The sequence below is a fragment of the Capra hircus genome, chromosome 1 (genome assembly GCF_001704415.2).
Source record: "Capra hircus breed San Clemente chromosome 1, ASM170441v1, whole genome shotgun sequence".
NCBI lineage: Eukaryota > Metazoa > Chordata > Mammalia > Artiodactyla > Bovidae > Capra > Capra hircus.
Window position 1 is genome coordinate 71,789,622 of NC_030808.1, and position 576,716 is coordinate 72,366,337.

The 576,716-nt window shown below is 43.4% G+C and overlaps 4 protein-coding genes, 2 long non-coding RNA genes and 1 other non-coding gene across 13 annotated transcripts; 5 read left to right on the forward strand and 2 right to left on the reverse strand.

The window, feature by feature from the left end:
- On the reverse strand, window positions 7,089–11,627 carry LOC106502078. The gene is made up of 3 exons (XR_001295648.2): window positions 11,490–11,627; window positions 8,013–8,091; window positions 7,089–7,826 (listed from the first exon to the last, which is right to left on the reverse strand). It is a non-coding gene; the product is annotated as an uncharacterized LOC106502078 (long non-coding RNA).
- APOD (apolipoprotein D) lies at window positions 11,973–25,593 on the forward strand. The gene is made up of 5 exons (XM_005675093.3): window positions 11,973–12,250; window positions 15,623–15,775; window positions 20,110–20,231; window positions 22,174–22,262; window positions 24,265–25,593. Exons 1-5 carry the CDS (start codon window positions 12,209–12,211, stop codon window positions 24,498–24,500), a joined length of 642 nt encoding a protein of 213 aa, XP_005675150.1. The 5' UTR covers window positions 11,973–12,208; the 3' UTR covers window positions 24,501–25,593.
- On the forward strand, window positions 50,291–71,418 carry PPP1R2 (protein phosphatase 1 regulatory inhibitor subunit 2). 2 transcript variants are annotated; one of them, XM_018046472.1, is made up of 6 exons: window positions 50,291–50,739; window positions 59,694–59,801; window positions 61,802–61,879; window positions 63,293–63,396; window positions 67,223–67,390; window positions 68,983–71,418. In XM_018046472.1, the coding sequence occupies exons 1-6, from the start codon at window positions 50,618–50,620 to the stop codon at window positions 69,027–69,029; spliced, it is 627 nt and encodes a 208-aa protein (XP_017901961.1). In that variant the 5' UTR covers window positions 50,291–50,617; the 3' UTR covers window positions 69,030–71,418. The 2 variants fall into 2 exon arrangements, with proteins under 2 accessions (XP_017901961.1, XP_005675151.1); XM_005675094.3 differs by having other exon boundaries at window positions 63,293–63,393.
- Window positions 88,526–88,597, forward strand: TRNAC-ACA. The gene has a single exon. It is a non-coding gene; the product is annotated as a tRNA-Cys (tRNA).
- Window positions 100,033–261,902, forward strand: ACAP2 (ArfGAP with coiled-coil, ankyrin repeat and PH domains 2). 6 transcript variants are annotated; one of them, XR_001917891.1, is made up of 25 exons: window positions 100,033–100,368; window positions 163,216–163,273; window positions 172,669–172,788; window positions 173,558–173,611; window positions 199,415–199,473; window positions 202,827–203,010; window positions 206,693–206,737; window positions 211,522–211,617; window positions 218,482–218,556; window positions 220,665–220,676; window positions 224,109–224,221; window positions 228,247–228,267; window positions 231,565–231,616; window positions 232,890–232,990; window positions 233,585–233,690; window positions 243,353–243,561; window positions 244,175–244,244; window positions 246,376–246,467; window positions 247,839–248,023; window positions 249,165–249,257; window positions 250,645–250,832; window positions 251,233–251,342; window positions 252,637–252,747; window positions 254,909–260,705; window positions 260,903–260,992. XR_001917891.1 is itself a non-coding variant. In XM_018046482.1 (25 exons), exons 1-25 carry the CDS (start codon window positions 100,316–100,318, stop codon window positions 261,001–261,003), a joined length of 2,370 nt encoding a protein of 789 aa, XP_017901971.1. In that variant the 5' UTR covers window positions 100,033–100,315; the 3' UTR covers window positions 261,004–261,902. The 6 variants fall into 6 exon arrangements, 4 of the variants coding, with proteins under 4 accessions (XP_017901971.1, XP_017901981.1, XP_017901975.1 ...); XM_018046482.1 differs by having other exon boundaries at window positions 254,909–254,970; window positions 260,903–261,902; XR_001917892.1 differs by lacking the exon at window positions 228,247–228,267.
- XXYLT1 (xyloside xylosyltransferase 1) lies at window positions 269,073–449,467 on the forward strand. Its single transcript, XM_005675095.3, has 4 exons — window positions 269,073–269,675; window positions 297,698–297,845; window positions 370,307–370,439; window positions 446,258–449,467. The coding sequence occupies exons 1-4, from the start codon at window positions 269,172–269,174 to the stop codon at window positions 446,652–446,654; spliced, it is 1,182 nt and encodes a 393-aa protein (XP_005675152.2). The 5' UTR covers window positions 269,073–269,171; the 3' UTR covers window positions 446,655–449,467.
- LOC108636842 lies at window positions 486,886–489,433 on the reverse strand. The gene is made up of 3 exons (XR_001918604.1): window positions 489,270–489,433; window positions 487,916–487,952; window positions 486,886–487,471 (listed from the first exon to the last, which is right to left on the reverse strand). It is a non-coding gene; the product is annotated as an uncharacterized LOC108636842 (long non-coding RNA).

Genomic DNA, 576,716 nt, shown 5'->3' on the forward strand with positions numbered 1-576,716 from the left:
CAGTGTTCTTGCCTGGAGAATCCCAGGGACAGGGGAGCCTGGTGGGCTGCCATCTATGGGGTCGCACAGAGTCGGACACAACTGAGGTGACTTAGCAGCAGCAGCGGCAGCAGAATGAATCTCAAGGAAGTGAATTTCTCAAGTTGGGATAGTTATTATGATAACAAGAAGGTCGCATCAGGCCAAACTATAGAGAAAAAAGGCAGTGTGTGTGTGTGCCTCCCTTAGGCTTGTGAGGTCAGACCCTCCTTCAGGCCCAGCAGATTTTCTTCAGGGGAGCCCCTCTTTGGCCCTTTTAAGAAAATCACTGGCCTTCTGGTCATGATCGAAACCTCCCTATTTGGAGCAGATTCGATAAGTCAGCTCTTTTGTTTACATATTTTTCTTTTAAAAGTTGAGTTTGTTCTCCTAAATTTTTGTTGATCTAACTATATCAAAGCAGACCAGTCCAAAGACACAGAAGTCATCAGGAAAGCAGACATTGGATCATTAAAGGCAAAATGTATTTAAGGCATGTTTACTTGAGAGTTCATGACACCAAAGATAAGAGGATTTCGGCCGACAGGTCAGCAGGCTTTTTCCCTAAAGACTAGGGCCCCCAGTAGTCCCAAGTACCCAGAGTGGTTCCTGCAAGGCTGAGCTAGGCACCCGAGATGCTAAGGGTCCCAGCTTTGTCCTTCTCTTGGGTGGAGGTGGCTGGGGGAAGGGGAAGGTATGAGACCATGTGCACCCCCCAGATGGGCAGAACAGAGTTGTCCCAGGCCTTTCACAGCAGGATGCAGAGTTCCTGAGTCTTTAGGAGTTTGTGTCATTAATGGCCATGTTCAGCTTCTTCTACAGGGGCAACTGATTCAGGTGAGAGAGGCTGAGAAACAAGTGGCCAGAGCAACTACTCAGAGGGGAAAGGAGCCAGAACAGTGAAGTCCCCAGTGACAGGGATGTGACCTTCTTCATCTTGTCTTCCTGCTGCCTAGCAAAATGAGTAGTCTTTATGAAGTGCTCAGTAAGCATTTTTTAAAGTAATAAATGATTGACTTATGAGAACAGATCAATAGGCCTGGGGTTGGGAAGACAGAAGGAAGTCAGTCTGAGGGGATTAGTCAGAAACCTCAAGGGAATCTTGGTGAGTCTCAGAATCTTTGACTCAATAGAGAAGGTCCCTTTAATACAAGACCCACATCCAAATGCAGCTCCCACTAAGGCTGTGATGTATGTTATGAGCTTGATGACATGTGAACCTTCTCAGGGCAAATCAGACGGTGGCCTGAGGTAAGGCGTTGCCTCTGGGGAAGGAGAGAAAAGATGAAATAGAAATTTAGGAGGCTGGATAGAGGGAATTTGGAGACAAAGAATGTAGGGGTTGAATAAAAGTGACTCAAAGGTAAAAATAATATAGAGGTAATACCTACATCACAGGGTTGCTGTTTGCAGTGGTGCGTATTATTTGAGTGCCATTAGTTAGGGCTTCCCAGGTGGAGCTAGTGGTAAAGACTTTCCTGCCAACGGAGGAAATGTAAGAGATGTGAGTTCAATTCCTGGGTCAGGAAGATCCCCTGGAGGAGGGCATGGCAACCTACTCGAGTATTCTTGCCTGGACAATGCCATGGACAGAGGGGCCCCGCGGGCTACAGTCCATGGGGTCAGACAGAGTCGGAAATGATTGAAGTGACTTAGCACAGACGCGTGCACGCCCTTAGGTTCTTAATAAAAACAGCTTTCCTCCTCCTTCTCCACCTCCTCCTCCTCCTCCTTATCCCTCTCCATAGAGGTAAGACTATCCCACCTGGAAACCTCAAGATGCCCACCCCACGGAGGCCCTACCAATGGTCTGGATCTCATGACTGAAGACACCCTTGCCTCTACTGGTCCCCACTGAACAGATAGAAATAAAAGTGTCTTCTCTCCAGGGCTGCGCCAGAAAACCCTGAAAGCCATTCTCTCACAGTCAGAATGTCTTCTTTGTTCTTCTGAGACAGAACCAACATCTCTGTAAGGCACAAAGAGGGAGCTTGACTCATAAGCCGAGCAGACGCTGTGGGCTGAGAGATGGCTGGCCAGGGGCAGCTGGGGCAGAGCCCCCGATATTTCAGTCCTTGTCATTGGGCAAACTACGACAACGTATGAGAGACATTTCTAAAACCCGAACATGTGTATTTCCAAATGTCAGGTCCACATTCAGCCTCAGACCTCTCCAAACATACTCATCCTAAAGCTCTCCCAAAGTGTCTACAAGGCCCCTCAGGGAACTGAGAAGGACTGGACATGTAGTGGCCACATTTCTGGTTCTTTCCTCCCAAACATTTTCATGTCATCATTTACTCAACAAACATTTACCATGCTCCTGCTTTGCGCCAGGCACCATTCTGGAAGCTGGAGCTTCAGAGAAATGAAGCCACATCCCTTCTCACATACAGCCTTGTAGGGAAGACAGGCAAACCACAGACCAGAATGCTGGGGGGTATGTTAGAGAGGTGTTTTTAAAGCAGCTCTGGGGGCACAGAGAAGGCCACAGAGCAGAACCAGACTTTCAGATAAGACCTTCTGGAGGACCAGCAAGAGGTAACCAGGTGAAGAGGACAGGGAGGGCTTCCAGGTAAGGGAGAAGCAAGCAGGATAGTCAAAGGCAAGGAAGAACATGACTCAGTGGTTCTTACCTCCCTGCACATTGAAATCATCAGCAGAGGGTTGTTGTTTTTTTTTTAAGTATAATTGATTTACAATGTTGTGTTAGTTTCTGGTGTATAGCAAGGTGATTCAGTTACATTCTTTTTCATATTCTTTCCCATATGGTATATTAGAGGATATTGAATATAGTTCTCTGTGCTATATAGTAGGACCTTGTTGCTTGTCTATTTTATATGCAGTAGTACATATCTGTTAATTCCAGATGGTTCAGCCCCTCTTCTTGATGAAGATAGCATGTGAGAGCCTGGAGTGGGGCTCTCTCCCTCTGCCACCTGGCTCCAGCCCATGTGTGATGCTCCATCACCTCCTGTTCATTGACCTCTTTCACCTGCATTGGGGAATTGCCCTTCACTCCTCCAAACTCAGTTGGACTTTGTTAAAAGAAATAATTCTCTCCCAGAAGGCTTCCCTGGTGGCTCAGATGGTAAACAATCTGCCTGCAATGTTGGAGACCCAAGTTGAATCCCTGGGTCAGGAAGATCCCATAGAGTAGGAAATGGCAATTCTCTCCAGTATTCTTGCCTGGAGAATCCCATGGACAGAGGAGCTATGGGCTATAGTCCTTGGGGTCACAAAGAGTCAGACACAACTGAGCAACTAACACTTTCACTTTTAGAAGGCATGTTAGTGGATACTCTGTCGAATCAAACAGGGATCCCAGAGATCCTCTGGCAGGTTCCTATCTGCTTTGTGCCATGGTCCCACTGACAGTTTGGCAAAAATGCCCATAAATGCATAAAACAAAACAGGATCACAAAATAATTCAGTATTATTGAAATAGGATTCTGTCAACCTCCCATGGAGATCCTTGGATTCCATGTTATAAGCACCTGATAGTCAAACCGTGGACTGAAAATTTGGTAGACTCTCCAAAGTCACCCAGCTAAGAAATAAGAGAGCCAAGGCAAGAACCCTGTTTTTCTATTCCTGAACCCGTGCTCTGCTCATTAATCTATTTATTATCTTAGAAAATTAAAAAATCAAAACAGAACTCTTACTGTTTCTGCATTTAAAAACTGCTGAATTTTAGTCCCACTGAAAGGCGTGGAGGTAGCCCCGCTCGGCCTGTGTATATTCTTAAGAACTGGCCTCACTTTGTATTGGATTATAAAACTGTACAAAGATTGTTTCCCAGGAAACATCTGGAAAACCTTAAAGCCACAATAACTTGACTGAGGATTCATCTAGTACACTGGTAACTGGTAGCATATGTCCCAGCTCCTGGAATTTGTTGGCTGACTGTGTTGAGGGATGGACTAGATGGATGGGTTCAATTCTTCTGCTTTCAGGGGGCCTTTATCAAGGAGCCCAGAATACTAATTACTGAGCCTGGTGCAGAAAACTCAGCCTCCTGCTTGCCTCAACATGTCTCAGGAATTAGTAAGCAGTTGGTATCCTCCTTCTCTGCTGAGAATGTTGGAAGGTATTAACCACTCCACCCCCCCGACCAATCTCCCAGTGAAATTTTCACCCCTTTCTTTTCTGGGGCAATAAAATATAATGGGTAAAAGTATAGATTTGGAGTCCCACATTAGGTTTAAATTCTCACTTCATCTCTTTATATTTTTTTTTGAAACTTTTTTTTGTTTGTTTTGGAGTATAGCCAACTAACAATGTTGTGATGATTTCAGGTAAACAACCTAGGGACTCAGCCATGTATATATGTACATCACTTCATCACTTTAGAAAAGTTACATGACCACCTTTTCCCACCTCAGTGTCTTCATCTCTCTAATGGGACTAATTCTGCCTTGCGGAGTATGGAGTGATTAGAGCTAATATAAGGACAGCACCGTATAAGACCTGGTATTGCAGTGTTCAATTGTCAGGAGCTATAATTACAATTAGTTCTAGGTTGAACCCTGCACCTTCCCCATTCTGTCCCTTAATGAATGAAACAGGTATTAAGGCACGTGTCATTAGCAGAATGGGCTCAAACAAGCCCATTTACCATGATCAGAGCAGACCTATTTAGTTTCTCCAACAGATCTCAGCAAGATAAGTGAGTTGATCACAGTCACATGGAGAGAAAGCCCCACATCCTTTTTTCCACCAGATCCAAACACCTCCCTACACCTGGTTGCCTCCCCTCTACCTCTGCTTCTGTTTCTATGAACCCAGATCCCTTGTTCCTCTCAAAAGTCAGCTTCTTTACTGTCTCTGGATCCCACACCCACTTTGCTGCTCAGGATTACTCTTGCAGTCTCCCCTTCTCTTGCATAATCAATATTCCTCTTCTGTGGAAGCATCCTCATGGGCATGCTCTGAGCACCTCCTTCAAACTCCATGTCTCCCTTCAGCTAACTCATTTCTCTACTTTCCTTCAACTTCAAAAATGAGTTGCAATGTCCATGTCCCTTCCTTAACACACTCAAAGCGGGTTTCTGTTCCCATTATCCAGAGACTGCTGTTGTCAAGGTCATCAGTGAACTCTATCTGATAAATCCAGGGGCCACTTCTTCATTCTTATCTCTTTGGAACTCTCAGCACAGTTGATTATTTTTTCCTTGAAACATTCTGTTCTTTCCTTGGCTCAGGACAGGATAGCCCACTGTCTTCTTTTCCTTCTGTCTCCTTCATTAGCTCCTTCTCTACTCAGTCTCTCTAGGTTAGAGTGTAGCAGGGATCTGTCCTGAGCATCCTTTACTCCCATTTCTGTGTGCTCTCCCTTCATAACCCCATCAAGTCCCATGACTCTGAAGACCATATATATGCTTATGATTCCAAAATTTCTGCCTCCAGCCATGCCTTTTCCCTAAACATGACTTGAATGTTCAACTGCCTGCTTCACATTCCCATATGGATATATAACCAGCAACTGAGATATAATTCACCCATGAAGAACTCGTGTATTCTTCCCAAACTTGCTCCTTCCTCAGTTCCTAGTTTTAGTCAGTAGCATGAGTGTTCACCCAGTTGTTCAACCTGTAAATCTAGGAGTCAGCCTTGATTCCTTTCTTTCTTCATAATCTTCATTCAGTGGATTGGCAAGTCTTGTCCATTTTATGTCCAAAACATATTCCAAATTCATCCGCTTCTCTCCGTTTTCATTAAAGTCACTGAGGTCCAAGCCACCATTACCTCAATGGCCACACTAGCTTCCCAGCTGATCCACCTGGAACCACTCTACAATCCTTTCTTGACAAGGTCACCTTCCTACAGAAAACCTTCCCATGGTGCTGGGGTCCAGCCCCAGTGGATCCAGGGTAATTCGAAGGGGAGACGGAATCGGCGTCCTAGGAAAAAGCTATTTAATTAGAAGTATAAAGACAGAGATTAGAAAGGAATAGTGTAGTAGGAAAATTAGTGGAGAAAAAGAGGCTGAATAACTTGGTTTACATGGAATACCAATAAAACTCCAAGACAAGCAATTTGCACCATCTACGTTGGGCCACCTGCGCCCATTTGAATATCAGAGGGTGCCCCGCCTTGGGCTCCCTCTCCCACGGATCTTAGAAGCCAGGGCAAGTAAGTAGACATGGTGAGTACCCATGCTCCAGATGGGAATTCAGACAGAAGGGGAAAGAAAGAGCGACGGGGGGAATCAGTCTTTCCAGAAACTGATTCCATTCCTTTATTTTTTAGGTTTGCTTATATACCTTTTTGTTACGCATAGAGACAAATGGAAATTTTAAAGTCACGTGGGGGTCAGCAGTCCTGACCTTTATCAAAATCAGGTGCTTCACATAAATGTATAAAAAAAGGTCTTAGGGGTTTTACATCATCTTCTGGCCATGAAGCCTGCTGACATTTTATGATCCTTTCTTTCTGATAACCAAAAAACTTATTTTTTCCAAGGGTGTTTTTTCTTAAACCAGGCACCACCCTCTGAAGGTACCAGATAAAGTTGCATTCCTATAGGGTGAAGATGTAGTGGGTTACAACTAAGAAAGGAATTTATTTACCTAAGGTTAAAGTGATTAATCTTAAAGGTTAATACATATTTTTCCTACATGCTAGTTATATTCATTATAAGGGCAGGGAATATGGAGATTTAGCAGCAAATATTGGCTCAACAAATGAAAAACCCTTCACCAGTATAATTTCTAATCAACCCACTATACTCTACTAATAATTTTCTAACTTCTCAAAAGAGTCTGTATTTAGAAAGTTTTAAAGCATCTCCTGCCTCTCACGGTTGGGAGGCTGTAAACAATCACATGTGGCCGGACGAACCCGCTCAGGCAGGCTAGAGACGCTTTAGAGGAGTTTGTAAGTTGAAACACTCTTGTCACGCCCAGGAATTTTTATTAACTGGAGCTGCAAGTTAACTCCTTCTCCGAGAGAGGTGGTGGGGGAACAGCCCCCCGTAAAGTCAGAGGTATACGTGAGAGCATAAAACAGACTCTGGTTTTGGGGGTAGATGCTCGGGAACAGGGGGTTTCCTGAGGCTCGATCCCGCCTTTGCATATGCCGAAGCCTCCTTCCTCATGACCTTGGCCATGGGTGGAGTTCCTCACGCTGGCCCCCGGCACCATGCTTTCCCATTGTACTCGAAATAAAGTCCAAATTCCTTAAAGCAAGAGGTTACATGGCTTCTGCCTACCTCTTCAAAGTCATTTCAAATCACTTACCACTCATCTCTCCACTCAAGCAATACTAGTCTTTTTGTCCCGTGAAAACCTGCTATCTATTTCCACCTTAGGACTTTTTCACCAGCTGTTCATCCTGGAATGCCCTTCCTCAGGATCCTTGAATGACTGTTTCCTTTTTAGATTAGTAACTCACACTTCAGCTGAAATGTCAGTACTCAGAGAGGCCCTTCCTGACCTCAAAACTGAGGTAGCCCATCCAGTCATTCCCTATGACATCAACCTATTCTCTCATATGTATTTTCCTCTCTGTGTGTCTGACTCTTTTCCGGATGGTAAGTCCCAGAAGAGCTAGGGTCTTGTCACCAATACATCTGCAGGACTTAGACCAGTGCCTGAACACAGAAGTGCTTGATACATGTTGTTGAAAGTGTGAGTGAGTGGATAACTGAGTCAGTAACAGAGTGAAAGCCGGCACCAGGCCTCCTGCCTTCCGATTCTGGGGTCCTCCCCCCGTGCCATGTCGAGCTGCAGTTTTCACCAGTTTGACTGTTTTCTTGCTGTTCAGCAGATGCTTGGCATCCTTCAGTTCACAACTGGTTCCAGCTCCTAGTGATAAAGGAAATAGCCACAAAGGAACAGGAAGGAAAGAGGGCATCTGGATAAATCAGGAGACATGTGGTCATCCCCCACAAATAATGAGAATTAAACATTCAGTCATCCAATAACGTTTAGTAAGCACTTATTATGTGCCAGGCATTATGCAATTTACCAGGGACAAAAAGACAAACCTACCCTGAAGGATGTGCTAGTCTCCAGAAGGAGAAGGTGATGTCTGCATGGTGTGATGGGCTTGAGAACAAAGTAACACCTGCTGTGGAAACACAAAGCAGAGAATTAGGACCATAACACTGAGTGGGCAAGAATTCAGCAGCACAACCAGAGAGTGGAATTTTTGAACTGTTTTAAGGAGTGAATTCAGAAAACGAAGATCATGGCATCTAGTCCCATCACTTCATGGGAAATAGATGGGGAAACAGTGTCAGACTTTATTTTTGGGGGCTCCAAAATCACTGCAGGTGGTGACTGCAGCCATGAAATTAAAAGACGCTTACTCCTTGGAAGGAAAGTTATGACCAACCTAGATAGCATATTCAAAAACAGAGACATTACTTTGCCAACAAAGGTCTGTCTAGTCAAGGCTATGGTTTTTCCAGCGGTCATGTATGGATGTGAAAGTTGGACTGTGAAGAAAGCTGAGCACCAAAGAATTGATGCTTTTGAACTGTGGTATTGGAGAAGACTCTTGAGAGTCCTTTGGGCTGCAAGGAGTTCCAACCAGTCCATTCTAAAGGAGATCAGCCCTGGGTGTTCTTTGGAAGGAATGAAGCTAAAGCTGAAACTCTAGTACTTTGGCCACATCATGAGAAGAGTTGACTCATTGGAAAAGACCCTGATGCTGGGAGGGATTGGGGACAGGAGGAAAAGGGGACAATAGAGGATGAGATGGCTGGATGGCATCACCAACTCAATGGACGTGAGTGTGAGTGAATTCTGGGAGTTGGTGATGGACAGGGAGGTCTGGCGTGCTACGATTCATGGGGTCTCAAAGAGTCGGACATGACTGAGCAACTGAACTGAACTGAAGGAGTGAATACCTGTAATTGACAACTCATAGTTTATGCTTTCACATGAAAAGAACAGTTGTTATTTACCTTTATTTTAACTGACAAAAGAAAAATCACATTAGGAAAACATACAGGATGACTCTGGCAGTTGAAATAACCATTTATTAATAAAGAAATTTCCATCAGGGAAATTTTTTTTTAAAAGATGGGATAGTTCTCTGTCTCTTGCTATGAAAAGTCCACCATAACAATTTCATCTTCCTTGAGGGTCTTATGGTGAAAACACTGAAGCAATTACCTATATGATGGTAATTATATAGGTTATATAGGTTATAATTATATAGATTACCCAACTGAAGACCTACTTCCCTATTAAACCACAGGCCATCTCCTTGCAAAAACAAATGTACCGTCGGGTAAAAACAAGGTTTTATAGCAAGTGAGAGAATGAAGTAGATCTACGTGAATTGGGATATCAAGAGACATTATTCCATGAAAATAAGGAAGTTTCGGAACACTGGGTATTCTTGATATTATTGTTATTATGTTGGGATTTGCCTATGACTTCCTAGAAGAATAAATGCAAATGTAACAATCTCTGAGGTGTGGGATTATAAGACACTTTAACTATCTGAGGCCTGCATTTTGGTACTATTTTAATTGTTTACAACAATGTGTGCTATTTTGGGAAAAGTAAAGATCTTTTAGAACACCAGTCTGATTGATTTTATGATGCTTAAGAACTTGTGCTTGGCTCTGTGTTCCAGAAACATAAAAAGAGGATTTCCCTAAATTATATCACTTGCCAACATTTACAGAAGAAAATAAACTGAGACCCAGAAAGATGATGTGATTTTTCTCATACTGCTACTCCTAGTACCTTTCTCCACAGTTCTTGATTTCGTGCTGAGCATTAAAATACGTATCAATCTTAACTTACGTATTTGGAGCTTTAGCAACATTGCTTTGTGGAAAACTGCAATTATTTAGTATAATAGTTACAGGCCGGTAGTACTTTGCCCAGAAAACAATTCAACTAGAAGTCTCTTGAATATTACTTCTAGTTTCTTCTGCATATCTTAGAATACTCAGTAAGTTTTTTGAATAGATAGGCCGCTTCCATTCAGTTCTTAAGTAGTTATTGAGCACTTAAGATATCTGTGCTGTCCTGTGCTTAGTTGCCCAATTCTTCATGATTCCCTGGACTATAGCCTGTCTGGCTCCTCTATCCATGGGATTTCTCTGGCAAGAATACTGGAGTGGGTTGCCATGCCCTCCTCTAGGGGATCTTCCCAACCCAGGAATCGAACCGAGGTCTCCCACATTGCAGGCAGATTCTTCACCATCTGAGTTACCAGGGAAGCCCAAAAATACTGGAGTGAGTAGTTTATCCCTTCTCCAAGAGATTTTCCCAAACCAGGAATCGAACTGGGGTCTCCTGCATTGCAGGCAGATTCTTTACCAGCTGAGCTACTGGGAAGCCCATAAGATACCTAGCCACTAGCAATGAGACAAATTCTCTGCACTCGTGGAGCTTAGCTCCCACTGAGAAAAACACAAGAAGCAGAAGAAAACAAAAATAAAGGATATAATTTCAGGTAAAAATATAGTAAGGGTGTGATGAACCAAGTAAAATGATAGTGACAAGAGTGCTATTTTTGAAAGGTCAGGAAGGCCTTTAAAGGAAGTGACATTAGGTCAGAGATCTGGAGGGAGGGAGGCGGCCACTCAGAGTTCTGAGTGGAAAGCATTAAGGAGTACAGTCAGTCACTGCCCTGAACAGAAAGAATTCCTTCTTTTCCTTAAAAAGTGAATATCTTAAAGAAAGAGCCTTTAAAGTTTGGTATGTTATGGTTTCACTCTTGTGATATGGTGATAATGTTTATAAGGTCTAGTGCTGTAAATTTCCCTCTATTGCTTACAAATTTGAGAATGAATTTTGTTTAGGAATGTAAGTCTGTTATAAAAGTACTGTCTTATCTAAATGCCACCTTCTGCAAATGTGATATATAGACAGACAGATGCAATGGAATATTACTCAGCCATAAAAACGAATGAAATAACGCCGTTTGTAGCAACATGGATGGACCTAGAGATTATCATAGTAAGAAAGTCAGAAAGAGAATCAAATACCGTATGATATCACTTATACGTGGAATCTAAAGCACAACACCAATGAATTTATCTATGAAACAGAAATGGATTCACAGACATGGAGAACAGACTTGTGTTTGCCAAGGAGGAGGAAAGGTGGAAGCAGAGAAGGATTGGGAGTTTGGGATTAGCAGATGCAAACTATTACATATAGGATGAATAAGCAACAAGGTCCTACTGTACAGCGTGGGAAACTATATTCAACATCCTGTAATAAGCCATAATGGAAAAGAACATGAAAAAGAATATATATGTGTAACTGAGCCCTCTTTCTGTACAGCAGAAATTAATACAACATTGCAAATCAACTATACTTCAATTAAACAATAAAAGAAAACCCTCTGCATATTCACAAAGGCACAGAATCCAGTTCCTAAGAAAGAATCATTCCAAAGCTGATCATTCCACAGAGAGAGAAGCAGCCCAACCAAAAGTGCCCCTGGGCTTAAAACTGCATTTTCCCCCTCCTCTGCCCCCATTCCCCTCTCACCCCAAGCAGAACAGACTGCCTAGAATTTGTAGCTGGGAGGGTCATCCAAGGCACAGAGAGAGGAGCTGCAGAAGATGTCTTGGCGTTCTCAGCTTTTAGCCCTACATGCCTAGCTCTGGTGGAGATAGAAATGACAGTCTGTCCTTCACAGTGGGGAGACTGAAGCTCTGAGATGTGGGTGGCTTGCCCAGGATCACATAGAAAGTCAGCTCTCATTCCTAACCTTCACTCCGTGGCTGTGTCACATTCTAGGCCAAGGACCACATGGGTGGAATTCAGGCTCCATTTTCGGGAAACGGGGTTTGTTGCTTTTTCATTTACCCAAAAAATGAAAAATAAATAACAGATGTTTGAACACATGTTGCAACTCTCCTTACTGGAACTTAAAGTGCATTCTGACTGAGAAAATTAAATTAGAAAATCCACACAGCAAAAAAAGATGTTTTGAATGAAATACACTTTGTCTTTCCCTCTCTCTCACACACACACGAACAATATCTCCTTGTTTCTTCTTCAGAGAGCAGCTGTGAAAGAAATTGGGGGAGGGAGATGAACATAACATCCCATCTTTGTGTTTCATACAGAGCAAAGCTTTTAGACCAGCCTTCCTGAACTGTAGGGGGCGGGGCATGCCTTAAAATTAAACATCAGTGACCTGAGCAGGCTTATAAAATAAGCTTGGGAGAAGTCAGTCACCAAGACAGGGCATCTCAGAGTGGATGATTTTGCGTGTGGAAACTGCTTTCACCTCGATAAAAAAGGTATGTACTGTGGTTTTAATTCTCATTTCAGCTAAAAATAATAACTAAGATGATTGAGGGCCTTTGGCCAGTTGCTTTGCAGACTTGGTTTCATTTTTCCATAAACGACCTTACAAGGGGGATATTTTTAGTGCCGTTTTTCAAATGAGGAAACTGAAGTTCAGATATCCTAAGCAACAGGCCTGAAGTAAGACCACCAACACATGCCAGAGCTGAGGTGTCACCCTGAAAAGACTCACCTCAAAGTCCTCTGCCTGCATCAGGCAACCCCCTTGACACTATTATTAGACAATGCGGAATTATTCCTATACTAATACTGTACTAGATGTATTCTCAGGGGGTTATCCAGTGTGCATTGCAGCAAAACTGACCAAAAAGTGAGTTGGAATGTGCTGTGTGAATTGAAAATTAATTTAGTATTAATAGAATTAATTATTAAGATAATTAAATTAAATAGTATTAATATTAACAGAAAATGCAAAGCTTTTATCTCCTGAAAAATTTTCTTCAGGCGATATGATTTCTTATTATATTCAATAGCAAAATGGTTTTTAAGACCCATATACTTGTGGAAGTGTATTTTATCTTGTCATGTGAAATCTAAAAGTCTCATCCCTAATATTCTGAAGCTCCTTGGGACCAGATACCAGGTCCACACTATCATGCGGGTGTGTAGACTCTTAGGAAACCTGGTCCAAGTTCTGGCTTCACAGCTTATCAGGAAGTAACCTCACTGAGCACATGGAGAATGTTAGTGCAGGACTCTTCCAGACTGGGTGTAGTTAAGACTCAGGTCCATGTAAAATACTGAAACCAGGGCTTCTCCCTGGAGAAGCTCAAGGAGTGTAAGTAGTAATACACAGAGTCAATTCTGGCCCAGGGTGGATGCACCATAATCTTAGCAGAATTCTTTTCTAATTATTTAATATTCAGTTAAGATAATATTTAAATTATATCTATTTTTTAAAGTATTCGAACTCTCTTCGTTAGGACCATCTTCCCATTAGTGTTAGAAGAAGATGCAAAAGTAAGTCATACATATCCAAGTTCATAGATACAGGTTAATAATGTGATATACCCTCAGACGTTGCTCAATAAGCATTGCATGAATTAGAATGCAAGTGGCACTGGGTAAAATTGATGGATATTATCAACTCTTTCTCTCACAAGAAGTTTAATCATAGGACTAAAACTACTGTAATAAAGAGGCATCTTTGGAAGAGATGCAGGCGGGATAATTAGCTATGCTCTGAAATCCTGCAGAGCTAAAGCACACATTTCAGCTCACTACGGAACATTTTGTAAAAAGATGTTTGTCAGGAGCTGACTTTGGGTCGAACTGTCACGTGGTGAAATGAGATTCATCAGGTATTATAGGTAGGTGTTTACTGAAGCCACTGAATGTGGTCACAGAAGGCAGCAAAGTTCAGGGCTGCGGCAGGATGGAGAGCTGGAGATGGGGCCTGAGCCCCGGCCTTCTGCCCCCTGGGCCTTAGCTTCCCCATCGGTACACCTGAGGGGAGGGGTTGGATAAATGACCTCTAAGTTTCTGCCCAGTTTTGGGGCCGTGGAGAATGTGCATAAAGTGTGGCCATCCTTGAGCTTAGAACCCCTGGGCAGGACACTGAGCCTGGAGCCGACTAGGGGCCAAGAGTAGAACTTCAGTGGTTCTAAGAACGGCTTGGAAAGGAATGCAAATTTTTGTGGGTTTAGGCTGGATTTTGGCAAATCCATCATCCCCTAAAAGGTTAAAAGAGATGTTGTTTACCTAGTGGCAGGGGCTGATGGGAAACGGAGCCTAGGAGACTAAGGAAAGTAGCCCCCCTCCCGCCCCACCCCCCTCACCGCAGACGTGCTCAAGGCAGGGACTCGGGACCGTCCCTCCTCCCCTCAACCTCACACCAACTTTTACTCGTTATGTAACTGTTCTTTTGAAAAACACGCAACAAAACCTCCAGAAGAAGAGCTATTGATTATTAAAGGTTATTTGGAGATTTAGAGATTCTTAAGAAAGTGGTTATAATTATCCCAGTTATGACACATTCTTTTAAAAACTCAAATCTGAGAACATCTTGCTTGCCTCAATTCAGGCCTCTTCATCACAGGGAGAAAGGCAAAGAGCTGGAAATAGCTCTCGTGCAGCTCCAGGCGAGGACTCACAAGGAAGAGAACAGACTGAGAGCAAGTCAGTGAAAAAAGCTGGGAGCAACCCAGGCTTCGACCCTTCCAGCAGCGCTGCAGCCCCCACCCCTGCCCACTGTGCACCCCCTCAACAGCAGCTTGCGCACCCAAGGGCTCTGGGCTCACATCAGCTACTGGCCCCTCTCTGCTTCAATGTATAGCATGTATGAAAAGTAGCCTCAACAGAATATTAAGGAAGAAAGGAAGGGAAGGAGGAAGGAAAGAAGGAAGGAAGAGAAATTCAAGAAATACAATAATTTGCTTCTGCATTTCATAATAGCATTTATTGAGCATTTGTGTCAGATACCGTTCTAAATGCTGTCTATATTTTCTCATTTAATCCCCTTGGAAGTTCACAAGGTTGGTATGATTATTATTCCCACTTAATGCCAAGGAAATTAAAGCATCCATTGGACACAGTTGTACTTAGTGTGTGAAAGAGCCAGAATTCAAACGCAGTCAAGGTGATCCTGGAGTCCCCAAGGTTCCCAGGCCTACTCCTGGACTGATAAACAGCCAGCAAGTGGAGGGTAGCGTGGGGAGGTGGAGTCAGGGGAGGCATTTCTTTGATGAACCTCATAGGGCACTAAATGCAGGTTTTGTTTTCGATTAGTTTTTTTCTCTCATGGTTCACTTGAGGGCTTCACTCTCTCCCAATCCCCGCCACCTGCCCCCTCCAACCCACACACACATTGCTTCTGTTCATTCAACAAGTGCACACACACACATACACACATACACACATTGCTCTGTTCATTCAACAAGTGCACACACACACATACACACACACACATTGCTTCTGTTCATTCAACAAGCATCTACTGTGCCTGGCACTGGGAAGTTCTGTGGGAGAGTCCAGGGAAAATTAAACATGATGCCCATCCTTGAAAAATATGTAATTAGCTGTGTGGGGTCAGTGGGGAAGCTGGCCAAATAAGTCCAGCAAACTGTAATGCCAGGCAGATTGTGCTCTAATGGGGGCACAGAAGGTTCTATCTAGTGAGGCTTACAGAGGAGGAAGACCTCACAGCCACACCGATGACCGAGGTGGCCCTGGAAGATGAGGGGCTCAGAGGGGCTGAGTAGGAGGCTGCCCACACACAGACCGACGAGCCCAGACATGTTCCTCCAAGGACTCCGTGCCCTCAGAGGCTCCGAACGCCTTCAGCTGCTTTGTTCTCCCCACTCCAGGTCCGTCTCCAGCCTCCCAGCCCAAAGATGGTGCCAGCGCTGCTGCTGCTGCTCCCTGCCCTGGCTGGCCTCTTCGGAGCAGCTGAGGGACAAGCTTTCCATCTCGGGAAATGCCCCAATCCTCCGGTGCAGGAGAATTTTGACGTGAATAAGGTGCAGTAAAAGGATAAATCCCTGCTTGTTTTGCTGTCTCCTGTTTGAATAAGCATCCTACCAGGTTTGGTTTTATTTTCCTGCTCTAATGACCACAGCAAGCCTTGGGGTAGGTACTTATCCTCCAAAGAGTTCCCAAAAGCAGACTTTAAGACAAGAACTGGGGAGCAGAGAGGTTCTGGGAGATGATCCCAAGAAGCCTGAGTGGGGTGGTGTGGAAACAGAGAAGGCAGGCAAGCAGTAAGGGGTGAGCTCATGAGCAGGTTACTCTGTGAACAGGCTTCCCTTCTGCTGGGGGTCCTCTGAGGAAATGCACACTATGTGCCTCAGATTGTCCCGTGGATAGATGCAAGCAGGCAGTGGGAGCTCCTGTGACACTGGACAAGCCTCTCGCAGGGAAGGAGAGCCAGGGGCTTGAGGCGGAAGCTGGCGGTGTGTGTGGGAACCGCTTGCCATGATGGAGGTGAGCCCAGAGGTGGGCTGAGAGGACGACGGGACACGGCATCAGCAGCAGGTGTTGCAGAGCTGTTACCCTCACTCTAGAGATAGAGGCTGAGCGTCAGGGGGCTTGCCACCCGCTCAGGTCACACAGCCAGTAATTGCAAAGTAGGATTCAAAACCAGCCTTTCCAGGAGGGCAGGATCCCATGGGTGCCTCAAATAGGGCCCAGGATAGGATAGCACTTCCCCCAGGGGCCTTCTTGTCACCTGTGCTAAAAAGATATCAATAAAATCAACTCCCCCATATATGGTAAGGATTGTCTCATCATCTTATTCATGTCTTTTGAACACAAAACTTTTCAATATTAATGAAGCCCAAACTATCTTTTCATTTTTTGCTGTGCTTCTGGTGGCATATCTTAAAAAAAAAAAAAAGTTGCCTAGCCTATGTTTATAAAGGTTTACTCCTATATTTTCTTCCAAGGGATTTATAGTTGTAGTTCTTACATGTAAGTCTTTGATTCATTTTAAGTTACATTTTGTACATCGGTGATATAGAAAGGAAACTTCTTTCTTTGGCATGAGGATATACAGCCGTTCCAGACTGTTCGTTCAGAAGACTACTCTTTTCCCACTGAATAGTCTTGATACAATTGTTGAGAATCAATTGACCATATGTGTAAGAATTTATTTTTGAACTCACAATTCTATTCTATTGGTTTATGTCTGTCCTTATTCTAGCGCTATATAGTCTTGATTACTATAGCTTTGTAGTAAGTTTTGAAGTCAGAACATATAAGTCCTTCAACTTTGTTCTTGTGGCTATTCTGAGTCCTTTGTATTTCAACATAAATGTTAGATCAGTTTGTCAATTTCTGCAAAGAAGCTAGTTGGAATTTTGATAGAGACTGTATTATTAAATCTATGGTCAGTTTGAAGAGTATTGCCATCTTAACAAGTTTAAGTCTTCCTATCCATGAACATAGGATGTCTTTCCATTTATTTAGGTCTTCTTTATTTCTGCAGTCTTTTGTAGTTTTCAGAGTGTATTTTATGCTGCTTTGGTTAAATTCTTTTCATAAGAATTTTATTTTTTTGATGCTATTATAATTGGAAATTTTCTAAATTATTTTGCAGATTTGTCATTGTAAGTATAGGAATACTTTTTATTTCTAGATATTAATTACTTTATCCTTTAACCTTGCTGAGTCCATTTGTTAGTTCTAATAGTTGTCTGTGTGTGTGTGTGTGTGTGTGTGTGTGTGTGTGTTCCTTAGAATCTTCTATATACAAAACCCTGTCATCTGAAAATGGAGATAGGTTTACTTCTTCCTTTTCATAATTATTTCTAAACATTGCATTCTCCTTATATAGATAGAGAAATGAAGACCCTTAACAAAAATAATATGTGATCATGAGGGAACATGACATGAAGAGCAATCTTCCACCTCTGAGTTTCTTCCTTTCTGGAAAATTAAGCTTCCTTGTTTTAAATTGTTGATCATTAAAGTCAGCTTAACAGTAATGGAACTATTTTAAATGCACTGTATTAAATGGAGAATTTTTTGGAGGATGCCTATGAAACCAATTGACCTTTAGCTTATTTCTTTGATGCTTTAAATGCATGTTAAGTTCAGTGATTTTAATTGAAAGATGCCTTTTAACAAATGAGAGGAAAATTTCTGTCATAAATGTGGACATATATTTTAACAAAGAGCCAGATGACCGAAGCAATACTGCCACCTATTTGCAGTATGCTCTCATTTCAAATTCTGATTGCAACTCTTTAATTTTGCTTTGTTTTGCTGAGTAATACATTTTTAAATTTCTAAAATAATTTCAATTAATATTTTGACTAGGTAAATATATTCACCGGGTTCAAAATTCTAAAGGTGCAAAAGAAGATACATTGAAAACTTTCGCTTCCACCCCTGTAACCTAGACTCATTTCTCCCCAGTGACAACCAGTAAAAACAGCTTATGGTGCATCTTTTGAGAGATAATGTGTATCTATATTAAAAAGCACATATATAATTGCAGTAGGAAGAATGTTGTCCATGTCCTATTCCCCAGAATCTGCAAATAATGTTTCTCCATATAGAAAAACCCACTCCAGTACTCTTGCCTGGAAAACCCCATGGACGGAGGAGCCTGGTGGGCTGCAGTCCATGGGGTCGCGAAGAGTCAGACACGACTGAGCGACTTCACTTTCAGTTTTCACTTTCATGTATTGGAGAAGGAAATGGCAACCCACTCCAGTGTTCTTACCTGGAGAATCCCAGGGACAGCGGAGCCTGGTGGGCTGCCGTCTGTGGGGTCGCACAGAGTCAGACACGACTGAAGCGACTTAGCAGCAGCAGCAACAGCAGCATATAGAAAAGGGGATTTTGAAGTTGTGATTAAAGTTATGAAGCTTGAGATGGTAAGAATATCCTAGATTATCAGGTGGGTCTAATCTAATCATTACAAGCAGAGAACATTTCCCAGCTGTGATCAGGGAGGTGTGATGGTGGAAGAAGACTCAGAATATGCAGTGTGAGAAGGAGTTGACCTGTTTTTGCTGGCTCTAAGGATGGAGGAAGGGATTCACAAATCAAGAAAGGCAAATGGCATCTCGGACTTGAAAAGCCTAAGAAGACGGATTCTCCTCTAGAGCCTCTGGAAAGGAATGTAGCCTTGTCAGCACTTTGATTTTAACCCAGGGAGATTCTTGTCAGACTTCAGATGTACAAAACTATGAGACCATAAATTTATGACGTTTTAAGCTTGTGGTAATTTGTTACATTAGTAATAGAAAAACCATATAACCTTTTCTCCCAGTTTTACATAAAAGGTAGCTTAATATATATACACTATTTTGCACCTGGCTCTTTTTCCATTAAGTGTACCTTGGAGATAATTGCCTGTTGTGTTTTAAAAGAGGGTGTATAGCATTCCATTATATGGATGTGTCATCATTTAGTTAACCCTACTAACGCTCACTTAAGCCACTTCCTGTCTCTTAATATTACAAAGAGAACTGCAATGAATGTATTTCCCTTTGAGAAGGGAAGTTGCATCCAAGCCAACTACTCACTAAAGGAAAATGGAAACGTCAAAGTGATAAACAAGGAGCTGAGGTGAGTGGTTGTGGTTAGGCATACATCATTTCTCATTTTCAGGAGGATACCTTTCCAGAAGTGAAATTGCTGGGCCAGAGTAAATGCAGCTTTAGTTTTGCTTGACGTTACCAAGTTGCCCTCACGAAGGCTGTAGACTGAAGCAGTTTCTATGCTGGGGAATGCGTGGAAGCAGGGTGTGCCTGTTTCCCTTTACCCTCACCCACACGGTTGCTCATTTCCTTTAAAGCTGATTCTGCACTGAAGTTAGGGTCTGAGAGCAAGCCCCCAGGGGAAGAATGATATAGGTTTTCTAAATCCTAATCTCATGCCAAAAGCCTCTGTGACCAACTCCTCGTGTGGGGTCTTATGGGGAGAAGTCAATCAATTCTGGAGTCCCAGCTCCCCACAGTAAACATATCCCACTTTGCTCACAATTCAAAGATGCCTTGCAAAATCATAAAATATTTGAGATGACATCTTACATCATCTAAACCAATCCCTTCCTTTTATAGAGTTTAGAGTTTCACATAGGTTTTGACTGAAGAGAACACCAAAAGCATAGCTAAATAAGAGCACTTTAGGAATGGACGGTGGCATTCAACCAATGCCTACACATCCGATTCACTTATTCCCATTGGAATCAATATCTTGCTCAGTGGCTTCTGGGAACAATGCAGCCCATTTTGCCTGGCTTCCCCAAGAAAGGGCTCTGTTCTGAAAGACAACAATGGGGAAGAGTTTTCAGGTCCCCAGAGAGCCACAGGGTTTTCTCTGCCTGTTGTTGTCTCTGCAGTATCTTGGAAGATGGTATGAAATTGAGAAGATCCCAGTGAGCTTTGAGAAGGGAAGTTGCATCCAAGCCAACTACTCATTAAAGGAAAATGGAAATGTCAAAGTCATAAACAAGGAACTGAGGTGAGTGGTTGTGGTTTCAAAAGCATTGTACGTCCGGGAGGCAGCCCTGCAGACTTGTCCTGGGATGACTGGTGCCCTTGCCTTCTAGTGTGAGAGGATGGAGACATTGCTGGGTCTTGGTTGCCTGCTCACAACAGGTCCTGAAAGGACAGCTTTTGGCAGGCAGGGTGGTAGGGACTACAAGTCACTCATTCATTTCCATGGTCACTTGCTGAGCATCTTATTGTGTCCCAGACCCTGTGAGAGACCCTGGGGACTTAATGGTAATACAAACTGCAAGATTTCCTGCTCTCACTCCAAAATAGACCTTCTGGAAGCAAAAGATAGCAGAGACTCTCTTGTCTGATCTCCAGTACCAAAAGAGAAGCCCTTTCTATATCATCTGCTGATTGACAGCATCTAGCTTAGTTTGAATCCTTCCAGAAACTGGGAGCTCGTCAATGTCCATGACAGTTTATTCCATCTTCAGACAGTTTTAACTGTTAGAAAACTCCTTTTCTTGTTAAGCAAGAATGAAATGCATACATAGTCACATTCTAGGTTTTGTGGACAGGAGAGCCTACAGAGATATACTTTTCTATCACTGAGGGCTTCTTCACTGATCCCCAAATTCATAGTTTAAAAGCAATATAAACTTATAAACAAACCCAGTAAGAACTGCTACTTACCCACCATCAACAAACATGAAAGTAACAATAAACAATGGTAACTAATATTAATTAAGCATTTTTATGTGCAAGGCATGGTTCTGTATGCATATATATGTGTGTGTACAAGTGCATGTATTTATGTATATGTAAATGAACATAGCTATTCATTTAATCCCCATAGCAACCTGAGGTAGGTACTATTATTAAATCCATTCTTATGGATGAGGAAACAGAGATACAGAGATGTAAAGTAATTTGCCCAAGAGTCACACAGCTTGTAAGTGACAAAGCTGAGATTCAAGAGATTCAAAACCCAGGAGAAAGGACTACCCTGGTGGCCCAGTGGTTAAGACTCTATACTTCCAATGCAGGGGGTGAGGGTTTGAACCCTGGTCAGGGAACTAAGATTCCACATGGAGTGGCCAAAAAATAAAAATTAAAAAATAAATTAAAAAGTTTTAAAGTAAAGTGAAACCAGGGAGAAGTGAAATGGAGAATAAACCAGGAGACAATAAAAGAAGCTGGACATGAAGGGTTGCCATTCCTGTTTCCTAAGTTGTCTAATAACTGTGTTCAACTCCAAGAAAACAAGTACCAGTCAGACTGGAAGTCACACAGGCTCAGAAAGGCTTCCTGTGGCCATCCTATTACCCATTAAGCTTCCTGTGAGCCGCAACACAGTGGCTGATTCTCTGACCCCACATAAACCAAAACAATACTGGAAGAGTCTTGAATAAAGAAAAATCAGACTTGTTTCAGAGCTCCTGATATCACTGAGGCCCAAAGAGGGGGAAAACTTTGCAGATCTTCAGACTTCATGTTTTGCATGATTTTTAGTAATCTAGTCAGTTTTTATGTTTTCCTTTGGACCCTTGTCATTTTTAAGAAAGTGAATATTCTTTTTGTGTCAGGTTGATTCATTTGCTTGTAAAATTTCCCTTTTTCCTCCGTCATGCTTTGGAGTCCAGGAGCAATAAACAGCCTTGCAGGCCACTACATATACTCTGAAAAACAGGGTTGAAGTGCCAGGGTCTCACATATCATCCAGTCCTTGGCCATTGCAATTATTGATCCTTATTACCCCAAAACTGTCTTCCTCTGCTCAGTACAGAGACAGTAATAAAGCAAAGGGGAGGGAATGGACCCAGGACCCAGCCTACCTTTAAGAATCTCCTACCCAGAAATCGCACTGCTGGCCACCATGATTGTTGGTGTCACAAATCTTACCTTTCATTGATTTTTGGCTTTTAACGAGTTCAGATTCTTTTGTTTCTATTTTTTACTCATTGCAGAGCTGATGGAACTGTGAATCAAATTGAAGGTGAAGCCACCCAGGAGAACATCACAGAGCCTGCCAAGTTGGGAGTTAAGTTTTTCTGGTGTAAGTATACACTTCTCTCAGGAGGCGTCAGGGACAGGAGCTCGACAAACTGAAGGCTAGAGCCCTGGGTCGGAGCAGTCCTGTCACTTCTGAGTGTCACCTATACTGATTCAACGCATAATTACCTGTGGACCACCTCCTACCTGCCATTTGCCGGGCTAGGCCCTGGAGATGCAAAGATGAGCAGGACAGAGCTGGCCAATGTCCCTGGGATGCTTACATGTCAGTGTGGATACTGACAAGCACCCAGGTGATTTATTATAAAACCACAGGAAGTATGTCAATGGAGGAAGCACAGATTGAAGCCCATTGGGCATGAGCATTGGGAGGCTCAAGCCAGTCTTCTTTCCCAGAGGGAACTAATAACTGAAAAATTAGTAGTTATTAGAAAAACGGCTAACATGTGAGAAAGTTTAAAAGCAAGAGCTGGTAAGAGTGAAGATAAGTTGGAGTCCTGGCTCTGTTTGCCACTTTCTAGACAAATTTTTGGGGTTTCATTTGGTTCCCCTTTCAGTTGGACAATGGGTTTTCCTTGGTGTTGGGAGGTGGAGTTATTGAATAATATCCTCTGAACTTAAAAGGAACTTTGAGACTGGAAAAGAAAGCAGCCAACTCCATAAAGAACGATTATGTTTATTATGGGTAACTTACATCCAGGCAGAATCATGTAGACGACCATCAGAGGCATTCCGAGCAGCACTGCGTTCTGCCAAAAGGGGGACAGGGACACTTAATGGGGCTGCAGCTAAAAATAGAATCTGACTACAAAAGGAAGCATGTCCACACTGACAGAAACTGAGGGATTTGCCTCCCCCTACCCTCACCCCAGGGGTCTCATGACCGTTAACCACCTGTGTCAGCAAAAAACATTCTTCCAGTTTTCATATCAGATAAAGACTGTAAGGAACTTATTTGGCTTGGGTGCTTTCCTTGTGAGTAAGCTAAAGCTCAGTAGGGCAAAAAAGGGGAGGGCTAGGACTGCAGGCCTAAGATGGAGCTGACAAAACGGAGCCAGTGCCATTGAGCCACACACTTGGCTTGGCTGTGGAGGTCAAGTTCACAAAGGAAATTTCTGGATTCAAATGGAGAAAGTAAACCTCCATCTCTCTTCTTAAAGACCCTTTTAATACTGAACTTTCAGCACTACTCAGATGCCAATCAGTGCATCTCTATGGGCCCTTTGTGAGGAAGAACTTGTTACCCGTTACCACCTTATTTGGGCTTTCCCCAGTGGCTCGGTGGTGAAAAACTCGCCTGCTAATGCAGGTGAAGGAGATGTGGGTTCGACCCTTGGCTTTGGAAGATCCTCTGGAGCAGGAAATGGCAATTCACTCCGGTATTCTTGCCTGGGAAATCACATGGAGAGAGGAGCCTGGCGGGCTACAGTCCACAGGGTCACAAAGAGTCAGGCATGACTGAGTGACTAAACAACAGCCATCACCTGATTTACCATATTCTTAAGAATAGTGGGGTTTTCAAAGTTCACACAAGAAGGAAAACAAGCAAACCAACATTAGCCCCTGCCTCCTCCTGTAGGTGGATTATAGAGGAAGCTGGATGGTACAAACCTGGAAAGCCTGGGGCCCCTGGCCTTACATTCTTAATTCCACTTACTGAGTAATGGCTCCATAGGCACTTGTGCCCAGGGCACCTGTCAGTCCAGGGGATCCAGCCAAACCTCCAGATATTACAGGCTTCCAGGTACCACCCAGCAGTCAGGGAATGGGGGTCCAGAGTGATGGCTCTGAACTCCGGCTGCACATTGCAATTACTGGGAAGCTTTCAAAAGTACCAACAAGCTCCAGTTCAGCCTTTGGGAGTTGGCGTGGGGAGAGATGGGCCTAGTGTTTTTCAGAGGTCCCATATGATTCCCACATGAAGCCAGAATTAAGACCCACTGATGTAGAAGAACTAGAATCCCAGAGCCTGGCTTCCAGGACCCTGGAGATGAAGGTTTCTCTTGCCCTGGTCCCTCCTAATACTGCCTTCCTCTGGTTCTCAGTCATGCCGTCAGCTCCATACTGGGTCCTGGCCACCGACTATGAAAACTACGCCCTCGTGTACTCCTGTACCACAATCATCTGGCTTTTTCACATGGATCATGTTTGGATCTTGGGAAGAAACCCTTATCTCCCTCCAGAAACAGTGACCTATCTCAAAGATATCCTGACCTCTAATAACATTGAAGTTGAGAAAATGACGATCACAGATCAGGTGAACTGTCCCGAGTCCATGTAACCAGGCTCTAAAGGGAGCTGCATTCACTCCATGTTCCTTCTCTTGCTTTGCTTTCCCCTATACCAACCCTCATAAAGACAAACCAAACCACCAGAGCAAACTATTACACCTACCAGAAGGGAAATGTGGCAGCAGAAGCTAATGGAGAAGAACCCAAGGCAACTTGGCCCAAACATTTAGCCATGCACCATTCTGTTACCTTGCGTGTCTGATAATAAACTTGCTGCTGACCTGCTGTGCTCACAGTAGATTCTAAACTGGACTAATTATTGTGGGGTTTTAATTAGAAGCTTAAGTTTGGAAATCCTTAAGCAGTGATGTTGAAAAAAAAAATGAAGCCCTGAACAGTTTAAAGGTAACAATCCTGTTTCTAGAAAGAGAAAGCTGATGGCAAAGTGACCTGAATCCAGGTGCCCCCATCCTGCAATAGGCAGTCCTTAGCGGGGGGAATCCTATGGAATTTTTGAGTCTCTGACAGGCAGTTTCCTGGAAACATTTGCTCTCAGGAGGTCTTCAGAACCACGTGAAGAATGGGACCATCTTGAGTCTGTGCAATGAAGAGAGTCTGTGAGGGAGAAGCCATGGGAATTTTTTAAGAAAATAATTTTTTTGTCTTTTATTCAACTGATACTTACTGGGACTCAAGAGCATTCCAGGCATTGAGAAATAGAATCCATTTCCTCCCACAGAAGCTCACAGACTAGCGAGGGAGACTGACAAGTAGAGATATGGATTTTAATCCAAGCTGAGGGGTGCAAAGGCAGAGGCGTATGGAGGGAGCCGGGGAAGCTCTGAGAAGATCTCAACCCCTGCCAGACACAGGCACTTACGAGGTGGTACAGTCACACATTGGGGCATTCCAGCTTCAAGGAGTCAGGAAGCACCTGGAGTTTGCTGCTGATTCTTTCTTTCTTTTTTTTTTTTCACATTTTAACTCTTAAAATCAAAATAGCCTCAAAATGATCACCCTGCGATTATTCTTATCTCGCACAAAATTTGTAATCCATTAATGTTTGGGAAATGAATAGAAAATGAAGACATTTGATTAGATTTTTGCATTTTCAGCACAAATATAAAATATTCATTTCCTGGAGCGTTTGAGACTCTTCACTGCTTTATATTAAAAGTTATAAAAATTCCAAGGAACTTAATATGTATCATTTTCATTTCACTAAATAAATATGACCTCAAAACGTAGCTTGCAATTCAAAATTCCTAAAGGCTGAAACTCACTAGATAAAGAGATGGGAAGGAAGCTGTAGGTATTAAAGAAGAGCCTCTTCCCACATCTCAGCCTTCTGCTGCTTCCTGTGCCTTATGTCACTGCCCACCCCAGTGGAGGGCGCCTGGCTTGTCTTTTATAGTTCTTCCCAGAGTGTTGAGCTGGTTGTCTAGCTCTTACCTCATAGTACAAGATAAGTTATGATTGTGTTAATAGCTCTTGCTGCTGCTACTGCTGCTGCTAAGTCGCTTCAGTCGAGTCCGACTCTGTGCGATCCCATAGACGGCAGCCCACCAGGCTCCCCCATCCCTGGGATTCTCCAGGCAAGAACACTGGAGTGGGTTGCCATTTCCTTCTCCAACGCTTAAAAGTGAAAAGTGAAAGTGAAGCTGCTCTTGACAGCTGTCTAATAGCATCTAAAACAACAAACGTGACTACATTTTGCTTCTTTTACAGTGTCTTGCCCAAACATAGGCTCACAATTCTTGTGTGAATCAATTACTGAGTAAGTCAATAGATGGGTGGACTTGAGGTGTTTGGGAAAGAATAAGGAAACTAAGAAGCAAGTATCAGGGGTCATTGAATCTGAGAAAATGGGAGGAATTCAGAGGGTAGCATGGGGGCAGCATGGGGTAAAACAACAAAAATTTCAGAAGAGAAGGCAAGAGCAGTGGGAATTAAACAGCAAAATGGAAATAGTAGCAAAACCCCGCGTGCCCATAAATAAATGACCCCCATGATGCTAAAGCTGAAACTCCAGTACTTTGGCCACTTCATGCAAAGTGTTGACTCATTGGAAAAGGCTCTGATGCTGGGAGGGGTTGGGGGCAGGAGGAGAAGGGGACAACAGAGGATGAGATGGCTGGATGGCATCACTGACTTGATGGACGTGAGTCTGAGTGAACTCTGGGAGTTAGTGATGGACAGGGAGGCCTGGCATGCTGCGATTCATGGGGTCGAAAAGAGTTGGACACGACTGAGTGACTTGAATGAAATGATGTACCCATCATCAGTGCCAATATTTCACCAATCTTGCTTCAGCTATCTTCATCAACATTTCACCAATCTTGCTTCAGCTATTACCCAGCCACCCCTGGTGTTTTTTCAAATAGTGTTTTGAAGCAAATACTAAATAGCACACCCTATTATTTTTCCTGTTAACAACTTAAGTATAAATCTCTAGCAAGTACAGGCACTTTTTAAACCAAAACAAAGAAAAGAAAAGCAAGGTTATATCTTACATCCTGAAAGTACTCAGAGAATGTAATTTAATTTATGTAATATAAATAATGTAATTTATGTAATATAAATATATTATTTTATATTTTCCATATGAAAGGAGAGATATATGTATAGAGGTGTTCATCATACTTTTACTCGTACCAGCCCCCAAACTAAAAGGAGCTAAAGTAAAATGAAAACTAACAGCAGAGGAATGAAGGGAAGATCCCCTGGAGGAGGGCGAGGCAACCCACTCCAGTATTCTTGCCTGGAGAATCCCATAGACAGAGAAGCCTGGATGGCTCAGTCCATAGGGTCGCAAAGAGTCAGACACGACTGAAGCGACTTAGCATGCATGCAGAGGAATGAGATAATAAATTATGGAACAACCACTTGAAGTAATGTGGTATACTCCGTAAATTTGTAGTTATGAAGACAAAAGTCACATGAGAGCTGGTGCCTCCCTGCCACACTCACTACTGATGGGGGTAGGGAGGATGAAGAGGGGGTGGGGAGGAAGATTAGGGGTCCCTGCATGTGGCCTTGCTGCCTGCAGAGAGAGAGTCTGGAACATGTGCTGTGCTGACCCAGCCACATTCAATAGGACTAAGGTGTGTCTACCTGAGCTAATGACTGCCAATCCACAAGCTAAACAGAAACTTCTGATGGCCTACCTGGATGGAAAAGATAAATTAGGCCAATCTAATCAGAATTTGACTTTAAGAGATCTAGAGAAAGGATAATTGAAAACTCTGTAAGTAATAACTGTAAGGTCGTGTAGTTTGGGGTGGCCATTTTTGTCGATCCACAACTGAAGTTATGAGAGTGCAGAGGAGAAATGCAAAGATAAGCTCATACCCCACCTAAGGCCTCTGACAGCAGCTTCAGTAGCTGATGGCTGTGTCCCAGCTCTAATTCCTGTGGGGCTTAGCTGTCTTAGGTTCCTGTCCTTGGATTTCTTTAAGATTAGGCTCAGACATACACCTACCTACACACACACACACAACTTTTTTTTTCTTTTGAGCTAATTTAACTTTACTGAGTAAAGTTCTTTGCAACCTAAAATAGCCCTAAGACAAAAGTGTTCACTTTTTGAGTGAAAAAAGGCAGCAGTATTGTACTTGAGTTGTACTTGTAGTTACATAAAATGATGGCATGCAATCAAAGACTGAAGGTGAACAAAGAAATGAAGGCAATTAATGTCTTAGAATAGTGTAATTACAGAGTGATTTGCTTTCCTTTTTTATTTTTGCTGCTGGTATTTGTCGTGTAGGCCTTAAAACTTTAGACCCCAAAACTTTCGTCTAGTTCAGCCAGACCCTCTGACAAGTTGAGTTCCAAATGTCAAAGAAATAGAAATTTAGAAAATGTTTGTTTTCACAGTTGTCTAATTGTTGTATTATTTTATTGAAAAGTTCCCCCCAACACAATCACTTCCATATTAATAATTATGAGAAACTATTAACATTTTGAATATTTGTTAAATATGGTTAATTTTTATGCTAAAATCAAATATAAGATGAAAATAGGTTCATCAAATGTAGGTTTTCCAGCAGAATAAGACAATCTGAACTACGTTGTTGGGAGAGCTGAAAGGCAGTGTAATGGAAAGCATATTGGGACCTCAGATGAGATCCAGGGCTCTAGTCCTGGCTTCAGACGACTTAGCCAGCATCCCTCTCCCCTCCAGGCCTGTCTCTTCACCTACATGTCATTATAAGAACTGAACTACAAGATGCACCTCTAAGGACTCTTCTAGGTCAAACATTTATAGTTCTGTACATTATAGTTTTGTTCAGTTCAGTTCAGTTCAGTCGCTCAGTCGTGTTGGAGTGTTTGCAACCCCATGAACTGCAGCACGCCAGCCTCCCTGTCCATCACCAACTCCCGGAGTTCACCCAAACTCATGTGCGTCGAGTCGGTGGTGCCATCCAGCCATCTCATCCTCTGTCATCCCCTTCTCCTCCTGCCCCCAATCCCTCCCAGCATCAGGGTCTTTTCCAATGAGTCAGCTCTTCGCATCAGGTGGCCAAAGTACTGGAGTTTCAGCTTCAGCATCAGTCCTTCCAATGAACACCCAGGACTGATCTCCTTTAGGATGGACTGGTTGGATCTCCTTGCAGTCCAAGGGACTCTCAAGAGTCTTCTCCAACACCACAGTTCAAAAGCATCAATTCTTCAATGCTCAGCTTTCTTTATAGTCCAACTCTCACATCCATACATGACCACTGGAAAAACCATAGCCTTGACTAGATGGACCTTTGTTGACAAAGTAATGTCTCTGCTTTTTAATCTGCTGTCTAGGTTGGTCATAACTTTCCTTCCAAGGAGTAAGCGTCTTTTAATTTCATGGCTGCAGTCACCATCTGCAGTGATTTTGGAGCTCCAAAAAATAAAGTCAGCCACTGTTTTCAACTGTTTCCCTGTCTATTTGCCATGAATTGATGGGACCAGATGCCATGATCTTTCTTAGTTTTCTGAATGTTGAGCTTTAAGCCAACTTTTTCATTCTCCACTTTCACTTTCATCAAGAGGCTCTGTAGTTCCGCTTTACTTTTTGCCATAAGGGTGGTGTCATCTGCATATCTGAGGTTATTGATATTTCTCCCGGCAATCTTGATTCCAGCTTGTGCTTCCTCCAGCCCAGGGTTTCTCATTATGTACTCTGCATAGAAGTTAAATAAGCAGGGTGACAATATACAGCCTTGACGTACTCTTTTCCTATTTGGAACCAGTCTGTTGTTTCATGTCCAGCTCTAACTGTTAATAAAGTAAATTTTTCTAAGAAGGGAGGAATACCTGTAGCTTTATAGAGAAAAGACATCATAAATTTAAAAGACCAATTCTTTGAATTGTTTTGTCTCCTCACCCTTATCAATGTACACACACACATACAAACGCACACTTTGATTTTCAATCAGTACATGTATCTTTTTTCCTACTCTACAATATTTGGATGAATATTTTACTTCCATAACATGTTACTTTCTGTAAATGCATTGGGAGTATTATATTTAATTCTCCTGAGTTTTCCTAGGCTGCTAATTCCAATGTAAAAATACCAACCTTAACTCTTCAGCCTCTTCAGAGACCCAGGGGAGCAATAGTTTATTGAATTATAAAGTGACTCTTCCATAACAAAATTTCAAAGAGGGCTTGGGACAAGCACTGTCAGGAGCTGAAGTTGGATAAGCACAGTCAAGTATTCAGACCTTTATCCCAGTCCATTCACTCAAGCGTGCTGAAGCCCTAATGATGCCTCTGGACGCTGCAGAGGGGTAGGTACTCACTTCTGTTTATTTCAGTGCCCCTTTGATTTTTTTTTTCCAGAGGGAGGGTATTGTTGCTTTACAATGTTGTGTTAGTTTCTGCTGTACAGCAAAGTGAATCATCTATTTGTATACATATATCCTCTCCCTCTTGGTCTTCCCACGCCCCATCCCACCCATTTAGTCATCACAGAGCATGAACCTGAGCTCCCTGCACTATATAACAGGTTCCTTGATTAACACACCCTCCTGGCCTAGCTCCGTCCCCCTGGTGGTCCCTCAATTCAAGCTTTCCTGTCTCTCCTCCCTTTGTTACTTCTCAGGCACCCAGTCTACTGGCTCTCAACTAATGCAGGCCAGTTTCCTGAGAGAATACATGCTTTCCTTAGGAAGACATCCCAGAATGGGGAGAGTGTGGGCTAAAGAGGGAAAATTTTACAAAAAGTTTCCCCAAGCAAATCAAAATTGCTTCATGCCTCAGTAGAGAACTCTTTCTTTGTTAGAACTATTTGCCTCTCACTTGTCTCCCATCCCAATCCTTTTCATGCATATCCTTTCCCTTACTAAAATCTGCTGCTGTCAAAATTCTTATTTAACCACCAGGTGTACATCAGTACTTTTGCAGAGCAGTTTGACAATATCTAGCAAACTTGAGAATGACACAAACTTCGACCTAGTGATTCTATTCTCTGGTAAATATCCTAGAAATATTCCTGTATATGAGCGCAAACGTTCATTGTGTCACTGCCTGAGGGACTGAGAAACCAGGCACAACCTAAATGTCCATCAGCAGAATTGATCTTAAAATTGTGATACACACACACACATGCACACATAAAAGGAATACTATGTAACAGTTAAAGTGAACTATAGCTACATGTGTCAACATACATAATTTGTAAAATATGTGTTTGCATATATTTATAATTTAAAAGATGCAGAGAGAGGCAGAGGATAAAAGCAAATGGCAATAAGCAGAAGGATATGGTATGATACTGCATATAAAGCGGCTTATTATTTCAGATTACAAACATATGCAATAAAAGCATAAGGAAATTCAGAGAGTATTAAACACCAAATTCAAGGTTACTTCCAGAGGGTAGAGAGAGGAGGGTTGCAATTGGATTGCAACACAGGCAGCTACCATTGCCTTGGAACTGTATTATTTCCCTGTTGCTGCTGTAACAAATTACTGCAAACCTGATGGTTGAAAACAACAGAACTTTATTCTCTCCCAGTTCTGAAAGCCAGAAGTTCAAGATGTGAAGGTGTGGGCAGTGCCATGCTCCCTTTGCAGGCTCTAGAGGCAAATCTGTTCCTCACCTCTTCCCTCATCTGGTGGCTGCCAGCATTTCCGTGGTTTGTGGCCACATCACTCCAATTTTCAGATCTCTTTCTGATGCATCTTCACAAGACCTCCTTGTGCAGACAAGTGTGTGTATGTGAACATCCCTGTGTCTCCCTCTTATAAGACTCTTGTCGTGACATTTATGGCCCATCTGGATAATCCATGATAATCCCCCTGCAATCTCAAGACCCTTAACTTGAGCACACATGCAAAGATCCATTTTTCCAAATTTAACATTTACAAGTTTCAGGGGTTAGGACCTGGTATCTTTGGGAGGGGTACATTTTCAGCTACCACATAATGTTTTATTTCCTGAGCTGAATGGGGGGGAGATAGCACATATAGGCCCATGGCTGTCTCCCATGTGATACTGTTATCTGTGCATGTGGCTTACATCAGACACTGACTGTGACCGTGAACCTCTCGAGGAAGGAGAGGTCTCCAGGAGACTGAAGAGCAGTTGCAGTGGGAATAACTCAGTGGGAAGCTTAGGAAACCAGGAGTTGTGTTCTAAGAGCAGGGGGTATGCACTTGTCATTTCGCAGGTCAGTTCTGGCTCAGGTAAGACTCAGGGCATGACACCCATAAACTGACTCCTCTTGTTTTTAGAATTTTTGTGAGTCTCTTTTAAGGTGTCCAATTAAAATGTTTAGAGAGTGAAACATTTTACTTCTCCAAAAGACTTTCAAGTCTTCCCCTGAAGAAGACTTTCAAGTCTTCCCTGAAGAAAATTTAGTCTTAAAGGACTTGAAGAATAAAAAATAAACAAATATCCCTCCAAAAACCCTTTCAAAAACTGAGTGGATTGGATGCTAACTTCTAGCAGTAGACTTTCAGGCACTGAGGACAGGTCAGGGGAGAAAAATTCCAGTCATAATACATAGGCAGTCACCAGCCGTACCTACCTTTAATCCATGACTTCTGTCTCCAGCCCTTCCCAGGTCAAAAGAGTTACCAGTGCTCTGTGAGTCTGCTCTGCCCCCAGGAGGTGACAAATGGGCTCAGAACCTCCCCGACCAGAATGGGCAGTACATGGGAAAGCAAGTGGTCACTCCTTTGTCAGCACAGTTTGGCTGTGACTAAGCACATGTTCATTCTTTGTCTGCAGCCTGGGTAGAGCAGGACTGGTGAGGTCAGGGCCTGCACAGAGTCAGAGGACTGCCTGCGTCCACCCTCCCCAAATGAGGGATTGGTTGGTGATGATCAAGACTAACCCTACTGGGGGATGCTATGGAAATCTGACATCTCTGCATTCTGCCTAAAGGCACTGTGTCAACAAAATGTTCTGTGCATGGGGAACAGACTACATGGGTCATTTTTGCACCTATGAGTTATTAATGTGAATAACCTCTCTCTACTTTGCCAGCCATAGAAGCTGAGATTGTTGGCATGTCTTTTGACGTTCATTTCTCAGCTCAGATGGCATCACAACAGCCATATACCTAAAGGTGATTGCCTCGGTTACCATCCCTCCCATACGTTTTAAAAAATTTCTTTCTTACCGCTTTTCACAATCTGCAATTATCTTGTTTACTTATTTGCTTAAGTATTTATTATCTATTTGTCCCACTAAAAAGTGCTTTTTCTGGACTTCCCTGGAAATCCAGAGATTAAGACTCCACACTTCCAATAGAGGCGGTGTGGGTTCAATCCCTGGCTAGGGATATGTGGTCTCACATGCAGCCTGGTTCAGTCCCTGGATCAGGAAGATCCCCTGCAGGAAGGCATAGCAACCCACTCCAGTATTCTTACCTGCAGAATCCCATGGACAGAGGAGCCTGGCGGGCTGTTACAGTCCATAGGGTCACAAAGAGACATGACTGGAGTGACTTGGCATACACACACACACGGTGCAGCCAAAGAAAAAGAATGTAGGCTTTCTGAAGACAGGAACCTTGCTTTTTGGTATGTTCTTGTATCTTCAGAATTTAGGATAATACCTGACACAGAATAGACATTCAAAGTAAATTTTTATTGAATGAATGAGGGAATGAGCAAATGAATAAATGCCCTAGGGCCCAAAAAGAATTAGTCATGGAAAATGAAAGTAGAATCCAAATAAATATAAATATCCTATATTCATGTGCTTTGACATATTCAGCTAAGATTGCCTCCGATTTGCTGTTTCTGCCACATTTCTACAATTTACCACTGGAATATCATCCCCCTCATACGCATATTCATTCTCCAGGTAGAGAAACTGATGCCCAGCAAAGTGAAAGGGCTTGAACAAAACTACGTGGCTAGTTACAGTGATGACTTGAATTTGAGCACTCATTTCTACCACAGGAGAAAGTTACAGGATAATTTTTTTTAACTTTTTCTGTTCCTTTTGCCACAAACAACAACAAAACACCTGCTGTGAGAAAAATCTTTGGGACAAAGTCAGTGTTACAATTTGAGAAGACAATAACTTCTCCATATGGGGCTGTAGTCAAGGAATAACTACTATGGCGGGACTTTTGGCTAAGATTGGTGATCCTCTATGTTATTAGAGACGAGAGTAGGATGTCCTGCTTCCCAGGGCTACCAGACACATGAGATGTCAACAACAAGGAAGTTTTGGACTCAGACTCTGGTTATTTTTAGCATTAGGAATATGGTTTCATATGGCCAAGGGGCAACTCTACCAGGAAGCAAGGAACCTACTGACTTCATGAGGCCTTCCCAGCATCTAGAGCCATCTGGACAAAGACAGGGCAGGAAGCATGAAGAACAGAAGCTTTTAACACCCCCTCTTCCCATGAGCATCTGAGGCCTCCTCCTGCTTTGAGGGACAAATGCTGATTTCATGTGCTTAATGCGTTGATTGGGAAACCATAATTTCTTACTAAATGTGAGTACTTTCTCTGTGTTCGGTTCTCCCTTTGCGCATTATAGAAGGGTTTCCCTGATGGCTCAACAGTAAAGAATCCGCCTGCAATGCAGGAAACGTGGGTTTGATCCCTGGGTCAGGAAGAGCCCATAGAGAAGGAAGTAGCAGTGTTTCCACTCCAGTGTTCTTGCGTGGTAAATCCCACAGACAAAGGAGCTTGGCAGGCTACCTGGGGTCGCCAGAGTCTGACAGGATTTAGTGAGTAAACAACTGCAACAACATTATAGAAAGTATGCCTTGCTCATTCATTCGCTCCTTCTTACTATTTACTCTGAAAATGTCATTCCTTCGGAAACTTGTTTTGAATTACAATAGGAAAGTATGACTGCCACTGAAAGGAGAAGGAATTTTTTCCTTTCAAACAAATAAAAGCCCTGAGGTACCATATCTCATAAGTAAGTTTACTGCCAACCTACAGCAAAAGAGTCACCCACAGTAAAGGGACACTTTGAACACTAGTGTTTTACAGAAGAATAGCCTAACTTAGAGAATCTTTCTTAGCTCTCTAACAAACCTTACTATTTATTGATATTGTTTATTAATAATGTCTAGTATTGTACCAACCGCTTACACCACTGTCTTAAAAAAGACAACGCCCTTTAAAGTCACCAAGAACAGCCAGCAGGTGGCTACCTGAGAGAAAATGTTCAATACAGAATGATGGTACCCTAAATGTTAAACACAAACTGAAAAAAAAATTACTAAGCAATTTAAAATTAAGAAAAATTGTTATTTCAGCATAATAAAAGTTAACTATTCAGGGAGTAAAGAAACCTTGCGAAAACAGAATCCAAATAACATTCCAGAAAACATGATTTTAGGCCACCAAATTCAATATGGTAAAGAAACAATGTGATCGTTTTCAGCCCGAAAAGACTGGTAACTCCTGCAATGTGTTCAGTTCTCTGCTCAGGGGACTGGTTTGACTCATTATTAAAATTATGCCTAAGAACGCCAACAGCTCACATATTAGCTTTGACAGGAAGGCAGCTTTTCTTGTTCTTAGAATTACTGACTCCAAAGACAAATCCGATGTGTCAACGCTAAATAATCTCCTCCACCCCCAGTCATTGGTTGGCCTTTCCCACTAGACGATGAGGGCCTTAATGCAGGGATGCAGTCGTTCAGTTTTGTTTCCCTCACTTCTAGTAGAGAGGAGTGGAGTTAACACATGGACAGGTGTGAAGCTTGCCTCAAAAGTCAAATTCCCTTAAATGATACAAGTGAACTTACAAAAGAGAAAGAGACTCAGACTTATGGTTGCTTCGAGGAAGGGAGAGTTAGGGAGTTTGGGGCCATCATGCATGCACTGCTATATTTTAAATGGATGACCAACAAGGACCTACTGTATAGCACATAGAGCTCTGCTCAGTGTTATCTGGCAGCCTGGATAGGAGGGGGATTTGCGGGAGAATGCATACATGTGCATGTATGGCTGAGTCCCTTCACTGTTCTCCTGAAAGTATCATAACATTGTTCATCAGCTATACCCCAATACAAAATAGAAGTTCAAAGTGTGGGGAAAAAAATCAATTCCCTTTATTTTTAAATTTTATTTGTTCTATTCTTTATATCTATCTTTTTGGCATTTGAAGGACTTTTTAAACTATTTTGACCAAAAGCACCTCAGACTTTAGCTTATAGTAGATTTGCAGCATTTATGAAGGATGATATTGTTAGTTCCCTTGGGGCTGTTATTTTTCTTTTATTTACAATGAGTCAAGATCTTCAAATTGCTAAATAATATTCTGGATTCTGAAATGCTAATTGCAAGTACTACAAATTATAAAAACTAACTTGTACCAAGTATTATGGATGACTGAGACCAAGTTATTTCAAGTATTTACAATTAGAATCCACCCGCAGACAATGGTTTTCAGAGAGTCCATATAATCTCCACATCTCATCTGCAGCTATGTGTCCAGCTGCCTGCAAGGGCTCCATCCCCACCTCACTGGGGCTTTGCTGCTCAGGCTCCATCAAGGGAAACTGCCAACATTACCTATTTGAAGCGGATTGTCTTAGAGTACACCTCTAATGTCTGCGGGAAGCCAGCAATTACATCAAGAAAAAGCAAAACAAAAATGTCAAACATTAGGCTGAAAAAGCAAAGGATACCTCCACAGGTGCCAAGAGGGCAGTACTTTGGGTACCCTGCTTTTAGGCGAATTGACGTGGAGCCTGATTAAGCTGCTCACAGTCTAGATAGGAAGATAAACAAGAAAATCAACCATTACAATGTAGGATTAAGAAGCTTCATAGGATTAGGAGCTGTAATCGAGGTGAGAATTGGACACTAGGGAGCACCAAGCAGGGGCACCCAACCCCAGGCTGAGGGGTCGGGGGGGGGTTTCCCCCAGGAGTGGACCCCGATGCGCCTTTGGAAACACCAGCTGAAGGCAGCCAGAAATAGAAGGATGAAGAGGCGGCATCCCAGGCAGAAGAAAGACTGTCACTCGAGAGAACTCAAAGAACTCAGTAGCATCTGGGGCCCAGGGTCTACGGAGGAGCAGTGGAATATGAAGTCAGGTGAGTGACCAAGGTCAGATCACCCACAGCCTTGTAAACCATGACAGGGAGTTCTGATGTCAGTTTGAAGGTGAAGGGGAATGACTGAAGGATTCAAATCTGGAAGTAATAGAACTTGCATTAGAAAAGTAAAACCAGAATACCAACTTACTAAGCCACAGTGAAAACAGTCCCTGAAGAGTAGATCAGAAGCTGGAGTCCTCTGGGAAGCTAGTGCTCTGCCTTCAGTTGGCTGCAGGGGATGCCAGGGTGTGATGAAGAAGCTGGTGAAATTCAGACAGCAGGCTAAGGCCACTCCACTCATGGAGTGGTCATATTGGATTAGGGTCCACCTTCACACATCTACCTACCACCTCCCAGACGTATTCCTCCTGGGAAGGACACTGTTCTGAGCTGAGTGATGGCCCTGGCAGCAAAGGAAGATGGAGAGGGACAGGTGAGCATAAAAGTGGGAGCTTCTGTGGGGCGGCTGTTGCACTGATGTGTGTGATGTTGAGGGTCTGAACTAAGGCAGTGGGTATGAAAAGGACAAGGCAGACTTAGGAGATTCTTAGCAGGCGGAATCAGATGGACTTAGGGACCAACTGGATGTGGGAAGTGATGGGGAGGTAGGTGTTTAAGACAAATGACTAACAGGAGGTGCAGAGTCAGAGTCTAGGTGTGAAGGCATGTTTGTATGGGAAGATAACTAGACTCATGACCTGCTTCCTGCTGCCTTTTCGGATTACCTCTTGCCACTGCTGAGTATAGATCCTTTTCACCTGCTTGATTGAATCACTTGCAGTTTCCCAAAGGTGCCTACCCTTCAGATCTTAGTCCCTTTGTACACATAGCTCCAGATGACACGATACGCTCCCCTTCTCCTGCTCTTCCTGGATGACTGCAACTTACCAGCTCACCAGTTCTGTCCAGCCAGCCTTCTCCGGCTCTTCCCTTGCTTTCTTTCCTACCCAACTGTTATGAGTTGAATTGTGTTCCCCCAGAAGATACACTGACAATTGTAACCCTCAGGACCTGAGCATGTGACTTTATTTGAAAACAGGGTCTTTGCCTATTTAATCAAATTAAGATGAGGTTATTAGGGTATACCCTAATCCAGTATAACTGCTGTCCTTATAAGAAGAAGAAAATGCCACATGAAGACAGAAATACATGGGGAGAACGCCATGTGACAAATGGAGGCAGAGATTAGAATGATGAAGTGGCCTAAGGAAAGCTAGGCTTGTCGGCCACCAACAGAAACTAGGAAGAGCCAAGGATGGATTCTCCCAGAGTCTCAGAGGGCGCACAGCCCTGCTGACACCTTGCCTTCAGACCTCTAGCCTCTAGGACTGTGAAGAATAAAGTTTTGCTGTTTTAAGCTGATTGGTGGTACTTTGTTACAGCAGCTACAGAAAACTAATAGACCAACTATTACTTTGTGCTCATATTTTCATATTTGTAAATGCTATATGTCTGTGTAAGAATTTAGTATCTAGTCTGGTTCTTTAAACTACGAGCTTGTCTTTAAAGACAAGAATTCATACACATCTTCATACATACTGCACACAGGAACAAGGAAGGCTTAATAATGAATATTTCTTTCTTTTCATTTATTTATTTTTGGCCATGACATGTGGACTGTAGGATCCTAGTTCCCCAGCTGGAGATAGAACCTGGGCCCCTGCAGTGAAAGCATTAAATCCCAACCACTGGACCACCAGGAAATTCTCAAACATTTCTTATATGAGAAAAAAAAAAAAAGAGTCAAAGTTCTGGATGCAGTGTAGAGACTGGCAGGAGCTTAGGAGATGGCTGCAATTGAAAGGGGCAGACAGAGTATTTATCTGATATTTTAGCTGCTATGAGCCTGAAGGAGTTTTTACCTTGGGGTATGGGTCAGGGTAGTGGGAGTGATGATAAAGGAAGCAGCCTTGAGAATCAAGGAGAAAGGCCCACCCCTCCTTCCAATTCTAGGGTTCCAGGACACATGGCTGAACTGCCAGCCATGACTTATAAGAGGTGTGTGGGAGAGAAAAACCAGGATTCTGCTAAGGTGATGAATGCAGGTGATATTCTGGTAAAGTCATTTGGAGTCTCAGGCCAACACTCAGTGTGTGTGCCATCACAACAGACCTACTTGGTATACCGCCACTCTTCTGAGTCTCCAGACTGTTCCCCATCACTTGGCCATCCTTAGGTCCCCCAGTGAGCCCAGAAACTAAAGGAGGAACACTTGCCTACCTGTATGATGGTCATTTTTCTTTCTGCCTGTTTGGAGCTAGCCCGCACTGTTTTGGTTATCAAATATTCTGAGCAGTTTGTTTGTGAGGCATGGAAGCTGGAGTGCCAGCAGCAAAGGCAATGGAGGAGAATGAGCACTGGGATGCCTGAAGGTGACAGTGGGGAACGAGGGCTCATGTCCAGGGAGGCTGGGGGTAACGGGGTTGCAGCCTAGTGAGTGGAACTGGCCTTGGGTGTCCAAGAGCTGGTCCAGGGTGCCGTGTGAACTCTCTAAAAGCTGCCTGAGCTAGGAGAGAAGCATGCTAGCCTACTTGGCTCCTGGAAGCAGCTGGCTCAGAAAGAAAGGGTTTGGCCAGGTCCCAGAGCCTGGGAAGATTGGAAAATGGAGTTTGATGCCTGTGTGGGGGAGGTGGGAGCAAAAGACATTTATGCTAAATTCCACTGAGAGTTATTTTAGTACTGATTTTATTGCATTCTAATTCTTCAAGAAATATAATCTCATATTTAATAAGTGTACTAACTTGATTAACCAGAAGACTTTATTCCTGCCCACTCTGTATAAATTTTCTTTATTTCTATGTTCTGCTATGGAAGGAGAAGAAACATGAAACAAAAGCAGTTAATGTGTTTATGTGTTCTCTTTGACCCTGAAAGAGTTGGAAGGAATTTATCCTGCAGGCTTAATTCATTGTTTCCTATTTAGAGGGATTTAGCAAGATCAAAGTGAGTTTCAACTATAGTCACCCATGAGGTCTACAATCCTGCTCTGTAGCCATTTTAGCACAGAATCAAATATGCTTCTGACTTTCCTCTGAGATGTGGCAAATATAATTCATTGCCTTTGATAAGCTCAGCTGAGCATTGTAATTAGGAATGTTACAGTGTTAGGGGTACAGTGGATCTTCTTAAAATTAAGATAAAGTTAATGTTTAGTATGGGTCTATCTTGGGCTTCCCAGGTGGCGCTAGTGGTAAAGAACACACCTGCCAATGCAGGAGACTTAAAAGATGCTGGTTCGATCCCTGGGTTGGGAAGATCCCCTGGAGGAGGACACAGCAACAAACTCGAGTATTCTTGCCTGGAGGATCCCATGGACAAAGGAGCCTAGCAGGCTACAATCCATGGGGTTGCAAAGAGTCAGACACAACTGAAGCAATTTGGCATGCACACAAGGGTCTATCTTGGACACAGTTGGGTTTACAAGTAGGTCAAACATTAATGACAAGCAAGTAAAAAGAACATTTTAGTTAGTTACCTACAATACAACAGTATAGGTGCCACAGTTTAAAAACAAAATTCTAGGGACAAAGCTAGTATTCACTTTGGCTTCATTTTTAGTTCAGTTCAGTTCATGACGCTGGCTAGAAAACCCCACATATGAGAAAATGTGAAAAGAAAATTCCTTTGTGTCCTAGAATGTTCTTGGTAGGAAATATTATTTTTAAAGAAGATTACTGGCGATCCTGTGTTTCCTGCTTTATGTTTCACAGATGAGGACGTTTGCACTGAAACCACCCACCAATAGAGCCCCACTGCTGCTTTCCCAAGTGTGAGCTTTTCTTGCAGTCTCCCCATCCAGCTTTCCTGACTGCCAGTCCAGCCGGAGGAAACAGCTAGACACCAGTCGCTCTTGTGAGGGCTTTGTGGTTCCTGGTGAGGGTCCCCTCTCCACCTGCTTTAGCCGCAGGAGAATGAAGAGGGTCTGGAATCCCATCCAGAGCACAGGCCCACTTCATAGGAACACCTGATGATGCAGGGGGAGCTCCTTTACCAACACAGCAATACTGCTCTCAAAGGGCACGATCAAATTAAAACTGAATGCATGTATGTGAGAACAAAGAATTTTTTTAGAAAGGGTTCTGAACCTGAATTAAAGAATACCTGCTGTCATTCAGTGTATGAAACCAAGCCATTGGTGGCACCTAGAAAAGGGCCTGGCACATAACAAGCCCTCGATAAAGATTTTTGACAGACTGTTGTTGACAGACAACCCCTCCACACACTTTAACGCCTTCTCTGCTTTATTCAGCAGACTCGCTTATCTCAACTGTTTCTAGCATTATAGCTGGTTAATAACTCACTCTGCCATGTGGAGCAAGATATATAATCAGATAGAGTTCCAAGAAACTGATATTTTTAAGGGAACCATTGATTGAAGAAGAATTTCAGAAGCATTTATTCTATTTATTCACAGGTTTGACCAACACTCATAGGGTGCTGCTCATGGGCAGACACGGCATCCGTTACGTGATACTGTTGTGGAGCTGAGAGAAGAAATGCTCCTGAAGAGGCCACTGTGGGAGAGACAGACACACTAGGAGAATTACGACACCACAAGACAGAGGCAGGCAAATAGGTCCTCAGGATCCAGGTGGAGGCAAAGGCTAATTGCCTGAGTGGAGTGGGAAGGAGGTGACCCTTGAACTGGGGTAATTCCAGGGCAAGAATGGGGGACGGCATTTCACACAGACTAGTAGAGCGTGACAAAGTGAAGGAACATGGGGTGCTTTCGTTACTGAGCCACATTTGTTCTGCCAGTCCTGCAGCAAGCCAGACCACTAAGACGATGAGGTCTGTAGCAGCGAGGATTGATTTGTAAGGCAGCCAGGAGAGAAGCCAAATCTCAGATATGCCTACCAAATGCCTGGGGCTCCGGACGTTTATGGAATAAAACTGCATGATGTCTTGAGGTGTGGAAAGTATGGGAAAAGGTGATTGGAAAGGGATGGTAACTGTCTTTCTGTACAGGTGTAAATAAGCTATGGGCCTCTGCACATTTAAAGATGAGGGCATTGAGCACCATTTGAAGGTAGAGTGTTTGACCCTGTGATGTCAGAAGGTCACTGAATGGACACTCACTTATGTCCAGCTCAGCTTGGACTAGATATAGCTGACTTCAAGTTTCTAGAAAACAACTCTAGCAAACACCTTATTGCTTAGGCTACGTGCTGCATGGAGGACACACGAGTCTTAAAATGACCTTGAATTAGTGAAGGTAGGTGAGATAGATTTGACTCACGGCCACAGTTTCTTTCTAGCACCTTGAGAATGGTAGTGAGACTGAAGAACAGAGAACTTTATGTCTGAAGAACATAAAGACAAAGAAAGCAGATGTGAAAAGACAGGGAGCTTAGGAAAACAGATAGGGCCAGATTGTGAAGGCCCAAGGAGTTTGGACTTTATCCTAGGTAATAAGCAGTCACTGAAGACAGCTCTTTGAGTAAAAGACAAAAGGGGGGAAGGGCCTAATTGCTCTATTTCTAACACTGCATCTGCCAAAGCAGAGTTGATTTTATACATTATATTTCATTACATAACATGATTAATTTTTATTAGCATGAGAGCAGTATTAAGATGAATGGACAGCAAGGAAAAATGGAGATCAGGCCCGAGACCAGTCTAGAACTGTTAACAACAGTCAAATAAAAATAATTAAGATTATGGGGTGGGACGGGGAGGGAGGTTCCAAAGGGAGGAATATATTTATACTTATGGCTGATTTATGTTGGCTTTTGTCAGAAAACAAGAAAATTCTGTAAAGCAATTATCCTTCAATTAAAAAATAGATTAATTAAAAAAATAAGATTATATAGTTGAGAAATTTCAAAGTGGAACAGATGCAAGTGAGCATAAATACAGTTTTTAAAATGAGAAGTCTTCCCACTGTAAACAAAGACTATAGGCTTCAAAATATATTTAGGGTTTTCCATGAAGTATTTATACCAACATCACATGTATTCTGAATCAAAGTCTATACTCTTTATTCCATTATGAGTTCACAGAATAATAAAATGCAATAGAATCTGGCAGTATTAGCACAACAAAATTATAATATATGTCATTGCTTTCTTACTATGCACAGTAATTTACAAACCAGACCCATTGACACTTACGGAAAATTTACAATCACAAAAAAGCTGAAAGATTTCTGGCAGGCACAAGAGACATCTGTAGCTTAGCCAAGAAAATAACTCACATTTCCTGCTTACAGTTTCAGGGTTCTTCATACTACTTATCCTGCCTTCTTTTTTCTTTCTACTCTTTTGTCTGATAGGTTTTGAAAAAACAAGCACTTTTCTCAGTTCAGTTCAGTCACTCAGTTGTGTCTGACTCTTTGCGACCCGATGAATTGCAGCACACCAGGCCTCCCTGTCCATCACCAACTCCCGGAGTTCACTCAGACTCACGTCCATCGAGTCAGTGATGCCATCCAGCCATCTCATCCTCGGTCGTCCCCTTCTCCTCCTGCCCCCAATCCCTCCCAGCATCAGAGTCTTTTCCAATGAGTCAACTCTTCACATGAGGTGGCCAAAGTACTGGAGTTTCAGCTTTAGCATCATTCCTTCCAAAGAAATCCCAGGGCTGATCTCCTTCAGAATGGACTGGTTGGATCTCCTCGCAGCGCAAGGGACTCTCAAGAGTCTTCTCCAACACCACAATTCAAAAGCATCAATTCTTCGGTGCTCAGCTTTCTTCACATCCAACTCTCACATCCATACATGACCACTGGAAAAACCATAGCCTTGACTAGACGGACCTTAGTCGGCAAAGTAATGTCTCTGCTTTTGAATATGCTATCTAGGTTGGTCATAGCTTTCCTTCCAAGGAGTAAGGATCTTTTAATTTCATGGCTGCAGTCACCATCTGCAGTGATTTTGGAGCCCCCCAAAATAAAGTCTGACACTGTTTCCACTGTTTCCACATCTATTTCCCACAAAGTGATGGGACCAGATGCCATGATCTTCGTTTTCTGAATGTTGAGCTTTAGGCCAACTTTTTCACTCTCCTCTTTCACTTTCATCAAGAGGCTTTTTAGTTCCTCTTCACTTTCTGCCATAAGGGTGGTGTCATCTGCATATCTGAGGTGATTGATATTTCTCCTGGCAATCTTGATTCCAGCTTGTGCTTCTTCCAGCCCAGTGTTTCTCATGATGTACTCTGCATAGAAGTTAAGTAAGCAGGGTGACAATATACAGCCTTGACGTACTCCTTTTCCTATTTGGAACCAGTCTCTTGTTCCATGTCCAGTTCTAACTGTTGCTTCCTGACCTGCATATAGGTTTCTCAAGAGGCAGGTCAGGTGGTCTGGAATTCCCATCTCTTTCAGAATTTTCCACAGTTTATTGTGATCGTCACAGTCAAAGGCTTTGGCATAGTCAATAAAGGAGAAATAGATGTTTTTCTGGAACTCTCTTGCTTTTTTGATGATCCAGCGGATGTTGGCAATTTGATCTCTGGTTCCTCTGCCTTTTCTAAAAATCTGGAAGTTCACAGTTCACATACTGCTGAAGCCTGGCTTGGAGAATTTTGAGCATTACTTTACTAGCTTGTGAGTACTTTTCTAGACTTCCTCAATTTAACTAGTTTTTAAAGCGTCAGGAAAACATCTAGGAACTAATGTAACCTAGTGAAATGTAACTAATGTAACTAATGAAACCGTGTATAGTTGACATTGACAGGTCTACTATGCTATGTGGATCTTCTCAGAAAAGTACCTTGGCAGTGTTTCGTGGTGGAGAAGGAAATGGCAACCCACTCCAGTGTTCTTGCCTGGAGAATCCCAGGGATGGAGGAGCCTGGTGGGCTGCTGTCTATGGGGTCGCACAGCGTCGGACACGACTGAAGCGACTTAGCAGCAGTAGCAGCAGCAGTGTTTCGTGGTGTGTGAAAGAAATCCTTTTCATAGGCATCTTTGAAGAGATGACAGACAGTGGAGAGTTGTAACTCAAAGCCATTTTTAAAGTAAAAAGATGACTAATGTCTGTCCTTGGCTTTCTTTCTCTCTCTAGAATACTGTGGTATTTTTGTTTAAATAATCTTGCACCTGCTATCCCAAATTTCTACCAGGTACTATAAAATCTGTGATTGCAGATAGTAAAGAATCTGCCTGTAATGCAAGTGACTGGGGTTCAATCCCTGGGTTGACAAGATCCCCTGGAGAAGGAAATGGCAACCCACTCCAATACTCTTGCCCAGAAAATCCTCTGGACAGAGGAGCCTGGCAGATTACAGTCCATGGGTTGCAAAGCATCGGACATGACCAAACAACTGATACTTTCGCTTTCACTATAAAATCTGTGATTTTTCTTGTCCCATGGAGGGATTACAGGAAATGAAAAAAAGTGCTATTCTTGACAAGCAAAGAGCTGCCGCTGACTCAGTGGTCATTAAGTCCCAGCCGTTGGGTATTTTTCCAGAGGTTAGGGGCAGGCACTAGTGCTCTTCTGCTTAATGAGCCCTGGTGATGACTCAGGCAGACTGATCACAGAAGCCACTTTAGCTTGGAATACTGTTCCTGGTGGGAAACCAGGTGGTGTTGGCCTCAGTGGCTACTCCAGTGAGAAGAGAGCCAGCTGGCTCAGCTACGCAAGGAGGTGCATTCAACATGGTTCCTCTGCTCCTCTTTATGTGTAGCACTGAATCAGCAACCACGATGAGGTCTTCAAAAGAAGAGCAGAAGTAATCGACAGGTAATTCTTAAACATGTAGATATTGTTAAATATGTATTTCGCTTCAATAGCTATCTCTAGAAACTGAAACCGGAATAGGAGATTCCATCCACAATCCATCTCTTGGCAGCCAAACCCACACAAGAAATTTAACACAAATACAGCCAAATTCAGTGCTTGGGCTGTCATTTGGAAACCTTCTTTGGGCCACACTAAAGAGTGTTGTTGTTGTTGTTCAGATAAGTCACGTCCAACTCTTTGTGACCCCATGGACTGCAGCACACCAGGCTTCCCTATCTTTCACTATCTCCCGAAGTTTGCCAGATTTATGTCCATTGAGTCAGGGATGCTATCTAACCATCTTATCTTCTGCTGCCCTCTTCTCCTTTTGCCTTCGATCCTTCCCAGCATCAGAGTCTTTTCCAATGAGTAGGCTCTTTGCATCAGGTAGCCAAAATATTGGAGCTTCAGCTTTAGCATCAGTCCTTCCAATGAATCTTCAAAGTTTGTTTCCTTTAGGATTGACTGGTTTTATCTCCTTGCAGTCTGAGGGACTCTCAAGAGTCTTCTCCAGCACCACAATTTGAAGGCATCAGCTTTGGTGCTCAGCTTTCTTTACGGAAGAATCTGCCTGCAATGCGGGAGACCTGGGTTTGATCCCTGGAAGAAAGAAATGATTACCCATTCCAATATTCTTACCTGGAGAATTCCATGGACAATGAGCCTGGCAGGCTACAGTTCATGGGGTTGAAAAGAGTCAAACATGACTGAACAAGTAACACTATACTAAGGACAATATAGTAAGGAGTAAAGTGGTTCAATTATTCTAAAATATAAAGAAAAACTGTACTGGCATTCATCATCTTGCAGTCAAGCTAATATTTCATTAATGTTTTTACACAAGAAAGTCATCTTCATCTACATTCACTTTTAGTGGGGTTGGGAGTAGAAGAAATAATACAAGAGGCAACAGTTTGACTTTTGATGATGGAAATATTTTTTTCAAGATTCTTCAGAGAACTCTATATCATTCCTTGTTCCAGTGTTTTTTATTAACTATAATAAAACACATTAGGTCACACTGTGCTAGCGCTTTTCATGAGTGTCTCAAAGTAAGGCAGTGCTTAATTTAAAGCCCAGTCATGTTAGGTCCAGGGAGGTGACTGCTGGGTCCAAGCAGGAACCAAGCAATCTGCCCAACAATTTACAACATGAAGAGAAGTTTTGTGTATTCCTTTGAAAACAGGATTACCACCGCGGAGCCGGACTCCTGCTGACAGAGGAGAGGCAATGAAGGTGTTGGAAACTTGGATGGAAAGGACTCAGGAAGGGAGGTGACCATCCAGCTTCCCCCTGGATGAGAAGCCTCTCTCTGCCCCAGGGGCTGGGCAGGGCCATCAGGGTGTAAAGAGCACAAATCCACTGGGCAGTGGAAGACCTGTGCCTAGGAACAGAGATGGCGCCAGGAGTGGAGGTGCCAAAGGGGGCTGTGGAGGCCTCTGCCTGGGGTGATCCCTGGGGAACACAGACAGCTCTGACTAGCAAACTTGTTGCCCTCCTGCCCTTCCTACTCGCTCTCCTCTCCACTGTCTCCATGTAGTAATTATTCCTTTACTGAGGCCCTGCTCCAGGCCAGAAACACAGCTACAGGCTGGGGCTGAGGCAATAAAAACAGAGTAGCTTCCTGGTGGCTCAGTGGTAAAGAATTCGCCCACCGATGCAGGAGATGCAGGTCTGATCCCTGGGTTGGAAGATCCCCTGGAGAAGAAAATGGGAGCATTCTTGCCTGGGAAATTCCATGGACAGAGGAGCCTGGTGGGGTACAGTCCACTGGGTTGCAAAAGAGTTGGACACGACTTAGCAACTAAATAGCAGGTTTTCAGGAATCCTGCAGTTGTTTCTGAGGAGCTGAGTTCCAAAGCAATGAACTGAGTGTTGCTCTTCAGGGCACAGAGCCTGTGTTAAGGGAGACTAGGTTTGGGGCCCAGGAATAGGGGACCTGAGTGAGACCATTGCCATCGGGGTATGATAAAGTATCTTCACCTTCTCTCATCCTCTATGCCAGTGGCCAGATGTTGCTGGGAACCAGGGTGTCAGATCAATCTAAGGAAGAACTTTCTGACTCGGAGCTGTCCAAAGATAAAATGAACTGTGTTGAGGGGTGGAGAGCTTCCAGCCACTGTTGAACAGTCGGGAGAGCTAACTGGTGGATTGACAAGGTCCCTTCTAGACCCAGTAGTCTGTGAATCCACAGGGGGCTGGTCCACTGGAGGAGGTGGCAACGCTAGATGAACTACTCTGCTGCTCTGACCTGTCATGAGGATAATGAGACGGCCTGATCAAGGAAAGGGTGATAGGCTGCTATATTTAAGACGGATAACCAACAAGACCTACTGTATAGCACACGAAACTGTGCTTAGCGTTATGTGCCAGCCTGGATGGGAGAGGTTTTGGGGGAGAACGGATACATGTAAATGTATGGTTGAGTCCCCTCGCTGTTCACCTGGAACTACCACAATATTGTTAATTGACTATATCCCAATACAAAATAAAAGTTAAAAATTTTTTTTTTTAAAGGCAAAGGGTGATGGGAAAAAGCCTGGTGATGAGGGGGCTGGGGATGAAATATAGGAGCAGAAGGGGAGGAGTATATACAGCTGCCATAACAAAGTACCACATACTGGGTTGGTTTTAAACAACAGAAATTTAATATATCACAATCTGGAATCAAGGTGTCAGCAGGGCTGGCTCTTTCTGTGAGCTCTAAAGGAGAATTTTCTCCATGCTTCTGCCAGCTTCGGGAACCCCCAGGTGGCCCTAGGCTTACAGATGGATCACTCCAGCCCCCTGTCTTCACATGGCTTTCTGCCTATAAGGATACTGGATTAGGGGCCCACCCTACTTCAGTACAACCTCATATTAACTAGTTACATCTGCAGTGACTGTATTTCCAAATACGTTTAGATTCTGAAGTACTGGAGGTTAGGACTTCAGTATAACTTATTTTAGAAGTGAAGTGTTAGTCGTTCAGTCGTGTCCAACTCTTTATGATCCCATGGACTGGTGGTGGTTTAGTCGCTAAGTCATGTCCGACTCTTGCAATCCCGTGGACTGTAGCCTGTCAGGCTCCTCTGTCCATTGGATTCTTCAGGCAAGAATACTGGAGTGGGTTGCCATTTCCTTCTGCAGGGGATTTTCCTGATCCAGGAATCAAACCCGGGTCTCCTGCATTGCAGGCAGATAATTTACCAACTGAGCTATGAGGGAAGCCCATGGACTAGAGCCTGGCAGACGTCTTTGTCCATGGAATTCTCAGGCAAGAATACTGGAGTGGATAGCCTTTCCCTTCTCCAGGGAATCGTCCTGACCCTGGGATCAAACCTAGGTCTCCCGCATTGCAGGCAGATTCTTTACTGTCTGAGCCACCAGGGAAGCCCTAACATTTTTAGGGTGACATAACTTAACCCATAACAGGAGGCAACCTGCTTAGTCTGAGCCCTCTGCCTTTCCCACCTGTACAACTCTAGTGCTGGTGCTACATGGAGAGAGCCTGTGTAGCTGGAGTGGATACCACTCCCTCCACTGGCCTGAGCTTGACTTTAGGTACACCCGAGTCCTAAGAGCGCCCCCAGGGCTTTAAACTCCTGCCTTTCCCTAGAACCCACTTCTCACAGCAGCCACAGCACCCACAACCAGGATATACACATATCCTGGCCCATTAGAGCGTTAAGTTCTCTTTTCCTCTCTCATCCAAGTCATCCCTGGTATCTTTCACTCACACCCAGGCAGAGATAAGGTGAGGAGACTGTGGGTGGGAGGGTTTTGTATGTGTTTTTAAAATTTTTATTTCTCTTTTGAGACTCATCTTACAAAGACCTAGACAGTCTCAGAATATTTTGGCCTATTTCACCCAGTGTTGAATGGCTCCTTACACTGAGTTCCCAAGATTTGAGGGGGAGACAGATTCTAAACCACCATTCAAGGAACTTCTGCCAGCGATCCCTTCTATGGGATTATCAACACAGAGGCAGAATGTGGTAAAATGGAGACATATCAGACCAGAAGCATAAGTCTGAATGAAGTTCTATGACCACACACTACAGATGGGTCTTGTGATAGTGGTGGTTAGGTCATTTCTCCTCTCTAGCCTTCAGCTTTTCCAATGGCAAAAAATGTTAAAGACTATTTCAACGTTGATGTTCTATGATTTCATAAAAGTCAATATTCTATGATCCCACAATAGGTCTCTAAGGACCGTTCCAAAGCTGACATTTCATGACTTTATAATGGAGAGTTAAGCTTTTTATGGTTGTTAAATGGAAGGAAAGAAGAGACACACTGCATTTCTCTGAAAGTCAGTTAAAGTCTTTGGGGAATGATGTCACCTTTGAGCCTCAATTTTCAGATCTATAAAATACAGAACTAACAATAAGAACCTCATGAAGTGGTGGGAGCAACGGTGCTTGGAGAGATTTACCATTCGGTACGGAGTCAAACTGGAAACCTCTCCTAAGTTTCTATCAAATAGCTCTCAGAGTCCCAGCCGCGGTTGGCGCTAACTCACTGAGAGGGCTCGGGAGGGGGGCGGGGCGAGGAGGTTGGCATTGTTCTTGCCCCGCCCCCGCCCCCGCCCCGCCCCCGCCCCGCCCTAGATATCGCGAGAGGGAGGGCCCGCTTGGCATTAGCGGCGGCGTCGTTCCGGCGCTAGGCCGGCTTCTCTCCGCGGGCCACAGTTAGGGTGCCGGTGGCCAAGGGCTCGCGGAGGGCTGCCAGCCACGCGGCGTCGGCTAGACGCCAAAGCGTCCGAGTCGTTGTGTCGTGACAACAACTCTGGTGGCTGTCTCCGCGACAGCAGGTGCGGCCGCTTCAGCCCCAGGCGGGCTCGGCGGCTGCCTGGCGAGTTTCTGCTCGCGCCCAGCCCTTTCCTTCCTGAACTCGGCGCCAAGCAGCGACGCTGAGCCGACCGCCGGAGCAGCAGGCAATGGCGGCCTCGACGGCCTCGCACCGGCCCATCAAGGGGATCCTGAAGAACAAGAGCTCTACGACTTCCTCTGTGGTGTCCTCGGCCGAACAGCCCGGCAAGAGTGTCGACGAAGAGCTGAGGTGAGAGCCGAGAGGGGCAGCCGCTCGTCCACCGGGTCAGCTTGGGAAGCCCCACCTTTCCCCCGGTGCCGTTGCAGACCCCAGCCGGACCAACCCCAGATCCCGAGCCCGAGCGCGGCCGGCGGGCGGGGCGGTTGCGTAGTTGCGGCCCCTGCGCGGCTCAGGTCTCCCTCCGCCGGCCAGGCTTAGGGGTGGAGTGATTATAAAGAAGGCAGGAGCTATGACGTTTATTGTGTGCTTCTGTGTGTGTGTTTAACATATACACATATATAATAATTTTAAAACATACCATCAGGATCTTTAAGCTTTTGGAGATTGGGAATATTAAAGAATCAAATTGAAGTTGTAACGCTTCACCTGTTAAGCAGTTATTACTTCACTTCGTATACGAGTGTCTAAAATTCAGTAATTAAAGTGTATTTTCCTGGATTGGAAATCCTTTAAGATGCAGTCGTAGACTAATAAGAGACTCCTCCGAAAAAGAGATTTATCCATTTTTCTAATTGCCCTTCTTCCACGGTCATTCCTTTTTAGGTGAACATTATCGAAAGAAAAGCATCGTGCCACATTCACTCCCTTGGGTCCTGGTTTGTCATTATCTCTGCCTTAAAAGAAACAGACATTTCCCCAGATCTGTGTTTAATGGAAAGCTACTTATTGCTAATTAGTTTTGAATCTGCAACAAGAATTTGAGTGCTTTCTAGTCTTTGTTCCTTTGAAAGACATATTTAAGCTCAGAACAGTTCAGAAAGTACCAAGTTAAAATGATGCCATGATAATTTAGTTGCTTTTGCATACTCGCAAATACTTATGTGAAAAGATGTTGACCTATAGTATTGTATGTGATAGTAAATAATTGGTAACAACCCAAGGTCCATTAAGAAGGACTAGTGAAATATTAATTATAGTACATTAGTATAATGGGAAAATAGACCAGCCTTTTAAAAGAATGAAATAGATGTTAATGGCTCAGAGAAAGATACCCAAGGTGCAGTTCTTAGTAGGAAGAAAAAAAGATGGAAAACTGATAATATATAGTGTAAAATAAAACACTAGGTTAGAAGTCATAGAGGGGCTAGCATACAAGGACTCTTACATACTGGAAATAAGGCTTAAGAAAAGTAGTTGAAATCTGTGAAGTCATAAAGCTAAAATTAGGATGTTCCCAAAAACTTTGACTATTGGAACTAGGGCACACCTGTTTAAAAAGATCATTTTAGAGCTATAAAAGGAACTACAGTTTGGTGATGGTGAATTTATGAGGATTTGTGTTGTCTTGAGGAAAACATGAAGTAAGATCATAGTTTAGAGTCGTGGCCTTTGGGGGTTGGAAAGGGCCTTCATTTGTCTAGCAACTCTCCTACTCCTGGGCGTTTGACTCTCATATTCTCTGACATGAAATTTTCCAACCTCTATTTGGGGTAAGCTGTTTCAGGTTGGGGGTTGTAATGGGACTGAAAAAACAGAATCTTACCAGACATGGCTGTAACAGGAAGACTAAGATAGTCTAGAAACCAAACTATGGAAGGCTCTTACATGACTTCAGGGTATTCGGCAGCAGCACTGTGGTTCTCAGTGGCATTTAAATTATTTAGTTATTCTCCAGCGTGAGCTTCTTTCTGTTTGGCTACCAAGTAGCTGCTTAGATTTGCTTCTGTCTTTCCCTACTTCTGTTTATTCTTAACCTTAGTCTGCTGTAATTTCTAATGGCCCCACTCTGTGTATTGGCATCTTTATATAATTGATGAGGATTTACCTTCCAAGTCCTGCCTGGAAAGCCACTTTACTAGACTGATTTACTTACACAGGGCTACTCCTTCTCTAGGAGCTACTAACAGGGCAGATTCATTTAAGAGTGGCCTTTTTCAGGGCGGTTGGCTTTGACTTGTCTAAATTAGAAGGTTATAGTCCTATCTTCAAAGGGAGCTGCCAAGCCCTAATTGATTGAGGTTTATGATGTTTGGTTCTAAGTAGTAAAAGGGATGGGTTTTCTCATGGTAAGTGTTGTATGACTATAAAAGAAATAAAGTAATTATTTTGGTAATACAGTGTACATTGTTATTTATGTCACAGTTCATACAACCAATATTAGTGACTTTATGAGAGCCTCTTTGAATGCAAACAATGAAAGTATAGTTGAACATATTTGAAACAAAGTTTTTGTAATGTTTAACTTTAATGACACCCAGTATTTTTCCTTTTGTGTATAAAGGACTGAAATAAATAGCTCTTTCAATTACAATGCACTTAAACTTCAGAAACTAAAAAAATATAGTGTAATGGTCTAGCTTTAAATGTTGGAACCAGAGTTTAAGGCAAAATAATCTCATATTAATTAATAAAAATGACCAGGAATTTAAGTCAATTCTCAGTGTTCTGAGTAGTTATGTTCTGTAAGGTCACCACAAACGCTGGATTAGTTCATGATGAACTGTTACTCCTAGAAGAAATATAAAAATAGGTTATGTAAGCTGGTTGTCATAGCATTTTCATCACCTTTTAAAAATTTGTTTGTTTAAAGACACCTAATTTAATATATATTGATTCATTAACATTGGACACATGGCCAACAGCACTATAACTCATACCTGAATGAAGAAGTTTATCTAACACATATTTTCTCCATAAAGCGCTTAACAGCTTTCATGGGCTTAGGAGCACTGCATAGCAGTTAAGCACTATCATTGGGAGCCATTTCGAATAGGGAGTTCACCAAAAAAGCAAAAAACATGGCACTAAATAGGACTGTAAAAAGGACACATTTACAGTAAGAGAGCTGAAACAAGGTTTAATCTCAGCTAGGAACATGTGCATGTTCAGACTACTCAGATTTTTCCCACTCTATGCATGTGTGAAAGAGAGAAAGCTCCTCCAGTATTGATTTTGAAGTTACAGGTAAATTTTAGCGAGTAGGCAAATTTCCAAATACAGAATCCATGAATAACCATACCTTTTATTGGTGCCTTTATCATGTGAAATACAATGGTGGGTTCCCTTTTCTGCGCAAACCACTCCCCCACCCCATCAATTGTAAGAGGGTATAACTTAACGTTTATGTAACACAAAGAGATGGTACTAAGGGGTTTTTAAGTCATAATTGAGATGTGCAATTTCATCGGTCTCTAAACTTTTTGATTGTGCATCATTTATTAGGAAAAAATAAAATGTTTCAAATATGTTTGTTTACAATTAGATAATATCTCAAGGTTCAAAGTATACTTAAAGTGAGGTTTATATACTGCCATATTTTGCATAGTCTTCAGGACTCTCTTAATACAGTCCTTGTCAAACCATCTTTTTTTAATATCACAGTGCTGTTATTTTCTTATTCTTTATACTTTGCATTGGTACTATTATCTTCAACGAGTAGTTATTTCAGGTACCCCTTTCTGAGGGTTAGTTTAATTAAAACTGGATAGAATCTGTAAATCCACATAAAATTAGGCATAGATAATCTCAGTACACTGTAGCACACATCTAGTGTTAAAATACCACTAGTTACACCACTGTCATCCCCATTATTGTGGAATTCCCATTCTTTCTGAATACCTTGAATATTGTAAACAACCTGTGAATGTCAGACATAACAGTTACAGTGAATAAGTACATGTACTTCATCAAAACAAGACATCATTGATTTTAAGATGTACCGTGATTTTATGTCACAGCAAGAAAAAAAAAATGCTGCCAATTATAAGATGTCATCCATTTTAAGATACGTTTTGTTTTCAGAAATATTAAAGTGAGAAAAACATGCATTTGGGATTGTTGAAAATATAATGTTAAGTGTTACTAAATTTTGTCTTGTTAGAAGTGTTTAAGGTTACTGATTAGTAATGGGGCCAGATTGCCTCGGTTCAGATCCTATTTACTACTTACTAGGTCTGTGACTTAAACAGTGAGTTATTCATTATAGTCCTGCCTAGTTTAATTATTAAATGAGTTACTAAATGTAAAATGTTTAACACAGTACTTCAAATGTTAGTCTTATTCTATTAAAAGTATAGAAACCTAATTTTCCATACTTACAGGATTGTGTACATAGCATGCTTTGGATTCACCGTGTTCAATTCAGATTCTGTAGTAGTCTTAGGTAATGTGGCAAATTCTGCTTGGAAAGAGTGTGCTTAATTTCCTTTAACATAACTTTATGTAATCATACTTCAACTTTCTCATTTTCAACCTATAAAGGGATATTGAATATGGTCAATGGCTCACTGACTAAAGTTTTCCAAAAGTGACCTTACATTTACTAATTGCTTTTATAATTAAGTCTTTAATTGCTCAACCCTAAAGTATTGTACTTTGTCAACCTACAGAAGTTGAATCTTCATTTAAGAAAGAATCATTTTTTGAAATGTGGGCTTAAAGTTTAACACATTGAAGCAAAATCCTGCTTCCAAACTCGGATAAAAATTAGAAAGTCACAAGCAACAAGAAGTATGTAGGTCTTTGTAACTGTAAGTGTTAGTCGCTCAGTCGTGCCCGAGTCTTTGAGACCCCATGGACCACAGCCCACCAGGCTCCTCTGTCCATGAGATTTTCCAGGCAAGGATACTGGAGTGGGTTGCCATTTCCTTCTCCAGGGGATCTTCCCAAGCCAGGGATTGAACCGTGGTCTCCTGCATTGCAGGCAGATACTTTACCCACTGAGCTACAAGGGAAGATCTGTAGGTCTTTGAGATGGCATCATATGAGTTATCAAAGTGAAAGTGAGAAGTGGTGACTTTTTCTGGTGCAGACTTAGGCTGCAGGGAAACCAGTCACCCAAGAGGGAGCAACTGAAACCAGCAGTGCTTTCACCCTTACAGCTGGTTTTCAGTGTGAGTGATTGTGTCCTTATTTTTTCTAAGTGGCCTTAATGGCCCAGTGAAGGTCATAGGAATGGTTGTGGTAGTATTGGGAGTAAACTCAAATTTACTCCTTGGATTTTGTTGCTCAACTGATGTTAATTCTACCAAAACCTAAGAGGAGCTAATTCCGATATTTGTCCTCTTCGCAGTTTCTCCGACTTCATTACCTTCCTCCTAAGAATTTCTAACGTTCTTTGGAGCCTGTTGTTTTATGCCTTTATTTAAATTCATGGTTTTGCAAGATATTATTTCTCTGGATCTTGACAGTGTAAGGATTTCTTTTTCTCTTAGTATTGTGTTGAACAAGTAGACTGAAGCTTTGGATATATAAAACTTTAATTCTGTTTATAGTAGAAAGTAAATGAAAAAAAAAAAAGAAAGTAAATGGCAAGCAAAGTACAAAAAATTTGGGTTATATAACCCAACAAGGTAGGGTTTAAACCTTCTCATAAATTTGAGTGTGTTCTTTACATTTATATAGCTATAAATAAATTAATGAGACTGTTTCCAGCAAATAGGCAAAGGATGCAAACAGTTCATACAAGGAAAGTAAAATAAGCATTTTTTTCAGTATTTATTAGGTAATAAGCAGAGAAACCAGACATAAAGCAGTGTTTAAATATCAATTTATACCTGCTCAGGTGGGCAAAATACCCAGATACCCTGTCCTGGCAAAGTTTTAGTAATTATTTGGGGACATTACAAACAGTGCTCTCTTGAAAAAAAGGCTATGTGGCAACAGAGTGATCTACAGAGCTCTGCAGTTTAACCTAAATATGCTTCTCCCTAGTGAAGTGAAGGTGAAGTCGCTCAGTGGTGTCCAGCTCTTTGCTACCCTGTGGACTGTAGCCCACCAGGCTCTTCCGTCCATGGGATTCTCCAGGCAAGAATACTGGAGTGGGTTGCCATTTCATTACCCTAAAAATATCGCTGAATAGAATATGCACAAACATTTCTGCTTTAAGTAGAAAGACATTGGATTCAATCTAAACATTTAACATTAGGAGAATAGTTTATTATTGAATATTAGGCATGTAATACTAAAAAGGTAAAGACTAGAAAATACAAGCAGCTTATTGTGATAAAGTACATATACTGATGGAGGAGCTATTTTTATGTATACTATATGTACTGTTCTGTCTGTATATTTTTATATACTGTGATAGCTTGGGTATTTTTTCTTATGTTAATATGGAGTGGAAAGAAAATACAGAAATCAAAACTGTTAGTGGGTTAAGGTGCTAAGGTTGTGCTTATTAAATTTCATCCTTAATTTTAGGAAAATATTTCTTACATCCTACAGTTCTTTTCTTTAATCATTTATCTTACAGAACAGATTTACAGCATTTGAGGGGTACCTTTTCAACTGCAAGGGCCATATTCATTCTTCTAATGATGATAAAATTATTGTTTTTAATTAAATATTGCTAGCATTATTTCGGAGAAGGCAATGGCACCCCACTCCAGTACTCTTGCCTGGAAAATCCCATGGATGGAGGAGCCTGGAAGGCTACAGTCCATGGGGTCGCTGAGGGTCGGACATGACTGAGCAACTTCACTTTCACTTTTCATGTTCATGCATTGGAGAAGGAAATGGCAACCCACTCCAGTGTTCTTGCCTGGAGAATCTCAGGGACGGAAGAGTCTGGTGGGCTGCCGTCTGTGGGGTTGCAAAGAGTCAGACATGACTGAAGCAACTTAGCAGCTGCATTATTTATTTTTACTTTGAGATTAGGACACACTTAACAAAGTCATTTTGTGTATGTTTATTTTTAAAATATTTTATTGTAATGTAGATACATCTGTCTCTGTTTCATCAACTACGCTAAAGCCTTTGACTGTGTGGATCATGACAAACTGGAAAACTCTTAGAGAGATGGGAATACCAGACCATATCACCTGTCTCCTGAGAAACCTGTATGCAGGTCAAGAAGCAACAGTTAGAACCCTGTATGGAACAACTGATCGTTCAAGATCAAGAAAGGAGTACAACAGGGCTGTCTGCTGTCACACTATTTAACCTATACGCTGAGCACATGATGAGAAATGCTGGGGTGGATGAGTTACAAGGTGGAATCAAGATAGGTGAGAGACATATCAACAAACTCAGATACATGGATAGTACCACACTAATGGCAGAAAGCGAAGAGGAGCTAAGGAGCCTCTTGATGAGGGTGAAGGAGGAGAGTGAAAGAGCCAGCTTAAGACTAAATATTAAAAAAACTAAGATCACGGCACCCAGCCCCATTACTGCATGGCAAATAGAAGGGGAAAAGGTGGAAGTAGTGACAGATTTCCTCTTCTTGGGCTCCAAAATCACTGCGGCTGGTGACTGCAGCCATGGAATTAGACGATTGCTTCCTGGCAGGAAAGTGATGACCAACCTAGACAGTGTTGAAAAGCAGATGGTTGTACAATAATATGAATGTACGTAATGCCACAGAACTGTACACTGAAAAATGGTTAAAATGGTGAATTTTGTAATATGTATATTTTACCACAATAAAAATAAGAAGGAAAAAAGTGCTTAGTCTTAAATGGGGACACTGTGGGCATTTTAGTGTAGAAAGCAAAAGAACGTAAAGTCAGGCTCACTTGCCATGAGAGGCCCATGTAATTTTTAAGGTGACTTAGAATATGAAGAAAATAATATGATACTAAAATTTTAAGTGTGTCATACTTCAAGAGCATTTCAAGATCAGGTATTGGAAGATTTAGGAAAATTGAAAATATCTGCAGTAAAACGTCACCAATGTGGAACAAATATGGAAAGGATGATTTGAATCTGTGTAAAATCCACATTGTTTTTAAAGTAGTTTTAGTTTCAAGTATATAATCAAGTCATAAATTGTATATGTAACAATTTTGTTGACTTGCAGAGAGGTTGTTTTTGTCTTTTTTAATGAATAGATAAGGATTTGTAATTAAGGCATCATTGATCACCTTAGTAATTGTGCAAGTATTTTGTTGGATGGATACTAATGAATATTCATAAAATACTTAGAAAGCATTTCTAGTTTTCATAAGTAGATTTATCTCAGGTGATCTGAATATACCATTTCTTAGCAAATTAAAAGAAAATAAGATAAAATCTTAGAAAACTGAACTATAAGTTTATGTACAATCTAAATCTTCATTAATAGTATCTGAATTTAGTGAGATTTTCTCTGTAGTTTTATGTTCTGATTCTTTTGATTGTTATGGTGTTGGTAGTGGTTTAATTGCTAAGTCGTATGTGACTCTTGCAACCCCACGGACTGTAGCCTGCTAGGTTCTTCTGTCCATGGGATTCTCCAGGCAAGAATGTTGGAGTGGGTTGCCGTTTCCTTCTCCATTGATTGTTATAGATACTGCTAAAAATAATTAGGCCGAGGAAAATAATTCCTGTTCTGTTTTTTTTCATCAAACTGTTAAAAATATATGATGGATCCAAAATCCTTAACTGTTGAGATCAAGCAGTGTATAAATTCCAGTTTTTGCTGTTGTTCTATAGGCTAGATGAAGATGAAACATGTCATAATAGTTTTTATAAATGCCCAGTGAAGAACCTGAGTGAGTATTCCTGTGTATCCACAGTTTCTGCATCCTGAGATTCAACCAACCATGGATCAAAAATATTCTAGAAAAAAAATTTCCAGAAAATTGAAAAAACCAAAACTTGAATATACCGTGTGCCAGCAGCTAGCTATTTATTTGCATAGTTTTTATATTGTATTTATGACTATTTATATTTATTAGGTATTATAAGTAATCTAGTAATGATATAATGTATATGGGAGGGTGTACGAGATTATCTGCAGATACTCTACCATGTTATAGAGGAGATTTGAGCATCCTTGGATTTTGGTATCCATGTGCGTCCTGGAACCAATACCCCAAGGAACAACTGTGATGTGTTTTTAATATGTGGACAGTACGTATTATATAAAATATTTACTTACATTTTATTATAGTTACTTACAGCTTTTACCCAAGTTAGCTTCTATTCCAAGAAAGATGTGAAAATAGAAGTTAACAGTCAAATAGAAATTGAAATGTGAGATTTGAGTGTTTTTTTGTCTTTTACTACATTAAGGAAAATTAAAAAATTTTTTATTTTAGTAAAAAGTCCCAGAAGTGGGATGAAATGAACATCCTGGCCACCTATCATCCAGCAGACAAAGACTACGGTTTAATGAAGATAGACGAGCCTAGCACTCCTTACCACAGGTAGTGTTTGTGCACAGCATTCCTTTTCTCAGTTTCTTTTTTTTTTTTTTTTTGTTACTGGAGCACTAATTAATAACCCACCTGCGTATTTTTGTGTAATAATATAAATAACATGGAACTTTATGAAATCCATTTTTTATGTTACAGTTGTAGTATTAGATGTATATTTATTGCGCCTCAGTCATCCCTAGCTGCTAATGATATGCTAAGATTAGTGACGTCTGCCTTCCTTCAAGTAATCTATTTGTAAAAAGGAAGATGAGAGTTGGGCTTGTTTGCTTCTTAAGTAGATAGCAGGGCCTTATTCATTCTCTTTGCAGAAAAAGGATAATTTCACAGATGGTTAACTCTTTTTTAACCCATGCAAAAAAAAAGTGGACATTATTGCTATCTCATGTCCTTATTTTTTAACTTAAACGATATTGTAGTTCATATAATTGCATTGGACTTGTTAGTTTTGAGTCTTCCGGAATTTTTTTTAATGAATATTAAAATGAAAGTGTGTGGCTGTAGTAAGTATGAAGACTAATGCACCAGTAAACGTAATGGGTTTCTAAATAAGTTAGAAATACCTAATTCAGATCATGCCTAGATTGTATAGAAAAAAGATTTTCAGGACTGAAATATTTATGTTTGTCACTGAAGTAAGATGACAGAAATCCAGAAGTCGCTATTAAAACAGAGTTAGAGGGACTTCCCTGGTGGTCCAGTGGCTAAGACTTTGCGCTCCTAACGCAGGGGGCCCAGGTTTGATCCCCAGATAGGGAACTAGATCTCACATGCTACAACTAAGACCTGGCGCAGCCAAATAAATAGATAAATTTAAAAAAAAATAGAGTTAAATTCTGTTTTAAATCAGTGGATGAAACTTTGGAAGATAAAATGAAATAATAAATTGATGATAGCAAAAACAGTAAAGATGAATAAACATGAAGATTGTGATGAAGGGAGGACATAATAAAATAGGAGTACAGATTCTGAAACAATAAATCTTAAAGGAAGAAACAGACATATCATTTATGAAAGTGAGCCTCCTAATTTGCTCCTAATTACAGATGTATACTTTAAAACATATCTTGAGTTTCATTGTACCAGAATCCAAAGTCAATGCTTTCTTCCTTTTCAGTAAAGGTAGTAGACATCCCTTATCTGTGTTGCTTGGAGCTACATATCCTAAAAAAATTAAGATCGAACATGATTTAAAAAAAAAAAACAGCTTGTAGCCATTATTTTAAAACTGTTTCTATTTATTTAAATAATAAAGATAACCATTTTTTTTGCCATTAAGTGGAGAGCAGATTTTTCATTAGAAAGTAGATTGGGAAAGCTAAATAACTTTTAAACTTCCTAGGTCTTAGGGTCTAATTTTGTTATTTTACTTAACCTGTATCTGTGTAGATCATTTGTGTCTTATCTTCAGTGAAAAGAAAAGTGTTAATTGCTCGGTCATGTCCAACTCTTTACGACATGTGGATGACAGGTGGACTGTAGCCCACCAGGCTCCTTTGTCCATGAAATTCTCCAGGCAAGAATACTGAAGTGGGTAGCCATTTCTCCAGGGGATATTTCTGATCCAGGGATCGAACTCGGTCTCCTTCATTGCACGCAGATTCTTTACTGTCTGAGCCACCAGGGAAGTCAGGTTAATGTATAAATACATATTCTAAAACCACATGGGATTTCTTTTGCATTAATTGTTCCCTCCTACTGTATAGAATAATTGAAATGTTGATTTCTTTTTTTCCCAAATGATTTGTTTTAAATATTTATTTTCATGATTGTAGTAGTTTGTTTTTTAAATTATTTGAAGGCTTTTCTTGATTGGTGCTATACTTTTAAGTATTTGCATTGAATAGAAACAATTTAAAATTAAACTTCAAAGACGACAACAGAGCCATAAATATATTGATACTCTGGTCAGTAGAATTATGTTCTCTACCTTGTTTTCCTGCTTAAAAAATTATAGTTCAAGTATTAATTTATAATGTTTGTCATCTTAGTATGGTAGCTGATGATGAAGATGCATTGAGTGATTCAGAAACCACTGAAGCCCTGACCCCAGATATCTTAGCTCGGAAGTAAGTATTGATAACTATAAAGCATTTTGCACAACTGTAAAGCTGTGTTTAATTTTGCAGAGTTAAAAGACATTTTACTTTTACAAGTGTAAATTAAAAGCATATGCTAAATGAATTAAGTTTTATCTGGATTTTTCATAGCAACCTATATAGTCTTATTTCTAGGTTAAAATCAAAGTATGTAGATGAGTACCAGAAGCTGTACACAGATTCCCTATGTTGATTTCCTGCATAGAGGTTTTTTGTTTTTTTAATATCCTGCCACCTGGGTATTGATACCAGTGAGATAGGTAAAAATAAGTTGAATTCCTAAAAATGTTCTATTCCTTCGCTGTTCATAGACTTCTCTCCACTTTTCTTGTTGTTTATTGTTTTCTATACCTATTACCATTCTCTGGCTTTTTTCCCCCCTCATCAGGTTATGGCTAGCATACTAATGTTCTTTAGGTGCTTTTATGAGACTCAAAAGTTGACTAAGACACTCAACTAATACCAGTTCAGTTCAGTTCAGTCGCTTAGTCGTGTCCAACTCTTTGCGACCCCATGAATTGCAGCATGCCAGGCCTCCCTGTCCATCACCATCTCCCGGAGTTCACTCAGACTCACATCCATCCAGTCGGTGATGCCATCCAGCCATCTCATCCTCAGTTGTCCCCTTCTCCTCCTGCCCCCAATCCCTCCCAGCATCAGAGTCTTTTCCAATGAGTCAACTCTTTGCATGAGGTGGCCAAAGTACTGGAGTTTCAGCTTTAGCATCATCCCTTCCAAAGAAATCCCAGGGTTGATCTCCTTCAAAATGGACTGGTTGGCTCTCCTTGCAGTCCAAGGGACTCTCAAGAGTCTTCTCCAACACCACAGTTCAAAAGCATCAATTCTTCGGCGCTCAGCCTTCTTCACAGTCCAACTCTCACACCCATACACGACCACAGGAAAAACCATAGCCTTGACTAGATGGACCTTAGTCGGCAAAGTAATGTCTCTGCTTTTGAATATGCTATCTAGGTTGGTCATAACTTTCCTTCCAAGGAGTAAGTGTCTTTTAATTTCATGGCTGCAGTCACCATCTGCAGTGATTTTGGAGCCCAAAAGATAAAAGTCTGCCACTGTTTCCACTGTTTCCCCATCTATTTCTCATGAAGTGATGGGACCGGATACCATGATCTTCGTTTTCTGAATGTTGAGCTTTAAGCCAACTCTTTCACTCTCCACTTTCACTTTCATCAAGAGGCGTTTTAGTTCCTCTTCACTTTCTGCCATAAGGGTGGTGTCATCTGCATATCTGAGGTTATTGATATTTCTCCCGGCAATCTTGATTCCAGCTTGTGTTTCTTCCAGTCCAGCGTTTCTCATGATGTACTCAACTAATATAAGACAGTCATAATGTTGATTTCTTTGTAAATTATTATTATATAGATTAACTGCTGCTGCTGCTGAAAGCTTGGAACCAAAGTATCGAGTTCGTGAACAAGAAAGCAGTGGAGATGAGGATAGTGACCTCTCACCTGAAGAGCGAGGTAGTTTATTTCTTTAACTCAGATTCTACTCTTGTGGGTTTAATTGTATATCAGCTTTGTCCCCCCTCATTTCGAGAAAATATTGCCATCTTTGAAGTGACTACTAGTGTTCCTTTCTTTGTACTAAGCATCTATACTAGGTAGATGCTCAGTAAATGTTTATTAAGTTAATGCATTTAGAGTCATTGAGTATTTGGATAATCTTAAACTGGATCACAGTAAGAGCTAATTGCTTGTAGTTTTTTCTGTATTAAGACAGTGGTGAAGTTTACCAGATGAATCAGAGTTTTTAAATTAGGTCCCATTGAACAAAAAGAACAGTAGTGTCATAGGAAAGGAGATAAAAATAGTCCTGTCAACACTGATGAAAAAGGCTCTTTTAGTCCATATGGTGCATACACAGGTAAGCATTGCTACCTATTCATGTTCCCTGTTTTTAGAAGTATTAGTGCTTATCTGTGGAGGTAAGGAACGAAGCAAGATGTTTCACTTTGTTGCTTTTTGTAATTTTGAAGCATGTGAACGTATGACCTCAAGAATTGCATATATAATTTGTTTTCAATTATTCTTAAAAGGAAAACGAAGCCTATCTATAGGGTGAAAGATGCATGAAAAAAAGAAAAAAACCCTTAAAAAAAAGAAAGATTATTACTTGAAGCCTTGAAATGTGGAAACTATCTGTACTGTAAAGAAGTTTAGAAACTCTAGAATTAAGATTGCAAATATTTGCTAGTTAACTGTCAGGATTTTTGTCATGCAGCTATAAAGGTAAAATTGGATATTGCATTCTGTCATATTTAGAATGTAGTTTATTGAACTAAACGATCTGAGCCAAAAAAATAAAAACCAGCAGCAACAGTCTGAGCCTAATTGCTATACAAGAGAAAAAATTATATTGATGATACTATCTATCTTCTGCCCTTGGTGACTTCCTATTTTCTGAAAGTATACCCCATGAGGCCCTTGAAAAGAGTTTTCAGATAGAAATTGTTCCTTGAGCTTGTTAATTCCTTATTCTCTGAAAACATGATGTATTGAGAACCAAATTTTTTTATTCCATCACCAGTTTTCATTAAGGAATTTTCCCCTCAAATTGTAGTTCCATGAGTTAACCAGCAGGGGGACCATTTTACTAGTTAAAGTTTGCACAAGTTTTTCAAGTTCCCAGTAGCAGAATTACTGATACAGGTGTGTTTTTTTTTTGTTACAGGTGTTTTTAATGCTTTTAAACAAGTGATGTGTCTGAACATCCTTGTTTATGTAAAACGTTCTCAGAAGATTTTATCTTGTAACTAGTTGCATAACAATTAAAATATTGGCTATGGAATCAGATAAATCAAAGTTTATACTCCAAGTATGTCACTTATCTCATTTGCTTTATTTCTCTGACCCTCAGAAATGATCCTCATTTCTAAATTGGAGGCTTTAAAATATTTCGATTCATTAAATGAAATAAAGAATTTAAAGCACTTAGCACTGGTTCTGACATATTGTTAGTACACAGGAAATACTAATTTTTAATAAAATAATTGGTATATTCTGCATTATATTTTGGAAAACAATAAAGGAAAATATTAAAAGGATAATTTACTTGTCAGGTTTAGTGGATAGTTGATTATCATTATAGCCGGGCCTGAAACCTTAAAATTTTTGTTTTGTACTCTTGTATTATGTTGCTCTGCCATACAAAGATATTCAAAGAAGGTTGAGACCACTTGTGTTAGCAGCTTTCTATAGAATGAATACATAAATCATGTAATAAATTTTGAGTATTCCAAAATGAAAAATATCTCTAACAAGCAAAACCCAAGTTTAACATCTCTTAGAATTATGCATAGTTGACCCTTGAACAACATGGGTTTGTTCTGTGCAGGTCCAGTTACACTAAGTACCTAATACAGCGCTAGACAATCTGGTTGAATGCACAGATGCAAAGCTGCAAACATGAAGGGACCAGCTGTAAGGTTAAGTGTGGATTTCAACTGTGAGGAGAGTAGGTGCTCCTAACCCCCACATTTTTCAAGGGTTGCCTGTATATTACATCATAAAAAACAGTGAAAATACAAAGGGGGAAATCAGAAACCTTTGACCAAGCTAGGGGATTAAGTTATAACTCATTACTTAATAACCTTTTAAAATTATGTAGTAAATCTGCTGTGTATGTGGCAGAATTTTACTGTATCTTCGTATAGTTTATTGTCTAAACTCTAGATCATTTTAAGAGTGAAAGGGTCACTGTTCTAGTTCCACTAGACAATAGGCATAAACTGAGCTTCCTGGGATATGGCCATTCTAACTATATAGTGAGAAAACAACATATGCAACCAAATATGATTCATCTTTATAAAATATACATTTTTAGAAAATCAAATGATAAAATGTTAGTGATTATTTAAGGAAGTGGATGTGTTTTAAGATTGTACCATTAAAAAAAAATTTTTGTTTTCCGAGTTACATTAAAGAGAACGTGTTACTTTGTACTGAGAAAAAGTCTTACCTTTTTAGTGAATATATCTGGTAATGGAGGCATTTAGAACCAATTTTTGTTGTTTTTTAGTATTGGCTTTTACATTGTCTAAAAGTCATCATAAAAATTCAGTCATAAGAATTTGGTCTTTTATTGATTTTTTTTTTTAAATTTTACTTTCTTCTAAAATATGATACTCTCAGAGAGTAAAATCAGAAAAGTAACTTAGAAAAGAAGAAAGATGCCTGGCAAGATCTTGGTAATTTGAAACAAATGTTTATGGGATAATGATAAGACGGATATTGATTTGAGAACTTTCCTCTCCCAACCCAAATAGAGGCTGAAAAGTATTTGATCAGTAGTGACATGAACTGTAAATACCTGTTTTTAAGACATAAATAAGTGTAGGTGATAAACACTTGGAGTGACTTGCCTGATGGTCCAGTGGTTAAGACTCCATACTTCCACTGTAGGAGTTGAAGATTTGAGAGAGGGAATTAGAGGACATTTAGAAAGTACTTTGAATAGCCTTATTTTAAGGGATTTCTCTTATGCTTTTTTGGCATTAAAATATATTTATGAATATGCTAATAAACCTATGGTGAGTGAATTTTAATGCTCTTTACAAAATGAACAGTGGCAATTTTATGTCAATCCCTTCTTTGTTTTTTAATTTACAGGTCTAAGAAATTCTAAAATATTTCTTGATAAACAATAGATCTTTAAAGTGCTATTGATAAAATATGGTTGGTTGTGTTGATTTACAGCTATTTTTATGCTTCTGTAATGACTTCATGGGCAATAAACATTTTTAAAGGAGATTTTTTTTAATTGTAAAAATAGAAAGTTTGAGAATACTAAAATCACCCCATAATTCCTTGATCCAGAATTAATGACTGTTAATTGCCGAGTCTTATTTTGTATGTGTATAGGCGCATGTGCATGCATGCAGGCTTTGTACATAGTATACGTATATGGTATTATAGTTTTCCTTTATCCCATTCAACTCTGTCTGGAGAATTTTCCTGTATCTTTAAGTTTCCTTCACAAATATAACTACTGATACCTCTTAGTCTCCCATTAAGATGGACATATGAACCATCTAAGGCAAAGGTTGGTAAACTTTTTCTGTAGAGAGCCAGACAGTAAATATTTTAGATTTTGAGGGCCATATGGTCTCTAGTGCAGCTACTCAACTCTGCTACTAAATACAAAAGTATATTTAAGCATTACAAAAACAAATGAGTGTGACTATGTTCCAATAATATCAATACTTTACTTACCAGATAGACACAGGCTGTAGTTTGCCAGTGTTTGAGCTAAAGACTTCCTATGCCTACTTTTTTTTTTTTAATCTTGTAGAAAAAAAGCGACAGTTTGAAATGAAAAGGAAGCTTCACTACAATGAAGGACTGAATATCAAGTTAGCTAGACAGTTAATCTCAAAAGACCTAAATGATGAGGAGGAGGATGAAGAAATGTCAGAGACTGCAGCTGGAGAAAGCATGAATATGGAAGAATCAAGTCAAGGTTAGATGTTTTGAAAGTATCACTGAGACACTTGTGATCCTTTGTGCCTAAGTAATATATTTTATTTTGCTTGAAACTTCGAAGAACCTCAGAAAATTTTGCTATAATTTACTTTTTATGCCAAAAGCTTAGAAAACTTCAACCCCTATGGGCCAGTTTGAAAATAATGTTTTTATGCTCAAGTTGTCTTAAGTACATAGGTTGTGCTGTATGTCTATGTTGTTCGGTCTGCTGGCTTCAAGCGGTGATGTCTATCTTCTTATTAAGATATACTTTATTTTTAATGTTTTAGATCATATTTTATTTGTTGTAACAATGTCAGTTAAAGTTAAAACTTTTAAAAGAAACAGGTTTTTAACATGGAAGATCTGTTTTGACATCCCTTCAGGTATAAAGTATGTCATATCCTTCCAGTGTTGACTCTTGACTGTTGGGTTGACAAGTTATTAGCCAGTTTTTGTTTGTTTTGTTTTTAAGTCTCAAACAACCTGCCTCTGCAGCCTACCAACTCTTGATCAATCATAGGAAATCTGTTTTTATTTATTTTTAATAAACTTATTCTGGCATTCAACAAAGGTGAATCTTCTATACCATTAATGCAGATTTTATGCCCATCTGCCTAGTCTGTACTGCAGACTGGTACTTTTGAGTGAAGATGTAACTTACTTTTATGTGTTGTGCCTTAGGTGGTTAAATCTTAAGAAAATAAATAGTTATTATAGTGTTGGTGAGCATATGAAATGTAAGTGATTTTTATGGAAGAACCTGAAGACTGTGTCTCATTATAACATCAAGATTACAGTATTTTTTTGTTACTCCATGTTATGCTTTTGCTTTTGTTTGTTTCCTTTCGATTAGCACTTCCTTTTGATTTTATTCACCATATTCTGTTCAGCTTGTATTTAATGTGAACAAACTCTATCTTAAGTGATTATTGCTATATATCTCTCTTTACTCTCTTTTTAAATTTATTATCTATTTTTAGGTGACCTATTTTTGTATCTTGGTGATTTCTTTTGTTGTATTCAGTATAAACATTCCTTTGGTTATAACTTTTCATCAGTTTCTACTCCGACTTTCAATATCCATTTGTAGCAGCTCTAACAGAGCACTGGGAATACCCCTCATTTGCTATTGGAAATTTGTGCTGGCACTGCTGTGCCAACGGTTAAAGGGATTTCTTTTTTAAGCCACAGCTTTTGAAAAATAACTTTGGCCTTTGTCTGTGGTATATTTAAGGAAATACTTTGCCATTTTTGTATTGTAAATGCAAATCTTTTGTAACTTTGAATAATTGAGTTGTCATAAACTCTTAGCTTTCCATTTGTGACATACACAGAAGTGTTCAGTGTGAAACCTGTTTGTCCTACCACTAAGCAGATACACCTATTCTGCTCTTTAGACTAGTACAGGGTATGCAGATTCTTTGATATTGTTCAGTCTGCATGAACTATGTCTTACTTGTTTTTTAGATTTTTTTTCCATTCATTTATCATCTGTAGCAGTGGAAGGGAACTTTAGCTCAGGTGGTTCCAAGTTTGGCAATACTCAACAAACAAATGATGTTGCTATTTTTTCTTATATCATTGCAGGATCTGCTACAAGTGACCAACTGCAAAACAAATCACAGAGTTCATAGAAGAGATTTTTTTCAACACAGTAATTGTCAAATACAAACTCTGTTACTATAAAATACTGCTTCTTGTTCTCTACAATTCATGACTTAAGTACCAAAATACATACCAGTCATTATATATTGCCAAGAATTAAATAACTTTAGACTAATTAGACTGAAAATGCCTAATTGATACATATATTCTTGTGCCTAGTACTTCACCACAAATACAACATAATGTCATCCAAAACTACGTTACTTTTGTAAGAACACTGGTTAATTTGTATAAGATATATAGCTTTTTATGCTTTAGAAATTAATATCTTTTGGGGAGGGAGAGGGGATCTAATTTATTTTCTTCACTTCTAGATGTGATAGCTCTTATAAAAGGTTGGGTTTTTAAAAAATCAAAATCCAGTTAGAACAGCAGATCATATAGGCTGATAAATATATTCAGTCTGAAAAGTATTTTAACATGTGTCTTCAACTTGTGTGTTTAATTGAAAAGGAGTACGTTATGAGTTACTGTTGCATTTTCTGGCATACTACCTTTAAAATTCCTGTTGAGTTTCTTTTATGTTTACAAGGAAAGGATTAAACTTTTTCTCATCAAAACTAGTTTTTTTCCATAAATAAATTGTCAGGTTAAATTTGCACTAATGTCTGCCCTGACTTTTTTGTACACTCCATGGGCAGACTTCAGATCAGTCTCTGAATAAATATAATTCTAATACAGTTTCAGCATTCCCTTTATATACCTGTGTAAAACTCCTGCCTTTGTCTCTTACTCCTTTCCACACATACGCACAGAATTCTTTACCTTTATAAAGGATCGTAAAGATTGTCATGACATTGGAAACTTTTCCTTTTCTCACGTACTCTGTCATTTGCTGCAACAATGAAAATCTTACTTTGACTATTAATGCCTATTCATTCTTCTAATACATGGAGAAAATGAATAGCATCGGTACTTAACAGGAAATACAATTCAGCTGCAGAATTTTCTACATGTCTCTGACTTACAGCTTGCTAATTAAAGTGCTATTATTAGTTTATTGTTTGACTTAATTAGACCTTAGAAAACAACTGAGGTTTTTTTGCATGATGAGAGAATTGTGTGTAACCAGTGATATGATAGTTCCTGAATGTATAAACAGAATTCTGAACACTTTTTAATTTAAATGCTCAAAAATAGTTCCTGCTTTAAGGGAATATGATAATGTATACTATGACAAATGTTCTTTATTCTTCTAACACAGTAAGATTTGGACTTTTTCCCCCTAAAATGAAGTACAGTTCCTGTGTATCTTAGCTTACATTTCTAGTCAATTATTTGTATTTTAATTTTTTGTTAGTACCAAAAGAATCCATTATATGAGCAGACTTTTTAAGTAATTTCTGTATATTGTATATTTGAATTGGCTTTTATTGAGCAGCTTATCTCCCACTTACAAGCTTATGGAAATATCAAAAGTCAAAATAAGTAAAAAGTGGGAGATTTACTGTTAGAAGAATGTTTTTGTTAGTTTGGATGTCTTCTTTTTTAATGGAATCTAATCAGTACTTCTGAACTGCAGGTATAGTGTTCTAACTAAAACATATAAGCTAGTAGTACCACTGATTTATAAACTAAACAGTGTTTATCCCTACTTTCTGAATTTAGAATATTGAGGTATTCTTCTCTGTTTAAACTTGTCTGGGGGTATTTAAACATATACATATATGTGTACATATGTTCATACACACAGATCTCTGTTTTTGGTTTTCTCATTTCAAGTTCTTAGGAAGTATTCATGTGCTCTGTATTTGTAGAAATAGCTGCTATACAGTGAAGAACAGGTAGGAACTTTAACAACTGATCCTTTTGGTGTTTTCTACAAATTATTTGTTGAAACTTCAATCACAGGCAAACTTGCATTTCTGGTTTCCGGAAATAGATAGTTATCTCAGAGGAATAAGACATGGCAAATAGCATGCTCAGTAGAATTTTAGGTAATCGAATGTGACTGAGTAAAATTGTTATCATTGTCATGAGTTTCTAATTGATGTGGTATTGAATTATACAAAACATGAACCTTTATGACTCAAGTTATATTTTCCTTTGGAGAAAGTTATCTGTCAGTGTTCAGTTCTAGCCAAAGTAGATTTTACTTTCAGTTTTTTAATCATTATCTCTTCTCTGCTTAACCCTTGATGTCATCTTTTCTGTGTATTCATTTTTCAGTCTGAAATTCAGCAGTGATGCTCTTTAAAAACTGAGACATAAAATGGTATAAATGGATTATTAAAAATAACTTCAAATTCAAGATTAAAGCAAAGTGCCATTTTCCCCTAGACTTTGATTTTGTTTACATTTTTTCCTCTTAACATTAGTACACTGAACATATTGTAATAAAATACAGTCATATGACAATTGCTTGTGTGTGGATTTTATTTTCTTGCTACCCAGGTCTTGTGTTCTATTACTAAGTGTTCTGGATACCAAAAGAGGGCCTTGGGCTACACTGTGGTAGAGTGATTTGTTTAGTTGCCCAGCATTGTGCTTGGTGTCTTAAGATATAATCCTCAAAACAACCATGCAGAACAGATATCTTACTAAGTGAGGAAAATATTCTCTGCCAGATTCTTTGGTTTCAGTGTTTCATACATGCCAAATGACAGGGTATAACTAAATTTCATACTCTCTATTCATGCCTTTTTAGGTGTAGAAATTCCCTCATTTTTGAAGTTGTACCTTATGAGTAAACTTCATTTGGATCATTGATACACATCGTGTGCTTTAGGAGTAACATTTTTCAAGTGTTTAGTTTGAGTTTTTATATTACTTTAATCTGAAGAAATTTGGAAATTTTATTTGAGGTTTACATACCATTTAGGAAAAATCTTAAAAGCACAATTATACAGTGGTGGGAGATGTGCAAATGCATGTGATTAGGTTGTATTCCACAAGTTTGTTTCTAAACAGGATGTTTCAAACACAAAGCACCAAGACTTTTTTCCTAGGCTCTGTGTTACAAAGTAAGTACCAAGCTAGCCTGTATAAACATATGCCTAAACCAGCATTTTTCAGTGTGTTCCGTGAAAAGGATTCTGTGAGCAAGTATGCTTTGCACTTGCTGTAGGCTTTATTCCCCTACCCCCCAGATTTATAATAATGCACATCATCATATTGAAAGAGTCTGAGACATCCTGCTCAAGGATTCTGTTTAAAATTTGATTTAACTTAGTGTTTTTCAAAAACACTTCACAACCACCCCAAATTCCTTTTTCCCTCAAGTGGCATCCCAGATAGGAGTAAAGAAATCAGCTAGGGCCTCTAATACATGAAAATTGAACTTATTCCTAAAAGAAGAGACCAGTGAGTGTATCATTGATAGAGGGAAGACCTGGTAGCAATAACTGCATATTACGATTGTATGTAATTTGCCAGGCATGAGACTTAATTTTTAGTAACTTATGCAAGAAACTATAAAATATATGTCCAGGACAGATGAGGGTGGGGTTGATGTGGTTGGTTATAAGCTGTTGTGGTTTAGTATTGATATGACCTGCTGAAAGACTTGCTGCTTTAAGCAAATTTCCTGAATGCCTTGTCCTCCCCATCAGCTCACAACTGGTTGACAGGAGCACATCTGCTACTCACTGGGAAAATAAAAGAGCAAATAGCAAGTGTGTCTGGTCTGTGGCTCACACCCCTAAGCGTTGGTTAGCTTCCCTAGTGTTTAGGGGGAGAGGTGTTAGGGGTTTTTGGCTCCTACACTTCAAATTTGGGGTTGACTCATCTAGTTTTTTATTTGAGGAATTATTTGGGGGAGGTAATGCTGAGAAAGGAGGTAAGTGAGGGTGGATTTGGCAAGTGTTTAGTCATGATTTTATCTCGACTGCCCAACCTGAAATTTTTAGTAAGCTTGCCAAGTGAGTTTTGCATTTCAGTTCTATTACCAATGGAAATTATTGGAATTGGAAGAAAACTATATATTTTTTGTTCTTTGTTTGATTCCTTTGGATTGATGACTATTGACTAGAAATAGAAGAGGATTGTACAGGTTGATCTTTGGCATCTTAACATCATTTGACCTCACTTTTTAGGCAAGGGACTATAAGCAACTTTGCAGTATGCCTTGATCTAATAAATGATTCAACCTGAAAAAGTATTAACCGGTAATAGATCCTACCACCATAGGAATGAGAAAGTTTAGTTATATACTTGTTCAGTTACACACCCTGGTATTGGCAGTATCTTACATAAGTTAAAAGATATTTTCATCTTCCTTTGTAAAAGAGATACCCATGTGAAAAATACTCAAGCGCTTTATTGTAGGGCATCATGCCAAGCTAACTGGGAAGTATGGACATAAGATTTGCCCAGCCTTTAAATATATTGAACGTTACACGTATTTACGGAGCAGAGGGCACACTTTGGGGGAACAAGGAAAGAATAAGCTATACACCTAATTCTGAGGAAGCCTTTCTTGTGGAGTAGCTTGCTACTGCTGCTAAGTTGCTTCAGTCATGTCCGACTCTGTGCGACCTCATAGACGGCAGCCCATTAGGCTCCCTCGTACCTGGGATTCTCCAGGCAAGAACACTGGAGTGGATTGCCATTTCCTTCTCCAATGCATGAAAGTGAAAAGTGAAAGTGAAGTCGCTCAGTCGTGTCCAACTCTGTGCGACCCCATGGACTGCAGCCTACCAGGCTCCTCCGCCCATGGGATTTTCCAGGCAAGAGTACTGGAGTGGGGTGCCATCGCCTTTTCTGGCTAATTATAATTAGCACTACCTTGTTAAATGGCAGATTCTTATGCAACTTTCTTAAAAGTAAAATTTCTTTAGTGACCTATAACAAAATTGTTACTAAGCAAGATAGACACCACAGAAATCAACAATGTTAAATAATTTTTTTTTTAGCAGAACTCAATCCAAAATGTTGAAATGCAGAAATTGAAGCAGAGTTATGGATTGTTGCAAATTAAGCTTCTGCTGCCATTGTATTTTTTCCTAAGTCTAGTTGTTGGAAAGGAGGTGGGTTGGAAGGGTCTGGGTCAAGACCACAATTAACAGGAGCCCCACTGTAGTTTGAAACTATCAGGAAATGTGCTCTGGTCCAGTGCTGACTTTGAAAAGCAGTCCATCCTTCCTCAAGTGGGAGTGTCTTGAGTTGGTGTTTTTTGTTGTTGTTGTTGTTTTTTGATAAATCACAATTTAAATTTAAAAACCAGCCATGGGAGTGGTGGGGTAGTGGGAGGCTGGCCAGACTGCAAAATGAATTGGACCCAGATTAGTATTCTTTAAGTTTCAAACACTGTTCTGAAGACCTAGACTAGAGACATCTGAAGTTTTACAGTCTGAATGAGGACATACTAATAAATGTAGGGTTAAGGGGAAAGCTTTATTTTTGAGAAGATTATTAAATATGTATGAAGCACAAACCGTCCAGCCCAGGCACTTGCTGGGTAATGTACATAAAAAGGTAAATAGAAGATGGTTCTTAGAAAAAAAGGTATGCAATTACTGTGGCCAAGATCAAAGGATAACAACAGAGGGTTCAGATGTCTATTGCTTGCGAATGATGTCTCGCATATATCAAATACACATCTAAAATTGAGCTCTTTAGCTTTCCTCTATTAATTTCTCTGTCCCGTGCACATTCTCCCCCAAATAACTTAGCACCAGATTATTTCTCAACTTTGATTCCTTTCATTCTCTTAAATAGGTGAAATCATCCATTCGTACACCCTTTTGACTCTACCTCCATTATATATAGACTTCCCTGGTGGTACTAGTGGTAAAGAACCCTCTTGCCAATGCAGGAACCTTAAGAGACTCGCGTTCGATCCCTGAGTGGGGAAGATACCTTGGAGAAGGGCATGGCAACCCACTCCAGTATTCTTGCTGAGAGAATCCCAAGAACAGAGGAGCCTAGCAGGCTATAGTCCATAGGGTTGCCAAGAGTCAGATATGACTGAAGCGACCTAGCATGCACATACTCATGGTAGATCCATAGCATCCTTTATTCAGGGACTTATTGACTCCATTCAGTTCAGTTCAGTTGCTCAGTCATGTCCGACTCTTTGTGACCCCATGAATCACAGCATGCCAGGCCTCCCTGTCCATCACCAACTCCCGGAGTTCACTCAGATTCATGCCCATTGAGTCAGTGATGCCATCCAGCCATCTCATCCTCTGTCGTCCCCTTCTCCTGCCCCCAATCCCTCCCAGCATCAGAGTCTTTTCCAATGAGTCCACTCTTCACATGAGGTGGCCAAAATACTGGAGTTTCAGCTTTAGCATCATCCCTTCCAAAGAAATCCCAGGGTCGATCTCCTTCAGAATGGACTGGTTGGATCTCCTTGCAGTCCAGGGGACTCTCAAGAGTCTTCTCCAACACCACTGTTCAAAAGCATTAATTCTTCGGCGCTCAGCCTTGTTCACAGTCCAACTCTCACATCCGTACATGACTACTGGAAAAACCATAGTGTTGACTAGACGGACCTTAGTCGGCAAAGTAATGTCTCTGCTTTTGAATATACTATCTAGATTGGTCATAACTTTTCTTCCAAGGAGTAAGCATCTTTTAATTTCATGGCTGCAATCACCATCTGCAGTGATTTTGGAGCCCCAAAAAATAAAGTCTGACACTGTTTCCACTGTTTCCCCATCTATTTCCCATGAAGTAATGGGACCAGATGCCATGATCTTCATTTTCTGAATGTTGAGCTTAAAGCCAACTTTTTCGCTCTCTTTCACTTTCATCAAGAGGCTTTTTAGTTCCTCTTCACTTTCTGCCATAAGGGTGGTGTCATCTGCATATCTGAGGTTATTGATGTTTCTCCCGGCAATCTTGATTCCAGCTTCCATTATTAAAACATTATTACTCTTTGCTTCCCTGGTGGCTCAGTTGGTACAGAATCAGACTGCAAAGAAGGAGACCCAGGTTCGATCCCTGGGTTTGGAAGATCTGGAGGAGGAAATGGCAACCCATGCCAGTGTCTTGCCTAGGATGATCCCATGGACAGGGGACCATGGTGGGCTATAGTCCATGAGGTCGCAACAATAGGACATGACTTAACGACTGACCACTACCACTATTCAGTTCAGTTCAGTTGCTCAGTCGTATTCAATTCTTTCCAACCCCATGGACTGCAGCATGCCAGGCCTCCCTGTCCATCACGTACTCCAGGATCATGTCCTGGAGTCATGTCCATACTCAAACTCATGTCCATTGAGTTGATGCCATGCAACCATCTCATCCTCTGTTGTCCACTTCTCCTTCTGCCTTCAATCTTTCCCAGCATCAGGGTCTTTTCAAATGAGTCAGTTCTTCACATCAGGTGGCCAAAGTATTGGTTTCAACTTCAACATCAGTGCTTCCAATGAATATTTAGGGTTGATTTCCTTCAGGATGGACTGGTTAGATCTCCTTGCTGTCCAAGGGACTCTCAAGAGTCTTCTCTAACACCACAGTTCAAAAGCATCTGTTCTTCGACGCTCAGCTTTCTTTATAGTCCAACTCTCACATCCATATATGACCACTAGAAAAACCATAGCTTTGACTAGGCAGACCTTTGTTGGCAAAGTAATGTCTCTTCTTTTTAATATGCTGTCTAGGTTGGTCATAACTTTCCTTCCAAGGAGCAAGCATCTTTTAATTTCATGGCTGCAGTCACCATCTGCAATGATTTTGGAGCCCAAAAACATAACGTCTGTCACTGTTTCCACTGTTTCCCCATCTATTTCCCATGAAGTGATGGGACCAGATGCCATGATCTTAGTTTTCTGAATGTTGTTTTATGCCAACTTTTTCACTCTCCTCTTACTTTCATCAAGAGGCTCTTTAGTTCCTCTTCACTTTCTGCCATAAGGGTGGTGTCATCTGCATATCTGAGGTTATTGATATTTCTCTTGACAATCTTGATTCCAGCTTGTGCTTCATCCAGCTCAGCGTTTCTCATGATGTACCCTCATATAAGTTAAATAAGCAGGGTGACAATATACAGCCTTGACATACTCCTTTCCATAGTTGGAAGCAGTCTGTTCTATGTCCAGTTCGAACTGTTGCTTCCTGACCTGCATACAGATTTCTCGAGAGGCAGGTCAGGTGGTCTGGTATTCCCATCTCTTTAAGAATTTTCCACAGTTTGTTGTGATCCACACAGTCAAAGGCTTTGGCATAGTCAATAAAGCAGAAGTAGGTGTTTTTCTGGAACTCTTGCTTTTTTGACCGCCACTATTATGTATCTTAAATCTCTCCCCTTCTCCAATCCCTACTGCAGTATCATGGTCAAACCACCATCAGACTTTGCCTGTACTTCTACCACAGCCTCCTAAGTAACTGATTTTCCACTTCCATTGTGTCCCTTTCAATCCATCTTCTATAACAGCAAGTGTTGCTGCATTACTTAAAACCCTTCAGTGATTCCACTGCCATCCTTAAGAATGAGTCCATGTTTCTTAGAATGGGTTAACAAGACTGCATGGAAAGACCCCCAAATACCTCTTCAAATCTTTTTGTTTCACTCTCCTACTTTATTATAGTCGTACTTTTTTTTTTCCCAGTTCCTCCAGGTCACTAAGTTTTCCCCCTTTTCTAGTGCTTAAGCACTAGAAGATTTCTCTGCCTGAAATGCTCTTCAATAATTATCCTTATGGCTTTTCTTCTCATTATTTAGGTTCAGACATAACCTATCCAGAGGTGCCATTCCCTGACCATCTTATTAAAAAAGATGTCTTTCCTATTGTTTTCAGACTCTTGCTTTCTTATCTGGTTGGTCTGCTTTGTTGTTGCCTGACTCCCTTACTAAACAGAAAGCTCTAGGCAGGATCTCTTTTATGCTTACTACACAGTATTCACAGAGATTGGTATAGGTCATCTCTATAGAAGCCTCAATGAATGCTGAATGAATAAAAGGAAGATAGTTGTTTATAATGTGATTTAACTTTTCCTTCCCGTTACTCTTTAGCATCTTCATATACTTAATGTTTGAATATTAGAACTGGAAAAAAATTTTAGAAATCAACTAGCCTAATGTCCTTGTTTTTTCAGAGAAGTCAACCAAAGCAAAGAGAAGGCAGGATTACCCAGCTGGTTTTTGGCAGTTCAGAGTCTAGAATCTAGTTTCTCTGACTATATTTTCACAAGAAATCTCTCCTTGGATTGAACAACTGTGGCCCTGTCTCACCTTGGTGGTTGTATTTTCTTCACAGCGGAGGTAGTTAAGAATTAACTCATTATTCAGGATTATCTGAAAATGGATTTATCCACCCAAGTAAAATTTCTCACAATTGAGTTACCCAAACTCTGACTTTTTGTTGTTATAATTAACATACAATATTGTATTAGTTTCAGGTGTACAGCATCGTGATTCTATATTTTTATACATTATGATCACTACAATAAGGCCAGTTACCATCCACCACCATACAAAGTTGTAATATTATCGACTCTCTGCCCTATATATACATTACATCACTGTGACTCATTTATTTTATGGCTGGAGCTTTGTACCTATAAGCATGTTGAAGTAAATCTTGCTGAAGAATGATGGATTTTCCAACATTCACATACCAAGGACCCCAGACATAATCTTTACTCACTGACTCTGGTTTGTTCATATCAACATTGATTATTGTACTGTCTGAAATAGAGCCTTGCCCTCAAGAGCACGTTGAATGGATTTTTCCCAAGCCTTAACATGCTGTTCTTTTTCAGAAGTAAGGCATCAGAGGGTAGTAACCAGCTTCTTTCTGGATGTGGCCTTTGTGTCCGTTTTCTTTGATGCCCAGAGGCTTATTTCATTTCCAGCTTCCTGTCTTTTTGTTTCTGGCTGTAATTGCCAAAAAGCTCACACCACAGTAAATGGGTTATTACTGTAATGTAATACTCCTTGAACTGCCAGCTCTACCTGTCTTAGGAAAGTCTTTAACACTTTTAAAAAGATAGCAATTGTTGCGTTCTGTGGTCCAACCAGAACGTGAATTTAAGAAGTTATAAATTGAGAACCAGGCTGAATACTTAGTTTTCTTTTCTGCACACATTCCAGAAAATTATATATGCTGATGAGATTTTCCTTAAGAATTAAAATGGAAGAGCAAACTCTACCTTATTCTTTTACCCGTTTTTCTCAATTAGTTATATAAATACAAGTAAAAATGTGATGACTTCTCAATTATGTTGAATGATGGAAAGATCACGTGCTGGATTTACACATAGAGAAGGAAATGTCAGCCCACTCTAGTACTCTTGGCCTGGAGAATCCCATGGATGCAGGAGCCTGGTAGGCTGCAGTCCATGGGGTCGCTAAGGGTCAGACACGACTGAAGCAACTTCACTTTCACTTTTCACTTTCATGCATTGGAGAAGGAAATGGCAGCCCACTCCAGTGTTCTTGCCTGGAGAATCCCAGGGACAGGGGAGCCTGGTGGGCTGCTGTCTATGGGGTCGCACAGAGTCAGACACGAATGAAGCAACTTAGCAGCAGCAGAAGAAGATATCAAGAAAAGATAAAAGTTTGGAACATGTTGAATATTTCAGATATTTGAATATTTAATTGCAATTGAATATTTGAATATCTTGACTATTTCAGATACTAAATATATTAGATGAATTAACACATTTAATCCCCAAAACAAGAGGACTAACAGTGCAAAGTCTTCATTCGATTTAGGGTAACCTAGATCATGGTGATCTTCATGAGAACTGACTTCATTGCCCTTGTGACGGTGGAAGCCACAATGCAGGGGGCTGAGGAATGTGTATATAAGGTATAGAAATGAATATTGCATGTGTAGGCAGCTTGTTTAAGAACTTTAATTGTGAAAGACAATAGATGTGGAGCAAAGATTTGAATGTTTATAGCTGTATTTAGAAAATGAATAGTATAGACTTAGAAAATAAGGAGAGAAGGTTCATCTTTGTTTATAGATAAATGCACAGGACTAGATAAAGTTTAAAAATTAATCACTAGCAATAACTTTTGAAAAGAGACCTATGAAAGTATCTAATAAATAACCATGCCTTACTGTTCTTGAAATAACTACCTCCCTATCTGTACACATTATAATGTACACATAATGTTCATTCAGCATCTCATTACGGCATCATCTCAGGCTGTTCTTTTAATGTAATGCCTAAAGAGTGTAGGTTTATGAGATCTATATTAGTATTTTCCACTATTTTCATGTCATTTGCCTTCAAAAGATCATCTATTTTTAAGCCATTAATTAGTATATAAACAGGTGGCACAACAACTAAGAGATCTTTTTTAGAGTCAGAGGTTTTGGTGTATATTAAATTAGAACCCCAAACGGTATGCTTCTTTGTTCATACATTAACAAAAGTTATTGCATCCAAATTTAGTTACAATAATTAAAATATCTACTGACAGCACGGGAAAAAAGGCTACTGAGAAAAACATTTAAAATTATCATTGCCTATCCTATTAAATGAAATTTTGGAGAGTAAATGTGGCAGGTCTTAAAGAGGATATTCCAACACCCCAAGACAAAATACTTGAGCACAGAGCTAGACAGCTCAGGGCTAATTTTGGAACTCAGCAGTCAAAGCAAATTTTTTCTAAAGGCTATCTGAGAAAAAGCAGATTTTAAGTTTACATTCTTTTGTTTAAACTCAATATGTACAAAATAAGCTCATAAAATTTCCCTATCAAACAATGCCATAATTATGGAGCAATGTCTGCCTATCACCCATACTATGCAAAGTCATCTTGCATGCCCTTCCTGCCCTAACCTTTGCATCTTATGAAGCTCTGTTAATTACCTTCAAAATACCACTTGAATCAGTCCTTTTCTAACTTCGGTGTAAGTAACTCTTCTCACTCTTATTCTTTATTACCCACCCTCCAACTAGTCTCGTTCCTTCAGTTTTTTCTCTGTCATCCTTGCTAATCTATATCTATCCTGTTCCTGAATGTTAATTTCCTTTTAAGACCAATGTAATCATGCATTAAAATGTTCCTGATTCCGAGGGCCCTTGGTCCCTACAGCCTACCAGATAAAATCAGTTCACCCTTAGGTCCTTTCTTCCTACCCTCTATATATTCCCCGGGTTTGTGTGAAGCGGGACTGCTCTTTTTTCACTAACATTCTTTTTCTTTTTTCTATCAACCTCTGTCATTCTGTTCTTTTCTGTCTTTTAGGTCAAGATTCACTTTTTAAATTAAGCTTTTTCATGTGTTTTTTTTTTTTCCTTTGAATTCCTGTAATGTTATTTCTCCCTTACCACATTTTGTGTTATAATTGTGTATGTATCTGTCTTCTAGTCCCTTGGACTAAATACGTCTTTCTTGTATTTTCTAACATATAGGAAGGTGCATGACAGATGTTTAATTATTCTTGAACTTTGAAGTATATTGACTAATGAAACATTGGATTGTGATTCCAATATGTAATGATGGTATCCTGGGGTCAGTGTAAAAGGAGATGTGAGTAGAGGGACCAAGTGGAAAATTTGCATAGGTTCCAGTGCTTTGGACCTGTTTCTCTGTTGGATGTAAGAAAACATTACAGCTGTACTGCTGTTCCTTCATCTCTTGATCTGGGCACCAAGCAAACTTGCTGGATTGCTAATTTATTTACATATGCAGATCCCAACAGATGGGACTTGGGCTACCACAGACCCACCTATTCATATTTGGTTTACTTTGAGCTGAGTTTATTCACCCCGTATGAGGCCTTACAATATTCAAAAGATATATGGGTTAGTGATAACAAGGTCCTTCTCTCAGAAGACTGGAGTAGATTTGGCTTGAACAGCTAGCTGTCTGTGTCCAAATACTGGTTAGCAGAAAAACACAATGATATTTTATATTTCTCAGGGACATGTGGGTCCGTGGAGACAAAAATGTTAATTTCAGCAGATGTGTTGATTTTACTCAGGGAGAAGGTGTCAGAACTCTGTACCAGCACCAAAAATAGCTTCTTGAATGCCTGAATTTAGAAAGATTAAAAATAAAAACATTTTAACATATTTTTCAAATGGTGGTAAAATATGCTATGCTTTACACGAGGACTTTTTCAGTGTGCTTGTTTATTATTAGGATAGTTTCTTGCGTAATCTAATTAATAAACATTTCTGCCAAGTTTTCATAAATTCCCAGGGATTTTTCATCTGCCTCTTTCTTCTCAAATTATTTACTGATATGGAAAGGTTTGTTTAACAGCATTTTGTTATCCACATGCATCTTAATCCATTTTTGAAAAGAATTTGGTTTTGGCTGCTATTCAGTTTCAGGAGATAAATTAAGCAAGGTGGGTGACTGAGTAGCTAGTTGGCAGCTGGGTTTTAGAGTAGCTTTGTCCTTAATCCAGTTTGCTTCAACTGCATATTACTCTAATTTCATTCTTACGTTAAAACAACAAAAATAAGGTTTTGCTAAACACTGTGAAATTAAGGGTGATGTTAGTAAAATATGAAATAATGTGACTTCTGGATATGGAATCTCATTAGACTGTTGAAAACATATGATACCTTTTTATTATTACACAAAGATGAAAGAAATATACATTGTAATACCACATATGTTAGGTTTTACTGAGACTGAAGTCAAGTGACAAGTAGAATGAAACCATAATATAACATAGGTCATTCCTAAGGTGCCTCTAATAATTAGCATGAGGTCCATTATAGAACTGAAAATACGGGTTACCAAAAATATTGACAAACTCTGTCCCTTGGGTTATTAGCTAACCTGACAACTGATTTCTACCTTTCATCCTTATATATTGTATAACATCTGTATTGATTTTTTTTGATCAGGTTCTTGAAGCATCTTATAAAGAATGTTATATACATACAGACTATTACAGATACCTTAGAAAATCAGAGAGCATCTTTCATAGAAGGTATGTATATCAAGTCATTTGGTGCAAAGAAACCAAGTCCTCAAGCAAAATGGGAATTTATGGCTCACAGAACTATAAAGTGCAGAGGTAGATAGGTCTGACTTTAGTTGTGCCTGAATTCTTGGCAGGGCTGTCTCCACCTTTTGACTCTGCTTCTCTCTGTGCTGGCTTCATTCTCTCCACCTGATGGTAGAGTTGGCTGCTGCTTCCTGATCTACATCATCCTTAGAGGCTTGAGATGCTAGAGAGAGAACACCCTCTGCAAAAATTCCAAGGAGGATTCTGACTTGGCCCAGTCTGGATCTTGTGCTTCTCCTTCTTAGAACAGTCACTATATATATTGGAGAGAGGGGGCAAGAATGGAGCTGGTCGACTGCAGATGTAGAACTCCGGGCAAACCTGGCTCTCATCTTAACTCCTCATCAGGGCTACATGGACCAAGAAGAGTCACTGGGGAAGAGGGAGGGCTGGTCCCCCAGAGGAAGGAACCATAGGCAGATAAAAATCTTCAGTGCACTTATTCAAACCTAAGCATATTCAGAACATTGGAGGAGGCTAATTTCATTTATTGTTTGAATTCTTTATTTTTTAAGAATTGCATATTTATTTTTTTGCCGTGCTGGGTCTTCATTGCTATGCACTGGTTTTCTCTCGTTGCTACAAGCAGGGTCACTCTTTGTTGCATTGTGCAGCCTTCTTCTTGCAGTGGCTTCTCTTACTGTGGAGCACAGTCTCTAGGTTCTCGGACTTTGGTAGTTGCAGTGCATAGGCTCAGTAGTTTCAGTTCAGGGGCTCTAGAGCACAGGGCTCAGTAGTTGTGGTGCTCGGGCTAAGTTGTTCCGGGGCATGTGGAATTTTCCTGAACCAGAGATCAAACCTGTGTCCCCTGCTTTGACAGGCGCATTTTAACCACTGGACCACCAGGAAAGCCCTGAATTCTTTATATAGAAGAAATATAGATTTAGTTTTTCTGTTTAAAAATATTTTTCATTTAAATGTGAATTTTTCTGTTTTAAAAAAACTTGCAGATTCTGAGTTAGTGAAGTCTACCTTAATGAGCTCAATTGGTTGTATAACGGTTCAGTTCAGTTCAGTTGCTCAGTCATGTCTGACTCTTTGTGACCCCATGGACTACAGGCTTCCCTGTCCATCATCAGTTCCCAGAGATTGCTGAAACTCATGTCCATCGAGTCAGTGATGCCATTCAACCATCTCATCCTCTGTTGTCCCCTTCTTCTCCTGCCTTCAATCTTTCCCAGCATCAGGATCTTTTCCATTGTGTCAGTTCTTCACATCAGTATTAGAGTTTCAGCTTCAGCATCAGTCCTTCCAATGAATATTCAGGGTTGATTTCCTTTAGGATGGACTGATTGGATCTCCTGCAGTCCAAGGATTCTCAAGAGTCTTCTCCCAATACCACAGTTCAAAAGCATCAGTTCTTTGGCGCTCAGCTTCCTTTATAGTCCAACTCTCACATCCATACATGACTACTCGAAAAACCATAGCTTTGACTAGATGGACCTTTGTCGTCTCTGCTTTTTAATATGCTGTCTAGGTTGGTCATAGCTTTTCTTCCAAGGAGCAAGTGTCTTAATTTCATGGCTGCGATCACCATCTGCAGTGATTTTGGAGTCCAAAAAAAATAGTCTCTCACTGTTTCCATTGTTTCCCCATCTATTTGCTGTGAAGTGATGGGACCAGATGCTGTGATCTTAGTTTTTTAAATGTTGAGTACAATTTGGTAACTGAGGGTAATAATTGTTAACATTTATTGAGCACTTTAGTTCTAGAAATTATTCTGAAGGTTATCTATGTAATATCTCACTTAATCTTTAAAACAATCCTAACGTGGTAACTACTGAACCTGATGCTCCAATTCTTTGGCCATGTGATGCAAAGAGCCAGCTCATTGGAAAAGACCCTGATTCTGGAAAAGATTGAAGGCAAAAGGAGAGGACAGCAGAGGATGAGATAGTTAGATAGCATCACTGATTCAATGGACATGAATTTGAGCAAACTCTGGAAGACAGTGGAGGACAGAGGAGCCTTGAAGGCTAAAGTCCATGGGGGTCACAAAGAGTCAGGCACAATCTAGCAACTGAACAACAGAAACAACTATTATGACTACTATTTTACAAGTGAAGAAATTGAGGCACTGAGAAATGAAGTAACCTGTCCCAGGCTACACATAGTAAGCTGTGCATCCAAGATTCCGACCCAGGCAGCCTCTAGAGCCCACGTTGTTCTTAACAGACGTGCCATATTGCTGCCCAAGTTCCTGTTACACCTCCATTATCTACTGTTTGTGTTGCTGTTTGCAGAGCTTTGCTTTCATTATCTTACCACATGAATAATAAAATCCCAGCTCTCTGCCATGTCCTGCAGAGCTATGCATGACCTGGCCCTTGCCTACCTCTCTAGTATCATCTATTACTATTCTACTTTGCTCACGTCTGGCTATTCCTCAGATATGAATCCCAAATTCATTCTAACCTCAGGAACTGAACAAATTCTGTTCCCTGCGGCTGGACTGCCCTTCCCGCAGCTCACTGTCTAGTTTTCTGGCCTTCCCTGTTGGTCCAGTGGTTAAGACTCTGCACTTTCACTACAGGGGGCTTGGGTTCACACTCCGTGATTAGGGAAGTGCCACATGCCTTGTGGTGCAGCCAGAAAGAGAAAAAGCTGCATAGTACAGGATTCAATCTATGGTACTGTGGAAAAGGTAGAATTGTAGTTATAGAAAACAAACTGTCTAGCTTTCTCTTTCTTCAAGTCTCTGTCTGATGTTACCTCCTCCCCAATCATTCTATAACCCCTGTCCTAGTTTATTTTTCTTCATGGCACTTATCACTGTTGAAATTATCTACTTATTTGTTCTTATTTTTCTCAGTCCTCATTTCCACTACAATGCAAACCCCATGCGGGAAAGGATTTTGTCTCTTTTTTTCATGACACATTGCTGGGATCTAGAGCAATGCCAGACACACAGTAGATGCTTTGTAGTTACTGAATGAATAAATTTAGTTTGTCCCAAGAATCTATGGGGTAGTAAGGCAGAAAATATTATATCCTTTTTATAGTTGAGATGGTCTCAGAAAGATGAAATAAATACCTTAAGTGCATTGGCTAATGAGTGGATGGGACTAAGGCAAGACTGAAATCCCTCCCTCTTCACTCTCAGGTCTGGACATTTTTCACTGTGCCCCCATGGTCTGCCTGATGTCATCTGTTTTTCTCTTCTCTGCCTCTAGATTGGTTATAAAACATTTCTGAAATTACTGGCTATGTAGGTCATCACAATAACCAAACCACAGCTAAGATGGATTATAGTTTGAGAATTCTTTAATTATTGACACTAACACTTGTTTCTTGACATGATTTTTCTTCAGCTAGAACTTTGAAATATTTGTAAATCTGTGTCCTTTTCTCTCCTCCCACTCCATATGTGGTTAGAATATTTAGCTAAACCCAAAAGTTTGCTTAACTTGAAAGAACTATTTCATTTATTCAATATGGATTTGAGGTCCACACAGGTATTTACAAGCTCAGGCCTAGTGGCTGAGATGGTAAAGAATCTTCCTGCAATGCAGGAGATGCAGGTTCAATCCCTGGGTCACGAAGGTCCCCTGGAGAAGGAAATGTCTACCCACTCCAGTATTCTTGCCTGGAAATCCCATGGATAGAGGAACCTGGCAAGCTACAGTCCACGGGGTAGCAAAGAGCCCAACAGGGCTGAAGTGACTTAGTATGCAAACTTGTATTTACTGGTAGAAGTCATTTCATCTCTCTGGGCCTCAGTTTCCTCATTGAGTAAATGAGGATAATAATAGTACCTACCTCATAATGCTGTTCTGGTGATGAAATGAGATTATGTTAAGTGCCTGACACATAACAATGGCTCAATAAATAGCAGTTGTGAGCTGTATCACTATGTTCTATGCATTCCTTTATGTGAGAGTATATTATCGAACAAGCGAGATTTGAGCCCTTCTCCCTTAGAACTTTCAGTCTTACAGGGAAGATAGTTAAACAAATAAACACAACATATGTCAAGTACTCTAAGAGGGTGGGGGGAGAGTGTCATCCTTGGAGTTATCCTTGATACCCTCCTCTCATACCCCACATCTAATTCGTCAGCAAATCACGGCACCTCTACCTGAACAAAACATCCAGAATTAGACCACATCTCATCACTCTACTGCTGACACCTAGTCCTTGATCTCCTCTCACCTGGGTTACTCTATTAGCCTCCTACTTGGTCTCCCTGCCTCCATCCTTGTCTCCTACAGTTTATTCCCTACAGGGCACCCAGGGTAATTCTGGTAAAACCTAAATCAGATCATGTCATTTGTTGTAGGGAGAATGATACCCACCCCCCTCAAAGATGTCCATGTTCTAATCCCTGAAACCTATGAATATGCTACCTCATATCACCAAGGGACTTTGCAGATATGATGAAGGACGTTGAAATGCAGAGATTATTCTAGATCATTCAAGTGGTCCAAAACTAATCACATGACTGCTTAAAAGTGGATAACCTTTCCTGGCTGTGGTCAGGGAGACAAGCTTACAGAAGAATAGTCACAGAACTGTACATTACTGGCTTTAAAAATAGAGGAAGAGGAATGATATGGAGGTTGACTATACTCTTATTTTCAGAAATGTTTTCTATGTGTTGTGTTAGTCATTCAGTCGCGTCTGACTCTTTGAGACCCTGTGGACTGTAGCCTGTCAGGCTTCTCTGTCCACGGGATTCTCCAAGCAAGAATACTGGAGTAGGTTGCCATTCCCTTCTCCAGCGGATCTTCCTGACCCAGGAATCAAATCCAGGCCTCCTTCATCATAGGCATATTCTTTACATCTGAGGCCCTAGGGAAGCCCATGTTTACTATGTGCACAATTAAAAATGAGCTAGATGGTTCTAAATGAAATAGAACATGGAGTTTTTTTGCCTCTTCAAGGAGCTTCCCTGGTAGCTCAACAGTAAAGAATCTGCCTGCAGTGCAGAAGACTTGGGTTTGATCCCTGAGTTGGAAAGATCCCCTGGAGGAGTGTATGGCAACCCACTTCAGTATTCTTGCCTGGAGAATCCAATGAACAGAGAAGTCTGGTGGGCTGCAGTTCATAGGGTCACAGAGTTGGATAGACTGAAGCGACTTAGCCTGCATGCATGCATCGGCTTCATCAAACTCCAGGTTGTGACTCATTAGTGGGTCATAAGCCAATATAGTGGGTCAGAAAAGCTTTTTAAGGACTCCCTGGTGGTCCAGGGATTAGGATTCTGCATTCTTAGTGCCAAGAACCTGCATTCAGTCCCTGGTTGGGAAACTAAGATCTTGAAAGTCAAATGGCAGAGCCAAAAATAAATATATAAATAAAATAACAACAACAACAACAATAAAAAACCCAGAGAATTGGATTTGGAAAGGGTAATACTGTGTCATGCCATGTCTATTTCAATCACATATATATATATCTATATTTCATTCACACTCATTGATCATGAGGTTAAATGGATTTCTGACCATGGATCCTGGTTTCATGAGTTTGAGAAACACTGTTTCAGAGGTCTTGTTCAAATTCTTGTTCTGCAAGCTGACTGTGTCACCCTGGGTGTGTCCATTATTGGATCCTGAAGGTTCTTATGGCTCTTCAGGACTTCCCTGGTGGCTCAGATGGTAAAGTGCCTGCCTACAACGCGGGAGACCCAGGTTCAATCCCTGGGTTGGGAAGATCTCCTGGAGAAGAAAATGGCAACCCACTGCAGTATTCTTGCCTGGAAAATCCCATGGACAGAGGAACCTGGTAGGACACGCAAAGAGTCGGACACGACTGAGCAGCTTCACTTTCACTTTCATGGCTCTTTAAGATCGTGACTCCTGATATAGGAGGTCCTCCCTGTTTGGTTATGTGGCCAAATGTCTTGGTGTGACCTCTAGTGAGTCAAAAGGGACGGCCCAAGGAAGCAGTTGGCAAAGCATAAGCCAGAGCAGAGCAGCTGCGGGAGGCTGATTTCAGATCCTAAAGTACCTTGTGTTTCCAAGTTCGGGAGTGGGAGGAAGGACGGGGAAGTGTGAATTGCTTATCTCCATAGCGCCACCCACCTCTGCTGCCGTCAAGAGTCAGTCGACAAGCTGCCGACGACTCTGTGGCAGTGCCCTTGCCCACCTGGGCCCCTTTCAGCTGCTAATTATGGAATCAGCTGAGGAGAACAGTGAGGGCTGGTATGTCCATCAGAAGACTGTGGGGTCTCTGCACGCCTGATGATCATCTCTGTGGAACTTGTTTGCCAGAAGTTGCCTGGCAGGTCAGCTGTTTCAAGGGTGGAAGGGAGGGCTGACTCTGGCTAATTATACGTATGTAGCAACCATGTCAGTGGTGATACACACCCCTTTGGTCAGGGGCAGCGTGCCACTGGTGCTAGCCCACCCATTAGTTTTGCTCTAACACGTCTTCTAATTCTCTGAGAGAGGTTAAGAAAGCTGGAGTCAGAACTGCAAGGAACAGGAGCCGTGGTGGCTGGGACAAGAGGTGTTAGACAATTTCTGTTCTTTGAGTATAGCTATGTTGTGACCAATCCTATAGAAACCACAGTTCATTGAAGAGCTTTACAGGAGGCTCTGAGGCCCCAGGTGAGGATAGGGTGGTTAACTCCTGTACTCCTGGGTGCTGTTACTTCTCTAACAGTTTGTTCCTTATTCTTGATATTTTAGGCTTCCCTTGTGGCTCAGCTGGTAAAGAATCTGCCTGCAGTGTGGGAGACCTGGTTTTGATCCCTGGGTTGGGAAGATCCACTGGAGAAGGGAAAGGCTGTGCACTCCAGTATTCTGGCCTGGAGAATTCCATGGACTGTATAGCCTGTGGGGTTGCAAAGAGTCGGACATGACCAAGCGACTTTCACTTTCTCTTGGTATTTTGCTAACTTGAAGCATCTTTTTTAATTAATTAATTTAAATTAAAAAAATTTTTCTTTGGCTGTGTGGTGAGGCGTGTTGGGTTTTAGTTCCCCAACCAGAGCTCAAATCCATGCCTCCTACACTGGGAGTTCGGAGTCTTAACCACTGGACTGCCGTGGAAGTCCCACATCATCCTTCCCAGAGCACACATATCTGGTGTTTTTTGAATGTGTAGTTTCAGATTTACAGCATTTGAGTAAGCATTTGTTTTGGTGCAAAGGCTGTTAGTAATGTTAACATTACCTTTTAAACAAGAATACTTCATTTGTAATTAGATCTGTACCTTCATATATGACAGTGTCTTCAAAGGAACTGATAAATATATAAAATTCATCAGCTCTTCCCTTCTCTTTTACTTTTTTTAAGCAACATCAACAGCAACAAGCCTCCTTGTCCTTAGGAGAGATTAAGAAATGAGATATGTAGCTTCTTATCTTTTCTAGGAAGGGACATATTTGGCTCTATTTCTATCATTGATAAAAGCTAAAAAAATATTTTTAATTTCAGTCATGGAAATAGCTTGGTTTTACCTATCAATATAACTTTAGCACATGAAGGAAGAAGATAAATTTACTTGGTTGCTTTCTACTTCCTTAGAACTTCTGCCAAGAGGCAGTTAAAGGCAAAAGACAGACATTCAGATGAAAAGTTGTAAGTGTTCTTCTGAAGGTCCTGGGTGGCCCTTGGTAGGTACAGAAAGAATCAGTGAAGCCCAAGATGTGAGTGCCCCTCGCATCAATGGCAGCAGGAAGGAGACCTGCTTTTCACTGCCATACCCCTTTGCACATATGCAAATGTTCAAAGTATTTAAATCATAAATAATAGTAACAAAACCAAAGTCCTCTAGTATTTGTATTAAAGCTTTATTTTCCTATTTGGAGGTACTAAACTTTCTTTAAAATAACAAAAGTAAAGAAAAGAGGGTAGGTATTTTGAGGCCATTAAAAGGAAGTACCAAAATGTCCTTGTTATAATACCACATCCTCATGTGTAAGCACTTGTAAAGCCATGGTTTCAGCACTAAAGAGAGGGCTCAGGGTTACATATTACTTGGCTAACAGGTAATAGGAACAGAAATTAAGCTTAAATTTCTCTCGGAACTCAGGGAAATGTTTATCTTTCCTGAGTTACTGGTATGAGTTCTTTGGTCTGTTAATTGGAACAACATAACAGTGTGTTTTATTTTTAACCTTGTCAAAAAAAGAAAAGGAGCCTACGTTCTTAGTACAACTTTTTATTCTCTTCCCCATAGTTTTCATTTAAAAAAAAATCCTCATTTTAAATCTTATTATTTTCTTAATTTAAGAGACATGCAGGATATAAATGATTAAAATAGAGCAAATAGGTAAAATTTAAAACCCTTTAGGATTCACTTTTCTTGGAATAATAAATCTGAACACTTTTTTCCAATTATGAAAGTAATATATATATTTACAAAGAAAAGTGATAAAACATAAAGGAATAAACCAAAACAAATAATCATTGCTAATATTGGGTTTATTTCCTTCTCTGATTTTTCCCAAGAATGACTTAAAATTTTGAAGTATTCTACTGTATGGATATATTATAATTTATTTAACCTAACTATTAGTAAAAATTTAGGACGTTTCTTTTTTTTTCTCCAGAAATAACATTTCAACAAACATGCATATGAACCTATCTCCTATCCTTTTCTTAAGATAAATTCAAAAGATAAACATATTTAGTACTGTGATTATTGTTCAGTTGCTCAGTCTTGTCCAATTCTTTGCAACCCCACGGACTGCAGCACACCAGGCTTCCCTGTCCATCACCAACTCCCAGAGCTTGCCCAAACTCATGTCCATTGAGTCAGTGATGCCATCCAACCATCTCATCCTCTGTCATCCCCTTCTCCTCCTGCCTTCAGTATTTCCCAGCATCAGGGTCTTTCACAATGAGTCAGCTCTTCACATCAGGTAGCCAAAATATTGGAGCTTCAGCATCAGTCCTTACAATGGATTATTCAGGGATGATTTCCTTTAGGGTTGACTAGTTTATCTCCTTGCAGTCCAAGGGACTCTCAAGAGTCTTCTCCAACACCACAGTCCAAAAGCCTCAATTCTTCGGTGTTCAACCTTCTTTATGGTCCAACTTTCATGGCCATACATGATTACTGGAAAAACCATAGCTTTAACTATATGAACCCTTGTTGGCAAAGTAATGTCTCTGCTTTTAAATACACTGTCTAGGTTTGTGAAAGCTTTTCTTCTAAGGAGCAACCATCTCTTAATTTCACAGCAAGCACTGTGATAACTTGTGAAATGATCCTTCAGATATGTTCTGTGCTTCTACAGTGTAGGAGAACCTCTATACACACAGTCTCACCAATGTTTACTTAATTTTTTCCTCCTTATATGTGTTTCCTGTTTCCTTTTTGAAGGTATCTTTCCATGAACCAGAGCTGTGTGGCATAGCCAGTTATACTTCTTTAAAGAACACATATTTTCTTATGTGTTGTGTGCAGCAGAGGGAAGCCTGCAGGGCTTGGATTTTCCCACCTCCCTGTGCAATAAGGAAAGCCCATCTCTCACAGGTGTGCTGGTCACTTACTGAATATTAAATATTGAATGGCCCTGACTATCTGCCAGGCTCTGTGCCACACAATAGGGATACAATGGCGAGCAAAACAGAAGTCTTTGCTCTTGGGAGGTTTTTACTTTAATGGGTTGTTTTCTAAAACAGTCTTTTCTATCTTTACCATCTGAAAGGGAAGGAAAAGGTATATCTTTCTAATTTGCGTGCATTTGATTTCTAAATTCAGTAATTTTTTTTGTCCATTTGTATTACTTCCATTCTTAAAAATACGACCACTCTTGGTCTTTTCCTTCTTTTTCTTTTTGATTTGTCAGAGTTAGTCACATTGATCCTTTGACTCAGTGGTAGGCATCAGTGCCCTCTTTCCTCCTTGCTGACTGGGCCCTGACTGTGTTCAGGGGCTGGGGACCAATACCAGTGGAGCTGGACTTGGTGCCCAGGGCTTTTAGGAGGAACAGGAAGCAGTGTGCTGAGCCTGGGCTCTGGCATGGAATCCCCATGAGGTCTGATGAGTACACAGATTACTCTTGCTGTGCCTCCATTTCTTCACCTATAAAGGGAAGGAGCTGGGCAGGACAATATTTTCTGGTCTATGTCTATGACTTGAGGCCAAGTCTGGGGTGGATGTTTCTCACTGGCCGAGCCTAGGTCACAATCCCTCCTCTTCTGTGTGAGGAGGGCTGAGAAAGAGAATGGCAGCCATCTTCTGGCTTTGATGGTGGCAGGTTGGCTTTGCTAAGTGGAGGAGTCTCCAGATACCCAGAGCCATTCAAAGACAGAGTGACTCTATTAGTTTGCTAGGGCTGCCATAACAAAATGCCACAGGCTAGGTGGCCGAAACCACAGAAGTTGTTTTCTCACCGTTCTGGAGGCTGGAAGTCCAAAATCAAGGCGTTGGCAGCTGTGTCCTGAGGCCTCTCTCTTTGTCTTGCCCACAGGTGTCTTCTCCTTGTGTCCTTGCTTGATCTTTTCTCTGTGTGTCTACATCCCTGGTACCTCTTCCTCCTCTTGTAAGGACATCAGTCACACTAAGTGAGGGCCCCACCCTTATGAGTGCATGTGCGTTTAACTCCCTAAACACCCTATCTCCAATTCAGTCACATTCTGAGGTACTGGAGACAGAGCTTCAACATACAAACTTCACGGGAACACAATTCAGCCTACAATGAGCAAGGAGCCCAGTTACCTTATTTAGAGTAATTCTGGGAAGGGATATTGAAGGCCTGAACCAAGGTTGTAGCGTTGAGGATTGGAAAGTGGGCAGAGATTCAAGAGCAAGAAAAAGTTAACAGGATCTGAGGCTCAGTTAAATGTGGTGGTTATGAAATAGGCCATAGTCAAATCAAGAAGTTAGGAAGCAAATGCTTAGAATCTTTGGTGTTTTGGATCTCTAGGGCTCATAGCTGGGCAGAGAGTAAGTCTTCTTACTATGTAATAAAGGTGGGAAGATGGGAAGAGGGTGGAAGGAAGAAGAGCAGCAGAGAGTGCAGATTGTACTGAAGTACAAACCCAACAGGGACTGTGGTAGGTCCTGTGGTTACAAAATGGAGCAATAGGTAACATTTATTGAGTTTCAATTATGAAGGTTGTGCATCAGAATCATCTGGGGGACTTAAGCCCCAGCTCACCTCTGGAAAATCTGATTTAGTAAATAGGGCCCACATGTCTGCATTAAACAAACAGAACAGGTCTAAAGGGAATTCTGTTATACAGCCTGGATGAATCAGACAGTGCTGGGCACTGCTATGTGTATCTTATTTAGGGAGGGGGCATCCAGGCTTTACAGGGCCTGATTGCAATGACTTCCCAAGATCCATGGAAAGCCTGCCATCCCCATTCCAGGTGAAATCATCCCATTTTATCATGAGCTCTTTATTTTTGCCTTACTCAAATAGTTTCTCCTACAAGAAAACTGATCTTTTTGGATGCAGAGGATATATGCTTCTATTTCTTTCTCTTTTCTTCAAAGAAAAAAGAAAGGTCAGTGGAGAGAAAGGGTGAGGATACAGAGAAAGCTTTCTCAGAGGAGACTGGGAAGGGTGAGGAGGTTCAGAGCACAAAGAAGAGATACACTTTCCTCTGAGACAGGTGGGGGTAAGAAGTAAGCAAGATGGGAATGCAGATGAGTATGTGGGGCAGTGTTGGAAGGGGTAATCCTACATAATGATTCCTGTTTAACTTGAAGGCAAAATTATCTACAGATCATAGAGGGGTGGGCCACAGCTTGAGTGGCAAAGTTTGGGAAGAGTCATTGCATCAGTGTGCCAGAGATATGGCAGCAGATAAATGGTACAAAGACAGATGAAACTCTTTAGAACGTAGTTTTCAAGTCTTGAACTACTGAATACAGTGAAACAATCTCAGACCTACTGATAAGGTATGAGAAACCTTATTTTCTTCCCCAGGAGAAATGACCATCAGAGTTGAGTAACCCCTTGTGCATGCTCCTGGCCTACAACTTATCACATGTTCCCCACTCTGGTCTGACAGCTCTAGACAGGAGACACTTGTTTATTTCACCTGTAAACCTCAGTGCCTACCACAGGGTTTGGCCAGAGTACACTCAATGGATATTATTGAATGAAGAAGGAATGAGCGAATGTTGAAATCACCTTAGCTGAGGGCAGGAGGTGGGGTGGAAGACTGTGAGTCAGAGGCCAAAGTCGTAGATGAGTGTTTATTAGCTGTATTTTATGACACCCAGCCATCGACACATTCTTTTAGGGAAACTGCCTTGTCTAGTAGTCAGCTCTACCACATCCCCCATCGTGACCCCATTCCTGTACAAGTGATTAAGTTGAGTTATCCTGCCTTTCTATCAGCTTGCTAGGGACCTGTGTGACCTGTCATGAAAAGATGAACTGGGTTAATCGGATTTTCTCCTGGGATCTGGGAATTGGAAAACAGATTAAAATGATAAGCTCCAGGAGCATAGGTTGAAAGGATACATCAAGAATTGTCAAGAAATATTTAGCAGATGTTGTACAGTGATCCTGAAACATTTTTAGGACTTGTGAAATGTTTTCTAATATTTTGAACTGTAGCCTGTGTTTGAGGATTGGAATGTTTTACATTGAAATCTGACTCTCTGGTTTCTCTTGTAAAATGTAAAAATCTGAAAATGGCAAAAACTGACTGAAGCTACATAGAACACAGGGCACATGCTTTCCCCTTCACCGTGGCCTCCCCCACTCCGTATGCTTACACCTGGTCAGCTTCATTCATTTACATTATCCGTTGGCCCCTATAGCCATCTGACAGCCAACCTGTTGAAGGAACAAGTAGCAATAAGGGCTTATATGAAAGCCAGGTTCATAGGCGAACAGAATCTCTAAGAGAACAAAGAGGAAACTGGTGGGCGTTGGGGAGTAGGCGAGAAAGAGAGAGGATACAGCTGCTAAGGAGAGGGGAACCAGTGCTCAGAGATGCCTGGGTTTCTGGGCTTCCCAGTTTCAATAGCTGCTCATGGTTACCTTCATCATAACTCTGGTTTCTTGAAATAATTTGCAATGCAATTAGCCAGGCTAATGGAGGGAGTTACTAGGAAATTGGTGGGCAACAGCAATGAAGAAAGTAAGAGTGGTTTAGTTAGATGATATTAGCCTTAAAGGAGAAGAAATTCGTACGTGAAGGTGGAATATAAATTATTATAAGTTCCTGTCAAGAGTTAGACTCTTGGTGATTATGTATTCTGGTCCAGAAGGATCAGAGAAGGAGGACTGAACAATATCTGCTTGAGTCAAAAGTATTCTCAGACGAAATCAGAAGCATTCTGGGAAGGGCTACGGGTATTCAGGATTCCAGGGGGTTTGGAGGAGGGAACTGGGAAGGCCACGGAGAAGAAAATTGAAAGAAATTTAAGTTTTGATCGTTTATATCCTCTAACTGGGCCTGGAAACTGACTTTCACTGTGTGTTAAAAAGAGTGGTCTATATTTTGGCAAACAGAGAAGGCTTCCTGAAAGAGGTGCCATATGAGCTGCACTTTAAAGAGGAGATGAAAAGGAAGGTCTTCACAGGCAGACAGAGCCACAGCTGCAAAGGCTGGGTTCTAAAGGGAGAGTGGGCAGTTTGCAGTTGCTGGGCATCATGGGGCCTGAGTCAACTGGCAAGTTATTTTTATATCTTGGGGCCTTGGTTTCCATTATAAGAGAAATAATACTGTATTTCTTCTGTTCTAGGATTCAGTGTTTATACCCTATCTCACTTTTAATATTTCTTGATTTAAGACATATCTTACAATTGACACCCCAAAATGCTTGCTTTATAGGGCAAAGAAGAATTGTGACAGTGTCATCACTAACTCAGTTCAGTTCAGTCACTTGGTCATGTCTGACTCTTTGTGACCCCATGGACTGTAGCACACCAGGCTTCCCTGTCCATCACCAACTCCTGGAGCTTCCTCAAACTCATGTCCATTGAGTGAGTGATGCCATCCAACCATCTCATCCTCTGTTGTCCCCTTCTCCTCCTGCCTTCAATCTTTCCCAGCATCAGTGTCTTTTCCAGTGAGTCAATTCTTCCCATCAGGTGCCAAAGTATTGGAGTTTCAGCTTCAGCATCAGTCCTTCCAATGAATATTCAGGACTGATTTCCATTAGAATAGACTGGTTTGATCTCCTTGCAGTCCAAGGGACTCTCAAGAGTCTTCTCCAACACCACAGTTCAAAAGCCTCAATTCTTTGGCACTCAGCCTTCTTTACAGTCCAACTCTCACATCCATACACGACTACTGGAAAAACCATAACTTTGACTAGATGGACTTTTGTTGGCAAAGTAATGTCTTTGCTTTTTAATATGCTGTCTAGGTTGGTCATAACTTTTCTTCCAAGGAGCAAGCATCTTTTAGTTTCATGGCTGCAGTCACCATCTGCAGTGATTTTGGAGCCAAAAAAAAAAAAAAAAGTCTCTCACTGTTTCCATTGTTTTCCCATCTATTTGCCACGAAGTTATGGGACTGGACCAGAAGCCATAATCTCAGTTTTCTGAATGTTGAGTTTTAAGCCAACTTTTTCACTCTCCTCTTTCATTTTCATCAAGAGGCTCTTTAGTTCTTCTTTGCTTTCGGCCATAAGGGTGGTGTCAGTTGCATATTGGAGGTTATTGATATTTCTCCCAGTGATCTTGATTCCAGCTTGTACATTTCGCATGATGTACTCTGCATCTAAGTTAAATAAGCAGGGTGACAATATGCAGCCTTGATGTACTCCTTTCCCAATTTGGAACCATCACTAACTGGGTATATGCAAATTTAGCTATCCACAGAAAGATGTTCATTTAATAATAAGCTTAGTTGAGTTATTTGCATTGATTGTGCCATGCAGTTTAATTTGAATCTCAAAGTGTCACGTTAGGTGTCTTCCAAAAGGTTACATTGGTGCTGAAGCATTGACATTATACATACAGATGAGTTGTCATGCATCACGAATACAATTGTAGAAATGGCCAACTCTCTAAATTTGACATAATGGTTACAAATCTAGAAGAGATTGTCTTGACTAACTGAAGTGCCTGAGGACACCAAACATTTAACTGTCAATAGTTTCTGGTTATTAGGAGAAGCTGTGTAGATTCTAGGTATGTGCAATGTAATTAAAAAAAGAAACCAAGCTTATAAACAAATAAACATATATAACACTGATATATTCTTTAAAACATCTCAAAAGTATGCTGTTAATTTTTAAAAGTGATAAAGAGATCAAGATATAACTAAGTTATGAAAACCAGAATGCCATCATGCTATACTTAAATACATGGTCAAAGGGTTATATAAGACTTTAGGCAGTGGAAGTGAGAAGTAAACAACCTCTGATTACGGTACTGAAGATGAAAGTGGTATAATTATGATAATAGCCAACATTTACTGAATGATTACAATGTGGCACTGTGTTAAATGCCTTTGGACAGCCTCAAGACACCTCTATCAGATCAGTGGTGTTATCTTCATTTTGCAGTGAGAAAGGTGTCTTCCAAAAGGTTACACTGGTGTTGAAGTATTGACGTGTTGTACAAACAGATGAGTTGCCATGCATCGGGAATACAATTGTTATAGAAATGGCCAACTCTCTAAATTAGACATAATGGTTACAAATCTAGAAGAGATTGTCTTGACTAACTGAAGTGCCTGAGGACACCAAACATTTATCGAGGCAAATCCAGCTTGCCTCCAGAACCACCATGCTGTTCTAAACACCTTCCCTGTGCATTTTCACAGATAGGATTTTTAGGTTGGGTTTAAAAGTATATACTTAAATACAGTGTAGCCATGGTACTTTTTACTTACATGCCATGAATCCATGGCACATTACTTTGCTGCCAAAGTTCCGTCTAGTCAAATTTATGGTTTTTCCAGTAGTCATGTATGGATGTGAGAGTTGGACCATAAAGAAAGCTGAACGAGGAAGAACTGATGCTTTTGGACTGTGGTGTTGGAGAAGACTCTTGAGAGTCCCTTGGACTGCAAGGACATCAAACTAGTCAATCCTAAAGGAAATCAGTCCTGAATATTCTTTGGAAGGACAGAAGCTGAAGTTTCAATATTTTGGCCACCTGATGCAAAGAACTGACTCATTGGAAAAGATCCTGATACTGAGCAAGATTGAAGGCAGGAGGAGAAGGGGACGACGGAGGATGAGATGGTTGGATAGCATCACTGAGTGGATGGACATGAGTTTGAACAAGCTTCCAGAGTTCGTGATGGGCAGGAAGGCCTGGCGTGCTACGGTCCATGGTATGGCAAAGAGTTGGAGACAACTGAGCGACTGAACTGAACTGATGAATCCATGGAATCTAAGAATCAGAAGTATGGGACTGGGGGTTATTTTAAGGATCAGATGATGAATATCTTACAGCGGCTCCTAGAAAAGTCGTGTATCAGGGGGTAGGTGTTGCAAGTTGGAGTAAACGAGCCTGTATTCTCAAAACTCTCTCATCTTAAAACTGGCAAAGGCTACTGAGAGAAAGGCGTCAGTAAGGAGGAATGTGTTCTGTGGTTTTCAAAGTGGTTCCTCTACACAGAAGGCCCTTCCTTACATGCCTGTCTAAATCCTTCTGATCTTTCCATGCCCACCCCGAATGCCAGCTCCTTCAGAAAGCAGTCTCTGGTTATATGAAAATATAAACATGGCAGATACTTTCAAATCGTTAAGTGATGAAGCCAGTAAGTGAAAGATGGACTTTATCATTAAAGTTATCCGCGCTCCTTTCCTGGCCTCAGTTTCTGTAAATTGAAAGGAAGAGGTGGCTAAGCCTATCTCTTCCTTTTATAATCTCGACTCTTTTAACCTTTTCAGATTTCTGCCAGAACTGCCGTGAAAAGCAACTCTTCTTCCTTAGACCTGCAGGCGGCGGCTCCTCCGCGTTGGCAGCTCAACAGGGCGGGGCTGGAGAAGCAGGAGAGGAGGAGGGGGGGGCTCTAGGGGAAGCGCGGCGCGCAGCCACGTGACTTCCTTCCCAAGGAGCCTCAGCTGCAGGCCTCCCAGCAACCAATGCGTCCCGCCTAACGACGCTCGTGCATCCTGGTTGGCCTTCGGGAATGCTTGTGGCAAGGCGGCTCCCACGGTCGCGCTGCTTATTGGCTCGCTCTGCCGTCGCTCAAGCGCGTTGCCCGAGCGCCCGCAGGCGGTGCGGTCGAAAGCCCCTCCCATTGGCCGCTGGGTTTGTGGCTGGCTGGCTGAGGCTGTCAGTCCTGGGCCGTTTCCCCGAGGCAGGCGCTCTGCTGGGGGCGGGAGGAAGAGGGGCCGGACTGGGGCCTGACTAGCAGTCGCTGCCGCCACGGTCTTCGGGGCTGCTATGACCAGTGGACGACGCGCCCTCCGCAGCTCCGCGCAGCGCTAGTCGCGGCCGTGCGCCCGCCGTAGCCGTCTGCGTCCCCAGCTCAGCCGCTCCCGCGGCTCCCTCGGCTCTTCCAGTGCCCCCTGCGAGGCGAGGCAGAGGCAGGATGAAGATGACGGTGGATTTCGAGGAGTGTCTGAAAGACTCGCCCCGTTTCAGGTAACTGGCGCAGCCGCCCGGCTCTGGGCCGGCGTCACCCGGAGCTAGCTCCTCCGGCGGTGGGGGCGTGAAAGCCGGCGGTAGAACGCGCGGGGGGCCCCGCAGTCCGCGCCCTCCGACGGGGCGTGCGGCCGTTGCTGTGGCTCCCGACCCGGAGAGGGCTCGACAGCCCCAACTAGCCCTTCGTGAGGGGCGAGGCTGGGCCAGGAGGGGGACGTTGCTTCCTTTTGCCCCTTCCTTGGCCTCTGCCCAGGGCGGAGCGCCCAAGAGGCTGGGCGCACCCGTTTCGAGGAACTGGGGTGCAGCCGCGTCCCCGAAGACTCGTGCCCTTTGCGGGCGCGCGCTCTCCCCTTCCTCTGGCCGCTCGTCCTTTCCCCTCCCTTCCGCTCCTTCTTCGTTTCCACCCCCACACCAGCCCCTCTTTGAGGGCGCTTGCAGGGCACCCTCCTGCAGTTCACTTAGTTCCTCTTCGCGCTTTTCCGCTCCCCCCTACCCGTAGGAAGAAGGACTGGGGGCCGAACTGGGACATCGATTTCTGATGCTGGCTTGTTCCCGGCCAGGGGTGCTTCTAGCGCTGGCGGTTGATTTGTACGGGAGTCGGGGGTGGGAGTGTTTGACCAGCCTTATTCTATCCACTGTGGTCCTAGACTCTTAGGCTTTTCTTTCCACCTAAGCTCTTTGAAGGGGGCACCGCTGTCGAGAGTACCAGGCTGAGGGGTGAGGAGTAGAGAAACAGTGCATTTCTGTTTTGAGAACGGAAGTAGGAGGGCCCTGAAGATTGCATTTCTGTTCCTCTTCCAGCAGCGTCGGCCCGGGAGGGCCCCGTTCACCGTCGGATGCTCCCAGTGGATCTGTCACATAAACTGACTTGGTGGCACTCCGCTGCACATGGGCTGGCCTTCCTCCCTGGAGAGCCGGCAACCCTGAGGGTGTCCAGAGCTCGGGCTCTTTCGGTTAGGAGCATCTTAGAAAACTCTTGAATTGTTTTGAAGAATGAGGTTTTGCTAGGTTGTGTTTTACACTGCATTTATAGGGCTGTCCTTAGGCCTTAAAAATAAGGCCTTCAAAGCTTCCGTTAGAACAGTGACATGTCTTGAAAGCGTCTCCTGAGCATTGATGCCCGCTGATCTTTAGGGCAAGCCTGGGTTGTAAATTCCTGCATCCTCTCCCTTGGAACGAACTGTTCTCATCTTTATCACTGTTAATTTGATTTGCCCCCGCCCCCCCACACTTTTTTTTTTTTTAACCCCTGTGAAAAGCAAAGTATTGTAAAACTTAATGAACTCCTACTTCTAAGACAATGTCCTTTGGTTTTTGTTAATTTTTTGGTGTTAATTTTATTTGGATCTTAGGGCTATTGCTTGTAAAAAGGTACACATGGTGGGGTTGAGAGAAGGATGTTGTTGGTATTAGTTTTTAAAACTTTTATGTTTTGCGTGATTTGACAGACTCAGGAGGTACAAATGGATAGTTTACGACAGCTTTGCAAGTTAGATTTCAGGACTGTGTGGCAAAGGAAGTAATTTTTAAAGTGTACCTTAAAAAGTTCTATTTTTTGGTGAAATTTTTAATAATGTGACCCAGCTATTACTGAGTAATGATGTAGTCACAGCATTTTTTTTTTTTTTTTTTGTCTAGGGAATTTGACTTTGTGCTCAGTTTGTTTTGCATTTTAAGCTTCATTAAAAAAAAAGTTGAGAAAAGTTATTTGGGAATGCTTCTAGGTACTGCTTTTGGTCGTAAACCATGCTCTGTCTTTGTTTTTGAAATAAAAGAGTAATTTAATGTAAAGTAAGAGGAAAAGATACTGATTAAGTTGTATGGAGTATTGTAGTAAGCGTTTGTTAACCTTTAGTATAATATCTATTCTATATTAATTAAGACATTAGGGATTTTCAAGAGTTGTTTCCAGTATTCCATTTACCCTTGGCTGCAAATTGGGAAGAGAAACCAAGATTCACAGAAGTCTAATATATTGTATACGTTTGTGAGACGAGATCAGATTTGCCAGGAAATAAAATCTCATCATATATATTCCTAATTATAACTCCATTACTGTGTAGGTTTCTATAGCATTTGAAAATAATGTTTCAGAGGTCTTCATTCGCATGCTTATGTATAAGAGAAACTTTCAAGAGCATTGCGTACTTCGAGTGATATTTTGAAGTATTTGTATCAGAAAATTTGTGATGGCTGGGCTTTTTTTGACAGCAAGGCAGCTGTACTATTTATTCCTCGTAGTGTCCTGATCTGTTATGCTGTTTTAAAACTAATTCCTATTTTTATTATCCTTCACAAATGAATTTGTGGCATTTAAGTCTGGCATGTGGACATAACTGTCTTGAATGTTGTAGAATCAATGTAAATGGCAGCTCATGCTGAAGAAAATTTTCACGAGTGGTCAAGCTTTAAACATTAATTTTCCTGTTAAATTGGTAAGTTAAACAGGAGGAAAGCTGGTTGAAATAGGGAGAGAAGGATCTTGCAGTTGCAACATTGTTTTTAGTAATTTGGATAAAGTCTGTGGTTACATTTTACATTCCTGTGAGCGTTTTGTTTTGTGTTTAGATTGGAAGGCACATTTCTTTGCGTAATGTTGGGTTCTCTTAGTTTTTTAAAAGCCACTCTAAAGGTCAGAATCTTGTTCATTTAAATTCTACAGGAAAGGGGATGCATCTAAGTATACTTTTTAAAAGTATGTCAAAAAAATAAAGTGGAAATTAACCATTTTGACTGTCGAAGAACTTTGAACTTGTTTGGGCCTGCCCTAAATTGTATGTGTAAGTGTGCTTTAAAATTTTATAAAAATTTTATAAGAATTGTGCTTTTTCTTTATATAAACATATGGTTCACTCAGGAAGTGAATATTTTGTTTGAAATAAAGAGTCAAATTAATTAGTGGTTTTTGAATTGTGGAAAGAAAACAAAGAAAGACAGCACTAAGTCGTGTCTGACTCTTGCGATCCAGTGAGCTGTGGCCTGCCAGGTTCCTATGTCCATGGGATTCTCTGGGCAGTCCGCTGGAGTGGATCACCATTTCCTTCTCCAGGGGAACTTCCTGACCCAGGAATTGAACCCAGGTCTCCTGCATTGCAGGCAGTTGCTACTGACTGAGCTACATGGGAAGCTTTGAATTGTGGAAGATTTGCTCCAATTTATTGCCCAAATATAAAAATATTACATCTTTATACGGAACATTTATTGTTTATCCTTAACAGTATTTATTTTGCACCATTCTGAGGATTTTTTGTTTGATTCTGTTTCAGATATATCCTTGTTCAGTAACTTAGGATAAAAATCTTAAAAAGGTGTTTTAGGGTGAAAGATTTTAATGGCTGAAAGACATCACACATATATGTATGCATGTGCATATTCTATTTTGCTATTAAGCAAGTGCCAGTCTTGACTGATATGCTACTTATCCTTCCATATTTAGAACAAATAGACTCTTAATAATTGGTAATTTACACATGGAAAATATAGTGGGCAAGAGATGAAGCAAAATGTGTTCTTATTTCAGAAATGGAAGAATGGCATTATAAAGTAGTTTTATTGTGAACCAAAATATAGGAATCCAGCTATTCCTCATTGCAGCTTCTAATTCTTCATTTAATGTAGTATCCGCTTCAGTTGAAATAAGGGAGAACAAGCTCTTACAACATGGCCAGATCTCATACTTTAGTATGCTTTTATAACTACCATCTCATTTAATGTTAAAATGTTAATATTATGGTGGGGAATTATAATTTTTGTTTTTAAAGTGTTTAAAAAGATGCCAAACTGGATATTTTGAGAAGTTACATTGGCTTTCTTAATGGTGGACTTTCAAGTGGTGGACTTGGAAGTGAATTCACTCTTTTACTCTGTCTTTCAAGCTACAGGCTCTGTTACATTAATTAAATTTGTGTCAATTGTGTGTATGATGTCTTTTATTATACAGATATTTAAAAACTGGCTTTCATGTATTGCCTAGAAAAGTGTTCCCATTCCCTTATAGGATATGTTCCATTTATAGCAATTTTTAGTTTCATATAATGCAGCTAGATTTAGTTCTGAGTGTGAGGGATAATCCTGTTTTATTTTCATCCTAATGGAGGCCCTTGTCCAGATACCTTTTACTGAATAATCCATCTTTAACCATTGCTTTAAAATTATACACATATGTGCATATACATACATGTATATGAACATGGGTCTTTTTCTGGATTCTACTCTTTTCTACCAAAGTAATTGTCTGTTCTTCTGCAAATACTGTTAATATATTAGCTGTAACATTTTATAGTTTGTTATGATATCTGGTGGGTCAACTTTTCCTTTATTACTGTTTTTTCAAAAAATATAATGGCTATTCTTGAATATTTTGTCTTTATAATATTATAGCTGCCTTAATATCAGAATATGGTATGTCTTTCTATGTATTTTGGCCTTATATATTTAAAACTTTATATTATATAAAATTTCAATAGTGATCCAGCTACATGCTGTTTATTAGAGAATTACCTTAGATTGAAGGATACAAATATTAATAGGTTGAAAGTGAAAGGATAGAAAAAGATAAATGATGCAAGCAATACCCACAAGAGAGCCGGAGTGGCTATATATAAGTAGACTTTATGATAAAAATTACTAAAGATAAAGGATATTTTATAATGATAAAAGGGTCAATCCATCAGGAAGACATATACTTATAAACATATACACTTAGCAGAGCCTCAAAATACAGGACAGAGAAGGAAACGGCGACTCATGCCGGTACTCTTGCCTGGAAAATCCCGTGGATGGAGGAGCCTGGTGGGCTGCAGTCCATGGGGTTGCTAAGGGTTGGACACAACTGAGCGACTTCACTTTCACTTTTCACTTTCATGCATTGGAGAAGGAAATGGCAACCCACTCCAGTGTTCTTGCCTGGAGAATCCCAGGGACGGGGGAGCCTGGTGGGCTGCTGTCTATGGGGTCGCACAGAGTCGGACACGACTGAAGTGGCTTAAAGCAGCGGCAGCAGCAGCAAAATACAGGAAGCAAAAAATGATGGAAGTTAAGGGAGAAATAGAAAATCCAATGATAATAGGGACATAATGCTTTCAATAATGGGTAGAACAGCTAGGCAAATGGTCAACAGGCAGATATGAGATGTGAACAATACTATATATCAAAAAAAGATTTAATAGATATCTATAGAATACTTCAGACTTCATATTCTTCTCCAGTACACATGAAAACATTTTGAAGCCACTAAACAGGCTTCAACAAATTTAAAAGGTTTGAAATCATGCAAAATAAATTCTTTGGCCACAATGGAATGAAATTAGAAGTAAGTAAAAGAAGGAAATCTGAAAAATTCAAAATTTGAAAAAACCGAGTAACACGCTCTTAAATAACTGGTGGATCAAAGAAGAAATCACAAGGAAATAAAGTATTTTCAGACAAATGAAAACAGAAACACAACATACCAAACTCAGGGGTGCAGCTAAAGCAGTCCTGACAAACACCTATATTAAAAAGAAGAAAGATCTCAAATCAGTGATCTAACCTTTCATCTTAAGAAACTAGAGCAAACTAATCAGAGAGCAGGGAGAGGGAGGAAGTAAAGAAGACTAGAGCAGAAATAAATGAAAATTGAGACTAAAACAACCATAGAGGAAATCAATGAAATCAGAAGTTGGTTATTAGTAAGGATCAACAAAGCTGACAAGCCTGTAGCTAGACCAAGATACTGAGAGTGAAAGTCATTCAGTCGTGTCCGACTCTTTGCGACCCCTTGGACGATACAGTCCATGGAATTCTCCAGGCCAGAATACTAGAAGCCTTTCCCTTCTCCAGGGGATTTTCCCAACTCAGGGATCGAACCCAGATCTCTGGCATTGCAGGTGGATTCTTTACCAGCTGAGCCACAAAGGAAGTCTGTTATTCAGATAATAAATTACTTAAAGTAGATGAAATGGGTGTATATATGTTCCTCAGTTTAGTCACTCAGTCGTGTCCGACTCTTTGTGACTCCATGGACTGCAGCACGCTAGGCCTCCCTGCCCATCATCAACCCCTGGAGTTTACTCAGACTCATGTCCATTGAGTTGGTGATGCCATCCAACTGTCTCATCCTCTGTCATCCCCTTCTCCTCCCGCCTTCAGTCTTGCCCCCAGCATCAGGGTCTTTTCCAATGAGTCAGCTCTTTGCATCAGGGGGCCAAAGTATTGGCGTTTCAGCTTCAAGCATCAGTCCTTCCAAATCATTCAGGACTGATTTCCTTTAAGATGAACTGGTTAGATCTCCTTACAGTCCAAGCGACTCTCTCAAGAGTCTTCTCTAACATCACAGTTCAAAAGCATCAATTCTTCAGTGCTCAGCTTTCTTTATAGTCCAACTCTCACATCCATACATGACTACTGGAAAAACCATAGCTTTGACTAGACGGACCTTTGTTGGCAAAGTAATGTCTCTGCTTTTTAATAAGCTGTATAGGTTGGTTATAACTTTTCTTCCAAGGAGCAAGTGTCTTTTAATTTCATGGCTGCAATCACCATCTGCAGTGATTTTGGAGCCCCAAAAAGTAAAGTCTGTCACTGTTTCCATTGTTTTCCCCATCTATTTGCCATGAAGTGATGGGACCAGATGCCATGATCTTAGTTTTCTGAATGTTGAGTTTCAAAGCCAGCTTTTTCACTCTCCTCTTTCACTTTCATCAAGAGGCTCTTTACTTCTTCTTTGCTTTCTGCCATAAAGGTGGTGTCATCTGTAGTCTAAGGTTATTGATATTTCTCCCTGCAATCTTGCTTCCAGCTTGTGCCTCATCCAGCCCAGTGATTTTCATGATGTATTCTGCATATAAATTAAATAAGCAGGGTGACAATATACTGCCTTGATGTACTCCTTCCTCAATTTGGAAACAGTCTGTTGTTCCATGTCCAGTTCTAACTGACCTACATACAGATTTCTCAGGAGGTGGGTCAGGTGGTCTGGTATTCCCATCTCTTGAAGAATTTTCCACAGTTTGTGGTGATCCACACAGTCTAAAGCTTTGGCATAGTCAATAAAGCAGAAATAGATATTTTTGTTGGAACTCTCTTGCTTTTTCAATGATCCGGTGGATGTTGGCAGCTTGACCTCTAGTTCCTCTACCTTTTCTAAAACTAGCTTGAACATCTGGAAGTTCACAGTTCACATGTTGTTGAAGCCTGGCTTGGAAAATTTTGAGCATTACTTTGCTAGCATGTGAGATGAGTGCAATTGTGAGGTATTTTGAGCATTTTTTGGCATTGCCTTTCTTTGGGATTGGGATGAAAACTGACCTTTTCCAGTCCTGTGGCTACTGCTGAGTTTTCCCATTTTGCTGGCAATTAAGTGCAGCACTTTCACAGCATCATCTTTTAGGATTTGAAATAGCTCAGTTGGTGTTCCATCACCTCCACTAGCTTTGTTCTTAGTGATGCTTCTTCCTAAGGCCCACTTGACTTCGTATTCCAGGATGTCTGGCTCTAGGTGAGTGATCACACCTTCGTGATTGTCTGTGTTGTAGAACGACACAAACTACTGAAATGACTCAAGAAGAAATTGAAAATCTAAGTGGGCATAAGAGATTGAATTAGTAGTTAAAAAACTTCCTCAAAAGGAAAACCCAGACCAAGATGGCTTCACTGATGAATTCTGTCAAATATTTAAAGATGAATTAGCAACAATGCTTCATAAACTCTTCCAAGAAGTAGAAGAGGAAGTGTTGCTTCCCAGCTGATTCTCTGAGTCCAGTATTACGCTGCTACCAGAGCTAAAGATATGTTAAGAAAACAAAGATATAAGAAAACTACAGACCAATATCTGTTATGAATACAGGTACAAAAATCATCAGTAAAATATTAGCAAACCAAATATAACAATATATAGAAAGGATTTTATACCGTGACCAAGTGGGACTTATCGCAGGAGTGCAAAAATCAATGTAATAAACAATAGAACAAAGGATAAATACCATGTAATCATCTTAATAGATGCAGGGAAAGTATTTGACTAAATAAAACCCATTTTTATGGTGAAAATACTCAATAAATTAGGAATAGAAAGCTTCCTCAGCCTGGTAAAGGACAGCTCTAAAACACTGTGAACTAACATCTTATTTAATGGTGAAAAAGTTTTTCTCTAAGGTCAAGAAAAAGGTTCTTCTTCATACTTCTGTTCAGCAGTGTAGTGGAGCATGTAGCCAGAGCAGCTAGGCAAGAAAGAATAATACAGGAAAAAATATAAGGAAAAAAGAAGTAAATTCATCTCTACTGAAAAGGAGATTAGAGTATATACACTTGTGTCATGATATCCATGGGAATTGGTTCCAGGACCCCTGCAGATACAAAAATCTGTAGATGTTTAAGATCCTTGCAGAAAATGGTGTAGTGTAGTCAGCCGTCTGTATCTGTGGGTTCTGCATCCAAGAATATGGAGGGCTGACTGTATCTTGTATGTAGAAAATCTTAAGGAATGCACACAAATCAAATAGAACTATTAAGTTCGCAAGGCCACGGAATACTAGACCAGTGTCAGGATTATTCCACAGCTTATGTATTCTCCTGTCAGAGGACGTCTTGGTTGCTTTCATGTTTTGGCAGTTATGAATAAAGCTGATATTATATTTATATAAAGGTTTTTGTGTGGACATAAATTTTCCTCTCGTTTGGATAAGTACCGAAGAGACAATTGCTGGACTGTATGAAAAGTGTTGTAAGAATATGTTTAGTATTTCAAGAAACTTCCAAACTGCCTTTCAGAGTGGCTGTGCCGGATACTTTATCAAGAACAGTGATTGAGAGTTCTTGTTTCTCTACCTTCTCACCAGCATTTGGTGATGTTGTATTCTGAAGTTTGGGTATTCTAATAGGTATATAGTAGTATCTCATTTTAATTTGCATTTCTCAGATTGTGTATGATGTATAGCTTCTTTTCATATGCTTATATGCCATCTGTGTTTCTTCTTTGTCAAGATGTCTTTTAAGTTCTTTGAACCATTTTTTAATTGAATTGTTTGTTTTCTTTTTTCTTCTTTTGGCTGCTTGTGGGATCTTAGTACCCCAGTGAGGGAACCAACTCACATCCCCTGGACTGCCAGGAAAGTCCTGATGTGTTAGTTTTCTTACTGGGTTTTAAGAGTCCTTCACATGTTTTGAATAACAGTCCGTTATTAGATACGTAGTTTGGAAATTTTTCCCCAGCCTGCAGCTTGTCTTCGTTTCCTCGATCACCTTAATTTTTGATGTGGAAATTCCCTCCGCCATTCCTGTATTGGGTTTGCTTTGCTTGATTTTCATGTTGTTGTCTTTCCTATTTGCTTATTTTGGCAGAGTGCCATTTCTACTACCCTCCCTCAGAAAGGTGCATTTTTGTTTGTTTGTTTTAGACTTTACCTGTCTGAAAATGTATGTAGGATTGTAGACTGAAACCATTTTCTCTCAGAATTTGAAGGCATTGCACCACTGTCTTCTGGTTTTCAGTGTTGCTGTGGACAAGTGGTACTGTTTTATTTTCTGATTTTTTTTTTGTTGTTGTTTCTGAAGTTTTTTCAGATTTTTTTCTTTACTCCTGATATTCTGAAATTTCGTAATGATATGCCTTTAGGTGGGTATTTTTTATTTATTGTCTTGGATACTTCCTCTCAATCTGAAAACTCATGTGTTTTAGTTCTGAGGAATCATGTTATTTCTTTGATAATTCCTTTTCCTCTTTTTTTATCTTTTATTCTTGTATTCATATTTTGAATGAATTCTTTTTCTCCCATTTCCTATTTATCTTTTTGTTCTGGATGATGTATCCAAAGTATTTCCTAATCTTAGTTTTCAAAAATTCTTTGTTGTTCTGAATATATTTATGTGTGTGTGTGTGTGTGTGTGTGTGTATGTATGTGTGTGTGTATATATATATATATATGAAAGTGAAAGTGAAGTTGCTCAGTTGTGTCTGACTCTTCACAACCCCATGGACTGTAGCCCACCAGGCTCCTCTAGCCATGGAATTTTCTAGGCAAGAGTACTCGAGTGGATTGCCCTTTCCTTCTCCTATATATATATGTATGTATATGTTTTCACATCAACGTGTTCTTCAAGGGGCTTTCCAGGTGGCCCAGTGGTAAAGAATCCTGTTGCCAAATCAGGAGACGTGGGTTTGATCCCTGGGTCAGGAAGATCCCTGGAGAAGGAAATGGCCACCTACTCGAGCATTCTTGCCTAGGAAAGCCCATGGACACAGGACCCTGGTGGGCTACAGTTCATGGGTCACAAAGAGTTGGACAAACTTAGCTACTAAACAGCAACACATTTTTCAAGAGCTTTCCTTATACATCTGAATAAATTAGTCATAGTGAACAGATTTTTCTTTCTCTGAATTATCTTCCTCTAAAGTTTTCATTTGTTGTTGTTTGTTTGTTTTGATCTTCTTTTAGAAACTTTCTGTTGATCTTTGGCTCTCTGTTCACATCAAAGAGACACTTAAACAGTTACTGGAAGAATGCTGTATTTTGTTATGGGTTGTCTAGTGAGTTTTACTACAGGGTAGTATTTTCATTGGGACCACTTCAAATGTCAGTATTTTTAGGACTTTTCTTATTTATCTTAAAGAGCCATCTTCTGCCTGGTAGATAGAATGTAAGAGCTGAATTTCAGGAAACTAGCTAGGAATATTCTTAATGAGATGGGAATACTAGACCACATTACCTGCCTCCTGAGAAACCTGTGTGAAGGTCAGGAGCAACAGTTAGAATTGAATATGGAACAACGGACTGGTTCAAAATTGGGAAAGGAGTACGTCAAGGCTGTGTATTGTCACCCTGATTATTTAACTTATATGCAGAGTAGATAGTGGTAGTGATAGTGAAGTCGCTCAGTCGTGTTCGACTCTTTGCGACCCCATGGACTGTAGCCTACCAGACTCTTCCTTCCATGGAATTTTCCAGGCAAGAGTACTGGAGTGGGTTGCCATTTCCTTCTCCAGGAGATCTTCCCGACCCAGGGATTAAACCCAGGTCTCCCACATTGTAGGCAGACGCTTTACCATCTGAGCCACCAGGGAATATATCATGTGAAATGCTGGGCTGGATGAATCACAAGCTGGAATCAAGATTGCCCGGAGAAATATCAACAGCCTTAGATAAGCAGATTATACCATTTTAGTGGCAGAAAGTGAAGAGGAACTAGAGTCTCTTGATGAAGCTGAAAGAGGAGAGTGAAAAAGGTGGCTTAAAACACAGCATTCAAAAAATGAAGATTGTGGCATTTGGTCCTGTTGCTTTATGGCAAATAGATAGGGAAAATATGGAAACAGTGTCAGATTTCATTTTCTTGGCATCTGAAATCAATGTGGATGGTGACTGCAGCCGTGAAATTAAGACGCTTGCTCCTTGGAAGAGTAGCTATGACAAACTTAGCATATAAAAAGCAGAGATATCACTTTACTGACAAAGGTCCATATAGTCAAAGGTATGTTTTATCCAGTAGTCATGTATGGATGTGAGAGTTGGACCGTAAAGAAAGCTGAATGTCGAAGAATTGATGCTTTTGAATGGTGGTGCTGGCGAAGACTCTTGAGAGTCCCTTGGATAGCAGGGAGATCAAATCAGTCCGTCCTAAAGGAAAGCAACCTTGAATATTCGTTTGATGGGCTGATGCTGAAGCTCCAATACTTGGGCCACCTGATGCAAGAGTTGGCTCACTGGAAAAGACCCTGATGCTGGAAAAGATTTGAGGGCAAGAGGAGAAGGGGGTGACAGAAGATGAGATGGTTGGATGGCATCACTGACTCAGTGGACATGAGTTTAAGCATACTCTGGGAGATAGTAAAGGACAGGGAAACCTGGTGTGCTGCAGTTCATGGGGTTGCAAAACACTGGACTTGCCTTAGTGACTGAACAACAGTAACACCAAGCTACAGAAGGGGCTGGAGAAGGCTTGTGGGGTAGGGACTTCTCACTGGAGTTTCTCTCTCATAGGGAATTTTTAACTTAGTTTTAATTAATACTTTAGATTTTAGTATATAAACCTTTACAGAAAACACAACTCCCATTTTTTGTCAGGATGGGAGAGAGGTAGTCATATCAAGTTGGAGGAGTAGAGTGGGGATCTGAAGAGTCTGGTTGCTCCTTATGAATATAAGATTTCAACTGATTCTGTTTTCACCCTCCCTCCTCCTCCCAACTCCATCCCTGTATTTTGAGACATATGACATTTTCATGCCTCTAACCATTTGGGGCTTCTGTGTGGTGAATCTTCTTTCTTGAAAATTGGCTTCACCAGTGTACTTTGATGTCTTAGGGTTTGGCTTTTTCTGGTCTGAGTTACTGTTCTTTTATTTGCCTTTCAGGTTCTAGAATTGTGCTGCTAACCGTTACTGTTGCTATTTTTTTGTCCTGTGTATTAACTTCCCACCTTCTGTCATTTTAATTAGATTTTTTTGAGAAGATGGAGATAAATGGGTGTATTTTATCTGTGATGTTTAACTGGAGGTTGACTCATTGGAAAAGACTCTGATGCTGGGAGGGATTGGGGGCAGGAGGAGAAGGGGACGACAGAGGATGAGATGGCTGGATGGCATCACTGACTTCGATGGACGTGAGTCTGAGTGAACTCCAGGAGTTGATGATGGACAGGGAGGCCTGGCGTGCTGTGATTCATGGGGTTGCAAAGAGTTGGACACGACTGAGCAACTGAACTGAACTGTGTGCTGTTGGTATGCAAAGCACAGCTTCTACTAGAGAATACTCTTTTATGGTAGTGAATGTGGACCCAAGTAGGTGGATTCTGGAGGCTGATTACCTGTTTCACTTCTTTTTCACTTCCTGATGTTGAGACCTTGGGTAGGTTTCTCACTTCTACCTAGGCTCAGTGAGAACAGCAATGCATTACTGCAAATTCAAAATGCCTTTCACGGAAGTAGCTGAAGAGTACACAATTAATAATGCTAAGTCCCCTTCCTCTTTCTCTTGTTTTCTTGAAGAGAAGCTTGGATGGTTTACTTAAGGTTGCTGGCATGCTCATGTGGTAATAATAAATGGTTGGAAGAATCTAGTATGTATGAAGGATTAGGTATGTTACTTGGAAACATGAAAATCATCTGTGCTGTGGATGATGAAACAATGAAAGTAGATGGATAAACTTCACTTTGCAGAAGGAGAGCAGTAAAGGTCCTTAAAAAGCACCAGAGGTAGATTTTATGTGCATTTAAGAAGGAAGGTTGGACAAAAGAATAATAGGAGGAGAAAAAAAACAACTGAGGACACAGTGCCTTAAGGATTTAAATCCTGAATGATGAGCAGGCAAAGGAAACGCAAAGTGATAGGTGGTAGAAGAAAACTGCTGTGAGGAAGCGCGTGTGTCCACTTGGGAGCACATGACGCCTTCTCCATTGAATTATAGCTGGGATTTGGAGGCTAGACAGGCGAGATGACGCAAGGTAAACATCTGTGAAGACTTGGGGTAAGTGAACACATGAAGAAATTCTTATAGAAAGGATTGACTTGATTATACTTCTGTAGTAATTTGTACTTGAAATACAGCAGGATTCCTTGTTGAAATATAGTCAGTTTTTCTGTTTGAAGTTTTTATATTTTCTGTGATGCCACAGACATACTCAAATTTAAATATAAATTCTTTTCCCCTGCCTAAAAAGTTACTCTTCAATGTTGAAGTGTAAAAAAATGGTAAAATAGTTCAGCCTAAAGCGGGCAATGGAGAATGGGCGCCAGGACACTAAACTTCATGGGATTTAATTTGTACGTATTTTAGCATCACTTTTAGATGAGATGTGAGCAGGGTGTGCATACTTTTTAAGTTGACTCATGTAAAATTAAAGTTGCTGGAACTACTAATTTTGGTATTTTATTTCTAGTCAGAAATGCGTTCTGTTTTTGGCTGCACCTTGCTTCTTGTGGGCTTCTGTGGTGTCTCAGATGCTAAAGAATTGGCCTGCAGTACAGGAGACCTGGCTCCAGTCCCTGGATTGGGAAGATCCTCTGGAGAAAGGAATGGCTCCCCACTGCAGTATTCTTGCCTGGAGAATCCTGTGGGCCCAGGAGCCTAATCAGGTTCCAGTTCATGGGGTTGCAAAGAGTCGGACACAACCGAGCCACTAATACTTACTTACTTGGGTCTTGTGAAATCTTAGTTCCTTGACCAGGGTTTGAACCTCTGCCCTTGGCAGTGAAATTGTGGACCATCAGGGAATTCCCTGGAGAAGGCAATGGCACCCCACTCCAATACTCTTGCCTTGAAAATCCCATGAGCGGAGCAGCCTGGTGGGCTGCTGTCTGTGGGGTCGCACAGAGTCGGACACGACTAAAGTGACTTAGCAGCAGCAGGGAATTCCCCAAGTTCACTTTTAAATAAACAAAACTTTCCTTGTTTATTTTATTTTATTTTATTTTTATAAAACTTTCCTTGTTTTAAAAAATAGTTTTTAACTTGGTGATATATCGTTTTACTCTGATTTTCAGTTTTATGTTCAAAGGGAAGCTTTATAGTAAGTTAAAAATCCATTTTATGAATTTTTGAATTAAAGTATTTAATTACAAGGAGACTAGATGTTATTGGTTATGGTCAGATAATAGTTTTATATGAATGAAATGAATTAAGATACTTCCTAGCACGTTTATCATTTACTGTGAGAACCTCCTATGGCATTTATCTGCTGGGCTAAGAGCCATCTGTTTGTCTGAAAAAGCCTTTGTTTTTCTTTCATGTTTGAAGGCTATTTTCCCAAAGCATAGAATAATAGATTGGCTTTTTTTTTTTAAAGCACAATGTCATTTCATTGTCTTTTGTTTACATTTTTATCATTTATGTTGCAAGTTTGTCTTATTATTGCTCTTTGGAGCATAATGTATCTGTTTTTCTCTGACTGCTCTTAAGCCTTTTTTCTTTGACTGATTTTCAGTTTTAGCTTGATATATGTAGATGTGGTTTCTGTTGTCATCCTGCTTGGGGCTTGTAGGGTTTCTTCAATATATGGGGTTTGTGGAGTATCTTTCATCCATTTGTAAAATTCCTAGTATCTCTCTAAATGTTGCCTACTGCTACACTTTTCTTCTTCTGGGACTCAGCTCCACATATGTTAAATTTTTTTTGCTGTGTCTTACATGTCTTCTGCTCTTTTTTGAAATATTACTCTTAATGGAGAAATAGGATATTTTAATTGACTTGTATTCCCTCATTTTCTGCTATTTATAAACTGCTGTTAAACCTATCTGGAGTTTTTAATTCATCTTTTTACTTTTGGACATTTCATTTGATTTTCTTCTGTATAGAGTCTTATTCTTTGGTGAAAATTGCTAGCTTTTCATGTATTTCTTGCTAGTTTTTCTCTCATTTCGTGACTGTATTAATTATTGCCACTTTTAAGTCCCTATCTAATAAAACCAGTATCTGGCTCATCAGTGATTCTGTTTCTATTTGTTTTGTATTTTCTTCTGGTTGTTATTTAGTTCTTTCTTTTGGTGGGCTCAGTTTTTAATTTAATGCTGTATACTGTGAAAAACTGTAGATGCTTCGGATGATATCTTTCTCCAGAGAGGGTTAATTCTTTCCTTTGTTAGGTAGACAGAGTGGTAGATGATCATCCTAGTCCAGTCACTAAGTAAACTTTGTTAGCTTCCTATTGCTGCTACAACAGATTATCCCAAATGCAGTGGCTTAGAACAACACAAATTTATTATCTTACAGATCTGGGGGTCAGAGTTTCAGTACAGGTCTTACTTAGTTAAAATCAAGGTGTTGGCAGGACTGTGTTTGTTTCTAGAAGATACAGGGAAGATCATTGCTTTTACTTTTCCAGTCTCAAGAGTCTGCTCATATTTGACAGTTCATGGCCCTCTTCTGTCTTCAAAGCCAGCAATGACTCTGACAATCTGTCTTACTCTTTCACTTATAAGGACTCTGGTAACATTGGACTTACCCAGATAACCCCAGGATAATTTTCTCATCTCAAGGTCCCATGATTATTAATTAACCTTAATTCTGTTTGCTGCTTTAGTTCACCTGTACAGCATAACCTTACATTTTCATAGGTTCTGGGGACTAGGATGTTGACCTGTTAGGGAGGCCATTATTCTGTCTACCACATTCTACCCTCTGGCTCCTAAAGTCTCACCTCTTGTCTCACATGGAAAATTTATTCACGTCATTGCAACTTCCCCCAAAGTCTCCTCTCAGTTGGATTGCGATTTTGCCAAAAGTCTCATCTGTGTTCATTAGTTTACTTATTACTGTTGTAAAATGCTAGTGCAAACTTTTGGTAGCTGTGCTATATTTTTATTTAGTAGTATGTATATATTTTCAGTATTACTAGGAAGGTTTTACGATTGAAGGAAAATGGTTGTATTACATGCTTTATCAAGATGTTATGGCATAACACTTATTGCTTATTCCTGTGTTCTCTGTGATGATCGCCCACTTTTCTAGATCATGGATAATATGATAACAATGTCTTGTTACTCTTTTGAAAAAAGTAGACAAATTATCTTGTACAGTTTTCCACTTTCTGAAATCATCTGGTTGTTTTTTCTGGATCAATTCAGTTTAACATTTTTGGCAAGAATACTTTTAAGTGGTGGTATGTCATTTTCACCGGGAAACCCATGATATTTGGTTGTCTTTTGGTTGATAATACAGAGTTTGATCTCTGGCACCTTGAATTGGGAACTAGGGGGAGGAGAGGCTTGTAAATCAAAAGCCTTGAAATGGGAAGGTGCATGATCTTCACAGAACTAAAAGAGGCCAGTGTGGGCTGGAGCAAAGTGAGCAGGAGGAACAGTGGTAGGAGATAAGAGAGATAAATAGGGATCCGATCATGTTAGGCCTAAGAAGTCATCCGTAGTATGAAGTTTGGATTTTATGATTAGTGCAATGGGAAGCCATTAGAAATTAGTAGTGAGAGATGATAAGACTTATATTTAAAAAATACTTTGACTACTGTTTGGAAAATGGGCTGTAGAGGGGTGAGGGTGAATCTAGAGAGACCAGTTAGAGGAAGCCATTGGAAGTAATTAGTTACTAGGTTAGACCAGGCAAGAGAAGACTTGGGGAGCTAGTGGAGGTAATTTCTGCGGTAGAATCAAAAAGAATTGCTGTTGAATTGCTTGTTAGGAAAGAGAATAAAAATAGCATTTTTACCTTTAGCAACTAGAAGGATAGACATATTGTTTGCTGATGGGGGAAAGCAAAGGAAGAACAGGTTTTGGTAAGAAACTCAAGAGTTCCATTTTTGTACTTGTTAAGTTTGAGATAACTAGTAGATACCAGGTGGAGCTGTTAAGTAGAATCGGCACAGAAGTGTAGCCTTTTGTAATTTTATTTTGCAAACTGATTAAGATCTCATCCCGTACTCCATTTTAGATTATAAACTCTTTGGTAGGAGACCTCCAATGTCTGTTTCCTTTTATTCTCAGCATAATTCTTTTGCACACAATAGTTAAGCTACAGACTTTTATTGCCTCAAATTTCATTCATTAAAATAGTTATACATTCTCCATTTTTACATAAAATACTGTGTTTATTTTAGAAATCTTTCTCTTGTTGTACTGTTGATGGATTTCCAAAACTATAAGTAATACATGCTAGAGCTTGTTCAACTTTTCTTTGACAACATAGTAATTAAATCAAACCGAAATCTTTAGATCCTCTTCAGTTCAGTTCAGTTCAGTTCAGTTCAGTTGCTCAGTCTTGTCCGACTCTTTGTGATGCCATGAATCACAGCATGCCAGGACTCTCTGTTCATCACCAACTCCCAGAGTTTACTCAAACTCATGTCCATCGAGTCAGTGATGCCATCCAGCCATTTCATCCTCTGTCTTCCCCTTTTCCTCCTGCCTCCAATCCCTCCCAGCATCAGGATCTTTTCCAATGAATCAACTCTTCACATGAGGTGGCCAAAGTATTGGAGTTTCAGCTTTAGCATCAGTCCTTCCAATGAACACCCAGGACCGACCTCCTTTAGAATGGACTGGTTGGATCTCCTTAGAGTCCAAGGGACTCTCAAGAGTCTTCTCCAACACCACAGTTCAAAAGCATCAATTCTTCGGTGCTCAGCTTTCTTCACAGTCCAACTCTCACATCCATATGTGACCATTGGAAAAACCATAGCCTTGACTAGACGGACCTTTGTTGGCAAATAATATGCTATCTAGGTTGGTTGCTCCTCTTAGGTAGTTATAATTCTTGAGAGCCTAATCTGTTTGTAGGCCGTCAAATATGTATATGTGGGGTTTATAATAAAATAGTTAATTTCACAAACAAAACTATTCAGAAAATTAATGCTTATTGTGGTTGTATAGAAAAAATTTTAAATATCATGTTCTTTTTTTTTTTTTTTTTTTTAATTAAAAGAAATTTGCCCCTTCTAGCTTAAGAGACTTTGGGCTCTTGCTAGTGAAAGTGTGGAGTCCTAACCACTGGACCATCAGGGAATCCCTGAAATATTCTGTGTGTCATCTTGATAAAACCGTTGATTTTTCAGTTGACCATCTACTTAGAATATCTTATCAGTCTTTTGGAAACTTGTTCCTGGAAAACCTGATTCAGAATGAGATATTTGAAAGAAATAAACCTAAAATTTAGTGACTTAAAAAGACTGTTTTATTTTGCTCATGATTTGTGGGTCAGGAGTTTGAAAAGATCTTGGCTGGAAGGTCATCTCTGATCCGTGGTGTGACAACTGGGTGGCTGAGGCTGGACCATCCACTTCCAGTGTGGCTTCTTCAGTCACATGTCTGATGCCCTTTTGTTCTGTGGTCCTTTTGTCTTCTGTTCACATGTCATCTCATCCTTGAGGCTGCTTAAGCTACCGGGCCAATTAAGGGTCAAGCCTGGAACAAGTTGAGCATCATTTCATTTCCCCTATATTCTGTTAGGGCAGTCACAGAGGTTACCTGAATTCAAGGGAGTGGAGAAATAGATGCTGCATCTTGGTGGGGAAAAGGCCAGGTCATATAAATAATCTGCCGTACATTATGTCTTAAAGCGCCCTTGGCAGTGACGATGAGGACAGTTATAAAGATGCAGTAAGACTGCATTGTTGTTGTTTAGTCACTAAGTCGAGTCCAGCTCTTTTGTGACCCCATGGACTGTAGCCGACCAGGCTCTTCTGTCCATGGGATTTCCCAGGCGAGAATACTGGAGTGGGTTGCCATTTCCTCCTCCAGAATATCGTCCCAACTCAGGGATCTAACCCCCATCTCCTGGTTGGTAGGCAGATTCTTTACCACTGAGCCACCAGGGAAACCGATAAGATGGCAGGTTTAAAGCTAAAGTGAGCTATTTTTGTCTGACAGATTGACAGTGTTGAGAGTTCCCCTTGCTAGGAAATGTATAGGAAAACAGTCCTCACAGTGTTGGAAAGGGTATGGTTTGGTAGAGCTTTTGTGAAGGACAAAGTAGTAAAATATCTCAGAATTAAAAAATATATATGCTTTTACTTAGCATTTTTTACATCTACGAAGTTCTCTAAGGGATGATAGGAAAAATTGGCAAACTTTTATGAACAAGGATGTCTTTTCAGATAGATTTATCACATCGTTTATTTATAAGAGGAATTGTGCAAGCAGAATATTGGTTAGGTAGAATTTTTGTTGTTTTGTTGCTCACCCATGTCTGAATCTTTGCGGCCCAATGGGTTGTAGTTCTCCAGGCTTCCTTGTCCTTCACCATCTCTCAGAGCTTGCTCAAACTCATCCAGCCATCTTGGCCTCTGTCATCCCCGTCTCCTCCTGCCTTTAATCTTTCCCAGCATCCGGGTCTTTTCCAGTGAGTCAGTTCTTTGCCTCAGGTGGCCAGAGTATTGGAACTTTACCCTCAGCATCAGTCCCTCCAGTGAATATTCAGGATTGAATATTCCTAAATATTCCTTTAGGATTGACTGGGTGGATCTCCTTCCAGTCCAGGGGACTCTCAAGTTTTTAAAATATAGTGATAGCTAACAATTAAAATTCTTAAAGAGGTGGGAATACTAGACCACATTACCTGCTGAGAAACCTGTATGCAGGTCAAGAAGTAACAGTTGGAACCGGACATGGAACAACAGACTGGTTCCAAATTGGAGAAGGAGTACATCAAGGCTGTGTATCAGGGCTTCAGAGTACATCATGAGAAATGCCGGGCTGGGTGAAGCTCAAGCTGGAATCAAGATTGCCAGGAGAAATATCAATAACCTCAGATATGCAGATGATACCACCCTTATGGCAGAAAGTGAAGAGAAACCAAAGGGCCTCTTGATGAAAATGAAAGAGGAGAGTGAAAAAGTTGGCTTAAAACTCAACATTCAAGAAATGTTGGCAATAGATGGGGAAACAATGGAAATAGTGACAGAATTTTATTATCTTGGGCTCCAAAATCACTGCAGATGGTGACTGCAGCCATGAAATTAAAAGACGCTTGCTCCTTGGAAGGAAAGCTATGACAGACCTAGACAGTGTAGAGATGTCACTTTGTTGACAAAGGTCTTTATAGTTAAAGCCATGGTTTTTCCAGCAGTCATGTATGGATGTGAGAGTTGGACTATAAAGAAGGCTGAACGCCAAAGAATTGATGCTTTCTAATTGTGCTGTTGGAGAAGACTCTTGAGAGTCCCTTGGACAGCAAGGTGATCAAACCAATCAGTCATAAAGGAAAGTAACCCTGAATTTTCATTGGAAGGACTGATGCTGAAGCTCCAATGCTTTGGCCACCTGATGCAAAGACCCGACTCTCTGGAATAGACCCTGATGCTGGGCAAGATTGAAGGCAGGAGGAGAAGAGGGCAACAGAGGATGACATGGTTGGATAGCATCACTGACTGACTGGACATGAGTTTGAGCAAACTCTGGGAGATTGTGACAGATGGGGAAGCCTGGCATGTTGCAGTCCATAGGGTCGCAAAGATTTGGACACGACCGAGCAACTGAACATAAAAAATCATAAGAACACTGAAAAAGTGCTGTATATTTATTAGGACCATTCTGTGTACTTCATGTTACCTGTGCAGTCACGGAGGGCCTGGCTCTTAGAAGGGCCCTGTGCTTGATTAAATGCTGTGCTGTCACTGCTTTGAAGCTCTTAATTTTTTAACAAGAGGCCTTGTTTATTTTTTTGATTGGTCCCTGCTAATTGTGTTGTCATTTCTACTTGTAAAATAGGTTTTTATATCTTTAAATGTTAAAAAAACCCCAAAAGGTAATTTTATGACATAATGAACAGTATATAAGATTTAAATTTTAGTGTTCATAAGTAAAGTTTTATTGGAACACAATCATATTTATTTGTTTACATATTATCAATGACTTTTTAGCTACAACAGCAGAATCGAGGAGTTGGAACAGGGACTGTATGTCTGGCTCTGTGTGGAAAATTTGCCAGTGCTTGCTCTGTCTAAGCTACTATTCTATTTGCCTTTTATAAAATAATGAGAAAAAAATAGATTTCAATTTATGGAGATAATGTCCATGATATATTATATGAAAAGATAGGATACATAACATAATTTGAATGTATAACATGACACTATGATATCAAAGGGGCTATATATGAAATGTTTGGAAAACTATTAACCTGTTTTATCTTTGGGAGTATGCTTTCTTGCCATTATTTTTTAAGTTTTGTTTACAAAAATAAATGCTATTACTAAGAAAAAAAAATATTACAGGGAAAAGGAGGCAATACATTCTTTCCCTTTCCCCTCTGCCCACCACAAATTATTTTAAAAATGGTCAAACTTAGTGAACTGTTGAAAGAATGTACAATGAATACCTACCTAACCTTCATCCAGGTTCTCCAGTTGTTAATATTTTGGCACGTTTGCTCCCTCTGCCTGTGTTATACACACACACACACACACACACACACGTACATACATATTGCACATACATTTTTTAAAATTTTATTCATTTGTTTTAAAATTTTCCTGGCCATGCTGTATGGCTCATGGGATCTTAGTTCCCTGATGAGGAATCGAACCTGGGTCCTTGCAGTGAAAATCCTAACCACTGGACCGCCAGGGATTCCTCAGCATGTACATTAAAAAAAAATCATTTGAAAGTTCGGCATGGATCTTCTAAAAACAAGGACATTCTCCATTATAACCACATTTATAACACTAAAAGTAATTATATGTTCAAATTTTCCCAATTGTTCCAGTAAGGTCTTTTATAAATTTTTCTTTTTCTCCCTTTGATTCGGCACTCAGTTAATATTCATGCAGTGGATTGCTTTTTCATTACCTTTATCTGAGTATATATTCTTGACTCTCTTAAGTTCATTATCTCTCACTGGGGTGACTTACCACTTGGAAAATATTAGTTTATTATGGAGTTAGGAGAGGTCTGAGTCATATGTCTCAGGGGTATAGAAAGTCAAAACATGCAAGATTTTGTATACCACATTAAGGATTTTGGTGGATTGTTCTGGAAACATAGTGGGAAGCTCTTAATAGAGATGTGACATGTTCAAATTTGGATAGTGCATAAAACGTTAACTTGTGAGGCAAAATATTAGTATCATATTTGGTACAAAATGATAGAGCTTTGAACAAAACTATAAAAAATACATTTTTGAGACAATCTGGGAAAGTCAAACATGAAATGCTTATTAGATATTATTAAGGAATTACTGTTATTATGTGTAATAATGATAGAGGTTTTATTTAAAACTTTTTATCTAGTAAAAGTCTATTAAAAATATAACAGCTGGTATTTAAAGTATATCAGCAGAAAAGTAGGATAGGATTACATGAAACAGGAATGGCAAAGTTTTGGTAATTGTGATGGTGTGTGGGAGTGCATCATATACTTCTCACTATTTTTATGTGTGTTTGATTAATTTCATAAGAGGTTAAAGAGACACAACCACCGACGCCTCATTTTTGACTTGAAAGATGAACTAGAAGGGTAAGTTGTATGTGAAAGTTGTATGGTATCTAAAACTTCTGTTGCTTTCTATAGGAGTTCTTTATATAAAGTATGAAATACATGAAAGAAACATTTTTAAACATTTCATTAGAAAAATAATTCCTTCCTTGTCTGGTGCCTGAGAATGATTTGAGATCTGAAGGGAAAACAAACCACACATACTGGAATCCAGTGTGGAAGATATCAAAACTGAAAGGTCGTTGTGCAGATTGCCTGTTCAAGTAGGCATACAGCCACCTCAGCCTTCCTAAATAAAAGTTTTTTTAAACCTTCAAAAAAAAAAAAAAAACAAAAAAGAAAAATAATTCTTAGCAAAAATAATTATATGTTTCTGAATCTCTTTTGAGAAAACAGTCGAGCATTTTAAGGTCTTAAGAAATAGTCTCGCTCTTACAGTATCTGTTTAAAAACCGTGATCTTTTTAAGTATGATGGAAAGCTAGCTATGAAGATAGAAAAAGTCTGTACAAATTACAAAACTGTTTAATTCAAACTACCACTCACAATTATAGAACACTATTGTGGAGATTTCTTGCTTATCAATCAGCTATTGTGTAAATTGTGTGTAATCTTTCCTATAATTACAGCACTAAGGCATTACTAGTACTGCTTTACTATGATTCCAAGAGATGTAAACAATGGCATCTCTTTTGATTTGAATCCAGCCAGCTGTATTCCGTCCACAGGTGCTGGTTGCAGTCACTGAAGTAAAAATATGACAATGTTTTGAAGGTAGATTCTGAGAAAGTTAACAGATGACTTAATGTCAAAGCCTTTGTCCTCTATATTGGCAATATGTTAGTTTTCTTTTTATTTTAATGTTTGATTATTTGAGAAGCCACCCATGTAGGCAAATAAGTAATTTAAACCAGAGGACCAAGGGGCACAGCAAAATCACCTGGGAAGCTTTATCCAAACCACCTTTGTTTGGATTCTCCTGCAGGTCAATTGAATAAGAACTTTGGGGGAGAATAGGACCCAGGCAGCAGTCTTTGAGGTGATTCTGATGTGAACCTTTATTCAAGGCCTGTTCAAGGACTATTGTTCTAAGAATGTCAGATTTCTTCTTTAATATATGTAAATAGATAATAAAGCACAGGGATTTTTAATCTTCTTGTTTCTTAACCTAATGGTTCCAGGCAAGGTATAGTTTCCCACTGGTTGTCTGTTACTCCATTCCTTATTCTAAGAGTTTACTTGTTTAGAACAAGTAAAGCATTCAGGATTGCAGTGGATAGCCATTTAAGTATCTTTTAAGAGGCAAGTGATTTGGTAACATTTGTATGCCATTTATTGTTGTTGTTCACTCGCTAAGCTGTGTCCAACTCTTCGCAACCCCATGAACTACAGCACGCCAGGCTTCCCTGTTCTTGACTATTTCCTGGCGTTTGCCCAGATTTGCGGCCATTGAGTCAGTGATGCCATCCAACCACCTCATCTGTTGCCCTCTTCTCCTGCCTGCGGTCTTTCCCAGCATCAGGATTTTTTCCAGTGAGTTGGCTGTTCGCTTCAGGTGACCAAAGTATTGGAGCTTTAGCTTCAGCATCAGTCCTTCCAATGAATATTCACGGTTGATTTCATTTAGGATTGACTGGTTTGATCTCCTTGCTGTGCAAGGGACTCTCAAGAGTCTTCTCCAACACCACAGTTCGAAAGCATTGATTGTTCGGCGCTCAACCTTCTTTATGGTCCAACTCTTAACACCCATACATGACTACTGGAAAAACTATTGCTTTGACTATAGGGACCCTTGTCGGCCAAGTGGTGTCTCTGCTTTTTAATATGCTGTCTAGGTTGGTCATAACTTTTCTTTCAAGGAGCAAGCGTCTTTAATTTTGTGGCTGCAATTATTTTGTCACATCTCAGGCTGATTTTTGCTACTCCCAGTGTAGACAGCCTCATTATAGTTCTTCCCTAGATATCCTGTTCCCTGCCCAACCCGGCATTACCTATTATTATTGTATTAACAGTAGTCCTCCTGAGATACTTATTTCATTGTTTTTACTTTAATACACAAAAATGCTTAGTGTCTGTACACTGCCTTTGAGGTGAACTTTGCTAAGGCCTTCTAATTTACACCCTCTTGTGTCTTCTACTCTAATTTTTTCTTTCATTGCGGCCTAAATATTGCTTTAGTGAGCCCTTCAGATTTTTATATAGTGCCCTTTTCTTTATATTCTGTCTTTAAAAAGAAACTTTGTTTTTTTCTTCTGCAGGTTTAAAAAATAATTTATACAGATTAGACAAATAATACATTTTAATTCTAAGTGCTAACAACTTAGTGTATATGCTTTCAGATGTTTTGCTGTATTTATGCTAAACACTTATTTTTTTCTCTCATGAATGAGATCAGATCATCTTCTATCTGCCTCACTTAGCTTTTTTTCACTTAATGTAATGTTCATATTTCTTTGTCAGTACATAAAGATCTGCCTTACTCTCTTAAGTGGCTGCACACTCTTAAGTGGCTGTGAACTAATTATTGACTGGTAATTTGAATAACCAGTCTCCTGATGAGCTTTTTATTTTTAGTTTGTTTATTTTTCCTGTGAACTTCTTTCTCTACTGCTGGTGTATTTGCCTTACTGTATCTGTAGCATAAATACTTTAAAGGAACATATAATTTGGGTAAAAAGGATATATGCTTAAAATTTTAGAAGCTATTGCTAAATTTTGCTCCAATAAACGAAGAAGAATGAGGGAGGAGTAGTCCAGGCAAATGTTGGTGCTTTCTTCTCCCTCCCTCCCTGTTCTCCCCACTTCCACCCCCTCCTCTGCTCTCTGTGTGTGTGTGTGTGTGTGTGTGTGTGTGTGTGTGTATGTGTGTGTGTATGGTCTTAAAGATGTAACTTTTTTTTTTTGGCTATGCCAGTGTCTTGTGGGATCTTAATTCCCTGACCAGGGATTGAATCTGGGCCCTTGGGAGTGAATGTGTGGGGTCTTGACCACTGGACCACCAGGGAATTCCCAAGATGTAATTGTTTTTTAAGTAAATAGGTATATAAATCAGGAATGGATGTTTAATTTTGTCCAATACCTTTTTGTCATCTGAGACTGTTTTAGTCATCTTGGACTGCCATGTGAGATTATACCATGGATTGAGTGGCTTAGATACCAAACATTTCTCACAGTTCTAGAAGTTAGAAGTCCAAGATCAGAGTGTTAGCATTGCTGAGTTCTTGATGAGGACCTTCTTTCTGGTGTATAGAGAGAACTTTGGTCTCTTCATCTCCTTAAGGACACTAATCTCATTATCACAATTGTGACCTAATCTAATCTTTCTTTCTTCCCTAAGACCCTACCTCCAAATACCAGCAGGTTAGAGGTTAAGATTTCAACATGTGAATTTTGGAGGGATATTAACAGTCAGTCTTTAACAGAGATAATCATGTTACTTTTCTTCTTTGATTTAGTAACATAGTAAATTAAATTAATGGATTTAAAGTATCATTACAGTCCTGTAAACTTCATTTAGTCATAATTTTAAAAAACACAACTAGGATATCATTACATTTTATTTATGAATTTGTATTAATATTTAGAAGTTATAATGAGTTATTGTTCTGTTTTAGGTTTTGGTAATACAGTAGTTCCTGCCCTTATCAGCAGGAAATACATTCCAAGAACCCCAGTGGATACCTGAAACCATCAGTAGCACTGATGTATATATACCATTTTTCCCTATCCATACATATCTGTGATAAACTTGACTTATAAATTAGGCACAGTAAGTAACTAACAATAGTTGATAACAAAGTATAATAAAAATTATGTGGATGTGGTCTCAAATTATCTTACCATAATATATTCACCTTTCTTGTGGTGATGGGAGATGATACAAATGAATTTGGCATTGTGATGAAGTGTTAGGGTGCTGTTTTCTGTTTTTTTTTTTTTTTTTACAGTGTCACATGGCTTGCGGAATCTTAGTTTCCCAACCAGGGATTGAACGCAGGCCCTGGCAGCGAAGGCATCAAGTTCTAACTACTGGGCTGCCAGGGAATTGCTGAGGTTTTTTTTTTTTTTAATTAATGTCTACCTTAGATTTCATAATTCTGTTTTCTGCTTTTTTTTAGAAAGAATAAAGTAAATATGGTATTTTGAGTTCATTTACAGCCTTTTGTCTAATATTCAGTATAAAGTCCTCAAGAGTATAAGTTTTTCTTTGAGCTTTTCTTGGATTTTGCTGTGAAGTGTTTTTATGATTATTTATCATATATTGTTAATGTGTAGTTTTGATTTTATTTTTAACTTAACACTGTTTAGGAGAAAAATTTAAAGTTACTAGGATTGGAATTTTTTTGTTTCCTTCCTATTTCAGTTTTCATTACATAGTGGTTAATGAGTGTGATTAGTTATATTTCTACTCTATGAAACTTGTGAAGTTTCTTTGTGGCTTAATCAATTTCTTAAAATGGTCCATGAATGTTTAAATAGAAGGTGTATACTCTGCAGAGTGTGAATCTTGGTTGATAGTTACATGTCTTTTAGATCAATCATATTAATAACCTTACTTAATTCTTCTGTATCGGAGATTACAGACTGGCTGATAACATGCTCCTATATTGCCCATAGATACATATTTTGCTTGTCTTGCATTTTGTTGGACTGCATTATGTTAAAAATTGACATTGTTTAAGAGTGCGAATGTTAAAAAATTTGGGCCTTAACCTGTACATATGTGGATTTCCAGTTTGCTAGGAAGGTCTTATTTCTGCTCCTTAAGCAGACCGGAGGAGGAAACTCCGTACTGTTCCTGCCTCCTCCAGGTTTTGAGCAGGCTGTTTGTTCTCTTTGCCTGGAAAGCTTTTTCCACTCCCTTTCACTAGTTTCCTCCTATTCATCCTTTCTTAGTGTCTATATTACTGCCTGCCAGAAGCCTTTCTTTCACCTCTCAGGAATAGTGAAAGAAGATGTGGGTAGCAAATAAGCTTATGAAAAGATGTTCAACTTCTTTTATTATAGGGAAGTGTAAATTATTAATATCCTACTCAGTATATCACTGCATACCTAGTATACTGGCTAAAATGAAACAGATGGATCATACCAAGTATTGGTAGGTATGTGGAGCAACTAGAATTATTATACACAGTAGTAGATATGTAAAATGGCAAAACTACTTTGAAAACCAGAATGACAGTTTCTTGAAAATTTAGCCTGTGCTTATCATATGATGCACACATTCCACTCTTAGGTATTTATCCACGAGAAAAGAAAGCATATGGCCGTGAAAAGATTTGTACCTGAATGTTTATAGCAGCTTTATTTGTGATAGTTGAAAACTGAAAACAACTCAAATGTCCATCACAGTGAGTGGATAAACAGGTATATGCTTAAAACAGAATACTGCTCAATAACAAAAAGGAATAAGCTGTTGATACAGCATGGATGAATCTCAGAAAATGCATGCTGAGTCAGAGAACCCAGATCAAGGAGTTATATTAACACATTTATATAAAATTCTTGAAAATTTAATCTATAGCAACAGGAAGCACCTGAGGAGGGAGAGGAGGGGCAGGAGACAGAAATTACAGAGGGGCATGAGGAAATTTTGGGGGTGATAGATATGTTTATTATCTTGAGTGTGGTGATAGCTTTATGAATATGTGTGTGTGTGTATCAAATTGTACACTTCAAATATATGTGCACTCAGTTATACCTCTATAATTGTGTTAAAAAAAAGCTCAGTCTAGAGAATGCTGTTACTATTACTCCCTAATCCGTCAATGAAAAGCTCAACATTCAGAAAACTAAGATCATGGCATCTGGTCCCATCACTTCATGGGAATAGATGGGGAAACAGTGGAAACAGTGGCAGACTATTTTTCTGGGCTCCAAAATCACTGCAGATGTTGATTGGAGCCATGAAATTAAAAGACGCTTACTTCTTGGAAGGAAAGTTATGACCAACCTAGATAGCATATTGAAAAGCAGAGATAGTACTTTGCCAACTAAGGTCCATCTAGTCAAAGCTCTGGTTTTTCCAGTGGTCATGTATGGATGGGAGCATTGGACTGTGAAGAAAGCTGAGTGCCAAAGAATTGATGCGTTTGAACTGTGGTGTTGGAGAAGACTCTTGAGAGTCCCTTGGACTGCAAGGAGATCCAACCAGTCCATCCTAAAAGAGATCAGTCCTGGGTGTTCATTGGAAGGACTGATGCTGAGGCTGAAACTCCAGTACTTTGGCCACCTCATATGAAGAGTTGACTGATTGGAAAAGACCCCGATGCTGGGAGGGATTGGGGGCAGGAGGAGAAGGGGACGACAGAGGATGAGATGGCTGGATAGCATCACCGACTCGATGGACCTGAGTTTAAGTGAGCTCCGGGAGTTGGTGATGGACTAGGAAGCCTGGCGTGCTGTGGTTCATGGGGTTGCAAATAGTCGGACACGACTGAGCAACTGAACTGAACTGAACTGAAGCACTTTCTCTTGTCTTAGGCCAGTGTTTCTTGTTAGGCTGGTTGTTTATAGTATTTCTGTCCATTGGCATCTGGTGGTACAGTTCAGCCTCTGCAGAAGTTTTCTCATTCCAGGATATAAAACAAACCCAAGACAGCTCCCAAGTAGTTCATATTTTTTACATGGGAAACATTCTCCTTGGCTTGCTATTGGTGACAGCAGCTACTTCGTAATTGTAGCTGCTGTTGCCGTGAGTTACTCCAATCAAATGCTTGCCTTCAGATTTCTCAGGTCAAAATCAGATGAAACCGGTCCAGAGTCCCTAAGCTGAGCCAGAAGTGTTTTTGGTATCTTGTTACTATATGCTATTAATAAGACTTTTCAGAACTCTGTTAATGTAAAGATCTATACTTTGCTTTCAGTTCAGTTCAGTTCAGTTCAGTAGCTCATTCGTGTCCGACTCTTTGCGACCCCATGAATCGCAGCATGCCAGGCCACCCTGTTCATCACCATCTCCTGGAGTTCACTCAGGCTCACATCCATCGAGTCGGTGATGCCATCCAGCCATCTCATCCTCTGTCATCCCCTTCTCCTCCTGCCCCCAATCCCTCCCAGCATCAGAGTCTTTTCCAATGAGTCAGCTCTTCGCATGAGGTGACCAAAGTACTGGAGCTTCAGCTTTAGCATCATTCCTTCCAAAGAAATCCCAGGGTTGATCTCCTTCAGAATGGACTGGTTGGATCTCCTTGCAGTCCAAGGGACTCTCAAGAGTCCTCTCCAACACCACAGTTCAAAACCATCAATTCTTCGGCGCTTGGCCTTCTTCACAGTCCAACGCTCATGTCCATACATGACCGCAGGAAAAACTATAGCCTTGACTAGACGGACCTTAGTCGACAAAGTAATGTCTCTGCTTTTGAATATGCTATCTAGGTTGGTCATAACTTTTCTTCCAAGGAGTAAGCGTCTTTTAATTTCATGGCTGCAATCACCATCTGCAGTGATTTTGGAGCCCAAAAAATTAAAGTCTGACACTGTTTCTACTGTTTCCCCATCTATTTCCCATGAAGTGATGGGACCAGATGCCGTGATCTTCGTTTTCTGAATGTTGAGCTTTAAGCCAACTTTTTCGCTCTCCTCTTTCACTTTTATCAAGAGGCTTTTTAGTTCCTCTTCACTTTCTGCCATAAGGGTGGTGTCATCTGCATATCTGAGGTTATTGATATTTCTCCCGGCAGTCTTGATTCCAGCTTGTGTTTCTTCCAGCCCAGCATTTCTCATGATGTACTCTGCATATAAGTTAAATAAACAGGGTGACAATGTACAGCCTTGACGTACTCCTTTTCCTATTTGGAACCAGTCTGTTGTTCCATGTCCAGTTCTAACTGTTGCCTCTCAAGAGGCAGGTTAGGTTGTCTGGTATTCCCATCTCTTTCAGGATTTTCCACAGTTTATTGTGATCCACACAGTCAAAGGCTTTGGCATAGTTAATAAAGCAGAAATAGATGTTTTTCTGGAACTCTCTTGCTTTTTCGATGATCCAGCGGATGTTGGCAATTTGATCTCTGGTTCCTTTGACTTTTCTAAAACCAGCTTGAACATCAGGGAGTTCACGGTTCACGTAGATTAGTGAAATTGTGGGGACTCTGCTTTTCATTTTGTCCTTATTGCACGGTGCTGTGCTGTGCTCAGTCGCTTCATTTGTGTCCAACTCTTTGCAACCTCATGGGCCGAGGCCGGCCCCGCTCCTCTGTCCATGGGATTCTCCAGGCAAGAATGCTGAAGTGGGTTGCCATGCCCTCCTCTAGGGTATGTATTCTTGACCCAGGGATCAAACCTGATCTCCTGTACTGGAGTGGGTATCCATTCCCTTCTTCAAAGGATCTTCCCAACCCAGGGATCGAACCCAGGTCTCCCGCATGGCAGGTGGATTCTTTACCATCTGAGTCACCAGGAAAGCAATATAGGTATTGGACCTATGTTCTTATCTGTGGCATGGAATTGTAGCCAGTCCCTGGATTCACAGTAGGTGGAGTTTCCTATAATAATAATTATTTAAAATGATGTTTATAAACTTTGGAGAGGAAAAGGCAATGGCAGCCCACTCCAGTGTTCTTGCCTGGAGAATCCCAGGGACGGGGGAGCCTTGTGGGCTGCCGTCTCTGGGGTCGCACAGAGTCGCACACGACTGAAGCGACTTAGCAGCAGCAGCAAATTTGGAGAAGGAAAGAAAACATATTTTTATCACTTTTCATTTAAAAAAAAAATCTCCTTGTTTAAAGTAGTCATCTAGTCATTCTTCCACTGATTTCCATCTTCTCTAAATTTCTGTAGAATTTATTTCTTTGTAATGCTTAGTCTTTTTATTTATTTAGTGTTTTGTTCTTTGTATTTGTTTTCTTTTTTTAGTAGAATTGATTTGGTTTCTGTATTTTTGAATTGGAACATTTAAAATGGGTTATCTTTGATACTGCCTGACTCAGATTTTAGGATTCTCACAGCTCCTTTGGGAAAAGTAGGATAAGTGATATTTGTAGTTTCATAGATAACGAATAAGTCAGATTTGAGGTGATTGGCCAATCTGATGTAGCAAATTAATGACAGTAAGGACTAGAACACAGTTTATACCAACTCTGTTCTGTTGTCTGGGTACTAGAAGTTTTAAGATTTTTATACTGAGGAATATGTTCCCCCACCCCTGCCTCCCATAATTGGTTTATATTTTGAGCTCAGAACTGACAGATGGAATAATTACTCCTGAAGTAGTAGGTAATGTGGGAATGGGGATTACACTTATTAAAAGTCTCATTTATTAGATGTTTTATTCTCTACTATGTCATGCAGTGGGGTTATCAAAGTAATAGATTGATCAGTAATGACTGTAGTACCAATAAATTTACTCAAACCCCAGGCTAACTGCTTAATTGTGTGTATGTTTTTTCCTTCTCTTTATTTTTTGTTTTGACTGTATGGGCTTCAGAGTCTATTTTGAATGGTGAAAAAAGGAATCTTTTGATAAACTGTGTTAAGAGTAGTCTGCCCTCATGAAAATACCCATGACATAGACTTGACTCTGAGAATTAAGTGAAACATTTAAGACATACAAGAACGTTGTCAGAGTAAACAGGAGAAAAAGCAACAGGAGGAGATGCTGTCTTTTTGCCCTGTCTGCCTAAGTTAGCCTTTATGTCTTAATCACAGGGAAGCCATTAGTGTATGAAGATTTCCTGTGATCAGCATAATTAAGGCGTCATTTATTTTGATCTTGAGTCTCTGGTAGAATGATCAAATGAGTAAGAGAGGGTAAAGCAACAGGGTCAGCCTCTTCCTCCCAGATTAAGTCTAATACACAAATCATTTCAGATGGTTCACCACTAAAAAGATTTTCATGATTTTTCTGTCATCATTTATTCGAGACTAAGGACGTGTTTCTGTGGCAGGATGACAAGTTTCTTTTCTTTTCTTTTTTCCCCTGGGGAAACAAATATATGTTAGTTTGTGAGACACATTTAGTATTTCAAAGTTAAGTAGTAAGTCACATTTTAGACGGAGAGCTATGTCAGATGGATTCTGAGAACAGGGTTCTTTTCCCTTTGCTTCCATCCATGGTCCTCTTCTCCCAAGTGCATGGCTGTGTAATTCTTTCTGCTGTTTGTTTGGAAATGTCTCTGGTCTTTCTTTTTTTTTAATTGATTGGTTAATTTATTTTAATTGGAGGCTAATTACTTTACAGTATTGTAGTGGTTTTTGCCGTACATTGACATGAATCTGCCATGGTTGTACAAGTGTCCCCAATCCTGAACTCTCCTCCCACCTCCCTCCCCGTTCCATCCCTCAGGGTTGTCCCAGTGCGCCGGCTTTGAGTGCCCTGTTTCACCTGGGCTCGTGGTCTATTTCACATATGGTGATATACATGCTTCAATGCTATTTTCTCAAATCATCTGACCCTCGCCTTCTCCCACAGAGTCCAAAAGTCTGTTCTTTACATCTGTGTCTCTTTTGCTGTCTCGCATATAGGGTCATTGTTACCATCTTTCTAAATTCCATATATGTGCATTAATACACTGTATTGGTGTTTTTCTTTCTGGCTTACTTCACTCTGTATAATAGGCTCCAGTTTCATCCACCTCATTAGAACTGATTCAAATGCATTCTTTTTAATAGCTGAGTAATATTTCATTATGTATATGTACCACAGCTTTCCTATCCATTCGTCTGCTGATGGACATCTAGGTTGCTTCCACGTCCTGGCTATTGTAAACAGTCCTGTGATGAACATTGGGGTACACGTGTCTCTTTCAGTTCTGGTTTCCTTGGTGTGCATGCCTAGCAGTGGGATTGCTGGGTCGTATGGCAGTTCTGTTTCCAGTTTTTTAAGGTCTGATCTTTCTTGAGAAATTTAGCTTGTTCTTTCTTTTTTCTTTTTGAATTCAAGATAAATTCATTCTGTTTTTAACACCCTCAGAATTCCCCCATGAAAAGAAAGTGACGTGCAAAACAGTGCACACTGCTCTCCTTTAAAGGAATGGATAGGTAATATCCTGTATAAAACAGTCTCTGGAATTATGTGTAAATGTTATCTCTGAATCTCTTCTGTTTTCTGACCGTATTCTTATAGTCCTTTTTCAGCTTGTAATGTTTAGGTCTGATAAAGTGTAAGGCAGATATACTGAAAATGAATAAAACAATTCAAAAAGGACCATAAACATGGTTGTACATTAAAGTTAGTAACTTTTCTGTATACCAGTTAAGTGGATAGAAATAAAGACAAGTTCAGGGAAATTAAGTTAGTGAAAAAATATATAAAATGAATAGAAATGAAATAAAACCTATGTGGGGGTTTGTAATTATACAGCAGCTAAAAACTTGATGACAGAAAGGGAAAATATAACTAAGGAATCATGTCTGTTGCTTGAAAACGCAACATTGTAAAAGTGTGCATTTTTCCTAAATTAATCTATAAATTTAAATCTCTAAATGCAAGAGCAAATGTGTGAGACTCGCCAAGAAAACTTTGGAAAATAAGAGCAATGATGTCCTACATCAGATTTTAAAATGTATTATTGGAATACCAAGATTAAAATAGTGTTGTACTGAGCTCAGGTTTGACAGATGAACAGAATTTTAAAACATTCTGAGACAGACTCGAATGTATATGGGAGTTTAGAGTTTGATTAAGGTGGTATTTCAGATCAGTGGAAAATAGTTACCTGAGAAATAGAGGGAAAACTGGCTCACTGCTTGGCGGAAAACAAGCTAGACTAGATGCATTTACTTCTACAGAATAAATTTTAGGTGGAATGTTGATTTGGATGTTAGAATTGAAGCTATGAATGTAATAATGTAAAGTATAGCCGAGATTATATATTAACTTGTACTGCATTTTGGTCTCTTGTTTACTATGAGGGCCACTCCATTTCTTCTAAGGGATTCTTGCCCATAGTAGTAGATATAATGGTCATCTGAGTTAACTTCACCCATTCCAGTCCATTTTAGTTTGCTGATTCCTAAAATGTTGACGTTCACTCTTGCCATCTCCTGTTTGACCACTTCCAATTTGCGTTGATTCATGGACCTAACATTCCAGGTTCCTATGCAATATTGCTCTTTACAACATCGGACCTTGCTTCCATCACCAGTCACACCCACAACTGGGTGTTGTTTTTGCTTTGGCTCCATCTCTTCCTTCTGGAGTTATTTCTCCACTGATCTCCAGTAGCCTGTTGGGCACCTACCAATCTGGGGAGTTCCTCTTTCAGTATCCTATCTTTTTGCCTTTTCATACTGTTCATGGGGTTCTCAAGGCAAGAATACTGAAATGGTTTGCCATTCCCTTCTCCAGTGGACCACATTTTGTCATTATATTATGAGAAGAATATATATTATTATATTATGAGAAGAATATAAAATAGTAAGATGAAAGAATAGACAGAAAAAATATTAAGAGGAAAATGAGCAACAATCCCAGAATCACAGAATCAGATGGGAAGAAATCTTAGGAAGTTGCTGAATGTCCGAACTGTTTAATGAAAGTAGAGCAGCTGTGTTTAGAAAAGCACTTTACATAGTATTTTATCTGCAGTAAAACATTGCAGCTTTCCAAGATTTGTAAACAGGATGCAGAAGAATACAAATTTAAGAGCATAATTAAAAGGTTCAGGGTTTTAAAGACAGTGTTCACACCATAAATCATTCTGGATAGTAAACTTGTGACACTGAAGCCCCTTCTACTCCTCAGTGGAATGAGCACCTCTCAAAATGATAATTCAGCTATTGGTCTAGAAGCCAAAACTGAGAGGCCTTGAGCAGAGACTACAGTTCCTTTAGCTAATTTGGTTAGTTAACAAGTAAAACCCATGTTTACTGGATAGATGGAAAGATGCAGCATTTAAAACAATTTATATAATCTGGGGTCCAGGACCATCTATGATTATTATACCTGTATCTCACTGAGCATGTATGTATATGTTAACTTTCCAATTCCCCTTCCAATTACAATTCCTTCTAATTATGCTTTAATTATTCCAATTTACCATAACCTCTCCAGCCTCACAGAGGTGTTATTTTAAAAGTCTTTAGAGAAAATGAAATAAAGAACACACAATTCCATACACCTCAAACCCAATTTTTCAATGAGACAATGATAAAGTTCTTTCCACATACAAGGAAGAGTCTATACACCTTTAATGAATGATTACAGTACCTATAATTTCTTTTAAAGTTGAGAAAATAGGAATTTGTGCAATAATAGAGGATTTGGAAAGTGGCTTAAACTAAAGAGGATTTCCTCACAGACCACATATGGAGTGTGAGCATATGCATGCACGGATATGTCGGTAAGTGGACAGATGTGTAATTAAAGATTGATTAAAAGTTTTTGGCTGGAGCAACCAAAACGATACTGTTGCAACCAACTGAAATGGAGAAGACTATGGGCAGAACAGGTCTGGTAGAAAATATCTGGAGTTCAGTTTGGGATTTGACTCTGAAATATTTATTAGATACATATAAGTGGTGGCATCAGACAGGTGGATAAATGTAAAAGTCTGGATTTCAGAAGTCTGAACTAGGGGAACAAGTTTAGAAACCATAAGCATGTCGATAGCATTTACAGCCAGGCACTGGACATTATCCAAAAAAAAGTGGAGACAGAAAAGAGAATTAAGGACTGAGGTCTGGGACACTCTGATACATAAAGTCAGGAAGAACAGGGGAACTAGAAAAAGAAACTGAGAAGAAGCAGCTAATGAGATAAGAGGAAAACGGAGACAGTGTGGTGTAGAAGTTAAAAAAAAAAGCTTATCAAAAAGGAAGGAGTGATCAAGCATGTCAAAAGCTACTACAGATCAAATAAGATAAGAGATAAGTCAAAGTGGCTGGAAAACAATTTTTTTTTAATGTTGAAAAATACCTCTAGCCTGGTATTTTGATGACCTAAGAGTATATGACTATGTAAGGGATTAATCTATTATTTTAATATAGAAGTTTGGAAAATCTTCTAAGAAAATAAAGCACCTGAAACTAAAATGAGAAAAAAAATTTCACAACTGAAATTTGGGATATTAAAAATAAACAAGTATCTAGTTTCCTTCTAGTCTTCTCCATTCTCAGTCCCTTCCTCTAAGCTAAAGCTAGTTATTACATGAGAAAGAAACTTCTATTCTTTCTCAGAAGTCCAAAGAAAAGTTCTATTGCCACTCATAACATTAAACACAGTCTAACACCTACAAATACAAGGACTGCTAACCTAGCTCTCTAACTTTCCATGAGACAAGTTACAGATCAAGATCTGTATTTTCTTATCTTTCTATAAAGTTGGGATATCTTGCATTCCAACTCTATGGTTCTTTTTGTATAGCTACAGTTACTGTTACTCTTTGCTAATAAATTCTTCAAAATTAAAAGCAACACATATACACAAGATAAACTAATTTCATTAACTGCTTAGGGATGGGTTATAATTCTGTCCCACAAATTTGCTAATCATGTCTTTCAGCACTAAACAAAACTCTGAAGTCTGGGTTATCTTTGTTTAAACAATCTAGCAGTAGTTTTAAGTGCAATCATATTAACTATATTGCTAAAGAGCCAAGAGTCTTTATATTTCAAGTTTTATTTTCTATCAGCAAGATCTCATCCTCCTGTTTAAAAATCCTTATACTAAAAAGGAGATAATGCAACTGACTATACAGTTGTGGTAATATATGCATTTAAGCTGAACTCTAGGCTTCCACGACGGCCTTCAGCGGCAAAGAATCCACCTGCCAGTGCAGGAGATGTGAGTTCAATCCCTGGTTTGGGAAGATTGCCTAGAGAAGGAAATGGCAGCCCACTCCAGTACTCTTGCCCGAAGAATCCCTTGGACAGGGGAGCCTGACGGGCTACAGTCCATGGAGCTGCAAAGAGTCAGACATGTTTAGCGACTAAACAACAACAACAAGCTGAGCATTTATTCATATTCTCTAGTTCATCACTAGTTCTAATCCACTCATTTATAATAGCTACAGATTCAGTGGATGTTCATTAAACACTAAGTTGATCTGTTACTTCTCAGTTGCACTTTCCTGGTGATACCTAATATTACCAACAGGAAACTAGTCATTCTAAGGGCTTTTCCAGGTGGCGCTAGAGGTGAAAAACCTGCCTGCCAATGCAGGAGACGCAAGAGATGTGAGTTCAGTTCCTGAGTTGGGAAGATCCCTCGGAGAAGGGCATGGCAACCCACCCCAGTATTCTTGCCTGGAAAATGCCATGGACAGAGGAGCCTGGTGGGCTGCATACAGGTCCATGGAGTCATAAAAAGTCAGCACAACTGAAGCAACTTAACATGCATACAACTCGTTGCTCAGAATATGAAATATGAAATTTTGAGTAATAGTACTGAAAAGAGATTTTAGCCCTTTTGATCTGCAAGAAGTCTTTGTAAAATCAATTTCGGGTATAATAACAATTGAAATTATAACAACTGCCTTTGAAATTAGCACTGATTTTTTTTTAAGCTTTGCACATTAAAATATAAGTAAGATTTTTTTATTCATTCAACAAATATTTCTATAGCACTTACTGGATGCCAGACCCTATACAGGGGACTTAGAATACAGTAATAAAATAAATCTCTGTTCTCATAGAATCTAAGTGGGGTTACAACAAATAATAAAGTCTAAGTAGAACTGACTGTAAACAAATATGTACACATACTATATCTGGTAGTATAAGCACTTTTTTAAAAAGCAGGATAAGAGGATACAGAGTAATGGAAGGAGATTCAATTTTAAATATATAAGAAAAATATTCATGGCTGAAATATACCAAGGAATGGAAAGAAATTGCTTCAACAATATAGTGAAGAAAATAGTTGAATAAATGTAAGTTTTATTATATTGCATAGAGGGGAGTTCTGCATAAATTTGGATCTTAAAGCATTCAAGTTTTATTCTTCTTGTAACTAGTTTTAGTTGAAAGTATATACTGATTTAAAATTGTATTGATTCTGCCTTATTTTATTTGGTGTGCTACATCACAACCAAGATTTCTTATCTTAGGACACTAATCAATTAATCAGAAAATTATAGTCCACAAACAAAAATGCCTGATGTTTATTTAAATATAAATGTTGCTTAAGAGAATAAAAAGACAAACCAGAGTCTAGGAGAAAATATTTTCAAAATATATATCTGATAAAACGACTGCTATTCAAAATATACAAAGAACTCTTAAAACTCAATAATGATCAAACAAACAACCCAACTGAAAAATAGGCCTGAGTCCCTTTGCTGTCCACCTGAAACTGTCACAACACTGTTATTAGCTATACTCCTATATAAAATAAAAAGTTAAAAAAAACAGGCCTAAGATCTGGTGAAAGTGTTAGTCGCTCAGTCATGTCCAACTCTTTGTGACCCTACGAACTGTAGCTCGCTAGGCTCCTCTGTCCATGGAATTCTCCAGGAAAGAACACTCCAGTGGGTTGCCGTTCCCTTCTCCAGGGAATTTTTCTGATCCAGGGATGGAACCTGTGTCTCTTATGTCTCCTGCATTGGCAGCCAGGTTCTTTACCACCAGTGCCACCTGAGAAGCCCCAGGTGATCTGGACACCTCACTGAGTAAGATACACAGGTGGCATATAAACATATGAAAAGATGCTCCAGGATGCTCCACATCGTATGCAAAGAAGAAATACAAATTAAAGAAAACAATGAGGGGGCAAGGGATTAAGAGATGTGAACTACTATGTATACCATAAATAAGCTACAAGAATATACTGCACAACACAGCGAGGATAGCCAGTGTTTTATAACGACTTTAAATAGAGTATAACCTTCAAAAATCATGAATCATTATGCTGTACACTTGAAACAAAAAAGATCTTCACGACCCAGATAATCATGATGTGATCACTAATCTAGAGCCAGACATCTTGGAAAGTGAAGTCAAGCGGGCCTTAGAAAGCATCACTACGAACAAAGCTAGTGGAGGTGATGTCAGTTGAGCTGTTTCAAATCCTGAAAGATGATGCTGTGAAAGTGCTGCACTCAATATGCCAGCCAATTTGGAAAACTCAGCAGTGGCCACAGGACTGGAAAAGGTCAGTTTTCATTCCAATTCCAAAGAATGCTGAAACTACCGCACAATTGCACTCATCTCACATGCTAGTAAAGTAATGCTCAAAATTCTCCAAGCCAGGCTTCAGCAGTATGTGAACTGTGAACTCCCTGATGTTCAAGCTGGTTTTAGAAAAGGCAGAGGAACCAGAGATCAAATTGCCAACATCTGCAATCATGGAAAAAGCAAGAGAGTTCCAGAAAAACATCTATTTCTGCTTTATTAACTATGCCAAAGCCTTTGACTGTGTGGATCACAATAAACTGGAAAATTCTGAAAGAGATGGGAATACCAGACCACCTGACCTGCCTCTTGAGAAATCTGTATGCAGGTCAGGAAGCAACAGTTCGAACTGGACATGGAACAACAGACTGGTTCCAAATAGGAAAAGGAGTATGTCAAGTATGTCAAGTATTGTCACCCTGCTTATTTAACTTGTATGCAGAGTACATCATGAGAAACGCTGGGCTGGAAGAAGCACAAGCTGGAATCAAGATTGCCGGGAGAAATAATAACCTCAGATATGCAGATGACACCACCCTTATGGCAGAAAGTGAAGAGGAGCTAAAAAGCCTCTTGATGAAAATGAAAGAGGAGAGCGAAAAAGTTGGCTTAAAACTCAACATTCAGAAAACGAAGATCATGGCATCCGGTCCCATCACTTCATGGGAAATAGATGGGGAAACAGTAGAAACAGTGTCAGACTTAATTTTTTTGGGCTCCAAAATCACTGCAGATGGTGACTGCAGCCATGAAATCAGAAGACGCTTACTCCTTGGAAGAAAAGTTATGACCAACCTAGACAGCAGATTAAAAAGCAGAGACATTAGTTTGCCGACTAAGGTCCGTCTTGTCAAGGCTATAGTTTTTCCTGTGGTCATGTATGGATGTGAGAGTTGGACTGTGAAGAAGACTGAGCGCCGAAGAATTGATGGTTTTGAACTGTGGTGTTGGAGAGGACTCTTGAGAGTCCCTCGGACTGCAAGGAGATCCAGCCAGTCCATCCTAAAGGAGACCAGTCCTGTGTGTTCATTGGAAGGACTGATGCTGATGCTGAAACTCCAGTACTTTGGTCACCTCATGCGAAGAGTTGACTCATTGGAAAAGACTCTGATGCTGGGAGGGATTGGGGGCAGGAGGAGAAGGGGACGACAGAGGATAAGATGGCTGGATGGCATCACCGACTCGATGGATGTGAGTCTGAGTGAACTCCGGGAGATGGTGATGAACAGGGAGGCCTGGCGTGCTGCGATTCATGGGGTCGCAAAGAGTCGGACACGACTGAGCGACTGAACTGAACTGAACTGAACTGAAACATATATCATAAACCATTATGATATGATATGATTAACTAATTTAAAAAAATGGTATATCACTACACACCTATTAGAATGGCCAAACTGCAGAGAACACCGAATGCTGATGAACAGGTAGAGCAACAGGAGCTCTCATTCATTGCTTTTGAGAGTACAAATGGCAGAGTCACTTTGGAAGACAGTTTGGAGGTTTCTTATAAAACTAAACATACTCTTAAAATACATACTGTACAATCCAGGAATCGTGGTCTTTAGTAATTATCCAAATGAGTGGAAAGTTTATGCCCACACAAAAACCTGCACACAGATGTAGATAGCAGCTTTATTCACAATTGCCAAAAAACTTGGAAGCAACTGAGATGTCCTTCAGTAGGTTAATTGATAAATTGTAGTACATATACACAGTGGAATATTATCCAGTGCTTAAAAAACAGAATGAGCTATAAAGCCATGAAAAGACATGGAAGAAACTTAAATGGATATTACTAAGTCAAAGAAGCCAAATCTGAAAAGTCTATAGACTGTATGATTTCAACTACATGACATTCTGGTAAAGGCAAAACTATGAAGACATTAAAAAGATCTGTGGTTGACAGGGGTCAAGATGAAGAGAGAGATGAATCAGCAGAGCACAGAGGCTACTTAGGGCAGTAAAACTATGTCACCTCAGCAGTAAGTGCAAGTCATTATTCACTTGTCAAAACCCCAAAGATGTACAACACTGAGAGCAAACCCTAGTAGAAACTACAGGGTTTGTGTGATAATGATGTGTCAATGTAGGTTTCTCAACTGTGACAAAGGTACCATGGTACCTGATGCAGATATTGGGAGTGCTTAGTTCCTCATTCGTATTTGACTTTGTTGTAGCGCCCCCAGGCTCCTCTGTCCATGGGATTCTTCAGGCAAGAATACCGTAATGAGTTGCCATTTCCTCCTCTAGGGGAGGTTCCCGACCCAGGGATTGAACCCACATCTCCTGTGTCTCCTGCTCTGCAAGCAGATTCTTTACCCACTGAGCCATCTGGGAAGTAGGGCGAAAGTATATGGGGACAGAGGGATGTGGGAATTCTCTACCTTTTGTTCAAGTTTGCTGTAAACCTAAAACTGCTCTAAAAAATAAAGCTTATTAAAAAAAATTTGCTGATAGCTGTTCATCTTTTATAACTTTAAAATATTTTAAAATATATCACGATTCATACAACAGATTTGATAAATTTTCTATGTATAAAAGATAAAAATAACTTTCTTTTAAAAACTAAGATATGCATATATCCAAAATAACCAGCAAGTGAAGCAGTAAATCTTAAAACTCCCAAGTCACAGAAAGTGAAGTTTTCGAGTGAAAAAAAAAAAAATTAAGAAGTGAAGAGAAACTACAGATTGGGAGGAGAGATTTTCACTGACAATAGTTTAGTACATCTGTTCAAAAATTCCACAAATCAGAAAGAAAAGGACAAATTAACAGAGAACAGGGGGTAAATATAAATAGATCACTTGTAGAAGAGAAATCATGAGTGGATAGTTAACATGAAAAGATGCTCAACTTCACAGGCAATTAAGAAACAAATTTAAAGTCACAAGAAGCCATTTCACACTCATCAGAATGACAAAGATTTTAAAGTTTGATAATACCTACCACAGGAGAGAAAACATACAGTCTCATACATAGCTAGTGGGAGTGTACACAGATACAACCCCTTCATAGAGCAATCTGTCAACATCTGGTGAAATTAAAGATGCTTGGCCCTTCTGTCTGATAGTTCTACTCCCTGGCTCTCACATATGTGCAGACGCGAGCACACAAGCTTCACGGTAACGCTGACTATGATGACAGCGGCACTGCGAAGAACAAAAACCAGATGTCTATCCACAGAAGGAGACGCAAATACAGTAAAGTACTTCCTTATGGAGGATTTTAAGACACCATGAAAACTGTAAAAATGAATAAAATAAAAGGACCAATTAGGTTGAATCTCACCAATTATAACAGAGGAAATAAATACATGACCAGCAAAACACTTTCAGACAGCCTGTTATTTGGCAAGCGGCTCTCTGAGCATAAACATAGGTATAAAATACAAAAGAAGATTACCCCAACTTATAAAGCCAGTTTACTCTCAAGGAAATAAATATCAAAATCGCAAATATTTATCTCTAGCTTGTTACCTGTCTCAGAGCTTTAGACTGCCTATTGAACATCTATGTCTGAATGAACTATGAAAGGGAAAGTGTTAGTCGCTCAGTCGTGTGAGACTCTTTGCAACCCCCTGCCAGGCTCCTTTGTCTGTGGAATTCTCCAGGCAAGAATACTGGAGTGGGTAGCCATTCCCTTCTTCTTGGGATCTTTCAGACCCAGGGATCAAACCTGGGTCTCCTGATTGCAGGGAGATTCTTTATCATCTGAGCCACGAAGGAAGCCCTGGTAAACCATTGCTGTGCTGTGCTCAGTCGTCTCCAACTCTCTGCAGCCCCACGGATTCTAGCTCACCAAGCTCCTCTGTCTGTGGGATTTCCCAGGCAAGAATAGTGGAGTGGGTTGTGATTTTCTTCTGCAGGGGATCTTCCCAGCTCAAGGATTAAACCCATGTCTTCTGTGTCTCCTGCATCGCAGGAGGATTCTTTACCACCAAGCCACCGGGGCAGCCCGCCCTGCTTAACTAAAAAACTGGGCATTTATCTCCCCCACCAAATCTTCTGGTCTCTATCTCAGTGATTTGTAACAAACAGTATTTGCACAGTTGATCAAGACATAGCTCTGGATGTCACCTTGGCCTCCCTCTCCCCTCCTTCACGTGCAAGCAAGCATGGTCTATCACTCTGCCTCCAAAGCACTGTGATGCTGTCTGTTTCCATCTCTACTAACTACGCAGAGCAGACTATCATTTCCTCTTACCTGAACTGCAGCAACCTTCTACAGGACTCTCCTGCTCCAGTGCAGTCAGTCATATCAACACACTGCAATCAAAATGTTCTGTAACAAGCAAAAACATGATCAACCTCCTACTTAACATTGGCTCTCTCCAATCCTCAGGTTAAAATCCTTACTATGACTCTAAAGGCCCAGAATCTGGCCCTTATTTATGCTTCCATCCTCACCATTCTACTCTCTCACTTACTTTTGAGTCAGTCCACATACTCTGGCTCTCTGCAAGAAGCCCTTTTCAAATTCCTCTTCATCTTGGTAATTCCTAATTTGTCCTTCGGCTGTCAGCTTAAACATTCCCTATTTTAGGAAGCCGTACTTGCCCATGCAAGACAGAGATCTTTCTAATCTGTCCCCAGGATTTAATTCTGTTGTCTCACTTAACACACTGTAATTTAAGTGTCCATTTGCTGTGTAAGGCAGAGACTGAGTTTTTTACCACCAAAGCTCCAAAGCCTGGTTTAAAGGATTAATAGTTGGAACTTTCTTTAAAAAGCAAGAAACTGCAAATTCTTGCCATTTCCGATTAACTTACTCTTGCGTGGTTGCTCAGTGATCCTGAAACCCACCTTGAAGATTATTGTTTTTAATAACTTATCAACAATCAAAGAAATAAACAGGATGTCCAGATAAGAACATTCGTTCTATAAAAGTGTTTTGCAGGGAATATTCCCAAATAAATAACTAAATAAACAAATACACATGGCTATTCAAAATACTGAGATGTTATATAACATGGAGATACTTTGAATAGGCTATTAAGTGAAAAAAGCGAAGTTAATTTCTAAAAGTGGAATGCTGAAACAAATATTTTGAGTAAAAATATTTTAAATGCTTTTTTTTCTTACACAGTGATACACAGCCTCCTACAAAGCCTGATGAATTTACACTTCCACCAACTGTGTATGAGTATACCGAAATCTTTGTCAATTGAAATATCTTAAATATTGGCATCTTAATGTGGATTTATTCCCATTCATTAGCCATCTGCATTCTCTTTTTTAAAAAAATTACTTATATATGATATTAGCCTATTTTCCCTTTTCAATCATTTTTAATTGAAGTATAGTTAATTTACAATGTTGTATTTGTTTCAAATGTACAGTAAAATGATTCCAATATACATACATACATATATATATATATTCTTTTTCAGATTCTTTCATTACAAGACATTGAATATAGTTCCCTGTGCTATACAGCAGGTCCTTGTTGTTTATCTATTTTATACATAGTAGTGTATATATGTTAATCCCAAACTCCTAATTTAAATCCCTCTCCCACTACTATCCCCTTTGGTAACCATAAGTCTGTTTTCTGTATTTGTGAGTCTGTATCTGTTTTGTAAGTCAGTCCGTTTGTTTCAAATTTTTAGATTCCACATGTAAGTGATATCATATGGTATTCATCTTTGTCTGACTTACTTCACTTAATATGATAATCTTTAGGTCCATCCATGTTGCTGCAAAGGCATTATTTCATCCGTTTTTATGGCTGAGTAGGTATTAGCCTATTTTATACTGAGTCAGGCTTGCAATTTAAAAAAAGGTAACAGCTTTATTCAGAGAAGTCAATGGCAACCCACTCTAGTACTCTTGCCTGGCAAATCCCATGGACGGAGGAGCCTGGTAGGCTGTAGTCCATGGGGTCGCAAAGAGTCGGACACAACTGAGCGACTTCACTTTCAATTTTCACTTTCATGCATGGAGAAGGAAATGGCAACCCACTTCAGTGTTCTTGCCTGGAGAATCCCAGGAATGGAGGAGCCTGGTGGGCTGCCATCTATGGGGTCGCACAGAGTCGGATATGACTGAAGTGACTTAGCAGCAGCAGCAGCAGCACATGCTAGCAAAGTAATGCTCAAAATTTTCCAAGCCAGGCTTCAACAACATGTGAACCATGAACTTCCAGTTGTTCAAGCTGGTTTTAGAAAAGGTAGAGGAACCAGAGATCAAATTGCCAACATCCGTTGGATCATCGAAAAAGCAAGAGAGGAACATCTATTTCTGCTTTATTGACTATGCCAAAGCCTTAGACTGGGTGGATCACCACAAACTTTGGAAAATTCTTCAAGAGATGGGAATACCAGACCACCTGACCTGCCTCCTGAGAAATCTGTATGCAGGTCAAGAAGCGACAGTTAGAACTGGACATGGAACAATAGACTGGTTCTAAATCAGGAAAGGAGTACGTGAAAACTGTATATTGTCACCCTGCTTATTTAACTTCTATGCAGAGTACATCATGAGAAATGCCAGTCTGGAGGAAGCACAAGCTGGAATCAAGATTGCCAGTAGAAATATCAATAACCTCAGATATGCAGATGACACCACCCTTATGGCAGAAAGTGAAGAGGAATTAAAGAGCCTCTTGATGAAAGTGAAAGTGGAGAGTGAAAAAGTTGGCTTAAAGCTCAACATTAAGAAAACTAAGATCATGACATCCGATCCCATCACTTCATGGTAGAGAGATGGGGAAACAGTGGAAACTGTCAGACTTTATTTTTTTGGGGCTTGAAAATCGCTGCAGGTGGTGACTGCAGCCATGAAATTAAAAGATGCTTACTTACTCCTTGGAAGGAAAGTTATGACCAACATATTAAAAAGACAGCATATTAAAAAGCAGAGACATCACTTTGCCAACAAAGGTCCGTCTAGTCAAGGCTATGGTTTTTCCAGTAGTTGTGTATGGATGTGAGAGTTGGACTAAAAAGAAAGCTGAGTGTGGAAGAATTGATGCTTTTGAACTGTGATACTGGAGAAGACTCTTGAGAGTCCCTTGGACTGCAAGGAGATCCAACCAGTCCATCCTACAGGAGACCAGTCCTGTGTGTTCATTGGAAGGACTGATGCTGAAGCTGAAACTCCAGTACTTTGGCCACCTCATGAGAAGAGTTGACTCATTGAAAAAAACCCTGATGCTGGGAGGGATTGGGGGCAGGAGGAGAAGGGGATGACAGAGGATGGGATGGATGGATGGCATCACCGACTCAATGGACATGAGTTTGAGTAAACTCTAGGAGTTGGTGATGGACAGGGAGGCCTGGCATGCTGCGATTCATGGGGTCTCAAAGAGTGGGACACGACTGAGCAACTGAACTGAACTGAGACAGCATATTAAAAAGCAGAGATATTACTTTGCTAACAAAGGTCCGTCTAGTCAAGGCTGTGGTTTTTCCAGTAGTCATGTATGGATGTGAGAGTTGGACTCTAAAGAAAGCTGAGTGCTGAAGAATTGATGTCTTTGAACTGTGATGTTGGAGAAGACTCTTGAGAGTCCCTTGGACTGCAAGGAGATCCCACTAGTCCATCCTAAAGGAAATCAGTCCTGAATATTCATTGGAAGGACTGATGCTGAAGCTGAAACTCCAATACTTTGCTCGCTTGATTTGAAGAACTGACTCATTGGAAAAGACTGATGCTGGGAAGGATTGAAGGCGGGAGGAGAAGGGGATGACAGAGGATGAGATGATTGGATGGCATTACCAACTCAATGGACATGAGTTTGAGTAAACTGCAGGAATTGGTGATGGACAGGGAGGCCTGGCATGTTGCAGTCCATGGGGTTGCAAAGAGTCTGACACGACTGATCGACTAACTGAACATAATATATTCCATATCGTGCATAAAGGTGCCATGCAAATTGTAGAACACAGAGAAAATGTCATACAAAGTTATTTTAATTATGTGTTAAAGTGAATTTATTTTTGGTTAATGGAAGAGTCTGCTGCTGCTGCTGCTAAGTTGGTTCAGTTGTGTGTGACTTTGTGCGGCCTCCCACCAGGCTCCCCCGTCCCTGATATTCTCTAGGCAAACACTGGAGTGGGTTGCCTTTTCCTTCTCCAGTGCATGAAAGTGAAAAGTGAAAGTGAAGTCGCTCAGTCATGTCCGACTCTTCGCGACTCCATGGACTGCAGCCCACCAGGCTCCTCCGTCCATGGGATTTTCCAGGCAAGAGTACTGGAGTGGGTTGCCATTGCCTTCTCTGGAGTTCGCTATAATAGTCCCATCTTATTTGAACTCCTTGTTCATGCTGCCAGTAATAACGGTCTCAGTGTTCTTTTCTCATAGGAAGCTCTTCTCTCTCTACTATGAACCATGAAGTTTACAGAGCTGCTTCTCCCTAAAGAATTGCCTGTGACACTCTACTAATATAATAGGCATTGTGGTTTCACTGCTTTGGTTGAACATTTGATTTTAATCCTGTAAACGTGATAGTAGCTACTTTATTGCCATATTATGACAACACCTGCTACAGTGATAAGAATTCTTCGGACTGGACTGCCTTTGTAGAGAGCCAACTTAAAAAAAACTTTTTTCTTGTTGACCTCAGACCTGCCTGAGTTAGTTGTGAAATCAAGATAGAAATACTTTTTTCTGTATCTTTTATTTTTGGGGGCCCACCTGAGGGCAATATTACATAGTCTGTAGTTTTTTCGTTAATCGTCTTTTTTTCCCCTTATGAAAGTGACCTTATCTTTCTTTAGATGACTAGTGCTTTCACTCCAGCTTTACATCTTCTGTGAAAACTGGAAGTGACTGTTATCTAGTCCTGTACCACTTTTTGATCCCTGCATAATAGATGGGCCATCCCTTCTTCCACACTCCCTTTTTTATGACACAGTATGGACGGAGGAGCCTGGTGGGCTGCAGTCCATGGCGTCGCTAAGAGTTGGATGCGACTGAGCAACTTCACTTTCAGTTTTCACTTTCAAGCATTGGAGAAGGAAATGGCAACCCACTCCAGTATTCTTGCCTGAAGAATCCCAGGGACGGGGGAGCCTGGTGGGCTGCTGTCTATGGGGTCGCACAGAGTCAGACACGACTGAAGCAACTTGGCAGCAGCGGCAGCAGCAGAATGAAGTTAACTCTTACTGTAGTTAGGAGTAGGATGTGCACCTGCTTGGATATTGCTAACTCCCTGGACAAGAAATTGGGGGGTGAAATGGAAATGTGGCTGTCCGTTTATTTATTTATTTTTAATGTGTGTGAGGAAAAAATAATTTCCAGATAAAACATTACTAGTATTTCCTTTGACAAATTTCCTGTAATAGTGAATATTTGCCACTGCATGATACAAATATAACTTTGTGTATGGTTCCTATCTGCTATGCAGAGCAGATTCTGGAAGTGATTATTGAAGTTGTACCCCTGTTAAGGAGAGAATCTGGAATCCTTGGGACAGAAGATCCTGTACTTCTTATTCTTTGTATAGGTTGATCTGGATAATATTTTAAGAGTGTCATCCATGCCCCCACGCCCGCACCCCCGCTCTGTTTTTTTAATAATGAGCTTTGCCTGATAGGGTTACTGAAACCTGAGTAGTGACTTGAGACTGTAGTGTTCATTCACTTGGACCTAGTGCTTACATCTGGATCTGGATCTTGGCTGTAACCTTTTCAATTACATTCTTCTTTGGGCTCAATGATTTTACTTTGGATACTGTGTATTAACTAGGAAGAACCTGAGAGGAGGTATATGTTCTTTTAACTATCTTTTAAAAAAGCTTTCTTTTTTTTTCCCCTCTAAGAAATGGCAGAATAGTGTCTCAGTCTTTAAAAATGAAATATAATGGAGCTCACTTAGAAAGATACATGTGTGAACAGAAGATACAATTTTTTCCCCTGAGATGTGGAGCTGAATAAAACCCTTAAAAAAAAACCAACAAACCATTGTTTTCATCTGTATTCATTGTGTTTTTAAGTAGTATAGAGAGGAGGTGTTTGAAAGGAATGAATGAATTCTGGAGGGTTTTCATGGCTTGCATGTTTTTTTCTTCGGTTGTGTAACTCCATTGAAAGTGCTAGTGAGGGTCTGGAGGAAATCCTGCTTGGAAGAAGATAATCAAATCCAGATTCTGGCTTTCTTTTGAAAGCTTATTCCAGAATAAAAAAATGTTAAAATATAGAAGTGTTATTAAAGGTGATTCAGTCCTTTCTTCACTTTTAGTGCATGAGAGAGTTGAGGCCTGGAGAGAATCAGTGTCTTTCTAGAGACTCATGTTAGTTGGTGGAAAGACTAAAATTGTGGTTTCCATTTCTAGTTTGTTTCTCCATGATTCTTTTTTCCATTACAGGACTGGCTTTCTCAGGAAACTTGCCAGGTTTGCTTAGTTGACCACTCTGAGCAGATAGGAGCAGTTAACATTTCTAGTATAACAAAATTTGGAGAATGTCCTTTTAATTTCATTGAGACTTTGTAAAAAATACAGACAGAGACTTTTCTTTAAAAGGTGGCTTATTATTTAATTTTATTGAAGTATAGTTAATTTAAAATGTTGTGTTTAATTTCTACTATACAACAGAATGACTCAGTTATGTTTGTTCTTTTTCCTGTTCTTTTCCTTTATGGTTTATCACATACTATTATGTGATAGTGGCTTATAATTACTGTGTAATAAATATACATTCAGGGCTTTATTATTATTATGTAATATATATAATATATATAGTGTAATATATATTCAGTCCCCCTGATACTGATTGCAGTTCTTGGTTCTCCCCTCTTTGTAGGCTAGCAGGGAAAACCACAAGGCCATTCAGGTATAACCTAAATCAAATCCCTTATGATTATACAGAGGAAGTGACAAATAGATTCAAGGGATTAGATTTGATACAGTGCCTGAAGAACTGTGGATGGAAGTTCATAACATTGTACAGGAAGCAGGGATCAAAACCATCCCAAAGAAAAAGAAATGCAAGAAGGCAAAATGGTTGTCTGAGGAGGCCTTACAAATAGCTGAGAAAATAAGAGATGTGAAAGGCAAAGGAGACAGGGCATTATATCCCCAACTGTATGCAGTGTTCCGAAGAATAGCAAGGAGAGATAAGAAAGTCTTCTTAAGTGAACAGTACAAAGAAATAGAGGAAAATAATAGAATGAGAAAGACTATAGATCTCTTCAAGAAAAAATACCAAGGGAACATTTCACGCGAAGATGGAAACAGTGAAAGGGACAGAACTTGCAATGGCCTGAGAGAAGCAGGAGAGATTGAGAAGACGCGTCAAGAACACACAGAGCCATTCAAAACAGATGGTAATGACTCGGATAACAGAACGATGTAGCCAGTCACTCACCTAGAAGGGTGAAGACAGGCATTTTGGAGTATGAAGTCAGGTGGGCCTTAGGAAGCATTACTATGAACACAGCTAGTGGAGGTGATGGAATTCCAGCTGAACTACTCCAGATCCTGAAAGATGATGCTGTGAAAGTGCTGCACTCAATATGCCAGCAAATTTGGAAAACTCAGCAGTGGCCACAGGACTGGAAAAGGTCAGTTTTCATTCCAGTCCCAAAGAAGGACGATGCCAAAGGATGGTTCAAACTTCTGTACAGTTGTGCTCATTTCACATGCTAGCAAGGTAATGCTCGAAATCCTTTGAGCTAGGTTTCAACGGTATGTGAACTGAGAACTTTGAGATGTACAATCTGAATTTAGAAAAGGCAGAGGAGCCAGAGATCAAATTGCCAACATCCATTGAATCATAGAAAGAACAAGAGAATTTGAGAAAAATATCTACTTCTGCTTCATCGACTATGCTGAAGCCTTTGACTGTGTGGATCATAGCAAACTGTGGAAAATCCTTCAAGAGATTGAACTACCACGCCACCTTACCTGTCTCCTGATAATCCTGTATGCAAGTCAAGAAGAAACAGTTAGAACTGGATATGGAACAATGGACTGGTTCAAAATTGGGAAAGGTGTACATCAAGGCTGAATATTGTCACCTTGCTTATTTAACATATGCAGAGTACATCATGCGAAGTGCCGGGCTGGATGAAGCACAGGCTGGAATCAGGATTGTCAGGAGAAATATTAATAACCTCAGATATGTAGATGACACCACCTGTATGGCAGAAAATGAAGAGCAATTAAAGAGCTTCTTGATGGAAGTGAAAGAGGAGAGTGAAAATGCTGGCTTAAAAGCCAACATTCAAAAAGCTAAGATCATGGCATCCGGTCCCATCACTTGATGGCAATTAGATGGGGAAACAGTGGAAACAGTGACAGATTTTATTTTTTCGGGCTTCAGAATCACTGTGAACAGTGACTGCAGCCATGAACTTAGAAGATGCTTGCTCCTTGGGTTGAAAGTTATGACAGGCTCAGACAGTGTATTAAAAGGCGAAGACATCACTTCACCAAAATCCATATAGTCAAATCTGTGATTTTTTCCAGTGATCATGTATGGATGTGATAGTTGGACTATAAAGAAGAAGACTGAGAGCTGAAGAACTGATGCTTTCAAATTGTGGTGCTGGAGAAAACTCTTGAGAGTCCCTTGGATGGCAAGGAGATCAAATGGATCAATCCTAAAGGAAGTCAACCGTTGATATTCAGGAAGGACCGATGCTGAAGGTGAAGCTCAAATACTTTGGCCACCTAATGTGAAAAGCTGACTCATTGGGAAGGACCCTGATGCTGGGAAAGACTGAGCAGGAGGAGAAGGGGGTGATAGAGGATGAGATGATTGGATGGTGTCATCAACTCAGTGGACATGAATTTCAGCAAACTCTGGTAGATAGTGAAGGACAGAGAAGCCTGGTGGGCTCCAGAACATGGGGTCTCAGAGAGTCGGACAAAACTTAGCAACTGAACAACGAAAACAATAAGAGTCAGATTGAACCGATGTTAATAACCTTGGAAAACCTAGTGGATTTTCAAGTAAATTTTATTATATAGTCATGCGGCCTAGATTGAAGTTATGAAGAAGTTAGGAGAAGACTCCAGTGTTTATTTGCTATGTAATTTTTGTAAGAAGTAAAAAGTATTAAAGTGTCTTCTCTTAAAGCAGTTTGGACTTGCTGTTTTACCTGCTAATCATAGGTCTGTTGTAACTTTTTTTTGGCTCCTTTTCATTTTTTAAATTATTGTTTTTTTTTAAAGTTTTTGGTTTCGTTGGATCTTCGTTGCTGCGTGTAGGCTTTCTCTTGCGGTGGAGGTGGGGCTGATCTTGGCTGTGATGCACCGGCTTCTCATTGCGGTGATGTCCCTTGTTGCAGAGCACAGGCTAGAGGCTCGCAGGCTCAGTAGCTACAGTGTGCAGGTTCAAGGGCTTGCAGACGCCAGTCTTTGTGGCCCGCGGGCTTTAGTTGCTCTGAGGCATGTGGAATCTTCCCAGACCAGGGATTGAACTCATGTTGCCTACTTGGCAGGCAGATTCTTACCCGCTATACCATGAGGGAAATACTTGTACTCATTTTTGAACCACTTCAAATTCTTGTTGGGTATATGTAATAGCTTAATCTTATTACTACTTTCTTCCCTTTTGGCCCCATAAAATGCAAATGAAAAGAGACTGTGTATTTTCTTTAATGGAGTAGATAATTATAGCTAACATTTGTGCTAAGGTTTTTTTTTTTCTGTACTAAGGTTTTTATTTGTATTTTAAAATTTATTCTCATACATCTCTATGGAATATAATTGCTATTATCTGTGTTTTATAGATGAAATTTGTACACAGAGATCTTACTCAGTGTCATGTAGGTAGTAAGAAGTAAAATATGGATTCAAACCCAGACAGTTTTTAAAACTCCATTCCAGTTCCTCTTAACAAAAAAAGATATTACAGAGATTCAATTGTAAAGGACTCAACTTATTGAACAAAACAATTCACATTACAAAAGAATCTAATGAAGGATTTCTTTTAAAAAGTGTTCTCTGGTCAGAAACCCAGAGGGAGCCATCTCATTATGTGGATAGTTTGGTAATCTAGTTTTAATCTGTTGAGCTATAGGGCTATTCTAGGGCCAGTGAGCTATCCCCTCATCCTGCTGTTGTCCTGTCTTTGCAAAGAATAGCCCAGTACTGCCCACGGTGAGCAAAGCTGTTGAGCTGAGAAGAATTGATTGGGAATGGTAGGTCATGCTAGGCATATAGGCAACTCCTCTGAGTAAATGGTTATTCAATTTATACGCAGCTTTTAAGGCATATATATATATTATATAAAACAAGGGACATAGATGTTTCAAATTCTATACATTACAATTTTTTATTTGATCTCTTTCATAATTCTTTAGGAGGTAGTTATGACAGAGCCTCAAATCCATGTTTAATGCTTTGAGGATATTTATGTGCTTAACAAGTGATCTTGAACACTCCATAGTTGCATTTTAGGTTGCATCATCATGTGACCTAATCTTAGATTATAAATTCCCTATTAAGCATATTGCCAAAGCTGAAGTGAATGTGTTTTTTTTTTTTTTTTAAAGGATCTCAAATGGATGGGTAATTTTTTTTATTACTCTTCCTGTTTCTTTCAAACAATTTTCTATGCAATACTCATGTCACACATACTATTTAGTTATTTTTATGGATAAACTCATAAAAACAGTGGTTTAAAAAATTTATTGTAAATCAACTGTACTTCAATAAAAAACAAACAAAAACAAAAAAAGGTTATTTCTGCATCAGAGATATGCAATTATCTGGGTGGGAGAGTTCTATTTTTGTGCTTTTCATAGAGCTTTATTTAATTCACAGCCCAAAGTGATCACCATGTGACTAGAAATGTCTCAGCGTTAATACTTGCTGCTGTATTTTTTCCCATTCTAGTTTTATGTTTTTATTTTTAGTTAACTCTTTTGTGAGTTGATCATAAAAAACTGTGACACATGAATAGATAAAAGAATGACATTATTAAAAATAAAGTGATTCAAACAGCAACATCCTACTGTATAGCATATGTATGTATGTTAATTGCTCAATCGTGTTTGACTCTGCAACCCTATGGACTGTAGCCTGCCAGCCTCCTTTTCTCCATGTAATTCTTCAGGCTGAAATACTGGAGTGGGTAGCCATTCCATTCTCCAAGGGGTCTTCCCGAGCAGGGACTGACCCTGGGTCTCCTTCATTGCAGGCAGATTCTTTACTGTCTGAGCCACCAGGGAAGCCTATAACCTGTTAAAACCATAATGGGAAAAGAACAGAATATATATAACTGAATTACTTTGCTGTACAGAGCAATTCAGAACCCTAAAGGATGATGACACCAAAGTGTTGCATTCAGTATGTCAGCAAATCCAGAAGACCCAGCAGTGGCCACAGGACTGGAAAAGGTCAGTCCTCATTCCAGTTCCCAGGAAGGGTAGTACTAAAGAATGTTCGAACCATCAGATAATTGCACTCATCTCCCAAGCTAGTAAGGTCATTTAAAATCTTGCATGCTGGGCTTCAGCATTATGTGAACTGAGAACTTCCAGATGTTGTTGGGTTTAGAAAAGGCAGAGGAACCAGAGATCAAATTGCTAACGTTCGCTGGATCATAGAGAAGGCAGGGGAAGTCCAGAAAAACATCTACCTCTGTTTCATTGACTATGCTAAAGCCTTTGACTATGTGGATCATTATTAAACTGTGGAAAGCTCTCAAGAGATGGAAATACCGTATCATCTTATCTGTCTCCTGAGAAACCTGTATGTGGGTCAAGAAGCAAAAAAGGAGTACGACAGGGCTGTCTGCTGTCACCTTGTTTGCTTAATCTATACACTGAGCACAAAATGAGAAATGCTGGGCTGGATGAGTTACAAGCTGGAATCAAGATGGGTGGAAGAAACATCAATAACCACAGATATGTGGATAGCACCACTCCAATGGCAGAAAGCAAAGAGGAACTAAAGAGCCTCTTGATGAGGGTAAAGGAGGAGAGTGAAAGAGCCAGCTTAAAACTAAGTATTAAAAAAACTAAGATCATGGCATCCTACCACATTACTTCATGGCAAATAGAAGGGGTAAATGTGGAAGCAGTGACAGATTTCCTCTTCTTGAGCTTTAAAATAACTGTGGATGGTGACTGCAGCCATGAAATCAGAAGACGATTGCTTCTTGTCAGGAGAGCTATGACAAACCTGGACAGTTTGTTGAAAAGCAGAGACATTACTCTGCCAATGAAGGTCTGTATAGTCAAGGGTGTGGTCTTCCCAGTGGTCATGTATGGTTGTGAGAGCTGGACTATAAAAAAGGCAGAGTGTCAAATAATCGACGCCTTTGAACTGTGGTTCTGGAGAAGACTCCTGAAAGTCCCTTGGACAGCAAGGAGTTCAAACCTTGCTTGACAAGGTTGATAAGATTGATAAGGAGATCAAAGATCAAACCTTGCTTCGTAAGCTTGTCAAGGAGATCAAAGATCAAACCTTGCTTGATAAGATTGACAAGGAGACCAAAGTCAATCTTAAGAGATATCAACCCTGAATACTTGTTGAAAGAGCTGAAGGTGAAGCTCCAGTATTTTAGTCATCTGATGGGAACATTGGAAAGAAAGTTCCTGATGCTGGGAAAGGTTGAAGGCAGGAGGAGAAGGGGACGACAGAGGAAGAGATGGCTAGATGGCATCACCGATGTGATGGACGTGAGTTTGAGCAAGCTCCGGGAGTTGGTGATGGACAGGGAAGCCTGGTGTGCTGTAGTCCATGGGGTCACAAAGAGTGGGACACAACTGAGCAACTGAATTGAACTGATGTCATTCATATATTAAAAAGCATTTTTATCCATGTTCTTGCATTTGATATTTATAGTGAGGAGTCAGTAAACTTTCCATAAAGGGTCAGGTAGTAATAAATATTTTAAGCTTTTTAGACCATATGTTCTCTCTCCTACTATTCAACTCTGCCAGTAGGATGTGAAAGCTTACATAGGCAATATGTCAGTGGATGAGCTTGACTGTGTTTGCATAAAACTTTTATTTATGGACACTGGAATATGATTTTCATAAGTCATTAATATTATTTTTCTTTTGTCTTTTTCAACCATTAAAAAAGCAAAAATTTTTAGCTTACTGTTTGTGTGACGTTAGGTTAAGGGCCACATTGTCTGATAGGCTGTCATTTGCTGACTGCCTGCGTCTGGCTCCAATGTTCGATTCCTGGGTCGGGAAGATCCCCTGGAGAAGGAAATGGCAACCCACTCCAGTATTCTTGCCTGGAGAATCCCATGGACAGAGGATCCTGGTGGGCTGCAGTCCACGGGATCACAAAGAGTCGGACACGACTGAGAGACCTGGGTTCCATCCCTGGGTTGGGAAGATCCCCTGGAGAAGGAAATGGCAACCCACTCCAGTATTCTTGCCTGGAGAATTCCAAGGACTGTATATATAGTCCATGGGGTCCCAAAGAGTTGGACATGACTGAGCGGCTTTCGCTTTCACTTTCATATGCTCAATAAGTATTTGAGAGAGTTGAGAAGGAATAATGTCTGTCTTTCACTATTTGAAGGATTGTTGTGTAGATTGTTTTGCTTATTCATTTGTATAGTAAAGATGTGTTCCAGAATGATTCACTTGCATTATGCGTAGAAGTAATAAGAAGGTAAAATTCACCTCAGAATTCAGGGAAGGGAAGGCAGAAAAGGAAGTTGTTATGGATAGAGTTTTTTTGTGATGACATATGTACTGTGGCTGGTGATATGGACAGTCCCTCCTTTAACCTTTACTTAACCTTTATTTTAAACAGGTATTTCTTTCCTCAGTTTACAGATGAAAAAAACAGATAAAATACCTTAGCCTTAAATATGAGTGGTAGGACAGAATTTGAACCCAGATCATGTTCTTTCCATATATTTTGCTTTTTTATAGTAAGGATATATAGCAACTTATCAGGCTGCCTTAGATACTGACTATTTACTTATTGCTACAAGTTTTCACAAACACATCTTAGATAACCAAGGACAGAGATTTTTTTTCTTAGAGAAGGTGAAATGTTGAAGAAACCTTCATGATAACCTTTTATTCTTTGAATATGTGATTGCAAAGGGCTTTATTCTGAAATGATCGGCAAAACACATTTTCTCTCTTACTTTTGTACATAACTTTTACCTCTTTAAAGAAGGGTGTTTAAAAGTGTTTCACAAGTAAATTCATAGAATTCTACAATGAAATAAAATTGAGGAATGTACATGAAGTTTCTGTCAAACTGTATGTTGAGTAGAAACCAATGATAAAATCAGATCTAAAGCTGATTATTTTAGGTAATTTTCTTAAAGTTGAAGATTGAATCAAGCTAAAATAAATGAAGGTTAAAAGTATAAACGGAGAGAGAATACCCTGGTGGTCCAGTGGTTAGGCCCTCATGCTTCCACTGCTGGGGGCCTGGGTTCATACCTTGGTTAGGGAACTAAAGATCCTGCAAGCCATATGGTGAGGCCAAAAAAAAAGTGTAAATGAAGAAAGGTTCTGACAGTAATTAATTGTGGAGTTTCTTTTTTGATTCAGCAGACATTTCGAATGTCTGTACCGCTTCCGGGAGCTTAGACTAGTGAGAGAAGTAGACGGAGGCACCAAGAGGACACATCTCCTGGGAAGGGGATGTCGGAACTTCCCCCCTTTATCAACTTTAAAATGCTATTTAAAATCATTGAAAATGCTAAGACAGTCTGGAGGTGTAAGCATAAAGAGTGTAAATCCCTTTTTTCATTTTCTGCTCTTCGATCCCCATTCTTCAGAGTTATAGTTAGCAGACTGGTAAATATGCTTCCAGATTTTTTTCTTATCATATACCAGTAGGCCTCCCCGCAAAGAAATTGAACTCACACTATATATAATTTTGTAAATTGCTTTTCCTCTCTTGTGATACTCTGTAATGTACATGTTTCCATGTCAGTAGATACAGAGCAATCTCATTTAAAAACCTTCTACCTTGGTGATGGGATGGGATCCCACCATTTATTTACATTATTTCTTATTGCTGGGCATGTAGGTTTTCAACCTGTTTACAAAAAATAGATATCCTTGAACTAATATGCTTTTTTTTCTGAATTGTTTAAATGATGCGTAACATAGAGGCGGGTGAGGAGATGAATCAGGGCAAAGGCTAGTAGAGTTTTGCCAAGAGAATGCAGTGGTCATAGTAAACACCTCTTCCAGCAACACAAGAGAAGACTCTACACATGGACATCACCAGATGGTCAACACCAACGTCAGATTGACTATATTCTTTGCAGCCAAAGATGGAGAAGCTCTATACAGTCAGCAAAAACAAGACTGGGAGCTGACTGTGGCTCAGATCATGAACTCCTTATTGCCAAATTCAGACTTAAATTGAAGAAAGTAGGGAAAACCACTAGACAATTCAGGTATGACCTAAATCAAATCCTTTATGATTATACAGTGGAAGTGAGAAATAGATTTAAGGGCCTAGATCTGATAGATAGAGTGCCTGATGAACTATGGATGGAGGTTTGTGACATTGTATAAGAGACAGGGATCAAGACCATCCCCATGGGAAAAAAAAGCAAAAAAGCAAAATGGCTGTCTATGGAGGCCTTACAAATAGCTGTGAAAAGAAGAGAGGCGAAAAGCAAAGGAGAAAAGGAAAGATATAAGCATCTGAATGCGGAGTTTCAAAGAATAGCAAGGAGAGATAAGAAAGCCTTCCTCAGCGATCAATGCGAAGAAATAGAAGAAAACAATAGAATGGGAAAGACTAGAAATCTCTTCAAGAAAATTAGAGATACCGAGGGAACATTTCATGCAACGATGGGCTCGATAAAGGACAGAAATGGTACGGACCTAAAAAAGCAGAAGGTATTAAGAAGAGGTGGCAAGAATACACAGAAGAACTGTACAAAAAAGGTCTTCACGACCAGGATAATCATGATGGTGTGATCACTCACCTAGATGTGAAGTCAAGTGGGCCTTAAAAGCATCACTACGAACAAAGCTAGTGGAGGTGATGGAATTCCAGTTGAGCTATTTCAAATCTTAAAAGATGATGCTGTGAAAATGCTGCATTCAGTATGCCAGCAAATGTGGAAAACTCAGCAGTGGCCACAGAACTGGAAAAGGTCAGTTTTCATTCCAATCCCAAAGAAAGGCAATGCCAAAGAATGCTCAAACTACCACACAATTGCACTCATCTCACACACTAGTAAAGTAATGCTCAAAATCCTCCAAGCCAGTCTTCAGCAATACGTGAACCGTGAACTTCCAGATGTTCACGCTGGTTTTAGAAAAGGCAGAGGAACCAGAGATCAAATTGCCAACATCTGCTGGATATGGGAAAAGCAAGAGAGTTCCAGAAAAACATCTATTTCTGCTTTATTGACTATGCCAAAGCCTTTGACTGTGTGGATCACAATCAACTGTGGAAAATCCTGAAAGAGATGGGAAGACCAGACCACCTGACCTGCCTCTTGAGAAACTTGTATGCAGGTCAGGAAGCAACAGTTAGAACTGGATATGGAATAACAGACTGGTTCCAAATAGGAAAAGGAGTACATCAAGGCTGTATATTGTCACCCTGCTTATTTAACTTCTATGCAGAATACAGCATGAGAAACGCTGGGCTGGAAGAAGCACAAGCTGGAATCAAGATTGCTGGGAGAAATACCAGTAACCTCAGATATGCAGATGACACCACCCTTATGGCAGAACGTGAAGAAGAACTAAAAAGCCTCTTGATGAAAGAAAAGAGTGAAAAAGTTGGCTTAAAGCTCAACATTCAGAACACTAAGATCATGGCATCTGGTCCCATCACTTCATGGGAAATAGATGGGGAAACAGTGCAAACAGTGACAGACTTTATTTTTTTGGGCTCCAAGATCACTGCAGATGGTGATTGCAGTCATGAAATTAAAAGACACTTACTCCTTGGAAGGAAAATTATGACCAACCTAGACAGCATGTTGAAAGGAAGAGACATTACTTTGCCAACAAAGGTCTGTCTAGTCAAGGCTATGGTTTTTCCAGTGGTCATGTATGGATGTGAGAGTTGGACTATGGAGAAAGCTGAGCACTGAAGAATTGATGCTTTTGAACTGTGGTGTTGGAGAAAACTCTTGTGAGTCCCTTGGACTGCAAGGAGATCCAACCAGTCCATTCTGAAGGAGATCAGCCCTGGGATTTCTTTGGAAGGAATGATGCTAAAGCTGAAATTCCAGTACTTTGGCCACCTCATGCGAAGTGTCGACTCATTGGAAAAGACTCTGATGCTGGGAGGGATTGGGGGCAGGAGGAGAAGGGGACGACAGAGGATGAGATGGCTGGATGGCATCACGGACTTGATGGACGTAAGTGAGTGAACTCCAGGAGTTGGTGATGGACAGGGAGGCCCGGTGTGCTGTAGTTCATGGGGTTGCAAAGAGTCGGATACGACTGAGCGACTGAACTGAACAGAAGAGATGATGGTTAATGTGAAGGGGAAATGTTATCTAGGCTAAGGGAACAATGTGTCATTTGAAAAACTGCTGCAGAAAGTGATGAACTTTTTAGTTTGAGAGAAGCATTTGTCTTTCTGTGCTGTGTAAGTATAGCACCTTTTGTTTTCTGGAACTGTATGCTAGGATATTTCATTTTATAAAATTGGCGTTTCTTTCCTGAGTAATTTATAGTTACATAATTTTCTTATTTTGGCAATTAAATCTTTTTTCAGTAAATGCTGCCAGATAGAGAATTAGAAGGACTTCGCGGGTGGCTCAGCGGTGAAGAATTTGCCTGCCAGTGCAGGAGACGTTAGGAGACGTGGGTCCCATCCCTGGGTCAGGAATGTTCCCTGGAGAGGGGAGTGGCAACTCACTCCAGTATTCTTGCTGGGGGAATCCTTTGGACAGAGGGGCCTGGTGGGCTACAGTCCACGGGATTGCAAAGAGTTGGCGATCACTAGCAACTGAGCATGTGTGCAGAAAAGTAGAACCACAATCTGATGATAATGGTCATTCAAGAGGCCACACAGAGGTTAAGTGGGTACTTTTAGAAGTAGAGCTTATATCTTAGCTATTTTTCTCTTCTTAACACTGAGAATTGTTGCCCAGAGTTCAAAATGGGGTTTTGGGTCACTATTCCCCCACTGTTACCCATTTGAAACAAATTTTGGTAAATGAAAAAACAGATATTGTGAAGTTGCTAGTTAATCGAGTAGTTGTCTGAAAATTAAACTGATAGCTTAAAGTAGCTGAATAGCACTTTTTAATTTGAATAACAGTTTTTTACTCTTCAGTATTGTTGTTGTTGTTCAGTCACTCATTTGTGTCTGACTCTGCGATCCCATGGACTGCAGCACGCCAGGCATCCCCGTCCTTCCCGATCTCCCAGAGCTTGCTCAGACTTAGGTCCAGTTGAGTTGATGATGCCGTCCAACCATCTCATCCTGTGTCACCTTCTTAAGTATACAGAATCTTAAGTATAAAATCTTGCTATCGTTAAAAAGTTTTAGTTGCTGCTTTTCTTCATCCCTTAATTTCCAATTTTGGAAATGTTGCCCTACAGCGTGTATCAAGTACTACGTTAGTGTTAGAATTTTGTCATTCTTAGGGGAAAAGAATCTGCTGATTTCTTTAAAAATACATTGGAAACAAAATGGTGTATTAAATAAGGGTAATAAATATCTTTCTGGACTATTTCTAAAAGTAAAAGCCTTTATTTTTGTTGCCAACAATGCTTTGCTGTTTGATTATATGAAATAGAAATACGAGTTTTGTTAGGCTCAACTTTTAAAATTTCTTGCTTGTTTTAAAAAACCTAATGCTGAATAGTTCTACCTAGTGTTATTAATTTGAAGAGTATGAATACTTTGAGTAAATTAGCTTGCGTTCTCTCATTACCTTAAACAATAATTTATCATCTGTTGAAACCCATGATTATGAAATATTCATACTTTGTTCTAAGGGAATTAATACTTTACATGAAGTGTAGTGTTTAAGCATTCATACCTATTTTTTCACTTGGAGTTACTTTTCAAGAGTAAAGTGTACATTTAAACAAAAATAACTTACTTTTGTTTAATTTTTCTAGAGCTGCTTTGGAAGAAGTGGAAGGAGATGTGGCAGAATTGGAACTGAAACTTGATAAGGTAAATTTTACTTCAACTTTTTAAAACAGTAATTCCTGTTTTGCATACTGATTTGTGCCTACAGTGCCAGATGGATTATGTGATTTCTTTTATATCCATGAAGGTAAATGCTAATATTTTCCCGATTTTATACATACAGAAGTTGAGGCTAGAGATGTTAAGTAGTTGGTTGAAAATTTAATCTAAATGCCAGAGCAAGAATTTGAACCCTGTCTGACTAGACATCTTTCATACTGTTGGAAGTTTGTTTCCTTCTCCATCAAAAAGATGGCAGTGTAACTTTTTGTTGCTTAATGGATAGCATACATAACCTAACCATTCTTGGTTGTATATTTGGGTTTGGCTATGTTCAAATATAAAAATTTTAATACTCATTCCATTTTTAAAGCTAATACCAGAAATACTAAATATGTATTGATTTAATAGTTAATATTAAATTGTCATACTCTATGCAAGGGTAAATATACATTGATTCCTATCTTCTGTGTTAATTATTGATAATCTTTTTTTTTACCTCTATCTCAGAAATGTTACCTGTTGTATAACAGAAATATAAGAATGAATAAGACATGGCTTCTGATTTTAAGTAACCATTGTTGATTGTTAAAATTTCTGTAGACTAAATGTGTTTATTTGAAATATCTTTTCTGAAGATAATTTTCTGTTTATTTACTTATTATTGTAAATGGAATTGTTTTGGAAAGCAGTGCTTATCAAATGTTACTGTGCATAGGAATATGTGGGGTTCTTGTGAAAATACAGATCCGGATTCAGTAAGTCTTGGTATCTGAGATTCTGTTTGTCTAGCCAGATTTTAGGTGACACCAATGCTGTTGAATAGACTGCACTCTGAATATCAGTGATGTAAGATATATTAATTAGACTGAAGATTTTCAAATGTTTTGAAATCATGCAATATGTATATATAATGTAAATAGTATAGAAAATATATAAAGCAGTAGCTATTAGTTACATATGTAAGACAAAATAATTTCAGAAAATGTTTAGTAGTAAGTTATTTTTGTGCAGTACTCTGTAATTTTCAAAGTACTTTGATACATAGTGTATTTGGGATTTTTATAATAGTCCTGTGAGGTAGGTGGGGCAAGTGGATTATTTCCATTTTCTAGATGACAGTAGCAAAGCCCGGAAAGTAAAGAGGAGTTGGTTCAAATCACAGAGCTAGAAAAGGCAGAGCCAGGGTTATATTCCATCTGTTTTATTTTTAGTTCAGTGCTCTTCTTGGGCACCGCTGTACTCCTGGGTCTATGTTGAGGGGCACATGCTACCTGAAAGTTTTCTGAGGAACCCTAGCAAACTTCAGGCAAGTGTTTTTAAAAACAAATGTTAGAATTTTTGGTAAAGATATTATTTTCAGAAATGTTATTTTCTATTTAAAATTATGTATATGGGATCATTGTTACTGTTGTCATCATTATTATTATTTTACCCTGATGTATTACATTTATTTTTGAGGACTCTATGAAACAAAGTTTTTAAACTCTTAAGGTAGATAGCAGAAGATGTAGCTTTGATTTTCTGGTAGATGTATGAAAGAATATATAGAAGGATAAAGTTTCTTTCTTTCTTTCTTTTTTTAAAAAAGAATCACAGAGTAGTACAATAAGGGTATCCATTTTCTCTGGGTAGATTTGCATCTAAATCAAGCAAAACACTGTGTGTCAGGGGGGACCTCAGAATTTAAAGTATCTAAACAGACTCCTCTTACAGTATTTTTGTTAATGATTTTGCTTTTATGAGCAGCTGTCTTTTGTTTTCACCCCTTTATATCATTTGGTTGGGGTTGAGAGACTGGTAGAATCTTAAACGAAAAAACCCAAATCTAAAGCAAGTTGTCAAAGGATTGCTATTCAGTACTAAGAGCTCCAAACCCTTTCTGGAGTTTGTATTAGGGCTTTCCAGGTGGCTCAGTGGTAAAGAATCTTCCTGCCAAGCAGGAGATGCCGGTTCAACCCCTGGGTTGGGAAGATCCCCTGGAGAAGGAAATGGCAACCTACTCCAGTATTTGCCTGGGAAATCCCATGGACAGAGGAGCCTGGTGGGTTATAGTTCGTGGAGTTGCAAAAGAATCAGACACAACTGAACAACTAAACAACATCAACAGAGTTGGGCCAGTAAGGACATCATGAAAACTTTGACACTTTTTAAAATATATTTCTCTACTTTAAGACCTTGATCCCTTATATAATGTCCCTTACCCAAATTCTTAAGCTATCATTGATCATTTTTACTCTAGAATTATGAGGAAGTACAGTTAGAGAGGAGAAGGCAATGGCACCCCACTCCAGTACTCTTGCCTAGAGAATCCCATGGATGGAGGAGCCTGGTGGGCTGCAGTCCATGGGGTCGCTAAGAGTCGGACACGACTGAGCGACTTCACTTTCACTTTTCACTTTCATGCATTGGAGAAGGAAATGGCAACCCAGTCCAGTGTTCTTGCTTGGAGAATCCCAGGGATGGGGGAGCCTGGTAGGACACAGAGTCGGACACGACTGAAGCGACTTAGCAGCAGCAGGAGCAACAATTAGAGAAGAGGCCTGTGAGGAGCAAGAACTGGTTGTTATTGAAGGTGGTGGCATTAGTGGAGGGGAAGGATTATCTAAGGCTAGTTTAGTGATTTCATAACTTTGTGCAGGGCAAGTTGTACCTGTAATATCATTGCAAATCATGGCAGCGACAGGTTTAACTAGTTTGCTGACTTAGCTTATATTTGTTTTGCTTGTAAATATATGCCATTGGTAGTTATACTCTTTCTAATGAGTAATGCTCCATGAATGAATGGCATTATTTCACTAGGTCCAATTATTTATCCATTCTGCCTGGTATTCTGGCATTGGCAACATCACGGAGCATCATAGTTGCCATCTAGGTATAATTTCCACATCTGTTTAATCTTCTCATTGAAATGGCTTGCTCTTTTTTAAGTAGATACCCTTTAAATTACAGCTCAGGTACTATCAAACTTAGGTTTTTTTCCCCCAGATATTACATTATTTCTTGCATTTTTACATTTCTTACATTTTAAAATTATACTTCCATTGAAATTATTATAATATTATGGTAATATTTGGTTTATAACGTAGTCTAATAGGAAAGAACACAAAGCCTGGAACAACGCTGCCCATATACGAGTCAGGCTCTACCACTCACTAAGCCATATGGGCCTTGGGCAAGTTCCTAAACCTTCCTATGTCTGAGTTTCTTCGTCTCCAAAATGGGGAAGATAAGAGTATCTATCTCATAGGGTTATTATGTGAATAAGATGTGTTAATACATGTTAAGTGCTTTGGCACATGGTAAGTTCTAAATGAACGTTAATGTTGGTGATGTCTCTTCAACAGATTTCAGTCTGTCTTGAAGACAGATTGTCTTTAACAGGAAAAATCCCCTCATTTTACTGTTAGGTAAAAATCTTCTCTCTTTGTAGATTATGTTATGTGATTTAGTTACAGCTATCTTCACTGTCATCTAGTAAGGACTTTTGACAGCTGACAAAGTATTTATCTATCTCCAAGTCAGTCCTTCTCCCAAATAACTGCAGTATGTATTTGATTCAGCTATATGACATTCATTTTCTCTCAACCTCCTGTGATAGTGACCTTATTTTAATTCTGGTACCTGTTTCACTGGCCAGATGCTATGCCTTGTTGCTCAAAGTTGTAATCTCTGAAACTGGAATAATCTTTGATACCTTACTTTCTGATGGGAGTCTCTGGTCTTTGCAGTTCTCATCTTGGACTCCTCCTGCTTCTGTTTTTCAGGTTTATCTAGATCTCTAATCTTTTAAGTCTGTCCACTTCTAGAGCTCTTTTTTATTCAGGGTACTTTTTTAAAAATAAATTTTAAATCAAGATTAAATTCACCTAATATAAAATCTACCATTTTAAAGTTTGCAACTCAGTGGTTTTTAGTACATTCACAGTGTGTACAACTGTTGCCACTACTTAATTTTAGAACATTTCTCTTACCCTAATAATAAACTCTATACACATTAGCAGTCATTTCCGATTTCCCTCTCCCTGTATACTCTGGCAACCATTAATTAACATTCTGTCTCTATGGATTTGCCTATTCTTATACATTTCATATAAATGGAATCATACAATATTTGACCTTTTGTGGCTGACTCTTTTCACTTAACATAATGTTTTAAAAATTCATCTATGTTGTAACATCTTTAGTATTTCCTTTTTAATGGCTGAATAATATGCTGTTGTATGGATGTACCATATTTGTCTTTTCATCCACTGATTGACATTCGGGTTGTTTCCACTTCTTGGCTATCATGTGTAATGTCTGCTTCTAATTTTACATCATCATTTCTCTTCTGAAGACCTCCATTTTCCTTCCACAGCACCTGTTCTGCAGAATCTTGACTGTATTTGTCTAGTCTTCTATATTTTCTGTCTCTTATCTGGGCTACAGAGCCCTTCAGGAGAAGTTACACACTTGTTTGGTGAAATGAATTGGTGGGATTCTTGATGCAAAGCAGTTTTTTCAAGACTCAGTCAGGTTATCTTACTATCTTTCAGTTCAGTTCAGTCACTCAGTCATGTCCGACTCTTTGTGACCCCATGGACTGCAGCACGCCAGGCCTCCCCATCCATCACCAACTCCCGGAGTTTACCCAAACTCATGTCCATTGAGTCGGTGATGCCATCCAGCCATCTCATCCTTTGTCATCCCCTTCTTCTCCTACCCTCAGTCTTTCCCAATATCAAGGTCTTTTCAAATGAGTCAGCTCTTCGCATCAGGTGGCCAAAGTGTTGGGAGTTTCAGCTTCAACATCAGTCCTTCCAATGAATATTCAGGACTGATTTCCTTTAGGATGGACTGGTTGGATCTCCTTGCAGTCTAAGGGACTCTCAAAAGTCTTCTCCAACACCACAGTTCAAAAGCATCAATTCAGCGCTCAGCTTTCTTCACAGTCCAACTCTCACATCCATAAAAGACTACTGGAAAAACCATAGCCTTGACTAGATGGACCTCTGTTGACAAAGTAATGTCTCTGCTTTTTAATATGCTATCTAGGTTGGTCATAATTTTCCTTCCAAGGAGTAAGCATCTTTTAATTTCATGGCAATCACCATCTGCAGTGATTTTGGAGCCCCAAAAATAAAGTCTGACACTGTTTCCACTGTTTCCCCATCTGTTTGCCATGAAGTGATGGGACTGGATGCCATGATGTTAGTTTTCTGATTGTTGAGCTTTAAGCCAACTTTTTCACTCTCCTTTTTCACTTTCATCAAGAGGCTCTTTAGTTCCTTTTTACTTTCTGCCATAAGGGTGGTGTCATCTGCATATCTGAGGTAATTGATGTTTCTCCCGGCAATCTTGATTCCAGCTTGTGCTTTATCCAGCCCAGCGTTTTTCATGATGTATTCTGCACAGAAGTTAAATAAGCAGGGTGACAATATACAGCCTTGACGTACTCCTTTTCCTATTTGGAACCAGTCTGTTGTTCCATGTCCAGTTCTAACTGTTGCTTGCTGACCTGCGTGCTAGTTTCTCAAGAGGCAGGTCAGGTGGTCTGGTATTCCTATCTCTTTCAGAATTTTCCACAGTTTGTGGTGATCGACACAGTCAAAAGTTTGGCATAGTCAGTAAAGCAGAAATAGATGTTTTTCTGGAACTCTTTTGCTTTTTCCATGATCCAGTGGATGTTGGCAATTTGATCTCTGGCTCCTCTGCCTTTTCTAAAACCAGCGTGAACATCTGGAAGTTCATGATTCACGTGTTATTGAAGTCTGGCTTGGAGAACTTTGAGCATTACTTTGCTAGCGTGTGAGATGAGTGCAATTGTGCGGTGGTTTGAGCATTCATCTTTAGCAGCTCTTAACGTTCACTGTTCTCTCAAGATTTACCAGCTTATTGTTCATTCTTAGTAGAGGAACTTGTGTCTTCCTTTTGATGGGAACACTTTTATTTCTTGCTTTTAATCTAGAAACTTAACAGAGTCTGTCCTTAATCCATTCCACACACACACACATTTGAGTGATAAAAGCACCCCTTTTCCTTTGCACTTCCAGACTGAACTTCTTTGAGAAAGACTTTGCTTTAGCCACCTCTGTCTTTTCCCTCTCTACATCTTTAAATTGTCTTCTTTTCTAATATGAAGCCATCATCCTCTGTTTGCCAGAGAGATGCCCTAAGCCATGCTCTAAGATGTAGGATGTCTTTATTGTTTGCCATTTCCTTTCGTATAATATGTGAACACTTTTGCTGTGCCCACAATGTTTTTCCTGATCTGGCCCTTGTATACATTTTTGCACTGAACTAAGCTCCTTAGTGCCTCTGGTTTACCCTGCCTTGTAAGCTTCAGGGTTAGTTTATGCTTTTCCTAAAATAGTGTCTTATTACCCTTATCTGATTGACTAATTCCTGTTGGTCTTCAGGGCTTTTCTCAAGTGTTTCCTTTTGTAGGAATCCTTCTTTGAACCCCATGGTCCTGATGTTCTTCCTTTATTCTCTCTTGCATAGTTTTGATGAGCATAGCAGTTGTGTTTGTGCTAAATAGAATTTACCTGCTTTTCTAATGGTTAGGATCTTGTTGTTCAGTCGCTCAGTCGTGTCCGACTCTGTGACCCTATGGACTGCAGCACACCAGGCTTCGCTGTCCTTCACTGTCACCCACAGCTCGCTCAGACTCATGTTCATTGAGTCGGTGATGCCATCCAACCATCTCATCCTCTGTCGTCCCCTTCTCCTCCTGCCTTCAGTCTTTCTCAGCATCAGGGTCTTTTCCAATGAGTCAACTCTTCACATCAGGTGGCCAAAATATTGAAGTTTCAGCTTCAGCATGAGTCCTTCCAGTGAATATTCAGGGTTGGTTTCCTTTAGGATTGACTGGTTTGATCTCCTTGCAGTCCAAGGGACTTCAAGTCTTCTCCAACACCACAATTGAAAACCGTCAGCTCTTTGTCACTAAGCCTTCTTTATGGTCCAACTCTTGCATCCATACATGACTACTGGAAAAGCCATAGCTTAAGGGCTTCCCTGGTGGCTCAGAGGGTAAAGCGTCTGCCTCAAATGCGGGAGACCCGGGTTCGATCCCTGGGTCGTGAAGATCCCCTGGAGAAGGAAATGGTAACCCAATCCAGTATTCTTGCCTGGAGAATCCCATGGACGGAGAAGCCTGGTAGGCTACAGTCCACGGGGTCGCAAAAGTCGGACACGACTGAGCCACTACACCTTCTACACCTTGGACTCTATGGACCTTTGTCAGCAAAGTAATGTTTCTGCTTTTTAATATGCTCTCTAGGTTTTTCATAGCTTTTCTTTCAAGGAGCTTTTAATTTCATGACTGCAGTCACCATCTGCAGTGATTTTGGAGCCCAAGAAAATAAAGTCTGTCATTGTTTCCATTGTTTCCCCATCTGTTTGCCATGAAGTGATGGGACCGAATGCCATGATCTTAGCGTTTTGAATGCTGAGTTTTAAGCCAGCCTTTTTACTCTCCTCTTTCAGTTTCATCAGGAGGCTCTTTTAATTCCTCTTTGCTTTCTGCCATAATGGTGGTGTTATCTGCATATCTGAGGCTGTTGATATTTCTCCTGGCAATCTTGATTCCAGCTTGTGCTTCATCCAGACTGGCATTTCCCATGGTGTACTCTACATATAAGTTAAATAAGCAGGGTGACAATATTACAGCCTTGATGTACTCCTTTCCCAATTTGGAACCAGTCCGTTTTTCCATGTCCAGTTCTCACTGTTGCTTCTTGACCTGCATACAGGTTTCTTACAAGGCAGATAAGGTGGTCTGGTATTCCTGTCTGTTGAAGGATTTTCCAGTTTGTTGTGATCCATACAGTCAAAGGCCTTAGCATGTTCAATAAAACAGAAGCAGATTTTTTTCTGGAATTCTCTTGCTTTTTTGATGATCCAACAGATGTTGGCAATTTGATCTCTGGTTCCTCTGCCTTTTCTAAGTCCAACTTGAACATTCTGGAAGTTCTTGATTCACATACTGTTGGAGCCTAGTTTGGAGAATTACAACAGAGACTTAGAACAGAATTAGTAGAACAGATTAGAACAGAGATTTTTTTCACTTAACGTTGATCCAGATTCCAGGGTAACAGTTTTAAATTATACTCCTGAGATCCTTGTGTTGTCTTCTAAAGTTTTCCTAAGCTGTTTATCCTCTTCTCGGTGACCCTACTTCCCATTTTGTCATTACCCTTCCTTCTTCTAGATCAGCTCCACTTTTATCTTTATTATGTTTAACTTTCACCCAAGATATTGTTTGCTTAAAGAAAATGTTTTGTGTGAAATAAAGAAAAAAGAAGGACTAGAAAAAGAAAAGGAATGGAAAGGAAAAAAGAGAAAGATTAAAAAGTGAAAGAGAAAAAGAGGGAATGGGGAAAGAGAGAGAGAAGCTCAGTTCTAAGATTTAGTATAGTGCCTAGAATGGTAGGCATTGGAGAAATGTGGTTGATTAATCAATTCTGCTTTGATGCTGATGCTGCTAAGTTGCTTCAGTCGTGTCTGACTCTGTGTGACCCTATAGACGGCAGCCCACCAGGCTCCCCCATCCCTGGGATTCTCCAGGCAAGTATACTGGAGTGGGTTGCCATTTCCTTCTGTAATGCGTGAAAGTGAAAAGTGAAAGTGAAGTCGCTCAGTTGTGTGCGATTCCTTACGACCCCATAGACTGTAGCCTACTAGGCTCCTCCGTCCATGGGATTTTCTAGGCAAGAGTATTGGAGTGGCTTGCCGTTGCCTTCTCTGTCTGCTTTGATAGTCTGATACTAAAATGACCAACATGACTCACCCACCATACCAGTTTACTTCCCTTTCCTCCACCATACCACAGTTGTGTTTTTAAAAAACTTTTGTCAAACTGCTTGCTCTGCCGAAAGTGGAAGTGAAGTTGCTCAGTCGTGTCCAACTCTTTGCGACCCCATGGACTACAGCCTACCAGGCTTCTCCGTCCATGGGATTTTCCAGGCAAGAGTGCTGGAGTGGATTGCCATTTCCTTCTCCAGGGGATCTTCCCGACCCAGGAATCGAACCCTGGTCTCCAGCATTCCAGGCAGACGCTTTACCATCTTCCAAGAGATGCTTAATACATTTTTGTGGAGTTAAGCTACAGGGTTGAATTTAACTTGATAAAATTAAAAATTAACTTGATGGGTGGTTGGTGTTATAAGACACCCTCCACATCTTGAAAGGTCATCTTTTTTTTTTTTTGATATGATTTACTCTTCTTATGATTTACTTTATAAGCCAAAGGGAAAAAAAAAGAACACTTTTCGTTTACTTTCGATTTATTGATGAACTGTAATCTTAACTCGGCAAACTCATGTGGTTATTGATAATACTTGTTCAATTAATTAAAAAAATATTTTCAATTATATAATGTGTTTCTTTTTCAGCTTGTGAAACTGTGTATTGCAATGATTGATACTGGAAAAGCCTTTTGTGTTGCAAATAAACAGTTCATGAATGGGATTCGAGACCTGGCACAGTATTCTAGCAATGATGCTGTAGTTGAGGTTAGTATTATTAAACTTAGTTAAAATGATCCATGCAACATGTTATTAAATAACTGTATCTATTTACCTTATTAATAATGGTGGTCCTTAAAATCAGAAGTGGAAAAGCTATCACCTATTGGTGCTATCTTATATAATTCTGTGTTCTAGGACAGTTAGAAGGTGATGGTTGATCTGTGGTGTAAATATCTCTTTACTACACTTGCTGCTAGGTGAGCTGAAGCATCTAGAGGGGCACCTGAGCAGGTAGGGTAGGATCATGTTTATTAGTGCAAGCAGAGAACATTAACTTAAGACTAGTATCTAACTGTACATTTGGGGGGCTGCATAGGAAAGTTCTGGTGGACTAGCTATGTTAGCTTAGACTCCCTGCTCTATTATGTGGTATTATAATGTTTCTTTTAAGAGGAATAATAGCTAGTGAAAAAAATGGTATAATTTGGTAATTATGTGATCTATAGATACCTAAATGCACACAGTCTTGATACACTTACTTTTAACCTTTGCCATTTCAATTAGTTAGTATAATAGTATTGATAGGCAGTTTAATTCTTTGACTGTTCTTGAGTTTTATTCAAGGTAGTTTTACTACCTGTAGACTTCTATGCAGACCGTGTCTGAGAAGTAGTGAGATTGTCCTAGTGAGAAATAAATGTTACTGTTTACACTGTAACTAGATCTTTCTGTCACAAATGCTGAAAATACGTTTTTCTACCATATATTAAAGTAGCTCTTAAATAACTTGGTTTTCTTTTGATTTCTTTCCCAGACAAGTTTGACCAAATTTTCTGACAGTCTTCAAGAAATGATAAACTTTCACACAGTAAGTGTTAGTAAGTAGGGGTTATTGTGGCCGTGGTAATGCTTTATTACTTTTCTTTGGCGGCAATATTTTATAGAATTACTTAAGTTGGAATTCACAGACTTTGATTTATTAACAACTTTTTAGTTGGGTGGGTCTAAAATTCGTGTGTGTGTGAGAGAGAAAAGATGGAATATACATGTGTATTATTTCCTATCCTGTAATAGTGAACTTTAATTTCAATGAAGTGCATACTCATAAAAGTTAATTTTTTCTCTTTAAGTTGTCCCTTTGTAAATTTTTAAGCAGTTATTTCAAGAAGAAAGACAGATGTACAAGTCATCATTGTAAATTTGGCTATTTCTTTTAATTACAAATATATCCCCTTTGTCTAATAAGTTGCTGATATGAAAGACTGTTGTATTGTTTGAGCTATTTATGTGTGTGTTTAAGATATGAGGACAGATCTTTAAGAATGAGGGATATATGTTACTTTTGGAATGTGATGAAATGCCTTTATACAGTTTGTAAAAGTTTACTGGAAATATGGTACTTTGTAAGCTATATATATTTTTATAATTTTTTAAAAATCTAATATGTATGACTCATATAATTATTTATTCAGTGTTTCAAAATTTAACTGCCTATAAGAGGGGAATATCAATACTTATATTCTTTGTAAATTCTGCTACTTTCTGGTTTTTAGTTAATTTGATTTTCTTGTTTTTTTTTGGGACAACATGTTAAGAATGAATTGATCTGATAATATTTATTTTAATTGTGGTTCAAATTTTATTTATTCCAAAATTATGCAAAAGCATCTTCTTCAGTTTCTGCTGTCAGTTCTTTTGGTTATGTATCTAGGTGTAGAATTGCTGGGTCATAAGTAATTCTATGTTTATCTTTTTGAGAAACCATCAAACTGATTTCCACAGAGGCTACAACATTTTACATTCCCATTTACATCCCTACTAGCAATGTATGAGTGTTCCAGTTTTTACATCTGGGTCAAAACAAGTTTTTACACTTGTTATCTATCTATCTACCTATCTTCCTTCCTTCCGTTTTGTTATAGCCATTGTAGTAGGTGTGAATTGGTATCTTATTGTGGCTTTGATTTGTGTTTCTTGCTTGACTAATGTGGTTAAGCATCTTTTCATCTGTTTATGACCATTTGTGTATTTTCTTCTGCCATTGGTACCATTGTTGTCCGCTTAAGTAATGTGCCCATTTAAAAATTTGTTTAAATTGAATTTTTTATATACTCTGGATATTAAACCCTTATCAGATGTACGATATGTAAATAATTTTTCCTATTCTGTAAGTTGTTTTTTTACTTTCTTGATAAATGTCCTTTGATGCATTAAAGTTTTAATTGTTTTATTGAAGTATAGTGAGTTCACAATGTTATGTTAGTTTCAAGTGTATAGCAAAGTGATTCAGTTATGCATATATATATATATATATATATATTCTTTTTCAGATTTCTATTATAGGTTATTACAAGGTATTGGATATGGTTCCCTGTGCTATACAGTAGGTCCTTGTTATTTACCTATTTTACATGTGTTAATCACTCAGTCGTATCCAACTCTTTGTGACCCCATGGATTGTAGCCCACCAGGTTCCTCTGTCCATGGAATTGTGCAGGCAAGACTACTGGAATGGGTTGCCATTTCCTGCTCCAGTTTTATATGTAATAAGGTATATATGGTAATCCCAAACTCCTAATTTATCTTCAACTACCCCCCCACCCCCCCCCCCCCCCGCCAACTATCCCCTTTGGCAACCCGAAGTTTGTTTTCTGTGTCTGTTTATGTTTTGTAAATAAATTTGTTTATTTCTGTCAGTTTTTTTAAGATTCTGCATAAATGATATCATATGATATTTGTCTTTCTCTGTCTTTCTTACTTCACTTGGTAATTTCTAGGTCTATCCATGTTTCTATATTTCATTCTTTTTAGTGGCTGAGTAGTATTCTAGTATTATGAGTAGTTATGTGTGTGTGTGTGTGTGTGTGTGTGTGTGTGTGTGTGTGTGTACCTACACACCACATCTTCTTTATTCATTTCTCTGTTGAGGGACATTTAGGTTGTTTCCATGTCTTGGCTACTGTAAATACTACTGATATGAACATTGGGGTGCTTGTATCTTTTCAAATTAGAGTCTTCTCTGGATATATGCTCAGGAAGGGGATTGCTGGGTTATATGGCAAATTTGTTTTTAGTTTTTTAAGGCACCTCCATACTTCTCCATAGTAGCTGCACCAGTTTACATTCCCACCAGTAGTGTATGAGGGTTCCCTTCCCTCCACACTCTCCCCAGCGTTTATTGTTTTTGGATTTTTTTGATGATAGCCATTTTGAGTGATGTGAGGTGTTACTGAGATATTGTGGTTTTGATTTGCATTCCTCTAATAATTAGTGATGTTGAAAATATTTTCATGTGCCTATTGACCATCTTTGGAGAAATACCTGTTTAGGTCTTCAGCCCATTATTGATTGGGTTGTTTCTTTTTTTGATTCTTAGCTTTGTGAGCTGTTTGTATATTTTAAAAATCCCTTGTCAGTTGTAATGTTTGCAAATATTTTCTCCCATTCTGTAGGTTTTCTTTTCATTTTGCCTCTTTAGGTGGGTTTATTCCCAGATATTTCATTCTTTTTGATGTAATAGTAAATGGGATTGTTCCCTTAATTTCTCTTTCTGATATTTGGTTGTTCAGTTCAGTTCAGTCGCTCAGTCTTGTCCGACTCTTTGGAACCCCGTGAATTGCAGCACGCCAGGCCTCCCTGTCCATCACCAACTCCTGGAGTTCACTCAAACTCACGTCCATCAAGTTGGTGATGCCATCCAGCCATCTCATCCTCTGTCGTCCCCTTTTCCTCCTGCCCCCAATCCCTCCCAGCATCAGAGTCTTTTCCAGTGAGTCAGCTCTTCGCATGAAGTGGCCAAAGTACTGGAGTTTCAGCTTCAGCATCATTCCTTCCAAAGAACACCCAGGGCTGATCTCCTTTAGTGTACAGAAATGCGATGAATTTCCATACGTTAATTTTGTATCTTTTAACTTTACTAAATTCATTCATGAGCTCTAGTAGTTTTCTGGTAGCGTCATTAAGATTTCCTGTGTGGAGCATAGAAATGCCATGTGCAGACAGTGACGGTTTCACGTCTTCTTTTCCAGGTTAGATTCCTTTTATTTCCTTTTCTTCAATTGCTGTGTCTGGGACTTCCAAAACTATGCTGAATGAAAGTGGTGAGAATGGGCATCCTTTGTCTTCTTCATTATCTTATAGAAAATGCTTTCATCTTTTCATCATTGAGTATGATGTTAGCTGTGGACTTGTCATATATCACCTTTATTATGTTGAGGTATGTTCCCTCTATGCCTATTTTTGGACTAGTTTTTATTATAAATGGATATTGAATTTTATCAAAAGATTTTTCTGCATTGGTTGAGATGATCATATGGTTTTTATTCTTCAGTTTGTTAATGTGATGTTATCACACTCATTAATTTGCAGATATTGAAAAGTCCTTGCATCTTGGAATAAATCCCACTTGATCATGGTGTATCATCCTTTTAATGTATTGTTGGATTCAGTTTGGATTCATATTTTGTTGAGGACTTTTACATTGTGTTCATCAGTGATACTGGCCTATAATTTCTTTTTTGATATCTTTTTCTGATTTTGGTATCAGGGTGTTGGTGGCCTCATAGAATGAGTCTGGGAGTGTTCCTTACCTTGCAGTTTCTTGGAATAGTTTCAGAAGGATAGGTATTAACTCTTCTCTAAATGTTTGTTGGAATTCACCTTAGAAACCGTCTTGTCCTTGGCTTTTATTTGTTGGGAATTTTGAAATTACTGATTCAGTTTATGTACTGGTAGTTGACCTGTTCGTATATTCTGTTTCCTCTCGGTTCAGTCTTATGAGAGTGTACCTTTCTAAGAATTTTTCCAGTTCTTCTAGTTGTCCTTTTTAATTGGTGTGTAGTTGCTTGTAGTATTCTCCCTATGATCTTCTGTATTTCTGTGGTGGTGGTCATAACTTCCCCATTTTCATTTCTGATTTTCTTTATTTGGTCCTCTCCCTTTTATTCTTGATGAGACCGTCTAAAGGTTGACATAGAAATATTTGCAACAGTGACAGGTTTACTTCTCTTCCAATCTGGATTGCTTTTATTTCCTTTTCTTCTCTAATTGCCGTGGCAAGGACTTCCAAACCTGTGCTGAGTATAAGTGGTGAGAATGGGCACCCTTACTCTTGATCCTAGAGGAAATGCTTTCAGCTTTTCATTGTTGAATTAGTTTTCTTTTCAAAGAACCAAGTTTTGGTTTCATTGATCTTTCTGTTGTTTTTGAAGTCTCTGTTTCATTTATTTCTGCTCTGATCTTGGTGATTTATTTTCTTTTACTAACATTGAGTTTTGTTTGTTGTTCTTTCTCTAGTTGCTTCTTATGTAAGATTAAGTTGTTTGAGACTTTTCTTGTTTCCTTAGGTAAACTTGTATTGCTATGAACTTCCCTCTTAGAACTGCTTCTGCTGTATCCCATAGGTTTTGGATAGTAAATTTACTCTTTCAGGCATTCGTCTTTAGACATTTAAAATTTTCCTCTTTGATTTCTTCAGTGAGGCACTGGTTGCTTAGTAGCATATTGTTTAGCTTCCATCTGTCTGTAGCCTTGTAGTTGGAAAAGATGTCAATATTTGATATAATTTCAGTTTTCTTAAATTCACTGAGGCTTGCTATATGTCCTAGCATGTGATCTATTCTGGAGACTGTTCCATGTACACTTGAAAATAGTGTGTGTCCCACAGCTTTTGGATGGAATGCTCTATAAATGTCAATTAAGTCCATCTGGCCAAATGTATCATTTAAGTCTCATGTTTCCTTATTGATTTTCTGTCTGATTAATCTGTCCATTGATGTAAGTGGGATGCTAATGTCTACCGCTTTATTGTATTAATATCAGTTTCTCCTTTTATGTCTTTTAACATTTGGCTTATATATTGAGGGGCTCCTATGGTGGGTACCTATATATTTAAAACTGTGCTACCTTCTTTTTGAGTTGATCCTTTAATCATCATGTAGTGTCCTTCTCTGTCTCTTGTCTTTATTTGACAGTATATTTTGTGTGACACAAGTATTACTATTCCAACTTTTCTTTTGATTTCTAGTTGCATGGAATACCTTTTTTCCATCCACTTACTGTCAGTCCATATGTGTCTCTAGATCTGAAGTGAGTCTCTTACAGGCAGCAGATATACAGGCCTTATTTTGGTATTTATTCAGCCAGTCTCTGTCTTTTGGTAGGAACATTTATTTCATTTACATTTAAGGTGATGATAACCAATATGTATGTTCCTGTTGCTATTTTCTTAATTTTTTTGGATTTGTTTTTTGTTAAGTCTTTCTGTTTTCTTTTTTTGTTCTCTTTCTTGTGGTTTGATGACTCTCTTTATTGTTATATTTAGATTCTTTTTTCTTCTTTGTATGTGTATCTATTATAGTTATTGTTTTGTGGTTACCATGAGATTTTTATATAGGAGTCTATATTTGTATGTGCTTGTTTTAAATTGCTGACCTTTTAATTTCAAACACATTTTAGATAACCTTCATTTGTACTCACCTCCCCTCATAATAACTGTTTTGGGTATTATATTTTGTATCAGATTGTTTTGTGTATCCCGTAACTGCTTATTGTGGATACAAATGATTTTTACTACTTTCGTCCTTTAACCTTACTATTAGCTTTGTTTTTGGATTGTTTCCTACCTGTTGTGTGTGTTTGCCTTTAGCAGTGAGCTTTTCCGTTTTGTAATTTTCTTGTTTCTAGTTGTGGCCTTTTCTTTTCTGCCCAGGGAAGTTCCTTTAGCATTTGTTGTAAAGCTGCTTTGGTGGTGCTGAATTCTTTTAGCTTTGGCTTGTCTGTAAAGTTTTTGACTTCTCCATAAAATCTCAGTGAAAGTCTTACTAGGTAGAGTATTCTTGGTTGTATGTCCTTTTCTTTCATCGCTTTAAATATATCATATCATTCTCTTCTGTTGGTTTGAGTTTTGCTGAAAAATTTGCTGATAGCCTTATGGGAATTCCCTTGTATGTTATTTGTTACCTTTTCCTTGTTGCTTTTATTTTTTACAATATTGTATTGGTTTTGCCACACATCATCATGAATCCGCCACGGGTGTGCACATGTTCCCCATCCTGAACCCCCCTCCCAACTCCCTCCCCATACCATCCCTCTGGGTCATCCCAGTGCACCAGCCCCGAGCATCCTGTATCTTGCATCGAACCTGGACTGGCGATTCGTTTCACATATATTATACATGTTTCAATGCCATTCTCCCAAAGCATCCCACCCTCGCCCTCTCCCACAGAGTCCAAAAGACTATTCTATACATCTGTGTCTCTTTTGCTGTCTCGCATAAGTTATCACTACCATCTTTCTAAATTCCATATATATGCGTTAGTATACTGTATTGGTGTTTTTCTTTCTGGCTTACTTCACTCTGTATAATAGGCTCCAGTGTCACATACTCTCTCTTATCTTTGATTTCTGTCATTTTGATTACAGTGTGTTTTAGTGTATGCCTCTCTGGGCTAATCCTGTATGAGAGTCTCTGTACTTCCTGTGCTTGGGTGACTCTTTCCTTCCCCAGATTAAGAAAGTTGCAGCTAGTACCTCTTCTGATATGTTCTCAAAACCTTCTCTACTCCTTTGGTACCCCTGTAATGCAAATATTATCACACTTGTCCCAGAAATCTTTTAAACTGAGGTTTTGTTTGCACTCTTTAAGAGTGAAGTCTCTTATTTCTTCCAATCCTGTGGAGGTTTTGCAGTCAAGCTCCACTGGCTTCCAAGGCCAAAGTCCTCATTTCTTTTCATTCTTTTTTTCTCTTCAGGAGCAGTGATTTCTAAGCAGGAATACTGGAGTGGGTTGCCTCATTTTGTCTAAATTGCTGTTTGTATTTTTACGTTTGTTGTACGTTCATTGGATTTCTTGACCTTGGAAAAGTGACCCTCCGAAGGAAATGTCCAGTGTGTCCCAGCAGTGCAATCCCCTCTTGTCACAAGGTATTAGGGGCCAAGTAATTCCAGGGTAATGTCTGGCCTGTGTTTGTGAATTTGGCTTGCACACTGCAGGACCGTAATTTTTTTTGCTTCTAGTGTCTGCCCCCTGGTGGGTAAGGCTGGTCTATAGGCTTTGGAGTCTTCCTGGCAGGAGAGGCCAGTGTTTACCCTCTGTTGGTGGGGCTGAGTATTGGTCCTCTGGTGGGCAGGGCCTTTCTAGGGGTGTGTCTGGAGGCTGCTGTGTGCAGGAAATCTTGAAGTAGCCTGTCAGCTGATCAGTGGGAATGTGTTCCCACTCAGTTTTTTGTTTGGCTTGAGGTGTCCCAACACTGGAGACTACAGGCTTTTAGGTGGGGCTGGGTCTTTGTGCCAAAATATCAGGCTCTGGACGAGGCCCCACAGGTCAGTGTTTTCCAGTACGTTCACCAGCAGTGTTTGTGTCCCCAGGATGGGCCACATCCGCCCCGTCTCGCCAGAAGACACTCCAAAGATCAGCAGTGGATTCGACCCAGGCTACTATCCAGTTACTGCTTTTGCCCTAGGTCCTTGTGCACCCGAAATTTTGTGTGCACTCTTTAAGAGTGAAGTCTCTGTTTCTCCCAATCCTGTGGAGCTTTTGCAGTCAAGCTCCACTGGCTTCCAAAGCCAAATGTTCTGGGGTCTTTTCCTCCTAATGCCAGACCCCCATGCTGGGGGCCTTATGTGGGGCTCAGCATTCTCACTGTTGTAGGAGAATGTCTGTAATCTAATTGTACTCTAGTTTATGGGTTGCTTACTTTGGCGGGGGGTATGAGATTTGATCATATCACAGGCACACCCCTACTACCAGTCTTATTCTGGTTTTGTCTTTATGTCTTTAGTTGGAGAGACTCTTCCCTGGTAGGTTTCAGTTTTTTTTCGACAATGGTTGGTCTGCAGATTGTTGTGAGTTTGGTGAGCTTGTGAGAGGAGGTCATCTTATGGTTCTACTCTGCCATCTTGGCCCTTCTCTAGAAGTTTTAATTTTGATGAAATCCAATTTATCTTTTTTTTTTTCTTCTGTTCCTCTTACTTTTGGGGTCATATCTAAGAATCCATTGCTAAATCCTAGATCATTCAGACTTATTCCTTTGTTTTTTCTCTAAGAGTTCTACGATTTTAGCGCTAACATTTTGCACCAACTTGTTCCTAATGACCCCTTATTAGTTTTCTTTTTGCCTTCTGTTGAATTGGATGCTAGTGTATGGTATATTTGATTTCTTTTAATTCAGGGGATCTTTTGGATTCAGACTCCTTAAACAGTGTAATATAATGAGAATCAAAATTGTTTAAAAGTTACTGATTTTAAATTAACATACTAAATTAAGTTTTTTTGTAATAAAATATCCTTTGTAATAGCCCTATTCTTGATATTTTCTTTAAATTAGTAAGTCTTATATTATTGCTTTTTGTAAGACTATCTTGTTCTTTTTGTAGTTTTATATGTGAAAAGTTATGATTAAGATAAACTTTTGGCAAGGAAGTAGTTTAAATGTATGTTGAAGTCTGTCTGTCAAGAAATCTCAAGTTCAGAGTATTTTATAAATTATCCTGTTAGAGTAAACTAAGTCTTTAAAAATGAGGTTTGTTTGAAGCCAGGGCTAAAAGTATAGTTTGCTTCAAGACAGTAGAGATTATTAGTCTTTTTAGTGATAGTGCTGTTAATGTGCAACTAGTTTCCTGAACTGATTCCAATAGTGTGTTTTTTCCCCCTGCTTTTCTAAAATTAAAAGCAATCAATGTTTCTTGATTTTTAACATTGTAAAAGGAACATAGAATTTAGATAGAAACACCTTTGAGTTTAGGCTTCACTGTTATGAGCTGTATAATTTCGGTCAATTTTAAAAATCACTTTTCATTTTTCAGTTTACTGTTCTGTAAAAGGGGAATAGTAGAATTTGCAATAACAATATGTAAAAGGGTATTGTGATGAGTAACAGAAAGTGTGCAACCAGTTGCTGGGGTGATACTTCTTCCTTTACTATGTTGGTTGGTATCCATTTGGGAAAATAGAAACCACATATGGTATTTCTTTCTTTCCTTTTTTTTTTTTTACATATGGTGTTACTTATAGAAAGATTTTTATGCATTGATTTAGTTACGAAGTATTCAGAGAGTTGGAAGAAGGAAAAAAACCACAATGATGCCACCTAGAGATTATTCATCATGGGAAGGAGCTATTGTCCTTAGGGCTGCAGGACTCAGGGTAGATGTGACACCAGAGCCCCTAAGTGCTGCACTGTATCGTTCCCAAGCCAAGAAGTCAAAGCTCTCCTGCTTGTTGCTGACACTCCTGGATTGGTCCCTGATGCTGCTGAAAGTTGGAGTAGCTCAGTTGCTCACTAATGGCTGTGTCAGAACAGAAAGCGGAGAGAAAAGTGGCTTCTCTTTATCTCCTGCCTCTTAATCTAACATCAGATCCCATTTGTAGAACCTGACCTCTTAGCTTGCAGGGAGTTTGGGAAATACACTTCACAGATCTCTAGCTCTTGTCATCACAGAGGAGACGATTATGGAAGGGTGATATAGTGGTGAAAGCCAGTAAACAGTTGGCACACCAACCACAAAGACTATAATTTTGAAAACATTTTTAGTAGGTATATCATTACACAATCTTAACAATTTTTATCCTTGAAACCTTTTTCTGTGACTTTTCTTTTTCTCCTTGCACTCTGTATCGCACACATTAACAAAATATACCCCAGGTCCTTTGTCACCTCCAAGTCTAAACTATAAACGGCTACCACCTTTTGTTTAAGATTATATAACTTGTATCTCTGCTTCTCTTCTTTTACGATGCATTCTGTATACAGCAGCCAGAATGAACTTTTAAAAATACAAATTAATTCATACTACTTGGCTGCTCTGGCTCCTTATTATACTCAGAATAAAATCCTAACCAAGCCCTGTATGATGAGGCTCCTGCTGGTAACTTCCTGATCTCATCTCTACTCTGCCTGGTTGTAACCCTTTCCTTTGTTGTTCTTTGAACATGCCAATGTGATTCTCACCTTAGGACCTTTGTACTTGGTATCTGTTCTGTGCAGAACATTCTCCCTTCACATCTGTGTGTGATTGTTTCTCTATGACATTCCTTCTCTTTCTGTAGGCCTCTCTCACTGTAATAGATCACTTCCTCTATGAGAAGCCTTCCTTGACCACCATATGGTTGCATTCTGTCAATTTACCATCTTTTATGTGCCACATTAGAAGACACGCATACACACACCACATATATGTGTATGATCTTGTCCTTAAATATATATACTTACTTTATTGTCTGTCCTAAGTTTCATGACTGTTACATTTATCTCTTCTGTTGCTGCTCGGAAGACCTGGGTAGGAAGGAGTTACTCATGGCAGGGTTGAGGAGACTGAGATTATGATAACCCTTGTTTTATTTTTAAGTAATCAAATGGATAAAGATGTGTTAAATTGATGACAATTCAGGGCTCAAAGAGATACATAAAAATATTTAATATTCTTTTCTTTTATTGTTTTATGTACTTGAAAACTTCAGATCTCTGTTTTGACTATAATTCATGTTGCTTTAGAAAGATAGTTTGCAAACTATTTGTCTGTCTGTTGGCCTAGAGGTCTAAAAGCGATAGAGGTGAACTTGAATGTATTTACATATGTACTTATATGAATGTATATGTATATAGAGAACACTCTGTCTCATACTGCACTCAGATGTCTAGTGTCTTTCTAATTTTATTCCCATATTCCTTTTTAAAGCATCTCAGAAATTTTCTGCTAATAGCTGTAGGTATGAAATTGTGAGACTTTAGTTTACTTTTTTCTTTCTTTTTATAGTTGCTGTGCTCTCTGGCCTGTTTGTTTCTTGTTAACAAATACTTTTAATGTTTTCAGTAGGAGTGACCTCTGTATATTGAATCAGAATTTTTGTATTTGTGGCAAAAGTTTTTGACCCCATCGTAATGCTATATGTTTCACTTCAACTAGATAAAGATAGGGATGACACATACTTGTTTACTGTTTACTGTTGTCTCCTTGGTACTTGTGTAATTCTTATTCTGGGGAAGTAATTTAATATTTCTAAGCTTTACATTCTACCACTGTGTAATAAAGGGGCTTCACTAGATGACCTTTAATTGTAAAAATTCGAAAATTACAAAGTGCTAATTATTATAAGATTTAAATGTGATCTCAGCTATTTGTTAAAAATGTTGGAAAAGCCTAGTTGTAGAAAATGCTTTATTTTAGTAGTATATTCTGTTCACTGAAATTTTAATTACATAGCATTACAGGAGAAAGGAGGCTTTATAGAATAAGATAAACTGCTTTCTAAAAGGTAATAAAACTGGCATCTGCTTTCCATTCTACAGCCAAGCTCATAACACTTACGTCTTGGTGTATTAGTTTGTATCAGGATAAAAGGCTGGATGTTACAGAGATTTATGAATAACTTTGTGGGCTTAAATGAATGTTTCAAATAATCTAATCATTTGTGTTTTTAGCCAAGTAAAATTAAACATAGATTGGGCCTAGATTATCTAGTCATTTAAAAAATAAATTATTTGGATTCTTTTGTGATTTATTTTCTCTGTAAAAAATGGACAGTATTGTTCCTTATTCTTTATAGAATGAGAATTTCCTAGAGTTGCTCTTTAACTCATGTTTTTTTTATAAGATGCCAACTCATGACTTTTCCAAAGCAGGTCATACGTATTGTAGTACATGCTAGAGTTGATTTGACTACTGGTTGTTTTTCTGGAGCCCTGTTTATGTAACATTACTGATGACTCTTTTGAATTCTAATCTGCTGTTGGTATAAGGAGCTTAGACTATTGATTTGATTATTTGTCAAATGAAATTTTAAAGTTGAATTGTTGCATAAAACTCCATGAAAACGTGTGACCCTTTCTGGTTTTTTTTTTTTGTGTGTGTGTGTGTTTGGCTTTCCATATTGCACCTGTCTACTCATTTGCTCAATAGATGGTTTTAGGTAGTGAGAATGTAGTAGTTTGGTGTTTCTGTTCTCATCTCATGGCAGAAGTGGAAAAGGATGGTTGTGTTTGTATGAGACACTGGAGAGAACTGCTAGGGGACACGAGGTGTCATGCCCTGTCTGAGTGTTGGTGAAAAATATTTATTTCTTTTTTATGAGCTTATGTTAATAGCTATTTAGTAAATAATTTATTTTTTATAGAATTATGTTAAAATAAAACTTAAAGTGTTAGGAGAGATATTACATATTGAACGTGTTTCCATATATTTAAAAAATATTTTAATGAGAAACTTGAGCTGGCTTCCCTGAATGTACCTTTAAAAAAAAAAATAAGGTCTTATGTGTGAAATAGTTTCAAGCAGTTCCTGATCAAGAGTTAAAAATTAATGATCTTTTCAAGTTCTCGGCCATTTTCATTGATGAGGACTTTGTCTGCGTAGGTAGACATACTAATGAAAGGCAGATGAACATTACCCTTTGCACCTGATTGATAGGAATTGTTTTATCACTTGTAAGTGTAATTTAAATGATTTCATCACTTTAAATTATCCCTTAAAGGAACAATCATTCATTAAGTGGGATTGTTCTTTTTTTTTCTTTCATTGACACATGTAGTGTCATGTATTTTTTGGGTTAAGTTGAATGGATTTTGAATGAAATAATGACAGCTTTCCTGCAGGTAAATGGAGAAGTTGCTTTACCTATGAAACCCATTTACACATTTTAATAATTCTCTTTGTGGATTCATATTATAGCACTGAAAGTCCCTAATGACTCATTCTCAGCCTCTTGTTTACAACACTTTGAGTCCATAAAGATTGTTGGTACATGTTAGTTGTCAAAAATATCAAGGAATTGCTTGAAATAAGGTCATCCATCAGAATATAGAACACCAGTTAAGTAAGCCACCTTTTAAAGTCAATAACCGCTGCTGCTGCTAAGTCGCTTCAGTTGTGTCCAACTCTGTGCGACCCCATAGACGGGGGCCACTGTCTCTGGGATTCTCCAGGCAAGAACACTGGAGTGGGTTGCCATTTCCTTCTCCAATGCATGAAAGTGAAAAGCGAAAGTGAAGTTGCTTAGTCGTGCCCAACTCTTAGCGACCCCATGGACTGCAGCCTACCAGGCTCCTCCGTCCATGGGATTTTCCAGGCAAGAGTACTGGAGTGGGGTGCCATTGCCTTCTCCAGTCAATAACTAGCACTAAGCACATCTGCAAGTTGAAAGTTGTTCCTCCTAAATTTCTTGAATTCTATTTTTAAATCATAAACCCAGGCAAAATTCTCCCTTTGGACAGCTAGTATTGTGGGTGGGGGTTGGGGGGAAGTTGTACTGCACAGCATACGGGATCTTAGTTCCCTGACCAGGGATCAAACCCGTGCCCCCTGCACTGGAAGCAGGAAGTCTTAACCACTGGACCGCCAGGGAAGTCCCCAGAGAGTTGATATTATTGTCTCATGTCTATACAAAAAGCTGAAGATGAATGAAATGTTTTGAATGTTTTGCTTAGATTCATGCATCGTCTTCATGAAATTTAATTTGGAATTTATATCTACATGGAGCCTTTTACATATATGAGATCCTTTGTGAAATAATACACTAGTTGATCTTCACAACTCTCTAAATGGATTCTTAATGTAAATTTACATCCTGCTGTCTTAGTGGCCGCATTATCAGTAGTGCATACTTCCAAATTCATCTTCTTTGTTTTAAAGTTTTCTTTTTGGCATTTGAGTATTTCATCCCTAGGAATTTGTTTTGGTACTTAGAAAACCAATCAGTGTTCTTCCAAGATAATCTTAAACTCAGAAATTTTAATTGTTAATTTGAACAAGAATTATTAACATGTAGAATCGTCACACAGCAATGAAAACTTTGATGCCATTGTCTTCTGGTTAGTGATTATTACTGTGTTTACCTGGCATGCCGTCAGATGCATCTGTTAATTCTGTTATTTGAATGTGGCACATTTTCTGTTTCCTTTGCTTCTGTGGAAATTGCAAAGTTCTGACATTTTCCTTGTAGGTTGGTGTATTATGCAATTTTATGAGGCATTCTGGCTGTAGCTCTAGCTGTTAATTGAGTAACCTTTTAAGCAGCTTCTTAATCTGATATAGTTATAACTAATATCATAAAAGAACTTTGTTTCTTATTTTGTGTTTGCAGAAGTTTAAAGTACAAATCTTTCTGTATAAAATGGATATTTTGTATTGAAGTCTTGTACAATTTACTCCTGCCATTGTTTTATTTAATAACTTTTTCATATGCAGATACATTGTGGTTGAAGAAGAGAATTTTGTCATGTGTTTGCCTATGATTCTCAAATTGTGGTGCCTGGACCAGCAGCATCAGCAACACCTAAGGACTTATTAGAATGGTAGCTTCCTAGAGTCCATTCAGATCTACTAAATCAGAAACTCTGAAGCTGAAAGCCAGCAATATGTGTTTGAGCAAGCCTTGCAGGTGATTCTGACGTATTCTAAAGTTTGTGAACCACTTTTCTAGAGCATGGGTTGGCAAACTATGGCTTGCAGGCCAAGTCTAGCCTGTTGCCCCTCTGCCTTTTTCATATAAATTTTTGTAGGAACATAGCATTATTCATTTGTTTTTGTATTGTCTATGGTTATTTTCACACAATGGCAGAGATGAGTAGTTGTGACACAGACTACACGGCCTACGAGCCTAAAATGCTGTCTAGTTCTACAGAAAAAATGTGGTAACCTTTGCTCTCAAGACTATTTTTGTCCACTTCAGAGGACTGTATCTATCATGACATCCACTGAAGAGAGGCCCCTTTCTGCTCTAGTGAAAGTAATTTAGTGATTTAGCTACCTTGATGAATTCTTCTCAGTGGAGTGCTTGTAGGTTACAGTCCAGACTAGTTAAAATCCAGTCCCTGGGAGTAAGAACCAGCAATCCATAATCTTTAAAGCTCCACAGCACATGTCATCCCAGTGTGCAGCCCAATTTGAGAAACAGTGTGTTGCTTCCCCCAAACAAGCATTTGGACATCTCGGTAAAGGCAGGTTTCTGATAATGTAAGTCTGGGGTGGTTCTGAAGATTCTTCATTTCTGACAAGTACTCAAGTGATGTGGATAATGCTGGTTCACATCCAGGGAACTTTAAAAATATATTTCTGAGTCTCACCAGTTTTTATAATTATCTCAGCATCAGAGTATTTAAAAGTTCCCCAGGTTATAATACTGTGTGCAGCCATTTGAGAACCCCTGGTCAGAACAATTTGTCTCAATCTTGCCTGATAGCTCAGTTGGTAAAGAATCTGCCTGCAACGCAGGAGACCCCGGTTTGATTCTTGGGTGGGGAAGTTCCCCTGGAGAAGGGATAGGCTACCCACTCCAGTATTCTGGCCAGGAGAATTCCATGGACTAAGTCCATGCGGTCACAAAGAGTCAGACAAAACTGAGTGACTTTCACTTTCACTTTGAGTAACAGTCACCTAGTGAATTTCTTAAAGAATGCGGAAGAGTTCTATCCTTCTTTAACAAGCTGGAATCTTTGTATTTTCTGTTAGCTTTGCAAATGAGTTTGATTCATACCCAGCCAGTGACAAACCATTGCATTAGAGAAATGAAGAAAGGGAGAAAGAAGAGGTTAGATATTAATAAATGAATAAGTTAGGACAGGCAGAGAATGTAGAAAAACAGTAACACATAATAGATATTCACTTGCATATTTGGGACCTGTTTCTGATAAAACAAAGAAGAGTCGTCTTGATTGTTATAGGCCTGAAATAAGCAGACCTGATGAGACTTGAAAGATTCAGCGAATTCACAATGTCAACAGCCAAACCCCTGTGCCTATAGATTCTGGAAAGGACAGGAATGATTGTGTCATGCAGAATCATCAGAAGAGACTGCTGTGTTAGCTCAGTAATATTTAAATGGATCATGAAGACTTTGCAAAATTTTATTCTCGGCCAAGGGGACCTAAATGGTAAGAACTGGAACTAGTTCAAAGCTATCTATGGATGTGTAGCCTATTCTTGTGTTGTGCTAAACTTCCTAGAGTGCCTGCCATCTGTGTAGTGTATTTCAGCTTTCATCCTTTCCTGAACATTGCAGAGATAGTGTTGCTTTATCTTAGTACCGACATGAATGGGGAAAAACTTGAGTGTAAGCCATTGGTTTTAAGCAGTCATGATATTTATGCACTTTAGTAAGATCTTTTTATAACTAGCAGATCAGATGACACTGTTGATTACTTGTCATGCATATGTTGCTAGGAATAATGCTATTCATTTCCAAATAGGGAACTGAATCTCAGCTTTTGTGTTGGTAGCCCCTCACCCCCTCCCTGGCCAGAATCTGTCACTGTGACTTTATTATACCATCCCAGGTTTTGTGGTGTAGACCTGGAAGAGAAGCCCTGAGATGTACTTGATTCTGAGGATGAAACAAATTTTGTTTTTGGTTTAAAGTCCAGATAAGGTTTTTGGTGGTTGCTGAGTACTGTGGGTAAGATCTGAATCAGAACCCCCAACTAGTCAGGATAGTAGAACTGTACACAAGGAAAATGGGGAAATGAGGTAAAGGGCAAAATTTTAGGGAAGAATCTTGTACACTTCCTTGTCACCTAATTTCCAGGGACATTGACAAGACAAAGTCTTAAAGCTTTATGCTTTTAGCACATGAAAAGAAATGCTGTGAAGTCTAGCTTAGTGGGGTATAGATTAGTGCCCAATTGGGGCAGCTCTTTGCGACGTTTTGTGGGGGCGGGGTGGGCAGTTAGCTGTTAGATAGCTGAATGGCGTAAAATTCGTAAGTAGAAAACAAGAGTTTTACTCAGTTGCCCTTGCATTACAACATACTTTTCATTCTAATGGAGATGTTAAAAATATGTCAGCTAGATTATTGACATTTGCCTGAAAACTTCTCATTCTATCCAAATGTATATAAACTAGCTAAATGCTATATTTTGGAGAATTTAGATAGTTATGTTTCGTTATTTTAAAGCAACAGTAATAATAGATTCTATTTCTTTCTCTGAAATATATATATATATATTTTTTTAAACTGAGGAGTAATCGATATAACTGTGTATTAAAGTGTACAGTTTGATAGATGTTGACATATGTATTACTGCCATAAAATTGTCACCTCATTTAATTTAATGAACATAACAATTAACACCTCAAAAATTTTCTTGTGCCATTTTATAGTTCCTCCTTTTCAATTTGCCATGTCCTTATTCCTTGTCAGTCACTGCTGGCTGTCATTATTGATCAGTTTGCATTTTCTAGACTTATATGTAAATGGAATTTTTTTTGCTCTGATTTCTTTCTGTGTAATTAGTTTGAGATTCAGTCGTGGTTTGTGCATCAATTCCTTTTTTTTAAATTGCTTAATAATGTTGCATTGTGTAGAAGTATCAGGTTCCTTATCCATTCACTTATTGATGGATATATTAGTTATCTATTGCGATATAACAGATTTACTCCCAAATATAGTGACTTAAAACAACAAACATTATCTCATTGTTACTGGGCCTGGAGTCTATTTTTTAGAGAGATACAGCTGGGTGGCTCTATTTCAGAGTCTTTAATGAGGTCTTTGCTGAGACTTTCCCAGTGACTCAGCAGTAAAGAATGAACCTGCAGTGCAGGAGCCACAGGAGACATGGGTTTGATTGCTGGGTCAGGAAGATACCCTGGAGAAGTAAATGGCAACCTTTCTAGTATTCTTGCCTGGTAAATTCCACGGACACAGGAGACTGCGGGCTACAGTCCACGGAATTGCGAAAGAGTCGGACGCAACTTAGCAACTAAACAACTGTCATTTGAAGGCTTCACCACAGGGTCTAGAAGAGCCAATTCTAAGATAAAAATAGTGAAAGTATTAGTTGCTCAGTTGTGTCTGACTCTTTATGATGCCATGAACTGTAGCCCATCAGGCTCCTCTGTCCATGGGATTCTTCAGGCAAGAATACTGGAGTGGGTAGCCATTCTCTTCTCCAAGGGATCTTCCTGACCCAGGGATCGAACTCAGGTCTCATGTGTTTGGGGCTCCCCAGGTGGTGCTAGTGGTAAAGAACCCGCCTGCCAGTGGAGGAGACATAGGAGATGCAGGTTCAATCCCTGGGTTGGGAAGATCCCCTGGAGGAGGGCATGGCAACCCACCCCAGTATTCGTGCCTGGAGAATCCTGTGGACAGAGGAGCCTGGCGGGCTACAGTCCGTAGCGTCACACAGAGTCGGACATGACTGAAGCGACTTAGCACACATGCACATATGCGCAGTGTGTGAGAGTTCTAGTTGTCCCACGTGATTGCCAATACTTGGTATGGGTAGTCTTTTTAATTTTATTATGGCTTTAATTTGTGTTTATTATTAATAACCAGTGATCAGAAAAATCTTTTCAAGTGTTTATTTGCTACCCATGTATTCACTTTGGTAAAATACCAGATCTTTAGCTTATTTTAAAAAATTGAGTTATCTTCTTATTTCTTAGTTATAAGAGTTCTTTCTGCATTCCATGTATGTCTTTTGTCAGATAAGTGTCTTGAAGATACATATTTTCTCCCAGACTTTGCCTTTTTTATTTTTGTAGCTATAGCTTTTGAAGAACAACAGTTTTTAATTTTAATGAATTTATTGATTTTTTTTCTTTTATAATTTTCTTTTTTGTGTACTATTAAATGTTTTCCTAACCCAAGTTTACTAAGATTTACTCTGTGTTTAGTTTAGGTTTGTGATCCATCATGAGGTAATTTTTACACATGTTGCATGGTAAGAGTAAAGGTTCATTTTTGATCATAAGACTGTCCAGTTTTTGTTCTAGCATCATTTTCTCAAAAAATTATCTTTTCCTTATTGGCATCTTTTGTTAAAAACAGAAGTTGATCCATTTGTATGGATCATTTCTGGACTCTTGTTTTATTGATCTTACTTTGGCCTATTTTTAATACTGCAAATGCCTTGATTACTGTAGGTTTCAATAATGAGTCTTAAAATCAGGTAGGATAAGTATTCCAACTTTGTTCAATTTCTTTTCAAAATTAATTTGGCTATTGTAGGTCATTTACATTTAGATATACACTTTTTAAAGAAAGACACACGACACACACAATCTTAGTTCCCCAACCAGAGATTGAACCCATCTCCTGCAATGGAAGCATGAACCACAAGGGAAGTCCCATTTCCATATATATTTTAGAGTCAAGTATTAAACTTCTGTAAAATGCCTTACTGGGATTTGGAGTGAGATTTCATCGAATCTAGAGATCCACTGGGTGAGAATTGACATCTAACTAATAGTGAATTTTGTAATCCAGGAACACAGTGTATTACTCCATTTATTTAGGTTTTATTTCATTTCTCTTACCAGTGTTTTGTGGTCTTTATTGTACAAGTCATGCATACCATTTGTCAAATTTGTCCCTAAGCATTTCCTATTTTTTGGTGCTATTGTAGGTGATATTTTTGGAAAGTTAAAAAATAACAGTTTTTTGAACTGTTTGCAGTTGGTCATTATTGATGTACAGAAATAGCACTGATTCTTCTACATTGACTTTATTTCTACAACTTTGCTAAAGTCACTTATTAGTTCTAGTAGTGTTTTATGTAGTTTCTCTTTAGTTACATTTGTTTGTTTGTTTTGCTTTTTAGATCCCATGTATAAATGAAATCATATATTTTTCTTTCTCTGTCTGACTTACTTTACATAGCGTAGTACCCTCTAGGTCCATGCATGTTGTAGCAAATGGCAAATATTGGGAGTCCTAGACACGACAGTCAGACAGGAAAAATAAATGGAATCTGTACTGGAAAGGAAGGTGTTAAACTGTCAGTGTTTGCAGATGCCATATGATACTATGTATAGAAAATCCTAAAGGTACCACTAGAAAAAAAAAAATAAATAAAGGTGCCACCAGAAACTACTGGAACTTGTCAATGAATTCAGTAAAGTTGCAGGATACAAAATTAATATGCAGAAATCTGCTGTGTTTCTGTATACTAACATTGAAGTAATCTCATTTACAATTGCATCAAAAAGAATAAAGTATGTGGGAATAAGTCTAAGGAAGTAAAAGACTTCTACTTGGAAAACTATCAATGATAGTTTTGACAGTGGTAAAAAAATCTCTGATCAAATAAATAAAGGTGACATAAACAGCCTCATGGATTGGAAGAATTAATGTATTAAAAATAACCACTCTACCAGAGGCAGTCTAGAGATACAGTATAATCCTTATCAAAATCCCAAAGACATTTTTCACAGAACTGGGAAAAAATAATTCTAAAATTTATATCAAGTGCAAAAGACCGCAAATAACCAAAACAATCTTAAGAAGAAGGCTAGAGGTGTCACATACCTATATTTCAAACTATACTACAAAGCTACAGTAATAAAAACAGTATGTCAGTGACACGAAAACAGGCACATCGATCGAGGGATGAGAGTAGAGAGTCCAGAAATGAACCCACATTTATATGGGCAGTTACTCTATGGCAGAGGAGGCCTTTTTAATAGATGGTGTTAGGAAAACTGGGCAGCTATATACAAAAGAGTCAACTGACTGTATTCTCACACAATATACAAAAATAAAGTAAAAAATGGATTGAAGATGTAAATGTAAGACCCGAAACCATAAAACTTATAGAAGAAAATATAGGCAGTATGCTCTTTGACATCTGTCTCAGCAGTATTTCTTTTGGCTGTCTCTGCAGACAAGGGAAATAAAAGCAAAAATAAACTAATAGGACTACATCAAACTGGTGTTAGTTTCTCAGTTGTGTCGGACTCTTTGGAATCCTGTGGACTGCCAGGGTCCTTTGTTCATGGAATTTTCCAGGCAAGAATACTGGAGTGTGTTGCCATGCCCTTCTCAAGAGGATCTTCCTAACCCAGGGGTCAAACCCAGGTCCCCTGCACTGCAGGCAGATTCTTTACCATCTGAGCCACCAGGGAAGCCTACATTGGACTAAAAAAGCTTTTATATAGTGAAAGAAACCACTGACAAAAAGAAAAAGCACCGTGGTGAATGACAGGAAATATTTGCAAATGTTATATGCAACAAGGGATTAATATCCCCAATATTCAAGGAACTCATATACCTCAACATAAAAAACCCCCAAAACCAAAATACCCCAATAAAAAAAAAAGGTCATAGGACCTAAATAGACACTTTTCCAGAGAAGAGATACAGATGACCACCAGGCACATGAAAAGATGCTCACCACCGTTAAGGTATCAGGGAAATGCAAATCAAAACCAAAGTGAGGTATCACATCACACTTGTCAGAATGGCTGTTATCAAAAAGATAACTAACTAACAAGCGTTGGTGAGGATGTAGAGATGAGTGAATGCTTGTGTGCTGTTGATGGGAATATAGATTGGTATAGCCACTGTGGAAAACAGTAAGGAAATTTCTCAAAAAGTAACAGTAGAACTACCATATGGTCCACCAGGTTCATTCTTGGGTACTTAATCAAAGAAAACAAAAGTACTAATTAGGAAAAATATGCACCCCTATGATCATTGCAGTTGTATTCACAGTAGGCAAGATATGGAAGCAACCTAAGTGCCTGTCGATAGGTGAATGGGTCAAAAAAGGTGTGGTATATCTACTATGTGTATAGTGTATATGCAGGAATATTACCCAGCCATAAACAAGAATGGAACCTTGTCATTTGTGAGAATATGGGTGGACCTAGAGGGTACTAAAGTTATTTGCAAATTCGGTTGTAACAAAATTGATTCCTGTGGTGTACAGTTTTATGAGTTTTAACAAATGCATACAGTCAGGTCTCCATACCTCAATCAAGATACAGTTTCATTAATTCTGCTGCTGCTAAGTCGCTTCAATCGTGTCCAACTCTGTGTGACCCCATAGATGGCAGCCCACCAGGCTTCTCTGTCCCTGGGATTCTCCATGCAAGAATACTGGAGTGGGTTGCCATTTCCTTCTTCAGTGCATGCATGCATGCTAAGTCACTTCAGTCATGTCTGAATCTGTGTAACGCTATGGACAGTAGCCCACCAGCCTCCTCTGTCCACAGGATTCTCTAGGCTAGAATACTGGAGTGGGTTGCCATTTCCTTCTCCATTCATTAATTCTAGAAATACTGTTATTAACCATTGTTAGTCAACCTTCTCTCCCTTCCCCACCATTGGAAACTGTTTATAGTTCTGCCTTTTCTGAAATGTCATATAAATGGATTCATTTAGCTTGTAGCCTTTTAGATATGACTTATTTTACTTATCAAAATGCGTTGAGATTCATGTATGTGATTGCAGTTATTACTAGTTCTTTCTTTTTCTTGATGATATAGATATTGTATAGATACACCGTAGTTTGTTTCTCCAAGGAAATTTGGGGTGTATCCAGTTTTTGGCAATTAAGAATGAAACTGCTATAAATATTTGCATACAGATTTTGTTATGGACCTAAGTTTAAGGTGGATGAAGAAGGGGATGACAGAGTATGAGATAGTTGGATGGCATCACAGACTCAATGGACATGAGTTTGAGTAAGCTCTGGGATTTGGTGATGGACAGGAAACCCTGGTGTGCTGCAGTCCATGGGGTCGCAAAGAGTCAGACGTGACTGAGCGACTGACCTGAACTGAACTGAATAAGTGATATCATATATGTCTTTCTCTGACTTAGTATGATAATTTCTAAGGGCATTCAAGTTGCAGCTAACGACATTATTTCATTCTTTTTATGTCTGAGAAGTATTCCATTTATCCATCCATCTGTTGATGAATATTTAGGTTGCTTCCATGTCTTCACTCAGAGAAGGCAATGGCAACCCACTCCAGTACTCTTGCCTGGAGAATCCCATGGACAGAGGAGCCTGGTAGGCTGGAGTCCATGGGGTCGCTAAGAGTCAGACATGACTGAATGACTTCACTTTCACTTTCATGCATTGGAGAAGGAAATGGCAGCCCACTCCAGTGAATTCCAGGGACGGGGGAGCCTGGTGGGCTGCCATCTATGGGGTTGCACAGAGTCGGACACGACTGAAGTGACTTAGCTGCAGCAGCAGCAGCAGCAGCATGTCTTAGACTATTGTAGATGGTGTTGCTGTGAATATTGGGATGCATATCTTTTCAAATTAGATTTTTTTTCTGGAAATAGGCCCAGGAGTGAGATTGCTGGATCATATGGCAACTCTATTTTTAGTTTTTTAAGGACTCTCCATGCTTTTCTCTATAGTGACTGTACTAATTTATTTTTCTGCCAACAATGTCAGGAGGTTTCCCTTTTTTTCATACCTTCTCCAGCATTTATTATTTGTATACTTTTTAATGATGGCCATTCTGACTGGTGTGAGGTGAGATCTCACTGTAGATTTGATTTGCATTTCTCCAGTAGCTATCAATGCTGAGCCTCTTTTCAGGTACCTATTGGCCATCTGTATGTTTTCTTTGAAGAGATGTCTGTTTAGGTCTTCTACCCATTTTTTGCTTGGGTTTTTTTTTTTTGTCATTACTGAGTTGTGTGAGATGTTTGTATATTTTGGAAATTAAGCCCTTGTAGGGCACATTGTTTGCAAATTTTTTTCTCCCAATCTGTAGGTTTTTTCATTTTGTTCATGATTTCTTTGCTGTTCAAAAGCTTATGAATTTGATTAGGTCTCATTTGTTTATTTTTATTTTTATTTCTACTGCCTTGGGAAACTGACCTAAGAAAACAGTTGAGCTTCATTAGTTTTTGTCTTTCAAAGAATTTACCCATCTCATCTATTGAATTCATCAGCATAAAGTTGTTCCACAAATCCCCTGATTATCCTTTCTGAATACCCATAGGGTCTGTGGTGAAGTCCTGTCTCTCCTTATTGTAGGACATTGTGTCTTCTTTTTTCCTGATCACTTTGGCTGTTGTTGGTTTTGCTCAGCCATTAAGTCATGTCCAGCTCTGCGATGCCATGGACTGTTGCACTCCTGACTTCCCTGTCCTTCGATATCTCCCAGTTCAGTTCAGTATAGTTCAGTCGCTTGGTCGTGTCCGACTCTTTGCGACCCCGTGGACTGCAACATGCCAGGCCTCCCTGTCCATCACCAACTCCCGCAGTTTACTCAAACTCATATCCATTCAAATGGGTATATCTTTCCTTTTCTCCTTTGCCTTTCACATCTTTTCTATTCTCAGCTCTTTCTAATGCCTCCTCGGACAACCATTTTGCTTTTTTGCATTTCTTTTTCTTAGGGATGGTCTTGATCCCTGTCTCCTGTACAATGTCATGAACCTCAGTCCATAGTTCATCAGGCACTCTATCAGATCTAGTCCCTTAAATCTACATTTACATAAAACCTAGCAATATCAACCCTAGGTATTTGCCCATACAGATTTCTTTGCTCAAATTGATGTCCAGTGAGTCGATGATGCTATCTAACCATCTCATCTTCTGCCGCCCTCTTCTCCTTTTCCTTTCAATCTTTCCCAGTATCAGGGTCTTTTCTAATGAGTCAGCTCTTCACATCAGGTGGCCAAAGTATTAGAATATCAGCTTCAGCATCAGTCCTTCCAGTGAATATTCAGAGTTGATTTCCTTTAGATTAACTGGTTTGATCTTGCAGTCCAGGGGACTCCTAAGAGTCTTCTCCAGGACCATGATTCAAAAGCATCAATTCTTTGATGCTCAGACTTCTTTATGGTCCAACTCTCAAATCCATATGTGACTACTGAAAAAACCCTATCTTTGACTGTATGGACCTTTGTTGGCAAAGTGACGTCTCTGCTTTTTAATATGCTGACTTTAGCTCTGAGTTTATCTATTTCAGATCTTAAAAAACTAGCTTTAGGTTTCATTAGGTTTTGGCTATTGATTTCCTGTTTTCTATTTAGTTACCTTCCAATATGATCTTTATTATGTCATTTCTTCAGCTTAACTTGGGTTTAATACTTTGGGATTAACATTATACAAAACCTTTTTTCCTTTAAAAGTGAATTTGACAGATTTTGAAACCCTGTACTCAACCCAGACTGTGCGTGTGTGTTTGGCATTTAGACAAGGACATAATACTTTGCTTCTAGCCAGATTCCATAAAGATTGAAATATTTTGATGCTGTTTTTAGTTAGTTGAAGGACATAGGATTTTCTTTTTGTTTTGAATAGTGATTTTTCTGTCTGTTTATCTGCTGTGTTTCAAATTCTGAATGAAGTATATCTGTAAATTATGAAAGTACTTGACATTTCCATGCCAAGTCTTATGAAATTTACCACACGTAGAGTTAAATATATGTGGCATCCGTTAAGTGGTGTAAAATATTTTTGTAAGAAATAAAATTTTATCCTCATTTTTAATCTTAGCAATCATTTAAGGGCTGTATATACTTAACTCAGAATGTAAGACATTTAAATCCACATGTCTTCCCAAATGAGAAATCGCTAAGGTATAAGGAAGTTCTGTTGTTTTCATTTCTTATGTTTTAGTATATTAGAATAAGAAATTCCTGTGGTGGATAGAGTAGAATTTGTATTAGTCTTTTAGGTTGTCTTCTAAAGCCTGAGTTAGAATCAAGATAATAAATTGCTTAATTGATTGAAAATTATATTTAAGTATTAATACACGTTTGATTTACTCTGTAAATAGTAATTTTTTTTTTAACAGATGAAATTGGCCTGAGAATCAGTTTCTTTTTTAAGTACTTATTTCTTATGCAGTGTTCAGTAAGAAGTGTAGGTATTATTAGAATTGGAATATTGTTGGAGGGATGTAACATTTATAGAACTACATGAAAATTTTTTTCTTTGTTTACTTTTTTAATTGTTTAATGTTCCTTTTCTTGTAGATCCTATTTGACCAAACCCAGAGATCAATTAAGGCACAACTTCAGAACTTTGTTAAAGAGTAAGTCAATTTCAGTGAAAAGAAAAGAAAAGCAGCCAAGATTACATCTGGGAGTTATCATTTGAGAGAACCTAGAATCATACTTTCAGACTTACTAAAAATGTGGGAGTTTTTATTTGTTTTTTGCTTTGTGAATTTTATGTTCCATTTTTTTCTGAATTACTCTGTAAGAAATCAGATTTCATGCTTTTCCATGAATAACTTATGCTATGGAATTTGTATTCAGGATACATAGCTCAAACTGTTAATAGATAAAACAAATTTTTAATGTAAATAAATAATCTGATGACCTTTAAAAATAAAAGCAGATCCCAAAAGTTGTTGAAATACCATCAGTTATTCTAGTTATCTCCATATAGGATTTTCTTTGTAGAGAAGATAATAGCATGTATGAGAATGAGTTATGAAGGTGCATAATAAGTAATGAAAACAAGCCTTTTGTGTCACAGTCATCACATTTTGTGTGTGAAATAAAATGAAACTGGAAATAGAAAAAATCTGACCTTTCCAGGTATGGATGTTTGTCTTTTCTACATTAATAATTTCAGTTTTCCTCTTTTAATTCCTGACTGAGAATATATTATATTACATATAAGGTTGATTAGGATACAGTATTCAGTTCAATTCAGTTGCTCAGTCATGTCTGACTCTTTGTGACCCCATGAACCACAGCATGCCAGGCCTCCCTGTCCATCACCAACACCAGAGTCTACCCAAACCCATGTCCATTGAGTCGGTGATGCCATCCAACCATCTCACCCTCTGTCATCCCCTTCTCCTCCTGCCCTCAGTCTTTCCCAGCATCAGGGTCTTTTCCAATGAGTCAGTTCTTCACATCAGGTGGCCAGAGTATTGGAGTTTCAGCTTTAACATCAGTCTTTCCAATGAACACCCAGGACTGATCTCCATTAGGGTGGACTGGTTGTATCTCCTTGCAGTCCAGGGGACTCTCAAGAGTCTTCTCCAACACCACAGTTCAAAAGCATCAATTCTTTTGTGCTCAGCTTTCTTTATAGTCCAACTCTCACATCCATGCATGATCACTGGAAAAACCATAGCCTTGACTAGACAGACTTCTGTTGCCACAGTAATGTCTCTGCTTTTTAATATGCTGTCTAGGTTGGTCATAACTAATACAGGTATTACAAGCTATAAATAGTGGCAGAGCTCATAATGTACTTCTATCTTAGTAGATTAGAATTTGTTGTACTGGAGGTGATCTCTTGCAGGTTGTTTATAAATTATTTCATAAAATACTAATATTCAGAATGTCCTTATAGTATATATACATGAAAATTTATCACTTCCTATAAAGAGTTTAAAGTCTTTGCTAGGCATATTTTATTATTGTTGTTATTTTAAAGTTATTTGTCTTCAAGTTATTTTGCCTAATTCCCTGGTAGAGGAAGTAAAAGCAAAGAGATGTTATGTATTTACCTAAGGTCATTAATGAATGGAGGTTTCAGATTTTCAGACTGTTACCCTTTACTGGTACATAATTCTTTTAGAGGGCTTCCCAGGTGGCTTATGTGTGGTCAGTCATGTCTGACTCTTTGTGACCTTATGGACTGTAGCCCACCAGGCTTCTCTGTCCATGGAGTTTTCCAGGCAAGAATGCTAGAGTGAGTTGCCTTTTCATTCTCCAGGGGATCTTCCTAACTCAGGGATTGAACACTTATCTCTTGTTTCCTGTGTTGGCAGGCAGGTTATTTATCAGTTGAACTACCAGGGAAGCCCTCTAAAAGAATTATGTACTACTCCAGTACTCTTGCCTGGAAAATCCCATGGACGGAGGAGCCTGGTAGGCTGCAGTCCATGGGGTCGCTGAGGGTCGGACCCGACTGAGCGACATCACTTTCACTTTTCACTTTCACGCATTGGAGAAGGAAATGGCAACCCACTCCAGTGTTCTTGCCTGGAGAATCCCAGGGACGGGGGAGCCTGGTGGGCTGACGTCTATGGGGTCGCACAGAGTCGGACACAACTGAAGTGACTTAGCAGCAGCAGCAGCAAAGGGTTATAGTATCCATTTCAATAGTCTGAGCTTCCCTGATGGCTCAGATTGTAAAGAATCTGCCTGCAATGTAGGAGACCTGGGTTTGATCCCTGGGTTGGGAAGGTCCCCTAGAGTAGGAAATAGTAACCCACTCCAGTATTATTACCTGGAAAATCCCATGAACATAGGAACCTGGTGGGCTACAGTCTAGGGGATCAGAAAAAGTTGGGCACGACTAAGCACGCAGTACACACAATTCTTTTAGAAAGCATTTTATGTGTGTATTTTAAAAATGTATTCCTGCCTTTGGCCTACTAATTTTCTTGAGTAAGAAATGAATGTTGTTTCTTTAAATGTGGTCTGTACCTTTGTAGGAAAAGGCAATGGCAACCCACTCCAGTACTCTTGCCTGGAGAATCCCATAGACAGAGGAGCCTGGTAGGCTGCAGTCCATGGGGTCGCTAAGAGTCAGGCATGACTGAGCATCTTCACTTTCACTTTTCACTTTCATGCACTGGGGAAGGAAATGGCAACCCACTCCAGTATTCTTGCCTGGAGAATCCCAGGGACAGAGGAGCCTAGAGGGCTGCCGTCTGTGGGGTCGCACAGAGTTGGACATGACTGAAGTGACTTAGCAGCAGCAGCAGCAGCATACCTTTGTAACGTATACTGTTTCCCAGTGGCTCAGGTGGTAAAGAATCTGCCTGCCAATGGAGGAGACTCTGGTTTGATCCCTGGGTTGGAAAGATCCCCTGGAGAAGGCTGCCCACTCCAGTACTCTTGCCTGGAGAATCCCATGGACAGAAGAACATGACAGGCTCCAGTCCATGGGGCCTCAGAGGAGTTGGATAGGACTCAGTGACTAAAACAACAAGAGGACCACCCATAACAGGAAATCAAGGACTTGTCTTAAGAAAATCCCTTAGATTTCTAGAGCTTATCCCCCAAACACAAAGAATTATAATTTCTGGGAGAGGATCTTTGGAACTTGCATTTTTTAACAAGTTCCCTGTGGTATATACTATTGTTTAAAAAATCATTTGATTAGATATTGGTGCATGTCCCAAAATTTGTCTTTTGAAATAACAAATTAACTTTGCTTTTTTGTTTCTGTAATGTTAATTTGATAATTCATTTTTTAATTTGAATTGTATAGATTTAAGTCAGGAAATGCTAGCTGACTATATTAGGGAATATTATGTGCTCATAGACTATGTATTAATTGGAAGAACTATTGAGTATCATTGCAAATAAACGAAAAAATATGGAAACATAAGAATAAATTTTTAAATGTTGTTTTGCTGAAGTGTTTGATCCAGAAAGTTTTATAAAAATTTCACTATTTTAATTTTTTTAGAGATCTCAGAAAATTCAAAGATGCCAAGAAGCAGTTTGAAAAAGTCAGTGAAGAAAAAGAAAATGCATTAGTAAAAAATGCTCAAGTGCAAAGAAACAAACAGCATGAAGTTGAAGAAGCCACAAACATCCTGACAGCAACAAGAAAATGTTTTCGACACATAGCCCTCGATTATGTACTTCAGGTTTGTTTATTATGTTTTCAAAAATTGCTTACTAAACACGTTGTTGGGCTTCCCTCATAGCTCAGTTGGGTTGCAGGAGACCCAGGTTTGATTCCTGGGTCAGGAAGATCCCCTGGAGAAGGAAATGGCAATCCACTCCAGTATTCTTGCCTGAAAAATCCCATCGACAGAGGAGCCTGGAAGGCTATAGTCTATGGGGTCGCAAGAGTCGGACGTGACTTAGTGACTAAACCACCACCACCAAACATGTCATTTTTTTTGAGTGATTGCATTGAAGGGAATAAATTATGCTATTTCTTTTTGTTTAAAATTAAGCCATGTCCTTTTGTGAAAAATTTTCTTGTGTCTGGGTGTTTATCTGCATATGCCCTGTACATGTGTGTATACCTTAAGTTCTGATTTCTTCCCCTGTTCACTTAACATTATCCTTTTTCCTTTTCTAAATATCATTAAAAGGATTATTAATTGCTAGATTTTATTCTATGGATATACTGTGTCAATTTAGTTAATATCCAGTTATTAGATGTATAATTGCCAGTTTTTGCTGGCAATACTTAAAATACAGTTTTCAGTAAATATAAATGATAATATCTTTGTATACAAATCTCTTGCAACATTTCTGATTATTTCTTTAGAGTAGATTTTAGAGATACAAAGGGCTTACCATATTGCCAAATGAAAAATATTTCTAGAAATAATGTTCTCATAATTGCATTAGGTGCTGCTTTTGAAAAGTAGAGATCGATATTTGGTAAGATGCCAGGTGATCTAAGACAGAGAAGTCCCTTTAGATTGTTGACTTAACAATGGTCACAGAGTATTTCATTAAACAGTCCTGAAGTAACCATATTGCAAATTGGTGATTAAAACTACCCAGATAACTTTGCAAAAATAGTAGAAAATGACCTTATGAGTTTTTTCTATTAAGTTCCTATTCAGTCAGTGGGAGGATAAATTTTTAAAAGTACAGTCTATTAATTAAAGACTTCTAGAATGGAGTAGTCTGTATTTCCTATTTCCTCTTATCTATCTCACACTTATACCACTTCCTGCTGTAATGTGAGCACTGAGAGTCTGTCTGCCCCATTCTTCTGAAATGGCTTGTGTTAAGGTCTTATTCATTAGAAATATTTTACTTTTTAGCCGACTCGAGTGTTGTGTTCCACTGAAATGGTAAACTACACTCTCTTTCTTGAGACCTGCTTTCATCTTGATCTTAAGCCACTTTCAGGCCGTCCTCATAACTTGTGTTTCTTTTCAGTTTCCACCTTGGGTTTCTCTCCTTTGTGCACCTTTGCAATCTGACTTTTACTGTTCCATCTTTGGTTTTCCTGTTTTCTGACTTCATAATTTCCCTTATAGTTTCATCATGTCCTTTGCTCGAATTATTACCATATATAGATGATGAAATCTACTTTTCTCCTGAAGTACTTTGTCCCTTTTGTGTCCAAAACTGAAATCTGTCTTCTCAAATGGCTTCTTATTGCCATTACCAAACTGAGTGGTGTTACCCTCTTAATCATAGAAGTCAGACTTGGAGAATCACACTAGATATTGTCCTCATTCTTAGCTACTACAAGTAACAATCGAAATTGCCTTGAGAAGTTCTGTGTACGTCTTAAATCTGTTCTTTCTCACTCTGCTGCAGCCCGAATCCTTACTGTTTCTCTTCTGGAGTATTAAGACGTTCTCATAAAAACGGATCTTCCCTGCATCACTTGTAACCTGCTCTTTAGCAATCCATCCTGTGTTCTGTGTCAGAACCACTGAAACTTCTCCCGGCAATTGAGTTGTCTTGTCTCTGCTCCCTCTGTGCTGCCGCATTATTGTCATGCGCATTGTTAGAGCGCTTCCCTCGTTTACTGTGGTGATTTATTAATATGTCTTCCTTACACCTAGATTATATCCCTTCTGTCTAGTCCAGTGGTTAGAAAATAGATAGGTAATGTTTTTTGAAAGAGTGGATGACTTAATTTTAAATTTTATTTGGGGAGGGACAGTTAGCTAAAATATTAATTATTGTCAGATTGACACATTGTAAACTATCCATTTCCTTTGGTGTCCATCTAGTAGTTTTAAGTTAGGACTTCACCTCTCTTGTAAGTTATTTGTTTGATTTTTTTCCAATGAGAACTGTTGTATTATTTCATTGTAAGTCCAAACTCTCTGTTTTAGAGAATACTAAGTAATAAATATTCAAATTTACAGTTTGTCATGCTTTAACTTCTCTAAATATTTTAATATACTTTTGTTTTTTCAAGTGTTTGCTGTTTTTCATTGTCAAACAGAGGTATTTTTTAACATTTTTCTAAGTTTTTACTTAGAGCATTTGGAAGTTAACTATTTTTGTTCTCAAAACTGAATAGACCTTGAAACAGACATGCAGAATAAACTAGTGCTTAGGTAAGCAATGTTATTAGATTTTTGGGAGTCTGTTTTTGTTTTCTGTTCAGTGCTTTAAAATTATAACAGGTAAAATATTCACTGGGAAGGACATATTAAAAGGATAGATATTTTGTAATAAGTTTTAGCAAAGAATGAATGATTCTATTTTATAAACATTTCATTTCACTAAGTTGATATATAATAACAGACAAAAATAAAATGCTTGTTGTGAACTCCTAAAGTTGGGAGAGATACCGTAGAAGGCAAATTTTGTAATTACTGATCTTTCAATAGTTTGGTCTAATTAAAATATTTATTTATGGTCCATTAATTTGTTTAACAAATATTTTTTGAGTGCTTAGTATATACGACTTGGAGAATACATCTGGGAATAAGGCAAGAGCTTGATCTCATGGAACTTATGTTTTAACTGGGGAAATGACATAAGTAAATAAAATATAAGGTAGTTAAGAATACTAAAAAGAAAATAAATAAGATTGATACACTAAAGAGTGCTTGAAGGCCTAATTTGAACCTTTGTGAGGAGATAGTATTTAAGTTTGGACCTTATGGATAAGAGCCTTATGCCCATTTGGGCAGAAAATCATGACATGAGGACAAAACAAATAGTTTGAAAGCCTTGAGGTGGGAATCTTCTTGGGCTGTGGTTGAAGTACAGAAAAGGGGAAAGTACTGTAGTAGAAAATTAGGTTGGAGAGGTAGCAGGAGCCTCTTCACAAAGGGCCTTGTAGGCTACAATTGGGAGATGTAGGTTGGGAGTTGGAAGATTTTAAGATAAACATACATGATCAAAAAGGCACTCTTGTTGCTGTGTGCAGAATGAAGTGTAAGGAGTCAAGAGTGGAAACAAACTAGTTTAGACTATAGTAACAGGTAAAGATTATGGCAGTTGGTGGTAGTGATGAAAGTGGTGAGAATTTATATTAAGGATGTATGTTGAAAGAGCAGTTAGATGAGGAGAGTGGAGAAAAGATGGAATTCTAAGAAATTTGAAAGTCTATCAAGGTGATAGTTTTATCAGTACAGTACAATTTTATGATTTAAACATGGCCAGTTTTTCTTTGAGTTGAAAAATGATGAGAGTTTCATTGGCGTGTTTCTCTAAAAACTGTTTTTGCAGAAAGCAGGTCAAAAACTGAGAAACTCGGACTTTGTTTTTATTTACGTTTCTGGAAAAGTATTAAACCATTAGAATAAGCGAATTTTACAACATCGCATTCTGGATTAGTTTTCTAAATAGTGCATAAGTGATTAACCAAGTTCATTTTCCCCTCAGATTAATGTCCTTCAATCAAAAAGGCGATCAGAAATCCTGAAATCAGTAAGATATTTATTGAAATGATGTTCTATATATGTTAATATGAAGTTAAATGTATATATTTAAGTGTTTAAGATAGCATCATATGTGTGTGTATATATGTTTGTTTATTTATTGACTTATTCAGGTTTATAATTAATCTTCTTAATGATGTTTGTATATTTCTTACATGTCACTAAACCACTTTTTTCATTTGTTTTATGTTACAGTTATTTATATATGTCTCATCCATTAATATATTCTAAGTTCCTTAAAGCAGACATTTACATATTTGAGATTGAGGACATAAATAAATAACATCATTTTATAGAATTTTCCCCTTAGGGTTGTTGATGATGTATCTGCTTTTTGGAATGCAGGTAGAAAACAAACGAGTTGAAATGTGAAGGCGTGAGAACAGTGATTTTCTTACTTGCCTTTTTTTTTGTCTTAAAGCTAACAAGGAGGTGGGCGGAGGATGGTAGTGGTATGGACACTATAGTCTTTTGTATTTTGAGACCTTAAGAAATAATTTCTCCTCTGATTTTGTTATCTGAAGTTTTTTTCCTTCAAGAGGTTTACTGAAATTGTTTTTGATCCTTGTCCCCACCTAGCTTTTTCCTAAATTCTGTTAATGTTTATGTTATTTCTTATCAGATGAGTACTTTATACTTCCTGTTTACATCCACTTCCTTTTCCAGATTGAGAGCAGTATGTATTATTTGTAGAAAATTAGAAAATAAAATGTATGAGGAAAGAATAAAAGTACTACAAATGCTATTACCAAGAGAGAACCACTGTTGTGGCTGATGTAATTTTTGTCTGTTTTATGTGTATGTGTGTGCCTATTTGTGTGTGTGCATGAACATTTTTATATACCTTTTAAAACTCTGTTTAATTTTTTTAAAGCAAAACAAAATAGGAATCATTCCTACATATTCTTCTGTAATTTTTTTGTACAAATACACTCCAAAATCATCATGTGTTATTAAATATTTTTTTATTTAATGATGACCTTTGTTGCTAGATAGAATTCTTCCTTGTGATTATAGTAGAGATGAGCAAACATTTTTTTGAAGGGCCTGGTAGGGCCATACTAGATTTGAGGGTCCATATGATCTGTGTTGCAATTGCTCAGCTGTGCTATTGTAATGAGGAAGCAGTCATAGACAGTATGTAAATGAATGGCATGATTGTTCCAGTATCAACGTGGAAGTTAGAATTTTACATAATTTCTATGTCATTAAGTGTGTCTTTTTTTCATTTTCGTTAACCATTTAAAAATGCAAAAACCATTGTTAGTCCATTGGCCATCCAAAAACAGGTAGTGGGGCTGGATATATTTTGTGGGTTACAGTTTTGACCTTGTTCAACTCAGTTCAGTCACTCAGTCATGTCTTTTTGCCACCCCATGGACTGCAGCATGCCAGGCCTCCCAGTCCATCACCAGCTCCCGGAGTTTACCCAAACTCATGTCCATTGAGTCAGTGATGCCATCCATCAGCTCATCCTCTGTTGTCCCCTTCTCCTCCTACCTTCAGTCTTTCCCAGCATCAGGGTCTTTTTGCAGTGACTCAGTTCTTTGCATCAGGTGGTCAGCGTGTTGGAGTTTCAGCTTCAACATCAGTCCTTCCAGTGAACACCGAGGACTGATTTCCTTTTGAATGGACTGGTTGGATCTCCTTGCAGTCCAAGGAACTTGCAAGAGTCTTCTCCAACAGCACAGTTCAAAAGCATCAATTCTTTGGTGCTCAGCTTTCTTTATAGTACAACTCTCACATCCATACATGACTACTGGAAAAACCATAGCTTTGACATGACAGACCTTTTTTGACAAAGTAATGTCTCTGCTTTTTAATATTCTGACCTTTAATATACCATAAATGAACTTTACCCATTAATGGACTTTTGAGTAATTTCCCTGTTTTTGACATGAAATGTAGCATTGTATAGTGATCATCCTAATGAATAATATGATTATTTCCTTCAGATAGATTAAGGTAAGCAAGCTTCCCTGGTGGTTCAGACGGTAAAGTGTCTGCCTACAATGCGGGAGACCTGGGTTCAATCCCTGGCTTGGGAAGATTTCCTGGAGAAGGAAATGGCAACCCACTCCAGTATTCTTGCCTGGAAAATCCCATGGACAGAGGAACCTGGTAGGCTGCAGTCCACAGGGTCGCAAAGAATTGGACATGACTGAGCGACTTCAGGATTTAAGCATTTATTGAGACTTTTAAAAAAGTATTGTGAAGTTATAAGTGTTACACAAAATTTTCACTAATAGTGTGTGAGAGTGAATATTTTTGCATATTTTACCAACAATGGGTGTTGATTTTTCCCACTCTACCCATAATTGAATAGGTAGAAAATTTCATCTTATTGTTTAATTTTGGATTTCTTTGATATAAATGAGTATGATTGTCTCCCTTCCCCTCCCCCCCTTTTTTCTTGGTCATTTATGTTTTCTGTTTATGTCCTTTGTCTCTTTTCCTGTTGGGATCTTCATGTTTTTCATGTTAATTTGTAACATCTCTTACCTATTAAGACTATTAACCCTTTGTCATATGCTTTTTGCTAGTTTATTATTTATCTTTTAATACACTTATTATGTATTTTGATGTGCAGGCATATTTTACATTTTTATGTACTTGTAACTATCCTTCTTTATATATAAATATATAAATTAAGCATAATTTTTAAAAATCATATTCACGAAGTTGTACAACTGACATTATCTCATTCCAGAATCATCTTTAAGTGAGCTTTGTCCTTTTGTCATTGCTTTTTATTTTATTGGTTTTTCTCTTTAAAAATAATTTTTTTTGAAGGATTCTTGAGTATTAAGGACCTTATGACCTATTTTAGATTTCAGAGAATTAAGCAGATTTTTGCTAAAAATAACATGGCTGTTCAGAGGATTCTTTCAGTCCTGTGATTGAGTTATTTAATTCAATGCTCAAACTACCGCACAGTTGCACTCATCTCACACGCTAGTAAAGTAATGCTCAAAATTCTCCAAGTCAGGCTTCAGCAATACATGAACCGTGAACTTCCAGATGTTCAAGCTGGCTTTAGAAAAGGCAGAGGAGCCAGAGACCAAATTGCCAACATCCGCTGGATCATTAAAAAAGCAAGAGAGTTCCAAAAAAACATCTATTTCTGCTTTATTAACTATGCCAAAGCCTTTGACTGTGTGGATCACAATAAACTGTGGAAAATTCTGAAAGAGATGTGAATACCAGACCACCTGACCTGCCTCTTGAGAAATTTATATGCGGGTCAGGAAGCAACAGTTAGAACTGGATATGGAACAACAGATTGGTTCCAAATAGGAAAAGGAGTATGTCAAGGCGGTATATTGTCACCTTGCTTATTTAACTTATATGCAGAGTACATCATGAGAAACGCTGGGCTGGAAGAAGCACAAGCTGGAATCAAGATTGGCGGGAGAAATATCAGTAACCTCAGATATGCAGATGACACCACCCTTATGGCAGAAAGTGAAGAGGAACTAAAAAGCCTCTTGATGAAAGTGAAAGTGGAGAGTGAAAAAAGTTGGCTTAAAGCTCAACATTCAGAAAACAAAGATCATGGCATCTGGTCCCATCACTTCATGGGAAATAGATGGGGAAACAGTGGAAAGTGTGTCAGACTTTATTTTTGTGGGCTCCAAAATCACTGCAGATGGTGACTGCAGCCATGAAATTAAAAGACACTTACTCCTTGGAAGAAAAGTTATGACCAACCTAGATAGCATATTCAAAAGCAGAGACGTTACTTTGCCAACAAAGGTCTGTTTAGTCAAGGCTATGATTTTTCTAGTGGGCATGTATGGATGTGAGAGTTGGACTGTGAAGAAAGCTGAGCGCCAAAGAATTGATGCTTTTGAACTGTGGTGTTGGAGAAGACTCTTGAGAGTCCCTTGGACTGCGAGGAGATCCAACCAGTCCATTCTGAAGGAGATCAACCCTGGGATTTCTTTGGAAGGACTGATACTAAAGTTGAAACTCCAGTACTTTGGCCACCTCATGCGAAGAGTTGACTCATTGGAAAAGACTCTGATGCTGGGAGGGACTGGGGGCAGGAGGAGAAGGGGACGGCTGAGGATGAGATGGCTGGATGGCGTCACTGACTTGATGGACGTGAGTCTGAGTGAACTCCGGGAGTTGGTGATGGACAGGGAGGCCTGGCGTGCTGCGATTCATGGGGTTGCAAAGAGTTGGACACGACTGAGCAACTGAACTGAACTGAATGTGAAAACTGATAAAGATGAGTGATTTTTTCCCCTCTGATGAATAGTTAACATATAGGAAAACAGAAAAAAATCTTAACCCATTAATGACAGTTTTGGATTTTTTGGAATGAATATAAGAAAATTTCCATATTGGCAGAGCCTGTTGCCTCATTTTATTTTGGTATTTTTGAGAAAAAAATGAGCATCCCCCTATTTCATGTTATGTTTAGTGATCTACAGGTTGTAAAGTGTTTGTGATTGTTTTAAGAGCTTCTTATATCACCTTTTAATCTTTTGATGTTTTATTTGTAATTTAAGATTTTGCCAGTGAGTTTGGTTGAAAGATACATAGATATTTTATAATGTACCTGGAAAGATGATGACGGTATTGAAAACTTGATTTTTTGAATTATTGCAACCATTTAAGAAAAATGATTCAGCTTAATTTTAAGTGGTTTGATATTTTGCACTCTGGTGAAATAATTTTTTAACAATACATAGGATCAGAATTAAAGTTTCAGAATATTTATTTAAGAATTAATTCAAAAATGGCGATAATTTTTTTCTCCTTTAGATGTTATCCTTTATGTATGCCCATTTGGCTTTCTTCCATCAAGGATATGATCTATTTAGTGAACTTGGGCCCTATATGAAGGATCTTGGTGCACAGGTAATGTACTGTACTTCTTGTTTTTGTGTTATATCCCAATATCTGTATTTTTTTTAAGTGTTTATATTTGACATTTTCACTTCAGGTATACAGTAAAATAATTTAATATGTTAGTGTGTATATACTGCACGATGATCATCACTGTATAAATCTAGTTAACATCGACCTTACATAGTTATACAATTTTTTTCTGATGAGAACTTTTAAGATCTACTCTCTTACCAACTTTCACATATATAATACAGTATTATTAACTATAGATACCATGTTGTCTTTGACATCCCCAGGAGTTGTTTATTTTACAGCTGGAAGTTTTGTACCTTTTGACCTTCATCTCCCATTTTGCCCACCCCCAAAACCCACCACTAGCAACCTCCAATCTGTTCTTTCTATGAGTTCTATTTTTTTTTTTTAATTCCACTTACCAGTTCATTGCGATCACACAGTAGTTGTCTTTCTCTGTCTGACTTATTTAACTTAGTGTAATATCCTCAGGATCCATCCATGTTGCAAAAGGCAGCCTTCTCCTTTTTCTATGGGTGAATAATACTGCATTGTATATTTATACCACATTTTTGCATTCGTCTATTAATGGACACTTAGGTTACTTTCATATCTTGGCTATGTAATGCTTCAGTGAATGTGGGTATGCAGATACCTTTTCGAGTTAGTGTCTTCATTTCCTTCAGGTAAATGCCCATGAGTGGAATTGCTGGATCATATTGTAGTTCTATTTTTATTTTTTTGAGGAACCTCCATATTGTCCTTAATAGTGGCTGCACCAATTTCATTCTCATCATCAGTACACAAGGGTTCCCTTTTCTCCACATCCTTGACAATCTTGTCTTCAAGATTGTTAGAATGACAGCCATTCTAACAGATGTGAGGGGATATCTCATTGTGGTTTTAATTTAGAAGTCCTTCATGATTAATGACTTTTGGTCCCTTGTTTGCCATCTGTGTGTTTTCTTGGGAAAATGTCTATTTAGGTCCTCTCCTCATGTTTTAATTGGATTTCTTTTTTTTTGCTGTTGCATTGTCTTGAGTTCTTTATATATTTTAGATATTAACCTCTTATGAAATATATGATTTGTAAATATCTTCTGCCATTTGGTAGGTTGCATTTTCATTTTGATGATGGTTTCATTTGCTGTGCAGAAACTTTTTAGTTTGATGTAGTTTGTTTGTTTTGTTGTCTTTGTTCTAGTGCCTGTATTTTAAAAGAGATTAAGCAAATTGGGAAATTTGACATTTAGTTTATTTAGTGCAAATCCCGTGGACGGAGGAGCCTGGTGGGCTGCAGTCCATGGAGTCACTGAGGGTCGGACACGACTGAGCGACTTCACTTTCACTTTTCCCTTTCATGCATTGGAGAAGGAAATGGCAACCCACCCCAGTGTTCTTGCCTGGAGAATCCCAGGGACGGGGGAGCCTGGTAGGCTGCCATCTGTGGGGTTGCACAGAGTTGGACATGACTGAAGCAGCTTAGCCGCAGCAGTGTAGAAGTTTGGTGTTTTTATAGCAGATTTATGTAAGTCCAGTGTGTAACCAAAAATGAGATTAAAGTTAAAGAATATGTTGTAGATAGTTATATAAGGGTACTGAGAAGAATTTTAAAACAAAGTGTTTGTTTTACAGTATACATAGCTGGATTTATTTATTTTGTTTGTTACATTTGGATTATTGAGTTACTGTCCTAATTGGTATTTTATTTTAGTTATAACTCTTTTTTTAACTTTCAAAGATATTTGCATTTTGCTATTTTGAATAATAAAATTTTATTTTAAAAGTATTTTTTTATTTATTTGGCTGCCCTGGGTTTTAGTTGTGGCAGGCATATGGGGTCTAGTTCCCTAACCAGGGATCAGATCTGGCCCCCTGCATTGGGAGCATGGAGTCCCAGCCACTGGACCACCAGGGAAGTCCCTGAATAATAGTAAAGTTTGGAATTTTAAGATTGAAGAACTCTAGGTAACTTTTTCATTTTATACACATGTAGACATGCATGAATTATATATAAGAGTATTATATAGAAATTTTGTTATGTCCAAATTATTTTTGATTATCTGATCAGAACTTCAGGCTTCCCTGATGGCTCAGTGGTAAAAGTCCACCTGCCAGTGCAGGAGACACAGGTTCCATCCCTGGGTTGGGCATATCCATGGAGAAGGAGATGGCAACCCAGTCCTGTATTCTTGCCTGGGAAATCCCATAGACAGAAGAGCCTGATGGGCTCCAGTCCATGGCGTTGCAGAAGAGTGAGACACAACTGAGCAACGAAACAGCAATAGCAACAATCAGAATTTCATGTTAAATCTGTTCCCACACATTCTATTTTGTTTACTGGTGAGTTTTCTGGATTTCTATCAATTTTCAGTTGGTTTTCTTTCTCAAAATGGTTCAGATTACTTTTTCAGGAAAGGAATTAAGGATGAAAAATAGACTTTAGAGAAATGGGGAAAAAGTAAGAGCAGAATGATAATTGCATTCATTGACCAGAAATAAATACAGTGCGTGTGTGTGTGTATGTTTGTGTGTGTTGGGCTATTGTGGGGGAAAGGTGGTATGTAAGGTATATGTCACGAATTATAGAATTGCTCTTCCCTGCCTCTACAGAGCTTAATTTACTGGAAGAAAATAACAGGTTACCACACTATTAATCTCTGTGCTAAGTGCCCTATCTGGGTTTATAAATTGAGATTAGATTTTGTTTGCATGTGATAGAAAACCACAAACAGCAGGAGCTTTAAACAGGATAGAATTTTATTGCTTTTATGTAAAATCAAAGGTCTAGTATAGTGCTCACTTAATCTGTAGGGACCCAGGCTTATTATATCTTTGGATTCTGCCTAATGGTTCAGAGTGGTTTATCAGGCTTTAGCCATCATAACCAAATTGTAGTCAATAGGATGGAGGGGGAAAGAAAGATTTGTTCCCTCTCTTTCAGCGTAGTTCCCAGGGATTGTATATGCCGCTTCTGCATATGTTCCATTGTCCCACTGCTGCTGCTGCTATTAAGTCGCTTCAGTCGTGTCCGACTCTGTGCGACCCCATAGACGGCAGCCCACCAGGCTTCCCCATCCCTGGGATTCTCCAGGCAAGAACACTGGAGTGGGTTGCCATGTCCTTCTCCAACGCATGAAAGTGAAAAGTGAAAGTGAAGTCACTCAGTCGTGTCCGACTCTTCTCGACCCCATGGACCGCAGCCTACCAGGCTCCTCTGTCCGTGGGATCTTCCAGGCAAGAGTACTGGAGTGGGTTGTCATTGCCTTCTCCCAGATTGTCCCACTAGCTTCAAGGAAAGCTGAGAAATAGTGTTAATGCAGGTAACCGTGTTAACCTACTAGAATTTGGGGATTTTGTTGTTAAGAAAGGAAGAGAGAATGGATATGGGAGATAGATAGCTGTCTCCACCACATATGTTACTGCAACATATAAGCAGTATATCCAACCCAGATTTGGGAAGAAGACAGGACCTTCCTAGGCCCTTGGTGTGTGTTAGCTGCTCAGTTGTGTCCAACTCTGCTACCCATGGACTGTAGCCCGCCAGGCCCCAGGCTCCTCAACTACTACTTGAAAATCCATGGAATTCTCCAGGCAAGAATACTGGAGTGGGTTGCCATTCCCTTCTTCAGGGGATCTTTCCTACCCAGGGATTGAACCCAGGTCTCTTGCATTGTGGACAGATTCTTTACCATCTGAGCCACCAGGGAACTAGCAAACATTAGATTTTACCCTCATCTTACATTAAGTATAATATCAAAAAATGCATTGGATTGTAGTTGACTGGTGTCAATAATTGTATATTTTAACATTTTAATTTCAGTTTTGCATTTTTTACCCTCCCAGGTCTCAAGTAATTTTGCACATCCCTGAGAAGCATCTAAACTCTAGTGCCTATAGTGTTTGGCCTGGTTGGAGGTGCCAGTTTATGGTATCTGGAACTAGGGTCATGGCAATAGGGGTGGAGATAAATAGATAGACTTGAGGAATATGTAGTCAATTCGAGAGTGGAGGGACATGAGAAGTTTAAATGTATTTAGTTTGGGAATAGGACATCTAAGTGGGTGTATCTAGAACTCAAGAGAGAAACATTTAAGAGTCAATAGTATATAATTGCTAATTGCAGTCACAGGAGTGTGTGAATTGAAGCAAGGAGTTAACAGATGTTTCAAAAACATGAACCTATTTTAAGAAAGATAAGTGACCAAGCACCATGCCTAATACTTTTAATTTTGAAAATTAAGGTCAAAGTCCACAAGTGTAAAATAAAAGAGAATTTGACTTGGGACAGATCCCTCAGAATGACCTACTTTTAAGAAATGGCTAGGTGAGAGGGCTCCATGAGAACACTGATGGGAGAGAGGTGGAAAATCAGGAGACTATGGTAGCAAAAGACAAGGAAAGAGTGTCTCAAAAAGATGTGGGTGGTTGTCAGTTCAATGACTGGAAGGAAGGTTGAGTAAACCTAGGACTGAGAATTGCCTCTTAGATTTAGCAACAAGAAGGTTGTTTGTTACTTCTGTCAGAGTTGAGGGTCTAAGAGGTAAAAGCTAAATTACCATGGATAGATGAATATGATATGGGCAAGTGGAGAACAGGGAGAGTTTTTTAAGAAGTTGTATTGTGAAGGAAAGAGAGAGATAAGTTGGTAACTAGAGAGGAGTGTGGGTTTTAGGAAGATTTTATTTAAGGTTTTATTCTATTTATTAAATTTGCACAAATTTAAAACAAGTGGGAATGGGAGAATTTGAAAAGCAGAAGAAGTATTGAAATCTGAGGTGGTAGGCGTGGACAAAATTCAGAACATAAGTACAGGATTGGGGGCACCTGGTTAGTTATAGGAGTCTATTAACCTCATATGTGCAGTACTAATAGAAACACGGGACACATGCTGCTTTGCTCCAGTTCTCTTCTTGATCCAGGCAAGGAGGATCCCGTAGAAGACAGGACGGCCAGCCTTTGCATCTCTCCAACTCATTCGTCCTCCAACACTTCACCGTGTTGAAAGATATCTTTTTCTATATACGTTTGCCCTAACAGAGGGAGAGGAATTTTCTCTCTTTTCTGAGTGGGATACAGTTGAGAAATTTACTCCAATTTGACAATTTACTACCATCACTGACATTGTAGTACTGGTGTGGAAGGTACATGCATACAAGTTTTTATATATCAGTTTGAATCTTGGAAGTGCCTTCTACTGCAGTTCAGCCTGAATGTATGAAAAACATTTATATGTCATTCAGTTAAAGGCTATAAAACCAGGGTATAATGATTATTTCACTCATTGACTATAAGAAACCGTTGAGGACAGTTTCTTAGTGCAGCGTTACCCATTAAGTCAGTGTGACCTGTCACTATGGTGTGTATGGCTTAGGTCCAAAAGTGGAGTAGTATAGTTGCCATCTAAACAAAGTATTTTGTAGTAGTGATAGTTCTGTTTCCATGTATTTTCTTTTGGTTCTTTATTATTATTCAGTGAGATTAAGATTCTGTGGCCAGAATTAGTCTCCTGTGGGGAAAAGAAAAACCATTTGTGATAGAGAGTCAATAAACATCACATAGTCTTTTAAGAAGGGCTTTTTCAGTTTTGTTTTTAAAGGCTATCAGTGAAAGCATCTTTCTCCATAGTTTGTTGATATTGACATGTATAGCTATTTATCACACTTTAGTCAGTTCAAGGTGATGGGTATTCAAAGATGAAATGATGTACATCACTGTTTGGAATAGTAGACACACCTAATGGAGTATTTTATTTACTTTCTTTTGAAAATTTTATTTTATATTGGGGTGTAGCTGATTAACAATGTTGTAATAGTTTCAGGTGAACAGTGAAGGGACTCAGCCATATGTATACAGGTATCCATTCTTCTTCAGTCCTCCCTCCTGTACAGACTGCCACATAACATTGAGCAGAGTTCCATGTGCTATATATTAGGTCCTGTTGGTTAATCATTTTAGATATATTTTAAATATATTTAAATACAGCAGTGTGTACGTGTCCATCCAAAACCCCCTAACTATCCCTTCCCCTGAAAATAAGTTCATTTTCTAACTTTATGAGTCTCTTGTAGTATTTTAAACCTAATTGTTTGTTACTCCAGCAAAGAGGAATTCAGGAAACTAGTACTTTTGTAATAATACTGGCAATCAGGTATTTCTCTTCTGATGAAAGGAACAAGAATGAAATGGGATTTTATGATTTCATAAGTTTTAAAAAATTTTTAAAGAAAAATTGATGATTTTATACATTAACCTAAGGAAGGAATGACTTCTTTCCTATTTTATTCTACTCCACTCTATTTTCTTTCTCTTTTATCTGTTGTTATTTTTTCTACCTTTTAGATTTTATTATAATACTAGGAAGCCAGCTTGAAAGCATCATGCATCTTGAGTGATTGGAAGTGTCTGTTATGTTGAACTTGTGAGTGCCAGCACACACTAAATTAGCTGCTAGATTTTGTTATTTGGGGAAGAAAAATCACCAATATATCTTCTTTCTGTCTTTGATAGTAACTGCTAGAATTGCTAAGCGTATCAGCTGCCACTTAATCTAGAGTCATTCTCCTTAATTTAAGGAGTGAACTCGTTATCATTGTTGTACCCTAGGCAAGGCCACCTGTCACAATTGCTTGACATGTGATTGTTCTCAGAAACATTTTCCCTAGCGGAGTTTTAGACATTCTCAAAGAGGATATGAAACCAGAAAAAAAAGAACTTTCATTTTATGGTTGTAGCCAAATGCCTTTTTAGGTAAACCTAAGTTGACTGACTTACTTGGAATATGATTTTTGAAAAGTAATTGTATCTTTCTTTTTCAACTTTTAAGTCTCTCTTACTTACTCTTTTATTTTTTTTTTGCAGTTGGATCGACTGGTTGTAGATGCAGCAAAGGAGAAAAGAGAAATGGAGCAAAAACATTCCACCATTCAACAAAAGGTACTTGAGGGGAGAAGTTAGAGTAGATTAATTCCCTTTTTACACAATTTTTTGGTTATTGGTTTCACCAAGGTATCACATTGAAATAAATCCTTTGAATTGCCTTAATAATTAAATTGTATAGATGAACTCTTCCTTTTTTTGTAAACCATAAAATATTTTTCCAGTGTTGAGGTATGTATTTTATTATTATTTTATATAAAAATATTTGAGAGCCATGCTCTTGAACAAGTTTATAAAAACGTCAGTCCCTTAGGGCCTTAACTGATTTAAAAGTGGCCCTTGCGTGCTAAGTCAGTTCAGTTGTGTACAACTCTTTTCGACCCTATGGACTATAGCTTGCCAGGCTCCTCTATCCATGGAATTCTCCATACTAGAATACTGGAGTGGGTTGCCATTTCCTTCTCCAGGGCATCTTCTTGACCCAGGGATCGAACCTGGGCCTCTTAGGTCTTCTGCATTGGCCAGTGGGTTCATTACCACTCGGGCCACCTGGGAAGGCCCCTAGAGTTTAAAATGCTGCTTATAGTTTCAGTTAGGATATCACCAGGGCTTCCCAGGTGGGGCAAATGGTAAAGAACCCACCTGCCAGTGCAGGAGACACAAGACATGTGGGTTTGATCCCTGGGTTAGGAAGATCCCCTGAAGGAGGGCACAACAACCCACTCCAGTATTCTTGCCTGGAGAATTCCATGGGCAGAGAAGCCTGGCAGGCTACAGTCCATAGGGACGCAAAGAGTCATACATGACTGAAGCGACCTAGCCTGCATGCACGCAAGATATCACCAAGCCCTGTAAAATGTGTGTGTGTGTTTGTATGTCTGTATGCAGGGTAGCAGTGGTTGACGGAGGGTAGGTGGAGGTGAACAGAAGTTGGAGAACACCGAAGCACCTGTGTGTGTGTGTGTGTGTGTGTGTGTGACTAGGAATTTCCAGTTGGAGAACACTGAAGCGTGTGTGTGTGACTAGGAATTTCCAGCTGCAGTCACTCTGTGGCAACACTTACCCTCTCAAGTGATGCTGAAGTTTCACTTGCATTTCTTGTTAACTTACCTAAGCCTAGGTAAAGTAATATCTGAAAAATATGTATTTAAAAATGAAGATTTAAAAAAAAGATGTAAATGTGCAACCAGGTTCTATTTCTGTGTGCTAAAAGCTTTGAATATGATATACCTGGAACTCAGTATAATAGTATTTTATACAGTCATCAATGTGATCTTTTTTGTAAGTATAGTCATCTGAAAATAAAAGGATAGAACTGGCGGTTGAATGTGTGTAAAAAATATGTGAAAAGATGTCTCTGTACTTAAATGGCAGAGCAGTACCACAATTATGAGTGTGGTTTCCCACGGGGAGGCTTATCCATCCCTCTCCTGCAATTTCCCCAAGTGTGGGAAACATGACTGCATAAATTTTGGTGTCGGGGGATTGCCATCACAACCTCCCTAAAAAGACAAAGAAAAAAGATGTCATCTAGTATTGCTTTAAGAAATCTATCCTCTTGTGAGCAGTCAAATCAACTTTTGTTATGGTTTATTTAGAATTTAAAATGCCAGTAAACTAGATTTAATATTGAAGATGTCAGTGAAAAAAAAAGTGAAAGTGAAATCAGTAATTAAAGTTAAATTTTTTTTGGTGATGGGTTGTTAATACTCAAAGAGAAGCATTTTTTTTAAAAGGGAAAGATTTTTTATGAGATAATGTTTAATTTATTTCTTCTAGTTATAGTCGGGTAAGACTGCCTCCATGTTTTGTTTAAAGTTGAATCACTTTTGGTTGGATAACTTGTTTTAATGACATTACTATGGAAAGATTTTTAAGAATTGGGACCAATCATTTTTAATTAAAATGAGAGGTCATGATATTTAGAAGCATGTTTATTTGTTTAAATTGAATTATTTAATGAATATTATGCATCTTTTAATACCTTTCCCTAGTGTATGTCAGTGTCATACTGAATGTCCAAGAGTAGTAGATTATTAAATCTGATTAATGAATTAGATTTTAAATAGTGGTCAGTTATTGTTTTCCTTAAAGAGAGTAATGCTGTTTTTGCTTATTATGAATACTTAATCTTTTTTTTCTTTGCCCTTAAATGCTGACCCAAGGCTGCATTACAGGTAAAAAAAGGAAAAGACCTAATCAAACTAAAAAGCAAGGAAAAGTCTGTCTAATGTAATTATTTAGATTTTTTGGAATTGAAATCGATCAGTTGAAGAAACATTGGTGCGGTGCACATTCATGTACATGCCTTTTGGATATGTGCACGCATTTCTGATAGATTTAGACCTAAGAATAAAATTGCTGGGTCATAGCATGTGTGTGTGTGTATATATATGTTCAGTGTTAGTAGATAATGCTGTTATTTTTCAAAATGTTATACCATTCCTAGTAAGCAGGACTGTGTGAGAGTTCCCGTTGCTCCTTGCCACCTCATCATATTATGAGAGTTTTCAATTTTTTGCCTATTTTGGTGGGTAGATATGGACATTTTGTGGTTTTAATTTATGCTTTATCACTAATGCCCTTCTGCGATGTCTGTTGGTCATTTGGATATCCTCCTTGTTAAATGTCTGGCTAGTCTTTCTCCTGTTTTTCCATCAGGTTATCTAACTGTTGATCATATCCTCAAATATTCTAGACGTTAGTCCCCCTTTGAGGTATATACATTTAAAATATTCACATAGTGTTAAAAATATCTTTTCTGTTCGGTGCCTTTTGTGTCCTTCCCAACCCACTGGTACTGCTAAGTCACTTCAGTCTTGTCCGACTCTGCGACCCCATAGACAGCAGCCCACCAGCCTCCCCCGTCCCCCGGATTCTCCAGGCAAGAACACTGGAGTGGGTTGCCATTTCCTTCTCCAATGCATGAAAGTGAAAAGTGAAAGTGAAGTCGCTCAGTCGTGTCCAACTCTTAGTGACCCCATAGACTGCAGCCTACCAGGCTCCTCCGCCCATGGGATTTTCCAGGCAAGAGTACTGGAGTGGGGTGCCATTGCTTTCTCCATTCCCAACCCAAGATCACAACAATGTATCTCCTGTAAACTCTTGTTTTTGTGCATGCATGCTAGGTCGCTTCAGTTGTGTTTGACTCTTTGAGACTCTATGGACTGTAACCTGCCTGTCCATGGGAATCTCCTGGCAAGAATACTGCAGTGGGTTTTCATGCCCTCTTCACAATCCAGGGTTTGAGTCTGTGTCTTTGGCAGGAGGATTCTTCTTCCCACTAGCACCACCTGGGAAGCTTTGCTTGTTTTATCTAGGCCTTTAATCAGTCTGTAATTGTGTGTGTGTGTGTGTGTGTAGTTTGAGGTAGAGATCCAGTTTCCTTTTATTTTCACATTGGTAGCTAAATGATTTAGATTCGGTTATTAAAGTTTGTTTTCCCCCAACTACTCAGTGTTGTATACTCTTTTGTATAGGACATTTCCATACATGTGAGGTCTGTTTCAGACTCTCTATTCTGTTTCATTGGTCTTTTTGTCTTAATTATACCAGTACCATGCTATCTTAATTATTTTAGCTTTATAGCGTATCTTGATAATCTGACAAAGCAAAGCCTCCTTCCCTTCTTCAAAAGTGAATTGCTAAAGTTCTGTATTTCCATATAAATACAGCAGCTTTTCAGGTTGCATAAAAATAGCTTTGCATTGGATCTGTGAATGGATTTGGGGAAGAATTAATATCTTTATTTTAAATGTCTTCCAGTTCATGAGCCTTGAATATTTCTCTGTTCATTCATTTTTTTAGATATCCTTCATAAAATTTCATTGTTTTCTTAATCTTTTTGTAGGTGTATTTCTAGATACTTGTATTGAAAATGTTATTGTAAATGTTATCCTTTAAAAATATATTTTCTCACTGTTTACTTTGGTTGTATATTAGAATAAAATTTGATATTTGTGTGTTGATTTTTTTAACCAGTAGTAGTCTTTTTAAGCTCTCTTTACTGCTACTACTACTAATATACCTCTGAATTCTTTTGGATGTGTACAGTCACATCCTTTGCAAATAATCCTTTCCTTTTGGTTTATCTTGCTGGCTAGGACTTTCAAAATAATCTTGAATCAAAGTGCTTATAGTGGTCCTTCTTGTCTTGCTTGCAATTTCAAAAGGGAAAATTTCAGTTGAGTCCCTTCATTGTCTTGACTTATATTCCTTGGGCTCCAGACCAAAGCTTCAAGTTCTCCTGATGAGACAAGCTCCTGATGTTACAAAGAAATCTTTGGAATGTTGCCAAACTCGATTATATCTATTGCTGACTTAATTTTGTCAGCATAATTAAATAAATTATAGCTCCAAATAAATTTTAAATGAAGGAATTAAAATTTCCTTGATTTTTTTGCCCCAAAGTAAAAGCAGAAAGAAATGTAGCAGTTTATTTACAGATTATTTCATTTGATTATTTTGGATGATCATGTCCTTCACGATTAAGTTTTGAGATATATCAGCAGTGTTTGAGTGTAATTCTGAAGTGTGCCTAGTTCCTTTTCCCATAATCATGGACTCTCAGATTTAGAAAGATCTTACGTGATTATCACTCTGCTTCTCCTCCAGTGCAGAACCCCTGCATTCCAGTATTCTTGGCAGATGGTCATCCAGTCTCTACCAAAATCTTTCTCAAGATGGAAAGTCTACTCCTCTCTAATAGTATAGCGTTCTAATTTTGCTTATTGGTCCAGAAGTAATTTTGAAGTTTCAGGACTGCTTTTTAGAGTTTTCAATTTGGAGATCACAATGATTTTTCAGTTTTGTTGAAATAACTTTGGAAATTTACCAGGAAATATTTTAAATATAGAATTTCTGATTTTAAAATTTATTGGCTTCTTGGAGGAAAATTGAAAGTTTGAATTGCATTCAAGTGAAAACTAGAATGGTTAGATGATTGAAGATGACTATGAGTGATTTTATAACCCTTATAAAAAAGTGAGCTCAGAATGCCTACTTCACACTGTGGTACTTCTTTGCAAAAATAAACTTTCTGTAATTCTTTTTTTGAACCCCCAAATAGTGGAGTTATTGTTTCTACCAAAAACAGTATAACAATATAAAACTACCCTAATAGTAATATATTTAGAAAATAGTGGTAGATTTAACTAATCCCAAGTAGAAATACGTATATTCCTTTAAAAAATTGTTAGCAGACATATCAATATTGGGATTAAATGAAAACATTTAAAACAACACCCACAGAATAGCACGTTGTTCCCTTTGTCTATTTTTATACATATTATTTTGTTCTTTTAATCACAGTGTGTACAATTTATTTATCCAGGTTATATAATTTATAAACTTTTAAAATTTGCTTTTCTTTTAATGTGTATTCTGTATAGTCGTTTGTGTTATTGCATAATAGTCCACTGAATTACAGTATGTTAATATGTTGAAGCATTCTTCTGTTATTGAACATTTAGGTCTCCCCTTATGAATGTTGTTGATCTAACTATCCTAATACAATGCTTTTCTACTGTTTGAGCTGTTTCTCTAGGATAGATTTGTCTAGGGAAATCAGTAAAAACCATACAAACTTTTTAATGTGTTATTTTGTTTAGGATTTCTCCAATGATGATTCTAAGCTAGAATATAACGTAGATGCTGCAAATGGCATTGTTATGGAAGGTTATCTGTTCAAACGTGCCAGCAATGCCTTCAAAACTTGGAACAGGTAATATATTTCAAACACCAGTCTTGCTCTTTCCATATCCTCAGTTTTCTGACTACTCTATGGTTTAGTGACTCTTTCCTTCATAATTCTCTAAATTCACAGTCCCTAGTAACTTTTCTGAATTATGTGTATTGGAGATAAGTTGCCCCTCTAGGAGTAAGGCCTTAAGAAGGAAGTGAAAAATAACACTAGCAAATCTAAATTCTAAAATTTAAGCAAAGTTTAAATCGGGAAGCAAGGAAAATTTTTATAATGCTTGGGTTGTAATGACTAGGTTACTACAATGAATAAGTTTTTAAATGTGAGCTTCCTCCGCTGTTTGTTATGAAATAGATCTGATTGCAAGTTATGTATTGATTATAATGGATGAATAAGACAAGTGGGTTGTTTTTCATTTTTGGGGTTCCTCCTTTATATGTATGTTTATATACATATTTACTTAATTTTGGCTTGTGAATCTTTAAGTGAGATGATCCTGGTTTTCTGATCTTTTCAATAACTTTAACCAGGCTTTTTAGAATATGGGATGAGTTTTATATGTGAAGTGTATATGGCAGCTGTTGCTCCTTTTTTGTTAACTTGATGCCTACTGAAAAATGTTTTTTTCTAAACTGATTTTTGAAAATAAATGTTGATCAAGTAAATATCTTTTAAATGAATGTATAAAATATTTATTACATTTCTCATGTATTAATAAAGTGAAATCATTTCAGACATGAAGGCAAAAGGAAAGAGTGATTGTCTCAGGATCATCTTTCTGAATAGCAGTGACTAGTCTTTTATTCAAGGATAATTCCTTTGTGGAAAAAAAAGGATTATTTTGTAATAGTTGAGAATAGTATCAGATTCTGGTTGATTGATTTAATAACTATTATATTATTGGTTGAATGTGTATATTTTATTTGCTACTTGAACAGGATATGAATTCACTTAATGATAGAGAAGATTGTTTTCTTTTTTAAAAAAGTGGACATTAGCAAAATAAATAGAATTTTCTTGGTAAGTTTAATTTGGTATACATTTTTGTTAATTTAACTGGAAACCATTATGCTTGAATATTCAAAATATTGAAATGGATTCTTAGTGCACTTATTTTGAGTTCTTGGTGATGAGGTTATGTACAAAAAATATTTACTGATATTTTCAAATGTCATTTTAGTATCACTGTATCAATGTTATTTGTATCAATTTAGTGTCAATGTCATTGAGTATCTCCTTAGCATTTGATATTGTCAGATGTTTAAATGGGACATAGTGTGTTATATTTGAAGTAATTGTTCTTTACCTGAGAATGAATATAAATGGGAAAGAATGGTGATTGTATTTGATACTAAGTTTCTTTGAGTAATGTAGGACTTTAAAAATAATACATAAATATAGGAGGATCTACTCAGATGGCCTGGTTAAGAAAGAAGGTTTTAACTATTGTAAAGTAAAAATGTAAAATTGCAGTTTTGTTTTCTAAACTGTAAGAATTAAACCAATAATCTTTTAAGCCTTTCCTGGCAAATTTCCCTGGCCAGAGTAGGAAATTAATATAAGAAATAGCGTGATTGTCAAATTTTTTTAATAAAGAGTTTTCAACCAGTACAGTTTCATGAGGTAACGTTAGAATTGAATTTTAACCTTCAGATTTCAAAACAACCTTCTTAAAATTTAACACAGTGAAAATACAATAAATCCATTAAAGCCATACCATTATGTTAAGAAGAAATGAAGTGAACTTCATGGAGTACTCTTAATCAGAAATGCTCGAAGACTTCAAAATGAAGCACAATAAGTCTTAGTGGAAAATTACATTCCCATTTAGGACAACAGAAGAAAATTAATTGATTCAAGCATGGATCTTTTTGTTTTTATATGTTTCATGAATTTTATTAATTGGCATAGACATTAAACCATAACTAAAATCAAGTAGTGAATAGCTATTAAATTCTCAATTGCAGATATGTTACCTACCATTTGCCAAGTAAGAATGATAGTAACTTTGAAAATGAGGCCACCTTTTAAAGGAGATGCCATTTCTATATGGTAGGATAACAGTTATTGATTAAAATCATAGATTATAGTTAACACCCTGATATTTAGTAAAGAAAATGGAAGCGCAGGGACATGTTTGCTCATTCAAGGTCACATACTTGGTTTGTGACAAAACTGACGCTGAAAACCTGGTGTTTTAGGAAACTTGCTATGAAAATTCCAAACAATCTGCATTTTGATAAGATAAGATACAGCTTTGGTAAAAACAACAACAAAAATAGTTTAAAAACTATTTTAAAAAACTTTCCTAATGCATTTGCATTATTAGGAATAAATTATGGGTAGCAAATTATTCATTTTCATATACCTTTAAAGAATATTTTGATGAAAACACTAATTAAAAGCAGACTTGTAAATAATACAGCGTATAAACATATAAAATTCTTCAAAGACAGAAGTCAAAAACTTTTTAACAAAAGTCTTACGTATTTTATAGGTTATAGGTCAATAACTATAAAAGGGAGGAGAAAGAAGTCTCTTATATGTTAGTTAGAATTCTCTTCTGCTTTTCAATTTTAAAAATTTGGAATGTATCTAAAATTTTTTTTTATATAAGGTTAGCAAAAATCTACTCTCAGGAAATATTTGCAGATATTTTCCTTTTACCTATATATGATCTCAGACTCTTTCCTACTTGTCTAGTTAGTTCTCTATCCAGCTTAATTTAATATATTTTATTAGCATCTGAATAAAAGACGTATTTGTGATATTTGTGCCTTAACTACAAAAATCTAGGAATTCAACTGTTCAAGCATATAGATTTTTTTTCTGCCCACTTTTTTTTTTTTTTAAGAAAAAGATTGTTTGTGGTTTAGTTTCAGGAAACATACTTTCTTGTAGTCACTCTGAGAGGTTTCAGTCATATGATGACAAATTTGCTATTGTCTATAGCTTTATGGAATAGAAGCACACATATTTCAGAGTCAGCTTTAAAAAAAGATCTTCCTGAGAGAAATGTGAATTTGACTAGGAATTTCCAGTTAGTTTTAACACCTGATGCTGTATTTCACAAAATCTAAGTATATTTTGAAAGCATCATTCCATAATCTGAAATTTAACCAAAGAGATGGTATTTTTATGTGGTGTGATTGAAATGGTGTAAGAAGTGAAACGTTTTATGTCTTAATGTGAATTGTTGAGCTTGTTTCTGTTTGGTTTCAGATTTCTAATTTGTAGTGTCTCTTAAGATTTTTTTAATGTCTGTAATATATATTTTTTGAAGATGTGATATCTACAAAATAGTCTTTCCAGGCCATCTTCTCAGTGTGGCAGCTTCATTTCAAGCTCAAGTCAGAGCTAGATGGATTTTAATACTATGCTCAGTCTTTGTTAAACTGGAAAATGTAGCTAAAAGCATAAAATGCATTATACAGTATCTTAAAGCAAAGTGTTCTGTTTCTAGTACAGATACAAATAAGAAGTGTGTACATAGATTAAAGATAAACTCTACTTATGTGTGGCCTTAGAGTGTCTGCTATCATTTGATGAGAAGAGGGTGAGCTGGAGGGAGGAGCTTTTCATGTTGAAATGTTCTCATTTGTTTCAGGTTTAGGTAGACATAGCTGTAGTGATTGTTTCCTTTAATTTGTTAAGATGAGGAAAGCTACTATTTGTATTTTAGAGCTAACCATAGAGGTAGATAACTCCCAATGATAGTAGAGTGTGCGAATATTCTCAATAGTAGACTGTACAGAATTTTCTCTGCCATAATGCTTTGAAGAATATTTTGAACATTTATAAAATATTAGCCTTTCAGATTCCTAAGAGTTGGAGTTAGTTGTATAAATGCGTATATATATAATATCAGCAAAATGCAACAGATATTTTTGATTCTTTTGTTAGGTTATGAGCTTAAGCTGGTTCCTTTAATTCTTGCTTTATTTTCATATCATGCTAGTCCTTTGCTTATTTTGCACATTTGCGTTTTCATTCTTTTACCACCTTTCCCTTATGTTTTAATCCTGCCCCATTTTTTCACATGACAGGAAAAAGCCCGATCATATCAGGTACCAAATGGCTTCCTTCCCCTCACCCCTGCCTTACTCCAACTTCCTCTTTGGCACGAGAAAGCTCGTAATTAACCTGCATTTCAGTTGGATTACTTGCAATGGATATAAAGTCTCTTTAGGTTTTAAACTGAGAAGAAAATGTAAACATCTTATTTGAGGAACAGAATTATACCTTTTCATTGCTTATATCCTCAGTTTGTTTTAATCTGGAAAGGAACGTTTGATGTGTAAATAGTTGTCCAAAGAAGACATAGCTTCAGTAATACAAGTACTACAAGTATGTATATATGTGTGTATGTGTACACACATTCACATATATATATATGCATGTATATATGTAGGTATGTATGTTTTAGGGGAAATAAGTTGGTAAATGGTTTTTAAATTTTTGAAATAGTAATTAGGTATTTGTATCTTTGGTAATCATCTTGTTAATTATGTTTAAAGGAAACATTGCCAATTCCTAGCTTTTTTGTTTGTTTTACCACTTTGGTCTTTTTCCTTGTGAAAACTAAATTGAATTTTAAATAAAGGAACATATATATGTTCGAGCTTTTAATTTTATTAAATGTTCACTATTTGGCACCTATATGAATCTGTACATGAACCCATCGTTTGTATAATTTTAGTGATAAAGCATCTACTTTTAAAGATAAATAGTGATAAAGATTTAAAAATTTTGCTTTTACCCATGTTCTTGATTTTAAGTAAGTCCCAGGACTAGTGTTCAAAAATTGTAAAAGATACTTGATTTATTTTTTAATGTATTCCCCCCTAATTTTGTCATATAGAAGCTCTTGTTGATATTTAAAAACTAATATTTGTTTATGAATGTAAAATTTTGGTCTAAAATTTTTATTATATTAAGTTGTCTCAATTTGAGATAGATATAAATTGATGTCTTAGTTTTCTTAAAACCAAAAAAATTTCACTTTTGAATACTTATATTTTGGCTTTTTGATCAGATTATGAATCTTGTAAATATAGTATAGTTGTCAGCATAATGCTTTCCAACATTTGTCTTTTTTATTATGTAATTACCTTTTAAGTGAAGTCACTCAGTCGTGTCCGACTCTTTGCGAGCCCATGGATTGTAGCATATCAGGCTTCTCCGTCCATGGGATTTTCCAGGCAGGAGTACTGGAGTAGGTTGCCATTTCCTTCTCCAGGGGATCTTCCCGACCCAGGGATTGAACCCAGGTCTCCCGCATTGTAAGCAGATGCTTTACCCTCTGAGCCACCAGGGAAGCCCCTTTTAAAGTATCTTCAAATTGCGGGTGGCATGAGCTTAAAATATTAAATATTTTCCATATCTTGTAGATTGTGAATAATTTTCCTTTTATTGGAGGTCTTAATAATAACTAGAGTTATTCTATAGGAGAAAAGATTATATTTTTTTGCTTACCTGATTAAAGTCTTGATCAATATAAATGAGTATAGTTAGCTCTTTTTTTTTTTTTTTTTAATGATAGAGGAGGGAAGATAGTACCATAGACATACTGAGTATGGCAATTAAAATTTTTCTCTACCCAGGATAGTTGTGATTTTTTTCACTTAGGAAATGTCAAATTAAGATGAATTCATAGTGTCTTGAATTTATAATATAAACAAAAATTGATGATGTGAAAAAGTTTCTCATAAGCAGATAAATGGCAGGGGAACTAAGTTTCAGAAAGTTAATAATCAAACAGAATCTAACAAAAAAACCATACATTTTTATCTAGTATTTTGTTTTTATGTTTAGAGGCTATTATTCTTAAGATTCAGCAGGTCAAAAGAAATTTACTTTCTGATGACCTCAGAAGCATGAAAAGTTTACCTGGATGCTTTTCCATTGTTCAATGAAATTCTTTATAGTTTTTCATCAAATTACATAATATTACTATATATAAAACTTAAGAATTTTTATTAATATAGTTTACTTCAAATGATTTTTAAATTAATACTTTAATCAATATCAGAGATTATTTCCATTGCATGTCATCCCATGTGGCAGGGCTGCACCATTTTGTTTGTTTGGAGGTATTTCCTTTAACATTTCTAACCAACCATGTGTCCCAGAACAAAGAGACCCAGAAGTTCTTCCTTTTCTAGCCCATCTCTTGATGATTTGCATTTAGAGGCAACCTACTTGGTTTTTATCTAGATGCTTGTTTAACAGATCTGTATTTTAATGGTAAAGGTGAATGCCTTTTTAAATAGCAAGAAAACCTAACAATCTGTCTCGCTTAAAAATAGCAAAGCATCTAATCATTTTCTCAGCCTTGGAGAATTAACTTAAATTTTTTGAAATAGAAGTTCTAAACATGTCTAAATACAATTTTTAGTGCTTTGTATTAGTATCAATGAAAAGGTAGAATCTCTATCTGCTAATAGATTAATAACTAATGTTTACACTAGAAATCATCTCACATGTAACTAATTTAAAAATAATAACTCAAATATTGTTTTACCTTTCATGCTTGATGAGAATTTTTGCTTTCTTTTATGAATGGCTTTTGGCTGTGTTTTTTTTTAAGTCTTCAGGTCTTTTATTGTTTTAACAAATTAGAATTAGTAAATATGCCATACATACGTTAGTTTTTTCTTCTAAAGAAGATTGCAAGTAAAATGCCAATTAATTTACAGTAATGAGCAGAACAATATAAATAATTGGGTGACTTATTTTTAGTAATAACTTTGATTTTTCTGCTGAGAAGTATTTTATATGAAAGTAAGGCCAAGTGAATTGGCGACAGTCTCCTATTTAATATCATTTCTAAAAGGATGATATATTTTTCTGTTTTGCTTTACAGATCAAATGCTTGTTGAATGGGGTGCAGAAAGGTTGAAAACAAAGCACCATTTGTTTCAGTCTTTTGTATACAAAGGAATAGTCTTATTTATAATATAAATTTATTTCTACTTTATAACACAAGCAAATTATTTTTGGGGACAGCTATAGTTAATTTTGGGGAAGCTCAAAAAGTTAAAATTTTATTTTTTAAAAAATTATTATTGGTAGTGGCACAAAGTATAACAGCTTTTGTTAGGGTGTAAATTTCTGACATAAAAATGATTAAAAAATATGGTAGTTTTATTTTCTTTTTCTGTGGTTTTAAAATTGCCTGAAATTTTTAATTTCAGTAATTATCTCATTGACGTCAGTTTATATAAAGCAAAACAAAACAATGCTTTTCTAAAAACTTAATTACTATAAATTGATTTTCTAGTAGTTTCTCAAATATTTTGTTTCTAACAACAACTGAAATAAATTATGTTTGTGAAAATGTAATCTATTTTATATTTATTTAGACGCTGGTTTTCAATACAGAATAATCAGTTGGTTTACCAGAAAAAGTTTAAGGTAGGTGTTTTGTTAAGTAATTAAGTGAAAACCCATTGAATCCGCCACTTCAGTTTTTATTTGTTCCTCTTGGTATAGCATTGAAGTTCATACATATGTATGTGTGCAAAATTATCATTTGTTAGTTTTATGTTTGGATATGTATAAAAGGACTCAGGAGTGGAAAGTATCAGCATTGTTTCCTGAATTCTTAATTCCTGTCTTTGAGATGGATTGTTCTGTGTTTCAGAGTTACTTTTATTTCTTCACATGTTTCTTTGTCCATTTGTGAGACAGGAAATCCCTAATACTGTTTTGGTGCTAAAGGAAAGGTTGTGTTTAAGAAATACCACCTTAGGGCCAAAAGTGGTAATAGAGAAGGGTTAGCAATTAATTAAAATATAAGCTTGAATTACTTTAAATAGAAACTTCTAAATTTGTTAATATTGTTTTTATGTGTTTGTTTTCTTGAGCCTGATTTTAAGAGTGAGGTATTTTCATTTAATGGAAAGGTATAATGAGATTATATGTGACTAGATAATGTTAAAGATAATTAGAGAAAAGAACTATTAGTTAATTGATGATTTGATTTTTACCTAATTAACCTTTATGAATAATACGTTCAACTGTAAATTTCAAATACCCACCTACTTTCATCCTGAGATAACACAATGTGAAGTTTTACTTGCTAGATTCTATAGTAGCAGGTTTATTCCATACAAATTCTTTAACTATTCAGTTCATGTTTTTTTCTACCCTGATAAGCTTGGTTTTGAGTTTCTATTTTTATTAAGTACTAAAAAATGATTTTAAAAATTCTCATTTTCTTAGATATTTTAAGAAGCATGTATAAGCTTTTTCTTTCAGTTATTAAAACTAGACTCATGAAAGGCTTCTTTTTTGGAGGAGAGTGGCTTTTATTATATGTGAGAGGATCAGGAGAAAAATTGATTTGAAAGAAAATGGAAGAAAATTAACAGGAAGCTAACATTTATTGAGCACCTGCTAATTAACTGTGAAGGATTGGACTACGTTTATATGAACTATTTCACTGAATTCTCATCAATTTTATAAGGCAGATAAAATTAACAGGGCATAATTACCTTTATATGGAATTAGTTATATTTATATTGATAACTCCTATTTCTGATCTAAAATAAGATAAATATAAGATCAGTATAAACCTTTAAAATTAGACCATTTATTCCAAGTACTGTTTTTAAGTATGTTTTTATAGGTAGTGATATTTAAAGCCTAGGTTGATAAATACAGGAGTTTTGTTTCCTTGTTGTAGGATAATCCCACTGTGGTGGTGGAGGATCTCAGGCTCTGCACAGTGAAACACTGTGAGGACATAGAACGACGATTCTGCTTTGAGGTGGTCTCTCCAACAAAGTGAGTGGTTCTAAAGAATTTGAGAGTTGTTTTTGTGTTTCTATAGCTTGTCTTAAAGGACTTTCCAGAATACAGAAAGATTTGTTACAGTTGTGACTATAAGAGCTAAAAAGGAAAAAAGTGTTCTCAAATTAAATTTGAATTATGAATAATTAGACACATATTAATGATTACAAGTCAGATATTTATGTAACTTTTACGCAGTATCATAGTCCTTAAATTCTGATGATTACTATGGCTATATGGAAACATTTTAACTGTCAAGATAATGAGCTGAAGTCATATATCAGATAAATTCTTTGATAACTTATTATTTCATATGTCTACCCAATGAAAAATATTAATGTTATTTTATGTGGCAAATTTAAAGTTTTATTTTTTTAATACACAGAATAAGTGACTTGTTTTCAGTAGGTAATTTATTTCATTGACGTCTTGATTTCTTTACGAACATACTACCTAAAGATAGTGAAATAAAACCTTTCAACACAGTATTTTTCGTTAGAAAATGATTATATAGCAAAATTGATAAAAAATAAACCTTATTTTTTGGGTTAATTTAGTGTCTGAGAAAACAATGTTATTTCCCTTTAGAAGTTGTATGCTTCAGGCAGATTCTGAAAAGCTGCGCCAGGCATGGATTAAGGCTGTTCAGACCAGTATTGCTACTGCTTACAGAGAGAAGGGTGATGAATCAGAGGTTAGTAAATAGCACTGCATGCAAAGTGATATTTTGCCAAAGTTTTTAATTTTAATTGCAACATTGCATGATTATAACATTCTTTTTTTATGGAGGATGACTTTTTTGTATTGAAATGGGTTTTATTTTTAAATTGTACATTTAGTTTCTTGTTTATTTCTCTTGACTTTTCTTTTAATTCCAATATTTCAGTGTATGTTTAATCCAGTATTTGAATATGTGTCTCAAGTATTCTGATGCAAGTATTTTTCCTCAAATATTTTATTAATATAATAAAACAGTGAGTGTGAAAGGTAAACACTAAAACTAGGTGAAGAGCAAAGAACAGGAAAGCTCATATTTTTAAATTGAAATCTCCCTGGAGAAGATAAGCTGAGTGTAGAGTCTGGGATTGTAGTCTGGTGTTAGCTACCCAGTAAGTTTACAGACTCTTTTGAGCAAGGCCTGGAGAGGGCAATGGCACCCCACTCCAGTACTCTTGCCTGGAGAATCCCATGGACAGAGGAGCCTGGTAGGCTGCAGTCCATGGAGTTGCTAAGAGTCAGACGCAACTGAGAGACTTCACTTTGAGCAAGGCCATGAATGAGTCTTAAGAAATGAAAAATGTCTTTATTCTATCCTCACGTTTGTTAGTTTGGTTAAGTGTGAAATTTTTAGGTTGGTAGTGATTGTTCTTAAGACTTTTAATGGCAGTGTTTTCTGCTTTCCAGAGTTGCTGTTGGAGTCTTTCTTATTACCAGTCTTTAATATTCCTCCTCTCCAATTTCTTTGTTTTCTTTTTCTGAAATTTTTGGACTGGTCTTATGATTCTCGTGTGTGTGTGTGTGTGTGTGTGTATGTTTTGCTCTGCAATCTGGGAGATTTTACCAGTTAGTCTTCCAAACCTATTGAATATTCCATTTGTGCTAGCACATATTTAATTTCAAAGAGTTTCTTTTTGTTTACTGAATGTTTACATACATAAACCTGTTCTTTTTTCATGTATGCGGTATTAGATTTGTGTTTCTTAATCTTGACAGCACAGTATGATAATACAGGAAGTTTTAAAAAATCCCAGTGCTTAGGTACCACCCTAGAATAGTTGAATGGAGTTGGGGCCCAGGCATCAATATTTTTAAAAGCTTTCTACTAATAAGTGATTTCTCTGTTCAAGCAGTGTTGAGAACCATTTTATTAAGGGCTTTCCTTGGCTATCTTGTTATCTGCTCATGGTTGCAAGTGCTGTAAGAACATAGGACTTCGTTGATGGTGATCTTCACCAAAGTGTGGACCATTTGTTGAGAAACAATTTGAATTAGGATCTTTGGAGTCTTTTCAGCTACGATTCCCCAGAGAAGACTCACTGTTCTCCTGTGTAGAGGTAAAGGACTGGCTGGGAGTTAATTGCTGGAGAACCAGCATTCAGTTATGTAGACGTTCATTTAATCCTGTGCTTGCCTCTTTTTAGGTAAATGCCATCTAGTCACTTTCTGTTTTCTTTCAGTGAATGAACCTCTTGTCGTTTGTATGGCTTTGTAGAGGACAGTTCACTAATGGCAGCATTGGGAAGGGTACCTTTGATCTAACTTCTTCTTAATGATTTCTCCTACTTTCTCCCCACTTCCAAGATTAACTGGTACAAATCCTTGAGCCTTTTGTCTATTATATGAGGTAAATTGATGAACTCTTAGATTTTTCTTACTATTTCTTTAGATTTTGCCTTGGTCTATTCTTGTTACCATTGATCCAGCCACTTTGCAACTCTCTGAATTTTGTTGCTCTTATTTTCTTTTCTGTTAGCCATATTCTTGTGGATAAATGTTCTTTTTTCTTTTTTTATTTAGAAAACCTTAAGTTTCTAAAGTTGAATTCAGTTCAGTCACTTAGTCATATCCAGCTCTTTGCGACCCCATAAACTGTAGCACTCCAGGCCTCCCTATCCATCACCAACTCCCGGAGTTCACCTAAAACCAAGTCCATTGAGTCGGTGATGCCATCCAACCATCTCATCCTCTGTCGTCCCCTTCTCAACCTGCCCTCAATCTTTCCCAGCAACGGGGTCTTTTCAAAAGAGTCAGCTCTTTGCATCAGGTCGTCAAAGTATTGGAGTTTCAACTTCAACATCAGTTCTTTCAGCGAACACCCAGGACTGATCTCCTTTAGGATGGACTGGTTGGATCACCTTGCAGTCCAAGGGACACTCAGGACTCTTCTCCAACACCACGGTTCAAAAGCATCAATTCTTTGGTGCTCAGCTTTCTTTATAGTCCAACTCAAACATCCATACATGACCACTGGAAAAACCATAGCCTTGACTAGACAGATCTGTGTTGCCATAGTAGCTTTTTAATGTGCTTTGTAGGTTGGTCTTAACTTTCCTTCCAAGGAGTAAGTGTCTTTTAATTTCATGGCTGCAATCACCATCTGCAGTGATTTTGGAGCCCCCCAAAATAAGGTCTGCCACTGTTTCCCCTGTTTCCCCATCTATTTGCCATGAAGTGATGGGACCAGATGCCATGATCTTAATTTTCTGAATGTTGAGCTTTAAACCAACTTTTTCACTCTCCTCTTTCACTTTCATCAAGAGGCCCTTTAGTTCTTCACTTTCTGCCATAAGGGTGGTGTCATCTGCATATCTGAGGTTATTGATATTTTTCCCAGCAATCTTGATTCTAGCATGTGCTTCCTCCAGCTCAGCATTTCTCATGATGTACTCTGCATACAAGTTAAATAAGCAGGGTGACAATATACAGCCTTGACGTACTCCTTTTCCTATTTGGAACCTGTCTGTTGTTCCATGTCCAGTTCTAACTGTTGCTTCCTGACCCGCGTATAAATTTCTCAAGAGGCAGGTCAGGTGGTCTGGTATTCCCATCTCTTTCAGAATTTTCCAGTTTATGGTGATCCACAGAGTCAAAGGCTTTGGCATAGTCAATAAAGCAGAAATAGATGTTTTTCTGGAACTCTCTTGCTTTTTTGATGATTCAGCAGATGTTGGCGATTTGATCTCTGTTGGTTCCTCTGCCTTTTTTAAAACCAGCTTGAACATCTGGAAGTTCACGGTTCATGTATTGCTGAAGCCTGACTTGGAGAATTTTGAGCATTACTTTACTAGCGTGTGAGATGACTGCAATTGTGCAGTAGTTTGAGCTTTCTTTGGCATTGCCTTTCTTTGGGATTGGAATGAAAACTGACCTTTTCCAGTCCTGTGGCCACTGCTGAGTTTTCCAAATTTTCTGGCATATAGAGTACAAAACTTTCCCAGCATCATCTTTCAGGATTTGAAACAGCTCAACTGGAATTCCATCACCTCTGCTAGCTTTGTTCGTAGTGATATTTCCTAAGGCCCACTTGACTTCACATTCCAGGATGTCTACCTCTAGGTGAATGATCACACCATCGTAGTTATCTGGGTCGTGAAGCTCTTTTTTGTACAGTTCTTCTGTGTATTCTTGCCACCTCTTCTTAATATCTTCTGCTTCTGTTAGGTCCATGCCATTTCTTACTTTATTGAGCCCATCTTTCCATGAAATGTTCCCTTGGTATCTTTAATTTCCTTGAAGAGATTTCTAGTCTTTCCCATTCTATTGTTTTCCTCTATGTCTTTGCATTGACCGCTGAGGAAGGCTGACAGAATGTGGTCCACTGGAGAAGGGAAAGGAAAACCACTTCAGTATTCTTGCCTTGAGAACCCCATGAACAGTATGAAAAGGCAAAAAGATAGGACACTGATAGATGAACTCCCCAGGTCAGTAGGTGCCACTGGTGCCACTCCAATATGCTATGGAGATCCATGGAAAAATAATTCCAGAAAGAATAAAGGGATGGAGCCAAAGCTAAAACAACACCCAGTTGTGGATAGTACTGGTGATAGAAGCAAGGTTCGATGTGGTAAAGAGCAATATTGCGTAGGAACCTGGAATGTTAGGTCCATGAATCAAGGCAAATTGGAAGTGGTCAGATAGGAGATGGCAAGAGTGAACATCGGCATTCTAGGAATCAGCAGACTAAAATGGACTGGAATGGGTGAATTTAACTCAGATGACCATTATATCTACTATTGTGGGCAGGAATCTCTTAGAAGAAATGGAGTAGCCATGATAGTCAACAAGAGAGTCTGAAATGCAGTACTTGGATGCAGTCTCAAAATTGACAGAATATCTCTGTTCATTTCCAAGGCAAAGCATTCAGTATCACAGTAATCCAAGTCTGTGCCCCAACCAGTAACGCTGAAGAAGCTGAAGTTGAACGGTTCTGTGAAGGCCTACAAGACCTTCTAGAACTAATACCCCCAAAAGATGTCCTTTTCATTATAGGGGACTGGAATGCAAAAGCAGGAAGTCAAGAAACACCTGGAGTAACAGGCCAATTTGGCCTTGGAGTACAGAATGAATCAGGACAAAGGCTAATAGTGTTTTGTCAAGAGAATACACTGGTCATAGCAAACACCCTCTTCCAACAACACGAGACAAGACGCTACACATGGACATCACCAGATGGTCAACACCGACATCAGATTGATTATATTCTTTGCAGCCAGAGATGGAGAAGCTCTATAGAGTTAGCAAAAACAAGACCGGGAGCTGACTGTGTGGCTCAGATCATGAACCTCTTAATGCCAAATTCAGACTGAAATTGAAGAAAGTGGGGGAAACCACTAGACCATTCAGGTATGACCTACATCAAATCCCTTATGAGTATACAGATCTGATAGACAGAGTGCCTGATGAACTATGGACGGAGGTTTGTGACATTGTACAGGAGATAGGAATCAAGATCGACCCCAAGGAAAAGAAATTAAAACAAGTGAAATGGCTGTCTGAGGAGGCCTTACAAATAGCTGTGAAAAGAAGAGAAGTGAAAAGCAGAGGAGAAAAGGAAAGATATACCCATTTGAATGCAGAGTTCCAAAGAATAGCAGGGAGAGATAAGAAAGCCTTCCTGAGCAATCAATGCAAAGAAATAGAGGAAATCAATAGAATGGGAGAGTTTCTAAAGTAGATTATAGATATCATTGTCATTCCACACTAAATAGTAATTTCTTAATATCGTCTGTAACTCAGTCTATTCAGATGTCTCCAGTTATCCTAAAAATGTCTTTTACAACCTGTTTTACAAAGTAGGATCTTTTTTGTGACTGGGCATTGAATCTAGTCCAGTGTTCCTTGTCTTTCAGTCTAGAATAGTTCCTTCTTTTTTTTTTTTCCCCATGACAGTGACTTGCTGAAAAGGTTAGACTTTCTGTTCCAGGAGAATTCCTTGTCATAGATTATAACATAGGTGATGTGTATACTTCATATTGCAATGAGAGAAATACAATATTGTTACCCTACCATTGCTAATGCAAAAATCTTCTTTGTGAAGATAAAGCAGACGTGGATTAGGGAGATGACAGTGTGATCCCTTCATTGTCATGGCACATTTCCTTTCTTGTTCCCAGTCTGTTAATACTTCATTCCTTTGCATTACAAATCTACTTTGTCTTACTTTAACCCTATAAAGTCTAGGCCCCATCAACCATTCATTTAATAGTTTTGTAGCTGAATTTGTAATTTTATTGGGAATTTGCAAAATGATGATTTTCTAATTCTTTTCCCATATCCATTTATTAACTTGCATTCTTATGTGAAATATAGGTTTTCTTTATCATTGGAGCTATTTAGTTTAATAAGAGAGGCTTAAATTTTTGCTTTTAATTACCACATTTGGTTGATTTATTAGCTACCTGAAGTGGGGACAGATAATGTTTTGGGGGATATCATTATAAACTCCCAGATTTTTAAAAACACAATGGGTCCCAATTAACTGTGGTAATTACTCTTTTTTCACATTCATATTATCACACCTTTGTCCAATAAGGACTCAGGTGATGCCTTGAAAAATTTCTCTAGTGTTTAGCAGAGTTGTGAGAGGGAACACATTTAGATGTGTATCCAGATCATATTGATGAAGAAGCTAGCGGATTGCTGAAATGCTTGTGTTAGCAGAATCGTACACCAGAAATAGTAGGGATTACAGGAAAAATAGAGATAGGGCCAACCTAAAACCTACCTGAGTTTGTAACTTGAATAATTTTAGAAACTTTTAAATCTCAATAAAAATATTAGCACAGTTGAATTCCTAATAAATAAACACTATAGTATAGAGGACAGGTAGGACTTAGCTTTAAAAATTGGTGAAGATAGCTTAAAGGAAGTGTACAGAAGGGTTGAGGCTTTGGTGACATGTGCAAAACACATAACTATCAGAGAGAATGGTGTAGTAAACACTTTCAAGTCATAGCGCATGGCCAAAATGCGCCAAGAAGAGTGAAAGATGGGTGTCGTTTCCAGTCCTGTATTCCTTGAGGTGTCCAGCCCAGGTTCTCCTGTGTTACTGTACTTTGCTTTCAGCTTCTCTAATTTGGTGTAAAGTTCAGTTCAGTTCAGTTCAGTCGCTCAGTCGTGTCCGACTCTTTGCGACTTCACGAATCGCAGCACGCCAGGCCTCCCTGTCCACCACCAACTCCTGGAGTTCACTCAAACTCACGTCCATCGAGTCAGTGATGCCATCCAGCCATCTCATCCTCGGTCGTCCCCTTCTCCTCCTGCCCCCAATCCCTCCCAGCATCAGAGTCTCTTCCAGTGAGTCAACTCTTCGCATGAGGTGGCCAAAGTACTGGAGTTTCAGCTTTAGCATCATTCCTTCCAAAGAAATCCCAGGGCTGATCTCCTTCAGAATGGACTGGTTGGAAAAGCATTAGCTAATAAAGGAATACTGAGAGTGAACCAGCATGATTTGTGCATTGACATCCTTTTTCTGTATGATAATTGCTTACAAGCTAATTCACATTATGAAATATGGTTTAGTAACATGGGTTTTATTTCTTTTTAAAATTTTAAAGTAATCTATAACTTACAGAGAAGTTCCAAGTAATGCAAAAAATTTTCCCCTGAACTATTTCAGAGTAAGCAGCTAATACATGCTACACCGCCCATTATTAATTTAGTGAGTTCTTCCCACAACTAGGACATTTCTCCTGTATAATCAGAATCAAGAAATGAGCATTGGTACATTACTACCATTTAATTCTCAAATGCCAAGTTTTAATAGTTGTCCCAGTAATGTTCTTTACAGCAAAAAGATCCAGTCTAGAAGCACAGGTTTCTTTTAGTTGTTATGATTCTTCAGTTTCCTTCGGTTTTGGTAATCAGTTCTGTTCAGTTGCTCAGTCGTGTCTGACTCTTTGTGACCCCATGAATCGCAGCGTCCCCAGGCCTCCCTGTGCATCATCAACTCCTGGAGTTTACTCAGACTCACATCCATCGAGTCCATGATGCCATCCAGCCATCTCATCCTCGGTCGTCCCCTTCTCCTCCTGCCCCCAATCCCTCCCAGCATCAGAGTCTTTTCCAATGAGTCAACTCTTCGCATGAGGTGGCCAAAGTACTGGAGTTTCAGCTTTAGCATCATTCCTTCCAAAGAAATCCCAGGGCTGACCTCCTTCAGAATGGACTGGTTGGATCTACTTGCAGACCAAGGGATTCTCAAGAGTCTTCTCCAACACCACAGTTCAAAAGCATCAATTCTTCAGCGCTCACCCTTCTTCACAGTCCAACTCTCGCATCCATACATGACCACAGGAAAAACCATAGCCTTGACTAGACGGACCTTAGTCGGCAGTGTATTGTCTCTGCTTTTGAATATGCTATCTAGGTTGGTCATAACTTTTCTTCCAAGGAGTAAGCGTCTTTTAATTTCATGGCTGCAATCACCATCTGCAGTGATTTTGGAGCCCCCCAAAATAAAGTCTGAGACTGTTTCCACTGTTTCCCCATCTGTTTTGACCTTCTTGACCTTGATTGTATTGAAGATTGCACACTTTGGTAGAATATCCCCCATTGTTGATATGTTTACTTACAAAGTTGTGCACTGTTGGTAGGAATATTGTATAAATGATGCTGTGTTCTTCTCACTGCATCTTCTTAGGTGGCCTGAGATTTTGATTTGTTCCATTTTTGGTGATGTTAACTTTGATCACTTGATTAAGGTAATGCATGCTAGACATCTCTACTGAAATACTGTCTTTGTAATAGTATTTTGTATGTACAGGGAGTATGTACTTTGAGACTATGTAAATATTCTTTCCTATTCAAACTTTAATTTTTAAATGTAATTATATGAGGATACAACCCTGTTTTATTTAATGTATCATGATTCATTGCTATCATTATTTGTTTTATTGCTCAGATTGACTCGTTTCTCTAGTGGAGCCCTGGATTCTGTAACCTTTTGACATTTCCCCAACAATCTTGAAGTTCTTCCCTACCTTCTAGCATGATGAGATGTCTTGAGTTCATCTTCTTGTACTTTCTCTGCACCAGCCTTGAAATCAGCAGTTTCTCCAAAGTACACTAGCTCTTTTGGGTAGAGAATAGTTTTAGAAAGCAAGATAAGGGAATATACATGTGCATATATACATTTGCATCTTTACTGCTTTATAAATATATTTATATTAAAACCATTAGGGCGCCTGTTGTCATCTCCAGTCCTAATGTAATACAATCGGGTTTGTTCTAACTTTCTCCCTTTTCATATAAATAACTCCTTTCTCTGAAGTAAGAAATCTGATTTCCCTTTATTTTTAGCAGTTTGCTTATATGCTCAGTCCCCCTGTTGTGACGAGTATGCTTTCTCTGCTGCCATTTGCCACCTGCCAGACTAATACCTCACACCAGGTGGCACTACCACTTGGTGGTTCCTCTCTGTCTTCAGGCTCTCGTTGCCTTTGTTAGACTGTCTCCCTATGCAGAAACCCTTCTTCTCCTGCTTGGCAACCAACAACCTGCATGGGGTCACTCTCATCTGAGGGTATGCTCCTCACCCAGCACAGTCCTCTCTGTAATACCATATCCCCACACTTTCTTTGCTTAGCCACACTTAACGGCTATTGAATTGAGTTTTCAAGAAGGGCAAGATTATATTTGTGTGAATTCTGTCCTAAAATACTGGCTTATTAAAGTTGAAATGTTTTAAAACCAAAAGACTTTTTAGGCCATATATTTATTTACGTAGGATCCCCAAACTCCGTTTTTGTACTTGGTCATTATTGGTATATTCTTTGCTGTGCACTTAAAAAATTAGTTTTTTGCTTATCTGCCACCTTTTGCTTTTCTCCTGGTTTCTCATGAGCTTTTAGACTTGTGCGTTATATTGTTGATTCACTCTGTAATTATAATTATGCAGTTGATCTGTTCTTTAGTAAAAGGCCATACCATTTTCAGTAATTCACTGCAGTAATTGAAACAACTTGCTTGCAGTTCATTGAATACCTTGGAAAAACTTGGTATAAAATAGTATTTATTTTTTTCTTGAGTCTTAATAGTCTCATGCATACTCTCTCTGTCTCTCATCCTGCATGCTCAATTCCTGTTCCTCTTTTTCTTTGCCTTTTTATCTTGTGTAGACAGTCATTGTATCAAGTTATTTTTTATTATTAATGTGCTTCTCTGTATGAGACTAAAGGCCAATTGATGGCAGATGCTGTGTATTTTCATTCTTGAACCCCCAGTGTTTAGAACAGTGTCCTTCTTAGGCCCATTATAGGCCTTCATATTGTTGATTGGCAGCTTTTGTTTGGAGCATGTAGTATGCAATGTAGTATTACAATCCTTTTTTGTTTTTTTAAATCTTAATTCTTTTAGAAGCTGGATAAGAAATCATCTCCATCCACAGGGAGCCTGGATTCTGGAAATGAGTCAAAAGATAAGCTATTAAAAGGAGAAAGTGCATTGCAGCGAGTCCAGTGTATACCTGGGAATGCCAGCTGTTGTGACTGTGGTCTGGCAGACCCACGGTGGGCCAGCATCAACCTGGGCATCACCCTGTGTATTGAGTGTTCTGGGATTCATCGGTGAGTAGGCCCACCTGGGGTGAGAGACTTCTTTTGGTTAAACACATGTAAATTTTTGTGTCCCAATGGTTAGAGGACTTTCCCTCCTGCCTAATTTGGCTGCCAGTTTGTGTCTTTGTACCTTTTATGAAGTGGATAAAATTCTGGTTTGTGAAGTGATTTTGAGGACTTGGATTCACCATTAACCAGAAGATCTGTCCATATTTATATATGTATTGAGGGCTATATTAGAGACTGTGTCACATTGAGATAGAAAAATAACTTACATAATGTGCAAATAGAGATTTGAAAGTTTTATGTATTGATGGTGCTGCTGCTAAGTCGCTTCAGTCGTGCCCGACTCTGTGCGACCCCATAGACGGCAGCCCAACAGGCTCCCCTATCCCTGGGATTCTCCAGGCAAGAACACTGGAGTGGGTTGCCATTTCCTTCTCCAATGCATGAAAGTGAAAAGTGAAAGTGAAGTTGCTCAGTCATGTCCGACTCTTAGCGACCCCATGGACTGCAGCCTACCAGGCTCCTCCATCCGTGGAATTTTCCAGGCAAGAGTACTGGAGTGGGGTGCTATCACCTTCTCCGTGTATTGATGCAGTCTTTTCTTTTTCCAACTTAGGAGTCTTGGAGTTCATTTCTCAAAAGTGCGATCTTTAACTTTGGATACCTGGGAGCCTGAACTTTTAAAGGTAAAATAAATATTTGCTTTAAAATAACCAATACAATATTGTAAAGTAATTCGCCTCCAATTAAAATAAATAAATTTAAATTAAAAAAAATAAAATATTTTATGTTTTCACATAAAAGTCAAGATTTTTAAAATGTATTTATTCTTTTGCCACTTGGCTATGCAAGATCTTAGTTCCCCAACAAGGAATCAAACCTGTGCCCTCTGCAGTGGAAGGGCGGAGTCCTAACCACTGGACCACCAGGGAATCCCCAAAAGTCAATATTTTAGAATCTAGATTTGCAAATGTATGAGTTTCTCAATGCCAACAGTGAATTAAATTATATTGGAATATATCTGAAGTGATTTTGGCAAATCTGGTGTTTTCTTACTGTTTTTTTTAAGTTTCTAAGCTTAAGTAGCACTCTTAATTGTATGTCCGTTCACTTTTTAAGGAAACTAGCACCGTTGCATTTTTATGTTTTCTCAGAAATTAGATTTTGTGCCTTAATATTTTGTAATTATATAAATTTTTATTAAGAATATGAGATATTGTCATAGTGAGCTGCATAACAGATTGGTATATCATGTTATTATGGCATTATTTTAGCATCAGTTCAGTTTAGTCGCTCAGTCATGTCCGACTCCATGAGGATTTAACATAGACACATTTGAAAATTTATATTTGTCAGGGATGGTAGTCTTCAAACTAAGACATCCTTTTTCCCTGTGTAAGAATTCATATCTATGAAAGTGTCATAAGTAATTTTAGATCACAACTGGGTTTTTAATAAGTGAAAGTAAAAGTCTCCCAGTCATGTCCAGCTCTTTGCGACCCCATGGACTGTAGGAATTCTCCAGGCTGGAATACTGGAGTGGGTAGCCTTACCCTTTTCCAGGGGATTTACCCAACCCAGGGATTGAACACAGGTGTCTCGCATTGCAGGCAGATTCTTTACCAGCTGAGCCACCAGGGAAGCCCAAGAATACTGGAATGGGTAGCCTATACCGTCTCCAGATCTTCCCAACCCAGGAGTCGAACTGGGGTCTCCTGCATTGCTGGCGGATTCTTAACCACCTCAGTTACCAGGAAGCCCAAGACTTTCAAAATTTATACTGATTAATAGTGTATCCATTTTAATTCCCACTGTTTAGTTTACCTATTGTAAAAAATGTTAGCTTAAAGGTTGTAGTGTATTCTATATTTATTTCTGTCTGAAAATTGTGTTTCTTAATGCATTTGTGTTTTTAATCCATAGATAAACTCATAATCCTTTCAGTTATATAAAGTAAAAAAGTTTTCTTTGTGGAATTATTGTGTAAACCTCTAAATGGAAGTGATAAGTTGGCTCGTATGATAGAGCCCTATTTTTATAGATTCTATAAATTGATATGAATCCAAAGAAGAAGTAAGTGGGGGGTGGGAGCTAGAAATCTAATTTCTGCGTCAACTGTGGGTAGATATGAACTCAGTGGATTCATTTTAGAAATTTTGGTTGAGACACAGCTGTCTGATACTTTCAAAAAAATATTAAAGCAGTATTTAGAAATGTAAATAAAATCTAAGGAGAAAATGTGTGTGTGTGTTAGTCATTCAGTTATGTCTGAGTCTTTGCAACCCCATGGACTGTAGCCTGCCAGGCTCCTCTCTTCATGGTATTCTCCAGGCAAGAGTACTCGAGTGGGTCGCCATTTCCTTCTCCAGTAGATCTTCCCTACCCAGGAACTGAACCCAGGTCGCCTGCATTTCAGGCAGATTCTTTACCGTCCGAGCCACCAGGGAAGCCCAAGGAGAAAATAGTTGGCTTCAGTTCTGAGTTGTTTAAAACTTAACCTATCTGGACTTAGGCTTCTTTTTTTTGGTTAACTTAGCTGATGTTGTGAGTATATAGCCTTGTGCTAACCACAGCGGAGGGATAGAAGTCTGGCAGAATATGTGTCTTAAAGAGTAGTAATCTTCTAAGGGAGGTATTCTGGTAAAAAATGGAAAAATGCTGATAATGCTCTCAGTCCTCACTTCATTTTGTTTTAACTTTCAGCATCATTGTGATATATGCATTTTCAGAACTTGCAAAGAATTAAGTATTTGCTTAAGGATTAATATAGTATTTTTTAGGAAATTATAGCTTATTTTCTGTCTTTCTGCCAAACAGCTTATGTGTGAGTTGGGGAATGATGTTATAAATAGAGTTTATGAAGCGAATTTGGAAAAAATGGGAATAAAGAAACCGCATCCAGGACAAAGGTACTATTTCAGTTGTGTTAAAATGTTACTTCATCTCCCCCATCTTAAATATAGCTATTATTTTATTTCCCTTTAATTGATATGTAATATTGAAACAGAATGGTTCAGAGAGATCATTACTGCTTCGGTTAAAATGTGGCTGTTTCTATCTTGGGTTTGTTAATTAGATTGTATTTTATAGTTAGATAATAAATTATAATCTCTAGATGAGAGAGAAGCTTAAAAATTAAGGCTCTGCAAAGAAATGTAAAACCTCTTACTACCAGGTAAAGTAGACAAAGTTCTATTAGTTGCAGGCCTTTAAAAAGAGATAAATCTGTTCATTAATGTTTCCAAGGGTCAAGTTTCTATACCTACAATGAATAATTTTTGCATTTTTGACTTTGTTTAGCAAATACTTGTTAACTACATATTTCCTACATCGCATTTTTATATTGAAGGATTACAGTTGAAAAGGGTGACTTCTGGTAAGGGAGAGTACTTGCTTAGTTGCTGTGTTTTAAGTTTTACTTCCAGTCCTGTTCATGGAGACTTACTGAATGAAGTGGCAAAGAGTGCCTTCAATGTGGATAATTAGTTTTGTTGTTCATGTTATTTTTAGTCTTTATGTTTCTTTATATTAGATATTAAAACTTTGCCATAATCCTATATTTGACTATATCTTTATGATAATTAATACTTTTTAAAAGTTATTGCTCTCTAAACCAATACCGTTTAAATCAGATTCTTATATTTATGCAAAACCATGATTGAGTTATCTCAGACCTTGAGATATCCTATTTTAGCCAAAGACTTAGGCATTTTAGAAAGATGTAAGTAGGAGAAGGTATAGAAGAAACTTGACAAGTTTTATAGTTGTATCATAAATCAAAAATTTTAAGTGTGATACTTTTTTTGGTCCCCTTTAAGTTAAAAATGCTGTGTTGTGTTAAAGTAGTTGTCTTATGAAAACTAATGGTCATGACTAGTGGTAATTCAGTGTGTGACATTATTTATTGGAGTAAAAATAGAATTGAAGTTAATTTCTGTAAATTTTAAGTGTTTGGGTATTGTTTTCATTCTTTAAAAATCAACAGGGAATATGTGTAGAAATGAATGAGCATAGAAATTAAGAGAATAAGAATGCTATGTTAATACTTGTGACTTTTCAGTTGGTTGATTATTTATATTCATTTAAACATGAAATCATAGTTCATTAAATATTTGGAAGGAAAACATGTTGCAGAATGTTGTAAATACATAAAACATTTTAACTAGTATTATGTTTAGTGACTTTCTTTGAAAAATTCAGTATGTAATGACTTCTTTTCACTATTGGTCATGCTAAGAGATTAAGCAGAACATCATGACATGTTTATGTATACCAACCAGACAGGAGAAAGAGGCGTATATCAGAGCAAAATATGTGGAGAGGAAATTTGTGGATAAATACTCTATGTCATCATCACCTCCTGAGCAGGAAAAAAAGATTGTCTCCAAAAGTTGTGAAGAAAAGAGGCTGAGCATGTCTAAACTTGGGCCAAGTGAACAAATTAGAGCATCTCCTCAGAGTTCAGGTATTACAGTTTATTTGCTGTTTGTATAATTTGCTGTTTGCTTAGTTTCTGAATTAGTAGCTGTTGTAGATTTTGTAAATGCTGAAAATATATCTTCTTCTATATATCCTAAGGAAAAATTGGATTTCTCTGTCTTTAAAATAGTTAAATATAAACAGTCTCCTGGTAATTCACATTCCTACATACAGTTGACCCTTGAAAAAACTCAGGGGTTGAGGTACCAACTCTGCACTCAGTTGAAAATTCACATGTAATTTTTAGTTGGCCCTCCATATATGTGCTGCTTCCGTATCTGCTCTGCAGTTCCTCTGTATCACTGGTTCCGCATCCATGAGTTCTGCCAATCCCAGATCATGTGGTACTCTAGTATTTTGTACTGAAAAAAAATGTATGTATAGGTGGACAGCGTAATTTAAACCTGTGTCGTTTAAGGGCCAACTGTAATGTATCTATTCTAGGGAATAAAACTGTTTAAAATGCAAGGGGAGATGGGAATTATAGATCTATCATGCAAAAAACCCTAAATATCTGATTAACCACCTAATATCCTTCCTGTTTCTTCCTCCTGAAATTTTCCCAATAACGTTTTTTCCTGCCCTCTTCCCTTCTTGTGGCCTGCTTTGTGCTTTGCTAACTTGCATGTCCCCAGTGGTTGCTGTAAATAGCGACGAGGCCAGGCGGGAGTCTCTCTTCTGTCCTGATGAGCTAGATTCACTCTTCTCCTACTTTGATACTTCTTCAAAGCTACGTAGTAGTAAGTACTGCTCTTGTGGAGCATTCCAAGTCTGTGCCAGTGGTCATTGTGTGGTGTGGCCATTTCTCTAGACGTTACCCATTGTCTCAGAATTGCACATTGCTTACCGTCATACGATAAATCGACTCTACTATCCCTGACACACGCTGGGGTAATGAGAATGAGATATGTTACGACTCTGAAAATAAGTTTATTCCTAGGCTTCATGACTGATTCATATTTTGATAAGTGAAGTGTACCAAAGAATTAAAATTGTGAAAAGTTTATTCTGGTGGTGGCTGAGTTCATGTTGATGTTTCAGAGTTCCTTTTAGAATCTCGTTGTTTGTTGGACTTTTTTCTTAATGGTTCAAAACTTTAATCTCTAGCTGGTTTTTCTTTATAACAGTCAAAAGTAATGACAGTGGAATCCAGCAGAGCTCTGATGATGGAAGAGAATCTTTACCCTCCACAGTGTCAGCCAATAGTTTATATGAAACTGGTGAGTTTGGTGAAAGTTAGTGTTAAATGATATTGTTCGCTGAAAAATGCACGTGAAATGTGAAATGCCAAGTCTGATTGAATAGTTTCTAAAGGAAGTGGTTAATCTTTTAGAAGATACTAAGGGGAAGTTATACTGCTGAATGAGAAAGCAGCTATTTCTTTTCATATTTGGAAGTTCTTTCCTAGCTGTGTATTTTTCTAAGCCTCATGACATGTGCTGAAAGTAACTTGTCAATAACTAAAGGTGATTTTTAATGCATGTGAACTTATGTCTTATTACCCGTTATCTTTTGGGGGACTGTCGTTTTTTGTATATAATTACATATATTTATTTTTGGCTGCACTGGGTCTTCATTTTTTTCTTTGCGTGGGCTTTCTTCTAGTTGCGATGAGTAGGGCCTGCTGTCTAGTTGAGGTGTGCAGGCTTCTCAGTGCAGTGGCTTCTCTCGTTGCAAAGCACAGGCTCTAGTTCTAGCTGCCTGGGCTTTAGTAGTTGCAATCTGTGGGCTCTAGAGCACAGGCTCAGTAGTTGGGGCACATGGGCATGTGTGCTTCTTGGCATGTGGAATCTCCCCAGACCAGGGGATCCCCATCCCCTGCATTGGCAGGTGGATTCTTACCCTCCTTGCAAGAGGAAAGTCCCTGGAAGTCTTTTCTTGTCAGGAGAAAGAGATCAGCAAACCCACCCTCCATCCCACAATTACGGATGCCCACCCCCCATCTCCTCCAAACAGGTTTTTCTTCTAACTTGTACTTTCCTCCTATATTCTCTCCTTTATGATTTCAGTGGTTTTGATTTTGCAGAATACTCGATAGAAAGCATTCTTTATGTTATTTGAACTGCTTGTACTGCAAATTGTGATGGTGTTGGACCATCCCAGGAATAAAGTGAGGTTTGGTCTAGTAGTGAAATTCTTTTGGGGTTGTTACTGCGTCTTCTGAGTCCCTAAGTCCAGGCTTATAGTCAGATACCTAATTTTAGTCTAATACAGAGTAATCAACCTACGTGTCAGATACTGGCAAGATCACAGAGACCTGATGTACTAGTCAATGTATTTCAAAGAGAAGAAGGCTGTGGGGAGTGATTAGTCTATAGGAAATAAGGTACCTTTGTGAAAATCTTACATCACAACTTCATACTGTGATACAAGTAAGAGTTTGATTTTTTAAAAAGCTGTGGTAAGTTACATATACTATAAAAATTTAGCATCGTAACCATTTTCAGGTGTACAGCTCAGTGGCATTACGTCAGTCACACTTTTGTGCTGCCATTGCCACCGTCTATCTCCAGAATTCTTACCCTACAAAAAACAAGATGCAGTGACTTCCCATTCTCTCCCTCCCTGCCAAGGGCTCATTTTTATTTATGTGTGTTTGTTTTTCAGAGGCAGAAAGGCAAGATTCTTCTGTGTTTCTTGACTCTAAACATTTTAATCCAGGACTCCAGCTTTATAGGGCTTCATATGAAAAAAATCTTCCTAAAATGGCTGAGGCTTTGGCTCACGGCGCAGATGTGAACTGGTCTAATTCCGAGGAAAACAAAGCAACACCACTTATTCAGGCTGTATTAGGGGTATGAATTTGTAAATTCAGGTTTTCAGTGGTAATAGAACATAAAAAATCGTAATTCATTTTGAGCATAACTTTACATTATTGTTTGCTTCAAGAGGTGGGTTGGAAAATGGAAGCAGCAGCTAGTAGTTATTTCTGAATATCGCTTTGTGTAAGTTCAATTTTTTTCTTCATGGAAGGGAATTCTAGTAATGAAAGTAGTGGGTTTTGCTAGATTGCAGACTGCAAATAGAATCTCAGTTAGTAGTTCTTGGGAAGAAAATAATATAATTTATCATTTCTCTGCTTTTGCTGGGGGGCATTTTCTCTTTTTGGGTATTAGAGTAAATACTCTGGTTTTTAATAGAAATACATTGTCATTCACTTTTTGCCCATTGTTGTCTTCTTTTTTTCCTTCTAAGGGCTCTTTGGTTACCTGCGAGTTTCTCCTACAGAATGGTGCTAATGTGAACCAAAGAGATGTGCAGGGGCGAGGACCATTGCACCATGCCACCGTCTTGGGGCACACGGGGTAAACTATTGTGCTTATATATTTAAGGAGATTTTATTTGAAAAAATTAATTTGAAATAATCTTTTGCTCTTCGGTTAAGATCGTTAGGTAGTTTGTAAGGTGCTACTTTCTGTGACTTACATTGTCATGGTAGAACTTGAAATTTAAAAAAATTTCAGAAAAAAATACTGTTACTTTTCAATAAGTAACAATAATACTGTTTATCAATAAGAAAATTGACAGACTTTGAACTTTACTAATTATTTATATAGATCTCTTAGAATTTAAAACTGTCATTGAAATTGTGGCAGTTTTAAAAGACAACTTAATGTGTTTGTATGTATTTATGCATATAAATAAATACATACAGTATTTCTATATTTATACCTTATGTACATAGAACACACATTTGGGGGAAATTTTGTAACTTTGTAAATTTTAGTTTTCCTACAAGATAGTTAATTCTTATTTTGTGCTATTGTTGTGATGTTGTGATTTCTGGACCAGTATTTAGATCCACAGAACAATAAAGCCATACAATGGGCTTTCTACTAGAGGGTACAAATAAACTCAAAATTTGGCCTTATATATTTGTATCAAAGGTCACTTTTTAAAAATAAAATACCTCATGATCTGCAATTTTTATTACCTGGACAGGCAAGAAGCTGTCCTTTTTTAATGTTTATTTATAACTAATCTTCTATTTTCATCCTAGTTTGTTTTCTCTCCCTCTGTTAGCAAGAAGATTCAGTTCAATAACTTTATCATAAAAACTCTTCTTTATAAAAGCTTATATTTAACTCATCCTTTTTATTTTCTTTTTAATTGTGATTATTCCCATTTTACTTCATAGACTCAGTTTATCATTTTTTCATTTTTGTCAGTTTCTTGAAGTTATGAATATTTGCGAGGAATATAGCAGCAAGATTACTTCCCATTTGTTGCTATTGTATTAGCATTAATATTTTGTGATGTTAACATTGCCTTGGCTTCCTTCTTTTCCTCGATAATGACCTTGAGTGCTTTTTATTTAAGTTTATAGGTATCTGTGTACACCTTTTTATAATATTCTCTGAGGGTAGGGGCCATAATTTATTCATTCCACTATACTATGTATTGCCAGATTAAATGTGAAAATACCTTGAGATTTACAAAATGTTGATCATGGTAGATTTTTATTATTAGAGGCAATAGTCAATAAAATAAATCTTTGTAGAATGAATCAAGAATTTCCTAATGAAGATGTTATATCTTTAAATAGTGCTTCTTATTTTTTAAGGTGAATACTAATTTTTTTTTAATTGGCAATATCAGGCAGGTATGTTTATTTCTAAAAAGAGGTGCCAATCAACATGCGACTGATGAAGAAGGGAAGGACCCTTTGAGTATAGCTGTGGAAGCAGCTAATGCTGATATAGTGACCTTGTAAGTGTTTTCACATGATTATTTCCCATACATTTTATTACTTATACAGGGATTTAACATAGAGTTTCCTGTGTAGGTGTGAAATTTAAACTTGGTTATTTACTAGAAGCCATTTACTTTTCTAAGCACAGTAAATGTATGAAGCATGTTACATACATGAAATTACTTGGTTCCCACCTCAACCCTTTTATTAATAAAGTCCCATTTTATAAGGAAGCCAAGCTACAGATAATTTGAGAAACTAGTAAATGGTGGAGCTGGAATTTGAAACCAAGAATTCTGTCTCTAAACCTGTGTGCTTAGCCACTTCTGTTTCACTTCCTGGCCAGTAGGAATAGAATATCAGTGACTTTTCTGAACTGGATTCTTTAACTCTCAGTACAGTACTGGGGTGAGAGTTGGATTGGTTAGTAACGGGCAATTTTACTACTACCTCAAGAATTAGAGCATTATAAGCAGGGAATGCAATTGGATTGATGTTAGTAACTTGCAGTTGCATTGCCTTTGTGCACTGATACTTAGGGGACCTGTTTGTGATTATTTTTTAGAAAGAATTATTCACAAGAGTACTCTATTTTGAGGTAAAAAGAGTTGTTTTGGAATGTTTGAATACAATTAATATGACCTGTTAAAGAACCTTGAGGTCTTTGATTTTCATCTTAGATCAAAGTTGTTCTTTACACTTGAAATCTAGGAATGTGGTTGTCACCTACCCTTTACCGTTATGTAGGAAGTCTCAAACATATGTTGTATGAATCACTTTTTCTTTCTATTCTGAATGAAGTCCATGATTGTTGATTCTCTGTTAACTAAATAAAGACAAATCCATTTACACTACTGAATTTTATTCAGTTACAAAGAGGAACTCCCTTGACTATCTTGAACTCCAGAGCTCCCACTGAGAATTCTTGCCATATATATTACCCCTCCCTGACCCCTGCCAAACTAAAACAAAACAAAACACCAAAAGAGAAAAATGTATTTTCTCTGTACCTAGCTTCACTTCCTCCCTGGAGGGTTTATTGTTACTCTGGAGACTGTTGTAGGAAAATTTAGATCTATTAAATCATTATAGACTTAACATTGGAGAAAGCTAAGTGATTAAAGAAAAGATAGGAGTGATGCAGCAGAATTACATTAACCCTGGCTGCAGCTTCCCAGGCAGTTCTTATAGTAGTGGCCCTTCTTTCCCCAAAATATGTTTCCAAATTGTCTAAATTTTCTCATTTTGTTTTACTTGAGGCTGTCAGTTTCACTTAAAATTTACTGAAATAGGCAGCCTCTCTGAAAGGTTCAAATACCAAAAAGGGAGACTTACTTATCTTGCTGTTATGAGTTCACACAATGGTTGAAAAAGGAAATGGTAGCAAATTGTGGTACTTTGAAGATAAAGAAACAGCCTGTGTCAGATGCTGCAGTTGCCAGAGAGAGCATATTAGAAGAGGGTGATGGAAGTCTGGGAGGGCAATGAATATTTGGTGGCCTGAAGGACAGGCAAAAGAGTAGGAGAGGGGCACCACAGATAAGATTTGTGTTTCAAAATGTTGCTTGAAATTAGTAAGAAAACGAGAGGAAATTCACTAATTTTCTTAATCCACTGCTATAGGTCTTCCTGCTGCCAGGTAAATAACCCAAAAAGAATATATAATCAATATGGTTAACTGTGGGAAAATCTTAGTAGCCTATGGTCATTTATTATAATGTCTGTATGTCAGAATATATCCCAAGTATTTATAGATAACACATGCTATTTATACATTTGGAACTACCATACCTCAGGATGAACCAGATTGAATTTATGACAGGCTATTGCTTCCATTTTATAGAAGCAATAATTTCAAAGGTTGGCAATTAAAGTCTAACAGGTTGCATTAGAGTCAGGAATTCTGTGTGCCTGAAGGAAGCAAGCTGCTGGTGGTGCTGCAAGGAACCTGCTTAAAACTGAAACTCACTTATTAGAAATCTTTTATTGTCTTTTGTCATGAGAATTATTTGCTTTGTATCTCAGATTGTTGGTCTAATAAACTAAAAGTCCTTTTGTTTCAGGCCAAATAACTGGTAAAAGAAAAAATTACATGAGTACATGTCTTAGTTGTATATAATTCAGTAGTTTATGAATATTTATACTGTATAACTTACCTAAAACATTCTTTAATTTTAGGTTACGTTTAGCAAGAATGAATGAAGAGATGCGAGAATCAGAAGGACTTTATGGACAGCCAGGTCAATATTCTACTAATAACCATACTGAAATGCAATATAAGAAATGCATCCAGGAATTTATCAGTTTACAATTGGAAGAGTCATAGTTCTTTAGCAAACTAAAAATACTGTATAGAGTTTTTATAAATTACTTGCAAATTGTGAGTTGTTAGCTATGTACTGTACTTACTGAATTCTTGGGAGTGGCTCACTCTTGAGCCTTTAAAACTCCATAACTACTCCTTTTACAGTACGCATTTACTTGCTGTATTTAACTCTGGCTACTGACTTCTTTATCTGCTGTACAGATGTCTTCCATATACATTCCAGTGAGGTGAATGGAATGATAATGTATCTTTATACACTTAAAGCAGCACAACAGTCATTTTCTTTTTGGCTGTCAAGTGAATATAACAGAATTGTTTTCTTTTGGTTATTCAGGGAATTTCTATAAATTGTGTTCAGGGAAAAAAAGACAAATCACTATGTGTTAACATATAAAAAGTCAGTATGGAAAATACCTAGAAAACATTTATTGAATTAAGAATTCTGTATTTGACCTAAAAATGAGTTAAAGGTTTTAAAATAAAGTTTACCAGTAGGTTAAAAAGTCCGTAATGGGAATAGAGTTAGTTTAAAAGGTAGTGGGAAAAGGTCCAATTTTATCTTTGCCCTAAGTAATTGTACAATATTTGTTGGATAAATGGAAGTATTTCAAGCAGCATTTTGTGAACTTGATGGCAAAGTAGATGTATTCTTATTAAGAGAAATCTCAACTCAGGATCAGCTCAAGTCTCATTTTGCGTAATTTTTATCTTTGAGTCGAGATGTAAGAAAATTAAGAAATGCTGCTGATCAGATTTCATTCTTTGATGAACACATCCTGATTAGACATTCTTCACAAAGAAGAAAGTAATAATTAGATCTCCAGTTTCATGAATTTGAGTATATGAATTACTAATTTATCTGTTTTAAATTCATATACATGCTGGTTAAAAATTTTAGGAATCCATGACTAAAATAATTGAGACTGTTCAGTTCTCAGTGAGTATGTTTAATTATTTTCAATCAGTATTAATATTTTAAAAGTGGCTTGTAATATCATCTATCTTTCCTGTTCAATTGTGTTTTGAAATTTCTGTACTTTGTGCTAGCTTTAGCCAGCATTTTTACTTTTATTTTTACTTTACTTTTATTTTAACCCGATTTATATATATATATAATAAGACATATGGGACCATTCCGTTCTCAGAGGAGTGTATTTATTACTTTTGGGGTTTCTAATTTAAATAGGGAACAAGTAAGAACTTTGAGAATAGAGGCACTTCAGCTAGATACTTCTAATCTAGGGTGTCCCACTTTAATCCTATGGATCAAACAATATGACTGATTCATGATGTACCAAGAGGTAAGAGTGCTGATAAAGGGTGAAGTCTCAGCATTAATTCTGAATTTCACCCATTTGTTTTAAACTTGAATGTTAGACTTTAAAAATGTTATAATTTTGTAACAGATATACTTAAGTATAAGGCCATTTTTGAGGCCTTTGTGTTTAAGCACTTTAAAATAAAAATTATTCAAAGAATATGACCCAATAGGCTAAGATAAGAGTGAATTTCAGGATTTTAGCTTAAACAGTTTTTTTTCCTTGACATTTTCAATGTAAATGTCTAGTCAGCTGCTCTTTCCTTAGGGTGTTTACTGATGAAGCTGCACCCAGCTGATTAGTCAGAAGGTGAGGAGGTGACTTTTCTCTGGAGGAGCTGGGACTTTGAAAGGACAGGTCCTCTTATGTTCTTGCAGCTTCTATTTCCATCTAAACTGTTGGGTCTTCTGCCCCTATCTGGAATCATTCAAATGGTTCTTTCAGTGTCATTGTATGTATAAGTTTATGAGTATATACCTTCTGCTCTGGAGAAGGAAACGGCAACCCACTCCAGCATTCTTGCCTGTAGAAGTCCATGGACAGTGGAGCCTGGTGGGCTACGGTCCATGGGATTGCAAAGAGTCGGACACCACTGAGCACACAGCACAGCACCTTCTGCTCAACAGTAGAAAAATAAGAGTTTTCTAATTTGTTTGAATGAAAATTTTAAGGGAAAAAAAGGCTTATTAAAAAACACAAGCTTTCCTGCTATAGTCAAATCTTAGTTTAGAAAAGATTTTTTAAAAAAGAGCAGAAGTTTGGAAATGGTATACCAGCAGAATAAAATGAGATTTTCATTTGGTTATAACTAGATTTTAAATTCATTTAGGTGGTCTTGTATTTAAAGCAAAACAACTTTATACTTATACAGGTGACATGGTGAGATGGCTCAGCAGTCCCTCTCTGAGCCTTTTCCTTTGTGAGTCTTTGGAGAGCAGATACTTTTGCTGAGGTGGCAGGTCTCTTTTCCTCTTTGCTTATCACTGTAAATTTTCCTCTCATAGATTTTGGTTGGTTGTTTTAGCTAGATCCTTTGTTGTTGTTGTTGTTGTTGTTGTTGCCTAGCAATAGATGGAAAACCTCAGAATTCTGGGTAATTTTAAAATGCAAGTATCTTCAGTCTTTTCATTATGAAGATCTCTTCCATTTAAAAGACTCAGATATAATCTTTGGGAATCATGGACCTGTTTCTAGGAAACTCCACTTTTGAACTTTCTGTCTACAACCCTAACAACCTGAGACTTTCTATTTTTCGCCATGTGACCCAAGAGCACACATTTCCTGAGGGGAAGATGTGTCCCTCCTTGTCAGTTCCTACGACTCTTAGGAGGACTAAGTGGGTGCGTGCAGTATCACATCCTGCTCTCAATTGTTGGAAACTAGTTTGGTGGTTCCCGTGGTCTCTGGCTCTGTGACTCCTCTTGATTGTTGGCAGAGTTTCTCAACCAGTTGAAGATCACTGCTTTAGTGAACCACTACTGATTATGTGAGTATGTTGCTGGTGAAGCCTGATCATTGATCCAGTCAGTTACAAAAAGGAAGCTGTGATCAGTCCAGAGGGGCAGGCTCATCCGCTGATCACCTGGGAGCAGGGTCTCCCAGGCTGCTGTATCTTTGAGGGGAGTACATTTTAAGAGCAAAATTAGCAAAATCTTGGATCATAGCTGCTGTTGCAGTGCTTATTCTGAATACCAAAAATCAAACACTATTTTAAACCATCCGTGGAAATATAGCAGTCCACATTTTAAAAACTCAGAACTGTCCAAGCACATAGAAGAGTTAGCTTGCTGAAGAGAATAGAATGTGATTAAGTAATTTAAAGAATTTAACTTAGTATTTCAAATATTGGGTGGTTAGTTGTTTATTGTTTATAATAAACTGTTAAATGTACTTATGAACTTTCCAGGGCAACATATTCTGGGTTATTGTTTATGTATTCCAGTGTAGACAAGTTATATTTGCCATGGGAAACATTCTGAATGATCAAAATTGTATTTAAAGAATCACATTGAAGTTCAATTTGTAGTTCGATTTGTGTTAACTGTATTAAATATCTTAGTCACTATTGTTACGTCATGTTTGCTTTTTGACAACACATTTTGAGGCCTAAGAAAGGTATTATATTGATAGTCCCTTAATTAACATTTGGTTAGAAACTGAATATTAATGAAAAGTTTTGTGTATGTGTGTGAAGGTTAGACTTCCTTTTGTACTGTATTAACTCTTTTAAAATGTATTCAGTAAGTGAAACCAATGATTAGTGTAGCACCAACCCTTTCCTTCAAGGAAACATTTAATTCAGTGAATAAAAAAATCTTATAATCTGTTGTGCATGGTACAATGGTTCTACTAAAATGTACTTGTGTAGTAGGTACTAGATAATTTAAAAACAAAAACTGGAAAACCACAAAAAGAAAAAAAAAATCCCACAGCTTGTTATACAAAATATGCATTGCTAATGGTAGAAGCCATATATTGCCATTGTACTGTTGTAATACTTAAGATTGACTGCTCATCTGGTGCTATCTGTAAGCTGTTTGGCATTAGCGCCTGCTAGGTCCTTCTTCCTATTTCTTCTTGAATGTATAATGTGTGCCTTTTAAGTTCCTTCTGGTGTTGAATGGTAAAATCCGTGTGGTATTTTTGTATTATAATCTGCACTTTAACTTTCTTGGAAAGTAAGATTCCAGACTCTCCAGTTTAAATAGTATTTTTAAAATATTTATAATGTTTACAATAAATATTTTAAATATTTGAATTCAGCATCTAAGAATAAGAAAAACTTTTAAATATTTTGTATGGTTTGTTAATTGATGTTTAATGTTCGTCTCTTAGTTTATTTTATATATTTTAGAATGCCTAAAAATGGGAATAGATTGTAGTTTGTCTTCTAATGTGGAGGTAAACTTTTATGAAATGAAACATGGGTGTAATTGGATTGTCTTTCCAGTTGTTCCAGCATATCACCCTTTATTATTTTAGTTACAATAATATATGAGTTAGATGTTACTCTTAGACAACCTATTAGGCTTCTCTTCTTACTGTATTTTTTTCTTTTTAAAGTGATTGATTCAGGTCATGAGAAAATTTCCAGGGCTAAATGAAAAACTATATAGAGATTTTAATAACTTGCTTTTTACATTGACTAAATATTAAAAGCATTAAAAATTTTTTTATTGAAAATCTTGAGTTATGCTGTTAGACCTTTTTACTAGATCTTATCACTTTCCCCTGATTTTTTTCTAATTCTCTAGCTTTTGGTATGACATCTATTGCCTCAAAAAATCTCACTTTTTAAAAGCTGACAAAACTTACTGCACTATTAACAACAGCTGTAGCAATGGGTGTATAATAAGATGGATGCAAGGTGTCTTTTGGGGAATAATTATAAGACCATGCTTTAACAATAAATCAGTATTTGACAGTCTAAATCTTGAAAACAGAATTACGACAAGCCTCTGTATAAAAGTAATATGTTTAATGAAGCATTCATGATGAATGATTTAACTTGAAAATAAGATTTCATTTTATATAAATCTTTTGTCCAAAGACTTAGCCTATATGTGTGTATATATTTAGTTTTTCATCACAAGAAAAATAGTCTTCAATCTGCTATAATATCAGTATCTATAATCTTCTCTACAAGCGAATTGTACGTATATACACATGTATTCCCTGGAGTAGGAAATGGCAGCCCACTCCAGTATTCTTGCCTGGAAAATCCCATAGACAGAGGAGCCAGGGGGGCTACAGTCCATGGGGTCACAAAGAGTCGGGCATGACTGAGCATATACAACCAACCAACATATGTATTATTCTAATTTAACAGATGTCTTTGATATTTAGTCCCCTTTTGTCATAGCATCCTTGCTCAAATGACCTACAGTAAATGAACTATTGACTAAATGTGAAAGTATGATTTTAAAGTCATTTTCTAGGCTTTATTATTTTTAAGCTTAGTAAAAAGTAGGTTAAATGCATTAGTTTTAGTTAAGCATTAAAGTTTGAATAAAGACTTTTTCACATATTATTTAAATTAAGATTTAGTTAAAATATAATATTAAAATTTCCCACCTGGTTATCAGTTTTGTCCTGTTACTAACTTGCATCCATCAGAAACATTAATATTTGTTTTTGATCTTTTCTTTTGGCCTTGATCAAAGGAAATATTTATTTAAAGAATGCCTTGTTATTATACCTCATTTAGGATGACTTTTATTTCTTGTGTGTTAATAAATGTATTTCTTTACTTGCTTTAAAACACTTGCATCTTTGCTCTTTTCTAACTCTGAACTTTCCTCTGTGGCTGCATCTGAGGTGCTTTTTTCAGGTATAGTTTTTTTTTTCTTCCATTATATACTTAGTCAGCACTTCCATTTAGTTGGTCTTTTTTCTTCAAAAAATGCTCATCTAAACAAAGTTTTATTATCATGAATTGTAAAATAGTTACTAGTCATAAAATGAATGTTGTTTATTAATGCTTTTTATATAAATTTTTTAAAGTGTTCTTATTTTACTTTCATGCAGGTGATGAAACTTACCAGGACATTTTTCGTGATTTCTCCCAGATGGCATCCAATAATCCAGAGAAACTAAATCGTTTCCAGCAAGATTCACAGAAATTTTGAATTTTTTTTTTAGAATGGGGAAAATAGTAAATCTAGTGACCCCCTAATGTATATATCTGAAAACTCACATATTTTTACTGCTTTAATTCTACTTACTTTTAGTAGCTGTTGCGCGGTTTGGAGAAGAGATACCCATTCATTGATATTTTTATAAATCAAAACATAGATCTCTAGCAGTTGGGAGAGGAACTTACTTTAAGACTTACTTTATTTTTGTTTTTTTAAAAAAGCCTGTTTAAAGGGCTGTTTTTTATAGATGAAAGTTGAATCTGGACTTAGGCCATCTTCTAGGTTACAAGATGCTAAGAATTTATACAAAATAATCTCTTTTTTCCCCAATGAATGATGGCATTGATGTTTTTCTTCTGTGCACTGTGCCCAGGATTGTTCAGTCAAGCCTGTCAGCATCAAGTGGGAGCCTGATGTCCTGCCTGATTCCAGAACGTGTCTTTGCTTTAGCTTCCTGGATGTTGGTGGTTCAAAATAGTTTTTGTTTTTATTTTTTCTTGGTAGCTATTATATACACAATATGTAATTTAATTATTAGAACTAGAGGATACATGACCTCATTTCCTCATAAATGTAGTTTATCCCTCACATCCAGTACTTTAACATATATACAGTGGCTGTACAGATTGATATAACTCAGTCCTTTAGATTTATTCCATTTTATGAAGCAAAAAAGAAACCGTTGACAAATTTTTTTTTTTTTCAATTACCAAAAGGATCTCATAGAAGTTACAGTTCTTCAGTGTTGGGTTGATTTCCTAAAACCTTGACAATTTTATTGATGTAATAAAACTGTGTTTCAATGGTTACTTGAATGTTGCAAAATTATGCTTTCATCAGATTGTAACTATCAAAGGAAAAGTTGACATAAAATAATGTAGAACATTTTATATTTGAAATGTATCCTTTTCAAGGTACATTTTTGCCATTGCTCCTAGTGAAAGGAAAGTCTCTCTGTAAAAAGAGAAAAAAAGACTCATTTTTTTAGTTTATACTAAAATATACAGCAATAAATTGCTTTTTAATTCTTCTAACATCTATCCTATGTACTTACTGTACATGGTATACATTCTTTTAAATTATAGCATCTATGCAGGCTTCCCTGGTAGCCCAGATGGTAAAGAATCCGCTTGCAGTGTGGGAGACCTGGGTTTGATCCCTGGGTTGGGAAGATCCCCTGGAGGAGGGCACAGTAACCCACTCCAGTAATTTTGTGTGAAGAATCCAGTGGACAGAGGAGCCTGGGGGCCTATAGGCCAGGGGTTCTCGAAGAATTGGACATGAGTGAGCAACTAAGCACAGCACATGTAGCTTTAGTATTTGGTTACATGAATCACAGACCCTTGAATTCCAAAATATTATGGACTTGGATAGATATACTATACTATGGAAATATTAATTTTCTGTGTATATGCTGCAAATTAGTTTGATTCCATCTTTGATTGACCTCTCGTCAGGAGTATAAAATAAGTAATTTGCTCTATGGTTAATTTTTAATATTGTCGTAGTTAAATTTAATTTTATTTTTCAAGTTATATGTAAGTAATGAGAGGTTTTTAAACTTGAGTTACCAAATAAGTAGAGAAATATTTCATTGGGTATATAATAAATTTTCTAACATTTTCCCACCAGTAAGTAGTTTTCTAAGTTGACCAAACATCAAATCAGAATCTAAACAGGAATTATACTGAAATAAATTCACATCACAGAAAAGGTTCTGTATTTGTTTGACCAAATTGCATGCATATAGTGCTTATTTAGTTATAACTGCTGTGTATTAGATAAAGATAAAAATATATGTATGGATTATTTCTAAGGAAAGGCTAATTTCCAAAACCTTGTATTTTAATCGCAACAATAACAGGAACATTAAATCTTCCCTGTTCCACCTCTGAGTCACAGATCACCCGGCTTTGCAAAAGTCTGATTTGTAGCATTTTTGTTAGTGTACTTTGAAATTAATTATCCAGAAAGCTCAAGGAGAAGGAAATATATTGAGATAAGAAAGAAAGAGACAAAGAGAGGAAGAAAGAAAGAAGAAACAAGAGCCTCACTTTTTCTTTGTAGTGCCTATTCCAGTTTTGATCCTCGGAATCCTTTTGATCTTTATCTGAAGAAGCCTAGGTAGGTTTCATTTTGGATCCAGCCTTTGGTCTCTAGATCACCTCTGGGGTCTTTGGTTGTGAAAGCAGTTCTTAGATACTCTTGACTCCTGTGGCTTCAGTCATGAGTTGTTAATGTGGCAGTAATTAGTGTCTACTTAAATTTAATTTTTAGAGATGTATTTGAAGTACACTAAAGATGACCATGGTTCTGAATATCTTCAGAAAATCTTCAAAGAAAGTGAAAGTTAAATCTTTAACAGTGCAGGGAGCTTGTACATTGAAAAATACATTTCTATGGCTTGGTTTCTTGAATATGCCAAAACCCAATTTGGATTAAATTTGTTAGAAATTATGCAGTAGTAACAGCAAAGTTTTAAAGCAAATTAATGGTTACAAGTAGTTACAGAGTAGGTTGGCTTTTAACCAAGGTGAATTTAGATGTGTCAACTAATAGCTTTTCTATAGTATGTAACAAATCTGAGTTTTATTATGCTGTGAATTATTCAGTACAGTATGATCAATTACAGTGTAAACAGTGTTAGTTATAATCTTGGGCTTCAAAAATTAATGTGATTGTCCTTTGTCTTCTTTGCCTAAGTGATTTGCTGGTATTTAGTTTCGGATCCCTTATTATTCCATTAATCATTATTAGCTCATTAGCTTAAAAGTTTGATTTAAAATAGTCTCAAAATAAGAGTAGCTGTACTGTGAGGAATTTATACAGTGCAGTTTCATGTTAGAACTAAAGGTAATTATGTAGTTATTTGTAATTTTTCATGGTAACACTTAACATGTTTAAGATTTCTAAGGTTTTAAAAAATTACCTTTGGTACAATTCTTAGAAATTCAGAGATTTCCAGGGATTCACTACATTACAGTGTTTGCCTAATTTATACTGGTGTTCATTATATATTTTAATCAACTTTAGTGTTTACTTTGTAAAACATATATATTTTATTTGAAATATTACTTTGGTTCTTCATGAGTGCATTTTGACAAAACACATACTTTTACAGTCTGGACAACTTAAATTTGTGATGTGTTAAGCAGTATTTTAAAAATATAATTTTACACGTGAAGTGTGATCACAAGAAACAATTGTATTTAAGACTAAATTTACTATCCGTTTTGAATAAGACATTCCCTTATCAGTCTTCTATTGTTTAATTAACTTTTCTGTTTGATAGCACTTTTGACTGTGAACATGAGCTGGAAAAATGCTATGTTTTTATAAATTGTCTTTCTAAAATGATTTCAGACCTACATGATATAGTGGAAAGAGCACTGACTAGTAATTATTTACTCTTTGAAGTCAGAGTGCCTCACAAATGAAATGCGTCGGATGAAACAAGGTGAAACTGTGACAGCAGTCTTTCCTGTGCTGTTCCTGCAGCCCCTCCCAGTGTGCCTTGCCATCAGTCTGTCTTGCAGGGTTCCCACGGCAGGGCTTCTGAGGTCACCAGCATTGTCTCTTCTTTGACCGTGGGCTGCTGCTCTTGCTTCACAGAGCTGGGCTCTGGTTTGCTGGTTGGTGGCATAGCTGACACCAGAACCCCTGTCTGACTAGTAGTCAGAGGCACTCATGTCATGAAAATGATTTGAAATCATTATAAATCAGCAAAGTCTGATAACAACTGCCAGCTTTCCTTGTGTTTTGATTTAAAAAAAAAAGACTCTAAATATTCTGGATATAAAATTACTGGATATAAAATTACTTTGAAGAAATAGATTAAGGTTTGAACACATCAAATTGTAGGGAATTTTATATTTTTGCAATAACAAACATTGACAACAGCAAAATGTTGTAAAGGTAATTTTAATCCACCATATGCTTACCAATTCCTTGATTCTTCTAAACAAAGACAGCTAAAAGGGGCATGGATTTGGCCAAATCTTGACATCTATAAATACAATGTTGTGGGCATCCTTTTCTGTTTATATAAATTTATCTACTAAAATGAGATAATGGGAGGAAAGCAAGATTTGATGAAATAAACTTTTTTGTACATTGCTCTTTTCACTGTCTTATGTACTAGGTTTTCTTATTTTTCCTCAGCACATTTCCCAACCTTTTGGATATTCATTTTAAATAGGGAAAGCTCCCTACATTATAAAGAATATTGGCACCATTTATTTTACACCTAGGCTAAAGGTTAACTTTCAGAAATGAGCTACTTTCCTATATGTGTTTACTTGTGCTTCATGATATTTCTGGATCATTCCAGTCATAGAGACTTATTACATGTAATATTTCCTGCTACCTGTGAAAAGATAGATTTTAAAGAATGTATAACCAACAATCCATTTAATTTTTACTAGCATGTAGAGGACTTATTTGTATCTAATTCATGAATGTAGTTTTACTGTAGGATGTCACTTGTAAATGGAACAAAGTACGTTATCTTTATAGTTATTCTAAGATGTACATTATGTAAGAATTGTAAATATTTGCCTGATTAAATTCTTTGTATGCCAAGAAACTATGTGAAGTCAATAAAAATCTCACCTCTGGCATAGTTCTTTTATGTTCAGACTTCTACTTTATCGTGAACTACAACTGCAGATATACCTGTTAACTGTCACGCTTTTCGTATTTTCAGTTTTGTATTCCTTTCTTACCCTGTCAAATTGGTCCATATTGATCCTATTTGCTGATTGCTTCAACCATGAAATCCGTTTTGATTTTTAAAATATTTTCTTCTGCCTGCCACAGAGCTGTGTGGCTCCCAGTTCATTAGCTAAAAGCCACAAAAGGCATTTTTATGCTGTAGCTCTAATTTTTTTGCCATTATGATTGAGATATCTGTTGAAGTTTCTAATCTAGGCAACACATTTACACTCAGTCCTTTTAGTAAACAAACAAAAACATGTTTTTGCATGAATCGAGATTGAAGGAATAGAGGCTTAAAAGAACAGACTTGGAAGTGAATTGCCTGCTTTTGCTTTTCCTTTAAAAGTTAAGTGAAAGCAGACACTAAAACTATTCTATGTAATTTACTTTATTCCACTTCACTTCAGTTTCATAATAGTTATTTGACCGGGAGATGCAAACCGATAGTAAATGTTTTAAATGAAAACAGCCTACTTTCCTTTATTACAAAACAGTGCTTTTTTCATTGTAGGAAAGGTTAGTGATAAGCAAAAAGAATTCCATCCTAATTCCATCATTTGCCTGTGATGTTTAGTATGGTACCTCCTAGCCACATGTGTCTACTGAAATTTAATTAAAATTAGAATTAAGTGTTGAGTTCATGTGTTGAATTGCCACACTTCAGAGCCGCTAGCTTTGTGTCCAGTGACTACTGTTTTGAGCAGGGCAGATTATAGAATATATTCACCCTAGGAAGTTCTGTTGGATAGTATTAAGTGTGGGGGACGCTATTACTTCCATGGTGTATACCCTTCTAGACCTTTGGATGTGTGTATTTATATACAGTGGGATCAAACTGTTTTGTCACCTGCTTTCATTTAATAAATGAGGGACAAGTTTCTAAGCCTTTAATCTGCATCACTTTGGGGAGGATTTTAAAAAATCTTTTTATTGAAATTTTAAAACACTCAAAAGTAGAGAGAATAACTTTAGTAGCTATTGGTTCATGACTTACATTGTTTTATCTATACTTGTACCCATTTTTCCTCTTCCCTATTTTTTAAAGACAGGTGCCAGACATTTCATCAAATTGTTGAGTATGTCTCTCTAAATATGTATATTGCTTTTATGCAGAACCTTAAAAATGATACAAATGAACTTATCTACAAAACAGAAGCAGACTTAGAGAACTGAACTTATTTGTAAAACAGAAGCAGACTTAGAGAATGAACTTACTGTTACTAGATAGGAAGGATTGGGGAGGGGAGAATAAGGAGTTTGGGGTTGACATGTATACAACAAGGACCTACTGTCCAATACAGAAAACTCTGCTCAATATTATGTAACAACCTAAATGGGAAAAGACTTTAAAAAAGAATAGATACATGTATGTGTATAATTGAATCACTTTGCTGTACACCTGGACTTGACACAACATTGTTAATCAACTATATATTTCAATATAAAACAGTTGGGGGAAAAGGACTGTTCTTAAAAAATTATATCACCTTTCTTAAACTATGAAACTATGTAGTCAATATTCAAATTCCTCGGTATCTTGTGTTCTTTAAAAAAAGATTTTTCAAATCAGAATTTATGTAAGTTCCATTCATTGCAATTGGCTAATGTATCTGTTGAGTCTGTAAATCTATAGGTTCTTCCTCCATTTGTCACTTTAAAAAATTTCCAATTACAGTTTGTTGACTACAGCACCAACAGCACCTTTGTTTTCTAAAAATTAAAAAAAAATTACCTATTTTTGGCTGCACTGGGTTTTCATTGCTGTGTGTAGGGTTTCTGTGGCTGTGGGCGAGTGGGCTTCTCGTTGTGGTGGCTTCTCTTGTTGCAGAGCCCGAGCTGCAGGCACTTGGATTCAGTAGCTGTGGCTTGTGGGGTCTGGAGTGCTGGCTCAGTAGTGGTGCACGGGCTTACCTGTCATGTGGTGTATGGGATCCTTCTGGGCCAGGGATTGAAAGCGTGTCCCCTGCACTGGCGGGCGGACTCTTAGCCACTGGGTCACCAGAGAATTCCCAACAGCGTCTTTAGTGTCACTTTACTGATGAACATTTGATTTTAATACCTTGTCATCATAAACCTAGCTCTGCATTACCCTTGTGGCTAAATATTTGAGTACATTTTCCCTTATTCTGTTATGAAAACGATGGTTTACAATGGGTGGGTATATTTCTGATGCTCATTCACTGAGTCAAGCACCATCAGTTACTGGAGATATTATGGTTAAAGAAAGACACACTGCCTGCTCTCTTGAAGTCTTGCCTTCTTGCAGCAGAGAAAGATGGGAATGGGTAGTTCTTAGGTGGCCCTTATGGTATCCTTGAGGATGATGCCTCATCTGGACACTGCAAGGGCTGGTGTTTAGAGACCACTCTTTGAGGCAGGGACACCCAAGCCAAGGTCTGAAGCAGGAGAGGTTGACTGTGTGAAAATCCAGGGCACTGCTTTTCAAACTTTGGCTTGCAGAAGAATCACCATCAAGGCCCAGGCTCGTTGAAGGTAATAGGGCCTGAGGCTTTGTGTTTTATCAAGCTCCCTAGTGCTGCTAGTACCAATAAAATTTTGACAACCACTGTTCTGTGGATAGGAGAGAGAACTGAAAGTTTTCTTAGATTTTAGTGTTGGCAGAATATAGGCACCCTCTTCTGCTGTGGAAGTGTCTGCTTCACTGTCAAGCCTGACACCGTGTGACCTGAGCAAGTGACCTCAGTTACGCCTCAGTTAATTTTGCAAAAACACCGGGTATACAGTAAGTCTCTTTTAAAGTGTTGAAGTCAGTTAAAAAAAAAAAAACCACAAGCTTCCTGGGGAGCTCTCAACCACCCAAAGTTTGTGGTAGGTGGCCCCCCTGGTGGCTACATCCCATAGGTTGCCTCTGGTCGGCCTCAGAGATGCCAGGTGAGGTGAGCAAGTGATTCATACCTCGGGTGTCAATCCTACTTCACCGAGAATGGGAAAGGAGTTGCTAGTTTAAATTCTTCAGCCCTAGTCGCCAAGGTGTGAAAGGAGTCAGGGAGAGGACAGAAAGCCTTCAAGAAATTAGGAGGGAAAAGATAGAGAACATTTTTTGTGCGTCCAGTTTAGTCTTTTTGCTTCCGAAGGCTTAGCTTCGGTTTCTAGCGCCTGGGGCTGTGCGCTTAACGAGGGCCATTTTCCACAGACCGCACAGCCTGCTGGCTTGTGTGGCCAAGTCCTCACCGCCTGTGTCGAACACGCTGGAGGGACTCCCGCAGGCTCACCGCCCGACCCCGCTGTAATCCTTCTGAGCTTAGGACCCAGTGGCTGCCAGGCAGCCTGGCACCGCCTCTCCGCGTATCAGCGCCCGCAGATTGGCAGCTCGGCTCCGCCCCCGCCATGGCTGCCGCCAGCTGCCGGGGCTGCTAACTTGCTGCCGGGATACTGGTCTCTGCCGCAACTCGCCGGCTGATCTGTTCGCGGGCCGGCGGCGCATGGGTCTCCTCCGAGGCGGGCCCCCGTGCGCTCGGGCCATGGCGCGTCTGGGCGCTGTGCGCTCCCACTACTGCGCGCTGCTGCTGGCCGCGGCGCTGGCGGTCTGTGCTTTCTACTACCTGGGCTCGGGCCGGGAGACCTTCTCCAGCGCCACCAAGAGGCTGAAGGAGGCCCGCGCCGGGGCCCCTGCTGCGCCCTCGCCGCCGGCGCTGGAGCTGGCGCGGGCATCCTTGGCGCCGGCCCCGGGCGCTAAGGCCAAGAGCCTGGAGGGCGGCGGGGCCGGGCCGGTGGACTACCACCTGCTGATGATGTTCACCAAGGCCGAACACAATGCCGCGCTGCAGGCCAAGGCCCGCGTCGCCCTCCGCTCCCTGCTGCGCCTCGCGAAGTTCGAGGCGCACGAGGTGCTTAACCTGCACTTCGTAAGCGAGGAGGCCAGCCGCGAGGTGGCCAAGGTTTTGCTGCGGGAGCTGCTGCCGCCCGCCGCCGGCTTCAAATGCAAGGTGAGCGGGGCCCCAGCTAGAGGCTCCGGGTAGGTGACTCGGTCATTGTGGGGCCTGGCCTGGATCCAGGGGTCAGGAGGGAGGTGTCTTAGTTGCGATGCCCATTGCCAGTGCCAGCAGAAGCTTAACCCCTTAATCCGTACCCTACCTGAATTGTGCGTTCACAGCACGCTGCAGGCATGGTCCGGGGGGCGTGTCTCGGAGCCTCTATTAGCTGACTTCGTTGATCCTAGCTTCCCTTTAACTGCGGCCCCCTGGAGAATCAGCATGCCCGCTCTTTCCTGGCGTGGTTGATTTCAGCAGTCAGTGCCTTTAAGTCTGCCCCTCTTTTTATTCTTTTCAGTGTTTGACTTTTGAGGATGGAGCAGGTCACTTGAAGGTGCAGTGTCTGCTGGACAAGGTCTTAGGCCGCTTGAGTTGTTCAAATTACAGTGACATTTCTCATAGCTCTAAGGATTTCAGTTGAAACTGGTCCAGCCCAAACCCAGCCCATGTGAACCATTTCATCTCCTCAGTGTGCCTCCTCCTTCCCTTCTCTTCAGGGTCATGAACCCATTTAGAGAAGCAGCGGGTTCCTCCCAGCAAGAAAGTGCTCCAAGAGGTAAGGATATAAGATCTGGAGAGGGCAGAGCAGAGATAGTCATCTTGTTCCAGGCTGGACCGCCTGGCTCTGCTTGGGAGAGATTGTGTTCTTCATTCAGTCAGCTCAGTCACTCAGTCGTGTCGTGACCGACTCTTTGCGACCCCATGGACTGCAGCACACCAGGCCCCCCTGTCCATCACCAACTCCTGGAGCTTACTCAAACTCATGTCCATCTGGTCGGTGATGCCATCCAACCATCTCATCCCCTGTCATCCCCTTCTCCTCCCGCCTTCAATCTTTCCCAGCATTAGGGTCTTTTCCAATGAGTTGGTTCTTTGCATCAGGTGGCCAAAGTATTCGAGTATTTCAGCTTCAATATCAGTCCTTCCAATGAATATTCAGGGTTGATTTCCTTTAGGATTGACTGGTTGGATCTCCTTGCAGTCCAAGCTTAGTGTTATTGGCCTCAGTTAAGTTACATGTCTCCTTTTGACCTAATCGTTGCCCAGAGGGGATCTAATGTGTGATTTTGGGATAGAAATAGTGTGCACTAAATCACTCCAGTCATGTCCGGCTCTATGTGACCCAATGGACTGTAGCCCACCAGAGTCCTCTGTCCAGTGGGATTCCCCAGGCAAGAATACTGGAGTGGGTTGCCATGCCCTCCTCCAGGGGATCTTCCCCACCCAGGGATTGAACCCGTGTCTCATGTCTCCTGCATTGGCAGGTGGGTTCTTAGTAGCTGATCTTAAAGGATGGAGACTGGTGGTAGGGGGAGGGGTGGTAAGATTAGAGTAGTGTACCATGTGTTTGTGCTGGTTGAGTGACTAAGGGGAGCCAGTGCTGGCCTCCTGCAGGGTTCAGGGGCCTGTTGGTGTTTGTTTTTGGCCACACTGCACAGCCTGTGGGATCTGAGTTCCCCGACCTGTGTCCCTTGAAGCGGAAGTTCAGTCTTAACCACTGGACCTCCAGGGAACTCCCTTTTTTGTTGTTGTTGTCTACAGGATCAAGTCCTCATTTCTTGGCAGGGCTGTCTATTGTGGGGCCGGGCTCTTCAGCTGACCTCCTTGTCCTTCCTCTACTAACTGTACTGAATGTGCCTTTACACAAGCTCTACTCTCTGCCCAGAGTGTAGCTTCCTTTCTTCCTGGGCCCTTGACCACTGTTTACGTAGTTTTTACCCTCCCCCAGGAATGCCCCTAGACATTGGGGACAGTCTGTGCCCAGCCCTCCACAGCTTTCTGTTCCAGCTTTCTGCCATAGCATCCAGTGTATGCCCTGCCCAGAACAAATGAACCCTTTGGGAACACCCACCAGTCATAGCGAGGCACCTGGTCTGGATTCCATGGTACAGGAGGCCAAGAATCCAGGTCCTGGAGCTTGTGGCTGCAGGGGCCTTGGGGTCCACTGTCTGAGCTGAGGTTCTTTCAGCCTGGGGCCCATCCTGATTTCCCTAATTGCAGTCTTGGGAGGAAGGGCCTGGCAGCCTGTTCCAGGTGTTCCTTAGGACTCCAGTGTTTGAGAAATTCTTTGCTAGTTCAAGGGAGAAAAGCAAGAGCCTTTGATCATAGGGCCAGTCTGGATAGAGCTGGGTGACTGCGGGTGACCCTGCCTCCCTTTGGCTCTCAGGGCGTGCAGACTTGGCTGGCGCTCCAGACACCACCTTGTAGACCAACATCATCATTGTTTCCCTTTATGAGTCAGAGGTCACACCCTGGGCCTCTGCCCCGTTACTAGGACTCTGCTGTCCCCTTCCTGAGCTCCAGCCACAGTGTCCTGTCATATATCCAACTTTTCCAGCCTACATGCCTCTGCTTCTTTTTTTCCACCACCAGGATACACTTTCTCTGTGCATCGCTAAGTCTCGCCCATCTTCAGATACCATCTCCTTGTTGGAGCCATCCAGGCAGCCTCCATTCGAGAGGCACGTCTTCCTCATGTACCTGGCTGGCGCGGTGGACTGCGTGCCTTCTTATCTCTGGTGCCTGTGCCTGGAACATAGTGGGCACTGTAAATACAGGTCTAGGGCAGGTCCAGGCTCAGGGCCGGGTTCACTCCTTGGAGTTTGTGTTTCATGCTCCAACTCTTTCCCTCTGCTGGCCCTGGTTCTGACAGCCAGAGCCATCACTCAAGACCCGAGGCAGCTGCAGATGACCTGAAGGGGATGATACCACCCTACCACGGCACGAAGAAGGAGAGTCTGGGGGCTTCCAACTTGATGGCTGTGTTCAGATAAGGGTTTATCATTTTCAGCTAAATTGCTTTTATTCCTTTTATTTTATTTTATTTTTTGTGTGCATCTGTTTTCTGTGTGTGACCACGGTCATCTCTGCCTGGCCCTCAGGAGCCCACCATGTATGCTTAAGTCCCCTGAATGACTGAGCATCTGCTGTGTGTCAGACCCTGAAGTCACAACTGTAGGGAACACAGACAGGGCAGGTACAGCCCCTGACACCAGGTACCCATGGTGCTTAGCATCACCCACGTATAGCCTGTCCCATTGCTGAACCTGCTGGACTGGGCACGAGATAGTCCCGAGGGAGGGAGACAGCACTGCGTTTAAACCGCAGGTGGCCAGTGACTGTTTGGGTGACGTGGGTGGCCCCTCTTTGCTTCTCAGGGCCTCCCAGGCCTCCTCTCAAATGAAGATTTAGCCCCTACTTCCCTCGGAGAGGTGAGGATTAAATGCCACCTCGTGTGCTGCAGGCAGCCCTGTGCTGCTGTGTCCGTTGTTGTGTGTCTGGTCTCACAACACTTCTACTCTGCCGACTTCTGGGAACTCAGCACTGGCGGGCCCTGCAGCCATCGCCTCCCCCCTTTCTGGGGTGGCCAGCCCCCTGCGGAGGCCCAGGGCGACTTTCCCAGTGCTGTGGGGACACTCAGGCACACAGCATGATTGCTTCTCAGAAAGGCCATCTCTGAACCCCTTTTCTGAAGCAGCTGCCCCCTTATTAGCCTTCATTACCTTTCCCGTCACCTTGTTGGTTGCACACACTCATTTGTTCATTCATTCAACAGATGTTGTTGAGTGCTTATCCTGCTCCAGGCACTATTCTAGGTGCCGGTGGCCAGCAGGAACAGAGCCAGGCCCCTGCCCTCGTGGAGCTTACATCCCAGGGCTGTAGGGGTGTGGAGGAGTTTGGCTCAAACAAATGAACAGAAGTCCTCACAGAGTGAGTCAGATCATGATCATGTAGAGAAAAGTCAAGGTGGATGAGGACACAGGGAGTGTCCGTGTGTCGGGGTGGGGAGTTGTGGGCCGTTTTGTACCGGTGGACAGGGAAGGCCTCACAGATACTGTTAACGTCTGAGCAAGGGCTGAAGGAAGCGAGAGGAAGAGCTCTTTGAACATCAAGAAACAAGTTTGAAAAAGTCACGACCCTGTTTCCTAGTTTGCATTCCACCCCTCCCTACTAGAGCACCATGCCCACAAGGGCAGGGCATTACTACCCTCTTGGTCTGTAAATGCCACCCTGTAAATGCCACCCCTGTTTCTGGCCTGAGTTGGGAGTGACAGACACAGGGGCACGTGCCTCCCAGATCTGGAACACAGGCCAGACAGACTTCTGGAGGGACAGGCTGCTTTGGACAGCAGCTGGCCGCCCTGCAGGGAGGGGCAGACCCTTCAAGGCTAATCCCAGAGGGGAAGAGAACCAGACAGACCTGCCTCTCACTGCAGTTTCTCCTCCTTCCCTAAGGGAGGCAGTAATGTGTCAGGTGGGGAAGGGCGGGCTGGGGAGCGGCAGGAGGTGGGGAGTGCTGGTCTGCTGGGCACAGATGGCATGAAATAGTGGATGGTGTTCTCTCTTCCTCCATCACTGTTCCATTCTTGGCACAGCTCCTGGCACATTCTAGGCTCTCAGAAATACTTTATAGTCGACTGATTGATAGCTGTATTGATTAAACCTGAGAAATCATAGAAGGGTTCTTGGTGTGCTGCCCTTGGTACATCAAACTTCAGCTATCTCAGAGCACGAGGCTGGGTTGCTCCATCTCCAGATGACAAGTTAGGAACTGGAAGGAGGCCTTGTGCTTTCTACACTTAAAAGTGACCACTAGATTCCAAGAGGAGCGTGCTGAGGACTTGGGGTAACGAGACAAAAGTTAAATCTCTTTGCACATCTTTTTTGAATTTGCAGTTTCTTTTATTGCAAAAAGAAAACTGTGAGTTGCTTTGAAAGAGTCCCAGCTCATAGTTGAGGCTCTAACTATGTTGAGGCTAGTTGAGGCTCTTCTTCTAAAGAAGCCTGAGGGGAAAAACCTTGATGCTGGCTTCTCAGTGAAGCTAATGACAAACAGGTGACGTTGCAATGCAGATTCCCCCGCCTGTCATGGCAGCAGGAACCTTGATCAGAAGAAAACTCTTGACTAAGTTATGACCATCTGGGAAAGAAGTGATCAAAGAAGTGTGTCCTGAAGTGAGATGCTCTTTGAAAAGACTAGATGACATTTTATACTCTAAAATTTAGAGAATTTACCGAATGCAGTGGAACCCTTAAATTATAATACATTCATGATATAACTGTAGTAATGTACCAATGGGAACATTCTCTTGGGAAACTTTAGTCATGGATCTGTAGGGAAGAACTTTGTATAGTATTATTGTATCATGCACTCTGGATAACTTCACAGATATGTTTTAAAGTTTTAAGGTAAAGTCCATCCATAACTAAGACCAGCGATCGTCGTGTATACCTGATACCTGCATGAGCTGGGCTTCCCTGGTGGCTCAGTGGTAAAGAACCTGCCTGAAATGCAGGAAACTCAGGTTTGATCCCTGGATCAGGGAGATCCCCTGGAGGAGAGCATGGCAATCCCCTCCAGTATTCCTGCTGGGAATGGACACAGGAGCCCAGGGGGCTACAGTCCATGGGGTCACAAAGAGTAGGACGCGACTAAAGCGACTGGGCACAGCGTGCACTGGTTGCTTGGAAATACTGTGGGGGCTTCAGTGCATGAATGAAATGTTCCAGCTTAGGGTAACAGTCATTCTTCATAATCACTTGACTGTTTTCTGTTCCAATAGGTCATTTTTGAAAGACCGATGATTACATTTTCTTGCAATTCAAAAAGCTTGAGATATAATTCATGTCCCATGAAATTCACCCTTTAAAATATACAATTCAACAAAACTTGAAAAATTTGAGATCTCCCTTCCTGTGACACTGTCACAGATCATTGACATGCAGTTCTACCATGATGTCATTGGAATCAGAAATACATCTTATGTGTAGAACAGACTTTTGGACTCTGTGGGAGGGGGAGAGGGCGGGATGATTTGGGAGAATGGCATTGAAACATGTATAATATCATGTAAGAAACGAATCGCCAGTCTAGGTTTGATGCAGGATACAGGATGCTTGGGGCTAGTGCACTGGGATGACCCAGAGAGATGGTAGGAGGAGGGAGGTGGGAGGGGGGTTCAGGATTGGGAACACGTGTACACCCGTGGCGGATTCATGTTGATGTATGGCAAAACCAATACAGTATTGTAAAATAAAGTAGAAAAAAATACATCTTATTAGCGGCTTTGTAGATAGCTTAATATTAAAAAATACACAGTGGTTTTTAACACATTCACCAACTTGTTCAGTTACGATCACTAATTCCAGAGCATTTCATCACCCCAGAAAAGAAGCTGTACCCATCAGCACTCATTCTCCCTTCCCCCTTTCCTCTCAGCCCTGGCATCCATGAACCTGCTTTCTATAAATTGGCTTGTTCTGAACATTTCGTATAAACAGACCTTTACTTCTGACTTCTTTCACTTAGCGTGATGTTTTTAAGGTTCATGTTGTCTGTGTGTCAGTACTTCATACCTTTTTATTGTTGAATAATATTCTGTTGTATGGCTATACCACATTTTTACTTATTCATTCATTAGTTAATGGACATTTGAGTTTCTACGTTTTGGCTATTATGAATAAATTGCTGTGAATACTCATTTACAAATTTTTGTGTGGATATGTTTTCAGATCTCTTGGGTATATACCTGGGTGTGGAGGGCTTGGTCATATGGTAACTGTGAGGAGCTGCCAGACTTTTCCAGAGTAGTGTATTGTATTATTATTTTATATTTCCATCAGCTGTGTATTAGGGTTCCAATTTCTCCACATGCTCACCAGCACTTGTTGTCTGTCTTGATTATTGCCATCTTACTGGGTGTGAGGTAGCATCACATTGTGGTTCTGATTTGCATTTCCCTAATGACTAAAGATGAGATGATTACACATTGATAAGGACAGCCAGATAAATATGTTTGGGATTTTTCTTATGTATTTAAGGGCTTCCCTGATAGCTCAGTTGGTAAAGAATCTGCCTGCAATGCAGGACATCCTGGTTTGATTCCTGGGTCGGGAAGATCCGCTGGAGAAGGGATAGGCTACCCACTCCAGTATTCTTGGGCTTCCCTGGTGGCTCAGCTGGTAAAGAGTCTGCCTGCAATGTGAGTAGACCTGGGTTTGATCCCTGGGTTGGGAAGATCCCCTGGAGTAGGGGAAGGCTACTCACTACAGTATTCTGGCCTAGAGAATTCCATGGACTCTACAGTCCATGGGGTCGCAAAGAGTCCGATACGACTGAGCAACTTTTGCTTTCGCTTTTGCTTACTTAGGCTGCTTCCCACGTGGCTCAGATGGTAAAAGTGTCTGCCTGCAGTGTGGGAGACCTGGGTTCGATCCCTGGGTCGGAAAGATCCCCTGGAGAAGACAATGGCAACCCACTCCAGTACTCTTGCCTGGAAAATTCCATGGACGGAGGAGCCTGGTAGGCTATAGTCCATGGAGTTGCAAAGAGTTGGACAAGACTGAGCGACTTCATTTCACTTTGTTTACATATTTACCAAGATACATTTTACAAGAAATACTAGGTATCTTGACTCTTCCTGCACATCCTGAAAGATGTTATAACATCTCTGGAAACACTCTTTACCGAAGGACAAGGTTTGGAAATTTCTGATGTGTTTAGTAACTTCTTGGGTTTTCCTTTGGGATCAGCTGGTAAAGAATCCTCCCACAATGTGGGAGACCTCGGTTAGATCACTGGTTTGGGAAGATCCCCTGGAGACAGGAAAGGCTACCCACTCCAGTATTCTGGCCTGGAGAATTCCATGGGCTGTATACTCCATGGAGTTGCAAAGAGTTGGACACGACTGAGTGACTTTCACTTTAGTAACGCTATGCCTAAAATCAGTGAGGTGATGTTAGTAGTATGAATACTTGATTAGGAGAATTGTAACAATATTTGTTCAGCACTTTAGAGCTTATGAAAGTGCTTGCACAAATGTTTCACCTGAGCATCACTGTGACTGGTGAAGGAACCTCTAAGGCTGAGACATCGGTGCTTTACTTGAGCTCCCACACTAAGAAGTGGGGCTGGACTGTGACATGTGCTTTGGGGAGTAGGAGGCAGGACAAGACAGGGAGCCATTGAGGGGCACAATCTGTATCATCCCCTTGCCCAGATTCCCCAAATAAACATTCAGTCTGAATAAAGACTGTGCTTGCTGCCATCATCGCTTTGCAGAGCCTTACAGAATCACCAAGCATTGGGGCAGGCTGGAAACTCTGACTCTCGGTGCAGTATCCTCCCAGTGAGCTGATAGATTAGCTGATAGATCCTGGGCAGCAGGGCAGTGACTTATTCAGTGTACACAGGGCTGGGGGTAGAATCAGCCTGGGCCCTTCCATCTTCTACTTGAGTGTCATTGTTTTCAGTGGCCTCTCTAAACCGCAGGAAAGAGTGGACAGGATACAGGGTCGTTTTCACCATCCCAGTGGAGTCTCTTCCTGTGTTTCCAAGGATCCCTCAGGCTGGAAAGGGGCGGGGAGGCACCTCTCTGACCTTTAGCAGGCCAAACCTCTGCTGTTCCCTCGGGGCCAGCTTTACAGCTGTCCAGTGCCTGAGACCACCAGAGCGTTAGTTTTGGGTGAGCTGTAACATTGCTCCCAGGGAAACCACGTGGTGTGTCACCTGTTTGGGGGTGCATGCTGGGGGCGGTTTCAGGGCTAGCATCAGCGCGCCGGCCTCCCAGGCCAGAAGGAGGAGGAGCTGAAGGAAGGCAGCCCACACTGGACCACCTCCGGTCTCCTTGCTGGTCACCGCATCCTCCCCGACACCCAGTAGGGGGAGAGCTTGCCCTGCGGCTCCCGGGCAGAGTCACCTCTCCTGCCCATCGAGCCGCGTGCAGCGTCACGCACGGCCACTGGAGGGCACCGCCGCTCCGCGTTTGCTCGGCTGGAGCCCGGGCCCTTCTCTGCCTCCTTCCACTGAGGAAGCCTGGGGCGCAATCCTAGCTGTTTTTGTTCATTCTCCACGAGCGTCCCCATTTGTCACTGCCTCCGCCACAACGCCGCTCCGTGTTTTAGAAAGGAAGACCGAAATGAAAGGCAATCTGCCTGGCGGTCATGGGTAGTCATTTCCTTCCCGCGCCGGGTGTAAGCCTGTTTTGATCAGGCCCTTTGGAAAAAGCGGGTGAGAAACAAGCTGGGAAGGTTGGATTCTGGACTGGGAGGGCTGCAGCGCTTCCCTGAAGCATAGAAAGAAGAGTGTGGATGGGCGGTGCGGTGTGCTCCTCTTGGTCCGAGCCCTATGAGCACGGTTCCGGGGCGGCCTCTCAGCCTCCCAGGGCGCCTCCTTTGTCCAGTCTGGGGTGCCCATCACGCCTAGCACGGACACTCTGGTGAAGGGAGGGGAACTTGGAGCAGCTTGAGGGTGGAGTCCCTCTCACCATGGATGAGTTCACCAGAGCCCCAGGGTTTGCTTTGGGCCCATGCCCCCAGGTATCCAGGCTCTTAGTGGGGACTTGGGCAAGGGGACCACATAGTAAAGAGGGTGCTGTTGACCTGGGTGCTGGGCCTGATGGGGCCCTTGTTGCCCAACTGCCGGGAGCCTCCGTGTCCTCAGTTGTTGGATGGGCTTGGATCCCCTCTTCACACCCTTCCTGGCCCAGGGTTCTCGCCTTGGCCTTGGGACCGCTCCCACGGGCCTGTGGGTTGCTTGGGGTCGGTCAGGATGGTCAGGCCTGGCCCGGAGAGGCAGCTCTGTGTGCTCTCATTCCTGTTTCAGGTGCCTGTTCTGAGCAGCTGAGGGAGGCCCTGTAGGCTGGCACAAAGCCTGCTGTTAATGTCTTTTAAATTAAAGTCATTAGATTTATTTATGGGGGTAATTATTATTGAGCCGATCCTCGTGCTGGTGGGTCAGTGTGTCCGGGAGGCTCTGGAGCCCCGTGCTGGTCCAGGGTGCGCTTTGCTCTCCTTGGGCCTCCTCTTCCCGTCCTGGCTGGAGCTTACCACTCTTCCCTCCACTAGCCAGGTTTGTCCTGTGCCCGCCAGGGACAGGCCCCTGGGCAGGAGTGCATAGTTCGGGACTTGACACCTGGACTCAGATGCAGTCTGTGACATTTGGGGACAGTGTAACCCCTCTCAGCCTCCGACCTCCCCAGAGGGCCTTACCAGAGTGGTTATAAGGTGAAAATGGGCACCACTGCGCCCTGGCACACGGCAGGTGGTTAGTTAGTGGTGGCTGCTACTTTTTTCACTTTCATGCATTGGAGAAGGAGATGGCAACCCACTCCAGTGTTCTTGCCTGCAGAATCCCAGGGACAGAGGAGCCTGGTAGGAGGCCGTCTATGGGGTTGCACAGAATTGGACACAACTGAAGCGACTTAGCAGCAGCAGCAGCAGCAGTAGCTACTTGTGGTACCTGAGTCGGCATTCCGGGGAGGAGCCTTTTCTCATCAGTTTGGAAGGCTTGGCACCTGCTGATTCAATTGGAGAGCAGTGATGTGAGTTTGAAAATCAGATTTCTGCCCAGGTTTATTTCAAGGTGTCTCAGTCTGTTTAGGCTATTGTGACAAAATACCACAGGCTGGTGGCTTATAAACAATTTCCTGTGAGTAATCAATTTCTGACCACCACCTCCCCCTTCCGCACGTGCCCAGCACAGGTCTGGCTCTGGGCAGAGGCTCAGCAAATGCTAGCTTGCTTTGGCCTGTGTTCTGGAGCAGGTGCTGCTGTTTCTTATCAGGTTGGGGAAGCTGGTCTGTGCTTTGCTGTGTCTTCTTTGTGAAGGTTCCTGTCTAGACGCTCCAATTCTAGAAGTTTCTAGAAGGTTCCAGCATTTTATTTAACTCTTCTTAATGGTGTTTTCTCAGTCTGATTGCACACAGCAATTGTTCATAATCTTTTTGGGAATTCAGCAAAGTATAAACTGTAAGTGATTTTGAAAAGCCAGGCTACAGGGGAGACCCGAATCCCCCATAGCTTACTCATTTCCTTTTCCCACCCATCCCTTTGAGTAGGGTCTTGGGCCTCACCCTCTGGGGCCCACACCCTGTCAGCTGCTGTGAGGGGGCCCTGTTGTACCAGATTAGCACGGCAGTCCAGGCCACGGGCTCTGTGAGACCTGCCCAATCAGACTTCTTGAGTCCTGGTTACTGTGGGACTGTGAACGGGCTTCACCAGCTCTGGCAGGTGGACGGTGGGTTAGTCATCGTTTGATAACTTGTACAGGATTCAGCAGAGTACATGCTTTGTTCTGCATGGCCCCGGCCACCTCTGTCTGGGGAACAGGAAGACATGGGGCAGGGGATACCAGGGTGTCTGGGGCTGGTTTTGTGAGGAGGGTGGGGCTGTCTGTGGGTGTCAGGGAACTTGGGATGGCACTCATCGTAATGGGACCCTCCCGGTCTCGCAGAGGAGGGAAGCGAGGCAGCTGGGGCAGCAGACTGGCTTGTGTCCTGTACCTGGCAGGAGAGTCATGATCAGAAGATGGGGCAGTTGGAGCCTCCGGGCCTGTGAGGCCCACCCCCTCGGTGCTGGTGGCTGCTGTGTAGCTGCGCTCACCGAGCTGCCTGGAGTTGCGGGAGCCCCTTCGAACCTCTGGGACTTTGCTCAGGTGCTTCCTCTCCTGAACGCCCAGCCCGCCCTTTATCTGGTTAAGTCTTTTCACCCTTCAAGATTAGGCTCAGCTGGGTGCCAATGATGTGGAGAGGCTGTTCCTGACCACCCCACCCTGCGTTGGCCCTCCTCTCCGAGTGGCACTGTGCTGAAGTTGGCCCCTGGGCAATTACTCCTGGGGGCTGGGCTGTCTTCTTCCCCCCCGGGTCTCGGGACGTGGTGTAGCACAGGGCCTGGTGTGGGGTCCAACCCAGCAAGAGCCTGCCGGGCGGGCACAGGTGGTTGGCCGAGTGCCCTGCTCCTAGCTATCCTGTGCGCGTGTTCCCGCACGGAGGACATGGATGGGGACAGTGTTGGTCCCTGGCATCCAGAGAGGCCTCTTGATCTAGATGACGTCTTCCTCGTACCTTTTAATGCTGGTCCTCCAGACAGGAAGGTGTCCGGTCTGAAGCCAGCCAGGAAGATCCGGTATGTGTTGGAGACGTCTTCCTGGGTTTCAGAACTCCCCGTGTGTTACTATGCAGGGCTGCTGTTGCTGGTCTGGAGGAGGTGGGAGGGATCGGCCTCTCTCTCCCCTTATGCAGGCACGGGCAGAGCCCTCAGTGGGTGAGCCTGGAGCCTCTCTGGTAAGCCGCCCAGCCCCTGCCCATCAGCTTTCTCTCCGAGTCCTGCCCAGGGAGCCTGATCCTGGGTCCTAAGGCTCTCCCTGACCCCAGCTTCCACTGGCAAGGCTTCCAATGTCCCTGAGCCTCAATTTCTCATCTGTGAGATGGGCAGGCGCATGCTAGCCCTGAGTGATATCCACAGCTTCTTACTGGCATGTTGAAACTGGACACAGGAAGTTGCGAAACACGTGTCCTTTCCATGCTTTTCCTGAGTGGGAGGATGGGAGACTGGGGGAGACTTGACGCCGTCGGTCATCTCTTTCTGGGGTCACCCCCCAGGTCCTGCTCGCTGATTCTACTTTGCTCCTCTGGGAGATACTGGTTGATTTCCTGGCCACTGCCGCGAGCCAGGCTGCACCTCGAGCCAGGGGACGGGGTGTGGAAGCTCCTTCGGGTCTCGCAGAGGTGGCGTCAGTTGAGTGGCGGGCCGCTGCTGGACTCCATCTTCGTGCTCTTCCTCAGTCCTGGGAGGAGGGAGGGCTTCTCCCCGAGGAAGAGGTTTCCCAGGCGAGGATCCCGAGCCCAAAGCAGGTTCAGAGCTTGGGCTCTGAGGTGTGGAGCCGGGATGGGAGCCGACCTTTCCGGCTGGTGAGCTCTGGGTGCTAAGCCCTGTGATGTCAGCTCTGGGGCTTCGTTCCAGGCCCTCCAAACAGGGGGTGCTGTAGGAGAGCTGGTGTCCCCCCAGGAGGGTTCCCACGGTGCCCTCTGCTCGCTGGGGTCTCACACACGTGGCCTCTTCCCCTCGTCACCGGGTGCTGTGAGGAGGCAGGTCCCCTCAACCTGCTCGCGGTGGGTCTCATTCCTCCTCCAAGTTCTGCCCTGAGAACCAGCCGGGGGGGGCCTCTGTTGAGGATGTGGGGTGTTTGGTGTGTTGTTTGGAGCCCCACTTCCCTCTTGTGGCAGCAGGTCCAAGAGGTCAGGGCTGGAGGCAGCTGGAAAGGCTGTGAAGTCCTGTCCCCTTCTGTTAACTTGTGAGGAAATGGGCCCAGAGAGGCCGAGTGATGGCTCAAGGCCACACAGCGGTCAGCGGACAGGGGTCTGGGACCCGCTTTCCTTCCCATGCTGACTCCCTGCCTGCTGTCCGTTCTGTTTGTTCTGAAGCAGCTCCTGGGCCGTTCTGGTCTCTGTGTGTGTCCTTAGCCTGAGGCAGTCATCAGATCTCACCCACCTGTGACTGCTTGTGTTTTGTGTACGTTGAATGGCCTCTCTGCCCAATCCACTGAGCAGCTACTCCAGATCCCAGCTGATGGGGCCTCCTCAGATGCAGGCCCCAGGGCCTTTGGAGAGGCTCCCACTGTCCCATGGCCGACCTGCATGGGGCCCCGAGGCAGGCTGAGCCTGTGTGATAGTTTTGGAGGGGGGCTGAGCCTGTGTGTGTGGAGGGGGTGCTGAGTGTGTGTGTGTGGGGGGGGTGGGGTGGGGCTGAGCCTGTGTGCGTGTGTGTGGAGGGGGTGCTGAATGTGTGTGTGTGTGTGAAGAGGGGCTGAGCTTGTGTGAGTGTGTGGAGGGGGTGCTGAGTGTGTGTGTGTGTGGTGGGATGGGGCTGAGCCTGTGTGAGTATGTGTGTGTGAGAGAGTGTGTGGAGGAGGGGCTGAGCGTGTGTAAGTGTGTGTGTGTGTAGGGGGGACTGAGCCTCTGTGAGTGTGTATCTGTCACTGAGCGTGTGTAAGTGTGTGTGTGTAAGGAGGAGGGCTGAGCCTGTGAGTGTGGAGGGGGGCTGAGCGTGCGTGTGTACGTGCGTGTGTGTGTGTAAGGGGGCTGAGCCTATGAGAGTGTGTGTGAGTGTGTGTCTGTGAGAGTGTGTGGAGGGAGGCTGAGTGTGTGTGTGTGTGTTGGGGGGTGGGGCTGATAGGACCCCACTTCTGTCCCCCGCCTGAGTCTGTGTGTGTGTGTGAGTGTGTGTGTGATGGGGTGAGGCTGAGCCTGTGTGTGACTGTGTGTGTAGAGGGGGGCTGAGTGTTTGTGTGTGTGTGTTGGGGGGTGAGGCTGAGCCTGTGTGTGTGTTGGGGGGTGCGGCTGATAGGACCCCACTTCTGTCCCCTGCCCGAGTCTGTGTGTGTGTGTGTGTGTGTGTGGGGGGGTGAGGCTGAGCCTGTGTGTGTTGGGGGGTGTGGCTGATAGGACCCCATTTCTGTCCTCCGCCTGAGTCTGTGTGTGTGAGTATGTGGAGGGAAGCTGAGTGTGTGTGTGTGTGTGTGTGTGTGTGTGTGTGTTGGGGGGTGAGGCTGAGCCTGTGTGTGTGTGTTGGAAGGTGCGGCTGATAGGACCCCACTGCTGTCCCCCGCCCGAGTCTGTGTGTGTGTGTGTGCGTGTGTGTGTGTGTGTATGTGTGGTGGGGTATGGCTGAGCCTGTGTGTGTGTGTGTGTGTGTTGGGGGGTGCGGCTGAGCCTGTGTGTGTTGGGGGTGTGGCTGATAGGACCCCACTGCTGTTCCCGCCCGAGTCTGTGTGTGTGTGTGTGTGTGTGGTGGGGTGCGGCTGAGCCTGTGTGTGTGTGGTGGGGGGTGCAGCTGATAGGACCCCACTGCTGTTCCCGCCTGAGTCTGTGTGTGTGTGTGTGTGTGGTGGGGTGCAGCTGAGCCTGTGTGTGTGTGTGTGTTGAGGGGTGCGGCTGAGCCTGTGTGTGTGTGTGTTGGGGGGGTGTGGCTGATAGGACCCCACTGCTGTCCCCCGCCCGAGTCTATGTGTGTGTGTGTTGGGGTGCGGCTGAGCCTGTGTGTGAGTGTGTGGAGGGGGGCTGAGTGTGTGTGTGTGTTAGGGGTGCAGCTGATAGGACCCCACTGCTGTCCCCCACCCGAGTCTATGTGTGTGTGTGTTGGGGTGCGGCTGAGCCTGTGTGTGAGTGTGTGGAGGGGGGCTGAGTGTGTGTGTGTGTTAGGGGTGCAGCTGATAGGACCCCACTGCTGTCCCCCACCCTAGTCTGCACCCTGTCAAGCCCAGCGCTGCTGTGTACAGGGTCTCAGGGTACCAGGGAGTGGGCTCCCCGCTGTGGGAGCTGGTGTTATGACGCAGTGGGCACTCTGGAAGCTCTCTGAGTTACCATCCACCTGGCCCACTTGGAGAGTCCACCCTGGCCGGAGCCCTGTTGCCTGAGTTGGTCTCGGTGGTGCCTCTGTCGCCTCCTGCTGCCTGCAGCGCTGGTGAGGCCACCAGGTGAGAGGCCCTGGCGGCGGGCTCCGCGATGGTTCTCCCCACTCCGGGTGCAGCTTGGCACAGGGGTGGGCAGGAGCTTCTCGGATGAGTGTGGCGTGGGCTTCAGGCAGGCCTGGGAGGGCCCCAGGTCCACATGACCCCTCTGAGAGGCAGTGGGGAGTGGTCTGCCTTCTCTGAGCAACTTCCTCACCCGCACAGGGGCACGGCACTGCACCCCTCCTCAACATGTTGTGGGGATGAAACGACATGACTTACTGTGTCTAGAGGACCCGTGTGTGACCAGTACAGTGGACTAGGGGTCTGCGGTGGACCTGAGGCACGGGGGCCCCCTCCTCCATGAAGCCCATCCAGGTCTGCCTCCTGCCCCCCAGTGGCAGTACACTGTCTGGGTCCGCCCCCTGGAAACCCCCTCATGCCCTGCCTCGCTGGCCTGCACCTGCCCATCCTGTGTCCCAGGTCAGATCCTGGTGTTGGTGGCCATGCCCCAGCCTGGGCTGTGCGGGCCGGCTGCCTGGATGCTCAGGTTTGTCTTACAAAAGAGCCAGGTTTGGCACAGAGGTGGCCTGGGCTGCACACTTTTATTACGTTCGGTGTAGGTACTGAGCGAGAGGGTGACTGAGCCATGGGACCCGCCGAGCTGCCTTATCCCCCTGCTACCCCCACCTCTCTCACAGGAGGGGAGGGACAAGCTTTCTGCTCAGCTCGTGGGAAGATCTCACTCTGGAGGGAGGTGGATCTGTGCCCTATGGTTGGCAGGGCAAGCTGCTGGCGATTTTGGCTGCTGCTGATCTGTGTTAAGATGAGTTTAACTTGTGGCCAGTGTGGAGTGAGACTTTGGTCCTGGTCCCCAGGGGTGGGCAGTGCTGACACCTGAGACACGGCCGAAGTTTCAGATCCCTGATCGCCCACCCACTCAGGGTCCGGCTGTGCTGTGGGTCACTCAGCCAGGAGCAGGCAATGAATGGACAGTGCGTGGGTACCCAGCTACTTGCTGCCAGCCTTGGGGGCACAGGTCACCTGCAGTCCACAGTGGACAGGGCTCCCTGGTGTGAGCTTGTCTGAGAGTCTCACTTCCATGGGTTCCTGTTTAAAACCAGCCTGGTTAGTGACCCCCTTTGGCAGCGGGGGCTGGGATGTTACACAGAGTGAGGTGAGCAGTATTGTCAGAGAAAGTGAGGTGTTAGGGGGTCAGTTGTGTTTAGTTTTCCGTTCTTCTGACTCCTTGAGCGGCTTTTGCTTTGGCCAGAAATGCGAGCAACTGAAGTTGGTCATTGATGTGGCTCTCAGAGGGTCGTATGACTTTTGAGAGCAAATGTGGAATGAAAGCGTTCCTCTTTACCACGGGGAAAGCTCTGTCTCAAGTCCCTGGTCTAGGAGGTGAAATAGGATCTTGCTGTCTCACTGCCTGTTCTCAGGAGCTGTTGACATCCAGCCCTGTTCTGTGATGTGCTCAGCATCTGGAAGGGATTTCCAGAAGTCTTTGGGGGATCTGTTAGAGCCTGGAAACATGGGAGTTTTCTTGCAGCCCCATGAGAGTATTCAGCTCTGAGGAATCAAGAGTCCTGGGCCTTCGAGGGTGTGAGGTTGCTCCCACTTTTTGTCATCGCAAACATCGCTGCTGTGACCATTTGGGTGACCATCTGCACACAGAGACGAGCTTGAGCTTCTCCAGTCTTCACACCTGGAAGGGTCTTCCCTGGCCTGGGGGTCTGTGCACCTTCCCGGAGGCTGCTCAGTGCTTCCCTGGTGCGGTGGTCCCCCGCCCGCTCCGAGTTCTGCCGAGGACCTGGTGTGGACACCCTTTCCTGGGTGGGTCTGGCTGCCTTTGTTTCAGGAAGTGGAGACCTGAGGGCAGCTTTGTGGGCAGACTCGAATGTTCTCGGTGCCGCTGCAAGCCTTCTGGTTGAGTGGAGACCTGACCTGCTCTTCCCCAGCGTTTTCCGAGTCTCTTAGAGGAGGTACCTCCAGCTGCAGGTGCAGCGCCTCTGTCTCGGGGGCCGGGGGGCTTGGCTTCGGGACTGGCTGCCACGGGCCATGTAATGGGGGGAGACCGCCACGCCCCTCTTTGGGTCTCACTGTCCCTCTCTGAGACGTGAGGGCTTGAATCAGTGACTCTGATATAGGCTCTTGGCTCTGCCCGTGTTGCTCACCCACTTTGGATTTTGTGACTTGCAGAGGGGTCCCCACTGTCGTGGGCACAGCTGTGGGCCTGAGCTGCAGCAACTGGCAGGTCAGGGTGGAGGCTGGGTGCTGCCTTGCAGGGCGGCAGAGGCCTGGCCCTCATCGGTACCTGGATGTGCCCTCCGTGGAACAGTCTGTGCGCTCGTACAGCTTGAGGGAAGGGCCTCAAATTCCAGGGCTTAAGGCCAGAGCAGCTGAGTGGTGACAGAGGGGAAGCCAAGGTGCGCTGCTGGCCCTGGGGGACCTCACCTCCAGAGGCAGAGGGGCGCTGCTTTCCCTGTGAGGCCTGTGTGAGCCCCGGTGGCGTAGCTGCCGTGTGAAATCCCCGCGGAGCCAGTATTTACTGTGCCTGGGAGTGCCCGCTCTGTCCCAGGACACTGATGCACACGGGCGTGTCCGTGAAGAGAGGGAGAGAGCCCTGCCCTTGTGGAGCAGACCTTCTGGGAGGAAGAGGACTGAATGAGCCAGTGATGCCTGTCTGCCTTGCTGCCTGGAACACCCGGCAACAGGGGCTCGAAACGGGGCGGGGTTCGTTTCATCTCTTGGTTGTTCCTTGAGAAGCAGATGAGTACATTGTACCGCCTCCTCGCAGGTGAGTTAGGAGGTTTAGCAGGATGAGGGGGCTGCGAGGCTGTCACAGTCTCTAGGTGGGAAGCGGGGACTCTGTCCCTGAGAAGGTGGCATTGGGCCAGAGACCTGGTGGAGTGAGGGAGCTGGGAGGGCGTCTGGGTGACTGGTGGTTTGAGGAGCGGCAGGCAGGGGCCGTGGGCTGCAGTGACATCGCTGGGGTCGGGGGACGTGGCAGGAACGGGCCAGGCTTCGCGGGAGGCCCATGAGAGCTCTGGCTTTGTTGGAGTGACGGAAGGGGCCGCTTCTGGATTTTGAGCAGAGAAGGGTCACTCTGGCTGCTGTGTGGACCGCGTGAAGAGGAGACCTGTGAGCAGGAGGCCAGAGAGAGGATGCTGGCCTGAGTAGGCGGAAGCTGGGGGGCTGTCACGTGCAGGGGAGGGATGCTGGGCCCATCCAGGAGAAGGTTCTCTACACTAGAGTTAATTCAGACGTGGGCCTGGGGCCTCGAGGGGGCCGTCAACGACATGCGCCTCTCCGGCAGAGCTGGGGTTGTGGTGTTTTCATTCAACACTGAATTTTCCTAATAGTAGGATCCAGTTTTCTACAAAATAAGCGAAAGAAAAAGCATGAGAGAGAAGGGACAGAAGGCGAGCAGGAAGGAGAGCAGTGACCTTGCAGCGTGTGCTTAGTCGCTCAGTGGCATCCAACGCCTTGCCTCCCCGTGGTGTGTAACTTGCCAGACACCTCTTTCTCACTCGGTGGGACTCTGCCCTTGGCGAGGGGACAAAATAAGAAAAGTGGAATGAGGGCAGGCCTCGGGGGTGGTTGCCTTTCTGGAATCAGAACAGCCTGGGCTCACAGCTGGGCCTTGGCCACTGTCCACCATATCCCCTGGGACGGGTGACTTCGCCTCTCCAAGCAGCCATGGCCACCTCCTTCATCAGGGGCATGGTGCTGATGGCAGCCGGCTGATGGACTCGCGGTTGTCCACGTTGCTTCCTGACCCTTGCTTGGTTTTGTCTCTTTGTGGCCCCTCGGTGAGCAGGTGCCGGTTCCTCGTGTGGCAGGGTGCAGAGCAGTGCTGGGAATGGGGCGTGGCGGGGGGACTGTCTTAGCTTGAGGTTAAGGCGGAGACTCAGTGGACAGGCTCCTGATGTCAGCGTGTGTGACCTTGGGGAGGCATGGACTCAGCCCGTGGCTGCCTCCTGGCCGCCAGTACTGTGCTCGGCATTTTAAACACATCACCTCACCCTCAGATGGAGGCAGTGGACCCGAGCAGAGTCCTCAGAGTCAGGCCATTGACTGTTTCCTTCACGGTTTTTGCCAGTATCCTAGAACTGCCTGCAGCATTAGCTGCTTAATATGTATTTTAAATCAACTCACTTTTTTTCCTCTTAGCCTCTCATTAGGTGGTGATATCTGTGAAATCATAGTTCTAAAGTGTTTTAATTTTTGCAGTGTTTTACATATCAAAGTAAATCTATGAGCATTAAAGTGGTTGGTCTCTGTGCTCCTTTGGAAGTCCTGTTTGTCCCCTCCGGAACCGGTGCCACATCTCGGGGAGCATTGGGCCAGGGGCTTTCAGGGAGCTTAGGAGTGGCAGCACCAGGAGATGACGGACACTGTCCTGGCTGCACGGAGCTCAGCTGCGTGCTCCGGGGGCCGCGGTGCTCTTGGGCGCCCACTGTGTCCCCACCCCAGAGAGCCAGGAGGGGAGGGGGGGTCATGTGGTCTGAGGCGGGGTGTGGGAGACCTGGCTGAGGCCACCTTCCTGCCTGCTCGATGGAGACACGAAGCTGGCTCAGTGCGTCCCTTGGGTGTCACTCACGTAAAACAGCAGTGTTCTTTGGGAGGTCACAGGTCATGGGAGATGGCCACACAAAAAAGAAGTCAGGGGATCTGGTGAATAAGACCGGACAGCCCTATAGCCGGCCGACTCCTTGGCAGGTGGGCAAGCTGGGGCACTTACCCTAAGATTTCACAAAGCAGACCTTTTGCTACCACAGGGTCCCTGGGGCTTCCGAGGTGGCTCTGTGGTAGAGAACCTGCCTGCCAATGTAAGGAGACACAAGAGATGGGGGTTCGATCCCTGGGTCGGGAGGATCCCCTGGAGAAGGAAACGGCAACCCACCCCAGTGTTCTTGCCTGGGAAAGAGGTGTCTGGCAAGTTACACTCCACGGGGTCACAAGGGTCAGATACGACTGAGCGCACGCAGGCGCTGCAGGGTCACTGCCCTCCTTCCCGCGCTCCTTCTGTCCCTTCTCTCTCATGCTTTTTCTTTTGCTTATTTTGTAGAAAACGATCCTACTGTTAGGAAAATTCAGTGTTAAATGAAAACAACCCAAACCTCATAATTTATCAAAAAAGTGAATTAAGGAATGATTATACCCACTGTGTACAGATTATTTGAGCTCACTAAACAGATTCTTTAGTAAGTGCTGGAAAAGGTAGGGAGTGACCAGCTGCCTGCAAGAGTGACTGCTCAGGGCTGAGAGATGGGCCCTGGGAGTGGGAGGCAGGGCGGCAGGTGGTGGGGCTGGCCGTGGCGCTGTGGGCATGGGATGGACTGCACTGCAGAAATCATAGGCTTGTGCCCAGGGCCCCACAGCTGTGTCGTGATATCTGCACAGGCATGTGACCTGTGTGATGGCACTGCTAGCTGGTCATGGACATGTGCGGACCTCCTCCCACCCCTTTTGCCTTCGGCGTCGCCCTGGAGGGGCGTCTGGGCCCGCTTCTCTGTCTCTCTCCCCTCCTCTCAGTGTGTGGTCTTTCTTGGGTCCTTCCTCACCCTCCGTCCCTGTGACTTGCCGTGACCCCTGGCGGTCATCCTGGAAATCCACTTGGAAGGCCCAGGTGTTTGGATGTCTGAGAGCAGAGCACGTACAAGACAGACAAGCATTTTTTTGCGTATCCTCGCATGTGTAACCTCTGTACCTTGCTCTGCTAACCAGGTCTTCATCTCATCATCTCCTTGCCCAGGACCCTCCTACTACTGGGGGTAAGGAGGTGAGGATGGGCAAGGGGGAATCCAAATTGGTGCCCCAGAGGGGCTGGCTCTAGTTCCTGAGCCCAGGGCCCATTCTCCTGGGCAAGGGGGAATCCAAGTTGGTGCCATCAGCTGGGCACCCAGAGGGGCTGGCTCCAGTTCCTGAGCCCGGGGCCCATTCTCCTCCAGACACGACAGGCTGCTCTTCCTTGATTTCTTGTTGGGCTCCTGAAAAGTGTCAGTCGCTCAGTCATGTCCATCTCTTTGTGACCCCATGGACTGTAGCCTGCCAGGCACCTCTGTCCATGGAATTCTCCAGGGAAGATTACTGAAGTGGGTAGCCATTCCCTTCTCTAGGGGATCCTCCCAAACCAGGGATCGAACCTGGGTCTCCTGCATTGCAGGCAAATGCTATACCATCCGAGCCACCAGGGAAGCCCTCGAGTCCACAGACAATTGACGTCTCAGAGGGAGGAGGTTTATTGTAACCATTTATCCTTGTGCCATTACAGGCAAGAAAATGGAACGAGGTGGGAACCTGAGCGGGGGAGAGGGTGGGACTGGGGAGAATGACCAGCATGTGTGGAAGGTGGTATGAGTTCCCCACAGCCTCGCCCCTGAGCAGAAGCCCACAGACCCTTCAGCTCCTCCCCACCGTTTGCCACCTCGTCCCTCTTACATTCTATTTTCTCCTTGTTCTGTCCTGCTCTGGTCGACTGAGGTTTTGGAGAACTGGAATGTGGCCCATCTCTGCTGAGGTGGTAATCTGTGCTCTGGAGAAAATAAGTCTGGTGATTGAATAAATAGCCAGGAGTGCAGTGGGGTGGAGTGGGGGGAGTAGCTTCCGTTTTGGTTGGGAAACTCTCAGGAGGTGACATGCGAACTGGCACCAGAAGAGCTGGAAGGACATAGCTGTGGTTCACTCTAAGGGAGAGCATTGTGAGCAGAGGGAACCACTGGTGCGAAGGCCCTGAAGAGTAAATGTGCTGGCATGTCTGTGGGATTGAAAGGCTGCCATTCTGTTAGCAGATTTTTCTTTCCATCCTAAAAATATTCATCGTGTTTTCACATTCATCGTTGATGTCCTTGAGAAAACAACTCCCCCCCCCCCACCCCCAGGGAATCATTTCCCTCCAGCTTTTGTTGGAATGGATTACTAAGATCACCCAAACTAGGATCACACTGGTGGGAGCTGACCAGCCTATGGGGGGACCCACTTGGCCCTCATGCAGTTGGAGTGCTGCAGAGCCAGGCAGCTCTGATTATTGCTGTATCGTGACTTGGGCTGTTTATTACAGAAGGTATTTTTTGTATCAAATCAAAGTACTTTTGCCTGGGAAAGGCATTTGAGCACTCATTGAACAGGGTGATAAGATCAGCTGTCCTTTACTGAGTCCCTATTGCATTCCTGGAGACTGGCAGCATGATTCTCTCCCATTTTCAGACGGGGTAGGTTTGGGGTTTTGACAGGGGTTGCCAGGTGATGAAGTGTGGACTTAGCATCTGATCCCAAAACTGCCCGCAGACCCGGCTGGGCACTCCAGCACACATGAGATTCCACCCCAGACTGGTGCCCACGGAGCAGGGCAGTAGCTGTCATGGGCTCTCTCCTGTCAAGTCCAGAAGCTGGCACTGCAGCTCTCCTGCCCAGTTCTCTGGGAGGCCCCTGGGAGAAGCGGGCGCCTGTTGGCTGTTCCTGCAGTGTCTGGATCCCACAATGAGAGCAGACTTCCCGGAGTGCTGTGCTGTCCCTCTGCCCTCCGGCAGCTCCTCCAGGGACAGCTGGGCCCAGGGAGGTGACATGGCCATCCCTGATGGCCCTGTGCCTGCCACCCTGCAGACAGGCCTTGGCGTTTCCTGGAAGCCTGGCGTCTCCCTGGGCACAGGGCCCGCCTCACCACCTCCCTTCTGGGCTCCAAGAGCTCTGTGTGACCTGATTCCTAGTGGGCGTGCCGAGTGACACACGAGTTTTCTCTTCCAGGCTGAGCTACGGCTTGGCATGGCTCTGTCCCCAGTGGACATTTAGTGGAGCAGTGGTCTGGCTTTTCAGGCCTGTCTGTGCCAGTGAGCCTGGGGCTGGACATCTACCCCTGCCTGTCACCAGGCTGTGCCGTTCTGGGTGCTTTGGCCTCCCCATGTTGGAGAAGGTGTGGAGAAGGTGGTGTGTGTAATGGATATGAGGCAAACGTCCCCTCTCCCCCATCCCCAGGCTGTCCTTTGCAAGAGAGATGTCTTTCCAGTCTCTCGTTTGACGTGGCACTCTCTCGGTTACATGCTTTATTTTGAACAACAAAGTACAGCTTGAGACCACCTTAGCCTGAAGCATTAATTACTGAATGTGGGTGCGCCTAGAATTCTCTTGACAGACTTCATTAAAGGTGAAAGGAAGCCGAGAAATTTAACACAGATCTAGCCACTGTTTCTGGGATTTTGATCTCATAATTATAAATGTGGAATATTGATATAAGGGATCCTTTTAAAGTAGCTACAGATATCTGGTTATTAACTGCCTTAATGGTATGGACATAGGTTCTCCAGGGTTGGGATAGATGCCATTTCTGGTGACAACATCCCACACAGATTTATAAGGGGCTGTATCTGAAACATCTTGAATGGATGATTGGATGATGTATTCTGGAAAACTGCTCTGAATGACTCAACTTGACTTTGGGGTTGGTGAAGACATTCCTGTTGAGGACCACATGAAGGGTTTGAAAAAATTCAGTTTGTAAGGTGTGTAGTAGATGGAAATAATCATGAATAAGATTTTTATAATTTAAAATATGTATATATAAACTGGGCTTCCCTGGTAGCTCAGATGGTGAAGTGTCTGCCTACAATGCAGGAGACCCGGGTTTGATCCCTGGGTCGGGAAGATCCCCTGGAGAAGGAAATGGCAACCCATTCCAGTATTCATGCCTGGAAAATCCCATGGACCGAGAAGCCTGGCGGGCTACAGTCCATGGGGTTGTAAAGAGTCGGACACAACTGAGCGACTTCACTTTCACATACATAAATTAATAAAAGTTGCACATAAGATTTGGCTTTTTAATCTACATCTCTAAAAAAATTATAGCCAGTTGCTGTAAACCGTCATCTTGGATCTTCTCATGGGTCAGCTGCCTTCGGTACAGGAGTCACCTTGTGGCCCTGGGTTTCTGGGTTATGTGTTATTTCTTCCTGCGGCCCCTGAAGTGGGGGATCTGAAAAGGAGGGGCAGAGGGAGGGATAGCAGGAGGGGAGCATGTTCTCTGTCTCTCTCCCTCTTTTTTTTCTCTCTCCATCACTCTTGCTTTGATCACTGCTGCCAGGCACTAGCCCCTGGATGGGCTGGGGGGCTTCAGAGAGTGCCAGACTCTAAGCCCGCCCTCAGGAGACCACAGTTTACAAACCTGTTTGAGATACCATCAGGCCTGGTGCTTTGATTCCTGCTTGCAGTGTCTGTGCTTTGCTTCTTGCTGCAGAAAGTGTATTCCATGGAACATATTAATTTATCTTTAAGTAGATTTATTATATGAAATATTCATTGGAGCAGGCTCCTCCGTACAGCGTTTGGAACAACGTACCCAGTACAGTTTGTCCTCATAAATCTATTAATGCTGATGGGATGTAATTGTCTCCTGTGAAGCTTTGGGGTGAGACGGGGGCCTGGGGAGGGGAGGGAGCTGGCTGCTGCTCGCTGTCTCTCCCCCATGGCTTGGCTGTGGTGGACCCTGTTCTGAGTGTGTATGGGTACACATCCATTTTTTTTCTCTTCCTTTTTAATGAATGCAGAGGCTTCCATTTCTGAGGGCCCTCTTGTCAGCTTCCAGCTTCTTGTCAAATTCCAGTTTTTAGCTGTTGTTAGAGCTGTAATGAGGCTCAGAGGGAAAAGCCGGCTCATGAGTGAAGGCTGATCTGTGAGCAGAGGGAGTTCAGGGGACCAAGGAGGGGCCGAGTATGTGTGTGTACGTGTGTGTGTGTGTGTAGTATGCTATCACAGAGGAAGCTCAGGGGACCAAGGAGGGGCCATGTTTGTGTGTGTGCACATGTACAGAATGCTAACACTTTGGATTAAGTGAAGCGTGGCAACCCCTGAGCTAGGTGCTTTATCTGCTTGTCCCAGGTGGTCCTTATAGGAGGGGAGGCGTTGTCATTCCTGTGTTATCCATGAAGAAACTGAGGCCCACTCGAGGCTCGGAGAGGTCTAGTAGCTTGGGTAGAATGCAGCTTATTGAGTTCAGCGAGCCTGTCCTGATGGCCTGGGGCTTTCCCAGGGCCCTGAGCAGCCCCAGATCCTGGCCTCCAGGAGTGCCCCATCCAGCCAGTGCAGAAGCAGGACCTGCAGAGGAGACAGACGGGGAAGTGGAGCCTCCCTCCTTGTGACACAGGGTGCTCAGGACAGCCTGACGCATTGTGGGAAGCCGTGGGGAGGCCAGAAGTGGGTGTTTGAGCCGAAGTAGAAGACTGGTTGGAGTTTACCTGGCAGATGGTGGCTGGGAGAGGTCGTTCCAGACGGTGCAAAGAGCAGGGGCAAACACGTAGGGCACAGGACACCAAGGTGTGGCGGGCAGGGTGGAGACTGCCTGGTTCAATTCCCCTCAGCGCCCAGGGAGGGGAGGGCTGAGGGGCAGCTGGAACCACTAGTGTGGGGCCTTGCTGGGGCATTTGGACTGTGACCCAAGGCTCTGAGGAGCCAGTGGAAGTTTTGAAGCCAAAGAGGAAGAGAAATGAATTTGCATGTTTGGAAAATTCGTCTTGCATTACAACAGAGGCTGGTTTGGAGGGCGCAAGACTGGAGGTGGGGAAGCCTGTGGAGTGTGTGGCCCCCGTACAGCCAGGATGTCAGGGGAGCAATGTGTGTGGGGTTGTCAAGGCCAAAGCCAGAGTTTGGCACCTGTGTTGAGAAACAGCAGAACTGGTCTGGATTCCACATCCCAGGTTGGAAAAGAAAGTGAAAGTCGTTCAGTTGTGTCCGACTCTTTGTGACCCCGTGGACTATACAGTCCTTGGAATTCTCCAGGCCAGAATACTGGAGTGGGTAGCCGTTCCCTTCTCCAGGGGATCTTCCCAACCCAGGACCGGAACCCAGGTCTCCTCCATTGCGGGTGGATTCTCTACTAGCTGAGCTACCAGGGAAACCCAGGTTGAGAGGTCACAGAAAGGGGAAAAAGTCAAAGGGGAAAAAAAAGTCAGAAAAAGGATAAAGGCAAACAGCACATTAGGAGACAAATGACAAGAAGTTGTAAAAAGACTTTTATGAAGAGATAAAAAATTTAAAGGCTTACAGATAGGGAATGATGAGGGCTAACACAGTATAAAGGATTTTTTTGCTTAATAGTGTTTTAGAAATTTAAGTGGATCTGAGAATAAAAAGGAAACACTTAAGTGAGTTAAGACAAAAACAGATTTCTGGCCAAAAGCAGAACCTAAAGGAGGGGGAAGCAGACAGGACAGCTGGCCGCTGCAGGGCTGTGATGTGCTTGTTCTGGCCGTCCGAGTGCTGGCAGCTCTGGGGCTGCAGGCTTGGGCGGGTGGCACCAAGGGCTGGCCTGGGAGGAACCTGGGCAGGTGGAGGGAAAGGGCAGAGGTAAGTGATGAAACGGAGCCTACCTGCTTGGGGCCTTCTCGGGCACTGCCCACATCTGTCATTTCTCCTGCAGCAGGGCTGCTGACAGTGTCAGCAAGCCAGACAGGGGCCTCGTGGGGTTCCTCCTTTCATGGTCGGCACCCTGGTCAGACAGGTCCTTGACCCTGGAGTTGAGGTGGCGGCCACCTCGCAGGCCTGTTCTGTCCTGTTAGCTGCCAGGGAAGATGGAGGTGGAAAGTCATCTGCAGATCTAGTGGGGGGATTGAAGGAGGAGGAGGAGGGACATCTGGGCTCCGGCCTGGGTGCATTTATTGAGCTCCTCTTGTCTGCAGTGGAATGTGCTGGGTATTGCGGGGCACACGAGCACCAGGGAAGGCTCGCAAGACGTATGTGAGCAGAGCGCATGGTAATCTGGCGTCTCATGTGAGGCTGGGGCTCTCTGTGGGATGGGCTGATGATCTGGAGTAATGCCAAACAAGGGAAACTGACTCAGGAGGCTCTCCTGTCTCTAATTGCTGATCTTGCTGATGTTTTCCTCTGTGGGTCACTGGAAAAGAGGAGCTGTGTGGAGCTGAAAGAGCGTGAGGCTTGGAGTCTGGAGGCCATGGTTCAGTTCTGGCTCTGGCAGTTGTTAGCGCTGTGATCTTGGACGAGTGTAACGTCTCTGAGTACCTACTTTCTCAGTTGTAGTTGGATGTCTGCCTGCTGAAGGCCAGGTTGTGGTGGGGATCTGTGTGTGTGTGAGAGGGTTTCATAAATTGCAGAGCCCTGTGACAGAGCTGCTGGTGACCTCTCTAGACTCTACGTGTTTTGAGGAAAGTGGTACCTGGTTTCTCCTGATACCTCTCTCAGCACCTCCAGAGTGTCTGGGACACTCAAGTTGAGTCAATGGATGAGTTGACTGCATCTCCAGGCATTTTTCATTTTCTAGTGGCCAGACCCTCTCCCTGTCACAGTGTTGGCAGGGAGGTGGAATGTCTGACTGTGATGCAGAACACGTGTAGTGGCCTCCAGGCGACGCTGGAGCCAGTGCCGGGCCCCCAGACTTGCTGAAGGTCCTCACTTTGTGACCAGACCCTTTAACTTGGTTTCCAGTCTCTGGGCACAGGACTTCCTCCAGTGTGGTGCAGTTTGAAGTGCAGAACCAGAGGCAGACTGGGGCAGCTCCTGTTCCCTGGTACCCACTCCTCTTCCGCTGTGCCCCACGTGTCTGCCTACACACCCTCACACTTGGTGCCCCATCCCCATTGCTGGACTCTGCTGACTCCCCATTGCTCCCCGTTTCCTTAGCTCTTCGAGATTCCATGTCCCTCTCTCGTGGGCCCTGGAGAGGCCATATCTGTCCTGTCCATGGCCCGTGTGTGTGCTGGGGCCCCACCTGGGGTGCTCACTCGTTCCCTGTGCCCTCCTGCAGGTCGTCTTCCACGATGTTGGTGTGCTGACAGACAAGCTCTTCCCGGTCGTGGAGGCTATGCAGAAGCACTTCAGTGCTGGCTCTGGGACCTACTACAGCGACTCCATCTTCTTCCTCTCCGTGGCCATGCATCAGATCATGCCCAAAGGTAACCTGAGAAGTGGGGCAGTGGGCCCTGGCGTGTGACTCTGCATCTGTTTTCCTGGCTCCAGTACTGCTGGTGCCCTGTATCAGAGAGCAGACAGAGCAGGGGCAGCCAAGCCCTCCGTGTACAGCACTCCCTGCGCAGAGACTCCAGGGCCGGGCCCTGAGCTGCACAGCTCCCAGGGCCCACTCACGAGTCCCCAGTGTGAGCTGTGCAGGACCGACACCCTGGGTTGGGGCACCTGGGCTCCAGCCCTGACTCTGCTCCTTGCGCACACATAACTCTCTGAGATTCAGTTTGCTTATCTGTAAAATGGCAGGTTGTAATAAATGACGCTGTATCCCAGTCTGTGATCCTGATCTTTCTGGTTTGAGCCTGTACTTATCTGACTTAACTTATCAAACCTAGATGTTGGAAGTGCACATTATGACTTAGGAGGACTTTTTCTGAAACTCTGATGCACAATTATTTTCTGGGCTTTGGTCCCTGTGGGGCAGAAGAGGTGGATTGTCTGGTCTGTGATAGGTCAGCCTTGTATGGAAGCGCCGGCAGGTTATCCTTGGACTAGAAGCCTTGTAGGGGGTTGGGGGTCTCATTCGTGGGGTATACCAGGGTTCTGGGTTCTTCACCTCCAAATAGTCTATGATTGATTCTGGAGCCCTAGGTATTGCCCCCTGCCCACTCCTATTTCTAGCTACAGTGAGCCATGAGCTGAGCTTTGTAGGGGTGAGGAGGGGAGTTCTGGGATCTTGGGGTAGCAGCTCTCCAAACTGTGAGCCTGGCCACTTGGGAGGTCACTGCTCCTGGCCAGCAGCCCCGAGGGGGAGAGGAGCTGAGCACCACTGCCCGAATTCCTGGTGAAGCAGGAACTCAGGAGACAGAGGCTGAGGCCGGGTTCTTGTTGGCAGGTTGTCCTAGCATAGGAGAATCTAGCCCATCCATCTTGGCTGAGACTTTGTCTCCCTGGGGTAAGTTCCTGCACCTGCCTGTCCTCTTAGCTGTCAGGCGAGGGCTCAGGGAGCTTCGTGAGTGCGGGTCCAAAGAGAGAGGGGACTCACCCACCTGAAGGGCGCGGGAGGAGAGCTGACATTTGTGATGCTGTGGGGAGACCAGGTGCAGCTCCGGCAGCGCCCCGAGTCCCCCACAGCCCTGGAGCTCACACACGTGTGTGCTGACCGAGGAGTTGAGTGACTGGCAGTCACTCCTCTCCCCTCAGGTGGGCAGGTGTGATCTCTCTGGGCAGACCCTGTGCAGGGGCTGTGGGCATCTCAGCCCGCAGGAAGCTGTGGCCCTGCCCTCCTGGATTCCAGGGAGCAGACAGATATAGGAGCTGGTCCCAGCTGTGCTGCTGACCCCGTGTGCCTTTGCTGAGACCTCAGTGTCCCCACCTGGAATTGCAGGAGCTGATCTAGTGAAGAGTCCAGGCTTCCAGGAATCGCCCTAGGAGATTTTGTAGTTCTGGGGAGCAGAGAGAAGAGGGGTCTTACCCTTATCCTCTCTCTCCCACCCACGCCTCACTCCTCACAGTCCATTTTGGTCGCTGTGTAGAGCAGGCTTGGGAGCAGGATTCTATTTGGTCAAAGGGTTTTGTGGTTAAACTAGCAACTTGAGATTCTCGACCAGATGGGCCTTGAGGGCCTGCCCAGTCCTGTTGTGCAGGACGCACGATTGGCCTTGAAAGAAGCTCAGTGACAGAAGATGTGATGAAGAACATCAGGGGATCTGGGGGGAGGCAGGCCTCCTCCTCCTTCCCCTCCTCCCTCATCAGTTGGTAGGTCTCTGCCCATCATATGCTAAGCTCTAGGCCAGGTCATGCTTTGGGGCACCCAGGGGCTGGTCAGGACCAGGCTGTGAACTCTAAGTGCAGATGACAAGAATTAGGGACCCAGGGTCCATTCTCTGCCTCGATGACTGTGGTTAGGGACCCAGGGTGCTTCCTGTCTGCCTCGCCGACGCTGCCCTGCCCAGTAGCCTGTCCCTGTCCCTGGGCCCACATCTGCAGAGAAGAGACTGTGGCCTGGGTCTTGCTGTCTGTGCAGCAGGTCAGATCGGAGGTGTCCCTCCACGTGCTCCAGGGGCCCTGGGGCGGCCAGTGTCAGGAGGTGGGGATGGTGCTGTGTGAGGTGTGCCGACCCAAACACAGACACTTTTCTTGGGATTTTAGGTGAATGATGCTAGAGGTTCATTTATCCATCCACCCAAAGTCTGCTTCCTAAGAAGCACATTATTAGGAGTTCCTAAAGTTTGATAATCATAAAATAAAGCGAGCCGTCCTGGAGTTCTCCCACGGAGCTTGGGTGTTTCCGCCCAGCAGTCTGGCCGCTGCACAACACTTGGCAGTGTTGCAAAACTCCTACTGGGCAGAGCCTTTGGAATTCCTGTGATTTTCGGAAGGAGCTTGGTTTCCAAAGCACTGTTAGTGCTGTCTTGGGTTCGTCATGTCTCTCTATTGCTGCCTTTTTTGTTTTCATTGTTTTCAATCATAGAAATTGCTATTGTCTTGTGCTTTGTTGATGATTTGGTTCTTGTGTAATTGCCACATTCTTGCTATTTTGGTTTATTTAGTTTCTTTCTCAGTGTTCTTTTTTCTCTGGGAAAGTGAGAATGGGATGTGGGTGGATCATAAACCTTTGGTCTCACCCAGGAGGGCTGGTTTGGAAAAGCTTGTGTTCCCTTGAGTTACATCTCAGGAAGTCCTGTCTGGAGTTTGTCCCCCAAATCCAGGTTATTTCTGTGTATTGAAATAGCGCCTCTCTTCCCCTCCCCCTTATAAAACACAGTCAGTTAGCGTTAGTCATTCAGTCGTGTCCGACTCTTTGAAACCCAGTGGACTGCAGCCTGCCAGACTTCTCTGTCCATGGGATTTCCTAGGCAAGAATACTGGAGTGGGTTACCATTTCCTCTTCCAGGGGTTATTTCCCATCCAGGGATCCTTTCCCATCCAGGGATCAAACCCTGGTCTCCTGCACTGCAGACAGATTTCTTTACCATCTGAGCCACCAGGGAAGCTTCTGCAGCATAAGTGTTACCATGCAATACCCAAACTGTTACAATATGTTTACTTTTTCTATTTTAAAGTAACATTCATAAAAAAATCTGCAAACTGCATTAAAATGGAAAAAAGGTTATCCCTTTACTACTACATAAACATCACTGCTTTGTTAATTCTCTGAGTATTTTCTAATATCTTCCCAGCACATAGCTTTTAAAAAATTTAGGCAAAGTAGAAGTTGGACTACATATTTAAAGCATTATGAGTCTTTCTTATATATTAAAGTATGAAATTCAACCTTCATTTAAGCTGAAAATTGAAAGAAATGGTACAAGTAAATCTGTATCATGACTTTTTCAGTTAATGTCACTCATCACCATTTTCTATGTAATCATAGTCTTCGAAAAATTTTTGAATGGTTCCATTGAGTAGCTAAACCTTAGTTCGCTTTATCATTTCTGTGTTCTCAGCTACCTAGATGCTTTCTATTTTTTTCCTATGATCATAAATTACACTGTGATGACTGTCCTCATGTATAAGGATTATTTTCTTTAATTAGGATGATTTCCTTAGGCTAGCTCCCTGCAGGTGCAATTCATCGGCGAAAAATTAGCCTTACAAAGCCTGCCTGTGTTGGCTGCCTCCGCCCCAGGGTCTCAATGGGCACGGGCAAGGTTCTCTACAGTTCCCCAAGCCCGTTGATGCCTGGCCTGTTGGAAGGACCTGAGGCAGCCGCATATGAACATCAAGGCGGTTGCTGTCCCCGCTTGACAGGAGAGGAAGCGAGGAGCTGGGGGAAGGCTCCTTGTCTGAGTTCTGGGATGAGCTGGGCCTCCCCCTGGGTTCCTGAAGCCTTGACCCTGGCTTATCCTGATGGCACAACCTACGTGCCAACCTCCCAAACCCACACAGCCCCCTGAGGCTTCCAGAGCCTGGCCCCTCTTCTCTTCTGGGCCCCTCGCTGCAGCCAGGCAGAGGGGGCCTGGCTGGGCTGGGTGGCGATGGTTAGCCCCGTGTGTGTTACCCTGACCATCCACTCCTCTCAGATCACGTCCGCAGAGAGCATGAAGGCGCCTTGCTGGTGAATCGCGCTGGCTCTGATTTTAGTCAGACCTTATGTCTCCTCCTGTTGCGTGTTGGAGGGGCCACGTGTGGCTGGCTGCTCCTGCCACTCACACTTGCCTACCCATGTGTCCTATGCAGACACGCGGCCTCTCTCTGCTCCTCACTCACACCCACAGGGCTTTTATCTCCTGTCAGTAGCGTTGGGCTTGTCACCATTGGAAGCATCTTATGCAATGGAAAAGAAAATATTTTTTTGCCCAGCTGGAGCTGGAGGGTGCAAAGAGCAGCTTCCTTCTGTGTCACATGGCTCCAAGGAGCTCTTGGCTCTGGCTTAGAGACACCAGGCCATAAAAACAGCTCTTACCTAGACTGGGCCACGATGCCTGGTCCATGGTGGGAAGCGGAAGGCGGGTGCCCACACGGTCAGCAGTGTGTAAGGCTGGCCACAGACCCCAGGAGACTTTCCTGGGAGGCTCTCTTGTCCTAGGGTCAACTCTTTGCCAGTAGATGTCCTTTGCCAAGGGTCTGGTGTTTGCGTGACCTGGTGCTAGGCACTGCGGGTGTCCCAGAGATGTGTGCTGGACTCATGATGGTGGGGTGGGCAGCATGGTCCAGTGACGAGGCAGGACATCATGAAAACCACAAGGGAGGTGCACACAGGGCTGAGTGTTCCGAGGCGGAAGAGTCACAGGCATTTGGAAGGAAGGAGGAGGGCTTCATGGGGGAGGTGGAACTTCAGGTGGACTTTGAAGGGTGGGTAAAATTTCATTGTGTAGAAACAGGTAGTGAGCAGTTCAGGCAGTTGGGAAGAGTGTGGTGAGTGTTTGGGAGATAGCACACTGCCTCCATTGACAGACACATTAGGGCGCATGTTGGGAAGCCGTGAGAGAGAAGGTGGGTGGGGAGGTTGGCAAGTGCCAGGGGCTTAGATGCCAGGCCGGGGGGCTGGCTTCTCACACATGGGGCAGAGCCTCTGTGAGCATCTGGCAGGAAGGTCCTTAACCAGATCCATGCTTTAGGAGGTGTCTGAGACTGGGATGGACTACAGGGGGAGATGTTGGGGCCCAGCACACATCTTTACTGAGTGTCCATTGGCTGGGCAGGCTGGGAGGGACCCACGGATAGACTCCCTGGCTTCATGCGGCAGCTACTCTGGAGGTGCGTGTGTGTGCACACGTGTATATCACACATGTCACACACACAAGGGGAACTGCAGAGCCAGGTGAGACCTGACAGGCATCCCAGCGTTTGCACAGCCCCGCTCTTTCCATGAGACCCAGGGCGGAGGTGGAAGTTGAGGTGGGCTTTGAAGGGTGGAACTGCAGATGTTGCTATGATGGCTGCCGTGGGAACAGTTATGAACTCCCTCCAGCTTTTAACTCTGTGGGTTAAGAACGGAAGGAAGTAAAGAACTTCTGAGAGAAGACAAAGCAGACTGGTCTATGAGCTCATCAACCCTGTGCAACCAGCGCAGGTATTCCTGCCCTGGGGCCTCTTGCCTGTAGTCCTTTGCAGTCTAGTGTGAATAAGCCTCCAGTCCCGTTGCTTTCCTCTGAACACTGAATGGAGATAGATAGCCCATGAGAATGAGATGAATATGTGAAGTAATGACAAATGAGGTTGAGGGAAAGGTGGAAGGAAGGAGGAAAAGAGGATTTTGAAGCTTGGTGCACTTCTGGGGGCTTTTGGAGACAAGCTCGGGCTTGTCTTAAGAAACCTGAGAGGCCAGGGAGAAGGAGCCCAGGAGGAGGGAGGCCAACGGCCTGATTAGACCATGGTGAGGCCTCAGTCCTGGAAAATTTGAGGAGACCCTGCTCTTTTCCGCTAGTACTTTCCCTCCTAGACCCCATGAGTCTGGCCCCCTTGGGCCCTGGAACCGGGCCTGGGTGATAGAGTTAGCATTAGCATGCTATGCATCTATCTGGCTTCTGAGGGCCGAGCCTGGGCACCTGACTGATTTTACCACGGTGTCTGTTGGAGCAGGGTATAGGAGATTCTGAGTGAGCCTTAGGCAAAACCAGCTCCATAGCAGATAGATCTTAGGCCCCAGTGGAGTCTGGCCAGCTGCTTGCTCTGGTCTGTGTGTTATGGGGTCATGTTAGCAGGGACCTGTGTTCCTGCTAGGACCTGTTGGTTTCCCTGCCTGCAGTTGAGGAGTAAAGTTGTGCACAGCCTGTGTCTGCACGGAGGTGGGCTGGACCACCTCTCCTGTCTCGGCCTGTGCTTGCGGCATTGGCACCTCTGCGCTCAGGATTTCTGAGGTTGATGCCCGTGGGCTGTGCCAGCTGCATTGGCTTCTGGCCCGCTTTGTGTGCTGGAGGGGTCTCAGGTGGGATCATCCTTGGGATGTGGGGACTGTCCCTCCCACTGGCTCTGTTTGGGGCATACTGTGGAGGGGGCATTTGAGATGAGGACGTGGGTGTCCTCTGCCTGTCTGGGGACAAAATCTCCTTTAATCACAACATTTCATCTTTATAGAGGATGTTCATATCTGCCTATACTGGGGGGAGTTGGTGCAGTAGGCACTGTGACCCCATTTTTTTGACAAGGGAGTTGAGTCACAGAGAGGGGCAGAGACCTTCCCTGGGTCACAGAGTCTGACTGAGCAAGGACATGGCTGACTCTCAACCAGTGCTCATCAGGAACAGCCCCACACTTTCCTAGCTTGGGTGAGAGGCCGGCCCAGCTGTGCTGCTCAAGTGTCCAGGCTCGCCCTTCAGGCTTGCCCTCGGGTACAGTCCAGGGAGGGTTCACATTTGCAGAAGCTTCAGTTTGCTCATGAGTCAATCAACCAAAATTTGAGGGCTAGCTTTGCTCCAGCACTGTTCTTGGGGCTTTGAGTAAGGAGAGAAAGTTTAGTGTTGCCTCATTTCCCCTGTCCAGGCTCAGCTTTCCCATCTGTGAAGTGGGGATGCCTTTCCCTTGGTTCCAGGGCTGTTGTGGGGAAAGGTCAGTGTGGGAAAGTACTGACTGCGCAGTAAGTCGCTGCTGATTATGGTTCCTTCGTTTTGGTGTTTCTTCAGGTCAGTTGCTCCTAAAGCGGTGGTTCCCAAGTTTTACTATCCAGAGACCCCACAGCTGTCTAGATCACCAATGGCTGTCTCTCCCATTTGTTCCCAGGAGAAGACCAGAGCCCAGCTTGGGGGTAAGGACTGTACTGGATGGGTTCTGGCCAGAGAGGTGGGTTCTGGCCAGAGAGGTGGGGTCTGGCCAGTTGTCAGCTCCGGGCTGGAACAGGGCGTCGTGTTGTCCTTCACTGTGACCTTATATTCCACAGGAGGTTGTGTACATCCCAGAGAGCAGGGGTTGTCAAAGCAGATCTGTTATCTAGTTTAAGCCTCCTAACAGTTCTGTGGAGAAGGCAATGGCACGCCATTCCAGTACTCTTGCCTGGCAAATCCCATGGACGGAGGAGCCTGGTAGGCTGCAGTCCATGGGGTCTCTGAGGGTTGGACATGACTGAGCGACTTCACTTTCACTTTTCACTTTCATGCATTGGAGAAGGAAATGGCAACCCACTCCAGTGTTCTTGCCTGGAGAATCCCAGGGACGGGGGAGCCTGGCGGGCTGCCGTCTAAGGGGTTGCACAGAGTCGGACACGACTGAAGCAGTGCAGCAGCAGCAGCAGCAGCAGTAACAGTTCTGTGGTGTAAGCAGGAATTGACATCCCAGTTTTATAGATGGACACTATGGTGTCCAGAGAAGTGTGGTGAGTTGATCAAAGTCACCTGGTGACTAAGAGGCAGGACTTGGATGAGAATCTTGGCTGTCCCCCTCCAGCTCTCTCCTGGCCTCAGTTTCCTCACTCTTTAGTGAGCATATCGGGCTCCATCATCTCCTTGGTCCTTACCAGCCAAGCATTTGCTCCCTCAGTGTACATACCCTGAGTTTATCAGTGGAGCAGGTTGTATATGTGTGTGTTTTTTATATGTTTCACAGTTTTCAAATCGGTGGATACTCTTCCAGATCTGTGTGTGTGTGTCTGTCTGCTTGACTCCCACTTCTCAGGATGCCCTTTGATTCTCAGCACTCTGGGCCTATGCATCTTCTCTATGTCGGTCTCCCTATCTAGTCTAGGTTAGTCACTTCTTAAAAAACCAATAGGCTTTATTTTTTAGAACAGTTTTACATTTATAGAAAAATGTGAGCATAGCACTAAGAGTTACCATGTGCCCCAATTCTCTTATTATTAACATATTACATTAATGTGGTACATTAGTTACAGTTAATAAACCGGTATTAATACATTCTTATTACCCAAAGGCCACACTCTTCAGGTGCCCTTAGTTTTAGTCTAAGGTCCTTTTTTTGTCTCAGGGCCTGCTGTGTGACTCTGGCCAAGTTGCTGAACCTGCCTAGGCCTTGGCTTCCTTGTCTGTAAAATGGAGACAGTAACAGTTCACAGCTCAGGGGGTTGTTACAAGAATTAAATGAATTAGTATACTTAATAGGCTTAGAGCAGTGCCTGGAACATGGTAAGGTGTTAGCTTGCCTCCTCTCTGGATCACTCTGTAAAATGAGGATGAGAAAATTCGGAGGATTAACGAGATAGCCTCCATTAGCCCTCAGCACTGTGCCTGGTTCGTGGTGCGTGCCCAGTAACTGGCAGTGTGAGACGTGCCTCCAAACATAGCACCAAAGTGTGTGGGGCTGGAGGCACTCTCAGACTCTTAGGCACCCAGTTTTACCTTTTGGAAGGAGCTTCTGATATGGGAGAAGGAGGTTTTCTGGATGAACCTGGGCAAGTCATTTGACCACTTATCTCCCAGGTGAGGACACGCATCTCTGACCTGCCTTCCTCTCAGGGTTACTGTAAGCTGGAAATGGAGTAATGCAGCTTAAAATGCTTCTCCCCCCACCCGCAACACCTTTTCCACCTGCTCCCAGACTCAGAGCATCTGAAATCTGTGCAGTCCTAGCACATTAATCAATACCGTCAGCCCCATACAGCTTGTGCTTCCTAGGGACATCTGTGTGTGTAAAGATCGGGCAAATGCAAAATGCTGTCAACTCCCTGAAGGTGTAGGACTTGGGCCCTCAGCGTCTTCTGCCCCAGAGTCACCTTTCTGAAACCTCGTGTGATGCTTGATGTTGTGGGACAGAATGAAAAGGCGACTGGTGATGAGTAGAGGGTGGCCCGACCCTGCCTGCTCCCAGTGCCCCCTTCTCCTGGCATCATGGGTGCCATCACCCTTGAGCACCCTTCTTTCAGCCATCTCTCCAGGGGCCTTGCTGTCCTGAGGCTGGAGGTAGACAGTTGGACTCTAGTGAGGACATTCTGGGATCCACTTTGGGTCAGTGGTGCTAGATGGAAAAGGCTGGTGTGAGTCACGCGTAATTTGTGCACTGGTGAATCTCAACCCAGGTTCACAGGTCCACGTGAAAAAGAATGGAGTCCAGGTTGGAAAGCCTGCATGTGGGGGATAAAACCAAAGTGGGAAAATCCAGACTGGCAGCTCTCATTCATTCCTGCTTTGAAACACTGAGGTCAGTGTGCAGCCTTTTGCAGAAAGCTTTTAAAATTCCATCTTTTTCTTTTTTCCCCCTTAGGTGAAATTTGACACATGTAGTAAAAGCTATATTCAGTTTGGATTTCTTTGTTCTGTGCATTTTGTGTTTTCACTTACTACCATGGGGGGTCATTAATGTTCCCCACTGTTCTCTCCTAGCAGTTTTATAAAACAGAGAAGGCTTTTAAGGCTGGTTTATGAAACTTTATAACTTTGTTCAGTTAGAACCCAAATCAGAAAACTAGTCTATAACCAATGTTTACTCATCCATCAGTGAGGCAGACCTGTGTCTACCAGGAGGGGTCCCATAGGGGGATGTACGTGAATTCTGGAACCTGGGGTGCAGTAGAGAGTGGTGGGGATCCTGAGGGGGCCTCTTCTCTGTCCCGACCCCATCAGCCTCAATATTGAGAGAGAGCAGAAACAAGGGGCCCACTAAACTCACTGATGCTGTTTTGATTGCTTTGCCAGCCCCTGGAATCCTTCATGGGAAAGGTGGCAGCCATACCCACAGTTAGTCCCATGGTCTCTGCTTGCTTCAGGGGTGAAGTGGCCTCAGGGGTGGTTTAGTGTGGACGTGAGGTCAGCACCCTGATGCTGGAAAAGATTGAGGGCAGGAGGAGAAGGGGATGACAGAGGATGAGATGGTTGGATGGCATCACTGACTCAATGGACATGGGTTTGGGTGAACTCTGGAGTTGGTGATGGACAGGGAGGCCTGGTGTACTGCGGTTCATGGGGTCTCAAAAGAGTCGGGCACGACTGAGTGACTGAACTGAACTGAGGTTAGCAGACCTGGGGGTGAGTTCCTGCTCTGTCTCCACTATCTGGCTGTCAGGGTGGGGGGCTCTCTCCCTTCCTTGATTCCTCCCCCGAGGACAGCAATGGAGACTGACCCTAGGACCCTGCTTACTAGTGGGTGTGGTCACTGTGTCAAAAGTCTTGTACGTGAATGTGACTTCCCATCTCTCTGGAGTTTTCTTCTGGCTCCTGAGACTGTGGAAGTGGGCAGGAACAGGGTTGCCTCAGCTGGGTGGGGGCCGGGGGGCACCGTTTCCCTGTCTCTCTTGCACCCCCTCAGGCTTACTTGTATGAGAGGAGAGTGAGGTCCTGCTGAGGCTTTGGGCCTCAGCCACATTCTCCAGCCTGGTTTGCAAGAGCATCCTGTACCGCAGCCCAGCAATGACAAGGTGGTACTTGAGTTTCCCACCTGCTGTGACTGCCAGGGTGTCTAAATGTCTCAGAAACTGCCTCAGGAGGAGGGGCCACTGGGCTTCTCCAAGTTCTCTGGGCAAAGTAACATCTAGGACCGCCTAACCCCTAACAGAGCCTCTGGGTGAACAGCCTGGCTTCTCAGTATTTCTGACTCTTTGTTTAGAAAATGGGGATAACTGACTACACAAATGTCAAAAGGTTGCATGGGGACTGAGCTGTGGCCTGAAGAGCCATAGTCCCTGGGACTAACAACACGGGTCACTGGTGCTTTTACTCCAGGAGGGTCCTGTGTGTGTCAGCACATCAAAGCTCTGACAAGCGCTGTGTCTTGGACTAGCCTATTTTGTGGGTCACCTCTGTACACCAGAGCCGACTCAGTGCCTTGGTACTTTTTAATCTTAAGGCTGTTTAGAACTGCCTGGGGATGAAGTCCAGCAGCTTCTGATAAATTGCATAGAAACTGCATGTTCTCTGTGGGTGAGTCATCACAGGAGCTTGGACCTTCTCAACGAGCAGTTCTTGATGGGTTGCTGCAGCCTCGAGGAAGCACGGTGGGTCCTGACTCCAGCGCTCAACGTGTCTGGAGGGGTGGGGGTTCTCCTGTGGATGAAAGCCGAAGGAAAAACAGATCCGCAGGAACTTGCCTGAGTGAAGACATCTGAGTAGATACTGCACAAAGGTTACACACGTGTGTCCAGTGATCACAGTGACAGCTGTTTGCTGGCAGCTCGTATGGAGCAAATTTGAGGCACTTCGTCTTCTCATTTGGAAGAGGGAGAACTGAGCAGATTTCTCATAAAATGTTAAAAATAATACTGTGACAGAGACCACATTCTATTAACTTAATGCTGGAGGCTGTTTGTAAGTTAATGAAAATAGTTGCCAAATTGAACAATAATACCTTCCATTTTGGTCTCCCCATTAGGTTCTATCTTTTGACTTTTCAAGATCCTCTCTTAAATTCTTGGCCACTAGTCAAAGGCATCAGCTAGTGTTTACTGCTATCAGGAGGTTTATTTTTGATGTCTTGTCTTCTCTGACAGGTTGGCTGTCTGCTGCCATACGCAGGGTGCTGGATGGGTGCTGCTAGCTTGCCTTCTGGGGGTGCCTCTTCTTCTTGAGGAGAGACCTCAAGAGGGTGGGTGCTCACAGAGCCTGAGGTCAGAGGTCAGCAGCCTGGGCCTGGACTGTGGGATTATTTGCATGGCGAATGGACCAGATACCAGGACTTCTGCCAGTATTCAGAGGGGAAGCTTCCTTGAAAAGGATGAGGCTTGGGCCAGGCCTTGAGGCCTGTGGGGTTGAGGGTGGGAGGAGAAGGGCAGGCATTCTGGGCGAGGGATGTGCCATGCAGCCTGGGTCTCAGCCTGGGCAGAGGCCAGCCTGCCCTGGGGATGCGGCCCCTTCAGGTGGCAGCAGGTCCCAAGTCCCTCAGTTCGGCGTGCCCAGCGAGCACCTCTGGGGTTGACATTAAGTACAAGGAGCATCTTCTCCTTGTCCCTGTCTTTGTGTATCACCCCCTGGCAGGAGAAGATCCGATTTCTCTACACAAGCTGTGTAATCGCTGATGACCAGGTCCTACTGGTGAAGCATCTTGGACTGAATCTCCAGCTTGCTCTTTTTTTCTTTTCTGCACCCCTTACTGTGTCTCCTGGACGTCCTGGAATGTTCCTGGCTGGGGCTAGGCCTTCAGAGAGAGAGAGGAGAGAGCGAGTGCTGCAGGGATTAAAGCTTCCCCTACTCTTGTTGATCAACCCCGCTCACCCACCCGCCTTCTGCATAGTTCTTGGTGCTCCCCAACAGCCATGTTCTCCTCCATCCAGAGTGGCTGCCTGAAATTATTTGTGGTCAGACGTGCACTCAGCTTTCCTTCTTCCTGGCCTTGCTCGACTCTTCCTTTGGCCTGAAATGCTGCCGCAGCACACACCCAGTCACCACTCTGCCTGGCAGAAGGGCCCCCAGAGGGCAGGCTCCCTAGGCATGCAGGTTGTCCACAGGGCAGCCTCTGCCTGGACCTTTGGAGGGTGAAAAGCTTTTGAGAGTCCTGTCAGATGTGATGGGACCTGATGTGAACCTGAACTTTTTTGTAAAATCTAAAAGCCTTTGGTAGATGGATGGGAGTGATTCCCATCACAGATGGGTAAGAACTCTCAGTAGGGAAGGGACTCCAGCGAGTACAATCAGCCACATGGGTGCAGAGTTCTGATGGTAAAAGGCTGTTTGTTTGTTTTTTTAAATTTACTTACTTGGCTGTGTTGGATCTTAGTTGCAGCATGCGGGTTCTTTAGTTGTGGCCTGCCGACTGCTGAGCATGTGACCACCAGGGAAGTCCCAGACACAGTGCGGTCTTAGAGCTTCTCTGTCTGAGAGCTATCACAGGTAGCTCTAAAGGTGGCCTTCAGTTCAGTCGCTCAGTCGTGTCCGACCCTTTGCAACCCCATGAACCGCAGCACGCCAGGCCTCCCTGTCCATCACCAACTCCCGGAGTTCACTCAGACTCACGTCCATCGAGTTAGTGATGCCATCCAGCCATCTCATCCTCTGTCATTCCCTTCTCCTCCTGCCCTCAATCTTTCCCAGCACCAGGGTCTTTTCAAGTAAGTCAGCTCTTCGCATCAGGTGGCCAAAGTATTGGAGTTTCAGCTTCAACATCAGTCCTACCAATGAACACCCAGGGCCGATCTCCTTCAGAATGGACTGGTTGGATCTCCTTGCAGTCCAAGGGACTCTCAAGAGTCTTCTCCAACACCACACACGTTGGCTTTTTGGCTTCTTTCCTTCACACCGGCTTGTTGCCTTGGTTCAGGACTGATTTCTTAATCAGGCTTAGCTGGTTTCTGCCGTAGTCTCACTCCCTTCGTAGGCTCTGGGATATAACTTCTCCCTGAGAGGTGAGGGAGATTGTGGGGTCCAGTGGGTGATGGGGAGAAGGCAATGGCACTCCCCTCCAGTACTCTTGCCTGGAAAATTCCACGGACGGAGGAACCTGGTGGGCTGCAGTCCATGGGGTTGCGAAGAGTCAGACATGACTGAGAAGCTTCACTTTCGCTTTTATGCATCGGAGAAGGAAATGGCAACCCATTCCAGTGTTCTTGCCTGGAGAATCCCAGGGACAGCGGAGCCTGGTGGGCTGCAGTCCATGGGGTTGCGAAGAGTTGGACACGACTGAAGCGACTTAGCAGCAGCAGCAGCATCACATAATAAAGTATGTCCTTTATAGTCATTAATCACACACTGTGAAATTTGGGGAACTAGGGGACTTGGGCTAGCAGTGAACTTTTGACTGTGAGTTGGTTTGGTGGCTAATCTCTAATAAGCCACCCCATTCAAGCCTTCTGATGGGACATCCTGGCCCTGATGACCTCCCTGGAGCCCTGCCTAGATACGCTCTTCCTCTTCCCTCTCTTTTTCCTCTTTTATGAGAAAGCAAGACTCCTGCAAGTCAACACAGGGGGAGGGATTATCATGGGAGGGGCTGGAATGAGAGAGTTTGGAACTTGGGGCAGCTCTGGGGACCCCTCTGTTCTAGTGATTCTTTCTCTTTCTGTCATTCTCATGGTCTCTGTGTTTCTGTATATACTTCTCCATTTTCTTCTCTCCATGTTGTGTTTTTAAAACATTTTTTTCTGTTCCCACGGAACTGAAGCCTGTGGGGGGGCTTTGGTTTGGTATGACTTCCCCATAACAGGCATCATCATTGGGTATTTTCCATTTCAGATCCTGAAAGAGAATCTTCTGGCCATCCCACAGGCCTTGAATTGTTGAATTTTTTGTCATCAGTCCAGTCCTCTGGGACCAGAGCAGGTGGGACCATGTGGTCCCAAACCTGGCCACCTGGGTGTGGGAAGGGACAAGTGTGTGATTTCTAGTCTTGGATACAGAGGATCTGTCCTGGAGGGGAGGGCAGAGGGGAAAGATACGCGTCAGATGTGGGTCATGCTCTCACGACTATTTTCTAGTGAAGGAATGAAACATTCCTGTCCTACAAATGGATGGACTTGGGGGTGTCGTAGGGAGTCATTGATTCCCACTTCCGGGTGTTCGGGCCCTTCACTTGAGTTGGACTTTCTGACTGCTGACATATAGAATATGGCAAAGCTTCTGAGATGGTTATATATAGTCTTGGCTTCCGTCTTGGATATCTCTTTTCTCTGTGAGCCCCTGCCCTGGAGGAAGCTGGCTGTTCTGTTAATGAGCTGCCCTGTGGAGTAGCCTGCATGGCAAGGAATTGATGTCCCTGGCCAATAGCCCAGAGGATCTGAGGCCCACCAACAGCCACAGGAGTGAATGCTGAGATGGTTGCAGCCTGTGAGCCAGAGGCATTCAGCTAAGCTGTGGCTGAATTGTCTTAGAAGCTGTGAGATAGTGATTGATGTTTTCACTGGCAGCAAGATAACTGATCCAGGGCATGTAAGCACAGTTCTGGGAGAGGGTAAAGAAGGGTACAACTTTGACCAAGGAATTTTGGGAAGGCTTTGAGAAGAATGAGACATTTGAATGCAGTTGTCTTTTTCCCCTGGACTGCTGGAGTGGTCTCTGATACAGAGGGCAAGGAGGACGATCTGGTAGTCCTGTTTTCCAAGGTGAATCAGATGAACACAGTTTTTCTGTTGTCTGGCCTCTGAGAACACTTGTTCCTTCTGTCAAAGAAGGACAGGGTTTGCTGTTTCCTTGAGCCTCCCACTCAGCCTAATGGGTGGCATCTCTGGTGAAGGTTGGGTTTCCTGGGCCCCGAGGGCCTCCATCATGGGCTGCTTAGCACCCAGCACTGGTTAGAGAGCGAGAGCTCCGAGTTCACAGCTTAGCTGGATGCCTCTGGCATCTGTTTCTCTTTCTTACTGATGGTGTAGCCTTAGGCAAGGCAGTGAGTATCCTTTCTGGGCCTTTTTAAAAAATTTCTGCACCTTTTATTATGAAAAATTCAAATATATACAATAGTAGAGTAACAAACTCTCAACCAATTTCAAAAGTTATCAGCTTATGGCCAATCTTATTTTATCTCTACTCCCGCCCACTGCCTTCTCCCTCAACCCTGGGTTGTTTCAGAGTACGCACTAGATATCATATTATTTTATACTTAAGTACTTTGATAAGTATCTCTGACAAATAAGTACTTTTTGCTTACATAAACACAGTATCTCATTACATTTAACAAAATTAACAATTCCTTATTATATAATATTTAAGGAGTGTTCACTCTTCAGTTGTCTTAGAAGTATGTTTTTATAGGATTGTGCAAGTCAGGATTCAGACAAGGGCTACATGTCTCTGAAGTCTTAATCTTTCTCTTTTTGTAAATTAAACTTTTAAGTTTGTGATACTTGTAGATGAACATGTAGTTGTAAGAAAGAATATAGAAATGCTTTACCCACTTTCTCCCAGTGGTACCGTCTTGCAAGACGACGTACGTGACAGCTAGGATGCTGACTTTGATGTAGTCAAGATTCCATCATCAGCATTCCATTATGAGGCTCCTTCATGTTGCTCTGGTATAGTCACACCCACTCCCCACATCCCCACCTCACCCTTGACAACCATTAATCTGTTTTCCATTTCTATACTTTTGTCATTTCAAAGAATGTTCTATAAATGGAATCATAAAGTATGTAACCTTTTAAGAATGACTTTTTCCCATTCAACGTAATTCTCTGGAGATTCTTTAAAGTTGTTGCAAATATCAGAATCCATTCCTTTTTATTGCCAAGTATTCTGTGGTATAGACATGCCCTAGTTTGTTTCACCATTCATACATTTAAGGACATCTAGGTTGGGCTTCCCTGGTGGCTCAGATGGTAAAGTGTCTGCCGGCAACTCGGGAGACCCAGGTTCAACCCCTGGGTTGGGAAGATCCCCTGGAGAAAGAAATGGCACCCCACTCCAGTACTCTTGCCTGGAAAATTCCATGGATGGAGGAGCCTGGTGGGCTACAGTCCGTGGGGTCACAAAGAGTCAGACACGACTGAGCCACTTCACAGTCACAGAGGTTGTTTCCAGTTTTGGGTTATTTTGAGTAAAGCTGCTATGACACTTTTGTCCAAGTCTTTATGTGAATATAAATTGTTATTTCTCTGGAATAAATGCCTGAAGGAGTAGTTGTTGAGTCACTAAGTCGAGTCTGACTCTTTGTGACCCCCTGGACTACAGCAAGCCAGGCATCCCTGTCCTTCAGCTTCTCTTGGAGTTTGCTCAAATTTATGTCCATTGAGTCAGTGATGCTATCTAACCATCTCATCCTCTGCCATTCCCCTTTCTCCTTTTGCCTTAAATCTTTTCCAGCATCAGGGTCTTTTCCAATGAGTTGGCTCTTCACATCAGGTGGCCAAGGTATTGGAGCATCCTCTTCAGCATCAGTCCTTCCAATGAATATTTAGGGTTTATTTCCTTTAGGATTGACTGGTCTGATCTCCTTGCAGTCCAAGGAACTCTAAAGAGTCTGCTTCAGCACTATAGTTTAAAAGCATCAATTCTTCGGTGCTCAGCCTTCTTTATGGTCCTGCTCTCACATCCATACATGACTACTGGAAAAGCCAGAGCTTTGACTATTTGACTATTTTTATATATTTGTCAGAGCTTTTCTTCCAAGGAGCAAGCATCTTTTAATTTCATGGCAGCAGTCACCATCAGCAATGAATTTGGAACCCAAGAAAATAAAATCTGACACCACTTCCACTTTTTCCCCTCTATTTGCCATGAAGTGATGGGACAGATACCTTGATCTTAGTTTTTTGAATGTTGAATTTTAAGTCAGCTTTTTCACTTTCCTCCTCTACCCTCATCAAGAGGCTCTTTAGTTCCTTTTTACTTTCTGCTATTAGAGTGTTATCGTCTGCATATAGGAAGGAATAGTAGCTGGATCTTATAGTAGTTCCATGCTTGGTTGCTCAAGAAATTGCTAAGCTTTTCCAGAGTGGCAGTACCATTTTACACGCCCACCAGAAATATGTGAATATTTGCTGAGTCTCTCTTAATCTATAGATCTTTCCTTCTGCCTCTATTTTCTACTCTACCAATTGGGGATTAAAAACTTCTCCTCTGATTGAGCATAAGTCTTGGCATGCTTCAGTTGGTACATGTGCAGCTGCTTTATAAGCTCTCCATAACTGGGACTTTTGCTACTTCTCTTTTGTGGGGTTTCTGAAGTGGCATCACAGTATTTTAGGGAAGTAGGGTAGATGCTTCCTGACTATCTGCCCTTATGTTTCCCAGCCTGGCTGGATTCTGCCGGGCAGGTGGGTCATCAGGGTAGCTGCATGTCACACATGTTTAGTACAGCTTGGGTGTACTAAAGGAAATGGGGACCGGGAATGAGATACTTAGGTTGCCCGAGCAACCCACGAGACCGTAGTCCCCGCCCACCACCACCCCTGCTGGAGTCAGGCCTCTTGTCACCTCCCATCTTCCTTGATCTGGCCAGCAGCTCTGACCGGAACATAGAGATGCCAGCATGTAACATGAGTGTGTGCACGTGCATCTGTTCTTTTAGCCACACATCCACACCAGATTTGCTGAAGATGATGACAGTTTCTAGAACACCATGCGCAGCAAATTCCAGGTCCCATTAGAAACAAAAATGTTGGGCTTTTTTCAAAGTGCTTTCTTTGTCTCCTCCCTTGTGTCTGCCACGACTGTCATTTCCTGTGTCGTAATCCTCCCCCATCACTTGCTGAGCTGTTGACCAATGTCCCTGACGTTAGTGGCAGCCTTTGTTCCAGGGGCTGACCTGACTAAATGTCCCCAGGTTCCCGGGTGACCTCAGACAAGAACCGCAGCAGCTAGCTTCCTAGCCTCCAGCTCCTTCAGCATCAAGAGTGACAGTCCCAGCGCATCACAGTCGGGGGGCTGTGAAGAATCAGAAATAGATTTACGGAAAAACACTGCACGAAAGCATCGTGTTGGAGAGACACTAACAGCAGAGAGGATGGTTTCTTCAGGCTGTTTGCACCTTACTTTGAATGGCTAACGATTGTTAGATCTCTCCTCTCCGTGTTCTAGAGGATGGAATTTCAGTGTTGTTAAGATTCGCTTCTTCTGTGGGTTTTCTCTGGTGCCAGCACGCTGCCCTTTTGCATTGCTGTCTGCCCCAGGCCTTGGGTTGGGGTTGTGTCTGCTGCTCTCTCAAAGGCTATGTGGACCCAGAAGGCTTTTCAGTGAGGTGCAGGGGTGGGTACAAGTCATTAAGTTAGCAAACAATGGTGTGAAGTTCTGGGAGTGGGGGGACCCTGGCGTAGGTGTTCACATCCAAGCAGCGCAGAGGTGTGAGCAGGAATGCAGCCAGAGGTTTCCTTGGGGCTGCTCTGCACAGAACCTCCTTGTTCCCGGATTATTGTCCCTGACACACCGGCCCTTTTGGGGAGCAGGGGCTCTAGGAGCCAGCTCTTGCCTTGTTGATACTTCCCTTCTTTGGGCCACGTGACTATACAGTGGCCTTTCTGGGGTGATCACTGTCTGAGCAGCAAGCTTGGGGACCCTGAGGGCCAGGGGGCACATGGTTTATCACAGTTCCTTTCACTTGTGTCTTACTTTCTGTAACACTTTTTATCAACACTCGCCGTGGCCTCAGTGGCCTGGGTGACGTGCTCAGATGTAGTCCATGTCTATTGGCCCCACAGAGCTTGCAGGCTAGTTCGGAGGACACTCCATTCCTGATCACCCCTCCCAGTCGCCCTCCCCGTGCTGTGTTCTTGCTGCCATCTCGTTGGGTCAGATCCTTGTTGTAAAGTGCTGTAGTAATGATAGATGTCATGATTTAGAGAAGTCTCGCCTTGTGCCAGGCATGTGCTGAGTGCCTTACTATAATGTATTATCCCCCATTAGCCCCGAGAAAGGCATAATTCCCTACTTTACAGGTGAGAAATCTGGGCCCAGGAGGATCAGGTGAATTGCCCCAAGACACAGCTCTGATGGGAGAGCTGGACAGAACATGAATTGCCTGACTCCAGGGCCTGCTCTTTACCAGTAAAAGGGATGCTCTGTAAACCTGGCAGGACTTAGCTGAACGTTGCTGTGGCCACCTTCTTTCTCACAAATAACTTTCAAGGACAAAGAACAGTGCACAGCTCAAAAGAAACAGGCACAAAAAAGCAGGGTACAGTGAGTGAGAACTGGCAAAGAGACAGCAGAATTAGACCCTTTAGGAGTTCAGATCATAAAAAAATGTATGTTAACTATGTTTGAAGAAACAGAAGACAAGCCTGAGAATATGCAGGGAGCTATTAAAAAATACACTGATATATTTGAAAAACAACCAAACAGAACTTTTCAAAATAAGGAGTACAGTAATCAAAGCAAAAAGTTCTGGGTGGTCAATTAGAAATATCTTAAAAATGTAGATTTTTAAAGGTAACCAGTGAACAGGTTCCTTCTTCCTTCTTTACCCCAATTCTACTCCCCTCCTCAAGTGTGAGCTTTGTAAATAGATTGGTATGTTTCATTTTAAGCTTTCTTTCTGTGCATTTATGAACATACATGTCAATACACAACAAAAGGTTTTCATATAAATGAGATTTACTTTTTTCCTCCATTTGATAACATGATATACCTTTAGATATGGATACATATAGATTGACCACATTGATGGAACTCATTTAAAATTTTTGTCTTATTTTCAACCACCTCCACGTGGTAGAAAATTCAGAATACACAAAAGGGTATACAAAGATATATGTATATAAGTCTTTTTACTCTCCTCCCTGCCATCAAGTTCTCAACTCCCTGGAAAGGTTCTACACATTATTTATTTATTTATTTATACTGAATATGTCTTGTTGATATCTTCAAATTATAGTTTTTTATATAGCTTTTATAGCATTCTTCTTATAGTTACAGAGTATTTTTATTAAAAACATTTCTGTTGAAGTATAGTTGATAGGAACGGAAGGAAGGAACGTCGCTCAGTCGTGTCCGACTCTTTGCGACCCCGTGGACTGTGGCCTACCAGGCTCCTCTGTTCATGGGATTCTCCAGGCAAGAGTACTGGAGTGGGTTGCCATTTCCTTCTCCAGAGGATCTTCCCGACCCAGGGATCGAACCCGGGTCTCCCACATTGTAGACAGACGCTTTACCGTCTGAGCCACCAGGGAAGCCTATAGTTGATGTACAATGTGTTAATTTCTGCTGTACAGCAAAGAGATTGTTATATATATACACACACACTCACACATTCTTTTCCATATTTTTTCCATTATGGTTTAATCACAGGATATTGAATCTAATTCCCAATCTATATATAATGGTTTGCATCTGCTACCTCTACCCTACGGAGTACTTTATTTTATGGAATTTAATTTACTTAACTAGTCCTTATTGATGGACCTTTAGATTATTTCCAAATTTTATTATTAAAAACAATTCTGCAGTTACTACCTTGTTCACCAATAGTTTTATACATATGTGGAATTTTGTTGGATGAATCCTTGAAAGTGAAATTGTTGAGTCAAAGGTGTATGCATTTAACATTTTTGTGGATGTTGCCAAATTGCCCTCCATTATGTTTATATTAGTTTCTAAATCCACAGCATTAATGAGATTGTTTACCCATTCTCAGCTCAGAATGTAAGCAAAATGTTTGAAATTTGCCAATTTATAAGTGGAAAGTTATATCTAATAGAACATTGGTTTTACTCAGAGTGAAATAGGATTTCCTTTAATATGGTAAGAACTACTGAATTTCCTTTTCTTTGAGCTATTTATATTCTTAACCTGTTTTTCTGTTGAGTTGTTGATTTTTTCTTACTGATTTCAAGCAGCTCTCTACTTATTAAGGAAATTAGGGTATTTTTGTCCCTAATATACATTGAAAATATTTTTTTAATAGTTCATTATCTTTAGACTAATTTTTTCCTCCCATGAAGTCTAAAAATAATTGTGTGGCCAACTATGTAAGTCCTTTGTGACTTTTAGATTTTGTATCATACCTAGTAAATCTTCTTACTCCAAGATTATAAAAAAACATTATTTCATGATTTTTGACGAAGCAATTTGTATATTGTGGTGTGTTAATAGAGGATGAGATGGTTGGATGGCATCCTGGGTGTTCATTGGAAGGACTGCTGTTGAAGCTGAAACTCCAATACTTTGGCCACTTGATACAAAGAGCTGACTTATTGGAAAAGACCCTGATGCTGGGAAATATTGAAGATGGGAGGAGAAGGGGATGACAGAGGATGAGATGGTTAAATGGCATCACCAACTCAATGGACATGGGTTTGGGTGGACTTTGGGAGTTGGTGATGGACAGGGAGGCCTGGAGTGCTGCAGTTCATGGGGTTGCAAAGAGTCAGACACAACTGAGCGACTGAACTGAACTGGATTATCAATAAGAATTGTTCTGGCCTACTTTTTTCTCTGAATTCATGTAAAGGAACTTTTCTTTCAAGGTGACTCAAGTGAGTGACTCTGAATACAGAAGTTTGGAAGTGATAGTCTGAGGATATCCTTTTAGCTTGGTCTTGTGGACAAATTGACAGTGTTCGCTTCATCTTTGGGGGCTGCTGGCAGCCTGGACATGACAGCCTATACATATAGGGGTATGTATATAGAAATTTAAGGAGGACAGACAGGATGGTGGTAGTGGAACCATGTGCCTAAGGCTTCCTCGTCCCAGAACAGGGCTCAGATGGGCACTACCAGCATTCACTTCTGAGATTCTTTTTCTTTTGATTGACAGCTTACATTTGAAGACTTTTTAATGTATTCCATCAGGTTACTGCCAATTTTTTTGGCCAGGGACCTAGTTGGTCTCCTTAAGGCCACATTGCAGTCTCTGTCATATTCCATTGTGTGTTGCTTGTAGGATTAGTTCTAAACACTTATGTTTATCTCTTTTGTTTTCACATTGTTATGTTCTCTCTTCAGCCCTTTGTGCTGACAGCTGGAACAAAGTGAGATTCTACCCTCCAGACACTTGTTCCAAGTGTGAAATTGGCCTCATCTAATTCCCTTGTACTCCTGGCTCTTAGTGCCTAGCTACCTGTGAGGATAGAGGAGAGGAGCAAAGAGGTGCTACATCCCAAGCTCAGAGTTAGACAGAATACCAAGGCTTTAGGTCTCTCTGGGCCTCAGGTTATGACGCCTTTATCCCTTGGCCAGTCAGGTTCTGTGAGCTTTAGATGGTCCCTGGGACATGTATGGGACCAGCCAGGATAGGTGTTCCACTTGAGATAGCCCAAGGTGTGACAAGCCAGTGGAGTGAACCCAAGCCAGAGTCCTTGTGAAAGGGAAGCTTGAGACTCCAGTACAGTTTGTGAGTCCAGAAGGGCAGGAATGAGGTCATCAATGAAGAATAGCACCAAGACAAGACTTGAGATGAAGTGATCCGAAAATGGGAAGGAGGATATAGGATAGTCAGTGCTCATTTTTGTTGGCACATGGTTTGAGAGAGAGTTAAGATGGTTTAAAGGCAGAGGGTTGAGGTGGATTTGTAGAGACAGGTAACTTTATGGACTGTCCCAGAAGCAGCTGGTTACGTAAAGGTATGTGCTGGGCCTCCCAGGGTACCCAGAGCACCTGTCCTTGCAGGCATGGAGCATCCTTCCCAACAGTTCTCACCTCTTCCAGCCAATGATTTGAAAGGCTGTAGGCCTGATACCTTCTTTGTAGAGAAACTTAGAAGTCAGGTGACCTTTTATAAGATGATGGAAGCAATGCCTGTGATCAGCCAGGCTAGCTTTTAACAAGAGGGTGGATCAGAATCACCCAGGAGTGTTTACAAAATACTTAGCCTGGGTTCTAGCACTTAGAGACTTTTTTTTTTTTAATTGAGGTGAATTTTATATGCAGTGAAAATAGAAATTTTTGACTCAGTAGGTCTGGGGTTGGATCCAGACAGGATTATTTCCAGAAAGTACTCTGGGTAAGTCTAAGGTCCATCTCCAATTGAGAGCATGTATTCACTTCACCCCTAAATATTACTGATGGGGAGACTGAGGCCCAGAGAGGTAGCTGGTGGTAGAGCACAAGAGCACATTAGACCCTGGGGCTCATACTGGACCAGGGGCGGGGGCCCAGATGTCCTGCTTGTGGTCTAGGGTGCCTGAATCGAGTGACTGATGCAGTCAGAACAGGCAAGGCTGTTTGACACCCCCCTCCCCAGCCCAGTCTAAACAGGTGTTTCCAGGTTTCCTGCATGCACAGTGTAGTCCCAGAGCTGCCCTGTAGAGTCCAGGAGGGGCGTTCACACGAGTCAGTTGATTGTAGCTCAGTGAGCACTGGTCAACAAAGCTCTCGCCTGGGGAGAGCCAAGTTGTAAGGATGAAAGGCAAGTTCTGTGTCCTGGTGCAGGTCTCTTGGTAAGCACTAGGAAAGCATTTTCCAGGCTTGATGCCAGAAGACTTATGGAATCCCATTACCACCATTTCCATTGCCTCTGCCAGTGACCCGGGCTGTGTACTTTGATGAGTTATCTCACGTGATCCACCCTTGGGAATGGGTAGTCATGTATCCCATTCTTATGGCTAGAAAAGCAGTTAAGCACCATACAATGGCCAAAGTTACCCAGCTGGCTGGGCTGGAGCTGGAGTTCAAGCCCAGGCAGAATGACTTCAGCCCTGGGCTCCTACCCAGATTCCTCCCAAGCCTTCCAGAGCATTGGTTCTGAAGGAAATCTTGTAGAGCAGCCTTCCCTAAACTGAGTTTTCCAGGGAAGACCCTCCTAGGAAATGTGAAAAGCAGTGATGTAAAGATATGTTGAAATACAGCATCCTGTCCCTCCTTGGAGACTAATAACGTGCTTCGTCCTACTGGAGACTTGGAGAACAACAGGCAAATACCCTTAACTTTGCTTAAATGGCAGTTCCCAAACTGACCCACCCATGGGTACACTTCTTACTCTCCTGGTGGCTCAGATGGTAAAGAATCTGCCTATGATGCAGGGAGCCTGGGTTTGATTCCTGGGTCGGGAAGAGCCCCTGGAGAAGGGAATGGCAACCCACTCCAGTACTATTGCCTGGAAAATCCCATGGACAGAGAAGCCTGGCAGGCTACAGTCCACGGGGTCACAAAGAGTTGGACACAACTGAGTGATTAACACATATGTAATACTTGGCACTTGATTCTAAATGGCTTTCAGGATATTATTCCTGAAAAAACTCCTAAAGGAATTTGGGAAACACTTTCTTGGTCAATAAGTCAAATTCTCTCCTTTTCAGTGAACACAGAAGGGCAAGGACTTATCTAATATCCAACACAAGTGTGTCACTGGGCTGGGGATGTCTGCAGCATAAGCTTTGCCAGGATGGCCATCTTCAGGGGACACCTTGAGTCCTAATGGGAGACAGGTAGGTGATAACCCCTAGAGAGGCCCTCTAGCTCGGACGTTTATAAAGGTGGCAATAAGATCCGTTGGAAATGATGAGTTCTATCTTTAGGACACAGAGCCAGAGAGGTTAGATTTTGAGGGGCTTTCGATACAGTCCCACTTCCTCTCTCCCAAGGTGGTGATGGGACCCCTGAGCCAGTGGCTGAAGGGACAGACTGCAGTGGTTTGATCGGGATTCCTCCTCTAGTCCTACGATGGGGCCTTTTCCATGCACCCTGCTTGTTCCTGTCCCACACCAACGCCCAGGCTCAGGGACAGCATCCACACATCCCAGCTTTTTTTTCACATTGCAGATTAATTTCAGCCTCTGGTAATGCTGTTGACCAAAATTTATTCCTAAGCAGCCAACCTCTATTAGTTGATATTTATAGAGATTTGTTTTTTTCCAGTGTGCTTGGCAAAATGCCTACCAATATTTATTCATTAACTTGAGAATTGGTTTTTGTGTTTCCATCTGCGGCTTTTATCTGAATTTTCTGTAGTGATCAATGTTCTCAGTGGGGAGTGGTGCGGGTATTTTTGCTCTCTTGACAGGAGAATCACTTCCTGAATTGGCTATCGAGAATTGTGGGTGCCCTGACCTTGCAAACACCATGAAACTTTTCTCTGACCACTGGGATATTCATATTAAAGGTTTTGTTATGTTACATAATGGTTAAGAGCTCCGAAACAACACTCCCTGAGTTGAACGCAGCTCTCCCACTTTGTGATGAAAACAATAGTATCTGCAGGACTTCCTTGGTGGTCCAGAGGTTAAGATTCTGTACTTCCATTGCAGGCAGCATGGGTTTGATCCCTGGTCGGGGAACTAAGATCCTGCACGCCCTGTGGCATGGCCAAAAAAAAAAGAAAATAATAGTATCTGCTTGTGAAGATGATTGTGTTATTAGTATTCATATCGTGCTTGGATGATAGCAGGCACACAAAAAGTGTTAGATGGGTGCTTGCTGCTCCTGCTCTTCTTAGTGTGGCTTCATTCGGTTGGAGCTTCCCTAGAGCCCAGCTCTCCTGACACCCAGGCCCTGGACTCTCTGTACTCGATAACCTTTACTTACTGTGGAGTCATCGTGGCCTAGAACTCCTTCCGGCACTTGGCCTTCCCAGGATGAAATGCCTGGGCAGCTTGTTCCTGATTGGCTCTTTTATAAAACTCCAGGGGAATGAGAGAAGTTCCTCATTGAAAGTCTCTTCTCTGGGAGCCTATTTCCTACTTAGAGTTACTCATTGTCTGTATGACTCACCTGTGCCAATTATGACCCCTTTAGTTTGCATTCATCCCCTTGGGAAGCATACATCTGGGACGTTTTCCCAGGAAACGGAACTTAGTTTTTATCATCCAAGTCAGACAGAATTGGGTGAATCTGACATACACTGTATATTTTCAAGCCCCACGTGAGCAGTTATTGGATTACCTGCCATAGTGAATTAATCTCACTTTGACTAGTCTGATCTTGTGGATAAGGCAGAGCCAAGGATGAAGCCTGTGATGAGCTGATGAGCGCAGGAGCCAGGTGCAGCCCAGCTTGGCTTGTCTCTCCAACTTGAAGGTGACGGTTGGGTGGGGCCAATGTAAGCTCTCTCCAGTTTGGAGCCTGCAGGTCCTTGGGGCGAAGGCTCTGGGTTTGCTTTTCTATAAGCTCTCTGTCTGGGTTAGGGAAGTGTGTGGGCCGAAGGAGCAGAGCATTTGTAGAGACGAAGAATGATCGCTTGTGTCACGTGCTGATGATTGGTTAGCATGACGAGGGCTGGATTTAGCAACATGAAGGTTATCTGTGACCTTGACAAGCAGCCTCCCTGGGGCCGTGATCAGTGTGAGCCTGAGTGGAATGGATATTTAATCATTTCCCTTTTTATAGAACATTTAATGTGTTTAGACTGTTTCAGTTTTTGCCATTTTAGATGATGATCCTTGTGAACATCTTCAGGGGTATGTTTTTTCTTTTCACATATTATTTCATAAATATAATCATCATAGTAAGATTACTGAACCAAAGCATTAAAACATTTTAATATTATGCCACTAATATCTGACCCTCAGTCTGTTTTTTCCTAAAACAATCTGTAATAGCATTCTGTTTTTGCTGTAAGTAAATATCTCAGATAGAAATAGATACTGGCTGCTATGGTTTTAAGCTAAAAGCTAATTGAACCATGAAAACTCATTGCCAGTTCAGTAGCAAGAAGTGCAGAAAATAATTGCCTCAATACATAATTGATTGTTTTCAATCCAGGGTAGTTATGCTGTGGGATAATTGACCAATACTGACTTTTTGAAAAGACATAACAGTAGCAAAGCAAAGGATTCTCCTTCAGCTAGTTGCTCTGCCTGTTTTGAAACCTACTACTTCTTGTACAAAAATTTCCATGAAGTGATAATTAATGACTTAAAATTATAGCTTAGTCTCATCTCATTCTAATATTCCTCATTACGTTGGTATTTTGGGCTTCCCACGTGGCTCACTGGTAAAGAATCCGCCTGCCAATGCAAGAGACGCAGGTTAGATCCCTGGGTCAGGAAGGTCCCCTGGAGCAGGAAATGGCAACCCACTCCAGTATTCTTGCCTGGAAAATTCCATGGACAGAGGAGATTGGTGAGCTACAGTCCATGGGGTCACAAAGAGTAGGACACCACTGAGCATGCACGCACACTCTTTGGTATTTTACATCCTGCAAAGCATTTTATAATACGATAATCTCTCTTCCCTGTTGGCTGTGACTCCTAAATATTGTTTTACATAATCTGGGCCACAACTCTTAATATAGCAGTGAAATTATGACAAAATTCCAAGCAAGGTATTTATTCAGATTTCAAAAGAGAAAGCAGGGGCTTCATCCATCCTTCATGTTTGCATCAAGGGTCTGACTCATCTGTGTGGTCTCTCCCTCTGTGTGTTTTTTTCACCTGAGATGTAAGATTTATTGTTGAAATATTAAAGGAACTGTTCTCAGCCCTCTGGGAGCACAGCTGTTGCCCCAGGGGGATTATTTGTATATGTCAGGGTAATGCTGGAAGAGATGCAGAGGAGCCCGGGCCCCTGTGTGCTGTGGAGGATGGGGCAAGATCTGCCTCCTCCTGAAGGGTTGCTAGGCCAGTGTTCAGTATCTAGAGCTGTGCTCTCTGAATCAGTAGCCACTGGCCACAGGTGGCTATTGAAATTTAGATTAATTAAAAGTAGATGAGGCTAAAAATTCAATTCTGGTCACACTAGTCATATTTGAAATGTGCTCAGTAGCGAATGTGATTAGCTGCTGCATTGAACAGTGAAGATAGGGAACATTTCCATCCCTGCAGAAATTTCTATTAGACAGAAATTTCTAAAGCAGCAGCTCTAGAGGGTGTGACAGCCCTCTAGGTGTTGTGAGAGGCCCACGTTTAGGGTACTTGTTGGCCAAGCCCCTTGACGGGATGGGGCTCAGCTTCCCGAAGAAGGGAAGTTGTAGGTGATCTGGGAGAGCAGGCTGTGGTCTCAGGCCAGGAGGAACAGCAGTGCCAGGCAAGGAAACTGAGAGAGAATCCCAGACACGCATGGGGTCACCCCAGTGAGCTGGAAGAGGGGCTGTAACTTGAAGGTCAGGGCAAGTCTCAGACCCACTGAAGCACCCTGGATGCTTTATGGAGCCGGAAGCCTGCAGCAGTGGCTGGGGTTGCTGAAATCCTGCCCACTGGAGGGGGTCTGGCTGGTGTACAGGGATGTCAGGGCTCCTGTGCAGCTTTGCCCTGCTCCTCAGAGCTGTTCCAGAGAGCCCTGTGAGCCCAGATGGTGCGGTAGGCACGGGGTGGCAGAGGAAAGGGGCGGGGCTTTAGGAGCTGAGTACTTGGGACACAAACCCTTGTCATCTTTTTCTTTTACAGTACACTAGGAGGGGTTTTCCTCCAGGCATCTGAATGCTTCTGAGGACAAAGGAAGAAATAAGAAAAAGATGGCCTTAAAAAACAAAAAAACTAAAAGAGGCTCTATGCAGTAGAAGAAATGTGTCCCATTTTCAGTGGGACTCTTGGTAGGAACAATCCTGGCTACAGAGAGCCTTTGGGAAAGCAGTCCACAATGGGCACCCCTGAGGGGTTCAGGACCACCTTCTCAGAACTCTTCAAGGCATGCCTATCACATTAATAATAGTAATAATAACATTGAGGATGATAATAATGATAATATCCAGTTGACCCTCAAATAATGCAGAGGTTAGGGGCACCAACCCTCCGAGCAGTTGAAAATTTGCCTTAACTTTGTATTCAGCCCTCCATATCTGTGGTCCTGCATCCGTGATTCAACCAGCCTCAGATCAGGTAGTGCTGTCGTCATTGTTCGGTCGCTCAGTCATGCCTGACTCTTTGCAACTCCATGGACTGCAGCATGCCAGGCTTCCTTGTCCTTCACTGTCTCCCGGTGTTTGCTCAAACTCATGTCCATCGAGTCGGTGATGCCATCCAACCATCTCATCCTCTGTCGTCCCCTTCTGCCCTCAGTCTTTCCAAGCATCAGGGTCTTTTCCAATGTGTCAGCTCTTTACATCAGGTGGCCAAAGGATTGGAGCTTCAGCATCAGTCCTTCCAGTGAATATTCAGGGTTGATTTCCTTTAGGATGGACTGCTTGGATCTCCTTGCAGTCCAAGGGACTCTCGAGAGTCTTCTCCAGCACCATAGTTGGAAGGCATCAATTCTTCAGCACTCAGCCTTCTTTAGGGTCTGACTCTCACATCCATATGTGACTACTAGAAAAACCATAGCTTTGACTCTATGGACCTTTATTGGCAAAGTGATGTCTCTGCTTTGTAATACGCTGTCAAAGTTTTTCATAGCTGTCCTAAGGAACAAGCGTCTTAATTTCATGGCTGTAGTGCGTATTTATTGAAAAACTACAGATAAGTACAACTGCACAGTTCAAACCTGTGTTGTGCAAGGATCACCTGTAATGAATGTAGGCATAACTAGTTTTATTGTACTTTGCTTTATTGTGCTTTGGAGGTTTTGCACTTTTTTTTTTTTTGCTGTTTTTTAATTGTTTTACAAATTGAAAGTCTGTGGCAACCCTACATCCTGCAAGACTGTTGGCATCATTTTTCCAACAGCATTTGCTTACTTCATGTCTCTGTCATGTTTTTTTAATTCTTGCAGTATTTCCAACTGTTTCATTATTATTATATTTATTATGGTGATCTATGATCAGTGATTATTGATGTTACTGCTGTAGTTGTTTTAGGGCACTGTCATCACACGCATATAAAACAGTGCACTTGGTAAATGTCTGTGTTCTGACTGCTTCACTGACTGGCCATTCCCTCCCTTCTCCCTCTTCTCTGGCCTCTCTGTCCCTGAGAGAACAGGATATTGAATTTAGGCCAATTAATAACTATACAGTGGCCTCTAAGTGTTCAAGTGAAAGGAAGAGCCACACATTTCACTTTCAATCAAAGCTGGAAATCATTAAATTTAGTGAAGAAGGCATGGTGAAAGCCAGGATAGCGTGAAAGCTAGGCCTCTGACACCAGTTAGCTACGCTGTGATTGCAAAGGACAAGCTCTTGAAGGAAATTAAAAGTGCCACTTCTGTGAGCACAAGAATGATAAGAAAGTGAAGCAGTCTTATTTCTGATATGCAGAAAGTTTTGGTGATCTGGATAGATCATATCAGTCACACATTCCAAGCCAAAGCCTAATTCACAGCAAAGCTCGAACTTTCTTCAGTTCTTTAAAGTCTGAGAGAGGTGAGGAAGCTGTAAAAGAAAACTTTGAAGCCACAACACTGTCAATCAACTTTACTTCAATAAAAAAAGAAAAAGACAATTTGTAAGGCTGTAACTGCCATAGATAGTGATTCCTCTGATGGATCAGGGAAAAGTCAACTGAAAACCTTCTGGAAAGGGTTTACCGTTCTAGGTGTCATTAAGAACATTTGTGACTCATGGGAAGAGGTCAAAATACCACCCTTAACAGGAGTTGGGAAGAGGTTGATTCCAACCCTTGTGGGTGGTTTTGAGGGATTCAAGACTGCAGTGGAGGAAGTAACTGCCGATGTGGCCGAAGCAGGAGAACTGGAATTAGGAGGAGAACCTAAGATGTGAGTGAACTGCTGCAATCCCTTGATGAAACATGAAGAGATAACAAGTTGCTTCTTCTAGAGAGAAAATGGTTTCTTGAGATGGAATCTCCTCCTGGTGAAGAAGCTGTAAAGATTGCTAAAATAACAACAAGGGATGTGGAATATCACAATTTAGTAGATAAAGCAGGCAGCAGCAGGGTTTGAGAGGACTGACTCAGATTTTGAAAGAAGTCCTACTGTGGGTAAAATGCCATCAAATGGCATTGCATGCTCCAGAGAAATTAATGAAAGGAAGAGTCAGTCGAGGCAGCACACTTCATTGTTGTCTTATTTTAAGAAATTGCTAGAGCCACCCCAACTTTCAGCTCCACCCCCCCGATCAGTCAGCAGCCATCTAGACTCTCCATCAACAAAATGGTTTATGACTCGCTGAAGGCTCAAATTTTTTAGCAATAAAGTATTTTTAAACTAAAGCATGTATTTTTTAAGGCATAATGCTGCTGCATGCTTAACAGGCTGTAATATAACTTTCAGATGTGCTGGAAAACCAAATAATGCGAGTGGCTCCCTTTGTTGTGATATTTGCTTTATTGCAGTGGCCTGGAACTGAACCCACAATATCTCCAGGATATGTCTGTATTTGCATAATGCTTACTAAGACCCAGGCACTGTTCTAAGTGATTTATTTAAATTCATTTAAGAGGACATTCAGGAGGCAGTAGCAAAATCTATCTCTGGAGGGCTTCTAGTTGGAAAGGCCCAGCCCCAAATTTTAATAGCATCAATAACCGTTGTAATAGTAGCGGCTATATTTTAAGATTTAAAAAAATTTTTTAGCTTACACTGTCTTTTTTCCCCTCCCAAGCACTTTTGCTAAGATACAATTTACATACCATGAAATCTACCCATTGTACATCCACAATTCAGTGACTTCGGTAAATTTTTAGAGTTATGCAGCTATCATAGCAATTCAATTTTAGGACCTTTCCATCCGCCCAAAATGTTATCTTGTGCTTGTTTGTAGTTAATCCCTGCTCCCACCCTTAGCTGTAGGGAATCACTAACCTTCTTTCTTTCTCTATAAATTTACCTTTTCTGAAAATTTCATATGAATGGAGTCTTACAATATGCAATCTCTTGCATCTGGGTTCTTTTTGAGGTTTATTCAAGTTATAATGTGTATTGGTAGCTCATTCCTTTTAATTGGTGAGCAGTAGTCCATTGTGTTGATATACTACATGTTGTTCATATGTTCACAAATTGATAAGCATTTGCATTGTTTCTGTTTTGGTTTATTATAAATAATGCTGTTAGGAACATTCATGCATGCATTTTGTGTGGACAAGTTTTCATTTTTCTTGGGTAGATTCTTAGGTGCAATGGACTGAATGTTTATGCCTGTCCACATGTCATATTATTGAAATTCTAGCCCCCACATAAGGTAGAATTTGGAGGCTGGACCTCCAGGAGGTGATCAATTTTAGTAGTTTTCCTTTGGATTCCTTGGGATTTTTAACATGCAAGATAATGTCATCTGGGAATAAGTGCAGTTTTAATTCTTTTCCAATCTGGATGCCTTTAATTAATTAGGTGATGATGATTCATAATATTTTTGTCTTAGCTTGAAACTCCATTACAGCATTGCATAGAAGTGGCAAAGGCAGGCATTCTTGCCCTGTTCCCCATTCTAGGAGGAAAGCATTCAGTCTCTCACTATTTATGCATTATTGTTGGCTATAGGTTTTTTAAAAAGACTGATAGATGCCCTTTTATCAGGTTAAAGAAATTCCCTAGTCAACCTTGCATTCCTGGGATAAATCCTGCATAACCTTTTTTATATGTTGGTAGGTAGGGTTGACTAGTATTTATTAAAAATTAAATTTTTCTGTGATGTTTGTGGTTTCATAGATTGAGTTGGAAAGTAGGATTTACTAATATTTTGTTAAAAATTAATTTTTCTGTGATCTTTTGGTCTCATAGAATGAGTTGGAAAGTGTCTCCTATTTTCTGGAAGATTTTGCAAAGGATTGGTATCATTTCTTCTTTAAATATTTAATAGGATTCACCTGTGAAATCATCTGAGTTTGTGCTTTTCTTTGTGGGAAGATTTTAAGTTATGAAATAAGTTTCTTATTACAGACTTACTCAGATCATCTATTTATTCTTGAGTCAGTTTTGGTAATTTATGTATTTCTATAGATGTCCATTTTATCTAAGTTGTCTGATTTGTTGACATAAAGTTGCTCTATAGGATTAGTAATGGTGTCCCTTTTTTTCATTCATCATTTAATAGTATTTGTCTCCTCTCTCTCTATTTTTCCTCTTCCTTATCAGTCTAGTCAATGATTTGTCAATTTTTTTGATTTAGGAAGAACCGACTTTTTGTTTCTTGTTTTTTCTTTAGAGTTTTTCTGTTTTCTCTTGAATTGATTTCCACTATACTCTTTTTGATTTATTTTCTCCTGGTTGCTTTGGATTTCAGTTTGTTTTTCTATGTCTTGTTTCTTAAGAGGGAGATCAGGTTATTTGTTTGAGATTCTTTTTCTGATGCAGGCATTAACCCTGGGTGATGATCGAGTGCTCCTCGGCCTGTGCAGCTTAGCGGGCACATCACATATGTTTCAGATCTTGGTTTGCTGTATGAAATGGGGAAAATGTAGTACTCAACTCTTAAGGTTCTCAGGAGGTTTGAATCACCTAATCAGTGTAAAGTGCTGAACACAGTAACCCAGTACATAGGAAGTGCTCAGTGGATGTCAGCATCATCATTATTTACTATTACTGTGTGAAGAAAATAAGGCTCAGAGAGGAAGTGACTCAAGATCACACATCTGGTGAAAACCAGAGCAGAGCTTGAACTCTCGTCTGATGCTATTCTACCAGGCTGCCCTGCCTAGTTCTGAGAGGTCTCCATCAAGTTAAATCACAAAGTATTTGATTTAGTGCTTGATGGAGTGAGTATTGGAAGAAACTACTCTCTCCAACTCCAAGATTCTGTGATTCTGAGACAGTGCACAATGGACAGAAGTGGGAGCAAGCATGTTTGGCTGTTGAACCTTGAGGTGAATAGTTGAATGGGCCCGTATAATCACCCAATGCTGGCTGGCAATCAAAGCCTAAGATTCCTGGGGGTCTAAAATCAGAAAGACCATGTGTACCCAGAAGGCATCTTTAGGAAGTGCCTGGCAGGGTTTATTTCATCTGTCCCTTTGCGGGAGTCTGGATTTCTAGAGAGGTCCCTGGGGCCACCATACCTTACGTCACTGTCTGCCCAGCTTAGGAAGTGAGAGGAAACTGCAGAAGAAAGTTTGCATATGAGATATAACTGTTGCTGGAATACATGTCCCTTTGGCCCTGCTGCCACAGTCTTTTCCAGCCAACACAAAAGATTGTTTCGGTCTTGCCTCCTGGATTTCCTTCCCCAAAGAGTAAAAGGCAAGTCCTACATTTGCAGCTAGCTGGCTAGAGACTGTTTCTATTAACTATAGCTTTGGGAAGTATGCTAATATAATTCTGTCCCTTAGACTTTTTTCCTGTTTAGAAGTGGTATCTCTGAAATCAAACCTTTCCTAGAGTCAGGAGTTTACTCTTCTAAATTTAGAACCAAGGAAGCTAGTCAAGGCGTTAGTTGAACTTGTGTCCTTGGGATGTATTTAATATCACAATGACTTTCTTTGGTGGGGCCTTTGTCAGAGAGAAAGAATTTGCCCTTCCTTTTTTTTTAAATTGGGGAATAAAAGGTTGACAGTAAACAAGGATACATCTTTAAAGTGTTTAGTAAGAAAGGGAAGTTTTAAATATTTCCTGGCATTCATCGAATTTACAAGTGCACAACTTTGTTAATCATATCCAGACAAGTCTTCCCATAGCTTAAGAGCGTGTTCGCTGGAATGCAGCCTGCATCATTTACTTCTGGCTACAAATGAAAAGTTCCAGCCAGCTGGGATTCTACCTCAGTTTGCGTGCAATGCAATTACAACCAGAGAAGCTTAGTGGAATAGCTTCCAGAGGTGGAAGCCCATTTCTTTCTCCTTCTATGCTCCAGCTCCTGAGTCAGTCAACATTAGGTCAAGATACTGGGGGAGACTGCCTCTCTGATTGACTGTCTTATGGTTCCTCTTAGTGCTACATAGATAATCTGGAATTTCCTGGAAAAGTTGAATGGCGTAGTGCCTATGGAGAAGATACTGAAAGAGGGAACACAGTAGAGGAAGTTGGGGGAATGAGAAGCAAAACTTCAGCCAGCAGTGACTGTGAGAGAACTCAGGTAGAGGAAGGAGCTGTCACTAGACTTCATTTCCTCACTCATTTAGTTGAGACTTACTGAATTCCAACTGTGAGCCAAATCCTGCTGTAAGTGCTGGGGTCCAGGGGTTAGAAAAACAGATGTGGCCTCTGACCTCACGGGGTGCGCAGAGCAGACATGTCTGAATCAGACAACTGAGCAGGTGGTTCATTCATTGCCATTGTGATAGGGGCAGGGAGGGGAGCTGCGGTGCTGTGTTAGTGGGGATTCGGGGTGTGTGTTTTGGGGTGTGCTGAGAGTGACATTTCAGGTGAAACTGACAGATGGGTGAGACTTGGCTGGGCTGGGAAGCAGAGCAGAGGGACTACAGTCTGAGAGCATAGAGGAAACAAAGGCTTTGTGGGTGGTTGTGCCCTAAATGTGGAGGCCTGACCAGTGTGGAGCTGCAGACCAGGGCTGGAGGGGTGGGTGGGGCCAGGCCGCGCAGGATTGAGAGCTGGGGACTTTATCCTGGAGACAGTGGTGTTTGGGACCGTTGATGGAGTTCTCAGGAAGGGGTAAACGTGGTTTGCATTTTCATCTAGTGACTTCAGTGCTTTTCCCTGCATTCTTCTGTGGGGTGGACCAGAGAATGGCCTGAATTTGAGGATCCCCACAGAGCACATCAAAGTCCAGTGAGAAGTTCTCTGTGGCATGTGGTCGGGGAGCCAGCATTGGAAGCTTTTGAAGAGGACGGCGACGTAGTCTGGGGAGCAGTCCCACAGTGGCTTTCAAGTTCCGGGGAAACAGAGTGTGCTAGAAGGCAGCCGAAGAAGCCAGTGCGGGCATCCAGGAGGGAAGTGGCTTGGAATGTACAAGCAAGGCAGAAGGTTAGCGGGAAGGCGTCAGAGGGACAGTGGCGCTGCAAAGCTCGGGTTTCAAGTCTTCAGAGGCTAAGGGGCGAGAACGCCCTCATGGGAAAGTGACGAGATCACAGACCTGAGTGAAAGTGACCAAGGAGAGGAGGGAGGCAGGTGAGAGGGGCTTCTGGGCTTGTTGTGAAGGGAGAGGTGGGTTGATAGGTGCAGGGAGGACGGGAGCTGCCGGTAAGGGGAATGAGTCAAGGCTCACTTTGAATATTCAGGAAGGACCTGAAGGAAGACTGTGAAGCTACCGTCCCCACCATGCCCCTCGGCATCTGGAGGGTGGGGGTACCTGTCCCTGTGGCCAGGTCAGCCCAGTCCTGGTAACTCCATGACCTCAGAGAGGAGGGCCACAGTCGTTTGTGCCCCAGCGCTAAAGCCAGAAAGCTGCTTTATATAAATTAGCACAAATTGACCTCATTACCCATGGTCATTAAGGGACTTCAGAGACCAAAGTGAAAAACAAAAGGAACAGATCGAAAACTCCTCCAGAACACAGCTTTGCACTGGCAGCAGGCTCCAAAGGTTCTAGCGGCTGACTTTCTGCTCAGGTGTGTCTGACGTTCCGGTGCTGGACCTGGGCACGGTCCCGGCCAGACTGTTATTCCTCCCAGCTCCCTGCAGGTGTGTGCAGAGCTTTGTGTTCTGCGAATCACATGATCATGATGGACGCTTCCCCTCGCAAGCTGCTTTTATCCATTTCTTACTCTTCTAAGTTCTGAGACAGTGAACCTGGCTTGCTCTGTATTTCTTAAAACAGTCTTTTTTCCTTAATACTCCAGGGCTCCCCGTCCTTTCGTTCCTTTCCCCCTTTCTGTTCTTTCCTCTTCCCTTCTTTTGCTTTAACTGGAGTGAGGTCATTTGTGAAGCTGTTGCTACTCTGTGGAAGGGTGGCCAGAAGGGGCATCAAGCCCTCCTTGCACTTCTGATTTGTCCAGCCTGTAAGGTGAGCCATACAAAATAGCCAGCATTTGAGAAAATAAAGCCTAAGAATTGTTTAAGGTGCAGGAATATATAAACTCTTCTTTTTAATGGAGTCCATTTTCTTGGTAAAGATGAGTAACGTGACATGAGGGAGGAGCCTTGGATTTTTTTTTTTTTTTTCCTTAACTGAAGTCTAGACACTTCCTTCAGGAATGGTAATTTCCTCAGAATATTTTCTCAGCCCTCAGTGTCCGTGATAATTTGAATATTGGAAGTTTTACAAGCTGTGTGAGAGTGTGAGGGGGTTGTGTTGATTGTCCAGGGAGACCTGAAGAGGGAGTGGCCTTGTTTCCGAGTAAGGAGACCCAGATCAGAGAGACTCAGCAGGTTTTCTTGAGGGCAGGCGTTCTTCTGACTCATTTTGAGGGTTTTCTTACGCTTCCAGAATTAGGCCATTTCTTGGTCTGAAGGTATAGTGATAATCACTGGGGGCAGTTGGGATTTCAATCATGTCTTCCGCTTAAAGGTAAAGGCAGGAACAATGGATGCTATTCTCTTAGGCCCCTTGTTATGATCCAGTGGCATTTGACAGTTTAAAATCCAAAAGGAAATCAACTAAAGTGTGGAGGGCTTCATACACTGTGTTAACAGCCAGTGCTGCACTCTACACTTAGCATTTTTGGGAAGGTGGTATCTGAAAAATTCTGTAGGTGTAGTCTGTCATTGTGGAAATGAAGCAATCACCAAGCTTGTTGTTTGCCCCTTGGCCCTGAATTAACTCACTGTTAACAGAAGAACCCAGATGGGCTGCTCCATAGGTGGCCTCGGCGCAGGGCCCATCTGTGTATCTTGCTCTGACTATCCCTGCTGGACCTCATGGGGGGCCATCATGGAGATTAAATATGTTTATGTACGCCAGGGAGTGTTGCACAGAGTAGATCATTAGTGTTTATCCTTCTTTTTCTCCTTCTCCCCCTCTCTCAATGATAAACTCAGTCTGTCTTCTTACAGAAGATTTTTATTCCAAGATGTAGGATGATGGCTTCTCTCTTAAAGTCAGATGTCTCACAGATGACCCAGGGCCATCAGGCAGATCACAGAGCTCTTTGACTCTGGGAAGTGTTAGGCCTTCAACCATCATACAAGTTCCCTTCAACTACTGGGGTTTTGAGGGCTGGGATCTGAGTTGGTTCCAAATTACCCCTTTCCTGGGCACGAGGGTAACAGCTGGGTTCTGGGCAAGTTTACTTCCTCCTTGTTCACAACCATAGCAGAGCTGTGACCCCAGTCTGGAGGGACCTGAATTCCCTGGCTTTCTAGAATGACTTGCCTTTCTTCAGTAGCTATAGCAGATGAAAGCCAGTTTTTCAGAGAGTCCTGTGTGTGTTAAGTTGCTTTGGTTGTGTCCGACTCTTTGCGATCCTATGAACTGTAGCCCTTCAGTCTCCTCTGTCCATGGGATTATCCATGAAAAGATGCTGGAGTGGGTTGTCATGCCCTCCTCCAAGGGATCTCCCCGGCCCAGGGATCAAACCCATTTCTCTTGCATCTCCTGCATTGGCAGGCAAGTTCTTTACCACTAGCGCCACCTGGGAAGCCCATCAGAGAGCCTCAGAGCAGGCCAATCCCGGTCTGAATCCCAGGAGTTAGTTCAGTGGGAAGCAGACAGTAGGTGGAACACAGTGATAAATTTAGAGTTTCCAAACCTGAACCTCAGCCTAGCTTTGCTTAACTGGTTATGTGAATATCATCATTTATTTGTCATGCCTGAGTCTCGGCTTCTTGATTTGTAAAATAAAGATGATAATATGTACCTGACAGGGCTTTCTAGAAAATAAAGGAGATGAAATGAATGAAAACATGATGTAATCTTTAATGACATGGTTAATTTTTTTCTGCTTGCTCTCTAGATGGGGGTGTTCCCTTACCCTCAGTACATAGTTTAGCACCAAGGACATTAGAAAATTCTCAGTAAATCTTTTTGGGTTTAGGAAGTTGTTTTAGCAGCCCTAGCTTAATGGTTTAAATTTCGACCTTCTATAGGGAGGTCGTTGTTATTGTTGGGAGAAAAAAATAGATTTCACATAAAGGGATGAAAAATGTGTAAGATCTTTTGTTCCTTTTTTTTTTTTTTAATTTCCTTCCTTCCACCAAGACTTTTCTTATTATCTTCACCTCTTAATGGTGAAAGCAGACCTTGGCTTATTTCTTGGTTTCCAAGAAGAGGAAGGAGACGGAAAAACAAGCAGGATGTTTTCTCCTCTGCAGAACTGTTTGCAAGTTTTGGCCGTGGGAGTAACACACCCTCCTCCTCCAGTGGGTCTGGCTCTGTCGCCTGAGGCTTGGCCACTTGCATACAGGGCTGGCTGATTTATTTGGAGAGTGATTTGAGACTTAGAACCTTTAGAATGAAGCTTCCAGTCCTTTCTAGAGTAAAAGCTACCTTTATTGCTTTGATAGATAAATAGGTTGCTTTATATAGTTCTCGTCTGCTAATAGTGGCAGCAACAGCAGCAATAGCTGACATTAACTGAACGATTACCAAATACTAGCCACTGCTCTCAGAGCTTTGAGTGCTAACTGCTAATCCATACAGCCACCGTGTGAGATCAGAAAGTAGGTACTGAGTTTTCCATCTTAAATGTGAAAAAGCCCAGCACAGAAAGGTTAAGTGCTTTGCCTATGAGCACATACCTGGTTGAATGGCTGGCATGATATTTGGGAAGATGATGACTGACAATCAGGGGATTTGGATTAATTAATGTTCTCTTCACAGTGTCTGACACAAGGCAGGACCTCAACATTTGGCCGCATTTAGTCATACTGGTCTGGAATTGGCCTAGAGAAGTGGGGTGTCCCTTGAGATAGAAAGTGTGTTTGCAGTAGGCCACTTCACCGGAGATCTTGGGGCCAAGGCGATCAAGAAAAAGAGTACAGGTCCTTTGGAACTGGCATCAGCATTTAGCCTGAGAACTTAACCATTGTTGGTTAATTAGGCAATTCCTTGGCCTCCCCCTTCTGTTTCCATGTATAGCTCATTGGATAGGGTATGGCAATGGAGGAGAACTTTGGTGGTTCAGACTCTAGCTTTGCCAGATACCTGTGGACGCATAACCACCCCAGGGCCAGATTCCTCCTTTGTGAAGGGAAGGTAATAATAACATACCTATCTCCAGGTTTGTTGCGACAACCAAATGAATATATGTAACAGAAAGATCTTAAAACAATATCTGCCACATGGTAGCCATTCAAACAATGATAATGTACAATTATTGTTGATGTTTATCACCATGTTCTTACATAACCCCTTGCCTTATTCCTCATAGTGTCTGTGGTATTCACTACAGTAATACAAAGTTTAAAAAATAAAAGCGAATAGAGACTCAGGGCCAGGAAGTAAATGTATAGAAAATGAAAGATTAGGTGTCATAGTAAAAGATATAAAGACATGCATATTTGCAGAAGTGTCTCTTCTGTCTGGTGGCCAGTGGCTGAAGAGGGAAATTCAGTTCCCTGGTGGCAAAGAGGGAAATTGTCCTCATTCACATAGGCATTACCCTCATCAGAGGGGCACAGGCAAAGCTTCTCCAAGCATTGACTTATGAATGAAAACTTTTATTTCTCTTTTATTAGAGAAAATGAACTCTAACTTCTAAACACTTGGCCCTTTAGATGGGCCCATCGGACACAAGGGAAATCTTCACCCCAGGTCTTTTGTGTAAACTTTAACTCTTTAAAATCAATTGCACATTTTATATTTTGGTTTGTGATCAGCTCTCATTAGCCAAGCAGGGATGAATCATGTCACTTACATTTTTTACAGCTGAAGTTTTATATCACCTTGAAAACCTCTTATGAACAAAATCCTGTGCTCGCAATAGGGATCTGTGGTTTCTTCTAAGGGGTGCCTGTGTTGCTCTTGCTCCTGGTGAACAGATGTGCAGTTGTGGACGCCTTTCCAGTCTGCTCTTGGTGTGTGCGGAGCCGTTGGACCGTGAACTTGGTCACGTTTGCAGTGGCGCGGGCTGCTCCCCTTGGCCAGACTGGCCCATATCGTGCTCTGGGGCCGGGAGGGGCCTCAGGGACTGTCCCCAGAGGCTGACCCTTATCTGTTTGTTTGCTTGTTTCCAAGGGCTACAGAGCCAGGAAGAGGAATACAGACCCCATAGAAAGAAAAAGGAACAGGAAATTGTTCAAAAGGGAGTGATGAAATGAGAAAAGCAACAGGAAACGGCTCGGGAATCAGGGGAGGCATCAGTCAAAGGAAAGCAGTCTTGAGGACCAGGCGGGCCAGAGGAGTAAATCCTCCCCAAACCTCTGGGACTCCTTCCATGCCGACCCTGACCAGCCAGGTCTCCAGGGTGGAAGTGGTGTCTCTGGTTACTGAGGGACTGTCTGTGCCACTCCCTGCCCTGGCTTCAGTGCAGATCTGGGGGTCTGGAGTTAGAAATGAATCTGTGTCCATCTGAGCCAGACCCTCCCAGACATGCTGTGTGTCCCCCTTCCCTCCATGCACCTCTCCTGCTCCCCTCCTCCCTCTGAAAGGTCAGGAGTGCTCTCCTGGGGACCCCCGGAGTCCCAGATTGCTCCTTGGTGCTGCTCAGAGATCCCTTCCCCTCACCAGCAGCTCTGTCTCTCCATTTCACTCCTGTCCTGTTCTGTCCTGGCCTGGGGCTGCCCTGTGTGAGGGAGATGAAGCAGGAGGGAGGGAGAGTGAGGTGCCACATGGGGGCACAGCGTTCTCAGAGGTGCATACCAGTCACCCAGCATGAAGGGTGCAAACACGGGACTTCCTGGGACAGAAGCCACACAGGAAATCGTTGGTAATTGTGGCTTGCTCTGAAATTTGTACCACATCTTCGGTACTCTGAGTGAAATTTGGGAAATCACCTTTTAGTGTTTCCGTCACAGGAAGGATGAAATTGGGTCCCCATTTATAAAGAAACTGCTCTCCTCTGGCCATGTCAGACTAGTTTGTTTCTATTTCTTGGGGTCGATTATCCATTTGTGACCTAATAGTATCTACTCTGGGGATTGTGTCTTATCACCATTTATCCTCACCCCTTACCAACTCCCATGAGGATGCACATGCATGTGTGATTGCGTGCACACACGCACACGCGCGCGCGCACACACACACACACACACACACACACACACACACACACATCTAATTAACTGATTCTTTGGCCAAGATTCAGGTTCAGTTGAAATAGGATGTGACTGCAAACTAGTCCTTGAACTTCACTATCCTTCAGACTATTGAACACTACAGTTTTTAGCAGACATAAGGGAGTAGTTGTGTTGGCTCAGAGAATTTCAGGGTTGGAAAAAACCAGAAGGTTTGATCCCTTCGTCAGTTCTTGAATCTCCCACGTGGCATCCCCAGAGCGTGAGGTTGTCCAGTGCAGCCTGCTTGGACTCCTAATGATAGGGAGCTGCCGGCACCAGGAGCAGCCTCTTTCATCTTCAGACATGTTTTGGTTTTAGAAAGTTCTTTCTTACATTGTCCAAAACCTGCTTTTATCTGTTGGTGCTTATACCAACTCTTGACCTCAGTGAAGAAGCCTAGTTCCTTTATTTTAGAAATTCAAAGGAGGCTTTCAATCAGGGGAAACAGCTCTGGTTTCCTCGTGTGCTCCCCACAGGGAACATTTCTAGACTGCTCTCGGTCCAGGTGCCTGCTTCTGGGGTGCTCCCGTTGGTCTCTGCCCCCCTCCAAATATGGGGCCCAGGTCAGAACACAGTTCTTCAGAGGTGGGCACTGGGAGAGGGGCAGATGCAAACCAGAGGAAGGAGCAAGGTGGTATTCTCATTCGCCTCTGTGGATGGAGCTGCGGGAGTCTGTAGCTGCATCCTGCTGGGAATGCAGTGCTCACAGACATAGCAGATCTCTGTATATCCCCTCTGTTGTGGTCGCCCCATACCATAATAGAACCCCCAGATCTGAGAGCAGATAGTGAGACTTCCTGGGGAGAGCAGGGCAGGCTTCCTGAACTGGTCTAAGAGTGACTTAAGAGAGTAGGGAAAGGAGACAGGTGTGGGGTTTTATGATGGTTGTGGGTGCAGTTGGAGTGAAGACTGCACAGGCCAGGACTAGTGTGGTTTGAACATCCCACCAGCATCAAAGAAAGGAACCTCTGGGCTTTCTTGTCTGCTTGTCCCAGTGTAGGGGTGGAAGAGGAAGATGAGGCTTGAATGCTGTCCACACTGAAATATTGAAAAGTGGAGTCACACAACCATTCTTTGCTTCCTGACCTCGAGCCTGCTGGGTCTGCTGCCCTACCTCCTAACAGGTCCTTGTGGAAATAGTTAACACAGGAAGTCTGCAGAGAGAATCCTGACCTCATGCCCTTGAGGTCATCTTGCAGTCAAGGATCTCCTTCAGACCCTGTTCCCTGGGCTGGGGATGGAAGAAGGGTGAGACACAGCACATACCCAACAGACGCATGATGCCTAATTCATGCCATGAACGTACGGGAGAATTACATCAACAGATACTGTACGGGAGCAAGTATTTCTGCACAGACACGAGGATGAGGGGTTTGGCAGGACACCTGCTCCAGCCTGCAGAAGGGTTGGAGCCTGAGGAGGTGGCACGGTGTCCCTGCTGTGCTGGAGAGGGGATGTCAGCAGTGAAGGGTTTGAGAGCCCCTTCCCACTGGTTCTGAGTAGCTGGCCATGTCCTACATCCTACATCACATTTCAGCAGAAAATGTAGGCATGTGTCCTGTGAGGTAAGGAGTGTTGCCGTAGGAACGGTGACTTACCTCTCCTTGCTGAGCTACCCGCATTGTTGGTTCCAGCCGCAAACTTCTCCCTTTTGCCTGCTGAGAGTCTCTGGGTGGGCACAGGGGAGGCAGTGCACGCAGGCTCTGCTGGGAGACACAAACTGACATCACTCTCCTCCAGGTCTCCAGCCTCCTCAGTGTCAGCTCTTCTCTGCATGTGAGGGACTGGGGAAGCTGAGGGAGCTTCACAGATGTGAGAAATTAATCAAATGATACCAGTGTGGCAGAGCGCTGGTGCATGCTGATGGTTGACAGGCAAGGAAACCGCAGTTGAAAGAGACACATGTACCCCAATGGTTACGGAAGCACTGTTTACAGCAGCTAGGACATGGAAGCAACCTAGACGGTCATCGGCTGAAGAATGGAAAAGGAAGCTGTGGTACATATACACAATGGAATATTACTCAGCTATGAAAAGGAACGCGTTTGACTCAGTCCTAATGAGGTGGATGAAACTGGAGCTTATTATACAGAGTGTAGAAAGTCAGAAAGAGAAACACCAATACAGTATATTACTGCATATATATGGAGTTTAGAAAGATAGGAACGATGATCCTATAGGCAAGACAGCAAAAGAGACACAGAGGTAAAGAACAGACCTTTGGACTATGTGGGAGAAAGCGTGAAAGTGAAAGTCACTCAGTCGTGTCCAACTCTTTGTGACCCCATGGACTGTGCAGTCCATGGAATTCTCCAGGCCAGAATACTGGAGTGCGAAGTCGTTCCCGTCTACAGGAGATCTTGCCAACCCAGGATTCCCGCATTGCAGGTCGATTCTTTTCCGGCTGAGCCACCGAGGAAGCCCAGGTGGGATGGTTTGAGAGAATAGCACTAGAAACACGTGTGCTACCACATGTAAAATAGATGACAGTGCAAGTTCGATGCATGATGCGGGGCACTCAGAGCTGGTGGTGCTCTCAACCTAGACGGATAGGAGGGCTAGGGCTAGGGTGTTCAGGAGGGGCGGACACGTGCACCCGTGGCTGATTCAGGTCAATGTGTGGCAAAAACCACCACAATGTTGTAAAGTAATTATCCTTCAATTAAGATGAATAAATTAATTTTTGAAAGAAGGAAATCCCCATCTGAATACCTACAGATACAGCAAAGTCAACACACAGCCCAGAGCTGTCTTCCTCTCCCCAAATTTGCCCTTCTTATCTTGGCAAATGATAGGTTGCCTGAGCCAGAAACAAAGGGTTCACCTTAGATTCCCTTCCTGCCTTGTTCCCCCTTAGACTGTCACAAAGCCTCACCAGTTCTTTATACTTCTGTCCCTCTCTCTCTTTTTCTAGGTATTGAATGAGTTTACTTGTTTGGCAATAGGCAAAATTATATGTACAGTTTTTTTATTTCTTCCAGTTTTATTGAGATATAATTGACACATAGCTCTACATTTAAGCTATTGCGATGCACAGCATCATAATTTGACTTACATGCCTCATGAAATGCCTTACACGTGTCTCTTGCTGGCTTCTGCCCCCTGCTCCTGTCCACAGGGCTGGGGCTCAGTCAGTGCACACTGCATGGCCATCCCGCTTGTAAAAAATTTTAAATACTTTCATTCTGGTTGGTAAATTGACTCCCTTCCCTGCAAGACCCAGTGACGCTGGCCTGTCGGCCTCCAGGATCCTGCTTAGTGCTCAGTCGGCTTCCTTTGCCATTAGTTGGCCTTGCCTTGTGCTCTGTCCACCTGAGGCCCCTTTTGTTCCCAGTGAGGTCTTGCCGCTTGTCCTCTGAGGGCATGGGTTCAGTGTTACCTGCTGGGTGTCTTTGTCTGACCTTCTCCCTAGCAGAATTCACTGCCCACCTCTGTGGCCCTGAGCACCCAGCCCTGCTGGCTTTGAGGACTGACTGTTTTATAGTCACCCCCATGAGACACAGAGCCCCTTAAGTGAATAGCTCTTTCCCAGGTAAATCTGGTTCTGGGAAGGTCTTGTATTTCAAAATGATATTTGTTGAATGTGTTGAGTGCTGTGCTCAGTGCTAATGTTTATAAACCCTCATGGCGTCTACAGTCACCCTGGAGGGGCTGGCCCTAAGTAAGTAAACAATTAAATGTATAACTGAAAATTGTACAAAAGTCCTAAGGGGACAGAGAATGGGGTGTATAGAGCAAGAGAGTTTAGGGCAATTCTTGGACTTGGTCTGCAGAGTTCTTCAGTCCAGGACCCTCCTCCTCAGCCGCTTATGGAAGTGAACGGCTTATCCTCTTTTGAAGGTCTGGGGACTTGAGATGGAAATGGGGAAGGGAGAATGAGCTCTCTGGCTGCCAGTGGCAAGGCTGTTTCTTGGCTGCTCTGACTTGGTTTTTAAGAAGCTGATACACATGCATGCATGCTCAGTCTGACTCTTTGCAACCCCACTGATTGTAGCCTGCCAGGTTCCTCTGTCCATGGGGTTCTCCAGGCAAGAGTATTGGAATGGGTTGCCATTTCCTCCTCCAGAGGATCTTCCCAACCGAGGGATTAAACCCATGTCTCCTGCCTTGGCAGGTGGCTTATTTTACCACTGAACCACTTGGGAATCCCTGGGATGATCTACAGTCTGCATTAAAAAAAAAAAAAAATCACCAGAGCAGCATCCATGTGACCTGGGTCCTCTTTGTGCCATGGGTTTCCTGTCCTTCTGCCAAGCTGGGTGACTCTGCCCCCTGCAAAGTGAGAAAGCCAAAGGCTGTGTCGATAGCATCCCCGCTGACATGGGCTCTGTGGTCCATTCCCCACCTGTGGACGACACCACGAGAGTGACACCTGGTCCCTTTCCTTCAGGGGAGGGCGGGCGTGGCCTCTGATAGACGATAGGAGTGGCTCTGTGGCTGGAGCTGGTGCGCCCTGGTCGGCGAGCGAGTGCTCAGTAGGGAGGGGCAGTGCTGCACTCTTTAAACTGTGATTCCCTGGAGCCCATATGAGCCTGTGTTGTTTGACTGCCAGGGTGAGGTGGTGAAGGAAGGTAATTGGGAGAAATGGGAAGCTCGCTGGATATTTGAAAACCAGACGGAAAGTGAAAGAACGTTGAAATGATGCTTTTAATCATAGAGGATATAGAATCCAGCTAATAAAGTACAGTTTCATGCCAGGTCTTAGGCGCATATTGAGGGCACCTTGGGAGATGGTCTTCTGCCAGCTCTCATAAACCTCAGTGTTGTTTGGCATCGGGAGCCCCTGAGGTCAGCTGCCTCCCTGGCGTGTGTGCTGTGATGGTGCTTGTAGGGTGAGAGCCCACGGGGGCCTGAGGGGTTCTTCAGGTGAGGAGGTGGACTCCACCACCGCAAGGTGGAGCAGGCGCGACTGCCGCAGCTTCCCGGCCTCTCGGGAAACCGCAGGGTCTGGTCTGTGCTGTCAGGACTGCGGCCTGAGGCTCGCAGGGTGTGTCCAGCTCCCTGGGGCCTCTGGTGGCCCCTCCGTCTTCTATCCAGCCGAGAGCCCAGTGGAGAGCAGGGCGGCGAGTGGCTTGGGCAGCTCTCCTTCTGTTCTTGAGGTTTCCCCATCTCTGGAGTCAGCCGGGATGGACTTAGGGAGGTTTGATCAGGTGAGAGGCAGTTGACTTCGGCCGAGCTGCAGAGAGCGCCCATGTCTTTGGAATGCTTTCTTTGGAGCCCCGGGTCTTTGTGGCCACAGGTGGCTGTGTGTGGCCCACCTCCTAGCTGACAGTGTGTGCATTGTCCCCACTGGGCAGTTGAGAGCAGAGAAGTGCTTTTGTCAGGAGACCCGTGTGATTTCTTGGTACCCAGTGGGGAGTTTGGGGCTCACAGCCCCAGTTAAAGGGACCTCAACTTTGTTCCCCACCAAACTGGGTGAGTCCAGCCAGACAGTCCCAGAGAAGCTTAAACTCATGTGTCCACAGCAGCACATCATTCTGACCTGTGACGTTAAAGCAGAGACCTCTCCGGTCTTGCCTCTTGCCTCTGCCTTTTAACTGTCTCCCTCCCCAGTCTGGCTTGGGAGGGCCATGCCTTCTGCAGGCCTGATCTTGTTAGTCTTGTGATCAGTAACTTCTCTGGTTTCCTGCCAAGACCTGGCACCGGAATCTTCCATAAAGTGTCCCCAGACTGCCTTTCCAGCCTCATCTTCCCCTGCGCCCCTCATATATCCTTTACTCCAGGCAAACTTTCTCACTTTCTGCTCTCCCAGCAAGCCTTCTAGGCTTTCATGTCCCTGCCTTTGCTATTGCTGGTCTCTCCTTTTCTAATGCCTGTTCCCACACAGACAGACTCTGCTTCGTATCTGCTTTTCAAAGTCTGTTGTGGACTGGACTATATCCCCTCAAATTCCTTAGCCTCCAATGTGATGGTATTTGGAGATGGGGCTGTTAGGAGTCATTAGGGTTAAATGAGGTTATAAGGGTGGGGTCCTGGCCTCCTGATTGGATTGATGTCTTATCAAGAGGGAGCCACAGCAGAGCACTGTCTCTCTGAGTGAGCCCAGAGGAAAGGCCCCTTGAGTTCACAGAGAGAAGGTGGCATCTGCAATCTGGGATGAGAGCGCTCTTCAGAAACCGAATCTGCCGCCACCTTGATCATGGCCTCCAGCCTCTGGAACTGAGAAAGTCAGTGTCCGTGGTTTAGGCCTCCCTGGCATTTGTTAGGCAGCTGGTGCAGACGAAGGCAACCTGCCTCCCTCCCCCCTGCAAATACCATCTCTCTGCAAAGCAGCCTCCTCACTGCACCCACAGCACTGCCTCTCCCTCCTGGACACTTGGCTCAGGCTTCCTGGGATCCTTATTGTTGTTAATTAATTTCCACCACTAGTCTGTCAGCAGTTTGAGGGTAGGGACCTTGTTTTGCTTATCTGATTCAGAGTGCCAGGTATTATATGTTTAGTCAGTTAATAATTGAATGAATTAATACACATGGACGCTCACCCCCTACTCCTTGCCAGTTGGCTGTTAGACTGCAGATTGTCCTTTTGTGGCTACTTTTCAGGTATTTCTGCTCTTAGTGATCATTTAACCTGATCCCTCCAGGGTATTAACATATGGAAGGTGGAGGGGACTCTTGGTGTCATTTTCCCACCCTCATTATGCCTTGGTTTGCCTGAATGTGTAGCTTTTCTCAGCTCGGTTGGTGAGAGGAAAGGAATTGCTGTGATAGCACAGAGAGCCAGGCCAGGGTCAGACCCAGTCCACCATGACAAGGAGAGAGAGCATGTGTCCCTAAGCCTTCTTGGCTTTGTCTTCTCCAGGAACAGGCAGCGAGTCCTCTGTCTCGACCCCAGCCTCACAGAGGCTAGGTGATGAAGTGGGTCCCTCATGGGTGGCGGTGGTTGAGCACAGCCCAGAGAGCCCAAGTGGCATGTCCCATTAGGTACCAGGACAGCCGGGTGGTGACAGAGCCACGGAGAGGAGCCAAGTCTACTGAGCAGTGCTTAGTCACTCAGTCATGTTCGACTCTTTGTGACCCCATGGACTGTAGCCCACCAGGCTCCTCTGCCCATGGGATTCTCCAGGCAAGAATACTGGAGTGGGTGGCCATTGCCTTCTGCAGGTTTAGTTCAGCTCAGTTGCTCAGTCGTGTCCAACTCTTTGGGACCCCATGAACCGCAGCACGCCAGGCCTCCTTGTCCATCACCAACTCCCGGAGCCTACCCAAACTCATGTCTGTTGAGTTGGTGATGCCATCTAATCGTCTCATCCTCTGTCGTCCCCTTCTCCTCCTGCCCTCAATCTTTCCCAGCATCAGGGTCTTTTCAAATGAGTCAGCTCTTTGCATCAGGTGGCCAAAGTATTGGAGTTTCAGCTTCAACATCAGCCCTTCCAATGAACACCCAGGACTGATTTCCTTCAGGATAGACTGGTTGGATCTCCTTGCAGTCCAAGGGACTCTCAAGAGTCTTCTCCAACACCACAGTTCAAAAGCATCAATTCTTCAGCGCTCAGCTTACTTTATAGTCCAACTCTCACATCCATACATGACCACTGAAAAAACCATAGCCTTGACTGGACAGACCTTTGTTGGCAAAGTAATATCTCTGCTTTTTAATCTGCTGTCTAGGTTGGTCATAACTTTTCTTCCAAGGAGTAAGCGTCTTTTAATTTCATGACTGCAGTCACCATCTGCAGTGATTTTGGAGCCCCCCAAAATAAAGTCAGCCACTGTTTCCCCATCTATTTCCCATGAAGTGATGGGACTGGATGCCATGATCTTAGTTTTCTGAATGTTGCACTTTAAGCCAACTTTTTCACTCTCCTCTCTCACTGTCATCAAGAGGCTTTTTAGTTCCTCTTCACTTTCTGCCATAAGGGTGGTGTCGTCTGCATATCTGAGGTTATTGATATTTCTCCCGGCAATCTTGATTCCAGCTTGTGCTTCATCCAGCCCAGCGTTTCTCATGATGGTGTCCATTGCCTTCTGCAGGGGATGTTGTTAAGCCCGGCTGCTCCGATGCCCTGCCCGAAGCCCCTGGCAGGTTTGGTACCTGCTTTGCCCTTCAGCTCCAACTGCCACACTTCTCTCCCCTTTCTCTACTCACATGTGCTAAAGGTATTCCCTGAGTTGTCACTTGTACTCCTTTTGCCTTCTCTTCCCCCAGATCATTGCATTTCCGTTTCCCCATCTTGCAGGTCTCAGCTCCAATGCTGCTTGTTCCAATGGCCCTCTCTGCGCCCCCCGTTTCAGGGCCCCCCGCAGTGTCACGTTGCCCCGACACTGAGTTTCATCCCCACAGCCCCTCCTGCTGGCTAAAGTCATCCTGTGCAGACTGACAGTGACACAGAGGTGGAGCCCTGGCCTCCCATTTCCCTGCTGTTGTCTGCAGTGGGGAGAAGTGCCTGGCATACAGTGGGGTATAATAACTATTTGTTGACCCATCGAAAGAATGCTGATTTGTTTGTCATGAACAGGGAGGTTTCCATTGTCCTAGGACTGTGTGCAGGGGGCACTGGCTGTGGGTGCTGCTGGAGGGGCAGTCCCTCGGTGGGGCTGGTATGGCACTGCCCTGGGCCTGGAGGGAGTGCTCGGCTATGCTCATGCCAAGCAGTGCCTAGAGATCAGCTTCTTAGGGGAGCCTCTTCCCTCCTGAGTGGTTTGCTTCTAGCAATATTGAGTTTCCATTTTTATGACAGCATCTGAAGCCTCATTAGATGCAGAAGGAAAATTTGGTGCAGGTCCAAATTTTTCTTTCAAAAAAGAGAAAGCTCTGTCCTTGATTAGAACCTCACAGCTCTGCCTGAGCTCAAAGTGCTTTTGACAGTCGGGAAGACCCTAAAGTTGTAGAGACCTTGTTTATATTCAAGGAGTTTCAGTTACCAAGCATCATGGCTGTACTTCAGATGTAAGTGGAGGTGTAAGTATTTTAAAAAGAAGTAAAATCGCCCTGTCTTCCACAGAAAAGGAACATTCTTTTTTTCTTGGTATGTGTTCGCTGTTTCTGTGACCAGTCACAGACACTCCTGGCTTTATAGTTGAAAAATCATTTGGAAATAGTTTTAAGATTGTTCAAGTCTTCCTTCACTGACAGTTACCAGACTCTTTACTTGGATGTTCATCACTGGAGACTTGAATAATGTCACAGGTAACTGTTAGATGAATTGTTTAGGGGGAACTTCATCTCCTAATGCTGGACTGGAATATTCATAAGGTACATTTGCTCTGACCCAGCATTCCAGGAGCCAGACCATAAACACTGACCTCTGAGTAGTGGAGAAAAGGGGCAGCACATGGCCTCCCTGCTTAATGAGAGCAGTGCAGGTTTAGAGAACAGGCCAGCCTCTAATCACTGGACGCCCTCATGCCAAGAAAAGGTTAAAATGTCATATATTTCCGTAGGAATGCCGAACTTTTTCCTTGATGCAGGCATTCAGGAAATTAAACCACAAGAAAGGCCAAGTCGAATTTCTTAATCCACCCCAAACAATGAAATGTGAAGTGTGGGTTTATGGTTGGAAAGTGACTGGGTAAAAATAGCACCAACTGACTCAACACATCAGCCTCCTCAGGCTCCCAGAGCCTCTGATGCGTGTGGACTCTGCTCACAGACACCCGTGTGGTTGGCGCTGGCCTTCCTTTGGGAAGCCGGGGCAGCCCAAGAACTCAGTGCCTGTTTCTTCATCTGCTGCCTGTGTTCCCTGCTTTCTCCATACTCTATTCCAGAAGCGTCCGGTCCAGGCTCACCAGTGTCCTTTGGTGGATATGACTCAGAGGGAAGCCCCCTGGCTGCCTTTGGTGTTGGGTTTAGATGGTCTCTGTGTTTGGGGCTGTGGCATCTTATTGCCTTCAGCCATCACTGTCCACCGGAGGTTTACAGAGTCGCTCACCTGACCGGGATGGGGAGAATTGCTCTGCCTCGGGCTATATCTCCCTTGCCTGAGCTTTCCTGTTTGTGCTCTCCCATCCTCATGTATCTTATAGCTAATCTTTTGGGGATTCCTCTAGGCCTGGAGCTCTGCTGCTGCTGCTGCTAAGTCGCTTCAGTCGTGTCCGACTTTGTGCGACCCATAGACGGCAGCCCACCAGGCTCCCCCGTCCCTGAGATTCTCCAGGCAAGAACACGAGTGGGTTGCCATTTCCTTCTCCAATGCATGAAAGTGAAAACTGAAAGTGAAGTCGCTCAGTCGGGTCCGACTCTTCGCGACCCCATGGACTGCAGCCTACCAGGCTCCTCCATCCATGGGATTTTCCAGGCAAGAGTACTGGAGTAGGGCAATTTGGCCTCTGAGAGGCTCATCCCAATAGACATGAGGGTTTTTATAAGCTGCTCAGATTCCCAGAGCACCTACCACTTGCCTGGAACTTCCAAGATGTCCTCAGCAAGAGGAGTTGGGGAAATCATAGTATAAATGCAATTAGATAAATAACAGGAATGGCTTCCCGGGTGGCTCAGCCATAAAGAATCCACCTGCCAGTGCAGGAGACGAGGGTTTGATCCCTGGGTCAAGAAGATCCCCTGGAGAAGGAAATGGCAACCTATTCCAGTATTCTTGCCTGGGAAATCCCATGGACAGAGCAGCCTGGTGGGCTACAATCCATAGGGTCGCAAAAGAGTCGAATATGACCTGGCAACTAACAAGTAATAGGAAAAAGAAACCAGATGAGAGTAACTCCTATCTTATTGTCTGCCTTTTCTTTTTTAAAAACACGTATTTGGAAATCCAGAAAACCACCTTATGGTGAAGTAGGAGAAAGGTAGAAGTTTCTAGAAGGACTTGTCTTAGGAAAAAGAGTATAAAAAGGAGTAACTCTGGCTACTTCAAGAAGACTCTTAAAGAGCCTGGTATGTGTGCTGAGTTGCTTCAGTCGTGTCCAGCTCTTTTGCGATCCTATGGATTGTAGCCCACCATGCTCATATGTCCGTGGGAGTCTCCAGGCAAGAATACTAGAGTGAGTTGCCATGCCCACCTCCAGGAGATCTTCCTGATCCAGGGATTAGACTAGTGTCTCTTACCTGGATTGGCAGGCAGGTTCTTTATCACTAGCACCTGGGAAGCTTGAGGTCATGGCAAAATGTCTTAAATCTGATCGACTTTGCCAGAAAATGGCTATTTTCTGTGAGGTAGTTAATTAGTCCCTTAAGAAACATTTTTAACTTAAAAGCAATACATGTCCATTTTGAAAAGATGGAGAAGTATTTCAAAAATACACATTTTCTTCTAGTTGCATATGTGTGTATGCACACACACATATAAATGTATAATATAAACATGTATTTGGCATGCTGATTATGTATTATTATATTATGTTTTAACATATTTATTTTGTCATTACAAATATATATATGGGAGGATATTTAGAGTATCATAAAGAAAATTTAAAATAATTTGTTTTACTATGGGGTGAGGGAATGTGATTGCTTGTCCCCAAAGATGACCTCCTAAGGAGCCACCCCTCCCAGCCTTCACACCTGTGAGCAGTCCCCTCTGCTGGAATGTGGGCAGGCTCAGCAGCTTGTTTCTGGTGGACAGGACACAGTGGAAGTGATGCAGCCTGACTTCTGGGGCTCGGTCACTAGGAGCTCTGTGCAGTTTCAGCCTTGGTCTCTTGGGACACTGGTTCTTGGCAAGCTCCCTTTTGGAATCCAGCTGCCCTGCTGGGAGAAGCCAGAACCGCAGAGGGAGCCCACATGAAAGTGGTCTGGTTGACAGCCCCTGCTGAGCTCTTTGCTGACAGCCAGCGTTGACTGCTAGCAATGTGTGTGATGTGGCCATCCAGCCCAGCTGAACCTTCGGAAGACTGCAGCCTCAGCTGCAGTTTCCTGGTGTCCACACAGGAGACTCCAGGTGAGCACAGCCCAGCTGAGCCTAGATGACCAACAGAACCATGGGGGAGGATCACACTCTGTTTTCAACCACTAAGTTTTGGGGTGGTTGGTCATGTAGCTATAGATAACTAGCATCAGTTCAGTTCAGTCACTCAGTCGTGTCCGACTCTTTGTGACCCCATGAATCGCAGCACGCCAGGCCTCCCTGTCCATCACCATCTCCCGGAGTTCACTCAGACTCACGTCCATCGAGTCGGTGATGCCATCCAGCCATCTCATCCTCTGTCGTCCCCGTCTCCTCCTGGCCCCAATCCCTCCCAGCATCAGAGTCTTTTCCAATGAGTCGACTGTTTGCATGAGGTGGCCAAAGTACTGGAGCTTCAGCTTTAGCATCATTCCTTCCAAAGAACACCCAGGGCTGATCTTTGAAATGGACTGGTTGGACCTCCATAGCTGGTTTCAAAGTAACCAGGGTTAAAGGGAGCATGATGTGGCCAAAGGACTCAGGTTCTAGGGCCTGGAAGGCCTGATGTCCTGCTCTGTCACTCCCTAAGGCCAACTTTTGACCTTAGGCAAGTTGTTTCCAGTTGTTAAATGGAAATCGGGAGATAAAAGTATTCCAATGTCTGACACTTAGTAAGTACTAAGGAAGTGTTAGTTTCTATATGGTTGTATTGAATAGTCATGGAGAACGGTGATAAGGGAATATTGGAAACAGCAGTGGCAGCAGCAGCAAATATATAATTAAAATGCTTCTATAGTTACATTTTTTGCAGCTGTGAATAATGTCATTCGTTTCTGAACCTCTCCACACTTAACATAGTACTGGGTGCACAGAAGGGACTTTATAACTTGCCAGTCCATTCTGAAGGAGATCAGCCCTGGGATTTCTTTGGAAGAAATGATGCTAAAGCTGAAACTCCAGTACGTTGGCCACCTCATGCGAAGAGTTGACTCACTGGAAAAGACTTTGATGCTGGGAGGGATTGGGGGCAGGAGAAGAAGGGGACGACAGAGGATGAGATGGCTGGATGGCATCACTGACTTGATGGACGCGAGTCTGAGTGAACTCCGGGAGTTGGTGATGGACAGGGAGGCCTGGAGTGCTGCGATTCATGGGGTTGCAAAGAGTAGGACACGACTGAGCAACTGAACTGAACTGAGGCATGGCTGAGGTCAACACAGTGAGGAGGGTCTTCCACGCCCAGTGTAATCTGTGCTATTCTGAGGACAAGCAGCCGGGCTATGAGTGAGGGGAAAAGGTCACTTCTGTACAGAATTGCAAGCAGGCAGGGCTGGGAGGGTTTGAAAGAGTAGCTGCTGCAATGTTCTTGTCTTTACAGTCTGGGAAAACTGACGTCCAGAGGGCAAGTGGCTCGTCCAAGGCTGGATACAGTGGCAGAGTCAGGCCAGTGCGCCAGGGCTCTACCTCAGGACACTGTCTACTCACACTCACCCAGAGTTACTCAGTCCACATTTCATTAAATAAGGCAGAGCATACTGCATTTTAAAAAACAGGGGATCAAAATGAACATCACCAGCAATGTGACAAATTGTGCCTCCTGGTATGATGCAGTGAGAAGAAACCAGTATCACTTCTGTGCTATTCCTAACAAAGATGAATAACCTGAATCTCATCAGAAGGAAACATCAGTTAACCCAAATTTAGGGAGATTTTACTAAATAATTGGCCTGTGCTCCTCAAATTGTCATAGGTCCTGGAGGCCAAGGAAAGACTGAGAAACTGTTTCATATTGAGGAGATGTGACAACCAAACGCCATTCTGGGCCAGAAATTTTGTTTTTGGTTTTGGACAATTGACAAGTTTTGAATGGGACTGTAGATTAAAAGGTAGTGATATTTTAATTTCCTGTGTTTAATGGTTGTACTTTTATGATGAGAATGTCCTTGCTTTATAGGAAGTACCTACTGAATCTTTTTTTTTGCTTTCATCTGCAATGATGTCAATTTGGCATTATATTTTATGTCTTTCATTTAAAATTAAAACAAGTAATTTTATTGAAAACCAAAAACTAAATTGATTAAATTCAATTAAAATGAAAGAAATGAATCAGTGCTTAAGTACAATTTGGTAGATATTTTCAGTTGTTGGATCTGTGATGGGAACAAGTTACAAAAAGGATTTCAAATGAAGATTGGAGACTGGACTCCCAGCTTGGGGACCAGTCTTTTGACTTCTCTACATTTTCGGGTAATTCTTAGATTCATAGTAGGAGGGGCTCCTCTTAACCTTGGTACCAAACAGGGTTGAAAGCATGGAAGCATAGACTGTATCTTGTATGGGAGAAAGCTACAAAATGGGGACCATAAACCCTACTTGTAAGGATTAAATTAGGTAAAAATATGTGAAAATGACCTAGTCCAGTTCCTAGTTCCCAGGCATATGAGAACCTCACTATTTTATAGATGATGGTAGATAGTTTATCTTTTTTTAAATTGAAGTATGGTTAATTTACAATGTTATGTTTCTGATAAATAGCAAAATGATTCAGTTTCATATATTTATGTATATATGTATGCATATAAATTTTTCTTTTTCATATTCTTTTCTATTATAATGGAATATTAAATACATACCTGTTAATCTCAAATATCTAATTTGTCCCTCTCTCCCTCCCTTCCTTCCCCTTTGGTAACCCAGGTTGGGAAATATGTTGTGGGCGCTAGAACTTCCACAACAGTGAAAACTTCTTTGGTATACTTTTTCTCCAGTTTGTGGTCTGTCTGGGACACACGCCACACCTCCCAGGTCTGCTGCACCCAGAGCGCCTGTCCTTGCGGCAGGCCACTGCTGACCTGCACCTCCGCAGGAGACAAACAGTCAAAGGCAGGTCTGTCTCATTCTCTGTGGGGTCCCTGAGTCCTGGTGCACACTAAGTTTTGTTTGAGCCCTCCGAGTGTCTCTGGTGGGTATGGGGATTGATTCTAAACGTGATTTCAGCCCTCCTACTGTCTTGTTGGGGCTTATCCTTCGCCCTTGGACATGGAGTATCTTTTTTTGGTGGGATCCAGTCTTCTCCTGTTGGTGGTGGTCCAGCGGTTAGCTGTAAATTTGGAGTTCTCACCGGAGAAAATGAGTGCACGTCCTTCTGCTCTGCCATCTTGTGTGCCCGTTTGGAGGGTACAAACAAAACCTCCTGCGTGCCAGGACCCAGGAGAAAGGAGCAGTGACCCCACCAGAGACTGAACCAGACTTGCCTGTGCGTGTCCAGGAGTCTCCGGCGGGGGCATGGGTTGATACTGGCCTGCCGTGGGGTTAGGGGCACTGAACACAGCAGCCCTGGCAGAAGCCCTTTGAAGGAGGTCGCCATTACTGCCATTAACCCTGCTGATTGAGGGCTAGCTACCTGTCAGGCTGTTAGTAACTGATAACAGGCAACTCTTCTGGTGCTTACTGTACTGATCATAGTGCTTAGAGTACTGGTCTAAGTGTTTTACATAGATTACATCGTTTAATCCCAAAAGCCAACCCTTGAGGTTATTATGCTCATTTTATAGAGAAAGAGAATCGTTGTCTGAGGAGGCCTCAACAAATAGCTGAGAAAGGAAGAGAAACTAAAGGCAAAAGAGAAAAGAAAAGATACACCCATCTCAATGCAGAGTTCCAAAGAATAGCAAGGAGAGATAAGAAAGCCTTCTGAAGTGACTGATGAAAAGAAATAGAGGAAAATAATAGACTGGGAAAGACTAGAGATCTCAAGAACATTAGGGATACCAAGGGAATGTTTCATGCAAAGATGGGCACAATAAAGGACAGAAATGGATGGACCTAACAGAAGCAAAAGATATTAAGAAAAGGTGGCAAGAGTACACAGAAGAACTATACAAAAAAGATCTTAATGACCCAGATAACCACGATGGTCTGCTTACTCACCTAGAGCCAGACATCCTGGAGTGTGAAGTCAAGTGGGCCTTAGGAAGCATCACTATGAACAAAGCTAGTGGAGGTGATGCAATTCCAGATGAGCTATTTCAAATCGTAAAAGATGATGCTGTGAAAGTCCTGCACTCACTGTCAGCAAATTTGGAAAACTCAGCAGTGGCCACAGGACTGGAAAAGGTCAGTTTTCATTCCAATCCCAAAGAAAGCCAATGCCAAAGAATATTCAAACTACTACATGATTGCACTCATCTCACTTGCTAGTAAAGTAATGCTCAAAATTCTCCAAGCTAGGCTTCAGTAGTGCGTGAACTGAGAATTTCCAGATGTTGAAGCTGGTCTTAGAGAAGACACAGGAACCAGAGATCAAATTGCCAACATCTGTTGGATCATTAAAAAAGTAAGAGAATTCCAGAAAAACATCTGCTTCATTGATTATGCTAAAGCCTTTGACTGGGTGGATCACAGCAAACTATGGAAAATTCTTAGAGATGGGAATACCAGATGGCCTTCCCTGCCTCCTGTGAAACCTGTGTGCAGGTCAAGAAGCAACTGTTAGAACTGGACATGGAACAGTGGACTGTTGCTAAATTGGGAAAGGAGTACATCAAGGTTGTATATTGTCATCTTGCTTATTTAACTTATATGCAGAGTACATCATGCAAAATGCCAGACTGGAGGAGGCACAAGCTGGAATCAAGATTTCCGGGAGAAATATCAATAACCTCAGATATGCGCATGACACCACCCTTATGGCAGAACGAGAAGAGGAACTAAAGAACCTCTTGATGAAAGTGAAAGAGGAGAGTGAAAAAGCTGGTTTAAAACTCAACATTCAGAAAATTACAATCATGGCATCCAGCCCCATAACTTCATGGCAAATAGATTGGGAAACAATGGAAACAGTGACAGACTTATTTTCTTGGACTCCAAAATCACTGCAGATGGTGACTGCAGCCATGAAATTAAAAGAAGCTTGCTTCTTGGAAGAAAAGCTATGACAAACCTAGACAGTGTATTATAAAGCAAAGACATTACTTTGTGAACAAAGGTCTAGTGAAAGGTATGATTTTTCCAGTAGTCATGTATGGATGTAAGAGTTGGACTATAAGGAAAGCTGAGCACCGAAAAACTGAGGCTTTTTTTTTTTTTCAGTTTTTAAAACTTTTATTTTATATACAAAGAGCTAGTATTATTTCCGCCTAAGGTTGATGAAGAGGAACTAAAAAGCCTCTTGATGAAAGTGAAAGAGGAAAGTGAAAAAGTTGGCTTAAAGCTCAACATTCAGAAAACGAAGATCATGGCATCTGGTTCCGATCACTTCATGGGAAATAAATGTGGAAACAGTGTCAGACTTTATTTTTTTGGGCTCCAAAATCACTGCAGATGGTAATTGCAGTCATGAAATTAAAAGACGCTTACTCCTTGGAAGAAAAGTTACTACCAACCTAGATAGCATATTGAAAAGCAGAGACATGACTTTGCCAACAAAGGTCCGTCTAGTCAAGGCTATAGTTTTTCCAGTGGTCATGTATGGATGTGAAGAGTTGGACTGTGAAGAAAGCTGAGCACCAAAGAATTGATGCTTTTGAACCGTGGTGTTGGAGAAGACTCTTGAGAGTCCCTTGGACTGCAAGGAGATCCAACCAGTCCATTCTGAAGGAGATCAGCCCTGGGATTTCTTTGGAGGGTCTGATGCTAAAGCTGAAGCTCCAGTACTTTGGTCACCTCATGCGAAGAGTTGACTCATTGGAAAAGACTGATGCTGGGAGGGATTAGGGGCAGGAGAAGGGGATGACAGAGGATGAGATGGCTGGATGGCATCACTGACTCGATGGACGTGAGTTTGGGTGAACTCTGGGAGTTGGTGATGGACAGGGAGGCCTGGCGTGCTGTGATTCACGGGGTCACAAAAAGTCGGACACGACTGAGTGACTGAACTGAACTGAAGGTTGATGTGCTGGATGAGCCATCTAAGGAAGTTCGTTTAGTCCAACTTAATGAAGCCAATGTCCTTCACATACTGGCGGAAACACTGGCGGCACTATTTCAGGATCAGACCGTGCCAGTTTGAGCAGACCCAGCAAGAGCAAGAATCCTGGCCGAATTTTCTTGATGGCTCCAGTGGAGCTGCTGGTGACCGATGTTGCTTTCTTGGCTGCAACAAGGTAAAAGACAGAACTGATGCTTTTGAAATGTGGCATTGGAGAAGACTCTTGAGAGTCCCTTGGACTGCAAGGAGATCCAACCAGTCCATCCTAAAGGAGATCAGTCCTGAATATTCATTGAAAGGACTGATGCTGAAGCTGAAGCTCCCATATTTTGGCCACCTGATGCAAAGAATTGACTCATTGGAAAAGACCCTGATGCTGGGAAAAATTGAAGGCAAGAGGAGAAGGGGACGACAGAGGATCAGATGGTTGAATGGCATCACCAACTTGATGGACATGAGTTGAGCAAGCTCTGGGAGTTGGTGATGGACTGGGAAGCCTGGGGTGCTGCATTCCATGGAGTCCCAAAGAGTCAGACATGACTGAGCAGCTGAACTGAACCGAATCAGGTGTGTACTCAGGACTATGACTGCTGGATCTTATGGCAACTCTATCTCAGTTTTTAAAGGAACCTCCATACTGTTCTCCATAACAGCTGGACCAATTTACATTCCCACCAACAGTATAGGAATGTAAATTTTTGTTTTGCTTGTCCCCACATCCTCTCCAGCATTTGTTATTTGTAGACTTTTTGATGCTGGCCATTCTGACTGGTTTGAGGTAGGACCTCATCAGGGTTTTGATTTGCATTTCTCTAATAATTAACAATGTTGAGGATCTTTTCAAATGCTTTTTGGCCATCTATATGTCTTTTTTGGAGAAATGTCTGTTTAGGTCTTCTGCCCATTTTTTGATTGGGTTGTGTGGTTTTTTGTTATTGAGTTGTATGAGCTGTTTGTATATTTTGGAAATTAAACCCTTGTTGGTTGCATGATTTGCAAATATTTTTCCCCCAGTCTGTATGTTGTCTATTCATCTTGTTTATGGTTTCTATTTTTTTCTAATGTGTCATAAAAAACCAAAATTATGTGACATATTTTCAGAACTTCTGGCTCAGGGGGTGGGAAACTTGGAGAGCCATTTGATCATTGGCAAGCCAGTTTACAAACCATCACAGGTGTTCCTCCTGAAAAGAGTAAAACCTTTTAATCTTTTAGAAAGAAAATCAGTTTTTTTTTTTCCTCGTGTTTCAAAAGGTAAGAAGGTGGGTAGATCTTCACCTGCCTCAGAGAAGTATTTCTGGATTCATAAAGTGGAGAAACTGATTTTCTTTCCCTTGCAGGTTGCCATGATGTAAATTTCTGGGCACAAGGGATGTTGTGTGGGGCCTCTCTTTCCTTGACTCCTGCATGGTCTCAGGGAGAAGTCAGGCGTGTGCCCGAGAAGTTGGCTCTTCTCTTCCTGATCCACTTACCTCCTGGTGTAAGCATTTCGGTGGTGCCCATCACTTCCTTCAGGTCCTCCTGCTGTATCAGCTAGAGGAGGAGGCTAAAGGAGACCCGTGGCCTTGAGTCTGAGGGTGGTGGTGGGCTACATGACCCCATTTGAGAAGGATGAGTCTGCTGGGTGAAAGGGACTCAGACAGTTCAGCCCCAGAAAAGACTGATGAATCTATTGTTCACACCAGGAAGAACAGCTGCCAAAATACAGAAGCCTTCTCATTCAGTTCAGTCGCTCAGTCGTGTCCGACTCTTTGCGACCCCATGAATTGCAGCACACCAGACCTCCGTGTCCATCACCATCTCCCAGAGTTCACTCAGGCTCACGTCTACCGAGTCCGTGATGCCGTCCAGCCATCTCATCCTCTGTCATCCCCTTCTCCTCCTGCCCCCAATCCCTCCCAGCATCAGAGTCTTTTCCAGTGAGTCAACTCTTCGCATGAGGTGGCCAAAGTACTGGAGTTTCAGCTTTAGCATCATCCCTTCCAAAGAAATCCCAGGGTTGATCTTCTTCAAAATGGACTGGTTGGCTTTCCTTGCAGTCCAAGGGACTCTCAAGAGTCTTCTCCAATGCCATAGTTCAAAAGCATCAATTCTTTGGTGTTCTGCTTTCTTCACAGTCCAACTCTCACACCCATACATGACCACTGGAAAAACCATAGCCTTGACTAGATGGACCTTTGTTGGCAAAGTAACGTCTCTGCTTTTGAATATGCTGTCTAGGTTGGTCATAACTTTTCTTTCCGTCTTTTAGTTTCATGGCTGCAGTCACCATCTGCAGTGATTTTGGAGCCCCCAAAATAAAGTCTGACACTGTTTCCACTGTTTCCCCATCTATTTCCTATGAAGTGATGGGACCAGATGCCATGATCTTCGTTTTCTGAATGTTGAGCTTTAAGCCAACTTTTTCACTCTCCTCTTTCACTTTCATCAAGAGCCTCTTTATTTCCTCTTCACTTTCTGCCATAAGGGTGGTGTCATCTGCATATCTGAGGTTACTGATATTTCTCCCAGCAATCTTGATTCTAGCTTGTGCTTCTTCCAGCCTAGCGTTTCTCATGATGTACTCTGCATATAAGTTAAATAAGCAGGCTGACAATATACAGCCTTGACGTTCTCCTTTTCCTATTTGGAACCAGTCTGTTGTTCCATGTCCATTTCTAACTGTTGCTTCCTGACCTGCATACAGATTTCTCAAGAGGCAGGTCAGGTGGTCTGGTATTCACATCTCTTTCAGAATTTTCCAGTTTTTTGTGATCCACAGAGTCAAAGGCTTTGGCATAGTCAATAAAGCAGAAATAGATGTTTTTCTGGAACTCTCTTGCTTTTTTGATGATCCAGAGGATGTTGGCAATTTGATCTCTGGTTCCTCTGCCTTTTCCAGAACCAGCTTGAACATCTGGAAGTTCACGGTTCACATATTGCTGAAGCCTGGCTTGGAGAATTTTGAGCATCACTTTACTAGCATGTGAGAAAGAAGTGGCCAAGGTGCTGGAACCTTGAAAGCAAAACTGCTTGTGCTTGCTTAGGTGTTGCTCAGAGATCCGTAGGTCAGCATTGTGCTCTAGCACACAGCCAGGCCGCGTGCAGAAAATATGCCCTGAGTGTCAGAATGGATAGAGGCAGTTTTGGGGTATGCGCTAGCTCACTGGGGTCTGGCCATGTCTGACTTAGCTCACCTCACTAGTGACCATTCCAGGTTTAGGGGAGATATACTGGGGCAAGGAGCCAGGCAGGGGGGAAGTGTGAGGCAGGCGATGGACAGGAGTCCTGCACAATGACGGACCTGGACTGGCAGATACAGATCTCAGTGGTAGGCCAGCTCGGAGCAGCTGTCCAAAGAGGACTGCTTTCTACCACTGCCATCCCCAAGGGTCTGTGAGAAAAAGCCTACTCATAAAGAGCAGAGACCAGGCATGGTCACAGAGTTGGTGAACAAAGTCAGAATGTGGTCCTGCCCCCAGCAGGAAGGAGAGCTTACAGTTTTGGAGACAAGAAACAAGGTCTGTAGCAGATACCAGAGTGCGATAAGCTATGGGGAAGCCAACAGGGGCCAGGGACCTCCATACGATAGAAATGAAAGAAGCGGGGAGGGTTGGGCGGATAGTCTGCTATTCTGCGTTCCAAATCTAAAATTCAATTTCCCCTGCATATTGAACTTCATAAAGAAGTGCATGAGCTATAATTTCATATTGGCAAGAGAAGTGAGAAGAAAATTGAGGCCGGATGTTTTATGTGTTGTCTTCTATATATGTCCCTAAAGTTTTTCAGCTGAGTTGGAAATAAATTCTGTCCTATCCTAAGGATATGATTTATACCAAGTCACTGAAGGTACTCAGGCTGGAGACTCATGTTGCACTGTTGCTGAGGCAAAAACCATGTCTTTTCATAATGCTCTGTTTTGTCCACAAAATAGGAGCTGATAGTTGTAAAAAATGTTATGGCTGAGCTGTAGCTAACACTCCACGCTTAATTTTGAGAGGGGTGAATAGGGCTAGAAGAAAGAATTTGCTGTATAGTTAATACATAAAACTGACTGTGGTCATTAATTTCAACCTCTTGGCCCCAAAACCTTTCACCAGAGCTGCTAACAGGTCGTATAAATCACTCTTATGAGCTCTGTTTCCTTTCTTTTCCCCTCTTCCCTCAGGGGAGGGGGCTGGCCCCTGATATGGAAGCATCGCTTAGCCCCGGGGACTTCTGAGTCAGCAGACCTGAGCACTGCAGCATCCTGGCTTCCAGGGACCAAAGGCCGGGGAACATGGGGCTGAAGGGCAAGCATGGGGCTTCAGAACCTCCTTTCAACTTATTTTGTGGCATGAAACCTCTCTTTTTCTGAAACTTCTCCATTGGCCCTTGCTCAGTGAAGGGGAACCCCAAGAATCTTCAAGGTCCTTGAGGATGGGGTGGGGGTGGTTTGAGGGAGGTGGCTGTGGGAAGCGGGAAACCCCTTCTTGGCCCATGGGAAACCTCGTGTCTGCCAAGATGCTCTGGAGCTGTTTGGTATTTTCACTCTTGATGTGGTGGCATGTCTTGTTTTTAAAGATAACAGAATTTGAAAAAGGGCTTCAGAGATGTCTGAAGGCTTTTCTCAGAAACCTGTGTGAGGCAAATCTGTGCTTGCTTTCAACTCTGACACTTCCTTCCTAGATCACCCTAGTCAAGTTGCCAAAGTTCTCTGAGCCTCAGCATCCTCACTTGAAGATGGGAGGTCCTGATACCCACCAGGCAGAGCAGAGTGGAGGTTCGTGAGCTGAAGCAGTGGTTGTAAAGCCCCAGCATGGGCCTGGCACAGGCGTCCCGAGGGAGGGAGAGAGTATTTGGCTGACCAGGCTGGAGGAGCCCCAGCAATCTGAGCCCTTGGCCCCTTGGCATGTTCCACTGTGTTCCTTTGTGCCAGCTATGCCCATAGTGAGCCAGCTGTCCTGCAGCTGGGCCCTGCATGGCAAAACGGATGGAAAAGGAGCTCTGCAGGGTGGATAAAAACCCTACTGGGAGGGGGCCCAAGTTCCCTGTTGGATGTGAGAACCACCTGTTGGATGTGAGAACCACCCCAGCCTGTTCCACTCTCAGGCCCCCTCAGGGACACAGCTGGGTCTGTGCAACATGACGGCAGGCCCCTCCATCAAGCATGGCCTGACACCCTCTAGCGAAAGAAGCTGGGTTGGTGTGCCTGGTGTGACACGTGCAGACTCTCTCCTCCCCTCCCCGGTCAGGAGCCTCTTACCCTTGGAGGAAGTGTCCACCCCTTTCAGCTCCCCTTTGACCCCTGCAGGTCAGAGGTGCTGCCGAGCAGCAGTTAACAAGCTCCAGAGGGTGATAAAGCAGGTGGCAAATTGCTGCAATCTTGCCAAGCAGACAGTGAGAAAGGGCCCTCTTCCAGAGCAGCTGCTTCCAGGTCCCCAGCTCATGATGCCCTGCGTAGCTTGGGCTTGTCATTATTTCCCTTCCTCCCCGAGCCCCCTCCCAGTTAGTGGAAAGCTTGGGCTGATGTTCTGAGGTGAAAGCCCTCTGATGTGTTGTAAATCTTTATCTCTGGGAAAGCCGTGATGCTCTTTCAGAGCTTTCAGAAGAGGAGAGAATGCACTTGCGTGGTTCATCTCCCGGGAGAAGGCCTGTCTGCTGCCCAGGATGGGAGCCAGTGCTTACATAACCAAGCACATCTCATCTCTTCAGCATTTCCTGACCTCTGTTATTTTGTATGTGTTAAGATGTGTCTATTGTTTCTGGGGATAGGAGAAGGGAGGGGAGAGGAAAGGAGGTTTTTTTAAAATCCTTTTGTTTGTTTGGGGCTATCCTTAATTACTCACCCTGGGTTGTAATTCCATCCATGGTCAGATGACATGCCTTGTGGCCGGCTTAATTGGAGGCGGATGCTGATCTGTCCCAAGCCAGTTTCCAGTGGGGAATGTTGACTTGGGAACCTCCCAGCTGGTTGTAAGGCCATGGACGTTGCCTTCTGCAGGCACTTGTGCCGAGGAATTGACCCTCCTGTCCAGCCAGGCTGGTGCTCAGGGCCTCCGACACAGAAGCAGGGGTGGACCTCCTGAACCCCAAAAACAACAATCGGAACCTCCGCAGTGCCGGCCAGAGTCAGGGTGGTGCGGTAATGGGGATTTGAAGGTCTTGAAAGCACATTTTGAGCCAGCACTTGGGATCTTGTCTTTCCTTTTCCAGCTTGTTAGAACCGAGTGGTACCACTCTGTTAGTCTGTAACTGGATCATGAGAGGGTGAGGCGGGCAGACCTACCTGTCCCCTTGTGAAGATGGCACCCCACTGTTTACTTTATCCTCTGGACTTGAGGCTCAAGAGGAAGTGTCTTAGACCAGAAAGCCCCACAGGTTCTGAGCATCTTTGCCCAGCTTGAGTTGACATATTCAGTGGATCCTGTCTTGTGATCACGCGTTCATCAGTCCTGTGTGACCTCTGTACCACCTTCTGTCCCTTGTAGGCAGCAGTTCTTCCGTTTCCTGGAGTGGCCCAGGCCAGGTCACCGGGGCTGTCATCTTCATGGACACTAGCGTTTAAAGCTCCAGCTGCTGAGCCATCCTTTACGGAAAGGCCTGGGCCACCAGCCTCGGGGAGCTGAACTCATCTGAGGAGGACGACCAGCCACAAGCGTGTTCCTAGAACACGAGGTGCTCACACTGGCCCCTTCGTAACACACGAGCCAGGCCTCCTCCTACCTGAGAACATGACCTAGGCACACACTGACACTTCAGTTTTTGTGATTTAAACAGATACTAAGTCTGAGGGGCTGGTTGAAATGCCCTTCACCCAACTAATTGGATGTTGCAGCAAACGCATTCCCAGGCATGCACAGGTTTGATTGGAACAGAGGATGCTAGGCATGGACAGACAGTGTTGGACTGCTGGTTGCTGTGTCTCTCACACCAGGCACTGAGTCAGGTTCCCGCCCCCCTTTTGAATTTAACACAGCTCAAGGTGTGTTTTTAGAGGAATGTAAAGATTTGTTTGCAAGGAAGGTAAAGAATCTGCCTGTAATGCAGGAGACCCAGGTTCAATCCCTGGCTGGGGAAGATCCCCTGGAGGAGGAAAGGGCAACCCACTCCAGTATTCTTGCCTGAGAAATCCCATGGACAGAGGAGCCTGGTGAGCTACAGTCCATGGGGTCTCAAGAGTCAGATGTGACTTAGCAACTAAAAAGATTTGTTTAAATTCCTGCCTGATGTTAATGTGAGAATACAGAGAGCCATTTTCCCATTCCCACAAGTTGACTACAAACTGGGCATCATAGAAATCTCTTTTCTTTCTTTGGCTACTGCTTATTTATCTTCAGGTTTATATTTTCATGGGATAATAGGTGAATCCTTCACGAGCTAATTGTGTGGGGTGCCTGGTGAGTCTTGTATAAAACCTTCTGGCCCATTACACAGTGACTTCTGCTCCCTAGAATTTCATGGCTTGTGCTGGGAGTCAGGGGAGGGGGGCTAGTTAACATGAGGGCATCAGTTAGGGAGTCAGAAGACCTGAGTTCTGAGATCAGCTTTGCCACTTAGCTGGACTGTGATCCCTGACAGGTCCTCCTTCTTCTTTGGTCCTCAGTTTCTCCATCTGTACACTGGCCTCAGTTATTATTGGGTTTTCTTTTCAAATCTGTTATGCTAGATTATTCTGTCTTCTACTTTTTTACTGTCTTCTCATGGAATTCTAACATGGTGGACATTCAACCAGCCTTAGATGCTAGCCATTCTTTCGCGTTTTGTAGGTGACTAGTCCTTCTTTCGGAGAAGGCAATGGCAACGCACCCCAGTATTCTTGCCTGGAAAATCCCATGGATGGAGGAGCCTGGTAGTCCATGGGGTCGCAAAGAGTTGGACATGACTGAGGGACTTCACTCTCACTTTTCACTTTCATGCATTGGAGAAGGAAATGGCAACCCACTCCAGTGTTCTTGCCTGGAGAATCCCAGGGATGGTGGAACCTGGTGGGTTGCTATCTATGGGTTCACACAGAGTCAGACATGACTGAAGCGACTTAGCAGCAGCAGCAGCAGCAGCAGCAGAAGCAGCAGTCCTTCTTTGGGGCTTCCCTGATAACTCAGAGGTAAAAAATCCGCCTGTCAATGCAGGAGACATGGGTTCTATCCCTGGGTCAGGAAGATCCCCTGGAAAAGGAAATGGCAATCCACTCCAGTATTCTTGCCTGGGAAATCCCATGCACAGAGGAGCCTGATGGGCTATAGTCCATGGGGTCGTAAAGAGTCGGACATGACTTAGTGACTAAGCAACAGTCTTCCTTTTGCTCAGGCATCCTCCCCCATGCTTTATAGATTTCATCTTCTCTTTGTTTGGGGGGCAGTTATCTCATTCATTTGTACCTTAAATTTCAGTGGTCCTGCTGCTGTCATTGCAGCTATCCTCCAACCAGCATCTTCTCTGGGCCATCACTGGTTGCCACTTCCACGTATCACCCTAGTTTCATCCTCAGCACAACTTTCAACATTATGTGTAAAACCTTCTGGATGTAATTCCCATAGAGAGTTGACTATATCAAATACCAGAGAAACCGGGCCCTTTAAAAAAAATCAAATCTCATCCTAATGAATTCCAGCATTCCTGGTAAGCATCTTCCTCTTTTCAGCAGCGACATTTACAACTTGGCATCTTACTTCACAATTGCATAAAAGGACAACTGCCTGGACAGATGCCTACACGGTAGAGCGGGCTGTGCTCAGGGAGCGGCCGGTCTGCTTGAATAGAAGGGCGTGTCCTCCTGCCTCGATCTGAAAGGTGACAACCAGGTCAGCCTTTCACATTGGTGTGAAGGGGTCACTTCATGCTGGCACTGCTGTCTCTTTCCTTCCTAATCAGGTAACCTCATGTGGTGAGGGCTCTCTTTAAAGACGTGTTCCCAGTTTTAAGCAAACTCTTCCTGAAAGGTGCTTTACCAAGGCGGAGTTACAAAATATATTAAAGCATCTCAAATCCGCGTATCTTATGGCTGTGTGTGATCTTTCCAAGTTCACTCCCAGTCATTCCCTGGACTGGGAAGGTGCTCAGATTTACTGAGGGGTGTCTTAAGACAAGGCCAGGGCTCTGGCTAAGTGCAGGAACTGGGTCTCCTCAAGAGACACCTCATGTCCTTGAGCTCTGCCCAGGGCCTGTCCGGACAGGCCAGGGAAGGAGGCATTTCCGGCTGCTTCAGGCAGATTAAGTGGGATTTAGATGATCTTGAAAAACCAGAGAGTACACACAGCACACGGTAGGCTTTCAAGGAAGAATGACTGATTGACAGACTGAATGGGCCTCTATCAGGAATTTCTTTATAGTGAACTGCTTTTATGTGGGGGACCTCCACGTAGTTCCCATTTGGCCAGGCTGTCACTCTGCAGGGTCTTTGGCACGTCTCTGTGCTTCCAGCCCCTGTGCGGGTAGCACTGGAGCCAAAATCTGCCTCCCTGGAGCTCCTCTCTCCTCAGAGCAGAATCAGGGGCTACTGGGAAGAGCATGCTGGGCTTTCAAGTCAAGCCAACCTAGGTTCAGATCCCAGCTCTGACACTTGTTGGTTGAAGGACTTGGGCTATGTTTTTAACCTTTAAAAGCGAAGACATCACTTTGCTGACAACATTCCGTATAGTCAAAGCTATGGTTTTTCCAGTAGTCACGTATGGATGTGAGAGTTGGACCATAACGAAGGCTGAGTGCTGAAGAATTGATGCTTTCAAATTGTGGTGCTAGAGAAGACGCTTGAAGAGTCCCTTGGACAGCAAGGAGATCAAACCATTCAGTCCTAAAGGAAATTAACTCTGAATATTCACTGGAAGAACTGGTGCTGAAGCTGAAGCTCTAATACTTGAGCCACCTGATGTGAAGAGTCTACTCATTGGAAAAGACCCTGATGGTGGACAAGATTGAGGGCAGAGAAGAAGGGAGCTGCAGAGGACGAGATGATGGGATAGCGTGAGATGGTTGGACTCAATGGACATGAATTTGAGCAAACTCTGGCAGATAGTGAAGGACAGAGGAGCCTGGCATGCTGCAGTCCGCAGGCTCGCCGAGAGTCAGATACCACTTAGTGACTGAACTATAACAAGAGGCCTCTGGTCCTTCATCTAAATGTGGGAATAACTCCACTTACGTTGTGTGGTTTTGAGAACTAAAACTATTGCCTGTGTAATAATACTGGACACTCAGAAACCACTCGGAGAAAGTGTTGTTCTTTTGTGACCATCGCTCATATTATTGGAAGTCTCCTAGGGCCATGAATGAGGGTCCCTCTTCTTTCACAGCCCTGAGGACGCCACGAAACTAGCACCAGATCTTTGAGGCCTCCCCCCTCCCCCTCCCGTGATACTGTGCTTTCTCTGCTTGGGTGATGGGGCCCCCCTGCCCCTGTCTCATGAGGGCTCTGCTCTATCTTGTGAAAGAGCTGCCTGATACCTTGGGTGAGGGAACTCGGGGTGCAGGGACTGCACCAGTAGACAGGTGAGAAGTGGCTGGAGCGGGTGTGTGCGGCGGGGCCACCCATCATGACGTCTTGATGGTTGCTACACATGCCTAGACATTCTCTCCTGGGAGAGTGTCCTCCCTGAAGATCACCATCAGCTTCCTCCCCTCTGTTGTCCAGGGCCACCTCTGAGAGCAGCAGGTGCCCCGAGACTCTGCCCTGTGGCCTCTCTTGTCTGTCCTGGTTTAGAGCAGCTTCTCAGGAGGCAGCCACGTCACCATAAGGGCTTCCAGCCCTGCAGGCTCCAGGGTCATCACCCTTCCCACAAGGGCTTCCTGCCCTCCAGGACCCTTCCCAACTTCTAGGTGGTAGTTATTGTGATTGCTGTGTTTAATGCAGGAGGCAACAGTTTTGCTCACATTTATGCGTTTGTGGGCAGTGAGAAGGAAAGCTGGTCGCAGGGTCCACACTGGCCTGGGGCCCATTCTCCTCCACCCGCTTCCCACAGAGGCCCGAGAAGCAGCCCATTGCCCTCTGGCCTGGGCAGCTGGATGCTCACCTACTTTTTTCAGAAAACTCATGGGGAAAAAAAAAAAAAAACAGAAAACTCACATGGGATGTCAACTAAGGTTTTGTTTCTGCGTCACAAAGGAAAATAGAACAGGGACTACTGAATCAGCTTTTCTTGGATCATAAGCTGTGATTTCTCCATAAATTAGGTAATGGCTGTTGAATTCCACAGCTGTTCCTGAGCATTTACTGAATGCCAAGCCCTGCACTATGAGTGGCTGGAGGCTGAGATGCCAAAGATGGAGTCCCTGTCTTTAGGGAGTCTCCATGGGTCGTGGGTCCTGACAGCCCCATGCTCTGCATCTGGGCTGGGGAAGGGCTGGTGGAGAGCCAAGGCAGGCACCTGGTGTTCTTACTTCACCACTCCTCGTCTGCTAAAAGTCTTCCTTGACTGCCTCAAGCTCTAGCAAGTTCCCTCCTCTCCAGACCCTGGCTTCCTGCGGCCCCTACAGCCCGGGTGATGTTCCCTACCTGTTATATAGTCTTCTCGGCATCACAGCCTCACCAGGCACATCACATCATATGCACTTCAGCAAATGAAACAACTGAAGCTTAGAGAAGTGAAATAATCCGCCCAGGATCACAGAGTTACTCGGCCGCAGAACTGGAATCTGCTCTCACGCGGTCTGATTCCCAGGCCAGGGCTTCCCTTAGGACAGGGTACTTACTGTCCATCCTCACTTAACCCTGAGAGGCCCCTCTTCCATGTCACATCAGCACTAGGTACCCTTCTCTGATTTTGTGTCCTTCCCTGAGGGCAGGGCCCAGTCAGCCTCGTGTCTGATCCCCTGCTGGCGCTGCTGGCCCAGACACTCCGATAGGCCCATTGGATGAAGGATGAAGAATGAGCTCAGCACCTCTCTCCTCCCTACTCGCTCCTCAGTCATCTGCCGGCAACGGGAGCAAACAGCTCTTATGAGCCAGGTGTCTGTCTAATTATAGCTGAGTTAGTCTTTCAGACAGTGGATTAAAAACAGGATCTGAGGTCTTTTAGCTGGTTCTGTCTGGGTCAGCATGCTAACCCCACACATATCTTGGTTTGCAAAAATAGTAATAAGAAGCTGAGGCAACAATGACTTATGGGTCATTTACTACCTGTACCACAGAGAGAAGCACCAAGACAGTCATCTAAGCTTGAGAATTTGGTCACCTAGTTTTACCGTGTGTGTCTGCCACCAGGAGGGAAGCTATGAGGTAGTTGTCTTCCTCTGTGAAGGCTTCTAGTGAGTCTGGGGTTGCTGGGAGATGAAGGGCCTTTGTTTCTGGTGGTGCCATTGCGTTATTTGGTGATAGCAAGAATAATCCGGTACACTTTCCGCACCTTTCACTTCGTTCTCTGTTAATGACTGAGCCTCCCGGGAGGTATGTCCCTGTCTCATTGTTGTATTGTTCTTTCCTCCAGAGATCCTGCGGATAATTCAGCTGGACCTAGACCTCAAGTACAAGACCAACATCCGGGAATTGTTTGAGGAGTTCGACAACTTCCTGCCAGGCGCCATCATTGGCATAGCACGGGAGATGCAGCCGGTGTACAGGTGGGTGGGAGCAGCTGGCCTGCCCTCCAGGAACCCTCCCTGCCTCTTACCACCCCCACCCCCCACCTTCCGCAGAGGGGATCGATGGGTCTCCGTCTTTCTGCACTGAACATCCTGGGGACACTTTTGTACTTATTGTTTATAGTAAATAGTTTGGGCAGCGGGGTCTGCACCAAGACCATAGATGCTTACTTACCTCATTCATTTGGGAGAGTTGGTGACATTTTTTTCTTGTGGAAAGCCCAGCCATTTGGGTTCTGGTTCAGCTCAGAATTTTAAAATCTCCGGCTCTGTCTTACACTGGAGGTGTCGAGATGCAGCTTTAACTTGCTTGTCTGATGATGAACTAAGTTTTCTTGGCCTCTGAGTCACCAGCAAGCCCTCCTCTGTGTAAGGGGGGGCAGGTTTGTCAGTGTTTTTCAGGGAGGGAGAGGCCGCACAGCTTTCGTGCACAGATTGGCATCGACCAGTCAAGTCAAGAGTGCGTTCTTGTTCCTCTATATAGTTTTTTCCTTATCAGGTGCTCAGCATAGAGAAACTCCAGCACTGAGAACCGGGAGACACGTTCAGGAGTATTCACTGTGGCCTCATTTGTAGTAGCCCAAAATGAAAACAGCTCAGTGCTCATGGACAGCAGAATGGATAAATATAATGTATTCATCCAGTTGAGTACTTGAAATAAAAATGAGCAGACAGGTACCCACGTGCACTGATAGGCAAGACTAAACTGTGCTGTTTAGGGATGTATATGCAAGTGGTAAATGCCATAAGGAGAACCGAGGGATGATGGTCCCAAACGGCAGCGGGACAGCTACCTGCGGAGCGGGTGGGGGAGTGGGAGGGGCGTGGACCCGGGTGGGCATTGCCCCTGGTCGGCTGCAGTGCTTTGCGCTCCACTTGAGGGGCTGTGCATGTGTTTGCGTGTGTTCCTTTGTGTGTAATGTATGTCTTACAATTTAAAAACGTTTGAAAAGAGAAGGAAAGGCTGAAGCACCTGCAGGTTTTCATTATACACCAGGCCTATGTCCCTGGGTACAGAGACTTCCACATTGCTGCCTGTTCCTCTTTGCTGCCCCGTGAGCTGACCCACCCTTGGTTCTCAGTGCATACCCTCATGCTGACTCCCAATGGGCATTCTCAGAGCCAGGCCCAGTCTTTGGAGAGCCGCAGGGCAGCTAGTGACTCAAGAACACGCATGTCCTCTTAGAGGAGAGTGACAGCCTTGGCTTGGTTGTAATAATTATTTGCAAGACCCTGATCACATAACAGGAAATTCCTGCAAGGCCTCTGAGTGAGTTGATAACTCATGGGCCAGGTGGGCTGTTTCCCTTACATAATCCTCTCACAGGTTGCCCTGGAGTCACGCAGTAGAGCCCCTTACTCTGCTGTGCGTGGGGAAGAGGAGACTTTGGGCAAACCCCTGCCCTTGCACTCATAGCAGCATAGCCCCACCCCATGCCGCCCCCTTCCTTCACCTTCACACAAGGCGTGTGTTAGGTCTGTGGGTGTTGTTTTAACCAGGGGAGGAGATGGAAGGAACACTGAGCCAAGAGTCTGATGGCCTGTGTGTTAGTCCCAGCTTGGTCACCACGATGGCCTTGCCATCTGAGGGTGGGAGCAGGTGCGCTCTGAGACCACCGTCCTTCAGCCCTGGCATTTGTGATCCCAGCCCTCTGACCCTCACCATTTCCGAGTCATCTTTGCTCAGCCTGAGGTTGCTTGTCAGCTGGTGAATTCCTCACTGCTACACAGGGCCTGTGACCCAAGGATCGTTAAACCAGGCTGACTATTAAGTACAATTAGAGCTGTGAGGCCTTCAAGCCCTGGTTTGGAATTTTTCTCATGTAATACAGATGAAAACCTGATCATGCTTAACTTAAATGGTATTGGCCAGACTTTATCTTTTCTGTACATCAAAGATTTCAGAAACAGTGAAACCGAAAATCAGTTTAATTAGGCTTTTCAAAGGAAACCTTTGAGAGATTTTAGATTCAAAATGAAATTGAGTTTTCCTCATCTTCAGAATCCTGCATTCTGCACCACGGCATGAGACAGAGGAGACTCCTGTGGCCGGGCTGGTGATAAAGTCCAGAAGATGCCCTGTTTGTAGGGCCCAGTCTGTCAGAAGCAACAGAAATGAAAAGTCCTTTACTTGCTCTTCCCCTCTTTCGTCCCCTTCCAGCCGAAATGTTTCTGAAGACCTCTGATAATTCGGTCTGCAGTGACTGCCCTGTGCTGATCTGTCCCCACTGGCTCTGAGTAATTTGATACTTGCCTTCTGTCTCATGCTGAGGCGGGGAGCATTTGGTGCTGGCCGGGACAGGGAACCGTGGTTTTTGGCCATCTTCCGTAAGAAAACCAGAGGTTCCAGTGGCCCCAGAGATCGAGTGTTAGTTGTCTGGGGAGTCTGTGTCTGGGTGTGAGTGTTTGTAAGGAGGGGGAATGCAGGCAGGGGAGTAAACAAGGCCTGAACCAGGGCCGGCAGAGCCAGGCCCCCAAGAACAGCTTCAGGCCCATCTCCCTAGACGTCGCTGGTGTAGCTGGTGGGGAATCCCCCGTGGCCGTCTGCCTTCCTCTGTAGGCACCTGGTCCTCCCCCAGGAACTGGCCTGTGGACTGTGAGGTGGGCAAAGTTTTATCATAAACAGAATCTGCTAGCATCTGTGCAAAGAAAGGAAAATTTAGAAACCAAATGGCACCAAAGCAAACTTAGCTGATGAACAGAGCGCGTTCGGATCTGGAAATTCACTAAGCAGAAATAAATCTAGACCTTCTCAGCTGTGTTATTTTTATAGTCACTTGTCCGAGAGTTACTATACTTCAAAAAAGGCACATATTAAGTCATTTTTATGGCTGTTTCCCTTTGATTGTGTGCCATGAATGTTAGAAGATTGAGGGGCTGGAAGAGAAAGTATTTCCCACTGTACTTTTGACAAATAGCTTTTTTAAAAAAACAGCCCCCCCCCGATTCCGCCCCAAACATAGCACCACATCAGCTGTGTTTTCTAGAAAATGATGTCTCATGGGATGCTAGCATTTTGATTAAGGAGCCTTTTCCTCTTGGGCCCCTGTAAGATTTTGTTGAGTCAAACGTCTCATGACTTTCCTCATCTGAAAACTGGGGAGCAGTGGTCATCTTGGGTGGAACATTGTCCTTCCCTTCTTGATTCTTTCTCTTTTTCTTTGCTAGGAAACTTTAGTTAGTTGGGCAGTGTGGTTAGTTGGAATAAGTGGAGAAGGGTCTAGTGCTTTCTAGTCATAAATAGCTATGTTTCAAATATGTGTTAATCCAGGATGCCATTGAGCATTTTCTTCCTTATGAGTGAATTGGAAAAGTAAAGAAAACTGTTAGACCTTCATTGTGCATAACCTATAAAAATCATAAGGGTGTATCACCTGGCAGAGCAGCCATACATAGAAGAAATGACTCAGATTATACTCAGAAACCATGGATTATAGTCCTGCCTTTCACAAATTACCCATGTGACACTACGTAAGTCGGTTGATTCTCTGAACTTCTGTGTTTTCACCTGTAAGTGGGGATAGATATGTCTAATACACAGAATTGCTGAAATGCTCAAATGAAATAAAACACTTGAAAGTTTCTGGTGTAAAAGAGACTCTGGGTAGAGAACGTTTCTTCCTTCCCACCATTAATCATCATAGCTCCGTTTGTGCTTTCCTTTCCAGCTGATTTGTTGTTCAGTATACCTCCTGTTCTACCCCACCCACAACAGATGTGGTTGCCAGTTAAAATACAGGATGCCCAGTTAAATAAATTTCAGATAAACAACAAACAACTGCTTTATGTAAGTATAACCCAAATATTGTAAGGGGATATACTTACACAAAACAAGTATTGTTTATATGAAATTGAAGTGTAACTGGGTATCCTGCTGGTTTTCTTTCCTTTTTTCCCTTCTTTTTTTCTACATTTGGCAGTTCTACCCTTACTCAAGTGTTCAGTTCAGTTCAGTCGCTCAGTCGTGTCCGACTCTTTGCGACCCCATGAATTGCAGCACACCAGGCCTCCCTGTCCATCACCAACTCCCGGAGTTCACTCAGACTCGCGTTCATCGAGTCCGTGATGCCATCCAGCCATCTCATCCTCTGTCGTCCCCTTTTCCTCCTGTCCCCAATCCCTCCCAGCATCAGAGTCTTTTCCAATGAGTCAACTCTTCGCATGAGGTGGCCAAAGTACTGGAGTTTCAGCTTTAGCATCATTCCTTCCAAAGAAATCCCAGGGCTGATCTCCTTCAGAATGGACTGGTTGGATCTCCTTGCAGTCCAAGGGACTCTCAAGACTCTTCTCCAACACCACAGTTCAAAAGCATCAATTCTTCGGTGCTCAGCTTTCTTCACAGTCCAACTCTCACATCCATACATGACCACAGGAAAAACCATAGCCTTGACTAGATGGACCTTAGTTGGCAAAGTAATGTCTCTGCTTTTGAATATGCTGTCTAGGTTGCTCATAACTTTTCTTCCAAGGAGAACCCCGCTTTTTAGCAATGGAGAGTGATCTGGCTTTTCTATAAGATCCTTGAGTGAATAGGAACAAAGGGTATGAAAGCGGGAAACCAGTGGGAAGGTGGGAGGTTGAGGGGCAGCCTTCAGAGTCTTCAGGAGACAGCAGGCCTGAGGTTCACCCACCCCTCTGCAGGAGCCAGGGCCAGACTGCGGCCTGGGAAGTTGGATAGGCCCCTGGAGCTAGGCAGCCTGCAGTGGCTTAGCTTCAGCCACAGGGCTCCTGCAGAGCCTGGCGTGAGTGAGTGAGAGTGTATGTGTTGAGGAGCTGGGGTAGCAGCCGCTGGTTGTGGTCACTCTGTCTTGAGGCTGGCCACCTGAGGAGCTGTTGGATGGTGGCTTTATTAACGGGGGCCACGGGCTTCTGGTTCATTCTCTCTTGGCTCCATTGGCTGGCTGTATGCTGGTTTGAGCCCAAACCCACCATGAGGTGGAAGCAGCAGGCGAATCCTGTCAACTGCTGATAATGACACCAGGCAGGAATTTGCTTTTGTGGTTAATATTTTAATAATGTCTACTCTACTACTTTTTTAGGTCTTGTGGTTTTTATTGATAGCATTTGTGCCAGCCTAATCTCTGTCTGGATGCTTGAAATAAAAATGTCTAACTTATTTTCAGGCCTCTTTATCCCATTCCTAGCATTGGAGAAGGGATGTTGGGAAGGAAGTGAGGACTAGCACAGAAGTAGGAGGGGAGGACGTGGACTGAGATCACCTCGGCCACTCATGGCTGTATGACCTTGGGCAAGTTTCCTGACCTCTCTGAGTTTTAGTTTCTTTAGCTGAAACCTGGAGATTATAGCAATACTGTATAATACCATATATGGTGAAGTTGATTGAAGGCTAAATTAGACAGTGTATCTGGCATAGACTAGGATGCCTTATTTGTGATAGCAACTTTATCCAATCCCACTCAGACACTTAGTTCTGTGACCTTACCCTGTGAGGCTCAGCTCCCTCATGGTATGTAAAGCTGGAGCAACTGATAATTTAGCATAATTAGCGCTGGTATTTTGGCTTCTCAGCATCTGTCATGGCTTCCTGGGTGGCCAGTGGTAAAGAATCTGCCTGCCATTGCAGGGGACACAGGTTCGATCCTTGGGTTGGGAAGATTCCCTGGAGAAGGAAATGGCAACCTACCCCATTATTTTTGCTGGGAAATCCCATGGACAGAGGAGCCTGGCAGGCTATAGTCCATGGGATTGCAAAGAGTCAGACATGACTTAGCAACCAAACAACAACAAAAACAGCATCTGTACCCTCTTCCTATGTTTGAGAAATTTCTGCTATATAAGCCTGCCTCCCTTTATGGAAGACAGAAAGGCTGGAGACTTTCTTTCCTGGACTCCAGTGCAGCTAGGGTTCTGTGTTCTTCTCCATCCCCTGAGAAAAGCACCATCAGGAATTTAGAATCTATGCAGGCTGGTTTTATACTTTCACTATATACCCTGAGCAATATAAAGTGAAAGTGAAGTTGCTCAGTTGTGTCCGACTCTTTTCAACCCCATGGACTGTAGCCTACCAGGCTCTCCTGGCCATGGGATTTTCCAGGCAAGAATACTGGAGTGGGTTGCCATTGCCTTCTCCAGGAGAAGCAAAATAAAGTATTTGCAAAACAGAAACTGACAGTATTACCAGGAGAAAACAGTGAGTCCACAATAATGGAGTGAAATGTTAAGGTGCCTCTATCAGAAACCAGGAGCTCAAAGAGGCGGAAGGTTTGTGTGCAGAAGATCACAGCAGAGGAGGAAGGGCGGGGGACACGAGGAGGACAGACCGCTGGGGCAGGCGCCTGTCCCCTGTTTCACACCGAGAGCCTGCCTGGGGGCCTGGCGGGCATTTCAGTGCCCCACTGAGAGTGAACTTCTGGCTACTACCTGCTTCTGGACGTCAGCCCTTGGCTCCAGTGGTTTCTTGTCCATGGAGATGTTTGTCTTATTTTTCACCCCTACTATTTTCCTCCCTCTGCTGCATTCCTTGAATTTAAAAAAATATGAGTAATACATTTTCATTAAAAATTCAAGCAGTATACAAAGATGATTATTTTTCCAGAAATTTTCTACAGATTTATCAGTGATGCGTGTGTAAGTAGACTCATACTTTATATACCCTTGTGCATCTTTCTTTATTCACTAAACAGTGTGTCTTGGCCATCCTTATCCCTAACTCAGTATTCCTGTATTAAACATTGCTAGTCTCCCAATATGTATTTTTTTATGTTTTATCTTGGAAAGCTTCTAACATAGACAAAGGCAGACAGAATCATGTAGTACTCCAGGTGCTTTAGTATTATAATATTCATGGAGTTTTAGTAATTATCAATCCTGAGCCAACCTTGCTTCATCTTTATCCTTATCTATCCTCTCTTACCGCCTCTTCCCAGGCACCTCCGTTATTTTCAAGAAAACCCAGTCAGCAGACCATTTCACTGGTAAATATCATTTTAAATTTATCATTAAAAAAAAAAATTCCATGTGCTTGTTTCTGGATTTGGAGCTGAGAGGTTGTGTGAACTCATGGTGTCATTTTGTCTTCAAGTTCCTTGTCCTGAAATCAGTTTATACGAGGAAGGAAAACAGACAGGCGCAGCTCTAACTTCTAGCCAAGTGACATTTTCCATCCCTCTCCAGATTGTCTTATGTCAGGACGTTAATGTGGCAGTCTTGTCTGGAAGGTTTTAAAGCCCATATAAATTCAGGTCCATTGTTCACCAGGCATGAAACGCTGTATTATAAGGTAACTCTGCCACCACCATCATTTCAGGATGAGTAAGCTAGGACTTGCAGATGAAAGAGAGTAGATTTTCATCTTTCTGCTGACACCTGAGGATGAATTTCTTGGCTCTTGTTCTTGTGTTTTTTTTTTAAAAATTAACCAAGATTGAGCCTGTCAGTTTCTATTAGAGTTAAATCTGAGTAAAGAGAGAAAAACCTGTGAGCTTTTAAAATAGTGGCTGATGAAGAAACCCTGTATTCCTTCATCCTTGGGAGTTAGAAGACAAGGCTGACTGCTTTTGTGGAGCCTGTGTAACCCAGCAGCAGTGATGTAGCCTCTTCAGGCGTCACTAATAAAAGGAGAGAAAAATATCTGCTCTGTGGTAGAGATAAAAATATTATAAGATTATTATTTTTAATGGCAACATTGGGAAAATGTATTTTAAAAGGAAAAAGCTGCATACAGAAAACCCGAGTGGAACTGTGTTACTGTAAATGTAATTATTTCTTCTCTGATGGTTGTGCCCCCCGGGGAAGTTGTGAATATCCAATGTAATCTGAAGGTCATGGAGTCAGGGAGGCTCCTGAAGGCTGAGCACCCAGGCTGAGATGACGTCCTGGTGGGGACCATGTGAGGGACTTACCTTCTCTGAAAACACGGCTCACATCAGCTCTTGCGTCACCTTGGGCAGTGTGAGTCCTCTGGCACTACTGAATCAGTAAGATCTGTGGCATGGTGCCTGACACACGTCATGGGAAGAATGAGTGAGGAAATGAGAGGGCAGATGGGCGGGGCCAGGTTGCATGCTCACTTTGGGCTGTGCAGTCCAGGTGGCAGGCACACAGTAGATTTTAACTGAATACATGAAATTGTTTAATAAGAGGGGACTTTCTGAACAATGTGTTAACCAGTTCTTAAGTACAAGTCCATAGGCCCGTCGCTGGTGTTTTTATAGAAATCGCTTTTATTTTCTTTTTAGAGACACTCCGTGGCATTGTTATTCTCAGTTTTTATTGGGTTCATCCTGTGTGAACCACAAGATTAGGAGCTTTGAGGAATTATGAGGTCGATCACATGGTTCCTGCTTTCAAGGAGATCATAATGTGAGGGAGATGGGCGGTTGGAATTCAGTAAAGACTCAAACACCCAAAATGCAAACTCCAAGTTGCTGCTGCTGTTTAGAGGTTTCCCTTGGATGAGCCTCAGAGAAGCTTTACTGTAGGGACTGGGAACTTTACTCTGCGCCCATGTCAGCCTCAGTTGTAACAGTCTGCTGTCAGAATTCTAAGGGGTGTGTGTGTGTGTGTGTGTGTGTGTGTGTGAGTGAGAGAGTGATGTTTCTGTCTTTCTTCTGAAAGGTCTCTTGGGAGGGCACTGAGGTTTGCTGTGCAGGTATAGCCTCCAGGAAGCATGTTTAGATGGACCTGGCAGATGGAAAACTCCCCGGCAGGCTATGGCCATGGGCCTGGCTGAGCAGGAGGGAGAAACTCGACCCTGTGCTCCAGAAGCTGGCAGCCTCATTGGCAGGACCACCACCCTGCATGGCTCCTCTGCGGGCCCTGCTAGGCAGAGGCCCAGCAAAGGATGACAGGCTTGGAGGACTGTCCTTCTTTGCATTACTACTTGTTTCTTTTGCCAGATAAACATCTTCTTGAGAAATCCTCCTTTGTTATCCAGGCAGCAAAAAAAGACTTATCTGTAAGCATCTTCCTGGGGAAAAAAGGCAAAATAGCATAGCTGATTCATGGTGACACATGTACAAGAGGGACTTTCTGTGACAAACAGTGTGTGAAAAGGGCTGAGTTAGGCGTGACTGGCTCCACGTGAGGGGAATTTCAGTATGGCTCCACAGCCACCTTGGGCACACATTTCACCCACATGACTGCATTTCTGTGGGTGGTTGAAATGGATAGTCAGCCCTGAGGCCCTCTGCCTCGAGGTTGACTGCAGAATTGATACTGCAGAAATATCAGGTATTTCACCTGGACAGGAGTTTAGAATGAACCTCTTAGCTCCTACCGTTGCGTTGGGTGACTACGGGCCATTAACTGTTAATCATAGAGCATTCCTATGATCTTTTGTTTGGAGGGGGCAGAATTGACCCCCCACATCCAGGAGCTGCCCATAGGAGCACTTTGATCTAGGGACCTAGCCATTCCCAGCATTCCTGTCTTCAAGATTTTTTCTATCACTGTTTGTAAAAGAAGATGCAAGGAGCCAGAATTGCTTCCCATATAAAAATCTACCTGTCCATGCCTCTATAGTGAACACTCATTATGAGGCTTGCTGTCCAGATGGGCTTCAGAAATGTGAGGTCAGGGAGCTGGTCGTGGGGCTTCATTACTATCAGACAGTGTGGAGTGAGTGCCAGTCCATTAGGCTGCTTCTCTGGTTCCCCTTGATCCCCCTTGGCCCTGTAAGGAAACACTGCCTCCCTCAGTAAATGAAGCCCAGGGTCTGCACAGAGTGTAAGCAAGGGAAACCCTTCCCTAACTGCTAGGACCATCTTATCTCATTGGATCCAAGAATCATGAACTTGGAACTATAAAGAAATGAATATAATTCTAGTGCTCTAACTTGGCTCAGCAGTGAATGAGATTTTCATGTTCCTAATAATGTGACTATCGTTCATTGGTATTCAGCTCTCAACATGGAAGATAGTGTCTAAGCATGGTAAAAGTGTAAAGGGGAATCATATTTTGTTTTTAGAAAGAATGACTGGAGCTGAAGCAGAGGTGGTGCATTTCTTCCACCTCTTCCTTCCTGCCAAGATGTCAGCAGAGTTTGGGAAGAGCACAGTGTGATCTTGGTCCTTCAGGCCATCTCTCTACTCACACCTCACATCCTCTCAGCTGCTTTCAGAGGTTAAAGGCATCATACAGATCAGTGGTCCCCAACCTTTTTGGCACCAGGGACCAGTTTCATGAAAGCCAATTGTCCCATGGCCTGGGGGTAGAGGGGGTGGTTTGGGGATGATTCAAATGCATCACATTTATTGTGCACTGTACTTCTGTTATTATTACATCAGCCCCACCTCAGCTCATCAGGCATTAGATCCCAGAGGTTGGGGACTCCTGATACAGATGATCAAGCAATACGTCTTGTATGAAAGGAGTATAGAGAACCTTTGAGGACTTGTTGGTGCAGAGGAGGCTGAAACAGGCAGCCACCACCTGGGAGAGAGATGTGGGTAAATGGAATACCTGGATCAGCTGCGGGTGTAGGTGCCCAGCAGCCACCTACAGGGACAGAGCAGAGGAGCCCCAGTCTCCAGTCCACGTGCCATGTCACATATGGGATCAGATACTGAGTGGTTTTTATTTTAAAACGAGAGAACATCTGGTTAGGCTCTCAAAAGCAAAGAGGATCATCTAGTTAATGTAACATCTTGTAACAGGCACAAGAACCATTTGTGATTCAGGAACTCAGGATCTAGCCTGTAGCAGTGTAATTTCAGGTAAATGCCTCCAGGAAGTAATACAAGCTTTTGAGGGTTTAAAAATGGATTGCGGCACAAAAGGATGGAGAACAGTTGATGGAACACCCATCTACGCCCTGGCTCTTAACTGGTGTTTTTAATGATCTTGTCTATTTTGCATGAATATGAGCCCAGTGTTGCCAGGTGTTTGAATTTTTTTTCCCCAAGAAAAGCCATAAATCTATGTTGTTAATATAAGAGTTCCTGATTTTAAAATAGTGGTAATTAAGTCTGCTGGCCAAAAAACTCCAAATGGTACACCAGATTCAGCTCAAGAACTCCCAGTTTGAGACTTTGGGTCTGAAAGTTCATTGAGGCAAAAACTGACTGAATGCCTCTTTTAGTCAGCCTGGACCTTCCCAAGGTTTTGGTTATTGGCTGATCCTTGGATGCAGACCGTTTTGGGGTGCTCAGACTTTTTCTCAAATGTTTTCTGTCTTTACCTGGAATAGTTGATTTTTGTTGGTAATTCAATATTCCATCAAATGATTTTCCAAATAACTTCACACTTACATAATCTTAGAATGCCAGGGCCAAGCATAATTCTTGTCCAGAAATGTAATTTGGGAAGAAAACAAAAAGATTCCCAGACTTCCATTTATCAGAGTGGGCAACAAATCTAATGTGTATGAGAAAAATCTTTGAACTCCTCTCAGTGTTTGAAGGTGCTTTTAAGAAATGAAAGGTCTAGATGGGGAGGAAAGGAGGAGAGAAGCCCAAGGCAAGAGGGAAGGGGCAGAGGCATGGAGTCATGTGGCAGCTGTACGTTCACTGCTTCCATCCACCATCCTGCCTGTTCAGTGCTACCTCATGAACAAGCCAGGGAAGTGCTGGCCCATGGACACCCCAGTGCCAGGCCTTGCTGTCTGCACAGGCATAGGAGTGAGGATGTTGGGATGCTGTCAACATACGCAGAGTGACCTCCCTGATGGCCCATCTGAAGTCAAATAGTCCTATTTTTCCTGGACAATAGATTGGTTTCCCCTTCTGTACGACTATTTAGATGTCCTCCTTTTTCAGTTGACTAACAGAAACAGATGGTGATTGCACCCATGAAATTAAAAGACGCTTACTCCTTGGAAGGAAAGTTATGACCAACCTAGACAGCATATTAAAAAGCAGAGACATTGCTTTGTCAACAAAGTTCCGTCTAGCCAAGGCTATGGTTTTTCCAGTAGTCATGTATGGATGTGAGAGTTGGACTATAAAGAAAGCTGAGCGCCAAAGAATTGATGCTTTTGAACTGTGGTGTTGGAGAAGATTCTTGAGAGTCCCTTCGACTGCAAGGAGATCCAACCAGTCCATCCTAAAGGAGATCAGTCCTGGGTGTGCACTGGGAGGACTGATGTTGAAGCTGAAACTCCAGTACTTTGGCCACCTGATGCGAAGTGCTGACTCATTGGAGAAGACCCTGATGCTGGGAAAGATTGAAGGCAGGAGGAGAAGGGGATGACAGAGGATGAGGTGGCTGGATGGCATCACTGACTCGATGGACATGGGTTTGGGTGGACTCTGGGAGTTGGTGATGGACAGGTAGGCCTGGCATGCTGTGATTCATGGGGTCGCAAAGAGTTGGACACGACTGAGCGACTGAACTGAACTGAACAGAAACCTTAGAGCCAAGCTTGGGTACACCTGAATCTTGCGGCTGTCTGTAGAATGCCTGCTGGTGTTTTTGCTAGCTTAAATAAGTTCTTCCACAACAAGATGAGGGGTGGTCAGATTTAAAGGGAAGAAGGCGAGGAAGCTGGATGGAGCCTGGATTAGTCTCCACTTTCGAGATCTGGCCGCCTGTTGTAATTAAAGATAAACATCGTGAGAAATAGTCCTGGAGGAAGTGCGGTGTGGGTGGGGTGACCATTTAACTTTACCATTAAATGATTGTTTAAACTGGAACACTTAGAGAGTGAAGAGGGGATGCTGTTAATAATCATGCCAGGACCACAAGGGTGAACCAGACCTGTCTTGGGCCACCCAAGGGTGTGTAATCACCCTCAGCTCAAGGCAGCAGGGCAGGGAAGGATGGAAGGACAAAGGCTGGGTCAGGGATGAGGCAGGGGAAGGAAGCTGTGAGAGCCTGAGGTATTCAGGGTCAGAAATACTGCTGAGCTTGGCATTGCACAGGGATTCATCATTTGTTAGGACCGGGAAGGGGATGTTGGGCAGTTCTGGGGTCCAGAATTCAGCTTTTGACTGGACTTCCAAGGTGCAGGGTGAAGGCAGCTCTTCCCTCTGAATGCATCTTACCAGGCCCCCCCCGCCCCCCACCCCCTGCTGCTCCTGGCTTTCTGTGTCAGTGTGGGACCTGTGGTTGGGTTTCGTTGAATGGGGGGATTGGGCGTCTCTGTTGGGTGGGCTCAAACTATGTAGTCCCTGACTTGAGAACTGGCCACTGGATGTGGAGGCAGTGGTGGTGGTTTAGTTGCTAGGTCGTGTCTGACCTTTGCAATCCCATGGACTGAGGCCCACCAGGCTCCTCTGTCCACTGGGATTTGGCCATAATTCCATGTGGAAGGAGTCAAAAGAAAAATATGAAGGTGAGGTGGCTGCCTCTGAAAAGCGTAGATGCTCTGTTTTCACCGTTGATTTTTGGTTAGTCTTGAAAATTCCCAAGAACTGTTTTTAGTGCATGCCCATTGCACATCAGAATTCCGCCAGGGCTGCTCCTTTCCAGCCTGAGACTGGAAGAGGCTGCCCGTGTGCTTCTGTGCGCTCCAGGGGGCCTCAAGATGGGGGTCACGGGGCTTGTTTCCTGAGATGAGGGTGGAGGGCTCAGGAAATGCCACCTTCTTCTCCTGGGTGGGCTGGTATTCTGTCTGGAGCAGAATCAGCAGAAGCTGAGAGGGTCCTGGTCTGGGAGAAAGAGGCTGGGCTGTAGGTTAAGGCAAACTCTGGGAGCTGGGGATGGGTGGAAACTCAGACTCTGTGGATTTCACAGGCCTGGCCCTGGAGTCACCCAGGATGAAGACCTTAGGCAATTAAAACAAGCTGGGCATTTCTGTCTTGGTGTATTTTTAGGAGGTGGCTCTTGTCCTCTTATCCCTGGATATCTGAGCTTATCCACGCTAACCTGGTGATGATAGTTTAGCTCTGAAGGACTCCACAGGTATCGGTTGAGGGCCTGCCCCACACCAGGCTCAGTGGGCAAGCCACAGGCCCCACCCGCAAGAGAGTGCAGTGTGGATGGCTGGCCCCCACTGCCTCTGAGGGGCTGAGCACCCTGGAAAATGTTCTGTGGTTGCATTCCCATAACTCAGAGGTTGCTTCCTTCCTTGCTTGCTTCCTTCCTGCTGCTCTGAAGGCTCTGGTCCCCTCTGCCTCGCTTCACACCACTTTCTGCCTATTAGAAGCTCCTTAGCCAGACTGTCCACTTGACTTTCAGTTTCATTTCACCCTGGACACAGTCTTTTGACTCACCGACAGCTGCGTGTTCTGCAGCCAAGGACAGCCTATCGCATCCCTGTCCTCCACCGTCCCTAAGTAACCGATGACTTCACTCTCGCAAACTCTCCTACTGTATGCTAGGTGCTGTGCTAATTCTAAAGTCCAAACTCCTTAACCGGCCACCTGGGGACCGTATTGGTCTGCCCCTTCCCTTCTCCCCCTGCCCCCTCCACCTGTTTCCTGTACCTTTTGCACAGGAACCCTGACCCCCCACTATCTCCCAGACAGGTGCTCACCTCATGTGTGACCTTTGGGGATGCTGTTCCCTCAGCCTAGCACGCTCTCCCTCCATCCTGCTCTTCTGTTTGCCCTGCTTATCCTTTGAGGCCCCAATTTCCAGAGAGCCTCTGAGGGCCTCCTTGGTCCCAGCTATAACTCCCACTCCTCAGCACTAGCTGCCCTGAGTTATGAGCAACAGCTCATAACTCGGCGGCCAGATGCTTCCTGTGTGTGTGTCCCCCGACAAGGCTGTGAACTCTGAAGACAGAGCACTTGGCTGATAAAACATTAACAAAAACATTAGCATCCTCTCTCCCCGTCTCACAAGTACAGTTGGGAAGCCTTGAACTGAAACCAGATCTCGAGCCATTATCCAACTCTGGTTCTCTGAGAACAACCTGGAGTTTTAAGACTTGGTTATTATTTTCAAATAATGACATGAATGATCAAGAGGAAGTCAAGGGGACTGAACTTTAGCCATAGGGATAAAACCAAATCACTTGATTTTCTGGGAATATACATACTCTCATTGGATTGTGAACATAGATTAGAATGTTGGGAAATTATCTGACCTCGAAGTTAGACAGAGCTGGGTAGACTGCTGGGTCTACCGCTCACTACTTATATAACTTTGCATGATATATTAAAACCTTTTAAAGCCTCGGTTTCCTCATCTGTGAAATGAGGATATGCCCAACTTACTCCTTATAAAGTGATTTCTGCTCCCTGCACCATGGCATATTTGACCTACGTGATTCACCTGTGACAATGCAGATAAAAGCATCACTGGCCTCGTGCTGTGGGTGTTCAGTCAACAGTTTAGAATGAAGTGATGTCATATACACATCACACAACTCCAGGCGCAGAGGCCCTCCGTGAACGACTTGCTTTCCCCTCTTCCCCCACCCCGTCCTACACAATCCACACCTTTCCTTGGTGCTAGTCAGTAGTCAACAGTGTCCCCAGAGCTCAGAGGGGCTGCTGAGTGTGGGAGGTGGGGCCGCCTTTTGAAGCCAGAAGGACTTTGTCTGGGCTTGGAAGGGCAGCAGGCTGTGCAGGAAGAGACTGCATCCTGCCTGACACGAAGCTGCCACTGGCCCTTTTCTCTTCACAGCCTTTGAGGTTCCAGGCCAGTTGCATGCCCTTGGCCAGAATGAAAAACATAACTTTACTTTTCTTGTCCATGAGCCAGAAGATCAGTGTGGAAAGCCCAATGGCAAAGGGGCAGAAACTGGTCAGGTTGGAGCTGACTGTGAGCGGCCGTCTGTGTTTTATAAATTTCAGACTGAAAATAGCTCACAGCATACAATGCCAAGGGTTTTTGAGGTACCAGTACCAAAGCATTTCAAGCTTCTCCTTGTTGTGTGCTTATCCCTGCATGCCAGTTGACCCTGGTGCCTCTAAAGGAGGCAAGATGGCAGATGCAGGCGTGGTCTCTGTGGTTCGTGGGCACTGTGGTCTGGCATAACCATGAAGCAAAGCCTGAGCGTATGGGACTTGACCAACTTGAAGTCTGTCCACGTCCTTCTACATACTTGTTCCCTGGGGTCATGTCTCAGTTTGAGAACCTGTCTTTTACATCCAGACTCACGTGATGGTCTGACCATCTCACACCACTTTTGTTCCAGAGGCAGAGAATACGCTCTTTACTGCCTCGGGTTTCCACTTGGTCCTTTCTTGTCTCAGCCCTTAGACAAACGTGCCATCACCTTACCAGCAACTCAGGTTCTGCTGTGAGCTTCCCGCTGCAGCTTCTTGGTGCCTGCCAAGGTGGTTGGAACGGCACTGCAGTCCTTTAGTCTTGAGCAGGGTTCAGCTGTTTCCAGATTGGCTTCGTATCTGCTCCTTATACTAATTCAGCAAAGTAGGAAAGGAGATAGTTTATGCCAGTTTTGCAAAGAGACTGGTTTGGGGATGGACTGTGTAAAGAAATCTGCCTGCAATGTGGGAGACCAGGCTTCCATTCCTGTGTTGGGAAGATCCTCTGAAGAAGGGAATGACAGCCCACTCCAGTATTCTTGCTGGGAAAATCCCATAGACGGGAATCTGGCAGGCTACAGTCCAGGGGGTTGCAAAGAGGTGGACATGATTGAGAGCCTAACACACACTAGATTTGCCTAGGGTCACTCAGTCACTTGGTCAGGAGTAGAACTCAGGTCCCTCTGCTCTGTGCTTGAGGTCCAGGTTGATGGTTCTTGGCTCTTGCCCTCTGTTTAGTGAAATGTGAGGCGGAGGATCTGGAGAGGTTTTGCAGCCTCATGCTCAGCACCTCCAGCCTTTTTAGGATTTACAGCATATACAATTGCCCTGTCCCTCCAACTACATGTAGCCCCAGGTTCCAAAATTATGATTCAGCCAACCACAGGTCAAAAAAAACCCCAGAAATTTTCAAAAGCAAAACTTGAATTTGCCGCATACTGGCAACTATTTGCATTGTATTTACAACTATTTACATAGTATTTACATCGTGTTTGGTATGTTAGTAATCTAGAGATGATTTAAAGTATATAGGAGGATATATGTTGGTTATATGCAAATACTACTTCAGTTTCTGTGAAGAACTTGAGCATCCACAGATTTTGTATTTCTAGGAGGTCCTGGCACCAGCTCCTCACAGATACCCAGGAAAGACTGTACTGACTTGTATGTTAAATCACTGTCTTTCCGTTAGAACATTTTAGAGTTCCTTAGTGTTTGAACCCCGTGCAAACTGCCCTCCCACCTCTATCCACAGTTGTATCTGGCAAAGCCTGGATTTCTACTCTGACCGGTACAGATCCCTCTAGCAAAAATGGTTTTTATAATTTTTCCTCATAGCACAGTGAGATCCCTGGTGATGGGTGCTGTGATGAGTGTGTAATTATAGAGTCTTGTGGATGGCTGTTCTCAGTCTGTTTCTTGGGATTTTTCATTTTGGGGGAATCTCAGTGGTGCAGGTTTTAGTGTGAATTGTGTCCAGTCAGGCCACTCATAGCATTCATACCAGAGAGGGAGTGTTTTTAATAATTAGAAGGCCTGAGCTTCCTTTTCATGATAATCTGCAGCTTGACTTGGATTAAATTTCTCTTACTGTTTGGGAAGCTTTAGTTCATTTTCCTTTCTTCTTTCTTTCCTCTCCTGACCCCATCCGTCCATTTCTTATCCACGACCCATCTAAAATGATAAGAAAGATTAACTGTGGGTATCTTTGATGAGTTTCAGTATCTACCCGTTAACTTAAAGAAATCCCATCCCGCTCTTTACTGCAAGAGCATCTTGTTTCTGCCATAGTGCCTTTCCCATGAGCCCTGAGCCTTGGAGTCTGTGTGCTGAGCCAGCCTAGGTGTGGAGGTGCTCAGCATGTCGCTGGTTCTTGGAAATTGAAACCACCTGTGCTTTCCCTCCTTCCCTCCTATCTTCTTGCTGCTCTTGCACTCTCTGTCTTGCTTAACACTCCTGCCTCATCCCGCTGAGTGACTGTTGGATGAAGGGATGGAGAAAGCCTTGGGTGGCTCGAGTCAAGTCACTTCCTCTCTATTTGTCCTGGGTTCCTCCTTTGTAAACTGAGAAGGATGAATTGAAGTGACTTTCCTGATTCGAACAGACAATTATAGACTCTGTTAAAATAATCAGAGAATCTCAGGCATAGAAGAAGCATTTGAAGGCATCTTTTAAATTCTCTGTGGAGCATGCCTGACTTATTAGGTCTCAGCTTGATTACCTCCCATGATGGGGAACTTGCCACTTCCAAAGCAGCCCATTATTTTATTGTTGGCTAAGTTCATAATGTTTTGCTATATATTAAATTTAAAGAAAAATCTGCTTCCCTGTAGTTTCCATCTCTTGTCCTCACTTCTGTGCTCTGGGGTGGGCCACATGAAGATGTGTCTGTATTTGTGTTGTGTGTGTGTGTTGTGTGTGTATGTATTCATCCCCACAGAAGTCCTTCAGACATTCAGAAAAGCTCTCATTTCCTCTGAATCATCTTTTGTGTTGCCCATATGCAGCAAGTTCAAGGTTTGCGTTTTGAAACTTTATGGTTATTTACATAGTATTTACATTGTGTTTGGTATCGTAAGTAATCTAGAGATGATTTAAAGTGTAAGAGAGGATGTGTGTCGGTTACATGCAAATACTACTCAAGGGCCTCTGCTCCCTGGAGCTTCCTGACAGCTGGATCCCATGGCCATGGGGCATTAGTCACAGCTGTGGGGGATTTCTCTTGAGCAGCTTTGAGACCATACTGCCTCTGTCATCACCTAAACATTAGCTTAAATTTTATGCTGGGATAAAAATAAACTGAGCCCCTAGACGTCTCTGGTATACATCCGGCCTCTAGAGGTTTTGAAAAGCTTGAGCTTCACACACACACACACCGGGTTCTGGTGCAGGGCTGTTGTCCTGACTCTCAGGGCTGGGTGTCTGGCCTTGTAGGAGGTCCTGGGAGCAGGGGATCCCAGCATTTGCAGAGCGGAAGGGCCCAGCCTCTTGGGTTGGGGAAGCCGGGGTACTTCCTTCCTCTCGAAACTGGCCTGAGGGGATGCTAACAAGGCAGCAGTGTGGAGAAGTTAAGGGCACAGGCTGGACTGGGTCTGAATTCTGGCTCCGCCACTTGCTGTCTCTGTGACCTTGAACTGGCCGCTTGACCTCACTGTGCCTGGGAGCATCATCAGCAAAACAGTGCCTGCCTTGTGGGTAGGGGCAGGGCTGTGAGCACTGAACAAGTTCATGTTTGCCCAGTGCCTAGTACAGCACCTGGTATAAGAGCCCTGTGAGTATTTGTAAGTAAGTAAAGCAGTCATATCAAATATGCAGTCAACATGTGGTGATAGTTCACCAGGAAAATGCATCCGAGAGGCTTTAAACACCAGATCATCTCCTAGTAGTGGTTCTTCCAGCAGAGGTGATTAAAATATGGATCATTATCATTTGAGAGGCTGAAAAATCTGGTTTTCTCTGGACCAACACATTCTTTCTGAGCTGGGTGGATGCCATCTCTTATGGGACAATTTCTCCAGATGGTCTCTGGTGGCGTGTTTGCCTGCAGTCCTTATAAAACTGTCGGGTGCCTATTGGACGCACCATTTTTTCTTCTTCCTACTTTGTGAGAAAGGTCCCACCCTTCCTCTCCCTCCACAGAGCTGGCAAAGCTGTCCACCTGCAGACGTAGCTGCTGTGACTCTGGGTCGTGCAGGAAACGTTCATGTTCCACTCCTCATCACTGCCTGGCAGCCACCTTTGCATTTGGCAGGAGGTACATTTCAAGCTTCAGCTGCCTCTCTCTCCCCATTTCAGGCTCCTTAGTCTGCCTTATTCCTTGTCTTCATCGTCCTTGTTCCACCAGGCTCCGGAGACCATGCTGGTGTGAACACCTGCCCATCACCTCCACCCCAAAAAAGGTCTTTCTGGAAAGATGCTGTATGATTCTATTTTTCTAGAACTCAGTTAACTGGAGGATTCGGTAGCTACTTCTGCTTTTGTTAAATGAGCAGATCCAGTTTGTCAGAACATCCAGTTTCGATAGAGGATTGTGTGTGGAATCAAGCACACTGCATTGTCTTCCTTCACTTTCTCCAGTGGCAAAATGAGAGTCATGTTGTGTGTCTCACAGAGTTTTTAGAAAATCTGCAGAAACCTTAAAGTGCTGTATCTCTGAAAGATTATTTTATTATTAGACTTGAAGCCTCCAGCTTCATCGGGATCTCCTGAGTGGTGGTGTCAGCTGCAAACCTCCAAGTCAGGGAAGAACGGAAGTGTGGCGTCACTTTCTGGCTCTTCAGCACTGATTTGGTACATCAGGAAGGCTATACATCATCTCTCCAGTGAACACCAATGTCATTCATACCTCCCAAACTTCACTTTCCTTTGTTGCAGTTTAAATTCATGGTGAACAGAAACATACTATGTAATAGCAATAATTCATACTTAATGCGTGTCATGTGCCAGGCACCATGCAAAATGCTTAGGTGTTTAATTTTCCCAGCTCCCTGAGGTCAGTACTGTTTCTGTCTCTATTTTACAGGTGAGGGAATAGAGGCCAGGAAAGGCAAAGGTCATGCCCAGGGTGTTACAGCCTGTAAATGGGGTTGGCACTGCCCCAATCACTGCCCTTGTTCCCTGCGTGTGTGGGCTGGCATGGATGGGCCCTGGGTGGGGGCGTGGTGGTGGCCTTTTGACTGTCCGTCCTGTATAGAAGGAATGCTCCCCTGATGATGATTCATTATGTTGGCCACCTGCAAGGGGATCAGTGTTTCTGGGAGGATGACAAGGAAGCGTCATGTCTGGTGCTGTTGGGTCTGTTTAGACAGGCACTGGCTGTGTGCCCCCAAGAATCAGCTGCCCGGCATCGGGTTTTACAGCTGCCCCCTTGCTGAACTATGGGGGAGGTCGCCCCCTTACCTGGGGCCCCAGGGTTGAGCCCTGGGCTTGGTCTGACACCCTGACCCTGGAGTGTGTGGTCACCTTTTGGCTGTGGTTCGATTAATTGCTGTTGTTCAGTCATTCAGTTCATGTCCGACTCTTTGTGATCCCGTTATATGTAGCCCACCAGGCTCTTATGTCCATGGGATTGTCCAGGCAAGAATGCTGGAGTGGGTTGCCATTCCCTTCTCCAGGAGATCTTGCAGGCATTGAGGAGAAGGCAATGGCAACCCACTCCAATACTCTTGCCTGGCGAATCCCACGGACAGAGGAGCCTGGTAGGCTGCAGTCCGTGGGGTTGCTAGGAGTCGGACATGACTGAGCAACTTCACTTTCACTTTTCACTTTTATGCATTGGAGAAGGAAATGGCAACCCACTCCAGTATTCTTGCCTGGAGGATCCCAGGAATGGGGGAGCCTGGTGGGCTGCCGTCTATGGGGTTGCACAGAGTTGGACACGACTGAAGTGATTTAGCGGCGGCGGTAGGCATTGAACCCATGTCTCTTGCATTGGCAGGTGGATTCTTTACCACTGAACCATCTGGGAAGCCCTGTTCGATTAATACCTGTTCCCTAAAGTTGAAAGAAGAATGAAGTGGATCGCTGGTGTCTGGGGCTCTGTCAAGGCAGCACCAGGAAAGGGGTCAGATGTAGGCCAGCTGCCCTTGGGGGTGGTGAGGTTGAGGACTTGGAAGGTGGGGAAGAGGTCCTGAGGCTGACTGTAGAAAGTTTTCAGCAGCAGGAACAGCCAGAGTGAGGGGAGAGGTGGGAAGGGGCAGGGCTGGGTTTAGGGCTGAGGCAGAGGGAGGAGCCCAGGGGCTGCATAAGAGGGAAGGGAAGTTGAAGGCAGCCAGTTTTGAAAACCTCTAATGTTTGCATCTGTGCTCATCCGCTTGCTGCGGGCTGGCCCAGGGGCCATGTGATGAGCGTGTGCAGCCCTCCCAGCACATCCCTGACCCCTCTGACACTGGTCCTACCGGCTCAGGGTGCAGACATGGCCCCACAACTGCACCAGGCAGGCCTTTGGCCTGTAGCCTCCGGCTCAAAAGCTTCCACCTTGGGCCCTGTGTCTGAGTTCCAGCTGCCTCAGCCCTGGTGGGTCTTTACTTCTTCAGAACAGAGGTCCTGGCTGCCTGGTTTCCCCATCTTCCTGTTGGCCCTCCCAGGTGCTGCCCACTTGCCTGGACTTTATCACCACATATACTCACTGAGCCCCTTAGGGAGGACCAGGAGAGACAGTATCCCCATCTTACAGAATCTACCCAAGATCACAAAACTAGAAAATGGAAGCACCTGGCTTTGAGCATAATCTGGCATTCTTTTTACTACATTGTAGCATTGCATCCTGTGCGGTGAAATTAGCCCACTATGCCGGCCCCCTGAGAACACTTACTGTAGAATTTTGTCACCTATCTGCTGCTTTGCCTGCCCAGCCCTGCCCAGCTCAGGCTCCGAGAACAGCCTTCTCAGAAGCAGGTTCTCACCTCTCACTTTGAACCATCACTACCTCGTTGACTTAGAACCATGGGGAGGAAAGAGAGTAGGGAGAGTGTTGTATGAGTAGAGTGGGGCTTTCAGGAGTCGCATTTTCCTGCTGCAGCAGATTCCAAGCCATTCTTCATGATTGCTGATGAGTGCATTTTGCTGCAGTGGCAGAAATAGCCATGTGAGAGCAAGCAAAATGTTTTATGTCTAATTTGTTCCAGGATGGCTAGCTGCAAAGCGAAAGCCTACCCTTGCTTGCAAGGTGCTGATGGGAATGTGGACCTAGGACTGAAAAGCCCACCTGCATAGTGGGAGATCAAGCCAGAGCTTGTGTCTTACTGGCAGTGGCCTGCATGGCCCTTTCATGGGCCACGACCGTGTGTGTTTAGAAAGGAGTGGAGAAGGGGGTGGGAGAGACTTTCTCCAACTGGTTTGGGTTCTGATTCTGGGGTGATTGAGCCACATGGGGGTCAGAGCTTTGGCAGGTAGGATGTTTGTGCCAGGAGAGAGGCTGCTGCTCCCAGCAGTGGAGGAGGAACAGGTCAACATGAGAGAGGACATTTCTGTGACACATTTCTGAGAGCAGGCGGCAGGGGAGGGGGCCGGATGGCATCTTGGAGAGATGTGCCTGACTGGCATTGCATTTGCAGGTCCTGAACTGCACAGACCCCTGGGGATCCTGCCCCCATTGGGGCCCTGCCCGCCTGCCTTCCTTGTGACTTGCAGGACAAAGCCGCATACAATATGGTGTGAAGGCCCCTTTTGATCTCACTTTGACTGCTCTTTTAGACCCATTTCCCTCCTCTCCCTGTGCCTTTCCCTGAAGCTGCATGCTCAGGGAGCTGTGTGTGGGTCTGGGTGCAGCTGTTCAGACTTTCAAAGGTGCTGGCCTGAGTCCAGCCCCTCCAGATTGCCTGTTGTCTCTGTTCTCCTTCTCCTCCGAGACTTTACACATGCCTGTCCTCGGTATGGCATGCCCCTCCCTGGCTCCAGCTGTTGAAATACTACTTATTTTGTAAGCTGAGCTCAGGCATAGCTACTTCCATGAAGCGTGCCCTGATCACTGCATTATCCCTGAGTTGGGGTCTTCCTTTCCCTTTGCTCCTGAAGCTCTTTGCTTATGGCTTTGATGGGACCACAGCACAACTGTAAAATTTTTGAAAGCAAGCAAGTTCTACCCTCACTCATTTCTGTAACTTTCACGCCTCACCCAGCCCCTCCTGGCAGTTTCTAGAAGACAACAGGCTTCACGGTCCCGTCTATTGAGTGGAACCCTTGTCACTTCAAAGTCAGCTCCAGAGTCATCTCTAAAGGTGCTGCCGAGTGAGTGCTTCCCATTGAGGGGCTGCTGGAGCTGTACCCAGTGTTCTCAGACAGGAACCCGGAGATCTCGCAGGAGGTCCTGGGAAAAGTGCATTACACTGAGTATTTGCTGAGCCTGGCAAAAAGGCAGGAGAGATACACATGTGGTCAAAAGCACAAGAGAAGGTGCTCGACATCAACAGTCACCAGGGAATTGGAAATCAGAACCACAGTGAGATACCACTACACACCTACTAGATGGATCTAGTTAAAAAAAAGCAGGCAATGACAAGTGCTGGCAAGGATGTGGAGAAGCTGGAACCCTCACACATTGCTGATAGGAGCATAAAATGGTGCCATCACTTTGGAAAACAGCCTGGATGTTCCTCAAAAACTTAAATATAGTTACCATGTAACTCAGCCATTCTACTCCTGTATAGGTGCCCAAGAAACTGAAAATATATGTCCACTCAAAAACTTGTCCATGAGAGCTCATAGCAGCATTGTTCATGAGCGGCACAAGGTGGAAGCAACGCTAATGTCCATCAACAGATGATGTGTAAATAAAATGTAGTACCTCCCTATTGGGGAACATTATTTGGCCAGGAAAAGGAATGAGATGTTGACACATGCTACAGCGTGGATGAAGTGAAAACACTATGCTTAATGAAAGAAACCAGTCACAAAAGAACACATATTATATGCATCCACTTGTATGATGGGTCTAGAATAGGCCAGAGTGATTGCTTAGGGCTGGGGTGGTTGGGTTCGGGAGGTTTGTGGGAGTGATAGCTAAAGGGTCTTGGTTTCTGTTTGAGGTGATGAGGAAAATGGTCTAAAATTGTGGTGGTAGCTGCACAACTCTGTAAATATACTAAGGAGCACTGAATTTTGTACTTTAAATGGATGGATTCTATGGTATGTGAATTATATGTTGATAAAACTGTTGTCCAAAAAATAAGGCTGGGAGTAGATATACTGCTACAGTTTAAATGTAGATGTCAATGTATGTGCTACACTCTGTTTTTCAAGGAAGGAGACATCTTTTAATGCTCTCCCTGTCTGCCTAGAGCCTACCACCTTTCCTCACAGTAACTGACAAATCTGAATGCATAGTGTCATTTTTTAAAGATGAAAATTTTAATTTCATTTTTATGATTGAGCTGCCCTTTTACTTTCCAAGAGAATTAAAGTGACTCAGCCTACATTTGGATTTCTTTGTTGGCCACTGGGGCAACACAACTCGACTGATCTCTTAGTGCGGGTGGTTCCTTTCACTCATTCATTCATTCAGGCATTCAGTCACTCATTATTTCACTGCAAACGTTTATCGTATGCCAGTGTTTTAGGATCTGAAGAGACAGAAATAAAAGTTTTCCCCATCAGGGAGCTTGTAGTACAATGGGGGAGACATTCACGTAAGCAACCGATGGATCAGTATTGTGATGGCGGACTCTGTAAATACGTGGAGAGGCTCCTGAACTCAACCAGGGGTGATCAAGGAAGGCATTAGGAAAAGATGACTTATTGGAAGACAAGTAGGGATTGGCCAAGAAGAAAGGATATCTTAGATAAAGGGGACTGCATGGGCAGCAGCCAGGGGGTTTCAAGGAACTATGAGAGTTCACTCTGGGGTGCCCAGGTGCACAGGGTAAGATCTGACATGACCCTTAGAAACCACGCAGAGGTCTTTGTTCTTTGTCATATAATCAACATATAATTCAGATACCATAGAATCCATCCATTTAAAGTACAAATGGGGAAGGCCTCTTTTCATTAGCATTTTCAGAAGATCAAGTTGGCTGCATGCTGGAGGTGAGATTGGAGAGGAGTGAAAACACAGATGACTGGGGTGAGGGCGAGATTTAGGGAGGGAGAATTGGGTAGGAGGGTAAGGGCACCACAGGACATTCTGGTGGGTGTTTGTGAGCCGGGAGGCACTGGAGGACATGCAGGCACTGGTTGGTTGTTTGCTTCCTGGGGGCTGCACTGGATCTGAGCTAACGGTGCTGACATGCAAGCCTGGACCTTATGTGTCCCTGAGTCAGCCAGCAGCCTGACTGTGTGCCGCCACAGGTCAGGTCCCCGTGGGTCCTGGGCCCCCAGCATGCCTAGGCATGCTGGACTCTGGGTTCCCTGATGATCTGTACATTAAGGAGGTGGATTTACTGATTCCTTCCAGATCTGACATTGTTCTGTGTGATGGGAGATTATACATTTGCATTTGATGATTTATATAATCATCTCAGACAGTTCAGATTCATTTCTGATCAGCTGTCCACTCTGAGAGACTTCCAAAAGCTTAGATTTCAGTTTTTCTCTCCCTGCCTTCCTAAGGCCTCCCTTTCAAGCACTGATCTGTGACATTGAGATTTACCAGGGAGCTGTATTGGACGCTTTTTCCAAGGTCTCTTTCAGAAGGTGATGTGCATCACAGGTGGTTCAAGTTCCTTCCACCCTTACCTCTCAGGCCCTCCTCCTTTCATTTCTTAGCCTAGTCCTGAAAGTCACAAGGAGAACATTCTGTAAAATGGACCAGGTGTTGGTGGCTCTTTGCAGAATGGTACCAACGAAGATGAAAGGGCTCTTTCTTTTTCCCAGTGAGAGTGTCTTGGCCCTCGTGCTATACAGCATCATAATTACATCACAACCAGGCAAGAAAATCAAATCACCTCCCACCAGATTTCTAGTGTTTTTCCACTAGGCGAACAGGGCAGGATGAGGACTTCGGAGAGGCTGAACCCTCCCCCAGTCCACCCAGCTGAGAGACACGTGGCCTTGCTGTTGACTGTGTGTTTTCTCCAGGGAGGAGAGGGTGGGATCAGATTGAGGGAAGGAGGAGGAACCCTTCAGGGCTGTCTGTTTTTCTCTATCACCTCTTTCTCAAGAATGGACATTCCGTCCCTGCAAACTTCTTTCTTTGGAAGTCACTTGTCCTCTGGGGTCTTTGCCAAGGGTGAACAGAACTGAGACATGTCAGAGTTGGAAAGTCCACTCTAAATCCATGAGCTCCTTCTAGAGAACAGGACTTGTGTCTTCATCATTTCTGTTTCTCTAGCACTCGACACAGTCCTGGGCACACAGAATCTGTGAGGACAGTCTCTCCGGATGAGGGAGCTGCAGAATGACCCATCTGGTTTATCCTGACCTTCCTTCGCCACAGGGGACGTGATCTGTTAGTGCCCATTGGACTATGTGCTCCCAGCCGCAGATGGTGTCTACACCTGTGGGCCAGCCCAGCACCAGGAGGGTGGGTGGATGAACAAATACCACTCCCTCCACCCCAGCTGCTATAGTGTGTGATGTGGCTTCTTCAGATGAGCTCTGGAGGCCTTTGTGGGGAGGGGCCTTACCCTGCCTTAGGTTGACAGGGGGAGTGGGTTTCCACCTCCCTGAGTTAGGAGTGGAATGCAACTCATTAAAAAAAGAAAAGGAAAAACTGCATTAGCTTGCTCAAGGAAGGTCTTGTGTCTCCTCTGCATTGAAGAGAAATTTAAAAATAACCTTATAGAGTGGGTATGTGATGTGGCCGTTTGTCACTTTTGACGTTTTTCATTTGCTGACTGCAGAGCAGTAATTCCTAGATGTGGTTTTGTGGTCCTCCCTGCTATCTTTCTCTGTGATCTCAAGGGTTGTCATGGGCTTGCCAAAAAGTTGCTTGAATCAAAAATTTAATTCACATATTTTTATTGATTTATCGTCTAATAAAGGAAATATTGGTAAAGTTAAAATAGAGAAAGAAAAGATTTTTTTTTTAATGTAGGAAGAGAAAGCAAGAAGATATTTAATTGCTTTGATTGAGAATTCAGTCAGCACTTAGCTTCTTGGAGACCAAGGAAAAAAAATAGATTTGGCGAACCATGTAATGTATTTTGCAGCAGCAGCAGCCTGTGGAGTCAGATGTCCTCGGCCAGCTCGGATTTCAGCTACAGTTGTCGTGAGCATCTCATGAGAGCTCAGAGTCAGCTGGAGGCATCTGTGGGGCATGGGAACATGGGGTGAAGACGCCAGCCCCCTGCCTGGCTGGAAACCAGCTCTGGGAGGCCCCTGGCTGGTCCCCACACCAGTGCCTCCAGCTGCAGTCTAGATTCTGTACCCTTGTGTGGGTTTCACGATGTCCCTTGTCTGCCTGGCCCCACTCAGGGCCCACTGCTGTGGTTCCTGGGCAGACACTGTGTTCCTCTGCGTCTCTCCCTTTCAGGGAGCTCAGCGGGCATAGGCATATTAAAGGCCATCCTTAGTTGAGCTCAGGAGGCCCAACTATTGATTATATTAAGCCCTCAAGGAACAGCAGCCCCATTTTCATCTCCAGACCTCCTCTCTGCTGTTTTCACCGTAACTTTTCAGAAGAGACCATTTTGTGACAGGTCAGAACTCACATCAGGGCTCTCCGTTGTCTGTCTTGCCCAGAACTGCCCTCTGCCCACTCTCCCTTGTCAGCGGCGCTGTTGTCTCATCGAGCTCTGCTGTCGTGATGGATGTGTGTGGACGAAGCCACTGACTCCTCGGGCTGTTCTCACATGGGGCTCAGCCCCTGCTTCCAGACTGGCGCCATCAGGACCTTGCCTGTCTGACCCCACTCCTGGCCACAGACTCTGCCAGTGGACATTTCAGCTTCTTTCAGATAGGGTTGAAAAGCAATGAGGTTTCTTTGTTGAGATAATTTGTATTCGGAAGCCTGGGGGTCACCCAGTACTCCTGGGGAGTCCACTGAGCTTGGATTCCCACTGGGGCTCACTCCCCACCCAGGAGGTTTGAATCAGGTGGCCAGCTTGGAGGACAGTGGCCACAGCTCCACTCTGCTCACCCCGGCCTCTGCTGTTCCCCACCTCCTTGAAGGTCCCTCCCGCACCCTGCTCAGGGCACTTTACATTGGCTAGTATCTGGAGGCTTCATGGAGCTTCCTGAGGAGGCTGCCCTGGGCTTTGTCCTCCCTGCTGAGCCCCTCAGAGGAAGACGATGGGATGAAAGGAGTCCAGGCCCAGGCTTTTCTCACCTTTCCCCCATCCTTTACATTCTGGAGACTGTTCTAGTCAAAGGGAGGAGTGGCGGCTGCAGGCATCCTTTTTCAGGCCCCAGATTTAATGTTGCTGCAGCTTTCTGTCAAAATCAGGCTCTTCGTCTTGTTCTTGGGCGAGAGTTTCCCTGTGTATCTCTGGTAACACTGCCTTCCTTGCTCTGTGGTTACTTCTATATGCATCTTTTCTCTCATTCTAGGCCATGAGCTTCTTGAGGGTGGAGACCAAGCCTTTCATTTTTTTCTTTTTTCTCATGAGTAATTGCTCAATAAATATGTAATAAGTGAATGGATCCTGAATTGGCTGGAAAGAATACCTTTTATTCTTTCAAGGAATACCTTTTATTCTTACTACGTCTGTTTTCTCCCACATACTTCAGATAACTCATGGCTGCCTTGCTCACCCTGCACTGTAATGTTAGGAAATACAGATGTGTCTTGCATCCCTGGAAAAAACGGTTTTAGTGCTGGCTCTGACTCCAGCCTTTCTGGAGCCAAGCCCTTTCCGTGCTCTGATCGGCTCTAGTGGGAGTCTGGCTGACCATGTCCCCAAGCAGCAGGGGCAGCCCCACAGCGCTGAGGAGCCGTCTGTATCCATTACTCCATGGGGCTTTTGTCTGGAGGCAAGAGGACTCATTATCAAAGTGTCTTGGGTTCCTGGAAGTAGATAGTAAGACGTGCTCATTTGTCCATCAGTCAGCAGATATTTACCGAGTATTGTCTGCTTGCCAGGCCTTGTGCTCGGGTTGGGGCTACATTCATGAACAAAACAGATGTGGTCCCTGCCCCCATAGAGTTTGAATTCTAGCAAGGTCGACATAGAAGCATTAGGCAAATTATCAACAGGAAAAAAGAAAAAAGTGTTCTGTGCCAAGCCAGAAGTTCTCAGAGCTCTCTCATGCTGTTACTGCAAACCGTGTCCGTCCAGGTCAGTCCTAGGGCTTGCATTCATACCTATCGTTTTCCCAGAAGCGTTTCAGTCCCCGGCTCTCTTGTCAGTTCCTGGAGAAAGCCTTGGCATGTAGTCCAGAGCGGCTGCCAAGCACCTGGAACATTACCACATAGCACAAGGGGCTGTGCTCAGGCTCTTGCTCACTGTGTGCCTGCTCTGGTCTTCAGTCTTTCCATCTGTAAAATCAAGGTTGTGGGGTCTGGGGCCACACTGCTCAGGGTTAGCTCCACAGAAAACCAATCCTAGAGCATGTCTGGAGAAAAGGATTCCATGAGGAGATAAGTTTGGGAGACTGAACATTTTATTCCCCTCTTCTCAATTCACATAGCACAGTGAAGGCTCTGAGGAGTTCTGGAGTACACACTCTGGGCTGGTTTTGTTGAGTGTAACTTTCTGAAACTTTAAAAATCATATTCCGTTTGTCACACGGCCCCTACTTTGCTGAGGCTTTGAGACTCCGCAAGGCCTGCTCGTCCAGAGGCCCAGGGAGGCCTGTTGCTCTAGTTCTCTGTAACCACAGCTCTGGTGATGCTCTGGGTCAGAGGACAGAAGTTTGGTGTAGGGCAGCGGTTCCAGAGCCTGTAACATGTGGCAGCCCTTCCTCTACCATTATCATGCCCATGTCCAAGGAGACGGTGACCAAATGTCCTGCAGCGGATTCTGGAGACGTTTTAAGACACTCGCTGTTGGTGGCATTGCCTTGGAATCCACAAGCATTTCTTAATTGGCCTCGGAACCATCAGTTCGCAAAACCCGTCTGTCATGGGAGACTTGAGCAGTATTCAGCATTTCATTAATAATTCAGTGGATGAGCTTCCTCAGGTGAAGGCCTTCCAGCCCTTGGGAGTCGCTTGTCTTCTGCCTCCAGAGATGCTCTGGGGAGAGTTCTCTGTTATGTTACAGATGTTAATGACTCAGGCAGTAGTACCTCCATGCTCTCCCAGAATCCCCAAAGCCTCATCAGTCAGAAGAGGGAAGATTGATACAGGTTAATCCCACTCTAGCTCTGTCAGCAAGCTCAGAGTGGTGGGTGGGCTTGCTGACAGAGAGGCCCTAGGGAGTGGATGCCAATGGCAGGCTTCAGGCAAGTCTCTTGTGCTTCAATGGCGGGGCCGGGGGTGGCGGGGAGCGGGTGTTATCTATTGCAATAGACTCCTCCTTCTATCTGTAACATCCCCAAGCATTTAGGAAAAAAATATGTAGAATCTTTTTTTTTTTGGCAAGTTAAAGATACCTAAAAATATTGGTTGAATTCGTTCTAGCTGATTAGATCTGATTCTCATTCCCATTTAGGAAAATTATAGAACATCACAGCTGAATGGGAACACTGAAATCTTCTCATCCACCTCCTTCATTTTTCAGTGTAGGGAAATGAGACCAGAGGAAAGTGACTGTCAAGGTTACCCAGCTGGTTCGTGCAGAGCCTGGCTGGTACCCGGGCCTCCTGGCTCATAGCCCCGTATCCTTTCCAGCGTGTCACACACCCCGCCCTGAGCACAGTGAGCACAGAGCTCTTCTCGGAGTGCTGTAGGCAGTCCCAGGCCCAGCAGTGCTGGGACACCAGATGCTCTTGTCCTTCTCAGGCGCTGTGACGCCGAGGGTTGCGTGGCTGTCCTAGCTGTCACGCTGGTGGGGCAGGTTTATGTGCCAGGACTCTCCTCCCTCCTTCTCTCAGCTCCCCTGCTAATTTGTGGTGACTAGTGCTGGCTGTCACCTCTTCAAGGCCCCTCTCCCCTTGGAGGGACTTGCCTTCAGGGGAGTTGAGCCTGGCTGCTCAGGGGAAGTGGGGAGCAGCCCTCAGGAGCCAGCCTTCGCATCCTCTTGTGGGCTCTGCTAGACACTGAGCTGGTTTTTCCACCTTCCCCTGGAGCCTGGGGAGAAGGGGCTGGAGCAGGGAGATCAGAGAGCCTCCCTTCCCGATCTGCACAGTGTAGGGGTGGAGTAGAGGATGATAAACAAGGGCCCAGGAGTCTTGAGTTTCTCAGGGACCTCAGGGCTAGAAGTGCCTTTGGAGATGACCGGGTCTTGCCCTCACTCTTCATAGATGAGGAGCCTGGGGCCTGCAGAAGGGGCAGCCTTGTTTAAGTTCTCATGGTCAGTTGAAGGCAGAGCTGGGGTGAAGCTTAGGTTTCTACCCCATTTTTCATGGAGTCTCAGCTGCAGGCCTTCAGCCTTTCTAGTTCAAGGTGTCATTTTCTGGCGTATGATCAACATGTCTCAGCCCCAAGCCCCATCGGTTAGAAAATCCAGAGCAGGTTTAGGGACCAGAGAAGATGGAAGAGTGGGTTGGGCTGGGCAGCCAAGGGGCCTTCAAGGGCTATTCAGCAGAGGAGCAAATGCCCAGAGCATCTGTGCCCTGCAGGGTCTTGGGGAGGTGTGCAGGCTCGTAGAAAGTGAAGGAGCAGAGATGAGATGAACAGGGGGTCCTGGGGGCCTCTCTGTACCTGCTCTGATGCAGGGACCCAGACTTCCTTCACTTCCTCTCTGCACTAGAGGGAGCCCCTTCTTTCCTGTGCTTAGTCACTCATCAGTTAATGATGCAGTTACTATTTATTGGTACACATCCTGGACCCAGGCACTGTGCTGAGCATTTATATGCAATTGTTAGGGGAAGCATAGTGATTGAAACCGCCCACCCTGGCCAGGCACCACAGTAACCATTTGCATGAGTTGTTTTATGACAGGAGGTTCTGGTAAGGAACACAACTAATAAGCCTCCACCAACCAGAAGAGTTCGGGAAGGTCAAAAGGGTACACCACATGTCCAACCACCTCTCAGAATCCTTCTCTCCTGGCTGAACAAGGCGTGCACCACCAGGAAGGACTCTGAGTCAGAATGATTGGCTAATGACAACCCGGAAACTAATCCCATCACCATAAAACCCTAGACTGAAAGCCATGTGGCAGAGCGGTTCTCCTGGGTTCCCTTACCCTACTGCTCTCCACCCGGGCACCCTTTCCCAACAAAATCTCTTGCTTTGTCAGCACGTGTGTCTCCTTGGACAATTCATTTCCGAGTGTTAGACAAGAACCCAGTTTCGGGCCCTGAAAGGGGTCCCCCTTCCTGCAACAGAATGTTATTGAATCCTCACAGCAGTTCTGTTCAATCCCGTTTTCCAGATGAGAACACTGAGGCGCATCGTCAACATGCTCATTCAAGGTCAGCCTTAGAGCCAGGAAGTAGTGGAGCCATGTTTCCACGCACAGTCTGAGGCTCTTTACCAAGCTGTCCTTCTCTGTGGTCCATGAGGGGACATCTGGGCAGCAGAGGGGTGAGAGAGGTATTCGGACAGAGGACACCCCAAGAGGAAAGAACAGCAGCAGCAGCAAAGTGGGAGGGGTGAGGCCCTTTCCTGGACATCTAGGCTCTTCCCTTCTTGGAACAGATCACCCCCTTCCTGGGGCCTTGATGGAGGCCTTAGCAGATAGGGTAGAAACCTAAGCTTCTCATTTTCAGAGAGCAGGAGGAGACCATGTGAGTTTTGACTGGAATCTGATCCTGGAGAAATCAGCAAGGGCCCAAGGCATCCTGCAGGAATCCTGCAGACCCAGTGGGAGCTCCCCTTCCCAGGGGGAGCCCAGGGGCAGGGCTGCACCCCACCGGTCCTGCCTGGGCCCCTCGGCCAGCCTTCTCTCCTTCAGCCAGAAACCCTCAGCCTTGTTGTTTCAACTGCACAGAGCAGGTTACCAGCTATTGTTCTTGGAAGCCTTTCTGTGATCTTAGGACCTTTGAGAAAAGAACAAACAGCTCAAAAAACCCAGGATAGTTAAAAAATGTTTGTGATTTTTGTGCTGCACAGAACAAAAGAGGCATTCAAGAGACTCAGCATTGTTCCAGGGGAGTGGGGATGAAACGGCCCCTTCTCTCTTGGGAGCATCCAGCTGATGGCTGTGGAATGTCCTCAGACCATCTCCCTGTGGCAGGCTCCTCCTCTGTGCAGGGCCAGGGCTAGGGGCCAGTTTGTGCTTGTCATCAGCTTTCATGCTCACTGAGTTTCCATCTAGTCCATTCTTTTCATCTCGTTGAGGAAAGAGGCTCAAAGTTATCACCCAGTCACCATAGTTTCATGTTAGTCACTAGCTCCCCAGTCTCTTACTGGATACTTTCAGCTGCCAGTCACGCCGCAATCTAGTGTACATAGTAATTTCCCCTTATTGGATCCGTATTCCTGTTTTGTTACGTGGAAGCAATTTTTATTTTTATTGAAGGCAGAACTGAAGTTCTAAGCAGGTAAGTGACCTGCCCGCCCGATATTGCTCAGCTGATAACTAGCAGATCCCTGAGGAACACAGTGCTCTTAAAACCCTACCAAGATTCCTCCTTCAAAGAACGAAATTTTGAAGCCTTACTGCCTCCACCTCTTGGGAAATTATAAAATGCTGTGGACCCACTGTTGTTGTTATCCTTGATAGCTCTTTCTAAGATTGAGGCTCTAAAATACCAGGTCTCCCTAAATTCTGAATTGGTTCATTTATCCCACGGCAGCCCTGTGCCCACAGCCAGCCGATGAGCCTGGCATGTCCAGCGCACTTGCCCCCAGCCCTTCAGCAAGCAGCTGTAAGGGAGCCAAGATGCGCATTGCCTTCTCCAGGACACACATCTTACTTGCCTCTCTCGGTTCCTCTGGCCTTGCTCACCCCCGATTTAGTCTGTGCAGCCTTCCCTGTGTAAGTCAAGACCAGACAAGCTTGGAGGGATGAGCTTGGGGCTGAGCCCAGAAGCTGGGTAGCAGTGATTTGTGTTGGAACACCAGTGGTGGGCTTCTTTCACGTTCTTCAGAGGAGAGCTCTTGGGGAACTGGAAGGGCTTTTGGAATCGCCTTCCTCCCCAACCTGCTCTGTATCTCCTTCAAGTTTTTTCTGCCAGAGATGGTGCAAAGTCATTCCTTTGGACCGCTTGGGCACGTGGGTTTTTTGCCGGTATCCTGTCTGTCAAAATCCTCAGGCTTGACTGGAAGAGTAACAGCTTGAGCTGCCATCAGGAAATTCCTGAGATGTATGCTCAGCACCAGTCTGAAGAGCAGGGGATGTTTAGTCAAGATAAGAGAGAACCCAGGGGGGCATGATCCCTGTCCTCATGTAAGAGAGGAAATGCGCTTGTGCCTTATGGCTCCGGAAGGTGGGGCAGGGCTTAGACCAGAGAGCAGAAACTCGGACAGGCCAGCAATCACCACGATGTAACGAGGAACTCATTAAAAAGCAGAGTTTTCAGGAAAAAAAATATGTTGTCTGGGGCAGGGTGAATTTTCTCTCTCTGGAAATGGTGTGTTCCTCTGATGAGGAGGGGGAATGACCCCCCGGGTGGGGAATGAGATAGCCATTTTCCTTTACACCTACTGGCCTCTGATGGCGCCTTCCATGGTGGCCTTTGGGGACAGATGCCTGCAAGGACTGAGCAAATCTAGGACCTCTGGAGTTCTGGGAGGCTACCCAAAGGATGAAGAGGATCAGAGAAAGAGCAGGCCACTGGCCCCTCTGCCTACATGGGGCCTGTGCTTCTGGTCTTAGCCTTCATTTCTCTGGGTGGGGAGGATAGTAGTGGTGGCGATAGTAACAAGGGCCTTAAAAAGACAGGCCTTTTCTATAGAAAAGGAAAGCTTAGTTTGTGTGCAGCTGAGCTCTTGTGACTCGTGGCTATTCTAATGGGTTCTCGGGAGAGGGGAGAATATACAACATTTCATTTCCAGATTCACACCTTGCAGGCGGTGGGAGAAGTTTGCTGGAAACAGCAGCGTGCGGAGTGGCAGGTCTGCCCTTCTAGCCGCCTTGTAAGTTGGAAGCGTGGATGGAGGAGAGTGTGAACTGTGACCTTTTCATACTTCATCATTCTTCAGTGCGGGAATGTATGTGTGTGTGTCTGTCTCACACACTCATAGGGAGGACATAGGGAGAGATGCACTGGTTGTTTTGGTTTTTGTTCCATTTCCCTGTGCGAGCTCCACACTAAATAACTCATTTTAATAACTTGGAATTTTTCCATATTTTATTTATGCTTATAAAAATTATACAGTTAAACCCACACACATGAACACATAGAGTTGTGTACAAGATTTTTTTAAAGAAACCATTTTACAAAAATGGGACCATAGTCATCGCAGTCACTGTACACTACTTTTCTCAACAGTACTTCATAGAAAAACCCCTCCAAGTCAGCCAGTGTACCTCTTATTTCATCCTTTTTATTCCCTAGAAGGGATGGACTTTATTTTATTCAACCATTCTTTTATTGATCGGTATGCACTTTGTCTCCAGCTTTTTATTTGCAAATAATTATCTCTATAAACATCCATAAGCTGCTTCCATAAACATCCTTGTATATGTGAACTACTGCTTTTATTTCCCCTGGGGAAATTCCCAAGAGTAAAAGTGCTGAGCTAAAGGGTATGGTATTTTTATTTTTGATAGATGCTTCCAGAAGATGTTCCCCAAAATAGTTCTCATCCCCATTAGCAGGTGGAGAGAGTACCTGTCCCTCCTCCCCTATAGCATGAGTTGTTGCTTCCTCGTCAGTGCTGGCCCTCTGATGGGTAGACAGTAATAGCTCACGGTTGGCTTGATTTTCATTTCTTTGGCTCCTGTTGAGTCTGAGCATCCTTTCCTATGATTATCTGCCATTTGCATTGCTCTGCCATGAGTGGCCTCCTTGGATCCTGGCGGGCAGGGACCAACAAGCCTGGGTCAGCTGGCAAGCAAGGGTCTGTTTCCGTAACAACCTTCACCTGGTCCCGGGTGACAGTTGGCTCTTGGTGCCCTTTCTCTCCTCCCCCACTTCTCCCCAGCTCTCTCTTCCTGGCATAGGTTTTAGAGTCCTCAGAAATGAGAAATTAAATCACATTCTCCCAAAGGCCTCAGGGTAGGGTGAGGGGAAGCAGAAAACAGATCTGTCAGCAGTAAGAGCTGGCAGGCTGGTTAGTTGTTCCTTACCCCTGTGTGGCCCTGGGCTAGTTCCTCAACTTCTTGCTGATGTGAAATTTGCATCTGTGAAATAGGGAACAGACACACCTGGCACCTGGCAGTGCATCTGGAAGTGGTTCCCATGCTGACTGATGCTTACAAAGCTCCAAGTCTGGCTACTCACAGTATGGTCGGACAGGAAATGCAGAATCTTGGACCCCGGATCTACTGAATCAGAACCTGCATTTAAGTGAGGACCCCTGTCCCCAAGTGAAAGATGCACATTCAAGCCTGAGAAGCACTGGCTTAAAGCACCCTGATTAGAATTACGAGGGGAAAAAATAGTAGAACTTGCCTAGAAGTGTTGCTGCAATCTCAAGCTTTTTAGATGCATCAATTGGTCCAGTATAGTGTGGGGCTTCCCTGGTAGCTCAGCTGGTACAGAAACCGCCTGCAATGCAGGAAACCCTGGATTCAATTCCTGGGTCAGGAAGAGCCTCTGGAGAAGGGATAGGCTACCCACTCCAGTATTCTTGTGCTTCCCTGGTGGCTCAGATGATAAAGAATCTACCTGCAATGTGAGAGACCTGGGTTCAGTCCCTGGGTTGGGAAGATCCCCTGGAGGAGGGCATGGCAACCCACTCCAGTATTCTTGCCTGGAGAATCCCTTGGATAGAGGAGCCTGGCGGGCCACAGTCCATGGGGTCACAAAGGCGGACATGACTGAGTGACTAAGCGCAGCACAGCATAGTATGGATTAGGCTCCTAATTAGCACATATTCCTTCTCTTGACCTGAGGTCTCTTAGTGATGTCACCTAACAGAATGCAACATTCCTCTCCCTTGGTGGCAGGGATGCCTCAGTGTAAGGAAACTCAGCACACTCAGACCCAGTTGGTTCTCCCTGTTGCTGAGCCTTCCAGACACCCGGACCCAGCACTAATCAACAGCCTGCTCCAGCATCCCAGCCCTGGGCCTGGCAGACACTGGATGCTTCAGCTGCCTTGACTCTCAGCCCCCTGCAGTCTCCCCCAGCTCCTCACCACTGGCCCCGTCATCAGCTCCAGCCTTTCTCTCTGAGTCTGGCTGCAGGCCCCACTTCTCCAGTGTTCAGACCTTGTTTGTCACCCTCTAGGTAACCGAGCTCCGGCCCTGGCACTGACACACTCGCCTGTTCCTTGCCCCGCCTCCCTCCCCACAGGCATGCTCCCCCCCTCCGCTCAGTTCCCAGGTGAGCACTCCCAGGGCCTTCCCCTTGAGCTGCCTGGGGACCGGCTGGTCTGTCACTTGAGCCCTGTGATCCTCCTTTAAATAGTGGCACTTTTAGGAGTGTTTCTACTGTGGTTCCGTGGCATTTGAATTTGCTTGGTTTATCCAGATGGTTTATCCACCAGAGGTCAGTGCTGGAAACAGAATCCACTCCAGATCTTGTAAGCAGAAGGGGTTTAGTATTGGGAATTCAGTGCTTATAACTTTGGTGGAGGGGCTGGAGGGCAGGCTCTAGACTGAGCCTTTTGAAAGACTTCTAGATCCCTACAGCTGCCAGCCTCACAGCTGTTACTGGACTCTCCAGGAAGCTGAAGAATCTCAGCCCTAAGTTGTAGACCAGGCATTAGAGTTTGGACAAGAAGCTGTTCTGATACCCAGAAGCTCCAGCGTGATGGCTGGGCTTGGGGTGACCACTGAGACAGCAGGAGCTGCGTTCCCTCCCCCAACATTGCATAGGCTTGCTGGCGAACCCTGACTTACATGCAGACCACCAGCTGCCAGGGAGTCTGGGAAACATAGTTCCCACAGGTTTGATCTCCAGACAGGAGAGTGAGGAGGGGGTTTGGGGGAAGCCAACCACACACCTCCCTTAGACAGGTAGGATTTGACAGGTGGGCATGGACATGAGTAGGGCATTCTGCACACACACTCCAGAATTCCGTGTCCACCCAGCCCCAGGGGGTGACATCACAGAGGCCAGACCCCGGGTTCCTCCCAGACTGGGCTGCAGCCCCTTCTGCAGGTGTCGCCCCCTCTGTAGAGTACATTCTTCCCTCCCAAGGGACGGGTTTCCACCAGGCCCGCAAGGAGAGTTTCTTCATGTCTCTCTGCTTTTCTAAGCTCATAAGCCATTGCTGCTTTCCTGAGAGTTCCAAAAGCTTTATATTTTTTATCGAGTTTTACCTGATTCTGGAGTGACAAGCTTGATGGAGATTCAGGAAGTATTACTGAACTAAGTCCTGCTGGCTTCAGCATAAGATGGTTTTGTTTTGGGTCATTAGGATTCCGTGTCCAATCCTGGGCCTCGTTATTAAACTGTAAAGGGAGGTTCTCCTGGCACTACAGTTGGCAAGAACTTTTTCCTGCTCATAACATGCTTGTAGAACATGAATGCTTGGGGGCTTTGTGGGGGAAATGTGTTTTCGGCATCAGTGCACGTGTGCTCAAGTCGTGTCTGACTCCTTGTGACTCCCATGGACTGTAGCCCTCCAGGCTTCTCTGTCCATGGGATTTTCCAAGCAAGAATACAGGAGTGGGTTGCCATTCCCTTCTGTGCCTTAGGTGTCAGGGAAATGACAAGGACCTGGGTCTCAAAGAGGCCCTGGTGGAGAACTCTGAGTTGGGGGTGTGGAAGCTGGAAGCAGTTTGTGCCTGAAAAACTTATGGGGGTCTAGTGCCTAGAGGCAGGGGCAATTTGAAATAGGGGTGAAGTGGAATTCAGGATATCATGTGTTCTGGACAGAGGCCTCTTGGCCTTCTCGCAAATCCTGACACAGAACCTTACGCAGAGGAGGTGCTCAAAATGGTTTATTGATTACATAGAAGAAAATAAAAAGAGATTAGGTGTGGGTAGGAGTTGGGAGGCTGGTGATTCTCGGCTTCTCCCGTCTGTTCAGGCAGGAATCATCCTGCAGGCGCTCTGTTTGGGGGAGCACGAGTTGGGGCAGCTGTCTTTAGGGCTCCAGGTAGAGGAGAGAGAGGGTGGCCGCTCCCATGGTTTTCCTGGGGAGCATTTGACGTGGGGCACAGTTTCTGCAGGATGTTAGGTTACCAGCCTAATGGCGCAGAGTCCACAGGGAGTTCTCCAGGGGATCCTCACCTTGATTCTGTAACTGGTCTTGGATACGTTCTGAAATTTGGTCGCCAGGGGCTCTGGCATCTGAGCCCTTTGTGATGGCCCAGTCACTGCAGCCAGGCTGGATGCTCACGCTCCCTTGTTGCTGTGCCAAGCACTCACCTTCTCATCTCTGCTTGTACTGCCCTGTCTCTGGGGAGGTTTCTCCTCACTTGTCTCCACCTTGAGAAACCCCTTCTGTCTTTCTCAGCCAGCTCAGTCACACCTGCTTCATAGCCTCTTGTGACCATCAGCCGCAGGAGCCTGCGCTCGCCCTGCCTGAACCCCCAGAGCACTTTTTTTTTTTCTCTCCTCCTGGCCCTTGCCCCTTTCTGCCCATTCACTAGTCCTGCAGGTTTTAAGAATAATTACCACCACTTTTTCTCACTTCAGCTGATGTGGTTTGCCAGTTTACCAGTTGATAATAGCACCCACATCATTTGCACATTTATTCAGTGATAGTAATGCCAAGTAAACTGCGGAAGAAGTAAGTTCCAGTGGCATTTAAAGCCCATCTTAATGTATACTTGCCTATACAGCATGCATGCTAGCTTTCATCACTGGGGTGAGCAAATGATGTCTTATATTTACATAATTTTTCCCTGCAGGAGACATGGGATAAGGACACCTTACCTTCTATTTTAGATAGTTGTGTTTGTTTTTTTGAAAATTCTATTCTGTTATAACAAGTAAGATCACCCCAAGGTTCTCTAAGGCAGTGTGTATTTAAAGGCCATCAGTCATCCATACCAGCTTGAAGGCAGCAGAGTTCCGTGGGACAATATATGATTCAAGAATCACTACCAGTAGTGGAGGGTGGGTGGCTAGAGTGATGTTCAAACATGTTCACAATTAACATGTTCCTTACCTACTGGTCACAGTGACAGGGGCACCCTGTCACAAGAAACACCCGCACCATCCCACCCAACCGCCAGAAGTGTTCTGGCAGAGAGCTCACACAGCCTCGCCAGCCCGGCCTGTCCTCTCCTCTCCTGCTCTCTGTCCCTTCCCTGCTCCTCCTCCTCTTAGTCTCTCCTCTCTTCCCTCCCTTCCACCCTCAGCCTCCCCTCCCGCCAAATGCATTTTTCTCTGTCTTTTGGTGTTATGAGTTGAATTGTGTCCCCCCCACACACAAATTCATACATTGCAGTCCTAACCATCAGTGCCTTAGAATGTGACCTTATTTAAAAATAGGGTCATTACAGATGTAGTTAATTAAGGTGGGATCAGGAGGGTGTGCCCTAATACAATATGAATTATGTCCTTATTAAAAGGGGAAATCGGGACCCAGACATACTCACAGGAGAGAGCACAGTGCGGAGATGAAGGCAGAGATGAGGCTTTGCTTCCACACGTGAAGCACACCAGAGATCACCAGCAGACCGCCAGAAGCCAGGGGACAGGCAGGGAGCAGACAGGCTCTCAGAGCCCCCAGGACGAGCCCCCCTGCTGACACCCTGGTCTCAGAGCTCCAGCCTCTAGAACTGTGGAGCAAGAAATTTCTGGTGTTGACGCTAGTCAGTGTGTGGTACTTTGGTACAACAGCTTTAGAGGACCAACACACATGCACACACACACACACTTGGGAGACCCTGGCCTGGTTATTATCACCTTCTCACTGCCTGTTCCTTGGCAGGGTGGAGAGGAGGGGGTCAGGTGAACAGGGACTTCTTAGTTGTAATGAAAGTGACTGCGGGGGTGTTGGGGCTCGTTTGTGAAAGCACCATGCACACACCTTCCTTTTCAAAATTGTACTCCTGGTCAAGAGTGCATGCATGCTAAATTGCTTCAGTCATGTCCAGCTCTTTTTCCACCCTGTAGACCTAGTGGAGGTCTGTAAAAACAAGGAGAAAGGATCTGGTTAGGATGCAGAAAACACACATTTTGTGGATAGATGGACTCTCATGATTTAAAATCCCAACTGTGCCATTTGCTAGTTTATTTCACTCCCCTGAGACTTTGCTACTGTATTGATAGGTTGGAAACAATAATAATACCTTTGGGGTTGCTGTGGAAAATTAAAAAATTGCAGATAAAACTCTGGGTCTAATGTTTGATTTATAAGATGATAGCTGCCTTAATTATTACTATTGATAAATACTTTGCGGGAAATGACTCTAACAGTAGCATGGGGTTTGCTTTGCTGAAATACCCTGTCTGTGTGTATATGAAAAAGTGATTGTTACGTGTGTCATTCTTTATGGTTCATAGAGTTTTCCAGCTTTTTTACTTTGAGCAAACAAGAAACTGGTTGTTTTTTTTTTTTTTTAAGAAGAAAAATGCTACTAAGTCTTGAATGAGTGGAACAAGAGTTAAATTTAGCCATTTGATAACAGTTGAAGGTTTCTGAAAAAGGTTGCACTTATACCTAGTTCTTAGCATTTTTTCATCTCTCCTCAGATGGCATGTTTTTATAAATCTAGTGGCTTTCATTTCTAATTAATGTTTATGCCTGGTAGGTTATATTTAGTAAAGAAAAACAAGGGTGGATGGAAGAGCAGTATGCTGTGGTTGGCCTGGCCCAGAACTGGCGACCGAACTGGAAGCCCCTGCAGGCCTGTGAGTTGAGGGGCTAGGCTCCCCCATGGGTGGGACTGGGGGTGAGGATGGCTGCTGAAGACTGGCGGGAGAGGGATATTTTATCACTTCAACTGGGACATAGTTTGATTTTGTGAGAGGTGAATGGCGTTAGAGCTATGTCACCAGATAGGGTTGTTTTTGTTTGTTGTGTGGCTGTGGAAGGCAGGCGGCCTGGAAGAAGAGGTCTGCTGTGCAGGACGCCATGGCTGAGGGTGACTTGTCCACGTAAGATGCGAAGTGGCCATCTCTACTGCACTTGCCTCCTAAGACCAGGAGACTTAAAGCGCCATCTGAGCTTGATCATCAAACTGGTTCCAAGTGGGAGACACCAGGGAGGGGTTAATGGTGGGCAAGGAGTACAGATTGTTGTTGTTATTAATTTTGCCCCCTGGCACTCTGTAGACCCCTTGTTTCTTTTTGAAAGGGGTTTGGAGGCAGCTTTTAGTCTTGTTGGAAGGCAAGCTGTAAACTGAAGGTGAAAGGTTGTTCTAGGCAAAACAAAACAGATGCTCTCTTTCCACAAGGCAAAGGGTGGGGGGGAATGTATGTTTGGGATTTATTTCTATTTTCTAATTCTGTTAGCAACAGAAGAAGACTGAGGAGCCCCTGATTTTATTACCGCCGGGAGCAGTAAAGGGGCGCAGTTTATCTGTCAATCTGTGGGCACCCTGGCCAGATACCCAGGGCTCCAAGTGTCTTCTCCCCTCGCCCCCCGCTCCCCCACCGCTGCCTAGGGGGTGGGCTGGGAGTTCAGCTGAGGCCTAGGAGGGGGTAAGTGCTCTTGGTTGGTTCTGTCTCCTGTCAGGTGGGCTGTCCAGCCTCTCGGCTGACAAGGGGTAGTGGATTATATCCTGAAAAGAGGATATGATTCCACTGACTCTGTTGTGTGACACCCTCAGAGCCTCTTTGCTGGATTCCCTGCCTGGGTGCAGTTTCACGCCTCACCAGCAGGGGTCTCACCGGTGTCACACCCAGGGCTGTGTGAAGGTTTGAGGGGCTTTCTCACAGTTCCTCCCCACAGCAGCTTAGAATCACTGAGCTCTGGAATGTTCCAGCTGATGAGACTTAAGCACCATTTTGAGGCTCTGAGAGAGGAAGTGGCTGATCCCCTGAGAGAGGGTGTGTTTGGGTCCCAACTGGGGCAGAACCTTCTTGGGGGTAGGGTAGCAATGAGAATAAAGCAAGACATTAGAATAAAGCGACCATGGACATTAGTCAGCAGGGAAGGATGGTATATATCTGACTTCCACAAAAAGATTCTATTGTTTTCCTCAGTATGATAATATGAAATAACTTTACTGATGTTTGATTGTCACTTTATTCATGATAGCCAGCTGGGCACTTTGACATAAAGAGCCCACATTTAAAGAATCTTTTCCATAGGAATCAACACCCGTGGGATTCAGATCAATAGAGCAGTGAAATGCTGCTTGAAGTTAATCAGAAATTCTCGCACTTACTAAAATGCAATATCTCCAGGAAAAGGTAAGACTTTATGCTTACTAAGAATTAATGATATTAGGGTAAAAGAAGTTTGGAAAGCAGGAGTGTTGTTATGGAATAACGCAAGTCTGTGTGCCCGATGTACAGTAAGGCCAAACAATACTAAAACCTTGGAGTTTGGAGCAGAGAAAGGGCCATGCAAGATGTGAGGCTCATGCCCTAAGAACTCCAGAGGTACTGAAAGCTTTCATCAGAGCCCTTTTAATAGCAAAAGGTGAGGGAGGGGTGTGGTTAGTTGTGCAAACTTGGCTTCAGATCCTTTGTTCTAGAGGTCGGGTCACGGTCAGGTAACAATGTTCCTGTACATCTCTATAAAACTAATGTTATTCTCTGTCCTGACAAGAAAGGGCAAGGTCCCAAGGCACAGCGTTCACCATCCGAGGTCCCAGTCCTGGTTAGAGGAGGCTGTGGTCTCTGAGGGAGCTAGGCACCCAACCCAGCTGGCCCTCAGAGTCCTCCGGCCACCCGAATGGGGAAGACCAGGTCCCACAGACTGCGACTCAGGGAGATGACCACTGCTATTAGCTCACAGAGAAAGGAATGGGGGAGAGGTTCTCCGCTGCCTCAAGGCTTGGGCTAAGGCTAGTCGGTGGCAGTTGGAAATGTCACCAAGAAAGGAAAAGCTAGGCCCCGCGGGAGTACCTTGGTTTCTGTGCAACCTTATGTGCAGACACGGGCAGATGCCTGAGGGGTAGGCATCTACAGTGGCCAGATGAGAGACCTGTAGTTAGCGCACAGGACCCTCCCACCCCAGTGGGTGAAGAAACAGGTCTTCAGGCCGCTGCTCTGAGGCCTGTGTGTAGGCAGGAGTATGCAGGAGGCCAGAGCTTCCTGGATGGATTGTTATTTCCAAAGGTGTGGCTCACACCACAAAGCTGCACCGCGAGCAAATCCTCCAAAGGTGACCCTTGCTGCCCAGACAAGCGGGGCCTTTAGAGGAGTTTAAGCACTTCATTTCCTTTGACTGCTTCTTTTTTAAAAATGTAAATAAACCACTCTTAGACCATTAACGTTTGAAAGCTGTGTGTTGTTAAAGGATGATTTCTTGTTATTATGTCATCATTTTCTACCCTCCCCAAGAAATTTCTAACACACATGTGCCTTTTTTTTTTTAGTAGAAATTTAAATAGAGTCTTAATAGAAGCCAAATAATTTTGCATGTGAACTTCATATGGCATTTTGCCAGTGGGCTTAGATCAAATGAAATACTATGTATCTAGATACATTTGTGTTCTTGCCTGGAGAATCCCGGGGACGGAGGAGCCTGGTGGGCTGCCGTCTATGGGGTTGCACAGAGTCGACATAACTGAAGCGACTTAGCAGCAACAGCAGCAGCAGCAGCAATGTTTGTGTTTCTCACACCTTGGTAAATATCCTGGGACACTTGTTCTGGAGAAATACTTGGGGTTATTCCAAATTATTGATAAATATACTGCATCTTCCTGAAGAGTTGGTTTTACTCAAAGATTTGGTAGGGGAAACATTTAATATATTAAAACATATATGGATACATTACAGAGTAGAATGTTAAAGTTTTATAAATCTTTTAGAGAAGACAATTTTGCACACTCACACAGTTTTATGCAGCTGTGTCCCAAGTCTCCCGTTGTTGGCCTCAGTTCTTTCCCCAGAGAGAGAAGTCTCAGAAGCCCTGTTTTTTTGTGTGGTGTTATCATTTTATTATTCTTATTATTTTATCATTATGAACTGGAGGCATGAGATGAAAGTGTTTGGTTACACTTATGAAGCCAAGGAAAGTAATATGAACTTGTCAGTGGTTCCTCAAAGTCAGTGCGGTCACATCATAATCACAACCTCAAAATGCAGTGCCTAGGTTTCTCCCAGAGGGATTCTGATTCGGTTGGGGTCCCTATATCTGCATTTTTGACCTATACCCAAAGTGATTGTGGTAACTAGATTTGGGAACCAAAGAACTGAACAGTTTATTCTGACTGTAGGCCCTGGGAAAGGGACTGCAAACTAATATCCCACTGATTGGGCAGAAGAAGGGTTTTTTTTTTTTTTTTCCATGTAACATTTTTTTTTTTTTTAATGTATTAGTTGCCACCATTTCAAATCAGGATACTTTATAGCTTTTCTTTAAAATTCAGAAGGCCGGATGATACTTGCTTGCCTTCTCTCCAAGTCTCATGGCCAGAGCTAAGCAAGCGGTGGTGGCTGTTTTGATGACCTGTGCTCTCTAGCCCTCCCTAGCATCCCCTCCACACACTGTCCCAGCTTCGCTTGCTCACAACACTGTCTGGCCCTCTGGGCACTGGAGGTTTTGCTCCTGCTCAGTGAACACATGGTCCTGCATAGTGTTCTTTAATCATAATGAACAGCTGAGTCAGACATCCTGGTTCAGCAAACAGGAATCTATTGCTGCCTCCTTCCTGGCCTCAGTGGAATAGCTCACCTTTATCCCCACCTAGGAAGTGAGTCATGCTAGAGAGAAAGACTTCCACTGTGAAGTTACAGGGACTCAGAAACCTCACCTCGGCCTGCTGCTGCTCCTTGGCTTTCAGTTACTTCTCTGAGCTTCGTTTCTGTTTCTAGAGCCCCCTTTTTCTCTCACAGACCTGCTCTCACAAAACGCAAGTACAGACACATGGATCCCTCCTGCCCATGAGCCTGGGTCTGTGGTCCCAGAGTGCCCGTGCTGACCGTCAGTCTCGTGGCCATGAACATGCCTTTCCCTTCACTACTGGTCCCTTTCCAAACGCTAGGTCATTCTGTGTTTCATGTAGAAAAGGAGCCCAAACGCCATGAGGATATAGTTTGTAAAGGAAATTGTGTTCAGAATTCCAAACAACAGGCTTGAAGCCATGAACCTTTAGAGCGTGGTATTTCTGTACCTTTGTTGGGAGGCCGTGTCTGAACACAGGGTTTGGCAGGAACAGGAGGCACCATCGGCCTGCTCTGGCTCTGCTCAGCCATCAGAGCCTGACCCCCACTCCTGTTTTCTTCCGAGATGTCACGGGGCTCTCTTTTATTCCGTGAGGTCAGAGGATGCCCCTGGAGTAGCTGCTTGACAGGACTGCGTCACTTCTCTTAGTTTTGTTCTAGTGGCCCACGCGCTGAATCACAGTTCTCTTGCCTAGCAGCTGGCTCCTCAGTGGAGTCTAGAGGTCTCACAGAGAATTGCCTCTTCCGTCTTTTATCTGAGTAGGTAAAAGTGCAGAGATGGTGAACATCAGTGATCTTTGAAAAGCAAAGAACATTTTCCTTTTAAAATCTAACCCCTCTCTTGCCTTACCTAGATGATTCTCTCTGAGGCCTGGAGAGTGTGTATGACTTACTGTTCCAGAAATGATGACTGTAGGCTGCTGGATGGATCTGTGTTTCTATACTCCTTTTTTTTCCTTGCAACCAGCCCCTCAATGGCCGACACTGAGAAGTTAGGCCCAGCCTTATGGCCCCAAATCCCCGTCTCTTGTCCTGACCAAATGGCCATTTCCATGTAAGATTCCCAGCCTTGCCTGCCATCTGCTGCCTGGAGCACAGATGGTCACTAGCTTTCGCCCCGACTCTCCCGATCATGTGCTGGCTTTTCATTCCTCGGAGACGTAAAAAGTAGCCAAATCAGAAAACATTCAGTCTAGCTTCTGATGTTCAGAGAAGGCAATGGCACCCCACTCCAGTACTCTTGCCTGGAAAATCCCATGGGTGGAGGAGCCTGGTGGGCTGCAGTCCATGGGGTCGCCAAGAGTCGGACACGACTGAGCGACTTCACTTTCACTTTTCACTTTCATTCATTGGAGAAGGACATGGCAACCCACTCTAGTATTCTTGTCTGGAGAATCCCAGGGATGGGGAAGCCTGGTGGGCTGCCATCTATGGGGTCACACAGAGTTGGACATGACTGAAGCGACTTAGCAGCAGCAGCAGCTTCTGATGTTGTAAGTTAGTTGGAAATGTTGGAAGAATCAGAATCAGACCTGCCAGGCATATTTTCTGACACATTTCCATTTTCAGATATTTCATCTTAATTAGAGCCAGGTGCTCTCATGTTCATTCAGAACATAATGTTTATCAGAGATACATGTATAACCACCGTATTTTGCCCAACTCTCACTGAAATGTATAGTATACAAAAGGACTATCCCTGGGGCTAATTAACATTTGCAAGTATTTACTCAAGGAGATGGCAACCCACTCCAGTACTCTTGCCTGGAAAATCCCATGGACAGAGGAGCCCGGTAGGCTACAGTCCACGGGGTCGCGAAGAGTAGGACATGACTGAACGCTTTCACTTTCACTCAAAGCAGATGAAAGTTGTATACATTTCTAGATGAATTAATAAGAGGGAAGCGGGGAGAAGTTTTGAGGAAGGGGGAGTGTTTACCCGTTTCACCATGGCGATGCCCTGAGAGTGTCGGTGCCAACCTGCCAGGGTTTTTCCCAGTGGGGTTCGAGTGGCCTGGGTGAGGGCAGCAGTGGGCCTACAGTGTGTACGCTGTGCTGTAAATCCATTAAGTAGATTCCATTCAGTCGGGGGGCAGGGAGGGCACGTCCCTGGCACATGGCCCAGCAGGCTCTGAAGTTAATGAGATATTTATTGGTTGCAGCCTCACTATCATATGCTGTGAGCTGCTTTGTGGAGTCCCACAAGGCTGGGGGTGGCTGGAGTTGCTCCCAAAGCCCTTCACAGGCTCTGAGCCTGGGCTGGGCTGGGTGGCCACAGTGTGGTGTCTAGCTGTTTCAGAAAAGGCAGGTTTTAGCCTTACGATTTGGTGGTGAGAGTATCTTTGTGTAGAAAAGTTCAGTTTAATAAAAACAGACTTGAGTCCCTACTTCCCACCAGGCCCTGGGCTAGGCAGCAGGGGTTCAGATATAAAGAGACACAGACTCACACTTTCATAGGAGAGAGGGCACACGGGGTGATTACAGACACCGCAACCACGGATAGTGTGGTGGAGGCTGGAAGGAGAGAACTACGCAGGGGATGGGCCTCCAAGCTGAGGACGCTGGAGGTCATGGCAGGTGGCTCTGCAGGGACTCCAGCTGCTTGGGCTGAGTGAACAGGCGGGGCAGGGCTGGGGGGCAGCACAGGATGTGGTTGGACAGGGGCAGGGGCTGGCTGGATCATGGGGGTCTTGTGTGTGGTGCTGGGAGCTGCAGTTAATTCCAAAGGCAGTGAGGAACATGATGTCACCCTGGGGTCAGCGTAGAAGGCTCTGTAGACATCTACCATCTGGGAGAAGGGTCAAACCCTGACCCCCATCCTAGCTAAGTCACGCCATCCTATTACTCTGGCAGTCAAAATGCTGAGTTGTAACTCACTTCAGTGTATGGGTATAGGCCACACCTTCTGAGTAAGACCCCAAGCTAGTTGCAGATCAGAGATTCAGAGATGAATAGGAAACCAGCCCTGTCCACCTGTCCATCAGAGGTCCACACATGGTAGGTGGAAGGGAAGACAGACATGGCTAAACCACTCGTCAGCAGTGATATAGCTTGTTGTAAATGAAGCAGTGGCAAAGATTCATTTCAAATGCAAGCTCTCAGAAGGTTTTATGCAGGACTTGGAAATTCCAGATTCCCCCAAGCTTGTCTTCAGGAGAATTATTTATACTTTATTTAATTGGAACAGGTTTATTTCTTTTCCTCTGAGAGGTTTACTGTTTTGATCTCTTGGGAAGGGAGAAGGAAAGGAGAAAAGAGTCTTCCTGCAGCAGAAAGCGGTTGTTGTTTGAGAGCCTGACCTTTGTCCCGCATGTCCTCAGCTCCCTCGGAACATTCCTTGTTAATTACACACTCTGCCGCTGCCACAGCTTTTCCTTTGGCATCCGCAGCTTTGGAAAACAGACGGACTGTGCTTGCAGAGCCTGAAGCAGTGAGAAAGGGAGAGCCACGGCCCTGCGGGACTGAGGGCCTGGAGGCGGCTTGAGACCCACAGCCTGCGGGTAGAGAGGCCTGGAGTGGGCTCCTTGAGCCGCTGGCCTTGGGGACGGACACAGGCAGAGAGCTGTCAGGCTGTCCTGTTCTATGCCAGCCACTAGGGTTCCAGCTCTCAGATCCCAAAGGGAAGGAGTGGCTCAGCTTTGGCACCTGGGCTCAGCAGGCCAGTGCGGTGAGAGGATGCTTCCCAGTGCCTTGCCAGTCTGGGCCCACTGGCTGCTTCCTCTCCACTCACGTGCTCGCATGCATGTGTGTGTCTACTAAATATGTATAATGTAAAACCTGCTATTTTGACTGCTGTTAAGTGTCATTGGCATTCATTCCACTCACAGTCTTGTGCAACCAACACCACTGTCTGTTTCTAAAATGTTTTCATGACCCCAAACAGAAGCTCTGTACTTGTTAAGCAATAACTCCCCGTCCCCCCACCCTCCACCCCTAGTACCCTCTAGTCTACTTCCTGGGTCTGTGAAGTTGCCTCTTCTAGGTGGTCTATATGTGTGGACTCACAATATTTGTCTTCTCTACACTGCTCTTGGTTGCCTCCAGGCCCTGGAGCATCCTGTCCCTCACTGGAATCTCTAGACCAGTCCTTCTTCTTCATTCATCCCTGATGCTGTACTCTGCATAGATCTTTCTTTCTTTTTTAAAAAATGGAAGTATAGTTGATTTGCAAGATTATATTAGTTTTAGGTATAGTGTTTTTGCTGATGATACTCCATTATAGATTATTAGAAGACAGTGGCTAAAATTCACTGTGCCATGCAGTATATCCTTGTTGTTATCTCTTCTTCTGTGGGCCTTTCTTGCTTACATGCTCGGTCACTTCAGTTGCATCCGACTCTGCAATCCCATGGAGATAGCCCACCAGGCTCCTCTATCCATGGGATTCTCCAGGCAAGAATACTGGAGTGGGTTGCCATGCCCTCCTCCAGGGGATCTTCCCGGCCCAGGGATCGAATCCTCATCTCCTGCATTGCAGACAGATTCTTTACTGCTCAGCGACTGGGAAATTACTCTGATCTTTCTCCGTCTGGAATGTTTGGTTTGAAGTAGCCTTTCAACCCAAGCTTTCTACTCTGCATGGGGTAATATGTGTAAGGGTTTTTCCTGCACTGTCGCTGCACTGCTGAACCAGGAGACCCTGGAGGGAATGGCAGGGTGGCACAGAGTCGATGCTCAGGGCTGTGCTTGTGGAGGCGGGGCCGTCCCAGAGAACTCCTGTCCATTGAGGATGGATCGTCAGAGGGCTCTGGGGCCTGGCTGCCTGAGTTTGAACCCAGGTTTCACTACTTACTAAGCAAATGGCTTTGGCTAAATTCCTTAACTTCTGTAAGTCTCAGGTTTGTGACCTATATAATGAGGATAGTAATAGCGCCTTTACAAGCGTGTGAAGAGTAAATGAATGCAGGTGTGTGAAGCATTAGAACATGCTTACATCTGCCGACGCACGCTGCTTTATAAGTGTTTGCCATTTAAATTGCCATTGTTGTAACCTCCATCACAAAGCTAAGAGGATGAAATAATTCATGAAAGTTGTTTTGAAAGTAACTGGCATGTAATAAGCATTTAGCCAGCTACCAGTGTATGTGTGTGTGTGTGTGTTTGCATACATGAGCATATGTATGTATGTGTTTTTGCATCAAAACCAACTAAGCTCTGAGACTAGTCCCAGGGGCCGAGGCTAACTTGAAGCTGCACTCTTCTGATAAAGGGGACTGGACCACCCCGGGGGCGGATGAACAAACCTGCTGGCATTTCCTGTTCTTTTGAAGACAAGGACAGAGAAATAGGAAGCCTCAGAAGATGGACACCAAGGACAGGTCCTCTTAGGTGTGTGGCGAGGTAAAAATCAGTACAGCCTACACTTTTGGAGGTGTCATCTGAGTTCACAGCAGTCTTAGCATTTTCACCTTAAAAAAAAAAAGTTTGGGGAAAAACTATGTGAGCTTGCGTTCCTTCTAACCTCGGGCAAAAGATTCTCACACTCTCTATCCATTTGGAAGACGGAGTGGGCCTTAGTGTTTATGTGGGTAACTCCAGTTTCAATCAAGATTCTCATTTTTTTAAACCCACAGAAGAAAAGTTATCCTCTATGGAAACCAAGCTTTACAAAACTTGTCTCTTTGCTCTGATTTTAATTGCCAGTTAAAAGAAACCTTAACCTTGCTCATGAAATTGCCGTGTGAAATGTTATCAGGGCATGGATAAGCGCTGGGGCTGGAGAAGGAATGGCCTCCTGGAAAATTGGTACCTCTTTCTGAAGAAAGGAGGACTGAAAACTAGCTGGGAAGTTGAACCTCAGCTTCCGAAGGCAGAGGAAATACACGTGTGTATGTGTGCCCATGTGTATGTATGCGTGTTAGGGATGCACTCTGGGGAAGAGCATGGTTTCTGGGACTCACATGTCATCTCTCCTGCTCAGTTCAGTTCTGTCGCTCAGCCGTGTCTGACTCGTTGCAACCCCATGGACTGCAGCATGCCAGGCCTCCCTGTCCATCACCACCTCCTGCAGTTTACTCAAACTCATGTCCATTGAGTCAGTGAGGCCATCCAACCATCTCATCCTCTGTTGTCTCCTCCTCACATCTTCAATATTTCCCAGCATCAGGATCTTTTCAAATGAGTCAGCTCTTCACATCAGATGGCCAAAGTATTGGAGTTTCGGCTTCAACATCAGTCCTTCCAATGAACACTCAGGACTGATCTCCTTTAGGATGGACTGGTTGGATCTCCTTGCAGTCCAAGGAACTCTCAAGAGTCTTCTCCAACACCACAATTCAAAAGCATCAATTCTTTGGTGCTGAGCTTTCTTTATAGTCCAATTATCACATCTATACATGATTACTAGAAAAACCATAGCCTTGACTAGATGGACCTTTGTTGGCAAAGTAATGTCTCTGCTTTTTAATATGCTGTCTAGGTTGGTCATAACTTTCCTTCCAAGGAGTAACCATCTTTTAATTTCATGGCTGCAGTCACCATGTGCAGTGATTTTGGAGCCCCCCAAATAAGGTCTGCCACTGTTTCCAGTGTTTCCCCATCTATTTGCCATGAAGTGACAGGACTGGATGCCATGATGTTAGTTTCCTGAATGTTGAGCTTTAAGCCAACTTTTTCACTCTCCTCTTTCACTTTCAACAAGAGGCTGTTTAGTTCTTCTTCACTTTCTGCCATAAGGGTGGTGTCATCTGCATATCTGAGGTTATTGATATTTCTCCCAGCAATCTTGATTTCAGCTTGTGCTTCTTCCAGCCCAGCGTTTCTCATGATGTACTCTGCATAGAAGTTAAATAAGCAGGGTGACAACATACAGCCTTGACATACTCCTTTTCCTATTTGGAACCAGTCTGTTGTTCCATGTCCAGTTCTAACTGTTGCTTCCTGGCCTGCATACAGATTTCTCAAGAGGCAGGTCAGGGGGTCTGGTATTCCCATGTCTTTCAGAATTTTCCAGTTTATTGTGATCCACACAGTCAAAGGCTTTGGCATAGTCAATAAAGCAGAAATAGATGTTTTTCTGGAACTCTCTTGCTTTTTCCATGATCCAGCGGATGTTGGCAATTTGATCTTTGGTTCCTCTGCCTTTTCTAAAACCAGCTTGAACATCCGGTAGTTCATGGTTCACATATTGCTAAAGCCTGGCTTGGAGAATTTTGAGCATTACTTTATTAGCGTGTGAGATGAGTGCAATTGTGTGGTAGTTTGAGCATTCTTTGGAATTGCCTTTCTTTGGGATTAGAATGAAAACTGACCTTTTCCAGTCCTGTGGCCACTGCTGAGTTTTCCAAATTTGCTGGCATATTAAGTGTAGCACTTTCACAGCATCATCTTTCAGGATTTGAAATAGCTCCACTGGAATTCCATCACCTCCACTAGCTTTGTTCATAGTGATGCTTCCTAAGGCCCACTTGACTTCACATTCCAGATGTCTGGCCCTAGGTGAGTGATCACACCATCGTGATTATCTGGGTCATAAAGATCTTTTTTGTACCGTTCTTCGGTGTATTCTTGCCACCTCTTCTTAATATCTTCTGCTTCTGTTAGGTCCGGACCATTTCTGTCCTTTATTGAGCCCATCTTTGCATGAAATGTTCCCTTGATATCTCTAATTTTCTTGAAGAGATCTCTAGTCTTTCCCATTCTGTTGTTTTCCTCTATTTCTTTGCACTGATCGGTGAGGAAGGCTTTCTTATCTCTCCTTGCTATTCTCTCTTGCTGTTCTCTCCTGCTCGGAGCCCCTGAACTCCATGTTTGTACCACCATCACTTTCAGCACTCCCTCTCTGGCCTCGTGTGTCCCTCTGCACTGGATGCAGGCTGGTGCCATGCTAGAGGGATCCCCAGTCTCAGCCAGTATCCTCTACAAGTATGATGAAATAGCATAATTTTTTTTAGTTGAAGTATAGTTGATTTATAATATCATGTTAGTTTCAAGTTATATATGTATGTGTGTGTGCTCAGTTACTCAGTCGTGTCCTACTCTCTGCGACCCCATGACTGTAGCCCCCCAGGCTCCTGTGTCCATGGGATTCTCCAGGCAAGAATACTAGAGTGGGCTGCCATTTCCTCCTCCAGGGGATCTTCCCACCCCAGGGATTGAACCTGTATCTCCTGTATTACAGGTGCTTTACACTACCACTTGAGTGACCTCTACCACTTGAGTATCAGGGAAGCCCCATATAGATATAGATATATAGATGTATTAGATATATACATATATGTATATATATTTAGATTCAGTCCACCTCACGCGAAGAGTTGACTCATTGGAAAAGACTCTGATGCTGGGAGGGATTGGGGGCAGGAGGAGAAGGGGACGACAAAGGATGAGATGGCTGGATGGCATCACTGACTCGATGGACGTGAGTCTGAGTGAACTCCGGGAGTTGGTGATGGACAGGGAGGCCTGACATGCTGCAGTTCATGGAGTCGCAAAGAGTCAGACACGACTGAGCGACTGAACTGATATATATTTTTTCAGATTATTTTTCATTATGGATTTTTAAAAGATATTGAATCTAGCTCCTTATACTGGAGCTAGGAAATGGCAACTGGCAACACACTCCAGTATTCTTGCCTGGAGAATCCCATGGATAGGGGAGCCTGTCAGGCTATAGTCATGGGGTTGCAAAGAGTTGGACACGACTTAGCAACTACACAGATACTCTACAGTAAATCCTGGTATGTGTATGAATAGTATGTGCCTATCTAGTGTATGAATAGTAATTCGTATCTGCTAACCCCATGCCCCTGATTTAGTCCTGTTCCCTTCCCTTTCCCCACTGGTAACCATAAGTTTGTTTTCTATGTCTGTGAGCCATTTCTGTTTTGAATCTAGATTCGTTGGTATTATTTTTTAGATTCTACATATCTATAATATCATACAATGCTTGTCTTTTTCGGTCTGACTGACCACTTAATATGATATTTTCTGGGTCCATCCGTGCGGCTGCAAATCGCACCATTTCATTCTGCATATAACTGAGTAGACCGAGCAGTATGCCGCTGTGTATATACACGTCTTCTTAAGCCAGTCATCTGTTGATGGGCACTGGGGCTGTTTTCATGTCTTGGTTATTGTAAATCATGCTGCTATGAACTTTAGGGTACGTGTATCTCTTCAAATTAGAGTTTCCATCTTTTCCAGATACATGCCCAGGAGTGCGGTGCTGGACCATATGATAGTTATATTTTTAGTTTTTTAAGGAACCTCCATACTATTTTCCATAGTGCCTGCACCACTTTACATTCCCACCAACAGTCTAGCAGGGCTCCCTTTTCTCCACAGCCCCTCCAGCATTTATTATTTGTAGACTTTCTGTTGATGGCCATTCTGAGGTGATGCTGTGTTGTGGTTTTGATGTGTATTTCTCTAATCATTAGCAGTGGTGATTTTATATGTCTTCTTTGGAGAAATGTCTGTTTAGATCTTCTGCCCAATTTTTGGTTGTTGGGTTTTTTAATACTGAGTTGTATGAGCTGAAACAGTGTTAATTTTCTTACTAAGATCAAAGGGGTTTGCTTTAGTATGTGTGTAGGGAGCAAGGGAGGCCAGGATGCAAACTGGCTGTGAGTCAATGCTTGCTGAAGATGGATTGGCCATCAGTTCAATTTCTCCCCTTACCTCTGCCTTAAACCTTAGAACTGCACTGCTGTATATCACATACTGAGCCTAGATCCCTGGGCCCCTAGCTTTTCCTGGGAAATAAGCAAGACCTCTGAGGTTGCTTGAGCACCTACAGGTGAGGAAAAGTGACAGGAGAGAGGGGGTTCTGACGATGCTCCCTTTCCCAGGTGCACCTATCTGTCTTCTGTTGAACTGCTGACCTGCAATGAGAATCAGACTAAGTAGGGGTGTGCAGTCCCCTCCAGTCGTCCCTGCTCCCACCAAGAGGCAGTGGGGCTTGGGGCCTTCCTCAGGGCTCTCCAGTCAGGCTGCTCGCTCTGTATGGCTCATCCCATGTGTTGGCAGGTGTCCATGTGTGCGTGCACACACACATACACACCTCCCCACCCCCCACCCCCGAGTAACGAAGTCACTTGAGGAATCACCCATCAACATGATATGAGCAGCACTACACGCACAGGCACCCAGAACTGGATGTGGAAACCCTTGGTCTGAGAGACAGGCCTTCAGGCCCTCCCTCCCTCTCCCCCATCATACAGGGCCCAGGTTTTGTGGAAGACCCAGGACCAACAGCAGAAGGAAAGCAGGGAGCACTTTCATCATCCGTCGACTGCCATGCACCAGATATTAGTTCATTTAATTCTCTGGCAATCCTTCTCGCGAGGCACCGCGTTCCTGCTATTACAGGGAGGAAACTGACGCGAGAAGAGGAGGAGTCGCATTTGTGCATGTCTGGGTCATCGGGGGCTGTCGGCTCTGCACTACCTCGTGCCATCCTCACAGCAGTCTCTGGAGGTGTGATGCTTGGTTCTAGTGGGGCTGGTGCCAGGACAGTGGGACTGACTCCCAGGTCTCTTTCCTCTTCTCTCACTCCCCAAAGTGTGTCCCTGTGGACCACAGCAGCAGCATCACCTGGGAGCTCATCAGAAATACAGGATCCTGCTGCTCTCACCTGCTAAATCCCAGCTGCACTTAACTGGGTCTCCACACACACATTTTGTGTGCACTCTAAAGTTTGCACAGCTCTGGCATTCACTGCACAGCTCTGAGGAAGACAGGTCTGAGCAGGGAAGAGGAAGAAGAGTGGATTTAGCTGAGAAAAGCTTCCTAAGGTAGACTTGAGCTGAGTCACCTGGGAGAACCATGGAGGAGAGGCGGTCCCATCTGCTCGGAATGGCATCAGCAGATACCTGCCCCTCCTGTGCAGGAAGGTCCCTGACTGCAGACTCACAGTTCCTGCCCATGTGAACAGGCGGATGGCATGCGTGAGGAGGGGAGGATTGGCACCTGCGCAGGCCACCTGGCCCCACGTGCTGGGGATTGCTACCCTGCCAGGAAAGGCGGGCAACTCAGAGCTGGCTCTGCAGGACGTGTGCACCTGGACAGCCTCTCAGGAGGAGAGCAGAGGCTGGAAGGGCTTCATTTGGTGAAAGTTTCCTGAGATTCCCTCGAGGCGTCAGTTCTGAACGAGAGAGGTGTGGGGTCATCCTGTGTCAGCAGCTCCCCACACACGCATGTCCAGGCAGAATGAATGGCAGGAGGCCTGGTTGGGTCCCTGTGGGCCTGAGTGCATGTGAGGAGGTGTCTAGGTCTTGGGCAAGGGCCAGGCGGCTCTGAGGAGGGGAGAGAGGAGGCCGGCAGGGGCGGGAGTGTGGAGGATGCAGGCCTACCTGCAGCGTGCGTGCAGGTGTGAGCAGAGTGCTGGCGCTGGGCTCCAGGGGGCCTGGCTGACTCTGCTGTGCGGGTTCATTCTTTCTCTCCTTTGCCTCCTTCCCAAGGTGTGGCCACATCCCAGGTTTCTTCCTGCTTTTTCTCAGGCTAAGGACTATTTGGGAACTCGTGGCCTCCCCACAAGACAGCCTAGCAGGTTCCACACAGGACGGACAGCAGAGCAGCTCAGAACCTCCCTCTGACCCTTGGTGGAACCAGAATTTTCAGGGTGAGGGCCCCCATGGGGTATGGGGGTGAAAATAAGCACCTGATGATTTTGGCTGTGGTTCGCCAGTCAGCAGTTGCGCAGCCTGAATGGCTATGGGGAGAAAGGCATGGAGAGGGCAGCCAGGAGCCCTGGGAGAGGCATGGCTCCGGGAGCAGCTGTTGTTTTCAGAGGATTCTTATTACTCTCCGCAGGTGGTGGCTTGGGCTAGCCTCTAATTTTAAGGCCTGGACTTATTGCAGTGGCTTCTCTTGTTGCGGAGCATGGGCTCCTGAGAATTCAGGCTTCAGTAGTTGGAGCCCATGGGCTCCGTAGTTGTGGTTCCCAGGCTCTGGAGCACAGGCGCTGTAGTTGTGGCACATGGGCTTAGAGGTCCCAAGCCATATGGGGTCTTTCCAGACCAGAGATCAAGCCTGTGTCTCCTGCATTGGCAGGTGGATTCTTACCCACTGAGCCACCAGGGAAGCCCTAAAATTCCACTCTTAACGTTCATTCAGATCCCAGTTGGCTATTCTGGTTCAGCCCAGGCCCCAGCTTTCTGACCCAGAGAGAGCTGAGAAGCCCCAGGCCCTGTATGTTCTTCTGACTTCTTCTCCAAGGTGTTCCTCCAGCTACAGGAGCCCCAAGCATGCCTGTGGGCATCTGAGTGGAAAGCTGGGTGTGGAGAGAGGGATGTGAGTGGTTCCCATTGTTTTCGGCCTTTAGAGCCAGCACCCTGGGCTCAGCAGAGATCCTGGTGATGTGTCTAGAAGGTGTGGAGAAGAGACGAGCAGAACAGATCCAAGGAGGCAGCTAAAGGGCACACTTCCAGTTTGGAGGGAGACTATCTTCCCAGGGAATCAGCCCCCCTGCCGCAGGGAGCAGGGGGGCTCATGAGTGCTGGGTGAAGGTAAGGGTCATCCGGAAGGAGCAGGGGGAAGGCAGGTGTGCTCCAAGTTGTCCGCAGAGAAGTCAGTGCATAAATGGGCCACGTAAGCCAGCATCTCATGGCTGTCCCTTCCCCATCCTCCCAGTCGGGGTCTGTGTTGGGAGAAATGCACAAAGGCAGGAGGCACAAGCGAGGTGCCAGCACTGAGGCAGTTGTGGGTGGCACAGGGCCACATGAATCTGAGCTGGGAGGGTTGCCTTGTTCAGGTGGGAGAGCGAGGCTCGGACGTGGCAGTGACCTGGTCGGTGTCCCTGTGCCCGTCAGTGACCGTGGTTAAACAGCTATTGCTGTTGATGCCATGCCCAAGGCAGAAATCTGGGCCTGGAGCTCCTGCCTTCTTCAATCCCTCTGTCCGTCTGTCAGTCCTGTCCTGTGCTTGCTACTATCCCAAGTCCTCCACTTCCCTCCATTCCCGACCCCACCAGGTTCCCCAGGCCATCTCCACCTATCTGCTTCCAGCCTTGCCTCCTCCCAGCCATCCCTCACCCCACCAGGGACCGTCCTAGTCCGCAGGCTGTGTTGGCTTCAACCCTTTGTTACCCTCAGCGTCAAGGTACGTCTCCCTAACCTCCCTGACAAGGCCCTTCATGGGCTGGCCGTGCCTGCTGCCCATCTCGCCTCCAGCAGGGCTGGACCACACTCAGTTCCCCGGGCTAGGCACACTCTCACCGCCCACCTCTGCTCTTCCCCTGCACTCTCCATGTCTGAGCTCACAGGCCAGTTTCTCCAAGGTTCAAGCCTTCCTCGAACCCCTCAAGACTGGCTGAGGAGCCTCTCTTTGGGGGACTTAACGTTCCCCGTTGTTATGCTGGCCTGTCTCTTAGCACCCGGAGCCATGACTGCCTGTTGGCTGGTCTCCATTCTCCCCAGACACTAAGCTCCACGTGGGTAGAAGTGATACATATCTTTCTTGGTTATGGTTGTCTCCCAGGGCCCAAATGGTGTGCAGCACACAGTAGGCTTTCAGTAAGTATTTCTTCAATTAGTGAATGTGCCAGCTGGTCCCTGGCACTTTGATTGAAGCCCTTCATTCTCTCAGGTTTACTATGACCACACTCAAGGGTTAAGTGACTGGTGGAGGCCCCGCCTGTGCGAAGTGGCAGCCCTGAGTTACAGACCGGGCCTGACTCCACAGCCCCTGCTCCGAACCCTGTGCTTGTGGGGTGGAACCGCAGTTCCGTGGTCTCTGCCAGAGCCCTCTGGCATGTTTAGAGACCAGGAGGGGCCCCAATTGCAGTGACCAGGACACAGGGAGTGGCTGAGATCCCAGGCCACCTTTGAGGAGTTGTTTACTTTCTCAGCCAGGCAGTTCCGATAACCCCCTGTTAATGCTGTTCTTTGATTCAGCCTGGCTCAACTGCGATCTGAACCAGCCCATCAGGAGGATAGATTATTCTGTGGAATTTCTTCTTCCTTTTCTTCTTTAAAAGAGAGAAAACAGAGAAGACAGCACCGTGGAATGCTGAGCTGCAAGGCTTCGGGGCACAGCGTGCAGCCAGCTGCAGGGGGGACGCTGGTAGGCCAGGGACAGTCTGGATGTTTGGGTGGGCTGGAGGCCAGGCGTGTGTGGCTCAGGTGTGCCCTGTACAGATGACCCTGAATGCTGCCACCCGGCACACGGGTCCCAGGCAGCCTCTGGGGGAGGAGAGGCTTTAAAGTGGAGAGCGGTCTTTCAGAATCTGGGGCACCACGGGGCTGCAGGAGGCCTGTGCAGCACGGGTCGAAGGGAGAGCCACCTCCAGGCCAGCCCTGGGGTAGGGGGGAGGAGGAGGCTGGCCCAGCCCACGATTCAGGGCCTCTTTCCTGGCACAGCGCTAGTGAGGGTGGGGCTGTGCAGCACCTGAGAGCAGGAAGTCAGCCCTGGGCCCCACTGAGGGAATCATCAGAATGAGCCCAGGATAGAGTGGTCTCCCTTCATTGTCCTGGACTCTGCCAGGTTGTCCCCATATACAGGTGGTGGCTCGTGAACGCAGCCCCCAGGCAGGGCAGGGTGTGAGGGGCACATGGAGGTAAATGCCTGCTCCCCTTCTCTCTGACCTCACTGTCAGGCTGGGGATGAGGATGACACTATCTGACATTTGTCCCAAGTCACTGTCCCCTGCAGAGAAGCCACAGAGGGGTGGAGCCGGGGCAGAGCTGGATATTCTCTTTCCGAACACACATCCCTTCCCTGTACCATCCTGTGGGGACCCTACTGAGCCTCCTCTTGTCCTCAGCTTGAACTTTCAGATGACTATAGTGTCCTTTCCTACTTGACCTCATACACAAGGATTTAGAATGCCTGAATAATTTAATCCCATGGGGATGGCCCTTTGCTTTAGAGGTTTTATCTGCATGAAGACACTGTGGCCACGCAGATGAAGCAGGGACTCTGGAGGGTTTCAGTGCTTTGATAGAATTTGGGAGTGGCTCCCTCCGTGACCTCCCTTTCTTACCCTGCACTCCTATGACTGGCAGGATCCCGTCTCAGGCATCACCAGAGGTCTTCCCAAGGTGGACCACCCCCAGCGTGGTGACTGGTTGCCTGTCCTTGGTGGGTCCTGCAGGACAGTGGTCTCAGTGTGATTCCCCTTTGTGTCCTCAGTGTATGGATTGCTGCAGTTTGGTTTCAAAGGCTGCTGGGGTCCTGGGGTTGTGTACAGGGGCAGGGCTTTTGCAGAGAGCATCCTTGGGTGGTTAAACTCACTCAGTGATGGCAAGGCAGCAAAGGCTGACCTAAGAATTTTAGGGAAATAACTGATGTACTATGACCCTAAAGGAGAGTGTGATTTTCCTTAGTCAGAATCTGAAAAGCATGAGACAAAGTGGAGGCAAAGCCATCCTGTTGGTATGGGAAGGCTTTGTGGTGCCGGGGCATGTGACCTCTTAGGTCCCAGATGGGTGATCTTGTGCAAGCTGCTTCCTCTCTCTGTGCTCCCGGGTCATCTCTAGGTTTTCTTTTGGTGGCAGGATTTTGGTTCTAGGGCCAGAGTTATGAATTGGCCTGGGATTCCTGCTCCAAGCGCACCTGGGGCGGGGAGCGCGTGGGCTCTCTTCGGTCCTCCTGCACTTACGTAGCCTGCTCCATGGTTCGAACTGGCCTGATGGAACTCATACCCCACCCCAGTCTTGGTGTGTGGAATCCCCTCTCCTGTCTTCTGCTCTGCCAACCAGTCCTCATCTGAGCAACACACTGCTCAGAAAATCCATTTTGTGAGTTCTCTCTCATGCTGCTCTGAACTTGGTGTGAGCACCCTATAGGCTCCGCTCATTCCCAGGTCCCGCTGGGAACACAGCACTAAGCAGGGAGGGCACTTCCTGGTACTCCACAGCCTCACCTCTGGGCTTAGCCTCATAGGAGGGCTGTGTGACCACAAGGACATTACTTAACTGCTCTGAGCTTTCATTTCCTTATGTGTAAGGTGGAAATAGTACTGACCAGAGATGCTGTCATGAGGGATTGAGAGAATGTGTGTAAAGCTGAGTGAGGGCTGTAGTGAGTGGTGGCAGCTAATTCCCTCCTCCTTTTTATTCCCAGTACACTCTGTGGTCTGCCCTAGGCTTTGAACAGGTATTTACTGAATACTTAGAGGTATGGCTGATCCTCACTTCTGAGAGGAGTTGATGAGGGCAGAGACCTCTGGGGAGACTGGAGGAGAGATCCCAGGTGTCATCTCAATGGGGCAGGGGCGGGAATGCTTCCTGGTTGCCTTGCTGGCTGTGTGGGGCTGAAGCCTGCTGTCTGTGCCCGTGACCTGCAGGAAAGCTGGCTACCGGCTTGTGTCTATGTGTTGAGGACAGTGTGCCCTGTGGCTGAGGGCAGATTTGGAGGTGGTCTGGCTTCAGGGTCCCTCACTTTCTCTTCTGCTTTGATCCCCACTTCCATGGCAATTCCATCGTAGCTGGTAAAGAATCTGCCTGCAGTGCAGGAGATCCGGGTTCAGTTCCTGGGTCAGGAAGATCCCCCAGAGAAGGGATAGGCTTCCCACTCCAGTATTCTTGGACTTCCCTGGTGGCTCAGACAGTAAAGAATCCACCTGCAATGCGGGAGACCTGGGTTCAATCCTTGGGTTAGGAAGGTCCCCTGGAGGAGGGCATGGCAACCCACTCCAGTATTCTTGCCTGGAGAATCCCCATGGACAGAGGAACCTGGCAGGCTGCAGTCCATGGGGTTGCAAAGGGCTGGACACAACTGAGCGACTAAGCACAGCACAACTGATGGCATAAAGTCCTGGGGAGATGGGGAATTTTCTTGCCTTGCCTGCTCCTGCACAGCTGCTCAGACAGTGCACCCGGAGAGAGAGGAGATGGGCAGGTTTCAGCAATATCCAGTGAGACATCAGGAAGGGAGGGAAGGAGGGAGGCAAAAAGATAGGAACAGTCCATCCCTATTTCCCGAAAACTGTATTTATGAGCATCCACAAAGGACCAAAGCATAAGGACTCAGCAGAAACAAACACTGCACAGCTATTGCCCTGTGTGCTGCCCTATCCCATGCCCTGCCCTGGCAAATAGCACATTGCTGGAGCTGCCCCTAGCAAATGGTGGGGCTTTGCTGGTGCATAGAAATGGGTTTTGAAACAACAACAGATCCCTGTTGTACTCACAGGGTTCTGCTGCATTTAAAGAGGGATTGATTTTTGGAGTTTGGTGATTATTACACTGTCTTGAAGTTCATTCCCAAAGTTTCATGGATGGTGAATCCTAGTCCTGGCTCAGAACCATAGGCTTTCAAAGAAGAAAAGGGTCCAGACCTGATGAATCCACTTAGCAGGCACAGGAATGAGGCTCTGGTAGGGAAGTGACTTGCCCAGGGTTGCCTGCTGGTGGGTCAGGGCCAGTGAACCGGGTTTAGGGTCCCTGCTCACCACACACCCGGCCGGGGTGGTGGGGAGTGGGAGAGTAGGGGTAGCGTGTGCGTGCTGCAGACAAGCTACACTGCTTCTCACTGAACATGATGTGTGTCCTTGGCTTTCATCATCTCTGATAGTATTGTTTTGCCTGCCTTATTTCATAAAATCCTCACAACCTGTTTCCATAGGGGGAGCCTGAAGCACAGAATGCTTTAGCACCTTGCTCAGGGTAGTAGTAAGCAGAGGACCAGGATATGAATTCAGACTGTCTGCCCCAGAGCCTGCATTTTTTTCTTTTTAAAAAAAAAAATTATTTTTAATTGAAGGATAGTTGCTTTACAATATTGGTTTGATTTCTGCCATACATCACCATGAATTAGCCAGAGGTGTACATATGTCCCCTGCCTCTTGAACCCTTCCCACCTCCCACCCTTTCCCACCCCTCTAGATTGTTACAGAGCCCCAGTTGGAATTCCCTGAGTCATACAGCAAATTTCCCTTGGCTGTCTACTTTACATATGGTAGTGTATATGCTTGCATACCACTCTCTCCATTCATCTCACCCTCTCCTTCCTCCGCCCCTCAACCCTTGTCCACAAATCTGTTCTATGTGTCTGTGTCTCCACTGCTTCCCTGCAAATAGGTTCATCAGTACCATCCTTCTAGATTTCATATATATGCGTTAACATATATTATTTGTTTTTTTCTCTTTCTGACTTACTTCTCTGGATAGTAGGCTCTAGGTTTGTCCACCTCACTAGAACTGACTCAAATGTGTTCCTTTTCATGGCTGAGTAGTATTCCTTTGTATATATGTACCACAGCTTCTTTATCCATTCATCTGTGGATGGACATCTGGGTTGCTTCCATGTTCTAGCTATTGTAAATAGTGCTGTGATGAACATTGGGGTACACGTGTCTTTTTCAGTTTTGGTTTCCTCAGGATATATGCCTTGGAGTGGTATTGCTGGGTCATATGGTAGTTTTATTCCTAGTTTTTTAAGGAATCTCTATAATGTCTTTGGAGAAGGCAATGGCACCCCACTCCAGTACTCTTGCCTGGAAAATCCCATGGACAGAGGAGCCTGGTAGGCTGCAGTCCATGGGGTCGCTGAGTCAGACATGACTGAGCGACTTCACTTTCACTTTTCATTTTCATGTGTTGGAGCAGGAAATGGCAGCCCACTCCAGTGTTCTTGCCTGGAGAATCCCAGGGATGGCGGAGCCTTGTAGGCTGCCATTTATGGGATCGCAGAGTTGGACATGACTTAGCAGCAGCAGCCATAATGTCTTCCATAGTGGCTATATCAATTTATATTCCCACCAGCAGTGCAAGAGGGGTCTCTTCTCACACCCTCACTAGCCCTTGTTGTTTGTGGATTTTTTGAAGATGGCCATTCTGACCAGTGTGAGATGGTATCTCATTGTAGTTTTGACATGCATTTCTCTAATAATAAGCAATGTCGAACATCTCTTCATGTGTTTATTAGCCATCTCTATGTCTTCCTTGGAGAAATATCTGTTTAGGTCTGTTGCCCACTTTTTGATTGGGTTGTTTGTTTTTCTGGTATTGAGTTGTATGACCTGCTTGTGTATTTTGGAAATTGTTTGTTTCTTAATAATTCTATTTATTTATTTTTGGCTGCACTGGGTCTGCACTGCTGTGTGGGCTCTCCTCTAGCTGTGGAGGGCAGGGGCCACTTCTTAGTTGTGATGCGCAGGCCTCTGATTGCGGCAGCTCCTCAGTGGGCTTCTCTTGTTGCAGGGCACTGGCTCTTGACTCAGGGCCTTCAGTGGTTGCAGCAAGGACTGCACGGATTCTAGAGCAAGGACTCAAGAGTTGTGCATGGGCTTAGCTGCTTGGCAGCATGTGGGATCCCCCAGGACTAGGGGCCGAACCCACATCTCCTGCATTGGCAGGCAGGTCCTTACCACTTAGCCGCCAGTGAAGCCCCAGAACCTGCATTCTTAACCCCATCATGAACTGGAACATTTTTAAAGTCAGGGGACGACTGATACATACCTGCCTCCCTCTCCACCCCAGACTAACTTCTGATCCCTGGGGAAGGAAGCTGGCAGACCTGGGCCCTCCCTCCTGGCATCTTCAGCACCCTGCTTCCAGGAAGCATCTCCCCAGTGGTCCCTCCAAGACCCTGACAAAGTGAGAAAGCTCAGCAAATACTAGCATCAAATTTGCAAGTGGCCATGCCACCTATCTCATGGCCACTTTCAGGATAAAATAATATCACTGCTGTTCATGCGGTTTTCATTTCTTTTAAAATTATTTAAAATACCCTGTTTCTTTTGAGTACAATCCTCAGCCTCAGCATCACCTGGGAGCTTGTCAGAAATACAGCTTCTGAATGAGGATCTGCATTTTAACCAGATCCAGGTGAGCCCTCGGCACAGGGACATCTGAGAAGTACTGTTGGCTATGACAGGTACCTGAGGGGTGGTCCTGTGTCTGGCCCATTGCTGTCCCCCTGCTCTCCCCAACCCCAGTGCCTTGCTGTGTGCCTGACAGGTGGGATATCCCCATGTTTGTATCAATATGCCAATCACTTGTTCTACCCTTGACTTTGGGTATGCCAAAGTCAAACCTATGCCACAGTGTGCAGGAAGGCAAGCAGGGGCAGGCGCAGGCAGTGGTCAGCCCAGATGAAGTGGAGGGCTCACAGGTTGCTTCTGGGCTTGAGAAATAACGCATTTTCCTGGATCTCAGTGGCCTTTATGCCCCTGTCAGCCATGCCAGGGTGTGAAGGGTACTCAGCTAGACTGAGCTTAATTCAGACACAAGGTTAAATTCCACCCATGTTCCTCCCCATCAGCCTTACCACACACGCCTCCATAGGTTCTGCTTGGTGTCCTGGAAAACACCCAGCATGTGTTTTCCTGGCATCCTGGGCACTTCTCTCCCATGTCCCCTAGTGCCGCGGGGCTCTCGGGAGCAGTGAGCCACTTCTGAAGGTGACTCTCTCTGGCTTAGTCTTCACCCTGATGGAAGCCCCTCCCTCATCAGACTTCTGGGAAAGGGCAGAATTGTGGAGCTGAGCTGAGGCCCCCTGAATGAGTCATGACCAGCCCAGCCTGCTGGCTGCAGGCCAGCAGTCACCTGGTTGGTTCCAGGGCTCACACCAGATTTGAGTTGCTCCCTAGCAGTGATGTACAAGCCCCACTACTTGGAGGCCAGGGCTCTTCTGGGGTCAGCATTGGGAAGGACATTGTCCATAGCATGGTGGGCACCACTGAGTCATTTTACCATCTGGGGGTCTTCATGGCTTACCTTTGTTATACCCGCATCTCATCACAGGTGTGGATTCCTGAGCTCATGAGACAAACTTTTCTCCCTTGCCTTCTCTGTCCTCACACTGAGAGGGACCTGGCTCCCCACAGAGAAGACCCTGCTGGCCCCCGCTCAGAGGGCTAAGGGTGCTCTCTCCCCGAACTGCCTTTCTGAATTGTTCCACCAACTTCATCAACATCCTCCTCCTCTTTTAAATTTCAGCCATCTGATTTTACAGTCTCTTGGATGTTGCAAGAGGGCATCAGAGGACAGACACACTGAAACCATACTCAAAGAAAACTAGTCAATCTAATCACATTAGGACCACAGCCTTGTCTAACTCAATGAAACTAAGCCATGCCCTGTGGGGGCCACCCAAGATGGGCGGGTCATGGTGGAGAGGTCTGACAGAATGTGGTCTACTGGAGAAGGGAATGGAAAACCACTTCAGTATTCTTGCCTTGAGAACCCCAAGAACAGTATGAAAAGGCAAAATGATAGGATACTGAAAGAGGAATTCTCCAGCTCAGTAGGTGCCCAATATGCTAGTGGAGATCAGTGGAGAAATAACTCCAGAAAGAATGAAGGGATGGAGCCAAAGCAAAAACAATACCCAGCTGTGGATGTGACTGGTGATAGAAGCAAGGTCTGATGCTGTAAAGAGCAATATTGCATAGGCACCTGGAATGTCAGGTCTGTGAATCAAGGCAAATTGGAAGTGGTCAAACAGATGGCAAAAATGAACGTTGACATTCTAGGAATCAACAAGCTAAAATGGACTGGAATGGGTGAATTTAACTCAGATGACCATTATATCTACTACTGTGGGCAGGAATCCCTTAGATGAAATGGAGTAGCCATCATGGTCAACGAAAGAGTCCGAAATGCAGTACTTGGATGCAATCTCAAAAACGACAGAATGATCTCTGTTCATTTCCAAGGCAAACCATTCAGTATCACAGTAATCCAAGTCTATGCCCCAACCAGCAACACTGAAGAAGCTGAAGTTGAACGGTTCTATGAAGACCTACAAGACCTTTTAGAACTAACACCCAAAAAAGATGTCCTTTTCATTATAGGGGACTGGAATGCAAAAGTAGGAAGTCAAGAAACACCTGGAATAACAGGCAAATTTGGCCTTGGAGTACGGAATGAAGCAGGGCAATGGCTAATAGAGTTTCGCCAAGAGAACACACTGGTCATAGCAAACACCCTCTTCCAACAACACAAGAGAAAACTCTACACATGGACATCACCAGATGGTCAACACCAAAATCACATTGATTATATTCTTTGCAGCCAAAGAGGGAGAAGCTCTATACAATCAGCAAAAACAGGACCAGGAGCTGACTGTGGCTCAGATCATGAGATCCTTATTGCCAAATTCAGACTGAAATTGAAGAAAGTAGGGAAAATCACTAGACCATTCAGATATGACCTAAATCAAATCCCTTATGATTATACAGTAGAAGTGGGAAATAGATTTAAGGGCCTAGATCTGATAGATAGAGTGACTGATGAACTATGGATGGAGGTTCGTGACATTGTACAGGAGACAGGGATCAAGACCATCCCCATTGAAAAGAAATGCAAAAAAGCAAAATGACTGTCTGGGGAGGCCTTACAAAGAGCTGTGAAAAGAAGAGAAGCGAAAAGCAAAGGAGAAAAGGAAAGATATAATCATCTGAATGCAGAGTTCCAAAGAATAGCAAGAAGAGATAAGAAAGCCTTCCTCAGGGATCAATGCAACGAAATAGAGGAAAAGAGCAGAATGGGAAAGACTAGAGATCTCTTCAAGAAAATTAGAGATACCAAGGGAACATTTCATGCAACGATGGGCTCAATATTGGACAGAAATGGTCTGGACCTAACAGAAGCAGAAGATATTAAGAAGAGGTGGCAAGAATACACAGAAGAACTGTACAAAAAGATCTTCACAACCCAGATAATCACGATGGTGTGATCACTCACCTAGAGCCAGACATCCTGGAATGTGAAGTCAAGTGGGCCTTAGGAAGCTTCACTGTGAACAAAGCTAGTGGAGGTGATGGAATTCCAGTTGAGCTCTTTCAAATCCTGAAAGATGATGCTGTGAAAGTGCTGCACTCAATATGCCAGCAAATTTGGAAAACTCAGCAGTGGCCACAGGACTGGAAAAGGTCAGTTTTCATTCCAATCCCAAAGAATGCTCAGACTACCGCACAATTGCACTCATCTCACACGCTAATTAAGTAATGCTCAAAATTCTCCAAGCCAGGCTTCAGCAATACGTGAACAGTGAACTTCCAGATGTTCAAGCTGGTTTTAGAAAAGGCAGAGGAACCAGAGATCAAATTGCCGACATCGCTGGATCATGGAAAAAGCAAGAGAGTTCCAGAAAAACATCTATTTCTGCTTTATTGACTATGCCAAAGCCTTTGACTCTGTGGATCACAATCAACTGTGGAAAATTCTGAAAGAGATGGGAATACCAGACCACCTGACCTGCCTCTTGAGAAACCTATATGCAGGTCAGGAAGCAACAGTTAGAACTGGACATGGAACAACAGACTGGTTCCAAATAGGAAAAGGAGTACATCAAGGCTGTATGTTGTCACCCTGCTTATTTAACTTATATGCAGAGTACATCATGAGAAATGCTGGGCTGGAGGAAGCACAAGCTAGAATCAAGATTGCCGGGAGAAATATCAATAACTTCAGATATGCAGATGACACCACCCTTATGGCAGAAAGTGAAGAGGAACTAAAAAGTCTCTTGATGAAAGTGAAAGAGGAGAGTGAAAAAGTTGGCTTAAAGCTCAACATTCAGAAAACTAAGTCATGGCATCCGGTTCCATCACGTCATGAGAAATAGACGGAGAAACAGTGGAAACAGTGTCAGAGTTTATTTTTTGAGGCTCCAAAATCACTGCAAATGGTGATTGCAGCCATGAAATTAAAAGACACTTACTCCTTGGAAGGAAAGTTATGACCAACCTAGATAGAGTATTAAAAAGCAGAGACATTACTTTTCCAATAAAGGTCCGTCTAGTCAAGGCTATGGTTTTTCCTGTGGTCATGTATGGATGTGAGAGTTGGACTGTGAAGAAAGCTGAGCGCCAAAGAATTGATGCTTCTGAACTGTGGTGTTGGAGAAGACTCTTGAGAGTCCCTTGGACTGCAAGGAGATCCAACCAGTCCATTCTAAAGGAGATCAGCCCTGGGTGTTCGTTGGAAGGACTGATGCTGAAGCTAAAACTTCAGTACTTTGGCCATCTCATGTGAAGAGATGACTCATTTGAAAAGACTCTGATGCTGGGAGGGATTGGGGGCAGGAGGAGAAGGGGGCGACAGAATATGAGAAGGCTGGATGGCATCACTGACTCGATGGACATGAGTCTGAGTGAACTCCGGGAGTTGGAGATGGACAGGGAGGCCTGGCGTGCTGCGATTCATGGGGTCGCAGAGAGTCGGACATGACTCAGCGACTGAACTGAACTGTTAAATATCTGATTTCTGATTGGATCTTCTCAGTTCAGTGCGCTCTGTGTTGTTCCTGCCTGTCTCACATAGGACTTGGAGACGTGGACTTCAAAGCGGACTTCAGGACATCTCTCTGCTGACTGATCAGTGCTGATAAGGGGCCCCTGTCATTCCTACCCCTGACAACCTGTATGACTTTGTGGACATTTCTTACACTCTCTGACCAGCAGGGTTAGAGACCTACCTGTTTCAGGCCTTGCTAGCAGGAAATCCTAACAAGGTCACCTGTGAGTCCTGGTAGTAAGAAGCACCCTGGGGAGACAGGCAGTTTAAAGCTTCATGGGGCCCATAGCTCCCAGCGGTCCATGTCCTCTCCAGTTCGACCCCACAGGGTGGTTCTCCTGGAGAATGAAGGGTGAGTGCCCATCCCACAGAACCTCAGCTCAAGGCTGAGAGGCTGTGCCACCGCTCTGAGGCCAGTGCTGCATGCCCCAGAACTGTCCCCTGTCACCTTGCAGACTGGGGCTGGGGGAAACACTGGGCTGCTCCTGAGCACGGGTCTTTCCTCGCAGAGGACTGGAAAATAGGGCCCCTTCCAAGTCAAACAAGAGCAGACTAACCTGGGACACAAGCAGAGGCATGAGGAAGATATGATAGAGTTTCCTGACCCAGCCTTTGCTGATTAGGTGGCGAGCTTCTCCACGTGGAGCCCGGCCTCTTGTGTTCCTTAGAGACTTTGCCCTCAGCTCGAGGGACGCTTGGCGGTGGGAGGGGGGATGGGATGCAGGTGGGTGAGCCACGGTGAGATGTGCTGTGAGTGGGGCCATCCTTGTGAATCCCCAGACTACAATGGAGCCTTCTTGGCCTGCAAACCTATGGCCTGAGCTCAGCCTGTCAGCACAGGCTTCTCGAACCTTCTGGGGGGGATGTTGTGCAGACTCTCTGGGCCTCATGCGTGTCCCCATCTTTGCTTCTCCCCTCTTGGAAGTTAAAGTAGAAAACTGAGCCTTAGGAGGTGAGAAGGGCCAACCCAGGAGACAGCAATCATGAAGAAACAGGGAGGCAGAAGGAGCTGTGATTTGGGGTGGTGGGAGGAGGAGAATGGGGTGACTCATGGCAACTGGGTTCTTTTCTGGAGAAGGTGAGCTTCAGGTTCTTAGGCCAGGGTCTCTGGTTGACAGATTTGTTGGAGTAACCTCAGCAGTGATTATCAGGGGAAAGATCCGAGGGAGGAGATGGCTCAAAGTTACTTCAAATGCTCCTTCCCATAAAGATGAGTTTTCCTCACTACAGTTAGTCCACTAGCTTTTAATACTTCTTTTTAGGATTATTAATTAGGATGTATTTGATGTAAAAATTTAGAAAATGCATCTTCCATAAACTAGAAGAACGTGCTTGAAGGTTCCTCATTTGTGCTTTCCCAGCAAGCCTCTTTGGCTTCTGGAAGGATTTGCTATTTTCAATGGACCATCTGCCCCGGGGCTCATTTTACAGTTAGGATTATTTCTAAAAGGGAAGAAACCTTATCCCCTTCCTTGTGGGTCTCCAGGTGACCATGTGGGGAAGGCGGGGGGACAAGCCTCTGCACAGCCCCAAATGCAACAATTAGGCAGTGTAACACGGCTAGGTGTGGGCATGGTGGTTATCCTGAGAAACTTCTGGAAGCTTTCAGAACCCATCCCTTCATTCATATTGAGGTTTCCTGAAGCCTCAGCAGGTGCCACTGGCAGTGCCTGTGAATATATGTGGTCAGCCCAGGGCCTGTGAGGAAGGCAAGGGTCTGGGGGGCTCTCCAGTTCCCCCCACCCCAAGTCAATGAAGCACCAGCAGCAGCTGCATCACCTGATGGCCTGGTCCCCAGCGCCTGTGGCCTTGGGGTGTGCTGGCCAAATTGAGAAATAAAATTGCAGTCCATGTGCTGCTGCTCGGAATATCAGCCCATGGTAGAGTCCAAGACACAGATGAAAAGGGGCTTTGGAGACGAGAGGATCCAAGTTGGGGCCCTGCGCCAACAATAAGGGCCTCTGCTAACCCTTGTTAATGTGAAGGCGGTGACACCTCTGTACTCCTGGGAGAGGAGCGAGGTAGAGAATTGTCAGAGGGCTCTGCAGCCCTGGTATACTGTGGCAGGTGAGGAACTGGGGACCCCACCCTGTCAGACCGGTCCCTGTGGCGAGATCAGACCCTTTCTGTGAGTGTTCATCCCTCCATGTCCCTGGATCACTCTCCACTCCCAGGCTGGGGCAGTTCCTCCACAAGAACCAGCTGCCGTAGAGGCCAGAGAAGTCCATTATTGCCCTAAGCAGCTGCTCTGCTTTTCAGGGTTCATCTTGGGGTAGCACGAATGCTTTAAACAAGGGCAATAATTTTCTACTTAGAGGGCCACTGGTTCATTTTCAGGCTGTGTTTCTGCTTCCCCCTGGGTGGCTTGTATTTTCAATTTCCTGTCCCTCCCTTGCTTCGTACATATCACAATGCTCTGATATCCCAGACCTGGTTCTTTCTGGCTCTTTCTTAGGAAGTGCCTCTTTGTCTTGATGATTAAGCAGCGGTGCTAGGTGGCATGTTCCCAAAGAGCCACTGGAGTTATGGTCTCTGCCTGGAAGAACATTCTGTCCATCTTTCCACCTCTGGCCCCACCCTCCTGAGCCAGCAGCTTCAGTGCCAGGTTACTCTGGTATAGACAAGAAGAATTGGGCGAGCTTCCCTGTTGAGGTTGGTAAGGGTGCCCCAGGGCTACTGCTGGTCCCTCTGCTTCTCAGCTTGCTCGAGAGTCGAAACCCTTCTGAAACTTAACATCCAAGAACCCTTTCGTGGGCCCTTGCTCCTCACTCTCCCCCAAAATAGACCTGGCAGCAGTGAATCCAGAGAAGCAGCAGGTTTTTTCTCGGCAGCAACTTTGTGTCCTGACTTTGTTTCCCTGCCCCTGGTGCCAGGTGATATTGAAGGCCACAGAGCCTGAGCTGCCCTGACCTTTCCCTCAGTCCTGGTACAGCAGAACCAGGGCCATGCTGGGTGCTGAGGAGGCAGAGGCGATGGTGGCCACAGAGGTGACCCTCATGCTCACACCACCAGCCCGAGCCACGCTCCCCTGCCCTGTCCTGTGGGAGTGGAGGACAGACCTGTGCGGGAAGGACAGGGGACTGGTGAGCTTGATGGGGTATGAGGTGTCCAGGGGCTGCACAAGCCCTGGCTCTGCCTCTCCACTGCTGCCTTCTCCCTTCCTCCAGGTGTCTCCTCTCTGGGGGGTAAATCTTACATCTTGGCAAGATAACAACCCTCCCCTTAAAAAAGACAGAGGGAGAGAAAAGCTCTATACCCAAGGTGACATGTAACTTATATTTGGAACCCAAACATTTCAGTGGATAAGCAAACATCCTGGTTTGCCTGAGACTAGGACTCAGGGTTTCTTAGGACATGGACAGCTGGTCACCCTGCTTTTGAAAATGAAAAGGTACGTGACTATCCATTCAATTTGCAATGCTTCGATTTTCCTTACGACTTCTTCTTTGACCAATGGATTGTTTAAAGGTGTGCTGCTTAATTTCCAAATATTTAGAAGTTTTCTCTAGTTTTTTTTTTTTTTAAATTTCAAGCGCAATTCCATTTTGGTTAGGGAACATTCTTTATATGACTTTTAACATTTTCAATGTATTGAGACTTGTTTTGTCATCCATCATATGGTCTATTTTGGTGAATGCTCCATTTGCAGGAGAAAAGAATGTGTGTTCTGCTGTTGCTGGGTAGAGAGTTCCACAAATGTTGACTAGGTCAAGTTGCTTGACAGCTTTGTTCAGATCTTCCACATCCTTTGTCTTCTTGCTCTACCAGTTACTGAGAACGGGGTAATAACATTTCCAGCTAGAATAGCAAAACAAACCCAAACCCTCTCCTGATTGGAGGATTCCTGAAATTAACCATTTGGAGGAACTATGGTAAAATGAACTCACAGTTGTCAAACTGCATTCTAACCTCGCTATGATACTATTACTGCAGGCTTTAGTGGCTAGAAAGATCTAGCATCTCTGTTTGCTTTGGAAGCTTATTTTTGCCGAGGTTGTTATCACCAAGCAGGCGCCAGAGCTCTGTTCCACTCACAGTTCAACTACAGTGAAATTCAGACAATGAACTTGTGTACTCCCCTTGTAAGAACGTCCAAACGGAATACTTTGCCCTAGCCAGGAGCAACGTCTCGGCCCCTTTTGATATGTGAGACCTCAAGGAAGCTTTCTCTATTCCCAGACTTGGAGAACTGTGTTGAACTGGAAAATGGATCAGGGAGGCCCACCCCAGGCCAGGCCTCTGGTTTTCTTTCCACTGCACTGTCCACTTCACCGCCCAGTTCCTCCCTGTGATTGGTCGGGGGAGCTGCTAAAAGGGAGGCCAGAGGGTGGCTTTGCCCTGATACATTCCCCACCCTACAGACTCTAGGGAAGACGCAAAGCTGGTAAAACAAAGCAAGGTCCACTCCTGCTCTTGCCCATGACTGAGGACCTTCCGTCTCTCCTCCTTCCTCCAGGTTGCAGGTCTGGCTGCTCTGCCTGCATCTCTGTGGGTGTGGAGCCTGGGGCTCTCTGGTCCTTCCTGTCCCCACCCCATGCTGGAACTTGATATTAAAGAGGCTGGAGAACAGAGTGGGTAGTGCTCTCGCCCCATCACCCACAGAGAGGTTTCTGGGTCTGACTTCCCTTCTCCAGATGGAAGCATTTGGCCCCTTGGTTCTAATATCCCATGAGCTGTATACCTAGAATGAATTTCTAAATCTGCCTAGAGAGAGACTAAGATTGAGCCATGCTGCTGTCTAAAATTGCCATAATTCTGCCTGGCTGTCCTGGGCTTCCCAGGTGGCTGAGGGTAAAGAATCCACCAGCAATGCAGGACATGTGGGTTTGATTCCTGAGTTGTGAAGATCCCCTGGAGGAGGAAATGGCTACCCACTCCAGTATTCTTGCCTGGGAAAAATCCCATGGACAGAGGGGCCTAGTGGGCTACAGTCCATGGGGTCGCTAGGAGTCGGACACGACTGAGTGACTTCACTTTCACTTTTATGCATTGGAGAAGGAAATGGCAACCCACTCCAGTGTTCTTGCCTGGAGAATCCCAGGGACGAGGGAGCCTGGTGGGCTGCCGTCTATGGGATCGCATGGGATCGCACAGAGTCAAACACACTGAAGCGACTTAGCAACAGCAGCAGCAGACCTGATCACTATTCAGAATCGCTCCCCCAGTTCTCTCCTCTCATTTTCACAATCACAGACAAAAACAGGGGTGGAAGGTTCCACCTAGATTGTTGCTGTCCTCAAAAGTGGACTCTGGCAGAGGAGGCCTGGGTTGAGTCCCTGCTTGTGGGGCTTGCTGGTTGCATGGCTTTGGGCAGGTCCCTGACCTCTCTGTGCAGTCTGAGGTTGACGTATTGTCTCTGAGCACCTGTCTCTAGGGTGCAGTGCCTGGTGCTCCCTAAGTCTGTACAGATGTAATGGATGGAGACAATGGTGTCCTCACAGGGTTCTGGGAAGAACACTGAGGCTGGGACTCAGGAGACGACCTGGCCGGGTTCTACCTCCTACTGGGGCTGTGAGGCAGATTCTGAACCTCTGACTATCCCAGGTCTGGTGGCTGCAAAACTGCAGTGCCAGTGGACCCTCCCTCTGGGGAGTTTGTGAAGACCCAGGGAAATGAGACTGTTTCTCACACACGCATCAAGCTAAATCTGTTCTCTTCCCCCTCCCTAGGCACACATTCTGGCAGTTCCGCCATGATAACCCCAAGACGCGGGTCGGGAGCCCTCCCCCCGAGGGGCTCCCAGGCTTCAACAGCGGGGTGATGCTGCTCAACTTGGAGGCCATGCGCCAGTCCCCGCTGTACGACCGCCTGCTGGAGCCGGCGCAGGTGCAGCAGCTGGCCGACAAGTACCACTTCCGGGGTCACCTCGGGGACCAGGACTTCTTCACCATGATCGGCATGGAGCACCCCGAGCTCTTCCACGTGCTGGACTGCACCTGGAACCGGCAGCTTTGCACCTGGTGGAGGGATCACGGCTACAGCGACGTCTTCGATGCCTACTTCCGGTGCGAGGGCCACGTCAAGATCTACCACGGGAACTGCAACACGCCGATCCCAGAGGCCTAGGCCCCGCCCCGCCCGCCGTGCCGGGCTCAGAACCCGGGCGCCTCTCGGGCAGGCCCGGGACAGCATTTGGACTCCTAGAGAGACGCCGCAGGGCACCCTTGTGACCAGGTGCTGTGGCTCTCCCACCCGGGGGTGCTGTCTGAGGCCGCCCGGGGATGCCTGCCCTGCACCCCGCTGGTGCTCTGGACCTTTTGCCTCCAGGAGCCAGACGTTGTGAAGAACACACACACAGACCTCTTCCGGTGGGCTAGGAAGCAAGCGTTTGAAAAGAAGGAAGAAAACAAAACGGTGCCCCTTGCCTTCAACCCCCAAAGGCTGGAAATCCTTTTAAGAACTGGGCTTTCATAGACCAAACATAAATTTACCTTAAATCGACAGGCGAGACAGGACAAACAGTACTGCTGTAGCTCCTAGTGAGCTTTAAATGCATGAGCCAGGGTTTTACCAGCCAACCCAGAGTTTAAGCATCCAAAGGAATGCTAGCCTTCCGCACACGCACTTGGGAGGCTGTGTGGTTATTCTCACAATGCTCCTGGCGCCTGGTGAAGGGTAAAGGTCACCACCAACTGTGGCCACAGAAGAAACCTGGTCTCATTATTTGAGCCTTCACAGTGTTCATCTCTCAACTGCATCACAGAACCTCGTTATCCCTTAATCATCCAAGCCAGCTCCAGGTGACCAGACTCTGCTCAGAAATCAAATCTGCCATCAAGGAACAGTGATTGGCCAGCCCCAAGGATAGTATTGTCTGGATTGGGAAGACTCATTCCAAAGAGGAGCCAGCCCAGCGGTACCTGAATGTAACCTTGCAACTTGGCAGGGATGTCACTCTTAGACTTCCAAACATTCTAACCTTTTATTCAGAAGAATCATCCCCCTGACTTTATTGCACCAGGTGAGACCCCATACCTTAGAAGAAAATTAGGCTGTCATTTCTCGATTTCTGCTTTCTGAGTTCTCCTGTAGGTGAGCTGTAAACATGAAGCCCATAGTGGTCCATTCTGTATAATCCAGCTGAGGTCCTTGGGGAAGAAATGTTGGCTTTTCATTTTATATCAGTTTCATTTACTTTTTTCTTTCTACCATGAGTGAGAGTAGTTAATAATAAATAATAAATAAGTAATCTTTGAGAATGCAGTGATTTATGCTGTTTGCTCTCTGATCAGTTTCCTGAAGGACCTGAATCAAGAGTGTGATCAGTGTCATTCAGAGTCTCCCTCCCCACATGAATAAGCGGGCTTACAGTGGGTCTCTAGGGCCTAAGGGGGAGAATGTCTGAAGAAGGTTGTATTGGACTCAGAACAGAGAATCATTTCATTCTAGGTATTGGCAGGCCTGTCTGCTTCTGGGAGCAAAACTGCCCCCATCAGTTCTCATCTGTTTACCCCTAAGTATCTGGCTACGTCGTCCCCTGATGAAATGGCACACTGTCTCTCCTAACTCAGCTCTGACACAACAGGACTGTTCTGTTAGGTACTTGACTTCCTAGTTATAGCCACCGAGTATTGAATGCCTGCTGTGTGCCAAGCATTGTATTATGTGTGTCATCACACACACTAAGATTGATGAACGTAATTCAGATTCTAAAATTTATTGTAAGAAAATAACAAGAGATGTGGAAAGAGTCAGTGTTTATCACAGCCTTTTTTATAATAGAAAAAATTAGCAGTAACAAAATGCTGAATAGCAGAGTGGATAAGTAATGTGTGTTATAGCTGTATAATGGAATACTTTAGGCATTACAAATTTTTTTGAAAAATAATGCCTTGAAAAATGCTTATAATATGCTATTAAGAATGCAAAATATAAAATTATATTAATGATCCTAATTTTATTTTTAAAATTACATATATGGTATGTAAATATATTGAGACAGAGCCTGTTCTCTGTGTTTCATTAGTTCAATGCCTAAAAAAATCATGTTTCAAACACATTAAAAAACAATTATTTTAATGGGGAAAAGTGAATGAAACACTAGAGCGTTTTAGACTCACAATAGCAAAGCATTTTTCCTGCAGTAGTTTCAGTAGTTAAAATGTTTCTATAGCTTGAGTGGACTTTATCATTGCAAGGAAAAAGCAATAAACTGATCAAAATGCGCACAAGCCAAACAAAATCTTGTTTACCTTTGCATTTCACCTAAGCAGGAGCTTCCCCCTTCTCTGTCTTGAATAACCTGGACCTTACAACTCCATGGTAAACAGCAAAATAACAACGGGAAACCCAACCAGAACAACAAAGCCATCATGTGCTCCTGAGTTTTTCCACGAGCAACTTTTTGACAAATCCTGGAAGGCTTGTTCCTGACTGGGATCCTGTTATAAGCAAGGCAGCCCACCCCAGTATTCTTTCCTGGGAAATCCCATGGACAGAGGAACCTAGCAGGCCACAGTCCCCAGGGATCACCAAGGAGTTAGACACGACTTAGCGACTAAATACCAACAAATGATCGATGCAGTGCAAAAACAACTGTGCTGTTTAATTTGCCTTGTGAGTGGAGCATAGGCCTGTAGGTATGACTGGAACTGAAGTCCAAAAAGAGAACCTTTCTGGGTAGTAGGATTAAGATGCTTTTTAATCTTCTGTATTTACTTGTATATTTTCCATAGTGAAACAAATAGTAAAGGCTGTAAAATTCTAGCTACACACCTTCCTTCCAATTACAGGCGAGCATCATCCTGACCCCCTTACAGTTCACTGTTGGCTCTGGTTACTGTCATCCATAAGAAAACAATCTTCGGTAAACAGGCTCTGGGTTTTCTATTTTCCTGATGAATGCCCTAGTTCTCCAAATAAAAAACCTAATAATAGCATCTCCAGACTCTGCTTTCACTTCTGATACTGTCATCTTTCATGTGTACATAAATGACAATGGCCTTTGGGAGACTTGTGGGCTTATTAAAGAGGTTTATTTTTGTATGTGTCAGACCAAACTACAGCTCCCCCCTTTCCATAAGTTCTCATCAAGGTACAGTGTGCATGCTGGTACGGGGGGCTCACCGGCTTAGGGGGCAAGTGCAGCTGGGTTTGGTACCTGCTTTAACCAAAGGCTCTGCTCATCATCAGACCTGATCTCAGCGTGGAGACCCAAGGTTGGGCTGAACATGGAGTCTGGCAGGGCAAGCAGAGATTTCCGAGCAAGCAAGGTAGTACCATAGAGAGAACCTCTCTCCTGAAACAGGCCTAGCTGTGAGCCTGTGTTCTCCCCCAACCCCCTGGGCCATTTTGGACAAGCAAGATCACCTCTTTCCTCATGTATAGACACAGATAACAAGAACTCTCTCTAAACAGCGTTGTTGGAGGCAAAAAGATATGTAAGGCTGAGAAATAATATATAAATGCAGGGGAAATCTTAAGAGTTACTACTGAAAACATTTTTAAAATAATAAATGAGCCATTTGAGGTACATTAAGTGTCATCCCGAAACCAAGTGCATGATCAGCTGCTTGCTTCTAGGCTATCCAGTATTTTTTTTAGTATGCCATTCTGCAGAGGCCTAGATGTGTCCAGGAGATTGGGGGCTCCTGGGTAAACCCCTTCCCCCTTGGCTCAGTTTTTTCTTCTTTGAAAACAAGGGGGTAAAGGGACGAGCCTCAGTCTCTGAGCAGCACCCTGCCCTTGCTCTGTTGGGAGTACAGTGTTTGTCTACATTCGCTGGTGTGCCCACGGCAGGAAGTTAAAATCAAAGGCAGAAACCCCAGACCTCCACTCAGTCACCAACTTTGGGTTTATGACCACCCAAACTGAAACTCACTCAAAAAGTACTGTTGGCATGCCCCCACCCCCAGAATAAACTGTGGAAAATTCTGAAAGAGATGGGAATATCAGACCACCTGACCTGCCTCTTGAGAAACCTGTATGCAGGTCAGGAAGCAACAGTTAGAACTGCACATGGAACAACAGACTGGTTCCAAATAGGAAAAGGAGTACGTCAAGGCTGTATATTGTCACCCTGCTTATTTAAGTTCTATGCAGAGTACATCATGAGAAACGCTGGGCTGGATGAAGCACAAGCTGAAATCAAGATTGCTAGGAGAAGTATCAATAACCTCAGATATGCAGATGACACCACCCTTATGGCAGAAAGTGAAGAAGAACTAAAGAGCCTCTTGTTGAAAGTGAAAGAGGAGAGTGAAAAGTTAAGATCATGGCATCCAGTCCCATCCCTTCATGGCAAATAGATGGGGAAACAGTGGAAACAGTGGCTGACTTTATTTTGGGGCTCCAAAATCACTGCAAATGGTGATTGCAGCCATGAAATTAAAAGAGGCTTACTCCTTGGAAGGAAAGTTAAGACCAACCTAGACAGCATATTAAAAAGCAGAGACATCAGTTTGTCAACAAAGGTCCATCTAGTCAAGGCTATGGTCTTTCCAGTAATCATGTATGGATGTGAGAGTTGGACTCTAAAGAAAGCTCAGCGCAAAAGAATTGAAGCTTTTGAACTGTGGTGTTGGAGAAGACACTTGACAGTCCCTTGGACTGCAAGGAGATCCAACCAGTCCATCCTAAAGGAAGTCAGTCCTGGGTGTTCATTGGAAGGACTGATGTTGAAGCTGAAACTGCAATACTTTGGCCACCTGATGCGAAGAGCTGACTCATTTGAAAAGACCTTGATGCTGGGAAAGATTGAAGCCAGGAGGAGAAGGGGACGACAGAGGATGAGATGGTTGGATGGCATCACCAACTCAATGGACATGAGTTTGGGTAAACTCCAAGAGCTAGTGATGGACAGGGAGGCCTGATGTGCTGCGATTCATGGGGTTGCAAAGAGTCAAACAAGACTGAATGACTGAACTGAAAAAAAAAAAAAATTGGGATAGGCAAAAGAATACAGACAAACTGGGGTGGGGGAGCTGGAATTGTATTTAAAATCCAGAGAGAACCAATTGCCTTCCCTGAGCCCCCGCCCCTCTGCTTATAGCCTACTGATTTAGTTATGGCAGCTAAAATCTCATCTGAGCTTTCGGCTTATGTGACTAGTTCCCAAAGGGCCTCCCAATCAGAGCTGCTCTAGAGGTGGACCCACATCCCCATGGGTCTCACCCTGAATGGGTGGCCTGAGCCTTGAGCCCCCGACCTGGGAGCCCAGTAGAGATGTCTTAGGACACATTGAGTGGAGTGGTTAGTTACCCCCTGAAGTGCCTACAAAGATCAGAAACCCTTCTGCAGTGAAGGCTTCTTTAACTGGGGCTGGCTCGGCTCCCAGGGTGTCTCCAGGTGTACCCCCATTCTGAGGGAGACCTGTTTGCTCCATGCAGACCCTGCAGCTACGTTGAGTACCCCACATACTCAGTGATTTAGAGGCCAGCTGCCATCTCCAGTACCCCCTTCCCTGATGGGATTTGTTCCAGTCCGCCCCTGAGCCTCACTTCCTGTACACAGGCCTGAGCAGTATCATGAAACATGGAGCCTGCGGCGTTTCTGGCCCCAGTGTGGAGACCCTCTGGATGCCAAAACCAAGTCAAAAAGAAACAGATAATTTGAACAGGTTGATTGCCAGAAGTGAAACTGAATCTGTGATTTTTAAAAAACCCTGCAAACTAAAGTCCAGGACCAGATGGCTTCACTGGGGAATTCTACTAAACATACAAAGGGCTTAAACTGATCCTTCTCAAACTCTTCCAAACGACTGAAGAGGGAACGCTTCCAAAGTTATTCTATGAAGCCACCATCACCCTGACACAAAACCAGATAAGAGACACTGCAAATAAACAAAATCACAGGTCAATATCTTTAATGAATATGGATGAAAAATTCTCTACAAAATATGAGTAAACCAAAGCCAGCAATACATAAAAGGGATCATAAACCATGGTCTAGCTGGCTTCGTACCAGGGTTGCAAGAATGGCTCAACGTATGCAAAATCAACAGAAGGAAAGACAGGACTCATGCCAAGCTGCCCTGGGAAGAGCCCAGTGTCCCGCCCCACCCCCCATTACAGCACCCTGCAGTCTCTCAGGAAGGCCTCCTCTCACATCCCAGGCAGCCAGGAAGCTCCAGCCCTCTAACCCTCATCCAGCCCGGGCCTGGCACTTCCCACAGCACAGAGTATGCCTTTCTCCAAAACACAAAGCCGAGCTAAGAGCTCCTGCTAGGTGTGTAGAATTTCTGTGATTGAAGGCATGCTGTCAGAGACGTGGGTAATCCGCTTTTATTAGCAACGATCTGAGCCATAAAGTGGCAGAGATGTCTATAATCTCCCCAGTCTTAAGTGAAAACATGCTTTGAAAAATGTAAGTCCTTGTTCACAGTCACAGACAGGAAACTTCACAGGGTTTGGGTCCATCTCATCCCACCTTTCAGAAAAACTAACCTTATCTTTAATCCAGAAAGGTGTGGCAACTCCCCTCCCTTCCAGCATCCCTCTGGGGCCCCCTGTGACCTCTCCTCTCCCGCCTGCCTTCCCAGGCCCAGCCTTCTTCCCCAGGTACCCCTGGGACCTCCTGTCACCCCATGTGCTTTGAAACTTCCCATCTGTGGCTCCCACCATCTCACAGTGTCCAAACGCCTGTGTGCTGCAATCTAACACCACTCCCACCTCTCTCTACAGGGCTTCTGCTGCTCCCCGCTCCACCACCACCCTGCAGGAAGCAGGCGCTGAGGTGGAGACTTACGTGCAAGAGGCTCTCTGGGGAGGGTTCTGTGGGAGCAGAGGGGAGCAAGACCGGGACCAGACAGGGAGAAGCTGGGCTGTGAGGCAGTTATGGGAAAGCCCCAGCCAGTTCCACACAGAGCTCTGGAGCTGGGACCAGCTCGCAGAGGAGCCCCGGTTGGAGCCTGGTGGTAGGGCCTTCAGCCCTTTTCCCATCAAGTCACTACACAGGCTGCCCCAGGGGGAGTCGGAGCAGCACGCCAGTATCCACTCTGGAAGCCCTAACCCTGCAGCCCATTTGCCCATAGCCCTCTTTCTGCATCTTCTTCCTTGGCTTTCTTCTGAACTACCCTTTGCTCTTTCTCTCCAAGTCCTTCAGTTGGGGGCATTACCTGCTTTAGCTCTGCTTTCTTCAGGGCTTCCTGTCCCCTTTCTCTGAGCAGAAGCCCAGGCTCCCTGATGACACTCCCCTGCTGTTACAGCCCAGCTTGCTCTGCATTGCCAGACCAGTCCTATGGCAAAATCAGGGAAGATCATCTGCTGGGAGCAAGGCCATATCTATAGTCCCTTCCCGCCAGACTCGAATCCCTGTGGGAGCCCAGTGGCCCACCTGCCTCTGTGCTTTCAAGATATAAGTGTGGCTCAAGGTTGTAGGGACACCACTTGGCAGGAAGAGCAAGACCTAGGCCATCTTGACAGGTGGGGTGCTCTGCAAAGTTCAGGAACCTCCTCAAAGCAAGGGGGCATCTGCTGTTGCCAGGGATGATGTCAGAGTTGTGAGCCTCTGCTGGGGCTGCCTCCTGCTCACTGCGGGGGGGACGGATGGAGGAACAGTTCTGTACAGGCAGCATGGGCTTTGGAGGAGGGGCATCCAAGCCGATAGCCCAGCGTGACACTGTTCATCTTTCTGTGTCATGGATATCTACCAAGCCCCCGCTGTGTGTTAGATGCTGGGGTCACCATGGTGAAGAGCATGAGCCAGTCCCCACTTCAGCAGAAATCCTCACGCTGAGGCAGCCTTACTGCCATGGGTGCTCTGAGAGGGAGCTATGGTGCACACAGAGGGGTAACCCAGGATCCAAACTAGGGGTGAGGGATGCAGCCTGGAGGACGCGATAAGAATCCCAACCCCTGGTGAGAGAGAGCACGGCTCTGTGGCCCTGGGGAACATACTTGGCCTCCCTGAGCCTCCCAATTACATCCATCTGCTGGCTGCTGTGAGGACTAAGTGAAATAATGTAAGTATCATAGTCTCAGGTCCCAGTTCATGGACCAGAATTCCGGTGGTGGTCCATGGTGGCTATTACTACTATAAATAAAGGGAGCTACCACTTTCTAGGGCTGAGGAAATTCCCTGAGCTCTGCAGGTAAGTATGAGCTAAGGACTTTGTTCTCACTGGGGTTTGCGTGGGACTTGGGCTGCTAGGATTCTCAGTCTTGCCCCGCACAGCCACCAACTTGCCATGTGACCCAGAGCAACTTACATCCCACCTCTAGCCTTACTTGCATCCTTTGTAACAGAAAGGAGTTAGACCAGAGTCTGTAATTCAAGGCCTAGCTGGAACCCAAGCTGGGGAGGAAGGATCAAGATGGTGGAGTAGGAGGATGTGGAGCTCACTTCTCCCCATAAACACATTTTAAAAAAAAATGTACATGTGGAACAATTCTCCGAGAAAACACACTGGAAACTGGCAGAAGAACTCTCATACAAACAAAGCTGCAAGAAAGATCTCCACGTAACCAGGTAGGGAAGAAAAAAAAGACATCAGAATGGGGCCAAATCCCCTGGGAGGGATCTATAAAAGAGAAAGGCTCTACATGGGCAGGCTCTGGCCCTGGGGAGCCCCCTTGCCTGTTGGGAGGTCCAGTGGGACAGACAGAGGGGCTGGGGTGTATGCTGGCTTGCTCACAGTCAGTGTGAAGACAGACTGGTGCTGGCAGCCTCGGCCCATCCAGAACGCCTGCCAGACTGGGCTGCTAGTAAATGCAGCTGCTAGGCGCTGAATCTCAGGCAAATGGGCCCTGGAGGACTCAGTTTAGCTACATGGAGACAGCCTGGAGGGCCTGGGGTGTGGTCTACTCTGAACCTTGGAGCCTGCTGTCAGCACGCTCATGGCAGGGGCCGACTTTCTTGGCCTGCACGTGGTGGGGGTGGGTCTGGCCACATCCAGCTTTGTCAGAGCCCATACCAGGCGGGGCTGCAGAGACTGTCTCAAGTGGACAGCCCCTGGGGGGTGTTTGCAGTGGTTCAGCGTCTCCCACCCCACACCTCAGCTTGAAGTCACACCTGGGGCACACGTGTCCCGGGAGAAACCTGCCAAGGGGGCAGCAGCACCTAGCACCTCAATTCCTGCAGCCACAGCGCCTCAGCCCCCAGCACCAACCTATCCACACCACAGCCTAGCGCTGGGTTCAGACAAACACAGTGGAGAAATGGACATGACCTTGGGCTGTTCTGGGCAGAACCGTGGATGCTGTGCAGGTGGCATACGGGTTCTGTGACCACACGAGGCTCACCTGCTGCAGTGACTGTCTCTGTTCGGACAGAGCATGCATTCGGTGGCAACAGAGTCTCGTGGCTTCTGCTGCAACAACTTGGGAGCAGACCCCCACCCCTGACAGGGCTACAGGAGACAGCCACAAGGGAAAGAGGAGGCCCTGCCCAACATCCATTGCAGGCTCTGGTGACCACAATGCCAGTCATACCTGCCGCCAAGGGCGGTGATGGCCAGCACACTCGAGGAGAGACCTGGCTGGCACCCACACCCAAACAGCCCTGCACCAAAAGTACTGGCCTCACACCATCTACACGGGGATGGTCCCACATGAAAACAGCTCTTCAAGACCACAGTAGGTAACCATTTCTCCTAAGTTCAAAGAGACAGAGGAAGTTGAGTAAAATGAAAAAGTAGAGGAACTACTCCTAATTAAAATGGCAAAAATTAGGGAGAGGATTCGAAACGCAGCAAGAGAAAAACAGAGTCAGTTTTTCTCTTGGGAGAAAACTGGAACCTCAAAAAAAAAAAAAAAAAAAAAAAAAACAAAAAACCAGCGGACTTCTCTATAGAAACTTGCAGCCAGAAGGGAGTGGCATGTTATATTCAAAGTCTTGAGAGGGAAACAGGTAACCTGGGATACTCTACCTAGCAAGATTATCGTTTGAATAGTCAGAGAGATAATTTCTCAGACAAGCAAAAACTGAAAGAATACAATACTACATCTACCCTACAAGAAATATTGAAAGATCTTTTCTAGTTAGAAAAGAAATAAGAATCTATAGGAAAGGGAAAATCACAATAGGAAAGGCAGATTAATATAAAGGATTGTTGTTATTTAGTTGCTCATTTGCATCTGACGCTTTTATGACCCCTGTGGACTGTAGCCCGCCAGGTTCCTCTGTGCATGGGATTTTCCAGGCAAAAATACCAGCGTGGGTTGCCATTTCCCTCTCCATGGGATTTTCCTGACCCAGGGGTCAAATCTGTGTCTGTGCTCCTCCTGTATTGCAGGTGGACTCTTCACCACTGAGCCACTGGGGAAGTCCCATAGAGGACTGAAGATCGCTTAAATAAGCCAGTACATATGTTAAAAAGTAATCAGAATTGTACAAGCTATGATAACCACAACAGTAGCAAAAGGATAAACATGAAGATGTAAAGTAGGACATAAAAATGCAGAATGTGGGGGAGAGGAGTAAAAAAATGTAGATCTCTTAGAACGTGTTTTTCAGCCTATATGATTGCCAGTCTACAGTGAGTAGATTCAGTTATGGATTAATATACTTTAAAACCTAATGAATGGGACCTAATTAAACTTAAAAGCTTTTGCATAGCAAAGGAAACCATAAACAAGACAAAAAGACAACCTAAGGAACGAGAAAAAATATTTGTAAATGATACAGGCAACAAGGGGTTAATATCCAAACTATATAGGGACTTCCCTGGCTAAGCCTTTGTGCTTCTGATGCAGGGGGCTCAGGTTCAATCCTTGGAGAGCTAATATACCGCACTCTGTGTGGTATGACCAGTACACACACACACACACACACACACACACACACACGCACGCACAGACACACACAGACACACACAGACACACACACACACACCTCATACAACTCAGTATCAAAAACAAAAAATCTAGTCAAAGAATGGGTAGAAGACTTGGATATTTCTTCAAGGAAGACATCCAAATGACCAACTGGCAATGAAGAGATAATTAATTTCTCTAATTATTAGAGAAATGCAAGTAAAAACCACAATGAAGCAATACCTCACACCAGTCAGAATGGCCATGGTCAAAAAGTCTACAAATGATAAACGCTGGTGAGGGAATGTTAAGTTGTGGGGACTGCTAAGTTGGTGCAGCCACTATGAAAAACAGTATGAAGGTTCCTTAAAAAACTAAGACTAGAACTACCATATGGTCCAGCAATCCCCCTCCTAGGAAAGATGAAACTCTAATTTGAAAAGATACATGCACCCCAACGTTCATAGCGATACTATTTACAGTAGCCAAAGCAAGGAATCTACCTAAATGTCCATCAATAGATGAACAGATAAAGAAGATGTGGTATGGAATATTACTCAGCCATTAAAAAGAACAAAATATTGCCATTTGCAGCAACATGGACAGACTTAGAGGTTATCATACTAAGTGAAGTAAGTCAAGTAGAGATAGGCAAATATTATTTATATTTGGAATCTGAAAAATAATACCAATGAATATACATACAAAACAGAAGAAGACTCACAGACATAGAAAACAAACTTATGGGACTTCCCTGGTGATACAGTGGTTAAGAATCATCCTGCCAATGCAGGGGGCACAGGTTTGATCCCATCCCTGGTCTGGGACGATTCCACATGCCGTTCAGTTCAGTTCAGTTGCTCAGTCGTGTCTGACTCTTTGTGACCCCATGAATCGCAGCACGCCAGGCCTCCCTGTCCATCACCAACTCCCCGAGTTCACTCAGACTCACGTCCATCAAGTCAGTGATGCCATCCAGCCATCTCATCCTCTGTCGTCCCCTTCTCCTCCTGCCCACAATCCCTCCCAGCATCGGGGTCTTTTCCAATCAGTCAACTCTTCACATGAGGTGGCCAAAGTACTGGAGTTTCAGCTTCAGCACCATTACTTCCAAAGAAATCCCAGGGTTGATCTCCTTCAGAATGGACTGGTTGGATCTCCTTGCAGTCCAAGGAACTCTCAAGAGTCTTCTCCAACACCATAGTTCAAAAGCATCAATTCTTCGGTGCTCAGCCTTCTTCACAGTCCAACTCTCACATCCATAGATGACCACAGGAAAAACCATAGCCTTGACTAGACGGACCTTAGTCGGCAAAGTAATGTCTCTGCTTTTGAATATAGTCTAGATTGGTCATAACTTTTCTTCCAAGGGGTAAGCGTCTTTTAATTTCATGGCTGCAGTCACCATCTGCAGTGATTTTGGAGCCCCTCAAAATAAAGTCTGACACTATTTCTACTGTTTCCCCATCTATTTCCCATGAAGTGATGGGACCAGATGCCATGATCTTCATTTTCTGAATGTTGAGCTTTAAGCCAACTTTTTCACTCTCCTCTTTCACTTTCAACAAGAGGCTTTTTAGCTCCTCTTCACTTTCTGCCATAAGGGTGGTGTCATCTGCATATCTGAGGTGATTGATATTTCTCCTGGCAATCTTGATTCCAGCTTGTGTTTCTTCCAACCCAGCATTTCTCATGATGTACTCTGCATATAAGTTAAATGAGCAGGGTGACAATATACAGCCTTGATGTACTCCTTTTCCTATTTGGAACCAGTCTGTTGTTCCATGTCCAGTTCTAACTGTTGCCTCCTGACCTGCATACAGATTTCTCAAGAGGCAGGTTAGGTGGTCTGGAATTCCCATCTCTTTCAGAATTTTCCACAGTTGATTGTGATCCACATAGTCAAAGGCTTTGGCGTAGTCAATAAAGCAGAAATAGATGTTTTTCTGGAATTCTCTTGCTTTTTCCATGATCCAGCGGATGTTGGCAATTTGATCTCTGGTTTCTCTGCCTTTTCTAAAACCAGCTTGAACATCAGGGAGTTCGCGGTTCACGTATTGCTGAAGCCTGGCTTGGAGAATTTTGATAGGGCAACAAAATTCATACGCAACAACTACTGAGCCCGTCCACCTAGAGTGTGTGCTCCACGTGGAGAAGCCGCTGCAGTGAGAAGCCTGTATACCACAACGAAGAGTACCCACCACTTGCTGCAACTAGAGAAAGCCTGCGTGCAGCAACAAAGACCCAGAGCAGCCAAAAATACATGAAAAGAGAACAAACTCATGGTTACCAACATGGAAAGGGAGGGGGATAAATTAGGAGTGTGAGATACAAAAGTAACAGATACGAAATACTAAGCATAAAATAGATATATGCAACAAAGATTTTGTGTACAGTATGGGAACTATATTGAATCTTACAAAGACCTAATAGAAGATAATTAGACCCAAAGAAAATAATTGGAAATGTGTGTGTGTATATATATATATACATATATATATATATATGCTGCTAAGTCGCTTCAGTCAAGTTCGACTCTGTGCGACCCCACAGATGGCAGCCCACCAGGCTCCACCATCCCCGGGATTCTTCAGGCAAGAACACTGGAGTGGGTTGCCATTTCCTTGTCCAATGCATGAAAGTGAAAAGTGAAAGTGAAGTTGCTTACTAAGTGTCCGACTCTTCGTGACCCCATGGGCTACAGCCTACCAGGCTCTTCCGTCCATGGGATTTTCCAGGCAAGAGTACTGGAGTGGGTTGCCATTGCCTTCTCCGATATATATATATATATATATATATATATATATATACACACACACATACACACACATACGTATATATATATACACACACATAGATATACACATTTATATACACATATATACACACATATATATATATACATATATAAATATGTACCACTTTGCCAAAGACCTAAACACAATATTTTAAATCAACTATACTTTAATAAATACATAAAGATAAGATCCAACCTGGCATCTTCATATTCTAGGGAGTCACCAAGTCAGGGGGAGACCCCAGGCAGAGAGTCTGGGGGAGGCAAATGGGGCAGAGCTGACCACCCTTGACCTACCTATTTAGTGGGGGAGTCTGAAGCCTGCAGTCGCAGTCACTTGGTACCAAAAGGGAAGGAAGTGGAAAATGTGTGAAGTGCAGAGAACAGCTGCCTGCCTCGAGTCTGTGGGCTTGCCTTCACAGGAAGAGCCTGATTTGACCCACAGCCAGTCTTTCTAGTCAACAGTCTCTGAAGATGAACAAATGGCCCAGTCCTGTGTTTCCCAAAATGAGCCCAAAGTCGGCATGGCTCTGTCTTCAGGCCTCCTCCCTGCTCCTTGCTCTCTCTCTTCCTTCCCACTCTCTGCTCCTCCATAACAGCTCAGCTCAGGGCTGGAGGAAGCCTTCTCTGAACCCCATCTGAAATTAGACATCCCTCCTCTGTCAGCACCAGATTTGTGCATCCCTCTGTAACAATGTGGAGAATTTCATGTGTCAAGGATTTCTTGTGTGAGAAAGCAGTCATGCTGAGCAGTGGGCGTCATCTCCTGCACTGCAGGTGTGAAGGAGGTCCATGACCCTCTGACTTAGAGTATCCTATAACCCCTGGCTCAACCTGCAGAGGGAAGCAGGAGTCCAGGAGCCCCTTGGCAGGCAGCTGTGAGGCGTGGACTATTGGGGGAAAGGACAAAGGCGTGCTAGGACCTGTTTCAGGATAAGAGCCGTGAGTGAGAGATCCAGAGCACGGGGGCATGCCGAGATGTGTGAGAAGTTTTCCAGGAAGTGTAAGGGATGGAGACACTGGCGGCAGGGGGTTATGAATGGGATCACCTTCTCCCCTTTTCAAGAACATAAGTAGAGACTGACCTTACTCTTGCATTTAATTTTGGCCACTGGACCACATAATGGGAAGTGCCACAAAAGGCTGGGTCATGTGGCACCCATGGGTCTGTTGCCCAGACACCACTGTAATCTTGCTGCCTTGTCAGTCTTCCAACTCTGCCAGTAATCTGTGCACACCTGGAAGGCAGGAACCCTGGCACCCTTGTGCTCCCAGCACCCGACACAGTGCCTGGCACATGGTGGCTGCTCATTCAGTCTTTGTCATTTGACTGCGTGAATAAGTAAACACCATGCTCACAACTTGAGCAGCAAAGAGAAATGACACCAGTGGATTTGGGGAGTGAGAGGGAAGAGTGGAGAGAGACCCAGAGTTGCCCACATCACAGAATCCCAGTTAGGGCCAAAGGAAGGGATGGGAGGGCACTGGGCAACTGGGAAGACACAGACTTAGAGCTGAACTGGGGGAGATGGGTGGAGGGAGGCCCAAGAGTCAACAACACTCAAGGCAGGAAAACTCTCTCTGTGTCCCAATTTAATGAATACCCTGTGCTTACATTAGTCCTTTCATCAAGCTAAATGAGTTCCTGGGACTCAACGGTCGCTGTGGCCACTGTTTTGCCCACAGAATTCCCAGTATCTGACTGGAGGATGCCATCAAATGTTCTATTAGCCCTGCTCACTAGGAGCAAGGAGGGTGAGCCTCAGGTGCAGGTAGAGTGGGAAAGAGATGCTTAGAGAGGTAGTGAGCTCCACATCACCAGAGGTATGCTAGCAGAGGCTTGCAGCCTCTTGTGAGAGGATATGAGATGAATGTTGAGCAACAGATGGGAGCTCACATAGCCTGGCCTTTGTGTCCCTGATAACCCTGGGATTCTTGATCTCTAAGTTCCTTCTCTACCCTTTACAACTAACCGCATTGACACCTGCGCGTTTTCAGGTTCTAGTTCTGGATGCTCTGCCTACTTCTAGGAAGGAGGCTCCTCTCCAAAGACTGTAGGATCACGATCGCATGAAAATCCCTTCCATACTCTCATCACTCTCCCTTCCCCACTTTCCATGTGGTAATCGCAACTTCCTGTACAAAGTACTATAAAGGTCACACTAGGCATCCCAAGGCAAACAGAAACCCAGGAGTGGGGGGATGGTTTGGGGAAGAGGCATCAGGCTGGGCTTGGCCTGAAAGGTGGTGAAAAGGGGCTTGATGCAAACTCATGCTGCTGCAGGGATTTGATTGTGGTTCCATTCCCAGATCAAGACACACACACATGGGCAGAAACCCGAGAAGGGAGGGGGATTAGTAAAAGCCACATTAGAAAGCAAAAGGCAATATCATTTAAGAAAAAATTATAGTCAACATTTTTAAAAAGATTAATGATCTCCACAAAATGGATAAAGAACCATCCTGACCCAACCAAGATAATAGATGCTGTGTCAGACGGTGTTTCCTGTGATTTTTCTTAAAAAAAAAAAAAAAAAAAAAAAAAAGCCATCAACAAACACTACAGGTGCTCTGACCTGAATCCAGGAAGTCTTTGCTCACAGGCTGACGCCAGGTTGACTTAAGTCCTCTGGGTTCAGCTTGCAGGGGTAGTGCAGGAGCCCCGCAAGCCTCAGGTCTGGGGTGTGTAACTACTATAGACACGCCACCCAGCTGCTTCTTGCTGGACAAATGGCAGCGGGGCTTTCTCTCTGAAACAAGGGTATTAAACTCAGTTACCCTCTTCTCTTCCCAGCCTTCCTTTCAGTTCTGCTCCCTCTTGGGATAAACGGAGCTACTGGGGAAGTATGCAAATACAAACCTTTCTGTACACATTCAGAAGACTTCATGGTTCATAAACACGTCCTTAGAGAGGGTCTTCACTTTCACAACTTCATTTAGCCTTACAGCAGTGTGTTTTTATCTCCATGGTACATATGAGGAAAATGGAATCTCAGAGAGTCCAAGTTCTTTGCTTAAGCTCACCTAGCTAGAAAGTCATAAAACTGGTACAGTAGCAAAGGACTCCTGGCTCCCAACTATTCTATCATTCACCAAGTCATTATTTGGTTCCTACTGTGTATCACATACTGTTTGAGGCACTAGAGATATAGTAGTGATCAAGACAGACACAGTCCCTGCCCTCATGGAGCTTCTCTTCTAAAGGGAGGAGATAGATGATAAAGAAGGAAACCAATAGACAAAACAAGATCATCTTTCACAGTGGCAAGTGGAATAAAGGGGATTTGATAGATAGTTACTGTAGTAGGAAGGTCTTCCCTGTGGCTCAAACAGTAGAGAATCTGCCTGCAATGCAAGAGACCCAGCTTTGACCCCTGTGTCGGGAAGATCCTCTGGAGAAGGGAATGGCAATCCACTCCATTATTCTTGCCTGGAGAATCCCATGGACAGAGGAGCCTGGCGGGCTACAGTCTGTGGGATCGTAAAGAGTCGGACACGACTGAATAACACTACCGCTACTACTACTGTAGTGGGAGGTGCTGCTTTAGAGAGAACGGGCAGGGAGATCAGTGCCATCTGAACCAGGAACTGAACACGGAGGAGGCAGCCCTGTGAAATCTGGGGGAATAGGATGCCAGGCAAAGGAAACAGCAAGAACAAAGGCACCAAGGAAGGACCATCAGAAGGCCAGAGTAGCTGAGGACACAGAAGAGGGCTGGGGAGGGAGAGGGGGCAGAATGAGGCGCCATTATCACGAGGGCCTCATCAGCTACTGGCAGGAGTGCAGTTTTTATACAAAGTGTGATGGGAAGAATTTGAACTAGGGAAGTGACATGACCTGGTCATTGTATAGAAAGTAGATTATAGGTGGGCAAGTGTGTCAGGAGGAAGACCAATTAGGAGGTGATAAAATAGCTCAGGCAAATGGTGATAAAAATATGGAGGCTTGGGTTGGTGACCAGTTAAGGTAAAATAAGAAATCAAAGAACAAGATATATTTTGAAGGGGAAGCAGCCAGGCCTTGCCAAAGGAAAGGGCTGCAGACAGGCTGGGATGAATAAGAGGGGGATTACAGCTTGTGTTTTTGGCTCGAGCAATTTGCTAGATGCCTTTGTTAAGATGGGGCTTCCCAGGTGGCACTAGTGGTAAAGAATCTGCCTGCCACGCAGGAGACTCGGGTTTGATTCCTGGGTTGAGAAGATCCCCTGGAGAAGAGAATGGCAGTCTACTCTAGTATTCACCCCTGGAGAATTCCCTGGACAGAGGAACCTGGCAGGCTACAGTCCATGGGATCACAAAGAGTTGGACACGACTGGGCGACTTTTACTAGTTTAAGATGGAGAACACTTAGAGAGAAGCAGTCCTTTTTTTTTTTAGGGGAGCAGAAAAAGTCATGTCTTGGTGATGACAAATGTGAGGTTTTCTTTAAAAGAAAAACAACAACAACAACAACAACCAAACTTAAGTTTCAAACATACTGTTAGAGTTGAAGGGAGAGATCAGTTATGAGCCATCCATCTGAGAGTCGGATTTGTGGTTTCAGGATGGCTAAGTCGGGACATACTGTATCCTTTCCTCTCCAAACACCAAAAACCTAGAATAGAACTCCCAGCCTGATGAAGCGAGGAGTTGTCTGTTGCTCCAGACCACAATATATGAAGGTTGGAAGTAGACAGAGGGACGAGGAATAATTTACCAACTAGGAAAAAAGCCCAAGTCTCACTGTCTGAAGGCAGAGGGTACCAGCATGAAGAGATTTGGTCCACCAGGCAGAACCCCTGTGAGGAACAAGAGTGGGAGGTACTAGTCAGGAAAGATGGGAGTGGAGTCAGGGAAATGGTACAGAAAGCAGGGAGGGGATATTGAAAATCTGTATAAAGAGAAGTAGTCCTGGCCCAGATCCCCACCAATGAGTACACCTTCAGCAATCTGGCAGGAGACTGGAACTTTGTTTCCTGAATAATGAACCAGGGAGAGCTGAGAGGAGAGTGGGAGGGCAGTGATGAAACCCTAAGGACCACAGACTAAGAGTCTGTGGATTCTTAGGACCTAAGGACCACAAGAATCTGCAACCCAACAGATAAGCTTGCGCCAACCTCTTCCCCAAAGCTAGGGGTCTGACTTGGGCTGGCAGGAGGAGGAGAAGCTTTGCATTCTCCAGAGAAACTCAAGTGCCCAAGAATACCTGCAGCTATTGACTCTGGGGGCCCTGAGTGGAAATACCATGGACTACCTGATCACCCCACAAAGCAGCTGGCCAGTCTCCTAATCCCACCTGTGCCTGAGTTTCCCATAACATTTGGACACAAAGGCACAGTAAAGTTCCAGCAAATATTTGAGAGAAACCTCCAACATAAAACACAGAGACCAAACAATCAGGAAAAAGACACCCAGAAGAAGCAGATGATACCCAGAGACAAAGAAAATGTCAACATTAATGATAATATCCTCAGAAAAGATGAGATGGTACTGAATTCATGAGACACAAATAGAAGCTATTTTAAAAAGGAAGAGCCAGAGATCATAACATATTCTTGGAAATTAGAAATGATACTAAAATAAAAAATTTAATAATAGGGTTGGATGATACATTTGGGAAAAATCACCAGAAAATGGGAGGGGGTGAGAAAGGTGGAAAGCAGTAAAGTGCTTTTAAATTAGATTGTGTATGCAGATGACATACTACATACAGAAAACCCTAAAGACTCAATATAAAAGCTATTAAAAGTAATAAATGAGTTCAGTAAGGTAGCAGGATCCAAGATTAACATACAGGAATCTGTTGCATTTCCTTACACTATTCATAAGATATCAGAAAGAGAAGGTAAGAAAACAATCTCATTTAAAATTGCATCAGGGGCTTCCCTGGTGACTCAGTGGTACAGAATCTGTCTTGCAGTGCAGGAGAAACAGGATCAATCCCCGATCCAGGCAGATTCTGCATGCCTCAGAACAACTAAGCCCATGCGCCGCAACGATGGAGCCTGTGCTGTGGAACCCAGGAGCCCCAACTGCTGGAGCTCTAGTACCCAGGAGCCCAGGGTCCACGGCAGGAGAAGACTGCACCCTGCAAGCACAGCCCAGCCCCCACTCACCGCAAGTAGGGGAAAGCCTGAGGCAGCGATGAAGACCCAGCATAGCCAAAATTAATAAATGAAATTATAAATAAAATCTCATCAAAAGTTAAAGTATGCAGGAATGAGCCTAATCAAGTCAGTGGAGGACCTATATGCTAAGAACTATAAGATTAATAAGTTGAAGATGATTTGATAAGATGATAAATGGAAAGATATCCCACACTTTTTGATTGGAAGAATTAATATTATTAAAATGTCCAAGCTACCCAGAGCAATCTATACATTTAATGTGATCCCAATCAAATTACCCATGACATTTTTCACAGAACTAGAACAAATAATCCTAAGATTTATATACAACTAAGAATTGGAATAATTCCTGCCATGTCAATAAATAAGAATGTCATGGTCATCAGTGACTCCAGCCCTCTGGGGCACTGGAGAAGGAGAATACCGGTGATCAGCAGCTGTTAAGCGGAAGCACTGGGGAACTCAGGCTGTGCAAACACAGGATACTGGCCCCAGATACCTGAAATGCATATGAAAGGAATGATGGCAGTGAGCCCAGCCTCTTGCATCTTCCCATACACAGAGAGGCAGTAAGTTCCTTAACCTGAGATAGCTTGTTCTTCAGTCGTGTCTGACTATGACCAGGCTTCCCGCACACCAGGCTTCCCTGTCCTTCACCCTCTCCCAGAGCTTGCTCAAACTCACATCCATTGACTCAGTGATGCCATCTGACCATCTCGTCCTCTGCGTCCCCTTCTCTTTAATTCACAAAAATACTTTTGATGTTCAGACTGTCTGCCTTTGTTGCAAACTTCTATATAACCTGATTCCTCCCCACACCCTGCCCTGCCTCCTCAGAGCAGTTCTCTCAGGGCTACCTGAGATGCTGTCTCCCAAGCGTGAAGTCCCCCAAATTTCCACTGAATAAAACATAACTCTCAAGTCATAGGTTGCAAATATTTTTTAAGTCAATAGAAAAAATACTGACTTTTTGGTCAATAAAAGGCCCAGAACTGCAAAGTAATCCCAAGAAAAAAGGAACAAAACTAGAGGCACAAGACTCCCAGCTTTCAAGCAATATTACAAAGCTACAGTTATCAAAGCAACGTGACATTGGCAAAAACAGACATATGGGTTAATGGAATAGAACAGCTAGCCCAGAAATAAACCCACACAACTATGGTCAATCAATCTTTGATGAAGGGGGCAATACACAATGGGAAAAAGACATTTTCTTCAACCAGTAGCGCTGGGATAGTTGGGCAGCCACATGTAAATCAATGAAGTTAGAATACACCCTCATAGTATTCTTCCCTGGTGGCTCAGACAGTAAAGCATCTGCCTGTAATGTGAGAGACCCAGGTTTGATCCTTGGGTCGGGAAGATCCCCTGGAGAAGGAAACGGCAACCCACCTCAGTATTCTTGCCTGGAGAATTCCATGGAGAGAAGAACCTGGGGGGCTAGAGTCCATGGGGTCACAAACAGCCAGACACGACTGAGCATCTAGCACTTTTCATACTATACCCAAAAATAACCTCAAAGGGGCTTAAAGACTTAAATATGAGACATAACACTGGGCTTCCCTGGTGGTTCAGTGGTTAAGAATCTGCCTTGCAATGCAGGGGACAGAGGTGTGATCTCTGAGGACCTAGAGATCTGGGAAGATCCTGAATGCCACGAGCAACTAAACCCATGTGCCACAACTACTGAGCTTGTGCTCCAGAGCCTACGAGCTACAACTACTGAGCCCACGTGCAGCAACTGCTGAAGCCCGTGCGCCCTGGAGCCTGTGCTCCTCACCAAGAGAAGCCACTGAGATGAGAAGCCTGCGCACTGCAGCTGGAGAAAGCCCACAGCAGCAAAGAAGACCCAGTGTAACCAAAAATCAATCAATAAATGAATACTTAAAGATGTGATACCATAAAACTCAGAAGTAAACATAGGCAAAATATTCTCTCTATAAATTGTACCAACGTTTTTTTGATCAGTCTCCCAAGGCAATAGAAACAAAGGCAAAAATAAACAAATGGGACTCAGTCAAACTTACAAGCTTCTGTCCAGCAAAGGAAACCAAAAACAAAATGAAAGACAACCTACAGACGGGGAGAAAATACTTGCAAATGTTGAGACCGACAAGGGCTTAATTTCAAAAATATACAAATAGCTCTTATAACAACAACAACAACAAATAATCCAACTGAAAAATGGGCAGAAGACTTAAATAGACATTTCTTTAAAGAATACATACAGATGGTCAACAGGTACAAGATGCTAATTATTTTATATGATAATAATTGCTATAATCAACATTGCAAATTATTAGAGAAATGCAAATCAAAATAACAGTGAGGTAGCACCTCACACCAGTCAGATTGGCCATCATTTAAAAATTTAACAAAAACAAATGCTAGAAAGGGTGTGGAGAAAGGGGAACCCTCCTGCCCTGCTGGTGGAAATGGAAATGGTATAGCCACTATGGAAAGCAGTATAAAGGTTCTTCAGAAAACTAAAAATAGAGCTACCACATGATACAGCAATCCCACTTCTGGGCTTATATCCAGATAAAACAATAATTCAAACAGGTACATGTACCCCTGAGACAGGAGGCAGATTGGCCCCGTAGGGTAGAGCAATTGGAAATTTATTCTCTATTGACTGAAACGCCAAGACAAGAATAGCAGGGCAATTAAGGGAGGAGGCTGGACCCTGGCCAGACCACATATTCTTATTCTAAAGTCAGGAGACCTCTCCCGCCACACCTGCACAGGAAAAGCTTCTTGAAGGCCAAAGGGAGTCGTGTCAAGGGATGTTCTACTCAGACGCCTTTTTGGTAGGATCCATCTTGGCTAGAAATGTGTGTGCACACATGGAAGGATCCTGAGATACACTAAATATGGACTGCGAACCAAACCAAAGCAATTGGTCAAAGGAAAACTGGAAGAAATGCCCCTAAATAAGTGGTTTACCCTGCTATGTGGGTGCAACCAACTCAGGGACTCTCCCTGTGAGTCTGTCCATGTGGCTAGTCACACATACTGTGCTCTTTTTCCTCCTAAGGAATACTTTACTTGCCTCACTACTTTTTGTCTTTGTGGAGATTCTTTTCTACAAAGCTGAAGGCCCAGGGCCCTTGTCACTGCCCACTGGTCTAGTGGCTAGGACCTCGTGCTTTCACCACCTTGACCCAGCCCAGTCTCTACTTGGGAACCAAGCCCCCACTCCAAGTCATTGTAGGCCAAGGCCATCGGAGATCACCCGTATGTTCACAGCAGCACTAGTCACAATATCCAAGACATGGAGACAACCTGGACGTCCATCAGCAGACAAATGGATAAAGATGTAGTAATATGTATATATCAATACACACATACACACAAAATGGAATAACATTCAGCAATAAGAAAGGAAATAATGTCATTTGCAGTCACATAGATGGACTTAATAAGTGAAGTCAGAGAAATACAAATATTATATATCACTTATATGTGAAATCTGAAATATGACACGAACAAACTTATTTGCAAAAGAGAAACAGACTCACCAACACAGCAAATGAACTTGTGGCTGCCAAGGGGTGGGGGTGGCGGGAGTGGGTGGAGAGGGCTTAGAATCGGGAGCTTAGGCTTAGCAGATATGAACTACTATATGTAGAATGGATAAACAAGGTCCTACTGTATTACACAGAGAGCTCTATTTAATATCCTGTGATAAACCACGATGGAAAACAATTTTTCAAAAAACGGGACTTCCCTGGTGGTACAGTAGATATGAATCTGCCTGCCAATGCAGGGGCTGTTGCTGCTATGTCCCTTTAGTCGTGTCTAGCTCTTTGCAACTCCATGGACTGTAGTCCACCAGGCTCCTTCTGTTCATGGGATTCCCCAGGCAAGAACACTGGAGTGGGTTGCCATTTCCTCCTCCAGGGAATCGTCCCAACCCAGGGACTGATCCTTCATCTCCCATGCCTCCCGAATTGCAGGCAGAGTCTTTACTGCTGAGGCACTGGGACATGGATTCAATCCCTGGTCCAGGAAGATTCCACATGACTCAGAGCAACTAAGCCCGTGGGCCACAACTACTGAAGCCTGTTCCCCTAGAGCCTGTGCTTTGCAGAAGAGAAGCGACCGCGATGAGAATCCTGGACACTGCAATGAAGAATAACCCTCGCTTCCTGTAACTAGTAGTAGTTTTTCCAGTGATCATGTATGGATGTGAGAGTTGGATTATAAAGAAAGCTGAGCGCCGAAGAATTGATGCTTTTGAACTGTGGTATGAGAGAAGACTCTTGAGAGTCCCTTGGACTGCAAGGATACCCAACCAGTCCATCCTAAAGGACATCAGTCCTGGGTGTTCACTGGAAGGACTGATGCTGAAGCTGAAACTCCAGTACTTTGGCCACCTGATGTGAAGAGCTGACTCATTTGAAAAGACGCTGATGCTGGGAAATATTGAGGGCAGGAGAAGGGGATGACAGAGGATGAGATGGTTGGATAGCATCACTGACTCAATGGACATGAGTTTGGGTAAATTCTGGGAGTTGGTGATGGACAGGGAGGCCTGGCGTGCTGCAGTTCATGGGGTCACAAAGAGTTGGATATGACTGAGAGACTGAACTGAACCGAACTGTAACTAGAGAAGCCCTGCACATAGCAACGAAGACCCAGAGCAGCCAAAAATAAACAAATACATGAATAATTTAAAAAATAGAATGTATACATATATATAACTGAATCACTGTACAGCAGAAACTAATAAATACAACACTGTAAATCAACTATATGTCAATAAAACAGTAAATTAGAATGTAGTTCTAGAAAGAGATATAGAGATATCAGAGAAAGTAGTAGGGAGGATAGTACCAAAGGGATAAAGTAAAACAAGTAAGAAAACATAAGGAATAATGTAAATTCCCAGAAATGGAGGACATAATGAATGCCCAATACAAAGAATGCTGGAAGGCCTGTATCAGGGCAATCACATGAACTCAGACTCAGCTACATTAGACCGGTCATCTCCCTCCAGTACAGATTTAAAACTTCTGGCTGTCATATCATTAACAATCCCCTTTCAATGCCTGTCCCCAGTAAAGACCTATGTCCCAAATCTACTTTGTGCTGGAGCTGGCTCATATCAGCTTGCAAGAGCTGATAATTTGTCAAAAAATTTGCCATCTGGTTGTGTGATATTGTGATTTATAATAATAGTCCCTGCTTCTAGCACAGAGCTTCTAAAACCCGTAAGTGGCAGAGAGATAATGGTGTCTTTTGTTACATTAATGAGCTGACTTTGGGGATGGCCCTAGGTCATCTAAGGATAGGACCTGGTTGCCAGAGGAAACAACCCTGTGATTGGAGGTTGGAATTTTCAATGCCACCTCTCCTGCCCCTTGGGCCCTGGGGAGGGAGAGGGACTAGAGGTTGGGCCAGTCTCCAGTGACCAGTGATTTAATCAATCATGCCTATATATGAAGCCTGCACAAATCCCCAGGGGGTGGGGTTTGGAGAGTTTCCTGATGGAACACATGGAGAATCAGGTAGAATGACACACCTGGAGAGGACATGGGAATCCTTCTCCCATACCTCAGCTTAGGCATCTTGTTCATCGGTTGGTCCTGAGCTATACCTTTTTATAAAAATCTTGTAATCTAATAAGTAAAATGTTTGAGTTCTGTGAGCTGCTCTAGCAAATTAACTGAACTCAAGAAGTGGGGTTGTGGGAAGCTCTGATCTACAACAAGTTGGTCACAATCACAGTTGACAATCTGGACTTGTGACTGATGTCTCAAGCTGGGTTCAGGGCATTTTTGTAGTATTGAGCCCTTAAACCTGGGGGACCTGATGCTATCTCTGGGTAGATAGTGTCAGAATCAAGTTAAACTGTAGAATGCCCAGGTGGTGTCCTGAGAATTTCTATTTGGTATGGGGACACCCACCTGCCTCTTACCCCTATATGCACATACACCCACACATTGGAATTAGTGATAAGAGTTATCTTTTAGATTGCTTAACACAACCATCACTATATAAGCCTTCAATTAGGTAAATTACCTTAAGAGTAAAAATAACCAACACTTAAAACATCCCAATTCCTAATAATTTTACACAGTTTTACAATTATCTATGATATTGAGGTTATCTTTATCTGTGTGGTGGATAAACCATCTAAAAGCAGGCTACTGGGCATCTTTCTTGACTCTACATTGATGACATCATGATAGCCTGAATATTTACACAGTGAGAATATTTACACCACAGAAATGGGTAAACACCACAAACCAGGGTTTTCTCCCCGAGATTGCCAGTGGTTAAACATACCAGTACATCACTGTTTATAGCATTCTTTGCCTAGTTCTCTTAGATATATAGTTGGATAAATGGATAGCTTGCTGGTTGGTTGGTTATTTGGCTGGCTGGCTAATTGGCTGTGCTGTTGGAAGGCCCCTCCCTTTCTACCAGTCCCTGGAGCCCAAAGACCACCTGTCTAGTGCATGAACAGCAGTGGCACTTAGGAGAGCCCGACTCTAGCTGCCAAATGTCTGTTCTTAGTTAAAAGTATCATCAATCAGCTCAGTCTTGCCTGAGCATGCAGAAGGAAACGCTTGCTGGGAGAAGCTGGGTATCTCTGCCCATACTAGGGGAAGGAGAGCTTTCCAGGCAGAGGGAAGAGAGTACCTTTTATTCTTTCATGCCTGTAAGTGGCCTTGGTGCCCAGCTGTCCCCTGTCCGTTTCTCTGCCCCCCACCCCTAGTGCCCCCAGCAAGGAGACTGACAGCGCCACTCATCACTGACACAGTTCTTATTTTCATGGAGCCTTTGCTGGCAACAAGGCTGAGGGAAGAGCTAGGTACATGGCTCAGATCACACAGAAAATTCTGATGAGAAGCTCAGGGAGACACAGGTGCAACAAAGTATGAAGGGACCAGCATCGTCAGGAGCTCTCTAATAATGATGGCTGTGAATGGCAGTGGGCTGTCGTGTGACCTGAGTCAGCCAGAGAAGCCGAGCCCCACCACACCATTTGTCCACCAGCCCCCACCCCATCTTGCCCAAGAATGTCAGGAAACATCTCCTACCATTTTTCCAGGCTCCCGGAAATGGTGGAAGGCTGGGTTCTCATCACCGCTCTGTTTCTCTACCCTGACTTGCTCATTCCTTCCTCCGGGCTGCAGTTTTCCATCTGTAAAGTAATGGAATGAGCTTAGCTCAGCACCTCTCAGAACATATTAATGGCTATTAAAAAAAAAAAAAGGTTTTGTGGACAGAGTCAAAAGGTTTTTTGGACAAATGTTTGGAAAACCCTAGACCTGCACTGGATTCCTTTCTCAGAGATTCACAGTGTTCTTGTGTACATATTAAAGTCTCTGAGAAGTCCTGCAGGAGAGAATTATGTCTATTTTTATTGTAGGGCAGCTCAAATTTATTTCACTACAGAATCCTTTTTTAAAGAATTGCTGCTTTGGAGTAATTACCCAAGGATGGGTAAGAATATTTTGCAGGTAGGCCCATTTAGTATGACCTGCCTGATTTCAGGGGTGTTGTTCAGTTGCTCAGTCGTGTCCGACTCTTGACGACCCCATGGACTGCAGCATGCTAGGCTTCCCTGTACTTCACCATCTCCTGGAGTTTGCTAAAACTCATGTCCATTGAGTCGATTTCAAGGGTAATTGTGGTCATTTTGTGTTCATTTCCAAGTCATTGGCCACAAGTGAAACAGGATGGAACAAACATTGTGGGCCTCCTCTGTTCCCGGTGCTTTTTACATCTCTCATATTATGGAAACCTAATGAAAAACTCAGAAAGGAGCACATACTGCACCAATTTAACAGATGAGGAATACGGGGCTTACCAATATTAAATTACTGGCTCAAAGCTTCTTAGCCAGCAAGTGGCAGAGCTGAGATGTGGCCAGAGCGTCTGATTCTGAGTCCCCTGCCCTTCCCTCCCCACTGCACATCTCCCAGGAGGGTGGAGAGGCCTGGACTCAGCTTGTGTTCTTTCTTCTTTTCTGGGCATGAGCTACAGCCGTTGCCATTGCCTTCTGGGCCTGGGCAAGCCCTCCTCACCCCCGGGGCTCCCTGACTCCGTCCCTCAGGGCAGCTGTCCCCACAGGCCTGTTTGGGCTCTAGGCTCATCCCTGGGGCCCGGCTGCTAGCCTGCATCCCAGGCTCACCAAATACTTGGTCTTCCTGGGTCGCCGCCTGGGGCCCTGCACCTCCCCTGCCTTGCAGCCTCTCGCCTGGTCCCCTCAGTGCCCCCTCCCCTGTGTCATTCCTGGTGCTCGTCATTTCGCCTTTGTGTTAGAGCTATGCGTGTGCTTCCTTTCCCTCAGCACTGTCTGAGTGGCTCAGTAGCCCTGCCTGCTGCTCTGGGGAGTGACTGTGGGGAGCCTGGCATCAACCTGGTACTTCCTCGAGTGTGTTGATGAGTTTCTGGGACCCTGCCCCCGGTCTCTCTACAGCCCCACCCTGACCCCAGCAACCCTCATGAATGGGGCACCCCTGGGAGACAGGAGGGAGAGTAGATGGAAGCCTGGTAGATAGAGTGATACAGGCCTCATACAGACCAACACTGACCCTCCAGCGTCACCTCTCTGAGCCTCACCTGTGATACAGAGATCCAGGATGGGCTTGACAACTGAACAGAAACGTGCTTGCGTTCTCGGCTCCTCACAGAGTGAGTGAGTGAGTGAGTGAGACATTGTGGTGAGGACAAAGCAGATGGTGCTGCTGCAGACGACCGGGTGTCTGAGGCCTCCGGGGCCGCTGCAGAAAGGGCTCTCTGGGAAGTGACCTCCGAGATGAAGATCAGCATCTGGGGCAGAGCTGTTAGGATCCACACCTGTGGGAGGGCGGGATTGCATGAAAAAAGTTGAGGCTTCAGCTGAGGAGGACTCCAGTAAAGTCCAGCATTGAAGGAGGGGCCAGACATTTTACATCCCTACGTTGATCACCCACTCACCCACTGTGGGACACCCCAGAGTGCAATTAGACCTTGCTCCTAGTGGGTTTCTTCAGCTCCAATCTCACAGGGCTGAGAATGGAGGCTGTTGTCCAGCAATTCTCCCAGCAGTGGGGATGATGAAGCTTTCTTTCCAAGGGAGTCTGAGCAGCCTATCGTGGTGCCCACCCTAAGGTGGTTCTTAAACTCAAATCACCTGGAGGTTGTGTTAAACCATCGTTGAACCCTGAGCGCTGGAGTTTCTGACTCAGTGGGTCCTGAGAATTTGCTCCCAAGTGGAGACGCTGCTACAGTGGTGACCACATTCTGAGCACACTGTTCGAGCCTCATCTTTTCATACTCTGCAGACTGTGTATTATTTGGGGACTGTGTGAATATCCTGCTCTGACCTCTCACCCAGTGGTTTTAGCATCCGCTGACTTGCAGGTGTCAATCATTCTATCAGTGGTTGCAGATGGTGCCTCACTAATTCCTTGACTCCTTCTGGATTTGTTAGCTGTCGTTCTACTGAAGAGAGGAGCTTTCTCTCTCTGCTTTATTCTTTAGACCAGTGACTCTTTATTTGAATTACCTGAGAGCTTTTAAAAGTGATTAGTGCCTGCCCTCCAAATTCTGATCGAATTCTCTGGTTGGGGCTTGAGCATCACTCTATTTTTAAAGCTCCCAGGTGATTCTGCTGTGCAGTCTGATTTACACAGACCCAAGAGCCTGGCCTTGGTGCTGAAGAGCCATGGGAAAGTTTGATGCAGGGGAGAAAAGACCCCCATTGGAGTGTTAGAAGGGGCCCTCTGGTGAGAGCTGGGGGCTGAGTGGAGTGGGAACTGAGATTTTGCTGTTGCGAAACCCTGCTGGAACACCATGAAGCTGAAATCAAAGGAACAAAGTTCTGTGCAGAAGTATTTAGGTGCTGCAGTCCTGGGAAGTGTCTTTGAGGAATTTGTGGGCTGAAGTTAATAAAAAAGGAATAGACAATCTCTTTCATATATGTGACCAGGCCCGCATTTCAAGCCTCTTCACATTCCTGAAAACTCACACTTAGAAACATTTGGGAAGACAGAGAAGGACTGAGGGTCAGGGTGGGGTATGTGCCCCCCCACGGCCCCATGTTTGCTCTCTAGCCACTGAGAGCTGAGTAGCCAGCCGTCTGCCCCTCACCTGGAATGTGGCTTTAAGACACAAGAGGCTTTAATCCTTTTGGCTTAAGGTTCTCATTAGTTTTAAGATTATTCATTGTGGTTGGCTTTACTTGGCTATTTAAGTTACATGATTGCATGTACATATATCAACCATGGTGTGGGGTGGGAGCCCAGGACTTGGGGCAGAGTGCGTTCCGTCGGCAGACTGTGACCAGACAGGGTGGTGGCCTCCAGAGCCGAGTCCATTGCCCCGGGCAGACTCCAGGGCCACTCAGGAAGGCCCATCTGGGGTCTTGGCAACTTTTCTTTGCAGAAGGGGCCCTTCTTGGGCATCTGAAAGAGTCTAGCTGGCAGGTTTCTTAAAGAGCTGCAACTACAGTCACTAGAACTCGACCGACCCTGGGTTGTTTCATGGATCCTTCCTCTTAGCGCTGCCAATGCCTCAGGGAAAGGCCTGGCCCAGAGCACTATGAAGCCTCCTTCTTCATACACCCTTAGCCTTCCAGACTACCCTCCAGGACCCAGAGCATATACCACAAGCTCTTAATAGAGTCTTCCAACCCAGCATCTCTTAAACACAGCCAACTTCATTCCATCAGGAGGCCACTCCGACTTCTCTCTCATATCAAGGGACCCGAGGGACACCCAGGCACAGGGGCATGCTCACGGAGCACCCAGTAGTCGGAGCACCAAGACCTGGGTCAGCGATTACACGTGACACACGTGACAGGGCACAGAAAGGGTGTCACTGGTGTCAGAGGACCTTGGAGAAGGAGGATGAATGAGAGCTCCTCGGAGAAAAGTGGCCTTCGCGCCTGCTGCAGTCTGGTTCTGCCCCTGCCCTTGCTGTTGGGTCTTGAGTAAGTCCCCTCCCCTCCGCGGGCCTGCTGTCCTCACTTTCTGCTTGCCCCGCCAGGCTGTAGGACTCCACAGCCCTGGAATTGTTCATGGGGCCCAGGCTCCCGTTCAAAGTGGCCCAGCCTGTCACCACTCTCCCCTCCTGTGGCCTACATTTTGGGTACAGCAGCAGGGAGCATCAGGGGTTTGCAGGCTGGTGAGCAGATGAGGCTGACCACTCTCTCCAGGTTTATCCACTGCAAGCTGCAGGTAGTGGAGGGAGGGACACTGGGACTCTAGCTTTGGTGCTCCTGCCCACCTCGGGTGAGTCATTTTTCCCATCTGGGTTTCAGGCTCCTCATCTGTTGAAAGGGGCAATGCCTGCCTCTATCCTCAAAGAACTGATAGGCAGATCAAAGGTAATGACCTTTGAACCCAGTAAAGAGCCTTTGGTTGAATGTGGGGATGAAAACAGCTATTTCCATCATGAGGTAGAATGCTCGGGTCCCTCCCTCCTAGCAGGAGCTTTGCAAATCTGGGGCAGTGGTTTTTCCTTATAGCCAGGTGGCCAGATTTCATTTTATTTCATTTTCAGCTCTCTACACCCTTCAAAATATGAAACTGCCTGCCACCCAGCTCCAGAGGAGGACAGTGAGGTTCAATGAAGTAATACTTACAAATCATCTGGCTATGCCGCCAGCTCCTTGGCCCTCCCCAGGCCCCTCCTGCCCACCTCCCCTCCCCCAGAGGGGGACCTGGGTAGGGTCCTGGCCGAGCCTCCCCAGCTCCAGAAGTCCTTCCTCCTCCTGGGACTTTTCTTTTGCAGTTCTCGCTCTGGGTCCCTGGCAGTCTCTCGTGGGTCCTCTGACATCCCAGAGCAGGCTCTTTCATACACTGCCCAGCCCTGGCCACCTGGCCCTCTGCCGGCCAAAGATTCACCTGGCAGGACTGAGCTCTTTTCTCCCCTTGGAGTTTTTCTCCCTTTCTTGGAGAATGTCAAACAGAGAAATGGAATTCAGAAGAAATCAATATCCTCAGATGGAGGAGAACTTTGCATGCACAGCAAATCAATTTGGCACAAATTTACAGAGCACCTGCTGTGGGTGGGGCCCGCAGCTCTGGAGGGAATCAGGGTTCAATCAGCCCCCACTGGGCCATGGAGATGATCATGGGCAGGAGGGGAGAGGGACACAGGCATCAGCAATTCATATTTAAGCTGACGAGTGTTGCCAAACCATAAAACCATTTACCCTCTGAGCTGCCAGTTCCTTGCCTGTGGTATGCTGGCAATAATACCTTCCTATGGTGGTTGTGCAGAAAACAGGAAATGATTTTTTTTTTAGATGCATGTGAATGGATCTTGCAAGTAGCAACCCACTATCTGGCTGTGTTTCTGGGAAGAGGGTGGATTTGCACTTTGAAAAATGATGTAATATTATGTCTCACTGTTAGTACCAGAGAGATCCAAAATAGCAAATGACTTCAGCAAAATGCAAGGTTTTTTCTTTTCAAAGAACTATACAGAGGTAGTGCTAGTATAGCAGCTCAATGGGGTCAAGAACCCACAGCATCCTTTGGCCTTGTTGCTTTTCTGTATGTTGCTTCAGTCCCAAGATATCGTCCAAAATGTCTGCTCCAGTTCCAGCCATTAAATCCACATTCCAGGCACCAAGGAGGAAGAAAAGGAGAAAAGTATATTTCTTCCCTTTAAAAAGGAGTCCCTGAAGTGACACTTACCCATTGACTAGATCTTAGACACGTGCTGGGAAATGTAGGCTTCCTTCTGAATGGCCGTATTCTTAGCTAACTGTCCCATGGAACAGGGGAGAACACATATTGGGGCCTACAAGCCTCAGCTGCTTTAGGTAGACCGCCCTCTAACTGCCTGCAGACTTTGTCTTCAGCTCTTTTCTTTTTGCTTTAAGGAGACTTCTTTCTGCCCCTCCCATTTGGTATCCAGATGAATGAACCCACAAGAACTTGGCTGGTTGGCTCTGAATTCTGACTTCCCTGGGAAAGCACAGAATGTTACCTACACTGTTTAGCTGCTCCAGAAAGAGTTCTGCCAGGGGCAGAGGGGTGTATCAGGCAGTTGTCTGAACAAACTCAGTGGCGTGAATCCATTGATCTGAGGATTTGCCCTTGGACAGGAGGCATCCTCTCTCTGAGGCACCAGGCAGGAAGGCCGTCTGAAGAGCTGATGGAGACACACCCCTCCTCTCCCCAGTGCTGGGGAAGGAGATTCTCTCTCTTGAACCCACATCCACTTTTCCTATGGGACACAGGTGCCCCCCCTCAACCTCCCCCTGCCCCCTGCTCCCCGCAGTCACTGGGCCCACTGGGCCCCTCAGCCTGAAGAGGAGAAAGCTGGGAGAGGAACTGGGCAAGCTGTAAAAAGAGTTGTCTGCAGGATTCCACCTCTTCCTGCCTTGGGGCGTCCAGGCTTCAGGAACATGGGGTGTCCTGTGAGGCTCTTGGTGTTCATCTCCCTGGCCCACTGCTGCCTGACTTCTGACAAAGACCCCCTCACGCATCTCAGGGCCTCGCCCTGGCCCCATGCCTGCCTTCGCCTGTCCTTCTACAGCCTCATGAAAAAGCCTGTCCTGCCTTCCCTTGTATCGATCCTTGGCCTGGAACGCCTACCCCACCCCGGCCGTTCGGCCCTCCGCTGAGCCCTGCTGTGCTCTCTCGCCTCAGATCCCTGCTTCTACCCCACTTGACTGTGACCGCCCCTCACCCCATCCCCACCTTGAAATCCCCTTTGCGCCCAACACACATTTCTAATGGGACCACTTTTGATCTCGGGTGTAAGTATCCGGCAGCTGTCCTGAGTTTTGCACTTGACTGAGGCCGTTGAGGTAGAGGCGACCTTGCTGTTTTTCCCCAATAAGGAGCAGAGTAGTTGCTCAGCAGTGTGTGCTGAAGGAACACTGATGGACTCAGGTTAGCCCACCTCCACACTGCCCACCAAATGAGAAGTGTTTGCCCGTAGGAACAGGGTGGTGGGTCCCTAGAGCTAGGTGGACTAGCTAGGGCATATTCAGTGGGCTGGCTGGGCACTCAGCACTGCTTAGGGCATTGTTTGCATGGGACATGCACTCTGAGTTCCAGACAGCCTGGCTTCAAATAAGCTCACGGGAATAAGTTGTCTTCGCTGAACTTGGGGTCTATCTGCATTTGCCCATAAGCAGGCCCAGGAGCCCAGTCTAAAGACTGGTCAAGATGGGAAGACCATAAGCATTCCTGAAGCAGGAAGGAGCAGACATGAAACAGAAAGTCCCCCAGCTCTTTGTCCTTTGAAATTATAAAGACCTGAAACCATCTCCTCAGCCCACCCCTCCAGCACAAATGAAACCCTAGCAATTCCACTGTTGCCAGGATTACAGCTGTCTACTTCACTGTGTCCTAAACAGATTTCTCTGAACCTTGAAGGTCAACACTGCAGCACTTCCTGGATAAAAAATAAAAAAGTCGTTAGCTCCCATTAGCCAAGGCCCACCTCTGGGCATATGGTGAGGACTGCATCACTCTCCCCTTCCCTTTTAACCTGCATCAATCTTTATGCAATTAACCCCATCTAATTTGACATTTACTTGGTCAGGCGTGTCTACTGAACAACCCCCTGACTCACTGGATCCTTGTTTCTGTTGATCCTTACTCAGATCTATGTATTCAGCTCTCCTGTTGCTGAAAGGCACCAGTTAAACAGCTTCATGGAGAAAGTTGTGCCCAAAACAATTTTTATACCCTTCCATCCCTGTGCTGAAAGATGTAATTCATGATCGAAAATGACTGATCTGAGGAATTTTCTCTAAAGCTAAAATCTTAGATTTTGCTTAGCTGTTTGATTTAGCATCTCAACATTTTTATTAATGATATTTTTGATGCTTGAGAACATGTTTGGTGTTTTCGTTTTTTACTGTATCTATTTTGCATACAGAAAGGAATACATATATAGTACACAGCTTGACTAGTTTTCTGTGAGTATGGTTTCAGTGTGTCTGCCCTCTGATGCCCTCTTGCAAAAAAAGCAAAATGGCTGTCTGGGGAGGCCTTACAAACAGCTGTGAAAAGAAGAGAGGCGAGAAGCAAAGGAGAAAAGGAAAAATAAACCCATCTGAATGCAGAGTTCCAAAGAATAGCAAGAAGAGATAAGAATGCCTTCTTCAGCGATCAATGCAAAGAAATAGAGGAAAAGAACAGAATGGGAAAGACTAGAGATCTCTTCAAGAAAATCAGAGATACCAAGGGTACATTTCATGCAAAGATGGGCTCGATAAAGGACAGAAATGGTCTGGACCTAACAGAAACAGAAGATATTAAGAAGAGGTGGCAAGAATACACAGAAGAACTGTACAAAAAAGATCTTCATGACCCAGATAATCATGATGATGTGATCACTAATCTAGAGCCAGACATCTTGGAATGTGAAGTCAAGTGGGCCTTAGAAAGCATTACTATGAACAAAGCTAGCGGAGGTGATGGAATTCCAGTTGAGCTGTTTCAAATCCTGAAAGATGATGCTGTGAAAGTGCTGCACTCAATATGCCAGCAAATTTGGAAAACTCAGCAGTGGCCACAGGACTGGAAAAGGTCAGTTTTCATTCCAATTCCAAAGAAAGGCAATGCCAAAGAATGCTCAAACTACCGCACAGTTGCACTCATCTCACATGCTAGTAATGCTCAAAATTCTCCAAGCCAGGCTTCAGCAATACGTGAACCGCGAACTCCCTGATGTTCAAGCTGGTTTTAGAAAAGGCAGAGGAACCAGAGATCAAATTGCCAACATCCACTGGATCATGAAAAAAGCAAGAGAGTCCCAGAAAAAAATCTATTTCTGCTTTATTGACATGCCAAAGCCTTTGACTGTGTGGATCACAATCAACTGTGGAAAATTCTGAAAGAGATGGGAATACCAGACCACCTGACCTGCCTCTTGAGAAATCTGCATGCAGGTCAGGAAGCAACAGTTAGAACTGGACATGGAACAACAGACTGGTTCCAAATAGGAAAAGGAGTACGTCAAGGCTGTATATTGTCACCCTGCTTATGTAACTTATATGCAGAGTATATCATGAGAAATGCTGGGCTGGAAGAAGCACAGGCTGGAATCAAGATTGCCGGGAGAAATATCAATAACCTCAGATATGCAGATGACACCACCCTTATGGCAGAAAGCGAAGAGGAGCTAAAAGCCTCCTGATGAAAGTGAAAGAGGAGAGTGAAAAAGTTGGCTTAAAGCTCAACATTCAGAAAACGAAGATCATGGCATCTGGTCCCATCACTTCATGGGAAATAGATGGGGAAACAGTGGAAACAGTGTCAGACTTTATTTTCTTGGGCTCCAAAATCACTGCAGATGGTGGTTGCAGCCATGAAATTAAAAGATGCTTACTCCTTGGAAGAAAAGTTATGACCAATCTAGACAGTATATTCAAAAGCAGAGACATTACTTTGCCAACTAAGGTCCATCTAGTCAAGGCTATGGTTTTTCCTGTGGTCATGTATGGATGTGAGAGTTGGACTGTGAAGAAAGCTGAGCGCCAAAGAATTGATGCTTTTGAACTATGGTGTTAGAGAAGACTCTTGAGAGTCCCTTAGACTGCAAGGAGATCCAACCAGTCCATTCTGAAGGAGATCAACCCTGGGATTTCTTTTGAGGTAATGATGCTGAAGCTGAAACTCCAGTACTTTGGCCACCTCATGCGAAGAGTTGACTCATTGGAAAAGACTCTGATGCTGGGAGGGATTGGGGGCAGGAGGAGAAGGGGACAACCAAGGATGAGATGGCTGGAGGGCATCATGGACTCGATGGACGTGAGTCTGAGTGAACTCCGGGAGTTGGTGATGGAGAGTGAGGCCTGGCGTGCTGCGATTCATGGGGTCGCAAAGAGTCAGACACGACTGAGCGACTGAACTGAACTGAACTGAACACAGCTTGATGTATCTTTGCAAACAAGGCAGACTTTTGTAACCCCTCTGTTCAGTTCAGTTTGGTCACTCGGTCATGTCTGACTCTTTGTGACCCCATGGACTGTTGCACACCAGGCTTCCCTGTCCATCATCAACTCCCAGAGCTTGCTCAAACTCATGTCCATTGAGTCAGTGATGCCATCCAACCGTCTCATCCTCTGTCGTCCCCTTCTCCTGCCTTCAATCTTTGCCAGCATCAGGGTCTTTTCCAAGAAGTCAGTTCTTTGCATCAGGTGGCCAAAGTATTGGAGCTTCAGCATCAGTCTTTCCAATAAATGTTCAGGGTTGATTTCCTTTAGGAGTGACTGGTTTGAACTCCTTGCTGTCCAAGGGATTCTCAAGAGTCTTCTCCAACACTGCATTTCAAAAGCATCCATTTTTTGTCAATCAGGTTTCTTTATGGTCCAACTCTCACATCCATATATGACTGCTGGAAAAACCATAGCTTTGACTATGGTTGGACCTTTGTTGGTAATGTCATATCTCTGCTTTTTAATATGCTGTCTAGGTTGGTCATAGCTTTTCTTCCAATTTCATGGCTGCAGTCACCACCTGCAGTGATTTTGGAGCCCTCAAAATAAAGTCTCTCATTGTTTTCATTGTTTTTCCATCTATTTGCCATGAAGTGATGGGACTGGATGTCATGGTCGTAGTTTTTGAATGTTGTTTCAAGCCAGCTTTTTCACTCTCCTCTTTCATTTTCATCAAGAGGCTCTTTAGTTCCTCTTAGTTTTCTGCCTTAAGGGTGGGGTCATCTGCTTATCTGAGGTTATTGATATTTCTGCCTGCAATCTTGATTCCAACTTGTGCTTCATCCAGTTTGGCATTCCACATGATGTACTCTGCATATCAGCTAAATAAGGAAGGTGACAATATACAGCCTTGAGGTACTTCTCTCCCAATTGGGAACCATCTGTTGTTCCATGTTCAGTTCTAACTGTTGCTTCTTGACCTGCATACAGATTTCTCAGGAGGCAGGTAAGGTGGTCTGGTATTCCCATCTCTTGAAGAATTTCCCACAGTTTGTCGTGATCCACCCAGTCAAAGGCTTTAATGTAATCAATGAAGCCGAAGTAGATGTTTTTCTGGAATTCTCTAGATTTTTCTATGATCCAACAGATGTTGGCAATTTGATCTCTGGTTTCTCTGCCTTTTCTAAACCCAGCTTGAACATCTGGAAGTTCTCAGTTCACATACTGTTGAAGCCTAGCTTGGAGAATTCTGAGCATTACTTTGCTAGTGTGTGAGATGAGTGCAATTGTGCAGTAGTCTGAACATTCTTTGGCATTGCCTTTCTTTGGGATTGAAGTGAAAACTGACCTTTTCTAGTCCTCTGGCCACTGCTGAGTTTTCCAAATTTGCTGGCATATTGAGTGTGTCACTTTCACAGCATCATCTTTAAGGATTTGAACTAGCTCAGCTGGAATTCCATCACCATCACTAGCTTTGTTTGTAGTGATGCTTCCTAAGGCCCACTTGACTTTGCACTCCAGGATGTCTGGCTCTAGGTGACTGATCACACCATTGTGGTTATCTGGGTCATGATCTTTTTTTGTACAGTTCTCTGTATTCTTGCCACATCTTCTTAGTATTTTCTGCTCTGTTAGGTCCATATCATTTCTGTCCATTATTGTGCCCATCTTTGCATGAAATATCATCTTTTACATCCTGATTTATTCAAATAAGATCCCATCAGGAGGTGAAGCCCCAACCAAGGGCCCAGAACAGATCATTTGTTAGAATCACTAGGCCTCTCAACAAGCTGGAAAGTAGGTTTAACTTTGTCCCTTGTGCAGAAAATACAGGCTCTGAGAGTCTGGCCTCCAGGCTGGTATGAGGGTGGGGGCTCAGATCAGCTCCTGGCACTGTCTGCCCTCTTCCTACTGCCCAGCCCATCTTCCTGCCTAGCTCATCATACTGCATGCCCTGCTCTCTGACTTTCTTGGAACTGATGTGCCCAAAGTGTGATCCCCAAACAGTAGACGGGTAGACAGATGGATGGATGGGAAGGGATGGAGGTGGCAAAGACAGCAAGTCTATATTTTCCTTCCCCAGCAGGTGTCCTTGGAGGACCTTATGTTGTCCAGCCAGGGACTCTGTAAACTTGTCTTCCTGACATTAGGCGGCAGACACTGTCCACTTCCCTGCTGAGAACTCCCTCAGTCCACGGGGGGACCAGAGCCGATGTGTATCAATTCTCAGGTAACAGACAGCTCTCATAGCACTCACCAGGCACCCGCTGCCTCTCCACCATCTGCATCAGGCTGGTCCATCACTGGACGCTGAACAACGGCATGGGAATACGCTGACCAGCGAGAAGGACGCAGTCACAGAGCGGGAGCGGAGTCTTGGAGGCCCTTCCAGACCAAGAGTCACCCTTTAGCAGACAGGTGGGGGGCTGGGGGCACTGGATGAGATGCTGGGCACATGGGGGTGGGGGCTCTCTGAGGCTCAGGCAGCAACTGTAGAGAAGTATTTCAATGCTTTAATAACTTGTCTGGGCATACCAGTGCATCCTGAGTGACCATCAGCCCTCCTTGGAGACCTCATGAAGAAAAGCTCTATTCTTTGCTCCCAGAGAATTTGTGACAGAGCTGAGGAGACAGGGAAAGGGTCACAGCTGGAGAGAATCAGTGCATCACTTCCACCTGGACCATCCACGTGCCTGTCTGCCCTCATGTATCACAGGCTTGCTACCTTCCAGGCACTGGGAAGTGCCCACAAGATGGTCCCTGCCCACAGAAGTGCCCCATTTATAGGAAGAGTGAAGCAGCTTAACCGGTAACCACAGTGTAATCTCATTTGGGTTGATACTCTTGAGTTTGAGGTCACTTTAGAATATCTTCATGGGAATTACCAAGCTTAGAGCCTTACAGAATCGCTTTTGCTAACTCCCTGTGTTCCAGATGAGGAGCCTGGGATCCACAGAAGAGAAGTTACGCTCTGCAGGGTAAAGGACGGGTAGAACCAGACCCCCCTGCCCCTCCACAACACTGTCCTCTCAGCTGCTCCCCATGTACTGCATTTTGGCTCCAGTCCTGGAAGGAGTAACTTCAAGGTGGTGGAGAAGCTGCTGAGGTGCTCATAGCTTGACAAACAGACAGATCACAAAACTAAAAAGCCAACAACAGCAAGAAGGCAAAAGCAAGACCACTGGGGGCCACCTGTGTAGGGGCACTTGTCCCACCCTCGCCAGTGGGCCTAAGCTTGCAAATTTGCTTTTGAAAAACTGAAGTACAGTTGATTTACAATATTGTGTTAACAGTGTAAAGCAAAGTGATTCAGTTACATATATATATTTTTCCAGATTATTTGCTATTACAGGCTATTATAAGATATTGAATGTAGTTCCCTGTGTTATACAGTAAATTCTTGTTGTTTGGGCTTCCCTGGTGGCTCAGATGGTAAAGAACCCAACTGCCAAGCACGAGATATGGGTTTGATCCCTGGGTTGAGAAGATCCCCTGGAGAAGGAAACAGCAAACCACTTCAGTATTCTTACCTGGAAAATCCCAAGGACAGAGGAGCTTGGAAGGCTATATATAGTCCAGGGGGTCACAAAAGAATCAGACACAACTTAGTGACTAAACAACAACGTTTGTATCTGTTAATGCCATACTCCTAACTTATTACTGCCTCCCTTTCCCTTTTGGTAATCATGTTTGTTTTCTGTTTAGGAGTCTGTGTTTTTTTTTTTTGTATATATATTTGTATTATTTTTTTAGATTACACATATAAGTAATATCATAATAATTATCTTTGTCTTACTTCACTTTTTGCTCCATTTATTTGCTTAAGAATATTAGCTGAGTACAGTGTTTTTAGGAAGCTTTACATTTAAATTATAAAAAATATATTTTAAGTGCTCTTTAGTCTTGCAGTTTTTTAAGTTTGCCCTCGGAGTGGTCTTTAGTCATTCACCACAGTCACCTCTGTGGAACCCCATTTCCTGGTAGGGTCTGCTAGGGGATTCTCCAGGAACTCTGCAGTGCTCTCTGATGAGAATCACATAGGGAACATAACAGTCAGATAGATCTAAAGGCAGACAGACCCATCACTGATTCACCAAAGTGCACAGAATCGCCTTCGCTTACTCTAACCCGGGCACTGTTGTGGAGGAAAATGTATTTCGGATGCAAATACTCTGTGATGACTCCATGCTCCTGTGACACAAGCTGCTCAGGGCCCTTGAAACCAGACATTCAGGAACCGATGGCCAGGGTCACCAAAGAGGTGGGGGCCCCTTCCCATCCTGAGAGATGCTCCACTTGGCAAGGGAACCGGGGGTGCTGGCAAGCCTGCCTCTTTCTGCCACCCTTGTGACACAGGGAAATTCCAGGCTTCTCCAGAGACCATCTCAACGGCTTGGAATCCTGTCCTTTGACCTGTCTGGGCTGGCGCAGGCCTGGGAGGAAAAGAAAACAAATATAAATCTGTCTGATCACAGACAGAACATTTATCTTTCAACAGGAAGCTTCCTGAGGAAGAACAGTGGAGGGGTTTGGAACGAGAGCACTGTGTGAGTCTGGCCTGTCCTTGCCTCTGCTTGTCAGGCTTAGTGCCTGGCATGCCCCACAGAGCCTCCCTGGGAGTGGCATCATGGCTGTGCTGAGCGCTAGCACTGTGCGGGTACGCCAGAGCCCTGCCCTTCCCACCACGTCCCTCCATGGTCCACCTCCCTCATAACCAGTGAGGGCATCTGATGGGACCAGCGTGGCTCCCTAAGCAGAGGAGGAAACAGGTCTTCACCGCTGAAGCCCCCGAGCCAGCCTCCCTCCAGGAATCAGGTCTTCCTTGGGGCTGTAGGGTGAGTGCTTGGGTAAAGGCAGGGTTGGGGAGCCAAACTCACATGTTCCCAGTGGGGTGTCAGCTGAACTTTCAGGATCCTGAAAGAGAGAAGATGCTTGTGTCCTCTGGGTTTGGCCTTGGGAATCACTTGTCTGGGACCCGTGTCACTTCCCTTTTACATCTCTACATCTCTGTCCTTGTCTGGCTCTGGCCAGAAGACTTCTGTGGGCTTTAGATACTAAAGGACTGTAGCGGTCCCAAAAATCCTTTCCTGAAGCTCAGGGAAACCCAGCGACCTGTGATCAAAAGCCCATTTGCTAATAATCAGCTGGTGAAAAGTCATGGTCTCTCTCAAGCTCCACTCAGTAGATGATGTCTACTTGGAAGCCCTAAGGGCACCTTAAAATGACCACATAGAAACTTCTACCCCTCCTCTGGTTTCATTCCACCCTCTCCTTCCTTCTGCTGGACATCTGAGAACTCAAAGCCATTCCTCATCCCCCAATCCTCTCAACATCTTAAATCTAGGTGATTATCTGATGTACTCAAGACGTCCTCCGTGGTAAAACCCATTCATTCACTCAGTGATTAATTCTAGACGCTTCTAAAGTGCTGGGCTCTCTGTTGGAGCTAGAGTTGCAGAGGTAAGGAGGAGTCAGGTGAGGCCTGCAGGGACAAATACCGCCTACACCAGGGCCAGGAAGAGCATGTGTGCTAGGCTGGAGGGCAGCCCTCAGGGGGCTCCATGCTCACTGCACATGCATTCAGCGAAAATCTGGATCGTTTCCAGCAGGAAACACAGGCCACAGAACAATGGCCAGTGTAATGGTCAGAGATACAGAAGGTGGGAAAAAGTAGGAAGATGGGCTCTGTCAGCATCACTCATTTTTAGAAAATGTTGTTCTTTCACTCAGGAATCTTGATGGAGAACTTGAGTGGGTCCAGCAGGAAGAATACAGAGAATAGCAGCCCCATGGAGCTCCCATATGGGAGCAGACCGGCCCCTGAGATGGCACATATCTCAGCATGACTAACCCTCAGCACAACCCCATGTGGTGAGTATTCTGCACATCCCCATTTATAGATGAAGAAACAGGTCAGGGGAATTTTGGGGGTGACTCAACAGTAACAAGAGTTAGAGCTGGGATTTAAACACAGATCTGTCTGACCGCAGTGTTTCTGTTAATTATGGCATAGAAAGGATTTCCATTTCCACCAGCTTCTTTTCAATCAAGGCAGACCAGGCATTCACACATGGGCTAAGCTAGCCTTTCAGTGCAGTGACATACATTTAGCACCTGCAAACAAGATTTGCTCTTATGTGTTCACTGGTATTCTGGGAACTGACTGTTGACAGTTAACAGCCAGGTTTTATCTCAGGTTATGTATTGAAATGCAGTTCATATTTGCCTTACCCACAGAATGGCTCTGGAAATGGAACGGACTGGAAGTCAGGTGACAGAAGTTGTAATCCTAGACTTGTAGGGGATTAGCAGTATAACCCTGGAGAAGCCGCTTTCTCTAGTTTCAATTTCCCTATATGAAAACAAAAAGAACACAACTCTGCTTTTAGGATTGGAGAGACGTACAGGTGCATCAAGAAGCCTAAGGATGTTCAGAGCAACGCCTCATGTTACTGTGAATACCTGAAGACTGCCATATGGCAGCTGGCCTCCAAGTTGGCCCTTATCGACCCCACCTCCTGCTATCGCCCCGCTGCAGTCCTCTCCCACTGAATCAGTGTTGTTATGTATGACCAATAGCCAACAGCACATGGCAGTGTGATGGCATGCCAGCCATTCCTGAGCTTAGGCTATACGAAGGCAGCAGCTTCCATCCTGGGTTCTCTCCCTCTTTTTCATCACTAAGGAAGCTGCCTTGTTGTGAACAGCCTTATAGAAAGCCCTATGTAGAGAAGAGCTGAGTCTTCCTGCCATTAAGTGATGGCTTACACCTTATATGCCAATCTTTTACCCCCGGCCAAGTCTTCAGGTGACCGAAGCCCTGGCCCACAGCTCAACTGCAACCTCATGAGAGACTCTGATCCAGAACCAGCAGGATAAGTTGTTCCCAGATTCCTGGCCTCAAACTGAGGAGACAATAAATGTATGTTATTTTAAAGTGCTAAATTAGGGGACTTCCCTGGTGGTCCAGTGGTTAAGAATTTGCCTTCCAATGCAGGGGACATGGGTTCAATCCCTGATTAAGGAACAAAGATCCCACATGCCACGGGACAACTAAGCCTGTGAGCCAAAACTACTGAGCCTGGGTGCCTCAACTAGAGAGCACGCATGATGTACACTACAGACCCCACGCTCTCTGGAGTCTGTGCACCACCACTGGAGAGAACCTCTGTGTCGCAACTAAGACCTGACACAGCCAAGAGAAATGTGCTAAATTGGGGAGTAATTTGTTACACAGCAATAAATAACTAATACACCCCAGACTACAGAATTTTATGCAGCAGTTAAAAAATAGAGTCGATCTCTGTGTGCTGAGATGGAAAGATTTCTGATGTTGTTTTGAGAAAATAATAACCTCAGAAAAATACACAGAGCTATATCCCTTTTACATAAGACACCATGACCACCTGCTATATTTTTCTGCATTTACGCATGCATGTGCGCTGTGCTAATCGCTCAGTAGTGTTCAGCCCTGCAGCCCCATGGACTGTAGCTGCCAGGCTCCTCTGTCCATGGGATTTCCCAGGCAAGAATACTGGAGTGGGTAGCCATTCTCTTCTCCAGGGGATTTTCTCAACCCAGGGATCGAACCCAGGTCTCCTGCATTGCAGGCAGATTCGTTACTGTTTGAGCCACCAGGGAAGCCCACGTATGCATGTACATACATAATACACAAGACATAATAATATATGAACCAATTAACATCAGTAAGAGGATCAGAGAAAGATGCAAAAGAAAACTTGCTTTTCTAAAATTCAATATACTGCAATTTCATGTTAGATTTTCACCCTGATAATGTGTTCATGTATTACTTGTATAAAAAAATTCTTTTTTAAACAGAGTGGTTGCACTCTATGATGAATGAGTTCTCTTTCAACTCTGGTGTTTTATAGTTCTATTAAAATCATCACTGAATGCAAATTAAAGGAATGAGATAATATTACCTGTTCACTGGCAAGCATTATGAAGATTGATAAATTAAGTATTGGCAAAGATGTTGGGAAAACTGGTCCTCTCATGCACTGCTTCTGGGAAAATAAAGTGAGAATCAGTTTGAAAGGCTGGTTAGGATAAGAATAAGATATCAACTAAAACAAAATCATGAAGACTCCACACCCTTTGAGGTCGAGCACTTTTAGATACTCATTAATTTATATAGAAACATGCTGGAAACTGGGATGTCCCCAGTGGCTCAGTGGTAAAGAATCTGCCTGCAAGGCAGGAGATGCAGGACACAAGTGTTCGATCCCTGGACCAGGAAGATCCTTGGAGAAGGGCGTAGCAACCCACTCCAGTATTTTTGCCTGGAGAATCCCATAGACAGAGGAGCCTGGCAGGCTACAGCCCATGGGGTCCCAAAGAACTGGACACAGCTGAAGTGACTTAGCACACATGCAGGCTGGAAATGAAGCATGCAGATGCTGCCACTCTAATGGCAGAAAGCGGAAGAGGAACTAGCGAGCTTGATGAGGGTCACAGAGAAGAGTGAAAAAGCTTGCTCAAAACTCAACATTCAAATAACTAAGATCATGGCATCCGGGTCCATCACTTCATGGCAAATAGATGGAGAAACAATGGAAACAGTGACAGATTTTATTTTCTCAGGCTCCAAAACCACTGTGGATGGAGACTGCAGTCATGAAATTAAAAGATGCTTGCTCCTTAGAAGGAAAGCCATGACCAACCTAGACAGCATATTAAAAAGCAGAGACACCACTTTGCTGACAAATGTCTGTATAGTCAAAGCTATGGTTTTTCCAGTAGCCATGTACAGATGTGAGAGTTGGACCGTAAAGAAGGCTGAGCACCGAAGAATTAATGCTTTTGAATTGCGGTGCTACAGAAGATGCTTGAGAGTCCCTTCAATTGCAAGGAGATCAAACCAGTCAACTCTACAAGAAATCAACCCTGAATATTCATTGGAAGGACTGATGCTGAAGCTGAAGCTCCAATACTCTGGCCACCTGATGTGAAGAGCTGACTCATTGGAAAAGACACTGATGCTGGGAAAGATTGAGGGCAGAAGGAGAAGAGGGCAACAGAGAATGAGATGGTTAAATAGCATCACTGACTCAATGGAATATAGTTTGAGCAAACTCTGGGAGACAGTGAAGGACAGAGTAGCCTGGCATGCTGCAGTCCATGGGGTTGCAAACAGTCAGATACGACTTAGCGACGGAACAACAAATGCAGAGGGTAGTATACTTACTGATATAAATGCTGTACTGTAAGAAGCAGTCTGTGACATACCTAAGGATGCAGATGGCAGCAGGCCTTGCAAGAGCAAACACTAAGATATAAATTAAATGTCCATAAATAAACGTCAGCATATTTTATACTATGAAACTATTAAATGAATGAGCTACACTTACATGTCATAACATGGATAAATCTCTAAGACATATAAAGTGAAAAAAACATACTGCAGAATGTTACACATAATATCATTTAAAATTATAAGCACATACTACCATCTTTTTTGTCGTACTTTTATGAAAAATCATAGAAAGAAGTCTATAATGGTGCAAACCAAAGTCATAAGGGTGTCTGTGTCTTTGGAGAAGGGGAAGAGACTGTAGCTGAGGGATAATTAAAAGAGACTTAACCTTTGTCTGCAATGTTCTGATGTGATTAAATAGTTATGAAGCACTTGTAAGTACTATGTAAGAAATGTATTTAAATATTCATGTGTCATTAAAAATTGAGTTATAAATATTTACTTACTCAATCGAAGAAGAACATTGGCTGGATGAATAGGAATTCTGATACTTTAAAACCTATTTATTTGTTTTTGGCTGTGCTGGGTCTTTGCTGATTTTCTACAGTTGTGGGGAGCTGGGGCTGCTCTCTAGTTATGATGCATGGCTTTCTACTGTGGGGGCTCCTCGTTGTGGAGCATGGGCTGTAGGGTGTGTGGGCTTCAGTAGTTGTGGCATAGGGGCTCAGAAGTTACGGCTCCCGGGCTCTAGAGCACAGGCTGAGTAGCTGTGGTGCACGGGCTTAGCTGCTCCGTGACATGTGGGATCTTCCCGGATCAGGGATCAAACCTGCATCTCCCGCACTGGCAGGTGGACCTTTACCATTGAGCCACCAGCAGAGTCAGAATTCCGATGCTTTAAGAGCAGTACATCTCAACCCAGGCTGGATGCACATCAGAATTACCTGGAGTTAAAGAAAAATGATGCCAGTCCTGGCTGCCCCCAACAACCCTTGGTGTAACTGGTGAGTAGCTCTAGCCTTGATGCTTCTCAGAGTCTTCCTAAGTGGTCCTAGTGGATAGTCAGGGCTGAGAACCCCTGATTTAGAGCAGTAAGCTCCGAAGAATTGCTATAGACAGTAAGAGAGTAAGGAAAAATTATGATATGGTCTCCCTGGTTCGATGCTAGAATAAAAGAGGACATTAATAAAGTCCACATGAAATCTATAATTTAGTCAACAGTGTGTACCAACATTAACATCTCAGTTTTGATAAATGGACGCTAGTTATGTAAGACACGAGCAAAAGGGAAATTCTCTGTACTGTCTCTACAACTCTTCTGTGAATCTAAAATCCTTGCAAAATAATAAAGCACCTCATATCTTGGATAATTATTCTGGTGATATTTTAATTCTTGCTCAATTAAAACCTTTCAGAGGTCGAGATCAAATGGTGGAGTAGGATGTGGAGCTTGCCTTCCTCCACAAACACATCAAAAATACATCTACACTGGGACAGTTCTCACAGAAAACCACCAAAAGCTGATGTAAGATCTCTTATACAACCAAAACCTCAAGAAAGCTCCCCACATAACCAGGTAGAATGAAAAAACAGAATTGGGATGGAACCTATGAGGAAGTTGTGAAAGAGGAGAGGCCCTCTTGCCCTGGGAATCCCCTTCACTCGCTGGGAGGCCTGCCAAGGCAGACAGGGTGCTGGAAGGGCCTGGAGATTGTTTGAGAGAGTATGTGGATGCAGGCTTGCTAGCAATCAGGGCCGAGAGAGCCTAGCACTGATGGCTACCATGTCACCACACCTGCCAGCCCAGAACGCATGCTTGCTAGTACATGCAGTGGCTAGCTACTGAAACTCAGGCTTCAGAATGTGGACGCTGGGAGAAGACTCAGTTCAGCTGCACGGAGACTGCCTGAAGGGCCTAGAGTGTGGTCCAGGCCACCCACGTTAACACATGCAAGATGGTATGAGTCTATTATAGAAGCTCTATTATCAGCGCATGCAAGATGGGACATGGGTCTGCCGTAAGACACTCACTGTCACCGTGCTCACAGTGGGGGTGCAGCTCCAGCCACAGCAGGGTTTGTTAGGGTTCACATGTGGGAATTGGGACATTGGAGCTGAGTTTGGGGATATGGCCAGGAGCAATGGACTTTGTTGACCCACACTAGGGTGGTGGGTGGTGAGACAGAGTCTCATGTCCCCAGCAGAGGAATCTACAAACAACTCCTTTCCCAGTGGGAGGGCTCTAGTCTACATATGCGGGCTTCTATTCCAACAACTGGGGACCAAACCCTGCCCCCGACAGGGCTATGACGGCTACAGAGCAAACAGGATTTGTCCAACAACCAGCGCAGGCTCTAATCACAACACAAAACACATCCCTACCAACGAGACAATGGCCAAAGACAAAGCTGGCATCCGTAACAAAAACAGTCCTCGCATCAAAAATTGTGAGCCCACACGGTCTGCACAAGGATACTCCTACATACAAACAGCCTTCAGGACCCAGTAGATAATTACTTCAAAGTAATACTTCAGTAAAAGTCAGAGACACTTAAGTAAAATGAAAATGCAGAGGAAAAAAAAATAATAAAAGAGCAAGAGAAATCTGAAAGAACAATAAAAGAGACCTCTCCACTCTACCAGACCACAGTGTCAAAAAGCAGGCAATGAAAGTGCTAAAGGAATTTAAAAAGATTATTAATAGAAATGCAGATCCTGTAACAAGCTACTAGAAACTACAAAGAGGAATCAATCAAAATTAGACAAAATTGTTGCTAAGATAGAAATCGGTCTAGGAGCAATGAATAGCAGACTAATACAGAAGAACAAAGAGATGATCTGGAAGACAGAATGATGGAAATAACCCAATCAGTCCAGCAGTCAGAAAAACAAATGAAAAAAAAAAATGAAAGCACTATGAGATCTATGGGACAATGTAAAGCATGACAAACTATGTATTATGGGGGTTCCAGACGGAAAAAAGAAAAGGGGGTCAAAACTGTATTTGAAGAAACTATGGCTAAAACTTTCCAAACCTAAAGAAGGTAAAAGATATTTGGGTACAGGAAACACAGAGGGTCCCAAATAAGATGAACCCAAACAGACCCACACCCAAACATATAATTAAATTGGAAAAATTAAAGAAAAAGAGAGGATTTCTAAAGGCAGCAAGAGGAAAAATCAAAGAGTCATTTACAAGGGAACCCCCATAAGGCTACCAGCTAATTTCTATACAGAAACTTTGCCAACCGGAAGAGAGTGGCATGATATGTTTAAAGTCCTGAAAGGGAAGACTCTGCAACCTAGGTTACTCTACCCAGAAAGATTATCATTTATAGCAGGAGAAATGAAGGAAAACAAAGCCATGCACCAATGCTAAACCTACTGTAAAAGAAATATTGAAAGATCTTTTCTAGATAGAAAAGAACAATAATCTATAGGAAAGGGACAAATGTAATAGGAAAGGCAAATATATAAAGGGATTGATGATAACTTAAGCCAGTACATAGATTAAAAAACAATTCAATTTTTTGGAAAATGATTATAATAATAGAATAATAGCAAAAGGACCAACATAAAGATGTAAAATAGGATATAAAAATCTCAAAATGTGGGGAAGAGAGTAAAAAAATGTAGATCTCTTAGAATGTGTTTGAACTTGTAAGACTATCAGTTTATAGCAAATAGATATAAGCTATGGATTAACACTCTTGAAAATCAGGCTAACCATGAAATCAAAAAAATATAATAGATTCACAAAAACCAAAAAGAAAGGAACTTAAGCATACTACAAAACTATAAAACCACAAAAGCAAAATCAGAAAGAAAGAAACAAAGAACTACAAAATCAACTGGAAAACAAGGTTTAAAATGGCAATAGATACATACCTGTCAATGTTTACTTTAAATATCAATGGACTAAATGTCCCAATCAAAAGACACAGAGTGGCAGATTGGATTAAAAAAAATAACCAAGAGCCTATGATATGGTGCCTACAAGATACCTACTTTAGGCTGAAAGACTGCAAGCGAAGGGATGGAAGATGATATTGCATGCAAATGGAAATGACATGAAAGTGGGGGTAGGCAATACTCATATCAGACAAAAGTCTTTGAAAAAAGTACATAAAGAAATACAAAGAAGGACACTATATAATGATAAAGAAATCATTACAAGAAGAGGACATTACACTTGTTAACATATATGCATTCAATATAGGAATACCTAAACATATAGAAAAAGTTCTAACAGACATAAAGGGAAAAGTTGACAGGAATACAACAATAGGAGACTTCAACACCTCCTGACACCAAAGGACAGATCTTTCAGACAGAAAATCAGTAAGTATGAGATCCTAAATGACACAATAGAACAGCTGGACACAATTGATATCTATAGGACAATACATTAAAAAAAAACACAGAATATATATTCTTTTCAAGCATGTATGGAACATTCTTTAGGATAGACCACATGCTCAAGACTCAAAAACAAGCCTCAACAAATTTAAGGGAACAGAATTGTTTCAGGCCTCTTTTCTGACCACACTGGTATGAAACTATAAATAACCACAGAAAGAAAAATGGGAGGAAAAGCACACGGCGACTAAACAACATGCTTCTACAACAACAACAAAAAAGGATCAATGAAGAAATCAAAGAGTAAACTTAAAAATATCTAGAGACAAATGAAAAACAGAAAGATGATCCAAAATGTATCAAATGCACCAAAAGCAGTTCTAAGAGGGTTTATAGTGGGTTTATAGTTATAGTGATAGGGGTTATAGAGGGTTTATAGTTTATAGTGATATAAGCTTACCTCAGGAAACAAGAAAAATCTCAATCTAACCTTACACCTGAAGGAACTAGATAAAGAAGAACAAGCAAAACCCAAAGTTAGTAGAAGGAAAGAAATCATAATGATCAGAGTGCCAGTACTCCTGTTGGGAGGGGCCTTGGAGGGGCCATACTCCTCTCTTCAGGATCGTAGACTTCTGGCAATGAAAAGATGTTAAACAAAGTTCATATTCTCCAGAGAATTTGTCCCTCAAGGTTCACAGGATACATTTCTCAGAAGAAATGTCCATGAAGCTTGCAGGCTATTCCAGAATGTTACAGGAGAAGAGGAGAAGTCCTTTCCATGGGAAGAGGAAACCCCAGGCCTTTCAGCTTGGGGAATCTGAGTGCTCTTGGTCTGATGTGCCCTTTGCAGTGGTTGGGGAACAAAGGCCAGAGAGATGCAGGAAGAAGGGCCACACCTGCTGGGAGTGAGTGGAGGGCAGCGCTAGCCTCCAGATCCAGTTTCCTGATCTGCAAATCTAGGACTCTTCCTGTTACTTCACCTTTGTCCCTGTGCTTGGCGAGCAGATCGTCTGTGTAAAGGGAACTTGTCTCTGAGTTAAGGAGAGCCCAGAATTTAAATTATGGTTTCTTGTACTCCGTCTGTTTCTGTGAAGGCAAATTTCTCATTACTTATAACAGAGGGGCTCTGTGAGATGGTGTCAATATGCCAATTGCTAACACTTCACAGAACGTTAATCGCTGAATTTAGAAATTCTGGACCTATTTGCACCTGAGTCTCTGCTGGATTTGTCTCTGCTGGAACTCTTGGCTGATAAGGGTTTTGCTCCAGTTCTGGAGAGCTGAGGTCTCTCTCAGCTGATGCAGGTTTTCAGCTGAGATGACTGGGCCATGTTGCCATGATATTTCCCCAGAAGAGGTGTTATGCCTTCCCCTGGCTTGACAGACCACTGAAGGGCCTTAGGACCAGGCTGCCCAACCTGGAACACCTTATTTAGGGTTGGTCTGTGTAAAAATGGCCGTGGGGAGAAGCAATTGCTTCTAAAATCATTGTCAGTAAAGCACCTCTGATTTACCTTGCTTGAGGAGAGAAAGAAATGGTCCTGACCTGTGGCTTTGATTGGGATGCTGTGGGGAGATGGGAACGTGGTTCTCAGGCTGGCTGTGCAGTAGAATCACCTGGTGCCCCTCCATCCCCATTGGGATCTGACTGATTTGAGAGCCTTGACATGGTTATTTGTAAAAGTGCCACAGATGGCTTTAATAAGCAGCTAGGATTGGGGATTCCTGAGCAGGAGGGAAAGCGAGAAAGAACTTTGAGGTCAGTTGACGGGATTGGTTATGTTTGCCAAGTCAAGAAGTTTTCTAGGGAAGAGTGTGACTTGTCCATGGTTTTGTATATGGTTGGCAAATTAAAGACAAGTTTCAGTTGAGCAAAGATCCAGGGACCACATAGTCTGTGCTTGTGTGGAAGGAAACGAATGGAAGCCACTCACCCACCTGTCACGGGGAGCAGGACAGGAGAAGGGCCAATTCCCAACCCACGGCTCCTGTGAGAGAAGATGGGTGAGGCAGGACCTGGCTCCCACCGCAGGCTCCTCCCACCACGTCCTCCTATATACAGCTCTAAACCAAGTGTGGAGTGGCTGTCTCCTTTGGACAGCCTCTCCTTTGAAAAGCAGGATAGTACAGTAGTTGATCACATAAACCCTGGAAGCAGACTTCCTGGGTTAACTGAAGCACCATGCTTCCCAGCTGTGTGACCCAGGGCACATTGTATAACTTCTCTGTGCTTCAATTTCCTCATCTGTAAAGTGAGGACAGCGAGAGCACACACTCCACAGGATTGGAGGGTTAAATGAGTCAGTGAGTACATACGAAGTGCTTAGCACAGGGCCTGGCTCCTCAAACAGATTAACTGAACGTTAGCTTTCGTTGTGAGGCCTGCAGGATCAGCACTCCTGGTTGGAAAGGAGGGAAGTCTCTCTGAAAAACAATCTGTTCTGTGGTACATACGCAGTCTTTAATGCCAGAGCAGCACACCTACCACCTCTACGGCCTCTTTTGTATCCCCAACCCCCTGATCTCAGATGTACCTGTGTAACTGAGCAGGACCCTATGGGGCCTTTCCAGGACAGAGCCCCTCGCCCCATGTCCTCCAGCTGCCTCCTGTTTGTAGGAAAACTTTAGCCTCCTAGGCCTTCTCTGAGTTCCAAAGAACAAATTAAACAAGAGAAATGAGACAGTGAAGAAACAAAGGAAAATAGTCAAGCAAGACAAAATAATAATAGTTTAGCCTTTAAACAAAGTCAAAGACATTAGTTTCTCCTCAGGGCTATAGATAATATCCTGAGCCTCACATAATACACAGAGATAGTATCCTTTGAGCTGTTTGGCAGATACTGAAACTCCACCAGGTGGAAGAAGCTAACTGCATGCTGCCCACGAGCACACAGACTCTAGACTCACTGGAACCAGAGGGTTGATGACGTTGACTCCCAATTACATCACCACCAACCAATCAGAAAGATATCCATGAGCTGATCTTACACCCCTCAATTACCCCTCCCTCACTCAGTCTTTGAAAACCTTTCCCTGAGAGACATCGGGGAGTCTGGGCCTTTTGAGCACTGGCTGCTCAGATTTTCTGCTTGATACCCTGTAAGAAACACTTCTCTGTCCTTTACCAACACCATCTGTTGTCAATAGACTGGGTGTTTGCATGCAGGCAAGTGGACCCAAGTTTGGTCTGGTGGCTCCTGGCCTTAGCTCCATCTACAACCTGCAGCCACTCTACCCGTGCTCAGCTGTCACCCAGACCTGGGTCCCATCTGAGCCAGGTTCTTATCTGAGCCTGGTCCTGCTGTGCCCCCAGACTTACCTGTCACCACCTTGAGCTTGTGTCTGGGAAGCACGCTCTTCTTAATAGTCAAGGGCAGGTATGTGGTGGTGAACTGACTTCAGCAGGAAGGAATCACGGATTCCTATGCCTGAAGAGGGCAGGGCATGGATGAGCTGGGATGGTAGGGTATTCACCCAGTTAAGGGAACTGCGGTGAGCAATTTGCTGCCATGAGTGAGGGCTGACCTCTGAAAATCAGCAGTGAAAACCAAAAAAAAGCAGAAGCAGGTGAGTGGGAACTCTCCTAATCCTTGCCTTGTCTCTCTCCCTGGGGAGGGCAGAAACTGCAGTTAACAAGAGGGCAGGAAGAGCAGAAGCAGTAAAGAGGAGACAGGGAGAAGCCCACCCTTCCTGTTATGGGCTGACCTGTGTTCCCTCCCCAAACTCACATGTTGAAGTCCCAATGCCTGATACCTAAGAACAGGACTGTATTTAGAAACAGGACCTTTACAGATGTGATTAAGAGAAAGTGAGGTTGTGCGCGTGAATCCTCGTTCAGTGTGACTGCTGTCCTTATGAGGAGAGGACATCTGGCACACAGGGCCACCAAGGGTGTGGGCGCACAGAGGAAAGGCCATGTGGGGACACAGAGGGGAGGGGCCATCTGCCAGCCGGGGGAGGGGGTCTTAGGAGAAACCAAACCTGCAGATGCCTGGACCTGTGAATTCCAGCCTCTAGAACCATAAGAAAGTAAATTTCTGTTGTTTAAGCTGTGCAGTCTGGGGTGCTTTGTCATAGCAGCCCTGGCAAACGAATATGCTTCTCCAGCTGGGCGCTTTCTAAAGCTGATGCTGCTGAATATCCTGCAGTGCCTTTTGCACTCTCACTAAGCATTATTTACGATTATCTCTGGTCCTTGGGGAAGCCCTGAAAGGGAGAGCCTGGTGCTGGAGGGGGGTTGCTGGTTTCTGGGGTGTAAGGCCAGCCATCTCCCACACAGGCAGGATGATGTGCCCTGTGTGGCTCAGCCTGCCCTCCCACCTCATAGCTGCTCTGCTGAGCTGATGCCTCAGGTGAAGCAGCGTGTAGTTCACAGTCAAGGGTGGGCAGAGAGAGTACTCTGTCAGCCTGCCCAGGCAAGGCCTGCTTTCCACACCATGAGTGAGAGGTCAAAGCAACTTCTGAAATTCTGTGCTACTGACAGGCTTCACCACATAGTGAGTTCAAGTCAGTTCAGCAGTGTGCATCCCAACCTTAACACCTGTGTACCTGTGTCAGGGATCTTTTAGTCGCAAGGGACAGAAAAGCTAACTAATATAAATAAATAGGAAGGGGATTTATCAATTCACATATCTACAAAGTTCTAAACAGTGCACATGGCTTAAAGATTCAAGTGACAATACCAGTCATCTGGCTCCATTCTCTTTCCTCATAGCCTGCTTTCCTCGTGTTGGCCTCATTCTCAGACACTTTCCCTACATTACAGTTAAGTGGTTCCCTAGCAGAACTTTTATCTGAAGGAACCCAGTGAGATTTGGCCAAGGCTCTGATGGGCTCTTCTTGGGTCATGTGCCCATTTCTGGACTAATTGCTATTATCCAAAGTCGGGGTATTGTGATTGGCCAGACCTGCATCCTGTGCACAGCCTTTTAGAGAGGGAAGAAGTTATTCTCATGGAATGGGCTCCCACTTTGAAGGAAGGGTTCTGTTAGCAGAAGAAAAGAGAAAGAGAAACGACTCAGGGCTAATGAAAGCTGCAGTTGACACAGTCCACTCCACAGATAAACAGAACAGAGTTGTTGCTGCTCCCAGACCCCACCTTACATTTTCCCATCACCTTGACTCCTCCCTTCCTCCAGCCTGTGCTGAGATAAAAATCAACATAAAATATGTCTATTTTATGGCCATCATCAAAAAGTCTACAAGAGAGGGTGTGGAGAAAAGGGAACCTTCTTGCACTGTTGGTGGGAATGTAAGTTGATACAGCCAGTATGGAGAACAGTATGGAGATTCCTTACAAAGCTAGAAATAAAACCACCATATAGCCCAGCAATCCCACTACTGGCACACACCCTGAGAAAACCATAACTGAAAAAGACACATGTACCCCAGTGTTCATCACAGCACTATGTACAATAACTAGGTCACGGAAGCAATCTAGATGTCCATTGACAGATATATGGATAAAGAAGGTGTGGTACATATATACAATGGAATATTGCTCAGCCATAAAAAGGAACACATTTGAGCCAGTTTGAGTGAAATGTATGAACCTAGAGCCTGTTATACAGAGTGAAGTAAAGAGAAACACAAATATCATACGTTAACGCATGTATATGGAATCTAGAAAAATGGTGCTGATGAATGGAGATGCAGACACAGAAAACAGACATTGGACACAGTGGGGGAAGGTGAGTGTGGGATGAACTGAGAGAGCAGCACTGAGGCATATATGTTACCATGTATGAAATACACAGGGGCTTCCCAGGGAGTGTAGTGGTGAAGAAACCACCTGCCAGGACAGGAGATGCAAGGGACTCAGGTTCGATCTCTGGATCAGGAGGATCCCTTCGAGTAGTAAATGGCAACCCACTCCAATATTCTGGCCTGAAAATTCCCACAGTAGGTGGGCTACTATCCATGGGGTTGCAGAAGAGTCAGACACGACTGAGCACACAGTGTGCACGCATGTGTGCATACACACACACACGTAAAATAGGTAGCTGATGGGAATTTGCTACACAACACAGGGAGCTCAACAGGATACTTTGTGATAAGCTAGAGGGGTGGGATGGAGTGGGCGTCTGGGGTATGTTCAAGAGAGAGGGGACATATGTGTACTTATGGCTGATTCATGTTGTACTGCGGAAGTCAACAAAATATTGGAAAGCAATTATCCTATGATTAAAAATAAACTTAAAAAAATATGTCTATGATCAAACCTTACTGCCACCTGAGCTCAGTAAATTCTAGGAAGTAGGACTACTATAGACTTTCTTTGATCTCAATGAAATACAAATAAAAATGGATAAAGCTAGAAGTAAACATCCCTATTATATAAAAATTTAAATATAAACAGAACCAAATTTTGTTCTTATTCCTGGTCCAGCATGTAAGAAGCTTGGAAGTCGCTGCTCAATCCTAATAACAAGCAAAAAGTTAAACAGTCTGAAAAAAGAGCTCTTCTTAGATTCATCAGAGAAAGGGGCTCGCAGGGCAAACCACAGCCTCAAATTGAAGAGACAGAGAATCACAAGCTGCTGGAGCAGAACCCTCTGGTGGAAGGTGTACCAAGTTAGAAAAATCTGAACTGTAGTCAATGATTGCTGAAGGTTTAATGTGGACAACTCCGTAAGTTAGAAAGATACAAGGAAATGAGAAGACAAGCCATAGACTGGGGGAAAATAGCTGCAAAAACCATATCTCATCAAGGATTGCTATCCAGAGTACGCAAAGAACTCTCACAACTCAACAATAAGGAAACAAACAACTCAATGAAAAAAGGGCAAAAGACCTAAACAGGCACTTCACCAAAAAAGATTTACAGATGGTAAATAAGCACATGAAAAGACGCTGCACATCGTATGCCATTAGGGAAAAGCAGATTGAAACAACGAGATACCGCTACGTACCAGTGAGAACGGCCAAACTCCAGACCCTGATAACACCACACAGCTGGTAAGGATGTGGAGTAACAGGAACAGTCATTCACTGCTGGTGGGAATGTACAATGGTACAGCCACTTTGGAAGACAGTTTGGGGGTTTCTCGCAAAATTAACACACTCTTACAGCATCACTCTCCTTGGTATTTACCCATATAAACTGGAAGCGGATGTGCGCTGTTAAGGACTGAACACTGTTGTCTACTCAGAATTCATCTATTGAAGCCCTAATCCCCATGTGACAATATTTTGAGGTGGGACCTTTAGGAGGTAATTAGTTTTAGATGTGGTCATGATGGTGGGGTTCTTATAATGGGGTTAGTGCCTTTATAAGAGGGATCACCCTTACTGATAGTGAGGATTCAGTAAGAATGCAGCTGTCTACAAGCCAGGAAAATGGTTCTTACTAGAACCTGATTATACTAGCACTCTGATCATTGATTTCCAGCCTCTGGAACTGTGAGAAATAAACATCTGTTGTTTAAGCCACCCAGTTTATGGTATTTTGTTACAGCAGCCCTAGCTGACTAAGACATCCACATGAAAATCTGCAAATAACTGTTTAAAGCAGCTTAATTCATAATTGCTAAAACTTGGAAGCAAGCAAGATGTCTGTCGGCAGGTGAATGGATAAACAAACCGTGGTGCATCCATACAATATAATATTATTCAGCGTGAAAAAAATGGAGTACCACTAAAAGACATGGATAAATCTTAAATGCAACCCTCTAAGTGAAAGAAGTCAATCTAGGAAGCCTATAACCGAATGAATCTAACCATATGACATTCTGGAACGAGCAGAACTGTGGAGTTAGTAAAGAGATTAGTGGTTGATTAGGTTGGCTAATAGTTCATCTTTTTTACCCAAAGAAGCGGTTCTCAGATTTATTAATTTTATCATTTTTCTACTCTAAAGATTCACTAATCTCTAATATATTTATTTATTAACTTATTCCTTGATGAGAGACTAACAGATACAGATATATTCTCAGATACAGAGCAAACTAAGAGAGTTGTATGATGTTACTTTGCTCTACTCTTTTTAAATCATTTTGAAAATCTGGATGAAACAGATTATTTTATAAGGGATATAAATTCCACAAACTTATCACCAGAAAGACAGAATATGTAAGCAGAGCAATAAAAAACAGAGAGAAAATATTGTCATGCAGCTACCAAAAATATCAGGAGATGCAGATGGCTTCACAGGAGAATTCCAGGAGAATCTAAAAGGATAGATAACGATAATGCCAGTTGTTATTCCAGAGCATAGGAAGTCTTCTTATAACACATAACACTGACACAACCCCCCAAAAAAACACACAAAAAAAGAAAACTGCAAGCCAATTTCACTTTTCATTACCAATGCAAAGAAACCCCAAATGAAATATTAGGCAAAAGGATACACTAGCAAATGAAAGGCACTTCAAATAAGTGATAACATATGGATTATTTAATAAATAGAATTGATATAATTGTTAGCTGTCTGGAAAAAATTAAACTAGATCTGTACCTCATATTTCACATCAAAATAAATTCCAAATAGATGAAATGTTTAAATATAAAAGTGTTGCAAGAGATCAGGAAAGGTTAATTTTTTCATTTTTCAGGGTAGGGAAGTTCTTTCTCAGTATAACTGCAAAACAAGAATCCATAAGAAACATAAATTTATGTACGTAATTTCTTTAAAAAGCTCAGTATGAAAACAAATACAATAATGTCTGGATATATTGTGAAAATTGCAAGTTATAAATAACAGCCTCTTAATAGTTAAGAATCCCCACAAAGCTATAAGAAAAAGACTTTCCTCCCAATAGAAAAATAGCCAAAGGATATGAATAGACAGTTCATAGAAGATAAAATATAAATAGATTTTAAACAAATGAAAAGATATTTAATTTCACTTATAAAAATGAAGTGCAAATTAAACTATAATGAGCTACAATCTTTGCCTGTCAGACTGGAAAGATAAGAAAACTGGATAATGTGGTGAGGCAGAGAGGGTGAGAAGGAACAGGCTCTGCCACGCTCTTCCTAGTGGGGATGTAAATGGGTATAACTTTTCTGAATAACATTAAATGCCTCTTACAGAAAATCACACAACCCTTGATCCAGCAAATGTACCTTAATGAACTCATCTTATAGATACGCCTGCACATGTATACAGGTTACAAGATAACCCATGTTTAAGAGCATTGATTACAACATTTTGCCAATGTAAATGATTGTAAATGACCTTAATTCTTAATTGTGGAACATCTGCATAAGGAAATTTATCAGCTGGTAAAAAGGCACAAAGTAAGCATTCATGGAAACTTCACACACCTTTCAATCTTTCTGTAAATCTGTAACTCTTCTAAATGAAAAACATTACAAAGAAAACCCTACAACCTGTGGACCACCCAAGCCAGGGGCTGTGCTATTAAGGAAGTAGAAGAACTATTACCTACTTCAAGGAACTTGAAATGTATGTGAATAAAGCCTAACATAATTCGAAAGACTGATGAATAGGTAGTGCAGTTCTTTATAAGAAAGATAGACACGAGACAGCTTTACATATCTGACATAGAATAATTTCCAGTAAAGGAAGTGGAGAAAGCTACATTCATGACAATGTGTACAGTATGCTATATTGCTACCTTATTTGTTAAAGACATGAAAAATATACATTTGCTTATAAATGAATAGAACATCTCTAAAATGGTACCTAAAGGCTGTTAGGGTTGACTGCCGCTGGGGAGGGAAAGTAGTTCATAGGATACAATGACTATTTTGCCTTACTCCAATTTTTCTATGTTTTATATTTTATAATCTGTCATGAATTAATTACCTGGACTTTTAAAAATTAAATAATGCCTTTCATGGAGGAAAGAGCTTAGTTTCAACTGGGTTATACAGGGAATGCTTCCTGAGGGAAGAGGCATCCCCTGGGTCTTAAAGGGTGCTGATGATGGGCCAGACCGTCCTGAGCAAGGGGACTGCACAAGCAAAGACAGGGAGGTGGGAAGCAGGAGGAGGAACTGGAGAGAGTCACACAATAGTTTTACTGAAACGTAGTCTTTAGTAACGGAGAAGGCGATGGCACCCCACTCCAGTACTCTTGCCTGGAAAATCCCATGGACAGAGGAGCCTGGTGGGCTACAGTCCATGGGGTCACCAAGGGTCAGACACGACTGAAGCAACTTAACAGCAGTCTTTAGTAAAGTGACAGTTACGGAGATATTTCATTAAGAGTATGTTATATATAGTATAATAAAGAACAGTGAGTAAAAATCAGGTCAAATGCTATACCATTTACCAGCTCTGTGACCTCAGGAGTTATTTACCTTATGTAAACTGGACATAATGATAGTACCTCCTAGGGTTTTATGACCCTAGGGAGGACAGACAAGGTAGGTAGAGGGCTCAGGCCAGGCTTGGCAGCAGGAAGTGCACAGTAAGTCTCAGCTCCCCTATGATTCAAGGGCTCCTAATGTCAGATTTATTCTGTGGGCAATAAGAAAGAAGCCAGTGCAGGTTTTGGCCAGTGGAGTGACATTAACAGAGTTGAAATTTCGGAAAGGTCACCTGGTCACTTGTGCAGGGTGAGTTGCAAGGGAATCAAAGAGGCCAGTGAAGAGACCCCTGACATTGTCCACATGAGAGAGGAGAAAGGGCTGAGCCAGGGAGGTGCAATGATTAGGGAAGGATGGGCTTGGGAACAGCAGAATACGAAGAGAGAAGGGGTACATCGAAGAAAATTTATGGTTTCAAATTTAAGTAACTCAGAGGTCGGTGGCACCTCTATAGAAACAAAGGTCCTGAAGAAACGAGCAGGACTGATAGGAAAAATGACTTTTTGGATGTGTTTCAGTATGTGAAGGAATCCAGGTAGAAATAATCACTATGAAGTTGGAGAGGTGGGAAACTAGGAAAATGCTGAGGTAAGAGATAATACTGGGAGCAATAATACATAGGATGTTTAGTTGCAAGAGAGAAAGAAGTTCAGCTTGAATTAGTTTAAGCCAAAAGTCTATCTATGTGTGGATGTGGGAAATCTAAGGAATGCAAGCTTGGCTGGATCCAGGAGCTCAAACAGTGTCCCCAGGCCTCGGGCACTTAGCTCTCTGCCCTCATATGCTCGATTTTATTTTCTTACAACTTCTATGCATGAGGCACCGAGATAACCACTGGAAACCCCATCAACTTCAACAGATAGGTTTCTCTTCTTTAATTATGATTTTGCTGAGAAGTTCTAGAGGAGGCTATATTTGGCTTGAATTAGATCACCTCTACTAGAGAAAGGCAAAAATATCAGCAAGGAGTGGTGTCAAGGGAACTCTTAAGGAGGAGTAATCATTGATGTCAAATGCTGAGAGAAAAACTTGTAAACAATGAATAAACTTAATATAGGTATATTGAACAGAGAATGTTTCTCCAAGGGAAAAAATTATGAAACATACACACAATCAATGTGAATGTATTTGCTAGCTAGCTATTGCTGTGTAGATATTAGCCCCAAGATTAGGGGTTTAAACAACAATATTTATGGAGGTCAGTCAAGATGGTAGAATATAAAGACCCTGAGCTCACTTCTCATAAGCTGAAAAAAACCACAAGTATCTACAGAACAACCATTGATGTAAAAGACCAGAACCTACCAGGTAAAGTCTTCTACAACTAAAGACGTAAAGAAGGAACCACTGTGAGAGAGGACGGGTGGACTTACGATATAATCATGCCCGATGCACACAACATACTGGAAAATACATTGCACAGGTTCTCCCACAGAAGTGAGAGTTCTGAACCTTGTATCAGGCTCCCCAGCCTCCAGATGACCCCCCAAGGCTTTTGGCTTTGAAGGCCAGCAGGGCTTAATTTCAGGAGCACCACAGGACTGAGGGAAATAGAGACTTCACTCTAAAAGGGTACACACACAAATCTCCCATGTTCCAGGATCCAGGACAAAAGTTATAATCTGGTAGGTGCCTGGGCCAGACCTACCTGCCTGGCTGGTCTTGGAGAGTCTCCTGGAGAGGCGTGTGTGTGTGTGTGTGTGTGTGTGTGTGTGGCTGTGGCTGTGGCTGTGGCTCACCCTAGGGACACAGGCATTGGCAGCAGCCGTATCTGGGAGCTCCTTCTACTGTGTGTTCACTGCTACTAGTGGCTGCCATCTTCGGATCTAGCTCATTAGTGTCAAGACTTGGCCCTTCCCAACAGCCTATAGGTGCTAGTGTGGGACACAACAGGCTAAACAACTAACTAGGTGGGGATACAGCCCCACCTATCAGCGGACAGGATGTCTAAAACCTTCCTGAGTCCACAGCTACCTGTAGACATATCTCTAGACACAACCAGAGGGCCAAGACCCAGCTCCATGCAGAAGTGGACAACCACTGGCCTTGTCCTCCAGCAAGCCTGTACTAGCATCTAGGCCAGCCTCACCCGCCAGGAGGCAGACACCAGAGGCAAAAAAACCCCACAATCTCATAACCTGTGGACTGATCTCATACACAGCAGGCTAACCCTACCCTGGAACCAGCTGGTAAACTCTCCAGAATGCCAGCATAGAGGAAACATCATAAAGGCTGTATAAGACAAACCCACGGCTAACATCATACTCAATGGTGAAATGCTAAAAGCATTTTCTTTAGGATCATGAAAAACACAAGGATGCCCACTCTCGACACTTTTGTTCAACACTGTTTTGGAAATACTAGCCATAGCAATTTGATAAGAAAAAAATGAAAGGAACCCAAATTAAAAAGTAAGAAGTAAAACTGTCACTGCTTACAGCTGACATGACCCTATACATAGAAAATCCTAAAGACACTACCAGAATACTAGCACTCATCAATGAATTCAATAAAGTTGCAGGATACAAAATTAATATACATAAATCTTTTGTATTTCTTTATACTAACAACATGATAGCTGAAAGAGAAATTAAGGAAACAATTCCACTTACTGTTGCATCAAAAAGAATAAAATATCTAGGAGTAAACCTACCTAAGGAGACAAAAGACCTGTACTCAGTCAACTGTAAGACACCGATGAGAGAAGTTAAAGCCAACACAAATAGATGGAATGGTACCCTATGTTCTTGGATTGAAAGAATTAATATTGTTAAAAAGACCATACTATCCAAGAGGTATAGAGAACAAACTGGTAGTTACCAGTTGGGAGAAGGAAGTGGGGAGGGATAATATAGATGTAGGGAAATAAGAGGTACAAACTATTGTGTATAAAGTAAGCTACTAGGGTATATTGCAGGGCTTCCCTTGTAGCTTGGTTGTAAAGAATCTGCCTGAAATGCAGGAGACCCAAGTTCAATTCCTGCCTGCAATGCAGGAGACCTGGGTTCAAGTCCTGCATTGGGAAGATCCCTTGGAGAAGGAAATGGCAACCCACTCCAGTATTCTTGCTTGTAGAATCCCATGGACAGAGGAGCCTGGAAGGGTCCCAGTCCATGGGGTCGCAAGAGTTAGGCATGACTTAGTGACTAAACCACCACAGGGCATATTGCACAGCACAGAGAATATAGCCAGTATTTTATAACTATGAAAAGTATAACCTTTAAAAATTGTGAATCATTCTACTGTACATCTGTAACTTACATAACATTGTACAGCAACTATACCTCAGTATAAATATCAACTATGTTAAGAAACCGCAGCGTTTATTATCAGTTTCTGTGGACCAGTAATCTGGGTACAGCTTAGCCAAGCCCTTTGTCTCAGAGCCACTTATGAGGCTGCAATCAAAACGCTAGCTGAAGTTGTGGTCTCATATGAAGGCTCAGCTTGGGAAGGATCCACTTATGAACTTGTTCACATGGCAACCAGCATATTCAGTTCCTCACTGGGTGTTGGGTAGAGGCTACCCGTAGTTTTTTCCCATGTGGGCCTTACAATGCGTCATTTGACTTTCATAAAACAAAGCAAATGAGAGAGAAAGAATAAAAGTCACAATCTTAACTTGAAACTGACATCATATCACTTTTTCTGCTCATCAGAAGGAAGTCACTAGGTACAGACTATACCAGCAGCCCCTAACTTTTAGCAGCAGGGACTGATTTCATGGAAAACAATTTTTCCACAGGCTGGTGGTAGGGGGAATAATTTTGGGATGATTCAAGTGTATTATTCATGCATATTACCTTTACTGTGCACTTTATTTCTAATCTAATGCCACTGCTGATCTGACAGGAGGTCCATAGCCTGGTGGTTGGAGACCCCTGGTCTACACTATAGAAGAGGGTATTTCATACGGGCATGAATACCAGGCAACAGGGATCATTGGGAGTCTTGTCAGAAGCTGCTTACCCACTTATTCAATAGGAAATACACAATACGTTGGAAAAGGTAGAAACCTTGGAGGCCACATTTTCTAGTAACAAAACAATATGGATAGGAAATAAATTATTTGTAAAGTAAAACTACAAAAACAAGAAATGATATATTAAACCCAAGGGATACAACCAAAACTATACTTGGAGAAAATTCTATAGCATTAATTGGTAATGATATTTAACAACAAATAATAAAAAATTAAATAGATTCCACCTTCAAGTATGGAAGCTAATCTTCTTGTACTCTCCAACAAACAGACTTAAGGAAAGTCACAAGAACAAATTCAGAAATCAACAAACTGGAAAATAATAAAAAGCAATAAACAATTCAAGTGCTCTTTTGAAAAAAAATAAAGCCAATAAGTTGGCAAATCTAATAGAGTTAGCCAAGAAAATAAGGGAAGACATATTGAACATAAGATTTGAGAAAGGGAATGTAACCACATGAACAAAGGACATTGTTTCCAAATGAAAGAGAACATTGTGCACTCTATTTGCTGATAGATTTTAAAGTCTTTCAAAAATAAACAACGAGTGATTATAGAAAAAGAATCAGAAGAGTCAATAGATTTCAAAGAACAGAAATGTATTTCAAACAGAAATAGATTTGAATTCTGTCAAAACTTTAAAGCCCAATTCGCATGCCATTTATCCCAGACTTTAGAAAAATATCCCATTTAAATCTACAAAGATAGCAACACCCTGATACCCAAATCTTAATCATCATCTCTTCTCAGACAAAGCAGTCTGCTCAGAACTCTGGTTTCCTGTCCCACTTGTTCTCCGTAGGCAGTGACTTTCCCCCAGCCTATGCTGCGAGGGGAGAAGGGTGCTGCAGACTTAACAGCTACAGAGTCTCTTACTTCTCAGGAATCTCCTTTGTCTGTCCTGGGGCTCAGGCAGGAGAATCTGGAAGGTGCAGATGAGAGCTGAGGATTTCTGAGGATGCCTGGAGCACCTTCTCTAACAGAACTGTGATTGACTGTAGCTTAGCTGGGCCCTGTGGGACCCTCCAAATCTGCTACAGGGTTAGGAATTACAGATTGAGTCTTCACTCTGGTAAGAAAAGGCTTTCTAATGTTTTTAACCCCCTTCCCCACAATGCTTTAAAAAATAAACTTGAGATCGCACAAGAAAAGGTATCTTTCAAATAGGTTGGAGGGATAAGTAGAGAAAACAGACTGAAGAAAATAGGAAGCAAATAAGCTAAAATGATAAGTATTAATATTAGTATTAATATTTTCTTCATGTTTATTGAGATTTAACTGACATATAACACTGTGTAAATATAAGGTGTAAGTCATGTTGCTTTGATACACACACACTGCAAAATTGTTACTACCATAGCTTTAGCTAACAACCCAATCATGTCACATAGTTACCATTGCTTTCTTATGGTGAGGACATTTAAAATCTACTCTCTTAGTAGCTCTCAAGTATATAATACAATACTGTTAACCATAATCACTATGCTGTCCATTAGATAACAAAACTTATAACTGCAAATTTGTACTCTTTGACCATCATCTCGCATCTCCCCCACCCCTCAGCCCCTGGTAAGTACTCTTTGTCTCTGAGTTTGGTTTTCTTTAGATTCCACATATATGTGATATGGTACACATATTATCACATGTTATCTATCTGGCTTATCATATCACACATATCATCTATCTGGCTTATTTCACTTAGCATGATTCCCTCAAGCTTCACCCACGTTGTCACAAACGGCAGGATTTCCTTCTTTCTCATGGGTGACTAGCATTCCACTGTTTATGTATACACCACATCTCTTTTAGCCATTCAGCTGCTGCTGGACACAGGCTATTTCCATGTCTTGGCTCTTTGAATAATCCTGCAATGAACATGGGAGTGTAGAGATCTCTTTGAGAGCCTGTTTTCATTTTCTTTGGATATATATGCAGAAGTGGGATTGCTGGATCAAATGGCAGTTCTATTTTTAATCTTTTGAGGAGCCTCCATACTGGTTTCCATACAGGCCATACCGATTTACATTTCCACTGCTGCTGCTAAGTCTCTCCAGTCGTGTCCAACTCTGCGACCCCAGAGACGGCAGCCCACCAGGCTCCCCAGTCCCTGGGATTCTCCAGGCAAGAACACTGGAGTGGGTTGCCATTCCCACTAAGAGTGCACAAAAGTTCTCTTTTCTCCATATCCTTGCCAACACTTGTTACCTCTTGCCTTTTTGATGATAGTAATTTTAACAGGAGTGAGATGATATCTCATGGTTTTGATTTACATTTTTCTGATGATTAGTAACATTGAGCACCTTTTCATGTATCTATTGGCCATTTGTATGTCTTCTTCAGAAAAATGTATATTCAGCTCCTCTGTCAATTTTTCATTGGATTGTTTATTTCTTAATTAAGTTATATGAACTCTTTGTATAATTTAGATATCAGATATATGATTTATAAATATTTTTTCCCACTCTGTAGGTTGCCTTTTCATTTATTTGATTGTTTCTTTTGTTGTGCAGAAGTTTTTTAGCTTGATGCAGTCTTATTTATTTTTGTTCTTTTTGCTTGTGCTTGTGGTGACATACTCAAAAAATCACTGCTGAGACCAATGTCAAGGAAATGTCCCCCCGTGTTTCCTTCTAGGAATTTTCATGGGTCAGGTCCTGAACTCCCCTCTTACCATGGACACACTAAATCTACAGCTACACATAAAACAACTCCTAAATCCAGAAGCTATCTGAGCAACTCCTATACATTTTGACACACTAGGACATACCCTCATCAAAGCAGGTAGGAAAGGCTGAGACACACTCTCACCATAAACCCCACCCTGGCACAGAAAGAGGAAGGTTTACCTTGGATCAAGAAGACCGATACTTCTTTCTTGAGCACCAAGGGAAGGAAATGATGAGCAATGAGAGAGTCAGAAGGAGGCTAACAGCTTTTGTCTAGTAGTCTTGATTTCCTCGTGTAGAAATAAGGATGCCTAATGAGTGGTGGAAAGGTATGGTGGGACAGGATTTGAGACTATGGGGAAAAGTTCAGGGAACTCCCAAGAGGTGACTCATTGGTAGCGAGGAAACGGATGTGCCTGCTGCAACAGCTTAGCATGAATTTGTAGAAAACCTGTTTTTTAAAAACCTGTCACCTTCCCTGGGAAATCTCTGTCTCCTCGTTGTGGGGAAAGGATAGTCCCATCAGCCTTCACTGGGGAAAAGCAAACTCCCCACTACTGAAACTACTGAAGCAGAGCTTGTATAAGCCTATCCCTGGACTGGATGGGCTAAATAACCTTTCCATTCTCTGTCAACCTTGCGATTTTATGATTCTATAATTCTAGGTATTGCAAGTAACTTAACAAAATCAAATTACTTCCAGCTTATGCAAATTATAGTGACCTGCCTTTCAGCTTCCCAAGGGGAATGGATTGAAAATGCTGTGCACTTAGAATAGATTATGTGATTCTTGCACTCTCATTCCAGGTCAGTTCTCCTAAGTATCAGATAATTATGATGGAGCAGATGCACCATCGTGCTGACTGATAAGTTAGCGCACTATTCATCTGTCTTGAGCAGGCATGATGAAATGGCTGGAAATGGAAGTATCACTTTGACACAGTCTTTTTGTTTGCTGGTGACTTTTATAATTTTCTATTCCCAAACTCAGCATTTCCCCTGCTGACTGTGGGTTATCAAAGTTTTGTTCTCTGTAGACAATTTGAGTTAGTGCTTATATCTTAGAGGCAGCTTTGCAAGGGAGGCAGTAGGTGAGAGAGGAGTGTCCTGTGTGATTCTAGCTCTAAAGGAACCGCAAATCTCAGACTGATGACAGGACCCTCATCGGAGTGCTGGGTACCCCATACGTCCTGGAATAATAAGACAAAACAAAGACCGTTCCAACACTACAGTGCTTGCTTCACATTGGGATACAGCTATATACTCCCAGCCCAGAGCAAAGGAAAGGAACTTTTTGAGCAAGGCTGATTATGTAAGCTCACAAAAGCATTGAACACTTTGCAATTCTATTCTAGTTGTATTGAGTCCCCCTAATCATTTCCTTCACCATAGCATCCATTCAGTGACCAGCAGCAGATGCACTTTCAGGAGATATGGGAGGTATCAGCTTGTCAAAATGACCTCTAGCCTCAATCTGGAGATCTTTGTCCCAGGAAGTCTCCTACATTTGTGGTCTGTTCATAACATCTTGCGATGTGCCAAGTACACTGGAATATTTCCATATGGGATGGGGCTTTATACCACTCTCTGACATATGAAATATTGCCTGAATCCCTCTCAGGCCCAGCATCAGTAGATTAGAGGAACATGAACATTATATAAGTCCTACATGTCAGGGGAGAGGTAGAGGGAAAATGCTCTAAGAACAAAGGGAGTAGAGATTATCACCCTGTTTATAGATGATAAACTGACATTGATAAATAGCTTCGTAGGGCCTGGTGATAAATAGCAAAAGGGCAGAAATATTAATCAAAACTCCGATCACCACTGCTTATGTGGGAAGTCAGAAAGAGCTAGTCACTCCTGGTTAGTGTCACCCCACCAAAGTACTGACAAGTATGTCACTATTGGGAGTAAAATGAGAATCCATTTGTTGACACTATTTATGGCTGTTTACAAAGATTATTAATGGTTTGGATTAAAAATCCATAACTTAGATGATTTTTGAAGCCAAACAAAGAAAGAAGCATATAGAAAAATGGAAAAAAGACTGTACCAAAAATCCTAGCCTGAACAGAAATACTCTAACAGCAATTGAAATTTAGCCCTGGAAGTCTTAGACTATGTATATGGTTCTTTACCAGCTCAAAATGTTATGATTTTTTTAAAAAATATTTATTTGGCTGTACCAGGTCTTAGTTGCAGCATGTGGGATCTACCTCCCTGACCAGGAATCAAACCCAGGCCCCCTGCATTGGGAGAGTGGAGTCTAAGCCACTGGACCACCAGGGAAGTCCCCATGGTGACTTGCATTATAGTTGGATGGTAAACAGAGTTGATGTAAACTGCTATAAAGCCCAGGAAGGAAACAGATTGTAGGAAAGTAATTGGATAAACACAAATTCTTCTGCCTTAGGCATGAGGATAAAATACAACAAAAATTATGTTAAATGAACATCCAAGTGTGCAAGCAAGAAAGGAAAATCACCAGGTACCAGAAATACATAGAGGAATAGAAGCTTTACTGCAAAGTGAATGAGGTGCTGCTGCTGACTCCTGGGTGGAAGTGGGGTAGCTGTGGTAGTGGCTGGTGTGGAGGTGGGCGTGGTGGTCACACTATTGTCAGTTTCAAAAACCTGGGGGCTTGGGCTTTCATGCCCACATAGGGAAAGAAATGAAACCTTGGGCCATGTAAGGCAAGTACGTGGATGAATAGAATGAAACCCCTGCTTATGGCTGGCATGCTAGGAGGGCCACCCCTCAGGGAAAGTATAGATCAGAAAGCAACCTGTCCACTGGCTTAGCAAGAGAACAAGAGAATGTGTCTGCCTCTGCTTGGAGTCTGTGTGAAAAGTTCTCCCCTGAGAAATCACAAGCCAGGGCTTGAGTCTCACATAGATTTAAGCTCGAGTTTATACCGTCCAGAAATCTAGAAACTCCCAAGCCAAAAGCCTTAATAAAAAGTCACTGCCAGGCTGCTGATACTTTAGATTTACCTAGAGGAGTAAAAAAATCAACACCCTGGAGGGACTGTTCAATAATCTGGGGTGAAAGGAGTTTCGTGGAACGTACAATCCACACCAAAGATGATGAAAATGTCCACCATGTGCATGAGTCTGACAACATGCTGGACAGAATGACCAAGGTTCCAGGAAACTGGGATAATAGATAGATAAAGAATGCCAGCATGTCTAAAATTAACATAGAGCTTGTGCATGTAAAAAATGACATGTGGACAGGGTCATTAGTGGCAGTATTATTTGTAAAACAAAAAAAAGTTGGAGACAAACTGTGTCCTCATTAGAGGATAGGTTAAATAAACCACAGTGTATTTTCCCAAAGATGGCTATGCAACTACAAAAAATAATGAAGCTCTTTATGTATTTATGTAAAAAGATTTCAGCTAACATTTCATACTGTTAGCTGAAGAAAGCCAGTAAAAGTCTATATAACTAGCTACCTTTTATTTAAGAAAGAGAATGAAAATAAGAATTTATATCCTTACCTTTGTGTATTTGTGTTGATGTGGAAAGAATATTCAAAAATATTAGTAATTATTGTTGACCTTAGGGATCGGAATATGGATGTATAGATGGGACACAGGTGGGAGTGAAGCTTTTCCATGTGTATATTTTTATTATTTTGATTTTTCAGCCATATAAATGTGCTATTTATTAATATTTCTAGAAATATAGAGGGTTTGGATAATATAATGAATATTTGACCAAATGGGATATTAGGTGAACCATGCACCCAACATTTTAGGGATTATATTCAAAACATTCTCTGACATAAATTGCAGTAATGTTTTCTTAGATCACTCTCCCAAGGCAAGAGAAATAAAAGCGAAAATAAACAAATGGGACCTAATTAAACTTACAAGCTTTTGCACAGCAAAAGAAACCGTAAGCTAAATGAAAAGACAGTCTATGGACTGGGAGAAAAATTTGCAAATGATGCTACTGACAAGGGCTTAATTTCCAAAACGTATAAACAGTTCATACAACTCAATAATAGAGAAACAAACAACCCAATCAAAATGGGGAAAGATTTAAACAGACATTTTGCAAAATAAGACATACAGATAGCCAGTTGGCACATGAGAAGATGCTCAACATAACTAGTTATTAGAGAAATTCAAATCAAAACTACATTGAGGCATCCTCTCACATCATTCCTAATGGCCATCATCAAAAAGTCTACATAATAATAAATGCTGGAGAGGGTGTAGAGAAAAGGGAGAGCAAATTGGTGCAGCCACCATGGAGAATAATACAGAGGTTCCTTAAAACACTAAAAATAGAACTACCATCAGTTCAGTTCAGCAGCTCAGTTGTGTCCGACTCTTTGCAACCCCATGAACTGCAGCACGCCAGGCTTCCCTGTCCATCACCAACTCCTGGAGTTCACCCAAACTCATGTCTGTTGAGTTGGTGATGCCATCCAACCATCTCATCCTCTGTCGTCCCCTTCTCCTCCTGCCCTCAATCTTTCCCAGCATCAGGGGCTTTTCAAATGAGTCAGCTCTTCACATCAGGTGGCCAAAGTATTGGAGTTTCAGCTTCAACATCAGTCCTTCCAATGAAAACCCAGGACTGATCTCCTTTAGGATGAACTGGTTGGATCTCCTTGCAGTCTAAGAGACTGTCAAGAGTCTTCTCCAACACCACAGTTGAAAAGCATTAATTCTTTTTCTCTGAGCTTTCTTTAGAGTCCAACTCTCACATTCATACATGACCACTGGAAAAACCATAGCCTTGACTAGATGGACCTTTGTTGGCAAAGTAATGTCTCTGCTTTTCAATATGCTAGGTTGGTCATAACTTTCCTTCCAAGGAGTAAGCATCTTTTATTTTTATTTTTTTTAATTTTTATTTTTACTTTATTTTACTTTACAATACTGTATTGGTTTTGCCGTACATTGACATGAATCCACCACGGGTGTACATGCGATCCCAAACATGAACCCCCCTCCCACCTCCCTCCCCACAACATCCCTCTGGGTCATCCCCGTGCACCAGCCCCAAGCATGCTGTATCCTGCATCGGACATAGACTGGTGATTTGATTCTTACATGATAGTATACATGTTTCAAAGCCATTCTCCCAAATCATCCCACCCTCTCCCTCTCCCTCTGAGTCCAAAAGTCTGCTATACACATCTGTGTCTTTTTTGCTGTCTTGCATACAGGGTCATCATTGCCATCTTTCTAAATTCCATATATATGTGTTAGTATACTGTATTGGTGTTTTTCTTTCTGGCTTACTTCACTCTGTATAATCGGCTCCAGTTTCATGGCTGCAATCACCATTTGCAGTGATTTTGGAACCCAGAAAAATAAAGTCAGCCACTGTTTCCACTGTTTCCCCATCTATTTCCCATGAAGTGATGGGACCAGATGCCATGATCTTCGTTTTCTGAATGTTGAGCTTTAAGCCAACCTTTTTCACTTTCCTCTTTTACTTTCATCAAGAGGCTCTTTAGTTCTTCCTCACTTTTTGCCATAAGTGTGGTGTCATCTGCATATCTGAGGTTATTGATATTTCTCCCAGCAATCTTGATTCCAGCTTGTGCTTCCTCCAGCCCAGCATTTCTCATGATGTACTCTGCATAGAAGTTAAATAAGCAGGATGACAATATACAGCCTTGATGTATTCCCTTTCCTATCTGGAACCAGTCTGTTGTTCCATGTCCAGTTCTAACTGTTGCTTCCTGAACTACATACAGATTTCTCAAGAGGCAGGTCAGGTGGTCTGCTATTACCATCTCTTGAAGAATTTTCCACAGTTTATTGTGATCCACACAGTCAAAAGCTTTGGCATAGTCAATAAGGCAGAAATAGATGTTTTTCTGGAACTCACTTGCTTGTTTGATGATCCAGCAGAAGTTGGCAATTTGATCTCTGGTTCCTCTGTCTTTTCTAAATCCAGCTTGAACATCTGGAAGTTCACGGTTCATGTATTGCTGAAGCCTGGCTTGGAGAATTTTGAGCATTACTTTACTAGCGTGTGAGATGAGTGCAACTGTGCAGTAGTTTGAGCATTCTTGAGCATTGCCTTTCTTTGGGATGGGAATGAAAACTGACCTTTTCCAGTCCTGTGGCCACTGCTGAGTTTTCCAAATTGGCTGGCATATTGAGTGCAGCACTTTCACAGCATCATCTTTCGGGATTTGAAATAGCCCAACTGGAATTCCATCACCTCCACTAGCTTTGTTCATAGTGATGCTTCCTAAGGCCCACTTGACTTCACACTCCAGGATGTCTGGCTCTAGGTGAGTGATCACACCATCGTGATTATCTGGGTCATGAAGATCTTTTTTATACAGTTCTTCCATGTATTCTTGCCGCCTCATCTTAATATCTTCTGCTTCTGTTAGGTCCATACCATTTCTGTCCTTTATTGAGCCCATCTTTGCATGAAATGTTCCCTTGGTATCTCTAATTTTCTTGAAGAGATCTCTAGCCTTTCCCATTCTGTTGTCTTCCTCTATATCTTTGCATTGATGGCTGAGGAAGGCTTTCTTACCTCTTCTTGCTATTCTTTGGAACTCTGCATTCAGATGGGTATATCTTTCCTTTTCTCCTTTGCTTTTCGCTTCCCTTCTTTTCATAGCTATTTGTAAGGCCTCCTCAGACAGCCATGTTGCTTTTTTGCATTTCTTTTTCTTGGGGATGGTCTTGATTCTTGTCTCCTGTACAATGTCACGAACCTCCATCCATAGTTCATCAGGCACTCTGTCTATCAGATCTAGTCCCTTAAATCTATTTCTCACTTCCATTGTATAGTCATAAGGGATTTGATTTAGGTCATACCTGAATGGTCTAGTGGTTTCCCCCACTTTCTTCAATTTAAGTCTGAATTTGGCAATAAGGAGTTCATGATCTGAGCCACAGTCAGCTCCTGGTCTTGTTTTTGCTGATTCTATAGAGCTTCTCCATCTTTGGCTGCAAAGAATATAATCAATCTGATTTTGGTGTTGACCATCTGGTGATGTGCATGTGTAGAGTCTTCTCTTGTGTTGTTGGAAGAGGGTGTTTGCTATGACCAGTGCATTCTCTTGGCAGAACTCTATTAGCCTTTGCCCTGCTTCATTCTGTACTCCAAGGCCAAATTTGCCTGTTGCTCCAGATGTTTCTTGACTTCCTACTTTTGCATTCCAGTCCCCTATAATGAAACTACCATATGATCCAGCAATCTCGCTTCTGGGCCTGTAGCTGGAGAAAACTCTAATTTGAAAAGATACATGCACCTGTAAGTTCATAGCAGCACTATTCACACTAGCCAAGACATGGAATCAACCTAAGCATCCAACAACAGAAAAATGGTAAAGAAGATGAATACTTTAGAATTTAATAGAATAATTCTCAGCCATAAAAAAGAAATAATTCCATTTGGTCAATATCACTAATTATTAGAGAAATGCATATTAAAACTACAATGAGGTGTCACTTCACACTATCAGAATGGCCATCATTAAAAAGTCTACAAATAATAAAAGTCAGACAGAGAAGGACAAATATATGATATTGCTTATATATGGAATCTAAAATAAATGGTAGAAATGAACTTATTCACAAAAAAGAAATAGTCATAGATTGAAAATAAACTATGGTCACTGTGGGGAAAAGCAGGGAGGAATAAATTGGGGGATTAGGGTTGACATATACATATACTATATATAAAATAAAAAACTGATAAGGACCTATTGTATAGCAAAGAGAACTCTATGCGATACTCTGTAATGGCCTATATGTGAAATAATCTAAAAAAGAGTGGATATATGTATGTGATTCATTTTGTGTACACCTGAAACTAACACAATATTGTAAATCAAATTATACTCTATAAAATTATTCCAAATTAATTAATATAGAAAAGCTAGTGGAGGTGACAGATTTCCAACTGAGCTATTTAAAATCCTGAAAGATGAGGCTATGAAAGTGCTGCATTCACCATGTCAGCAAATTTGGAAAACTTAGCAGTGGCCACAGGACTGAAAAAAGGTCAGTTTTCATTCCAATCCCAAAGAATGGCAATGCTAAAGAAAGTTTAAACTATTGCACAATTGTGCTCATTTCACATGCTAGCAAGGTAATCAATATGTGAACCAAGAACCTCCAGATGTACAAGCTGGGTTTAGAAAAGGCAGAGAAACCAGAGATCAAATTGCCAACATTCATTGGTTCATGGAGAAAGCAAGGGAATTCCAGAAAAACTTCTGCTTCATTGACTACACTAAACCTTTGACCACGTGGATCACAACAAACTGTGGAAAATTCTTGAACAGATGGGAACACTAGACCACTTTACCTGACTCCTGAGAAACCTGTATGCAGGTCAAGAAGCAACAGTTAAAACCAGACGTGGAACAATGGCTGGTTCAAAACTGGGAAAGGAGTAGGACAAGGCTGTATATTGTCACCCTGCTTGTTTAACTTATATGCAGAGTTATTTTTCAGTCACTCAGTTGTGTCTGACTCTTCAACCTCAAAAAGTGTAGCACATCAGACTTCCCTGTTGTACATGTAGAGTACTTCATGAGAAATGCCAGGCTGGATGAATCACAAGCTGGAATCAAGATTGCCGGGAGAAGTATCAACAACCTCAGATATGCAGATGATACGACTCTAATGGCAAAAAGTGAAGAGGAACCTAAGAGCCCCTTAATGAGGGTGAAAGAGGAGCATGAAAAAGCTGCCTTGAAACTCAACATTCAACAAACTAAGATCATGGCATCCAGTTCCACCACTTCATGGCAAATAGAAGAGGAAAAGTGGAAGCAGCGACAGATTCCCGCCCCCCTCCGGGCTCCAAAATCACTGCAGACAGTGATTGCAGCCATGAAATTGAAAGACACTTGGAAAGAAAGCTATAACAACTTAGACAACAGAGACATTACTTTGCCGACAAAGGTCCATACAGTCAAGGCTATGGTTTTTCCAGTAGTCATGTATGGATATGAGTTGTTGTTCAGTCACTCAGTTGTGTCCAACTCATTGTGACCCTGTGAACTGCAGCACACCAGGCAAGCTGGACCATAAAGAAGGCTGAGCACTGAAGAATTGATGCTTTCAAACTGTGGTGCTGGAGAAGACTCTTGAGAGTCTCCTGGATAGCAAGGAGATCAAACCAGTCAATCCTAAAGGAAATCAACTCTGAATATTCATTGGAAGGACTGATGATGAAGCTGAAACTCCCAATCCTTTGGCCACCTGATGTGAAGAGCTGACTCAATGGAAAAAAACCCCCTGATGCTAGGAAAGATTGAGGGCAAAAGGAGAAGGGGGCAACAGAGAATGGGATGGTTAGACAGTATCACAGACTCAATGGACATGAATTTGAGGAACCTCTGGGAGATAGTGAAGGACAGAGGAACCTGGTGTGTTACAGTCCATGCAGTTGGAAAGAGTTGGACATGACCTAGCAATTAAATTACAACAATAACAATCAATAAAATAGTCATCATGATCTTTGCAAAAAATAGTAAATAGTAAAACCTCTGGCAAGACTACTAAAGAAAATATAAGAGAAAGCTCAAATAATTAACACCAGGAATGAAAAAATGGTCATTACTGTGGATGCTACTGATGCAGAGATTATAAGAGGGTTTTCCGAATAAATTTATACCAATGTGTTAGACCATTTAAAGAAAAGACAAATTCGCCTCCAAATTGTTTCTGTTATTTGAGAGATAACAGACTGCTCATGCTGTTGGACATGGATCAGTCTAATTTACAGAGAGGAGGAGGCTGAATGGATGGAAACAGAGTAAATTCAGGTGACAGGAAGAGGCAGGGACCAGCACTGGTCCATTGCGCAGGCCTGAGCAGAGCACCATGCAGGGAGGTGATTGGTACTGGGGGCACAGGTGGGGCCTTGGAGACTGGGAGAGAGCACAGAAGGGGCAATGCCAGTCTCTGGCGGCCACTTCCAGGGCCATGACACTGCTTCAGGGCCTTCCCATCGCTCACTCAGTGAGGGCACCTCTTCCTTCTCTGCCCTGTCGTTCTGCTCTGCCACCACTTGCTCTGCATCTCACATGGATTTTCTCCAGTCGAGGTTTTTGACTCCCGTCCCTGCCAGGTTGAGTTTGTCCAGAAGATGCCTCTGGTTCTCTACAGACCCAGAGTTCTCTGAGTCTGAGTTGTCCTATCTTCTAATAGGTTGCAAGAGATGTGACTGCTGGTCTGGCAGGTCCTCTACAAATTTCAGGTTCCAGGGGAAGATCTGGAATGGTGGTCCTCACTGCGTTCTCTGGAACCCCAGAGTTCCAATAGTGATTCTCAGGGATCTCTGAGGGGTGAAGGAAAGACCAGCTGTGGGGCTTAGGCCTCCTGCAAGAGTGTTGTCCTGTGAAACTTTGCCAGAGTTGTCTTATATTCTTGTGAAAGTTCATTTGCAACCTGCCCCCCAACTCTAAGTGATTCTGAAGATCCCTCATCATCTAAGCTGCATCAAGAAAACAGGCCTCACTCAGATCATTGACTATTGATGTCTGAGGGGTCTCTGCTGAGGCTCAGGTCTAAGGGGACCTCTGCTATGGGTTAGCACGCAGGTCTCATTTATCCACCATAGATTTCAGAGCTCAGGAGTGGCCTGGCTTTGGTTTGTGTTTGCTATGAGGCCTTCAGAGCACTTCATCTATTCTTACCTTACTTATCAACCAACCCTAAATCATTCAAAGGCCTCAGAAGAATGTAAGCCAGCTTGTGATGGGCTCTCTGTAGAGGGTGCTGAGTTTGCTGGGCACCTGCACAGTGGGTGTCTACTATGTGCTCAATCCTGTGTGGGGTTTATGCTGAGAAAGAGGAGTCAGAGGCCGGACAGGGAAGGCGCTTGTTCAACCTTAGGGAAGAAAAGACCAGCTCCTGAGTCCACTTGGGGAGAAAAGGTAGCTAAATAAATAAAGGATAATCAGTGGCATTTGTAGGATGGAGGGCTAAATTACAGAAAGAAAAGGAGCTGTTTAGCCCGGGTCCTAGAGAAGTCATCAGATGGGGGAAGGGTTGGGGCCGTGTAGCTGCTAGAGGTGGAGCCATGAACCATGAGTGGAACTAAACGGGGGCACATCCGTGCCTGTCTGTGCAGCTGCTCCTGACAGTCTGACCTGCCTGAGGACTGACCTCCCTTGCTCATGAGCTTGTAGTGCCCACTGGGGCAGATGCTCAGAGTCTGGACCATTCTTCCTGGGGACACTGAGGAGAGAGTGGGGGCCAGAGGAGTGGACAGGGGGGACTGTCTATCTCCAAGGTCCCTTCTAGCCCTTCCAGCTTCAGGTTAGGAGTTTCATTTTTAGGTGCAGTAAAGGTTCAGATAAAGAAGTCCAACATGATCTAGGCTGGTCAAAGGGGGCTACTTTAGGCCCTTGAAGTCAACCTGGAAAACGGCAAGTATGGCAGCTGTGCTCCAGACAGCCTCTCCTGAGCACTGGGCAGCATGGTGGAGAAATTACAGGACACAAAGCGGCACTGTAATCACAGCGCTGGGTGCGAGATACCATCAGGAGACAAGGCTGGACACTGAGAACTGGTGTAACCCCTGACTGGAGCCACCACACAGGCCTGGTTAGGCTGGCTGCCACCCTCTGAGCAGGGCTGAGTGAAAACCACATTTATGAAATGCCCCATTCATTTCCTGCCAGAGATCCTATCTGAAGCCAGAGCTCTTGCCTCCCGGAGAAGTAACTGTGTCTCGCAAAGCCTTCTCTGCCCTGAAAGATGCTGAGGGAACCTTGAGGGAGGAACAGTTTCCCTTTGGCAAAGCAAACTCTGTGTTCTCCACATATGTCCTAAGTATATTTCTTTGCTTGTTGCAACATCTGGTGTGAGATGTCGGGCCAACTTAACGCTGCATCATTTCCTATCACATACTTTGGGTGATCTGCGAGAAAACATTTAAAAGCTGTGAAAATGATCTGAGTCACTGTAGATGCTGCAGCCCGCAGTGATAGGAAGCAGCCAGATTAACCCACACTGCAAATGTAAAGCTAGCTGAGATGCTCTAGGTTGTCACGGCCGAGTGCTCAGCCAAGAGAGACGGAAATGTCCAAGGAGGACAGACACAGGTGGCTTCTGCAGGGCAGCCTTGCAGGTAACCACCCATGTTTGGGTTTCCAAGGTGGCACCAGTGGTAGAGATCCTGCCTGCCAATGCAGAAGACACAAGAGATGCGGGTTTGATCCCTGGGTCTGGAAGAGCCCCTGGAGGAGGGCATGGCAACCCACTCCAGTATTCTTGCCTAAAGAATCCCATGAGCAGAGAATCCTGGAGGGCTACAGTCCATAGGGTCGCAAAGAGTCGGACATGACTGAAGTGACTTAGCACGCACGCGCCCGTGTTTATCAGTCGACAAAAATAGTTAATGGCACTTAGCACTACTTTCACCTATCAATCCTATGAGGATAGGAAGATCAAGAAAACTCACAGTTATACTAGGGTCATTGGCATTGTCCCTGGCCTGGACCTGTGGGAATTCTTCTCTGTGAAGAATTTCTGGCTGAAATTCTGAGTGTTCTGAGAACCAAGACTCAGGAGTCTGCGGAGCTTTGATCTATAATCCTCCCTGACCCCTGAGTTTTGGAGAAACGTGTTGTTGCTGGCACAGCCATGTGCTTACTAGGCTTCCCGGGTGGCTCAGATGGTAAAAGAATCCGCCTGCAATGCACGAGACCCGGGCTTGACCCCTCAGTCAGGAAGATCCCCTGGAGAAGGGAATGGCAACCCACTCCAGTATTCTTGCCTGGGAAATCCCATGGACAGAGAGCCCATGAGGTCACAGAGTCAGACACGACTGAGCAACTATACTATCACTGAGGGTGGGTTAAGCCCCAGCCAGGAGACATAGAGGCTGCCCTTCCTGCTGCTTCAAGGCTGTATGAACAGGGCAGGGGCCTGGTTGGTGAAGCCAGGGCTGCAGCCCTGGGGACTGCCTTGGGTATTGACATGGCGTGGGCTTGCAGGGAGGATGGGCATCTCTGAAACGACACCATTTGTTCATGGGAAGATTGCGGTCCTTCTCCAAACTAGTCACCCTGAGGCCAGCTGTACTTCTCCAGCTGCTGATTCAGCTCAGCTCCCTTTCAGCCTGAGCTCTTCTCTCCATCCTCAGAACCCCTCCGATGTCCCCTGACCCTTGTATGTCCTCCCCCAGTCTCTAACTGGACTAAAGGCAAGTGTCTGGGTCTGCTGGGCTGCTGGGGCACAGGGACCATGTGCCTGCTTCCCTGCCATGTTGCCTGTGCCGAGACTGTGTTGGGTGCTTGAGCTGGGGAGGGGGTTGTCCCCATCCTTGGCACACAGAGGGGCTCTGTGAACACTGCTAAGTAGCAGGACTCGATCCCCAATAGGTGCTCAGGGTGGCTGACCCTCTGCCACCTAGATTTCCCAGGATCCCTTATCTCGGGGGCAGGCAGGCTCTGAGAACTCTTTGGAAAGGTGTTTGTATGTTCCCTAGGTTCCCTTGCACGCAGAGAAAAGGCTGTGTCGCTCAGCCTGTGCACTGGTGCTTCACCTTCCTCAACCGTGCTGCAGAGAGCTGGGCTCTGCGGCTGCCTGGGTCGCTGTGGTGTGGCCCCGTGCCAAGCTCTTCTCTCCTCGCCGACAGGGGAGGCTCACAGTGCAGAGCCCAGATGGCTGGGCCCCAGCTCTCCCTGCCCCCACGTTTCCCTCCCTCTGAAGGGAAATGGAGCTCACTGGGATCAGCCAGCCAGGGTCTCGGGAGGAGGGCTGGGGCTGTGCTGTCACAGCAAGTGCAGAGAACCAGAGCTGGGAGCAGCCACCCAGCTGTGCCCCAGGGTGAAGCAGGAGGGTGGCACCCACTCAGAGGGGCTGCTGCTGGGAACTGGTGGCTGGCACAACAGCTCTATGCAGCCCAGCTCTGACCTAGGAAGGGGAGGGGAAGGGGGAGTCTTGACAGGAAACATGTCAGATGCCCCATGCGGAGTCCTTGAGCTAAAACCAGTTGTTGGAGGGAGGAATCTCAATCCCCTGTCACGTAGGAATAGGTCTGTGTTGTCTGTGTTGGTCCTGCCGCTGGCTCTGTCATTGGCTGAGGGAGTCCCACTTCCCTGTCTCCTGCCATGTGGCTCCTAAGGGTCCAGGACTCTCTCCTTCCCAGGTCAGGCTTGCATTGTGGTCTTTTCATAAAAGTCTTCACCCACCCCCTGCCCCCGGCTCTCCTCACTTTATCCCTCATGTCCATTCTCACATGACTCTCCTGCACATCTAAGCTCCTGTTGGCGCCTGCTGTTTAGAGGATCTGAACCATCACATGCATGGTGGGTGTTCCTCTGTGTCTGGTCCCTTTTCTGTGGCATCCATCAGCGACAGCCACCCAGGCCCTGGATCAGGAAGGCACTGCTTCCGGGACAGCGGGTGTCCCCTTCCACATGGTAAGAAACCTTACAATGCTGGGCCTTCAGGGGTCCTCTGGTGCCACATCCAGGAGGGCCAGGGCCCCTGAGGGCATCCCTGACAGGTGGTCATCTGGACTCTGCTTGAACGTCTCCAGGGAGATGTCACGGTGAGGCCATTGGATGGCAATGGAAATTGCTAGAAAATTCCTCCTGTGCTGATCAGTCCACAAGCCACCTGACTCCCTCCTCCAGTGCTATGACTGACATAGACGATTTGCTCATTCCTTCTTGTTTTGAAGGAGCAATACCTGAGGCCTGCAGTTAGAGGCCCACTTCAGACGGGGCAGAGGGGAGCAGACGGGAGTGACGGAGGCCCAGCCCAGAGCCTTTCCATCGTGCAGGGGTGTGGGCAGAGTGAATCCTGACATGGGGGTGTGACAGAAGGTAATGACAAAGGACAAGAAATACCTCCATTGAGGTTTCTGCTGCAGCAAGTTGAGTGCCCCAGCTTTCTCCTTGGACATACCTCCTTTTGGACACCACTCCTTGAAACACACTCCTTTTGCTAAAAGCGGATAAGGATCTCTGGTCTGCTGCCTTACCAGCCTGGTTTTAAGTCCCAGCTCTAAATCCTAGAGACTACATGATCTTGAGACCTCACTCAAACTCTGTGTCTCAGTCTCCTCTCATATAAAATAGGGTAATAATATTTACCTCCATTCAGAAGACGAAGATCATGGCACCTGGTCCCATCACTTAATGGCAAATAGATGGGGAAACAGTGGGAACAATGGCTGACTTTATTTTTCTGGGCTCAAAAATCACTGCAGATGGTGATTGCAGCCATGAAATTAAAAGACTTACTACTTGGAAGGAAAGTTATGACCAACCTAGATAGCGTATTAAAAAAGCAGAGACATTACTTTGCCAACAAAGGTCTGTTTAGTCAAGGTTATGGTTTTCCCAGTGGTCATGTATGGATGTGAGAGTTGGTCTATAAAGAAAGCTAAGCGCCGAAGAATTGATGCTTTTGAACTGTGGTGTTGGAGAAGACTCTTGAGAGTCCTTTGGACTACAAGGAGATCCAACCAGAGTACATCCTAAAGGAGATCAGTCCTGGGTGTTCCTTGGAAGGACTGATGTTGAAGCTGAAACTTCAATACTTTGGCTGCCTGATGCAAACAGCTGACTCATTTGAAAAGACCCTGATTCTGGGAAAGATTGAAGGCAGGAGAAGGGGATGACAGAGGATGAGATGGTTGGATGGCATCACCCACTCAATGGACATGAGTTTGGGTGAACTCCGGCAGTTGGTGATGGACAGGAAGGCCTGGCGTGCTGCGGTTCATGGGGTTGCAGAGAGTCAGACACGACTGAGCGACTGAACTGAACTGAACTTACCTCCCAGATCTCTTTGAGGATTAAATAATGCTTGTGAAGTGTGTTTGGTGGAAGACAATTGTTAGCTAACACACCTACACAGCAGCCCAGCTCACAGTTATGAGTTGCTGATCCTGCATGTGAGGTAGGGGCTGGATGTGTGTAGGGAACTGAAATGGTGATGTCTGAAGAGAGACGTCCATGTCCTAATGCTGAGAACCTGTGAATGTGACCTTATGTGGAAAAATAGTCTTTACAGATGTCATTAAATTAAGGTTCTTGGAATGAGATCATCCTAGATTATCTGGGGAGACTGTAAATCAATAACAAGTGTCCTTACGCAGGACGGGAGATATCCTCATGCAGACCACAATAAGCTGACAGAAGGAGCTGCAAGGGGCTTGGGGCTGATAAACTGTGGAGCTGAAGTGAGGATCTGCCATCTCCACAATGCAAACCCTCCTGCCAGAGCAGATAGTACAAAAGCTTGCTTGCTTTTGGTATTCATATCTTTGTAACTGGAAAACCTGCATTTTGTAAGTAAAGAGAGTTGTACAGTGAATGAAACGTTATACAACATCTTGTATGTGTAAAGAAAAAAAACACCAATAGCTACATGGATGTTGACAGAAGTCTGAGTTTGAAGAAAGAACCCATTCATGTCCAAAGCATCAAGCCTACTCTCCTACCAGCCTTCTTGCTAAGCTTCAGGTTTGTGCCAGGCATTGTATTAAGTACTGAGGACATAGTTGTGAACAAGCAAGACGGTCTTTCTCCTGCCTGGGCATGCAGCCTATGAGGGAGACAGGCATTAACTAAAATGCAGACACATCATTTTGAATGACGATAGTGGTAAGTGTTATGAATCACCTTGGCACCCTCATCAAAATTCAGTGACTCCACATGTGTACTCTACTCTGTCCATTGACCTGAGTCTCTCTCCTGAGTCTCTCTCCTTTCACTAAAACTACACTTGGTTTTAGTGAAAGAGTCATTTGCTGTAGAAAGACGAAGGCAGTACATCCTCCACTTTTACCCTTTTCCAAAATTGCTTTGGCTCCTCCAGTTCCTCTGTTTTCCTATCTAATTTTTAGCATTTGCTTTAAAAATTTATTTATTTACTTGTTGGCTGTGCTGGGTCTGTGTTCTGTGTGCAGGTTTTTTCTATTTGCCGCAAGAGAGGGCTACCCTCTAGTTGTGCTGCGCTTAGGCTTTCCAACACAGAGGCTTCTCTCTTTGCAGGGCACGGGCTCCGGGCATGCGTGCTTCAGTTGTCATGGTGTGTGGCCTCAGTACTTGTGGTGCATGGGATTCATTGCTCTGCAGCACGTGGAATCTTCCCAGACTAGGGATTGAACCTGTGGCAAATGAATTCTTAACCACTGGGCCACCAGAGAAGTCCTAGCATCTGTTTTTTAGATTCAATTAGCCATATATGTCAAGTGTTATGAAGGAAAAGTCTGTAGAGCGAAAGATTTTTTCACAAGTGAAGTTTTAGCAGTCGAAGCTTTAGATCTGAAGATTAGGCCACAGGCAAATGATGGATGAGGGCAAAATTAGCTTCTTTGTGACTTTTTTAGGTTTTTCACAAGGACTCTAAGATTCTATGATCCTTTCACAAATGCTTCGAGGGAGCTGATAGTTGGATGTGGGTCAGAACTATTTAGAGCTGCCCAAACTATTCTTTGTATATTTTTGCTTCTTTTGCTCGTCTTTAATAACAAAGGGGTAAGTGAAGCTGGAGACATGATGATGACCTTGCAAACAGAATGCCAGGGAGAGCTGGGGAGATAGAGGCCCGCTGGTGACCACAGGATGTTAGACAGGACCACAGGATGTTTGCAGTCCCTGAGCCCCTCGTGTGTGGTGTGGCCACACAGAGCTGGAGTGTTCCGTCCAGGGTCTTAGGGGCCAGTCCTGTCCGACTGATTCAAACATGAGAGAAGGTGATGGGCCCCACATCTGGCAAGGCAGGGGACCCGCCTCTTGCCCAGGGAACCCTAACAGTCCTTGCCATGCTGGGAGCTGGCAGAGGCCTCCTTGCTCTGCACTGGCTTTGGCAGCACCATGGATCAGACTGTGTACTGCTTCCCGCTGGGAGGTGGGCAGGCAGGTGGAGCCCAGAGGTTGCACACCACCCTCTCCGGCCCTTGGCCCTTGGGAGACACGCAGCAAGAAACAAGGGGGTTGGAAGCTCAGAATGGCCTTGGGGCCTCCCAAGGAGAGGCAAACGAGAAAGCCGAGGCCAGCGTGAAGCTACCAAGTTGTCCCATTGACCGACCCAGCAGTCTAGTCCTCTGACCCCAGGGGAGGCAGGGAGGTCCTCAGACCTGCAGGCGAGATTCCTGCCCTCCAGAGTCTCACGCGTTGCTGAGAGAACAAGAGGACCTTCCCAGGTGAGGGCATCTAAAACCGCCGCAACACACACAGGCGGCAGTGAGAGGCAAGGGCAGTGGACTCGGGGTGGAGACCAGCCTCTGACCCAGTCTCAGCCACTGCCTGCGTCCATAATCTTGGACGGTCACATAATTTCTCTAAGCTTATTTTCCTTCAGTGCAAAATGGGATAGTCCCTCTGCCAGTCTTTCAGGCCAGTTGAAAATCAAAATAAACAGTAGACAGAGAAATGGGTGGATGAGCGATCCTAATTATAGTCATGAATATGGTGTTTACTGTATGCCTGCATGTCTAAGCCCTTTAGATGCATGAAATCATTGAATCCCCACACCACTCTCATGATGGAGGTACGGTTACTATGCCCACGATGCAGATGAAGGAAACAGGTTCTGAAAGCTAATGGAGCTTGCTGAAGGTTAAGTGGTGGGGCTTGGATTTAACACACGTCTGTCTGACTCCAGAACCCTGGCTCTGAAGCACAGCACTCTTGTGTTTCTGATGAGAATACTCCAGGAACTGCAGTTTCCCGCCCCCAACCCCACCCCCGCGCCCGTCCTCATTTAGCAACTGAAGCTGTGTGGCAAGGGCTGGGCTGGATTAGATGCTCTGCTCCTTGGAGAGCCAGCAGCAGGTAAGGCCACAGGAGAAGATGCCACCCTCTACCTCACTTTGTGGGCATTGCATCTGCCAGTGTACCCAGGAGGTGCAGGCAAAGCCCCTCGGGGCAGGAAGACAACACAGACCCATGACGTGCCTCAGTGCAGTGTTTGGTGACCGGCTGTGGCTCCTCTGGTGGTGTGGGTGGTGGTGGTGGCCTCCCAAAGCTTCCCTGAGCCTCACCACACACAGGACCAGTGCTACTGGATGGTAGAGGCTTGGAGGAGCCGTGGTCTGGGAAGCCACAGGGACTAAGGGGGCTGGAAGAGGACGCAGCGCACGAGTGACTGGTAACAAGATGCAGTGACTTGGGGGCAGAAGCAGCCCTAGCGGTCTTTGAGTCTGCCCTTTGAGCCTGAGGTTGGGGTGATCTGAGAGGTCCTGGAATGGCCTATTTCCCTAAGTTATCCCCTCAACAACCTGTTTACAGGCCCGAGAGTCCACGCTCAGAGCTTTCTGCCTTTGAGTTAAACATCACCTTGTCTAGCAACTTTTCCGAAACGAGAGTTTACCTGGGGCCATGGAGTCACCAAGACCTCAGTGTGAGGGAATCCAGAGCCAGTAAGGAGCACGTAGAGGGCACCAGGCTGGGAGAAAGTGAGGAAAGAGATGTTGCAGTTGGAAAATTAGGAACAGGGGATTTTTCCAACTTGCTGGACTTCAGAGAAGCAGCCCTCATGGAGAGCTGGACTTGCTCCTGGCCTCAGAGCTCTGCTCTGATCAGTTAGGAGAGCTGCGCTGTTGTAACAAATGTTCAGTTCGACTGCTCAGTCGTGTCCAACTCTTTGCAACCCCATGAACCGCAGCACGCCAAGCCTCCCTGTCCATCACCAACTGCCGGAGTTCACCCAAACTCATGTCCATTGAGTGGGTGATGCCATCCAACCATCTCATCCTCTGTCATCCCCTTCTCCTGCCTTCAATCTTTCCCAGAATCACGGTCTTTTCAAATGAGTCAGCTCTTTGCATCAGGCGGCCAAAGTATTGCAGTTTCAGCTTCAACATCAGTCCTTCCAAGGAACACCCCGGACTGGTCTCCTTTAGGATGGACTGGTTGGATCTCCTTGTAGTCCAAGGGACTCTCAAGAGTCTTCTCCAACACCACAGTTCAAAAGCATCAATTCTTTGGTGCTCAGCTTTCTTTATAGTCCAACTCTCACATCCATACATGACTACTGGAAAAACCATAGCCTTAACTAGATGGACCTTTTTCTTTCCAAGGAGTGTGTTTTTATTTCATGGCTGCAATCACCATCTGCAGTGATTTTGGAGCCCAGAAAATAAAGTCAGCCACTGTTTCTACTGTTTCCCCATCTATTTGCCATGAAGTGATGGGACTGGATGCCATGATGTTAGTTTTCTGAATGTTGAGCTTTAAGCCAACTTTTTCACTCCCCTCTTTCACTTTCATCAAGAGGCTCTTTAGTTCTTCACTTTCTACCATAAGGGTGGTGTCATCTGCATATCTGAGGTTATTGATATTTCTCCTGGCAATCTTGATTCCAGCTTGTGCTTCATCCAGCAGGACTGGAAGAGGTCAGTTTTCATTCCAATCCCAAAGAAAGGCAATGCCAAAGAATGCTCAAACTACTGCACAATTGCACTCATCTCACAGGCTAGTAAAGTAATGCTCAAAATTCTCCAAGCCAGGCTTCAGCAATACGTGACCTGTGAACTTCCAGTTGTTCAAGCTGGTTTGAGAAAAGGCAGAGGAACCGAGATCAAATTGCCAACATCCACTGGATCACCAAAAAAGCAAGTGAGTTCCAGAAAAACATCTATTTCTGCTTTATTGACTATGCCAAAGCCTTTGACTGTGTGGATCACAAGAAACTGTGGAAAATTCTGAAAGAGATGGGAATACCAGACCACCTGACCTGCCTCCTGAGAAATCTGTATGCAGGTCAGGAAACAACAGTTAGAACTGGACATGGAACAACAGACTGGTTCAAACAGGAAAAGGAGTATGTCAAGGCTGTATATTGTCATCCTGCTTATTTAACTTATATGCAGAGTACATCATGAGAAACGCTGGGCTGGATGTAACAAATGGCCTCCCCCTCAATTCAAGTTCTTCCTTATGATGCGAGTTTCTTACTATGGCACTGTAATGTAGGCTGGGGCTCTTTGCTTTTCCCATTCAGGGTCCCCATGTCCTCCCTCCTCACTGTCCAGGGGTCTCTGAGTGGGGAGGCAACGAGAGCACAGATGGCTCAGGGACACCCAGCTTGGCAGTGGCGCTCACCTCTTCCCCCCGCATTCCATCGCCCAGAATGCAGTCACCAGGACCCAGCTGATCACAAGGGGAGACACTCTAGCTGTGTGCCCAGGAGGCAGAGGCACACTGAGACCCCACTCCTTCCTTTTAGAAATGGATCAGAGCACAGTTTGGGCTATCAGGAAGGCTCCACGGAGGAGGCAGCGTTGGCTCTGGCTTGGAAAGATGGGAGTCTTCTCCCCAAGGTGGGGTGGGTGCTGTGTGCAGAGGTACAGAGGGATCCACATACCTAGACTCTTCCCCATGCTCACCTCTCCCCCATCCTCACCTCTCTCCCCCACCAGATGCAGCTTCCAGGGCATATGGGGACAGGGCTCATCCCTGTTAGCTGACTCAGGATGGAGCAGCGTAATGTGTGAGGAATAAGGAGGGTAGTTTACCCAAAATATGGGGCTTCCCAGGTGGCTCAGTAGGTGAAGAATTTGCCTGCCAATTCAGTAGACACGGGTCTGATCCCTGGGTCAGAGAGACCCCCTTGAGTAGAAAATCGCAACCCATTCCAGTATTCTTGCTTGGAAAATTCCATGGACAGAGATACAGTCTATGGGGTCACAAAGAATTGGACATGACTGAGTACATCACAGCACTTACCCCAAATATCTCAGACTACCTGACCTACATGAATGAGTACACACCTCATCTCTTCTCACAAGGACAAAAGGTGGTCATTTTGTGAGTCAGGGAGGTGTTTTATAGCCAGTAATTAATATTCACTGAGGAAATGTAATAAACGTCTTTCCTCTCTTCATTCACTTAAATGTCATTTTTCCATAGTCACTATATAATTACTGGTATTTTTCAGTAACGTTATTAAGAAGAAATGAGCCACTATTTCTCCACCACCATACAGATTCAAATGTGAGTAGTGCCTCATTAGACAGAGACTGGAGGGATGGGGGTCATTATCTCAGAGAAGGCTCCGGCAAGGTGCAGGGCTTATTTGTCAGTTTGGAACAAACGGTACCAAAACCACTGGCTGGCGCTGATGGAATGGTATGCAGCTGCCTTCAGCATTGGGCTCTCTTCTCAGCTCCCACGCTCACACCTCCAGACACAAGCGACTCAGAGAATGTTTCCCCTGTGCTCGGCTGATAGCAGACCACCTGCAACCTGAAGCTCAGGGGCAGGGCTCCCAGAAAGGAACAAGCTGGTTGCATATTTGAGAACATCTCCTGCTGTGTCCTTTGCCCCAGCTCTCCCCTGTCCTAGATGACTGGGGTGGAGACCAATAGTCTTTTTCCCAGAATACCACTTGAAATGGCAGGGACTATTTCAAAAGGGCAGATCTGGGACCACTTTGAACTGCATGTGCTTAACACTTGCACAGCTGTCCCTCAGGCTCTTAAATTGTTCACAAGGAACACACTGTGAATTGCTGTGGGGCTTGGGGGGCGGAGCACTGTGCACAGGCGCTCAGGTTGTGCACTGCCCAACTCGGGGGGAGGGACACTGCTCATGCAGACTCCAGTGTACCAACTGCATGACCTGTAGGTGGGTGGCCCTGCCACAGAATCCTGGACACAATGGGAGGCACCCAGGAAACCCCTGGCTGGTGCTGCCAGGCTTTCTCTACTCCCACAGATCAAACATGCTCCAGCATTCTTGCCAGTTATCAACATGAAGGCAATGGCATTTTGGTGGCAGGGCCTGGGAGCCATCAACTGGGCTTAGTGGCCTGGGCAAAGCCATGCCATGCACTGCTCCTCGGCCAAAAGTCACTCCTGGCCTACTATCATAAAAAGGTGAATGGATGGCACAGTCTTCTCCTCTGGGAAGTGAGAATTCCTGGAGATTAGAGAGAAAACCCTCCTGGTAGATACAAATCTGAGGCTCTCAGGGAAAGGGGAGTGTTCAAGTAAGCCTAGAGGTGAGTGAGAGAGAAAGCTGTAGCCTTCGATGCAAGAGACCAGGTGTAGGGCCTGCGGACTGAGCTGGTGCCAAACTCTCAGGCTGGGCAAGCAAGCTGGTGCTGAGTTTATTCTTTCACTTGTATTCATCTTACATCCATCCAGCCCTTTCTTCATGCCAAGCGCTGTGTTGATGTACTGTATCATCTCATTCAATACTTAGGGGGACCCTCTGAGGAAGATACTTCTGTGATTCCCATTTTATTAAAACATTTTTTTGAACTGGTGGGTTTCTTTAACTGAACATGATCCCCATTTGAGAGATGAGGAAACTGATGCGTAGAGAGGTTCAGCGGTTTGCCCAAGATCACACAGCATGGGTGTGTGTGTGTTGAATCTAGGATTTGAAGCCAGTCTCTCTGACCCACAATCTCATCTCCAAGCTTTATGCTCATCTAGGTTCAAAGTTAAGCGAACAAAAGGAAATGAATTTGGAGGAGGTTGATGTGAGATGATGGGTAGATGGATCCTGATCTAGCCATCTGTTTTTCAGGTCCTTGACATCCTTTCTTCCCTACCTTCTCTTCTTTCCAACTTTTCTCATGCTTTTCCATACCAAACCCTCCCTTCCAACTAGGCGAATCCTTAACCCCTGACTCTGGACAATGGGGCTATTTCCAAGATCCCCACTTTTTTCTGTCCAGCCATGCCAGGCCTTCCCTTTGAGATTTGGTACCAATTTCACTGCCTTCCAAACACCTGCCCAGCCTCACTATAGTAATTTTCTCTCCAATACTGTTGAGCACCTCTTTCTCATCAGAGACTATTTTGAGCCCCAGGATGCAAAAATGAAGGAACCATGGGTCCTATCCATAAATTACTGTTTAGCTTGTGAGACAGACCAGTGAACAGAACAGACACAGAAGGGAGTAGGCTTCCCTCAGAGAGCAACTCTCAAGCCAGTAAACCACCTGGGGCTCTGGCTCGTAGGTCTGCGTGGGGCCTGATGGTCTGCCTTTCCATCAAGCTCCCAGGTGATCCTACTGCTGGTGAGTACCACGCTGGGTATAAGAAGACCCCTGAGGATTTTAGATACTATGATAAGAATGTATGCCTGGTGCTGGGGGAAAAGGACCAGAGACAGAATGAGAGTCTGGGAAGGGGCTGAGGCCTGAGCCAAGTCCTGACCAAAACTGAGGGAATGTGAGCTGAAACGAAATGAAATGCACAAATGAAATAAAATGCAGGCAAGACCTCACCAAGGGGCCAGAATGGCCCTAACCTACCCACAAGTAGGTGTTCTGTCTACTCTGCTTTGACATACTCTAACAAGTGGCTGACTTCCAGGAATCATGGGGTTAGGCTAGGAGTTAGGCTAAGGTCCTTTCTAGCTCTGACATTTTTAGGAATCTGTGATTCTCACCCAAATCAGCAGACTAGATCCATTTTGTGGACCAGCCCTGGAGCTTGCTGGATAGAAGGGATCTTAGAAAGGACACAATTCAGTCCCTTCACTTTGCAAATAAGAAAACAAGTTCCAAGACAGAGTGTGTGTGTGTGGGATCTTTCAAGATCATACAGTAGGTCAGGTTCCAGACCCCGCAGCTCAAAATGCCCAGGCCTGGGCTCTTTCCTTTAGGGCACCCCCTCACCCCGTGTCCTTGGACAGCTCCAGGGTGGGGGCAGCTCCATTTCATCACATTTCAAGTAAAATCCTCCCACTGGAAGTTGCCTCGCCTTCCATGATCCTGAGCTGCCGTTCAGAATGAGACAAATAAGGAAATGACTGGGAGGAGTGACCTGAGCCCTTCTGGAAGGAGCTGGTGACAGTCACAGTGAGGTAGTCCTAGCCCACTGGACAGCGTTCTCACGAGGGACGTCACAGCGTCCTAGTAATAATCACAAGGAGGGCGGCGCAAACTCCACGTCTCTCTCTCTTGCAATCTCAAGTGATCCACATGAGTGCTTCAGCTTCCCTCGTGCTTTTGAATGCAACAAAGAACACCTGAGCTTGAAGAGCTGCCAAGCACATGGGTTGAAGGCCTGTCTGTGTTTTGGTGCTGGGACCTGATGCAGGTGTGTGTGTGTGCACGTGCCTCGCGTGCCCAAGCACAAGAGCACTCATGCACGTGCACGTCCCATGTATGCAACTGCCAAGTACCTGCCCACACTTCGGTGTTCGGGCACGCTCAGGAAGCCAGTAGAAGGCGCTGTGCACGGTAGCGCACTGCAAATTTGGAACTCTGGAAAGCAAACTAGGCAACTTTCCAGCTGAAACCCTAACCCTTTGGAAAAATAAGCCCCACCCCTTGCCCAGAATATTAACTGGGCTCTCCTCACCCACTGTTTTAATTAATACCCGCCACAGCTGGTGGATGGAGGGCTGAAGCCTGAGTTGCATGAATGTAGAATTCCAATATGTCAACAAGCTTGGATGGCCATTGTGATCAGAATGTTTTGGTTAAATAAACAGATGCAGCAAGAAATGCCAATAAGCACAAAGCCCATCAAGTGCTCATATACAGAGAGGCAACCGCTTTCCTACTTCTGCCTTTGGCTCCTGTCCAGGCCAGACCTGCCCTGACAGAGATTAAAAGGCCCTGCCCCTCCCCAGCTCATCCAGCCAGTAGGCTCGCCACCTGCTGACTACCTTCCCACCCATCAGGGCAAGGCGCCCCTCCCCCAGGCATCTTCTTCTGCCATCTTGCTGCTCTGGCGTCCCCCTATGGATTCTCTTGGCAACACCAGTGAGGTTAATAAGCCCCAAACACTCCATCTTCAAAGCCAAAGGTAGGTGTAATCTTCTGCATCATGGGATGGGGATGGGGGTGGGGGGATTGAGGGGTGAGGGGATGGGAGGCAGGAGAAGGCGGGCATATAAAAAATAAGTTGTATAAAGGGAGATCATGAAGAAAGCTGTCTGTGCTGGTTAGAAAACGAAGCAGTAGACGCTCCTTTCACTATTTCTTGGGTTGGGGGGCAGGCGTGTGGTTGGGCTGGGGTGGAGAGGGAAAGACAATCACATAACATTCCTTGAGAATTTGACAGACAGATGAGGGTGACAGTTTCCTCTGCTGGCCCCCAGGCGCCAGTGAATCAGTCCTGCATCACTTGCAAACTGTGAAGAGTGGTATTACCATAAATTCATGGGGACGGAGATCTCTCCCCTGAGAGGTGGGAGAGTCTGTGTTAGGGGAAAAATGATTCCTCTCTCCTTTCTTCACAGCACAAATTAGATCACGTCTGCCTAAAAATCCAGCTAATACCCAGTCTTCCACCCAGGTTCTCTAGGGCTGTCTCTGAGGTCTCTGGTCTTTGGGCAGTAGAATCTTTCTGGGCTTCACTGATTTTTGATGGTAACTGATGAAATTCGGTCCTTGTTCTTTTACTGAGGTAGACACAAGACCCCAAGAGCCTCTTGGACTAGGAGGCCAGGGCATGGGTATTCAGACAAGAGATTTAAGTGGGCCTGGGCTGGTGTCTGGGGTCCCAACTCCAGGCAATCACATTCTCTCAGCTGTCACTGGGTAATCAGAGCTGTGTATGAAAGGCTGGGGTGGGCTTTGAGGATCTGGGAATGCTGGGTGATCCTAGAAAGCTTTCTTTTAATTCTTCCAGTTCCCAACTGAGTCATTGCATCCTTGGGAAGACTTCTCTGACTTCCTGACCTGTTCTCATCATACCATCGATTTCTCCCTCTTGGCACTCGTGATTGTTTCGGTTTACATTAATTTGTGCAACTGTTTAATATTTCTCTTCCAAGGAACTGTGTGGTCCCTGAGGTCAGGTCAAGTGATGGTTCTCACTCATCATTGTGCCAAGCCCAGGGTCTGGCATCTGGCTAATGCAACACGTGTTTCTTTTTGGCTGATGAATAAAATGACTGAATGAGTCAAACTCTGGACTTGATAACAAATTGTTTGTACTTGATCTCTTAAATTAGGCCTGGGGCTGGGCTGGGCTGGGCTGGGGAGAGGAACTTTCCCTGTCATTAACTCTTGGGTAAGGATTGTTCCTGGGCAGATGGGCTCAGGTTGTGATGGCTATGGTTATGGGAAAAGGACCATACTTTGAGAACCATTGTTCTAGTCAAATTCTTGCTTATGTGCAACAAGAAAGCATGCCCACTGATGTCTCACTTATTATAGTAAAAATTAGGAAAAAACCGAAGACCATCAGTGGACTGGAGAAAAATATTGTGACATATTACACAATGGATTACTATACAACAGTTAAGGGAATGAAACAAATACATTTATTTCGACACAGATAGCTCTAGAAGGCTATAAGCTGCAGCACGTTATATGTAGCATGCTGTGCTGTGCTTAGTCGCTCAGTTGTGTTCAACTCTTTGTGACCCCATGGACTGTAGCCCACCAGGCTCCTCTTTCCATGAGGATTCTCCAGGCAAGAATATTGGAGTGGGTTGCCATTTCCTCCTCCAGGGGATCTTCCCAACACCGGAATCAAGCTCACGTCTCCTGTGCCTCCTGCTTTGGCAGGCGGCTTCTTTACCACAGAGCCACCTGGGAAGCCCATCCATCCTATGGTGGTATTTCATTTAAGCAACACCCTATTTATTGATTACATTTCTAGGTTTTCAATATTATTAAATAACGAGGTGATGAATATCTTAATATACCCAGCTTTGTCCAGGTTACTTCCTTCTATGCCTGGGGGTAGCAGTGTCCCTGAATTTTGGGGTCGCAAGGCAAGTGACCCTGTCTGTCCCACTGGGCCTGGGATGGGGTGGCTTGGGATATAAATGACAGGTCTGTGGGAATGGGCTTGGGCACCAGTTCAGTTCCTGGGACCCCAGAAGTACTGAGCCTGTAGGGTCCCCTCTCTTCCTCCATTCATTCACTACAGATGGGTTTACTGTTTCTCTGACGTGCAGGACCTGGTGGCCTGGAGGCAGAGATGTGAGGCAGTCAGAGATGATGAGGCCTGATCTGGATAGGAGATACAGGCACAGCCACAAATACCACAGTTTAAAGTACAACATGGGAGTGAGCCCACGGAGGGGCTACAGGAGTTCTGAGCAAGGAATGATTTTGGTTCTGTGCAGTGAAGGCAGCTGGGGAGTTTTCAGGAAGCAGGGTACATCAACACCGTTCTTGTTCAGCCACTCAGTCACTCCAACCCTTTTCGACCTCATGGGCCGCAGCACACAAGGCTTCCCTGTCCATCTCTATCTTCCAGAACTTGCTCAAACTCATGTCCATTGAGTCAGTGATGCCATCCAACCATCTCATCCCGTCATCCCCTTCTCCTCCTGCTTTCAATCTTTGCCAGCATCAGGGTCTTTCCCAATAAGTCAGCTTTTTGCATCAGGTGGTCAAAGTATTAGAGCTTCAGCTTCAGCATCAGTCCTTCCAATGAACATTCAGGTTGATTTCCTTTAGGACTGACTGGTTTGATTTCCTTTAGTTCAAGGGACTCTCAAGTCTTCTCTAGCACCACAATTCAAAAGCATCCACTCTTTGGCACTCAGCCTTCTTTATGATCCAACTCTTACATCCATACATGACTACTGGAAAAACCATAGCTTTGACTAGATGGACATTTGTCAGCAAAGTAACATCTCTGCTTTTTAATATGCTGTCTAGGTTTGTCATAGCTTTTCTTTCAAGGAGCAAGCATCTTTTAATTTCTGGCTGCAGTGATTTTGGAGCCCAAGAAAATAAAGTCTGTCACCATTTCCATTGTTTCCCCATCTATTTGCCATAAAGTGATGGTACCAGATGCCATGATCTTAGTTTTTTGAATGCTGAGTTTTAAGCCAGCATTTTTAAGTCTTTCACTTTCATCAAGAGGCTCTTTAGTTCCTCTTTGCTTTCTGCCATAAGGGTTGTATCATCTGCACATCTGAGGTTATTGATATTTCTCCCGGCAATCTTGATTCCAGCTTGTGCTTCATCCAGTCCAGCATTTCACATGATGTACTTTGCATATAAGTTAAATAAACAGGGTGACAGCATATACAGCCTCGACGTACTCCTTTCCCAATCTGGAACCAGTCCATTGTTCCATGACTGGTTCTAACTGTTGCTTCTTGACCTGCATACAGGTTTCACAAGAGGCAGGTAAGATGGTCTGGTATTCCTATCTGTTTGAGAATTTCCCACAGTCTGCTGTGATCCACACAGTCAAAGGTTTTAGCATAGTCAATGAAGCAGAAGTAGATATTTTTATGGAATTCTCTTGCTTTTTCTATGATCCAGCAGATATAGGCAATTTGATCTCTGGTTCTTCTGCCTTTTCTAAATCCAGCTTGAAGATCTGGAAGTTCTCGGTTCCCTTATTGTTGAAGCCTGGTTTGGAGAATTTTGAGCATTACTTTGATAGCATATGAAATGGGTGCAGTTGTGCAGTAGTTTGAACATTCTTTGGAGAAGGCAATGGCAACCCACTCCAGTACTCTTGCCTGGCAAATCCCATGGACAGAGGAGCCTGGTGGGCTGCAGTCCATGGGGTCACTAAGAGTCGGACACAACTGAGCAACTTCACTTTCACTTTTCACTTTCATGCATTGGAGAAGGAAATGGCAACCCACTCCAGTTTTCTTGCCTGGAGAATCCCAGGGACAGGGGAGCCTGGTAGGAGGCCGTCTCTGGGGTCGCACAGAGTTGGACACGACTGAAGTGACTTAGCAGCAGCAGCAGTTGAACATTCTTTGGCATTGCCCTTTGATTAAAAAAATTTTTTTTATCAGCTTCATTGAGGTATACTTTACATATGATAAAATTGAGCCATTTCAGGTATAGAATTCAATGATTTTTAGTAACTCTACCAAGTGGCATAACCATTACCATATATCAGTTTTATAACATTTTCAAAAAGATCCCTTTCGCCATTAACAGTTCATCCCCATTCCCACCACCACCCTAGGTAACCACGAATCCACCTTCTCACTCTGAATTTGCAGGATTACCTTTTAGAGAATGGAAACTGGACTTTATATTAAGGTAACTGCAAGAAAAGAGTAAGGGCTTCCTCAGGTGGCTCAGTGGTAAAGAATCCACCTGCAATGCAGGAGATGTAGGCTCTACCCCTGGGTCAGGAAGATCCCCTGGAGGAGGAAATGGCAACCCACTCCAGTATTCTTGCCTGGAGAATCCCCATGGACAGAGGAGCCTGGCAGGCTACAGTCTATGTGGTCACAAAAGAGTCAGACATGACTAAAGTGACTGAACACGCATGCAAGGAAAGAGTAAATCCTGGAGACACAGGTGATTTAGCTCTTTATAGCAGAAAACAATTCCCTAATCTCTTAACTTTGCCATCTGAGGTGAAATTCTAAACTTTGAAGCTTGAACAGTCAAGATTTCTTCATGCTTAGAAGCTGGCATGCTCTTTACATTTGGTCAATAACGCTTTCCTTGGTCCCTTGCCTTTTCTTTTTAAGAGTTATGTTTTATTCAGCAGGAACTTTTAAGACTACAAGCCTGGGAGGCAGCCTCTCAAGTAACCTGACAGAACTGCTCCAAGAAGGCAGAGGGGACAGCTGGGATATATCGGAGTTTTCCAACAAAGGGCAGGTTGCAGGAACAAACAGATTACTGTTAATTAAAGAAAACTAGAAAACTCAAGTTAAGGAATTTAGTGCTTTTGTATGTATGGCAAGATGAAAGAGTTTGGGTTCACTGAAATCATTTCCTTCCTGAGTTCCTGCAGGGCTCACCAGCTCACTGTTAGCAGTGGCTGCAATCATGGATGTCTAGGACATCCTTTGTTTACTGTGGGCAATATTCCATTTATCAGTTCCTCCTCTTGGTCAGAAATTTAACCAATATTTGGGAGACATTTCATGTCCTTGGTCTTGGCTTTGAAAATGCACATGTCTGTCGATGGCCCAGAGATCATGGACAAGCTGGCTGGGTATCCCTAGAGGCTACCGCAGAACTCCATAGGACTCCACTCTCTTGAGGTCTGCCCTGGTCTCGCTGTGATGGGGCTCCCCATGGTCTCTGCCCACCTCAGGCCCAAATACTTTTCATTCTGAGAAAGAGAGAGGTGTGAGGAGATGATCTATGTTCAGTCTGTCTGCCTCTTTATAATCAGGTGTGCTTTGAGATGCTCTGTGAAAGAGTCTTTGACATAACTTTTCTTCCCCTAATTTCAAAATGAATGCAGTCTTGATAGAGAAAGGTAGCCCAGTAAAACAGATGAGAGGCCCCTCTATGATCTCAGCCTTCCTAGCTGGTGCTAGCGGGAAAGAACCCACCTGCCAACGTTGGAGACATGAGAGGTGAGGGTTGGGAAGATCCCCCGGAGGAGGGCATGGCAACCCACTCCAGTATCCTTGCCTGGAGAATCCCATGGACAGAGGAGCCTACTGGGCTACAGTCCATGGGGTTGCAAAGAGTCAGGCACGCCTGAAGCGACTTAACACACACACACATACTATGATCTCACCTGAAGATAAACACTGCTACGTTTGAGCGCGAGTACTTCCTGTCCCCCAGCCCCCCAACTTGTCTGGCATTTTGTTGGCTTCCATTAAATCCCTATGGCAGTGGGAGAGGTGTTTTGAATGACTGGGTATCAGCCTGGCTCTTACTGGGCAGGAAGCCCTGGCCCTCAAACTCCTATCCTGGCTGACACATGGGCTGCTTTTGGAACTTTGAACCAGTTATTTAACCTTGATCTTAGTTTTTCCCTCAGACAATGAGGCAAATGCTTGACTCTGGGGAGAGAGTCCTTCTGCCTGGGGCATTATCTGCTGTGTAAAAGAAGACAGTCAACTGGAAGCTATTAATAGTTCTAAACTCTCTAAAGAGTATCTGGGCAGCAGGTTGCAACACATCTGAGATAATTCAATTTTTACAAAAGCTATTTCCATTAATCATTTATTAATGGCTCTCCCAACTGAGGCAATTAAGTAGACCTAGGATTAAAAAGAACCCATATTCATTTCATATCTGTCTAATTACCCTGAAGTTCATGGATCCTGAAAGAATGTGGAAAATGGACTCCAGGCTTTTCCTTTGTTCTTTGCATTTCTCTCTGACTTTGGCCTCAGCCCCCAAAGGAGGCAGCTTCTGGGGTGTGTGCCTACGCATGCGTGCATGCGTGTGTGTGTGTGACACCCAGTGGTCCAGGCTCACCAGGGAAGGACACTGACTGTGAAATATGAGGAAGGCTCTGCAGGTGGAGGCAGGAGCTGGGCCAGGGCTGCTTGAGAAACAGGGAACCCAGAGAGTCGAGACTGTCTTTTGGAATTTGAGGGTGAGAGGTACAGAAATTGAGTAGCAGCTTCCTGTACTTGTCCCAGAAAAGGCAGGAGGGAGCATGCTGACCCTGAGCTGAAAAGCAGGAGACGACAGTGTAGATTGATATCACAGGGTGCCTCCTGTCTGCAGGCGGTGTTAGGTACTTAGGCTAATTAGTCCTCCCCGAACTCCGTGGTTAGATATCAACATCCACATTTTGGACATAAGGAAAACAGGGCTCGAGAGGCTACGTGACTTGTTCCAAGTCACACAACCGACGAGCAGCTGAGCCAAGGCTGGAGTCCCGCTGTGCTGACCTCAGTGTCTTGGCACTTCCCCTCAGCCACACTGATGCTCTCGTGCAGCCTAGGCTGGCACTCTCCAAGATGCTGCCATGGAAGCAGAAAAGTCAAACAATGTAGATTTTCCACTGCCACGGGAATAAAGCCCTCTTCCCCCTCCCCCCTCCCCAGGGAAGAGACGGTAATTAAAGAATTCCCGGGCATCCAGTGGCGCTGAGAAAGGGGAATTCTTACCCGGTGTCCTTCCTTAGGGCAGGTCCTGAAGATGGGAACTGACTCCTGCTCTCCAGCAGCCTTCACCACCCAAACTCTTGGGTCCAGGGAGGTTTTCTCCAGGTTGTATGATCCTGGACACCTGTCAGCTTCCTCCAGTCTGGAGCAAAGGGTTGGGGGAGAAAGTCGTGAGCAAGTAAGGGGTCACAGGGGCAGCTGGACCCAGAAACATAGGTAGGGCTACTACAGGGAAACTTAGATGGTCTCTTGGATGCCCAAGTCCTGCTGCTGCTGCTGCTGCTAAGTCGCTTCAGTTGTGCCCGACTCTGTGCGACCCCATAGATGGCAGCCCACCGGGCTCCCCCAAAGTGAGGGATGCAAACCCCCACACATAGGAGACACTGCCACAGAGTCTCGAGCACTGAAGGTTTGAAAAGAATTAATGTCCAGATGCTCAGCCTCCCATGGTACTCTTTCTTAAAGCTGATCTCCCTGGGAAGCACCTGGCTTCATGCTAACCCTTCCCCTACCATAAGAAAGCCCCACGTGCCCCCACCTCCCAGGCTACAAACATAATGGAGGTGTCTTTCAAGGGTTAATCAAGCTACCCCAAACACTCTGGGCACAAAGTCTTTCCAACTCCTACACACATTTCTGTTAAAGGGTGAAGCCTGGCATTAGAAATGGGAACTGGGGCTCAGACTGGGATATTCTGAATCCAGATATGTAGAAGAGTACAGTGGTGGAAGTAATAACAAATTTTGTTTTAAAACTTTAACTCTTCTATTCTCTGAATGTAACTCTAATGTTTCCAGGATGGTCATGTTTCTCAAGATACACTGAAAAAAAAATACAGATAAAATTTTTATGTGATGTCTTTCATATTTGTGTGCATTATTCAATAAAGCAGTTTGGTTACTTTTATCAAATCATATTATAAATTATTTATTTCAGGTGCAGCCAACATTCATCTTATTTCATCTTGTAAAAGGTTCAAATTTTCTAGCTCTCATTTAGTATGCCAGCTGTGGGTCAATTATTTTTTAGTTGCATTTATCTTTTCTTTTTCATTGAATACATAGAACAATTTGATCACAATGTGCAATGAAGTGAATGGAATTATTTCTTTAACTCATTCCCCAAACCAACACCAGAGTTCAAAGAATAAGGCTGTTTTTTAATCAAACTCCTAACCTACTAAAAAATTAGTAATTTAGGCTTCACATTACAAAAATTATTTATAAAATTTATGAATTAAGTAATCAGTAACCACAAATTAAGCTATGATTGTTTTTATAATTTATAAAATAGATTAAGTTATCAGGTCAAAATCATGTAAATCTTGGCTTGACTATTTTTAGAACATTATCTTATGAGATTTCTCCCCAAATTTATTTTCCAGTAGATTGTATGGTATTCCTTGAAGTGCCCATCACTTTTCAGATAGAAAGTAAGTCTGACTGGGTTGATAGATTTAACAGTAAGGATTGGTATGACAAGTTGTGTGAGAAATATTTTTCATAAGTTGATGAAATAAATTTGCAGTTTCTAGGTATTGTGAAGAGCATCCTCTCCCCTCTGGCTTCCCAGTCCTCACCTATGAGATGAATTGGGACCAAGGAGGCTAAAATCAGAGCTCTCCTCCTAGCTCTGATCTGCTGGGTTTTTGTGATTCTCAAGTTTGAAACAGACACAAGCAAAGATGAATCTAGCCATGAAGGAAATTCACAGCAGAGCAGGGATGAGTCTGCTTCTCAAGCCCTTGGAGATCCACCCAGATCTCTTGACTCTTACCTGTAGTCAGCAAGGTGACTGAAGATGCCGGGCTGACTGGGAAAACCCAAGAGCTACACTGTCTGTGATTCAGAAAACAGGAGTGAAGGTGTGTGATTGCTTCCCACAGGCCTCTCAAGTGAATCCCAGGCAGCAATGCCCCCCACCCCCAACACTCCTAGAAACCCCGAACCCTGTGATGGGCACTGTTCCTCTAATCCCTGGGGAAGGGGGCACTGACTCAGGAGCTGGCAGGGTCAGGACAGTGCCTGAGGATGAGAGAGCTGGAGACCATCACCCAAGGAAGCAGAAAGGGTAGGAGGCATGCCTTTTCCCACTGTGTGTCAAATGGGGAAGCACAAGCCCAGGGAAGCTAAATGACTCACCCCAAATTGTCCACCTAGAGCCTTAGTTTCGGCTGCTGGCTCAGGGCTCTTTCCCATTATCATATGCCCTGTGGGGTGTAAGCTGGAGTTAGCAAATTGGTGCGATTTAGCTGTGTTTTTGTTTGAATATCTAGTGCAGAGAAGAAATTTGCAAATATAGCTGGCAGAAGCTCCTATTCTTGGGAAACCCCATACAAATGACCACAGCTGGAGAGGATGGCCTTGCAGGCCTACCCAGGGCCCTCAGCTACCCTGTTCCTCCTAGAAGGACCTTGCAGGAAACCCTGTCAGACTGACACCGAGAGGTGGCGGCTGCAAAGCCTCTGAGTTTTGTGGGGTTTCTGTTCAGTCAGACCCCTGACATTATGAGAGGAGACCTGAGCACTGTTCCTGACCTAGAGGGTCACTAGGTGTGTGATTCAGTGATGAGGCTGTTTCCTTCTCTGGGGATGGGAGTGAGGAGGGGTAGTGGTGGACTAAATGGTCTTTAAGGTCCCTGTGACCCAGTCCTACAGGAAGGGGGAAAGTTTCTGGATTAGCATTGTTTTGATCTCAGCAAGCTTTGAAGCCCAACATTCCCAAAAAGAGGGCTTCCCTGGTGGCTCAGTTGGTAAAGAATCTGTCTGCAATGCAGGGGACCCGATTTTGATCCCTGGGTTGGGAAGACCCCCCTAGAGGAGGGCATGGCAACCCACTCCAGTATTCTTCCCTGGAGAATCCCATGGACAGAGGAGCCTGGTGGGCTGCAGTCCATATTGGGTCATGCAGAAACCCACTCCAGTATTCCTGCCTGGAGAATCCCATGGACAGAGGAGCCTGGCAGGCTACAGCCCATGGGGTCGCAAAGAGTTGGACACAACTGAAGAGACTTGGCATGCACGAAGAGAAAGAAGGAATACTTATATAACCATAGAATTACATTACACGTATTGTCTACATATTTTTTCCACAAATCTGGGAGGGAGAAAAACAGTATAGGGCAGAATTATGCTCAGGACCTTGGGGTGGAAGTTGGACTGTACTCTTGACTCTTTCGTTGCCTGAATTCCTCTTAGATTTTGCTTCTTCAGCTGGGTCCTGGCACAGCTATGGTTGACTAAACAACTAGGCACTTCATAAACGGAATCTCCATTAGAACTTTTTGTGCTCTGGTTAGTTTTATTCTCCTGAGCTTCTTTGCTTCTGTCCAGAGGGACAGGCAAGCTGTCTTCTGGTGTCTTCAGGGCTGTTGTGTGGTGGAGATGTTGCACAGGGTTTGCTATACCTGGCGAGGAATTCGACCAGACAAGGTCCTGACTCACCCTGATTCTAGACAACTCAGTTCTGAGGAGTTTTTCCTCAGCCATATTAGTCAGGGCTCTTTCAGTAGAACGTGACAGAAACCCAACTCACACTTGCTTTAATACAAAGTGGAATTTTGGACTCAGGAAACTGGGAAAGACAGGGGTAAAATGGACATGAGGTGTCTGGCTTGCAGGCTCAATGATGTCAGCTTTCTTTCAACAGTTCAGTTCAGTTCAGTTGCTCCGTCGTGTCCAACTCTTTGCAACCCTGTGAATCGCAGCACGTCAGGCTTCCCTGTCCATCACCAACTCCTGGAGTTCACTCAGACTCATGTCCATCGAGTCAGTGATGCCATCCAGCCATCTCATCCTCTGTTGTTCCCTTCTCCTCCTTCCCCCAATCCCTCCTAGCATCAGAGTCTTTTCCAATGAGTCAACTCTTCACATGAGGTGGCCAAAGTACTGGAGTTTCAACTTCAGCATCATTCCCACCAAAGAAATCACAGGGCTGATCTCCTTCAGTGCCCAATCACTTTTCTCTCTTCGTAATTTGTCTTCTTTTTTATTTTTTCTATTACAAATAGAAATATTTGGCATGGGAGTGGGGGGAGAGGAGAGGCATGGCTGCAGACAACCCAGCTGAAACCACTCCTGTTAGTGGCCCTAAAAGAAAGAACTTCAGTGTACACAAGTCTCAGGAGAGGCTCTAATTGGCTGGCTTAGGCCACACATCCACCTCTGGGACCTACACCATATCCAGGCCAGGTTAGGGCAGCAGGGTTGTAGCCACTGGCAGTCAAATCCCATGGAACAAGGGGGTGGGGTGGGGTTGGGGGTGGGGTGGTGGTGGTGGTGGTGGTGTGTGGGTGTGTGTGTGTCTGTGTGTGTGTGTGTAGCATTTTCGTAAATGAGGGGATATTGTTATCAAAGTGAGGTCAGAGGAATATTGTGAGAGATCAAAACAACAGGAACCCACTATCCAGGTTGAGCAATGGTAAAGAATCCCCCTGCCAATGCAGGAGACTGTAAGGGATGCACGTATGATCCCTGAGTCCCGGAGTTTCCCTGGAGGAGGAAATGGGCAATCCACTCCAGTATTGTTGCCTGGAAAATTCCATGGACAGAGGAACCTGATAGGCTACAGTCCATGAGGTCACAAAGAGCTGGGACATGACTGAGCAGGGCACACACACACACACACACACACACACACACACACACACATTGTAACAAGAACAGAGAGAACTTGACAGACAGAACCGTTGGGTATAAAATTAACTAGATAACTGAAAAAGGAGGACCCCCCCCGCCCCCCAAGGAGGACAGTGGTGGCAACTTCAGGAATCAGCCACCATTCCCCTGGCTGAAGGAGCAAAGCACAGAGGAGGAGCTCTGCAGAGCTGGAACTCATACTTGGGAGGAAGGAGGGCCGCGTGCCTGGAACCAGACCTTCCCAGTAGGGGCGCCAGCTGGCTGTTAACATTGTCTCTTGGCGGTCAGGGTGGGGTGAAACGGGTTCTGCAGGAGCTGGAAAAGCTGCAAACTGGAGTCAGCTGCTGTTCCAGTTTGGCCTTGGCTGGGACCGGGGGAAGAATAGCGGTGGGATGGTGTTCACGGAAACAGGAAGCCTGCAGGAAGCAGACGGGGAACAAACAGGAAAGAGTAAGCCGGCTCTCCGCCTTCAGCCCGTAGGCGCCTTCTTGCGCCCCCTATCGCCATAGCTTACACAGCGCTAGCCGGCAAAGCCATGTGAGGGAGGGCATGGAATCCTGGCTCGGGCCCAGAACAGTGACTTGACAACTGACCCCGGTGTCTTACTGCAGGCTTTCTGGGTGGTGTCTGATGTATCTGTGTCCTTCTCAGGGCCTGGAACCCTGCCTGGACTGAGCTGGCCCTAGTAAGTGTATGGCAGGAGGCCAGGGTAAGCGGGTCCTGGGGCAACTCTGCAGCCCGCCCTGCTCAGCCTTTAGAGTTCCTGCCTGTCTTCCCCGGGGGTGTGATTCTAGGTTCTCGCTGGAGTCCTGCATGGGCCAGGGAGGGAGTGAGTTAAACCTCCACCGTGAGCAGCTTGGGGTAGGCTCTGCCGGGCCTGGTTGATGTGCCCACCTCCCCCACCCACCCCCGCCCCACCAATTTCTCATTCTCACCTACTTTCTGATAAAGTCAGAAGTAGGGTCCCCGCCTCACCATGAGTTAGATATGTGAGTTTGGGCAGGTTATTGGACCATTCTGAGCCCCGGTTTCCCCAGAACTCCCCCTTCAGTCTTTTATTCTCAGCACCAAGAAAGCAAGAGGAAAGTCTTGGTCCTCTCCATCCATGTATATCTCCCCTTCCTCCAGTTCCCCTCCCCTATACCGGTTCTTAAAAGGAGTGATAATTCAGCATCATAGTTAGGCTTTGAGATGCAGTCAGTATCAGCAAGACAGAGATCTGTTTAACTGAGAGAAAAGCAAATATCCAAGACAACTGGGACTTGCTGGGCAGGGGTCCTGGGATCTCTACAGGATGAAGCAGGGCCCCATGGTGAGGAGAGGGGAGAAGCCGAGGTGGAAAGGGGGCTCTGCATCAACCCTCAGGAAGCAGGACAGGTGAGAACCATCTCCTGGCTCCCAGTGAATTCCAGATCCGCTGAACATTTGAGCCAGTCTTTTCAGGTGAAGACCTGAGCCTCCTAGCCTCCAGCTGCTGTAGGGAAGGACAGCAAGGGGACAGGCCCCATGGGGGTAAAGGACCCTCAAAGACTTGACAGGGCCATGTGGGAAATGGGAATGGGCCAGTGCCCAATACAGAGAAAACACTCCCATAATAAATGGTAGCTTTAGCTCCATTATAGCCCTTATCACGCCTGGCCTCTACTAAGGTTTCTGTGTACAAGTTTATCTCCCTCACTAATCTTGAGTTCTTTCAAGGTAGAGGCTGTGTCTAATTTTTCTCTGGTGGTATTGTGCCCAGAGGATATGGGGGTGGTGGTGTCTGGAGACCACAGTCAAGGCTAGATGAGTGTTAGGAGGGCCTGCCATGGCAGTGTAGCCTAGGTATGGCTGTGAGCTGAGAAAGGGGCATAAGTGGTGGCAGACTTGACATTTCCCAGAGAGGGACCCTGGCAGGCAGGTGGAGGAGATCCAAGTACAGAGCTGTCTTTCTCAGCCAAGGGAGAGATCAGCAATGAGCCAGGTGTCCCCAAGGGAGGCTAACTGCTCCCGAGGACTGATAGGGCTTTCGGGATCCGCTTGGCGTCATCCCAGCCAGAGAGCACCTGCTTCCTTAAGAACTGCAGTTTCCTTTGTTGAATGCAGCCCCCAGATGAGGAATGGTTCAGGCTGTGCTTTTCCTCTCTTTTCTTTTTTGGAATGAGCCACTCTTGGGGAAGATTCCAGTGCCTGGCGACTTTGAAACACTGGGACTGGGATGGAGACTGACATTTTCCAGAGCAGCCCCTCAGCACAGTCAGCATCTGTCTCCCTCCATCTGCTTGGCTGTGTGTCTACCTGCAATGCTTAATGCTGGTGGACAGGTTTGCTGATTGGCCACTCTCTGGAGGGCCCTTCTTTGCAACTGGGCAGTGGGGCTGGTAGGTGGAGAGGCTTCTGAATCCAGGCTGCTGACCTTGTTCCTGTGGTCCAGACGCAAAGTAGGGGGTGAACGTGCCTTTCCTTCCCTGCTTAATAATCATCCCTGCTGGGCCCCCTCAATTTGAAAGATGGGGCATAGTACCTGTAATGAGTGATGACTCAGGAGTCAGCCTGCTCGTGTCTGAATCCTGACTTCATGTCACCCGGGGCAAGTCAATTCTCCTCTTGAAGCCTCAGTTTTCTCATCTGTAAATTAACTATCCCAGAAAGTTATATGAAGCTTAAATTAGATAATTAGGGTGAGAAGTTTAAGCACAGGGCCTGGTACTTGATAAGCAGTGATGAAGTATAGTTTTTATTAGTAGTAGTACATTTCCTGTGGCTGCTGTAACAACTTACAATAAACTGTGTGGCTTCTAACACCCAGTCACAGTTCTGATGTACAAGTCTGAAATCAAGGTGTCAGCAGGGCCGTGCTCCCCTCTGGAGGCTCTAGGAAAGAATCTGCTCCTTGCCTTTTCCTTGGCTGCCAGCATTCCTTGGTTTGTGGCTCCCTCATTCCAGTCTTTGAGGCTGGCCTCTTCACATCTCTCTACATGATCTGTCTTTGCCTGGCCTTCTCCATATGCGTGTGGTCAAAACTCCCTTTGCCTCCCACTTATAAAGAGGGATGTGATTCAGCGGAGGTGGACCTCAGTTTAGTCACATCTGCAAAGAATTGTTTCTTTTTTACCCACATAAGTAACATTCACAAGTTCCAGGGATTATGATCTTTGGGGGGCCACTTTTCAGTTTAACAAAGAGGGAAAGGCTAGAGCGTGGGGGAGAGACTTTGAAGTCACTGGTCACTGTCCTAGGACAGGCTCCCTGTAAGCAGACCCTGGGCTGAGGCTTCGTGTGCACCAGGTTTATTAGGGAAGTTCTCCCAAGAGGAACTAGGAAGAATGGGAAAAGCGGGTCAGAGAAGCGAAAGGAGCTAGTCATGTCAAATTGGAAGCCCCAGTCTCAGGCTACTCCCACAGGTAGATTTAAGGAGAAAAACCTCTGATGAAATGGACTCTCACTTTTATCCAATCCTGTTTCCTTCCTTTTCCTTCCTGAGGAAATTTTTGTCGTAAATTTGATAGGTTCCTTCTTGTCCACCTCAAAAATGTTTATAACATATGTATGTGCCCGTAAGCAATGTAATGTCTTATTTTTAAAAATTTGTAATAATATAAATAAATTATATTGATTTTATACATCTTTCTAGCTCCTTTGTTTTTTTTTTTACTCGGGTTTGGGGGATCTGTCATATAATATGTGTATTTTTCAATTTAAATAAAAACTGCAGAGCTGTCCTCCAAGTAGGAGGACAGCTAATTTATCCCTTGACATGGAGCATATATGTTCCTATTCCCTCACATCCTCAAAAAGATGAGTATTAGACCTTTGAAATTTTTTCAAAGCAAGGGGAGTGAAATGAAATCATGACGTTTTCATTTGTTCTTCCATGAATGCTTGGGAAGTTGAGCATCTTTTCAGATGTTCATTGAGTTTCCTCTTCTGTGATTACCCCTTCATATCTCTTACCTTGCTTTCTGTTGGGCTGACTGTCTTTCTCTTTGAGTTGTAGAAGGGCTTCATGTACTCTGGAAACTACTTTTTTTCCATTACATATTTCAAATAATTTCTAATCTGTTACTTTTTGTGATGATATTTAAAATATTTAGATTTTCATTCATCTGAATTTATTTTGGTACATATTATAGGACAGAAACCTAATTTTATTCTTTTACAACAGAAATTATTGTCCCAACATCATATAGATGTAGTTTCTAGGCTCTCCAGTCAATTAATCTATTTTTTAATTGCTGTACAAATACCACCCTATTTTCATGATTACAACTTTGTCTTTAGAGCCTGTTGGTTAAATCATGTCCCTTACCTCTTGTTCTTTATAAATGTGTTGGCTTTTCCTGATGGGATATGTGAGATGAAGGCTAGAAGTCTTGCAGCCACTTTACTCCCAGAGGGATGTCAGCCTTAGTGTGAAGCTGATACTATGGAAGAGGGCAGAGACGGGAAGATACTGAATCCCCTATGACATTGTTGCTGAATCACCTACTCTGATCCTGCCTCTGGAGGTTCTATTTATCTGAGCTAGTAAATCTACTTTGTTGTCAACTAATTTAAGTGGGTTTTTCAATAACTTGTAGCTACAGCTTTCTCTTTCACTTGGCATATCTCTTACTCTTGGATTATTTTCCAACTGTGTCATTATGTTTGGCGCACTTCTTATAAACTGCATTTATTTGGATATTTAAAGTGTAGTCTGAATGTCTATCTTTTAATAGGCAGTGTTAACTCTTCTAATTTGTGTGATTACTGTGATTATTTGGACTTAATATCTAAAATGTTTTGCATTTTCCATATATCATTTCTTGGCTTACCTTTTCCCTGCTTTTTGTGAGACTGATTGGTTTTTCTTCTCTCATTTGCCTTCTAATGATTTATAGTTATATATTTTGTTTCTGGCCTTTAGACTTTTCCTATTTTTTAAAATAGACATTATTTAGTTTTGACTGTGCTGGGTCTTTGTTGCTTTGTAGGGGCTTTCTATAGTTGTGTTGAGCAGGGGCTACTCGTCATTACGGTGCGCTTCTCATCGTGGTGGCTTCTTTTGTCGTGAAGCACAGGCTCTGGAGTGCGGGCTCATTAGCTGTGGTGCACAGGTTCTGGGTGATCAGGCTCAGTAGCTGTGGTGCACAGGCTCCAGAGTGCGGGCTCAGTAGCTGTGGTGCACAGGCTCTGGGTGCTCAGGCTCAGTAGCTGTGGTGCACAGGTTCTGGGTGCTCAGGCTCAGTAGCTGTGGTGCACAGGTTCTGAGTGCTCAGGCTCAGTAGCTGTGGTGCACAGGCTCTGAGTGCTCAGGCTCAGTAGCTGTGGTGCACAGGTTCTGGGTGCTCAGGCTCAGTAGCTGTGGTGCACAGGTTCTGAGTGCTCAGGCTCAGTAGCTGTGGTACACAGGCTCTGGGTGCTCAGGCTCAGTAGCTGTGGTGCACAGGCTTAGTTGCTCTGAGGCTTGTAAGATCTTCCCTGACCAGGGATCAAGCCTGTGTCCCCTGCTTTGGCAGGCGGATTCTTATCCACTGCATCGCCAGGGATGTCCCCTAGTTTTTAATATACATACTTCACTTTATATTTTTCTAACAAAACCTGAGGCTAATCAATATCTTTGTCCTCCTTCTGGATAAAATTAGGGATTTTATTCACTACAATTTTATCTCCCCCAACTGCAGTTCCTGTTACTATTTCTAGCGTTTTGATGTTCCCATGTTTTTAAACCTCCTCAAACCGATGATGATGATTCAATACTTATTTAGATCGTAATGATTTTTTTGCTTACCCTTACCTTTGAAACTAATGTTTTTAGCCATTCCTTTTTCTGAGATGATTTTCTCTATTTTGCCTCACTCTTAAATGACATTAAATTGGGTATAGAATTCTAGGAGTAACTCACAGTCCCAAGGTATCTGGATTTAGTAAGCTCCATTTCATCAAATTCTACCCCTCCTAGGAATGATTCTCTTTGGTCATTTTATCAAAGGAACATGCTTTATGAAAATTTGTAAAATAAACGAACATTTGTATACCCTTAAGTACACTGATAGCCTTAAATCTAAACATGTTGAGAGAGGAAAGAGAAATATTCCACACTAGAATCCCCTTGGATGATGTTTTTTCTTAGCACTTTGAAGATATAATTCATTGTTTTGTGGTGTCTGTGATGATGGATACTCTGCTGCTTATCTGGTAACCATTATCTTGTAAGTGTCTATAATTTCACTAAATTAGCATTTTTGATTTTTTTTCTCTGTAGATAACATGTTTATTTATCCTGCTTGGGGTTTAGTGTGCTTATTCAATGTAAGGTTATATGTCTCTCCTAATTTCTGGAGAAACCTTAGCCATTATTTCTTTAAATAGCATCTCTTTTCTAGTCTGTGTATTCTCCACTTTTGAAACTCTTATTAGAGATATATATTGTGGCTTCTCAACCTCTACTCTACATCTCTTCAATCCTCTCTCATATTTTATAGCTCTGTGATTTTGTTAGCTCTGTTGTCCTATTCACAAATTCCTCCTTCAATTGTATCTAGTAATTGTTTAATCTGATCATTGATTTTTTAAAATTATGTATTAATTGTTCAATTTGTAATTTTCTATTTGGTACCTGTCTCAATCCCTCTATTTATCTTTTATAATAATCTGGTTTTTTTTGCCTTATAAATAAAATCATTTAAAAATTTCTTTACATCCTACAAGCATACCTATCTTGAAGACCCCTTCAGACTTCTATATAATTTTTATTATATTAAAGTTTCTCACTTGTGTTTGTTTAATGTATCTGCTGATTATTCCTCATAGACTTGCTTGCAAAGTTTGCAGTTTTGCAGGTGAGAAATTGTTTTATGTGGGGGTCCTTTATATGCTTCAATTGTGGAAATGTTCCTGTGGTATGATATTGAAATTACCCCTGCCATGTCTAAAGGATAAATAGTTTCTGGACCAGATTTTATGTGAGTTTCTAGGCTCAGGACATTCATATACTGATTATATGAGAATACCTGTCCACATATAACGCACAGACTAGAGGTTTAGCTGTCTCGTGGGTATTTTCATCACAGTTCAAGTCAAGTGGCCCACTTTTGTGCCTAATATTTGGGTCAGCAAGCAGAATTTTTCGTCTAATCCCAGTTCCAAGTAAAGAAGCCCTTTCTTGACTCCTGGCTTCATTTAAGCAGCTTAGTTCCAATATCTCTGCTATTTGCAAGACTGCAGCTTTTATATCCCTCCGTAGGTGAGAATTAAAATTACAGCCTCTCTTAAGACTGTATGATTCCATTTATATAGAATTCTGTAAAAGGCAAAAATATTGGGACAGAGACATATCAGTGGTTGCCAGAGACAAGAGGTGGTGGAACAGATTAACTGCAAAGGGGAGAGGGGAGTTTAGTGGGTGATGAAACTGACTTATGCTTGACTGGCATAGTGGGCACATAACTGAACACATTTGTCAAAACTCATAGTACTGTATATTTAAGATGATTTTACTGCATGTAAATTATACCTTATTTACATTTTAAAAAGACACAAGATTGCATATTGAATTCAATGTAATTGTTGATAAATCAAACACACACACACAGAAACAACAACTCAGCAGCATTTGCTTAGATGGGTTCGCCCACTGGTCATCAACTGAGTCTCCTCTTCATTCAAACATCCACAGATTTATTTAGCTTCTAATCTTGGTTTTAGATTTAATTTTCAGTGTTTTACCTAGCAGGTCCATGGGTTTAGAGCAGGAAGGGGACTCACCACACCAGCTCAGGTCACTCCCTTGACTGGAAGTCAGGTGCCCCGTCATGCCTGCTTTAGGCCACTGCACTGCTGGACATGAAGTCCCCTGATGGACCTCAGTACCCAGAAAAAATAGTGCATTTTCCAAGTAAGCAGCATGGACCATCCTAGGTGGCCAGGATTGCTCTGCTCTCTCAGTCTAGGTGCTGGGTGTTTGTCTTCCCCTCTTCCCCAGGGCTCTGCCTCTGATGTCCTCAAAGTGCCCTCTGTCCCCATGGGTAGGGTGCTTCCTGCAGCTGGTGAGGATCAGATTGCCCTGGGGTGGCGCTGCTGTAGTTGGTCAGCACCCCTCTGTGCTCAGTGCCTAAACAAACCCCTAAGCTCGACTCAGTGTCCACGAGGCATCAGCACTGACAGCTGCTTCAAGTGCATGCAAGGTGCTCAGCAATTTGAGCAAACAATAGCATTGCATTTGGCAAAATTAGGAGCCGTGTCACTGAAAATAACTCCAAGAGGTTGTATAACATCTGTTTTAATTATCCACATTGGTTCATGAAATTTGCTAAAGCTACTAAGATCCAAAACTGATTAAGAATGAAGTGGTTAGAAGGTTACAAATCCTTGTCTATGTCACTGAAGGTGTGCTTTCCAAGCCTCGTGTAAAGATAAATGGAATCATTTTAAAAAAATCATTAGAAGGTATATAACTAATATATCATTTCTTCAAATTTTTTAGAGCATGGTTAAATTTTTAGAGCAATGCAACATTATGGCTTTTACAAAACACACAGATTTACTTCTGCTTCATTGACTATGCGAAGCCTTTGACTAAGGGGATCAGAGCTAACTGTGGAAAATTCTTGAAGAGATGGAACTAACAGACCACTTTACCTGTCTCCTGATAAACCTGTATGCAGGTCAAGAAGCAACAGTTAGAACCTTACGTGGAACAACTGACTGGTTCCAAACTGGGAAAGAAGTACAACAAGGCTGTGTATTGTCACCCAATTATTTAACTTCTATGCAGACTACATCATGTGACATGCCAAACTGGATGAAGCACAAGCTGGAATCAAGGTTGCCAGGAGAAATATCAACAATCTCAGATATGCAGATGATACTACTCTAATGGAAGAAAGTGAAGAGAAACTAAAGAGCCTCTTGATGAGAGTGAAAGAAGAGAGTGAAAAGCTGGCTTAAAACTCAGCATTCAAAAAACTAAGATCATAGCATGTGGTCCCATCACTTCATAGCAATAGAAGGGGAAAGAGTGGAAGCCGTGACAGATTTTTTTCTTGGGCTCCAAAATCACTGTGGACAGTGACTGGAGCCAAGAAATTAAAAGGCACTTGCTCCTTGGAAGGAAAGTTGTGACAAACCTAGACAGTGTATTAAAAAGCAGAAGCATCACTTTGCCAACAAAGGCTCATACAGTCAAAGCTATGGTTTCTCCAGTAGTCATGTATGGATGTGAAGGTTGGATCATAAAGAAGGCTGAGTGCCAAAGAGTTGATGCTTTTCAATTGTGGTGCTAGAGAAGACTCCTGAGAGTCCCTTGAACTAAAGGAGATCAAACCAGTCAACCCTAAAGAAAATCAACCCTGAATATTCATTGGAAGAACTGATGCTGAAACTGAATCGCCAATATTTTGGGCACCTGATGTGAAGAGCCAACTTACTGGAAGAGACCCTGATGCTGGGAGAAATTGAAGGCAAAAGGAGAAGAGGGAAGCCGAGGATGAGATGGTTAGATAGCGTCAGCAACTCAATGGACATGAGTTTGAGCAAACTCTGAGAGAGAGTGAAGGACAGGGAAACTTGGTGTGCTGCAGCCCGTGGGGTCACAGAGAGTTAGACACAACTTAGTGACTGAACAACACAGCAATAAAACACACAGCGACATATGAGAGAGAGGGGAAAGTGGGTAGGGGTTAGGGGGAGAATCTTAGAATGTGAGGAACCTGCTAGGGATGATCCAGGATGGCCCTCTGATTTTATTTCCAGGGAAATGAGGCTCAAAAGAGGAGGGAAACCTATCCAAGGTCACACAGCTGACCAGTAGACCAGTATAGTAGGCCAATAGAGCTCAAGTCTCCCAAGTTCTAGTTTAGGACTTGTCCCACTGGGCCTCCCTACCTCAAGGCAGGTGGGGCTTGCTGGGGGCGCCTCGGGGCAGTGTCCTCCAGATTTTCTGGATCCTGACCCTGGGGCAAGAGAGCGCACATGGGTAAGAAAGAGGTAAGGATGAAGGCACGGCAGGCACCAGCCAGCATCTGGCGTGAAACAGAGGCTCCTTCTCTTAGCTGCTCCTTTAACACAACCAGGAGAAGAGGATATCAGGCCCTGAATGTCTGAAGCACTGATGCTCTCAGGATATGACACTGGGACCCAGGTCCCTGCACTCACTTAAGAAGTGAAGTGTTAGTTGCTGGGTCATGTCTGACTCTTTGAGACTCCATGGACTATAGTCTTCCAGTATCCTCTGTCCATGGGGTTTCCCAGTCAAGGATACTTGAGTGGGTAGCTCTTCCCGTCTCCAGGGGATCTTCCCACCCAGGGATTGAAACCAGGTCTCCCTCATTGCAGGCAGTCTTTACCATCTGAGCCACCAGGGAAGCCCATGCTCACTGATGAGGCTGCTTTAATAAAGACATGGCTGACTGAAGGGGAGGTCTGCACTCTCCCTGAATGTGGACCTGAGTGATCGGCACAGCCTGACGTGTGCTTCAGTGCTGCCCTTCAGGTGTATATGGATTCACCTCCTCTAGTCATTCAGGAGCCCTTCCAGGTTGGAGGAGGATGTGGGGATGATAAGACGAGTGATCTGCCCCAGCTGTGAGAGTGTTACATCACTGACATTGTTCAAAACTGCCAGTGTCTGGTGAAAGGAAAAGGCAGACTGACCTCTCGTCAGTGCTATCAGAATTTAAAATTCTCTGCAGACAACACACTCCACCTTCTTTCTGTATCCACGGAGGTTGCTCTCATTGCCACCAGCTCCTGAATATCACTATGCAGAACCCCGTTTGTAGATCTCTGTGTGGTTATCTACTGAGAGCAGGGCTGGTCGCATGGCCGCCCCTGGATGAAAGGGCAGCTGGGAAAGGAAGTACAGTAAGTCCCCTACATATGAATTTCCAAGTTGCGAACTTTCAGAGATGGGGACTTGTGTTCCATCAGCCTCAGGCGTGAAGGAAATTGCAGTTTGTCCTGTCTCCTATTGCTGGCGATCCTTCAGCTCTACCATCTCCCACCTCCTCTCCCTCCTCCAGTCAGTGACTCTTCTTGCCCGTTCACTCATGCTAGCCCCTGCAAGCCAGCTGGTGTATGGTACTACTGTGCTTTTCAAGGTACTGCCCTGTAAGATTTAAAGTGTTTTCTTCAGTTTGGTATGTATTTGTTTTTTATGTATTATTTGTGTGAAAAGTATTATAAACCTATTTCCAGTACAGTACTATATAGCCGATAGTGTTAGTTGAGTACCTAGGCTAACTTTGTCAGTCTTAAGAACAAATTGGACTTATGAATGTGCTCTCAGAAATAGGAGCTCATTTGTATGTAGGAGATTTACTGTATTGACTAGTTCCAGCCTCTCCAGTGGAAGGTGGCAAGGGAAGGGTCTGGTAAGTTGCCGTACCCTTCAACCCCCGTTCCCCTAAAGGGTGAGGCACTAGCTCTACCAGCTGGTAGGCAGGGCCCAGCTACGGCCCAGCATCTTGAGTTTCCTTTCCCATCAGTGAAGACCACTGGGCCCTACCAGAGCCAGCAATATTGGGCAACTGTCGCCAAGCCACCCCTTCCACCTTGACAGAGCCAGGGGGCACAGGTGCTGAAAAGGCAGACCCATAGAGATGAGGCATGAGGACATGTATTCTGGGTACCTTGAGGCTCTGAACAGTTCTAGAGATGGATCTATCCAGTGGATGGTAGTTCAAATTTAAGAGTGTTTGAAAGAAGTTGATGTTAACATAAACATCATCCAAAATGTCCGTGACTACTAAAAAATCCCAATAGAAAAGCCGATATTTGATTGTTGTCATTGGAATATGCTTTTCTATGTCCTTATCATCAGTTACTAAAATCTAACATTCCCATGAGTGATGCTAAATATTCCCATTGAACATTCCAATAAGTCAAATTAGATTAATTTGGCGAAAGGTTTGCTTGGCAAGTTGAGTTCTGTGAATTGGCTCCCAGTGAATTGGTTGCTTAGCCTTCTGTGAACCGGCATCTGCTGGGCTGACCAAGGCTCACCTTTTGGATGGAGATGGCAGAGCTGGAGTTTAAGTCAGAGTCCTGGGGATGAGAGCAGACACTGTGTTTAGAGAGTGGCACTGGGACCCAGACCCTGAATGGTCCTGGTGTTATTGCAGCTGCCAGGGTGAATGTGCACGGTGTCAGCTTGGCCGAAGTGAATTTGTTGTTTAACTTCCAAAGGATATTGTTGGACAAATTTACTGCAAAAGACATTTTGGTGATGATCATCAGAGCCACTTTGAAGGGTTTAGAAGCCTTGAGAGTCTTTCTCCTTCTCAGGAAGAAAAGGGTTGATGTTTAAGATTCCCAGGGGATGCTTGGGAGATTATTTGCAAAGGTGTTGAAGACCTGAATCTGGGCAGGATGACCAGGTGCCAGAACGGGCCAGAGTGAAAAGGAGGTGAGTGAGACAGCAGCACCCATTTATAGCAACTGATCTTGGAAGAAAATGTGTGGAGTTGTGCCAACTGCTAGCCTGCTAAGAGGGGCCCTGAGAGCACCTGTGAGGGGGGTAGGATGAGTGGGGGTCCTGGAGCAAGCAAAATCCAACTTTATGGTGCATCTCCAAAGGACATAGTCACACTCAGGCCTTGTTAGAATCTTGATAGTGGATGCAAAATAATTGTGTTCTGTTTGTTCATTTTGCAAATGATCACAAAATGTTAGGTATGTGTACAGGAGTGAGGTGGCTGGGGCGCAGTTGTTGGGTAAAACAGGATGATTTGTCAGTTCTAGAGCATTTGCTAAACTGGTCCATTTCTAAAAAAAAGAAATACATATTTGTTGATTGATTTGACTATTAGTTACAGTTTTGCTTGCCAATTCATATAACTACTTGAGTACAGAATAAGACATGCTTAATCATTGTTGACATTTTTTCTTAGGAGTGTTGGCAGTGGTTGGAAGTTTTATAAATATTTTTTCTGGGTAAGGAGGCTTTTCCCGACTGGGGATAGGGAGTTGCTTCAGTGTAAAGAATCTAAGAGCTTGGGCAACACAGGCTTATGGTGTGCAGTAATGGGCTAAGCAAGGGTTTTATTAGATTACTGTGTCTGAGGAATTGGAGAAGATTCAAGGCCCTTGAGGGGGAGATTCATGGTGCTATCTGGATGACTGGGGCCACTTGTGTCCTGGCCAGACCTGAGATGCTGAGCTGTTAATCCATGGCCTTCACACTCAGCATTTAGTAGTTATTAATCAAGCTTCTCTGTTGCAACAGTGGAAAGCCATTTTGTTAATTTAATCCAAAAAAGAGACTTCTGAGCTTAAAAAGTAGGCCAGAACAGAGAAGACTGGCAGTGCTGAGTTTCACAGCCTGGGGAAGATCTGCTGGGAAACACAGAGCTTCAGCTGGCATCCCTCCTGGCCCACCACCGTCACCACGCCAGGATGCTGAGCATGCGCGACTGTTGGCTGTGCTCTACTGCTGCCTCCCCTTCCCCAGCACTGGCGATCACAGCCACAGATTCTGCCTCCACCAGAATGCTGTTTCTGTTGACCCTATTGTTTTTCATCATCAGATCCTGGCTCATGTCTGGGACACTTGAATCTGATTGGCTGAGTCCAAATCATGTACTCCTGTCCTTGCTACAAGGGAGGCTGGAAAAACACAAATCTAGCCTTCTTGGCTCCACAGCGGAGGAGGGTTCTGCTTCCTATTGTGACTCATTAGGTGGTAAATTCACAAGCATGGGGGAAGTGTTCCAGATGCCAGGCCGTCAAAACAACAGCAATTACCAGACAAATGTCCTCCGCAGTTAGTTCCTGCCTGGGGAATGATGTTTTAAAAGAAAAATACCTGGAAAGCATGTGGAAATTTGACCTAGGATGACTGATTCGTTGAGAGATCAAAGGAATGTCTACAAAAAATGTCGAGTGGAAAATGACATCAAAGCAGGAGGAAATACAACTTAAGAATAAGAAGACAATGCAAAGCAGAAGTAGGCAAAGGACTTAAACAGACATCCCCCCTCCCAAAAGATATCCAAATGGCCAATAAGCACGAAAAGATGGTCAATGTAATTAGCCATTAGGAAGAAGAAAATCTAAACCACGAATTTGAGCTCACCAGGATGACTATAATTGAAAAGACAGGTAATACCAAGTGTTGGTGAGAATGTGGAGAAACTGGAACTCTGATACATTACTAGTGGGAACGTAAAGTTGGGCAGTCATTTTGGAAAACGGACTGACATTCCCTCAAGTGGAAATGTCACATAGGGTTGCTATAGGACCCAGCAATTCTATTCCTTAGGTATACACCCAAGAGGAATGAAAACATATGTCCATGTGAAAACTTGTGTATGAATGTTTATAGCATCGTTATTCATAGTAGTCAAAAGGTAGAAACAATCCAAATGTCTTTCAACTGATGAATGGATAAGCAAAATAAGATACATCTATACATGGACTAGTATTCAGCCATAAAAAGAAATGAAGTGCTGATTCATGTTACAACTTGGATGTACCTTAAAAACATTATGTTAAATGAAAGAAACCAGTCCAAAATACCACCCATTATATTGATTCCAGTCCAGAATAGGCAAATCTATACAGAAGTAGCAGATTTCCGGCTGCTTAGGGCTGAAAGTAGGGGTTGGAGAGTGATAGCCTTAGTGTACAACATTTTTTTTTTTGATTGGATGAAAATGTCCTAAAATTGACTGTGTTGTTGGGTACACATACCTGTGAATAGCTAAAAATCATCAAGTTGTATACTTCTAATGAGTGAATTTTGTGGTAGGTGAATTATATCTCAATAAAGCTGTTACTAAAGAAAATAGTTGCTCATTACAGAAAAGTAGAAAGAAGCACAAAAGTGGAACTTTACCCAGTGTTAACATTTTGGGATATTTCTTTTCACTCCTTTCCTGGAAAAGGTTTAAAAATTTTTATTTTATGTATTTTTGAAGACAATCATATTTAATTTTATCTTGAGTTTTTGTTTAGTGTAAATATTTTCCATTATTATTCTCAATAAACCTTTTTTTAAAATGACTGTATCATATATTTCACCAAGTGGATGTTTTGTAAGCCCCTTGAACATTCCCCTACTGTTGAACATTTAAATTATCTCCACTTTTTCATGATCATAAATATGGTTTGATGAACATCTTTGTTTGTAAAGTTTACTCAAGGTTTTATTTTATTTATTATTATTTTTAATTATAGTATAGTTGTACAATATTATATAAATTACAGGTGTGCAATATAGTGATTCACAGTTTGTAATGGTTATACCCCATTTATAGTTATTATAAAATATTGGCTATATTCCTCAAATTCTACAATATATCCTTGCAGCTTATTTTATACCTAATAGTTTGTACCTCTTCAGATTTTCAATCATTTGTTAGGATAGATTCAGATGGTGGGATTACCGAGTTAAAGAGTTTGAATCCTTTCAGGGCTTCTGATACTTAGCATTAAGTTGCTACACGGAGATAAACCAAAAAGGAATCCCACGCCCCACTCCCTTATGCCCTAAACTGGGTGCTCTTCTCCTCAGATCCCCTGCCATTTTCTTGGAAATGGATTTGCACTGTAACATGCAGTCAATACTAGGGTTGTTTTTTTTTTCTTTCCTATCTGGGCTCCTGAGTTGATTGCTATCTGGTAACATTCAAAATGACATATGGGATTTTTTTAAAAGCAAAAATGCATAAACAACAAGGAGAGGAAACAACAGCAACAAAATTTGGAAGCCGAGCAGCAGTTAGAAGCAGATACATTAGAAGCGAATACTAAGTCAGAAGTGGGGAAATTTGCAAAACAACCCAGTTTGGGGTTGTTTCTGTGTGATAATCCAGAACAGGGCACCTGGTCTGTAAGTGAGAGCAAAGTAGCATTCAAAAGAGGAGGACTGGTTGGAAGTTGATTTAAAAAGCAGATAGATCCTAAGACCATCTCCCGCCACTCCATGCAGAGAGATATTCTGTACCCTTTCTGAGACTGCTGTTCTACCTCAGGAAAGGGTTACACAGAGGGTGCTGGATTGGGGCACCCTACCCCTGATGATGGCAAGGGTGCTGACCTGAAAACAGGAGGAGTTTGTGGAAGTTTAGTAGTAGGATAGTGTTAGTCGCCCAGTTGTGTCCGACTCTTTGTGACCACATGGACTATAGCCCGCCAGGCTCCTCTGTCCATGGGATTCTTCAGGCAAGAATACTGGAGTGGGTTGCCCTTGCCTTCTCCAGGGGATCTTCCCAACCCAGGGATCGAATCTGGGTCTCCTCCATGGCAGGCATATTCTTTACCATCTGAGCTATTAGATGATGTCTGTTGAGACACCCAGCTTCCAGCACATGGACAGCCAAGTGAATATACTTTAGGCTGGAGACTGGTAAATCTTCTCCAGGGCCAGCTGCTAAGTCGCTTCAGTTGTGTCCGACTCTGTGAGACCCCATAGACAGCAGCCCACCAGGCTCCCCCGTCCCTGAGATTCTCCAGGCAAGAACACTGGAGTGGGTTGCCATTTCCTTCTCCAATGCATGAAAGTGAAAAGTGAAAGTGTAAGTCACTCAGTCGTGTCCGACTCTTAGTGACCCCATGGACTGCAGCCCACCAGGCTCCTCCGTCCATGGGATTTCCCAGGCAAGAGTACTGGAGTGGGCTGCCACTGCCTTCTCCTGGCCAGATTTCCTTACGGTGAAGCCCTCCGCCAACAAGCTACACATGCATTCAGCACTTTGTGTCAGCGTTTTTATGCTTCACCCCAGATATGATCAAAAGTGAAGGAATATTTAATCTTCTCATTGAGGACCAGGGTATGTTTCACCATGTATCCAAGTCGTTTACAGCTCTATGTGATGTTTTATGTTTTACTGATGGCTTGCACATTCATTATTAAGTTGATTTCTGCATATTTCTCTTGTTTGTTATCATATGGAAAGGAACTTTCCTCCAAGTAGTTCCTAACTGATTGTTGGCTATGTATGTATGAAAGTTATGACTTTTTGTGTTTTCTTTACATGCATCACAGTTTTGAGCCTGGAAAATCCCCTGGACGGAGGAGCCTGGTAGGCTGCAGTCCATGGGGTCGCTAAGAGTCAGATACGACTGAGCGACTTCACTTTCACGCATTGGAGAAGGAAATGGCAACCCACTCCAGTGTTCTTGCCTGGAGAATCCCAGGGACGGGGGAGCCTGGTGGGTTGCTGTCTATGGGGTCGCACAGAGTCAGACACGACTGAAGTCACTTAGCAGCATTGTTAAAAACTTTCAACTGAATCTTGGATTTCTGAGTCAACAATTACACAATCTGCAAATTATGGTAACTGTCTCTTTTCTATAGCTGCACTTCTAATCTCTCGCTCATATGCCTTGGCCCCCAATTTTAAATGAATGTTAGTTAGCACTGACAATAGTCGACATTCTTGGCCTTGATTTAATAAGATTTCTTCTAAGGGTCTTGGTTTTAAGTATTATGCGAGAAGCTGGTTGAAGAAAGATATCTTTATCATATAAAGGGAATTTTTTTTCTTTTTCAGGAATTGATGTGAATTTTATTAAATATCTTAATATTACATATTGATATGTGCATGTGGTTTTCCTTTGACTCACTGATGTGGTCTATTGAATGAATAAGATTAATACCAATCCTTGAGTAACTATCTTTGAAATTGACCAGTTAGACATAGCAGCAGAATCATGAAAGGACACAGGCCCCCTAGGTGACCATCCTCAGCAGGCAGCACCCCTGCAGACCCTCCATCCCTGTCTACTTCTGCCTGGTCCAGTAGTCCCCTAAGACCCCCAGAAGATGGGGCAGTCATTTAGATCTCTTGCCATGAAAAGTGTGGCTCATAGATCTGAAGCTTCAGCATCACCAGCGAGCTTATTCAAAATGCAGACTCTCAGATCCACCCAGACCTACTGAATCAGAATCTGACATTTATTTAATGAGACCCTCCCAGGAGATGTGCATGACCATGCCAGTCTTAAGAACATGGCTCCAGTACAGCAGTGCAATCGCTTCTTGTAATTTCACTTTTGCCAATAGGGAAGCCCGCTAGTCCCACCCAAGAGCCACTGAGAGAAGTCCTAGGGTATTCTTCTGTGTGTATACAAGAGAAAGACAAGCAGAGACAGAGGTAAACAGAGAGCAGGCCTGAGATGAGCATACATGTGCATAAACTTTTCAGCATCCCTGGGCTCTGGTTTCCCCTCTATGAGCCAAGCTCTCAGGTGCATGGGTTGAGAAAGGGCATGTCCCTGAGGCAGTGCGAGGAGGAGAGCAGAAGGAGAGAGATAGAGAGAGGGAGAGAGAGATGGGGAGAGAGAGAGGGAGAGAGAGATGGGGAGAGAGAGTAATAGCTTTTCCTGGGGTGGGGGGCGGGGGGTGGGGGGTGGGGGGGGCGCCTGATAGTTTCCTTTAACCAACTACAGATGCTGATTTCTAAAGTGCCTGACTTTTTGGGGAAGGGATGCTGGCAGGTTAATTAACTCCTTTGGATTTGATGGTTAGCAGCTGCTGGAGGCAGGATTTCCTCTAGTTTTCTTGGGACACTGCATCTGGTTAAGAAGACGTAGGATCGAGACTGTGGGTGTGTGTTCTCTGGAAATTGTCCCAGCCTCTCTGCATTTGTTTCCTTGTTTGTGGAACAGACAGACATCCCTACCTCTAACCTAGGCTTTGGGTGGTGATGGTGGGGGTTGGATAGTGAGGAAAAATTAGAAAGTCCTGTGGAGTGTCACAACTCCATAAATTTGGTGGTGAATAAAAAGTGCCCTTGACGTGAATCCTAACCACAGGATGCGGGGTCCTCATCCCGCACCTGGAAAAACAATTTCCCATGTTTTTCCAGAAAACTCCAAATGGAACCAGAGAAAATGGAACTAGTAGAGCAGAGAGTGCAGCTGTCTTTTCAACTGACACTCCGGGTTCATATAAGAAAGAGCCATGGTGCAGAACAGCTTTTTAACTTTGGAATATAGATTGGGTTGACTTCAAAGAAGCTTGCATATCAAAAGCATTTTGCTATTAAATTACAAGGAAGACGAGGAACCATCATTTAAGACAGTACTAGGAAGAGTGACTTGATGGTGCAGCTCTGATAGTACCAGAGAAGGGAAAGATCAAAGAGTATGATTAATCAGATGCTTTACAGACAGGAGAGAAATGGAGAGGCATAGGAGAAACATTCCTGCCAAAGAATCTCAAACCTGGGAAAGACTATTTGAAGAAGTAAACGAGGGAGGGAATAACATTTCTTCAGCTTCTGCCACCAGCCAGGCACTGCGCTAAACGCTCTAAAGCCACGTTGCTCTAAGGCTAATGTGCTCATGAATTAGTTAAGTTACAGAGCTGGGCTTCAAGTTCGATGCGTTAGACTCTTGAGTCACACCCAAATACAACACTCTGCCTTAGGCTCACACATAAAGCAGTTCTCCTCAAACTTTACTTTTAAGTCACTGCCGATCTTGTTTAAATGCAGATTCTGATTCAGAACATTTGGGAAGAGTCCCAAGATTCTGCAGTTTTAACAAGTTCCCAGGTGATGCTGGTTCATGAACCACAGTTACAAAAGCAAAACCTTTGAGACTGTCTCTAATTATTCCCAACCTTACATGCACACCAGCGTTACCTGGGGTGCCCGCATCCAGGCAGTTTTTGGAAGTTCTCTAGTTTAATGTTGGTTGTCAACCTTTAGAATTACCTTCTCAGCAACATGTGGAACACTTATACTTAAAGCACAGAGTACAAATGTTATAGACCTTAAATTATTAAAATATATATGTAATAAAATTGAAAGATTGAAGTGGGGAAATCAACACAGATTTTAAAGCAGATTACTGACAGTGATAAGAGAATCCACTGGAAGAACTAAATTGTTAGTTTGTATTCTAGACCAATATTTGGGGGAACTGCATAGAGAGACAGCACACACAAAAAAGAAAGAACATGGAATTTGGAATTGGATAGCTATGGAACCTAACACTTGCCAATGCTTTTTAGTGACAGTGTGGCAGTGAGCAAGGCAAATACCTTAACCTCTCTGAGTCCCTACTTCCCTCCTCTGAAAGCAGTATTAATAATTGCTAGCTTATCATGTCATTACAAGTAAAACTCTCCCTAGAAGAACCAGCCAGCGCAGTGCCTGGCATTTAGTAAGTATTGAATAAATGGCAGATGTCATTAGAGAGGGCATTGAACGGCTTGTGAGAGAGAACAAGCCAGATCCCCATGAGATCCTCCATCCTGAGATTCCTCTGGGAATCTTTGGGAGCAGAGATTGGACCTGTGTACTGAGCTCAGAGTCTTGTCCGAAAGCTGAGGGATTCTGGGTCCTGAGCCCTCCATTCCATCACTACTGTGGGGACCACAAGGTCAAGGGTAGGGTGCCCTCTTTCCCACTTTGCCAGCTGGATGCTGAGGATTATCTGGGTCACACTGTGAGTCAGGGATCAAACAGGAGAGAGGGCCGGCTGCCAGGAGAGAGACAATGTGATCCAGAATACACCTTCCTAGGAGCATTAGGAGGCTGGGAAAATTACTGTGAACTAAGACCTCTGAATCTCTTAGTCACTAGCAGTCCCCAAAGGGGCAAGCCAGCATATAGCAGCTTTCCCACTCAACACCCCTGGGACATGCAGATTTCCAGCTCAGCCAGTGACCTTCTGGCCAGCCGCCCAGCAGGCAGTGCGGAGGGTACCCAAGGCCATGACGTAATGGCGCATTCTCAGCCACGGGCATCATGGCACAGCCCTGATGGATTCTCCAGCCCAGACACCCAGGCAGACGCCGTTCTCTCCCAGGGCCATGACCACGAGCCATTTATAAAGGCAGCTTCCACATAATCATGCCACAGTCCTTGCAAGGACATGACCTGCCACAGAGCCAGAAACCTACACCCTAAACACTCTGCCTTAGAGCAAACATCATAGATGAGTAGATGACGTGATGTTTTTTTCCTTCTAAAGCATTTAACTGTGAGTAGCTGTGTTCCAAAGGGCTTCTCAGGTGGCTCAGTGGTAAAGAATCCACCGCCACAGGAGATGTGGGCTTGATCCCTGTGTCAGGAAGATCCCCTGGAGAAGCAAATGGTGACCCATTCTAGTGTTTTTGCCTGGGAAATCCCACGGACAGAAGAGCCTGGCAGGCTACAGTCCATAGGGTCGCAAGAATCAGACATGACTTAGCAACTAAGCCACCTGTGACGAGGGTCCAAGGCCAACGTCAGCTTCCTTCCCCATCCAGCATGGTGTAGCTCACCCTTCTTTCTGTGTGGCTCTCTTGGCTGCCTTGAGAATCAGGGGGTATATTGATTGTGAGTGTCATGAGAATCCAAATCAAACTATCTGAGAGAGGGAAAGAGAGAGGCCAAAGAAAGCCCAACCACCACCACAGGGTGCACACCCACATGGGACACAGAAAACTGACCCCCATGGGGCTTCTTTTCTGGTGCAGAAACAAAGGCTGTTCTCACATATCTGAGCTCTGATCAGCTGGGGTTGACTCAGATCAACGAGGGGGAGGGAGACAGGCACTGCTTCCTCCTCGTCAGGCAGATACTCCAGGAAGACTTCTGACAGCCCTCCTCTCTGCAGGGACAGGCTGCAAGCTCGGCACCTAGACTTGCCCAGGTCAGTCATTTTGTCAGGAGACGTCAAGTATGAGTATGAGGAGGGAAGAGACTGTATATCTCATCCACCAAGGGTCTTTCTGGTTCCCCCTTAATCTTCCTGGATGGAGGTCTGCTGGACTAATAAGGTTTATTCTAGCATCTCCAAAGGACAGGACCCAGCAAGAGCTCCCTGGACCAAGACAGAGGAAAAGTCTTTTCCTCCACCTCTCTTATATTTGCAGGATACTTATTTCCACATCATCATATTATATAAACATGAGAGTTTCTTCTTCAAGATTTCTAAGGACTAACAAATGTAGAGCATATTAAAAACTCATGATTCAAAGCACATTGGTTAATTATATATGATGAAATCAGCAAGTATTACATATCGAAATGAGGTGATGGTCTAGAATAATCATTAGGCTAGAAATGCAAAATCGCATCACACATATACTAAATGTTTGTCAAACAAAATAGCTCACGAATGATTTCAATAGACAAAGAGGAATGCCCCCTACCCCGACATCAATTGGTTTACATGGTAAGTAAGTACTTCTATCAGGGTTCTCTTCTATTAATGTAATATTCTGTTGTTCCCTTCTGTCACCCCAGCACCTGTCACAGACCCAGACACACAGTGTGTGCTCAATAAAATATATGTTTAAATGAATGTCTACTGAAATGTGTCTGTGCCCCTGTCATTCTGCTTTGCTAGGCCATCCCCTCCCTGAGGACAAGGCCTGTATGGTCATCTCCTCTGTTTTACTGGCTCCTAGCTAAGTGCCTGACACTTAATCATAACTCAAATTGTTTGTTTGTTTGTTTGTTTGTTTTTTTGGTGAGTACATAAGTAGCATGACTAGTAGAAGTATGGGGTGGGGGGAAGGCAATTCCTAGACCAGAGGCCTGTCCAGAATTTCTATGTTGGAAAGACTTGGGGTGGAAAACCATAGTGAATGTCCAGTGATTTGTCTTGAACTGATAATTTCCAATGAAATTAAAAGACGCTTGCTCCTTGGAAGAAAAGCTATGACCAACCTAGACAGCGTATTAAAAATCAGAGACATTACTTTGCCAACAAAGATCCATCTAGTCAAATCTATGATTTTTCCAGTAGTCATGTATGGATGCTTTTGAACTGTGGTGTTGGAGAAAACTCTTGAGAGTCCCTTGGACAGCAAGGAGATCCAGCCAGTCCATCCTAAAGGAAATCAGTCCTGAATATTCATCGGAAGGACTGATGTTGAAGCTGAAACTCCAATACTTTGGCCATCTGATATGAAGAACTGACTCACTGGAAAAGACCCTGATGCTGGGAAAGAGTGAAGGCAGGAGAAGGGGATGACAGAGGATGAGACAGTTGGATGGCATCACGGACTTGATGGACATGAGTTTGAGTAAACTCCGGGAGTTGGTGATGGACAGGGAAGCCTGGCGTGCTGCAGTAAATGGGGTCGCAAAGAGTCGGACGCAACTGAGCAAATGAACTGAACTGAACTGATACTTGCCAAATGGATGTTCTTTTTACTTAGAGTATATTTATTTGAGGTAAACAATGGATATTGGTAGGGGGTAAAGACTGAGACTAAAAGATGCTTACTCCTTGGAAGGAAAATTATGACCAACCTGGATAGCATATTAAAAAGCAGAGACATTACTTTGCCAACAAAGGTCCATCTAGTCAAGGCTATGGTTTTTCCAGTGGTCATGTATGGATGTGAAAGTTGGACTGTGAAGAAAGCTGGGTGCTGAAGAATTGATCCGTTTGAACTGTGGTGTTGGAGAAGACTCTTGAGAGTCCCTTGGACTGCAAGGAGATCCAACCAGTCCATTCTGAAGGAGATCAACCCTGGGATTTCTTTGGAAGGAATGATGCCAAAGCTGAAACTCCAGTACTTCGGCCACCTCATGCGAAGACTTGACTCATTGGAAAAGACTCTGATGCTGGGAGGGATTGGGGACAGGAGGAGAAGGGGACGACAGAGGATGAGATGGCTGGATGGCATCACGGACTCGATGGGTGTGAGTCTGAGTGAACTCTGGGAGATGGTGATGGACAGGGAGGCCTGGCGTGCTGTGATTCATGGGGTCACAAAGAGTCGGACATGACTGAGCGACTGAACTGAATTGAAAGACTGCTCAGGTCTCCTTTGGTTGTGCCATCATCAAGCTGAAGGGATTCCACTGGGCGCTGAAAGCTGGAAGCCTGTGGGCATAGGGGGAGGGGCACGTGTGGAGAGCAACCTCTCCACACCCATTTCATGACCCACACTGCAGCAGGGGCTATGAGGAGAGTGTACTCCAGAGGCTGTGGCCTGTTCCTTAGGATACTCACAAGAAAACAGAGGAAACAAGGCAAATCCACTGTGAAAAATCAAATGCCACTGAGATGGTGAGATGAGACAATACAAATAGATAGGATATGGGCCCTGTTAGAGGTCACCTCAGAGGCCAAGAAGAAACTTGGCAGAAGGCCTCTGCTCCGAATTGAGGCCATTTGTTATCTGTTTGGATTTCAGCACCATAGACCCATAAATAGAGATGGATGTCAAGAGAGAAAAATGGATAAATATAAGTTATAGATGGAGTTGAAATAAATAGAAGAGGTGATTGATGAGAGAGAGATTAGAAAAGCAAAAGGCATGTGAGAAAATAGATGAATGAGAAATTACGGAAAGTGAGGGAGAGGGGAGGCGAGAAGTGGTTGGAGTGAGTTTCCAGCTAGATTTCAGGCCAGCTCCCCTATCCCCTTAGACCAGCACTACCCCTCGCATATCTTCCCAGCCTTGCTGGGGTTCCAGGGAAGCATGGACCCTGTGCCAGTCATCTGGCCCAGAAGGCCCCTGCTCCTCACAGCCCAGGCCTCTGGAGAGCCCTGCAGATCCTGGCTTGCTGGCCTGCGCCCTACAGTGATGGAGCCACTCTAGTGTGGACCCCTCTCTGTTCTGCTTGATTCTTCCTCTTCCACGCTTCCTTCCTCCAACTCTTCTACCACCACCTGCCTGAAACGCCCACTCATTTGATCTCAATCAAGGAGTCAGATCATTCTCTGCCTTTTCTGCAAATGGTAAAGATGGGACATCCAAGATGGAAAGCAGGACCTGACAGGAGCAAGTTCCCCTCCAGAGGGAAAGTTACATGGTAGATTATGGGGAAAGTGTACAGGAGAATTAAAAGGCTCTGTAATTGTAAAGACAGTTGTGGGGTCAGAAATTTCTTCCCCAACTGCTGTCAAAACAGTAACGTACTCAAATGAGAAGAATGACAATAAATAGGTATTTATTTCTTCAGATGGAAACTTGCACAAAGTCCCAAATTAAATTGACCAGAGACCTTGAATACTGTGGAAACTGAAATTCAGTGAGGGTTTGAGAAGTGTCTTTTCAGGTGGAATTGTGAGAGGCCGGGAGGGGAGTCAGGAGACCCCATACTCTGCACTGGGAGTAACCTAACAATTCAAGCCCCTCCCTGGCTACAATTGCTCTGCCTTTCAAATGAAGAGACTGGTCAGTAAATCATCTTGAGTCCTCCCTGTTTTACTGTTCTAGCCCGGAACAAAGAAAGTGGATAAAAAAGTGACTCCAGCCCAAATCTACTGATACAAGGATGATCGGGCTCAAGTGGGGGTTAAATGGAAATGGGCACTTTATGCCAATGATGCTGGTTCATTAGAACAATGTTGATAACCCAGTGGGTGCGGTTCTGGTTGTCCTCAAGTCCAAACTGGGGGAAAGAGAGGGCTGGGCAAACAGAAATGAGGCAGAGAGATGGGAATACAGACAGACCAGAGGAAAAGTGTCATCAGACAGAGAATAGGTAATTTTGCACCAAACTCTTTCTTCTCTATGGGACCACAGGCACATGGGCGGCTTGTCCCTGCTCTAGGGTCTCCCACCATCTCGTTTGAGGCCCGCCTCCTTGTGATTGTAGCTCTGATGCAGGAGATAGATGGGCTCCAGATTAGATGTTTACAACTGGCCTCCTGTTTACATTTCATGAGGCACGAAGAAGTGGGTTTCAGGCTGGATACTTACAACTGTTAGCATTTCCTGAGAAAAGAGAGAGGTGGGCTCCAGTTAAGGCATTTACAATCAGCCTCCTGTTTGTCCTCTGTAATGAAAGTTACAACAGAAACAGGGTAAAGAGCCAGTGTTTGTCTCTTGTAAACACCTTATGGTAATAGTCATGGTAATAGTCAAGGTGATAGTCATGGCAAGAACAAAGAGAGCTAAAACCCTATTTGAGTAAAGGATTAAGGAGCCTCCACTCCCTCCTCCCCCAACTTTTTGGGACAAGGAAGAGACTACACATGCACAGAACGAATCCTTGTGGGTCATAAGTCAA

Bases quoted from the DNA above. Each gene is read 5' to 3' on its own strand.
- APOD (XM_005675093.3), top strand. From the start codon at position 12,209: ATGATTTTGCGTGTGGAAACTGCTTTCACCTCGATAAAAAAG. The intron at 15,776-20,109 runs GTGCAGTAAAAG...TTGTCTCTGCAG, and splicing joins AGAATTTTGACGTGAATAAG to TATCTTGGAAGATGGTATGA. The intron at 20,232-22,173 runs GTGAGTGGTTGT...TACTCATTGCAG, and splicing joins GTCATAAACAAGGAACTGAG to AGCTGATGGAACTGTGAATC.
- PPP1R2 (XM_018046472.1), top strand. From the start codon at position 50,618: ATGGCGGCCTCGACGGCCTCGCACCGGCCCATCAAGGGGATCCTGAAG. The intron at 61,880-63,292 runs GTAAGTATTGAT...ATTATTATATAG, and splicing joins CCAGATATCTTAGCTCGGAA to ATTAACTGCTGCTGCTGCTG. The intron at 67,391-68,982 runs GTTAGATGTTTT...ATATCATTGCAG, and splicing joins TATGGAAGAATCAAGTCAAG to GATCTGCTACAAGTGACCAA.
- ACAP2 (XM_018046482.1), top strand. From the start codon at position 100,316: ATGAAGATGACGGTGGATTTCGAGGAGTGTCTGAAAGACTCGCCCCGT. The intron at 163,274-172,668 runs GTAAATTTTACT...TTTCTTTTTCAG, and splicing joins TGGAACTGAAACTTGATAAG to CTTGTGAAACTGTGTATTGC. The intron at 203,011-206,692 runs GTTTGTTTATTA...TTTTCCCCTCAG, and splicing joins CCCTCGATTATGTACTTCAG to ATTAATGTCCTTCAATCAAA.
- XXYLT1 (XM_005675095.3), top strand. From the start codon at position 269,172: ATGGGTCTCCTCCGAGGCGGGCCCCCGTGCGCTCGGGCCATGGCGCGT. The intron at 269,676-297,697 runs GTGAGCGGGGCC...GCCCTCCTGCAG, and splicing joins CCGCCGGCTTCAAATGCAAG to GTCGTCTTCCACGATGTTGG. The intron at 370,440-446,257 runs GTGGGTGGGAGC...CCCCCTCCCTAG, and splicing joins GAGATGCAGCCGGTGTACAG to GCACACATTCTGGCAGTTCC.